This window comes from Mixophyes fleayi, chromosome 2 (assembly GCF_038048845.1).
Source record: "Mixophyes fleayi isolate aMixFle1 chromosome 2, aMixFle1.hap1, whole genome shotgun sequence".
NCBI classification, from domain to species: domain Eukaryota; kingdom Metazoa; phylum Chordata; class Amphibia; order Anura; family Limnodynastidae; genus Mixophyes; species Mixophyes fleayi.
Genome location: NC_134403.1, coordinates 206,658,248 through 207,161,169, shown reverse-complemented (window position 1 = coordinate 207,161,169; position 502,922 = coordinate 206,658,248). Strand labels below are relative to the sequence as shown.

At 41.2% G+C, this 502,922-nt stretch overlaps 4 protein-coding genes and 1 long non-coding RNA gene across 14 annotated transcripts in view; 4 read left to right on the top strand and 1 right to left on the bottom strand.

Moving 5' to 3' along the window:
- The first annotated feature begins 131,245 nt into the window (after positions 1-131,245).
- SF3A3 (splicing factor 3a subunit 3) lies at positions 131,246-149,029 on the top strand. Its single transcript, XM_075195412.1, has 17 exons — positions 131,246-131,384; positions 132,430-132,477; positions 132,579-132,631; positions 132,804-132,909; positions 133,493-133,565; positions 133,914-134,005; positions 135,176-135,258; positions 136,131-136,269; positions 137,795-137,863; positions 138,641-138,708; positions 139,270-139,377; positions 141,942-142,011; positions 144,193-144,357; positions 145,144-145,254; positions 145,970-146,060; positions 146,801-146,856; positions 147,854-149,029. Exons 1-17 carry the CDS (start codon positions 131,289-131,291, stop codon positions 147,929-147,931), a joined length of 1,506 nt encoding a protein of 501 aa, XP_075051513.1. The 5' UTR covers positions 131,246-131,288; the 3' UTR covers positions 147,932-149,029.
- Positions 149,030-191,175: 42,146 nt separating this feature from the next.
- On the top strand, positions 191,176-307,120 carry LOC142138609 (uncharacterized). Of its 6 annotated transcripts, none has more exons than XM_075195406.1 (14): positions 191,190-191,323; positions 225,214-225,283; positions 241,723-241,812; positions 241,956-242,017; positions 246,438-246,461; positions 249,794-249,817; positions 252,827-252,850; positions 255,516-255,539; positions 266,765-266,788; positions 280,616-280,717; positions 294,650-294,797; positions 299,632-299,723; positions 303,232-303,333; positions 305,499-307,120. In XM_075195406.1, exons 2-14 carry the CDS (start codon positions 225,247-225,249, stop codon positions 305,769-305,771), a joined length of 1,026 nt encoding a protein of 341 aa, XP_075051507.1. In that variant the 5' UTR covers positions 191,190-191,323; positions 225,214-225,246; the 3' UTR covers positions 305,772-307,120. The 6 variants fall into 6 exon arrangements, 5 of the variants coding, with proteins under 5 accessions (XP_075051507.1, XP_075051511.1, XP_075051509.1 ...); XM_075195407.1 differs by lacking the exon at positions 191,190-191,323 and adding an exon at positions 191,484-191,548; XM_075195410.1 differs by lacking the exon at positions 225,214-225,283.
- LOC142138610 (uncharacterized) lies at positions 254,965-318,620 on the bottom strand. The gene is made up of 3 exons (XR_012688062.1): positions 318,557-318,620; positions 257,388-257,451; positions 254,965-255,659 (listed from the first exon to the last, which is right to left on the bottom strand). It is a non-coding gene; the product is annotated as an uncharacterized LOC142138610 (long non-coding RNA).
- Positions 318,621-319,538: 918 nt separating this feature from the next.
- INPP5B (inositol polyphosphate-5-phosphatase B) lies at positions 319,539-453,774 on the top strand. Of its 4 annotated transcripts, XM_075195401.1 has the most exons (24): positions 319,539-319,676; positions 330,972-331,037; positions 331,627-331,705; positions 336,253-336,350; positions 338,283-338,312; positions 361,794-361,904; positions 389,544-389,702; positions 402,580-402,670; positions 406,852-407,019; positions 409,538-409,639; positions 410,497-410,611; positions 420,656-420,772; positions 427,781-427,968; positions 428,435-428,546; positions 434,651-434,760; positions 437,377-437,512; positions 438,721-438,831; positions 439,848-440,013; positions 442,450-442,685; positions 442,780-442,893; positions 444,864-444,948; positions 445,849-445,976; positions 447,096-447,207; positions 449,068-453,774. In XM_075195401.1, exons 2-24 carry the CDS (start codon positions 330,980-330,982, stop codon positions 449,205-449,207), a joined length of 2,766 nt encoding a protein of 921 aa, XP_075051502.1. In that variant the 5' UTR covers positions 319,539-319,676; positions 330,972-330,979; the 3' UTR covers positions 449,208-453,774. The 4 variants fall into 4 exon arrangements, with proteins under 4 accessions (XP_075051502.1, XP_075051503.1, XP_075051505.1 ...); XM_075195402.1 differs by lacking the exon at positions 361,794-361,904; XM_075195404.1 differs by lacking the exons at positions 319,539-319,676; positions 330,972-331,037; positions 331,627-331,705; ... (1 more) ...; positions 338,283-338,312; positions 361,794-361,904 and adding an exon at positions 368,552-368,809.
- A 39,763-nt stretch (positions 453,775-493,537) lies between these two features.
- The window catches only part of MTF1 (metal regulatory transcription factor 1), a 24,847-nt gene continuing 15,462 nt past the window's right edge, over positions 493,538-502,922 (top strand). Inside the window, exon 1 of one of the 2 annotated variants that reach the window (XM_075195400.1) lies at positions 493,538-494,917. In XM_075195400.1, the coding sequence (XP_075051501.1) occupies positions 494,504-494,917 (414 nt within the window). In that variant the 5' untranslated portion in view covers positions 493,538-494,503. The remainder of the gene's footprint in view (positions 494,918-502,922) is intronic. The other variant, XM_075195399.1, reaches the window with a different exon arrangement.

Below are 502,922 nucleotides of genomic sequence, written 5' to 3'. Positions count from 1 at the left end.
TCAACTAAATTAAAACTTGTGGCTCAGGTTGTTGAAGCTCAGGCTCCTACTGCCATGATGGGGTTAATAGAACTAGCTGTAAGAGTAAAAGTGGAGCCTTAGAATGAATGGAGGAATATGACTGTGCTAGGTAATTTATAACAGCTGTCTGTCCCATGGGGTCAAGTTTAGAATTACGTCAGTTAAAAATGAAATCTCCAACTCACAGAGCGAGTGACTCATTCATCTGATCTAGTAGAAGACCGCCAGGAGAACAGACATTCTGCATATAGTGCTGAAACAAGCAATGATAATGGGTTATTTAAAGGCTGTATGTGGAGGGTAACATACATGGTTGCCCAAACATTTGTGATATCTAGAACATGGTTGTATGACAGTGTTATCCATTATAATGCATTTATGATTTTTACTTGTGCTTTCAAAAGGCACATAAGAATAAAAATGTATTTGCTATAAGCTTTAATGACATATTTTATTATTGACCTAGAAGACAAAGTCCAAGGGGTAAATATACTAAGGTGACGGTTTTTTATGCAGTTTGCAAACCGCCACACATTGGATGCGTTTTCTGCTCCAAACTGCTGGATTTACTGTCAGTTTAGAGGCTGAAAACTAAATGAAGTGGGGACAATCACCCTGATATATAAGACGACCTCACATTAACCGCATTCATAACAGTAATAGAATTATATATAGAATGTAGGAATTGGTATTGAGTTTTTCAGGAACTTGCTAACCAACTACCAGTTTTATATGTGAAAATCAAATAATTGGATTCAACTAGATTAATTAATTTTGTTTTACCGTGCGATTGCGATTAGTATGCCTTGTGTAACGACGCAATCACACGGATTAATAACACACACATTACATTCGTACTTACACTTCTAAATAGTACACATGTATTAAGGTTCCAATCCACATTTAATTATTAGTACAATGTATTAGAGATTATTTATACATAAATGATAATATATTAAAGGTATCTAAGGCTCAGGAAATAGAAAATGTATGTCACGGGCACTAGGAGTCTTTGCCCAGGATATCACCAGATGATGTTCTTACCAGAGTAATATAGCTGGTACTATGGTCCTCTGGTAGCAGGGTGACAACGGAACAGGAGAATCAGCAGATTTTGAGAGAATGCTCAATGAAAGTCTATGACTAGCAGCAACTGGTAATGACTTAGATGTATGAACACGAGGAACCAGATGGACAAGTAAACGTGAGGAGAGTCAGTGGTCTGCATACAGCAAGTTGTACCACTGCTATAGTGAGGAGGAATGTCCAGGAGTAGAGAGGAGGTAGTGAAAGTCAGTGGTCTGCGTATAGCAAGTTGTACCACTGTCTATAGTGAAGGAATGGGTTCCAGGTGCTAGTAGGTAACGGGGAAGTCAGTGGTCTGCGTACAGCAAGTTGTACCACTGCTTATGTGAGAGGATACTTGAAACTGGTGCCAATGGGAAACAGGAGTCAGTGGTCTGCGTTCAGCAAGTTGTACCACTGCTATATATATGTGAGGAGGGGCACGAGGAGATGAATGGAATACAGAGGATACACGGGCGGCACACGGAACTTGATCCCACGATGATAACCACAATACAATAATAACTGACAAGCGCTGCTTGAAGTATGCAAAGTCACTATAGAGATCCAGGTAATAGGAAACAAAGTCAATAGTAACAATAGCTTCAGTAGATGGAAGACTCCGGAGATGAACACAACACAGTCCAGACGGATATGCAACACAATAGCAAAGTCAATGGAAAGTATGCATACCGCGGTTCAGGAGAGCAGGTTGTCAAGGAGCAGTGCAAGGATACCTGAACGGCTGAACGCCGGCAGGAGGAGAGACCACTGGAGGATGGAAGCGGTAATCAGGTTGGTGCAGCGCACGAAAGGTAACCGGTAATCAAAATAGCAATACTCAGGAAGCAGTAGTAAGTAAAACTGGAAACATGATGAACACGGGAGAGTTGAGGCTGTCTGGTATCCGGCAGTAGTAGCGGAGGCAGCGGAGGGGAGACACGCTGAACACAGGAGAGTAGAGGCGGTCTGGAATCCGGCAGTAGTAGCGAAGGCAGCGGAGAGCAGACACGCTGAACACCAGAGAGTTGAGGCGGTCTGGAATCCGGCAGCAGTAGCAGATAGGAATCAGCTGAGTGCAGACACGAACACAGGAGAGTTGAGACGGTCTGAGATCCGACAGCAGTAGCAGATAGGAATCAGCTAAGTGCATACACGATCACAGGAGAGTTGAGACGGTCTGAGATCCGACAGCAGTAACAGATAGGAATCAGCTAAGTGCATACACGATGAACACAGGAGAGTTGAGACGGTCTGAGATCCGACAGCAGTAGCAGATAGGAATCAGCTAAGTGCATACACGATGAACACAGGAGAGTTGAAGTGGTCTGGAAACCACAATCGTAGTAGACAGGAATCAGCTGGAGCTGAATACACGAGGAAACACAGGAACATCTTCAGAGGCTCATGGGGAATGAGACTCCAAGATCAGGCAACTAGGTAATGATCACAGGTGGTTTAAATAGGGAGGGTTGCCTGATCATCCAATTAATTAAAAGCAACAGGTACTGAAGGTTTCATAAGGGCTGCACATGCGCAGACCCTCAGGATGGCGGACAGCCACGGTTCCTGAACACAGGAGAAATGGCACTCACAGTCCGGTGAGTGACAATTTATCATGTTTAGTGTCATTTTGATCTACACATTACCATGAGGAATCCGCTACTATCAGCTAAGTGATCGCTTTCTGTAATCGCTGGTTATGGAACTTATGTGCAAAACAGAATACTAATTTGCACCCCTTGCTTTGTAACATGGTTTTGTCCAGGAGGCTTAAATAAGAAGTTTCTTAAGTTAAGATCCTTAATGAATAAGGCCCATTGTGTTTGGAATGCAAATAGGTTGGTAAAATCTGGATTAGTTCAGTTCCCTTAGGCACAACATGTGCTCAGCTGTTGGAGTGAGCTGGCCACACCTTATCAGAGGAATCCTTTGAACTGACCTATGATTTGCATTATACTGGACTGACATGAATGCTGGACCAATGAAGACCTCTCTGACTGTTATCTGTGTACATAGTGACATCATCAGTGGGTTTTTTTCTTAATTGAAACTGCATATAAACAAGCTTCTCTGGGCCATTGTTCTCTCTTCCTAACAACAGATAACATGACTGTATCTTAACCTGGGCACAGGTGAAGCGCTAGAGTGAAATTTTTATGTATTAGGTTTTTATACTTTCTTGTTTATTATAATATCTTTTATGTGTCATAATGGCTTGCTGTAAATCTTGCTATATTTTGCAAGTAAATGTCTTTGTGCGTTGGAACCATAATAATTGCATTGGACAATGTTTATTGGTAAGTGTCAAAACAAATATAACATATAGTATTAAAAAGATGTGATATTTTGGTCCAATCCAATTAGAATTTATGTCACTCATTCAGAATGTTTTCTGATAAATATGAAAATACCTACCCACTAATATCTACATTATTTTAATTAGAATAATATTTCACTATTTAACATGTATTTTATGGGTATATAATAAAAGTTACATTTTAATTTATACTTGGTCCAAGGCGGTCACACATATATTCTTCTGATTATTACCAACTTGTGAATACTAACAATGTACCTTGTGAAACTGTTGCCCCAGTAGTGCCCCACATAGATAGTAGTTCCTTTTCTTTCCTATTATATGTAAACTAGAACCACAACCCATGTGTTGTGGTTTGTAAACTCGGAATCTGCATATAGTTCAGGCCAAACCACATGGTAAAAGCACATGAATTTTTATCTTTCCATTTGGCCTGATTCATTAAGGCACGTAAATTGCTATAAGTGCGGTATATACACCAGTTACAGGTCAGGCGTAAGTGCTGATTACTATTGCTGACGGCTGAGTATGCATCTTAGAACTTGTGTTTTCAATCAAGAACAACTATAAAAATGGATGTTATGTACAGTTATGTATATAAAATAAATGTATTTCATGGGGGGGATGAAAAAAAAACCTTTTATTTTTAATGTTTTGTCATTAATGATTATATTATTAATAGGTGACATTAATTAAATTAATTATTAATAGGTGACATTAATGAAGTTTTTTTTCTGTGCGTTCTTTTGTGACTTTATATTCTACTTCTGTATTGGACGTATCCTGCAATGTATTGTCTGTTAGAGCAGAGCGGACGTAGACCCTTATCAACAGACGTACCTTTACATCCTCTCCATGAATACGGACATGTGTATGACCGATTTCTGTACGTTTAAAAAAAAAAATGCAAAATATGTTCATTTTGCGCACCTTAATGAATCAGGCACCCTGTGATTCTAACTTTATAAGCTCCACTTTTATATATATTTTTCATTTGTAATACTCTCCTGCTAAATACTATGCCTGTCCATGTAACGCTTAATATTTTCACCATTGATTTAAAGTATTTACAAATATGCTGTCTTCTCTGCATTAAAGGGAACTGGTCTTCCAATCTGAAAGTCTCAACTAATTCTCACTTCTAGACCCACCATGCAATGTTAAACTATAGTGACCAGGTAGCGTGCTCTTTACATGTACCTGCCCCTATTTTCCTGCTTAATCAGGGTAATATAATATAACAGGAACCCGAGTAGTATTTTTTTCCAAGTGAATTAAAATAGAGAAGTCCCTTTGATTATGTGACTACTTACTACATAATTGCAAGTACACATTGTATTGTACTATTTTTTTTCTTTCATTGAAGTACATCTGCACCGAATTACCCAAAAAATCAGGTTAATCCAGAACCCTCATTTAGGAGCTTCACTTTTATCCTGGCAGTGATTGATGGACTCTTTTGTTGTACTAATTTTCAAGGGATGTTTTCTTTGTAATAGTTACTAACATTATCTAGCACTGGTTGTATTCTTTATAATAAAGACAAATAAAAGTAATTGGAGATTGCCTCTATGAAGTTAATGAATACAGCAATTGAACTTAACAAATTGAATAAATCAGATCAATTCTCAGCAAGTGGAAGCCAAAAGAGATGGACACGATTTTGCCTAATCTCACAACTCAAATTACCAAATGAGTCTTTGAACAAGGTAGATCTATAATGAAATCTATTAATGTATATGTCCAGGAATGAGTTTGGGCCGGCAGTGGGGTAATTGACCAGTCGGAAAACTCTTTGAAACTATTGTTCAAGTCATCCAAGAGTTAATAAATGCCTTGACATTTGATTTTAGATTCGGGGGTAAATGAATCAAGCTGAGAGTTTTTCAGCGGGTTTAAAAAAAACCAATAAGGTTTTAGCTATCATTTATTTAGTACATTCCACAAAATGATAGCTAGAATCTGATTGGTTGCTATAGGCAACATCTCCACTTTTCAAACCCGCTGGAAAACTCTCAGCTTGATACATTTACCCCTAGGTCTTTAAATTAAACTATCTGATAACCACACAGTTTTTATTAAATCCAGGTTGTCCAGTGCATTCATTTTCATGGCCCTCTTTCATTACTGCCTCTCTCTGAAATAGTTAAAATAAGAAAACAGTAAGAGATGTTTTCTGGTGGACTTAAGACTGCGATGTCTGCAATTGAGAGGAGAGGTCTGAGCTTAATGAGTCTACAATTTGGTACTCTGATATTATGGCATAGTGCCTGTATTATATATGTATCTGCCTACACAAATTTAAGATAAAGCTTTGACTTTTAAACTCTTTGTTTCAGACATGTAGGTAACATTAACCAGGTTTTGATTTCCAATGTACATTAAGGGCCTTATGGTGAGTTGTAGGTATACCCATTTGCGTACTGTAAATTACTAAAATTTGCACTGAGCACGCCCACAAAGAGAGCACATGTATATATGCACATGCAGAGTTGTGCGCATCTGATGTTTGCATGTCTTTACTTTTGGAGTGGCATATCAGGTTGGGGATGGGGCAATCTAAGTAGGCCAAGTACAGTATGGACATAAATGAGACCTGACCAGATATAAATATATATGGCTGTCAGGAGCCGTATATTAGAGGTCAGGTGCAAATACATATTGATGATAATGGTCACTCAACTTCAGGCCCTAAGTGTTTGTGTTTATGCAGTGCAGATATCTGATCCTTCTCCCGATAGGACTGTTGAAAGCAGGCGCGGGCTGGCAGATTTCAGCCCAGGGAGCGCACAGGCGGCCACATCACATGACACGCGATATTGCATCCGGGGGGGGCGGCCAGCCGGCCTTCCGGCCGGCCCTCACAGCAGTGAGGCTGAGCGGCCCAGGGGGGCCGATGCCCCCCTGCCCCCCAGCCCAGCCCGCCCCTGGTTGAAAGGGACAAACCTGAAGTCGATGGGTTGGTGAAGGTAGAATCGTGAGGGGCAAAGTTGGAGTTCATGAACAGGCAAACAAGCTAGACTCTTTGAAGCATCAACAAAGAAATGCAGGAAATGTCTTGAGTTTTAGCAAAAGTGCTGTTTGCAGTAAGTGTTATTATAAGTGTTGAATCATCCATTATGTTTTTACTGTGTAAGCTAATGCTGCTGCAGTTTTCAATGTTGACTGTGCTCTGCCATCTGTCATCTGTAGCCTGTATTGCGGCGGATCCTCACACTCAAAAACGTGAACATCAACTAGGAAAGGTCACAATGGATTGAGATGTAGCAGAACTGGGACGGAACTGAAAGCTTCTTTAATCATCCGGAAAGCCCCAACGGTGTGTCAGGTTGTCAGATTTTTGAATCTCTTCTCTTTTCAGGGAATGCTGTATATTGGAAAAACCCTTCATTAGTTACCTATAATAATAGGGCAAAATCTAAAAATCTTTGGATTGCCTCAAGTAACCAGACACAGCCTAAACCAAGATCATTTAGACTTTTGCAAGATCCATGCCAATTCTGTGGTTTGAAACAATACAGCCTAAAAAACATTCAAGTTCACTATGTTCCCATAAACAAAAGGAAAAAATTAGGATACCCATGAAGTTACCTGAAAAATCTCTAAAGATATAATTATGAAATCTTGGAAAAGAGTTGGGGCTTTCCAGAGCCCAAAAGGCATAACTAACCGTTCATAGAGGGAATTCAATTGGCCGCCTTGCTGTAAAAAGTAACGCGGCCTGTGCACTATTAGATAATATTGTAAGTGTCTCTACACTTTAATTGCAGTCCAAAATTCACACTGCATTGTTTTGAACACTTGGCAATGGGGGACCTGACTAATGGGTCCTATTTTAAACTGAGCTACGAGAAAATATGGATTTAAGAAATAAAGTAGACAGTATGGTGCACCTAAATAACTATTGTTTCCTGAAAAGGGCAGGAAAATCACTGCACATGTTTTGCTGGGAATAGTGATTTTGGTAGAAAAATTACCGTAAGAGCAGGTGATCCAGTGCATGGGGAGAGGAAGGAGGGCACAGAGTTTGTAGGTGCTGCCGGGGCAGCTTTGTTGGTAGCAGGGGGAAACCATGATAACTCTTTTACCATATCTCTTTCCAGCTGCTTCAGTGTTCTCATCTCTTCTCCGGGGTTCTTCCTAACGCTCTCTCCGCCTAAAGACTCTGCGCACAACAGTTAAATATAGGCAATGGGGAAAAACAATGACACAGAAAGCACGGATTGACTCGCTGCAGCATGCAAGTTCAAAATTTCCACTGTGAGCTCTATTTGGTTGGCCACTGTGTACTCTGATTGGACCAGAGTAAAATTTCTCAGATTCGCCTGGTCCAGAAATGGAAGCCATTGCAGTTGTTGTAAACTTACTTGATCACTGTTGAGCAGGAAAGTTATCTTCTTTCTCTTCTTCAAAGTGACTTGTCTCAAAAATAATACCACCTTGGATTTGACTGAAACTCTTTCAGATCAATGGAAATGGGTATTAATATTTTATTGTATTTAAACTACAGTAGTCTATATAGTATCTAAAACCGCTTTTTATTCTACAAAGAAAAAAACTGAAACAAAATTGCTCCAGGTAGGGAAGTAATAGGTCTGATAAAGCCCCAATCCACTACTTTGCTATAATCTCTTACAACTACTGATTTAATTTTGGAAAAGTAAATACTGCCAGGAAGTAAATCAATAGCAAAATCATAGTGCCTGTGGGAGAGAAGTATTTCTACAGACTTTTTACAAAACACATCAGCATACACATGGGACTTTTCAGGTAAATCATCTGAAGATGAAAGAGTTAGGTCAAATACTCCTGCTGACATTTTGAACTCCACTGAACAATATCACTAAACTGCCAGTTAAAAGCTGACTGTGCAGCTTAACCCAGGATAGCACAATATCAAAGTAAAGTCTCGAGAGCGAAACACAGCAATAATTTTTCAGAACATAGACAACCCACATTTACGGGTTACCTATGAAATGAACCCTTTAGATAAGGGCTATGATATTAAAAGAGGCAAGATATGGATTCTCAGATTTTGCAATATCAATGTCCATATTTACTGCTCCTAAGCCAGTAAGAAAAGGGACTGTAGTAGACTTCCATCTTAAACACACAGAAATGAATACTGAAGTTTCACAGATTCCTCCCCACTTGAGGGAATCTAAAAGACCCTAACTCATATAGGGTTTGAGATGGTGTCCCTATATTAATCTATAGGGTCTGCGTTAAGAAACGTTAAATGGGTTATGGCATGGAGGAGAAACTGCTGGTGGCAGAAATGAAAAATGCAAAGATTGAAAAAGAATGGAGCATTCCTAGCGTCTTTCACTTAAACATCTATCTGTCTTGATGACTACCTGCATGTAAGATTTCAAGTGATATGGAGCAGGATAATTAGCCAGACATTACCAGTTTCAGAAAGTATGAAGAATAGTATGAGTATGCTGAATGACTCCTGAATCTCACATCATTACTACCCACTGTCTGAACTGAGCATTACTCTTCAATCTGTCTTGTTTGAAACTTCGGGAGATGGTTTCTGCAATGTTAGTAACAACTGAGATCAAACACTTGAAAAGAAAGGAAATAAGGAAGGTTTTTTTTGTATTTGGGGGACAAACCAAAAATCCAGGTACTGGGAACTATCAGAATAATTGGTATCATCTGTTCCTCTGATTCAGATGAGTAAGGTGAGAAAAAACATTTTTTTCCAACTTTCTTTAAATATTTGAAATTATTCATGAGAGACAGTCTAGGATATTTAATTTAGGTTCCAGAGCTCGGGCTCTGGGAGATGCTTGTTCCCAGTGATGTGATGCTAAACTGATGAATAACTCTTGGTCCATTTGTGTAGCATACTTCATTGGTTCCCTAATTTCATCTGGGCTGGGTTCCATGCTGTTGCAGATGATGCTTCTATGTTCAAGCATTAGCAAGCAGGAAAAGATTGTGGGAAAATCTTTACTGTGACTAGTAGAGGTAAAACTCACAACATGGAGAATTAACTAGAAGAAGTAGCAGAGAGTACACTATCATATTAAAGTGAGATTACCCAGTGACAATTTAAGATGCAGTGCCACCTACTGTCTCTCCAGTATAGTCGTTCAAGTAATATTTGGCCTCTAGCTGTTGTAATATACATAACACCCTTTCTGACCAGCTGAGGCGTAGTGCTCTAAACACATTTCTTTAAAAGTTTGTGATATCTTTCCCTATCTGTGTTACACTTAACTTTAAATGTCCATTTGCAGCCTATAGCTTTTCTCCCTGCTGGCAACTCAGTGATTATCTTGTTAATCTGTTGGCTTTTGCTTCTGAAAGTCTTACCAGGATGTGAGTTTACATTTACTCATTGCAATTGCTTTGTATCAGAGTTCTTCAGTCACACTGTTGCTGATAGTCACTTTGTCTATCATAGGGTCTAGAATTCTCTGTCCTTTGGAACTTTCATTGTATCCAACAGGACTCACTTCCATTGCTCATTTTGTAGCTTGCTGCATTTTTCTTCAGAAGTATAAACATACGTTTTGCAGCCAAAAACTCTGATGTGTTTTACGCTAGGTTATTCACCATGTCAACGTTCGTATGGAGTTTTCTCCATCATACTGTTTTGTAAATGAGCAGATCTCATTGCTGCTTCACCCCAGTATTTTTCAGATAGTCTGGAGTCTGTTGTCATACTTCTGCTCAACTTAGTTATGGTTCTCTTCTTCTTTGAGCTCTCCTACTCTGGTGCGTTTGGAATTGTCTTTTGATGCTTTGTCATGTTTTCTTAAGAAATTCTCTATTTTGTGTCATGTAAAGTCGCCTCTAATCTCACTTCGAAATATGAGTAGATTTGGTTGAAATTTGTTATTGGTATATAGTTTTCTAACTTGTCTAACACTACATATCAATTCTTCTTTAGATCAGTGATTGCATAACTTGAATAGTTACCTGTAAAGTGCCTATGTATCCGTTGCCTGCTGGTGTGGATGGTTTCATAGTACCACACACACGTCACTGTGTATTAGCTCAAGTGGTCTTGATCCTCTACTCTTGCTTATTTTTGGAATTGTTGCTCTTGAAGCTTTAGCTTTTATGGAACAATTGCACCTCATAATTGCTGGACAAGTCGATACAATATGATATGAGCTGCTTTGTAAGGTCAGGTTTTTACAGTTGCCAAATGTTTTCAGGGAGTCTGTGCCCCAGAAGTCTGTGCCAAATGTGAATACTATCATGTCTGTGTGTGCTCAGCTTTTCCTTTATGGTGTTGAGACTTATGCAGTTGTTCATCTGCTTTGGTTTTGGCTATCACCTTTCTTCCATCCAGGATAATACACTTGTCATCTTGGAATGTGATAGTGAGTCCATTAAATGCCTAGCGCCTTACAGATAAGTGTCCACCTTCCAAGCTAGATCCATGTAACCTATTATTTAATAGTACTGCCAAATTGTTCCCATTTGTATTGGAGCACATTAGTAGTCCATACCCAGTTTCTTCAGCGGTGGTACTACTTCCATCTTCAGGTAGATTGCCTCTTTGTGTTGCAGGTCAAGTTTTGTGAAAAACTTTAAATAACTCATGTGACTTGTTGCCCTTGAATCTATTCAAGATTAAAAGGTCTACTCCACTGATTTGTGCATGCATAATTTCAGCTGTCTTCATGGATGCTTTTAGAAATTTTCTTTGTTGCTCTGCTTTCCATATTCCGTAGCGCTTTACAATTTGGAACAAACAGTAATAAAATAATACTGGGTAATACATTCAAAGAGTTAAGAGGGCCTTTCTCGTAAACTTACAATCTATGGTACAATAGTTTGATACACAAAGGTAAGTGCTACATCATATTGCATATTTGCCCAGCTAGAATGCAAAAGTTACAAAGTATTTAGTGGGCTGTATGCTCAGTCACAAAACTATGTTGGTCAGAGAGCTGTTGTCTTGTGTTAGCTGTGTAGAGGGTGGTAATAGGGTAATCTAGGGAGATTAAGAGGGTGGTAGAGGAATATTGTAAGATTGTCTAAAAAGGTGGGTTTTCAGGGAGCGATTGAAGGTTTGAAGACTAGAGGAAAGTCTTGTGGTACGAGGGAGTGAATACCATAAAGTGGGTGCAGCCTAAATAAAGTCCTGTAACCGAGAATGAGAGTGATGAGAGTGGAAGAGAGACGCAGATCTTGTGCAGAATGGTGGTGTCGAGTTTGGAGATATTTTGAGACAAGTGAGGAGATGTATGTTGGTGCAATTTTGTTGACGACCTTGTATGTTAATAAAATAATTTTATATTGGATTCTTTGAAAAACAATGTAGAGACTGACAGAGTGACTCAGCAGATGAAAAATGATTTTCAAGGAAAATCAATCTAGCCGCTGCATGCAAAATAGATTGTAGAGGATCGAGTCTGATTTGGGAAGACCAGAAAGGAGGGAATTACAATAGTCGATGCAGGAGATGCATGAATTAAAGTCTTTGTAGTGTCTTGTGTTAGATATGTAAGTATTCTGGAAATGTTTTTTAGATGTATGCAGCATGATGTAAATATAGAGTTGATGTGGGGAACAAATAATAGTTGCGAGTCAAGGATTACACCTAGGCATGCTAATTACTTGTGAATTCATAATACTTAGCCTGTGGGGTCCCCACTGATGCATGCATCCACTCTGTCAGCAGCACCGCGGCTGCTGTACCATCTAAAATGGCCGAAATGAAGCTGCTGCGCATCTGCAGCAGCTCCCCCTTCACATGAAGAGAGAAGGTGAGTCCCCATAGTAGAACAAAAAGAAAATCTATATCTATATAAATAAATACCATTTACTATGAAGGGTCTTCTGAAATATGTAAATATATACATATGATTATTTATTTTATGTATATACATATTTACATTATTGAAACATAACCGATAAAATAAATAATCATATGTATATACATATTTAAGACCCTTCATAGCATGATTATTACTTTATTGCTTGATTAAATATGTCAAATGTAGCCATAAAGTGTATGTATGTGTGTGTGTATATATATATATATATATATATATATGTATATATATATATATATATACACACACACACACATATTTATGTAATCTAATTAAAGCTTTAATATAAGTGGCAGGCTTCGATAATTATTTTAATAATGATTAATAAAATAGAGGGTCCTGCATGATATATATTACATAGCTACACGCACTAATATATATCTATATATATATATATATATATATATATATATTTATATATATATACACACACACACACACACACACATACATACACTTTATGGCTACATTTGACATATTTAATCAAGCAATAAAGTAATAATCATGCTATGAAGGGTCTTAATGATGCAGGGGCACAGAGTGTGTGGAGGTGATGCAGGGGCACAGAGTGTGTGTGGAGATGATGCAGGGGCACAGAGTGTGTGGAGGCGATGAAGGGGCACAGAATGTGTGGAGGCGATGCAGGGGCACAGAGTGTGTGGAGATGATGCAGGGGCACAGAGTGTGTGGAGATGAAGGAGGGCACAGAGTGTGTGGAGATGAAGGGGGCACAGTGTGAGTTAGCTGTAAATTATTCTTTGACAGAAATTTAATTGAAAAAAATATAAAAAAATATTATTTTCCCTTGGATTTATGTGTATTAATTTTGCATACAACTAAATAAGTATTTCTGTCCTGACCTTTTTTTGACCCAACTACTTATAAAATAGGACTGCTCGGTAATTATTTTGGAGGGGTGCCTTGAAAAAATTATGGAGACTCTAAGGGTTCCGCAAACAGCAAAAGTTTGGGACCCACTGCCTTAATTTTAGATCTTAAGTGCCCCGGGCCTCCCAAAGCCTTAATCCAGCCTTGACATACAGTATATGGTAGTAGTTGTGAGATAATATGGCATATAGAAAACCAGAGGCAACATGAAAAGTATGAGAATAATATTACTTTACACTAAATTAAAACATGATAAGGCTTCATTGACAAAGGACAGTTGTTCCGAAGTTTGAAAATGCACAAATGCCACAGATGAATAGCTTTATTATATTGTTTTTATGTTTTTAGCTTACTTTAACAATGAGTCCTGTTACCAATCATACAGCTCTAACACATCATTCTTATTAATAAATAATCCCACCCACGCAAGCACACAGAGTAAATAGTCTAAAGATAGACATTTGTATTGCTCATTGACGTTTTCCTATAAAAACAAGTTTTACACAAATAATGAAGTTGAATCCTTTTTTTGGATGCTTTTTTTTTGTTTCTTGAGAAAGGTCACCCTGACTCTCAATTTAGGGTCAGTTCTATTTCTCCCTCCCCCACAAACCCCCTTTTCTCTGTTGGCACTCCTTTCCCTGCAGCCTTAATACACCAAATATGGTCAATATTAGGCTTAGGGCTTGAGGCAGTTTGGATCAGGACCAAACCAAAGCATTTAACTCTTCTATTGTAGAGCTCCAGGGAGTGTTGAAACATATACATGTGGTAATTTAGGAGTGTTCTATCAATCTTTATTTTGGTAATATGTGCACTAGACAATATATAATATTTAATAAGTGACCAACCGTAATGAAACATGAATAGACCACATTTGACCCTTTGGAGCATATAAGGAATTTAATAAGGCTTTATAATTCAACAATAAAATTAAATGGGTTTTTTTGTTCTTTATTTTACAGTTCCAGTTCAAGGAGCGGCATTTTATAATGGGCCTGTCAGAACATTCTTTAAACTGGGACTATATGTACAAACTTACTAATATTCTCCTAAATTCAAATTGCTTCATTGTCTTAGCTGCCAACATTCAAAAATGATTTCCAGTAATACATTGCTGCTATGTTGATATATCCAAACACGTCACAGGTCATACGGCTTCAGTGAGAGCTGCAATTCCCACCATGCCTTGTTTACTGAATTTAATTATAATGCCTTTTATTTAACTTTTAATACGCCTCTACAATAAAAATCAACTTATAATACCTAGAGAATAAAAACAAAAATGACAAACATTAAAAAAAAAAAAATATTGTGCAGATGCAAAACATTGGAAAATAGGAACATTTCCAAGGACAAAAAAATCCAAAAGTTTTCCACTTTAAAACCCATGTCTGTTCTTTTTAATTAATGACTGGTGGCAACTATGAATTGTTTTGTTATCTCTGACTGAATAGGGATGTGCATGTAGACTTAGGGGTCTATGTATTAACGTGTGATCAGTCATATGAATATAGTGAATCACTGCAGCGATGCAAAGTGATTGTCACTGCAGTATTTTAATAAATAGACCCCTAATTGTTAGAGATGGAATTCATAATATCAAAATGATCAAACTTAACAAATAAGTTCTTTTGGGAAAGTCATTCCTCTTATCTCCATTATGTGTAAAAATGTAAATTCATATGTTCAGTCCTGCAGGAGGAATTATCTTTCTTACACCCAAGAATTTGTAACACAATGCAAGAGAACTGTCACAGCAAATAGCTTTGTTACTTGTGCTATGCACACTGTACCTCATGTACATTGTAAAACACCTTGGTTTTGCACCAATGCAACTCGATGGTCTGCCCAGTGCACATCAAGGTACATTCTGCAGGGAGGCAGATAAACCTTTAGAATTTGCACTATACAAAGTAAAATGTCACATCAAAGTCCACCATTATCTCCTTTAGTGCCACCCCTTTCAATCAAAGACTACTCCAAGTGCTGTGGTTGGTGCATGACACCGGGGCCCATGCCAACCCTGCGATCCAGCATCCTCCTCACTGCTCACTGCTCCCTGCATGTCAGACGTGACGTCATCACGTCCGGCCTTGCCAACGAGGAACGATGCAGAGAAGTGCCACAAGCAAGAAGAAAGAAGACAGAATACAGAAGAGAAAGAGAAGAAAGATGGCTCAGTAAATGTAAGTAAAGGAACGGAGGCAGTGGACACAGTGTGTTACAGAAAGGGGCACAGTGTGATACAGGAGGGGGCATATAATGGTACAGAAGGGAACACAGTGTGATACAGAAGGGGTCATCGTGTGATACAGGAGGGGGGAATAGTGTGGTACAGAAGAAGGACACAGTGTGACACAGATGAGGGAAAGTGTGGTACACAATGGGGGCACAGTGTGATATAGAAGGCGGGCACAGTGTGATACAGAAGAACAGCATAGTGTGATACAGGAGGGGGCACAGTATGGTACAGAAGGGGGCAGAGTGTGATACAAAAGGGGCACATATATATATATATATATATATATATATGTATATAAGACCAACGCTGCTCCTCACCTTTATAAATACTCACACACAGAGCACACATACAAATTTTGTCAAATGTTTGCAAATGACTCTTTTGTATACATGACTATTCCTATTGACTAGATTTTCCTAATTTCTTGGGCTTATTTTGTTTGGTTTATTTAGATTTTTGGGTGACAGTTACCATTTATAACAACCTTTACTATTCCAAATTTACTTGATTTTCTATCCATTCATTTTATTTGCACTAGTGTTAAATTAATAGGAATATACCATACTTGACAAACTCTCCCTGAATGTCAGGGAGACTCCCTGAAATAGGAGTGATCTCCCTCACTCCCTGAAGAGTCTGGTATTCTCCCTGGTGCTGAGCCAGTACAAGACGTGGTTGGCTTCACCATCTGTGGCATGATGACACAGTTCCGAAATTTATGGCAGATTGGTCAAATTCTGTCCCCAAAATTATCACCACTTGTGTACGTGGAACTTTGTGTGTGGTCACAAAGTCTGTCCTAACAAGTTCAATTTGTGATTAGGGCAGTTCTGTTTCATTTGGCTATAAGTTTGGTGCTTGGGCCACGTGTGATCTGCATAAAAGTTTTATCTTCTAAGTTCCATTTCATTTGTCCATTCTGAAGTCCATTTGTCCATTCAGTAAGTGAACTCAGCAGCTTTTTCACTAAAGTTGCCTTTTACTCTGAAAAATTCTAGTCATTTTTCCTGTTTCATTACCTTATCTTTTCATGTTTTATTATTCTGTCAGTTTAACAGTATATTTTTTCTTAATTTACACAATGATTTTTATATTGGCTTTTGTTGTTTGTGTTTTGTCTTTTTGCATATTGCAATGAATATATTTGTATGTTTTAGAGATGAGCGCACTCGGATTTCTGAAATCCGAGCCCACCCGAACGTTGCGGATCCGAGCCGGATCCGAGACAGATCCGGGTATTCCCGACAATTGCAAAACTGAAAGAAAGGCTCTGAGTCATAATCCCGCTGTCGGATCTCGCGATACTCGGATCCTATAAATTCCCCGCTAGTCGCCGCCATCTTCACTCGGGCATTGATCAGGGTAGAGGGAGGGTGTGTTAGGTGGTCCTCTGTCCTGCTATATCTCGTGCTGTTCAGTTCTGTGCTGTGCTGTGCTGTGCTCTGTGTTCTGCTCAGTCCAGTGGTGCTGTGTCCTGTGCTCTGTCCTTCTGAGTTCAGTGGTGCTGCTGGGTCCTGTGCTGTGTCCTGTTCAGTCCAGTGGTGCTGTGTCCTGTGCTCTGTCTTTCTGAGTTCAGTGGTGCTGTTGGGTCCTGTGCTGTGTCCGGTTCAGTCCAGTGGTGCTGTGTCCTGTGCTCTGTCCTTCTGAGTTCAGTGGTGCTGCTGGGTCCTGTGCTGTGTCCTGTTCAGTCCAGTGGTGCTGTGTCCTGTACTCTGTCCTTCTAAGGGCATTGTTATTTCCCCATTATTCCCAAATTATAAAAAATTTCAAAAAAAGTTATAAAAAAAATAACAAAAAAAGTAATTCTAAAAAAAAAAATATATCCCAAAACAATCCTGCAGTATAAGTCCATTGGTACTGCTATATTACAAAGTTCACTGATTCAGCAGTATAAGTCCAGTGGTACTGCTATATTACAAAGTTCACTCATTCTGCAGTATAAGTCCAGTGGTACTGCAATATTACAAAGTTCACTCATTCTGCAGTATAAGTCCAGTGGTACTGCAATATTACAAAGTTCACTCATTCTGCAGTATAAGTCCATTGGTACTGCAATATTACAAAGTTCACTCATTCTGCAGTATAAGTCCAGTGGTACTGCAATATTACAAAGTTCACTCATTCTGCAGTATAAGTCCATTGTTGTTACTGCCATATTACAAAGTTCACTGATTCAGCAGTATAAGTCTAGTGGTACTGCTATATTACAAAGTTCACTGATTCTGCAGTATAAGTCCATTGGTACTGCTATATTACAAAGTTCACTGATTCAGCAGTATAAGTCCAGTGGTACTGCAATATTACAAAGTTCACTGATTCAGCAGTATAAGTCCAGTGGTACTGCTATGTTATTGGCAGGAAAAAAAGGCAGTTTGGAAGCCACTGTACAAACTGGCTCTATTTTACCTGAGTTGACCCCCCTCCAGTGTGTACTCGGAAAGAGTTTTTAGTGCAGCGGGGAACCTGGTCAGTGAGCGGCGAAGGAGGTTGCTTCCTCAGAATGTTGAAAAAATGATGTTCATAAAAATGAACTATCAATTCCTCAATCAAGTACAGCACTGCCCTCCAGATAGTACAGAGGGACCTGTGGTTGTGGAGTCCAGCGGGGACGAATTGATAATGTGTGAGGAGGAGGAAGTACACACTGTAGGGGGAGAGGAATCAGAGGTTGACGACATCTTGCCTCAGTAGAGCCTGTTTAGTTTGTACAGGGAGAGATGAATAGCTCTTTTGGTGTGGGGGCCCAAACAAACCAATCATTTCAGCCACAGTTGTTTGGTAGGCCCTGTCGCTGAAATGATTGGTTTGTTAAAGTGTGCATGTCCTATTTCAACAACATAAGGGTGGGTGGGAGGGCCCAAGGACAATTCCATCTTGCAACTCTTTTTTTGCCATTATGTGACCATTCAACAGTCGTTTGCCATGAGCACAAAGTAAAACAAAATTAAAACAAATTCAACATATTTAACCACAAGTAAAATGCCCTGTCATAATCAAAAACAAGAGGTATTGACGTGCTTGAACTTCTGTAGTGTTTATAACTTATAAACACTACACTTGAAAGCTTGAGCCTTTAAATGAAAAAGTCACTCTTCATTGCACGAATATTTGCAACAGGGACATTTTTTGGTTAACAAAGTCAACAAATAACACTTCGATGCTGTCTGTCTTTCACAAATTTGATGGGATCTCAATGATGAATGCTCTGTACCATGGTCATCTAAAACAAGAGTTATTGACGTGCTATAACTACTGTAGTTTTTATAAATTATAAACACTACACTTGAAAGTTGGAGGAGGTATTGTGGCCCCGGTACCAAATTAGGTACCGGGGCCACTCCACTATGCAGTCCAGATAGAGGCGTATCAGATATTAAACAACGTTGACTGTTGCTGCCAAATCATAAATTAATGAAAATGACCTGTCATCGTCAAAAACAAGAGGTATTGACACGCTCGAACTACACCCTGTATATGCTGCAGAGGATGTAGGAGCAGGCAGCTGTGCAGTGGAATTCAGACCATTTGAAGGTGGAGGTATTGTGGCCCCGGTACCAAATTGTGTACCGGGACCACTGCACTATGCAGTCCAGAAAGCTACCTCGGTGAAACATTTTGGACTAAAGACAATATTGTGAGGTGTGAGGTGTTCAGAATAGACTGGGAATTAGTGGAAATGATTGTTATTGAATGTTATTGAGGTTAATAATAGCGTAGGAGTGAAAATAAACCAAAAAAAACTTGATTTTAACACTTTTTATGTTTTTTTCAAAATAAATCCGAATCCAAAACCTTAAATCCGAACCAAAACTTTTCGTCAGGTGTTTTGCGAAACAAATCCGAACCCAAAACCTCAAGCAAATCCGAATCCAAAACCTTAAATCCGAACCAAAACCTTTCGTCAGGTGTTTTGCGAAACAAATCCGAACCCAAAACCTCAAGCAAATCCGAATCCAAAACACAAAACACGAGACACCAAAAGTGGCCGGTGCACATCCCTAGTATGTTTTGGACAGTAAGTAGGAAAAAGTAGGCATGACTCATTCCACTAATGTCCACTCACACAAAGACATACCAAAAAAAAAGACTCACCAAAAAATGTCACCAAAAGTGTTGCATGGATGCAAATTGGCCAGAAAATATATTAATTAAATGTGGAAAAGTGCAGTTAGCATCTTATTATCATAATAACCTAAATATCCCAATCTCTGTAAACCCTCACAAATCTTACCCAAGCATGTGTGCTATGTGGGTGTGAAAGGGATTTCAAAATAAAACCACCTGGTTTGTCTAAAAACGCTAATGATTAACCACCAAGTTCTGCAACCACTACAATTTGGTTCAAGAGCTGAAACTCTTTAGGAAGTCCTCAGTTACTAGTTTATTTATCCCACAATACAATTCCAATTTGTCACCTTGGCTACCAGCATAGCTCCATCAATGTGGCTGTACCAAGGTCGCTTTGATCACCTTTTCCACCATACTGGCCATGTATCGGACATCATCACCTCTTATTGTGACCACTTCCTCCACTTATGACTTCATCTCCTTTGCTCGCTTTTTATTATTTTAGACAGCAATCTGATGATATCGCTATACATACTCCATCATATCTGTATATTTCCACCACAATAACCTTGCCACCTTCCTTCTCACCACCTTTAGTGACCACCATTATTTACTTGCTTATTTTTTATAATTGCAATCCCTGGAGCTTATTGTTTCCAAGGTCTGACTGTATGTTAATAGGAGTGTTTACAGGTAAGGTCTCACTTTGTTCTCCGGTGCTGTGCCTCCATCTGAATCTTCCTCATAATCTTCTGGGCAGTAGTATCATCAGATTCCTACCCCAGGGATTGACTCGGAAACCTCCACCGGTCTAGTGGTCAGTAGATACTTACTAAGGGAGACACATACCTGATTAGGAAAAAGCTAGTTGTCATATTTATTAGCAAACAGTCAAAAGAGGTAATGCTGGTGGCTTCAGCAAGATGTATTGAGAAGGCATGATGGACATTGGAAATCTATGGGACCGTTGGTGACCCAGGCCTCTTGTTGAGCAGTGAGGCAATTATTAACACTATAGATTTAAGCCGATATACCTGAAGTAGTCTCTGGCTACTATTTCACTGGATGGTTGTATAGCAGTCCATTTACAAATAAATGCATACCCCAAGCTCAAATAAACAGGATTTCACTATTTCTAATCCAGTGAGTAGTAGTGTGAGTGGTTACTTAAACAGTACAAGGTTTTATGACAATTCTGCAGTCCTGGTGGACACTCTGACTGCTCCTGTTGCTGGACTTGCAGGCTGTTGTTCTCTCCACAAAGCTAGATGATCTGAAGCCTGGCTGGTGTAGGCACCAGATACTCTCTGGCCATTAGGACTCCACTGGATACCAGATCAGGAAACACTCTGAATTCTGGACATCACTGGTCAGTGATAAAGGACACCCTCTGGACATAGTGGAACATGACACCCCTGGAAAATGCTGAACATTGGCTCTTCTATGCACTCAAGATACCATTTACAGGCATCTCTTCAAAATGGAGTCCAGTCATACTGCTCTCCTCTATCACTAAACTGCACTGCCCTCTAGTTTCCTGTGTCTTTGCTGATCCACCACTCTCTGCTCCTGTATTTCTGTAAAACCAAGGGGTTGTTCCTCATTCACTTTCTTCCCGAAGCACAGTTTCCATTCTCTGCAGTGTAAGGTCCAGAGAACCCAACTCAAGTCCTCTGCATGTCAGTAGTGGGACTGCAGCTCTCCTAGCCAGGTAAGCAGTGGGGATTACAGAATACAAAGTGGGTCCTTACAAAAGTTCTGCTTAACATACAACCATGCATTATTTGATCACTGAGTCCTGGCAACTTTCATTGTCATTTTAATCCTGAAGGAATGTGACCTCTTCTACCATAGACGTATCCAACTATGTTACACATGCCTCATCCACATGCCTCATCAGTGGACTCACTCTCACATGGCATACACACAGATATTACCCCCAGAACTCCAAGGGGCACACTTGACAGTCTGACACAGCAAAGAGGCAAATTTACAAGCCTTCCATTTTGGCTGCCCTTAGCATTGGATGCAAATCCTCCCCTGCCTTGTGTGCTGTCTCTATTGCAACCTAATATTATTTTTTTCAACAGTCCCTCTATCCACATTGCTGTGAAAAAAATGAGCTTCACTCCAAACCCCGAGGAGCATAACTGGCACAATACTTCCCCCATTGCCTTCAAGTTCTCAAATAATGTTGGCCTTCTCATATCTCTTGTTGACTTATCCTTTTGGTAGAATGGCATGGTCCACTGTAAACTACTTAACCAGGTCTTTTACGCCCTGAAATTTTAATAAGAATAACAATCGTGCAAAACTCTTACTTATGAATTCTGCCTTGACCCATTCATCTGACCATTTTCCATTACACCCACTGCTTCAGCTGCATCTGTAATCAAGTGTAGAGACCCATTATCCCCTACCGCAGCTTGGCATATTGACCTATCATTTATACAGTAGCTGACCAAAAACTCATCCCATATCCTCAGGTCTTTTCTCTTCTCTTCATTCACCCTGATAAAATTATGGTGGCGCCACACACCTACTGGTTTCCTTGCCATCCTACACAGTGGTCAAAGTGGAAATAAAGAAGTTATGGTATGGAACTTCCACTAGGCCCCCTGAAGGTTTAGGGGTTTTGATAGAGTGAAATAAGATTTAAATGCATTTTAACACTATATTACCCTTTATCTTTCCCTTATTTGTTTCTTTTCTCTATTCCTATGTACCCTTATCTTCATTTCAGGTACCGCCCTCTCTCCCTCCCTACCTGCCCTCCCCTGTATTTCACGTCCTGCTTCACTTGTTCCTCTCTTACTCCATGATCCCCTCTATCCCTGTTCCTGCTCCTATTATTCCCTCTCACTATGGAATTCACACATTTGCCCCTCCATCATCACACTGCATCCGCCTTCATCACACAATACCCCCTTCTTCATCACTCTGTGTCCCCTCTTCATTATACTGTGCCCCCTCCTTCATCACACTGTGTCTCCTCCTTCATCATACTGTGCCCCCTCATTCATCACACTTTTGCCCCTTCATCACTGTGCCCCCTCCTATTTCACACTTTGCCCCTTCATCACTGTGCCCCGTACTTAAACCCACTGAGTCCCTCCTTCATTACACTGTGCCCCCTCCTCTATCACACATTTACTGCTTCATCACACTCAGTGCACCCTCATTCATCACACTGTGCCCTCTCCTAAATCACATTGTGCCTCCTTCTTCATCACATGGTGGTCCCTTCATTCCATTTGCTGTCCCCTCATCACTGTTCCCCCTTCATTACTGTGCCCCCATAGTCACACTAGTGCCCCCTCTGTTATTTACCTTTCTATGATCTTTTTTTCATCTCTTCCACTTCTGTCAGGTCATGATGACGTCACACCAACAGTGATGAGGGAGCAGAGAGAAGGGCACCAGGTACAGCAGCCGGCACCAAGTAACAATTTACAGCGATGGTAGACAAGCATCCCGCCGTGCCTGACTGCCTGCAAGGAAGTGGGGCGAAGAAGTGCTGGTTTGTTAAACCAGCTCATACTGCCCCACTTCAAGCACTGATCCTACAGCCTAAAGAACCTTGTGATATGGATGTGGGTTGCAAAATTTAGCATGTCCAGAAAATAGTGCAGCTGGCACAAATTATCTTTGTGCGCTATATGTGCACTGTGTACCAATACTCTTAGGGCCAATAACAATTTCTGCTGCAAATTATATTCCATCTTTATGGAATTAATTTCAATACTGAGTGAATTTGGATGTTGTATGTTTTACTGTGGTAAATGTAGCCAAAATTGCTTTGCCAGCTACTCCATTGAAATCAGAAATACCTCAAATACTGAAAAAAACATTGGAACCATAAATACTCATACAGCTAATGAATGAGAGACTGAATCCTTGCTTCCTCCTTTAGCGCTCATTCTAGGAAGGAACTGAAAGTCTCAAAGAAGCCACATGATATTGAAAACCCCATAGGCAGACATTGGTCCACTTAATTTTTTCCTTCCCACATACACCCCAGCATATGAAAACACTTGGGATGAACAGGGAGAAAATGAAATGAGGCCTGTCAATCTTTGATAACAGTGCTCCCAACTCCAACATCCCCAGCCACTAGAAGACCAAGAAGAAGACTACTAGGGGTTTACAACAATTGACTACTAAACAATCCTTTGCAAGTGGAAGCAAGTATGAAAGCTGTCACCCAATCATGAAGCGTATCACAGGAGCCACGTCGACTATGCTAGTATTAGATCTGCATCTAATATCCACTATTAATGCAGCTGGTTTTAGAAAGTTAATTGAGGTCTTTCTTGTGTCCCCGTTACCAAATTCCATTGTAACACCATTTTATTAGAAAAGCTATTCCTCACCTCTACCAGAAGGTTTGTAAAAATGTAATTATTGGGCTACAAAATGCCATTGTACCCACTGTACACTTAACCACAGATATGTGGACAAGCATAACTGGGCAAACTAAAGATTATGTGACTGTGACTGGGTTGGTGATTCTCCTTCACAAGCAGGAACAGCAGCAGCATGTGCCCAACTATGTTAGATTTTTCTGAGGCAGGATACTCTGTGTATCACCGGCTTCACTAAGTGGCATAAAGCTGACAATCTGTTACACAAACTAAGGGATGTCATTGATACATGGCATATCCCACTTGGAATCTCCTCAGGATATGTCATTTCTGATAACACCACCAATATTATGAGAGCATTACAGCTGGGTGAATTCCATCACATTCCCTGTTTTGCTCAGACAAACAACTTGGTGGTGCAGAGATTTTAGAAAAATGACAGGGACGTACAGGAGATGCTGTCTGTGGCCCATAAAATTTTGGAACATTTCTGACATTCTGCAACAGCATCTAGGAGTTTGCAGCAGCTACAAGAACAATTTAATTTGCCCTGCCACCAACTGAAGCAGAGGTGATAACAAGGTAGAATTCCACTCTTTATATTCTTTTGAGGATGGAGAAACAGCGAAAAACCATCCACGCTTGCTCCACAAGCCATGACACTGGGAAAGGATGAGGAGTATATTTTAGTCCAGTGCAGTGGATAATACTTTCTCTGTTGTGCAATGTGCTGAAACCATACAAAGTAGTCACCTGTAAAGTGAGTTCAGACACTGTTAGCTTGCCAAGTGATTCCCTTTATTAGACTTTTGGAAAAGCAGCTTGAGAAACTGAATTAGGAGATGAAACAAGTATGTCGGACTTATAGATCAAGTACTTTATGCGCTTCGCCAGGATCCAAGAGTTGTCAAAATCTTGAAATCAGATCACTACATTTTGGTGTCTGTGCTTGATCCTAGGTTTAAGAGCTATGTCTTCTCTTTGCTACAAACTGACTTAGATCTCAAGAGATGCAAGGTGCTCTTAGTGAGCAAGTTGACAGCTTAAGTGGTATGTGGCACAATGGCGTCTCTTCCTTCCCTTTCTCAGGCAACTGCTGCTAGGAAAAAACATCGCTTTCTCCAGTGACCCAGGGATGATGCAGATGACTCAGCACAACATTTTGACATCTGATCTGGTCTAAAAGACTTCACCAAAAACCGTGTCACTTTTGCCTTAACTTCACCTGATCCTATTATTAACATCCGAAGGATGGTGGAATATTATTTTAATGACAGCATTGAAATAAACATGTCAGACAGTCCCTTTACATACTGGGAGGAAAAAAAATACAATTTGAAGACTCATGTACAAACTGGCTAGCTACCCACCCTCCAGTGTGTACTCAGAAAGAGTTTTCAGCACAGTCAGGAACATTGTCAGTGATTGGCATAGGAGGCTACTTCCTAAAAATGTGGAAGAGATGATGTTCATCAAAATTCCACAAGGAAGGCTTTTACCACCAATTACAAAGTACAGAGACTTCTGTAATGGTGGATTCCAGCGGGGATGAATTGATATTGTGTGGGGTTGATGTACACACTGTTGAGGACGAGGCTGAGGATGATGATAACAACATGCTGCCACTGTAGAGTTCATTCACAGCACTGTTAGCTTACCTGCCTTAAGCCCATTGTTACCTTGTTTTGTGGGGGCCCAAACAAACCAAGCACTTCAGCCACAAAACTGGCACTACTTGTTAGTGAAGTGTGCATGTCCCTGGCTCGTCTGACTACACATTGTCTGCCTACCCATGCACCCCATCCTAATTGGTCAGTACCTCTATGCTTTATTTATTGTACTAGATCTCTGCCAGCCTAATGATCCGTGTGCTTCCATATATCTGACTCCTCCATTATCTTCATCTCTGCATTACTCTTCTGGGATGATTATTCTCCTTGAGATTTGTGCTACTACCTGAGACAGTCCAGGGATCCGTGACCTGCGAGTTCCTGGCAGCGAAGTCCATCCCACCTTGAGGCCGTTCTTGCCAAACACCTAGGAACTCGTTAGACTCTGTGCCCCTGGTCTGCCGGTGCCAATCAGGAATAACACAGGCCTTTCACACGCAGATCATAACAATTTGCACTGACCCTATCCATAGACCCAGCAGGAGATCCTTCTCCGAAGGATTTATTACAGCATTTGCTGAGGAGAGTAGAAAAGGAAGAGGCTCTTGCAGTTTTTTACAGGGATTATCATTCCAGATGGATTCTTTATATAATACCCTTATACCCCTATGTAGCACTGCTACGTCTTCTGAGTCTATGTCCACTCCAGCTACAACCTCTACTTCTCAGTTGTGCATCCCAAATCCTCCGATGTTTTATGGGAAGCCCAAATTATGTAGAGGTTTCTTAAACCAATGTGCTATCCAATTCGAACTTCTTCCTGGGAATTTTCCTACCGAGAAGGCTAAAGTCGCTCATATCATTTCTCTTATTTCTGGATAGGCTCTTGCTTGGGCTTCGCCCATATGGGAGAGGAATGACGTGTTATTACAGGACTATGCTGAATTCTTGAAGGCTTTCAAAACAATCTATGATGAACCCTGTCGGGTTTCTAATGCCGCCACAGGGATCCTTCGCCTACGGCAGGGTTCACAGACTGTTTGCCAATATGTTGTCCAGTTTAGAGTCTTAGCCTCGGAGTTGCACTGGAACAATGATGCGCTGGTGGTTACCTTCTGGCAAAGTTTATCCGATAAGATAAACTTATCTTTTGCGAACTTGTCTTTTGCGAACAAAAGGTTACCAAACTTCCACCTCATCACGTCTGGGACTGTGGTATTGAGCTTTTACCTGGGAAACCTATTGCTCAAGGCCCTTGTCTATCTGCTCTCCATTCCAGAGACCCAGTCCATGTCGCACTGCATTTTGGAGAACCTGAAGAGAGATTTTATCAGAAAGTCTACTTCCTCAGGCGGGGCTGAATTATTTTTTCTAAAGAAAAAGGATGGCGGTCTCCGCCCTTGGATAGATTTCCGTGTCCTTAATGCTATCACTATTAAAAGCAGATATCCTTTACTTTTGATTTCCGAACTCTTTAACTCTTTAACCGTATCATGGGGGCAGTTGTTTTCTCCAAACTGGATCTTCGAGGAATGTACAATCTCATTTGCATCAAAAAAGGGGACTAATGGAAGACAGCTTTTAACACGAATGATGGCCACTTTGAATAGCTGGTAATGCCTTTTGGGCAATGTAATGCCCCAGCTGTGTTCCAAAACTTCATGAACAAAATCTTTCAAGACCTCCTCTACCAGTTTGTTATCATCTACTTGGATGATATCCTTATTTTTTTCTCGAGATCTCTCTCATACGAGTCAGATACGTTAGGGGCTTAAGCGCCTCAGAGAATATCATCTCTTCTGTAAATTAGAGAAATGCCTTTTTGAACAAGGGCCTTTGCCTTTCCTAGGATATATCCTCTCGAGAATCGGATTTCAAATGGATCCGGATAAATTGAAAGCCTTATTGGATTGGTCCTTACCTACTGGCTTGAAAGCCATTCAGCGTTTCCTCAGGTTCTCTAATTAGTATAGGCAATTCATCAAGGGGTATTCTACCACCATTTCTTGCTTAAAAGACGTCAAGAATTTTGTCTCTGCATGTTCTGTCTGCGCCCAACGTAAAGTGCCTCGAGCCAAACCTTACCCATTCCTGCAGCTCCTTGGTCTCAACTACCCATGGATTTTATTACCGATTTGTCTCCATCCAAATCCTATACTACCATGTGGGTTATTATGGATCATTTTTCAAGAGCAGACCATTTTGCACCACTCAAGGGACTTGCATCCTCTTCACTTTTGGTGGATATCTCTATAAAAGAAGTGTTGTTTTCTATACATCGTATTCGACCGGGGGGGTCACAATTTGTTTCATGGTTCTGGACTGCCTTCTGCACTAAATTGGGAATCAAGCTTGATTTTTCTTCAGCGTATCACTCCCAGTCCAATGGGCTCACAGAACGAACTAATTAAGAACTCAAAAAGTTTCTTCGAATGTATGTATCTGCTCACCAGTCAGATTTGCTTGAATTACTTCCCTGGGCAGAATTCACTCATAATAATCTTACATTTTTTTGTCATGTATGGCTATCATCCAAGACCACCAACCTTTTCTCAAGCTCCTATTTCTTCTGTTCCAGCAGTGGATTCCTTAGTATTCAATTTTTCTCTTATCTGAGGACAAACGAAGACCAACCTAAAAACACTTCTACTGGTGCCAAGGAGATTTACGATAAAAGAAGCCGTTCAGTTCCTAATTTAGTTCCTGGCGATGGAGTCTGGTTGCCTACTAGGAATATTTGCTTAAAGGTTCTCAGTATGAAGATAACACCCAAATTTATTGGACCTTTTCAAATTTACAACATCATTAATCTAGCTTTTAGACTGAGGCTTCATCTGTCTTTGCGGATTCCTAATGTTCCTAATGTATTTCATATTTCTCTCTTAAAGCCAGTTGTGCAAAACCAGCTCTCTACTCCTGGGAGATCTCCACCTCCTGTTTATTCTCAAGATGAAGCTGAGTATGAGGTTAAGCAACTTCTAGACTCCCATAAATACAGAGGTTCTGTACAGAGGCATAAATAGTAAAACCGTGTTAAAACACTAGTGTCCAATAAACATCTAACCAGATAAGTCCAAAGATCCAGTTATCAGAGACTAGATTGCAGACCCATCATATGAGAATGCCAGTCCTTGTAACTGAGTTTTATAATGTAGTTAATATTGCCAAGTAACTAAGAACTGTGCTGGAGGGTAACTGGTTGAAGATGTAAATAATTATACCATGTATATTTCAATCAAAGAAAGAGATTGTCAGTCATTATTATGTTTCTTGAGCTGCTTCGAGGACGTGAGAAACTGGCATGGGAGGCCCAAGGGTATGTCAGAAATAGGTGGTAGAAATGCACCTACTCTACCTACAAGGCATGCAGGAGCTAGAGTAACAATCTAGAATCTGTATTGATATTGAATACACTATGGGGTATTTATGAAAATGTGGCGAAGAAAACTTCTACTTTAAATTAGAACATTTAGAGCACATCCCAATCTGTCCAATAGTTGAGTTATGTGAGAATTCCAATTATTTCTCAAAGAATGCCACATTGTATTCCAGTATTTTTGTTTGCTTTCAATCTATTACCATGTGTCCATTATAACATAGGCTGGAAAAGTCAGTGCATTGAATAGATGTCGGCTCACACAGGTATGTTTTTATTTTGTTTTTTATTTTTTATTTTCTTAATAGCTTATTAAGTCTTAATAGCAATATGTTTGTCTCATGCATTCATTAATTATTTTACTGTCTGAGTACCGACTACAACTGCTGAAGAACTATATCATGAATATGTCACCAAATTCTACACTCTAACAAGCCCTGGCTAGAACTTGGATTTAGCTCACTAATCATCTACATGAGATCTCATGAAATCAGAGATTAGAAACAGGACAAGTGAAAGTCCATGAGCACTCTCTCACACACACACACACACACACACACACACACACACACACCTACCCCCACCCGCCAAAGTGGAGATTGCAATTTCTACTCAGAGCAGCAGCCAGCAGCTTCACAAAAAAGGGTGCAACATGGGGACACTGACATTATATCACTCATTCAGTGTTTTAGATGCCCCTTAAACCTTCGTGTCCTACGCAATGGCCTGGGTTTGCCTTTTAATATTGCGGACCCTGGTTAGCTGTGCACCTTGATGTGAGCTGGTAAAACTATCCAGGCTCACAGAGGTGGAATACAACAAATGTTGGCCCCATAGCAAAATTTGGGGGAAAGACTAAAAAATATGTTCCACCCCACATTCCCGCCCACCTGACACTCCTGCTCTGTTCTTCTGTGCATGTGAGGGGTTGATCCATGCGTAGTGGTTCATTGATGCCCCCCCCCATACCCCTGCAATGTCCACAGTCCCTGCAGTAGCAGTAGTTCTGCATTGCCATTCGCGTTACTGGGAGGTGCCACCACCAGTTGACAGCAAGTGAGAACATTGAGGGGACGCTGTAGGAGGAGAGGGATGGGCCTTATGGTAAAAGGAGGGTCACGGTAATGCGTGCGGTCATGTCACACAAAAGGCTGCCCCATGCAATGATGTGGACAGCCATGTTATTGATGGGGTCGTAGGCACCAGTGTCAGGGATAGAAGGGTCACATGAGGGACCAGAGTCTATAAAGAATTTGGTTTCCATGCAATTTTGTAAAGAGGAGCCATCTTGCAAGCTGGCACCTGGGAGGTAGGAGGGTGGTCCTGGCTACCTTGCAAGAGAAAGGGAGGGGTGCACAATGGATGTCATGAGGGGTGCACCAGTGTATGACATCATTACGGTGTTGTTGGGAGCAAGTGCGTTGCGACATGGGGGACAGTATATGGAATAGAGGGTAAGAACTCCATCAAATGAAGGCTTGTGTGAGAGACCAGTAAGGTGAATTCCCACCTTCAGGAGCATCCAAACAGCAGATAGCAACTGACACCACAGAGAAAAAGCAGTATAAGAGAAAGGACAGCCCTTTCTGTCGAGTACTCCTAAGGAGATATCACCCTTGGAAACTGCGCCCATACCAAGAGAGTATTTGGGAGAGCCGCTTGCGATAGTGAGGCTGTGTGCAGGGCCTGATCAACCACTAGGCTGACTAGGCTGCAGCCTGGGGCGCTGGGTCCCGGGGGGCGCGGGGCTGCGGGTATTTATTTCATTCTTTTTTTTTTTCTTCATTCATTTTTTTTTTCGGGGTGGGGGAGGGGGGTCGCCGTGGGGGGTCGCCGCGGGGGGTCACCACGGGGGGGGTGGAGGGCTCGATGATCAAAAGCATTGGTGGTCAGTGGTTAGCAACACACAGCCAATCACATGCTGCCTGTTGCTGTGCAGCAGACAGGAAGCAGGACATCTTCACTTCCTATCTGCTGATTTGAGGAGAGGAGCGACGCTGGCACAACTACAGGTAAGTGAAGGGGGAAACTGCCCTGCATATCTATAGGGAGGGGGGGAACTGCCCTGCATATCTATAGGGAGGGGGGGAAACTGCCCTGCAAATCTATAGGGAGGGCAGGGAACTGCCCTGATTATCTATAGGGAGGGGGGGGAACTGCCCTGCATATCTATAGGGAGGTGGGGAACTGCCCTGCATATCTATAGGGAGGGGGGGGACTGCCCTGCATATCTATAGGGAGGGGGGGGGAACTGCCCTGCATATTTATAGGGAGGGGGGGGAACTGCCCTGCATATCTATAGGGAGGGGGGGGAACTGCCCTGCATATCTATAGGGAGGGGTGGGGAACTGCCCTGCATATCTATAGGGAGGGGGGGAACTGCCCTGCATATCTATAGGGAGGGGGGGAACTGCCCTGCATATCTATAGGGAGGGGGGGGAACTGCCCTGCATATCTATAGGGAGGGGGGGAACTGCCCTGCATATCTATAGGGAGGGGGGGAACTGCCCTGCATATCTACAGGGAGGGGGGAACTGCCCTGCATATCTATAGGGAGGGGGGGGAACTGCCCTGCATATCTATAGGGAGGGGGGGAACTGCCCTGCATATCTATAGGGAGGGGGGGGAACTGCCCTGCATATCTATAGGGAGGGGGGGAACTGCCCTGCATATCTATAGGGAGGGGGGGAACTGCCCTGCATATCTATAGGGAGGGGGGGAACTGCCCTGCATATCTATAGGGAGGGGGGAACTGCCCTGCATATCTACCGGGAGGGGGGGGGGAACTGCCCTGCATATCTATAGGGAGGGGGGGGAACTGCCCTGCATATCTATAGGGAGGGGGGGAACTGCCCTGCATATCTATAGGGAGGGGGGGAACTGCCCTGCATATCTATAGGGAGGGGGGGGAACTGCCCTGCATATCTATAGGGAGGGGGGGGAACTACCCTGCATATCTATAGGGAGGGGGGAACTACACTGCATATCTATAGGGAGGGAGAGGGGGGACTGTCATGCATATGTATAGGGAGGGAGAGGGGGACTGTCATACAAATCTATAGGGTGGGAGGGGGGGGCTGCCATGAAAATCTATAGGGAGGGAGAGAGGTTGATATGTATGGAGGGCAGAGGAGGAGAGCTGATATATGTGACTGGGGGAGTTTTGATGTGACGGGGGGAGAGCTACAGAGTGGAGGTAAGGAAAATAGCTGCAAGGGGGATGGATGCAGGGTGGGAGGTAAAGAAAATGGCTGCAGCAGGGGTTAAGGAAAATGGCTGTGGGGGGGGTTGTGGTTAAGGAAAATGGCTGCAGGGGGTATTTAAAAAATAGAGCAGCTTTGGGGGGCAGAATCTCATGATTGTGTGGTGGTCACATGGGTGGTCTCAGCAATCACTAGAATACTAAATATTAGTGAGATGGGGCTGGTAGAGGTTTGTATTTGATTGACAACAAATATTCAGATATTGCTTATATATGCCTGTCCAATGGGGTACTTTTAGCTGGCCATAATGGAGTGTTTTGTTTTAACTAAAGGGCCTAATCATTCAGGGTTTGTTAACATTTTGCATTTTAATACATTTTTGCATTTTCAAAACAGGACGCCAACTTTCCAGAAGCCAGCGAGAGGATAACAAAGTTGCAAGAGAGAAGAGCAAGAACAGGTAAGAGACAATGGCACTATCTGTCTAAATTTGAATGCTGGTGTTCCTATACACCTATATATTCGGAGGAGGGGGGGGGGGGCACTGCGGCCGTATTAGCCTAGGGCAGCTAGAACCCTTAATCAGGCCCTGGCTGTGTGCGAGAGAGGAAGAGACCCCAATTGGAAAGCCTCAGAGAAGTGCTCCTTTGGTGAGGTGGAGCAATAACTGCAACAGCTGGTATGTAAACAATTTAATTATCATGCTTATTTGACTGGAGGCATTTGGAGAAACATGAGAGCAACCATTATAATTATTTGCTGGAGGAGTTTGGCGTTTGTGTGACTTTAGTCCATTGCAATCGTTGAGTTTATCATGCAGGAGGAGTTGGTCTGGTGCCCAAAATTTATTTCTGACTTTGTACTGCACTACCACTAGTGTCCGCTCCACACAACTCGTGTTAAACACCAGTATATTCAGGGGTCCCTTTGGTCGCGCATGCCACACCTACACCATAGCCAGGGGGATGGGGTATCGGTATTGGATTATAGTAAGGTAGAATAGGGTGTCTGTCATTCCATGTCACATTTTAGGTATAGCCCACCTAGGTGTATTGCTCATATTGAATAACGAGCGGGATATCACACTACATCCTGACATGCCCTGCAGTACAAGTAGGTTTTCCACAGTTCCACAACGGCGGGCACACCAGTATAAAATGTGCTTTGCAGTACACAGTATTTATTATGCATAATGTTTATTTATCAAGTTAAGAGCTTTGGAAATATTGTCACAATCGATTTGCAGTTAATCTTTCATTTTTTCAGTTTAAATTCAAGACAGACTCTGAAAATTCTTTTCACAACCAGAAAATAACAGGCTGTTAATTTCTGTGAAATGGCAAAATGACATGGACCCTTCCAAACCAGGTGATTGGAGAAAATGCCTCATGTACTTGTAGAATTTGGCTTTTGTCAGTTTCTGCATAAGTGTCTAATGTGCCATCTGGCCTCTGAGACTGCAAAAACAGGATGTGAAAAGACTTCTTAATCTGCTGTCCGACAGATACTTTGTTTCCCTTTTCTATGGCAAGATAGAAAGCAGAACTCATGAGTCACTGGTGCAGTAATCTGATTTTGTGGGTTGAAAACATGGATGGTATTGCATTTGTTAACTGAACCCTAGTGACACCATTTAAAATATTATGCAAGAGTAAGCGTGAAGAATGAATGCTAGATAGGGATATTTCACGTGGCTAAGGTACTACTGGTGGCTTGAGGCATGTTGCAACATGTTCACCACTAACTCTTACCCAATACTAATTCTTGTCAACTTAAAAATAAATATATCATAAACAGAAGCTCTGAATTTCTAAGTAAGCACACAAGCTCCCATCATTCCTTAATGAAAAAAAAAAGCATGCAAAATTAGGACATGCCTCTAATCCATACTTGGCGACTTTCTTCAGCTCCCTTCCAGGAGCCAGCCAGTGGAGGGGGGCGTGAGGGGGGCGGAACGGCCAAAATTGCGTCATTTGACAGCGGGGGCGGGGGCCATACGCCGCGATTCACCGGGAATCGCAGCGTTTGGGATCTAATTCTGCCCACTTCACTAGGAAAATGCGAAAGTCTCCCGGACAGTTGGCAACTTTGCTCTAGTCCCCTTTTATATGGGGCCATGCTACTTTTACTGCAGCTCATGTTCCCTTTGACGCTGAGAAATTGGGACTGTCTAGTGAAATCCTTGACTATTTGAAGACATTTACGCAGTAACCATTTGCTTATGCAACCATGTGTCTACTTCCCAATTAGGGTTCTCCAGACTAACTCAGTCTTTATTGTATCCCCAGGCTCTGTTGGGGAAAATGTAGAAAAGGGCACTTGCACATCATAATTATTTATTTATATGGTGTCACAGATTGTATAGCAATTCTATACAGTATACCTAGTTTTCAGCACGTAGCACCTAGTGTGACAGGATGGACCTTCTATGTCACCCTGTCCGTTGTTCCTGGGGACCAGACTTGCCACCGTCTCCTTTCTTTATCCCAGAATTCTACCCTGCTAAATGCAGTAGGTTGGGCTTCTGCTGTCACTACTAGGCTCCTTCATCGGCACCTAGAACCGTTTCCTTCTGGGTAACTTTCGCTGCTAGTGTACCCCCCTCACTGGGCGCCTGGGCTGGTACCCCTGACCTCTTCCTTTATATCAGGGTTGCTGTGGATGGTTTCCCCTGGACTATCACACAGGCTAGAGTTGCAAGGTAGTGGGCAGGGCATTGGTAAAGGAATAATGGTTCCTAACATCAGAACAGTTGGGTAATGGATTAGATTGGCCTAAAATGTAGGTCACAGGAATTACAGCACAGGTAAGTAGTGGTCAAAGCAGGATCTTAAAGCAGTGATGTTTTATTAGCTTAAACCATTCTAATAAGGACAGTTACACTAGTTTGTGGTACTAGTGATCTTCAGAAGGTACAGATGGTATAAAGCATTTAAAGGTAAAACAGGGCTGTGTACATACAATTTTGCACACTGGCTTGGCAGGAGGTAATCCAGGTTCCTGCCCCTTTAAACAACCTGGGTTGATTCATGCAGCCTGCACATGAATCAGCCCAGAGAGGCTAACACCTTTCAACATTGCTGCTAGTGGAAGGATGGAGTATACTTGCCTGCCTGGTGGTCTCAGCCCTCTCTCCTACCTGGTGACAGTCTGTCAGTCTGAAATACTTCTCTGCACCAGGGTCTGACAATCCACCCTGGCCGAAAACATTACCAGGGGGAAGACAGCCAGATCCTGGAGCAGCAGTCATTGTCCTGCTATTCCTGGACCTTTCTGAGCTCCGGTATGTGGGTGGCGCTGCACCTCCTGGATCTATTTGCATCCAGGAGACTGCTCTGCAAGTATCCAAGGCTCCTGCTCCTGCAGCCATCACTGGACCACCAGGGATTGGCAAGTGCATTTTATTAGTATATACACATTAAACACACATTTAGATTTACAATACAGTTTGCAAACACAGTTACACTATGTACAAATAAATCAATATATATATATATATATATATATATATATATATATATATATATAATGTGTGACCTCCTCTCGGCACTCCTATTTGGATTACTGTCTAAATATATCAAAAAAGTGCCACTTATCACTTATTATACCACAAGTTAACCCGTGCATGATACTCATGCATTCTAGTCAAATCAAGCTACTTAAGGTCTTAAAAAGGTTCTTGTCATGCATTTGGGTCTAGCCCAGGCCTCCTCAGGGGAAGAGCGTTACTTCCCGATGCAAGCGCCCTTTTTAATGTGTGTTCATGAGGTAAAATTACCTCACGAAAATGAGTTTGACCCCTCAACTCGTAAATTTAGCCTTTACTACCCCTCCCAAGGGGAGAAGGCGGGATGATGGAAGTTAACTGACTTCACTATTCTAATTTTTTGTCAAATAATGTCAGTATACCAAATTTCAGGTCAATTGGATGAGCCCTTTCTGAGAAAATAGTTTTTTCCACACACACACACACACACTAACACACGCCGCTAGGCTTTTACTTTTATATACAGATAATACTAAGAATTTAGTAGGTCAGTGTAGTATATAACTCCGCCCAGCAGGTGGCGCTGCAGCTTGAGCACTCTGTCACCCGGTAGTTTTTTCCACACACAGACTAACACACACCACTAGGCTTTTATATTATAGATACATTAATTCCATACATAAATATATATCACTGGCGCACGACCAAAGGTATTCTAATATTCTGAACGAATGTCCATAAAATCAATTCACATACCTAATCAAGATCCTTTATGAATCAATCAATATATCAGTCAATAAATAGCCTTTGTTCAAAAAAGTAACAATATAACGTCTGGTGAAATGTTTCCGGATTGGGTGAACATTATTATGGAATGTCTAAGGACACTAAGTGCATGTCTATTGATATATGGTGTTGGGCTTATTCCTTATTCAGTACCTATGCTATAAAATTTCTACACCTTATTGCGTTTTATGCTTTTCTTGTTTTTTCATGTTATCGAGTTGGAGAGACTTTATGAGAAGAATATGGATTGCATGAGTTGTCTTCGATAATGAAATAAAGGGATGTTATATTGCTACTTTATTGACTGACACATTGATTGATTCATAAAGGATCTTGATTCGGTATGTGAACTGATATTTATGGACATATGTTCAGAATATTAGAATAGATTTGATTTTGCGTCTGTGATATATATTTATGTATGGAATTAATGTATGGTATAATAAGTGGTAAGTGCCACTCTTTTTATATATTTAGGCAGTAATCCAAATAGGAGCACCTGTGATATATATTTATGTATGGAATTAATACATAGTTACACTACACTTTACACAGTTTTAAACTCCACATGGCTACACTACCGGCGCCTAGCGCCTCTACATTAAATATACACTCTTTCTTTGTATAAAACATATAGGGCCTGATTCATTAAGGAAAGAAAGCAAAAAAATAGTAACTTTACACTTTGACAAAACCATGTTGCATTGGAGGGGGAGGTAAATTGAAACTGTGGGGACAGATATGTAGTTAGGGTAAGCAATGTTCTAGATCAACTTTAAATGCTAGTGTATAAATAAAGCTATCAAGTATTTGTGTGGTACATGAAAATACAGCCAGTATTTATCTTATGTGCAAAATAATAAACTAATTTGCACCCCTTGCATTGTATCATGGTTTTGTCCAGGAGAAAACTTACTCATTTTTTTGCCTTAATCCCTTAAGGAATCAGGCCCATAGTGTACATAGTTTACACATTTAGCTTATTCTTTACCCGGTTGTGCACTCCCAGCTCCTAGTCTTGCAGCGCTGCACGCCAGTTAACTATCAGCGCTGCAGCGCCTACACACATATATTTACATTGAAAAGACTTAAATATATATTTAAAACCCTCGTACAGTGCCCGGCACCTAGTGCCAGGGTTTAACTCCTTTTATGCTACAGCACTGGGCACTATCTTCCCAGCAACGCAGTGCACACTTTATAACACATTTGTATTTAATAACTACACTTCAAAGCACCACTTTAGTCAACTGGCGCCTAGCACCGGTGCTTTAAGCCCTCCGGCGCCAGAGTCCATTTAAAGATGGCAGACACTCGGGACCCGGCCACACCTAGTATTCCATAGTAGGAATTGGCCAAAAAGATAAGACATATATAAAAACAGCAACAAGTACATATGTACGGTTGAGCAGAATAGCGTAATAATGTTGCAGTTACTGTTACTGTTACTTTAACAGATGAAATATTAAATTTGATTTTATGAATGTTTTCATGTAGGAAGTCAAGAAGGGGTTTTCAGGGTCAACCCCCAGTGTACTCTGCAAAGACCCACAACCTGAAGGAATAGATCAACTCAGGTGTAGGCAGTGAGTTGAGAAAATCAGGAAAAGGTGCGATGAACCTAACCGACCCTTCAGGTTCATTAAGTGTGTTCATTAAACTCATGTATGATGATGACTAGGGAGAGACAATCACTCCAGGTTCCTGTCTATATGAATCAGTCAGGAGGTAACCTACATATTAAGCAACATAGTCACATTATGGTCTACAAAGCATGGTGTACTCTATATTAAAGTTACTACTATTCAATTTTTAGTATTTTTAGTGTGCTATTTCAGTTTTTCCTATAATTAGACTTTAATGAGATAAAAGATAATACAATATGGTCCCTACTATAGTGTCTCTCCAGTATTCAGCTGTTTCACGATTGTGCACTAGATAACGTTTATTGAACCAAAACTTGGAGTACTTCCATGACATTCAGCATAAACATCCACAGATAAGAAATGGAGGCTCTGAAGCTCAATGCGTGCCACATATAAAACCTGCTCCCTTCAGATAAAGTTAAAAAGCAAAAACTGGGCAGTGTAAATTTCATTATTTAACATATATTAACATGGGCAGCCTAGGTAGGTCGATTATGTGCTGCTATTAAAATGCTATTTTCGGTCTCTATGTCAAGTGAATGAGCTGTTACATTGATGGCTGGGAGTCAGTATCCCCTGAATCAATGGGATCCTGTATATAGGATGCCCATTAGGTTAGTTGGGAAATGTGGTTTCACTATTATTTATATTGAATATGTGGATAGCTCCTCTAAACCTTTGTATGCCCTTGGCTGCAGCAAAGATCATGAGCCAAAAGGCACCCGACTCCTGGAATTGCTTTCTGGCTCATACAGATGTTAGACAATTGCTACAGGAAACCCCAATGATGATGATGATGTCTGCTGCAGGAAAGAGATGCTCGGAGTCTAGTATTTGCATGTTCTAATATAGGATTAGATTTACACATATACTGATCAAATATAAAAAAAAAGTGTAGAGTTTAGAAAATAAAAATAAATCGAAAAATACGGTTAAAGAATGGTTTGTTTTTTAAATCAGAGACATATAAATATACTTCATTACAACCAAGAAATGAAATCTCCAGTAAAGTACACATATACTTTAAGATTAAGATATGTATAGTATAGAGGTATCTTTAATGCTTCCCGTACTATAAAAAGGTCACTAGAATGCTCTCTATATTGTATAGATCTAGAATGCTTTATGTATTGTATATGAGTCACTAGAATAGTAGGTATATTGTACATATGTCAATAGAGTAGTTTCTATTTTGAATACTAGTCAGATGGTGCAACCAATGCTTGTATTTGTTATAGTTCTTTGACCTAACAATTTTTCATATAGATAATTGGCTATAGAAAACCTCACCCATTAGGTAAACCATGTCCACACATTTTTTGTCATGGCTATTTGTATGTATATGCTCTCAAGGCCAAAAGTTGCCACACCTCCCCTGGCACCACACCCACCATAGATAACTCCATGCCAGCATAACCCTGCAGCAATCAGCCACAACATTAAATTCACCTGCCTAATATTGTGTAGGTCCCACTCTTCCCGCCAAGATAGCTCTGACCCGTCGAGGTATGGACTACACAAGACCTCTGAAGGTGTACTGTGCTCTCTGGAATCAAGAAGTTAGCTGCAGATGCTTTAAGTCCTGTAAGTTGCGAAGTGGGGCATCCATGGCTCTGACTTGTTTTCCAGCACATCCCACTGATGCTTGATTGGATTGAGTTCTGGAGAATTTGGAGGCCAAGCCAACACCTTGAAATCTTTGTCATGTTCCTCAAACCAATCCTGAACAATTTTTGCAGTGTGGCAGGGTCACTGCCATCACAGAATACTGTTGCCATGAAGGGGTGTTCTTGGTCTGCAACAATTTTTAAGTAGGTGGTATGTGTCAAAGTAACATTCACATAAATGCCAGAAGCCAAGGTTTCCCAGCTGAACATTGCCCAGAGCAACACATTGCCTGCTCCAACTTGCCTTTTTCCATTGTGCATGCTGGTGCCATGTCTTCCCCAGGTAAATGAGGCACATGCACCCGGCCCTCCTCATGATGTAAAAGAAAACATGATTCATCAGAACAGGACATCTTCTTCCATTGCGCCATGGTTCAGTTATAGTGCTCATGTACCCATTGTTAGTGCTTTCAGAGAAAGACAGGGGTCAGCATGGGTACTCAGTCCCATACGTAGCAAGCTGCGATGCACTGCATGTTCTGACACCTTTCTATCATAGCCAGTATTAACTTTTCAGAAATTTGTGCTACAGTAGCTCTTCTGTGGGATTGGACCAGAGGGACTAGCCTTCACTCACCACATGTATTAATGTGCTTTGGGCACCCATAAACCTGTTGCCGGTTCACCAGTTGTCCTTTCTTGGACCACTTTTGGTAGATACTAACTACTACATACCAGTAACACCCCACAAGACCTGTAATTTTGGAGATGCTCTGACCCAGTCTAGCCATCACAATTTGGCCCCTGTCAAAGTCGCTCAGATCCTAACGCTTGTCCATTTTTTCTGCTTCCAACACATTAACTTCAAAATCTGACCGTTAACATGCTGCCTAATATAACCCACCCTTTAACAGGTTATTCACTCCATTTGTCAGTGGTTTTTAATGTTATGGATGATCGGTGTATATGCAGTACAATGCCAGGATAGCATCCCCATGCCCAACATATAAATCTCCAGGCTAGTATAATAGTCTGACTGTGCAACCACATACAGTGTAATGCGAGCATAACAACCCCATGTTTATATACAGTAGTACAGTACAGAGGTCAAAATTTGAAAATGAATAGTATGTTCATCTTGTGTGAATCTTTCAGTATGTACTGTACATTTATGTTACTTTAAAAAAACAGCCTCTCGCACGAGTCATCTCTTTATTTGCTGACACATACAAAATATACAGGTTTTATAGCTTAATTTAAATAGGCAATCCTGCTTTGAACCAGTAGTCAATGCAATGGTATGTAGATCCCTTTTGTGACTGATATGTTATGCTTTGTCATTTAATGCGCTTGTCCTCTATAGTGCTCTGGGATGTGAATTGTGCGGTTTATGATGTAAGGGGGAATACATACTCCAAAACATGTATTTACATTTTACTTTCTTTTAAGTCTGTTCAGCTTTGCTACATGGTGGCTTAGTGGTTAGCAATTCTGCCTCCCAGGACTAGGGTCATGAGTTTGAATCTTGATCATGGCCTTATCTGTGTGGGGTTTGTATGTTCTCCCAGTGTTTGTGGGGGTTTCCACCTGCACTCCAAAAATATATTAGTAGGTTAATTGGCTAGTGTTAAATCGACATTAGTCTTTGTGTGTATGTTAGGGAATTTAGATTGTAAGGTGTAAGGGACAGATGCTATATAAATAAATGATGACAATGATTAGCACTTCTGCCTCACAGCACTGGGGTCATGAGTTCACCTTCCTCCTTTCCTTACTTCCCCTGCTATTTTTCACTTTCCTTTTCTTCCTCTTCTTCTTCCCTCCTTCCCTCCCATCTACTGCTCCCCTTTCCTCCCTTAAATAGTAAGTGCTGTGTAGCTGAAATCTAAAATCTGGGCTTTTAGATCCACAGAGTATGTGTGCACCATAGCATGAGTCAATTTGAAGATACTTAGTTATACTTAATTAACTCTTACTGCTGCAGGGTCAGTATTGCGGGAGCAGTTTAGTATTGCTCTGCTGCCATATCAAAATTTTTAAATGTTAAATTGCAGTGGTAAGAGTTTTTTTTAATCACCCTGCTATGGAGCAATAAGAAATCAGATTTATTTACGCAATCCAGTACAATTTGATAAAAGTATTCCTAAATATGTGTGACGAGATGGGGGTGTAAAATCATTGAAAATAGGGGTCTAGCCTGCAGGACACCACTCCAGTCTGTGCTGCATTGTATTAACCATGTATACAAATGGGTCATATACAGAGAGGTTGCTAAGGACCCATTCCAGGAGCTCGCCCTGAGAAACCCATGCAGGCCTACTGCATGTGGACCCTCACCCAAGCAACAGGATGGAGAATGCTACCCTCATGCACCAGAGAGAGAGATGTTACCATCAGAAGTTTACTTAGCCACCAGTGTCGGGAGAGGCAATTCCACAAACTGCAGTAGGTGGGAAATAAGAGGGTGTGGGGCTTAGGGACTTGGACGCAGCCATCACACTGGTGTGTCCTGACTTGGTCCCTAGGTCCCAGATTCAGAGATGCAAAGAGTGAATCCATTTGGCCAGGGGCCAACAAAGAGATGTCCCAATTTGTAGGGTACACTTGGACTGGGAGAGTGACCCTGAGATAGTAGATATCGGAATGATGGATGGACTTCCTGAGGAGATTGTTAGGGAATGTCTAGTGACTATAGATGGCCAGTTACTTTGAGCATATATAAAGATTCAATTATGGAACTAGACGCACAGGCCTTAAGCATCTCCACCTAGCCTACTCTGCTCCTGCTGCCTGGTGATAAGGTACCCACGTTCGGCTGGATTTAAGAAAAGGGAGGAATGTTGCAGGATGAGGTGTCTGGACATTGGAACTAGGGGTCTAGTCTGCTGGACATCTCTTCTTATCCAAAACTGTGTTAAACATTGCCTGTATTTTATTGTGTAAACCATGTAAATATGTATTTATATGCATTGCACCAATTCTTAAATGATGCAAGGTGGGGTCATAAATATAATATTATCCTTAGTTTTAGTTTATTGTAATGCAGTAATTGTATTGATGTATTGACAGTTTATGTGGTGAAATGAGAACCAAGCAGATTGGCTTTTGGAGAATAGGAGAGACACTGATACAAGGTAAGGGCTTCGTTTCATTCTTGGTCATAGGCGGCACATATTTGGCTGCATGTGTGTTCTGAAGCCTCTGCGTATTGGGCACTTTGCGAACCCAACCAAAGCAGCTCAGTAGCTGTGATAGTAGTGAACACAATTGCAGTGAGGACACATCGCACGGCATAAGGCAAATACGCTGGTGAGAAATAGAAGTGTTTATTGTGCATTGGTGTGAACTCCCTGGTTTTGATGCAAAGTGTTACTAATGTTGTGTACCGTTCTTGTAAATTTTGCAACATTATGGGGGGGTGAAAGGAAATCCACAATGTTGCAGTAACGCATAGTGCCTTTGGGAACGCTACGGAGGTACTTTGCACTTAATTGAATATGTGCCAATGTATCCTCGCTACTAACTACTTATCCTCACTAACCTTTCTATTGTTACTTTATTGAGTCTTTATCTCAGAAATTGAGTAACTTAATTTTTTATTATTTTCTGTAATTTCTGTCATTTTTCCTTGCACTTTAAAACAGTACTGACATAAAACAGAAATTGGCTCAAATGAAAGAGTTATTTGAGTTTCAAATTTTTATTTAAAAGTAAAGATAATTGAGATAATGTTGTAAGTGTTGAGGAGATATTACACTACACAGACACACAGACTTTACATCAATCATCTCATAGAAGGACACTGTATACCACCCATTTGAGCCACTTTTGACGTAAAATGACTGACAGTTGTGAACAATACCTTGTACTCAACTGAATAGCATATTTAAGTAAAGTTTCAAACAACTTAAGTTGTGTCAAGGACTGAGACCACAGACCTTTTACATATATCACATCTCCCAAACTTTTTACTTATTGAATTGTTACATAGTGCATGCAGTGACGTGAATTGCACACAAAGAGGGGCACACATCTCTTCCCTAACAGCTCCCAAAAATTACCATGCGCACAAGCGGTAGGCAAACAGATCATATCCTTTAACATTCCAACCGTCTGGAGAAAAGTTGCAAAATGTTTCAGATTGAGGAACGGTCACAATTTCAGGAGATTTTAGGAGAGTTGTGAGGTATCCCTATATATTGTATATCTTTGACCTGGTCTCGTGGCACTCCACAATCGGTCATTCCCCGCTGTATCTGACTTACGCCTCTCTTCACCTCTCATAACCTCCTCCCACTACTGCCTCCAAGACTTCTCCCATGCTGCCCCACCATTATAACTCCTTACCCAGCCTTGTCCGACTCTCCCCCAACCTAAAATTCTTCAAACGCTCCATCAAAACTCACCTCTTCTTGCTCACCTATCCAACTCCCTCTTGACCATCTTGTCCACCAGCTCCTCTTCCTTTGTCCACCATCTCCATTTTATTCCAGTTGTTCCTACTGTCTATCACCATCCCTCCCTTTAAATGTAAACTCTCACGGGCAGGGTCCTCTGTACCTATTGTCTCCTGTATGTCTTCCTCATATGTCCTTGTCATGTCTTTTGCTACGTCCTGTGTGAGTCATGACAGTTTTTTTTTACTTACACTCAAGTATGCTACTTAGGGGAAATTGTTTTCATGTATTTGTGATTTTGCTCACTGTATTTTTATTTGTATGATTGTCTGGCACTATGGAATCTCTGACTCTCTAGAAATAAATAATAATAATAATAATAATATGACTCGTACACATGGTCATTAAAATCAAGTGCTCAAAATAAACGTGTTTTAAGACAATGTAGTGTATGATTTCCGATGCTGGGACCTGTACATACACGCTTTATGAAAAGCGTTCACTCTAACTTGCTTTGCTTCAATTTTGATTAAACTTGCAGTGTTTAGGGGCGTTAAGACTTTAAAATATAATGGAGTTCTATGGGAATGTTCATTAAGTATTTGATACACTATGATATAGGAAGCTTTGAGAAAATGCTTTAAATACTCTGTTAAAAGGGAGGACAAAGTATAAGACTTTGGTTAAGCTTTTTAACTAGTGTTGTTTTACATCACCCATTTGTAAAAGTCCTTAATGTTATAATTACATATATACATGGGTCTTACCTATTCTCAAAAGAACTTATCATTACCTATCTTGTCAGTTCAGCTTGCACCCTGTTTTGAATCTACCAGAACTATAAAAACAGCCATGGTTGACTGACTACATGGTTAAATATACTAACAGTCAAACAAAATATGACTCAATACTGATACTACAAAAACTGATATAACATGTCCCAGATCAGTGAATTAATATGGTAACATTGCTACTGGACCTAACCATGAGAAAAAGGTATAACAATAGTTACAGCTGAACATGTGCTGTGTCTGCTACAGAGCCCAGCTTCCTAGGTGGACTCTAACACAAGACAATACATGTGGCCTCCCAATATTTTAACAATAAATATTGTGACATAAAGAACCCCTCCAAAACCATGCCCAAATCTGCACCAACTGCACTTAGACTCAGCTACACCCACATTCTCAAGATGCCACAACCCTTTATAAAGGTGAGAATCAAACTTGTTGCGATGTATACTGCCTAACACTAACACTGATATTCAGTTTCTCCTTTGCATTTATATAATGTTAATGGATTTTAATGGATGGATGTATATGAAAATTATTTATGTATTTTCTCTAAAAGTAACAAATTAGATCAAGGTCCAGGTCCACCAAAATTATCATTGATGCACTCATGCCAAGATCACTAATAAGGCCAAACTTCTTCTCCAGTACATAGGGCCAGTGGAAGGAGTGTTTGTGCAGAAAGTGATGCTTCTCCCTCCATGGAATGTGACGACTCACCTATCCTCTGAGATAGTGCAACCACCCCTTGATTCCTCTTATCTTTTCTTGGGAAGTGGGGGTGACATCTCCTGCTCCCTTCATCCTGGCAGAGTGGCAGTGTGTAGTGACATCATATCTCAGCACAACTCTCCCAACCCATCCATATCATCAGCTGGTGCTCCATGTGGTGCATTGAATGCACTGTATGAGTGACATTATGTCTCTCATTCGGGTATCTTCCGAACTATTAGTGCCCTAGGAAATCACCTAGGTTCACCTAATGGTAGCATCGGCCCTGCCATTATGACATGTCTCTTATGGCTACCTGAAATAAGGACTGTAACATAAACATCTGAGCTGTTGGGAGGTATGGTGCTACTAAATCTGCTTACAGAACTCTCTAGTAGTGTTGCCATTGATTGTAATTTTTTTCCATAGTCCCATTATTTTCTCTGAGTGGCCCCACTGTGAATTTTATTTGTGTGATAATCCTCTCACAAAATAATAATCCAGGGATGTGTCCAGATGGTGAATCATATATATAATATCACTGGGTGCAGGGTTTGACAGCCTGAGGTCCTTAAACAGAGCAGGAAAAGAAGTGGCAGCCATATCTCTTTTGCTCATAGCAATTGAGTAAAATATATTTTTGATGGCAGAGTAGTATAAATGCAGATACAACTATGCAATGTATTAATTAGTAGTAAAATGGAGAAGTTTTTCCTTTTCATAATATTAAATTTAGATGCTGCTATACAAAGCCCATTCTGGACATCACTGCTATTTATTGTAATTGGTATTCTTGTGACTCAGCAAACTCAGTAGATTATATTCGAGTTTTACAGGTCATACCTAGCATGATTTTCTCAGCACAACAGCAAAAGAAAAATGGTTAATTCTGTGGTTAATTCTAATTCGTCAACCACACTCATATTCCAGTGAAGTCATGCCCACTTGCCAGTAGTGTAATCCTTGTGGCCAGAGAGAATGGAATACTTTGCATCCCACATAAAAGCACCAGACCTGTGCTGACGAGTTTGGGACTGATTTTCACGATAGCAGAAAGATCACACGCTCATAATCTAGAGTTGAGCCTGGTCGATTATTTTGGGGGGGTGACGAGTGATCCTGCAAATGCGCTTCTCTGACAAACGATCCTAGTGCAGCCCCTGTTGCAGAGTGGCCAACGTCTTAGCTCTTCTCCTGGTATGCCTCTAACTCCATTGCACTAAACTACAGTGTTCCCTGAGTCTGGCAGAAAACCTAGACCATTGGAGGATTCCAGTCAGACTTGGAGATCAAAACCATTGCAGTGACAACTGGAACCTGGAAGAGTCTTTGCTGCTCAGACGTACTGTATCCTCTGCACAATAGGAAGGAGAGGGACATAACAGGGTACCAAGGAACCCTGATATACATCAGGAGGTGAATTTCATTTATTTTTTCATGCAAAATTTGCCCCTCCTATCAAAATGAAAAGAAGGTGTATTAACATGTTAAACATGTCAACAGTTGACCATTTACAAAAACAAAATACATATTCTGAAGCGAGAGATTAAACAAATAGAAAAAAAAGCATTCAAATAAAAAAAAAAAAATATCTCTCCTCCACAATGTCCTAATCCCATTCCCCTAACCACATTTTTATTTCTGCCTTCTACAGGTTACCACACAAAATTTGTATGGGTCTGAAATACTTTTGACAACAAATTCTGCCTTTCCACTCAACAACCCCATGCCATCCTGTGATACATGCCCCAGATGCCCAATTCCACTTGTACTAATTAAAATGAATCACTAAAAGTAGTTGATATCACCTTGCCAGTGACTCCTGCCCCAGGTGACAGATGTCACTTTATATGCTCAATACCTTCCTCTGCTATTCGTGTTGCCTATCCTGCTGCTCACACATATGTAAAAGTATATGCATATGAGTTAACTTTGTATTCAGCACAACATGTGAGGTTATATTATGTGGGAAATCTCACATACTATAACATGTCCCGGTGGATTTTTTTTAAGTTCGCACATAGGTTTTATTGTGTTTGGGACATAGCTGCAGACTTTTCAGACCTGTGTCATAATGCCCCTCCTACTACAGCAAGATTATATAAGTCACTGTCTGGCCCGGTTTCAAGCAGATTGCCAGGCTCTTGTGGAAGTCCAGGACATCAACTACTAATTAGCAAGTCTCCCAGAGATTCTGGGAGAGTCGGCAAGTATGTTGTTGGTTGAGCTGTACATATATGTTATCAGTGTTATGACTTTGAAAAAGTAGTGTGTCTATAAAACAGCTGTCGTGCTTTTATTATAACTTTGGCAATTCCCTACTTTGTGATTGTACTGTGAGCGGTATTATTTGTTAACCATTCACTATAAACAGAAATAGAAGTTTGTTTTATTGATCCACTGTGTACCACCAATATTTGCCTTCTGAATTTATATATCACTGTAATTAAGAGAAACGAGCCAAGAAATGTCATCTAGTTTTCACTCACATTTTGGCAACAGCAGTTTGATACTGTTTATTTACTTGACAATTTCAGACAACATATGAAATTTCATTCAAGTGAAGTATGGATAAAAAGCTGGGGCCTGATTCATTAAGGATCTTAACTTGAGAAACTAGAAAAAAACAGTCAGTATTTAACTTATGTGCAAAACAGAATACTAATTTGCACCCCTTGCATTGTAACATGGTTTTGTCCAGGAGACTGAAATAAGATCCTTAATGAATCAGGCCCCTGGTGTTCTCCTAAAAATCTTAAAAATTACCCAGGCCGTGCTAGGCAACACAAGTCCTCATCACCCTGGCAGTGAAAGGGTTAATCCTGAAACTTTTCATAAACATTGGAATATGTTTTAAATTTAAACCTGCCCAAGATTCACTCGTAATCCAGCCCTAACCATAAAACTAGCTCTAAAACTAAACAAATATAACAGAGCTCCAATTTTACCATCTACATTCCAAAAATTAGAGCACAATTCCACGTTTTAAAGATCTGACCCTGGAAATGGTTCCATTTTTTTTATTTTTAATAATGCAGGGGATAAACAAGAACACAATACAAACACATTATAAAACCTATTTTTAACATAGATCAACTACACTGTACAATTTATTTTATTCTATATACTGAATTCATATTCATCTTCCACTCTTAGGCTTCATAGCCACTGGTGTCAGTGTCCTCTATTGTATTTTTAATGCTAGTACATCTCATGAATATAAGTGTGAAAATGGAAACTTAGACAACCTTGAATGACCTACTGAACATGAGATAAAACTCTACTAAACTGACTACCACTGAACGTCTTAGCATTTGACATGGATGTTTTTAACACAAAATAAATACCAGGTCTTGTTCTGTATGTAAGCATGTCATTGTGGGTCTTGTAGAGCACCGTGGTGCCCATATACAGTATAGATTGCACAGTGTCCCTAAAGATAATTTACATTGTTGCAGACTGTGTTATTTGTTGACTATAAGGATAATTTTGTACAACCTGGCATAGTTATATTAACATAGCTGAATTTCAACTAAGTGTAACTTTGTTTCTTATCCTCCGTTGGGGAGATATTTCTGTCTGGGTTAATGTGCTTTTTACACTGAAAATGTTAAGAACAGAGCAGGCCAGCCCTCAAGGCCAGCAATATTGTGACAAAAATAATATTTCACATACTTTCAGCTTGATTATACAGGAATTGTAGGAAACTCAGCAATCTGTCAGCGAGGAGGGGGAGTGACAGTGCTCACTCATACATCTCAGGAATGCATTGGAGTTTCTGCCTGCTAGCATTGAAAGATTAGTTTTCTAGTTTTCCATTCATATTCGCAAACAGATTATACAGAAATGGATAACTTGCCAGACTGTATCCAGCAGTCAAGCGGTGATTCTTAATCACAGGTCTTCTTGCCAAGCAACGGCCTCAGGATTGTGCTGAAGCAATCACTGTGAAAACCTATCCTAAGAACTAGGGTAGCAGAATTTTCCAGGAGAAGTGTGGGAGGGCAAGAACTGTGTCAATGACATAGATAAATTGATGTGTAGTTCTCACAATAAGTACATTGAAACAAAAGCTTCAGGTAGGGGTTGGGTACGTATCACTGATGCTGAAAAATGCTGAAAAATCCGTCAGGCTTTACTCCTACAAAAAAGTGAGAAAAACGAATAGAAAATAAATAGACTTACCTGAAAATCGAAGGTCCACATCTCCGATGGAAGCGGCCTGCTGACAGGCGTTGATTCCGAAAACACAGGACTCCGGCACTTCACTTTCACGTCAGTGCGACTTAGATGAAGGTTAATTTATAGCGGCAATGTGTGGACCCCGCAGGTTAAGTGTTTAAACACATAGGGGTATATTTACTAAACTGCGGGTTTGGAAAAGTGGAGATGTTGCCTATAGCAACCAATCAGATTCTAGCTGTCATTTTTTAGAATACACTAAATAAATGAAAGCTAGAATCTGATTGATTGCTATAGGCAACATCTCCACTTTTCTAAACCCGCAGCTTAGTAAATCTAGCCCTTAGCCTGCAGGGTCCAGACCAGGTAAGTCTCTTTATTTTCTATTCGTTTTTCTCACAATTCAGATTTTTTTTTGTAGGAATAAAGCCTGTCAGATTTTTCAGCATCGGTGATACGATTACCACCGTCAGGTAGCGGGTAAAAATTAAAGCAGTAATATATATCGAGTTTACTAGAACTTCCATAGGAATCTGTTATTTGCTAAATAAATGGCTGTGAATATGAAGGAAGTTTAGACTGCTGATCTAGCCAAAGAAGAAGAATGAGCTACCCAGAATACAAAGGAATAAAGCCATATTATGTCTATGACTAACTTTTGAGTTGTCACGTAACCTGTCAACACTGTCTGATGTTGAAATGTTGCAATTTCAGCCGCCTTTTCACATTTCAGGCCTGTCTGGATTAGATAGGCATATATGATACAAATGTGTTCATTGAGCAGAACATGATTTGGCACAAAATTTGTGATATATTAAACTGATTGAACTTGTACGGCTTGTTTCATTAAGGAAAGTAAAGTTAAAAAAAGAGGAGTAACTTTGCACCTCGGCAAAACCATGTTTCATTGGAGGGTGCGGTAAATTTAAAATGTGGGGACAGATTTATAGTTGGGGTAGGGCATGTCCTAGATCAACTTTAAATTTCTGTGTACAAATAAAGCTATCAAGAATATCTGTGCTACATGAAAAAACAGCCAGTGCTTAATTTATGTTAAAATTAATTAACTCATTTGCACCCCTTGCATTGTAACATGGTTTGTCTAGAAGAAAATGTACTTTAAATTTTTGCCTTACTTTTCTTAATGAATCATACTCGTAAACTCTTGCAAATAGGACAATTACTCTCTTTGGGTCAAGTTGTGTGTTTTGTATTGCAACCAATGTGTTTTTATTATATGCCCATTTGTTACATCACTGCAGAATAGGTTGGGAATTTACAAATAATAATACGTGTACACAAAGTTGCTCACTAAAGTTACTGGTTTGGTACATTGTTTAATAAAAAATTATGTTAAATAGAGATAAGTAAATAGATACAGGCACTATATTAATAAATATGCACTGATTCAGATAATCACATTTTGTTGGGAGAAATGGACTAACATAGTAACATAGTAACATAACATAGTAACATAGTTGATAAGGTTAAAAAAAGACACCAGTCCATCAAGTTCAATCTAATTTGGATCTCCTGCGATCCTGCACTTAAATTTGAAATTGATCCAGAGTAAGCAACCGCCAATCTGTTTCAATTGTGAAAATCCCCCCATGACCCAATATTGCAGTCCTATTTTTACCCTCTATCCACTACTATCCTTCATTTTAATTATCGGTCCTATCCCTGGATACACTTTTACGCTAAATATTTGTCTAACCCTTTCTTAAACATATCTATTGAATCTGCCATCACAACCTTCCCTGGTAATGAAATCCATATTTGACTGTCCTTACTGTAAAGAAACCCTTCCTTTGCTGGTTGTGAAATTTCCTCTCCTCTAACCTTAGGGGGTGACCGTGTGTCCTGTGTATAGTCCTTGGGGTAAAAAGTTCCCATGAAAGTTCTCTGTATTGACCCTTAATGTATTTGTACATAGTAATCATATCTCCTCTTAGAGGCCTCTTTCCTAAAGTAAACATGCCTAAACTGGCTAACCTTTCCTCATAACTTAATGATTCCATACCCTTTATCAATTTTGTCGCCCTTCTCTGAACCCTTTATAGCTCTAAATTATCTTTTTTATAGAGTGGTGCCCAGGACTGTACTGCATATTCAAGATGAGGTCTTACCAATGACTTATACAGTGGCAAAATGACACTGTCTCCCTTGCATCGATGCCCCCTTTTTATGCATGCCAATACTTTATTTGCCCTTGCAGCTGCTGCTTGACATTGAGCACTATTGCTAAGTCTACTGTCTACGAGCACTCCCAAATCCTTTTCCATTATAGATTCTCCTAAATTAATTCCATTTAATTTATAGATTGCGTTCTTGTTTTTGATCCCTAAAAGCATAACCTTACATTTATCTATGTTAAACATCATATTCCATTTGGCTGCCCAATCCTCCAGTTTATTTAAGTCCCACTGTAGAGAAGCTACATCTTGCTCTGATTTTATTACCTTACAGAGTTTAGTGTCATCTGCAAAAATAGAAACTTTACTCTATAAACCATCACCAAGGTTATTAATAAATTTATTAAAAAGGAGTGGCCCCAGCACAGAACATTGAGGTACTCCAATTAAGACTTTTGACCAATTAGAAAATGTTCCATTTATCACAACTCTCTGTTCCCTATTCTCTAACTAGTTTTCGATCCAAGTGCACATGTTGATTCCTAGACCCAGTTCCCTTATTTTGTAAACCAACCTCTTGTGTGGCACTGTATCAAATGCCTTTGCAAAATCTAAGAAGACCACATCTACTGTGCTGCCCTGGTCTAAGTTCCCACTAACTTCCTTGTAGAAACTAATTAGATTAGTTTGACATGACCTATCCCTCACAAATCCATATTGATTCCCACTAATAATTTTATTGCGCACCAAGTAATCCTGAATACTATCCCTTAAAACACCTTCCAGTAGTTTCCCCACTATTGATGTCAGGCTTACAGGTCTATAATTCCCTGGTTGTGATCTCGTCCCCTTTTTAAACAATGGCACCACATCTGCTATTCGCCAATCCCTTGGTACTCAGCCTGATGAGATTGAATCTCTGAAATTTAAAAATAGCTTTCTAGCTATTTCCGAGTTTAGCTCCATAAAGACCCTTGGGTGTATGCCATCTGGACCTGAAGCTTTATTTATCTTAATATTCTTCAGTCGCCTTTGGACTTCTTCCTCTGACAACCAAGTATTAATTAATGGTATGGTTTAATTTCCATTTTTATGTATTACTCCTACCATTTGTTCCTCTCTAGTAAATACTGAAAAAAATAAAGTTTTTAATACCTCTGCTTTTTCCTTAGTATCATTTATCAATTAATCCATCTCACTTCGTAGGGGTCCTATATTATCTTTTTTAATAAATTTTGCCATTTATATACTTAAAAAACTTTTTGGGGTTTGTCTTACTTTCTTTTGCCACTTGCCTTTAATTTTCTAATTTAGCCAATCTAATTTCCTTTTTGCATTTTTTATTACATTCCTTGTACCTACAGAAGTACTCCTCTGACCCTTCAGACTTAAACAATTTAAATGCATGCTTCTATCTTTGCATTTCTTCCCTTACCTTTTTATTTAGCCACATTGGTTTAGACTTAAATCTTTTACATTTATTTCCCATAGGAATGAACTTATACGTGTATGTTTCCAACAACATTTTAAAGACAGCCCACTTTTCTTCCGTACTTTTTCCTTCAAAGGCTTTGTCCCAGTCTATGCTCTTTATAGACTTCTTTAGCATATTAAAATTTGCCTTTCTAAAGTTTAAAGTCCTAGTTGATCCCTTATACTGTTGCTGCTGGAAACTAATTTCAAATGAGACCATATTATGATCACTGTTTCCCAAGTGCTCCCTTACTTGAATATTTGATATTACGTCTACATTGTTTGTTATTACTAGGTCCAGTATAGTCTGGTTCCTAGTTGGTTCCTCTACTAATTGGGACATGTAATGGTCTTTTAGCGTGCTCAGAAACCTATTTCCCCTAGCTGTACCGCAGGTCTCAATACTCCAATCAATATCCGGATAATTAAAATCCCCCATAATTAAAATTTGACCTAGTTGTGTAGCCTTTTCAATTTGCAGTAGAAGTTGGGCTTCCTCAATCATACTAATATCTGGCGGTTTATAGCATATCCCTATCAGCAATTTCTCTGAACTTTTTCCTCCGCTGGATATTTCCACCCACAATGCCTCTATATTATCACCAATATTCTCGTAAAATAACTTCCTGAATATTTGGTTTTAATTCTGGCTTAATATAAAGACATACTCCTCCTCCCCTTTTATTTACCCTATCTCTCCTGAAGAGAGAATAGCCTTCCAAGTTGACTGCCCAGTCATGTGTATCATCCCACCAGGTCTCCGTAATACCTATAATATTATACTGCTCATTCATTGCTACTAGTTTTAACTCCCCCATTTTACCTGTCAGGCTTCTTGCATTTGCAAGCATACACTTAAGTCTATTGCCTCCCTTAGATATTTCTTTTTGATTTAAAAAGAGCCTCTCCTTATCGGCTATGCTTCCCTTTCCCCCCTCTCCACCCCCTTTACTCTTGTTAAATTCCTCCTTACTACTCTCAATGTCTATCCCATAAATACTTGCTTGCCCCTCCCCCCTGCAGCCTAGTTTAAAATCTCCTCCAACCTTCTAGCCATCTTCTCCCCTAGCAATGCAGCCCCCTCCTCATTCAGGTGCAATCCATCTTGACAATAAAGATGGCAACTGACCGAGAAATCAGCCCAGTGCTCTAAGAATCCAAAACCCTCCTTCCTACACCAATCTTTTAGCCACACATTAACCTCCCTAATCTCCCGCTGCCTCCCTGGACTAGCGCTTGGCACATGTAGTATTTCCGAAAATACTTCCTTGGATGTCCTTGTCTGAAGTTTGTGACCTATGTCCCTGAAATCATTCTTTAGGACACCCCTTCTTCCTCTAACTCGGTCATTGGTGCCAACATGCACCAAAACCACTGGGTCATTCCCAGCCCCTCCCAACAATCTGTCCACCCAATCCACAATATGCCAAGCCCGAGCACCCGGGAGACAACACACTGTTCGGCATGCACAGTCCCGGTAACAGATTGCCCTATCTACCTTCCTAATAATTGAATCCCCTACCACCACAATCTGCCTGGGTCCCTGAGTAACTTTGGTCCCCTCTGTGCTGGAGAGACCATTCCCCTGGTTGCTAGAGGAAGCAGTCTCATCCAACTCTACCAATTCTGAACTGCCTTCCACAGTATCTTCATCCAATCTGGCAAATCTGCTGGGATTGCTTAGCTCAGAACTGGCCTGCCTCTTCCTCACTCTGCTACCCCTAGTAACTGTTACCCAGCTGCCTACCTGTGCATCCTCCTCTGCCTCTGCTCCACCCTGCTCAGCTAATGCATCAAGATGAGCTTTAAACTCTGCTCCAGGTTGGCAATCTCTCTCAATGTTGCAATGGTCTGCTTTAGATCAGTTACCTGGGCTTCCAAAGAGACCAATTGCTCACATTTCTCACAGAGGTATAAACCTTGGAACAGTTGCTCCAAGTGTGCATACATATGACAAGATATGCATTGAGTGAGATCATCAAGCCTGCTACCACTCATCTTATTATGGCTAACCTACCTTCTTATAGCCTGCAGTGAACTCGAGATTACTAACCTTTGCTAGCAAGTTACCAGATTAAGCTTCTTCTTGGATTCAACTCCTTACTGGATCTAACTCCACACTTTAAACAAACAGCACTTGAAATCAAACAGCAGTGGAAATCACAAGCTCAATGAAATCGCTTACCACCACCTGTTAAATAGCAAATCCTAACACATAAATCCAAAATAACTGGTTCATTTTTGAAGGAGCAAAAGCAAAATGCAGATAACATGGTGTAGGTCTTTCTAAGTCACTTCAACTCAGTGCCATGGAGTGGGTAGAGTGAGGATGTCTGTCGGGTCCTCACTCAGGTTCTGAGACAATTATTTTGATTCTGTTGTGACAGTGTGATCACCACTAATTATCTAACGTCAAAATTTGCCAGGAGCTGCATATGCTGCAAAAGCAAAGGAGTTCTCCAACAGAACATTCATTGGAGCCAGGGCCTGATTAAGGGTTCTTGACGCCCTAGGCTAAATAATCCGTAGTGCCTTCCCCTTCCCCCAATCATAAAAGGAAAATTCAGTTTCTCCAGCAAACAAACTTAGATAGATTCTCCTACCTGTTCTTGCTGTTCATTCTTGCAGCTTTGTTGTCGTTTAGCCATCTTCTGAAAGTTAGGCTCCTGTTTTGTAAATGGGCAAATGTTACAAACCCTCAACAATTAGGCTTTGTAGAGAGCATCCTCATGAATGCCACATGATACAGAGATCATGCCGTCCCCCCACCAGCCATTTCCTAACCACCAGTGACCTTCATTATTCCCCTGGCAATTTCATCACTCACTTCTCAAGTTTTTTTATCACCTGTCCCCCTACAGCACTCACTGTCCCCCTTTTATCACACACTGTCCCCCCTATAGCACTCACTGTTCCCCTTTCATCATACATTGTCCCCCTACAGCACACACTGTACCCCTTTCATCACACACTGTCCCCCTTTCATCACACACTGTCCCCTATAGCACTCACTGTCCCCCTATAGCACTCACTGTCCCCCTACAGAACTCACTGTCCCCTTTTCATCACTCACTGTCCCCCTATAGCACTCACTGTCCCCCTCCAGTACTCACTATCCCCCTACAGCACTCACTGTCCCCCTACAGCACTCACTGTCCCCCTACAGAACTCACTGTCCCCTTTTCATCACTCACTGTCCCCCTATAGCACTCACTGTCCCCCTCCAGTACTCACTATCCCCCTACAGCACTCACTGTCTCCCTACAGCACTCACTGTCCCCCTTTCATCGCACACTGTCCCCCTATAGCACTTACTGTCCTCCTACAGCACTTTCTGTCACCCTTTCATCACTCACTGTCCTCCTACAGCACTCACTGTCCCCTTTTCATCACTCACTGTCCCCCTATAGCACTCACTGTCCCCCTCCAGTACTCACTATCCCCCTACAGCACTCACTGTCTCCCTACAGCACTCACTGTCCCCCTTTCATCACACACTGTCCCCCTATAGCACTCACTGTCCCCCTCATAGCCGGATTAAGGGGGGGCACAGGGGGCACGTGCCCCGGGCCCCCCGCTCTCTGAGGGCCGCCGGCCGCCAGCCGCCATCTGATCGGATCACCTGTCAGTTGGTGATCCGATTCTGTTGCTTTTGCTTTGCGGCTGTGGGGCCCCCCTGACGCAGGCGCACCGCCCCCCGCAAAATTTGACAGCTGTCCTGATGTACAGCAGTCGCGGTGCAGGCTATTCTAAGATGGCCGAAATGGAGCTGCTGCGCATGTGCAGCAGCAGCTCCTCACATGCAATACCAGAAGAGACTGTCTGGGATGCTGTGCTGAACGTGGGTTCCTAGGTAAGTCCCACTTTCACTTGGAGTATGTATGTGTGTATTTATGTGTATATGTGTAATATATATTATATATATATATATATATATATATATTACACATATACACATAAATACATATACACATAAATACATATACACATAAATATATATATATATATATATATATATTATAATATGTGTATGTATATGTTAATTGAACCTTTAATAGAAGAGGCATAATTACTTTAATAATTACTGACAAAATAGGGGATCCCATAACATATTTGTTGTGTGTGCCTACGTATATACATATATTATATATATATATATATATATATATATATATATATATATATATGTAGATAGATAGATACATAAAGAGCAATGATACCGCACATTAAAAAGAAAGAAACATTTATAACATGTCAATAAGTTTGATATATATATATATATATATATATATATATATATATATATATATATAAGTTAAAACTGATGTAATTTTATCAGTGTTTTTTTTGTTTTTTTTTAATGTGCAGTATCAGTACTATTTTCTGAGGCGGGCTGGGGCGGGAAGAATAAAAAAGACTATTTTGGGCCGGTCCCTGCAATGGCCCAAGTCTCTATTACTTGGTGGATGGCCCCTTCTCCGAGACCAGCCACGTTCTATCATTGGCTGCAGATTCTTACAATCCGTTCCCCCCTTCCCCTATGTGTGGCTGCTATTGTTGTCAGGGACGTGCACCACGTGACAGGTGCCGTCCCATTTGTGAAGAGAAACAAGGCCATACAGCGTGCAGATAAAACAAAGTTAGTGGGGGTAGTATGTTAATATAATGTGTGTGTGAGAGGGGTTGTATGTTAATATAATGTGTGTGTGAGGGGGGTAGTACGTTAATATAATGTGTGTGTGAGGGGGGTAGTACGTTAATATAATGTGTGTGTGAGGGGGTAGTATGTTAATATAATGTGTGTGTGAGGGGGGTAGTATGTTAATATAATGTGTGTGTGTGTGTGTGTCTGTGTGTGTGAGGGGGGTAGTATGTTAATATAATGTGTGTGTGAGGGGGGTAGTATGTTAATATAATGTGTGTGTGAGAGGGGTAGTATGTTAATATAATGTGTGTGTGTGTGAGGGGGGTAGTATGTTAATATTATGTGTGTGTGAGGGGTGTAGTATGTTAATATAATGTGTGAGGGAAGGGGGATTTTTAATATAATGTGGGAGGGAAGGGGAGTTCTTAATTTAATCTTTGATTGCAGGTAGATGCTAATTATTTAATGGGTGCTATTTTATTTGTGGAGTGATGGTGGGGCAATTTAATGTAATAGTGTGGGCTATCAATTTAAGATGGGGTGATTGGACCTTTAAATTTGATGCTGGGGTGGTTTGGAAGCTCATAAATGAATGTGGGGCTGTTTGGGGTAAATTGGGTCTGTTTATTAAATGTAGATATGAATTATTTAATGCAGTGGATGATTGTGCAAAATGGTTATATTTTTTAAACATAAATGCCATTTAATTTATTGATAGGGCTGTTTCGAGGGAGGGAAATATGTTTATATATTAAATGGGAATACTATTGATTTAATGCTGGGGTTGGTTGGAATTTTCTAATTTTCATGTACCCATTTTTTTTTCCAAATAGGGCCCCCATCATTCCAGTATCCAGACAAGCAGCAACTGAGCTAAAGACACCAGCAGCCACAGGTGGAGAAAGTGACAAGAACAGGTAGGAGAGAGCAGGGCAGTCTGCCAACTGTCCTGAATCTGGTCGGGCAGTCCTGAATTTGGGTGACTGTCTCAGCGTAGTCAGGATTGGGTCCGACTACAAGGACAGTTGGGAGGTATGTCCCGCTTCACCTTGTACTGCTTGTGAAGGCAGAGCTGCGTGCACCTAACAGCAGTGCACACAGCATTGCCTGTGTGTTTGTCTAAAATGATAACCATGTTACATCATAGGGGCCCCCCTGCCTAAAGTGCCCCCCAGAGCCTTAATCCAGCTCTGGTCCCCCTATAGCACTCACTGTCCCCCTACAGCACTTACTATCCACCTTTCATCACACACTTCTCCCCATTACACACACCCCCTCCTGCATAAACATAAATCATTACTTACCTGGCTTCTTTCTTCTTTGTTCTTCTCTCATCGCAGCACTGGTCCTCACTTGCACTGTCGGGACTTGATGACATTACTCCCGACAGTCAGTGATGAGGGGAGAGGAGCAGACTGGAGGAGAGGGGAAGGAGGGAGGGGGAGGGATCGGCAGTCTGGAGGAGGGGGAGGGTCGGCTTCGGGCACACTGGGTCAAAAAAAAAAAAACATTGTAAAATTAAAATCCTAATTGCTGCCGTTGCTGCCCCCCCCCCACCCCCAGGGCCTGATCAACCTATTGCTCGTTCAGACCCTGCCTGCCTCTCTGGCTGGGATATTTAGAGGTTTCTTTCTTCTTCATTGCTTTCCTTTCAGAAAGCCTCTCTTTCCTCCTTATTCTCTGGAGGAATTGGTATAGAAACCTCCAGTTCCCGAATAATAGATGATTTAGAAAAGCCGTGAATGTTTGGAGCTTTGGGGGTCTATTTAACATTGATGGGCAGTGGGCAGCACCTAGATTCATTTTGTATCGCTGCATACCAGAGCGATACAAAAATGTCCTGCTGTTTGAATTTACCATTCCAGGGCTCCCCCATCTAAACTACTTAAAACCTTCTCCACTGGCAGCCTAACGCTGCCGGCGGATGGAGGATCTGACGCCAGTGCCTACTGTGCATGCACGGCTAAGGTTGTGCATTGCACATTGTGATGGGATCTTCTGCTAAACAAAGAGTGACTTAAAAAGGTAAGCTAACGCTATCTGAAGATGGCTTTTGTTTTCTAAGGCTGGCAATGAAGAACAAAGCATAAAAAGATAAGCTAACACTTTCTCAAGATGGCTTCAGTGGCGGATCCAGGGGGGGGGGGGGGGCGATCGGGGCGATCGCCCCCCCCTAGCAGGGGCTTGCTGCTGACGGCTGCACACTGTGCAGGTCCGTTCAGCATTGACAGTGTGCTGCCCGGCTGCTCTGATTGTGTTTTAAACACAATCAGAGCAGCGGGACAGCACACTGCCAATGCTGAACGGACCTGCACATACTGTGCAGCCGTCAGCAGCCTTAGAAATTAGAAAGGGGGCGGTGCCTAAATCGCCCCCCCTAAAATCGCCCCGGGTAGAGCAGTTGCCTAGATCCGCCCCTGGATGGCTTCTGCAGTAAAAAGCAAAGCTTTATTCAGATGTTTGGTTCATCTTAGCTTAGTCAATAGACCCTTTTGTGTTTTTCAGCAATGCTTGGAAAGATGTTCTGGACAGTTGCTGGATGAAAGGATCTGAAATCAAGTTGTCTATTTTTTTTTACATTCCATGTTTTTTTGTGACGATTTTGGCTGGTTTTGAATTTGTTTACTCACAGATGTTTATTTTACCCAGTACATGGAAGTCATGAACAGACCTCAGTAGCTGAAGACATAAGCTACTGCTGTGGATTTTTGGAATTGTTATATCAGTGATCTTAACATCTGAAATATTCATTAAAGAGTCTACAAAGAAAAATAGCAACTTAATAGTAAAATTTTATAATACATAATATTGTGTTTATTATTGTTTAGCAATACTTGAACTGTATTTAATAGTAATATTCCCTTGAAATATTTCTGAATCCCAGAAAGTTTACATAAAGATGAAATTAGACCAAATAATCAGCAAAGGAGGAGTGACATTTTCCACAATTTTACATTGGGGCCTAGGGAACTGATGGGTGTTTTGGAGTTGTATGCATATTTTTATGCATTTAATTTGATTAGTTTTTAAAAAAAGAAAATGATTTACTTTATCTACTGCCTACTCCCACCTGCCAAAGTGAATTTCAGCATTAGTACTGATTTGGATTACTTCTGAGCACCTACAGCATTTATCTTGATATTACTACTTATGGACATCATGCTGGACATTATTACCATGCATTTTATTGGATATTACTACTAATGTCATCCCACTGGGCATTACCATCATTGGACAATTTTTCTAAACATTACAACTATTGGACATCTTACTGAGCATTACTAGTCATTGCCTTTACTGGGCAGGACTGCTTCTAATGAGCATCATACTAGAGATCAGCACTATTCATGTGCATTTTAGTAAAAATTTCTGCTACTAATAGGTATATTACTTCAATTTCTTATTATTAGGCATCTCACTCAGGCGCGGGCTGGGATACTTCAGGCGGGGACACACAGGCGGCCGCATCTCATTACACGGGATGACGCGGCCGCCTGTGCGCTGACGCGGCCGCATCTGATGACAGGTAATATCCGGAGAAATTGCATCGGGGGGGGCGGCCGGCCGGCCTCCCGGCTGGCCCTAAAAGCGGAAAGTCTGAGCGGCCCGGGGGACCGATGCCCTCCTGCCCCCCGACCCAGCCTGCCCCTGATCTCACTGGATATTACTGCTACTAGTGAGCATTGTACTGGACATTACTACTTATGGGCATTTTATAAGCATTACTGCTACTGTTGGACACATTAATGGGTGTTATCACTGACATAGTAAGAGCTTGCTGGACATTACCACTGGCATACAAGATCTTAGAGTACTATCATAGGGCACATGTTGCTGGGCATCGCTGCTGGCATTTTAGATCTAGTGATGTATAATGAATGGTATATAACCTCTTGCTGACATTACTGGTATATTTGATTTGTTGGGCATTATCGCTGGCATACATATTATTAGCACGTTATTAGCATATTTTCACTGGCATATGAGATAAAAAAAGATGTCAAAATGAAATCCCACCCTATCTGAAAAAGTAGAATATCCTTTTGAGCTATGATTGGGGCAGCATTTAATTTTCAGCACTCATGCTAACTCTATAAAATATTCTCAAATACTATAATATTATAATAATTATATAATTATAATATTGTAGGGCAGCACAGTGGCTCAGTGGTTAGCACGTCTGCCTCACAGCACTGGGGTCATGAGTTCAATTCCCAAACATGGCCTTATCTATGTGGAGTTTGTATGTTCTCCCCGTGTTTGCGCGGGTTTCCTCCAGGTGCTCCGGTTTCCTCCCACACTCCAAAAACATACTGATAGGTTAATTGGCTGCTATTAAATTGCCCTTAGTCTCTCTCGGCCTGTGTGTGTGTTAGGGAATTTAGATTGTAAGCTCCAATGGGGCAGGGACTGATGTGAGTGAGTTCTCAGTACAGCTCTGCAGAATTAGTGGCGCTATATAAATAAATGATGATGATTCATTAAAATTTGTACTATTCAACCTCTCAGAGAACAGTTTTTATACTACGATACTGAGAATTTCTTACTGTATTCCAGTCCATTGCCTGGAAGAAATTTCTTTTTCAATTAAATATTGAGACCTGGATCACATTTGTATTGGCAAAAAAACACATATAAAGATATTGACTATGGGTCTATAGAAACCTGCAGTACATCTATTGCTAGGGTCAGAAGCCAATGTATTGCTATGAAATGCTATGACCCTGCCTGTGACAGGGATGGACCGCCTATACCACACTGTCTGTTGTTGCTGGGAACAGGCTGGACTTACTTTGCCACCGTTCCCGTTCGTTATTTCAAATACGCCCCTCCTGCTGCAGTGGGAGGGGCCTGCTGCCACCACTGAACTCCTTTATGGCGCTCAGAACCACGTTACTTATGGGTAACTGTCACTGCTAGTGTACTCCTGTACTTGGGCTGGTAACTCCGGACCTCTTACTATGGATCCCGGTTGCTGTGGATGGATCCTGCCTGGCCTATCACACTGACCAGAGCTGCAGGTAGCAGGCAGAGCGGTGGTACTGGAAAAGCTTGGGTCCAAACCTCAGAAACAGCCAGAGAACGGATTAGATTTTAGGGTCTAATCGGCAGGTCACAGGATTACAGTAATATTGAAGAAGTTGCCAAGCAGGTCTCTGAAGCAAGATGGTTTATTTGCTCACACACACTGGTTTGAGATACCAGTTATCAAGTCAGATGTTGAAATCAGAAGGATACATTACATGCTCACACAGTTCATCTTTTATACAGTTCTGATATAGACTATTTTTAGAATCAGGATGTAACCCCGTTTACCAAAACATTGATTTACATATATTGCAAAGCCACTAATATTTATAATTATCTATGATATTCTTAAAAACCTTGCTGTGATATCCTGCATCTTTGTTTGAGATGCAGGAAATGTAGCAGCACATTTTAGATTAAACCTTCCTGTCTTCAAGTTAAACCTCACACATCAAAAGGCCTGATTAGCATTTGGCTTTCATCAGATCGTTAGTAATACATATTCACAAAGGACAACAAAAGGACCCACAACAAGCCACTTCCCCAAATCAAAATACACCAAAGGCTTGGTAAACACAGCCTCATTGTATCAGATATATACATCAGAAATAGGCATTTCCTATAGCAAGGTTAGACAAGAGACAAATTTCTTCCCCTGGTCTCAGAAATAATGATTTCCTATCTTACAATATACACAATATAAAAAAATAAGTGCAAATGCAATTACATAAATAAGTGCCCTGCGCTATTTGCTTTAAATACATTTTTACCAAAAGTTATTTAATAGTGATCCAGTCACACCGCCCTTTAAAATAGTCAGTCGGCTCTTACATAATACATGCAAAGCCACAGAATAGCACAGAGCCGCTGATGACACTCACAGATTCAGTGCAACGTTGCAGAGAAGAGACAGGTAAGTGTTCTGCTTAGGGGATGGCTTATATTTTAGGGAATATACTCGCAATTGTTTTTCTGTAACTGCTGTTTCAGGAATACATTTTTCTTTTCAAATAGTCTCTCTGGTTACATTCCATACATATCATTACATTGCACTTCTACTACCCTGGACTTTGAATGCTTATTAGTCATCATTGATCCCCATTTTAGTTGGTCCATCATCATCTATTTATATAGCGCCACTGATTCCGCAGTGCTCTACAGAGAACTCACTCACATCAGTCCCTGCCCCATTGGGGCTTACAGTCTAAGTTCCCTAATATACACACACACTTACACTCAGACAGAGAGAGAGACTAAGGGCAATTTGATAGCAGCCAATTAACCTACCAGTATGTTTTTGGAGTGTGGGAGGAAACCGGAGCACCCGGAGAAAACCCACGCAAACACGGGGAGAACATACAAACTCCACACAGATAAGGCCATGGTCGGGAGTTGAACTCATGACCCCAGTGCTGTGAGGCAGAAGTGCTAACCACTGAGCCACTGTGCTGCCCTACAATATTATAATTATATAATTATTATAATATTATAATATTCCAGAATATTTTATAGAGTTAGCATGAGTGCTGAAAATTAAATGGTGATGTCAAAGTGAGCAAATTGGATAAAGTCATTTCAATTAATATCGAGCAAACTTGATTGTCTTTGTCTGAAATTATGCGTAGAGCACGCTACGGCGTGGAAGGGCGTATCCAGCCGCAACACGTGGCAATAAACAGTTTCTACACTTTTTACACACATTCACACAAACATAAACATTTGTAAATAGTACACATTAATGGTAGTCGCAACACATAGTCATTTATGTCGAAATATAGTAGAATTCATGTTTAATATCATAAGTTATATGCATTCTAGTGAAACCTATGGTTCAGGTTGAAGGAAATGTTTGATATCATATTAATCCCCTTTACATCAGCAGCTGTCCGGTGCATTCGGCGAAGAGATCGCACATTGCATACTCTAGTTATTGATATTAGGGAATAAACCTTTAATATGATTCTGACTGTAAAATGCTAATGGACTGGTTGTAATTGGAGTTATGGCGGGAAGAACAGAGCTCATCCCCTGGAGAGATGACCCCCACCTTTGGATTTCTTAGATTAAACCAGCCTATGATCTACAACCCCCTGGACCTTCCTTAAACCTGGACCAATAGAAGCAAGCCACATCATCTTCATTGTTTTACTGTATTTTTGTTTGCATATAAGCATGAGCCTCACATCCAGTGAACAGACTTCTTGTCCACAGACTTCAGGATTGAATGACTGTTCGCAGGATCCAGAGCGCCTGCGATAACTAACGGTCGTATTTATTATTATTTCGCTTGAATTATTCTGCTACTTTTTGAGAATAAATATTTGTGTGTTGGAAACACAAATCGAGATTCGACAATCGTTATTGAATAGCGACAAAACGCTCTTAACAGTAATTAATGTTGTTTAGTTGAGAAAACAGTTTTGTGCAAAGCTAAATTTTAGAGGTAAATGCGCCTGCTAAAACGGGATCATGGTATTGCACTATTTGTGGGGCCAAGTGTGCTCTTTACATTTTTACCCAGATTTCTATTGGCTCCGATGACCTGAGCCAAAACGTCGCAACCCGATAATTAGACCAGATGGTAAAATCAACAGCAAAAAGGGACGTGGAATACAAATGTGAACAATCCACCCAAGCGGCCAGAGATGAGAACAAGAGGTCTTAAAATAAAGGAGAGCTGAGAATTAGCAAGAGGGAAAAACAGCCAGAGAGAAAGTGAGAGAGAGAGAGAGAAAGAGAGAAGAACGGGTTACACAGACGAAGGTAAAAACCATAAAACCTCAGGAGCCAATAGCCAATCAGGCTCCCATATTTGAGGAAAATTAGGTAAAATCCCTTCGCGCCCTGCATCCAAATGCAACAAGCGACTGAAGTCCTGTGTCACCAGAAGCAAGAAAGAGGAAAATGAGAAAAGCAGAAGACCATGAAATCAGGAGAGTAGAGAAGGGTGAACATACCGTTTATATGCATCAGATTTCCTTGTCCCCAAAGGTTGAATACTGTTAACGGCAGCTCCAGCAACTGCAGCCGATGTAGCGCTTCAGTTGATTAAAGAGGCTCTGTCCCCTTTAGTCTGGCTCAAACTCCTACTCTTGATAAAAAAAAGGGTCCTACTTCATGCTTCATCCCCATTTTGCTTATTCCCATGCCTCCAGAAATGGTTAATCGAGTGAAGTACCCAACAGTAGAAGAGGTGTTGCCTGCTGGAAGGACTGGAAGATGATGAAGCAGTGCAAACAACATCCCATTCCTGCGCAGAACATGTGAGTATGGTTCACATGCTTTTTACTTTATTGACTGACATTGCTTTCGTAAGCAACGATTTAGGGCACATTTTCGGACACTACGCCCATAAAGCAACTAGTAAGACACAAGGCGCACCCAAGTACAGCAACACAGTAAGGAATCCCTACTATTGGTACAAGACTTCAAGGAGAATTCATATCTCCACACGTGAAGCCCTCTTGTAGATTCCCAAATGGATGCATTGTGATCAGATTAGACTTGTGCGTGTTGTCTTCCAGGTTTCATGTGGCATAGTTGACAGCATCACGATGGTCAACCTGGGCATCCTATTGGAGTACAAGGGCCCAGCAATTATGAAAGCGATGAAGGAGGTGAACACATGTCTCCAGAGAATATTGCAGCAGCAAGGGAAGGAGTAAAATATATACGTACCCGAGGAAAGGAGAAAAATATATACATGCAGAAGCCAGAAGAAGTGCGATGTTGGAAGTGTTCAGCTAGCACACTTTCATGCAACTGTCCGACGGAAGACATCCCTGAAGAGTACTCTCCCACTGCTCTGGATTTTGGAGGAAATGCTTTGCAGAGGTTCCTGGATAGTGGATCACAGGTAATTCACCTATCTGGACAAGATTCCCGGGAAGGAAGGCAGAGTGGGGGATGAAGATGTTGGATACAGCGGATGTCTTGTCTATGTCCATGGAGAAGGTGGTCCCTAAAGGGTAGACCTGTGAAGACTCTACTCTGGGATATACTGGATGGATGGATGGACGCATTAGGTACCATGGAGGAGAATTATGGAGATGAGGTACCTGAGAGAGAAGGTAGTATGGATATTACAGCTGGTGAGTGGTGGATGTCACCACCCTTTGTATAGGTGCCAAGAGCCACAGCAGAGGTGTCAATTGATTGGGAGGCTCCAGCAGCTGTGTAGGAGACCCCTTGGAAACTGCAATTGGTGAGAAAGATGACCAACTCGATTGGATCCTTTATAAGAGTACACTATCTAATAGCTTGCGGCAGACGCAGTACTGACGTACTGGTAATCAAACATTGGACTCTGCCGTCGAAAAGAAGAAGTTAATTGTGAGGACCAAAACAGAAAAAAGAAGAAAGAAATGTGGAAGAGTGTTCCCAGTGTGACCCTGAAGCTGTGCCCAAGAGGACAGCACTAGAATCAACCAGCAGTCGAAGAAAAAAAGTGAATTCTAGTTACCAAATGACCAATCCAGCACAAGTAATTCTGGGCTCTCTGAACTTCTAACTTTGGTGGCAGAGAATTTGAACAGATTCACTGTTAGCCAATCAATGGCCAGGACTGCCAGTCAATTGAGGTTCACCGTTGGCCATTTGAATTTCCTGACACAAGAAGAAGCAGAAAAATGCCAAAAATGAAGAAGGACCCTCTTCAAACAAATGGAAGAGTCCGGCGTACACTGAAGAGGACAGAGCCTCTTCAATCAAGTAAAGCATTGAACATGAGAAAAAGTGTAGACAGCTGGAAGAAGTGGAAGCGGTGGGGAGAAGATCCGGTTCCTGCATGGAGCAATTAAGTATGGTTTACATACTGTATACTTTGTCCACTAACAGAACTGTTGGACACAAGGCCAGTTGGCACATTTTCGTTCTCTAGACCAATAGAGAAGTTAATTGAGCACAAGGTGGACCCGAATATCGTAAGACAGTGAGGAATCCCTACAAGGACAATTGGACAAGACTGCAATGATAATTGATACACCCCCATGTGAAGAGCTTCTCTGGATTCCTCAGTGGCTGCATGGTGAATAGGTAAGACCTTTGTCTGTTGTCTTCCAGGACCCTTTACATTTAGCAAAGTCGGCAGATTCACATTCATCAACCTGGGGATCATCTTGGAGTACAAGGGACCCAACCTAGTGATAATGATGGAGGGGGTGTATACATACCTGCAGAGAACATTACAGTGGCAAGAAAAGGAGAAGGAGGACAGATGTGGATAGCAGCAGGAGCTGAAACAAGTGTGTTGTTGGAAGTGTCAGCTGCCAGAAAACTTCACACACGACAGTCTGAAGGTAAACTCAGTCTTAGAAGAGTGGTCTCCCAATGCCCTGGAATATGGAGAGAATGATTGACATATCTTACTGGACTGGATCATAGGAGACCGTCCCATCTGGACAGGATATTCGGCAAGGATACCTGCATGTGCAGGAAGCAGAGACCTGGGGATGGAAGATGTCGGATACAGTTGACAATTGGTCGAAGTCCAAGGATGAGGTGGTCCCTGAAGAAGTAGGTAGACCTGTGAAAACCTTCCACTGTGACACACTGTATGTGTGGACATGTAAAGATACCAGCCCGGCGGTGCCTGAGAAGATGAACAGAATAGATATACCGGAAGAGGTTGCTGCTGAAGAATGACGGACTTGATGTGTTCCTGTGCGACAGGGCACTACATAAAAAGTTTAGGCGGATGCAGTACGAAAGGGCCTGTAAATGATCCATCAAGAAGATGATGTTAGTTGTGTTAGTTCAGCCTGCAGCAGACTCCTCCATCTGATTGAAGAGGATCCTTCTTCTTCCTCCTCACACTTGGACGCCTTTAACCTTCTTCCTGCTGATCCTGCAATGGTCTACCCAGACCACTGCAGGAGGTGAGGTTCATTGACATGGCGTGCTGCGATTGACTCACTGCTGCGTCAAATTTAAATGGTCATCAGCGTGCCGCGATTAGCTGGCTATTGATTGTGAATATGTACAGGTTCAGCAAATTATCCAGAAACAGAACAATTTATGTATATTGTAAAAATATTAATTTGCATAAAAAAGAAGTTTATCTACCAAAAATATAGTAATGGGGCATACTGATTGAAGGCAAGGACAAGTCATCAGATAAACTGTCCACCCAGATACTCAAAGAGATAAATTAACAAAATAAATATCCATAGTGAAGGGCTATTTGTTGATCCTTAATCCTCTGATTTAGGATTTGTGGCCCTCTCCTGCTCGGATATTTAGCGGCCTCTTCTCGCTCTTTCTGCGCCTTCCTTTTTAAGGCCTCTCGTTCCTTTCTCTTCTCTGGGGGAATCGGTATAGAAACCTCCAGTTTCCGAAAAATAGATGATTTTGAAATGCCGTGGATGTTAGGAGCTGTGGAGTTTTTCAGCCCTGCCTGGAGAGATGTTCTGGACAGCTGCATATTAGGAGTAGGCTTCTGCTGGAGGATGGGATCTGAAGTCAAGTTGGCTATCTTTTTGTTACATTCCATGTCTTTTTGGGAAGCTGTTGTCTGGTTTTGTATTTGTTTACGTGTAAATGTTGTTTTACCCAGGGAATGGATGCAATTGACCGACTCCTGTAGCTGCAGATGTAACCTACTGATGTGGCTTTTTGGAGCTGTTATGTCATTGGCATTAACATCTAAAGTATTCCTTAAAGAGTCTGCAAAGAAAATAATAATTTAATAATATAATATTATAATACATAAAATGGTATTTATTATTATAACTGCTGTTTCATGAATGCAATTTTCAATAATTGGACTGTTCTTAACAATAATATTCCCTTAAAATCATTTTCAATTCCAGAGGGTATACATCAAGATGAAAGTGGACTGAATAATCAGCAAACAAGGGGTGGAATTTCCACACTTTTACAGCAGGGAGCAGGGAACTGATGGGAGTTAGGGGATTTTGGTGTTGTCTGTTTAATTGTTTTCTTTAATTTGATTACTTTTTTTAAACAAAAGTTTCCTTTTATGCTCCCTGGTCCCACATGCCGAAGTGAATTTCAGCCTCAGTACTGCTTTGGATAACTACTGAGGTTCTATGGCATTTATCTTGATATTACTACTTATGGACATCTTGCTGCAAATCATTACCAAAGGGCATTTTATTGGATATTACTATTAATGGCCATCTCATTGGGCATTACCACCACTGGGCAATTTTTCATGGCATTACAACTATTGGACATCTTACTGAGATTGCTAGTAATTACCTTTACTGTACAGAACAGCTTCTAATGAGCATTATACTGAGATCACCACTATTCATGGACATTTTACTAGGCATTACTGCTACTAATAGGTATATTACTGGAATGTACGATTAGGGCATCTCTCTGGATATTGTGAACATTGTACTAGACATTACTACTAATGGGCATTTTATAGGAATTACTGCTACTTATGGACGTATTAATGGGTGTTATCACTGACATATTCACAGCTTGCTAGACATTATCACTGGCATACAAAATCTTAGAGCAATACCCTCAGGCATATTACATGTTGCTGGACATCACTACTGGCATTTTAGATATCATGTGGTGTATAACAAATGATATATAGGGTCTTGCAGACATTATTACTATTATATTTTACTTTGCTGGGCATTATTGCTGACAAATCAATCATTGGAACATTTTGATTGGCATATGAGATAAAAAAGATTACAAGATTAAAAGGCATCATATCTGTAAAAATAGAATCTCCTTTGAGATATGATTTGTCATAATTTCCCACAACAGTTTGTGGTGGAAAAAATGTAATGATGTTTCCCAACTCTTCTTATGTATCTGAGAGCTTCAATAAGTGAAGAATATTGTGAGGGATCAAAACAATGTTTTTCCACTACTAGCTGAATCTTTAATTTTTTCAACCACTCCAAGTACAGTGAACAGTCTATGTACTAAGATACTTCAATCTAAAAATGTCTTATTGTATTCCAGCCCATTCCCCTGTGGGTAGTTTTCTTTTTTAATTAGTTTCTCTAGACAATGTGAGACCCAGTAAGGAATATAAGACAAAATGTTTAGTCCGTCCCGTCCCCCCCCCCCCAATGTACCAGTTGCATTATGTCTAATGAAGAGAGAATGAAGAGCTTCACCCAAGATACACTATTACTCTGATAAAGATTAAATACAAAGGCTTTGATTGATTACACATTTAGATATACATTGCCTGGTGGGGTTGGTGTTATTTTCCTAAAGCTGGCCTCACACTGCATCAGGCTTGGAGTAACTTTACTCCATCAAAGGATCACACTAACACTTATACACCTACGGTATTGTAGAAACTTGTAGCGCATTTATTGCTAGGAGTAGAAGCCTGTGTGTTGCTAAGAATGTTAATGGAGACCATGGCCCTGTAAAAAAAAGTATATCAGCTGTGACAGAATAGATGCAGACCCACAGAATAGTGCAGAGCTCTGTGCCGGAGATGAGTCAAGTAAATGTTCTGCTTAGGGGATAGTTTATATTTAAGACTATTGGCCTGAGTCATTAAGGCAGCATACTGAGTGCACCGTGCAGTTGTTCTCAAAGGCACGTAAATCGGTTCTGAATACTCCCGGAGTCAGCAATGAGCGGATCTCAAGATACGTGTGGTGTTGACAATGGGTGTAGGTTCCCTCTGCTGTACTAGACCAGACACAGCTGGATGCGTACAATACGTATATGGAATATGAAAGCTCAAAAGAATGCAGAGAAAAAAATAATAATAATCAATTAATGTTACCTGTCAATAATAGTCATTTATGATTAGAAAAGGAAACTGTATGAGGAACAAAAAAATAATTATAATTTTTATTTTCCGTTGAAAAACTTTTATTGGGCTGTCCTTAATGTCTACTGTACATAAAATACATTTTTACAGTTGCTTCTGATTGCAGACACATGTTATAGTATGCATACGCTACTGACCCAGGACTTAGACTAGACCCTTAGCTGGTGCAAGAGATACAGCAGAAAAACAAGAAACTTTTACAAATGCAAAGCTTCATTCTGACGTGGCTGCATTCACTTCAGTTTGGCTCGCCCACATTGTGCATCGAGTATGGGCACACGCCCCTTCCCTCCCCGTTCACTCCCCGAAATCGTAGGCTGTCGTAATTGGCATACGCAGCGGACTTGCTTTCGTTGACTGCCGAGTGTCCTTGTTCTGGGCATGTGTGGAAGGGAATTGCATACGATACGCACAAAAAACAGAGCTACGTTCCTTAATGACTCAGGCCCTATATACTCATCAGTGTCTTTCTATAACTGCTGTTTCAGGAATTAATTTTTCTTTTCTAACTATTTTTCTGGTTATATCCCATACATATCATTACATTGCATGCAGTGTATGTTATATAAGACTACTACTACACAGAACTTTGAAAGCTTATTGGTCGCAATTGAGGCCCATTTTAAATGGTCCAACATTTTTAATAATGTTAGCATGAGTGCTGGAAATTAAAAGATAAATAATATCGGAAGTTGACAAAACTGTTTTATGCAAAGCTAAATTTGGGAGGTAAAGGTCACTGCTTAAAAGGGATCATGGTATTGCACAGTTTGCTGGGCCAAGTGTGCCCTACTTATTTGTTTTTTACTTGCAATTATATACTGTTATAAGTCAATGTATAATGAATTACCAGTATAATGTCATAATCCACTTTGGATAGAATTATGCCTTAATATTTTAAGAGGAGTAATTGTTTTTTACACTGAAACAAGTATGTTGAATACCCCCATCCCAATGCACCATGGTGGGTGTCTAGGTGTAATCCTGGCTTCTCACTGCACAATGGGAACCTGAGTTTAAAGCTTGAGTTTGAAAATGGAGAGTGGAAAGACTCTGCAATAAAGTGCAATGTCGGTTTTTATCAGGCTAACCCCTTTTTGTCAGTGAGGGGGACATTTAGGTTTCCTTAGCGATCCAGTATATCACAGCTTAGTAACAGCATACTTAAAATGGCTCATGTTATTTTATGCCTAATGCCCATCTACATGTAGAAGTTGCAATATTTATTAATATTTGTATCTGCCTAGATTGTGATCGTCTCTCTTACTAGTGATGGCCTGACAGAAACACGCTGCAGTGTTGTCATACATGAGAGGCCATGACACATGCTCAGACTGTATGAAACAGGACTGACTTAGGATTGCAGAGAGGAACCTTTGGTGCATTCGGGCGACCTGCCTGATGGGGGTAAAGCCAGTCTAAAAGTAAAAATAGCTTTAATTTTTCCATATCTTTTTGAAATCCATCCATAAGTGACTTTTGTTTTAGATGAAATTATTATTTAAGTAAAACTATCTCACTTTGTTTGTTTATTTATTTCACAGTTTAATGGATAAATATCTCATAGTTAAAAAGAAAACTGGTGATGTTGTGTTACAGTCTAAAACTCATCAATGAATTTAACATACAAGACTGACAAAATAATGTTGTATATTTTATATATTGACTAACCTCACAATATTAGATTGCTCAAAAATATTTAATTCCCATTGATACATTTCAAGAATTCAATGTCCCATGAAAATTTTGGAAGTAGATTAGATAATAATAAACAAATCTGAATACTTGGTTATCACTTACTATCATAAGTTATGTTTATGTATTGCATTTGGTTTTGTCTTGACATAATTAATTTTACACTGTCATGAGTTATTATGCATTAGATGACAAGAAATCTTACCTGCCATGATACCAACGTAAGGTAATATGGTAAGGAAGCAATGGGTAATATCTCTCTAGTCTCTCTCAGATGAGATGTCCTCTGACCTGACCATCAACTGCCATTAGGTCAAATCAAACATAAACAAATCTGTAGCTGTTTATTTACTGCAGTCTCCATGGTTACAGTGGTGATGTCATCACCATCATGGGCCTATTAGAAATGATTTTAAAGTGAAAATACCTAATGTGTCAGCATGATTAATTTTGCATTTATTTTGTATAACTGTTGTGTAAAAGGATGTTAATATGTCCTTTGTTACTGCATATTTGTATTTATTATCATATGTGTGAACTGTCATATTGTTTTCACAGCCAGGTTAAAATGAAACAGCTATTAAAAAGTGTGCTTTTATACTATCGTATAATGGTCTCCCAATTCCTGTATGTTTTTATATATGGTATTTCACTGAATACTTTATCCAAAGTGTAGATCTATACCTCTAATCAGAGAAGGCTGGTACATCCCAATAAATGTACGCAAGCTGGAGGCTAAGAACATCTACTAGTATCTAATAATATTACACTGTTTTGTGCTCACCCTTCTGTTTTCTATGTATATATACATATAGATAACACCCTGCTTTTAAAAAACATTTTGGGGCGGAGAGCCCCATGAAAATTATTATTATTTTGCTGTCCATATTCATTAGTATATGTAAGAAAAACAAGCCCATTTTATTTATGTTTATGATATGTTTTTAAAGAATGGTTTGTCTAAGTTAAAAAAAAACTTACAATTTTACATCAACAGTCTTAATGATTGATTGTTTATATTATTTAATTTAATATTTATTTAAGTTGATGAGTTGAAGATATTCCTTCCATTATACTGCACACTTTTAGTAAAGCATCTCTTTGAGCAAAATTTGAAAAGAAGAAAAAGAAAACATTCTGCTAGTTTGTGTCACAGTCTAACCTTAGCATTTGTGTTTGCGAAAGAGTTCACTGACTAAAGGTGACTCTGGCTATTCACAGTCATGGTAACAATCACCAAATAGTCCCTCTTTGCCTAAGATGAGATCTAAAATACCTTTAACATCTAAATCTTGTTTCAGAATTGTTTTAAACTGTAATTGAGAATCATAATTTTTAAATCCCTTATTAGATTTATACTAATTAAGTAAATGATTTAGAGTAACCACACAGCAGTGATGAACCCTCACTGATAATGATAGCCTAAAGGAATAGTTTCAAAGTCAGAAACCATTTTATATTGATCCTGGCCACCACATCACTGTGCAAATGACTGCCTCTCTAGGGCAACAGATAGCAACGGACATCTCAGCCTATAGAGGCCAAAGCATTGAATAAGGGACCAGACTGGCCTGGCCCATCGCTGTTGTCTGGGCACTGGGCAGACATAGAATAAAACAATGTATAAAATGAAATGTCTGACCTCTAAGGTAGTGATAATAGGTATTTTGGAAATAAAGTTCTGGAGAAGTCCATTTCTTGCAAAAGAAACATACCTGCATGAATTTATTTATAATTTAGAAATGCATCCTTCTCTTAGAGGGACTTTTGGATCTATAAATGTTATGTGAGATTGCGTACAGTATTTTAGTTCATATCACCAAGTTTACAAAATATTTTGCAATTTAAAAATCACAATAGGTTTTGGTTTTGGATCTGGATTTAATTAAAAATTGTGTAAAATAGGTAAATAATGTAATTTTGAGTTGTTTTTGCTTATATTTTACTATTTAGGGAGGGCAACTATTGGCCTATCTGAACTGTCTGTTTTACATATTTCTTTCACTTTACAAATAGAACATATAAATATTATTTATATACATTCCATAGTTACATACATGGGTCTTGGGGACCACCGCCGCTGCAAGTCTCGGGCAGTCCCCTTTACACCAGGATTGTGCAAGGTGAGGGTTCCAGTCCCACCACCACTGCATTTTCAGGTAACCTACGACCCTGTCCCCCTGAGGAACAGGCAGCTTGGGCTCCAAACTCCACCAGCCTTCCTGCATTAGGCCAAGGGACCTGCCCAATCAGGATGCAGGGTGTCCCAAACCAACCGTACTAGGTCAGATACTACTCTTGAGCTTAGCCAAAAGGATAATTCAAGATTTACATTTTAATTTCAAACTGGACATGGTAACTGGATATAGATATACACTGCATATATATGATTCACAAGGGCAGAATTATGGCAAAGATCTACCTCACTCGTAGCTCTGCTCTTGGCTAACGATAAAGGCTCTGCCCATTGAGAAGTGCATAGTACTAGTGTTTGAGTTTTTGGTATATCATCATCATCATCATCATTTATTTATATAGCGCCACTAATTCCGCAGCGCTGTACAGAGAACTCATTCACATCAGTCCCTGCCCCATTGGAGCTTACAGTCTAAATTCCCTAGCATACACACACACACACAGACAGACAAAGAGGGAGATAGACAGACAGACAGACAGAGACTAGGGTCAATTTTTGATAGCAGCCAATTAACCTAGCAGTATGTTTTTGGAGTGTGGGAGGAAACCGGAGCACCTGGAAGAAACCCATGCAAACACAGGGAGAACATACAAACTCCACACAGATAAGGCCATGGTCGGGAATCAAACTCATGACCCCAGTGCTGTGAGGCAGAAGTGTTAACCACTAGGCCACTGCGCTGCCCAAAAGTATATAAGTATAGGCCACCTTTGTCTATGATCATCATTTATTTATATAGTGACAGCAAATTATCTTTACAATTGGTTTCTACTTGTCTAAATAACTACTGATGCCTCGGTCCATCTAATGACATCTGATTGTTTCTGCCTCTTCACTCTCCATGATGCATGCTGTTACAAATTTAGTGTGTGCATAGCATTTCAACATTCTTATCTTTTGCACCTTACATTAAATATTTGCTGTTGTTTAATTTATCTAATGGGCTTGCTTCAGTTGGTGACATGGAAGATGACTTTTTTTGCAGCCGCTGCAATGTTCTATATGCAGTCGCTGAATGACAAAAATGCCCAGAAAAAAAACCTCACACACAAACATCCTTAATGTAATATAGATGTCACTGAATGACAAAAATAGAAAAGATTATAATATATACCCTTTTCTTGGGATGTACAGCTGCATTTACACTCACACGCAAACAGCCACATTTTTACAAAATGAATTCAGATATCACCCCCCCCCCCCCCACATAAGATTACTTTTACTAGAAAAACTTAACATTTTATAAGAAATAAGTCTATTTGTTTTTTGGATTCTGCTGCTAATAATCTTACAGCAATAGCACTCTATTTTTCTCCACTAAATATACTACTTAGTTCAGAATAATATCTACCTCAGTCTATATACTAGCACTATTATATATTGTACGCATTAATTGCAACCAGTAGCCATTACTCCGCCTAAATTCTCTGAAAGATTGAAATTAAAACTAATTGATCACCACACTGTTCTAGCTGACTGATCTCTACAGAACTGCATTAAAACAATCACAACTATTCTATTGTTTTCTCTGTCCCTCTTTCACCCTGCAGCCTATTTTCCTTCATGCCTCCTGTTCTTAAATGGCACATGAGAAAATGAGGGAGGGCTATGTATAGAAGATATTGATCCAAAAGTCTCGCGAGTTTTGCATTCATATTTTCCCAGAAATTATGTTTTGCCTCTTTTTGAGATCCGAGATTGGCGCGCAAAACAGTCATGACTCGGTTTCACTCGGAACCCCAAATCTCAGATCTGTCGGATTTCTCAGAATCCGAAGCCACTCATCTCTAATTTTCACTGCCGCTTCTAATTACATATCTCTTTCTCACTGCTTCTAACCACTTCTCTCAGTGCTTCTAATCACTGCTCCTATCTATCTTGTCCATTGTTTCTATCTGCACTGCTCCTAGGTCCTACTTTAAAACCTTCATTGAGGTGTATCTTGCCTTACTGTAGAGACTATAACTGAGAAATTGTCCCAGTTCTCCAAAACCCTAGATTCCTTCTTCCTACATCAATATCTCAGCCACTTGTTTACCTCCCTAAGCTAACTTGGATTTCTGATGTAGCATGTGGAGCAATTAGTATTTAAGAAAATACTACCTTGAAGGTTATTACTTTATATTTACTGTCTAATCCCAGAGTCTATCTATCTATAATTATGTTATTGATTATGAAGTTTATCATTGAGTCCTCCCTAACCCCACTTAACAATCAATCATTGCAATCCACAATATGCCAAACCTGAGCACCTGGGAACCGGAAAACTGTTGGCTATTTACGACGCCCTATATAGCCTTCTAAATATGGAATTGCCTTCTAACAGCATGTGTTTGATGTTCATTAAACTCCTGTTGCCATCTTTACTGAATTCATCGTTCTACTGGCTGAAATATAATCAGAAATTCCAGCAAAAGAGAAATAATATGTGAAGAACATGCAGTGTAATATGTTATCCTGTATTATAATATTTATATGTAAAATGAAAAAAATATGAAAATGTTAGGAACCCCTCCAGCCGGCACAACACAACCCGGAATCTACTCTGCCAATCAGGTGTTCACTGGAGCCCCTGATCGTGGGGACAGACTGGGCCGCAGACTGACAGAGGGTCGTGAAGTGTGTACCGGCTGGGGAGAACCCAGGCAAGCGGAGTGAGGTTCACGCAGAGGTCAAGGGCCGACAGCAGGCAACAGTACCAGTAAACAAGCCGAGGTCAGGGGTCACAAGCGGATAGCAAAAACGGTAAACAGGCCAGAGATCAGGGTCACAGGATACATAAGCGAAGTCCAATTCAAAGCCACGGGTCATACACGGGAAATCAGTAGAGGTTCAGGAGACAGGAACGGGAACAAGCAGGTCAGCAGACTGGAGAGTAGAAGCTATAACCGGCAATGAGGCAGCAGACCTCATTGCCCTAAATACCAGTGGCCACCAATCAGAGCCTAGCACTGAATTAGACACAGCCCCCAGCATAATTAATAAATTGCATTAATTAGCCCGCAGGCTAGAGGATATGGTGAGCGCTGCGCCCAGCTTCCTCTCATTGCCAGGACACAGCGCTGAAGCGTCTAATCGTTGTCAGGGCCGGAAGAGACGTCCCAGTCGCCATAGCGACGGCCGGGACGCAGGTGAGTGAGTCGCGGCGGCTGGGCACCGCCGCGGCTCGTAACAGAAAATTATTATTTTGCATAAAAATAAGTTTATCTACAAAAAATAAAGTAATGGGACCTACTGACTGAGGGCACAGACAAGTCATCAGATAAACTGGCCACCAGGATCCTCAGTGTGATGAAAACATCTGCTTATCTGAACAATAAAACCCACAAATTGACCCAGATCTGGAACTTATGGTATTACTAAAATACCTTAACCCACCAATACCTCTCTACCAGTGAATTTTCAGACCTTGATAGGTAGTTACCACATGTGCAAATCAATATTCACCTGTCCACATTCGATGGTCCTTCCTAGTTTTATGTTTCTCATCCCCGGACTTGCCAGGTTCTTGGGGGTTTGCCTCCCTTCCCTTTTCCTCCACTTTTTCATTGTGAGGTGGACTTTACACAGTGTTGTTGTATTTTTCCTCTGAAGAGATTACCATGTAGGTAATGAAATGCGTCAGTTTAAAGATCTACACGCTGTACCACTAAATTGGAAGTTAATTTTATTTTTACTCATTTTAATGACTTACCGGGACCCTTAAAAAAAAATCACTTTGCAGAAAGCGTGCAAGGAGTTCTCGAAACCCCCGCCCCCGATTGCCGCCCGCTTCTCCCACTCCGAGAATCGCTCTGGTCACTGCTCTCCTGATAGGAGAGTCAGCGCCAGAGCCAGTAGGCCTGTGTTGTGTGTGGTGGAGGAGGGTTACCCTCCCGTTCACCACGCGCGCATAGTAGCAGGAAGTGATGAACATCTCTTCCGGTGCGTCACTTTTGACGGTGCCGTCCAGGATGCGTCTGCATCTCGGCGGTCGACGCACACTAGTCACCAGGGAGTAGGACTTATCTGTCCTGTAGGGGGAGCGGGGGGCCCCAACCCACATGTCCTCCAGGGGGGCCAATACTTTTGTGGCTGGGGGGTTTGGGGCACCCCCCCAGCATTCCGCTGCCACTGAGGTCAGCCATCTAGGCTTGTCAATAGGAGCACACATATTGCTGGGGGGCTCTGTACCCCCACAGCGTAGACAGGAGGGGACTAATGTTTTAGTGGTGCCAGCCACTTAGAGGCAGTGGGGCTCAGAGGAGCTCTAGGCTTAGCAGCACCCAGGTTGGTAGGCAGGGGTATGGTTATGCGGGTCAGTATGCTACCAGTGAACCTATAGGTGGTGCTAGGCTGCCACGCAACCCAATGGCTAGTAGTGCATATTTAAACCCGCAGAGAGCATATCCAGGAGGAGGATCGGTTAGGGAATCCAGGTCCCAGGATGTGGAAGATGCTGAAATGGGCGCTCAGTACACACTTAGCCAGGGGCGCTGGCGACAGTGGGTCTCAAGCTGTAGGAGTAGCGGATGAGCAGCTGGTGGTTAGAACCCACTCTGATTCCTGTGACTCGCAGAGGTCACTTGCATTGTTTGATGATGAGGAAGCTAACCTCTCTCTCTCGGCAGATTATGTGATGGCTCAAGCCGAGGATGCAGGTGTGTCCGGCGTTCATGGTGGCGGTTATGCTTCAGATGTGGCTCAGGAGGGTGCTACTTCGCTAACAGGATATTTTGACGAATTCCTAAGGACGGGTGGGTGTGATGATGTTGATTATTTTAATGTCTTGCCTGTTTTTTTTGGATTGTTATAGTTCTAGCCAGGATTCCGATAGCTGTGGCGCATGCCCCCCCTAAGCTTCTTAAGACTCTGCGCAGATATTTTGTGCCGCAGCGAAGTGCAAATAGGTCAGTCCCTCCCAGGGTGTCTAGTCGGGCTAGCCGGCTCACGAGTTCTGAGATGCTGCGCTGCGATTGCACAGCCATATATATGGGAATTAGGGCTTCTGTGAGGGATAGAATTCTCAGGTGGACATGTTCACCGTCAAGAAGGTCGCAGCCATGGCAAAGGGTGGCGGCGATGAAGGCAGTTTTAAAACATATCGTAGTTGGTTGACAGGAGCTCATTGGTTTATGGCTTATTATTTTGAGCTCGGCCTGGGGAATACATGGAAGTGCTGAAGTACCTTCTGATGATACATGATATGTATGTACCATCTCGTCCTGGTATTTGATCAGCATACGACCAAGAGTTCATTTCAAAGTATGACGGGCACCTGAATCTGCTATTTGGGTTCAAAGACGTTGAGGCCTGGATAAAAGTCACGGAGGAAGGGCAAGTTGAGCCCTTTCCTGTGGGCCGCAGGCATCCCCCATGGTGAGGGAGGCCTGGCACGTCGTTACAGCGGAAAAAGCATTGTTATGCCTTTAACAGGGGGCAGTGCGAGCGAGTGCCGCATACCTGCACTATCTGTGGTGGGTTCCACGGAGCTGGGGACTGTGACAAACCGGCCAGATGGGGTGGGCCAGGAGTCGACACAACCGCCGGAACTCTCTACAGCGATCTTCCCTATAGTTTTATTAAGCCCCTCCCGTTGGCTGGAAAGATATCCTCAGCGGAATTTCTGCGTTTAAGCTTTCATCAAGGTTTTCATTTACCAATTAAGTGGTCAGGTGAGACTTTGAAGGTGCATAATTTGAAGTCAGCATTCATGTTTCCGCAGGTCTTGGCCGATAAGGTAGGGAAAGAGGTGTCTTTAGGGCAAATGTGCTGCCCCTTTTTAGAGCCCCCACTGAAAGATATGGTAATTTCTCCGATAGAAATTTTGTCTTATTCAACATCTATCATTCTCTCCCGGGGCATCAGTGAATGATGCGATCCCAGATCGTTACTGCAGGGTTACTTACCAGTCATTTCAGTGAGCGCTAGACATGGTGCGAAGCTTCGGCCAGGGGGCATTATTGGCGAAAGTGGATATTGACCTCGCTTTTCGGCTTCTTCCCCTTCATCCTGACTCCTTGCCCTTCATGGGATTTCAAATGAGGAATGGGTTCTACGTGGATAAGTGCCTGCCAATGGGCTGCGCTGTCTCTTGCGTATTTTTTGAGTGTTTCAGTACTTTCCTGCACTGGTGCGTGACAGCAGGGACCGGTCACGGGGGGTTGCTCACTATTTGGATGACTTCCTAGTGATTGGCTCTGGTCACTCAGCGACCTGTTGAGAGGTCTTATTCTCCATGGGGCCCTTCTTTTACTTTCTAGGGGTACCAGTTGCGTATGATAAGACGAAGGGTTCCGCAACTCGGTTGTCTTATCTGGGGATTGAGATTTACACTCAGGGGGGTATGTGTAAGCTACCTGCTGATAAAGTGGAAAAATTGTGGTTAATGATCTGAGGATCACTGCAGGCCCCGAGGATATGCTTAAGGGAGGCACAATCCTTGCTGGGATTGTTTAATTTTACCTGTAGGATTATACCTATGGGCAAATTTTTTGCTGCAAGCTGGAGAGGGTGACTGCCGGCTTTTTCAGACCTCATTGTGATATTGCTCTGTCACAGAAAATGCGGGAAGGCTTGCGACTGTGGAAGCTGTTTCTACAGGATTTCAACGGTGTTCGTGTTTGGCCCGAACTCTGGTGTATAGTAGGGAACTGCAGTTATTCACAGATGGTGCAGAGTCCTGCTGGAACTTTTTCCCATTGTAGTTGCGGTAGAGCTATGGGCAGCTAAGTTTCGCTGTAAGCAGGTTGCCTTCTGGTGTGACAATCTGGGGGTGGTACAGACAATTAATAAGCAGAGCACCTCCTTTGCTCCAGTCATCAGCTTGCTCCGAAGACTGGTATTGCGCTGCCTGTCCTGTGACATTTCCTGTGTAGCTCAGCATGCGCCTGGTGTGGAAAACGGTTTGGCAGATGCGCTATGTGATTGGGACAAGTTTTGGCTGCTCACCCCTGAGTCAGCTATCAATGGTTCTCCCTGTCCCGATTATGTCTGGCTGATTGTGAGGCCGGAAAAAGGAGCCTGGCGGAATCCTCATTGCACCCTGCGACATTGCATAAATATCAGACTTCCTGGTAGGAGTGGCTCATATTTCAGAATGCGACCCCGGGTGTCAGTAGAGATGGGCACGACCGGATACAGGAGTTTTTGTGGGCTGGCTATGCCAGTAGGTCCAAGTCAGCGATGTCCACACTCGCAGGTATCTAATTTTTCTCTAAGCTTTAAGGGATAGTCAATATGACCAAAGGGTTCCTAATCTCCAGAGCGCTGCAAGGCTGGGCGCCTGGTTCCTCCCGATGGAAGGGGACCCATTAGTGAAGGAATATTGAAGGACCCTACTAGGTGCAATTCCTGGGGTGGCTAGGGACCCATACGAAAGTTGTCATTTTAGCTCGGCTTTTGTTATGCTATTCTTTGGTGCATTTCGGGTTAGTGAGTTGGTTGCCTCAGGCCAGTCCGATCCTCTCCGGGATGTTGGCTAGAGAAGTGGTTATATCCCCTCATTCCATAGCCTTTAGGGTGAGGCGATCTAAGACAGATCAACTGGGAAAGAGGCGATGGGTTACACTGTCGCCTCAGTGCGGTTGCTTGGTTTGCCCAGAAAAAGTGGTCGCTGGTTTTTCTTGTCTAAGTCCAAAGGATGTGTTACCCTGGCTGGTGCACAGTGATGGTTCCCCCCTCACACGGTACCAGTTTACACGCTAGACACCTTGGGTTTGAATAGTCAGCAATTTGGCATGCATTCGTTTAGAGTTGGTGTGGCCATGTCGGCTGCAATAGATGGTGAGTCAGGCTCATTTATTCAGGAATTTGGCAGATGGAAGTCCACTACATGTTGGAGATACGTGAGGCCCTCTCTTCTCTCTTGATCTTTTCTTAAACTCCTTTTCATGGGTGGACGCAGGACCCCATTGCTTGCTGCTCTTGGGTGCAGGGGCACGAAGGGATTTCTCCGGATTTTCCCTCTGAAAGTGGACCTGATTGGCTATTGGTACCACAAGATTTTGACTGTTTTTACTTTCCTCTGGGTCGCCCATCTTTCTCTTCTACTCATTTTCTTCTAATTCTTTCTCGCATCATGTTTCTTCTTCTCTTAAGGTGGGTCTCTTTTCTCTAGATGTGCAGTGGTTTCAAAAAATTTTCCAATGGCCTATGGGATTGCTATGATGCTGTGTGATGCTTTAACAATATATGTTTTTGCTGCATTACAGTGCATGGAACTCTGCTGAAGATCTGGGTTCTGGGTCATTTATTTGTTCATTGGGCTGCTTTGCAACGTGCAGCTGGTCACACAGCTCACTCCCCTACCCGGTAGTGATGTCCTGGTTAGGTTGGAGGGGAATGAGGTGGCCGAGTTTTAAAGGATTACTGTCCAGAAAATTTGCGGAGATGGGGATTCCACGCATTCTGGTTATACATCTGGGTGGAAATGATTTTGGCAAATCTATAGAATTGCGCCTAACCATAGTGTCCGACCTAGCATGGGTGCAGGCCTCCTGGCCTGAACTTCTACTGTGCTGGTCCAACATAGTTCCCCAGCTCGTATGGAGATCTTTTCCGGATGAAGACTGGCGTACCGTGCCTGGAAGAGGGTGAATGCGGTCGTGGCCAAATATATATGGTAAATCGGGGGACTGTGAATCGAGCATAATAGATTTCAGAACCCAGGCCTCTATAGACCTGATGGGTTGCACCTAACGAATGAGGGTTAGGTATATTTATAAAGGCTATGTATAAGACGTTAGGCAAGTTTGTTAAGGGGTAGTATGGTGGTGGGCCTAGGTTCAGTAGGGAACCTGGAGTGGCAGGTGAACACTGTACGGTAGTAAACAAAGTGGGTAAGCAGACATTTATGTTAGTCAGGTGTTTGGAACCCGTACCCTGTGAAGAATTGGCTTAGGTTCGGTGCAAGTACAGCTTGTCTGAGCTGACTTGCGGTGCATTTCAATTAGCCCAGAGGGGTGCGGGTTCCGGATAGGCTGGGGATGGTTGTACAATTAATGGTAACAAACAGTGTGCGTTTTGTAGATGGACAAGGTTGAATACAGTGTTCTCCCACCACCATGGCAGCTTCTGGTTTATTTAAATAAATGAGAGTTATTTTGCCAACAAGTCAGTGTTGTGTTTTTTATTATATTACCTAAGATTCATGGTTAAGACTAAGGTTTATTGGTTATGTTATCAACTATAAGCATTTTATTCAAGGTCTTCATTAATGTGAAAATATCTGATTGGAACTGGATTATTATATCCTATTTAAGTACTTTGGATCACTGAATCCAAAAGGTGCACCTTTGGATAATATTGAAAGACTTTATCTATTTACATCAGCACACCCGACTTTCTCTAAGAGTCTCTACATGTCATTTTCTAAGTTGAACTCTCATTAGTTATTTTGGTGATTACAAAACCAAATGAGTTCTTGAGTTTTATCATTTTTCGAAGTTATTGGAACAGCGTTGTTATCACAACTTACACTTTTGTTTGTTTTTATCATCTTGAGCGCACATTCATCATTTATTATGTGTGCTATGTTTATTTTTCAGATACTCTTTCATCTATTTAGATGTGATACTGTCTATATACAAATAAACTTTATCTAATACACCTTTTCAGCATTGTGTTTGGCATGATTATATTTTGACCAGTTGCAGCGCTGTAATCATTTTATAGTATACCTTTTCCTCCACTACCTCTCTCCTTTATTATTAATCTTTACATCTCACCTTGACTTCACATAGGCATTTTTTCAATCACTTACCCCCCTGCCCACCTATCATCACACATTGTCACAATACAGCACTCACTGTCCCCCTACAGTACTCACTATCCCCCTATAGTACTCACTGTCCCCCTTTCATCATAGACTGTCCCCCTTTCATCACACACTGTCTCCCTTTTATCACACATTGTCCCCCTACAGCACTCACTGTCCCCCTTTCATCACACACTTCTCCCCAGTACACACTCCCCATTACACACACACCCTCCTACATAAACATAAATCATTACTTACCTGGCTTCTTTCTTCTGGGCAGTTAATTCCTCTCATCGCAGCTCCAGTCCTCACTTGCACTGTCGGGACTTGATGATGACATTACTCCCGACAGTCAGTGAGGAGGGGGGAGGAGCAGAGGGGAGGAGGGAGGGATCAGCAACATGGAGGAGGGAGGGGGCTGCTTCGGGCACTCAGGATCAAAAAAAAAAAAACACATTGTAAAAAAAATCCTAATTGCTGCCTATGCTGCGCCCCCCCAGGTCCCAGCACCCCAGGCTGCAGCCTGATCAGCCTATTGGTTGATCAGGCCCTAATTGGAGCCGAACAGAGCGCTAATAACTGCGCTATTGAAGAGGACTGGATGGATCAGGTATTGAGATTTAGTTATGAGCTGCAACACATCTTACAGTAGCTCCCAGCTACAAGTCCAGGGGGATATGATTTAGTACATAGTGCTGACAGATCAATAAGAGGAGGTTGTCCAATAATAGATAAACACTTTTACATTAGTTTTTAAGACTTACTGTGCCAAAGTAAAATGAGTCTACTTATCAAGACCCTAAAATACTTACAATGTCCTTTTTCTGCAATAGTCTTTAACAGCACAGTGGTTTTGATAATTTTGAAAAAGCCCTAAATTAGGTGAAAACTTACATTTTCACTGGATTTCACTAGGGCTTTTCACCTACTGATAAATAGTCATCTTTATGTCATTTCAATTGGGGTTGGGGTTTGTTTTCATGCAGAAGAATGCTAGTAACTGTGACCCAATTCACCACTTGTATAAATCATCTAATGAAAACAGAAGCCATTGGCGAGGGGAAACCTACTGGACTCCGGAGAAAGCAGGAAATTCTCAGGAAAAGGAAGGGGGTGCACACTTGCTACAATGAGGCAAATTGAGTGGCCAGGATGAAGCAATTAATATCTTCATATGCCTTGCCCCGTTCATGGCATCATCAAGTTTTACCCTCCTCTACTTTCCATACTTCCCATCAGTATCTCATAAAGTGGAAGTATGAAGTATGACTACTGTGTCTCCCTGACATCACATTAGCAATGCTAGTAGAGTAAAAGAAAGATGTTAGTGGAATCCTCACTGAGTGCTTTAGTATTTGAGGATAGTTTTATTTTGTTCAGACTAAGGCTGGGTACACACTACTGAGTTTTCAGCCGATTATCGGGCCAATCAGACGATAAACAACTGATTAGCCCGATATCCCAGTAGTGTGTACCTGGAACGATAAACCATTATCGTTCCAAAGCCCATAAAATCGTGCTCAAAAACTGTTCATTGTTAAAGATAAACTTTTGAGAGATCTACTACCTGCATCAAGTCAGCACTTTTTGATCACTGAGGTTTGGGGGATAATTGTTATCTAGGCTGCAAGAAAGGCTAAAAACAGTTTATCTAATTTTTTTGCTGGGACTGATGTATGCATCTAAAATCAATTTAAATTTATTTTAATTTGCTAATAATCTCATAATTTTTCTAAAATGTAATCTCTGGGACATGCGGCCCTGTTTATCATCAGTATGCTGCTTTTATAGAGTTACAAAACTCATCGGGGCAATTCAGGTAACAATTATTACAACAATCCAGGGAATATTTAAATTATATAAAGTAGATCATTTACATCCTTGGGAAAGCCTGCATATTTTTCAAGATCTCTAGCTATTTACCTGTTGGTGCTTACAAGAAGTATATTCCATAACACATTTAGTAGTTTGACTATAAGGGGTGAAAGTTAAAGTTTTGGGGAAACTAGAAAGCAATCCCAAACACAGATAACAGAACCTTCACTCATTTCAGCACATGAAAATTGTCTATTGTTTACATTTGATCTTTAAACAAAGCTGTCATCTGTTTTGTGTGTATTCAATGTTTTATGAAAATCTATTTCAGTATATAATTTTTATATTAAATAATCCACAGGGAATAGTTGAAGTTGTTATCTCTATAGCTTTTCTCCATTTCTCTCAATGGCTTGTCATTTTTCATTTTGCTGCTAGATAATTACTTATTTTGTAACTAAAGTATTTCTCAGCATCGCAATAGTAATTAGGTGATAGTTTGTCTTGGTATCACGAGCTAAGAGAACTACATATGTATCATAATGCATTCATGATGATTAAATGCGGATATAAATGGGAAAGCATATCTGTGAAAATAGGTTTATTTATTCAGAAAGCCATTAACAGGTTTGTAAATGTTTCTGTGAAAGTCTATCACACCTGAAGTTACTGAGCTGGATCAATTTGCAAGCATTAAAGGTGCTCTGTTGATGGCAATAGTTATTATTGTGTTTTAAAACACCATTATACAGTATGTTTATTTATAACATATTACAGAAAATAGCGTTAACCTTTCCATTATCCTAGAACTCTCTTTGCTCTCATTCATCATAGTACTTGCTACTTTGACAGTAATCATCATGGTAGTTCCCAGCCAACAAATGCTGAGATTGTAGCACTGATGTAAGTTTATATCAAACATCCATTTACCATTTTCACGTGTATAAATCAATGTTTCTTATACTGAGTTTTAAAATAAATGCATTTATCATTTGGCTTCTGTTCTACTTTATGCAATACTGAAGCAACGCTCGGATTTGACAATTCTAGTGTTTGATGTTGATCATAATTTATATAAATAGCTCACTGTGTATGTCCCTCTTCCCCTTCACAACACCTTTACTTAACTAACTTATCTAAAAATAAAGACACAAAGACATATATACGTTGGCTAAAAATGGAGGTCACAGTTTATTAACTTAAATTACCTTTTGGTGGCGGAGAAAGAGCACTGCGGGACAGTTACCAAGCTGATGAAAACAAGTAAACGTGGAAAGAATGGCAAAACCGCAGTGCATCCACTTAACAGGGGATCTAATCCCTAAATATCTGGCATGCGCTAACATGGCGTCAGAGTGACTGTACCCCCTCTAAACTCACACTTGTCCTCCCTCACCGAGCCGAACAAGGGACCCTCTTCACCGAAGGACCAAAGAGTTTCTGCTGCCTCGAAGGGGACAGTGACCTGCAGCCAAACAACACTAGCACCTTAATTATCAGCCGCTGACCGCAGTACCTTCCTACCACACTGCTCCTCACAGACACCGCAGCCCGCCACCATCTAACTAAAAACAACAACCATCCCATTGAGAATCCTGTCAATAAAGAGACCCATACCCTCTTCCGTCAGGTGAACTCTATCCCGTCTAAATTGGTGAGGTGACCCTGTCCCTATCCCCGGGTGATCTATCACAAAACCCCCTCATGACCTGGTAATCTTCCTAATGGCGCTATTAAGCTTCCTCGCCATTGTAGATATGCTCTTAAGCATAATAGCTGTGCTCCATACTAAGCAGGGAATTAATGCAGACCATCCGATAGTAATGGATGGCCATCTGGAATGAATCTGGCGTAAATCCTACCTAATCTGAACTAAAAGCTTGAGAAATTTTCCTTAAATCATTACACCCCCCATCCCCCTGTGTGTACTATTAGGATGTCAGGCTCGCCATGCCGCTCGATTAGATGCGATAACCAAGGCAGGAGGTCGGGCCAGCACAAGCCCCATCTACCAAGTCATAAAAAGTCTGCGCTAACGGAGAATGAAAAAACTGCTTTGGCCCTGGTGTGGCCTGCTGTCCAAAAAAGTAGGAATGCCCCAATATCCATACATGTTTAGATGTCGTACAATCACCTGCATGTAGAAATACAGTGTTAGAAGAGTGGGACACCGACCATCAAAAAAGACAGAGCAAACGGCCTGTTGAAAGACGTGTCACAAAGGATAGTAAGGAGTAGGTGTGCAAGGAACAACAAGGTGGGGGGCTAGAATTGAAGGGGCAGGCCACCCAGGCAAAGGTAAAAATCTGAGGAAAACCCTGGATGCTCACCACTAATCAGGACTTACACCAGGGAAACAACAGTAGAATGTGTTAGGAACTCCCAAGTCAGTACAGTGAAACTCGGAAACTACTCTGAAGGCCAGGTGTTCGCTGGAGCCCCTAGTGGTGGGGACAGACTGGGCTGCGGGCCGACCGAGGGTCGAGTAACGTATACTGATCTAAAGGAGTTCCCCTTGAGGAGGGGTTAAGGAACCCCGACACCCAGGTTTAGTGGGAAATTTCCTGAAAAATTCTTTAATGAGTCTCCCAGCATGGAGACGCCTCCATGGTATCCAGCATCGCTCCTCAGGACCATAACCCTTCCAGTGCACCAGGAACTGAACTTGGCCTTGGACCCTTATTGAGTCTAGGATTCTTTCAATGATATATTCCTGGTCTCCATTCACATCCAAAGGTTGAGGCCTGCTAGAGGAAGGCTGACTGAATCTGCTGGGAGCAGCAACTTTCTTCACAAGCGAACAATGGAATGTCGAGGGTATTTTTAAAGACGGTGGGAGTTTCAGCCTGAAAGCCACTGGATTTACTTTTTTCTCAATTGAAAATGGTCCAATGTATCGGGGCCCCAGTTTCTTGCAAGGTTGCCTCAACTTGATGTTCCGTGTGGACAACCAAACCCGATCTCCCACCTTCAGAGAACATGGCACACAATGGCGGTCAGCGAAAGTCTTGGATTTCTGAGAGGCTTGACCCAGTGCAGAGTGCACCTTTTTCCAGATAGATCTCAACCTGGCCGTAAAAGCAGGTGTTCCAGAATCCCCACTGGGAACAGCAGTAGAGAAAGAGTTGGACTTCGGATGAAATCCGAGGTTGCAGAAGAACGGGGATGTGTGTATAGTGGAATGGCAGGAATTGTTATATGCGAATTCCGCCCAGGGCAAGAGAGAGGGCCAGTTATCGTTAAATTTTGAAACATAGATGCGTAAAAACTGTTCCAAGGACTGGTTGGTTCTTTCTGTCTGTCCATTCGACTGTGGGTGATACGCTGAGGACAGACTGATAATGATCCCAATGGACTTACAAAAAGATCTCCAGAATCGTGCAATAAACTGAGATCCTCTGTCCGAGACGATATCTTCAGGAAGACCATGGAGACCAAAGATGTGGGTCAGGAACAAGGTAGCCAAAGTCCTGGCATCCGGTAGTTTGGGTAAGGATATAAAATGTGCCATCTTACTGAATCGGTCCACGACTACCCAAATGGTGTTATGGCCTGCAAATACTGGAAGGTCAACAATAAAATCCATCGAAAGATGGGACCAAGGTCTGCTTGGAGCAGGCAAGGATAGTAGTAGACCCGCAGGACTGTTCCTAGCAGATTTGTTTCTAGCACACTCAGGACAGGCACGAACGTAAGTTTCCACATCATTCGATAAGGTGGGCCACCAAAGCCAGCGAGAAAGGATTTCAATAGTCCTACGAATTCCCGGATGACCAGCAGAGCGGTTGTTGTGACCCTCTATGAGGACAGGTTTCCTTAGATGAACCGGGACAAATAACTTGTTGAGAGGTGTCTGAACGGGAGAAATTTTCTGGAAGTGTTGGATAGTGACTCCCAGATCCTGGGTGAGTCCGAGATGAATTGAAGTGGAAGGAATAATAGACTGCGAGTCAGGAGTTTGAGTATGCTGAGCCAAAAAACTTCGGGACAAAGAATCAGCCTTAATATTTTTTGCACCTGGACGAAATGTGATGATAAACCTAAATCTGGTGAAGAATAGGGCCCAGCGAGCCTGCCTGGGATTCAGAGTTTTTGCAGTCTGAATATATTGAAGGTTTTTATGGTCTGTGAAGATGGTAATGGTGTGTGCAGCCCCTTCCAACCAATGTCGCCATTCCTCCAATGCCAACTTAGCAGCCAATAGTTCCCGGTTTCCGACGTCATAATTACATTCCGCTGGCAGAAATTTTCTCGAGAAAAATGCACAAGGATGTAGCTTTTTACTCTGTGAGTCTTTCTGAGAGAGAATGGCACCAGCACCGACATCCGAAGCATCCACCTCCACAATAAACGGAAGTCCTGGGTCAGGGTGTCTAAGGACTGGGGCGGAAATGAATGCAGCTTTGAGAGCTGAAAAACTCGCCAGTGCTTCTGCGGACCACTCCGCTGGGTTTGCTCCTTTTCGAGTGAGGGCAGTGATAGGAGCCACTAACGAGGAGAATGAGCCAATAAACCTTCGGTAATAATTGGCGAAGCCAAGGAATCTTTGAATCGCCTTCAAGTTAGTAGGTAGGACCCAATCCTGAATTGCCTGCACCTTGGCGGGATCCATAGCGAATCCTGATGAGGAGATGATATAACCCAGGAATGCCACTGTGGACACCTCGAATTTGCATTTCTCCCGTTTTGCGTACAGATGATGTTCACGCAATCTCAATAAAACCTGGCGGACGTGCTGACGTTGCTGAGATAGGGATTCAGAATAAATTAAGATGTCATCCAAATAAACAACCACTGTTTTTCCCAAGAACTCACGTAATACATTGTTAATCAGATCCTGAAAGACTGCCGGAGCGTTGCACAAACCGAATGGCATTACGAGATATTCGTAATGTCCCGAGTGGGTATTAAAGGCAGTCTTCCACTCATCCCCCTTCTTGATTCGGATAAGATTGTAGGCCCCTCGGAGGTCAATTTTAGAGAATACAGTAGCTGTTTTTAATTGATCGAACAGAACAGAGATCAAGGGTAACGGATACATATTCTTAATCGTGATGCTATTTAGTCCACGGAAATCGATGCAAGGCCTCAGGCTGCCATCTTTTTTAGAAACGAAAAAACAACCTGCGCCAACCGGGGACTTAGAAGGGTGAACCCTTTCTCCAGGTTTTCTTTCACGTATGATTCCATGGCCTGTGTTTCAGGAAGGGATAGTGAATATAAACGCACTTTGGGCAACGTAGAACCGGGTACCAATTCAATGGCGCAGTCGTATTCCCGGTGTGGTGGAAGTGAATCAGCTTTCTTCTTGCAAAAGACATCACTGAAGTCCTGGTAGGGAACCGGCAACAATTCTGGACTAGGCTGTATAATCCTAAGAGGCAGGGTCAAGCAGGACGTAGAGCACCCGGGACTCCAACGGACAATCTCCCCTGTTTTCCAATCAATAAGGGGGTTATGACTGCGAAGCCATGGATACCCCAATATCAAAGGAGCAGAGGGACAAGAGATGAGATAAAAGGAGACTCCTACAGACAACCGAACCATTGGAGTCCTGGCGAGAATCCTTCCCCCAGGCAAGGGGTTACCATCCAAACCACATGTGGTGATGCTTGATCCTAACCTGATATGTGGAATATCAAGTGTCTGAGCCAAATGTATATCCAGAAAATTACCAGCCGCACCACTGTCAAGAAAAGCTTTCAGGTCCATGGATCTCTCACAGAAAGTTAGACGTCCAGGAACTAATAAGGAATTGTCTGCAGAGGTAATCTGAAGACCCAAGCGCACCTCTTCACCTGCACTTAGGCTTTGGAGTTTCCCGGCTTGCTGGGACATGAACGGACTAAGTGGCCTGGTTGACCACAATACATACACAAACCTAGTGAGCGTCTTCTGGAGCGCTCCTCCGGAGGCAAGCGATAAGCGATAAGCACCTAATTGCATAGGTTCAGAGGAATCGGGCAAAGTGTTATCGGAGTTTGTGAAAAGGTCCATTGGAGCAGCGGACTCCCGTTCAGCCTTTCTCTCCCTGATCCGACGATCAATTTTTATGACAAGTTGCATCAAGTTCTCCAGTGTGTCGGATATCGGATACTGAACTAAGGAATCCTTAATCTGCTCAGTAAGTCCTAAGCGAATTTGGCTTCGCAATGCTGGATCGTTCCAGGCGCTATCAGTGGACCATCGCCGAAATTCCGCACAGTACTCTTCCGCTGAACGACGTCCTTGCCTTAGCGTACGGAGATGAGCCTCAGCTGAGGCTACCCTGTCCGGGTCATCGTACAATAACCCCACAGCTTGAAAAAAGGAATCCACAGACTATAAGGCTGGACTTGTGGAAGGCAAGGAGAAGGCCCAAGACTGAGGGTTGCCCTGGAGTAATGAGATGATGATCCCTACCCTCTGCTGTTCTGAACCAGAGGAACGTGGTTTCAGACGAAATTACAACTTGCAGCTCTCTTTGAAATTACGGAAGGCTGGCCTGCTTCCAGAGAATCGGTCAGGCAAATTCATCTTAGGCTCCGGTGTGTCACCAGCGGAAACTTGCTGAAGCTGCCGGTCTCTGGAAACCCCTTCCTGGACTGCCAGACGCTGGGATAAAGTCTGTACCACTTGGGAAACCGCCTGTATCTGGTTAGCCAGAATCTGGGCTGGGGACAGATTCGACTCTTCTCCGTCCATGGCCGTATGATACCAATCTTCCTTGGCCGGTTATAATGTTAGGAACTCCCAAGTCAGTACAGTGAAACTCGGAAACAACTCTGAAGGCCAGGTGTTCGCTGGAGCCCCTAGTGGTGGGGACAGACTGGGCTGCGGGCCCACCGAGGGTCGAGTAACGTATACTGACTTAAAGGAGTTCCCAGAAGCGGAGTGATTGGTGGACTGTAGTATAAGAGGAATCCAAGGTCAAAAAGGTCACAGGCACAGATGCAATATCCAAGGGCAAGCAAAGGGTCAAACTCACAGGCAGAGAAGCAAAATCCGAATTCCAGGCAAAAGGTCAAGGTCAGAAGAGTAGGGTCACAGGTCCAAAAACAAGCAGGGGTCAAAACACGGGTAGTCAAATCCAAGGTAGCAGGAACCAAAATGGATAGCACAAGCAGGCAGCAGAACTGAGGACAGAACGCTATAACCGGCAATGAGGCAGCAGACCTCATTGCCTTAAATACCTATACAGACCAATCAGTAGTTGGATACACAGCTGCAGGCTAATACTCATACAGAACAGGGCCAATCAGGGCTTGTCCCTGAAATACACAGATGCAGGCTAATGCCTGTAATATCAGCCCACAGTCTGCCTATCATGCGCATGCGCCCGCCTACCGCCGGGACGCAGCGCTATAGTAGAAGCGTCCGGCCGTTGCCTTGGTGACGGCCGGGCAGGAAGAGGAAATGACGTCCCGGTCATCATGGTGATGGCCAGGACGCCAGGGCGCACGGGAAGCGAGCCGCGGCGGCTGTGAGTACCGTCTGTTGTTTGTACCTAGCAGCAGTGCCTCATACCACCAGAAGTCCTGCTGTTCTGTTCCTGAACTCTTCTACATGCCTGACGGAGTTAATCTCCTTGCATTATGCCTGATTAGAACTGCACCTGTCGCACTGCTTTAAGTACCTGCCTCTAGCTGTTCTCTGTGCAGTTCATCCGTTTGTTCCTGTCTGCTGCTAACCTGCTCCTGTGCTGTTTGGTATATACCTGCTGGATTGAATTTCTGTGTATGACCCCTGCCTGTACCTTGGACCTTGCCTGTTGCCCTGACCTTTTGGACAGACTTCTGGACCTCGCTTCTTTGCTTGATCTCTGCCTGGCTATTTGGATTTGTTTGTCAGATCTCTGCTTGATCCCTGGACTCTGTCTGCTTTCCTGGACAGCCTTGTGCCTTCTGGACTGGGGTAAAACTTCCAATACCTGTTCCTGCCATTTTTACAATACAGTCTCCTTAGGAACCTGTTCTTATCAATGGATCTGAGTTATGTTTGTTTGTGTATTTACCTGAATAAAGACACTTTGCTTTATACTTCTGTTGCTCTTCGTGAATGCACTGGGATTCATAACAGAGAAAGTCGCTTTGCGCCCTCGCGTAAAAGCAACGAGCAGAGGAGCCTGGGTAGCCCGTACAAAGAGGAAATAAGAGGGATGGAGTGGGGAGGGGAGGGAGGAGAGGTAGGAAGCGAAGAGAAATTGAAAACAAGGAGAAAAAACATGTCCGAGAAAACAACATCATTAAATCAACAAAAGCAATTATAATGAAGGACATATGGGCCTAATGTATGACTTGTAGGCGGTGGACTTCCAGCGGCCCAATGTCTTGATGGAATCAATGGATGCCTCGGCCATGGCTACGGACGTACCTGCCCCAATCCTAAATGAATGGGTGCCGTAAAGTGAACTGTCTAGGCCGAGGATATGTAGAGACCGATTTAATATGGCCGGAAAACTGGTACCTTGTCAGCGGTAGACTACTACTACTACTACTACCATTTATTTATATAGCGCCACTAATTGCACAGCGCTGTACAGAGAACTCACTCACATCAGTCCCTGACCCTCTTGGGCTTACAGTCTAAATTCCTTAAAATACACACAGACACACAGACAAGGGTCAAATTGTTAGCAGCCAATTAACCTACCAGTATGTTTTTGGAGTGTGGCAGGAAACCGGAGCACCCGAAGGAAACCCACGCAAACACAAGGAGAACATACAAACTCCACACAGATAAGGCCATGGTCGGGAATTGAACTCATGACCCCAGTGCTGTAAGGCAGAAGTGCTAACCACTTCGGCACCGTGCTGCCCCACTATTCTGGTGAACTAGAAAGTGAGGAAGGTCCGGTCTTACTAGACTAAATTGGGCAGTTAGGGTCACCTGGCAAATCCTCTTGTTATGATGTGGAGGTATGTGAACCCAGGCCCCCTTACCATACTGATCCAATTTGGAACTACTGAGTCTACAAGATAAGACACCATCCTGTGAGTTAATATGTCGTGCAAGTAAACCTGAATCAGTGTGCGCCCTGGACTTAGATACTAACTCCAACATGTGAAAAGCGCCAAAAAACGCCAGAACAAAAGCTGTGCGGAACAATAACATCTCATATCCATCGGAAGTGACCTGCCTAAGGATCTGCAGTAACTTGTGAGTATTGGTACCGTGATTGGGAGATGGGAGTCTGCTGGCGTGGGTCGCACTTTGGCCCATCCTTTGAGGGCCTTAGAAATCATAAATGCTTTTGTGAAATCGAATGCACTGTGTGAGCGGGACATGACTGAAATACCAGCCAGCGTGGAGGCCATACTGGTTTTGGAAGCCCCACGGGAGTATTTATCCCACGTAAATGTCATGATGGCCTCTCTCTGACCTGACTCCGACCTGTTGCTGAGGAAATGGGACCACTGGCTCCAAGCTGTTTGATAGGCCTGAAGGGCCAAGGGCGCTAGAGCACATTCAACAAGTCCCTTTATGTCGGCTTGATGATCTGCCAAACACAAGAGGGACATAGAATGCCGAAGCTATCAGCTTGAGGAGCCAACTCACGGAACCTGCGCCATTGAAAGCGGATAGGGCATCAGCTAAGTTGTTCTGAACCTCGGAGACTTGTCGTGCATTAAACGATATGTCATGCTGATGGCAGCGTAAGATGAGGTGTTGCAATAGGGCTATGGCATGGAATGTGGAATCTGTTTATTTATAGATTGAACTACTCCCAAATTGTCGCACCAAAAAACTAAGTGCTTGCCCTGCAATGAAGACACCCACAGCTCCATGGCAATGACAATAGGGAATAGCTCAAGCACTAGGAGATTTTTTGTTATCCTGGCCTGATGCCAGCTTTCCGGCCACGTTTAGCGCACCACTGACCGTTAAGATAAGCCCCGAAACCATGTGTGCCTGAGGCATCAGTGAACAAGTTAATCCTGAAATTCTCTACTGGCCGAGTGGACCAAATTCTCCTGCCATTAAAGTCCTGTTGGAAGGCGAGCAACACTTGAAAGTCCTACCTGATCTCTCGGGAGAAGTGAATTGCTGAATGTGGTCTATTTTTCCCTGCTTTGGTTCTCTGAAGTTTTCTACAAAAACCCTTCACATAGGAATCACCCGGCAGGTGAAGTTAAACAAACCCAATAAGGATTGCACCCGATTCAGGGAACAGGAAGGGGTCCCTAGCACTATTGCTATGGCGCCTGATAGTTTCAGCACCTTGTCCGCGGGTAGTCTACAATAGCCAGGCTCGGAATCTATTTCTATGCCTAAAAATGATAACCGTACCATAGGACTTTCCGTTTTATCCGCAGTTATGGGCACACCTAAGATGGTAAACAAGGCTTGGATAGAGTATAAGGTATTCTGGCAAATGGGTGGGTGAGTTGGGCGGGCTGACGACAAGGAAATTCGTTGAGGTAGTGAGCAATACCCCTACAGCCTGTTCCAGCCTGAATGCACCAGTGTAAGAAGCAGCTAAAGTTCTCGAAGAGGGCACACGATATTGAGCTGCCCATGGGTAGGCAGTGGTCTATGTAGTAACCGCCGCTGTGTTAAACCCCATATATTTGTATGACTATGGATGAAGAGGAAACAGGCAGAAAGCTGACTCTATATCAATTTTGCCCAGCTGTGAGAACAGTTAAGGAGTAGTGCCACGGGCACTAGGAGTTTTGCCCAGGAATTCACCAGATGACTGGGCTTACCAGAGTGGTGAAGTTAACACAACGGTCCTCTGGTAGCAGGGTGACTAGCGGAACAAATATCACAGCAGATGGAGAGAGGATGCCAATGCAGAATAGGAAAGTCAGTGACTTGCAGCTATCTTGGTCAGTGAGTCAGCGACTAGCTGATATAGTGGAAAGGCAGATTTGAACACGGTGATCAGGATGGATGTGAGCAGATGCAGGAAGGTGCAGGGAAGTCAGTGGTCTGCGTACAGCAAGTTGTACCACTGCTTATGGTGAGAAGACTTGTCCAGGTGTAGGTAGGTAGCGGGGAAGTCAGTGGTCTGCGTACAGCAAGTTGTACCACTGCTTATGGTGATAAGACTTGTCCAGGTGCAGGTAGGTAGCGGGGAAGTCAGTGATCTGCGTACAGCAAGTTGTACCACTTGTCGATGAGTGGAGGCATACAAAGGATAATAGGATGAAGACACTGAGAGCACAGAGGAACTTGATCCCAAATGATATGCAGCGTATCCAGCAAAGTCTATAACGGTATGTGTGGCGCTGCTTGGTAGAGACTTGCTCAGCACAGATATGCAGGCCAATAACGGATAGTCAATCACAAGTATGCATATAACGACTGAGTAGTATGGTTAGTTCCAAACAGATATGCAGCGTAACAATAACAGTCTATAGCGGGTATGGATAGCGCTGCTAAGAGAAACTTGTCCCAGCGGATATGCAGAGTAAACGTGGAAAGTCAATAACAAATAGGCATACCGCTATTCAGTAGAACAGTCTGTCCATAGGAAGATGCAGGGACTGCAGAGACGCTGAACGGCAGAGACGAGTGTAGGATCCACAGGTGAGTATAACCGGTAATCAGTGTCCAGCTGAGAACACAGGCAGGAAACAGGAGACTGTAACAGGTATGGAAACCAGCGATGAATAGCACTGGGAATCCTCAGGAAACTGAAGACACTAGTAGAACACAGGGAACACCTTCAGAGACTCACACGGAATGAGACTCAAGATCAGGCAATGAGGTAATGAGCACAGGTGCCTTAAATAGGGAGAGTTGTCTGATTAACCAATTAGATAAAAGCAAAGGACACAAGAGTTCTTGGGTGCTGCGCATGCGCAGTCCATCAGGATGGCGGACGGCCGCGGTTCAGGATAGGTGCCGGCAGGAAGGCTAGGGAGCCACGCACCAGCGTAGAGGCACTCCCGGTCCGGTGAGTGACAAGTAGATCTCCAGCTCCTCAATGAGTCTCATAGATTGGGCTATTAGCGTTAAGGGTTGCTTCCGACAGGACCAGATGTTATAGTCGGGGCAAGGCTGTTGCCTAGCGGGTGTAATGACGGCCGGGTCATAGCACCACTCTGGAACCAGGATATGGAGCCAGCTGCTTAATTCGCTTCGGGATACAAGCAGGTCAGAAGGCCAACGGTATCAGGGGCCGTCAGTGAGAAGCCTCAGATGTCAAGGCCCACTTAGTTCCACGAGGCGGGGAGTGAAAGGATAGGCCCCGACAGAACGGTATCACCCCAGGGTGTCAGGTTCTTTTAGAGATTCTGTACCGAGACCCCAGGGAGCTCAGAGTATATGGAGCAAGACGTTTGGGGCAGGTGGGACCCCCAGCTCATAGCAGATTAAGGTAGCGGTAGTCAGAGCTTCCCTAAAATGTGTCTCCCACCTTCAGCTCGCAAGCCACTCCCCCATTACCATTACATTGTTTTGAAAGCCTTTTTCATATCATGGTGTTAGGAAATGCTTTGTTTGGGGTAGTACCTGTCTTTGGGAATGTGTATTCTGCAACTGTCTAAAGAAAGGATTCATGTTGATTTGATCTTTTGAAGTGTGAGGTCTTTTAAATGCAGAAAGGGTTGCTACTAGATTTCCTGTGTCTAAAAACACGATGCAGGACATCACTGAATTTGTATATTTTCACAGATAAGTGTAAATATTGTTAGCTTTGCAATGCATGCAAATCTATTTTTTTGTAAACAGGTTACATCCTGATTCTAAAAATAGCCTGTGTCCAAATCAGTATAAAAAGCACTGTCCTGTACACTGAAATGTATCATTCTGATGTTCCTTCTGACCTGACCACTGATACCTTTAATCAGTGGAATTGTCCTTGTCAGGGCACCTGAGCGAAATAAAACATCACTCTTTGCTGCAAGACCCTGCTTGTCAACTTCTTCAATATTGCTGTAATCCTGTGACCTGCAGATTGGACCCTAAATCTAATCCGTTCACCGGTTGTTTCTGAGGTTGGACCCAGCTCTCCAGTACCACCGCTGTACCGCTACCCTGCAGCTCTGGTCAGTGTGATAGGCCAGGGGAGATCCATCCACAGCATCCCTGATCTATAGTAAGAGGTGCAGAGTTACCAGCCCAAGTGTACCAGCACAGGAGTACACTAGCAGTGACAGTTACCCAGAAGGAACGTGCTTCTGAGTGCCATAAAGGAAGAGGAGCTCAGTGGTGCAGCATTGCAAGCCCCTCCTACTGAGGCAAGAGGGCGCATTTGGGATAATGTAAAGGAACAGTGGCAAAGTAAGTCCAGCCGGTTCCCTGCAAGAACAGAAAGGGTGGCATAGGCGGTCCATCCTGTCGCAGTTGACAAAGAAACATTTAGTTACAAACTGATCATCAGATAATCTCACTTGCACTATCCTACAGCTTGTCAGGGAGTATTCAGCCATACATTTATTTTAGCATTTTGATTCAATACTCTTACTATGTTTCAATGACATTTCATTCAAATAAATAATCAGTGAATGTTTCCTTCTTTTTGTGCAAATGGTATGTTAGTAGAGATAGTATTAAATTATTGTTAAATTATTGAAACCAACTGTGGAAGTCAAATAATTGGATGAAGTAAACCAAATTGATTAATATTTTTTTACCGTGCGATTGCGATTAATACGCCACATGTTATGACGCAATCACACGGATTCATAACACACACATTTACATTCACACTTGTAAATAATACACATTTATTTAGGTTCTAATCGACATTTATTAATTAGTAAAATATATTAAAAGATATCTAAGGCTCAGTATATAGGAAATGTATCATGTTTAGTGTAATTTTGATCTGCACATTACCATCAGACAGCCGATACAATCGGCTAAGCAATCACACCTTGCGTATGCAAGTTATGAATGATAAAGGATAAAAGGATAAAATGTAATTGTGTTTGTAATGCTAATAGACCAGTTTGAACCAGCTTTTCGGAGGGAAAACACACAGGCAGCCGTTGGAGAGTTGACCTGCACCCTTGGAGGGCATTGTTTGAACCGACCTCTGACCAGTAGGCAACTGAAACATCATTAACCCTGAGCCAATGAAGACCTCTAGACATGATGCTTGTGTACATAGTGACATCATCAGTAGTTTTTTTTTTATACTGAAACTGGATATTATCAAGCTGTTTCCCCCAGCTAGTTCTCTCTCTGATCCTGACTACACAGACAACATGACATCTTATCCTGGGTAAAGCTCATTAGAAAATGTAATGTATTCTGTGTTTTTATACTTTCCTGCTTTATAGTAATATCCTTTATGCGTAATAATGGCTTGCTGTAAATCCTGCTATATTTTGCAATTAATGATCTTGTGCTTTGTAACCACAACAATCGCATTGGAGAATGTTTTATTGGTAAGCGATAAATTGACTTTAATACCACCAATACAAAATTAGGTTAGCGATTTGACCATATCTTCCAACTTTCACGATTTAGGCAAGACAGTATAGCCGTTCTGCAGCATTTGTCCTAGTATCATGACAATTGGGAGCTGTGAAACAATGACCGATACCTGTTCAATGCTGCACATACTAGTGACAGGTGCACATAGAATCGAAGGGGTATTTTTCAGGTTGGGGGCTGGGGTTGGCGCAGTGCTTGGGAAGCATGAGCACTCCCCTTCTAAGGAGCTTATGAAACCTGAGTGGTATATATTGCAATGACAGTTCAGGTGTGTACAATAATGACCAATGAAGAGCTAAAACAAAAAAACTTGATTCCACCATCTATAAAGCAAACATTTTTTAGTTTTAAAGATTTTTTTGTTAGTTTTTACATATTCTTAATTTTCAAAGATTCAATCTCATCAGGCTCAGTACCAAGGGATTGGCGAATAGCAGATGTGGTGCCATTGTTTAAAAAGGGGACGAGATCACAACCAGAGAATTATAGACCTGTAAGCCTGACATCAATAGTTGGGAAACTACGGGAAGGTGTTTTAATGGACAGTATTCAGGATTACTTGGTACGCAATAAAATTATTAATGGGAATCAACATGGATTTGTGAGGGATAGGTCATGTCAAACTAATCTAATTAGTTTCTACGAGGAAGTTAGTGGGAACTTAGACCAGGGCAGGACAGTAGATGTGGTCTACTTAGATTTTGCAAAGGCCTTTGATACAGTGCCACACAAGAGGTTGGTTTACAAAATAAGGGAACTGGGTCTAGGAATCAAAATTTGTACTTGGATCGAAAACTAGTTAGAGAATAGGGAACAGAGAGTTGTGATAAATGGAACATTTTCTAATTGGTCAAAAGTCTTAAGTGGAGTACCTCAACGTTCCGTGCTGGGGCCACTCCTTTTTAATATATTTATTAATGACCTTGGTGATGGTTTAGAGAGTAAAGTTTCTATTTTTGCAGATGACACTAAACTCTGTAAGGTAATAAAATCAGAACAAGATGTAGCTTCTCTACAGAGGGACTTAAATAAACTGGAGGATTGGGTGGCTAAATGGAATATGAGGTATAACACAGATAAATGTAAGGTTATGCATTCAGGGATCAAAAACAAGAACGCAATCTATAAATTAAATGGAATTAATTTAGGAGAATCTATAATGGAAAAGGATTTGGGAGTGCTCGTAGACAGTAGACTTAGCAATAGTGCTCAATGTCTAGCAGCAGCTGCAAGGGCAAACAAAGTATTGGCATGCATAAAAAGGGGCATAGATGCAAGGGAAGACAGTGTAATTTTGCCACTGTATAAATTGTTGGTAAGACCTCATCTTGAATATGCAGTACAGTTCTGGGCACCACTCTATTAAAAAGATAATTTGGAACTAGAAAGGGTTCAGAGAAGGGCGACAAAATTGATAAAGGGTATGGAGTCATTAAGTTATGAGGAAAGGTTAGCCAGTTTAGGCATGTTTACTTTAGAAAAGAGGCGTCTAAGGGGAGATATGATTACTATGTACAAATACATTAGGGGTCAATACAGAGAGCTTTCATGGGAACTTTTTACCCCAAGGACCATACACAGGACACGTGGTCATCCCCTAAGGTTAGAAGAGAGGAAATTTCACAACCAGCAAAGGAAGGGGTTCTTTACAGTAAGGGCAGTCAAGATATGGAATTCATTGCCAGGGAAGGTTGTGATGGCAGAATCAATAGATATGTTTAAGAAAGGGTTAGACAAATTTTTAGACTAACGAATATATCAAAATGCATGTGGTGTAAATACATCTTGCCTTTTCAGCAAAATGAATGCATAGCATACTCTTCCATAAAGTAGGGATGTGCACCGACCACTTTTGGTGTCTCGTGTTTTGGATTCGGATTTGCTTGATGTTTTGGGTTCGGATTTGTTTCGCAAAACACCTGTCGAAAGGTTTTGGTTCGGATTTAAGGTTTTGGATTAGGATTTATTTTGAAAACAGCATAAAAAGTTAGAAAATCAAGTTTTTGGGCTTATTTTCACTCCTACGCTATTATTAACCTCAATAACATTCAATAACAATCATTTCCACTAATTTCCAGTCTATTCTGAACACCCTCACACCTCACAATATTGTTTTTAGTCCAAAACGTTTCACCGAGGTAGCTTTCTGGACTGCATAGTGCAGTGGTCCCGGAACCAATTTGGTACCGGGGCCACAATATATCACCCTCAACTGGTCTGAATTCCACCAAAAAAGTATCTGGAATGCGTAGTGGAGTGGTCCCCACAATATAATAAAAAATACCTCAACTGGTCTGAATTCCACCAAACAAGTATCTGGACTGCGTAGTGGAGTGGCTCCGGTACCCAATTTGATACCGGGGCCACAATATAATAATAAAACCCTCAACTGGTCTCAATTCCAGTGCACAGATGGCTGACACCGGATGGACATCTAAAACCAACATAGCAGTTAAGGGCGCAGTTCCTCTTTTTTGTGACTGCACAAACAATTAACGTAGTAATAGAAATGACAGTTTTTTTTGTTTTTTTTTAAATATAGAAAGAAGGTAGTACTAGAAATGGCAGTTATTCGAATCCCCAGGAGAGTCTAAGTGGGGTGAGCCACAGAGAGATTATTTCCCTCAGTTTCTCTAACAGGTTGTCAGTATTGTGCGTCTTCTTAAAACCCGTGATACATAACTACACACACTCAGCAAAGCTTTTAAAAATTATATGCGGCACAGGAGAGTACCACTGGACTTCTACTGCAGAATGAGTGAAATTTGTAATATTGCAGTACCAATGGACTTATACTGCAGGATTGTTTTGGGATTTATTTTTTTATTATAATTACTTTTTTTGTAATTTTTTATAATTTGAGAATAATGGTGAAATAACAATGCCCTTAGAAGGACAGAGCACAGGACACAGCAACACCACTGAACTCAGAAGGACAGAGCAGAGGACGCAGCACCACTGAACTCAGAAGGACAGAGCACAGGACGCAGCACCACTGAACTCAGAAGGACAGAGCACAGGACGCAGCACCACTGAACTCAGAAGGACACAGAGCACAGCACAGAACAGAACTGAACGAGATATAGCAGGACAGAGGACCACCTAACACACCCTCCCTCTACCCTGATCAATGCCTGAGTGAAGATGGCGGCGACTAGCGGGGAATTTATAGGATCCAAGTATCACGAGATCCGACAGCGGGATTATGACTCAGAGCCTCGATTTCAGTTTTGCAATTGGTGGGAATACCCGGATCTGTCTCGGATCGGCAACAGTTGGGTGGGTTCAGATTTCAGAAATCCGAGTGCGCTCATCTCTACCATAAAGGATACAGACAAGTGTGTATACAACCTCCACACAGAGGAAGAGTTTCTCTGTCTTGATTAGAACTCATGAGTGACTGTACGGGAAGTGGGCCAGCTACCCACTAGGCCAACCTGAGATTTGAAAAAACCCAGACAACACCAACCATACAGCATGCGTGCTACACAGGCAACTCACACTTAACATTACTCTTCATTAATCACACACATTACTCACAAAATAACAATCTCACAGGTAGCTCTCTGGTTAGCACTTTGGACTCACAACACAGCAGCCAAGAGTTCAAATACCAAACAAACCCACAAGTATTGTGTGGACTGGATTAATTATGCTAACAAGAAACACATGAACTTCACACAATGGTTTCATTTTTTAAATGGGTTTCGTTTTAAGTGCTCACCCACATTGTAAAAAAAGGCCTCATTTATCCTATATGGTAAGTTTTACATTTTTGGGGGTGTACTCTATACAAGCCGCAGGGCTAACACTTCACACATGCATATTATTATGTCCATGCTTACATTTTTTACTACAAATGGACTAAGATGGCTGACGCCACTTCTGGGTACAGTTTCCATGTTTCCATGTTCTCTTCAATGTGTGACTGGCTTTGCTCTGACACTTGAACGTAACTTTGGACTATCACTACAATGACACATGATTTTGGGAAATTGTAAACTAGCTAGGGCATTTGACCTTTGGGAATTTATCTTGCACACAGGGCCTACAGATGCTATACCTCTTACAGGGGTGGCTTGTTGGTGGAGGCTACATGTTCCTTGTGGATGAAATGCATACAGCAAATCAGAATCTTTTCTGCTAGAGAAATTATGTTAGGGAAAATCCATCTGGCTGAAATGTTACTATTTTCAGGTTATTATATATATATATATTCTCTTTTATCCTTACAACCACATGTAGGATAAATAGATGAATAAACACACACATACACCAAGGTTTTTTTAGTTACTTATATATTTTTTACATATTTACAATTCAAAACATTTTACATTTTTAATGTTAAACTATTTACATAAAATTAAAAAACAAATGTAAAATAAAAAACTAGTCATACAATCTACAACAATAGGCCAGTTTGGCCTCAATCTCCTCCATATGTTTCTCCTGCTCTTTTTGGAGATCCTTTATTTTTTTCCACGAGGCAAAAATGTCGGGCCTCATCTCTGACAAGGTTGGTGGTGGGGGGGGGGCAATTCTCAGCTTCCTCCATGTGTGCTGATAAAAAACATATAATATACTGACAAGTTGACCAGGCTAGCGGCCCCTTTTTTTAGGGCCCTGCCCTGCGTGCCCATGTGTTAAGATGGCTCTTAAATTTGTAGCCAGATATTATGTGTTAAACCTGTGGCATTTATGTCACCATTTAATCAACATCATGTGTCACAGCAGGGATTATGTACAAGTATAATTGACATCTCAATCTTATCAAATTAGGTCCATCACTTTTGGCAAATACTTACTATCATCAAAGGCCACTGCCTCTTGGCTGCCCAATGCTGCCTTCTCCAATTGTTGGTCCTCCGGGTCAGCCTCCTCCTTCTCCCACACTCCCACCAGCTGGGCCACCTCCTTCTCCTCCACCGCTGCCACTGGCTGGGCCACCTCCTCATCCTCCTCCACCACTGCCACTGGCACAGGCTCCTCCTACTCCGATGACAGTGCCACTGGCACACGCTCCTCCTCTGATGACAGTGCCACTGGCAAAGGCTCCTCCTCCGATGCCACTGCCACCGGCTGCTCCTCCTCCTCCGCTGCCTGTGCTCCACCACTGCCCGGCGGCGTTGCCGGCGTTCCCAGTCTGTTGAAAAAAAGGAAATATATAAAAAAAAAAAAAAAAAAAAAAAAAAAAAAAAGGACATGTTAACACAATCACCAGTTGAAAAAAACTGATAGTATTATGACAATCAGGTGATCATACATATTTAATAAACTTTACATTGTCAGCAGACAAATGTAGGAGACAGGAGGCAAAGCATTTTGGGTGCACTGGAAGGGGCATGACCTTTATAGGGTGCTTGCACATTGTTATGTAGGCCATGTCAGGTGATTAGGGTGAACATATTTGCAAACATATCGCACAGATATATGTGTACATATGGTTTTTGCGATTAATAGAGAACTCACTTATTCTAATCTCCCGCCGAATCTCTTCCAGAAGCTGGGGCTGGCGGCACCGGAGATCGCTCCACCGCCGTTGCAGCTGCATGATAGTTCTCCGGATGTTATACCGCTGCCGGAGGTGTCTGCGGATCCTTTCATAGGCCCGCAGCTTGACCTCGTTGGAGATATACCTCCCAAAGGGTACATTGTCCATACCCTCTGTGAGGACTCTCAATTCTCGCCTACTGAAAATAGTAGCCCTCATTTTGGAATGCTATCTCTCACTCAAAATGGAGGGCTCGGCGTTCCGATTGGTTCTCAGAGCACGTATGGGCGTGCGCACATCACATGCGGATCTTTCAGACACCTGTGTGTGTAATGGGTGCCTCCGAGAACATGGCGCCCGTCGTCGATAATACGAGTACTCTATGCTTTGCAGTCAGAAAACATTAACGTACACCTTGCTTCTCTATTAAATCAGTTATTTAATCCCACTTTTCCCTGTTTCTTCTCTCCTGCAAATTTGAAATTTCACTGAGCAGGCTCTGGCATACTGTGGACATAACAGTTTTTTGGGCCAGAAATTTGAACAACATGTGTAAACATTGTTAATACCAAATGGGCCTACCTGGAAATGCATGTTATTGATGCGTTTTATTGAGAATACACATACAATTAGCCATTACACATAAGTAACCAGTAGGAAGTCTTATACTAACCAAAAATAACATACAGTGTATCTGACCAATTGTAAACATCAAATCCAACCCCAGTGTGGATCTGAGCGCAGAGATGCTATGGGAATGATTAACAACAGTGTTAGTGTGTTAGAAGTTATCTACATTACTATTGTTAGTGTGCGCTAGGCTAGTGCATACACTCTAGGGGGGACATGGGGATAGTAAGTAAATCTTACACCATATAGTGTAAGTTTTGTCCTGGTGTTAGCTTGGTTTTTATGCTGTCATCAGAAGGTGTTTGAAATGGAGTATACATTTGTGGTAGGATAATGGCTTTTCAAAGTAGAACAGTACAAATGTTTGGGGAAGGCTTGGCCTACCTGTCATTTTGATTTAAATATCTGTCTTTTATTTGGTGCATGCAATTTTTGGACTCTACAACAAGTTGTGTCATGGTTGTACACAGTTACCATTAGGCCTCTTGGTATTGCTTCCCTTTAACAAAAACCACAGTGGCAGTTGGTCACAGGATGGCCATGCAGACACGGCATATTCCTAGCCTATTAGCTAGGTAGCCACACCAAACTCTGCTTATTGATTAGATTTATATCCAAACGCACCTTTGTGTCAACCACTATGTTTCTGGTTGGGTTTGGAATCTCACTACAGATTGTGTGCCAGTGTTCTGTACTTACTGCTTGCCAATCTGGAGTATGGACACTCTGCTGGGTGAGGAGAATGTAATTGTGGCCTCAGACTGCTAATATGTGCCACACTTTGAATGTATTTGAGCTACCTTACATGTAAACACATGTTAAAGCAGCCATTGGTCTTACTCTACAGAAAATAGTTCAAACATAGAAATTACACACACACCTTGCAGATATTCCCAACATGAATGTGTTTTAAGGCTAAGGTTAGTTTTTTGCAAGCCCCATTAGCAATGTGAATGCTAGTGCAAATTAATTAACTAATTCTTACATCCCAATCCAATATGAACATTTGAGTCCACATCCATAATACTTATACCTCTGAATTTGAAGGCTACTAAACATACAATATGACAGGTGTGTGCAAAGGAAAATCCCTAGATTTCACACACATTTTACTAGGCTTAAAAATGTTTATATGTGCTGCTGCAAAGGAACATTGCATGACTGCACCAATACACAATATAGTGAAAGTGTAACATGAAAAATAGCGTATGAGGCCACCCAGCAGTGCTGTCCAAAAGGGACATTTAAAAATATGTTGTGACCAACTCCAACAGATGCCTAACTTGCATCTGACTCAAAGACCTTGGTCTTGAATATGTGGACTTTGTGTGCAGCATTTGTCTGTGGCCACGATTCAAAATAAAGTTGCATTTGAGTTGCAAGTGTTTTTGGCCCTGTTGCCTTCTACAGGTCCTAGCCTAGGAAGTGTGCCAGTCAATGACATCAACATTTAAGAAACACTTTGACAGAGGTGTTGTGCAAATCTCTATATGTGCACAGACCATGTGAATGTGCACAATATCACATTCTAAAATGCACCACAACCATTGAGACTATACTAAATACACAAATATCTGTAAAATTAAATGAAAACCACTACATATAGTGTGAATTCAGGGGAGGACCAGTATGTGGCTAATGGGCCAAAAACCAAACATGGGCACAATATATTGGACAAGTAGACCTGTCCCTAAACATGCCCCAAAAGGACTATGTATGGATTATTGGGTATAACAATACAAAAGAACAGCAGTATAGTAGTCAGCAGATACTTGATTGGGACTGATTGTTGACACTAATGCATGGTCACATTTATTGTAAACAAACATGAATCTATAGTTTCAGGACAATACATAGCAAATAAGACAGTGGTCTTTGTGGCAAAGTTACTTGCATCAAGAGTAGACAGTCCGGCCAAAGTCAAGAAACATAAGCAGCCTAGGAGCATTGGATAAATACTTCAACGTGTAGTGAGACACGAACTGCTGAACTCCAAAAGGCACACCAGTTTGGCTTGTAGAATGGAAAAACAAAACATTACTTCTGCAAGATTTGCTCAAATACTAAAATTAAAGAATGTACTTAGTATATGCATTGGTGCACATGAAGGTGTCCCCTGTAATGTAACCTGGAAAGCTTGCTTTAGCTGTGTGTTTTGCATCATTGGTGGCTTGAAAGTCCTCCCACAAAAGATAGATAGTTTCCAAATGTGCAAAATGCCTGTTGACCACAAGGCCGAGCAGCAAATTAATCTCACACATGTACTGTTTTGTTGGCACTAAAATTTAAACTAGCAACACCACTTTACTGTAACATATTAGGCAAAACACTAGAGACTTTCATTCCTCCACAGCATACCCCATGGCCACATCCTGCCAAACATTGGGGACAGCTGGTGTTCCATATTAATCTATATCATTTGTACACAAATGATTTCTTGCCATACCTCTAGAGAGATATTGGAAGGGAGATTTTGCAACAGGTGCCTATAGTACAGGAGCAGTTATCTAGGTAGCAAGTGATCCAGAAGAGACCTGTGTCTAGATGGACAATGGAGTGAAGGATGTATAGGGTGTCAGTGTCCAAAGCAGCAGAGAGTTACAATTTAATTAGTTTCTCCAAAACATTCACCATCATAATTTGGACTAACACATTTACAGTAAGCAAATGAAACATAGAAAATATAACAACTCCTTTCTAAGCATTGCTTAGAAATGTAGCAAGGCAGCTCATGCAGGAACCCATAATGCTTGTCTTCTATGTTTCAAATATCAGATAGAAAGCAAAAAACCTTGGCCCTATTTAAAGTAACAAATTCATTGCCTGTGTTCTTTGTACACACCTGTACTTTCAAAAATTAAAATCTACAATATGTTATCTTAACTGTAACACAAGTCCACAAATGACATAATAGGACCATAAATATATACTTACAAGCTGAAAAAGCCTACAAGTCCATGTCCGTTGCCTTCTGGATGCAATGGACATTTGCAATCCACCTTGATTAATTATTATTTTCAGGTGAGGCAGACATGTCCCAGCCAAGGCCTGTTAGTACACAAAGGAAAGACTTTAGTTTTGCTATAAACACAACAATCAACATTCTTGTTCAAACTGTTCTGCCTATAAAAGGCACATCTGATAAGCTCCATAATTCCAGCACAGGCCTTCCAGCATTTCTATTTAGCAGAAATCAAAAGTACACTTTTGATTCCCTCCCAAGTATCTCGTCCAAACATTTGAATTTATTAAAAATAAAAATCAATTTTCATAAATCCCAATACAATACTTTGTGTGGACTGACAGATACTACCCCAAGTGTGACAAACTATATTTGATTGTTTGTTTTTTTACCTTGCAAATCAATGTTGAAAGTTAGGTGTCCAGGTTCCACATTTTCGTGAGGAATGGTGACCTGTTGAATAAACATGCACCATGGAAGTTTTGCTATACCACATAAGAGTTTAAATAATAGGTATAAGACTGAAATGCTTCACAACACCACACCCCTAAAAAAAAAAGATTACAAATCAATAGTCAAATTAGACACATTAAAATGCTCATTAAACCTGCAATACAAAATGCACTGTTATTGTGTAACATCAAAGATCTTCAAAACATTTAAAGTGCCTATAACACAGTAACTTAAATAACACTCAATACAAATAAAATGCAATTAAGGAAAGCAGCAGCAAAACACAGTACTATCTATTGATTTCTAATCTAACAAACTTTTAGTGTGCATGAGGGTGTATTTTATAGGTGATTGTAATGAGCTAAGTATATGCAGGTGTATAGGCCAGGTACCAGCTGACGAGATCTGATGCTGGGTCTATGCAATGGTGGTTATGAGTAACTCTCTTTTATTTTATACTGATTAAAACAAGTTTGTGTTTAGTTCTTATAGTATAAATATCTGATATTCATTAGACTACACATTGCTTTCTTGATTTTCACATCACCAAACATGATCCTTTCTGTCTGCTACTAAGAAGGTGTGTTCAAGTGTTCAATTAATTCTGTTGAAGGACATTTTTGTGTGCAAATAGTTCATGTGCAGTTTGGTGTCGGTGTTTCCAACTGAAGTATACCTTAGTGCATGGTTGTCCAACTCGCGGGCCGCATGCGGCCCAGCATGCCTGTAAATGTGGCCCAGCAGGAGTTTTGGTTGTGGCAAGGGGGCAGCGCTGAAAAAAAAAAAACCTGCAAAAAAAAGAAAATACTTACCTTGCGGTCACGTCAGCTGGCGCTCCGTCCCCCTCCCTGGTCTCCTCCTCCGTGTGGCGCTTGCAGTGAATGTCGGGTGTGACATCATCACACCCGACAGCCATTGCGTAGCGCAGCACAGAGGAGTCACCCGCGCGAACTATCAGCAGCAGTGAAAGATTACCCAGTATCTTATTGTTGTTACTCTGAATTTGGACTTTCTGCACCATGCAATTATGAACTAGCTGTGTTCTCTGTATGTAATTAATATAAATATTAAGAGATAATTGTATTTTTAATATTTTAAACCATTTTAAATGTGCAGTGCTGAGTAGGGTGAAAATATCACCCACTGTTACCCTCATCAGAGGCTGCTCCATGAGCCATTTTTCCAGCCACCCTATCTTTAAATCTCTGTAGATTTCTATTAGTCCTCCTGATGCTACCTATATCGGTGACCATTTCAAACTGGTCAATAAAAAAAATGATTCATGGGTGCAGAAAGAGAGGAAAAAAAAGTTTTTGGCATTTAATTCCCCAAACCCCACTATGGGGCAGATGCAGGTAAGTTAAATTGTAGCTGGTAATGGGACTACTGCTTTAATCATGATTCTGCAACAGGTTTCCTAACTTTTACTTACTTCATTTCCAAGTAAGTTTAATATGTTAACTATGTTTTCTATGGTTTTTTCGATGATCAGCTATCGTTAGTGTTAGTGTATTTTATGTGCGGCCCAAACCAACTCGGCGTCTTCCAATGTGGCCCAGGGAAGCTAAAAGGTTGGACACCCCTGCCTTAGTGGCTAAAGAAACAAGCTGCCAATGAGAAGGTAAAGAGTTTGAACCCCGAATGATGCCTGTATGTGGCTTAACTTTGTCTCTTTCCATGTTCCACTTTATCTATTACACTCTGTCATTTATCTAAGAGTGCTTTAGTACGTTTTGGTGTGTAATATGCATGTTGAACAGTGTGGTCAGCTACAACAGAGAAAAGCAGTTGGTGCAAATTACTTGATTGCAAAAACATAGGAAATTTCTACTGGCAAAAGTGGAAAAACCTAAGTGTCCAAAATCACCTTAGAGACAAACGAATAATTGGAAGTGCTAGCAATATTATTATACTTTGGGTTTGTATTAATATACATGGCTACATTTCAATATTCAGACATTTTCACTCTGCATGTACCAAATCTGTATGTGTTTAATATTTCTAAGTGTTGGCCTTTTAACAAAGTTTTAAGAAAAACAACTTATGATTGAAGTAGGTGGTCAGCTTGTAGTTCTATGACATTTCCTTGACATGTTGTTTTCATCACTTGTACATTGACGTAGCAGTTACCTATTCTACCTTGCAAGCCTGCATGCGTGAGTTCAAGTCCTCACCAATGCTCTTGTCTCTGAGGGATCATTAATATGCTTGCCATAGTTGTGTTGATGTTAAAAGTGTTCCTGGTTAAAGTCGCATATATCATGCGTGTAATTTGCAAAAATGTAATATTTTTTCTTTTGCTTCATAGTGGTTTTGCATGCAAAAGCACCATCAACAAGTGTCACATTATCCATTCCACATTGACAGTAATCAGAATGGTGGTTGTGGTGATTTTAAAGAGAATTAACATCAATATTTATGCAAACGTTGACTGTTAGTGCTAAAAAAAAAAAAAAGAAATTAAATCATGCACGCTGCACTCCATTCCGGAAGCCACAATGAATGGGGAATGGAGTGTGCACTCCATTTTGGAAACTGTCATGAATGGGGAATGGAGTGTGCACTCCATTCTGGAAACTGTCATGAATGGGGAATGGAGTGTGCACTCCATTTTGGAAACTGTCATGAATGGGGAATGGAGTGTGCACTCCATTCTGGAAACTGTAATAAATGGGGAATGGAGTGTGCACTCCATTTTGGAAACTGTCATGAATGGGGAATGGAGTGTGCACTCAATTTTGGAAACTGTCATGAATGGGGAATGGAGTGTGCACTCCATTTTGGCAGCCGGAATGGATAGGGAGTGATAGTAGAAAATATATCTGGCTAGCATACCAAACTGCAGTGTAGAGGCCTATAAAAGCCAGGCCTCTTTACTGAAGAGACAGCAAGCAGCATAGTGCGCTATATTATATATTTATTTATTTATTTATTTTTACATTTGTGAATAAAATACCAAATATTAATATGTGTGTTTGTTTAGCATATTTTTTTTTAATTTTTCATACGCAGAGTATGCTTCTAAAGGCTTTTAACAGTTGTCTGCGCTAGGTGTTTTGGATTTAAACATGACCCTGGCCTTCCTTAACTTTTGTGAAAGATTTGAGACAGGAGTGACATCAGTTTCACTTAACTGCACAGAGGGAACACCTACTCTTCTCAAGTGAAAAAGCATAACGCCTACCTTACTAAAATTATCTTATCTCCGCCCAGTCCGCGCCTACTCTCCGCCCATTCCCATCCCTTTGTTCTCAAGTGGTCAGCAGCCATCTCAAATCTATTTGCGTTGGGCTTTTAGATTGCGTTGACTTTGAGAGTAGTATCTGCCGTGATTGCGTAGCGTATGTGGTGTTTTGCGCATGCGCAGATCAAATTAGCAGATGCGTATGCGTTTGCGTTCCTTGATGAATCGGGCCCTATATCCATGGCAGTCAGTGCAATTGCTATGGCTCGAAAGCACAGCAAACCCTGTCACAGAGGAAAACATGTGGCTTAATGTATAAACTTACTATGGCTTTATAACAAATGTATCCCACAGTTATACGATTTGGAAAATAATAAGGATAAAATGACTGTATATATAAGTCAGATTAATGTGTCAGACTCCTATTAATGCAATTAGTATTCTGCCATATGAATAATGCCTGAGAATGAAGCAGACATTGTGATGAATATGATTTTATAATGTTACATTCAGGGCCCGATCACAATTTTATTATGGGGCCCATGCATTTATAGTTGTGACCTTGATTATAAACCTAATCTATGTTGTTGATTACTGCTGAAAACAAAATGACTAAGTACAAATACCCACTGATATCATGTGATGTCATTATCGTTCCTCTGCACTGCTGACAGTGTTTGATTAAGTTGTGATCATGTGACAAGAACGGGTGTGTTGCCAAATACCAGACTGCATCACTTGATGCACCTAAAAGACTGATAAACAGCATACTTACCCTGGGGCAGCACATGTAACTCATTACTGGATTAAAGTCTTATGACACTCATAGAAACCTATTTTATTACATGGAAGATAAAACATGAAATGTTCTCTGGGCAATTGATAATGTAAATAAGTCACTGCATTTCTAAATATGAGCTTGTACTACAATGTATATAACACAACGTTCCAGGATACTAAATTTTACTAGTCCCCTTTCTTCATTCTACAGTAAATGTTAGCAGTTCATCAATCCTATGTAATATGTCAAGAACTTATTTCAAAACAAGAGAACAGTAATGGTCTGTAGATAAGTTCCCTTTGAGTATTAATATTATAATCATTATCATTCTTATTATTAACATTAAGGATTTAACATTGTCCGTCTTTATAATAAATATTTAAGGGAATGTCCCTTTTCAGAATGTACACAATCAAATACATAGTACAAGCACGTAGTAAGTCTTACTTGCTACAGAGCTACTTTCAGTCACCACAAGCAATGACATGCATAACTAAATACAGTCTTCCCCATTTGGCTGTTTTGCAGCAATAAATTACCTTTGAGCAAATTATATTTGCCATCAGCAGTACTATTTCTGCAGAATGATCCTTGTGGGTATCTCTGTGATCATGGTAGTTCCACCAATGGCTCCAAAACATCTTAGCAACTGTGTTTGACTGAATAAATCTGATAGATGAGATCCCCAAATGTACTACAGAATAGGCTGAAGTGTTGAGAGGGGTAATAAAAAGTAATGCAAGTGTCATCAATGATATATATTATGTTTAATAAGTGTCACACATTGCACCGGCTACCTTTCATTCTGGTCACTGATCTTACCTGTTTCCCTTGGTTCTCACTCCCTGCATTCACTTGCCGGTCTGAACTGAGCATGTGCACACCTGGGGGTAAATGTATCAAGAGTTTTCCGGCGGGTTTGAAAAACCAATCAGATTCTAGCTATCATTTATTTAGTGCATTTTACAAAATGATAGCTAGAATCTGATTGGTTGCTATTAGAGATGGTCACTGACCCCCGTGTTTTGGTTTTGGATCTGGATTACCTTTGTGTTTTGGTTTTGGCAAAACCGACCTTTCGTGTTTTGGTTTTGGTTTTGTTTGGTTTTGTTTTGCTATTTTTGTAAAAAATACAATTTTTTTGGTCTAAAATAACCTAATTTAGTGCTCCACCAGTTTCTTGGATGAGTGAGGTCATTCTTAAGGTAATAAATTATGAAAAAAAACAGTTTAATCCCTGGTAGGCCGTTCTTAATTCTGCACACAAACCTGATTGTCTTCCTCTCCATCTATGCCTTTTGTCAATGCAGCCATCGTCTTTGGGTGTATATTACACCCTACACTTGTAGTTAAAGAGAAAAGAATCAGCCTGCATTGACTGTACGTTAAATAGAAAGGGACAAAGGCAGTTTGGTATCTGTCTGCATCAGACTCCCTCTCCACTAGTAGTAAAATAGAAAACTATTCAGCCGTTATAGACTGTAGAATATGAATAGAAATGGACAAAGGCAGTTTGGTGTCTGTCTGTGTATGACACCCTACCCTTATTGTGAAATTGACAAAACAGCAGCCATTCAAGACTGTACGTGATATAGAAATGCCCCAAGTCCCTTTCCTGTTTGGGGGTAGATTACACCCTACACTTATATAGAAAGTTTTAAAAAGATGTTATTGTCATCATCTTCAGCATCATCCTCACCCTCACCAGTGTGTACATCATCATCACAGACTATCAATTCATCTCCGCTTGAATCCTCCATTAGAGAACTGGCAGTGCTTGGATGTCTTTGATGGTGAAGGCCTTCCTCGTGGAAGTAACCTCCTACGGCGATCAGAGTACACACTGGAGGATGGCCAGCTTAGGTATTGCAAAGCAAGTTTGAACATGGGTTTCCAAATGCCCTGCTTTTCTTCACAGTAAGGAAAGGGACTGTCTGACATTTCCATATCAATTACCTCTTGAAAATAATTCTCCACCATCCTTTGCATGTTAATACTCGGATTGGATGGAGTTATGGGCAAGGTCACACATTTTTTTGTAAAATCTTTCAAACCAGCCCAGGGTGTAAATGTATCAAGCTGAGAGTTTTCCAGCAGGTTTGAAAAACCAATCAGATTCTAGCTATCATTTATTTAGTACATTCTACAAAATGATAGCTAGAATCTGATTGGTTGCTATAGGCAACATCTCCACTTTTCAAACCCGCCAGAAAACTCTCAGCTTGATACATTTACCCCCAGATGTTAAACTGTTCTGGTCTGCCCCTTCCCTGCTTAGCTTTTGAAAGTTTAATTTTTTCCGAGCAGCAGCTGCTTGAGAAACTGAAGAGGAGACGTCGTCAAGCCAAGGCCCAGTTCAGTGGACAACTTGCTGACCAATAGCTCCTTGCAATGGTTCACATCTCGCTCATTTTGAAGTAAAGAATCAATGTAGGTCTTAAACCTTGGATCAAGCACAGTCGCCAAAACGTAGTTATCCGAGTTCAAGATTTGAATTACTCCAGGATCATTGTGAAGCGAATTAAGTACTTGATCTACAAGGCCAACATACTTTGCGGAATTGCTTTCTTTCATCTCCTCCTTCAGTTTCTCAAGGTACTTTTCCAATAGTCTAATTAAAGGAATGACTTGGCTCAACCTAGCAGAGTCTGCACTCACTTCACATATCACAACTTCAAATGGTTTCAGAACCTTGCACAGCACTGAAAGGATTCCCCACTGTGCAAGAGTGAAATAAATCCCCCCTACTTTCCCAATGTCATGGCTTGTGCAATACGTTTGGATGGCTTTGCGCTGTTCCTCCATCCTCTGAAGCATGTACAGGGTGGAATATCACCTAGTTAACACCTCTTGCTTAGGTTGGTGGCAGGGCAAGTTAAACTGTTCTTGGAGCTGCTGCAATCTCCTACATGCTGTGTCAGAATGCCTGAAATGGGCTGAAATTTTACGGGCCACCGAAAGCATCTCCTGCACCTCACGATTATTTCTTAGCTCTGCACCACCAAGTTGATGGTGTGAGCAAAACAGGGAATGTGATGGAATTCACCCAGCTGTAATGCTCACACTATATTGTTGGCGTTATCAGAAATGACATATCCTGTGGAGAGTCCAAGTGGTATAAGCCATGTATCAATCACATCTCTTAGTTTTCGTAACAAATTGTCAGCTGTATGCCTGTTAGTGAAGCCGGTGATACAAAGAGTGGCCTGCCTGTGACAAATGTTACGTAGTGGTGTACATGCTGCTGCTGTTCCTGCTGGTGAAGGCGAATGACCAACCAAGAGTGCTGTCACAGTCATATAGTCTTTGGTTTGCCCACTTTCACTTGTCCACATATCTGTGGTTAAGTGGACAGTGGGCAGAATGGCATTTTTCAGTGCAATCTCTACATTTTTACACACTTTTTCGTATAGTTGTGGAATAGCTTTACGGGAAAAATGGTGTCGCAATGGAATTTTGTAACAGTGACAGAAAACCTCAAATAACTGTGAAAAATCAGCTGCGTTTATTGTGGATATTGGACGCAGATCTAACACTAACATGGCGTCTGTGATTCGCTTGGCGACTGGGTGACTGTTGTCATATTTACTTACCCTAGCAAATGATTGTTTCACAGTTAATTGTTGTAATGTAGGACTGCTCTTTTTATTGGCCTTCTTCTGGGATGAAGATTCACTCCCAGCATCAGCAACAGCAGTGGGACTAACACTTTATTCAGAGGAATCCATTATAGTGCAGGAGTCATCCAGCCTTACTAAGTGGGATGCAGGGCTAACTCCAAACACTACTGAGGATATTGATGAGGAAGGTGTGGTGGGTGTATTTTGTAGCCATTGGGATGTCGGTGACCGAAGGGTCCTAGCTGATGATGGAGTGCTTGTAATTTTTTTGGAAGAACTTTCAGCTTTTCCCAACACTTTGCCATGAACTCTCGTCAAATGGCGTAACATGGATGAGGTTTTAAGATGGTTAAGGTTCCTCCCTTGACTGACTGTGGCTTGACATACACTATAAATGGCTATAAAACTGTTGTCAGGATTTGGGTAGAAATAATTCCACACATAAGAAGTGGATTTTTTTTTGTTTTATGGCCAGGCATGACAATGGCCTTTTTCTTGTCACGTGCCAGAACTGCTGCCACTAGTGGAGGACTTACACAAACAACCTCATCAACATCCTCATTAGCGCCCTCGTCGCCTACACAAATCTCCCCTCATCCTCTTCTAATTCCAAAGTGGCATCCTCAATTTGTGTATCATCGGCTACACTGGGGCTGTTCAGGTACACATCAGCAGTAATGCTGGAAGGGCCCTTCTTTATGGGTACACTATCAGAATGCTCACAATTACACATACCACTGTTGGATGGACTCTCCACAGGGATTGGTGTCATTTCTGATTCTGAGCATATATTTTCCTCTACTGCTTTACTGTTTTGGACTGCAAATGATTTGGTCTTACTTGGTCACAAGTGATCATACAACAAGAAGGCTCAGTAACATTTTTTGATCTGGCACTAATAGAGAAAGGCAAAGGCCTCATTCTTTCTTTGCCACTGTCATGATCTGCCTACAGCGTATGCATTACATGCTGCTTTGCATGGCAGCTCCTGCCTTTTTGTCATTCTATTATTTGTATTTCTATTTTGTGTTCCAGCAGTACCTCTTTTCACCAGAGGTGCTGCTATTGTGCATTATTCTTGTGCTTAAGGAGTTAACCTGTATGTTCACTAATTATCTCATGCACCTGGGTGTGTCTCATTCCCCTTATATATACCTGTTCCTCCCAGCAGTCATTGCTGGTTATTGTTGTCCCATCCTGTGATGTCCTTTTCTGTTGTCCAATCCTGATGTTATTACCTGTTATTAATACCTACCCTCTGCTACCCTGCATTACCGTTTACCTGGTTGTTTCTGGACATTCATGCTACTTTCTGCATCAGCTGGAACCTGGTTTTTATCACTGCTCCTTATTACCTGTTGTTAATACCTCTCTGCAAATAAACACAGAGTGTTTTCACCAAATTCGTGACTCCTAGCTGTACTTCTGTTTGAGATCCGTGACAGCCACTACATGTGTAGAATGGCATGTTGGCAATTTAATTTTTTTTATCGGCAGTTAACTTTTCCTCAGTTGCACTTCTTTTTCGCTTCAACACGCTAAAAAAAAATTTGGGGTGTGTTTTTTTGCCTGATTTAAAATGACTTTTACATAGGCTTTACCAGATGATGTACTGGGAACACTACCATCAGGACTGGTGCCAGCACCTGCTTGCTGATCCTGCTCATATGTGGACTGCTTTGAATCCATTTTAATGAGCCCAAATCACTTGTAGTGCAAAATATTAAATAGATAGTGCTGCTGGATAAGACTTTCAACACCAGAAAAATTGTGGTTTCACACTGGGGAATATGGGACACCCCAAAGCACTTGTAGTGAAAAATATTCAATAGATAGTGCTGCTAGATAAGACTTTCAACACCAGAAAAATTGTAGTTTCACACTGGGGAATATGAGACACCCCAAAGCACTTGTAGTGCAAAATATTAAATAGATAATGCTGCTAGATAAGACTTTCATCACCAGAAAAATTGTGGTTTCACACTGGGGAATATGGGACATTCCATAGCACTTCTAGTGCAAAATATTCAATAGATAGTGCTGCTAGATAAGACTTTCTGCAGCAAGAAAATAGTTTCTGTAGGAGGGAAAATGACACAACAAACAGTTGGTAATGTTTGCAAAAATGCCTCTATCCTTCTCTCTTACTGCTATAACAATTGCTAGAAGAATTGCAATAAGAATTGCAAGAATAATTGCTCTGTCCCTGCTCTAATGTTCCCTGCTCTAATGTTGCTTGCGACCTAACCCTGCTCTCTCCCTCTGTCAAATGGTGATGGATTGCTGTGGAGGCGGGTATTTATGGATTTCAAATATCGCGAGAACCGGGCTCCAAAATCCGACGACGTCACAATGACGTTTTGCCTCGATTTTGAATCCGAATTGGCGCGAGAGTACCGAGCCAGCTCGGCTCCGTAATCGGATAGGTGAAGTTCGGGCGGGTTCGGATCTCAGGGAACCAAGCCCGTCCATCTCTAGTTGCTATAGGCAACATCTCCACTTTTCAAACCCGCTGGAAAACTCTCAGCTTCATACATTTAACCCTGGTCATTTCAAAGTTTCCTGCATTCTCTTGATTGGCTAATTGCCTGCCAACTCTGTTTATTTAAAGCACCTGCTTCTCTAATAAGGTGCCAGATCTTCAGGCCTCCTTATCTGTTAGGACGCTGTTCTCTCTGGCTCCTGTCTGCACATCAGGATCCTGAGTTACCTGTTCCATGATCAAGACCTGTGATATTATTGCAAGAACCTTGTGCCTCATCATTGGTCCCATCCTCAAGCTATTCGCTTTCCAGGGATCGCAGTGCATCCATTCCCTGCAGTTTACCTCCTCTCAGTGGATATATAATTCAAAATTCAGCGATAGTCACCCTGGTAAACTTCATGGACATAGGCAAACCCAGGGGTGGGGGGTTTCCTAGTGCTGGAACCCCGCCTTCTTCCAAGCCCAGGGCACTGTATGCTTTAGGTGGCTGGAAAAGGGATTTTAATGTAAGAGTAGAGGGTGTTTTATATGATGTGGATGGGGTGTGAAATATTAATTTCATAGTAGGTTGAGAGTGGGATCTTTTAATTTATTGGTGGGTTGAAGCTTGGGGATATTTAATTTAATAGAGGGGTTGTTGCGGACCTATTAAGTGTGGGATGATGGGACAATTAATTTAATGCTAGGGTGGATTTGGTGCTATTAATTGAATGTGTGGCTGTGTTTGGGTTGAAGAAGTGCTATTTCTTAAAAGTGAATGCTAATTATTTAATGTTTGGGAGGAAATAGCTTTATTTATTAAACGTAAATACTATTAATTTAATGTTGGTGTTGTTTGGGGGAATTGGATCTTTTTATTAAAGGTGAATGACATTAATTTATTGTCCAGGTTGGTTGCTGGGAGGCCTAATTATTAAAAGTGTGTGCTTTTGATTTAATATTGGGCTGCTTTGGTGGAGAGAGGAATACTATATTCACTCATTGCAGGGATTTCTATATCATGTACCTGTCCTTTTTCCAAACAGGGACCTAGCATTCCAGGATCCAGACAAGCAGCAACTGAGCTTAGGACACAAGCAGCAGCAACAAGCAGTGAAAGCAGATAGAACAGGTAGAAGAGCGCAGGACAGTCCGCCAACTGTTCTGACACAATCAGTCAGGACTTTGTCCTGACAGTAGGGATAGTTGGGAGGTATGTCCCGCTTCACGCGGCTCTTCTTGAAAAGAGAGGTGCATGCACCTAACAGTAGTGCACGCAGCATTGCCCGTGTATATGATGGGGAAAAGAAGAGTTGGAGAGCAGCTAAACACTGTCTAAAATTATAGCCCAGCCCCCATGCATGCTGGTCACGTCTACTGGCGTGGAAACTCCTCTCTATAATTTCTGTGTTTGCCCCTGATGGGCTACAACCCTTAATCACAGTAATAAGTTAAAACAGTATTTTTAATTAAAGAAACAGTTATCTGTAATAACATATTAGCAGGTATTTTAAATAAGATTTACAAACTGTAACAAACAAATCTGACAATAAAGCAGGAAGGAGCTGTGAGTACAGGTGATGGCTCAAAGGGCCGCCTGTTGCCCATCTCTGTCTTAAATGTATCCAGTTTTGTGTTACATATATATGTACACTATTCATGGGAAGAATCTGGTAATACTTAGCATGCAGACACCTCAATAAATCCCTAGCAACATACACAATGGCAGAATAGAAACAAATTTTAATTGTACTGAATATTTCCGAATTTTTCATTTGAAATATAGCTTACTACACGAAGTGTATTACTCAGTTCTATATACATTGGGGCAGCATGGTGGCTTAATGGTTAGCACTTCTGCCTCACAGCACTGGGGTCATGAGTTTGACTCCTGACCATGGCCTTATCTGTGTGGAGTTTGTATGTTCTCCTCGTGTTTGTGTGGGTTTCCTCCGGATGCTCTGGTTTCCTCCCACACTCCAAAAACATACTGGTAGGTTAATTGGTTGATATCAAATTTACCCTAGTCTTTGTGTGTATATATATATATATATATATATATAAGGAAATTTAGACTGTAAGCTGCAATGGGGTAGGGTCTGATGTGAGTGAGTTCTCTGTACAGTGCTGCGGAATTAGTGGTGCTATATAGATAGCTGATGATGATTACATCATATCTATGACATACCTGTTGTCAGGCGCCTTCCCGCACAGCCGCCTGTCTGTCCGCCCGGCTTAGCAACCAGACGCATCACTTCCGGATCCCCGCCCGCCCGACCTCTGCAGTGACGGCACGCCCCGTTGCTAGGCAATGGGACGCTATAGTGATTCCTGGCGCGGCGGATGACAGCGCTGCAGCGCTGATGCTCATTGGTCCCTTCCTGTATTTAAACTTCCTCTGGCCCTCCTACCAGTGCCAGAGTATCAGGTCTTCCTGCCTCCAGCGTTTGTGTGTACCAGTTGCTGTATTTGTTCCTGACTATCCTTGTGCTGCCTGTGACCTTTTGACCTGGACCGTTTGACCACCTCTATTTGGATTCTGCCTTTGTACTGCGCTACCTGAAAGTTACCAACCTGGCTTGCCTCACCACTCTTCTGGATATCCCTTTGTACCTCTGCTACCAGAATGTTACCGATCCGGCCTGTCTGACACTTCCTTGTATCTCGTTGTTGACTCTTGGAAGGACCGCGACCTGCGTGTCCCTGCAGCGGAGTCCATACTTCCTTGCGGGGGTTCCTGGTGAATACCAGGGGCACGTTAGACTCCGCACCTTCCTCTGAGTTGCGCCAACAATAGCAGGTACGCTATATAGTTGTGACACCTGTCTACTCTCCCGGAATTCCCAGGAGGCTCCCGAATTTCGGGGAGCCCTCCCGGAAGAGTGGGCTAACCTCCCGAAATTTGGCAAAATTCATGGTAGCCAATGGAGGGGGCGGGGCTTAATCGACATAAAGCTCCTATGGTGACGCAAAATGTCACCACGCCCCCCTCCTAGTCCATGTCACATGACTTCTCCCCCGGATCTCCTGGGGGAGGAATCTGAAAAGTGGGCATGTATGATCTATGATGAGTTACTGTGATTGGGTTAATTTGTCCTGAAGTCGATGTATACTTGTATTAGTCTTCAATGCCCCTCCCACTATATTCTGATATGCAATATCCCTGTATTCACAGCTTGTAAAATACATCTACATGATGCCTCTCCAAAGATAAACTCACTATATTAGTGTACTTCATGACTGTTACCTGAAGAATAGTCTAACATAGGCACAAATGCTATTGATGTTAACCTGGTGCAAATGCTACAAGCATCTTGCTATTTGTCCAACTTTGTATATTTGCGCGATTGTGTCTTTTTGAAAAAGCATGTTCGCAAAAAATGCGTCTGCATTTTTTCACACTTTGATGCAAACTCAGCATCAGTCCCATAGTTTATAGAGGCATCTCCTGAGAGCAGAAAAAACAAGTACACCTTCAAATGCACTGGTTCGCTTATTCAAGCATACTAGTACAATGCATTGTGATGTACTTCATGAATGATGCCTATTGTCTTTATTCTAAACTTAGTAATTTAGCCAATATTAACAATTAAGAACAACATTTTCATGGTTTGGGAGGCATACTTAATTTTTGTTATTTTTTTAATTGAAATTCATATTTTAGTGAAGCTATTGTTTACTGACAGTGTGGTATGGCTGACATAGCCATGTTTTAATGTATTTAACCACCTCTTTGGCAAATGTGCAAATTACCCCATCTAGTGGGTGCATATTGGCATTACCCTTTATGGAGATATTGGAGCAAGACAATATTAGTATCAGCATCTATGAAAGGAGTCAACTGCACTTTGGACACTTTTAAAGAAGTCCATATTGAATACTTCCATTACCTTCAATTTGTAAATGTAGTAAATGCTGTATCCATTTTAGAATTAACTGAACCTCAACATTAATGAGCGTGTAAAACAAATGTGAGGAAGATATTAAGGGGCCAATGTATCAAAGGGTGAAAGTCATATTTCTATCAAATGTTTTTTTTGCCAGCATTAAGTTTAGTTTTCCCTTTGCCCTATATATAAAGTATGGCTTAAGTAAGCTTTTGAAGGTCAGAGCCTTTTATCAAATAGTGTCCGGAAGTGTAGAGCCACAATCCTTCTCTTGAGAGGGCATTAACTGAAGAGACCATTGAAAAACAAACATTAATTTTTATCTTTGCAGTTTAATTAGTTTATTTATCATTTCTTCACATTTTCTTTATGATAATTATCATCTCGTAACGCAGTGATAAGAAATAAATTAATGTATGTAGTTACTTAAATTCTTCAGACAGGACAGTGGCTCAGACAGGAGGCTGTTCTGGCAAATAGTTTATTATAATATGATTGCAATCGCTGTACTTACAGATTTGAATGGCCTTTTAAATTTGTGATGGGTAGGACTATGAAGCCTGCCGAGTAGGAATCTGAAGACCCTCTTTTGCAATACTCTCCCAATAGGTTAGAACAGCTAACGTGTTGGCTGTCCAGGCTAGATAAATAGGGTATTTTCACAGTCCCCATAGACACCTATTGGGACTGCTTTTGTGATTTAAGTGGCTGGGACTGCAGCAGATATGAGATATCTGCTGCGATCCTCTAATAATAAATTGCCTTGTTACTTTAAAATGCTCTTGTAGGTTCATAAACAGACCCCCAAATCTTTCTCAAATTCAAAATATTATTTTGGGGCAGTGAGAAAGATAGATGTAATGCATATGTTATATCTACCGCTATATTTTTATGTATAAATACTTTTTATTCATTTTTTATAAATAGCTTTTATTTATTAATTTATAATTCTGTAATAACAGTGGAACTGGAAGCTGAAACCTTGGCTGCAACTTTTGACCTGGGGGCAAAACACAAGTGGCCCAGGCTCTTCTAGTAGTGTGCCAAAACAGAAACAACTAAAACCCTGTGTGCCTAGATTCACTAATGTGGGCATGTTTTTTTGCAGAGTTTTTTTTACCTCTACATGTTACATTGAAAAGCATTAACTGGTATTATATCACCAACTCTAGCCCCCTCATCCCTCTCCACATCTCCATAACCAGGTATTCATAATGCCCACCTTGTGTATTAAAAGCGGTCTTCCATTCGTCCCTGTTGAGTATGCAAATGAGATTGTAAGCCCCTAGGAGATCAAATTTAGAAAAGATCTAAGAACCACTGATCCGATCAAAGAGCTCAGAGATAAGGGGCAAAGGATAGCAGTTCTTTACGGTGATGGCGTTCAGATGACGATAGTCAATGTAAGGGTGAAGGGTCCTGTCTTTCTTTTTAACAAAAAAAAAAAGCCTGCCCCAGCAGGAGAGGAAGATTTTTTAATAAAGCCACGGTCCAAATTTTCAGAAATGTACTGAGACATGGCCTGAGTCTCAGGGAGAGAGAGAAGGTAAATCCTACCATTAGGGATGGTTTTTCCAGGAGGCAGGTTGATGGGACAGTCCCAAAAACTGTGAGATTGCAATTTCTCAGCGGCATTCTTGTTGAACACATTGCGAAAAGGAGCATACATTGCAGGTAGAAAATGGCTCTAGGGAGAGAACATGGCAAGAGGTGGTGGATTGGGCGACCTTAATGGAGTTGAGACATTGTGAATGGCACAAAGGTCCCCAAAATGTTAAATGTGCGTGGTACCGGTCAAACTGAGGGGAGTGGGACCTAAGCCAAAGTAAACCCAGAATGATTGGGTTAACAGACTGAAGCAGCACCAAGAAACTAATACGCTCTGAATGTAGAACTTCTACTTGCTGCTGAACAGGAAGAGTGATGCTGGTAATGGACCTGTTGAAGACACGGTTTCCATCCACAGTTGTAATGGATAATGGCCGCAGCAAAGACGGCAAAGGCAGATGGAGGTGTGAGAGAAGAGCAGAGGCGATAAAGTTCCCGGCGGAGCCGGAGTCCACAAAGTCAGAAGTGAGTATGGATCCACTAGGAGTGTCCAAAATGACAGGCATCAGAAAATCTGATCTTTTAGAAGTATAGGGAGAGGATCTCCATACTCCTAGTTCAGCCTCCCTGTTATCGGCTAGGTAACAGGGAGGTCTGGTAAGCTGCCCAGACTCTCCACAATAGATATAGAGCTTATTTTAAAATCGTCTCTCGCATCCCTCTGGAGTAAGGCGGTAGTGATCGATTTCCGTTGGCTCCTCAGGGGAAACCGAGGAGCTAGGCATGGAGTGAAGCACTGAGAACGGCCTCTCTCCTGGGTGCATTCTCTAAAGCGAATTTCCACCCAAATACACAGAGAGATGAGGGAGTCTAGGGTGTGAAACTGAACCACATACTGTCCTAGTGAAAGGGTACCCTGGTGGAGATTTAATAGACAAGAGACTGCAGAGGAAACATGTCAAGGCTCATCAATAATCTATAGGAACGTTTCGATGAACCTAGTGGAGTCCTGCAGAATAGGGTTGTCACACTCCCAAAAAGGCAAGACCAAGGCCTGACCGGAGAGCAAAGAAATAATAAAAGTCACTCTCGGGATACCCTTTGAATTGAATAGCGCATTGGTTGAGGAATCCTCTGCAGTTCTTGTGGCCTCCGTCATACTTATCAGGAAGTGAGATACAGAGGTTTTTTGAGGAGGCAGTGGCCAGTACTGAGGGGGAAATTGAAACTGAGAGGACGCAGAAGTCTGTGAGGTGGTAGTCAGGCAATTTTGTAAGTAGTCCAGGTGGGAAACTATGCCTTGCACTGAAGCACCTGGGCCTGGTCCGTCTCTTGCTGTTCTACCCGTCGGGCCAAATTGAGGCGCAGATCCCTGGCAGAGGGTTCGCCTGTACCTTCTGACATGGCCAGAGTATACACTCACACATAATAGTAGCAGGTGACTACTTGCTGGTATTTGTGCTGCTGAAACTGGAGGCGCGGAGTTTAATGCACCCCTGGTCTTCATTAGGGTCCCCAGCAAGGAAGTTTGCATTTAGCTGTGAGGGGCACGCATGTTGTAGTTCTCCAGAACAGCCACAAGTGAGGTAGAAACAGAATGGTCAGGCAATCCGGTTTAGAACCGAGTGAGCAGAAGCAGTACCGAATCAGGATCCAAGAGAAGCGTCTAGGGCAAGCCAAAGGTCAAGTTACACGAGGGTACACAGCCAGGGATAATCCAAAGAGTGATCAGGTGAGGAGCCGAAGGGTTGTGGCTTAGGAACTCATCAAGTCAGGGCCGTAAAGAGGTCGGTGCGACTGTCCAGAGCACAAGGCCAAGAGGGGCCAAAACCTGCCTGCCCGTTATGTGCCAGATCTCCACCAATGTTGCGGTGAATGACGTGTGGCAGCATCACAGGACTACACTGCCTATTGACAGCGAGCCGTTGCAATAAGGAAGGCACTGGCTCTCAGCTCACCAATGTTCTGTTTTGCCCAGGACACTAACATGTTTAGTTACAGCTGTGCATAAATTAAGCAATGCTGCAACTGAGCTCCGGCTAGCTACTGGTATATTCAGCTACTAATGGAATTAAGTGGCTGTCAGCTATTTCTATGTATTTAACAGATGCCCTCGCAAATGCACACCTAAGAATGTGAAAAAAAAAAATTTTCAGCCTGAAATAGGTTCCTTCTTCACACGGCAGCCTATAATAAACAAACCACCCACCCTTCAGAGAAAATGTTACCCCCCTGAGGTGAGGATGTGACTTCTGAAAGCTCTCCTCTGCTGCAAAACACCTGGAGAATCTGCTGATCGATATCTGCAAGCCTTTCATCATATTGTTGGTGAGATCAAATTGTCAGTTGGCTAGATCAAATCAACAGCTAGGAAAATGAATGTGCCGCCTTCCAGCACAGTGGCCAAGCTGCCCCTGCCACTGTTAGGTGCCTACAAATCTCCTTTCAGGAGAAGAGTAGCATAAAGTGGGACATACCGCTCTACTGTCCCTCTAGTTGGGACAAATTCCTGAGTGAGGGAGACAATGCCATCACGTTTGGAACAGTTGGCAACTTGCAACATTAACTATGCTCTAAAATCTTAAGCTAAATTGTTGCTAGGCTGGATTCTGGAATATGGGGGTCCTGTTTGGAAAACAAATAGTATTTATCGCCTGGAAGCTGAGCAACTAATAAACACTCTAGACTTCCCATCCAGTTCCAAAATCAGATGAATTCCATTTACATTTAACAAACAGACCTATTTCCCCAAACATTACATTTTAGCCTTCCCTTATATTTATGAATACTCCCCCCTCCTCCATACATCAATACTTCCCCCACACACACTACACAAATGACAGCCCCCCACACACACTCACACTACATCAATACACCCCACACTCACACTATATCAATACCCCAAACATATACAGTGTATGTGATCAATATCACATACACTAATAGCAAATAAACTACCCAAATCTCCACAATAGCCATCAACAGTACCCTCCACCTCTTGACATGCAGCGCTCAGCAATAACCATACACATTACCACATAACCCCCTCCATACAGCAACAACACCCATAAATTCCTGCAATACCCCCACCCCTCCTTTTTACAGCAATCAGCTATAGCTTTCCCCACATTACAGTAATACCACTCAAACCCTCCACATTATAGCAATACCACCACCCCATCTTTCCCACACAAAGTAGGCCGGCCTTCTCCATCTATGTCTGCTCACCCTATACTTTCTATAGGGAAGTAACAAATACCTCCAAACTGTCAGGAATCTAGGGGACTGTCCCTCCGCCTTGACTGCCAGGTCTTTTTTCCTGACTGCAGTCTTCTTGGGGGTATGTCCGCCACGCTCACCTGACACTTGTCTCGCGACAATACAGGGTTTGAGTTTTTCTAATGGAGAGGAAGGGGGTTAGCAGCAGCCAAAATAATGTGATCCTTTTTTAAAAGCACACCACTGGAATTTCAGAAGCAAGAAAACAGGATTTGGACAGTGGAAATGATGGGAGCTGGGCCGGCGGAACGCGGTAAGCGGGGTAAGCAAGGCGTGGGGGTGCCAAAAGTAAGGGACGCTGCCCACCACCTGCCATCCCCACTTATCCGCCAGCACATAAAAAGAAAATGAAAAAAAAAACGTCAGCACCCTCCTCCCCCTCCCCTCTCTTCTCACTATCATCACATCCCATCACCATCAGTGAGGAGCAGCGCAGAGAGGAGCTGCACACCGAGACAGTGAGAAGAGAAGACAGAAAAAGAGAAGAGAAGGAAAGAAGGTAAGTAAATAACAGAGGAGGACAGTAATGTGGAAAAGGGAGGGGAACAGTAATGTTCAAGAAGGGGGACAGTAACGTGTAAAAAATAGGGGAGAGTATGTGAAAGGAGGGGAACGAAAATGTGGAAGAAGGAGGGGAACAGAAATGTGGAAAAAAGAGGGGGACAGCAACGTTGATGAAAGAGGGGGACAGCAATGTTGATGAGGGGAACTGTAACGTTGATGAAGAAGGGGGATAGCAGTGTGGATGAAGGAGGGGGACAGCTATGTTGATGAAGGAGGTAGTCAGCAGTGTGGAAGAGGAGAGCGCACAGTGTGATAAAGGTGCACAGTATAATGATAATGGGGGCAGAACCTTATTACAAATAATATATATTCTTCATTTATATTATTCATATATCATTTCATGTTTGATGTTTATTTGTATTACTTTCTTTAGTAAAGTGTATTATATGATTTATATTAAAAGAAAAAGCATTATTGAATGAACAAATAATTTATAAAAGTGCAAAATTATTTTTCGCAGGGGCTGCCGGATATGCTAGCACCTGCCCCAGATGGGAGATACCATTATTATCGTTTATTTATATGACGCTACAAAATTCTGCAACACCATACAGTGGAGAAATAGAGCATAGTGCTAAAACGTAGAGGACCAACAAGCAAAATATAAAACAAGCAAATACAAAACAAGTACAGGAAAAAAATACAGGAAGAGTGCAAGAATAGTAAGACATTATGTACAATACTATACATTAGGCATAACATGTAAGATATAGAACAAACAAGTGTTATAGAACATATAAGAATGTAAGTATGTAAGGACGAACAAGACACTCTGATACACTGTGTATCCACCTGTACCTGCGCCCAAGCACCAGAAGGGGGAGCTGTGTCAGCGAGTCCTCCTCTGCTTTTTCACGTAGGGCTGGAACTATTATGCGAACAGCGGAACTTTTTTCCATCATCTGAATTCGAAGGGAATAGTATTGTATCGCACCCATCATTTCCGGGTCGGGCCTTTCGAAGATGGAGACTATTCTGGAGCAACAGCGGCGTTACCATGAGGAAAAAGAACGGCTCATGGATGTCATGACAAAGGAAATGATGGCGAAGAAAGCCACGGTGAGAACTCGGGTGGGGGTCGATCATGTTGCTGCTCAGTCATGTCCGGGGCAGTCGGTGCTCGGGTCTGCGCGGGGGATTCTGCCCCTTGGTTCGTGTGGGTTACGTACATGGGACATGTTGTGTTGGAGAAAGTGCACTCGGGCTCATATACTATTAATATATTTTTATAATTACTATGTAGCATTTCCAAGCTATACGTTTGCTGTGTTTTGTGTATTTGTGTTGGAAAAATGATCTTTGTAACAAATCTAAACTAGATGTTTTGCCTTGAATTTGATTGTAACCTGTAGCATCCATACTGGTTCATGTTCACTAGTAATCGGGGTAGGATTAGCAGGCTTATTTGGCTAGTCTTGTGCTAAGAATATGTGGTATAATCCTTTGCATCACTTGAAATTACATATCTGTTATGAGTGAAAATAAAGCATGCACAATACTAAATACCTATACTGAAGTCACTTTATTTAGTGACATGTTATCTATTTGCTTCTAACCTGCTAAGGGTATGTGCACACAGGAAAGGTTTTCTTTTTTTTTTACCATTAAAACAAATCATTCAATAAAACTTAATTTTGACAATCATTTCAGTATGTGTTTTTGTTAAAAAAAAAAGGTACTGTTTTTTGTATTTTGCATTATAAAGTATGATGCATTCTTACATTCCTCTTTCAATATATATTTTTTAACGTATTTCTGCCTGAAAGCAGCATATTGCAATGGATTGAAAATACATGTGCTTTTAGATATGTTTCCATAGTCCCAATGTAAAAGATGTATAAAGAAAATCTGCAGCACGCTGTTTTTAAAATGACAAAAGATAAAATAAAGTGTGCATTGTTATTAAATTAATCATAGGAACATGGAATCTGGCTGTGTTTTATCTTCTGTCCATGGCCCTCTCTATCCTCTATCATGTCTGCACCTCATTCATCAAACTTCTATATACTTGTATTGGTGTGTGTGAGATGATTTATAACTGCTGAGTTTTGTGGCACCTTACAAATGGTGATTTGTAGATAACAATGTTTCTCTCTCACTTCAGTTACGCGAACAGATAAATTCAGATCACAGAGCTCGAGCAATGCAGGATGTAAGTGCTGATCATTTCTATTTAAGTTGCCTTTCTGATAAACAACAAAACTTACTGGTTTAAAACTCCTTGCTTATAACTCTATGTATTTTTATTTGTAGAGATACATGGAAGTGAGTGCAAACTCCAGGGATTTATACGAAGATAAAGATGGGTAAGAGAAATTACTTATTAAAATACTCCTGGTGAAGAATTGAGCCTTGGCAGAGCTAATCATAGAAGTGGATCCATAACATAATAAGATCTAGTGGTATTTTGAAGTATGACTTATATTGTTGAATGTTTCAATCAGTGTTTTTAAATTAATGGTCATTTGGGTATTTCAGATTAAGAAAGGAAGAACTGAATGCAATTTCTGGGCCCAATGAGTTTGGTGAATTTTACAACAGACTCAAATTGATTAAAGAATTTCACCGGAAGCATCCAAATGAGGTGAGTTTATTGGTCAGTTTCTGTTGTGGAATGTGTACAAGTCAGAATTCATGTCTACAGGTGTTTCCAGGATCAGAAAATAGAGCAATTTTTTATTTTTTTACTTGTGCAAATTAAAACAGGTCTTTTTAATTTGGATATACTTTTGTTTGTATAAACTATGACCCATTATCATGTATTTGTAATATAAATTTGGATTATGACATGAAAAACTTTAACTAAAAACACTAGTAGTATGATTTAAAATCGGGTTTCTCAATTGCTGCATCCCCTTAGAGTGAGTGAGAAGAACATGTAAATTTACAGGAATTTTAATGGTGATGCCTTGATCTATATAAATCTAGGCATGGCCATTAAATTTAAATGTACATGTTTTTTCTTCTCACTAACTCTAAGTTGGGGCAGCGATTGAGAAACCTGATTTTATCTATTTAGTGATAGTCTGAGAATATCTATGCTCAAGCAGCTCCCATAAAGGGCCAGCCATCATAATCGAATAGTATTTTAGCGCAGATCAATTTTGACCTTTTTCCTAGTAGTAGAATGTGTTATATGTTGTAATAACTTTTTGTGTCTTTGAAAGATTTGTGTTCCTATGTCGGTGGAATTTGATGAGCTGCTGAAGTCCAGGGAGAACCCGAGTGAAGAAGATCAAAGTAAGTACATGGTGTGTCCTTAAAATGCCCATGGTTATTTTCCCTTCAACATGAGGTTCCTTTGCACTGATCTTTAAAACAGACTTCTCAGTGCTCCAATTAGTTTAGGCATTTTTGTTGACATGGATAATATTGAAATAATTGCTGAGCTTGATTTCGGGATGACTTTCACCTTGGTAAATCTTGTTTTGAGAACAAAAGCTAGGCACTGTAGCTTCTAGTCTGAGCCTTATAACTGTTAGTATTTATTCATTATTTTAATAACAGATTTGTTACAGCCATAACTGTAACACCTTACTTTTTAACGTTTATTTCACCTGTGGATGACTCATACTGTTCTTGTCTCAGATCTGGTGGAGTTCACAGATGAGGAGGGTTATGGTCGATACTTGGACCTTCATGACTGTTACTTGAAATACATCAACCTCAAGTCAGCAGAGGTAAAAGAACAAGAAAATCGGTATTTTAAATGGGAAAATGTCACCTGACAAGAAAAAAAAGCAGGCAAAGAGTTGTGCTAATCTGTACTAATCTGAAATGTTGAATATAACAATGCAAGTACCTTCAAACTCTGCTTATGTTTTTCATATTTGCAACTTGCTCTAGTGTTCAGATATGCTGAGATGCTTTTTTTGTGTAGGCCAACCTATGTCCATTTTTACTGACTTGTGAAAAATACAGTGAGCAGCCAGCTTATTAGTTACATCTGCCCATTTCAGGTAATGAAAGGCCCTGTAAAGGTTGAAGTAAATTGTGCAAATGGGCACAGTCAGTCAGCTGAGTTTAACATTGTCGCTGTCAAAAGTATTGCAGTGTTACTCTGTCACTGATGGGTTGAGGTAGGCACACAAAAAAAAAAATGAGGGGGCACATAGGGGTCATGGATCTATGGTTTTGTTCGGCAAGATGTCAACAATGGAAGCTGGTAGTAGAGTTGAATTGATAGATGTGATTCAGTAGTACACATTGGGGGCGGGGGGGGGATTCAACTGGCCGCATTACTGCCGAAAGTAACGAGGCCTGTGCATTATTACTGTTTGTACGGTAAAGTTTAGTGCTGATTTCTGCCGTGACCAGAAATGCCGGTTAAGATTACTGCATTAACAGTAACAGAGCACAGACCATGTTACTTTTTGGAGGTAACGCAGCCAATTGAACCCTCTTCCCCACCCCCCATTGGGCGACTTTGTAGGTATAGAGCAGCATTTGGAAAGCAACAGGATATTTGAACAAGGTTGCCGATCACATGATTCCTTATGGCGTCAATGTACTCATCTGTGATTGAGCAGAATTTCGCTTAATGCAGCATCCTTCCCAGTCACTAAATCTTAATCTCAGTCCAACAGTCTAACATGTTAAGTTGAGCAGGAAGAAATTAACCACCAGCTAGTTTATAACAACTATAGGAGGTATTAGAGCCAACATGGTTCAGCATCTGTGCCATGCTTTTGACACCATCTTGGGTCCATGCCCAACAAATTCAGACTGTGAGAGCAATCCACTAGTAGTTGATCCTGTTAAAGTGGTTGATTAGTGTAAACCTTACAAATGCTGCTTATTTTTCTAATAATGTACAGGGAGGATGCTTACTGTTTTAATTGTCTTTTTAGAAATTGGACTATATCACATATTTATCAACTTTTGACCAACTTTTCGACATTCCTAAAGAGAGAAAAAATGCAGAATACAAACGGTAAGTGATTTCAAATGCATGTTTAGTATATACTGGTGAACCAAATAACCTGTTTTACTAACCCAGTCCACCCATGAGAAATGGTCTTCAGGGACAACCCCATAACTGGCAGTCCCGTAAGGGACAATTTGGGATATAACAGTCTGCGGTTCACATAAAGCAGTGAGTTTAGCTGACAATTTTATTTTTCTCCTGTGTCACTTGCTGTTATACCAGGCATTTGAAACATAATGAGGGATTGGACATGGGATATCTTCACTTCTAGTTGGTAGGAATGTGGGAAACTCACCCCGCATGTACATTTACAAGAACATAAGTCTCTATATGGTCCTCTTGTTTAAAATGACTGTGTAATGCTAATTGACAAGTTTTTAGTCATATATTATTTCTTTTACAGTTATTATAAATGTGACCAACAGTAAATTTAAAAGGAAATAGTTGTTTAAAATAGAAGAGTATTAATTTCCAGATGTGATTTCTGTCCCAACTTTACACAGGAAACTGCCGACAGACAAGTAACTTTTTTTTTTAATACTGCCTGTTTTTTCATGTAGCACACACATATCAACTTTCAATTTCAGTGTACAAATAAGCTATCAAGTATTTGTGTGCTACATGAAAAAACAGTCAGTATTTAACTTATGTGCAAAACCGAACACTCATTTGCACCCCTTGCATTGTAACATGGTTTTGTCCAGGAGACTGAAATAAGATTTCTCTTCATTTAAGATCCTTAATGAATCGGGCCCGAGGTTCGTTTATGTATCAATGCAATGTTTTATTTGGACCCTGACATTCAATATTCTATTTCAGCATATCAGATTTGAGCTCTCATCCTGACACGTTTCTATATATATTCCATGGTATCGCAGGTATTTGGAAGTGCTTTTAGAGTACCTACAAGATTATACAGACAGAGTGAAACCATTGCTGGATCAAAATGAACTTTTTGGAAAGATACAGAATGACTTTGAGAAGAAGTGGGAGACTGGAAGCTTTCCAGGATGGCCAGTAAGTAATTGACATCAGTGGTATAATGTAGGCATGTCAAGGTGATTTTCCGGATGGTAGTATATTTGAAACCGTCGATTGACATTTACTGTGCCAGTTAGGAGCAATCTGCATAACAAGGATCCTATTACATTGTGTTTGTGCAATCTGTGATTCATCAAATACATCTTCTTTCACCCTAAGCAAGGAATACACAGGCAGTAATCTTTTTATGCAGAATACTTGGAGTAAAGAGGGATGTTTCCTGTTAGTCTTTTTTTATTTTCTTCCGGAATTTGGAGCACCCAATCTCCAGTTTATTCCACGTGTTGCTGGTGCTGTTCACATAATGTTAGCAGAGAGAGTTTCCCATTTGATACCTATAAGAGGATGATACACTATTTAATTGCAAGATCCTGCTTTAATACATTTGTTTCTACTATGCTGGTACCTATCAGCAATGAACTGTTCTCTGCTTTCACTTTCCCTAGACATTCTTATTTGTATACAGCTGCTACAATTATGTAAACTATTGTAAATAAAATGTAAAAAATGCCATGTTATGCAGCTCTATTTTATTTTATCTGTGGGGAAAGCAGAAGTCTTCCTAACTGTGAATCTACTCCTTGTTTTTAGTCATTAAAAAGCCCAGTTATTTGTTATTTTATTTGGTGACTACCAGCATTCATAAGAAAGTATGTGTACATTTCCATAACCGTGGCTTAGATCTTGCCTTGTGATCCATTAGTTTGCTATGCCTTTCTGTTCACAAGCGGATTGGGAGGCCATGAACCATCTTGAATGCAGTCAGATTCTCCTGGCTCACCGTAGTTCTTAATTGTAATCAATAACTGATTAAACATAATAGCCTAGCTGCTTCCTGTCACCTTAGTTGCTATTGCGTTAATCGGAAACACAGGGATGTTATGCTTAGTTAACAGTCCATGAGGGAAATTCAGTTAGCCGTGTAGTGTCTCACGGATGTTCTGGAGACACTTTGTGGTGGAGATTTGTACCGCGATTGACGGCAATGTGCATGGCACCTCATCACTGGCAATTGAAATCCCCCCTAAGAGGCATATTCAATAAGGTGCTGGATCGCGGTAACGTGCAGAGTGCGCATTACCGAAGGGAATACAGTACTGCAATAACGCAGATTTTTCCTTGCAACTCTGTGGTGCAAAGGAAGATCAGCCTTATTGCGTTGCCGCGGATTATCGTTTCGGTACGTTACCGCGCTCCCGGCACCTAATTATACTCCTAAATGTCAAATATAATTTCAAACACTCTATATTGCAGTATGACCACTAGGTGATACTGTTCTGTTAAATTATGTGACAAATTTGTTATTGTACTGTATTTAGGCACAACGGTCAATATTTAATGCACCTTTTCATTAAAATTTGCAAATAAGAATAGAAATAAAGTACAATTAACAGAATATTCTGTTAATTTATTCTTAATGGGATTTCTGCAGTTCTTGAATATCTGAATATAGGATAGTGTTTTAAATTTTGCACTAATGTTTATCTTTTGTGATTTGCAGAAAGAAACTAGCAGTGCCCTTACACATGCAGGTGCTCATTTGGACCTCTCTGCCTTTTCATCTTGGGAGGTAAGATTCCTGCGGCCAATGTGAATCCTTCTTTTTCTTTCCTGTTTTCTTTTAAGGTATTAGGGAATATTGTGTTTTTAACTGTTGTCTATATAGATGACGCCTGTAATTGTACAACTATGATTCTTAGTAACTTTATTACAAAATAGGAAAACATTTTGTTTGAACAAAAAATGTTCAGGAGTAGGTAACAGAAATGCAAAAATAAGTCCTTCTGATTGTTTGTTTCTTTTTTCTGGCAGGAAACGTTTTGATGCGTTTGCCTTTAGTCAGTTTAAATAGACAGAGCACGATCAAAGTGCATATATATTGCTAGGAAGCCATGCAGATTGTAAATTCTTGTGCGACCTCTCCTTGTTTACGTTTGAATGTATGTAGATCAGTTTTGCGGTGTGCTGGATTTTAATGTAAAAAAAGAGAATTATTTACTATAAAGATCAATGGCCCCTATAACTACTGTATTGTTAGCCCATTGAAATGCACATATGTGAACAGAGTCTTAAGGGTTGCTTCATCCTGTTCTAAAACTGGAAGTGCTGCCTAAGCTGACACAGAAGAAATGAAATCCCATGAGGTTCTTTGGCGTACCATGTATCCAAGCTCACTTTAGTGAAGACCTATTGTTAACAAAGTAAAGTCAGGGAAAAATTTTTAGTGAATTAAATCAAAAGTTAGGAAAACCATTGCCTTGACATTTGCAAATATTGTTTTGTTACCTGGCTGTCATTTTTATAATATTTATAATAACATTTTTAATTTTTCTTTTCTTTCTGGCAGGAGTTAGCCTCTCTTGGATTGGACAGATTGAAGTTGGCCCTGCTTGCACTGGGGCTTAAATGTGGAGGGTAAGTGATGTAGCTTTTTACATGCGTGTTTTTGTGTTTTGGCCGTTAATTATTGTAATACAGAGAAAGATAACAGGGCATTTTTTACACAGATTCTGATATTATAAACAGAGCAACTAAAATGGAAATGGCAGGATAAACTTATTAAACCACTGTATAGAACTGGCAGAGGCATGTAAGTGTGCCACCATTTCACCTTTTAATAGATGTAACTACTGCAGTGATTGTAGCATGGTGTAAGCAGCACTATGAAATTACAATTTATAGACTGTCTTGTCAGAGTGTATAATTTATTTATTTTTGGAGGGTGTAGTTTGGAGAGAGACAGCACATCCAGATGAAATGCAGTGAGAGAGTGACTAAAATTGCCCAATTGTGCAGAATTCCCATGGAAAAAAAGATCACTTTGTGACTTATGGACTATGAAGTTGCATATATTGATTTTTATTCATTGTGTTCTCGAGTTGAAATTCACTGTGCATTTATATGTAGGTCTTGATTTAACTTCTCTTTTCCTTTCTTTTTTTATACCAAATTTATTTAATAACATTTTTGCCCTAGAACTCTTGAAGAAAGAGCGCAGAGACTTTTCGGTACAAAAGGAAAATCTTTGGATGCCCTGGATTCATCTTTGTTCACAAAGAATCCAAAAGCAAAGGGTATCAGAAGGTAAATATCTGGTATTTTGTGCTAAGCTGCACATCATTCTCATTTTGTCTATTGGCAGCTGCCTGTTGTTGGAAACTACCTCTGCAGGTTGTCCATTTGTTAAGATGTACCTGTTATCAGATTCTGTAATTGGGAGGAATTGTAGTCGAACAGGAGAACCTGTATATAGACCAGGTTATTTATCAACTGGGGGGTTTTAACAGACAGAAAAGTCTCTAAAAAAAAAAAAAAAGAAAGATGAAGGGTGGTAGTCATGCCCAGGGGGAGAATTATTGAATGTTCAGTGAAGGATATCAATGCCATGAGTCAAAGGTCAGCATACTTTTAGTAGGGGGCTCATGGTTTTACAGAAAGAATATTTGAGAATGCGTGTTATGTATTCCTGTGGTACACATTACCAATTCTGTTATAGCTTATCTGATCACGCCGCTGGCGATTTCCAGACTGCTGCTACCTGGCAGGTGGCGCCAGATATGTGTTTGATGAGCTTCATTTGGCACCTGGTTGACCCAAGTGGGAGCTCAATTTGGAGAATTGTGTATACTACCTTTTTTTTTATGGTTCTCCAAAACTCTTGGTGCTTCAGACAAGTCAACCAGATGTGGATGAGGTAACAGAGTGCCATGCAGCCCCTTCAGCATCTCTCCAATTTATCAGGAAAAGTTACATTACCTAACTGGAACATAGTACCAGTGCTGCATAAACTTCTATGCATTTTTTTCCCCTTCATTTTAACGCAGGTAAAGTTGGAGGACTTACACAACCATATCTAGGCCCAGTCCTCCTCATCTAATGTCAGTCTCCCAAACAAATTCATGAGTGTCCTCTGAGACTAATCCTTTTTTTCCTCAAGGCCTTCCACAGACACAGCGGTTCAACAGTTGTAAAGGGTCTTGCAGTTAGGTAGTCCTTCAGTAAAATGGTCAAGTTTGAGCTGCAAAAATTGACAAGTTCTTATGCGGGATATTAAATGTAACATGGAGACCAGAGAATTATGGAAATATCCGAGAGTGTGATACATGGTTTAAAAGCCTTGACTTGTACTGTTACTAGTACGAAATGATGCGGAGGTGACTCCGTTTGCCTAAACATTAGTCTTGGGTGAGCTAAGATGAAAGTGAGAAATTTGCCATTGAAGCCCATAGAGCCTAGGTTCCCAAAGTGTGCGCCGCGGCTCCCAGCGGTGCCGCAGCGCTGTCACAGGGGTGCCGCAGTGCTGTCACGGGTGCTGTGGCCAGGAGGAGAAAAAAAAACTTGCCAATCCGGCGTTGCCCAGGACCCAGCATCCTCCTCCCTCCTCGTTTCTCACTGAATGACGTGGGGGATGTCATCACGCCCGGCATTCAGTGACAAGCGGCAGGAGAGAGGATGCTGGGTCCCGGGCACCGCCAAATTGGTAAGATAGAAGAAAGAAGGTCAAGTATGGTAAGTAAATAAACAGAGGGGAATGGTGACAGGAAACAGTAATGGAGGGGCAAAAGAATGAAGGAGGGGGCACAGAGCGAGTTAGCTGTAAATTATTCTTTGACAGAAATATAATTGAAACAAATATATAAAATATATTCTTTCCCTTGGATTTATGTGTATTATTTTTGCATACAACTAAATAAGTATTTCTGTCCTGACCTAAATGCTTATTACGTTTTTTTGACCCAACTACTTATAAAACAGGACTGCTTGGTAATTATTTTGGAGGGGTGCCTTGAAAAAATTGAGACTATAGGAGTCTCGCGAACTGCAAACATTTGGGAACCACTGCCATAGAGGACAGAACACACAATATTTTTCGGCATTAAGCTTAAGTACTAGGGAGTGAGATTTATCATCGTGCAGAAGTCTCTCAACTGTTGGCATTGGCTTTTTCATTTATTTTCCTGAATAAAGCTTTTCATTGAAGATTTGCTCATCCAAAACATCGGCTCCTGGCCTTACTTTGAAATATGTAGTCTTGTTTTTTTTATATAATATGCTTGATATGTATGTAGTTTTGTTTGTTTTAGGTACACCTCGTGCTTGCTCCATAATATATTATTTTTTTCTTTGATTCACTCAGCTTTTTATTACTTTTTCTTTCTTTTTTTTAGTGCACTGTTGTGTTTCTACAGATATTTATTTTCACTTCTGCTTATGCTGGTTTTCAACCTTTGTTTTCCTTTGCCAGCTGAGTCTATTTCAGTATTTATCACCACTTCTGACCTTTGTAAAAAAGTGTTTGTAGCTGGAACTTACCATGTGCCAAACAAAAGGGATTTTCATCTTTAACAAATTTAAATGCATTTTAGCTAAAAACCCCTAACATTATAGAAAATTACATATTTTATGCAGACACACTATCCTCTACCTAGTGAGGGTACGGGAAATTAGGAGTTCCTGCCTAAGGTGGAACACACCCTTTATGCGTTTATTAAAAAACATTCCTATTAGAAATGCAGCTTCCTGCCTCCTTGTTGGGTAAAAAAACAGACTTGAAATGTTTAAGAATAACCATTAAATATTGAACTTGACTTCTGCATACATGGATTCCCTGTGCACTGATGTAATGTGTATATTGTATCTATTTACAGGGACACAGAAAAGAACAAGGACATTGCTTTTCTTGAAGCGCAAATTTACGAATATGTTGAAACCCTAGGGGTAAGTTACAATTGGTTAAATTTAAATCTACCGATTTAGAGGGATATATTTTATATATTTTAGTTCTGTATTTTTTTTTAGTTATGTCTAATGGTGATGCGCCTTTCCATTCATTTGACAAATTTGGGCGTTTGGACTAAATCTACCGCCTATGTATGTTATTTGTGTGTGTCTGTATGTTTATATAAAATGTGTGTGTATATATATTTTTGTGTGATTCTATTTAGATACACACATTTCTTTACTGAATGACCAGAGGGTTTGTGCACACTTCATGACAAAATCTATTTTATTTTTGTCGGTCCAGGCAGATATTTTATTGTCCCTTTTTTGCAGGATATGTATTTGCTAGCATATTGAGATTTTTTTTTGGGCTGTTTTTTTTATTTTCTGGGATCTATATTTGTAAAATGGGCACAAAATAAGAAAAAATACTTTTCCTTAATTGTACCCAAAACTTCATGCAAACTGTGCCCAAAATGTAACAAGCTATTTCTGTTTTAAATGTGTTTTTCTTTATGCGGTATCGAATTTATAGTACCCAGAGACAAAAGTATACATTTTAGTTTTAGAAGGTTTTTATTTTAATTTTTTTGAGGTTATATCTAACTGAACATAGATGCAAAATATCCATGTACACAAATCTTTATGTTGGAAGAATATTTGTGATGGTGCCTTTTTGCAGGTTTGGAATCACAAATATTTGTGTCTCTTTATACAACATGTGTCCATGCAACAGATCACTGACTTCATTTTGGGGTCTAGAACCTAGGAGCGTGATGGAGACCATTTTTAAGCCAATTTTATCTTTTTTTTTATTTTTATTCTTGTAGTTTTTCTTAACTTCTAAACCAGGGGTGTCCAACCTTTTAGCTTCCCTGGGCCACATTGGAAGACGACGAGTTGGTTTGGGCCGCACATAAAATACACTAACCCTAACGATAGCTGATCATCGAAAAAAACCATAGAAAACATAGTTAACCTATTAAACTTACTTGGAAATGAAGTTAGTAAGAGTTAGGAAACCTGTTGCAGAATCATGATTAAAGCAGTAGTCCCATTACCAGCTACAATTTAACTTACCTGCATCTGTCCCTTAGTGGGGTTCGGGGGATTAAATGCCAAAAACTTTTTTTTCTCTCTTTCTGCACCCATGAATCATTTTTTTTTATTGACCAGTTTGAAATGGTCACCGATATAGGTAGCATCAGGAGGACTAATAGAAATCTACAGAGATTTAAAGATAGGGTGGTGGGAAAAATGGTTCATGGAGGAGCCTCCGATGAGGGTAACAGTGGGTGATATTTTCACCCTACTCAGCACTGCACATTTAAAATGGTTTAAATTTTAAACATACAATCATCTCTTAATATTTATATTAGATACATACAGAGAACACAAAGTCCAAATTCAGAGTAACAACAATAAGATACTGGGTAATCTTTCACTGCTGCTGATAGTTCACGCGGGTGACTCCCCTGTGCTGCGCTACGCAATGGATGTCGGGTGTGATGACGTCACCCCCGACATTTACTGCAAGCGCCACACGGAGGAGGAGACCAGGGAGGGAGCCTGAGCGCCAGCTGACGTGACCGCAAGGTAAGTATTTTCTCTTCTTTTTTTTTTTCAGGTTTTTTTTTTTTTTCAGTGCTGCCCCCTTGCCACAACCAAAACTCCTGCTGGGCCACATTTACAGGCATGCTGGGCCTGTAAATGTGGTGGGTCGTTGGACAACCATGTTCTAAACCTACATAGGAGCACTGTATTAACTCTATTTTGCTCAACATGGCTGCCGCTAGCTAAAGTTGATCCTAGTACCAAAATTGTTTCAGTTACAACCACAATGGAGAAATCGCAGGCAATCACGATCTCTAGGTAACAGTGTCTGTCTGTCCGGGACATATTAAGTGGTTCCCTGGACACAGTGCTGGAGAAAGGTGGTCACTGACATCTGTGTTTCAGCACTAGGTGGATGGGGGCCCCAAATCAGCACTGTTTTATACAGAATTTTAAAATGACGCTTAGATTTCATTGAAGTCTAAGTTGCATTTTCAAGTCGTTTCACTGTTGTAAAGCGGCTGAAAATGCTGTAGTAGAAAGAAAACTTATAACTTAATATTGTAGCAGAAAAATGTTGTCCCATCAGGGTGACATGTTGGTCTTGCTTGCTTTAATTTTCAGGAGCAGCGACATCTGACACATGAGAATGTGCAGCGCAAGCAGGCCCGAACTGGTGAGGAGAGAGAAGAGGAGGAGGAAGAACAGATTAGTGAAAGTGAGAGTGACGACGAGGAAAATGAGATCATTTATAACCCCAAAAACCTTCCGCTTGGGTGGGATGGCAAGGTGAGAGATCATTTGTCCTGTAGCAATTTAAATGGACCGCTGTACACATACTGCCTAGACAGGGGGTGTGATACACAAATGTAATTGTATGTTCTGATAAAGGTTGGCTACCATTTAAACATTTGTATATCACAATCTTGCAGTTGATTTTAGGTTGTTGCTATACGGAGAGTCTATATGCAATACCCTTAGAATTGCAAGCGGCAGAAGTCTTAAATCTCTGAAACTTTTGGGTATGGAGGTATGGGCCGATTAAATCTTCCTTCTAACTACTGCTGAACCCACAGCGACACTGAAGACAATAGACATTAGGGCTGACATTTAAGGTAGTCCGTCCAGTCATAATTAGCAAACACACTTACTACTCCTATTACAGGACTTCATTTTTTATGGTGGTGTATGCAGATGTTGCTGTTCATTTGAGATGCCATTATTTGTGTTTTCTCCCCTGGTAGCCTAGTACTAAAGGATATATGATATTATTGGATGATATATTTGGGGCATCCAATATGACAGCAGACTACATCCTTAGTTTGTTCATAAGTGGCACAGATAAATGGCCAAAGTGAATGTATATACCAGACAAAATGTCAGTCACAAAGAAAATAGTGAAAGACCACAAAATAAAGAAACCATCACAGAGCAGAAATTAATAGCAAGAAAATGGAGGGAAACACCTGATGTGTAAGGATCCTGCGTTCTGTGATGTAGGCTATAAGCTAAGTAATGTACATTGGGGCATGCATGACGGCTTCTAAGTTTTCATAAAAAAATTCTTTCTTGTAGCCCATACCATACTGGTTGTATAAACTACATGGACTAAACATAAACTACAACTGTGAAATATGCGGTAACTATACCTACAGAGGGCCTAAGGCTTTCCAGCGTCACTTTGCAGTAAGTATCTTCCTATTTGAATATTATGTATGCGTTTGTTACAAAACCTAAAGAAGCTGTAATAAGTGTCATATTTTTCAACTTTTGGTCCAGGAATTGTAACTGGTTTCCTTGTGAGTTGCAGTGCTTTCCCTAGAAAATGTATCTAGACAGATGGCATTAAGAAGTAGCTGGGTGGGGGCAGTTGTAATACTTTACAATGATATTGAAAAATCTTGGACGTTATTGCCCACACCTACCAGGACTGGTCAGACTGATAGTCAGTGTTAGCTGTAGTGCTCACATAGTGCCTGTACAAATAGGGGAAACAATAGTTTATTCTATTATATAGAACTATGTTGGTCTCCAAGAGCTGGGTGGCAAGTAAACACAGCCGGTGGTGCTCCCTGGAAATAGCTGCTGGGGAGAGCAATGAGTTGACTGGGCAGGAAATTATAGAAGTGTTGGCTAAAGATATATCTATTTGAAAGGACCCTAAAATTGTTTACTGAAGTTGCTCTTACTGTGACTGTGTAAACAAATACAGTGCTAGTGAAAACAGTGAATATTCATGCATAATTCTCTGTACTTCTCTTTTTAAACACTTTTTAAAATAATCATATAAGTAGACAAAGGAACAAATATGTCACATATATTCTCCACTTACAGTGTGTTTCAAGCTCTCTGTTCTCAAGGTATTACAACTAATGATAGTCTGGTTCTTTCCAATTAACAGGAATGGAGGCACGCGCATGGCATGCGGTGTCTGGGCATCCCAAACACTGCTCACTTTGCCAATGTCACACAAATTGAAGATGCAGTTTCATGTAAGTGATTGTCTCTTATTTTTTTCTCAATGTTTAGACTTAGTGTGGCAGCTACCAGGAGCCATTAAGGACAGGTATTTGTTAATTTGGAATCATGTTGCACGGGTTTGCATTAAATGTAGCAACAGAAAAATAGAAGTAATTGCTACATTTGTATGTTGCCAGTATAGTGTATTTACACGTGCAAGATATGTTATCCGTAAACCAGTTATACAGAAAAATAACTATTGCTACTGTTATATAGTAATGCTATACACATTGATGTGATCGTTGAGCATTTTCCCCTATAATCACTGAGGAGCACTGCTAAACAATTTTGACTATGGGAATGTCAGGGGCAGCTCTAGCAAGGTACATGGCACAATATTTATCTCATAACTAAAAAGAAAATTTGCCTTCCACTATATGTATGATCACGTGTGTGTGTGTGTGTGTGTGTTTTTTTTTGTATTTTTAGTTCTATAATGTGCCACATAACTTGCTACAGCTTCAAGCAATAGTGATGTTCGTAAGGAACTTTCTAACCTCCACCTGAATGTATGTCATACGTTCCCAAGCACAAATTTTTCCCCTTTCTGTCCAAAAGGGTAAATTGCTTGGTATAGTTGTCAGCCATATTGTGTGCATGCTACGAAGAGTTACAGTCTTTGATCATTGAAGACTATTGCCAAGTATATTTTAACTTAAACACCTTTTTGTCACTGCTGTAATAAGCTCTGCATGTTTTTATTTCTTTATAGTGTGGTCAAAACTCAAGCTCCAGAAGGCATCAGAGAGGTGGCAGCCTGACACAGAGGTAAGCAAGTCATGACACAGCAGGGATCCTCACATAAGAAATAAACAACCGGACTCGACTGACAGTTAATGAAGACTTGAGAGATGGCACAAAATATATCTAGTTACTTTCATTTCAGTAATTTAACCTTCGTTTATAGGAAATAAATCCATCAGGGACTTGGCACAACCCTCCCAGGTATATTACTTGCTGGTCTGTGACACAAGCCCTGTTGTGCTGCTGTGTCTCCTGTGTTCTGCCTAGTAACCCAGCAACTGATGTCAATACAGTGCGTTACTGGGGAGCAAAACACGACATAAGAATTATATTTGAATCTTGTACTTTACTTGAGAACATGCAGATCACATTGCTTTGATGCCATAATTTTAGCCCTCTTTGGGTAGTGCTTAATTTATTTTCTGCAATTATCACTGTTGTAACTATATATAACTTTATCTAGAGGCTGGAAAATGCCTTATTTTGATTGCACTGCACAGGGTACCATCAGCAAGGTCATATAAATTACGGGGAAAAAAGCATGAAATTGACTGAATACCCTGGTTTTATATGTATTGAAACTACTGTGCATAATATGCAATATATACTCCTACAAAATTAATATAATTAACATTTACATGGACAATAGATTATCAATACATAGGTCTACTATATATAGCTCTAGCAATAGCTACCAATAAGTTAAATAACAGGGTTACATACTTAAAACATTTTAAAAAAGCATACACAGTAAATATTTCATGGTAAAGACCCCTACACCCCTTCCTCAGAACAACAGAGTCCTGACGTCAAGTACCCTTGCCATTTGGGAGATGCTAGTGGAGATTTTCTTTTTCAGTCCAGTCATGGTATAGAAACATATTTTATATTAATGTGGCAGAATGCTTTGTCCTGATGGCTAAACGTGTAATTTTAGTTTTTGGTTTCCTTTCTTTAGTTTAAAGTTAACTGTCCAGTAACTAATGCTTCTTAACCAAAATGTGTATATCTTTATGTACAGGAGGAATATGAAGATTCAAGTGGGAATGTTGTTAACAAGAAGACCTATGAAGATTTGAAACGTCAAGGCCTTCTCTAATACCAGTCCTTTTTTCCACAAGTTTCATTATTGTTTTTTTGTTTGTATTCGATTCAAACTACTTTTTGTTTGCTGGAGCCCATTGATCAGTGTGGCTTGTTACTTGTATGATTGTCTTTTTTTTAATTAAAATGCAAACAACATTTTCAGTAAAGTTTGTATGTAGTCAGTTAAACCTATTGGAAATGACCAAAAATAGCTGTAAAAGAAAATTGTATATTGTATTCAGGTCACTTATCCTACATCTGTATACAATGACACGGCAACTACATGGGTGAGGGATGTCTTTCTGATTAGTTTGATGACCTAGTTCTTACTGAAATCTACCAGTTGATATATTTTCCATGCTGAGAGCCAGACCACAAACATGATATCTACTATAATGTATAAGTTACCCTCCCTGTGTAATTGGTGTAGGCATTCTTTCAGCAACATGTTTTCTAGGGAAGAAAAAACACTTGTGTAAGACTAGTCCTTAATAGCAAACTTTTTATTTTATCTTTTTATTTTTTTTTTGCTAACACATTTAATGTGGGCAGTTAGTGTTGATCTGTAACCACAGTTCATTGCATTGCTAATTTTCAGTTCCCAACCTCATGTGAGAACACTGCCTCCCCTGAATAGCTTCATGTAAATAGTGTCCCGCTTCACAGATCTCCACCTTCTGTTTCACTGTAAAACGGTCCATTACATGCCTCACCCAGTATGACTTATTCTGCACTAACTTGGTTTCACCTACTGGTCCTAGGAAATTGGCAGGTAGCCTGCAGTTCAAGGATGGCACTGGCTGTTTTTAGGTTTTTTTTAGATCCTCACCGATCACATGCTCCTGTCATAGGAACCTGAAGCAAGAAGCTTTTACCAGTGATCTGCTTGTTACAAATTACTGGTATGGAGCTGAGCTTTTGGTACCGACTAGCACTCTGCGTGTTGGCTAAAAGGTGACTGCAGCCTCACCTCCATTATTTTAAGGCTATATTTTGCTCCATTTAGGCACATTTTACAATTGAAAGTACATTAATGTGCCAGTAAAACAATGTAAATAAAAAGTAAAAATGTAAAGTTTATTAACTTGAAATAAATGGATCCCTAATGTTGCCTTACTGTGGTGAGTTATTTAACTCACAACTGAGTATAAATAAGGGTCAAACAAGCAGTAAGGAAAGCTCAAATTAGGACACAATACGAAAATAGATGGTAAACAGTATTTTTCCTTTTTGGACTTCCCGACAGCCAATGCTAATGGTTTAACTTCCTACTCAGCTGATAGACAGGAAATTAGAACACCTGGGGCTATATAATGTGACTCCTCTCCCGTAAGGTCACACTGCAGGCAGATTGCATCCCAAGTCAAGGGGTAGCTCTTTTTAACCACTAATTTCTCCTGTCTGGGGGACACTTATACAGTGGGTTGTGTGAGGGGAATGGAGTTTGGCACTTAACTAGTTAACACTGTCAATGTATGCTGCTGACAAACCCCTCCCCTCTGCAAGCCACCCTGTAGCGTCTTCAGTTTTCGTTTAGTGCCCAAGGGAGTTGTGCTCACTTATGCTAGATAGTAAGGTTTTGTTGTTTTTTTTACTTAATATGTTTTATTAAATTTTTATTTTGTATTACCTGCAGAGGTGTGCTCTGTTCTTCTCACAGAGCACACTCGTTTAGTAAAAGCAGCAGCTGTCAGAAGAGAGAGCAAGACAGCTTTCACTGACAGCAGAGATTTTTTTTTCCTGCTTCTTTGCAGTGCTGACAGGCAGCTTATATAAGCTGTTGTCACACTGGTCCATACTAGGCGCTGCCACGAGTGATAGAGAGCACCGGTAATCGCTGCCGTTGGAGCCTGCCATTGCTGGGCTATTCCAAGTCTTCTCCCTCAGAAAAGATGGGGGGGGGTCCTTATTTGCAGTGGCCAGGAGATGCACTGAACGGTGATTACCGCTTAGAAAGAAGCAGTACATCGCCTTCACAACCATTGTGCTTTCGAGTGGAGCAAGTGCAGGACGGAGAGAGCTAGGATAATAGAGTTCCCCTACCTGCAGAGAAAATTTGGACTCTCCCAAGGTGCCAAGATCTGCCTGGGAAAAGAGGCAGCAGCTTCTTCTGAGGGGGGATAAGCAGAACTGCTGATAGACTTCTGCTCCAAACAGCTTAGCCTTGGGAAGGCTAAGTACCAATAAACCTTTTCTATACTCTCTATAATAGAGAGAGAGAGGTGTATTAGAAAACTTATTCATGCAAATATATTAGTAGAATATTATTTGCATAAATATTCTTTGGTTTCACACATAGTATCCCTGTTAAGGCTATCTTTTGACTTCTGTCATAGATTAGTTAGTATATTTTGTCTATTTCTTGTGTGATTGCCTGTATTACGGACCCAGAGGAGTCTGAAATATCAGGGGATTGATGACCTGGTGGTAGCAGTGCGGCAGCATTTCAACTTCTAGACCTAAAGGAGATTAGACCTACATATCAGTCTTTTTTAAAAGGGTCAGAAGGCAGGCGATCCGTTTTTTCCTCCATCTTTGGAGTTAAAAGAGATCACAGAAGCATATTGGAAACAACCTGATCGTAGGTTTGTTATTCCCCGAAGGTACCTGGCTCTATACCCACTGCAGGAGGATGATCTAAACTATTGGGAACAGGTCCCAAGGGTTGATATGCCAGTAGCACACTTAGCTCGCCCCACCACACTCCCTGTTCCAGGGACAGCCTCCCTGCAGGATTCCATTGGCAGTAAGATAAAGGCTTTCTTAAAGTCCATCTACATGGCAGCAGGTTCTTCATTTAGACCCATGTTTACATCAGTCTGGGTTGCCAGAGCTATGGAAACATGGGCCGACCAGTTAGCTACAGGTCTGCAAGATTCAGACTTTCTTCCCCTTGCCCTTCACCTCAAGGAGGCTTCAGGGTATGTGTATGAAGCTGCCCAAAACGCAGCTTCCATCTCCTCCTCTGTTTCAGCAACAGCAGTTGCGACCAGGAGGGCCCTATGGCTGAGGTCCTGGGATGCGGACACTGAATCTAAGAAATCGCTAGAATTTCTCCCTGTTCAGGTGGAGTGTTGTTTGGGCTTGAATTGGACAGCATAATTTCCCAGGCCACAGGAGGCAAAAGTACTTTCCTAACAGTCAATGTCCCAAAGCCTAGGATGCCCAATTTTGGCTCATTTAGACAGCCCTTTTGGGGTGGCTCATTAGGTCAGAGCAAGACCATATGGCACCAGAGGACACTCGCACCAAGGTAAGTCTTCCTCCTCAAGGAATCATCCCTCTTCCAAGCTCCTGGATAAACCTGCAGCTTGGTGCCCACCACCTCCGTCTCGCGGCGGTGGGAGTGGGGGACGTTTGCTTCTGTTCAGAGATCAGTGGGCAGAATCCTTGGAGGACAGTTGGATTTGTGGGATCATGAGAGGTTACATAATAGACCTATTGGGCCCAGCCCCTCGTCGGCTTTTCGCAACCAGCTTGCCTCGTGACCCACAAAGAAGACAGGCAATGCTCCTGTGTTGCCTCGCTTCTTTCCGCAGGAGTCATCCAGGAAGTTCCAAAAGAGACCTCTTTTTGGTCTGAAAGCCGGATGGCTCCTTCCGCCATATCTTGAACCTAAAACCGTTGAACCTTCACCTGCAGGTGGTCATATTTCGGATGGAATCCCTCAGGTCGGTTATCAACAGACTGGAAGCAAACCAGTTCATGGAATCTATAGACATCAAAGACGCCTACCTCCATGTTCCGATCTGGAAGGCACATCAGGCTCTTCTCAGATTCACAGTGGGACCTTTTCACTTCCAGTTCACTGCTCTCCCATTCAGCCTTGCAACAGCACCAAGGGTGTTTACAAAAAATAATGGCGGTGATGGCAGCTTATAATCATTCTGGAGGTGTGCAAATAGTGCGCTACCTGGACGATTTACTAATCGAGGCTGCCTCGGCTCACCTGCTTGAGCAGCATCTACAGCTCACCATCAGGATCCTGGAGAGACATGCTTATAAATCGGGCCAAATCCCAGTTAACCCCTTGCCAGAGAATGACTTTTCTAGGACTGATAATGGATACCAACAATGATCCAACTGATCAGCGCAAAAAGCACTTTTGGCCCAAGATCCATCTCGGTTTGCTCTCTGACTGAGACGGATCTACCCTTTGCTCCTCTGTGCTTTGAGAGGTGGAACAGAGAAGGCAGTGGGCGACCCTAGCAATGGGCGTGTGCACATATTTTACATGCTATGCCGAGTTGAAAGCAGCTGCAGATAAGTCTCTAGGAGATGTATCTGTTGTGGGTGCTTTCACTTGGTGCAAAAAAAAAAAAATTGGTGTGCCCAACCCTAGTGCTATTTATTGGGCAGAAGCACTAATATAAATATATATAATGTAATTTATTTATTTATCGGCTTTACAGGGCTGCTGGTACTGATACACTTAATTGTATCATGCACACCGGCCCATAAGGCAAATATAGATCTGTGAGACTTCTGGAATCCTGTATAAATTATGGGGTGCAATTTACACTTATGATTTCAGTGTAAATTCCATCCAACTCTACATCAGCACCCCTGTGTGTAGATTATACATGTGAAATTATTAAAGGTACAGATAGCCATTGAAGCAAGCTAGAGAGGTGTTACATTGCATGTAAGTCTTCTGAAGAGGACTTTTAAGTTTTCTCCAAAATGTTAGAGTTTAAGCCACATATTACCTTAGACATAGAAGATTTACTAAGACCCTGTACGTGTATAAGGGGACTCTGGAAGACAAGCATTGGTTCTTGTATAGTGAGAGGGGGACATTAAGGAAGAACACATATCTTTTAAATTTGATGTAGTTGAAATGATACTTAATTGGATTAATAAAGTAAGGGGAATTCAACATTTAACAGCCATGGCAACATTACATTTCTTTGAGGAAAGTCACTGCAAAAGCAGTGGTTTTTTATATATCAGGTCATTAAAAATCTTATTAGAAAGGAATGAGAACAACCAGAAAGGCTAAAGGGTTAAACCCTAAAATGATTGAAATCTATTTTTTTTTTTCCAGATAGGTAGAAAATGGGTCTTTATTCCAAAAGTACTACACCAATTCTATCCACAAAAAATACTATTCCACTGGGTGATGATTGCCCCTTGAACAACTGCATGGATAGAAGCATGGACAACAGTGTTAAGAGATTATATATCTGCAAGGATAGCAGTTAAGTCAGGTGTAGCAGTGGTCTCAATTTTTAGAGTCCTTAGTCTTTGGATGGAAGCCTTGTATAAAGATACCCAGGGCATGTTTAATGGAGAATGGTTTTTCAGAAGAAAGTAAATTGAAGAATGGTATTGGTTTTCTATGTAAAGCTTCCCTTAATATGGTTATGCTATTGGCAACAACTATAGCTTCAATAGTGATGGCTGGGACAGTGTTTTGACTGTGGCCCTGATCAGCTGATCCTTATTAAAAAAAAAAAAATTGGTCATGCTTCTTTTTGAAGGTTTTGTTTGTTTGATGATAAACTAGATTCCAAGGTCTAGAAAGTGACTGGAGGGAAGACGCCATTTGCTACAAGATGTAAAGAGACCATTGTCTGCTCACAACAGTTTAGAGAAGTAATAAGATAGCACACCAACTATTTCTTGAACACTTCTCTGCATGGCTCCCTCACTTGATTTCAACATCTCTATTGCTAATCCACGTTCCAATGCTGTTTACAAACTACTCCCTCACTTGACCTCTCCTAGTGGATTGAATCTCCTACTCATCAGGATGGCCACTGTCTTGATCTTGTTTTCTCTAGACTATGCTCAGTTTCTCATTTCCTTAATACACCTTTCCCCCTCTCTGATCATCACCTGTTTAGCTACTTGCTCACCACCAGTTCTTGTTCATCTCCGCTATCAAACTCTTCCAAGTCTCACACCCGCAGGAATATTAATGCTATTGATTTTCAACAGTTTTCCACCTCTCTTCAACACCTTCTCTCCCCAATTTCTACATTCTTCTCCCCTGATACAGCAGTACCTCATTTTCACCAAACTCTAGCAACTACCCTTGATCAAGTGGATCCAATGACTCTTCATACTCCGCGTAGACTTCATTGCTAACCGTGGCACATTAAAGTAACATGAACTCTACAAAAACTTTCTCATAAAGCCGAATGTCACTTGTACCTTTTTAACACATTTAAATCTCTTCCAAATACTCCGTCTACCATCAGTGCCAAGGATCTTGCTTCCTATTTCAAGGAAAAAATTGATAAAATCAGACTTTAAATTGTATCATCTCCCTCGACAAGCAATCATCTCAATTTCATTATATCACACTCTGGCACTCTCTCTTCATTTGATCCCTACTCTACCTCCTATCCTCTTGATCCCATAGCCTCACAAATTGGTAGGTTCCTGTCTACTGTGCTCATTCCACCTCTAACTAAAATCTGTAATCTCTCTCTACTGGTATTTTTCCATCACTCTTCAAGCATGCAGTGATTACTCCTATTTTGAAAAAACAAAATTCTGACCCAAACTCTCTCTTAAATTACCACCCTATCTCTCATTTTCCATTACCCTCCAAGCTTCATCATCATCATCATCATTTATTTATATAGCGCCAGCAAATTCCGTAGCGCTTTACAGTTGGGAACAAACATTGATAAAACAATACTGGGTAATACATACAGACAGAGAGGTAAGAGAACCCTGCTCGCAAGCTTACAATCTATAGGACAATGGGAGTTAGAAACACAAGGGCATGTGCTACATCATATTGCACAATGGACCACCTAGAACATAAAGGTAAAAGTATTGAGTGGGCTGTGTGTGTTGCAATGTTGGTCAGAGAGTTGTTGTCTTGCGCTAGCTGTGGAGAGGATGGTAATAGGGTAATCTAGGGAAATTAAAATGGTGGTTGAGGAATATCATAACCTTGTCTGAAGAGGTGGGTTTTCAGTGAATGTTTGAAGACTAGAGGAAAGTCTTATTGTGCGTGGGAAGGAATTCCACAAAGTGGGTGCAGCCCAGAAAAAATCCTGTAACCGAGAATGGGAGGATGTGATGAGAGTGGAGGAGAGACGTAGATCTTGTGCAGAACGGAGGTGTCGAATGGGGAGATATTTCGAGACCAGTGAAGAAATGTATGTCGGTGCAATTTTGTTGATGGCCTTGTATGTTAGTAGAAACATTTTATATTGGATTCGTTGAAATACAAGCAGCCAATGTAGAGATTGACAGAGTGGCTCAGCAGAGGAAAAACGGTTAGTAAGGAAAATCAATCTAGCCGCTGCATGCAAAATAGATTGTAGGGGTTCAAGTCTGACTTTGGGAAGACCAGTAAGGAGGGAATTGCAATAGTCAATGCGGGAGATGAGTGCATGAATTAATTTCTTGTTGCAGTGTCTTCTGTCAGATATGTGCGTATTCTGGAAATGTTCTTTAGGTGTATGTAACATGATTTAGATATAGAGTTGATGTGGGGAATAAATGACAGTTGTGAATCAAGGATTACACCTAGGCAACGAGCTTGCGGGGTGGGATTTATGGTCATGTTATAAACAGAAATTGAAATGTCAGGCAGGAAGCTTCTGTTTTTGGGTGGGAATATTATTAATTCAGTTTTTGAAAGATTGAGTTTGAGTTGGCGAGAAGACATCCAAGATGAAATGGCAGAAAGACAGTCAGTAACGCGAAACAACACAGATGGTGAAAGATCAGGAGAGGATAGATAAATTTGTGTATCATCCGCATAGAGATGATACTGAAATCCAAAGAAGCTTATTAGTTTTCCAAGAGAAGTGGTGTAGATAGAGAATAGCAGTGGACCTAGGACTGAGCCTTGTGGTACTCCAACTGATAAAGGAAGTGGAGCAGAGGTGGATCCAGAGAAATTAACACTGAAAGAGCGATTAGATAGGTAGGATGAGAACCAGGATAGGACAGTGCCTTCAAGACCTAGGGATTGTAGCGTTTGTATTAGGAGAGAGTGGTCAACAGTGTCAAATGCAGCAGAGAGATCCAGGAGAATTAGAAGAGAGTAATGGTTATTATTTTTTGCTGTGATCAAATCATTGACAACCTTGGTCAGCGCAGTCTCTGTGGAGTGTTGAGAGCGAAAGCCTGACTGAAGAAGATCCAACAGGTTGTTTGCTGTAAGAAAGTGTGTGAGGCGAGTGTAGGCAATTCTCTCAAAAGAATTGAAGACACTCGCCTCACACACTTTCTCACAGCAAACAACCTACTGGATTAGCTTCAGTCAGGCTTTTGCTTTATACACTCCACAGAGACCAAGCTTGTCAATGATTTGATCATAGCAAAAAATAATAACCATTACTCTCTTCTAGGGGGTGTCCGGCTCATATCTAAGAAGTGATAGAGTGTCCTTTTGGATTCTGAGAAAGTTTCAACGTGTCACAAAGCACCTGCAGTGAATTGATTATTGGTGTACTTTATGAGCTGTTCCACTCCTAAAAAAAACAGTGTATAGTACAGACTTGAAGGCATTCCTGGTTATGAGAGCTGTCCTACAGCATTTTCCACTGCAAAAAGGCTTTAGAAGTGGCATTATCAGCCTCCAATTAAATTTTGTTTGCTCAAGGTAGGCTAACAGGTGGAACTTACCATGCAGTAAGGTACCAATGTAATACTCCGGTGATGTTAATATGTATAAAAAAATGTAAATATCTGTACTGATGTCAGTTCTGATGTCATCACTTCAGTGTTCATTAGGAAACTGTATATACAATATATATATATATATATATATATATATATATATATAACTGTATAGACAATATATATATATATATATAATCAGAAGTCACTGGATTTCTATGACTAGTATAAAAGCACTCTGTCGACAGCCTTGTTCTTTTTATGTGATTACTGAACACTTCAATTACATAATCCCATATAGGCAGTGCATTATCACATTGATATTACAAAGTACACTATGATGAAATCTGAATGAGAACGTCACTATGTCCCCACTGATTTTTTATTTTTATTTTTTTTAAATGTAATCCCCTTCATTTTTTCCCATTACATAGTACACAAGTAAATGAGGTTACATTGTGACACATAAACATATCTTGTTATGAAACAATGGAAAAATACAAGGCATTGCATCATGCAACATATATCAGCAGCTGGGTACCATGAAGCATCAATTAGCACAAATTAAAGATGATCAGATGTTTTAAAGGCAATTGAAAGCAAAAGGAAAACATACAGTGCTTCACTTGCTATTAAGGATGTACGTACACACAGTAGTGTGTTGTGGCATTACTCACATTAAGGTAAACATGAAGGGTATGATTTTGAGTTAGGAGAAAAGCAAAGAAAATGAGCAAATATGCACCTTGGCAAAACCATGTTGCTTTGGAGGGGGAGGTAAATTTAACATGTAGGGACAGATTTATAGTTGGGGTAGCGCATGTCCTAGATCAACTTTAATTTCAGTGTAAAAATGAAGCTGTGTGCTACAGGAAAAAAACAGACAGTATTTTCCTTACGTGCAAAAAAATTAATTACTTTGCACCCTTTGCATTGTAACATAGTTTGTCCAGGTGCAAAGTTGTTATTTTTCTCTGCTTTGCTACTAACTCAAAATCAGCCCCTAAATATTTAGGGCTCATTCCTTAGGTCACACACAAATTAAAAAATCCCTGAGAAATAATAAATGAATATGGCGTCAAATTAGAGGCTAGAAAGATCTAGAGCAGAACGCCAACTATCCTAAATTGCGGGCGCCATGATAGATTAATTAGGTAGTGACCTCCAAAAAATATATATATTGCCTAGATCGCAAATATGTGAAAAGTCCCTGCCTGTAATAAACTCGGGAGCAATCAAAAAAAGTGAGGGTTTTGGTGATATAAGAGAGTATGCAGCGGGTAATGAGGGCAGCAGAACAGAAAGACGCCAACGAGCGTTTCACTCTGGTGCTCTTTGCCTTGAAAAAACACAGAGCGTGCTCTAGATCTTTTTATCCTCTTATTTGGTGCCATATTCATTTATTATTTCTCAGGGATTTTCCATTTCCAGATCGCTCCCCAGTTTATAATAAGTAGGGATATTTTCACATATATCACGATCTAAGGGAAATAAATAGGAAAATATCATCTATCCTAGGAAAATAAGTGGGAGGTTACTATTATATTTCTCCTCCATTGTGGTACCTTATATATGGGTTACTCAGTGTAACCTATAATTACAATTATCTACTCAGAAATAAAAACTTCCAAATTTTATCAGACAGTAAAATCGAATTACCTTTTAACATTATAAATTGGTATTATCAGCGGATCGTTTATATACCTTATGAAGAAATATATTTTGAATTATATAAAGGCAGCAAAGCTATGCAAACCTTGCATTTTTAACTCACAACTAGCACATTTTACCTCTTCTATGTTTTTAATTATTTTGCTCAAAAATTCTGACACTTTCCATTTTTTAATGTATACCCAATAAAAATAAGAATTTTATTCCTTGTTATCCTGGAGTGCCACAAATTTGAACACACTTTCTGTCTTGTTTCTATGTTATTTATTTGTGTTTATAGTTTTCAGCTTGGCATGGGTGGTAGCTTTTTAGCTCTGAAACACACACCCCATGTAACATATATTGCAGGTTCTTCCCCCTTCCAGCAAATGCTTTAACCCTTTGTCATGGGTTACCTCTCTGGCTTTCCTTCCCCCATGTCCACTTTTCCCACCTTCCCTGATACATTAAGCTAGAATGTGCCTTCTTCACGCTGCCTCTGTGCTCTTCCTCAAGAATCCGATCCCATTATGATAGCTTAAATTTATCATCTCTGTGCTCTTCCCCCCTAGTACCATATGGTTAGGTTTCTCTCACTTAATGTAAGGGTCTTGAACTCCCCTAATAAACAGCGCATGGCTTTGTCATTCTTCCACACCCACAGAGTGGACGTCGTGGCTGTGCAAGAAACTCATTTTTCGACAATAAGTTTCCAATTTTTTACTTGGCCAACGATCCCCACAAGCATAACAGGAGTAGCCATTCTGATCAATTCTAAGATATCCTTTACAGTTAAATCTAAAATCGAGGACAGAAATGGACACTTTCTGTTTCTAGTTGGCTCCCGGATTTGGCTAAAAATCAGGAACACATTGGCACAATTGAGAGATTGGTTCCTCTTCTTGGCCCATAGATCCTGGGTGGATTTAGAAAGAGCTTTCAACCCTGCTTTTCCTTCCGCGGACCTTATGTGGGTCCATAGGGAATAGTGGCCTCATTCCTCTCTTCTGCCCTGAATTACTAGAGACTCCTTAGTTGTTTGGGACAAAGCTATCATGGCCCATAAAGAAATTTTGCTCTCCAGATCTAACCTCTCACTCCTAGGTATGTCTAAACTTATCCTGGATCTTAATCTCTCATATTAGTCTGAGAATGGGAATTACTCATGAACATTTGTATCCTGCGGAGGACCTTATGCCCTTTGCTCAACTAAAGGACCGATAACCTTTTCTGTCCCGGGATTTTTATAACTTTCTTCAGGTTAGACATTGGCTTACCAATGTCTAACCTTAACTATCTCTAAATCAATCCCCTCCCTTCCTTTTTTTAAATTAACAAGAGATGAAAACAAGGCAGTCATTACTTTCTGGTATAAGTTTATCACAGTTGAAGAGGATTCCCCAAGGGCTCTATTTCAGCTGAATTAAAAGGGGATCAATGGACGTCCATCTTCGAATCCGTGTAACAGATGTCCTGATGTTTGAACCACAGCAAGATGCTGATTAAATGACTTCATGGATTCTATTTGACCCCAGATAAGTTTCACAAGATATGGCCCTGCCTGTCTAAATACTGCTGGCGTAACTCTGGAGAGAATGGGGATGTGTACCATATTTTCTGGGATTGTTCATGCTTTGTGGTTTGAAGTTTTTGATCTAGTTAGAAATGTTGCATGACACTCTCTTCCTTTATCCCCTGATCTGGCACTTTTCCATCCTTTTCCTGTGCAGATCCCATCAGGGGACCGTTATGTGATTTGCCATATATTTATAGCAGCCTTCTGTGTCGCCCCTACATAAAATAATTTCCAAGATCCAGTTTAGTTTTGAGATGAAGACATTGTTGGTCCCGCACTCTGCACCAGCATCTTCCCCTTTTAATGAAATGGCTCAGTTGGAATGAATATGTAACTGATGGTGTGAGCTCTCCTTGTCATTCTCAATCTGCTTAGTGCTCACCTTAAGCTTATGTACTAGCTATTGTTTTTGCTAATGATATTGCTATGTCATAACAGGTATTTAATGTTTAGCCTGCAATTGTTTATGTTTTTTTCTGAACAATTTCAAATTTAAAGTCTTTAGGTGCCATTATGTACCTTTCCCCCCCTGCCATCCCTACCCTTTTTTTGTACTGTTTTGTATCTGTTTTTTTCCTTCTCCATTAATGTGAAACAAATATGTTTAATAAAAATTATTATTGAAAAAAATAAAATAAATTGAATGATTGCTATTCCAAATCAATTGTTAAACCAGGGTTGTCCAGCACGCCTGTAAATGTGGCCCAGAAGGAGTTTTGGTTGTGGCAAGGGGGCAGCGCTGTTAATGGGCAAAAATAATCCTGCCAAAAAAGAAAAGAAAATACTTACCTTGCGGTCACGCGGTCACGTCAGCTGGTACTCCGGCTCCCTCTCTTGTCTCCTCCTCCGTGCGGTGCTCGCAGTGAATGTCAGGCGTGATGTCATCACGCCCAACATCCATTGCAGAGCGCAGCACAGAGGAGACACCCGCGCGAGAAGAACAATCAGCAGCACAGAATTGGAGAAAAGAAGAGAAGAGGACAGGAGAACAAGCCGATTAAAAGGTAAGTTAAGGGGAATTTTTTTTATTATTTCAAGAGACGCTGACAAGTGAATAAAAGTCACCTGGTCCTGGAGCATCATGGACCTTATCTCCCTGCTACATACTTCTACTTGTATTACTAATGGGGCATTATATATTATTCTCTTTGGCCCATTATAAGTTGTTATCCCTTAACTAACATTAGGGATGTGCACCGGCGACTTTTGGTGTCTCGTGTTTTGTGTTTTGGATTCGGATTTTCGTGATGTTTTGGGTTCGGATTTGTTTCGCAAAACACCTGCCGAAAGGTTCTGGATCGGATTTAAGGTTTTGGATTCGGATTTTTTTTGAAAAAAGCATAAAAAGTTCAAAAATCAAGTTTTTGGGCTTATTTTCACTCCTACGCTATTATTAACCTCAATAACATTCAATAACAAGCATTTTCACGAATTTACAGTGTATTCTGAACACTTCACAATATAGTTATTAGTCCAAAACGTTGCAACGAGGTATCTTTCTGGACTGCGTAGTGGAGTGGTCCCCACAATATAATAAGAAAACCATCAACTGGTCTTAATCGCACCAAAAAATGTACCTGGACTGCGTAGAGGAGTGGTCACCACAATATAATTTAAAAACCCTGAACTTGTATGATTCGCACCAATAAATGTATCTGGACTGCGTAGAGGAGTGGTCACCACAATATAATAGGAAAACCATCAACTGGTATGAATCGCACCAAAAAATGTACCTGGACTGCGTAGAGGAGTGGTCACCACAATATAAATTAAAAACCCTGAACTTGTATGAATCACACCAATAAATGTATCTGGACTGCATAGAGGAGGGGTCACCACAATATAATAAGAAAACCATCAACTGGTCTGAATCGCACCGAATAATGTACCTGGACTGCGTAGAGGAGTGGTCACCACAATATAAATTAAAAACCCTGAACTTGTATGATTCGCACCAATAAATGTATCTGGACTGCGTAGAGGAGTGGTCACCACAATATAATTTAAAAACCCTGAACTTGTATGATTCGCACCAATAAATGTATCTGGACTGCGTAGAGGAGTGGTCACCACAATATAATAAGAAAACCCTGAACTTGTATGATTCGCACCAATAAATGTATCTGGACTGCGTAGAGGAGTGGTCACCACAATATAATAAGAAAACCATCAACTGGTATGAATCGCACCGAATAATGTACCTGGACTGCGTAGAGGAGTGGTCACCACAATATAATAAGAAAACCATCAACTGGTATGAATCGCACCGAATAATGTACCTGGACTGCGTAGAGGAGTGGTCACCACAATATAATAAGAAAACCATCAACTGGTATGAATCGCACCGAATAATGTACCTGGACTGCGTAGAGGAGTAGTCACCACAATATAATTTAAAAACCCTGAACTTGTATGATTCGCACCAATAAATGTATCTGGACTGCGTAGAGGAGTGGTCACCACAATATAATAAGAAAACCATCAACTGGTATGAATCGCACTGAATAATGTACCTGGACTGCGTAGAGGAGTGGTCACCACAATATAATAAGAAAACCATCAACTGGTCTGAATCGCACCGAATAATGTACCTGGACTGCGTAGAGGAGTGGTCACCACAATATGATTAATAATAAACCCTCCACGGCTCTGAATTCCCAAAAAAAAAATTCTGGACTGCGTAGTGGGGTGGCCCCGGTCCCCAATTTGATACCGAGGCCACAATATAATAAATACACCCTCAACTGGTCAGAATTCCACCAAACTAGTATCTGGACTGCGTAGTGGAGTGGTCATCACAATATAGTTTAAAAACCCTGAACTTGTATGATTCGCACCAATAAATGTATCTGGACTGCGTAGAGGAGTGGTCACCACAATATAATAAGAAAACCATCAACTGGTATGAATCGCACCGAATAATGTACCTGGACTGCGTAGAGGAGTGGGTCACCACAATATAATTTAAAAACCCTGAACTTGTATGATTCGCACCAATAAATGTATCTGGACTGCGTAGAGGAGTGGTCACCACAATATAATAAGAAAACCATCAACTGGTATGAATCGCACTGAATAATGTACCTGGACTGCGTAGAGGAGTGGTCACCACAATATAATAAGAAAACCATCAACTGGTATGAATCGCACCGAATAATGTACCTGGACTGCGTAGAGGAGTGGTCACCACAATATAATAAGAAAACCATCAACTGGTCTGAATCGCACCGAATAATGTACCTGGACTGCGTAGAGGAGTGGTCACCACAATATGATTAATAATAAACCCTCCACGGCTCTGAATTCCCAAAAAAAAAATTCTGGACTGCGTAGTGGGGTGGCCCCGGTCCCCAATTTGATACCGGGGCCACAATATAATAAATACACCCTCAACTGGTCAGAATTCCACCAAACTAGTATCTGGACTGCGTAGTGGAGTGGTCTTCACAATATAGTTTAAAAACCCTGAACTTGTAGGATTCGCACCAATAAATGTATCTGGACTGCGTAGAGGAGTGGTCACCACAATATAATAAGAAAACCATCAACTGGTATGAATCGCACCGAATAATGTACCTGGACTGCGTAGAGGAGTGGTCACCACAATATAAATTAAAAACCCTGAACTTGTATGATTCGCACCAATAAATGTATCTGGACTGCGTAGAGGAGTGGTCACCACAATATAATTTAAAAACCCTGAACTTGTATGATTCGCACCAATAAATGTATCTGGACTGCGTAGAGGAGTGGTCACCACAATATAATAAGAAAACCATCAACTGGTATGAATCGCACTGAATAATGTACCTGGACTGCGTAGAGGAGTGGTCACCACAATATAATAAGAAAAGCATCAACTGGTATGAATCGCACCGAATAATGTACCTGGACTGCGTAGAGGAGTGGTCACCACAATATAATAAGAAAACCATCAACTGGTCTGAATCGCACCGAATAATGTACCTGGACTGCGTAGAGGAGTGGTCACCACAATATGATTAATAATAAACCCTCCACGGCTCTGAATTCCCAAAAAAAGAATTCTGGACTGCGTAGTGGGGTGGCCCCGGTCCCCAATTTGATACCGGGGCCACAATATAATAAATACACCCTCAACTGGTCAGAATTCCACCAAACTAGTATCTGGACTGCGTAGTGGGGTGGCCGCGGTACCCAATTTGGTACCGGGGCCACAATACCTCCTCCAAGTTCCAAGTGTAGTGTTTATAACATATTAACACTACACTACACTAATTCTAGCACGTCAATACCCTCCCATCCACCCTTTTGTTGTTGAAATAGGACATGCACACTTTAACAAACCAATCATTTCAGCGACAGGGCCTACCAAACAACTGTGGCTGAAATGATTGGTTTGTTTGGGCCCCCACACCAAAAAAACAATTGATCTCTCCCTGTACAAACTAAACAGGCTCTACTGAGGAAAGATGTCGTCCTCATCCTCAACCTCTGATTCCTCTCCCCCTACAGTGTGTACTTCCTCCTCCTCACACATTATCAATTCGTCCCCACTGGACTCCACAACCACAAGTCCCTCTGTACTATCTGGAGGGCAGTGCTGTACTTCATTGAGGAATTGATTATTCATTTTTATAAACATCATTTTTTCAACGTTGTGAGGAAGCAACCTCCTTCGTCGCTCACTGACCAGGTTCCCCGCTGCACTAAAAACTCTTTCCGAGTACACACTGGAGGGGGGACAACTCAGGTAAAATAGAGCCAGTTTGTACAGGGGCTTCCAAACTGGCTTTTTTTTCCTGCCAGTAACAATATGGACTGTCTGACATGTCTACTTGGATGGTGTCAGCAAAGTAATCATCCACAATTTTTTCAATTGTGACAGCATCCAATGCAGCGACAGTAGACATGTCTGCAATGGTTGGCAGGTCCTTCAGTCTGGACCAGATGTTATCAGCATCCTCGCCAGCGGCTCTTTTAGGAAAACTGAGCTTTTTCCTCGCAGCCATAGATGTGGAAGAAAATGAGGGTGGAGCTGTTGGCATGTCACGGTCCTCTTCAGAGGACAATCTCCTGACCAGAAGGTCTTTGCACTGCTGTAGACTTGTGTCCGCCGGAAACAGAGACACAACATACGCTTTAAACCGAGGATCGAGCACGGTGGTCAGAATGTATTCCTCTGACTTTAAAATAGTGACCACCCTCGGATCCTGGCAAAGCGTACGAAGGGCTACATCCACAAGAGCTACATGCTTGGTGTAATCGCAATGGTTTACCAGCTCCTCCCTCACTTTCTCCAGCTGCTTCTGCAACAGTCTGATCAGGGGAATGACCTGACTCAAGCTGGCAGTGTCGGAACTGACTTCTCGTGTGGCAAGTTCAAACGGCTGGAGAACCTTGCACAACACGATAATCAGTCTCCACTGCGCTTGACTCAGGCGCATCCCCACTCCTTTGCCTATGTCGTAGGTGGCGGTGTAGGCCTGAATGGCCTGTTGCTGCTCCTCCATCCTCTGCAGCATATAGAGGGTGGAGTTCCAGCGCGTCACAACCTCTTGTTTGAGGTGATGGCAGGGCAGGTTCATGGTTTTTTTGATGTGCCTCGAGTAGGCACTGGCAGAATGCCAAAAGTGTCCAGCAATTTTGCGGGCCACCGCAAGCATCTCCTGCACACCCCTGTCACTCTTGAGGTAATACTGCACCACCAAATTAATGGTGTGGGCAAAACATGGGACGTGCTGGAAATTGCCCATATGCAATGCCCGCACAATGTTACTGGCGTTGTATGACACCACAAATCCCCAGGACAGTCTAAGTGGGGTAAGCCACTGCGAAATAATTTCCTTCATTTTCTCTAATAGGTTGTCAGCGTTGTGCCTCTTATTAAAGCCTGTAATACACAATGTTGCCTGCCTTGGCACGAGCAGACGTTGTGTAGATGCTGCTACTGATGCAACTGCTGCTGTTGCTGTGGAAGGGGATGCATCTACCCAGTGGGCTGTCACAGTCATATAGTCCTTCGTTTGCCCTGAACCACTTGTCCACATGTCCGTGGTTAAGTGGACAGTGGGTACAACCGCATTTTTTAGAGCACTGAGGACACTTGATCGTACTTCTCTGTACATTTGGTATCGCCTGCCTAGTGAAGTGGAATCTCGACGGGATTTGGTACCGGGGACACAATACCTCCATCAACCCTCTAAATCCCACTCCACTGATGGCGGACACCGGGCGCACGTCTAACACCAACATAGCAGTTACAGCCGCAGTTATCCGCTTTGCAATAGGGTGACTACTATCGTATTTTTTGGTCATGGCAAACGACTGTTGGACGGTCAATTGTTTTGTGAAAGACGTAGCGGTCTTACGACTTCCCCTCTGGGAAGATGACCGACTAACAGCAGCAGTGGCAGTAGTAGGCGTACCGCTGCAGGATTCCTCGGATGAATCCCGTAAAGAAGAGGACTCAGTCTGCCTGGTGACATGGCCTGCAGTACTAAATCTGATGGAGATCGTGGAGGAAGTTGACGAGGAGGGTGTTGGTGGTGTGTATCCAACAGGACCAAGGGATTTAGGTGTCCCTGTACTGATGACGGTCCTAGGCCCAGTTCCTGAACTAACCACTGAACTATGAAGGTTATTCAGGTGACGTATAAGGGAGGATGTTCCTAGGTGGACAAGATCCTTACCCCTGCTTATTTGAGCTTTACATAAGCTACATATGGCCATACATTGGTTGTCCGGATTTGGATAAAAATAACTCCAGACCAAAGAGGTGCATTTTTTGGTCTTCTGACCAGGCATGACGATGGGCTTTTTCATCCCATGGACATCAGCTGTTTCCCCCCCTGGTGCCTCATTTACAATAACCACATCACCATCCTCATCATCAAGTTCCTCCACAGCGCCTGCTACATCAATAGCCTCCTCCCGGTGTACAACATTGACACCTTGATTATCCAAATCTGGATCTACACTGTGGGTGATCCTTCCAACATATGCAGAGGGTGTGCTGCAAATGCTGGATGGAGTCACCTCTTCCCGTACAGTGATGGGAAGGTCAGGCTTCACAACCACCAACACCCTTGGACTCGCCTTGGGGATTTGTGATGTCATCTGTTTAGAAGGCAGAGTTCTTTGCTGTTTTGTTGCTGTTGCTGACAGCATAACTCTCTTCAATTTTTTGTAGCGGGGGGAGGAGGAGGGCTTAGATCCTTGGGTGAAGCTGGACCACTAGTCATGAACATGGGCCAGGGCCTAAGCCGTTCCTTGGCAACTTTACGTTTCTCCTCAGATAATTTTAAGTTTCTCTTTTTGCTACTTTTTGAGAACTTGGGCTTTTTGGATTTTACATGCCCTGTACTAGGAGATTGGGCATCGGGCTTGCCAGACGACGTTGATGGCATTTCATCGTCTATGTCATGACTAGTGGCAGCAGCTTCAGCATTAGGAGGAAGTGGGTCTTGATCTTTCCCTACTTTATCCTCCAAATTTTTGTTTTCCATTATTTGTAGCACAAGAGAGCATACCCCTAAGCCACACACACTCGGCAAAGCCTTTAAAAATTATATGCGGCACAGGAGAGTACCACTGGACTTATACTGCTGAATCAGTGAACTTTGTAATATAGCAGTACTACTGGGCTTATACTGCTGAATCAGTGAACTTTGTAATATAGCAGTACCACTGGAATTATACTGCTGAATCAGTGAACTTTGTAATATAGCAGTACCACTGGACTTATACTGCTGAATCAGTGAACTTTGTAATATAGCAGTACCAATGGACTTATACTGCATAATCAGTGAACTTTGTAATATAGCAGTACCAATGGACTTATACTGCTGAATCAGTGAACTTTGTAATATAGCAGTACCACTGGACTTATACTGCTGAATCAGTGAACTTTGTAATATAGCAGTACCACTGGACTTATACTGCTGAATCAGTGAACTTTGTAATATAGCAGTACCAATGGACTTATACTGCAGAATCAGTGAACTTTGTAATATTGCAGTACCACTGGACTTATACTGCAGAATCAGTGAACTTTGTAATATAGCAGTACCAATGGACTTATACTGCAGAATCAGTGAACTTTGTAATATAGCAGTACCAATGGACTTATACTGCAGAATCTGTGAACTTTGTAATATTGCAGTACCAATGGACTTATACTGCAGGATTGTTTTTGGATATTTTTTTTCAATAATTTTTTTTTATAATTTTTTTTTTTTATATAACTTTTTTAAAAAAAATGTATTACTTGGGAATAATGGGGAAATAACAATGCCCTTAGAAGGACAGAGCACAGGACACAGCACCACTGGACTGAACAGGACACAGCACAGGACCCAGCAGCACCACTGAACTCAGAAGGACAGAGCACAGGACACAGCACCACTGGACTGAGCAGAACACAGCACAGCACAGCACAGAACTGAACAGCACAGCACAGCACAGCACGAGATATATCAGGACAGAGGACCACCTAACACAACCTCCCTCTACCCTGATCAATGCCCGAGTGAAGATGGCGGCGGCTAGTGGGGAATTTATAGAATACGAGTATCGCGAGATCTGACAGCGGGATTATGACTCAGAGCCTCGGTTTCAGTTTTGCAATTGGCGGGAATACCCGGATCTGTCTCGGATCCGGCTCGGATCGGCAACGTTCGGGTGGGCTCAGATTTCAGATATCTGAGCCCGCTCATCTCTACTGCATTCTCTAAGAACTTGGGGCTCATAGAGTTGATATATGCACATTTACAGACAGCAGCAATACATCAGCCTAACGGGTCAACCTTAATATGAAGCAATGGATTTTTTGAGCAAAGGTGATACACCTCATGAGTAGGAAGAAAATAGATGTTGAAATACGTATCCCGCCCAGGAGCATTTAAGGAGACAATGATATGGGTCTCCTGGAGGTAGGTGAAGTCAGAGGAGTATATTTTAAGAAATTAAAATACCAGTGCCCTCTAATAGTTTTTGTTTAACCCCGTATTACATGAGATTATGCAAATTTCAGACTCAAATAGATTTGCTGTGAGCTACTTACAGCCGTAGAAAAGCCATGACATATGTCAAGATTCTTATCCAGGTGAATGGCAAGTGGGATTAGGAGCCCAGCAAATACATTAAGATACCAGCAGCTGCACTAAAAAGATCTGGAATAAATTGAATCTGGTGTGTCAAGCAAGTTTTGAAAAATTTGATTCCTCCAGTTAATGCCGGGGTAGGAAGTCGACACTTATTATTGCCCCTCTGGCCTGATCGGGGGATGGAAGCTATTCAAGAACAGAGTCATGCAGAAGAGGGTGTAGGGAGCCTAGTTTGCACTCTCCAGATGTTAGAAGACAAGAGATTCACTTCCCAGTTCAGAAAGAACCCCCAAGACCAAGAAAGAGTTCTGCTTGGCAGCCATAAATAGATTATTGAACAATTGGGAAAGATCCTGCCTGAAAGAGGGTACCAGATATTGAAGCCTTTCTCGAATATCAGCCCTACTGGCAAAGATGCATATGAGGTGTGGAAGGAATTCACCTCACAGTACTTGGAGGAGTGCCCTTGTTCGGAGCAAGCAAAAAGGCAACGGCTAGGAGAGAGGGCCAACAATGGAGATAGTGAAGGCCACCAGGAGAAGTGAGCTGCAAGTTATGACCTTAGACTACTTGGCTGCCTTAGAGGAAGTCTGTACAGTCATGACCAAAAGTTTTGAGAATGACCCAAGCATTGATTTACACAATGTTTGCTTCTTCAGTGTTTTTAGTCCTTTTTGTCAGAAGCTGCTATGGTATACTGAAGTAAAAGTACAAGCATTTCATAAGTGTCAAAGTCTTTTATTGATAATTACATTAAGTTTATGCAAAGAGTTAATATTTGCAGTTTGACCCTTCTTTTTGAAGACCTCTGCAATTTGCGCTGGCATGCTGTCAATCAACTTCTGGACCACATACTGACTGATGGCCGCCCATTCTTGCCTAATCAATGCTTGGAGTTTGTCAGAATTTGTGGGTTTTTGTTTGTACACCCGCCTCTTGAGGATTGACCACAAGTCCTCAATAGGATTAAGGTCTGGGGAGTTTTCAGGTCATGGACCCAAAATTTTAATGTTTTAATCCCCAAGCCACTTTGCCTTATTGCAAGGTGCTCCATCATGCTGGAAAAGGCATTGTTCATCACCAAACTGTTCGTCACCAACCTTGGATGGTTGGGAGAAGTTGCTCTTGGAAGATGTTGCGGTACCATTCTTTATTTATGGCTGTGTTCAAAACTGTGTTCAAAACTGTGAGTGAGCCCACTCCTTTGGCTGAGAAGCAACAACACATATGAATGGTCTCAGGATGGACAACAAACTGATGGAAGTGCTCACCTTTCCTTCTTCAGACAAACATTTTTCCAGATGTCCCAAAGAATCTTAAAGGGGGTGCATCAGAGAAAATGACTTTATTCCAGTCCTCAGCAGTCCAATCCCTGTACCTTTTGCAGAATATCAGTCTGTCCCTGATGTTTTTCCTGGAGAGAAGTGGCTTCTCCTTCTTGACATCAGGCCATCATCTAAAAGTCTTCGCCTCACTGTCCGTGCAGATGCACTCGAACCTGGCTGCTGCCATTCCTGAGCAAGCTGTGCATTGGTGGTGCCCCGATCCTGCAGCTGAATCAACTTTGGAAGACTGTCCTGGCGCTTGCTGGATGTTCTTGGGCGCCCTGAAAGCCTTCTTCACAACTATTGAACCTCTCTCCTTGAAGTTCTTGATGATCTAATAAATGGTTGATTTAGGTGCAATTTTATTAGCAGCAATATCCTTGCCTGTGAAGCTCTTTTTGTGTAAAGCAATGATGACTGCACATGTTTCTTATATTATTATTAATAATTTTTATTTATATTTATAGGGCGCCACAAGGTGTCCGTAGCGCCGTACAGGGACAAACGAATAACAATACAAGGTGAGACAGCACAGTACAGTAAACATAAGCACAGTACCTCAGTAAGCTCAATGCACAGCTAGAGAGGGTGGGGGGAGGGAGGATCCGCAAACGACGGGGCCCAAGAAGGAGGGCGCGGAAGACAGGGAGCCCCCCAAAGGGGGGAGGAGGGAGCGAGAGGGGCCGGGGGGTGGAGGGCCCTCGAGGAGGAGGGCTAAGTAGCTGGAGAGCAGAGTTAGAAGTGGTGGAAACAGGAGGAGAGATGGCCCTGCTCAGAGAACCGTACAATCTAAGGGGAGTGGTGGACAGACAGAGAAACGCAGAGGAGAGAGGGAGAGTAGGGGGACAAAGGCAGGGAAGGGGAAAGAAGGGGGAGAGGCAGAAGATAAGGTAGGAAGTTAAGTGGGAGACTGGAAGGCTTTAAGAAAAAGGCGGGTTTTTAAAGCCCGTTTGAAACTAGACAGCTTAGGGGAAGCTCTGATGGAGGGAGGGAGCTTGTTCCAGTGGAGGGGGGCAGCGCGGGCAAAGTCTTGGATACGCGCGTGGGAGGAGGTGATCAGGGGGGAAGAGAGGCGACGGTCATTGGCAGATCAGAGAGGGCGGGATGGAGCATGAATAGACAGGAGTGCGGAGATGTAGGGTGCAGTGGTGTTGGCGAGGGCCTTGTATGTGAGAGTGAGGAGCTTGAACAGAATTCTGTAGGGGAAAGGGAGCCAGTGAAGGGATTGTTAGGGGGGGAGATAGAAGAGGAGCGGTGAGAAAGGAAGATAAGCCTAGCGGGCACGTTGAGTACAGATCGAAAGGGAGCGAGATGAGAGGGGGAGGCCAGTAAGGAGGAGGTTGCAGTAGTCCAATCGGGAGATGATCAGAGAGTGAATAAGACATTTGGTGGCATCTTGGGAGAAGAAGAACCGGATGCGAGCGATGTTACGCAGCTGGAAGCGGCAGGATTTAGCAAGAGGGAGGATGTGGGGGCCAAAGGAGAGAGAAGAGTCGAGGATGACACCAAGGCAGTGAAGTTGGGGGACAGGGGAGATAGAGGAGTTGTCGACAGTGATGGAGAGGTCAGAAGGGGATGGGGTATGAGGAAGGGGAAAAACTATGAGCTCAGTTTTAGCGAGGTTAAGTTTCAGGAATCGAGAGGACATCCAGGAGGAGATGGCAGAGAGGCAGGCGACACCCTAGAGAGGAGGGAGGGAGAGATATCAGGTGAGGAGAGGTATAGTTGAGTGTCGTCAGCGTAAAGGTGGTAGTTGAAGCCGAAGGAGCTGATGAGTTCACCCAGGGAGGAGGTGTATAGAGAGAAGAGTAAGGGTCCCAGAACAGGGTCCCTCAGGACTGGAAGGGCGGATGGGGGGGATAACGGGGGGGGGGATATTTGCAGATAACCATGGTTAACAGAGGAAGAACAATGATTTGAAGCACCACCCTCCTTTTAAAGCTTCCAGTCTGTTATTCTAACTCAATCAGCATGACAGAGTGATCTCCAGCCTTGTCCTCCTCAACACTATCACCTGTGTTAATGAGAGAATCACTGACCTGATGTCAGCTGGTCCTTTTGTGGCAGAGCTGAAATGCAGTGGAAATGTTGTTTTTTGGGTTCATTGTCATTAGGGATGTGCACCGGCCACTTTTCGCGTTTTGGTTCTGATTACCTGCAGGTTTTGGGTTCTAATGTGTTTTGCCAAAACACCCCCTCAAGGTTTTGGGTTTTAGGTTCTGATTTTTTTTTTTAAAAAGCATAAAAACTGCTACAATCAAGATTTTTTTTTTTTACACTCCTACACTATTATTAACCTCAATAACAATCATTTTCACTCATTTCCAGTCTATTCTGAACACCTCACACCTCACAATATTGTTTTTAGGCCAAAAGGTGGCACCGAGGTAGCTGGATGAGTAAGCTAAGCGACACAAGTGGGCGGCACAAACACGTGGCCCATCTAGGAGTGGCACTGCAGTGGCAGACAGGATGGCAGTTTGAAAAACTAGGCCCCAAAGAGCACATAATGCCAAAAAAAAGGTGCAAGATGGAATTGTCCTTGGGCCCTCCTACCCACCCTTATGTTGGTGAAATAGGACATGCGCACTTTAACAAACCAATCATTTCAGTGACAGGGCCTACAAAACTGTGGCTGAAATGATTTGTTAGTTTGGACCCCCACAAAACGAGCTGGCAAAGAAAAAAAAGAGGTGCAAGATGGAATTGTCCTTGGGCACTCCAACCCACCCTTATGTTGCGGAAAAAGGACATGCACACTTTAACAAACCAATCATTTCAGCGACAGGGCCTACCAAACTACTGTGGTTGAAATGATTGGTTTGTTTAGGCCCACACACAAAAAAAGCAATTCATCTCTCCCTGTACAAAGTAAACTGGCTCTACTGAGGCAAGATGTCGTCCTCATCCTCATCCTCTGATTCCTCGCCCCCCTTCAGTGTGTACTTCCTCATCCTCACACATTATCAATTCGTCCCCGCTGGACTCCACAATCACAGGTCCCTCTGTAGTCTCTGGAGGCCATTGCTGGTCTTGATTGAAGAATTGATAATTCATTTTTATGAACATCATCTTCTCAATATTTTGCGGAAGCAACCTCCTTCGCCGCTCACTGACCAGGTTCCCCGCTGCACTAAAAACTCTTTCGGAGTACACACAGGAGGAAGGACAAATCAGGTAAAATAGAGCCAGTTTGTACAGGGGCTTCCAAACTGCCTTTTTTTCCTGCCAGTAAAAGTAAGGACTGTCTGACATGTCTACTTGGATGGTGTCAGCAAAGTAATCCTCCACCATTTTTTCAATGGTGACAGCATCAAATGCAGCGACAGTAAACATGTCAGCAATGGTTGGCAGGTCCTTCAGTCCGGACCAGATGTTCTCTGCATCCCCGCCAGCGGGTCGTTTATGAAATCTCAGCTGTTTCCTCGCAGCCACAGGTGTGGAAGAAAATGAAGGAGGAGCTGTTGGCATGTCACGGTCCACTTCAGAGGACAATCTCCTGACCAGCAGGTCTTTGCACCGCTGTAGACTTGTGTCCGCCGGAAACAGAGACACAACATACGCTTTAAACCAAGGATCGAGCGCGGTGGCCAGAATGTATTCCTCTGACTTTAAAAGAGTGAACAACTTCGGATCCTGGCAAAGCGTACGAAGGGCTTCATCCACAAGAGCTACATGCTTTGTGGAATCGCAATTGTTTACCAGCTCCTCCCTCACTTTCTCCAGCTGCTTCTGCAACAGCCTGATCAGGGGAATCACCAGACTCAAGCTGGCAGTGTCGGAACTGACTTCTCGTGTGGCAAGTTCAAACGGCTGGAGAACCTTGCACAACACGGAAATCAGTCTCCACTGCGCTTGACTCAGGCGCATCCCCACTCCTTTGCCTATGTCGTAGGTGGCTGTGTAGGATTGAATGGCCTTTTGCTGCTCCTCCATCCTCTGCAGCATATAGAGGGTGGAGTTCCAGCGCGTCACAAACTCTTGTTTAAGGTGATGGCAGCGCAGGTTCAGGCTTTTCTGATATTGCTCGAGTCTTCGGTAGGCAGTGACAGAATGCCAAAAGTGTCCAGCAGTTTTGCGGGCCACCGCAAGCATCTCCTGCACACCCCTGTCACTCTTGAGGTAATGCTGCACCACCAAATTTATTGTGTGGGCAAAACATGGCACGTGCTGGAAATTGCCCATATGTAATGCCCGCACAATGTTACTGGCGTTGTCCGACACCACAAATCCCCAGGAGAGTGTAAGTGGGGTAAGTCACTGCAAAATGATTTCCCTCAGTTTCTCTAAGAGGTTGTCAGCATTTTGCCTCTTACTGAAACCAGTGATACACAACGTTGCCTGCCTTGGAATGAGCAGGTGTTTGGGAGATGCTGCTACTGATGCAGCTGCTGCTGTTGCTGCGGAAGGCAATGCATCTACCCAGTGGGCTGTCACAGTCATATAGTCCTTAGTTTGCCCTGAACCACTTGTCCACATGTCCGTGGTTAAGTGGACAGTGGGTACAACCGCATTTTTCAGAGCACTGAGGACACTTTTTTGTACTTCTCTGTACATCCCGGGTATCGCCTGCCTAGTGAAGTGGAATCTAGACGGGATTTGGTACCGGGGACACAATACCTCCATCAAACTTGTAAATCCCACTCCACTGATGGCGGACACCGGACGCATGTCTAACACTAACATAGCGTCAAGGATGCAGTTATCCACTTTGCTATAGAATGAGTGCTGTCGTACTTCATGCTCATGGCAAACGACTGTTGTACGGTCAATTGTTTAGTGAAAGATGTAGCGGTCTTATGACTTCCCCTCTGGGAAGATAACCGACTCCCAGCAGCAACAGCAGCAGCGGCAGTAGTAGGTGTACCGCTGCAGGATCCTCCGGAAGAATCCCGGGTTGAAGATGACTCAGTCATGCCGGTGACATGGCCTGCATGACTATCTCTGATCGAGATCGTGGAGGAAATTGACGAGGAGGGTGTTGCTGGTGTGGATACAACATGACCAAGGGATTTAGGTGTCCCTGGACTGCTGACGGTCCTAGCCACAGTTCCTGAACTAAACACTGAATTATGAAGGGTCTTCAGGTGACGTAGAAGGGAGGATGTCCCTAGGTGGCCAAGATCCTTACCCCTGCTTATTGCAGCTTTACATAAACTACATATGGCAATACAATTGTTGTCCGGATTGGGATAGAAATAATTCCAGACCGAAGAGGTGGATTTTTTGGTCTTCTGCCCAGGCATGACGATGGGCTTTTTCATCCCATGGACAACAACTGTTTTCCCCCCTGGTGCCTCATTTAAGATAACCACATCAGCATCCTCCTCATCAAGTTCCTCCTCAGCGCCAGCTACATCAATATCCTACTCCCGGTGTACAACATTGACACCTTCATTATCCAAATCTGTACCTGCACTGTGGCTGATTCTTTCAGCATATGCAGAGGGCGTCCTGCAAATGGTGGAAGGAGCCACCTCTTCCCATACAGTGATGGGAAGGTCAGGCTTCGCAACCACCAACACCCTTGGACTCGCCTTGGGGATTTGTGATGACATCTCTTTAGAAGGCAGAGTTGTTTGCTGTGTTGTTGATGACAGCTTATCTCTCTTAAATTTTTTAGAGGGGGGGAGGAGGAGGGCTTACATCCTTGAGTGAAGCTGAACCACTAGTCATGAACATGGGCCAGGGCCTAAGCCGTTCCTTGCCACTCCGTGTCGTAAATGGCATATTGGCAAGTTTACGTTTCTCCTCAGATGATTTCAATTTCTTTTTTTTGATCATTTTAGTGACCTTTGGCTTTTTGGATTTTATATCCCCGCTACTATGAAATTGGGCATCGGCCTTGGCAGACGACGTTGATGGCATTGATCGTCTGTGTCATGACTAGTGGCAGCAGCTTCAGCATTAGGAGTAAGTGGTTCTTGATCTTTCCCTACTTTATCCTCCATATTTTGGTTCTCCATTATATGCAGCACAAGAGAGCGTACCCCTAAACCACACACACTCGTCAAAGCCTTTAAAAATTATTTGCGGCACAGGACAGTACCACTGGACTGGAGTTATACAGCAGTACCAATGGACTTATATACTGCAGGAACAGTGAACGTAGGTATATTGCAGTACCAATGGACTTATATACTGCAGGAACAGTGAAAGTAGTTATATTGCAGTTCCACTGGACTTATATACTGCAGGAACAGTGAACGTAGTTATATTGCAGTACCAATGGACTTATATACTGCAGGAACAGTGAACGTAGTTATATTGCAGTTCCACTGGACTTATATACTGCAGGAACAGTGAACGTAGTTATATTGCAGTAACACTGGACTTATATACTGCAGGAACAGTGAACGTAGTTATATTGCAGTACCAATGGACTTATATACTGCAGGAACAGTGAACGTAGTTATATTGCAGTACCAATGGACTTATATACTGCAGGAACAGTGAAAGTAGTTATATTGCAGTACCACTGGACTTATATACTGCAGGAACAGTGAACGTAGTTATATTGCGGTACCATTGGACTTATATACTGCAGGAACAGTGAACGTAGTTATATTGCAGTACCAATGGACTTATATACTGCAGGAACAGTGAACGTAGTTATATTGCAGTACCACTGGACTTATATACTGCAGGAACAGTGAACGTAGTTATATTGCAGTGCCACTGGACTTATATACTGCAGGAACAGTGAAAGTAGTTATATTGCAGTACCACTGGACTTAGCAGGACAGAGCACAGAACACAGCACCACTGGACTCAGCAGGATAGAGCACAAGACACAGCACCACTGGACTCAGCAGGACAGAGCACAGGACACAGCACCACTGGACTCAGCAGGACAGAGCACAAGACACAGCACAACTGAACTCAGCAGGACAGAGCACAGGACACAGCACCACTGGACTCAGCAGGACACAGCACAGGACAGCACCACTAGAAAGAGCAGGACAGAGGACAGCTAACACACCCTCCCTTTTCCCTGATCAATGCCCGAGTGAAGATGGCGGCGGCAAGCGGGAAATATAAAGAATCCGGATCTCGCGAGATCCGACGGCGGGATTAGGACGTTAAGCCTCGTTTTCATTTTTGACATCGGCGGGAATACCCGAACAGTGCTCGGATCGGGGCTCGGATCCGCACTGTTCGGGGTTGTTCGGATTGCGAGAATCCGAGCCCGCTCATCCCTGATTGTCATGGCAAAGAGAGACTTTGGAATTAATTGCAGTTCATCTGATCACTCTTCCTGACATTCTGCAATTTTCCATCTTAAAAACTTAGGCAACAGACTTTGTGAAAAATAATATTTTTGTCATTCTCAAAACTTTTGGCCATGACTGTAGATCTAAATAAGATGCTACTGATCTGTTTCAGACACCCATATCAAAAGGCAGATAAGAAGTTATCCTGTTATGTGTACCTTGTCACAATCTGCCTCTGTTTGCAGCAGCATTTCTCCTGTGGGTGCTGCTTTGCTTCTGCAGATCCTGCCTGCCAAAGGTTAAATTTCCATCATTACATCAGGATGCTATTCACCTGTGGTTAGCCTTTAAGAGACTGCCTTTCCCTGTAACCTGTGCCAGGTTATCAATTGTTTTGCTGTTGCTGATTCCTCAGTGTAACTCGTATTCTGATCCTGACTGACTCCTTGGTATTGACACCTGCTTGTCCCCTTATTTTGCACCTCAACTTATGAACCAGATCTGGCTTTATTTTGACTTCGCTCCTGCTTTCTCCCGTGTATTGTTGTGGACCTTCTGTCTTCTGACTCCTGGCTAGTTTGACCCTCCATTTATCGGATTCTCCTGTGAGTCCTCCAATGCCTCATGCTTCCTTTTTAATCTGGACATTCATCCTACCTGTGCCTGCAGACAGGGGTGCCGAGGGGGGGGGGGGGCATGTACAAATTACCCAGGTCTGGGCCAGGCTGCTGGGCGCAGTGGAGCACTATAGTTTTCAAAAAAAAAAATTCTCACCACGGGTGTCACTGGAAAGGAGACACATAAGTTGATAGTGTCAGGACGTGACCACTGTGTCCACTGCATACAGCTCTCAGTTTCAGAAAATTTATGTCCATTTTGAAACCAGCAACTCTGAACCATGAAGGAGTTTAAAACGCTGCTCCAAAAGACTTGCATCTATAGGCACTAAGTGCAACTAGATAACCAATAATGAACATCCTAGTAAAATATTTTTGTGTCTCATCTAACAAGAGAGAAATTCTCGCAGGCTGTGAGACAGCAAGAGGAGGGGTGAATTGAGTTTTTGGTGCAATCAATTGAAATGTCTAACTATAAATCCCTGGTATAGAACTGGGCAGTGGTTCAGCCTCTATGATCACCACCATCAATCCCAGAATCTGCATACAATTTTTTATCAACACATCACTTTTCCTTGGAGATTCCTGCAGGGTTTTCTGTCAGCAGCATAGGTAAGTACAGTGGGCTGGGGGAGGTTATAATGTGTCTTGGGGGGGTGTCATAATGTGTCTGGGGGGATGTCTTGGGGAGGGTTGTAATATGTCTTTGGGGGCATCATAATGTGCCTATGGGGTGGCGTTACGTGTCTGGGGGGTTGGGGAGGGGAGGTGTGATGTGGCAGGGGGTGGGGTGATTTGTGATGTGGCAGGGGGTGGCGTGATGCGTGATGTTGTAATGTGGCATTATAATGTATGTATTATATACTGCGTGATCTGTGTTATGTTCACTTATTGCTCGGTTTTCCATATTTACATTTTCCAATAGGTCCCAACATTCCAAGATCCATGCAAGAATCCAGTACCAGGTTATGAAAGCTGTAATAACAAGTAGGTGAGAGTAACACCATTTTAATATATAATGGGAGAATTTAATCAGCTGCAAAGTGTCTCCGGAACATCAGCAAGACAGTTTGCGGCAGAGATTTGACAGAAATTTCCTCTCACTTTTCCTCGCTCCTCTATGGGGTGCGGGAGAAAATGAGCGGAGGTTTCTACGATAATGTGCGCTGTGCGATGTTTGCAAGCTTGCGAGTTTTGTATTCTATAATACAAATGTATTATAGAGTACTGCCCTCCACAGCGATCCAGTGCTATTTCACAGAGAGACACAGAAGGGGTAGCACGGTTCTTGGCAGTCTCTAGTGCAGTTGGGCAGCGTCATATCTAAAACAGAAAGAGGAGGGGTGGCAGTTTTCTTAAAAGTCTCCAATGACGTTGTACTGAGTTATTGCTCTCACAGAAACAGGAGAGGTCCATTGCTCCATTGCTAATTGTCATTGCTAAAATAATAAAAATAATAGGGCTGTCAGTGTTCTTCAAAATCTGCAGTCACATTGGACTGTGTTATTATAGCTCACACAGAAACAAACAGGAGAGGTTCCAGTGTTGTTGACAGTCTACATGCATTGCTCCATTGCTAATTGTCATTGCTGTAATAGAAATAATAGGACTGTCAGTGTTCTTCAAAATCTCCAGTGACATTCCACTGTGCCATATCTCATACAGAAATAGAAGGGATGGCAGTGTCCTTGTCACTCTCTAGTCTCCAGTCACATTGTTCTTGTCACTCTCCAGTCTCAGTAACATTGTTCTGGTCACTCTCCAGTTTCAGTGCCGTTGGTCACACAGAAATAGGGGTAGCAGTGTTCTTGTCACTCTCCAGTCTTCAGTCACATTGATCTTGTCACTCTCCAGCCTCAGTCATGATTATACTAATCCCTCTATGTCATGTGCTAAAGCCTATGTTCAAGTGCATAGTGGTTTTAAGTCAGGGAAACAAAAATGTACCTTGTACCTTTTTAAAGAAAAAAACACCTCTCTAAAAAAGGTGAAAGTTTGCTGTAGAAAAATATAAAATTACCAAAATGCCATTATACCCAAAATATTAACAAGCATACCAGCTACAGCTAGCTCTCTTCTCTTAGCTAGAACCCAGAAACTGCAATCTACACAGTCATCATCCTCACCCTCATCAGTGTGTACATCATCCCCTCACAATACTAATTCATCCCTGCTGGAATCCACCATTACAGAAGTCTCTGTACTTTGATGTAATTTCCGGTAATGGCCTTCCCCGTGGAATTTGTTGTTCATTTTACAACAGAGCTGTTATGATTTTTTGGCAATTCTTTTACACCAGACCAAATGTCAAAATTTTGTGCTGACTCATCTGCATCACCACTGGGTGTCTTGGGAAAGCTAAGTTTTTTCCTGGCAGCAGTTGCCAAACAACTGAGGGAGGATGAGTCGTTGTGTCATGTACCACTTAAACTGTCAACTTGCTCATTGTATCTCTTGAGCTCTGGGTCAGCTGGAAAGAAAGAGAAGACATATCTCTTAAACCTAGGATCATGCACAGTTATCAATATGTAGTGATCCGATTTCAAGATGTTGATAACTCTCGGATCCCAGCAAAGCGAATGAAGTACTGGATCTACAAGTCCTACATAGCGGAATTGCTTAGTTTCATCTCCTCCTTCAATTTCTCTAGCTGCTTTTCCAAAAGACTAATTAGGGGAATCACTTGACTCAAGCTAACAGTGTCTGAACTCACTTCACAGGTGACTACTTCGAGTGGTTTCAGCACCTTGCATAACACGGAAAGTATACTCCACTGCATTGGACTAAAGTACAATCAATTTGATTTTTCTTGCAGCTGCAATCTCCTACATGCTGTTGCAGAATGCCGAAAATGACCCGAATTATTTCTGGACTCAGACAGCATCTCCTGCATGTCACTGTCATTTTTTATAAAGCTCGATACCACCAAGTTGATTGTGTGAGCAAAACAGGAAATGTGATGGAATTATCCCTACTTTAATACTCTCACAATATTGGTGGGGTTATCACAAATGACGTAGCCTCAGGAGAGTCCAAGCGGGATAAGCCATGTTGCAGTGACTTCCCTTCGTTTTTCAAACAGGTTTTCAGCGGTATGCCTCTTAGTGTAGCCGGTGATACACAAATGTAGGATACCACTTTGCATTTGCAGCAGGATGAGCGGGATATTTGTGTAGCTTACGACGGCGCTAATGAGGATGATGATGTTTGTGTAAGTTCTGCACCACTGGAAGCAGTTCTTGCCAGTGATAAGAAGAAGGCCACTGTCATGCCTGGACTTTTAAAAATAATTCGCAGCTTAGCAGCTCTTACAACAGGTGGATGCCCAGTGTTGTTTTTGTTTTAATATTAAATGTCATCCTAATCCATCCAGTGGAAGGCCCAGAACAGGCTCTCTGGATCAAAGTTCTGCCTACCATACAACAACGGGAGGTCTGACCAGGACCTCAACCCTCTAGTATGTGTTCTGGACTCCAATGTCACCACTCTGTGAAGACTTCATCCAAATCTATCAAGTGGAAGGCTCAGAACAGGCTCCCCGGGTCCAAGTTCTGCCCATCGTACACCAACGAAGATCCAACTGAGACCCTGAAGAACTGTTTATCAAGGTGCATGTTGATAAAGACTTCTTTAAGTTGAAACATGTTGGAGCAGGAAAGCTGAATGCTATTTTTCAAATCTTGGACTTTATATACATCTCCTTGCTGTTTACCTTCTAGTGTGGGGACATCTTCAGTGCTATGGACAATCCTGGGTCCTTGTGGAATAGATCTGTACACTGTCTTTTTACCCTCATTTGATCCGATAGGAGTGTTTGCACACACTGATTTCTATTTGTTTTTATTTTGGGATGATGTGAGTGTCATTTTTTGCAATTAAACAGATTTTATATTTTTAAAAAAAATCGATATCACGCTAGATGTTATTTCTTTTTTCTCTATTATCATATATGGCACATGGTGCACTGATCTTCTGGAGGAAGATTTAAGTTGAGCAAAGTTTAATATTGAAGTGCCTATTCAAATGAGATTCTAGTGAGTAGCCTGACACTAGGGGGCAGCACATTGGGAGAGATTACTGTTATCCTGAAGGAAATTTTTGGTTCACTTTATGAAAGGAGCACCCTGGATGAAAGAACTCTGATTGTGACCACATATTCTTGGCACTATCAATTATGGATGTTTGGTTCTGATTTTATTTTACACAAACAGTATTACACTATTGTGATTCTTTATCTTCCTATATGGATTCGATTTGGGGAATATCCAATGTGAGAACTAATAGATCCAGAAAACAACGTTGAGAAAAAAATAAGTATTTTTTATTACCTCTTTCTTATTTTTATGAAACCAGGCGTTCTATGCATCAAGCATTTTTGACACGTAAAAGATGCGGAAACAGTAGTTTTCGCATCTTTTAAGTATATTTGCTATGCATTAACTGACTATCGGAGGAGATTTCACAGAAATCTCCTCCGTTTAGGCAAATACCGTTAACCATCACAGTCCCCATAGATTACTATGGCGACTGCGATGTTCAGTAATGCATCAAGCTTTGATAAGCTGTGCATTGCGCAGACAGATAACGCCATCTCATTATGGTGTTATTTGTCATTTCCTATGGGATTCTGCTGAAGCCTCTTCGCAGAATCCGGTACAGTGGATGCACGGCACTTCCTCCTAACGCTTCCGGTAAATAGGAAAAAAAGATTGCATCATAGAGGTCACTTTGCCGGGGCTCCTAGAGTAGCCCTGGCATGGTGCATCTTAGCAGTACCTAAATATGCATTGCTGCGGTTTGCACCAATGCATATTTAGCTGTACCGAATATTATTGATGGATAGATCTAATCCGTCTTTGTTCCCTTGTATATCATCTTCCGTGTACTCTCCATCAGGCATTGCTGATATTTTTGGCACCATATAAATAAACAATACATAAAACAATAAACAATAAAAAAAAATACATTGTCAAAAGTGCAAAGCAAGTCTGAGTTGTTCTCATGCACCTCAAAGACAACTGCAGGAGGTTTCCTCATGTTGTTTTGAACCAGGCTTGATAATACCAACAGAAACATCCTTTTCCTTTTTAACAAAGGAAGGTGTGTCATGTAAGCCTTTTAATGAAAGTTTTGACCTGCCAGCATCAAACGTGGATTTGTATTATGTAAGTAGAACTGCAGGAAAGCTTATAAAATCTAAATCTAAAACCCAGGTCTTTTCATATGCATTTGAGAACACAGACACAGGCATTAGCATTACTAATGTCCATCCAATCACAGCTTCTATCCTCTCCTCTATTTACTGAGATTTTCTAGAGAAGGTGATATTGCACTTAAATAAGTTTTCTAAAGGACCCCTTTCTAAAGGACCCCCAAAGTTGATCCATGTAGATAGGCACAATCTATTGTTCCGTTATTGCCTATTTTATACTCAGAAGTACTCCCTGCAATCGGCTTAAATAATACCACATTCAGAAGTATAAACTTAATAGTCTGCCAATGATAAATGCCCATCCCCTTACAGGTCTCTCCATGCCACCATTTGCTTGAAATACCTAGTAAAACCATATGATGACATAACTGTATTTCCATAGGTGAATGTAGAAGTGTTAGGTGCATAAACGCTATGGGAGGAATTCAATTAGCAGCGAAGTCCCATCAAACCTCATGCGATCAGACTCTACCTGATGTTTAGTACCTAAAACATTGCTGATTATAGAGGTGGGAGAAAGATATGAAAGGTGCCTTAGAGCACTGAGTGGTGTCGGGCTTGATGATGCATTTAGCATCATCATACACATTGCCATGCCCACACCCACCTCTACTTTTCATACTTGTCCTATGCATCATACTGATGACAGTGGGGCAAGTTTGTAATACTTTCTATTCACATACAATGAATTCAAGAGAAATGCAAACAATAAATCATTTTATTATCCTACAATTTATAATAAGATCTTCATACTGTACTTGTTTATACCTACTGCCTACAAACTGGTGATACATGTTATTAAATAACATGTCCGCATTTGGACTCATCTTACCTATCTTAAATTTGTATCATATCTGTATTTTAAAAGCAGTATTTTTCTGCCAAGTGTTCAGAAAACTTTTAGGAGAGGAAAAGCAGTGCTCTGATACTTCAGTACCTTTATACAGCTTTTGTGTGACAGGATACAGATGAAAACCTCATCCATTTGAATCTTATTTTTACAGATGAGGCCCCATATGGCTATCAGCATAAACAGTCTCTCTATATATAGCACCTGTGTGGTCGTGTAGCAGTTTAGTAAAACAATAGTCCATAAAAGCAGTCATATAGTGTCAAGAGCCGCAGATTTACTATGAGCCGCCGTGTGTACAAGTAATTTAGATGGATTAGTTTACACTCTCATCAGCTGGGGCCCATTGTCTGTTTAGGGAGCCTGCTCCTGATTGGTCATTATCTGTATTTAAGGCAGGGAGGGCTTAGCATCCCTGCCGGTTATAGCGTTCAGTTTCCCGGCTGCTGACCTGCTGATTGCTCTGTGTTTCTGTACTGCTGTACCTCTGGATTAACCTTTCTTTGTATGACCTTTGGCGTGTTTATTGGATTGTGATTATCTGCTGGTGACCCTGACCTCTGCCTGTGACTTGGATATCCTTTCTTTCTGCCGGACCTGATCTTTTGCCTGGACCCCACTCTGCTGATTGCCTGTGCCCTTTGACCTTGGCCTGTCCTTGATTTTGTTTACCTTGTGCTGCCATCTCCTTGCCGCACTACAATTTAAACCATAAGCTTGTAATACGCTGAGCATAAGACCTGGGGGCATCTGAGTACCTGTGAGCACATCAAGCTCTACGGGAAAGGCGGCTGCTAAAGTCGAAGACCTCTACCACCTGTTCTACAAGCTTTGACAATAACCGGTAGTTGTGACATATAGTAGATTTAAAATAAGGAAAGTCCAGTAAAGAAAAGAGTCACAGCTACAATTCTGCTGAAGAAAGCATCCTCCAACCCATATTCAGTTGCTACCACTACATAATAGTAACAATAATAATAATCTTATATATATAACGTTTTCTTCAAATAGGATGCAAATCAACACATTGTACAAAAACATTAGTGTAGAGAGGTACAGGAACACGTAGATGTGAGGTAGCCACTAAATTTATGCATAAGGAACAACTTACTTATAACTCGAACAAGACAAGACACATAACTGTGATAGAGGGTAGTGTTGTCTCCTCCGAGATGTTAAGTAAGTTATTCCCGATGCATAACGTTAGTGCACTCAAGTTGGCTACCTCACCTCTACATGTTCCTGTACCTCTCTACTTTAATGTCCAACAAATATGTGGGGTGTACACATATGCAGGGGCTTACTGCCGGCAGCTGCATACTATGTGCAGGTCCGTTCAGCAGAGACAGACAGGGAGAGTGTGCTAGCCCGCTGATCTAATCAGAGAAGCAGGCCAGCACACTCTCCCTGCCTGTCTCTGCCGAACAGACCTGCACATAGTGTGCAGCCGCCGGCAGCAAGCCCCTGCAATCTCCACTTTGACATCTAACGTAATATATTTTTTTTCAAATTTCGGGGCCAAAATTAAGGTGCGTCTTATACATGTGAGCCCCTTATACATGGGGAAATACGGTATCTTTTCCAGGTCTATGGGGCATATTCAATTAGGATTCCGGTCCGCGGAACCTGCACAGTATTGCCGGTAATACGGTACCGCAATAACGCAGATTTTCCTACGCAACCCTATGGGGTGCGCACGAAATCCATGTTATTGCGGTAACGTGGATTGACTTCGCGGCCCGTTCCGGCGTGTTCCTGCGAACCAGAAACCTAATTGAATATGCCCCTATAAGTCAATACACAGTAATAGTTTATCAATTTATTCAAACAGCTGAAGTGAGAAAATCCTATAATAATTATGTACATCTGAGAACAAGGACAGAATGTGCTGCACTAAAAACGGGAAAAATTAGATGAGATTGGAGAGCTCAAATCAGCATCTACAGGTCGCATGAAGGTCAACCGATGTAAAACTTTTTCTACACAAATTTTATTACCATATAAAAAACAATATTAAAAACATGCATTATAAAAGTAGCTCCTTAAGGCGCCACATATCTCAGGTATAATCAATATACAAATGTGCTAATATGGCGCAATATTTCATCATTAAGCCCCGCCCCCCTGCCACTTATCTATTGCGTGGGAAAGAACCGGAAGGTTGCCCTTGTGTGTAATTTCTTATTAGATTGCTCAGAGTGCATATCCTAAGTGCAACAAGGAGCCATAAAATGGTGCAAAATGTTTATCCTTTTGCAGAATGGAAATGACCGTGTGCCCCCCACACAGCCAGGAGTGTTCCTACAAATGTGCTCTCTCCACTCCTATATATCGCTACAAAAATCTTGCTCTGTAAGAGGAAATCTACTTTTTGCACTGCTCTGCCAAATGAGATCCACAGATGTGCCTACTCTGTACTACTGTACTTTACTAGGAGTGCCTTCACCTCACCCAAGTCTGCCAGTCTGCAAACTGCTGCTTCTCTGCAGATGCTGCCTCTTGCTCCATAACCCATGCTGTGGTGTAGGCACACTTACATGAATTGATGTGCACAAAGTTGGAAGCATAGCATTGTCCAAATGACTTTGTATGCTGAAACATTAAGATTGCCCTTCACTGGAGATAAGAAGGTTACCCCAGTCCCATACCATTATCCCTCATCCACCAAACTTCACAGTTGGCATAATGCAGTCAGACAGGTAACGTTCTCCCGGCATCTGCCAAACCCAGACTCACCCATCTGACTGTCAAGCCGAGAAGCGTGATTCATCACTCCACAGAACACGTTTCCACTGGTCCACAGTCCAGTGTCTGTGTGCTATACACCACTCCATCCGACGCTTGGCATTGGTCTTGGTGATGTGAGGCTTGCATGCAGCTGCTCGGCTGTGGAAACCCATTACATTAAGCTCCCGTGCACAGTTTTTGTGCTTACATTAATGCCAGTGGAAATTCGGAACTCTTCAGCTATGGAATCAGCAGAGCGATGGCAACTTATACGCACCATGCGCCTTAGCAGTCATTGACTCCGCTCTGTGATTTTATGTGATCTTATGCTTTGTGGCTGAGTTGCTGTTGTTCCTAATTGCTTCCACTTTCTAATAATATCACTTACAGTTGACCGTGGATTATCCAGCATGGATGAAATTCCACAAACCGTCTTATTGCAAAGGTGGCATCTTATCACAGTACCACGCTTGAAGTCACTGAGCTCTTCAGAACAACCCATGTTTGCAAATGGAGGGTGCATGGCGAGGTGCTGAATTTTATAAACCTCTGGCAGTGATTCTGATTGAAACACCTCAAGTCAATAATTAAATCAAATAATGAACTACTGTTGTCCATATATTGTGTATATATATATATATACACACAGTATGTGTGTGTGTGATTCTGAAAAAACGCACTACATTTCGCAATATATGGACAAAAATATTGGCGCCCTTGCACTTTTTTCAAACAGTTCACAACTTCCTCTAAACATAACTTGAATATGTCCCGATTTTTTTTTCTCTCTTATTTTTACAAATCAGAAATTGAAAATACAAATTGCACTGACAAAATTATTGACACCCCAGACAAAACAATATTTGGCAGCACAGCATTTGGTCAAAATAACTGCAATCAACTGCTTCTTATAGCCATATGGATGAGCTGCACCTCTCTACTCGCAGTTTGTTCCATTTTTCTTATGCAAACTGCTCCAGTTCTCCCAGATTTGAGGGTGCCTTATAGTAACTGTTGTTTTCAGATCTCTCCACAAGTGCTCTTTGGCATTTCGACCTGGGAGTATATTAACTAAACTGCAGGTTTGAAAAGTGGAGATGTTGTCTATAGCAACCAATCAGATACTAGTTGTCATTTTGTAGACTGTACTAAATAAATGTCCATCTCCACTTTTTCAAACCTGCAGTTTAGTAAATATACCCACTGGTCTAAATGCCCACTGTCTTGTCTTGAACTATTCATGCTTTTTGAAGTGTGTTTTGGGTTAGTGTCCTACTGGAAGAACCATGACCTTCGAAAGAGACCCAGTTTTTTTTACACTGGGTTCAATATTCTGCTTTAAACTGACCTGGTAATCTCCACATTTCATGATGCCATGCACACATTCAAGTCACCCAGTTCCAGGCGCAGCATGGCAACTCCAAAACTACTTTGAGCCTCTATGATAGTAGAGAAGGTGTTCTCTCTTTGAAAGCTTCATTTTGATTTCTGTAAACATTGGGATCATGAGCTTTACCAAAAAGCTGTAATTTAGTCTTATCTGTCTAGAGGAAATTTTCCAAAAAGGAATTTGGCTTGTTCAGATATTTTTTGGCAAACTCCAGTCAGGCTTTCTTATGTCTCTCTCTCAGCAGTGGTTACCTGTTTGGCTTCTTAACATATAACCCCCTTTCATTGAGTTGACAGCAGTTGATGCAAATTGATACTGTGGTACCTTGTGTTTGAAGGTCAGCTAGAATCTATGCAGTTGACCAAGGTGCTTTCTCCACCATTTAATCAATCCTGCACTGCACCGCAATCTTTCAAATGTTCTATTGCGGCTACAGTGATGTGGGCCTTGGATGCCATAGAGACTGCAACGTCAAGCTCTCTGGATACTGATTTGCAGAAGTGAGATTGTTCATGCCTGGCTACAATCTTCTGTCTGATCTCTTTCTGTTTGGCTATTTTTCTTTTCTCAATGCACATTGCAGTACACACAGTGACACAAAACGGGGGAGTCCTATTCTCTATTCAAGTTCATTTAATGAGTGATTTATAAATTGCAGACACCTGCAAGTAAGGATTTTTGTGTGGATTAAGCTACAACTAAGTAAGTTTGTCTGCTTTTGGCTTACATACGTGGATACTTAAATATTTTTTTATTTCAACAATTTAGCTGAAGAACTGACACAGGAGTAGAAAAAAATCTGCAAGGGTGACAAAATTTTTATCACGACTGTAAATAAAATTATCTATGGTGTGGGCACTCACATGGATGGAAAGCAGCAGCCTGCAGAGGCTGCAAAGGCAGATAAGAGGCAGCAAAGGCTGCAAAGACAGATAAGAATCCAGATAGATCCGTCCTTCATAGTATGAAGTTCATACACATCAACATACGGAACTCACAGGTCTTTCAAATTCAGTAAAGTATCATAGCTGTTTATTTGTATTTAATGTTTTGGTTATAAATAAACCTTTATCAGGATCTTAATCAACATAAAATATATATATTACACACAGTTATTTTACCTAATATTTGAACTTGATTGGGTGATAGAGGCAAAGGGGAGCTTCCTGACGGAGACCAATGCTAGCAGGTGTCTATATGCTTACAACCTGCTCTAGATGGGCTTCTGCCTAGTTATAAAAGATCTGAACAAGGTAATGGGTCTATCTGAATGTCACCTAAAACAGGAATTGGGAGCAGCCAGGAATATATAGTCATAAACAACTTGCACCAAACTAAAACAAGGGACAAGTTGTGCAATACAGGTTAAACACAAATGTTGTTATACTTAGAAATCGATGTGGTCGACTAGCCAGTCACTGAGATGCTGGGTAACAAGCATAAGACCACTAACTCCAGCGATCGCACCTTTTAAAATGCAGGTTCCCAGACCCACTTTCCATCGGATCAGAGGGGGAGAACCGATAACAGTATTGGTTGCGAAAGCTGGGCTCCCTAATCTGTACAGACCCTACATCGCTGTACCCACTTATTTCAGCCTTGCTATCAGCTGATTAGGGGTACTAGAGATACATGTTGATTTCCAGAACACCAAAAAGCAACAATATTTGAATTCATTTACACAGCAAATAAATATGGCAGAACATCTCAAAAGCTTCTTATTTTGCATGTTTACATTATACATGGTACTATTTTTGCACTAATGGTGGGTGTATGCATAACACAGGTAAGATGGATATTAATGTCATATATACATCAATTTGCTCAGAATCATGGGTGGACCTGGCTAGATATGGACAGATTTGAATTTACAATATGGAATACGGAATATCTTCATTAATGACTATGCATGTAAACCAAAATATGAGGTTCTATTTTGTAGGTTAGCATAAGAATTTTCAAAGGGTTGTGATTGTGGGAATTTAAAGCCAATTCTGAATCTGTCAAGTGTAAAAATTCACAGTATTTTTATTTGTGCAATTTCACTTGTCTACTTAAAGATTTCAACTCACATCCCATTGCTTGGAACCGATCACAAAAAAAACGAAAAAAAGATTTTTGCCATTGCAATTCCCGACCATGACTTATCTGTGTGGAGTTTGTATGTTCTCCCCGTCTTTGCGTGGGTTTTCTCCGGGTGCTCCGGTTTCCTCCCACACTCCAAAAAAATACTAGTAGGTTAAATGGCTGCTATCAAAACTGACCCTAGTCTCTCTCTGTCTGTGTGTGTATGTTAGGGAATTTAGACTGTAAGCTCCAATGGGGCAGGAACTGATGTGAATGAGTTCTCTGTACAGCGCTGCGGAATCAGTGGCGCTATATAAATAAATGGTGATGGTGATGGACTGGAAAAGTTGTCATTGCCTACTATCACTTTCAAACCTAAATTAATCATGAGTGTTAGAGGACATGTGAACTATTTTATATGTGTTACCTTTGTGTTTAAATGTCTTTTATTACTGCGGTCGAAATTCACTTTCCCGTAAAAAAATGACTGCCGGGTCAAAAGGCCGGCCATTTAAAGTATAGGATGGCACCTAATTACAAGGATATCCTTAATAATGGTAAGAGTGAAGGCCCTTTGTGGGGAGAAAAACGCTCCATTACTGCAACCTTTTCCACTCCTTCATTAATCAATTACTTGATTTTTTAAATAATCTCACAAAACAACATCTTATTTTTATATGTAGGTGCAAAAGTAGGACCATTCAAGTGTCTAGCCCAAAGTCAGCCTGTGTGCCCGAGATCCACCCAGCTTCACACATCAAAAGATACAAAGTTTTGCACCCAATAGTCACCCGCCCAAGAAATGGGGTACATTTACGCAAATATAGGTAGTAACATCCTTTGTACCATGTTTTAAACATGTTCTGTAAGGAATTAAAGTGGTCATGTTTCAATCTGGAATAAAGGTGATAACAAGAGAGACCTTTTTTTCAAAGTCTGCAAGCAGTTGGAGAGAGGCTCTCAGGGTAATTATGACACAGCATCTCTAGAGAGTGGAACTGTGAGGAAGTCTTTGAACAGAGAGGAAAGAACAGATCAGTTGTTTTGTCTCCAGCATCTGCTCCTACCACAGCTTCATCTACAGACACAGCATCTTGTAAGTTCATTCTACATATATTTATAATTCTAACAGCCAGGAGGAGACAGATTTATTGTATTGTAAGTTGTATATATCTACAGAGAGATGTCCAGTACAGTACAGAGTTGTTCTACTTATGGCTTTAATACTAAACATTTATTGTGTCTAGTTTACCCCACTGTGCTGTACTTTAGTAAGGAGTTGTGAATTATCTGAAAGTGTAGACAAAATGCTTGTGGATTGGTGAGTAGTCAGTCAACATTGTACAGGTAACTTTTTCTTTATAGATCCATCTGAAATAAATGTGTTTATATGATATTCTCTGTTCCTAAATTGTATGGGTTTTAATTGTGTCTTGATTTGGGTTTTATTCTTTCCAAGACCTAGTTACTACTTATTAATGCTTGCGTCTATTATATGATGTGATGTTGTTATTATATGGTGTGAAGACATGCCTAATATTTGAATCACTTGCCATGACCTTAACATTTGTTGTAATAGTGAACACTTCTAATAAATATTAAGTTTGGGAAAAAAAGACGTAAACTATCAGTTTAGGTTAAAAATTGGATGTCATTCTCAGCAGAAAAAGGCTATTCTGGATATTAGCCCATTAAAAGAGAATATTTTAAACTCCTGGGACAACATTCATTCAATATTATTAAAAAAAGACTATTTATACACAAATGTTTATGTAATAAAGTGTAGCGACTACTCAACATAATTGTGATGTAGGTCATTAAATTGCACTATTACAGCTATAGAGGTTTGGAATTTCTCCTTGGGTACACAGAGGTGAATGCAGTCCACAATTTTAATTGTAACAGAGATTAATGACCATTAACTCAGTGCATAGTTTGGGCAATATTGTGGGACCTGTTTTATACCAAGCACCTGTGCAATGTATATTAAAATTTGTTACACTTTAAAAACTACTTTCCATGTATAGGATGGCATACGTTTAATATGTTGATGTAAGATCCATTTGTAAAGGAAACAGTGTATGTAGATAATTCTGGGTCATTATGACTAGTGCTATTTTGTATATTTACCTAAACATTTCCTAAAGTGTAGCTATATCATAGTAAGAAATACAAAAGTCCAGTGAGACACAAAATAGGATTTTCTTGACCTGTGACTTAATGTAATAGCAACCACTGTGTAGAACTTGCTAATTGTACAGTTATATCACCTAATGGAGAGCCCTTTGTGGTTTTGAAATGACATACTTAACTGCGACAGATGTTATTTGGTCCCTGTTGTTGACATTTAACACACTGTGTGTCTCTTCATTATGCTTCTGTATTGGTTTTCATTTAGCCAAAAATATATAGATTTTTTTTTGTGTTCTTGTATCACAATTTTCCTAAAAAAGCATAGACTCATAAAAACAATCATTTGTAAAACTACAAAAATTGCTTATATCTATATAATAAATAAATGAAAAAGCATACGGGTGCTAATTTGGTAGAGGTCAGTGGTGGAACTACCATTGGTACGGCAGGTGCCACGCACTGGGGCCATGGAGATAATGGGGCCCTGTACATGGTAGCTGCAAAGGGTCAGAGGACTTGGTTTCCTCCTCCTTGCCTCCCTGCACTGGGGCCCACAGCTCACTAGTTCCACCTCTGATAGAGATGATTAATTTAGGATGAAGGGCTAGATGACTTGCATTTCTTTCATTTTTTCAGGAAACATGTCAACATTTACTTTTTTGCTGAATGAACCCAGGTTCAATTAATTAATGAATGAATTAATGTAAATGTCATCTTTTACATGACTGAATAATTGTATTAAGCACAATATCTTGGGCACTATTAGTGGTTTCACCTTGTTGCTTCAAGTGTCAGTTCTTTGCCAGGGACCTCCTGTAAGGAGGTTTTGGCTTCGCTGCTGGACAGACATAGGGATTTATTAAACAAAAGGGAGATAAGCACTAAATCCTGGGAAAATTGGAGATTGAGGGCTTCTGCCCTTACCAAAGCCGATCGGTGAAGGCTATCAGGGGCCTCCTTTCATGCTTCCATAATGCAAATTATGGGAAAGATTATTTATCAAGGGCAGCGTGGTACATGTAAGGAGGGCATTAGCCATGAGTGCCCACAGGGAAAAAATGCTTTATTATTAAAATAAAGCATTTTTTCTGGGGGGTTTCTTTTTACATTTTTATTGTTATATTATTGTTTATCTATTTTTTTTACATTTAAAAAAATATATAGATATATTTATTTTTTTTTAGACTCTGGAACTGGAAACCCAAGTCCAGGCTTCCAGTTCCAGTGAGCATGGTCGAGTTGGCACGCCGGCTCATGAATGCGTAAACGCGTTCACCACTGGCCTAAAGGTCAAGACCCATCTGACTCCTGTCTACCTGTTGATGAAATAGTCCTTATTGGCATGTCTGCCGTAGTACTTTTTTAATGAAGCAATTATTCTTTGTTCATGCTATCCACCCGTCACCATACCCACCGTACAGTGTACATGAACATGACTTTGTGATCCCTGTAGGATTGTTTACTTGATCTCACTAGTCACGCATACTAAAAGCAAAATGTTCCCAAGGCAGCAGTGGAATATATGTATGAACACAGTGCAAAGTGTAGGCTGGATAAAAAGGGGGAAACAATAATCTATGGCATTGATGTGATAGAAAGGGAACAATCTTCATAGCTTCATATAAATCTTTAGCAGAGATATATTCTAACCCAACCGATGATTTGTGGGATGTTCAGGGAGTGGTTTATATATATTGCAGAATAAATTCTACTTTTGCTTTACTGAAAAGTCCTAAGAATGGGGCTATATAGAGGCTAAAATGTTTTTTTTTAAGTAAGTATTAGATGGGTGAATTTTATGCACATTTGCTGATTTGCCTACTATGTTATCAAAATGAGTGCATGCTTCACCTTTATTAATGTTTTATCTGCAGTGTTGAGATGTTGACTTCTGTTTTAACCATCCAATAAGTCAACCTAAGTGACAATTTATTGTTATCCCTCTATTGTTATCCCTATTTTATATCTGATCTTCAGGCTGTAAATTAGAAACATGGAGACATCTATTAAAAAATAAAGCATTTTAACACACATATATATATATATATATATATATATATATATATACTAATATTTTTTATCTTTTTTACAAATCTAGAACTGACAGCTAAAGTTCAAGCTTCAAGTTCACGCATGTGCAGGTAGTCCCAGGACTGCCTTGGCGAGTGGTAAGACTCCTCTTACTGCTGCCGGACAGTATCACTCATTTGCCTCGGCAAAATGTTATTGGTTAACAGGGGAGAAACTAGATTTTCTATAATTGTCATAAGCAGCAATAAAAAAATCTGTGTTATTACTCCCAGATAATAAATACACCCATAAGAGTGAAAGTAATACCCACTTGTAAATAATTTATACTCATTTTCTGTTTGCCACAGTAAAGTGGGGGAAGAAAGAATGATAGTTTCTCTTTGGATGCATAAAATGGTTATACAGCTGCCTTTGGATCTTATGGTCCTCATCAGTGGTCAAAATGGAAATTTAGAAGTGGCGCTATGAAATATATAATGGGAATGTAAGTGAATGGAATGTGATAGTTTTACAATGAAGGCAGTAGGAGAACTGGCGGTATGGTATTCCACCGTATATTGTACATCCCCCAATTCGACCTGGTCCTCCTAGTGATCTGTTGATCACTATTTTACACAGTACTTTGGTGCTTAGCTACAGTAGCATGGAGACCTCACCGTACTGGTAACATATATGTGCTACATGGAGGAAAGAAAATTACAATTCAAGTTATGTCCTGATGTCTTTTACCTGTGCTTTGTTTGTTTTTTGTTTGTTTTATTTAACATTGCCTTTGGGGTATTTATTCCCATAAGGAACAACCATATTACTGTATATAGAACAATAGCATCTACTTTTTTTTCATTTTCAACCTGGAGAACAGCTATATCACTATAACATATTAATGCTTTACATATAAATTATAAAATAAATCCCTAACAACATCATAGGTTGGTACAGGAAAAGACAAAGAATATGCTGTTCACATTAATAATTAATATAGCACATTCACACAGGCATTTGTTTAATTCCAGATATAACATCATGTAATTCATCTCAAGGCTATAATTTAATCCTTTAGAAAAGATGAAAAAGGACTGAAGATTATTTGTACTACATGATAAAAATGTTTACTTAGATACACTTATAAAATGTAATTTTACAACAGTTCCGTACCTTTTGAGAAGGAAATAACCAACAAGTTTGCCCAGCTAATTCCACACTTTAGAAACATATAACTTGTAAAAAGAACCCCTGTGAATATCTCTGAAAACTGTGTTTGTGTTGTCTAATTTCAAACATCAGTGCTATGAAATCAAAATGTTAGCACAGTGTTTGTTATGTATGTTTCTGTTTTACAATAAATATGTATGGCTGCAGGTTCACTGTCTTTCTACTTGAGTTTTGCATGGAGGTAACATGTTTATTTATTATTTGCTGCTTTTCCACACGATAATTATCATCCCTTATCACAACGATAAGAGAAGACCGGAGGTCTTTAATGTGAATGCACAGAGCCATTTTTTGAATTTACTGGAGGGGAGAGCACGAAAGTTTAAGGCTTGATAAGTAGGCCCCTAAGTCTTTCTGTTGTCCCGTTCACTCAGTCCATAGATGCCAATTGTCCCTCATTTCCAAGGACAGTCCCAGGTTTTTAAGATTTGCTTTAGGAAATGTGATGTGTTTTGCTGTGCCCATCAGTAATAATTTAAAAATTATGATAAATATGCCAGTTGCACAATAGATTAACTAGAGTCCTAAAGGCTGCTACCCATTCATCGTGCAATGTTTTTATTCTCCCCACTGCTAGTGTTCTCAGCAGTTTTATTTTTGTATAAAATATTTTTTCACCTTGTTATTTATTTATGCTGTGTTGTAATATCTCTAGTTTGTTTTGAACAGGGCAGATCTTGAATAATGTCACAGGAGCCGCCTGTCTGTGCTGCTCGCTGAAATGGCCTATTTTAATGTATAGTATGTGGACTACCCTATATATGTGGACGCAATCTGAGCACTGATCATAGGCCACCTTCTCTAGTTCTCATGGTCATACTTTCTCAGTGGAAGCCCCTGGGGATATAGTGATAGTAGCATCTGCTAAAGTGCCCCAGATTAATCTAAGTGCTAGTAGATCCCCTTGTAGACCTATCATGGTTATGTCCACCACCCAGAGCTGCATTAAGTGGGGTCCCAAGGGGCATTCTTCCCCCATGGGCTCGCCATTTTTATGTGGCCCACCAGCTCCTACTACTTTGCACCATAGAACATTGTTTGCCTCATGGATTATTATATGCATCATGCTAATCTAATCTAACTCTCAGTGCTGTATGAGCATTCTAAGGAGACATCAGGCAACCCTACAATCCAGTGCTCAGAGAGGAAACGTATCCAATGAGAGATACATGGAGGGACAGCAGTGAGAGAGATGTGGTAGGGGCAGCAATAAGAGAGACATGGAGGGACAGCAGTGAGAGAGACGTTGTAGGGGCAGCAATGAGAGAGACATGGAAGGGACAGCAGTGAGAGAGACGTGGTAGGGGCAGCAATGAGAGAGACATGGAGGGACAGCAGTGAGAGAGACGTGGTAGGGGCAGCAATGAGAGAGACATGGAGGGACAGCAGTGAGAGAGACATGAAGAGCTAATTAATTTTCATAATAAATTGAAGCTCCATCTACTGTTTGCAGCACTATGAATGCTGACAACACATTGAACTGAGAGTTAAAAACAAGGTTTCTTTAATTCGGAATTTCTAATATGTTATACAAAGAGCACTTGGGTGCTAATATAATAACAGGCACTAAACAGAATATGTGAATCAGTTTTATTGATGTAATTATTATTTTTTCATTTATTAAATAAAATCGGTGCTTGTTTTTACTGCTATACATTATTATTTTCATTAATATTACATTTTATTTAGCACTGGTGGGTTTTTTTACGGTTTAATACACTATTTATTTTATTTTTTGGCATTCACTCTGACACAGCTGTTTTAAAGTTAGGTATGTAACAGTGTCATCGTAGTCAATTTTTGTTGTATAAACTGAGAGCTGCAATGTGCAATTAGATAAAAAGTTCTTATCTTCATTGACACACATACCCAAATGAATGCAGTCTTTCAACAACAGATATGATAACTCCTTTGGTTGTTAAACAGTATATATATATATATATATATAATTAATTTGATGAATTTACTCATAGAAAAATCCCCCAGCACAGTGCTGTTAACCAATAAAAAAGTTGCTATTTCTACATCTCTACTTGTACACAAATATGCAGAATTCCCTACAGGTGGTATTTGGTCACCTATCACCTCCACTTTCCATCTTTCCTTCGTCTAGCGACCAATGTTGGAGAGGGTGCGGTTTGCCGGGTACCCTGTTGCACGTTTGGTGGCACTGGCCTAAATTACAACCTTATTGGCAGCAAATTCATAAAATCATAAATTCCATTACACAGATTAAAATGCCCGAGTCCCCCTATATTCACTTCTTCCTAGACGGCTCCCGGACGCTACTCGTCCCACACAGAAACTCATCAATCATATATTAAATGCCTCTAAATGTTTTATTGCCACTCTTTGGAAAGATACCTCTCCCCACACGCTCTCAGCCACTATCAATATAGCTTGGTCAATCTATAGAATGGAAAGCATCACAGCTCTCCGCAAAGACAAACCAGTAAATTTCCAAAACAAGTGGTCTTCTTGGATGAATTACTATGAAGCTGAGCCTCCCTTGACAACCGTATTACAATTCCTAGTTGTCTTGATATATAACCCCTATAGGTTTAAGAAGGATTATCTCGCATATAAGTTACAGAAAAATTTAATGTAGTTTTGCCTTCATATAACCATGCGGGTTACCGCCTTTCTTCTTAATAACCTGATACATGAAACAATGAGTAGCATATCCTTTTTCTCACTTCCTCACTTCTAATCCCCTTCTTTCCCTTCATTGTATGTCTTCCCCCTCCCTCCAAGATACGAAAAATAAAAAACAACACTTTTGCTTTTTATGTATAGCATTCCTAATCTCATGTTACTATTTTGAGTCCTTTATATTGTTTGTAAATATTTTGGGTTTCATATGTACACTTTATTTTTATTCTTTCTCTTGGTATGTTTTACCTATGTTGTTTTGTAAAAACCTTAATAAAAACTACTTTTAAAAAAAATAAAAAATGCAGAATTCCCAGTTGCACACATTTGCAAATGCATGATAAGCCACCCACCCTGTCACGGTGCTAATAGAGTGGTCCAAAGTCTACCAAATGAGAGTCCTTATTCCTGTTTTTGGGTTGTACATATATGTGTTTTTTAAATTGAAACTCACCACGATGTACCCCAAGAGACTCCAAATGGCAGTATAGCATCAGCTACTTATACCAGTGCATCCCTCTCAAACAAACACTACAGAAAGGAAAGACAGGAAAACTCCTCAATCAATTCATATATATTTTATGTACACGCTCAGGGGCCTGTTTATGATTTGTTTTTTTCATGAAAATCCACAGAAAATGCCCATTTTCGCAGGACAGGCACGCATTTAAGTAACATCTACATTTAATAAGAGGGCATCGCAGCAGATATTGTAGTTTTGCATTTCTCCAAAGCAGTACCCACAGCTGTCTATGGGGACTGCTATTTTGCACAATTTAGCAAGATCAGAAACACAAAAATTGTCTGAGCTTGTGCGCTATGACTAACGCCAGCTGGCGTTAGTCATTGAAACCTATGGGGAGATTATTGCAGTAGAGGGATCTAATACCAGGCAGGTAACACGATCAACAGGCACTGAAGTGAAGGGGAAAGTGCCTTTTAAAGTTTGGAGAATAGGTATCCAATAGGAAGCATGCAGAGGACATAAAAAATAGAGTCATTGCATGCGCAGAGCCGGAAACAGGACGCCAGCAGTCGGAGCATGGAGGTCAGCGTGAGGCAGGTAAGTGTGTCGGACCTCGTTTGTAGAAGCCGAAGGACAACCGTGTGACAGAAATGTTGTGATTCTAGTGGGACAATCCCAATTTTTGGTGACTGTTCTGCCCAATGTAAGGTGCAGGCCAAGACTGTAAACTATAGTGCTAGATGTCCTGAAAGTCAGGAGTGTACAACAATGTAGGGTTTTTTCTGTAGGAGGCTGGCCTAGCGCTTTCTTTTCACCTGCTAGCCATGTGCCAATGATGCATAGCCACGTCCCCAAATATATGAACACACCCACTTCCAATTTTTTATCATGCTCAACTATAAAGTTGTTGTACCTGGGACCTGAATCCCTCTTTGCAGTCCTGTGTATATATATATATATATATATATATATATACATTAGAGATGCTTGGGCTCAGTTTTCGGAAAACCGAGCCCACCCAAACATAGCCGATCTGAGTACCGAGCTGATCCAGTTCGGTACTTTCACGCGCCCACTGAATTGAAAACCAGCCACGAGTTTTGGATGCTATAAGTATCACCCTCCAAGAAGATCCAGCGCCATTTCACAGAGGGACACAGAAGCGGTAGCAGGATACTTGTCAGTCTCCAGTTCAGTTAGGAAGCGTCATTAATGAAAGTTAAGGAGAAGGGTTGGCAATGTTCTTCAAAATCTTCAGTCACATTCCACTGTACCATAGCTCACCCAGAGACAGGAGAGGTGGCAGTGTTCAGTGCCGAAAGAGAAATAATAGGGCTGGCAGTATTCTTTAAAGTCTCCAGTCACATTGTACTGTGTTGTTATAGCTCACACAGAAATAGGAGAAGTGCCAGTCTACAGTCTACGTACCATTGCTCATTGTCAGTGCTCTTAAAAGTCTCCAGTCACATTGTACTGTGTCATCAAAATGGATTCCCATCAGTCCACAGAAGACCAGGCGCACCAAGCAGCTGCTGTCACCAGTCATGATGATAGTAATCCCTCTACGTCATCTGTTAAAAGCCTATGTTGAAGTGTGTAGTGTTTATAAGTCAGGCAAACAAAAATGTAAAAAAACACCTTTTACCTTGGCAAAGAAAAAAATACCTGTAATCAAGGCAAAGTTAACTGCAAAAATAAAATAAAATTGCCAACATGCCAGTTTACATACGTTTTGGCAAGGAAAGAATCAGGCCTTCGCCTTTCTCTATGAGTGCTAGTTCTGCAACTGTCACTAAGGCATCTTCTTGTAAGGTCAGTCATAACGATACAAGACCTTGTCATTCTGACTCAAAAAGTGGTGCCTAAATACTTTTACGTGTAAAAGCCAACCTGGTAGAAAACAGTAAGGCGTTATAAGAAATTGCATATTAAGAAATTACATAAATCCATGAGGAGAGTCTATCCACGAGTACTATGTTTAAGCCTGACCTTTCTGATATTATACTCATAAAGAAGCCTCCTTTCAACATTTCTGTAGATTTGTGGATAAGCAGCCCAAGGGTTGTGTATTTTATACACAAATTGAGGATGCCACTTTGGAATTGCAACAGGATGAGGGGGATATTTGTGTAGCTGACTACGTTGATGAGGATCATGTTGTTTGTGTAAGTCCTGCACCAGTGGAAGCTGTTCTTGCACGTGATAAGAAGAAGGTCATTGTCATGCCTGGGGATAAGACCAATGTCTTATGCCCTTTTGCTCTTATGTGTGGAATTATTTTTACCCAAATCCCTATAACAGTTGTCTAGCCATTTGTAGCATTTGTAAAGACATAGTCAGTAGAGGTAGGGACCTTAACCATCTAGAAACCTCATCCATGTTACGCCATTTGAAGAGAGTTCATGGCAAGCTGTTGGGAAAATCAGAAACTTATGCTAAAAAAATAACAACAAGCAGTCCAGCATCAGCTAGATCCCTTCTCTCAGCAAGATCCCAGCACCTGCAATCTACACCCACAACACCTTCCTCATCAATATCCTCAGTAGCAATCAGAGTAAATCCTGCATACAAGTTGCTAAGGCTAGATGACTCCTCTGTTATCCAGAATTCCTCAGAAAAATTATTGCGCATTAGTCCCGCTGCTGCTGCTGGAGGTGAATCTTCATCCCAGTAGTTTACAACAATTGACTGTTAAACAGTCCTTTGCAAGAGGATGCAAGTATGAAAGCTGTCACCCAGTCGCAAAGGGGATCACAGCCAACATGGCGACTATGCTAGTATTAGATCTGCATCCAATATCCACTATTAATGCAGCTAGTTTTAGACAGTTAATTGAGGTCTTGGGTCCCGTTACCAAATTCCGTCATTACACTATTTTACTAGAAAAGCTAGAAGGTTCGTAAAATTGTAATAATTAGGCTACAAAATGCCATTTTACCCACTGTACACTTAACCACAGATATGTGGACAAGCGTAACTGGGCAAACTAAAGATTTGATGACTGTGACTGGGTTGGTGATTCGCCTTCACCAGCAGGAACAGCAGCAGCATGTACCCAACTACATCACATTTTTCTGAGGCAGGCTACTCTGTGTATTACCAGCTTCACTAAGAGGTATACAGCTGACAATCTATTACAAAAACTAAGGGATGTCATTGCAACATGGCTTATCCCGCTTGGACTCTCCTCAGGATATGTAATTTCTGATAGCGCCACTAATATTGTGAGAGCATTATAGCTGGGTGAATTCCATTACATTCCCTGTTTTGCTCACACAATAAACTTGGTGGTGCAGAGCTTTTTGAAAAATGACAGGGACATGTAGGAGATGCTGTCTGTGGCCCATAAAATTTCGGGACATTTCTGACATTCTGACACAGCATGTAGGAGATTGCAGCAGCTACAAGAACAATTTAATTTGCTCTGCCACCAACTGAAGCAAGAGATGGTAACAAGGTGGAATTCCACCCTGTATATGCTTCTGAGGATGGAGGAATAGCGAAAACCCATTCATGCTTACTCCACAAGCCATGACATTGGGAAAGGAGGGAGAATGTATTTTATAGAAGCGCAGTGGAGAATATTTTCCGTGCTGTGCAAGGTGGTGAAACCATTCAAATTAGTCACCTGTAAATGTGAGTTCAGACATTGCTAGTTCATCCAATTGATTCCCTTAATTACACTTTTGGAAAAGCAGCTTTAGAATCTGAAGGAGTAGCTGAAACAAACCAATTGCGCTAAATATGTCGCTCTTGTAGATTAAATACTTTATTCGCTTCGCCAGGTTCCAAGAATTATCAAAATCTTGAAATCATACACTACATTTTAGCGACTGTGCTTGATCCTAGGTTTAAGAGCTATGCCTTCTTTTTGTTTCCATCTGACCCATATCTCAAGAGATGGAAGGAGCTCCTGGTGAACACGATGACAGCTCAAGTGTTTTGTGACAGGCCGGCGTCTCCTCCTTCTGCTTCTCACTCAACTGCTGCTAGGAAAAACTTAGCTTTCCCAAAAGACCCAGGGATGATGCAGATGACAGTATAGAAATAGACACGTCAGAAGGTCCCTTTACATATTGGGAGGAAAAAAATGGGAATTTGGAGACCCATGTACCAACTCGCTTTGCAATACCTAAGTAGTGTATTCTGAGAGAGTTTTCAGCACAGCTGGGAACCTTGTCAGCGATTGGCATTGGAGGCTACTTCCTCAAAATGTGGAAAAGATGATGTTCATAAAAATGAACTACAATTTCCACAAGGAAGGCCATTACCGACAATTACATCAAAGTACAGAGACTTCTGTAATGGGGGATTCCTGCAGGGATGAATTAATAATGTGTGAGGATAATGTACACACTGATGAGGGTGAGGTTGAGGCTGAGGATGATGACAACAACATCTTGCCACAGTAGAGTTCATTAACAGCACTGTTGGCTTAGGTGCCTCAAGCCCACTGTTAGATTGTTTTGTGGGGGCCCATACAAACCAAGCACTTCAGCCACAGTCCTTGTTGCTGAAGTGCTTGGTTTGTTAAAGTGTGCATATCCTTTTTAAGATCCAACATTAGGGTAGGCGGGAGGGCCAAAGGAAAAGTCCAATTTTCACCACTTTTCCTTTCAGCTACCGCTGTGTGTTAATGGTACTACATGTGCTGTATACTGTTGTGTGCTTTGCAAACTTTCGCCAAGATACCCATTGATGATGCAGATGACTCAGCACAACATTTTGACATTTGGTCTGGTCTACTGTAAAAGAATTGACTAAAATTAGTGACACCTCTGCTGTAACTCCACCTGATCCTACTATCAACATCCAAAGAATGGTGGAGGATTATTTTTTTTAACGGTATAAAGACATCAGATCTATTAACAAAGAACAACATTGCTTGCAGAAGTAATGTAAACATGGATGTCTAAATTGACATGTATATGCATTACTTAAACTTTCCACTTTTGCTGCTGTTTCATCAGTATTGATCAAAGTGTTTATAATCTGCACTTTACGTAAAAGGTACCTAGCTATATTTAATTTTTTGGGGCATTGGACCTGATTTGAAGCTCAGTGATGACCTTGCTTTTTGCTGTGAATGTCAATGGCTCTTTTGTATTGTCTGGAACAAGATCCGATATACTCATGTCAGAGTAATCACAGCCAATTTTTGGACAACTGGTGGATTTACCCTTCTGAAATTTGCTTTCAATAATCCTTTCAATTGCTTCTCTCTTGCACGTATAACCACATACTTTGTTTTTCACTGGGTTCACCATCTCCAACTGTGTTATAGGAGTGCTCTGGGTGACGGCGATCTCCTCGTCTTCATCTTCCAAAGCTTAGTCTGCAGGGGCCAGTGACACATCCATTTGTTTTCTCAGGTCTCTTAGCTGTTCTTTAAACTGGACATATATATCGTCCAGCCTTAGGGCTTCCTCTGTATTATTCTTCTGAAGCGCAGTGCATCTCTTGTGTACAAGCTCTCTTAAATCCAGGATCTCATCCGACTTAAGTATGGTCTCCACAACTGCATCTATATATTGGTTTAACTCTCTGTTAAATGCAGCGTATTCTAAGATATAAATATCTTAAAAATAAATATATATATATATATATAAATGTATATATATACCGTCAAAATAGCGTCAAAATTCAACAGATAGAAAGAGATAGCCTACCACAATATAAGACTAAGCCTGATAAGACTGACAAAATCCCTTTCATTACTAATTATAATTGTGGAGAACAAAGAATTAAAACATCTATTACAAAACATTGGGGTATCCTTTGAATGGACCCGGTATTGAGGGATATTCTACCTGAAAGACCTGAAATCATCTTTAGGAAAAATAGAAACCTTAAGGATATTCTAGCTCCTAGCATGTTAAAAGATAATAAAGAAACCATTAGAACGACTCTTCCCGCCCCAAATGTAATCATTGTAATGTCTGCCAGTTTGCACATAAAGAGCGTAAGATTTTCTATAATTATGACAACAGTACTAAATTTAACATCAAACATTTCACAAACTGTCTCACAACTTCCGTTATCTACCTATTGGAATGCACGTGTGGACTGAAATATGTAGGTAAAACTAAACGTCCACTCAAACTAAGAATACAAGAACACATACGGAATATAAAAAACAGAATTGAAAGTCACTCAGTATCTAGACACTTCCTTAATAAACACAACTCAGATCCACGTTGTATTTCTTTTAAAGCTATTGAACACGTCCAATTAGGACCTAGAGTGGGGGACATCCAAGGTAAATTATCCCAAAGAGAAATGTTTTGGATTTTCCAACTCAACACACTGAGTCCCTTTGGGCTAAACGTAGGTTATGAGATTGCACCCTTCCTTTAAACCCCCAGGTCCCATACTTTATTTCATTCTACAATTTATACATTATTTATTTATGAGTGTACCCGTTGTTGTTGTCACTTTTTAATGAACCCTCTATACTGTTATTTTAGTTTTATGTGTATCTTAATTGGTGTTCTAATGTCATTTAGTGGTCTTAGCCCTATATACTTATATGCTCATTTATTCTATTATATTTTACATACTTTTTATTATTCTTATATGCCCAGTTTGTATTTTTTATCTATCTATCTATCTATCTATATATATATATATATATATATATATATATATATATATATATATTTGTGAAGATCTCTTAGCTATAATTACCTTGTGTATAGTGTTTTACTTCCTTATGTATAGCTCATATTTGTTAGACCTCTGATTTTACTTGCAATTTTTTGTGGTTCTATTTATGTTATATTATTTATCCCATGTAGTATGCTTATATATTATTAGGTTGGGACACATCTGTTATTACTTATCCTAATGCTGACCTTTATACTATTTCCTCATTGGGCATAATACATTTCTAGCCCTTAACTTTTTCCACACACCTGTTTGCCTGTTTGCCCTTTTTAAAGATGGCCGTAGCTATCTATTATCATTACAAGTATTTGCCCTCTTCCATCACTGACAAAAACAAACAAAGAGAAACAAAGAGAAAAAAATTAAAATGGTGGCCGGCGGCGCTGTGCGCATGTGCAGTGACGTCATTTGCCTGCGATTTTAGCGCAAAATGGCTCTACACACCTCTATATAAAGGGGCAGAGTTTTTAATATCACCTAATCCCTCCTGATGAAGTTCAAACTGAACGAAACACGGTGAGGCTGTTCACTACCACCCACTCCTGGTACATTTGAGGCTATACTGTCTTCCTGATCTTTGAGAGTGATCCCTTTGAGAACTTCTGTGTGGAGCCCATTGGTGTTTACCTCATGAAATATCCAGAGATCTACACTGTTAAGCAGTATTCCCTTTATCCCAGGATTACAGATAAGCTTTTAAACTTTATATACATTGTGAGTGTGCATTTTTTATATGCTGAATAAATTATTTGTATATAAATACTACACTATATGGCTCTTTCCTCTTATAATACATCGGCTGAGTGGAGTTTGTGAGCTGTGACTGTGCTGTGACCGGTGATCCAGATATATTATATCCACGCAAGCTATCTATACATCTGTTCCTGACCTCCTAGGCTGATTGGAGGCCACGTTCAGGCATTCCAGATACAGATAAGCTGTTTATTTATACCTGTTTGGTATGCTGCCACCTATTACTTTTTATTATATTTCACGGGTGCCTTTGACATTCTTTCTTTTGCTTTTCTCTGTCTCGGTTTCGGTATATGGTTGGAATCTATTGGAAACTGGACGATATTGATCTTACCAACTAGACATATTTTTAAGTCTGCATTTCCGTTATACTACAGCACTTATTGACTGTCTGGGTGATTTAAACCAGCTAACACTGCTCTATTTGGCGCCACTATTCCTCTTACTTTTGTATATATTGAATATGTATATATATATATATATATATATACTCAGTGGCCAGAACATTGCTCATGAATTATATAGAGCAACTGTGACAGACCCCAGATACTGTAATCACATATTTCCTGACAATGATTCCTTAGTAGTAACAGTCTGATCCCTGTTTACAATCATTATACAAATTGGTATCAGCTAAATCACATAGTTCCATTGTACAGAGCGGTAGTGGTTGGTGCCAATAGTTTGTGGAGAGACGGAAGACTGTGTGCTAGGCCCTAAGCCAATATACCCGGGTGACTGTAACTCTCTTATGGTAGAATTACATTGTGAAACATTTACAACATAAGCCCCACATGGCAACATTTAAAAATACAATAGCGATAATACAATTTCTACCGATATTAGTTGCTAGGCAGGTTATTATTACAAAGGTTTGGCATCCTACGCTCATCCAGGGCCGGTGCTAGGGTCCATAGCGGCCTAGGCATTTTGTCAAAATCGGCGCCCCCCCCCCCCCGCAAAAATCGTCTCCCTCCTCCCTTCTCCCCCCTCATCCCGTCTATCCTTACCTTGCCTCACCACCGCCGCCTCTCTGCTCCGTCTCCTCCCCTCCACTCACTGACACTGTCGGGCCGTGATAATGATGTCACGGCCCGACAGTCAGTGAGTGGAGGGGAGGAGACGGAGCAGAGAGGCGGCGGTGGTGAGCAATAGCCTCTTCCCCCTCCCCGTGGATGTATCTAAATGCTGTGCGACGGCCGTGACAGGTATGGTCAGCGGTCGCCGCACAGTTTTAAAGTAATTTTCATTCTGTTGCGCCCTCCAGAGCCCGGCGCCCTAGGCAAGTGCCTAACCTTGCCTAATGGGAGCGCCGGGCCTGCGCTCATCACAGGGGTATAGTTTGAAGAGTGCAGAAGCACTGGAGGCCTTATTGAGTAGACATTTTTACCTTTTTCATCTATGATCTCTTCTGAGTGAATGAGGAAGGGAGCGTGAGAGGGGGCTGCATATAAATAGGCACTCCATCCCTCCCACAACCCCAGGTCATGCAGTCCAAACTTGCTGAATTACACAGGTCTGCGAAATTTAAGGTATTGAAAACTTGTTTAATAATACTTTTATATTCTTAATTATACTCCTGTGTACATCAAGAAATAGTATCTAAAAAAAATGTACACATTTACCTACAAGGGGGTTACGTACATTTTTAAGAAAAAACAAGAAGTTTAATTGATCTTGACATATTTATTGTGAAATACGAAGAATTGTAGATGATATCACTGAGTTTTTTTCTTAATTACATAATAAAATAGCAATAAATAAAACAATAATAGAAACAAAACCATAATTATTGAAAAAATCGTTAATATCCTGTTTTTTTTTTCTTCAAACTTCGTTTTGACGCTTTTCGCTTATAAGTTTTATCTGTGTCGTCTCTGTGCATCATCCAGGGCCGGACTGGCCATCTGGCACTTCTGGCAAATGCCAGAAGGGCCGATGGCTATATGGGCCGGCCCGACTCCCCCTGTCTTCTTGGTGGCTGGAGGAACCAGCCACCTCTGCTGCGCGCTCCCCAGCTCCCTTCCCCGTTATGCTGTGCAGCCAGTTACACTGGTGAGTTTCCTGTCTTTTTTAATTTGTTTTTTTTTTTTTACTGAAGAGGAAGGGGTGCCGCGATTCTCGGGGGGGGGGGGGGGGGGGTGTCGCGGGGGTGCCGCGATTTTCGGGGGGGGGGGGTGCCCGTGATTTTCGGGCGGGGGTGCCCACGATTTTCGGGCGGGGGTGCCCGCAATTTTCAGGGGGGGAGCACGGGGGTGCCCGCGATTTTCGGGGGTGAGAGCCAGGGGGTGCTGGGAAAGGGGGTGAGAGCCAGGGGGTGCTGGGAAAGGGGGTGAGAGCCAGGGGGTGCTGGGAAAGGGGGTGAGAGCCAGGGGGTGCTTGGAGAGGGGGTGAGAGAGCCGGAGGGGGTGCTGGGAAAGGGGATGAGAGCCAGGGGGTGCTGGGAGAGTGGGTGAGAGCCGAAGGGGGTGCTGGGAAAGGAGGTGAAAGAGCCGAAGGGGGTGCTGGAAAAGGGGGTGAGAGCCGAAGAGGGTGCTGGGAAAGGGGGTGAGAGAGCCGAAGGGGGTGCTGGGAAAGGGGGTGAGAGCCAGGGGGTGCTGGGAAAGGGGGTGAGAGCCAGGGAGTGCTGGGAGAGGGGGTGAGAGAGCCGAAGGGGGTGCTGGGAAAGGGGTTGAGAGAGCGGAAGGGGGTGCTGGGAAAGGGGTTGAGAGCCAGGGGGTGCTGGGAGAGGGGGTGAGAGAGCCGAAGGGGGTGCTGGGAGAGGGGGTGAGAGAGCCGAAGGGGGTGCTGGGAGAGGGGGTGAGAGAGCCGAAGGGGGTGCTGGGAGAAGGGGTGAGAGAGCCAGGGGGTGCTGGGAGAGGGGGTGAGAGCCGAAGGGGGTTAGAGAGCGGAAGGGGGTGCTGGGAAAGGGGGTCCTGGGAGAGGGGGTGAGAGAGCCGAAGGGGGTGCTGGGAGAGGGGGTGAGAGAGCCGAAGGGGGTGCTGGGAGAAGGGGTGAGAGAGCCAGGGGGTGCTGGGAGAGGGTGTGAGAGCCGAAGGGGGTGAGAGAGCAGAAGGGGGTGCTGGGAAAGGGGATGAGAGAGCTGAAGGGGGTGCTGGGAGAGGGGGTGAGAGAGCTGAAGGGGGTGCTGGGAGAGGGGGTGAGAGAGCCAGGGGGTGCTGGGAGAGGGGGTGAGAGAGCCGAAGGGGGTGCTGGGAAAGGGGGTGAGAGCCAGGGGGTGCTGGGAGAGGGGGTGAGAGAGCCCAAGGGGGTGCTGGGAAAGGGGGTGAGGGAGAGGGGGTGAGAGAGCCGAAGGGGGTGCTGGGAAAGGAGGTGAGAGAGCCGAAGGGGGTGAGAGAGCCAGGGTGGTAGGGAGTGCAGGAAGAGGAGTGAGAGAGCCGGGGGGGGGGGGTAGAGGGTGCAGGAAGACGTGTGAGAGAGCCAGGGGAGTAGGTGGTACAGGAAGATGTGTGAGAGCCAGCGGAGAAGGTGGTGCAGGGGGTTAAGTGAGAGGGACAAAGGAGAAGATGGTGCAGGGGCATAGGTAAAAGAAAGTGTAAAGGGAGAGACATCTTAAGAATGGGAATGTCAGGGATGCAGCCATCATAAAACACAAGTAGTAATGAAGAATGGAAATGCACAGAGGGGACAAGTGTTAAAAAAAATAAAAAATCAAGCCTTCATACTCCATTCCCTTATATTTTCTATACCCCCACTCCTAAATTTCTGCTTCGACCACTGCCCTCTACTCCTGCTCCCGACTGCCTGTGTGAGCTGACAGCTGCTGATCCCTCCTCGCCCAGCGCGCCCACTAGGAGAACAGAACACAGGATGCCATAATCAGGTAAGTTCATATATTTTCTCGTGTGCAATATGTTTTTAACCATCCTTTCTTGAACTGGGGACACTACAGCGTATCCAATAATGTTTAACACTATGTATTGCTCATTATTGTGCTGTAATGTTTTTTGCATATTTATCTGTACAGAGATTTTTAATTAAGAGGCAAAAACATTGCTTGTCATAAATTTTATCTGTAATTGTGTCAATATATCTATTTTGTTTGCATTGTAAATGATGGATTAAGCTGCTCTTGGGACTCACACTCAGTATCTGATATGCTGTTGCAATTTTTTTTATTTGTGAATGAGTTTTTTTCTGAGCTTTACTAATGATTTGGGGGCACTACTATGCCATAATATGATTTGTGGGCACTTCTGCATGACCAAATATGAATTGAGGGTAATACTATGTGGCATAATATGACCTTGGGGCACTACGATGTGGCATAATATGAACTGGGCACACTACGGTGTGGCATCATATGAACTTCTGCCAAAGGCAAGTCTTTCATTGTTGAATATGATGGGAGCCCAAAGAAGTTGCTGTATCGGGGCCCAAAATTCCTCTTGTCAGCCCTGCCTGTGAGCCAAGGGGGTAGACGCCTCCAGGTAAATAATCTAAATGTTTCCTATCTAATCAAACTGATGGATCACATCCAATTATTTCTCACCCACCTCCTCTATCCCCCTTAATTTATATACTGTGTTATTTAAAATGAATAGAAAAGACGCATATCCAATTACTGTAGTAAAACAAAAATATTTTTCTCTGACATTTTGCTGTAGATGGAAATACTTTTAATGCGGCCGTGTGGGTTCAACTGATCATTCAATAGTTATGTTTTTTTTAGATATATGTTAGTTTTATTTCATGTGGAATGATTCATGAAAATTCTGCCGTTACTATTTAATTGAGGGAAAAGGGTACCTGTTACCTATATGTGTGTGTAAGTACTCTGTTCGTTGTTGCTATTTTGTGGGAGATTTGAAAAAAGCAAAACATTGTTTCCTACAGTGGCGTCTGTATAATTGGTGGTATTACTGTAGTATGGGGGGGCGTGCTGGTGGCAATGTTGTAGTGTGTTTGGTGCTTAGTATTGCTAATAAGTAGGAGAGGGTATTGCTATAATGTGGGGGGTGATGCCGGTTGCTGTAATGTGTGGGGTGATGCCGGTTGCTGTAATGTGGGGGTGATTGATGTAGTATGAGTGTGTGTGGGGGGTTATTTATTGCTGTAATTTGGGTACAAATAATGTATTGTCATGGTGTTTATTGATGTAATTGGGGTGCTAATAATGTAATGTTGAGGGTCATTGGGAGAAATAAAATCCCCCGCCCCCCCCCCCCCACACACACACTTATACTACATCATGTTGTACTGCGCCAGCATCAGTGTGCAACAATATAGTGCATGAAGCCCACAACACGTGGGCCTGTGTGCTTTAAATGCCAGGGCTGATTTTTAGTCCCAGTCCGGCCCTGGCATCATCCAGCAGTAGTCAGCCGTCATGCTGACGTCCCAACGACCCTGGTATCTTCTTTCTACATCTTTAACATTTTGGTGGAACAGTTCACCCTGTTGTTCACTGTAGTCTCCGAGATTATTCGGGAAATGCTCAATATGGGAATTCAAAAAATGTACTTTTAAACTCATATTGCAGCCAAGGTTTCTGTAACTATTAAGCATTTCCCTGACAATTTCTTTGTTTGGATCCTTGACATTGCCTAAAATTTTTTACATCACTTGTTTGAACAAAGTCCATGTCGAAAGTTCCACAATATTCATTAGATGCCCAAAATGTTCATCCTTTATTAACTTTCTAATGTCAGGGCCTGTAAAAATGCCTTCCTTCAGTTTAGCATAGGATATATTAGGGAATTTGGTGCAAAGATATTTGAAAGTTTCTCAATCTTTAGGCAGTGCTTTTACAAATTGTTTCATCAGTCCTAATTTTATATGTAGAGGTGGAAGTAAAACTTTATTTGGATCCACTAAACTGGATTTGTGACATTATTTTTTATAATTTATAAACTTTTTTCGAGCTAGCCAATTGTTTTTTTTGCCAATGTAAATTTTTAGCTCCGCTATCCCATTCACATAGAAAACATGGAGAATTGGTGTAACCTTGTTGCTGGCCAAATACCATGCATACAATTTTAATATCTCCACATATTAACCAGTTGTGTCTTGCATATCCAATCAGTTCCAAAACAGTTTTCAAATTTTCATATGTTTCTTCAAGATAGACTGAATGTACTAATGGTATTGATGTGTATGTGTTGCCATTGTGCAATAAAACAGCTTTTAAACTTCTTTTTGAAGAATCTATGAATGTATATGTACTGTGTGTGTGTGTGTGTGTGTGTGTGTGTGTGTGTGTGTGTATGTGGTGGTAGGCAGGGGTTAAAATGAGCCGGCACCAGTGTTCCCTCTAAGCTGAGCAATCTGGAAAGGAAAGAGTTAAAAGGTCACTCTAATGAGGGCTCCACCCTAAAGGTTTGCATTCACAATCTGCAGGATGTTTTCTAGTAAGATACAGGTTTAACTCTATCATTTCCAGATTGCTCAGTTTAGAGGGAACACTGTCTGGCACAGGGCAAAATTGTGTTGCATCTGTTGTATTTGGTTCCACCTTCGCCAGCTGACCTTGTACTTGTAGTTGTTGTGTGTGTGCAATGTTCCATTAGACAGTATGGGGTTTAGGCCCTTTGTAAATTTCAGTTCCAGGCCCATGTGGACCTTAATCTGGCACTGGGCGGGGGGAAGTTTTATGACGAGAACTGAATTGCAACTTTCTATACTACCGACTGAATTCATTTAAGACAATGGTTTATAATAAATGTAGGCAGAATACATTTATTATTCGAAAGAATATGAAAAAAATGACTTATTCATAAGTACAGGTTTTGCAGAAAATCATGATATGATATGCAAAATCTGGAGTCATTTTCGTGTTCAGAAGTCAAAAATCTATAAGTATCACATAAATTTGTTAAAAAAGCTTTTTCATCGCAGAGCTGTGTTATTAGTGACAGAATAGCTGTATGAATTGCAACTTGAATCAGTAGGTTAGTTGAATCAATTGTTCATTTTTAATCGTGGCTTGCAGGATCTATTTCCAATAAGGTGGGCAGTGGTGGATTCAGGAAGGAGGGCAACAGAAGAACTGACTATAGATAGAGCCCTGGATTTAATAATTATTCCATAATTGCTTTAACACCAACAATCCCCACTATATAGTTAGTTTCAACATAACTCATGATTTGAATTGCTTTTACCTATACTCCAACTTACAGAGGTGGAACAGGTCACAAAAGTATTTTGTCTTAAAGGATGTGGAATGTCCCTGGTTGTAGTTTAAGTTGCCCTGTGTCTGCAAACTATTTTAATAATTATGTATTTTTGAAAACATAGAAGTCATGCAGGGAGAACACCTTGTGTCACTGTTATGTGTTTTTCATTTACAAACAAGGTAAGCGTGCTTAGCAATTCCAACTGAGAATCCTTTCATGTCCCTCAGGTATCATTATTACTGTATGCTTTGCCAGTCGGCCATCACCATAGCAATCCCACTATTATCAGAGGCTGCTTGTGGAAAAACAAGGGATAGGATCCATTGGGACAGGTCCTCTTAATGAGTACATAGATCTATGTTTTAGCAACTGGAAGTTATGAAACATGTGCTGTAAATGTTAAAATCAGATCTGTTTTTTCATACTTAATTATTACAGTATTGATATTGAGCAGCCAATTTATCTCACCTATTAATTGTAATACAACGCACTGCAAATATTTGTAAGACTAAATCAGATTATATTGTATAAATGTTTAGAATAAATGTGCTATGATGTTGTGTATAGTTTGTTTTCCCGTTGTATGCCATGCAAGAGGAACACACACTGTGATATGTTGTTACTAGCTCATTGAGCTGATAACGAATGCCTTGATGTGAATTTGGTAATTTGGCAATGAGACAACTCTTCCTTTCGACTTGCAATTACCAATTTGCAAACGCCTTTAAATTTCTACACGTGATTGGTGTTCATTGCTTTAAGTAAAACATATCCATGATGTTACAGGAAAGGGTACATTAAGAATTGGTGGTGAAAAGGACTCTATTTAACCCATCCACCCATTGTAACCATCATTTATGCCCATTCAACTTCAGATCTATCGATTTTTCCATTTATTTAATCTAGCCCAGCTTATTATATCTGACGTCATTGGGGCCTGTTAATGTGGTGAAAATCACCACACACATACACCAATCAGGAACAACATTAAAACCACCTGTCTAACATTGTGTACGTCCTCCACGTGCCACCGAAACAGCTCTGACCCATGGAGACATGGACTCCACAAGACTTTTTGAAGGTGTCCTGTGATATCTGGCACCAAGACTTTGGCAGCAGATTCTTTAAGTCCTGTAAGTTGCGAGGTGGGACTTCCATGGCTCAGAATTGTTTTCCCAGCACATCCCACAGATGCTCGATCGGATTGAGACCTTGAACTCTTTCACATGTTCCTCAAATCATTCCTGAACATATTTTGCAGTGTAGCAGGGCACATTATCCTGTTGAAAGAGGCTACTGCCATCAGGGAAGACCATTGCCATGAAGAGGTGTACTTGGTCTGCAACAATGTTTAGATAGGTGGTACGTGTCAAAGTAACATCCACATGAACACCAAGACCAAGCTATCCCAGCAGTACATTGTAAAGAGCATCACACTGCCTCCACCAGTTCTTCCTTCATTCCATAGTGCATCCTGGTGCCATCTCTTCCCCATGTAAATGAAGCAAATGCACCCAGACAATCGCATGATGTAAAGGAAAATGTGATTCCTCACACAAGGCCACCGTCTTCCATTTCTCCATTGTCCAGTTCTGGCACTCATGTGTCCATTGTAGGTGCTTTTGGCAATAGACAGGGGTCAGCATGGGCACTCTGACAAGGTCTCCAGCTACACAGCCCCATACACAGCAAGCTGAGATGCACTGTGTATTCTGTCACCTTTCTATCATAGCCAACATTTAGTTTTTCAGCAATTTGCGCTGCAATAGCTATTTTGTGGGATTGGACCAGACGGGTTACCCTTTGCTCCCCGTGCACATTATTGAGTTTGGGCACCCATGTCCCGATCGGCGGTTCATCAGTTGCCATTCATTTGACCACTTTTGGTAGGTACTAGCCACTGCATACCAGGAACACCCCACAAGACCTGCCGTCTTAGAGATGCTCTGACCCAATCGTCTAGTCATTACAATTTAGCCTTTCTGAAAGTCTCTCAGATTCTTGTGTTTGCCCATTTTCAAGAACTGACTGTTCACTTGAAGCCTAATATATCCCACCCCTTAACAGGTGCCATTGTAACGAGATAATCAATGTTATTCACTTCACTTGTCAATAGTTTTTAATGTTGTGGCTGATCGGTGTACACCGACAAGGGGCATCTGCTAGTCAACTTACAATTGTATTTATTAACACTTCCAATTACACTACTCAGCAAATTTTAAAATATTCTCTGCATTTGGCATGCAAATATGTGTTTTCACCTAATTTAGGGATGCTGAATTTAGTGGAAAAAATCAGATCATTTCTATAATGTCACATTTATTACATACACACAAATAACAAAAGCGGTAATAGCTATATCTGAAAAAAGTAAGATAAGTGGTCATTTCAATTAATCTATAGAATTGAAATATTCTCATCCATGCACAGCAGCCTTGAGGGAGGATAATGCAACAGACTCAATTTCTGTCAATTTAGCGGTAAATATTTAATCTGTAAGCAATTTGCTTATTTGGGGGCCTACAAATATGCCTTCTTTTAGCCTTGCTTCGCTTAACTTTTGAAACTATTCCTTCAGAGAACTGAAAGCCTGGCCTTCTTTATCCAAACAAAATTCTTCATTAGGCCCAACTTAGTGTGAAGTGAAGGTAAAATGATTTCATGTGCCTCAACCAATGGAGTGTACTTGATGTTTTTCTCTCCAGCAACATAGGTTTCTCTCTCTGGCCACTTCTTTGTGATATAGTGATTTTTAGCTGTCCCAGAAACACAGAGAACAGCAATACTTTGTGAATCCACCTTGCAGGCTTAACATCAGTGCAACTACCTTTAAGTCACAACAAAGATTCCATCCACGATCCTCATACTTTATTCCCTCCAACAACACAGCCATACTTTCATAGGTTTCTTTTATGCCCACTGCATAGGCCAGAGGCACTGAAGGAAGTTTGTCCCCATTATGGAGTAACACTGCTTTCAGACTACTTTTTGAGGAATCAGTAAATTACACCGTTAACATCAATACACACACATACTGATGAATGGAGTCCTGCCGAGCACTTAAGCTGGGTACACACTACAGAAATTTCGACCAACTTTTTATGCCGAGCGATTTTACATGCGATCGATGTTCCGCTCGGTCCATGGACTGCATACACACTAGCCTTGTTTAGGACGATAAAGGGAAGAGCGGACGTCCCTTTAGCGACTTTTTACAGCCATCTTGTCGTGAGCAATGACTGTAATTTCGTACTCACTGTTGTGGATCGGTCGGAAGTTTATACACACTACACAACGGAAACGAGATTGGAACGAAAATATTAAACGGTACGACCAACCAAATGTGGCGATAATCGTCCATTTGGGCAGACTTTCGACCATCGTGTCACTGCACACACTGACCCGACTTTTGAACGAGCGGTCGTATGTCGGCTGTTTGAGCCGATTATTGGACGAAAACAGTATAGTGTGTACCCAGCCTTACTGTAATTAAGTAATTTACTTTTCGATTTTCAATTTTTAAAATATCTCCAAAAACTTACATTGAGGTATATTCTGATTCTACACACAAAATTACATGGAAATTTATTTTTATATATATATATATATATATATATATATATATATATGTATATATACAAGTTAACCCGTGCATGATACTCATGCATTCTAGTCAAATCAAGCTACTTAAGGTGTTAAAAAGGTTCTTGTCATGCATTTGGGCCTAGCCCAGGCCTCCTCAGGGGAAGAGTGTTACTTCCCGACGCAAGCGCCCTTTTTTAACGTGGTTTTGTCCACATGTCACCACCTCATCATTTTTCTCCATCACTTCATCCTTCATCTTTGTCGCCACATCCTTCATCAAGCTACTTAAGGTGTTAAAAACTCCCCACTGTCACCCCCGGCAACCACCAACCACTCCCAACTGTCACTTCTCCTTCAAGAAATATATAGGTCAGTGTATAATTCTGCCCAGCAGGTGGCGCTGCAGCTTGTTTTGTTTTTTTTCACACACGCCACTAGGCATTTATATAGTAGATATATATACTGATGTGAATGAGTTCTCTGTACAGCGCTGCGGAATTAGTGGCGCTATATAAATAAATGATGATGATGATGATGATGATGATGATGATGATATATATATATATATATATATATATATATATATATATCATGTCAAATGCAAAATGGATGTTGAGTAGTGTAATTAAACTATTGATTTTGATGTAGCCATTATCAGGGTTTTGTAGTTTTTGACATGGATGCTGAAATACGAGATATTGGTGTATGTTATTGTCTGCATAATACATTCTAAAATGTGCAGAGACCTAGAAAAAAAATTAGAACATTAAACTAATTATTTTACCAGAAATATTAGGTTGTTTGTTATTGTCTTACTGACTCATCAGAGCAAGGAAACTGAAATTGCTGCGTCTTGGCAACGTTGTTATATGTATTGTCCACTGGCATTTAATGCATGTGAAATATGTCTGTTTTGTACCCAATTGTGGGATCTGTGAGTAAGTTGTCCATACCTGTGGAAGCCACTTTTACATGCTGGCATAACATATACTGACAATTAAGTCAGAAGTCTGAAATTTAAAATCAGAATTGTGTACGTTGTATAATTTTTAGATGGCTGCAAATACTGTATGTCATTTTACAGCCTGTGGAGAGACCCTAAATGGATGTTGCACCATACTTTTTATTAGATATGAATCACATTGTGTTATGGTTTTGTTTCCAAAACTTCATCATGTTTTGGGTTTGGCTGACCAGGCTGGTGTTCTATTTTTGGTTTTCACCCCAAATATAAAATCAGTTATTTTAAGTAGCTTTTTTATTTCAACACCTATTTATAGTCTATTTTATAAAGACCACCTCACAATTAGCAACATTGACCCAAAGCTACAACGAGCTGGCTGTCTGAAAATGTTACCTACACCCTGGCATGTACTTATTTCTTGACAATAGACCAGGGGGTATATGTACTAAACTACGGGTTTGAAAAAGTGGAGATGTTGCCTATAACAACCAATCAGATTCTAGTTAGCATTTATTCAGTACATTCTACAAAATGACAGCTAGAATCGAATTGGTTGCTATAGGCAACACCTCCTCTTTTCAAACCCGCAGTTTAGTAAATATACCCCCAAATCTCTAGCGTCAAGACAGTGCTATGTCTTTCTGCTAGTAGGAGATTGCATTGGACACAAGTGAAACATACACAGTATTGGTACTTGGATGGCAGTTTAATAAAACTTACATTTTCTACTACTACTAGTAAAACTTCTACTACTTCTACTAGTAGTGAAACTAGATGGCATTGAATGCAAATAAAACAGAGCAGCAATATGGAGATGGTAGTTTAATAAAATATACAAGTCCCAGCATTTCTTATCAGTACAGTGAGATGTCATTGGGCATAAGTGAAACAGACAGAAAGTCAACTAATAAGTATGATGGCAGTTCAATAAAATATACAGGTGAGCAAAGCCCAGCATTTCCTTGTACCAGGAGATGTCATTAATGCAGTGGTGGGTTATTATATGGGCAAATGGGGCAACCACTTAGGGCCCAGTGCAGTAGGTGGTACCATGGCTCCAGCCCTCTCTACCCAAGGAGCTCTGTTTGGCATTCCTGGGCCCCCTCATATCGCAGGTTTGCAAAAATTGCAATTTTTTTTGTTTGTGTTTGTTGAATTTAAGTCTCAGTCTTTGTCGTTATGCTGTCGGTAAGGACAAGTGCACAGCACCACTTCTCTTCATAGTGGATTTACATATACTGGTAAGTTCGACACAGGAAGCGGTGGGGGTCCACATTTTGGTTTCAACCCAGGGCCCATGGTAATCTTAATCTGATATTGATTGGATACACATAAAACAGATTAGTTTAATAAAGTTTAATAAAAGATACAGGTGGGCAAAGCCCAGCACTCCATCCTAGTAATAGTCGCAAATCAAATTAAATGAGTGGCAGCAGATATGATGGCAGTTTAATAAAAGACAAAGGTGGACAAAGCCCGCCATTTCTTACTAGTACAAGAGGATGGCATTGTTTAACCACAATTTTGTTGTAGATTAAACAGCAAATAGGTTAACAAACCAGGAACATTAACAAAAGAGAATGTTACTTTTGTGGCTGAAGCGCTTGACTTGTTTGGGCCCTCACAAAATAAATGGTTTTGCATTTTGGTTTGTATTAGAGTTTACATGAAAAAAACAGTCAGTATTTAATTTATGTGCAAAACAGAATACTAATTTGCACCCCTTGCATTGTAACATGGTTTTGTCCAGGAGACTGAAATAAGAAGTTTCTCAAGTTAAGATCCTTAATGAATCAGGCCCATTATCCTTATGATTTCCCTTAATCCTGTTGTTTTGAGAGAGAGCTTAAACTGTTCTTTGGAAGGCCATGTCTGAGACTCTTCTTACATTACTATTAGCACTGCCACACAATATTGTTTAATTTTAATATTAATATTTCAGTCTGTGATTACTTTTCTAAGAGTATCATACATTTATTTTAGATAATGTTTTGCACTTGTTTGTTTTGTGTGTATACTGATAAGTGCTCTCCTTGTTTGATGTTATTTCACCCACTTTTTGCTGGTTGATCTGCAACACAATATTGATTTGATAAACTTGACATGTTTGCAATGAAATTAAGTGAAATACAAAAAAACTTCAACTGCTGTTTTGCTCTGCCACTAACACAAACAATACTAATCTTAGTATTAACAATAATCAGTGGTCGAAGTGTAAATTTAGAAGTGGTGGTATGGAAAATGTAAGTGAATGGAATTTGATAGTTCTACAATGAAGGCAGTAGGAGAATTGGCGGTATAGCTTACCACTGTATACCAGCCCACTTCGACCACTGGTAGTAATCATTAATAATATTTAATAATAGTTCAACTAGTAGTCTTCTTGAATTGAACACTTTTTGCTTTCAAATCACATTTCTGAGACTATTGTAATTTAGTTTAGCACTTGCTTGTTTTGCATGTCTCCTGTTGAGTGCTCTCTATAACTTATTCTGTTCTCCCTTTGTTACCACACATTCTTTATTTGTTTTAAACCCTACCAGTTCGAATACCCTCCCTGGTATTGCAGACCCTACATAGGCAGATCGCCCACTTTGTTAGGACAGGTAGACACCCCAGAGTGAGAGCCTGTTTGCAGAATGGGGTCTAGGCCTCCCAAAATATTTTTAAATATTATGTGGCCACTCAGCTTACCCAGTTGGTTCTCTTCTGCGCTCCATCCTCAACAAGACTATGGGTTGAAATTGAGGCTAAGCTTTTGCACTTACTTTCACCTTATACCCTACTGTGGATCTCAATCAAACACCGCCCTCTCCTTTCTCTACTCGATTCTCTCTTCAGAATTAGGACTATAACACTTGCACTTTTCATTTATTGCATAACTCTGGCATTATGTTCCCCCTGTAGGACAACCCAGTTTTTCCCCCTGGATAACAACACTCTACAAAATTGTACTGGATTACAGCACATTGGTCCCGACATGATCACAAGTTCTTGTCGAATGTAGCGCTCATGGGAATTTTCTCAGAATTTGCGGATCTTCATGATATGACTTTCCCCGTTTCTATCAATATCTTCAATTGCTGCATCTGTACCGCTCTCTCCCTGTGTTCAAGTTGGTTTATTAATTTATGTCCCTGGAGTCATTCTGTATGAACAGATCCCTTCCAAGTGGCTTAATCTACACCTTTTACCATCTCTTGGTGGCATTTCATCAACCTGCCAAGGATCGCTATGAGCTGAAATGGGAGGAACTCAATGTAAATGAATGGCCTAAGATCAGGTTTAGGGTTACTAAGAATTCTATATGTTTGCGTACTAAAAATAATTTGTACAAACTATTATATAGATGGTACATGGTTCCCATCCACCTGCACGCTATATATCCTGCTTCCTCAAAGTCTTGCTGGAGGCTCTGTTAACATGACGGTTTGTTTCATCATAATTGGTGGTCTTGCCCGAAGATCATGAGATTCTGGCAAAGTGTTCATATGTTGATTCATAATGTTACCACCATGATGTTGCCACCTTGCCCATCTTACTCCCTCCTACACAAATCTGTGACGGACGTACAAATACACATTGGCACTGATGGGTCATATACCTAATGCAGCTAATTGTGCAATTGCAGCGGCCTGGAAACAACCGGAATCCCCTCCTCTCCCAGCAGTGATTAATAGGATTTGGCAAACATACCAATGTCAATATATCACAAGTATTATCAATGACCGCCCCAACATGTTTTGTGCCATTTGGAGCCCTTGGCTTTGCCACCATGGGACTGCTCTCTAGCCAATTCCATTGCCACAATGTTGACAACTTTTATGTCCTGAATTGACCGACCATTTGCTATTTGCTTTATTGCACGGAGCTGAATCAGGCATTCCCTCCTCTACGTACCCCTAACTAACATCCCCCCTCTATATCCCTCCTCTTTTCTCTTCTTATGTTTTTTTAGCCTGTTTTGTATCGCCTCTGTGAGGTCCACGTGGGGAGGTGCTGGGGAGGGTGTCTAAGCGCCAAAACGCAGCAGGGGAAAAGGATCCCTGTTCTCATGTGCCAGGCACTCGTTTTACTGTCTGGGAAAGAAAAAAATATGGGAGGGGAATCTCCACAAGGTGAATGTACCACGGGAACAGCCCTCGCCGAGCTGTACTCACGGAAGCGGGTCTACAACGGCGACTCCCTCTATCCCTGCGGCTTCAGGGGTTCTCACTCGCAGGGGTCTTCCGATGACCTGTATGACGACTAATGCCTGTAAAACAAGGGAGACCAAGCCAACACAGAACAATCCCTTCCCCAACACCCCAGGCACTCACCAAATCCTGAGGGACCACTACGGGACACAACGTACCTTTCTTCTCCGCGAACGGAATCCTGCAACTCACACATCCTCGGTCGTCCGGGTCCTCTGGAACTCTGTTGCTTCACAGGCCTCTGCCCTCGGCCTGAGCCCCGGCTGTTAAGTCCGCCTTATCCTGGGGCTCAGGACTTTAGATGCCCTTCCAGACGGATAGAGGGGCTTTGTAAGCAACTCTCATTAACTTAACCACTTAACTATCACGGGACCAAGTGTCCCCTACGCTACCCAGGGACCTAGCGTCCTGCTAGACTGGGACCTAATGTCTACTATCAACTATAAAGGCCTACTGCCCTGCTAAACACCAGGACCTACTGTCCCTCTAACCACAAGGACTCAATGTCCTTGTTACAACTACAGGGCAGCCGCCCTGCTACTCTGTCAGGAGCCTAGTGATTCCCTCGCCTAGAGGCCTGCGCCTCTCTACACCGAAGGGCCTTGCACCCTGCTACGCACTCAAGGGCCTTTAGCCCTGCTATGCTCTCAAGGACCTTGCGCCCTGCTACGCTCCCAAGAGTCTTGTGCCCAGCTAAGCTCTCAAGGGCCTTGCACCCTGCTACCATTCAAGGGCCTTGTGCCCTGCTAAACTTCCTTTTGGCCCTTGTGCCCAAATGCTATCACTGGGACCGTGTGCCCTCACCTGTCTCTAACTATGGGGCCTTGTGCCCCAATAATCTATCTATGGGGCCTTGTGCCCCAAAGAGGACCCTACCTAGTCCTTTCTGCGGCCAGGCTTTGTGCCCCCTATCTGCGCCACAGACCTGATGCCTGAATTGCCCCCGGGCCTTGTGCCCGATCTAACTGAGGCTTTGTATACTCACCTGCTCCGTGCAGGAAACTCTGCTTGCCACAACGTCTTCGGGTCTTCCGGACCCTCCAGCCGATGGCGCTTCTTCTCTGCTTCGGCGCTTGTGTCCCCGCTGTCTTCTTGGCAGGGGGTGCTCTTAGCCCTTACATGGACTGCTCGCCGACGATATCCTTGCTGGCTCTGTCTCTTACCGCGTCATCTTCGCGTAGCAGGGTAGCTCCCAGCCTTTACAAGAGTTCCCTGCCACTCCTGCCAGCGTCTCCGCCGCTGGACATCCCTAGACGTCCTCTTGCTTCTCCACCGTCGAACTGAACTCAGGATGGTGGCGCCCGGCGGCGAATATAGACGCCAGTTACCAACGTCACTCGGTGGCTCCGTGAGACCTGATTGGCTTGCTGCTGTGCCAACAGCTTAAACGGCCAGAGGTGAGCCAGGATTGGCTCACCTATTCGGCCGCCGATTGGCCAGCAGGGGGATGTGAGCCCTGATTGACTCACTTGCTCTCTGCTGCCGGGACCTGTCAGGGAAGAATCGAAGTACTCACCGCTGGAACAAGTGAGTAGCTGGCAGTTTCTTCTTTCTTCGCCCTCTTCTTGGGCAGAGCAGCTGCAGGGCCCCTCTCCACACCTCTATTGCTGAATGAATATTTCTATAAATATCGGTATTCTGTAAAAAGCTATAAAACTCTAAATAAAATATGTTTAAAAAAAAAAAAAAATAGTTGTTCTGTTCTCCCATCCACTTTTTGCCACTTACTCTGTCTCATTAGAAATCAATAATATCAATATGTTGCTCTCTAGGCACTTTTCTCACTAATCCAAAAATTTATTTTAGGCAGTGTTTTGCTTAACACGTTTACTGTTTCATTAACTAATTTATAGGAATTATTTATTGGTTAAAGATAAACATTGCAGGCTTTTTGAAAAAGACTAATTGGTTGTATGCATGATCTGACTTGCCATCTTGTGCATGTGCACTGGAACCAAGAGCCAAGATTTGGGTGATCTGTTCCAAATAGTTTGAAAAAAAACAGTTTTAAATAGATATAATTAAAAAAAATTTAAAATTAAAATCTTTATACATTAAAAATCCTTTATCAAAATAATAAAGCATTTTTTAAATTATTTTAGTCTGTTATCAATATCCTGAGATGGTGAAAACAGAACAGGTATGGTAGCAGTCTAAGAATTACAGCAATGCCTGCTAATACTCCGATGCCCCTGCGATACTGGCCCAGAGCTAAAGAGCCAAATTTAGGCTTTTAGTTCCATTAGTTTAGACATCTTAAAAATAAATATATTTTATATGTGTGTATATATATATATATATATATATATATATATATATATATATACACCCAGAGAGAGAGAGAGAACCACCATTGTTTCATAAATCAAAACTGATTAGCGCCAGTCATTAATTTTGTTTTAGAATATTAATGAAAAAGTAGAAAGTACATTACAAAGTCATGCCCAGCCCACCGATCATTTCAGTACATCATGCTTTCATCAGGGGCATAGAGAAATCAATGCAACTCAGAGCACCAGTACTCAGCTGGTGCAATTAAATCCTCATTTCTGCAGGCTGGCTGATAATTAAGGACACAGATTATAAACAATAGATATACACAATACAAAGTAACCATAATAATTTTATATAACATATGTTAAATAAGCAGATCATTAAGGAATTTAAAAAATAAACATAAAGAAATAGACAAACATGGACTTTGCACAGTGCTGAGTAACTATGAATGGAGTGCAGCTTCATTTTTTTATTTTATATATATATATATATATAATCTATACATACACATATTTATATATATATATTAATCATTCATTTAATGCTTTTGTTTTGTTACCACCATCCTGCAGACGCTATAGGTAACCTTTGTGTGACTCCTTTTATATATTGGCCATTGCAATAGCCTCCTTTTTGATTGACAATAGGGATCTTCTTGATAGCTTTATTTGTACACTGAAATTTAAAGTTGATCTAGGACATGCCCTACCCCAACTATAAATCCGTCTCCACATTTTAAATTTACTTCCCCCACCAATGCAACTTTCCTTAATGAATCAGGCCCTTGTTGTATAAGTATGTGCACTTGCATAAGTAAAGAAGTAGGGTGGGTCCATATTTTTTACAGTTCGTAAGTAAACCTTATTGTGTTGTGTTGTCAAGAGAACCATAATCAGTATCATTATATCATTAGCATTATATTTTGTTTTATTCTAGACTCTCTTCAGTCCTTTTGATTTGTCCTGACCAATGGAAAGTAAAAAGTACCAGATCAGCCTGCTTTGTGGTAAGTTGTTGCATTCTATACAATGTCATTATTAAGACAACTAACCAAAAAGGAAAACCATGGTAAAGAAAACACTGCATTCATTTTGTATAGCATAGTGAAAATATTAGGCTTATTTCTCTTGTAGCATTATGTAACCAAATATTAAAGCAAATAAAATGCTTTCATTTATATATGCATGTATGTAAGTTATTTGAAATCCGCAATAATGCAACAAGGCTCTCAAAAGGATTACAAACATCCCAGTTTACAGGACAAATCATTTGGTATTTTAAGTAATTTTTAAAGACGCGGGGCACCTTTCAGATAAGAAAATCAGATCACATATAATCAACCAAGCCACTGTGTATATGTTTATTGTTTCCTTGTGGTCCCCATAATAAATGTATGTTGTGTTCCTAATATGACTGTGAGCAAGCTTTTTATTTTTACCCAAAGAGTTTGTCCAGGCCTTTATCTTGGTGTAGAACTTCTCATATTTGATTGGGCCTCTTTTCTGTGAAGTGACCATTGCAGGCACAAAGAACTGTTGTTGTTAGTGGATGAACCAGTCTCATGGTAGTATATATTTTTCTGTTAAACCAACTACAAAAACCAGTCAGAATTTAGAATTCTGAATATGTGTGGAGCTAAGAAGTTATAGGGGTTATGAATGATGTCATTATGAATGAGATCATTGGACTGATAGAAGCTGGAGGTGGAAATTCTCTTGTCCCCAGGGCAACATATAAGCGGAGATTCAATTGCCAGTGATGCGGCGTGCAGGCATCGCACGGAGGTGCGAGGAAAAATTAGCAGAGATTTCTGTCAACTCTCCACAACGAAGTGACTCGCAGAAGTTCCGGAGACACTTCATGGCTTAATGAATCTCCCACATCGTGGCTGAAGAAAGAAGCAGCTACAGTGACAGGTTTAAAACTCATGTCTGAAGTCCTGTCTGACTATAATGAGGAAACTGCCTGTCACCCTTGAGTCTCTTGAGACTGGGATGCGGGCATCAAAGAAACTGCCTTAACCAGGAGCAGAACCAGAAATTACTGAGCAAATTTTTAAAGAGTCGCCCTGTAACTACACTCTTACAAAAAAAAAAAAAAAGTAATCTCCCCTGCTGGAATCATATCTGACCATGCAACTCATGGTTGTTTGGCAACCATCGCTGTATAAAGCACAGTTTTCTTTTATCATATTATTTGAAGTTAAAAAATATAGCATTGTAAAACTTATATTGCAAGCAGCTATTTGTATGTCTCTTTGCTCATCCCCTACTCCACCCTCCGACCAACATCCCCCAAAACCCCCACCACTGTATGAATTTTGCTTAACTTTAAATACTTTACATGACCAAAAAGCAATACATATATTATTATTATAAAACATTGTTTTAAAGATACAAATTATCATTAAATTTGACTTATACATAGTTACAAACATTAAGCATTAAACACACAATAAAATATCATCATCACCATTTATTTATATAGCGCCACTGATTCCGCAGCGCTGTACAGAGAACTCATTCACACCAGTCCCTGCCCCATAGGAGCTTACAGTCTAAATTCCCTAACATACACACAGACACAGACAGACAGAGAGAGAGAGACTAGGGTCAATTTTGATAGCAGCCAATTAAGCTACTAGTATGTTTTTGGAGTGTGGGAGGAAACCAGAGCACCCAGAGGAAACCCACGCAAACACGGGGAGAACATACAAACTCCACACAGATAAGGCCTTGGTCAGGAATTGAACTCATGACCTCAGCACTGTCATATCATGTCATATCAGGGGAAATACTTTTACACGTTAAGGAGTCAACACCTGAATAATAACTGTGTACATCATGTGATTGGGATTTTATGTGTCATGTGATCGTCACTATACCTATTTATAAAAGTACTTTACGGTCAGTCTTTTTATTGTACGTATTTATGTATATATATGATTTTATGTATTTGGTATATCCTCATTATATTTGCCTATTGATGTTTGATTATGCTGTGACAGACTAAGGTCCAAAAGTGATTGGTTACCCTTGAGCGTATATACTGTCAGAAATACCTTCCCCCCCACTACCTTGAGAAAGACTCCTAGTGAGTTGAAACGCGTCGGTGTGTGGAAGGGGCGGATGGGATTTTCTTCACAGGAATTCTGAGGGTTTTATATGTCCTAAGTGTTGTAGTCCCTTTTCCGGAGATTAGCTGATTTTACATTGGATGCTGTATACCATTTTACAACTGGTATGCATCTCACTATACCTGTGTTTGGATTGTGTTTGTTTTTCTTTTGTGTCAGTGCAATAAATGTGTGTTTCTATTTGAAACCCACGGATACGCATATGTTTTGCTTTTTCTCCTTTTACCCTTGTGCATAATTGAGTTTTACTCATGCACTTGTAGCAGATGGATGTATGAATAAAGCTTCAGCTAAGGAATATTCCGTATGTGCCTACAAGCGAGGAGATAATGATATAAGAATTAAGTCTCATCTGAAGGACGATTGATATGTGCTCTAAAAAAAAGGAGAATTTTTCCTACTGGACGTAGAAGTATCCATAATTATCGTTTTGAGCACGTTATATCCATGGTGACTCTTTAGATCTATTATTATAGTATTGTGTGTAATATGGAATAAGGACAATTATAGTCTGTCCATTATATGATTTTTTTCTTTTATCTTCATTCTGTTTTGCATTCTATGCTGGTATTGAGCTAGCGCCTATTTTTGTATATGTTATAGCTGTGGGAGCTGAACCACTCGTATTAGAAAAGGGTTGCTTTCCATTTTTTGTGCCTATTTATTCCTATTCTGTTCTTTGTTTATTTAAGAGCATGGTGGTAGTCCTTGATGTATAGGGAGAAGCCCTATCTCCTGTGGAAACACCGGTTTTCGCCAGTGCTAGAGCTTTAATCTAAATAACAAATAGACCAATGAAACGCTTAGGAGCCTGTTTATCAATGTGTGGCTGATATTCAATTGCTGCAAAAATTAATTATTGATGCAATTTATCAAGCTTCCTCTGAAATACTGGTCCAGAGCAGTAAGACTTAACTTCCCAAGGCCAGTATCAGAAGATATGCACATCTGTGACCCGGCTTGCCCATTTTTGCCAGCCATAGGGCTTTTTGCCCTTTTATAAATAGACCCCTTAACTTCTAATACATAGGGAGAGGATAGACAATTTTGGTGATCCAAAGAGATAAAAAGGCAGAACTGAATTCCCAATTAAAATACTAATGATCACTTCTTTACGTCCTTATTAATACTTGACTTTAGAATCTTTATACACTGAGATGCTACTACCTAATAATTTCCTTCTTACATCTTTCTATATCAGTATGTACATTATCATTACATATTTCTCATTTAAACCCTTCTTACATCATTCAACCTCACCATCACAGATAAGAGACCGCTCCTGATTGGCTCTGTGGCTATTCACTAGCCAGGCTCAACCAATCTTCATTCATTTCGAGTTGCGTGGTGCACAGGAGCACCATCCGTTCCATGAGTTTTTCCTTTCCCATAAGGAGTACATTCTTCTCATTGGATTACGTCGGACCAAGAAAGAATGAAGATATTAGGTAAATATATATTACTGGCACAGCATTTTTTTAAATCATTTTATTAATATCAGGGATGTTACTTTTTACATTACTATTAGGAGCATTATTTATTTATCAAGGCAATTGGTTTTTTTTTGTTACAAGGGCAACACTACAAGTGATAATTTACACTGGTGCCCATGTGCATTCTGGTGCTTGTAGTTCTATACAAGCACTCATGGGCTTTCAGTGCATGAGCTCGCACAATATTTTGACAGTATTACCCAGCCAGGGATACCAGATGGGGCACAGTACTACTCAGCATTGGTCCGATGCTCTCTAGGTGTGAGGGCACAAAATTTTTCCCCTTATGCTGAGTAAGTTTCTTCTTTGGTTATTTTTTTATTATTCTTATAGGCAAGGTAGCACAGAAGCATGCAGTTTGAGCTATCTTGCTTGTGAGAATCCAATATTTTTTTACAAAAAAAGCGTGGGTTTGCTCGATCTGTTTGCTTCCGATTTGTAAAAATTGGGATAGTGGTTTCAGACTGGACTGTTTTAATTCATGAGCTTTGATGTGCTATTTGGCCTTTAATATATTGCACGGTTTACTAACCGCACATCAAAGCACATGAAAACCTGCAGGTTAGTAAATCTCCCCCCCCTACTAGTCATAGTATTATCACAATAACTCTATGCTACAATGGAAAAATCGCTAGGTGCTGCTCATGATCATGTTTTCAGTAAACAAGATAAATAATTTGAAAAAAAAAAAATGACCTCTTGCAGGTTCAGCAATATTCCCTGCAGACTGTGTGGAAACATTATGTTACGTTGCAGAATCTGGAGTGTCTTCTGGGAGTTAGTAATGCACATTGTAGATTATGCCTGCGGGAATTATTACGTGAACTTTGATTTCATCAGTTTTATAGATCTACAAAAAGGATAGCATCTTCTAGTGGTGAAACTGTGAATTGTGAGAAATTCGAAATATGCTGGATCCTGTGGTAGGTTGTGCATTTGTATTGAATCATTGCTGAGCTACAATTCCCTCTCACCTCCCATTATCTGCTTTGTGTGGCTGCAATTTATCAAAGGGTGAAAAGCCCTATTGTTGGTGAAGACAATAATTTTTGCTGGTGATAGGGCTTATTGTATTCCTTTGCATGGGAAACCCTATTTATCAAATATGGTAGCAGTTCTGTTACGGAAGCCATACTTGTTCTGTTAATGCTATCGTAGAATAGTATTAACAGATAATAGAAATTGAAAAAAAAAATCCGCCTGAAATGCTTTAAAATAAATGGGGCTGAGATGACATGAGATTGTGATTACTAAAAGTTCTATATCCACCAAGATAAAAGAGACTTACTACAAAATCTATTATCAATGGTAATATACCCATGCAAAACTCAATAAAGTGTTTACTGGTTCTTCACCTGACTGTTGGCGTGATCGTGGCCATGGGGTCACCATGTTGCATATTTGGTGGACATGTCTTGTGATCAGCCCCAGAGTTCACAGACTCCGGAACAACCCCCTGGAGGTCCCGGTAACAAAGGATCCCTGGTATTCTTACTGTGCCCCCTTCCCCCCAGATCTAGATACATATTCTGGGAAGCTTGCTGCGCACATCTTAGCAGCAGCCAAAAGCCTCCTTAGCTCTAATTGGAAGAACTCCTCCCCTCTTTATCTGCATAAAAAAATTTGGCATATTGTGGCCATGGATGAGATAACTTACTACCTCCTTAATATAGGCCATGTCTTTACTCAAGTATAGACCCCTTGGCTGTTAACAGAAAGCTGTTCTTCGTCTTTCTCCTCTCTGCTCCTAGCTTTTCCCTGACGACCCATGGGCGGTGAGAGATTTGTCAACCCTGAGACTTCCGTTTTAATCCAGTGAGGCCTTGTACCTGCTGTCCCACACTGTGTTACACCATTGTGAGATGTCACGTGGCTGACTCCCCCGCTCCTCTCTGGTCCTGAATACCTTCCTCTCCCCTACCTGAGCCCCGTCTATGTTGCTACCACTACTATATTTGCATTTAAAAAAAACTGGTCAAACATTTTTACTCCTTGGTTCCTGGTTCCTATTAATCTTTAGATTTTTTGTTTTGTTTTTAGGGACCTGGGCGTATTGTGATATTCTATATTTGTCATTTGAATCTTTCTGTGTTATTGTTTCTTTGAACAGTTATCTGTAGGCCTTTTAACCACTCAAACATAATGAATTATAACAAAAATAAATGGGGCTATTGCCCATCTCCCAGAAAAGAAATCTTAAGGTGGGTACAATATAGCTATATCTGTCTTAATTTTATATATATAAAAGCTTATTTTTTCCTTTTAAAAAGCTTATTAATTATTCTTTTTTTAAAATATTCAGTACAGCTGAAGGGGAGCCTCTGGAGTGATAAGTAACTCTTATAGCAAGTACACTTTTCACTGCAAAAACCTTTATAATGCAATGTAGCAATGAAACGAGTTTATGATTTTCTAAAGATTTTTCACAAAAAGTTTTCTTTATGGAGAATCCTCTTGTCTGGATATGGCTTATAGAGTATTGAAATACAGCACTGATGGAATTCAGAATTGGAATGGAATAGTGAATATATTGATAACTTCATTTAATAGTTTGTGTGAATATTTATTTTTGAGAAAGGGTTTTCCTAAACGAATGAAGCAGCACAGCATGTACATTTCATATTATTACCAGCTACAATCCTTGTACTAACGAACCCCTAAATTGATAATGGATCAGGAAGATTATTTATTTATTTCACTGAATAGTTTTATTTGGACTTGCTGTCTTACAGTGATTAATAAATCAAATGGAGATATATATTATATAAACTGTATACATCATCATGTGAATCATGTGAGTGCAGTCAATTGACCTCATATTTCTAAATAGGACTGAAGAGTTCCTAATTGAAAATTTGAATGCCTTTTTCGTACTAAATAGATAGATAGATTATATATATATATATATATATATATATATATATATATATATATATATTGTGGCAAGAGCCCGCTACTGCAGAAGCACACGCGTACAACTTCTTCCTTTTTATGGTTCTTTATTGTCAGGATGGTAATAATGTTTTGACACCGTATACTTGCACAGCAATTATGGAGACCCTCAACGCTTACTATACATAGTCCAGCTCTCTGTCCAGATCAGCCAGCTAGCCCAGCGTTGATCTCCCTGAACAATGAAACAAGCAGGGTTTTCTACCTGACACTCTTCCCACAGGCCTAGCTTGATGGACAGATGACACACCCACCTTCTCTTTAAAAGGAAACGCCCATCCGTGGCTCTGTTTAGACTATCAGACCCACCATGTCTGTTTGCTGAGAGGAAGCAGCTTTTAAATCATGTAAGTAAACCAATTTTAAACTACACATATGTTTTTACCTGGTTTAATCTCCACCTAGGTACATAACTGTGCCAATGTTTTACTCTACTTCCCTGCTTTCTCTGCATATTGCCAGCTAAATGCCTCCTTTTGTTACATATCCCTCCCCCTAGCGTCTCCAAGTAGGGGGACGCGGACTTCGCGAGGAGCGCATATTTTCGTGACAACGCATCTGAATTTTTGTGTAGAATCCCAGGCCTATGTTCTACTGAGAACTTGAAAGGTTGTAGTGCCAAGAATCAGCGGGTTACCTTGGCATTTACGTCCCGGTTGTTCTGCATCCATCTTAATGGTGCATGGTCTGTTATTAGGGTGAACTCTCTGCCTAGGAGATAATAGCGCAGAGCTTCTGTAGCCCATTTTATGGCGAGACATTCTTTCTCCACAGTGGCATATTTTTGTTCCCTTGGAAGCAACTTACAACTTAGGTACAGGACAGGATTTTCTACTCCATTCTTCTCCTGTGACAAGACTGCACCTAAGCCAACACCAGAAGCATCAGTTTGGAGGAAGAACCTCCGGGTAAAATCTGGTGCTTGTAGAACTGGAGAGGAACAGAGAGCTAACCGAAGATCAGACCAGGCGGTTTCTGCAGAGTCAGACCAGGTTAATCTATCTGGACAGCTTTTTTTTAACATGTCCGTAAGTGGAGCAGCTCTAGTGGCGAAGTGGCTTACAAACCGCCTGTAGTAACCTACTAAGCCTAAAAAGGTTCTTAACTGTGACTTTTTCTCTGGTCTTGTCCAATTTTTGACTGCCTCCACTTTGTCTAGCTGGGGTTTTACATGCCCTCGACCAACAATGTACCCCAAATATTTGGCTTCTCTCATGGCTATGGCACATTTCTCTGGGTTAGCTGTTAACCCTGCGGACCGTAATGAAGCTAAGACCGCCTCAACTTTGGCTAAATGTGATCCCCAGTCTGGGGTATAAATCACTATATCGTCCAAGTAAGCAGCAGCATAAGCTGTGTGAGGTCGTAGCAATTTATTCATAGCCCTTTGGAAGGTGGCAGGTGCCCCATGCAACCCAAAGGGTAGGACTTTATATTGATAGAGACCATCAGGCGTGGAAAATGCAGTCTTTGGCTTGGCCGTGGAAGTCAGTGGAACTTGCCAATAACCCTTTGTTAGATCAAGGGTTGTTAAATAATTGCTCTCAGCAAGATTTTCCACTAGTTCATCCACACGTGGCATCGGATAGGCATCAAACTGCGACATACTGTTTAGGCGACCTAAAGTCATTGCAGAACCTAATTGTCCCATTGGGTTTCGGGACAAGCACAATGGGACTATTCCATTCACTAGTGGACTCTTCAATTACATCTAACTGGAGCATCTTCTCGACCTCCTTTCTCACGTCCACCCGTCTGGCTTCTGGAATACGATATGGCTTCTGCTTGACAATGACTCCTGGCGCAGTGACAATGTCGTGTTCGATTAAGGTAGTGCGCCCAGGAATGGAAGAGAAGACATCCCTGTTCCGGTGAATCATTTCTTCAGTCTGTTGTCTTTGCTGAAGGGACAAGGCTGGCTCTATGGGCACTTCAGACTTTTCAATGGCAGTACTTACTACCTGAGGAGAGGTTTCCTCATCATGCCAGGGTTTAAGGAGGTTCACATGATATATTTGTTCCTCCCTTCTCCTACCTAACTGGTGGACTCTGTAATTGACAGGACCGACAGCCTCTAGAACTTCATATGGACCCTGCCAATGGGCGAAAAGTTTGCTTTCCTGGGTAGGAACCAGGACTAGGACCTTGTCCCCAGGCTTGAAAGATCGAACAACAGCACTTTTGTCATAACTTTTCTTCTGTCGTTCCTGAGCCTCTTTTACATGTTGCTGCACAATGGGCCCTATCTTTCCTAGCCTCTCATACATTTGGGACACAAATTGTACCAGATTTGGCTCCCTGGGACATTGCTGCTCCCACCCTTCTTTTAACATATCCAAGATACCCCTGGGCTGTCTCCCAAACAATAACTCAAAGGGACTAAACCCTGTTGAAGCTTGAGGTACCTCACGGATGGCAAACATCAAATAGGTAATAAGAGTGTCCCAATCTTTTTTCTCTTGAGCCACTGCTTTCCTGAGCATGTGCTTTAATGTGCGGTTAAAGCGTTCCACCAAGCCATCTGTTTGTGGATGGTATACAGAGGTGTGAAGCGCCATAACCCCTAGCAACCGGCACATGTCCTTCATCAGTTTAGACATGAATGGAGTACCCTGGTCTGTGAGAATTTCTTTGGGTATTCCCAAGCGTGTAAACATCAATACAAGTTCTTTAGCAATGGTGCTGGACTTTATGTTTCGTAGGGAAATTGCCTCTGGATAGCTGGATGCATAGTCAAGCACCACTAGTATATATTGGTGCTCACGTGCGGATTTTTCCAGGGGCCCCACAAAGTCCATAGCTATCCCTTCAAAGGGAACTTGTACTATTGGTATTGGAATGAGAGGTGCCCTGTACATGGGTTTGGGACAGGTTCTCTGACAAATGGGACAGGACCGACAATACTTTTTCACTCCCATGTGTACACCGGGCCAGTAAAACCTAAGCAGAACTCGTTCCCGTGTTTTATCCTCCCCTAGGTGTCCCCCACAGACATGTGTATGTGCTGCTTTTAACGCTAGGGTTACATGGACCTGAGGAACCATTAATTGTTCTACTTTTTCCCCCTGTACATTAGCAACTCCATACAGGAAATTATTTTTAACAATAAAATATGGTATACTTTCTGCAGGCTGGGCGCCTTTCGCTACCCCATTTACCTCAGTCACACTTTTGAAGGCATGTTCCAAAGTGGCATCATTAAGTTGGTCTCGAGCAAAGTCCTGCTAAGGAAACAAAATTGGTATTGCGGACCAGTCCGTATCCTCACTGACAGGCGGGGTGGGCTCATCTGCGACATCACCGACCAATGCTAGTTTGGACTGTCCATGTTTCCCCACAGTTGGATGCTTTTGTTGAACTCCTGCTGTGACTCCCAGGATGGCATTCCGGTTTGGCGGTTCCCAAAGATCGATGTCCAGATGTTGTGGACTCTTAGGCGGTTCCTTTAAGACCGGGCTTCCGACCGTTGCATCAGTTGCCGGCATGTCCGGCCGGATCCGCTCACCGAGGACATCATTAAACAGTGGGAAGTCTCGCCCCAAAATGAGTGGATAGGGGAGTTTAGGTGCTATGGCAGCTACCACCATAACAGTTTTGTCTTTGAGTGTGACTGGTAGTATTGTTCTTTCATACTCCTCTGTTGTGCCATGTACGCAAAGAACCTTCACCTTGGGCAATCGAGAAGTTATGGTTTCGGGTAAGGCAGAGCTGGAAACCAATGAGAGTTCACTCCCCGAGTCAACCAAGGCCAGAACAAGGTTTTGGTTGATTAGCACAGTCACCCGGAACAAACAATGACTTCCTGATGTGGGACTCATGGTAAAACAGCTTGGAAATGCAGGTCCAATATGTGCTACAGAACAGTCCATGGGTTCCTGTAGTTTAGGACACTCTGCCTTAAAGTGGCCTGGCTCACCACATTCAAAACACTTCAGATTAAACAGCTTTGCACCTGGCCCTCTGTCCGTAGCAGTTTTGCCATTGGGCCCTGTGGCAATGATTGTCAAACCTGGCTTTTGGCGTGGCAGCGGCTTTGGCACAAATGCAGGTTCTTTAGTCATTTGCTGTAGCGCACAAAACCTTTCTACCACGGTGGCAAGCTCTTCATAAGTTTGTGGGTCTGATTGCAGAACCCACCTTTGCAAATCGCGGTTCAGCCCCCGGATGCAGTGATCTATCGCCAGAACTTCAATAATCCAAGAAGGCGAATTTTCCTCAGGCTGCAGCCATTTCTTTAAAGTTTTAGAAAGCTCAGCCACTTGCGCGCTGACCGGTTTTTCTTTATCATAGCGCCATTGGTGATAGCGCTGGGCTCAGCCTGGCCCGGAAACTCCAATGCGAGCCAATATCTCAGACTTTAGACACAGATAATCAGAGGCCCGTTCCTCATCTAGATCCATATAAGCTCGCTGAGCTCCACCAGTCAGATATGGCGCCAGTCTCTCAGCCCAATCTTTAGGAGGCCATTTTGCCCTTTTTGCAAGTCTCTCGAAAGACACCAGGGGGTAAATGTATTAAACTGAGTTTTTGCCGGCGGGTTTGAAAAGTGGAGATGTTGCCTATAGCAACCAATCAGATTCTAGCTATCATTTTGTAGACAACTCCGCTGCCTTGGGGTCACTCTTGACTCCTCTATCTCTCTTGCCCCCCACATTCAATCCCTCGCCCAAGCCTGTCGCTTCCAACTCCGCAACATTGCCCACATCCATCCCTTCCTCTCTCAGGAAGCCACCAAAACTATCATACATGCACTCATCATCTCCCGCCTTGATTACTGCAACATCCTCCTTACTGGCCTCCCCCACTCCCACCCCTCCGCTCTATACTCAATGCGGCTGCAAGACTCATCTTCCTTTCACGCCGCTCCTCCTCTGCCTCCCCTCTCTGCCTTGCCTTACACTGGCTCCCTTTCCCCTACAGAATCCTTTTCAAACTCCTTACCACCACGTACAAGGCTCTCTCTCAGTCTACGGCCCCTTACATCTCTAACCTCATCTCCATTCACACTCCTGCCCGCTCCCTACGCTCAGCTAATGACCGCCGCCTCTCCTCCACTCTTATCACCACTTCCCACTCCAGCAGGGCCTTCTTCCCTCTTGTCTCCACACCTGTTCTTCTACTCCGCCTCTACTGCATTGACCTAACTGGAGTTTCTGAAGCATTGGTATTTTTGTTTATTGTTCTGTACTGTTATACCCTGTATAGTCTACTGTTTGCTTTGTGTATGGCGCTGCGGAAATCTTGTGGCGCCTAACAAATAAATGATAATAATAATAATAATAATAATGCACTATATAAATGATAGCTAGAACCTGATTAGTTTTTCAAACCCGCCCGAAAACTCTCAGCTTGATACATTTACCCCCAGATATGCTTCTACGTCATCAGCTGGTGACATTTTCTGGAGAACAAGACCAGGTGGTTCATTTCTGTCATGCCTCACCTGGCTTAACTCTTCTCTTAAGAGCCTTGTGTTTTCCACCTGTGCCTCGGCGACTTGTAGCATCTGAGCTTGCTGCTGTTGCTGCGCAGCGGCCACATTCACGAGAGTTCTCAGTACTTCCTCCATGTTGACGTCTGCGCGGGTTGGGTAGCGGAAACTTGCTTCCCCGAGCATCCCACTCCTGACACCACTTGTGGCAAGAGCTCGCTACTGCAGAAGCACACGCGTACAACTTCTTCCTTTTTATGGTTCTTTATTGTCAGGATGGTAATAATGTTTTGACACCGTATACTTGCACAGCAATTATGGAGACCCTCAACGCTTACTATACATAGTCCAGCTCCCTATCCAGATCAGCCAGCTAGCCCAGCGTTGATCTCCCTGAACAATGAAACAAGCAGGGTTTTATACCTGACACTCCTCCCACAGGCCTAGCTTGATGGACAGGAGACACACCCACCTTCTCTTTAAAAGGAAACGCCCATCCCTGGCTCTGTTTAGACTATCAGACCCACCCTGTCTGTTTGCTGAGAGAAAGCAGCTTTTAAATCATGTAAGTAAACCAATTTTAAACTACACATATGTTTTTACCTGGTTTAATCTCCACCTAGGTACATAACTGTGCCAATGTTTTACTCTACTTCCCTGATTTCTCTGCATATTGCCAGCTAAATGCCTCCTTTTGTTACAATATATATATATATATATATATATATTAGTGCCATTCTGGTGACATATTCTTGTTTCTGAAGTCCATTGCCCCACTTGAGCTTTTATTACTTTCCCACCCCACCAATGTGCACATGTAACTTTGCCTGATGTATTCACATGATGTAATATATTTGTGTTCTTGTGCTGTTTCAGCTCTGTTTTGTATTGTGATACATTCTAGACTTTTAAATGTGATGTTGTTTTTAGACTAAAACCTTGTATTATTAGTAAGTCAATTTTAGATTTAATTTATTTTGATTTTTCTCATTTTAGTTGCTTCAATCATTTATCCCTGAATGTTTGTACAGTATATAGGTTTGGAAAAAAGACAGAATCTTGACCTATATAGCACTCCAGGTGTAGAGTAAATAATCAATTAATACTAATATTTTATTGGTATGCATTAAAAAGGATATGTATAAGTATACAACCTATATTTAAAAAAGCGAAGTATTAAAAATAATAGTGTTGAAAAGAGTAGAATTAAAATTAGTTATAACCCGTGGTGGAGCCAATCATTGGAATACTAATGGTAGGGAAAGAACTGCCAAATATAGGTCCCTTTCACATGTATATACAGGATAGATAAGATATGCAATGGCCAAGAAATGTAAACCAGGTTATAGAGTCTTATAGTGTGGTAATAGTATTGCTTTCACCAGATACTATTCCTGTTGTATCTATGTGGACTCTAAGTGGCAGCAAAACGTGGGATTCTTCCCTACAATATTACTCCACTGGAGAGTATCTCTTTGCTTTAAAATGTATCTAAATCGTAAACATATTTAGTGCCTGATTTGCTAGGTGTTCCCAGACAGACAAGTCATATGTGGGGTGGCCTTCTTTGTTTATGAGCCGTGTTATATCTCCTGTTCTCAATCAGATATATGTATTCCCTCGTAACATATGGTAATAGTTTCAAGGAGATCACTCATTCGTGCAGTCCTAATAATATAGCTTAGGGCTGCGCAAGGTGTAGTCAAAGTTTATTACAGTATCGATTGAAAAAAGACCACTCATGCACATATTCAGTTTGTTTTATCTTATTTAGCTGTCTGCATTGATGTCTCCATATAGTTTGCTTTATTAGCATATACTCAGAGATTCCATTATCCTTTTAACTCGGAGAACACCAAAGTTACCCATATTATTGCCTTGTCAGTCTTGAAATGGTTATTACTTTTGTAACACACGTGTATACTTATAAACAGAGAATTCACCCTGACAGTACAACGGCAGAGCGCCGTGGTTGATATTATTATATACTTGTAGGCAAAGGGATTCTCCCTAGTAATGGATTGTTTAGTGCAGCGACAAGACGCCACATTTGTTCAGCGGCAAAACGCCGTACTTAATATTATTGTGTAGTTATAAGCAAAGAGATTCCCCCTAACAGTGGATGGTTAGATGCAGCGGCACAACGCCACGATTGGCCCCGCCCACTTCCGGGTTTGACGTCACCTAATGTTAAGAGTGAGGTTGGTTGTTATCTAGTGCGGAGCGGTTTCTCCCTTTTCCCCCATTTTCCCTGCTCTTCCTTTTTGAGATTACATGTTTGTACAGTATCAGTATCATCTGCTGTTTATGTTCACTCTGGTCATTAAGAGCATGGCTCCAGTAGGGAGTTGGTAGGCATCATAATCATCATCATTTACTGTGACAAAACGAGTGTGATATGTGGATTATAGCAAATACTTTTTATAGCCCATGCTTTGTTCCCTAGCTCACCAGACTACAACTGCATTGTCCAATAACATGTGGCTAAGGGGACATTGTAGTTCAGTGTACATATGTATATTGTGTATTATATATTGATGACTTGCACTAATATTATTCATTGTCCTTAAACGGAAGCCAGGAGGGTTATGGGTAAAGATCAGGTGGTGTCCAGGATACAGGTGAGAGGGCTGGAGCTGCATTCATTCTCCCCCCTCCTGCCTCTACAGGAAGCATGGAACAGCTGGGGACCCTGTGACATCACAAAGTAGTGTAAGAGGTTAATTTTAGGAGGTGCTCACTTCTACCTTATCCTTGGAAGTAGGGGAAGCCAATTAGCATCAATTGTTCTCCTTAGGACTAGTCCAGACGTGCTGTCTGCATCCCAGCAGGGGGCTTTTGTGAAAGGACATCTCATCTTCACTGCCCTGTCCAAACCCCCTAGTCCTGCACTGAACAATGGTTAAGAAGAATAGACCCAGGGGTTTGCCCAGGGAGGGGAAAGACTGTGGAAATTAGACCTGGGATATAAGGAACGACTCCAGGGGGGAAGGGTGTTCATTCTGGGATTTCATTCATGAAGGTGCAAGATCTAGCTTTTGAGTTGTCGTTCTCTAAGTAGAGTCTATATATGCAGCTGAGAGAAATCCATGGGTCGTGAAGTCTGGACAGCAAGTGACTATAATTCCTGAAGCTATTGGGGTAAGGAACAGATAATGTGCTAAACCTGCCTGGCATTTATTTACTGTGTGTACATAAGATTCTAGTGTTGTTTGTATGACAATAAATATACTGTTGTATGTTTATAACTGCATTTTGCCTGAGTGACCATATGAATCCTAGAAGGTGCTGGGTAGACTTCCCTGGCATAGGAAGGCACCCGTGGGTAGCCAGCCAGCGTGAAGTGGGTTTCATTGGGCCAGATACACCCGGTATCTTCACATTTACCTACATAGCGCCAATTCTACAGCGCTATACAGAAAATATTTGTCATTCACATCAGTCCCTGCCCCATTGGAGCTTACAATAGGCAATTTTTTATGTTTTATACCTCTTTATCTATCATGTTTTACGTGTTAATAGTTCATGATAAGAGTGTAAAAAATAAAATATGTTTGCATTTTGGTGCATTTTTATTTTTTGTTACTAACCTGTTCCCCCATGGAGATTAAAAGGTCCACTGCTCCTTTGGGTTTTCCATACTTTTTCTTACATTTTGAATGCATAAAAACATGATGATAAAAACATTAAGAAATAAAACAAATTATTGTTTTAACCCTTGAGTTATGTGGATTTTTTCATTCATTCAATATTTACAATATACTAGCATGGCTAAAGAATTCTAGTTTTAGATAACTATTTATTTCAATCTAGTAGTAGATGATAGGTTTGAAAGGGATAATATAAAAAAAGACATATATAGTATTGAAGTACATTTTTTTCCATTGCACCGATTTAAGATCACTTATAACACAGAAATTGTACTGCAAAAGCAGTGGTGGGAAATGTAATCTATGGATGTTAATTGCAGTGTCTACCGGGTATTTGCATATTGCCTTACAATAACATTACTGGACTGAAAAAATAAAAAAATAGCTATCTACCTTCAGATGAGTTTAGTTACTTGGCTCGTCCTCGTGCAACATTTAGTAAATGTATTATCCTTCTGTGCTTTTCAGCCATATATTATAGCATTATATGATTTTGTTTTGGTTGCTCTTGGACACACCTACGCTCTGCAGCATTATCTACAATTAAATCCAGAGCAGCTTTGTGTTGTATTCCAGTGAAACAAAAAAAAAACATACATAAGAATATACATACATGGATAAGAAAAAAAAACATACATACTGTACATACATACAAAAAAACAGCACAGAGAAGCCAGAAAGAAAATTCATTGAAATATATGCAATAGGGAATGTATAATCCAGAACAACTTTTACTCTGCTAAATACTTGGACCAAATGTGTAAATGCTATTCTGTTTTGCAGGCTGTCTATTTATGTGGATTGGGATTTCTCTAGTTGTTGGTGCAGAGGAAGGAGCTACTACTACTACTACTGCTGCAGCGGTTATAGCAGGTACTATATAATTCTCATATATACTCTGCATGCCATGTATGGCATACTCTGACAACACTGCTAGAGGTGATTATAATACAATTCAACTTTATCTTTAATACAATAAATGAGCTGTTTACAAACTGTTTTTTATTCTTATTAAGATGTGGCAACAACGACTGCTACAATGAAGCCAACTACTACGCAGGATCCTGGTAAACAAATAGTAAGTGTCCAGATGACTATGTTAAAGCCAACAACCAGTCAGATATTATGCAAATGTAGTGGTTTGCAATGGGTTTATTTTCGACAAGGGTTGGTCCAACCATCAGCACAATAGCTACTAACACCGTTGCTGTCTTCATAAGCCGAGAGCTCTTTGGGTTCCAGTGATATAGTAAAGGGGGAGGGAACCCAAGTGGTGTAGCAAGCACTCTGCCCCCTTCCCTATTGATACAAAAGCATGTGTTGGCATGATGGCAATGGGTGTCTGGCAAATGTACAAGCAGTTTGCCTAAAGGTTTAGTAGCCCAGGCCTCCATCCAGCCACCTCCCTCTCCAAAATCTCTGGACAGTATATAAAACAGGTTAGGGGGACTATTAGTTACACCGGTACATATACCAAACCAACACTTCCAAAAAGTTTAAATAAATGTCTTTTTTTGTTTTTTTTAACAAATGTCACCATAGTATGCGAAATGTATATCTTTATTTTTTTCAACTGTTTGGCAGAGCTGGTTTGTTGTGTATATACCACATTTCCCCCCATAACCCCACCACCTTGACCTGTAATTCCACCCTCCCCCCTCAACTTCTCTCTAATTCATCTTCCCTCCCATCATCCCACCCACCATCTTTCTTCATCACCCCCAACCATGTTATTCATCACCCCCACCATCATCTCTCTTCATTCCCCGCTACTTCTCATACATACACAGTAGAAGCGGCTGGTAGAGGAGTACCTGATCACAACTCGAGTAAAGTAATTGGTAAGCTGGTGATGAGGTCACCACAGGACCACGATCACACCCTATCTGTGTCTGGACGTTGCAGCATCATGTAATGCAGGAACCTCAGCTCCTCCTGTGTAAGGTAAGAGAAGTTGCAGGGAGAGCAGAACAGCATGCCCCGTGATGCCAGATTTTACACTGTTACACACCACTTTCCCCTAGGCCTGTCAATGAGGAGCAATGGGCTATATTACTAGGATAGGGTGTGGATTCTCAGTGTGGAAATTAAAACACAGACTGATGCTGTATACATGCTCAGTTCTGAATCATAATAACAGTTGAGCAGGAAATAGATTGTGGCTTGTGGCCTATACAGCGTTCAATGGGACAGCTAGTGTCAGGATCATCATGGGACCTCCATGATAAACAGAGCACCCACCTGACTGCAGCATATACATATGAGTGGAGGGGGTTATATCTACAGGGAATGTCTACTTTCAGTCCACAAGTAATTTTTTCCAAACTCCTCTGTTTTACAAGTATTTTGTAACAAATATATCTTCGTCTTCAGAGCATTATATGAGATTTATTTATTTTTTTACTCTATTAAAAAAATTTTTAACCACTATATCAAGCAAAAGCAAAGTTAACTTTTTTATTAGTTAGTAATATGTCAGTAATATCAGGCATGCATGAGGATTGTGGCTAATGATATACAGTTAGTGTAATAATTAGTGCACTCTTTTAACATGGTTGGGAATCGAACTCATGACCCCAGTGCTGTGAGGCAGAAGTGCTAACCACTTAGCCACCGTGCTGCCCTGAATTCAAAACTGCTAGGGTATTTAAACTTCACTCTGACACCCAGTTAGTGACAGAGCAACTTGTAGGCTTCCTGGCTTCATTCTCTTTGTGGATCCCTTGTGCTACATGGTTCCTTGCTTGACTCCTGTATACCAGTGCTGCGTGTCTGACTACCGACCCGGCTTGTTGACTATCCGCTGCTGACTCCTTGTGTACAAGACTCGACTTTCCAGACTTAGAACTCTGTCTTCTGATTTTGCCCTTCGCCGCCCGATCGTGTACCGAACCAGAATCACCGCCACTCCGAGACCGCCTGCTGATTCTGTACCTCGCCTACCGATTATGTACCAGATCCAGCTTGTCTGACTTTGAGAATCCTACTCCACTGCCTACTACTACATCCATTCTCCTTCTATATACCGGGGTTTCTCCTCCGATAGGGCTACATCTTGGGGCAGGCCAGTGAACCGCAACCTGCAAGCTCTCGGCAGCCAAGTCCATCCTGCCTTGCGGAGGTTCTTGGTGAACACCGGAGAGCTCCTTTAACTCCGCACCTGTGGTCGGCCAGCACCAACCTAGATTATCACCAGATCCTACCATCTGCATTACAGATGATTATAAGATTACAGAATGAAGGAAAGCCGTTGGGGAGGAATGTTGAGAAGAGGTGGAATTCTGATTGGGAGGAATGCTTAAGTAACCCCCTGTCCCTTAGTATATAGTTGAAATGCATTAATTAACCCAAATTCAGAACACATTATAGTGCATGTTGATAAAGCAGTCTTAACACTCTTAGATGTTCTCTTGATATGCAATATGCACACAGTCTCCTTTAAAGGTATGGTATTTAGTTATGTAATATTGAAACTATGTCCTATAGAAGCAGTTAGGTAAAATGATCTGAGGAATTAGTTCCATTATATAATATAGGACTATTCACATAATTCCATAATTAAAATCTTAATATATATGAGATCAAAGCTCTGTGTCCCACTGGACATTGATAATCAGACACTTTATTGAGCTACATAAATAAGAAAAAAATAATGTGAGATTGGGTGATTCAGTAAAGTGCTTCTGTGTCTGGATAACCATAATACAACATACTTGCCAACCTTCCCGGAATGTCCAGGAGACTCCCGAAATTCAGGTCAGTCTCACGGATTCCTGGGAGAGCAGACAAGTCTACCGCATCTGCCTTCCCAAAATGACGCGATTTAGGGTGAATCGCTGCATTTTTGCCCCGCCCTCCGCAACAAAACGGCAGTTCCGTTGCGGGGGCGGGCCCAAAGTGATGTGTTTGGCTGCACCCCGCCCCCTCCCGCCCTCCAATCACGCCCCTCTCCCGAACAGAACTTGCCGAAAGTAGGTAAGTGTGTAATACAATCAAAGATCAATTTGGATAGATTATTTCACTGTTGTGTCTGACATCACATGTCTGACAACCCTCCTTCTCAAAGGGATGAATGGTTAGTTACTGTTGCTAATTGTTTGTTTTGGAACTCATGGAAAGAGGCACAACATCAGGTCAAAGTCAAATTACACTACTCAGCAAATTTTCAAATATCCTCTGCATCTGGCATGTGAATATGTGTTTTCACCTGATTTAGGGATGCTGAATTCATTGGCAAAAATCTATAATGTCACATTTATTAGATACACACAAATAACAAAAGCGGTAATAGCTATATCTGAAAAATGTAAGAAGTGAAAATTTAATTTTATCTCTATAGAATTTAAATATTCTTTTTGCATTCATCGTAAAATACTAATAAAACTACAGAAACTATTAAAACTGCAGAAACTAAACTTCAGAAAATCATAACAATCCAAATTAGCCATAATGTAATTGTTAATAAAAGAAAATGTAAAGTCACTTTGCTTCAAGGAAATATTATGTTGACACTATCCATCTGTACAGAGTCTCATTGGTCTCTCTAAACAGGAACCAGCAGTAGTCTCCCGTCATTCCAGGGTCCCAGCGTCCTCGTAGCGATGCTCCCTTATCAGAATATCTTGGTGAAAACATTCCTCCTGTTCATCACTTACAATAAGTTTACACTTTCATAAGTTTCTTTCATGTCCACTGTATAGGCCAGAGGCACTGAAAGGAGTTTCTCCCCACTATGGAGTAATACTGCTTTCAGACTAGTCTTCGTGGAATGAATAAACAGTCGACAATCACTAGTATTGTGCTGAACACCAAACTCAATAATTAAACTGTTAACATCAGCACACACACACATTAACGAAGGGAGTCTTGCCTTCCGCTTTGAAATACTTTACTTTTCAAATTTACATTTTTCAAAATATCTCAAAAACACTACGTGATATCAAATTTCTGAAGGGAAATTTGGATCCTACACACACAATTACATGAAAATTGATATATATCCTGTCAGATGCAAAATGGCTGCAGAGTAGTGTTATAAACTATATGTAAGTTAGTAGAGAAGAGAATATGAGTGAATTAAAACGGATAATTTAGGCAAATATCCGAATCAAATTCTAACAATCTAAAAGTTACATCATACAAGCAGGATCTCTGAGTAATACAATTTGAATGCACTTTCATGGTACTACTTACATATATGTGTAAGCCATTCATCACCTAAAAGTGCTTCTGCTAAATGGATGGCCCTAATTCTGATCAATGAGAGTAATAGCTGCAGGACTATTGGCCTTAAATTGCACAGAACTACTTTCCTGAATGAACACCTTAGTAGAAGGAAGGGATTAGCGTATCTAAGTGACACTTGTCTACATGAGCCCTAATAAATAATATTTAAGGCATTAATTCTGCCCTTATGTCACATAGTCCTCTAAGTCCCTGCTCTATGTTTTATTTGTTTCCACAACTGTAACAATAATGGTATTTGTCTTCCCTTTTAGGATACCGCTGCTGGCACTACTTTGGTAAGAACTCTCCTCCTTATAGTTTCCTCTGAGTTCTCCTTCATCTGAGATCACTCTGGCCAGCACCATCCAGAGATGGTATTAATAAACGGAGGACAGCAGCAGTATATGTACCGCTGCAGCCTTGTTAAAAAAAGGTTTCCCAACACTTTGCATGGGGAAGCCCATCGGAGGCTCCCCAATGTAGGCTGTCACTGGCAATAGCTACAACTGGCCCGGGGCTTTTTTAAATAGGGTGAATCCCTAAAACCGATGAAAACTCTCACTTTCGCTGGATTTTTTATTTTTCAACATTTAAGAAATAGACCCCTAAGATATGTTAGGATCTTTGTTCATTTGATCATGGTACCACCTATCTAATACAACAGAAACATGTATATCCTCTACAAATATGTCTAAATATTTGAATAAATAATGAAATTACAATGACCCAACAATTAGTTTATAGAAATATATAATTATAAGCAGTGTAATATAAGAGGGGTCATATCAAAGCTGAATTGTAAGCCATATTTAAATCTTAAAAACAGAAGCAGGAGGGGATAGGAAAGGGGGGAGGGGAGTTAATAGAGGAGAGACAATGGGTGAACTAAAATGAATAATTTAGATAGATATCAGAGTCACATTCTAGCCATTTAAAAAGTTACATCATACTAGCAGTGTCTGAGTATTGCTTTGTTAATTTGTTTTCATGGTATTACCTACCTATACATGTGAGCCATCCACCACTGAAAAGATGTTTTGCTAAAAGTATGTTCCTGATTTTGATCAATGACAGTAACTAATAACTACAGCTTTAATGAGCAGAAATTGAACAGAACTGTTTTTCTTTATGAAAGTCTTAGTAGAAGGAAGGGCTAGTATGTCTAATTGACAGTTGTCTACATGAGCCTTAATAAGTAATATATAAGGCATTCATTTTGCCATTATATCAAACATTCCTCTAAGTCCTTGCTCTATGTTTTATTTGTTCAACAACTGTAGCAATAATGATTTTTGTTTTCCTTTGTAAGAAGTCACTGCTGCCACTACTTCTGTAGGTACTCTCCTTCTAGCGTGAAAGAGTGAGGTCACTGTCTCTTATTAATACAGTCTCTATAAATCTATCAGGATCTCTGTTTATTTGCACATGGTACCACCTATATTACCAAAATAGGACTGTTAAGATCCCATGTTTACACCTTAATTGCGCACTTCATATTCTTTTCCTGGATACATTTGTTACATAACCACACGCTTTTACACTTTCCCTCTTATGATACATCTTCTTCAGTCCTTTAAACCTAATCTACTGTATCTCACAGAGCTCTATATATAATATCTCCTGTATCAAGACATTATAAATTTATATTCACAAAGTATATATATATATATATATATATATATATATATAAAATAGAATGTTTACTTGTACAATAATTTAATAAAAATCATTTTCAATAACAAATATACACACAGCACATATAATATAATTTCAACACAGATAACGATCTGTGCGTACGTACAACTTCTTATATTATTCATTTCTTGCTAATTGTGTATATCTTAATCATGTGGGTGTGTCTGCGTGCGTTTGTGCGTGTGTGTGTGTGTGTGTGTGTGTGTGTGTGTGTGTATCTCAGAATTCATTCCCATTCCCATGTTGGCTACATTATCTACACCTTACATATAGTGCAGCACTATCCATAAATCCTAATTGCACTCAATATATTGTGAAAAGTGTGCAAACATATGGCCCCTTACACAGGTTTTCTGAAGCACTTTGACGTTTATTTTACTTGTCAGGATGGAAAAACATTCTTGGTAGTGTCTTCAGCAAACAAATGAAACTTTCACAGCAATAAACATAATCCAATAGCCCTAAACTCTGGCTATAACATTTAGGTCCATAACTGGTCACTGGCCACTTTTTTGCACCAGTCTCCCACACACAGATTAAACTCAGTTTCTCTCTGCACCTTTAGGCTGTGGTTTCCCAGGGAGACCACCACTCTTTCTTAGGCTGGGTACACACTACTGTGTTTTCAGCTAATTATAGGGCCAATCAGACAATATGTGGCTCAAACACCAGTGTCCACAAACTGTCATTGGCAGTGGGACTGCTTTGCTACAGCTTACTGGGAACAAGAGGATAAACAAGATCCCCAGCGGAACGGCAGCTCCCCTCTCATCAGATGTACTGCTCCCTTTAACCTCATCAGAGGTCTGTCTCCTCCTCTGCCAGAGCACCGGTACTAGAAACTTACATGAATCTCACAAAATGAATGTTCAATAAACTTCATGACATGCGATCCCCGGAACACTGATTTTGTGACCTGCCCAATTGCAAAGATACGTTTCTCTAGAATTGTTAGGAAAGTCTGCTTTAATAATTAAAATGCACTTTTAAACTTTATGCCTGATATAAACCAAGTTAAAGGATATTCACTGTTTTATTGTTAGTTTTTTTTTTAATGTACGTTACAATTTAAGAGCTCTATCTTATGAACAAAGTTTCCGGATATAAATAATTAATACTTTTTAGAACTTCAGAAATAAATTACTTTATTTGTGCTCGCAAGGTCAGCAATGATGAATTATACACGTCTTATTTTATACTCTCACAGAGAGGGGGGAGAGAGAGGGTAAGGTAATCAAGTATGGATAGAAGATTAGGTGGATGGCTTGTAGGTTTTGAAAAAAAGATGAGTTTTGAGTGCCCGTTTGAAGGAGCCTAAATTACGGGACAGTCAGATGGAGTGAGGGTGGTCGTTCAAATGAAGAGGGGCAGCCGGGAGAAGTCTTGGATTCTGGAGTGGGATGAGGTGATCAGGGTGGAGGAGAGGTTAAATTTAAACCCATAATTAAATCTTAAAAAGAGGAGAGGGAAGGGGAAGGAAAGACGAGTAAGTTCGTAGATGAGAGAATAGGGGTGACATAAAGGGAATAATTTCGATAGATATCAGAGTCACAGTCCAACAGCCGAAAAGTTACATCATACTAGCAGTGGGTCTGATTAATGCATTGTTAATGCGCTTCCATAGTACTACTTACAGTGATATATGTGTAAGCCATTCACCACTTAAAAGTACCTATGCTTAATGCATGGTTCTAATTCTGATCAATGAGAGTAATAACTACAGCCCCAATAGGCGAAAATTGAACAGAACTGTTTGAGCACTTTAGTAGATAAAGAACTAGCATGTATAATGGACACTAGTCTACATGAGCTTTAATACGTAATATATAAGGTATTCATTTTGCCATTATGTCACATAGTCCTCTAAGTCCTTGCTCTATGTTTTATTTCTTTCCACAACTGTAACAATAATAGTATTTGTCTTCCCTTTTAGGAAGCCGCTGCTGCCACTACTTCGGTAAGTACTCTGCTCCTCATAGTTTCCTCTGTGTTCTCCTTCATGTGAGGTCACTGTCTCTATTAACACAGTCTCTCTAAGGTCTATCAGGATCTCTGGTCATTTTAGCATGATACCACCTACATTACTAATACAGGCAAAATCAAATTTTAACAACACAAATATATTTATTTATTTAAAATAATTTGCATATCAGATTTGTCAACATGATTATTGAAAATATCTCATATGCAATCCTGAGGCCCTAATGGTCCCCGGCAGCATTTGGCGCCATCACTCAAACAGGTCACACCTTGCAATAAGCCATCTCTTTACCATTTATAGCACATATTAAGTAAGAATCTGTGCCCCACTGAGACACTTTATCCAGAAGCTTGAGTATTATCAGTGCCTCTGGAGCCAGTGAAGCCAGCAGATGTCTGTGGCACTACATATGTCATCATGCTTAACCTGGCACCTGTTTGCTACTATTCATTTAATAATTAAAGCTTATTTTAATTTGTTAAGGGCCACTTATGGACAACCTCTTGTTTATGTACTTAGTCCGCCCCCCCCCCCCCCCATTAAGCAATTTGGGGGTTCCCTGTTCTAGGACCCCACTGTTACTTGCAGCCGGCACCTGATCTGCCACGTTTCTATGCTGGCAGCATCTGCAGCTTGCTCAGCTACATGACCTGCAGAATGAAGTGCTCTATTCAGTGCTATTTATTACATGATGAAGGGTAAAGTCACACATATGCATCTGGGAAATGGGAACCTGGTACCTGATATCATTGAGAATTTACAAATATATCTGGGTGGGGGAATGGGGTTATATAAACCTAAGGGGAGAAAAGAAGGCTGTCAAAATAATGAATTGTCAAAGATGCATTTCATATATCTAATCAAACAGTAACATGAAGATACTTAAATATATATATATATATACATATATATATATATATTTATATATATATATATATATATATATATAGAAAGAAACTACAATGAACATACAATTATTTTATAGAAATATATAAAATGAAATCAGTATAATACGAGAGGGGGTCAGATTGTGGTTAAATGTAAACCCATATTTAAATGTTAAAAATAAGAGAGGGAAGGGGATGGAAAGACAAGGGAAGTTAGTAGAGGGCAGCACAGTGGCTAAGTGTAGCACTTCCTCCCACACTCCAAAAAAACATACTGGTAAGTTAATTGGCTGATAACAAATTGACCCTAGTCTGTGTGTCTCTCTGTGTGTGTGTGTGTGTGTGTGTGTGTGTGTGTTAGCGAATTTAGACTGTAAGCCCCAATAGGGCAGGGACTGATGTGAGTGAATTCTCTGTACAGTGCTGCAGAATTAGTGGCACTGTAAAAATAAATGCTAATAATAATATAGGTGAAAATAGGGGTGAAATAAAATAAATAATTTAGATAGATATCAGAGTCACATTCTAACAGCCTAAAAAGTTCCATCATATGTATAAGCCATTCACCACTTAAAAGTGCTTCTGCTTAATAGGTGGTCCTTATTCTGATCAATTAGAGTAACAACTATAGCCCTAATAGGTGCAAATTGAACAGAAATGTTTTCTTATATGAGCGCTTTAGTAGAAGGAAGGACTAGCATGTATAATGGAAACTCATCTACATGAGTCTTAATAAGTAATATACACTGTATGGACAAAAGTATTCGGATGCTTGACCATTACACCAACAGAAGTTGTAATTACATTATTTTCAAATACATATACTTTAATATGGAGTTGGTCCCCCTTTTGCAGTGATAACGGCTTCCACTCTCCTTGCAAGGCTTTCCAGAAGATGTTTGAGTGTTTCGGTGGGAATTTGTGCCCATTCATTATTTACATCATTTATGAGGTCAGGCGCTGATTTTGGAGGAGAAGGCCTGGCTCGCAATCTCAATTCCAGTTAATCCCAAAAGTGTTCAATGGAGTTGAGGTCAGGGCTCTGTGCGGGCCACTCAAGTTCTTCCATACCTAACTCATCAATCCATGTTTCTGTAGTCCTTGCTTTGTGCGCTGGGGCACAGTCATGTTAGAAAGAAAAAGGGCCTTCCCCAAACTGTTGCCACAAAGTTGGAAGCACCTAGCATTGTCCAAACTGACTTGGTATGCTGAAGCATTAAGATTGCCCTTTACTGGAGATACGGAGCCTAGCCCAAACCATGAAAACAGCCCCATACCATTACACCTCCTCCACCAAACTTCACAGTTGGCAAAATGGAGTCAGGCAGGTAATGTTCTCCAGGCATCCACCAAACCCAGACTCGCCCACCTGATTGCCAAACAGAGAAGCGTGATTCGATACTTCACAAAACACGTTTCCACTGCTCCACAGTCCAGTGTCGGTGTGCTTTACACCACTCCATCCTTCGCTTGGCATTGCTCTCGGTGTTGTGAGGCTTGCATGCAGCTACTAGGCCATGGAAACCCATTCCATTAAGCTCCAGCCGCACAGTTTTTTGTGCTTACATTAATGAAGTTATGAACTCTTCAGCTATGGAATCAGCAGAGCGTTGGAGACTTTTACGCACCATTCGTCTTAACAGTCGTTGACCCCGCTCTGTGATTTTGCGTGGTCTTCCGCTTCGTGGTTGAGTTGCTGCTGTTCCTAAACGCTTCCACTTTCTAATAATATCACTTACAGTTAACTGTGGAATATCCAGCAGGGATGAAATGTTTACAAACAGTCTTATTGCAAAGGTGGCATCCTATCACAATACCACACTTAATGTCGCTCAGCTCTTCAGAACGACCCATTTTGTATCACAAATGTTTGAAAATGCAGACTGCATAGCTAGGTGCTTGATTTTATACACCTCTGACAACGGGTCTGATTGAAACACCTCAATTCAATAATAAACAGGTGTGGTCAAATACTTTTGTCCATATAGTGTATAAGGCATTAATTCTCCCCTTATGTCAAATAATTCTCTAAGACCATGCTCTATGTTTTATTTGTTTCCACAACTGTAACAAAACTTACATTTGTCTTTCCTTTTAGAATGTCTCTGCTGCAAACACTTCGGTAAGTACTCTCCTTAGTAGTAGTTTCTGTGTTCTCCTTCATGTGAGGTCACTGTCTTTATTAATACAGTCTGTCTAAGGTCTATCAGGATCTCTGTTCATTTTATCATGATACCACCTACATTACCAATACAGGCAAAATCAATTGTATCAACACAAATATATCTATTTTTTTTAAATAACTTATATGTAAGATTCATCAACATGAGTATTGAAAATGTCTCATATGCAGTCCTGAGGCCGTAATGGTCCCCGGCGGCATTTGGGGCCATCTCTCAAATCACATCCTTACCAAACAGGTCACATCTTGCAATAAGCCATCTCTTTACCATTTATAGCACATATTAATTAAGAGTCTGTGTCCCACTGAGCACTTGTTTTATCCAGAAGCTTGAGTATTATCAGTGCCTTTGGAGCCAGTGAAGCCAGCAGATCACTGTGGCACTATATATATGTCATCATGCCTAACCTGGCACCTGTTCGCTACTATTCATTTAATAATTAGAGCTTCTTTTAATTTGTTATGGGCCACCTATGGACAACCCTTTTGTTTATGTACTTGCCCCCCATGAAGCAATTTGGGGGTTCCCTCTTCTAGGACCCCCACTGTTACTTGCAGCCGGCTCCTAATCTGCCACGTTTCTATGCTGGCAGCATCTGCAGCTTGCTCAGCTACATGACTTGCCGAGTGAAGTGCTATATTCTGTGCTATTTATTACATGATGAAGGGTAAAGTCACACATATGCTTCTGGGAAATGAGAACCTGGTACCTGATATCAATGAGAATTATACAAATAAACCTGGATGGGTGAATGGGGTTATATAGAACTGAGGGGAGAAAAGAAGGCTGTCAAAATAATGAATTGTCAAAGATGCATTTCATATATCTAATAAAACAGTAACATGAAGATACTTTAACAAAATAATAAAATATTTAAATAAATAATAAAATTACAATGACCAGACAATTATTTTATAGAAATATATAAAATGAAAACAATATAATATGAGAGGGGTCACATTGTGGTTAAATTATAACCCATATTTAATTCTTAAAAAGAAGAGCGTGAAGGAGATAGAAAGACAAAGGAAGTTAGTAGAGGAGTAAATAGGGGTGAAATAAGATGGATAATTTAGATAGATATCAGAGTCACATTCTAACAGCCTAAAAAGTTCCATCATATGTATAAGCCATTCACCACTTAAAAGTGCTTCTGCTGAATGGGTGGTCCTAATTCTGATCAATGAGAGTAATAACTATAGCCCTAATGGGCGCAAATTGAACAGAACTGTTTTACAATATGAGCGCCTTAGTAGAAGGAAAGACTAGCATATATCATGGACACTCATCTGCACGAGTCTTAATAAGTAATATACACTCTATGGATAAAAGTATTTGCACACTTGACCATTACACCAACAGGGACTGTAATGACATTATTTTCAAATACATATACTTTAATATGGAGTTGGTCTCCCTTTTGTAGCGATAACAGCTTCCACTCTTCTTAGAAGGCTTTCCACAAGATGCTGGAGTGTTTCTGTGGGAATTTGTGTTCATTCATTCTTACAGCATTTATGAGGTTAGGCACTGATGTTGGAGGAGAAGGCCTGGCTCGCAATCTTAATTCCAGTTCATCCCAAAAGTGTTTAATGGAGTTGAGGTCAGGGCTCTGTACAGGGCATTCAAGTTCTTTCACACTAAACTCATCAATCCATGTTTCTGTAGTCCTTGCTTTGTGCACTGGGGCACAGTCATGTTGGAAAAGAAAAAGGCCTTCCCCATACTGTTGCCACAAAGTTGGAAGCGCATAGCATTGTCCAAAATGACTTGGTGTGCTGAAGCATTAAGATTGCCCTTCACTGGAGATAAGAGATCTCGCCCAAACCATGAAAACAGCCCCATACCATTATTCCTCCTCCACCAAACTTCACAGTTGGCATAATGCAGTCAGGCAGGTAACGTTCTACCGGCATCCGCCAAAACCAGACTCGCCCATCTGACTGCCAAACAGAGAAGTGTGATTCGTCACTTCACTTGGCATTGCTCTTGGTGATGTGAGGCTTGCATGCAGCTACTCGGCCATAGACACCCATTCCATTAAGCTCTCGCCACACAGTTTTTTGTGCTTACATTAATGACATTTGGAATTCTTCAGCTATGGAATCAGCAGAGCATTGGCGACTTTTAAGCACCATGCGCCTTAACAGTCGTTGATCCTGCTCTGTAAATGTACGTGTTCTTTCGCTTCATAGTTGAGTTGCTGCTGTTCCTAAACGCTTCCAGTTTGTAATAATATCACTTACACTTGACTGTGGAATATCCAGCAGGGATGAAATTTCACAAACTGTCTTATTGCAAAGGTGGCATCCTATCACAATACCACACTTAAAGTCGCTCAGCTCTTCAGAACGACCCATTTTGTATCACAAATGTTTGCAAATGGAGACTGCATAGTTAGGTGTTTGATTTTATACACCTCTGACAATGGGTCTGATTGAAACACCTCAATTCAATAATAAACAGGTGTGGCCAAATACTTTTGTCCATATAGTGTATAAGGCATTAATTCTCCCCTTATGTCAAATAATTCTCTAAGACCATGCTCTATGTTTTATTTGTTTCCACAACTGTAACAAAACTTACATTTGTCTTTCCTTTTAGAATGTCGCTGCTGCAAATACTTCGGTAAGTACTCTCCTTAGTAGTAGTTTTCTCTGTGTTCTCGTTCATGTGAGGTCACTGTCTCTATTAATACAGTCTGTCTAAGGTCTATCAGGATCTCTGTTCATTTGAGCATGATACCACCTACATTACCAATACAGGCAAAATCAATTGTAACAACACAAACATATCTATTTTTTTTACGTAACTTGCATGTAAGATTAATCAACATGATTATTGAAAATATCTCACATGCAGTCCTGAGGCCCTAATGGTCCCCGGCAGCATTTGGCGCCATCACTCAAATCACATCCTTACCAAACAGGTCACACCTTGCAATAAACCATCTCTTTACCATTTATAGCACATATTAATTAAGAGTCTGTGCCCCACTGAGCACTTGTTTTATCCAGAAGCTTGAGTATTATCAGTGCCTTTGAAGCCAGCAGATATTTGTGGCACTATATATATGTCATCATGCCTAACCTGGTACCTGTTCGCTACTATTCATTTAATAATTAAAACTTCTTTTAATTTGTTAAGGGCCACCTATGGACAACCCTCTTGTTTATGAACTTGCCCCTCATGAAGCAATTTGGGGGTTCCCTGTTCTAGGACCCCCACTGTTACTTGCAGCCGACACCTGATCTTCCACGTTTCTATGCTGGCAGCATCTGCAGCTTGCTCAGCTAAATGACTTGCAGAATAAAGTGCTCTATTCAGTGCTATTTATTACATGATGAAGGGTAAAGTCACACATATGCTTCTGGGAAATGGGAACCTGGTACCTGATATCATTGAGAATTATACAAATAAACCAGGGTGGGGGAATGGGGTTATATAGAACTGAGGGGAGAAAAGAAGGCTGTCAAAATAATGAATTGTCAAAGATGCATTTCATATATCTAATAAAACAGTAACATGAAGATACTTTAACAAAATAATAAAATATTTAAATAAATAATAAAATTACAATGACCAGACAATTATTTTATAGAAATATATAAAATGAAAACAATATAATATGAGAGGGGTCACATTGTGGTTAAATGATAACCCATATTTAAATCTTAAAAAGAAGAGCGTGAAGGAGATAGAAAGACAAAGGAAGTTAGTAGAGGAGTAAATAGGGGTGAAATAAGATGGATAATTTAGATAGATATCAGAGTCACATTCTAACAGCCTAAAAAGTTCCATCATATGTATAAGCCATTCACCACTTAAAAGTGCTTCAGCTTAATGGGTGGTCCTAATTCTGATCAATGGAATAACAACTATAGCCCTAATGGGCGCAAATTGAACAGAACTATATGAGCGCCTTAGTAGAAGGAAAGACTAGCATATATCATGTACACTCATCTGCACGCGTCTTAATAAGTAATATACACTCTATGGATAAAAGTATTCCGACACTTGACCATTACACCAACAGGAATTGTAGTGACATTGCGCATGATTCATTCAGGATCTTAAATGAAGAGGATTCTTATTTCAGTCTCCTGGATAAAACCATGTTACATTGCAAGGGGTGTAAATGAGTGTTCTGTTTTGCACATAAGTTAAATACTGCTTGTTTTTCATGTAGCACACAAATATCAACTTTAAATTTCAGTGTACAAATAAGCTATCAAGTATTTGTGTGCTACATGAAAAAACAGGCAGTATTTAACTTATGTGCAAAACAGAACACTCATTTACACCCAGGGCCGGATTAAGGGTTCTGGCCGCCCTAGGCTAATACGGCCACAGCGCCCCCGCCCCCCCCCCCCCTCCCCACCGCATATATAGGTGTATAGGAACACTCCTGTATATGAATGTTCAGGTATATTCTGCAGCATTCAAATTTAGACAGATTGTGCCATTGTCTCTTACCTGTTCTTGCTCTTCTCTCTTGCAAATTTGTTATCCTCTCGCTGGCTTCTGGAAAGTTGGCGTCCTGTTTTGAAAAAGCAAAAATTTATTATAATGCAAAATGTTAACAAACCCTGAATGATTAGGCCCTTTTGTTAAACAAAACACTCCATTATGGCCAGCAAAAAGTACCCCATTGTACAGGCATATATAAGCAATATCTGAATATTTGTGGTCAATCAAATACAAACCTCTACCAGCCCCATCTCACTAATATTTAGTATTCTAGTGATTGCTGAGACCACAGAGAGCATCTGTCACGGTTCTTACGAGGAGACTCAGCAGATGTAGTGAAACCAAGAGATGCGAACAGTTTGGCACTACTCCAACAGGGCGCGCAGTCTAACGAGGAGACGGTGTTCACCAGGAACCGCCGCAAAGCGGTATGGACTTAGCTGCGTCTACCTCGCAGGTCGCGGTCCCTACTAGAGCACTGTACGAAAGTCCCTGGGAAGACTACAGGCAGTAGTACCGTAGGAAGGATGATCAATACAATAAGTAATGGCAATGAAGATAATGCAGATCGGTGTAACTCTGTAAACCACTATGTGGTGTAAAGTTCAGGAGAATGAGCGTCAGCTCTAAAGGCAAATGTAGAGGAGTAGTCCGGAGATGAGCGTCAGCTCTGCAGGCCACTATGTGGCGGAGAGTTCAGTGGAGTGAGCGTCAGCTCTGCAGACCACTATGTGGTGTAAGGTTCAGGAGAATGAGCGTCAGCTCTGAAGACAAATGTAGAGGAGATGTCTGGAGATGAGCGTCAGCTCTGCAGGCCACTGTGTGGCAGAGAGTTCCATAGAGCGAGCGTCAGCTCTGCAGGCCACTATGTGGCGGAGAGTTTGGTAGAGTGAGCGTCAGCTCTGCAGACCACTATGTGGTAAAAGTTCAGGAGAATGAGCGTCAGCTCTGAAGACAAATGTAGAGGAGATGTCTGGAGATGAGCGTCAGCTCTGCAGGCCACTATGTGGCGGAGAGTTCCGTAGAGTGAGCGTCAGCTCTGCAGACCACTATGTGGCGGAGAGTTTGGTAGAGTGAGCGTCAGCTCTGCAGTCCAGAATGGAGGTAAATAACTGGAAAGTAACAGGAAGCCACTTCAATCACCAGGAGGTAACACAAAGAACAGGCACTGAAGATAGAGAGGAGGTGCCTTTTAAACTTGCCACCAGGGAGAAGGGCCAATCAGCAGAGAGCAGGGGAATTAGAGTAATCGCCGGGTCTGCGCATGCGCAGACCCGAATCCAAGATGGCGGCGCCCAGCGGGGAAGCGGAGCGCCGATGAGAGGTAAGTCTGCCGGGTGTCAGGTGCGCTGCCTGAACACCCGGCGTGTGATAGTACCCCCCCCCTTTAAAGACGGGCACTGCACGTCTACTGCAAGGTTTCAAAGGAAACTTCTTGTGGAATTTATCCAGCAGGTAGGGAGCGTGGATGTCGGAGGCACGAACCCAAGAGCGTTCTTCGGGGCCGAAGCCCTTCCAATCAACCAGGTATTTCAAGCCGCCTTTACAATTTTTCGAGTCCAAGATTTGTTTGAGTTCGAACTCCTCCTCTTGATGGACTCCAGGAGTGGTGGAAGGAGCTACCGAAGTAAATCGATTAATCTTCAGAGGTTTTAATAAAGACACATGGAAAGAGCTAACAATGCGAAGAGATGCTGGTAATCGTAAATTAAAGCAGACTGGGTTAATAACTTCAGAGATGCTGTATGGGCCAATAAATCGCGGAGCCAATTTCATGCAGGGGACTCTGAGGCGTATATTCTTGGTGGAGAGCCACACTCTATCACCAACCTTGAAGATGGGGAGAAATCTAGGTTTTTTTATCTGCGGCCAGTTTGTAGCGTGTAGAAGTTTTCATAAGGCAAGACCTTACTTGTCTCCAAATGGTGAGGAATTTGTTATATAGAGAATTGGCTGCAGGCACCTGGGTGGGTGGGAGGGACTCAAATTCAGGAAGGGACGGATGATGTCCATAGACCACTAAGAAAGGAGATTTAGAAGAGGACTCGTGGAAGGCATTATTGTGGGCAAACTACGCCCACGGTAGAAGATCAACCCAGTTGTCCTGGTTGGCAGAAGAGAACATCCACTCCGCCCACGGTAGAAGATCAACCCAGTTGTCCTGGTTGGCAGAAGAGAACATCCTGAGGTAAGTCTCCAGATCCTGGTTCACCCTTTCGGTCTGTCCATTGGATTGAGGATGATATCCAGATGATAAACTCAGTTTGATACCCAATAATTTGCAGAGGGATCTCCAAAATTTTGAAACGAATTGGACACCTCGATCGGAAACTATGTTGAGCGGACAACCATGTAGGCGGAATATCTCCTTGACAAAGTGGACCGCCAGGACTGGAGAGGATGGAAGACCCGGAAGTGCAGTGAAATGGGTCATTTTAGAAAATCGATCCACTACCACCCATATGACAGTGCAATTTTTACTAGGTGGTAGATCGGTAATAAAATCCATACTTATATGGGTCCATGGTTCACGAGGTATGGGCAATGGAAGTAGTAAGCCCGCAGGAGACTGATGTGTGGATTTGTTCTGAGAACAAACGTTACAGGAGGAGATGAAGTCCTTAACGTCCGTATGAAGACTGGGCCCCCAATAGTTCCTGGAGATTAATTCAATGGTTTTGCGGGAACCGGTATGTCCAGCGAAGACGGTGAAGTGATAATGTTTCAGCAGCTTGTGGCGAAGACTAGGGGAGACAAAACTTTTCCCAGGTGGAGGTTTAGAGGATTTGAGCTGAGTTGCTAAGACTAGGCATTTAGGGTCTAGAATGGGATGAACAGAATCCTCCTCTGTGCCTTCATGAGTGGGAAATGCACGAGAAAGAGCATCAGCTCTTTTATTCCTAATACCAGGTTTGAAAGTAATGCGAAGTTCGAAGCGAGAAAAGAATAATGACCAGCGTGCTTGTCTGGGATTCAAGCACTGAGCGGTTTGGAGGTAGAGTAAGTTTTTGTGGTCCGTGAAGATAGTCACTGGATGCAGTGCTCCCTCGAGAAGATATCGAGATTCAGCTAGTGCTGCTTTGATTGCCAACAACTCTTTATCTCCTATGGAGTAATTCTTCTCAGCCGGGAGGAATTTTCTAGAGAAAAAGGCACACGGATGGAATTGGGCCAGAGGAGATTTCTGTGAGAGAACAGCCCCGATGCCCACATTGGAGGCGTCAATCTCTAGAAAGAACGGAGAGGAGACATCCGGTTGTTGGAGAATAGGTGCAGAGACAAAAGCTTGTTTTAGGAAGTCAAAGGCCTCGACAGGAGCTGAAGACCACGATTTAGGGTTGGAACCCTTTCAAGTTAGAGCCACAATAGGTGCCACGATGGTAGAGTAGCCCTGGATGAAGCGCCTATAGTAGTTGGCGAATCCAAGGAATCGCTGAATAGGTTTCAGCCCAAGGGGAAGAGGCCATTCTAAAATTGCTTTGACTTTGTCTGGGTCCATTTGTAGCCCGGATCCGGATACGATGTAACCCAGGAATGGCATCTGAGGGAGCTCGAAGACACACTTCTCCAGTTTGCAAAAGAGTTGATGGTGTCGTAATCTGGAAAGAACCTCCTTCACATGCCTACGGTGCGAGGTGATGTCAGGAGAGAACACCAAGATATCATCTAGATATACCACGACACAGAGGTATAGTAGATCTCTAAATATCTCATTGATAAAACTCTGAAAGACGGCGGGGGCATTGCACAGACCAAAGGGCATTACAAGATATTCGTAATGCCCATCGCGGTTATTAAAAGCCGTCGTCTCCTGCTCTAATCCTGATGAGATTATATGCGCCCCGCAGATCTAGTTTGGTGAAGATCCTCGCTCCTTTGATACGATCAAACAGTTCGGTGATAAGCGGAATGGGGTATCGGTTTTTGACCGTAATGGCATTTAAACCACGGTAATCGATGCAAGGTCTTAACGATCCATCTTTTTTTTTAACAAAGAAAAACCCCGCTCCCGCCGGTGATGAGGAGGGTCTGATAAAGCCTCGGGATAGGTTTTCTTTAACATATTCTGACATGGAAGAGGTCTCGGGTATGGAGAGGGGGTACACTCGGCCCCGAGGAGGTATTTTACCCGGCTGCAGTTCGATAGGACAGTCCCAAGAGCGATGGGGTGGCAGATGCTCCGAGCGTACCTTGTCAAATATGTCTAAAAAGGAGTGATATTGTTTGGGCAGAACGGAGACCTTGGTATTGGAGGAAGTGGAAATGGAGCCAAGGGGTTGGACTCGAGTCAAACATTTCAGGAGACAAGTAGGACCCCAGGACAGAATCTGCGAGGTAGACCAGTCAAGTTGAGGAGAGTGCTGCTGGAGCCATGGTAGACCCAGGATGATGGGAGTAGTAGTAGATGGTAGCACGTGGAAGGTAATCACTTCACGATGTAAGGCTCCTATTTGGAGGACGATGGGTTCAGTCCGGGTTTTCACTGTACCATTGGCTATACGGGAGCCGTCGATGGCCGTAATAGAGACAGGAATTTCCAGCGGTACAGTTGGTATAGAAACCTGCGAAATTAAAGAGAAAGAGATAAAATTTCCGGCTGCTCCAGAGTCCAACATAGCAGAAGTGTGAACGGGACCACGCGAACCGTGAAGGGTAATAGGAAAGGAGCAGACATTAGAAATTCCAAATGAGGGAGAGGTTTTAGAAAGCTCTAATCTGACCTCTCCGGAGCAGGTTAGGGTCTGGCATTTCCCGACCTCTTGGGACAGACATTCAATAGATGATCCGGATCCGCACAATAAAGGCGCAACTTATTTCTTAGTCTTCTGTCACGTTCCTCTGGAGTTAATCGAGAGCGCCCAATTTGCATGGGTTCCTCCATTGTCACCGGATGAGTGAAGCGAGGCGCGAGTCTGGTGGAACTGCGTCGGGAGGAGTCCTTCTCTGAAGGTCGTTCGCGGAAATGTAGATCCACGCGATTGCATAGCGAGATCATGGCATCTAAAGTAGTGGGGAGTTCTTGGGAGGCTAAAGCGTCCTTGATCTTGTCAGATAGGCCCTGCCAGAATGTTGCTACCAAGGCATCGTTGTTCCAACGTAATTCTGATGACAACGTTTGAAACTGAATAACATACTGAGCCACTGAGTGGGAACCTTGACGCAGGCTGAGAATGCTAGACGCTGCTGAGGTCACCCTTCCTGGTTCGTCAAAAATTCTGAGAAAAGTGGCAATGAAGGCAGCACTGTCGGCCAGGATTGGGTCATCAAGTTCCCAGAGAGGTGAGACTCAGGCTAAGGCTTGACCAGAAAGTAAGGATATTAGGTATGCCACCTTAGAGCGCTGGGTTGGGAAATTCTGTGGTTGGAGTTCAAATTGTATTGAACACTGGTTCAAGAAACCACGGCAGGTTGCAGGATCTCCATCGAATTTAGAAGGAGTTGGAATCCGAAGAGTCGAATTGGAAGCAGCTGCAGGAGCAGGTGCCGGCGGCCTAGCCGCTTGAACCGGTGGAGTTGCTTGCAGTGACTCAAAGCGGGCCGCCAGACTTTGGAAGCCCTGTAATAGCTATCGTTGGATCACATCTTGTTGCTCTACTCGGTTGAGCAAGTGCTGAAGCATGTCCTTAGCAGATGGTTCCACGTTAGATTCCGTCATGTTAATGACAATGTTTTATGGCCTGTTCTTACTGTCACGGTTCTTACGAGGAGACTCGGCAGATGTAGCGAAACCAAGAGATTCGAACAGTTTGGCACTACTCCAACAGGGCGCGAAGTCTAACGAGGAGACGGTGTTCACCAGAAACTGAGAGTCCCGTAGAGTGAGCGTCAGCTCTGCAGACCACTATGTGGCGGAGAGTTTGGTAGAGTGAGCGTCAGCTCTGCAGTCCAGAATGGAGGTAAATAACTGGAAAGTAACAGGAAGCCACTTCAATCACCAGGAGGTAACACAAAGAACAGGCACTGAAGATAGAGAGGAGATGCCTTTTAAACTTGCCGCCAGGCAGAAGGGCCAATAAGCAGAGAGCAGGGGAATCCAAGATGGCGGCACCCAGCGGGGAAGCGGAGCGCCGATGAGAGGTAAGTCTGCCGAGTGTCAGATGCGCTGCCTGAACACCCGGAGTGTGATAGCATCCATGTAACCCCCACACAATCATGAGATTATGCCCCCCAAAGCTACTCTATTTTTTAAATACCCCCTGCAGCCATTTTCGTTAACCCCTGCTGCAGCAATTTTCTTTAACCCCCCCTGCATCCATCCCCCTGCAGCTATTTTCCTTACCTCCACTCTGTAGCTATCCCCCCGTCACATTAAAACTCCCCCAGTCACATATATCAGCCCCCCTCCTCTGCCCTCCTTCACACATATCAGCCTCTCTCCCACCCTATAGATATGCAGGGCAGTCCCCCCTCTCCCTCCCTATAGATATGCAGGGCAGTCCCCCCCCCTCTCCCTCCCTATAGATATGCAGGGCAGTTCCCCCACATCCCTATAGATATGCAGGGCAGTCCCCCCCCTCCCTATAGATATGCAGGGCAGTCCCCCCTCTCCCTCCCTATAGATATGCAGGGCAGTCCCCCTCCCCTCTCTATAGATATGCAGGGCAGTTCCCCCCCTCCCTATAGATGATATGCAGGGCAGTTCCCCCCCCTCCCTATAGATGATATGCAGGGCAGTTCCCCCCCCTATAGATGATATGCAGGGCAGTTCCCCTGCCCCCTCCCTATAGATGATATGCAGGGCAGTCACCCCCCCCCCCCCTCACTATAGATGATATGCAGGGCAGTTCCCCCCCTCCCTATAGATGATATGCAGGACAGTTCCCCCGCCCCCCTCCCTATAGATGATATGCAGGGCAGTTCCCCCCCCTCCCTATAGATGATATGCAGGGCAGTTCCCCCCCTTCCCTATAGATGATATGCAGGGCAGTTCCCCCCCCTCCCTATAGATGATATGCAGGACAGTTCCCCCGCCCCCCTCCCTATAGATGATATGCAGGGCAGTCACCCCCCCCCCTCCCTATAGATGATATGCAGGGCAGTTCCTCCCCCCTCCCTATAGATGATATGCAGGGCAGTCCCCCCCCCCTCCCTATAGATGATATGCAGGGCAGTTCCCCCCCCTCCCTATAGATCATATGCACGGCAGTCACCCCCCCCTCCCTATAGATGATATGCAGGGCAGTTCTTCCCCCCTCCCTATAGATGATATGCAGGGCAGTTCCCCCCCTCCCTATAGATGATATGCAGGGCAGTCCCACCCCTATAGATCATATGCACGGCAGTTCCCCCCTTCCCTATAGATGATATGCAGGGCAGTTCCCCCCCCCCTCCCTATAGATGATATGCAGGGCAGTTCCCCCCCCTCCCTATAGATGATATGCAGGGCAGTTCCCTCCCTTCACTTACCTGTAGTTGCGTCGCTCCTCACTCCTCAGATCAGCAGACAGGAAGTGAACACATCCTGCTTCCTGTCTGCTGCACAGCAATAGGCAGCCTAGCGATTGGCTGCCTGTTGCTAACCACTGACCACCAATGCTTCTAATTGTCACCACTTGCACCCCACGCGGTGACACACACAGCACCCCCCCCCCCCCCCCGCACGGCGACCCCGCCCCCTCCCCCACCACCCCAAAAAAAATGAATGGAAAAAAAAAAGAAAAAAAATGAATGAAAAACAAATATAAAAAAATAATACCCGCAGCGCCGCGCCCCCGGGACCCAGTGCCCCAGGCTGCAGCCTGATCAGCCTAGTGGTTAATCAGGCCCTGTTTGCACCCCTTGCAATGTAACATGGTTTTATCCAGGAGACTGAAATAAGAATCCTCTTCATTTAAGATCCTTAATGAATCAGGCCCATTATTTTCAAATATCCATACTTTAATATGGCGTTGGTCCCCCTTTTGTAGCGATAACAGCTTCCACTCTTCTTGGATGGCTTTCCACAAGATGCTGGAGTGTTTCTGTGGGAATTTGTGCTCATTCATTCTTTACAGTATTTATGAGGTCAGGCACTGATGTTGGAGGAGAAGGCCTGGCTTGCAATCTTAATTCCAGTTCATTCCAAAAGTGTTTAATGGAGTTGAGGTCAGGGCTCTGTATAGGGCATTCAAGTTCTTCCACACCAAACTCATCCAACCATGTCTCTGTAGTCCTTGCTTTGTGCACTGGGGCACAGTCATGTTGGAAAAGAAAAGGGCCTTCCCCAAACTGTTGCCACAAAGTTGGAAGTGCATAGCATTGTCCAAAATGACTTGGTGTGCTGAAGCATTGATTGCCCTTCACTGGAGATAAGAGGTCTCGCCCAAACCATAAAAACAGCCCCATACATTTATACATCCTCCACCAAACTTCACAGTTGGTATAATGCAGTCAGGCAGGTAACGTTCTCCCGGCATCCGTCATACCCAGACTCGCCCATCTGACTGCCAAACAGAGAAGTGTGATTTGCTCCTCACTTGGCATTGCTCTTGGTGATGTGAGGCTTGCATGCAGCTACTCGACCATAGAAACCCATTCCATTAAGCTCCCGCCGCAGTTTTTTGTGCTTACATTAATGAAGTTTGGAACTCTTCAGCTATGGAATCAGTAGAGCATTGGCGTCTTTTATGCACTATGCGCCTTAACAGTCGTAGATCCTGCTCTTTGATTTTATGTGGTCTTCCCCTTCGTGTCTGAGTTGCTGTTGTTCTTAAACACTTCCACTTTCTAATAATATCACCTACAGTTGACCGTGGAATATCCAGCAGGGATGAAATTTCACAGACTGTCTTATTGCAAAGGTGGCATGTCATCATCATCATCATCATCACCATTTATTTATATAGCGCCACTAATTCTGCAGCGCTGTACAGAGAACACACTCACATCAGTCCCTGCCTCATTGGGGCTTACAGTCTAAATTCTCTAACACACACACACAGACAGACAGACAGACAGACAGACACACACATAGACACAGACTAGGGTCAATTTTGTTAGCAGCCAATTAACCTACCAGTATGTTTTTGGAGTGTGGGGGGAAACCGGACCACCCGGAGAAAACCCACGCAAACACGGGGAGAACATACAAACTCCTCACAGATAAGGCCATGTTCACAATACCACACTTAAAGTCGCTCAGCTCTTCAGAACGACAAATTTTGTATCACAAATGTTTGCAAATGGAGACTGCATAGCTAGGTGCTTGATTTTATACACCTCTGACAACGGGTCTGATTGAAACACCTCAATTCAATAATAAACAGGTGTGGCCAAATATTTTTGTCCATATAGCGTATAAGGCATTAATTCTCCCCTTATGTCAAATAATTCTCTAAGACCAAGCATTATGTTTTATTTGTTTCCACAACTGTAATAAAACTTACATTTGTCTTCCCTTTTAGAATGTCGCTGCTGCAAATACTTCGGTAAGTACTCTCCTTAGTAGTAGTTTTCTCTGTGTTCTCTTTCATGTGAGGTCACTGTCTCTATTAATACAGTCTGTCTAAGGTCTATCACGATCTCTGTTCATTTGAGCATGATACCACCTACATTACCAATACAGGCAAAATCAATTGTAACAACACAAATATATCTATTTTTTTAAAATAATTTGCATATAAGATTCATCAACATGATTATTGAAAATATCTCACATGCAGTCCTGAGGCCCCAATGGTCCCCGGCAGCATTTGGCGCCATCACTCAAATCACATCCTTACCAAACAGGTTACACCTTGCAATAAGCCATTTCTTTACCATTTATAGCACATATTAATTAAGAGTCTGTGCCCCACGGAGCACTTGTTTTATCCAGAAGCTTGAGTATTATCAGTGCCTTTGAAGTCAGCAGATATTTGTGGCACTATATATGTCATCATGCCTAACCTGGTACCTGTTCGCTACTATTCATTTAATAATTAAAGCTTCTATTAATTTGTTAAGGGCCACCTATGGACAACCCTCTTGTTTATGTACTTGCCCCCCATGAAGCAATTTGGGGGTTCCCTGTTCTAGGACCCCCACTGTTACTTGCAGCCGACACCTGATCTGCCACGTTTCTATGCCGGCAGCATCTGCAGCTTGCTCAGCTAAATGACTTGCAGAATAAAGTGCTCTATTCAGTGCTATTTATTACATGATGAAGGGTAAAGTCACACATATGCATCTGGGAAATGGGAACCTGGTACCTGATATCATTGAGAATTATACAAATAAACCTGGGTTGGGGAATGGGGTTATATAAAACTGAGGGGAGAAAGGAAGGGTGTCAAAATAATGAATTGTCAAGGATGCATTTCATATATCTAGTAAAACAGTAACATGAAGATACTTAAAAATATATATTTAAATAAATAATGAAATTACAATGAACAGACAATTATTTTATAGAACTATATAAAATTTTGGCAGAGTGGAGGGGGCAAAAACCGGATTGGAGTGATCAAGGAGTTAGTGAGAAAAGAGAAAGGAGGTGAGACAGTTGTAGACAACCCATTAAAGAAGTTTGGAAGCAAAAGGGAAATAGGGGGATAATTAGAGAGAGAGGCAGGGTCAAGGGAGTATGGAGGAGACTAGAGCATGTTTAAAGAAGAAGGGGAATATTCCAAAGGAGAGGGATAGGTTGAGGAGGTGGGCAAGTTGGGACAATGCCTCAAGAGAGAAGGACCGAAGGAGGTGGGAGGGGATGGGGTCAGGTGGGCAGGTGGAGGGGGGTGAGGAGGAGAGAAGTGTGCAGGCTTCATCTGCAGAAGGAAAAGCATCCACAGAGGAGGGTGTTAGGGGAGACAAAGTGGGTAGAAAGGGGGAGAGGGTGGGGGAACAAGGGACGTATTGACTCAATTTTGGAGGTGAAGTGAGTAGCAAAGTTGATAGCAGAGAGCGAGAGGGGAGTGGGGAAGGATTAGAAGAGAAGGGAGTTGAAGGTGGCAAAAAAGTGACGGTGGTTGAAGGATTGAGAGGAAATGAGAGCCTTAAAGAGGAATTGTTTAGAGAGTGATTGGGCCGAACTGTAAGATGCAAGTATGAACTTGAAGTGGAGGAAGTCAGCAAGAGTGTTTGACTTTCTCCAGAGCCATTCTGCACTGAGACAGTATTGAGGTGTGAAAAGACCAGAATAATCAGCTGTGGTTTCCAGCAGAATGGGAAGTTGTGTTTCAGGAGCGTTTGGCATGCCGTGGAATGTTGAAAACAGTTTTGATTTTTTGGAATTGGTTTTAAAATGTGAGAGTTTACCAGACTTTTTGAGCTCCTTTTGAATGCTGGAGAGATATATTTGGGGTTATTATAAGTAAGACTCGCCAGTTTATAGCTCTATCTTGAGCTGTCAAGGGCCAGTTTCAATTCCAAAAATGTTGGGGTTCTCACGAGTTCTGGATGCCAGTGGTTCCCCTGTTAGTGCGATTATCAATGGTGAGAGATGGCAACCATCCATAGTGCTGTTGTGGACTGGGGATGAAATTAATCTCTTAGTAAGGAATGTGGCAATTGGTATGATATAGTGCAGTGATACTTCTTAAGAATATACCACTAATACAAATGCAGGAAATAAACTGAAGCATAAATGGCAGGCCACTCTGTCAAAGATAGTTTCTGCAAAAGGGCAGATGCAAGTTTGTCAGCAGTATTTAAAAGATCATGAGCTGATCTGTGTTGTTTGGGGCTTGTCACTCATGAATGCAACCCACGTGACCTGGATGAACTAGCTTTGCCATCACCAAGGCAAATAATTTAAAGGCATTATTAAGCATGGAATGGGTCTATATTTGGTGCAGGCATTAGTCTTGGTCCTCCTTGGAGGTTGCAACAATTTTACTCGAGTGTTGGCCTCATCAAACTTTGCATCTGAGTTGAAAAATTATAATAACAGAGGAGAGAGTCCTGATACAACATTTTTTTCACTAAGACCATCTGGGCATTGAGTTTTTGAGCATTTTAATTATATGAGTGACTTATTTAATCATCATCTCTTTGTTGAGCAATAGGGCTTAAGATTGAATCAAGAGGGGTAGGTTACATAAGCACAATGTAAAAAAATATTGAGACAGATGTTTTGGGCATATGTGGGCAAGAGTAGTACTCCTAAAACTGGTCGACAAATTTCTTCTTGTCAAAGAGGAGGTTGTCAGTTGTATGCTATGGAGAATATGTGGTTCCATGTGTGCTTAGCTTTGTGTGCCAGGATGGAGCCTGCTTTGTCGCTTTTTTGTAGTATTTTTTATGGAGGCATTGGAGTGTTTTAACTGAATATTTATATAAATATTGATTATACTGGCCCTTGTGAGCATGAATATGAATTGTTTTTCAGAAAATGCTGATGTTTAGATTTAAGGACAGAAAGCTGGGATTCCAGCTATAGTACACAGTGTTTCATGGCTTACTTTTGTGCTAATGCCAAGCCTATACGGACACCACGTATGGTCACCTTGTGGACTTTCCAGATTATTGACTGTCGAATGTTGGGTGAGTTCTATATTTATGGAAGGTTATGAAAGTCTCTAAAATAGCTTGAGCTATTTTCCTGTTTATAATCTTTTTTCAGTAGGAGTAACTCCAGTGGATACATGACAAAGGCATTGAGAAGGAGTCAAGGATAAGCAATACTGTGGCTTTATCAAACAATGACATGACAGAGAGCTTCTGCTGGGTAGATAAATGGTCTACTAAAATCATGTTTGTACTAGAGATGTTCACTAACCCCTGTGTTTTGGTTTTGGATCTGGATTAACTTTGTGTTTTGGTTTTGGCAAAACCGCCTTTAATTTCCAGTCATTTGCAGTCAATTTTTGTCAAGTGACAAGAACACTGTTACCCCTACTGTTTCTGTATGAGCAATGGCACTGGAGAATCATCATCATCATTTATTTATATAGCGCCACTAATTCCGCAACGCTGTACAGAGAACTCATTCACATCATGGGGAGTAAAAAGAACACTGCTACCTCTGTTTCCGTGTGAACAATGGTGCTGGATCTCCTAGGGAGGGAGGTACTTATGGAACCCAAAACCCACGAGATCCGACAACACAACAATAATGTTTTGCCTCGATTCAGATCCAAGGATGTGTGAAACTACCGAGCCGGGTTCAGTTTTCTGAAAACCGAGCCCGAGCATCTCTAGTTTATACATGTATAAAGATTGTGTAGGGCTGAGTAGTAGGTGATGGTAGAATTCAAATCTTGCCAAGTGTCATAAAGGATATGACGCTTTATAAGGAATAATTTCCGGAGGGACCAGAGGCCATTTGCATTTAGTGATAGAATTTGAGGTCTATGGCAAATATTTAAAAAGAGTTAATGCATGATGTCCCTGTAGAAGACAAACTTCAACTCAGAGACTGTAAAACTAGGGACTGTCCCAGGGAAATCACTAGGGCACAGATAATGACAAATGTAGTGGAGGACATAGGCCAGCAGCTGAATGTAAACAAAGTGGTTCACTTGGTATAGGACAGTGGGTGTCGGGAGACTTCTGGGCATCCAGCAAGTATGTCAGAATATCAAAGAGTTCTTCTTTTGAAGTATAAGGCATCACTTGCTGAAAGAGACTATCTAAATATTTATAGACGGCCTTTTGGGTGACTAAATTTGGAATATTTATTATGCAAAATAAATCGATTCTCTCCTAGTACTCCTTGAGTAACTTAATTTCCGATCTAAGTCTGATCTGAGTCAAATCAGTGAATTCTACAGGTTTCTGCTATCTGCATATGTCATCTGTTTTTTTATCCAGGGACACTGCAAAGATTCAAATCTGAAATCTTGATAAGAACCCTCATTTATGATATAATAGTAGTTTTCAGCAATTGCAGTAAATCTGAGGGTGAACAGCCAAATTTGGGTGGTAAAGGATCTTTGATGGATTCAAACAGTGACGGAGAGCCCAGGAGTGGGGTATATTATCAGTGACTGGAATCCTTGGGTTCACTTCTTTTTTTTAAAAAAAACAAATTGGAAAATTCAGATTGGGGTAATATTTTTTGTCAGTGGGACATTTAGAGAGGTGGTAAACTCAGTTTAGAGTATTGCTGTCTATGGTAATAGGTCTTACGGAAACAAGGTTTTGAGAGGTTCATAAAAGTTTCCAAAGTCTCCGGGGACACTGGGATGGGTCAGAGATCGCTAAGCATGGGAGTGCCTGAGGGTTCAAAATGTTGGAGGACCCGAAATGGGCCTAATGAATGGAGCCCCCCTTCTCTCTCCATTCATAAACACAAGGACACTTACACTGACTTACTGAAGCCAGACCCCTATTTGAAAAGCTTCTTTCAAAACACACACTCTCCCTGGGGTTTTAAAACACATACAACAGAAACCTGGGGCATATGTATCTCCAATTAACAACTTCCCCAGTACTTCTGTCACACATACAGTGACATGAAATAGAAGGTTAAGATTTCTCTAAGCCAAATTAACTTACAATCTAAGAATGCTATAAATATAATATAATTATATTTACTCTATACTTACTCTAAATATAAACCACTGTTTGAAGCTTATTAGCTGAGTGCTACTTCAATGAGTCTGCTATCATTAGGGCACCCTATATATCGGTGAGCCAAGGGGTACCGAATGCATTTGCTTGCTATAGAGAAGATATACTTTGTGTTAGGACCAACATGAGTGCCAAAAGATTAGGTGAGAAAAGCCACTGCACGTATGGGCACACAGGGGCTTGTGAAGAGTTGGGCATATGCCCTTTTGCTTATCAAATTTGTACTGCCTGTGCCCACCAATAAAAGCGTATGCTTACATCCGTATGCAGATTTGGTACTTGCAACTCCTCAACTTGAAGAGATGGAACTGGGGAGTTAGACATGCAAATGCAGATCGAGTACACTTAGGGCATGATCGCGTAATTGCGTACAGAGGCAGACCCGCACTGGTACAGATACATGATATTAATGCTGATTTAAGAATTAATTTTTTGTTACTTTCAAACATGAGACGAAAGATTAAACTTGCTTTATTATAGAGGTTTTTTAATTTAAATCAAACCTAATAGTGATAGTGTTTTTCGCTATCACAACAAATGTTATAAATGTGCTTATGACCTGGTAAATGTATTTGGCTATAGGTACACCTGGAGCAAACCAGGCATGTATGCGACTGGTGCAGAACTGAAAGTGTCCTGAAATGCCTCTGCTGCAGCATACGGGTGTAAATACACAATTTTTTTATGTGGCATTATAGAGATTATTTTTTGTATCTGTCCCAGAGACAAGCTGAAGGATAGTGTCAGAGAAGATAATTATTACTTAGGTGAGTGTTGTTGTAAGAGCTAATTCTGCCTCTTCACAAGTTAAGTGCTCTTCATGGGGTGAGATTCTCAGTGGGGCCAGACTATACTAAGGTGCTGTTGTCAGATTCCAGTGCTTTAGGGATTAGTAATTGTCAAATGGACTGGAGTAATGAGTGCAAAATAAAGTTCCCCGTTCAAGAATGAGAAGAAAACTATAATATTTTGCACAAATTTTATAATAATGAGATGCCGTTTTTACTGTTTATAAGGTTGCAGTTCACAATTAAACTTTATTTAAAGATGGAGGACCTATGTGAGAGCATTGAACTTGTGGAACCAAGTAGAGAACAACAACAAAACTACTGAACTCTACTATAAATTTTTTGCAAACAAAAGAAAACAATGTTGCTAAAATGCAGCAATACATGTTTTTTAAATATATTACAGCACACAAAAATAAGTAAATGTAAAGTAAAATACCTTTCATTTGAGGACACAAGCATTTATTTAATAAATGTTATTGTCGACAGAGAAAAACAAATTATTTTCAGGATATGTAAACTATATGAACAAAAGTATTTGGCCACACCTGTTAATTATTGAATTGAGGTGTTTCAATCAGACCCGTTGTCAGAGGTATATAAAATCAAGCACCTAGCTATGCAGTATCCTTTTGCAAACATTTGTGATAAAAAATGGGTCATTCTGAAGAGCTCTGTGACTTCAAGTGTGGTACTGTGATAGGGGGCTTTGCAATAAGATGGATCATGTAATTTCACCCCTGCTGGATATTCCACTGTCAACTGTAAGTGATATTATTAAAAAATGGAAGCATTTAGGAACAACAGCAACTCAGCCCCGAAGCAGAAGACCACGTAAAATCACAGAGCGGGGTCAACTACTGCTAAGGCGCACGGTGCGTAAAAGTCGCTAATGCTCTGCTGATTCCATAGCTGAAGAGTTCAGAACTTACACTGGCATTAATGTAAGCACAAAAACTGTGCGGAGGGAGCTTACTGTAATGGGTTTTCATGGCCGAGCAGCTACATGTAAGCCTCACATCACCAAGACCAATGCCAAGCGTCGGATGGAGTGGTGTAAAGCACACCAACACTGGTCTGTGGAGCAGTGGAAACGTGTTCTGTGGAGTGACAAATCATGCTTCTCTGTTTGGCAGTCAGATGGGTGAGTCTGGGTTTGGCGGATGCCAGGAGAACGTTACCTGCCTGACTGCATTATGCCAACTGTGTTTTTCATTGCTTGGGCTAGGCCCCTTATCTCCAGTGTAGGGCACTCTTAATGCTACAGCATACCAAGTAATTTTGGACAATGCTATGCTTTCAACTTTATGGCAACAGTTTGGGGAAGGCCCATTTCTATTTCAACATAACTGTGCCTCAGTGCACAAAGCTTGGACTACAATGACATGGTTTGATGAGTTCGGTGTGGAAGAACTTGACTGATCCACACAGAGCCCTGACCTCAACCCCATCAAACACCTTTGGGATGAACTGGAACGGAGATTGCAAGCCAGGCCTTCTCATCAAACATCAGTGCCTGACTGTAATGATACTTACCTTTCCTTGCTCCCCCGCCGCTCCATCGGACCCGGAAGCCACACTTCCGGGTTCGGCGGTCTCATGACCGCCAGACCTGGACGGGGAATTCAAATCTGGACTTCCTATTTAAACAGCGCTCTGACACTCTAAAAGTGTCAGAGCAACTTACCTGTTCCTGGCTCCTGATTCCTGTGTCCTCCTGGTTTCAGCTCCTTGTGTGTATTGATCTCCTGTGTACCGACCCGGCTTGCTGACCTTCCTGATTGCCTGTGCTCCTGACCCGGATTGTCTGACGCTCCTTCCTCTATACGTTTATCTGCCATCTCTGTGTACCGACCCGGCTAGCTGACTTCGCATCTGTTCTGGTGACCCGTGTACCGACCCGGCTTGATTGACTCAGAGATTGTCTCCCGTGTCTGTCTGCATTGCCTACCTGTGTACCAACCCGGCCTGTCCGACTATTCTCATCCTGCTCCTATTCCGCTGTACTACATCTTGAGGCAAACCTGAGGACCGCGACCTGCTACTTCTGTCAGCAAAGCCCATCCCGCCTTGCGGCGGTTCTTGGTGAATACCGGGGAGATCGTTAGACTCCGCGCCTCAGGTAAGCCAGCGCTAATCAAGGTTAGTAGTGTATCCAGTAATCCGTTACAGTTTGCTCTTGACATTGATCCAGCGGCTAAAGATCTACTGGAGCATTTAGTGGAAGAATGGACAAACAGGAGGCAAACCAAGAGCAACTTTTGAAATTCCTTCAGAGTTTATCCACTCGGCTGGACGTTGTTCAGAACACCTTAGTGGCCACTGGACCTCCTGCACCAGTGATTGCGGCTCCGGACCCCCCGTCTGCAGCAGCAGCTTCGTCCTCCCAGTTGCGGATACCTAATCCGCCTAAATCTGATGGAGACCCTAAACTTTGCAGAGGATTCCTGAACCAATGCTCCATTCAATTTGAACTGTTGCCAGGGAATTTCCCTTCTGAGAAGGCTAAAACGGCCTATGTGATATCGCTGCTCTCTGGTCAAGCTTTGGCATGGGCATCCCCGTTATGGGAGCGGAATGATCCTATCCTGCATAATTTCTCCACCTTCTTGTCCTCTTTTAGAAAGGTTTTTGACGAGCCAGGAAGGGTCTCCAATGCCGCTGCTGGGTTGTTGCGTCTTCGCCATGGAAACCAGTCCGTGGGTCAGTATGCTGTACACTTCAGAACCATGGCCTCAGAACTCCGGTGGAACGATGAGGCTCTTGTGGCTACATTCTGCCAGGGTCTTTCGGATCGGATCAAAGACGAGCTGGTGTCTCAAGAACTCCCTGCATCTTTGGATGATCTCATCTCTCTCTGCGTTAAGATTGACCTACGTTTCAAGGAGCGGAATTCTGAGAGAGAACAGTCTCGACGCAGTATGATCCGTTTAGCTCCTAACTTTCAAACACCTGTTTTTCCGCCTGAGGAACCGATGCAATTGGGAAGGACCCGCCTATCGGCCAAGGAGAGAGAGAGGATGATTTCGTAATAAGTTATGTTTATATTGTGGAGAGAGCGGTCACCTTCTGAACTCTTGTTCCAAAATGTCCGGTAAACGACAAGGCCTGACGTGTTCGGGGGCAGTATCGTTGGGCCTCCTTTCTCAATCTCCCTCAATCCTTTATAATAATGATTGTCTTACCATCCCTATTTACTTACAGTCTGGACATCATACCTTTTCTCAGTCAGCCCTCCTAGACTCCGAAGCTGCAGGGAACTTCATTTCTGCCGCCTTGGTAAGGCAATTCTCCATTTCCACGCAAGCATTGGAACAACCTATATCCCTTTTAGCCATCGATGGGGGAAGAATTCCTGAGGGATCCATCCTTGTACGCACCACTCCTCTTCTTCTTCAGATTGGAGCACTCCACCAGGAGAGTATCTCCTTCTTTGTGATTCACAAATCTACCAATCCAGTCATCCTTGGACTACCGTGGCTTCGTCTCCATTTCCCGAATATTGACTGGCAATCTGGTCATATCTTATCTTGGGGACAACATTGTTTTTCTCATTGCCTTTCTAAGGTGGTTCCTCGAGGAGATTCCAAATGCCACAAGAGATTACCCTTGGCCCTTCTTCCTGAGCCCTATAAAATCTTTGCCGATGTCTTTTGTGAACAAGAAGCTACAAAACTCCCTCCACATAGAATTTGGGATTGTAGCATCGACTTGATTCCTGGTAAACCAGTACCTCGAGGCCGAGTGTACCCCCTCTCCATACCCGAGTCCAAGGCTATGGAGGACTATGTCCACGATACTCTGAGAAAGGGCTTCATCCGAAAATCTTCTTCCCCTGCTGGGGCAGGCTTCTTTTTTGTGAAAAAGAAAGACGGGGGCCTCCGCCCTTGTATCGACTACCGAGGTCTAAATGCCATCACCGTAAAGAATCGGTACCCCTTACCATTAATCTCCGAATTGTTTGATAGAATTAAGGGGGCTACCATCTTCTCGAAATTGGACCTCAGAGGAGCCTATAACCTGGTGCGTATTAAGGAGGGGGATGAGTGGAAGACTGCCTTCAATACCCGGGACGGTCACTTTGAATATTTAGTCATGCCCTTTGGGTTGTGCAATGCTCATGCTGTGTTTCAAGGTTTTATGAATGAACTCTTTCAAGACCTGTTGTATAAGTTTGTGGTCATCTACCTAGATGATATCCTCATCTTCTCCCAAGATTTAGTATCGCATCGCAAACATGTCCTGGAAGTCCTGTCTCGGATCAGGGAAAACCATTTACACTGCAAACTAGAAAAATGTACCTTTGAACAAAGGTTCCTTTCTTAGGTTACATCATTTCTGGCACAGGATTGCAAATGGACCCCACCAAGTTAAAGGCCATCCTAGATTGGCCTCAACCCTCTGGTCTGAAGGCTACACAACGGTTCCTAGGCTTTTCCAATTATTACCGCCAGTTTATTAAAGTATACTTTACTCTTGTGGCTCCTATCACCGCCCTGACCCGGAAGTCTGCGAATGCCAAAGTATGGTCTGTGGAAGCTACTCAGGCCTTTGCTACCTTAAAATCTCTCTTTTCCTCGGCTCCCATTCTCCAACAACCTGACTGTTCCCGTCCTTTCATTCTGGAGGTGGACGCATCCTCCATAGGTACAGGAGCAGTTCTCTCTCAACGAGATTCTATGGGTAAACTACGTCCATGTGGTTTCTTTTTCCGTTGCCTCCTACCTGCTGAGAGGAACTACGGCATTGGGGACAATGAGCTCCTGGCCATTAAATTGGCTCTTTTTGAATGGAGACATCTCCTAGAAGGTGCTCAGTTTCCCATTACTATATACACCGATCACAAGTACTTGCTATATTTGCATACTGCTCGCTGTCTAAATCCTCGGCAGGCAAGATGGTCCTTATTCTTCTCCCGATTCGATTTCAACATCTCTTTCCGTTCTGGATCTAAGAATATTAAGGCGGATGCTCTCTCCCGCTCATTTGATCCTGCTGACTCGGAACCATTGGAGGAGAATAAATTTATTCTGGACCCTAGCCGAATTTTGGCAGCAACACATCTCAAGAGAAGCTGTCCTCCAGACAAGACCTTCATTTCTGCTCCTCTCCGCATCAAACTGTTACGATGGGCTCATCATTCCCTCTTCTCGGGTCACGCTGGCATTCGCAAGACTTTGGCGTTGCTATCTCGCAACTACTGGTGGCCTTCCTTACAAGAGGATGTATGGAGGTTCGTGTCTTCTTGTTCCTTATGTGCCCAACACAAAACTCCTAGGAGGAGACCTTATGGCCATTTGCTTCCACTGCCAGTTCCCGAATACCCGTGGTCACAAATCTCCATGGATTTCATTACGGACCTACCTTCCTCCAAGTCTTGTACAGTAATCCTAGTGGTCACAGATCGTTTTTCCAAAACCGCTCATTTTATTCCTCTGAAAGGTCTTCCTTCTTTCTCCTCTTTGGCCGATATTTTTATTAAGGAGATATTCCGTCTTCATGGTTGTCCTCATCACATTGTCTCTGCCCGTGGTTCTCAGTTTATATCCAAGTTTTGGAGATCCTTTTGTTACAAGTCTGGAATCAAACTCGATTTTTCCTCCGCATATCATCCCCAGTCTAACGGTCTCACAGAGAGAACTAACCAGGAGCTGGAGAAATTCCTAAGAATATTCATCTCTGCCAATCACGACAACTGGGTGGATCTCCTTCCATGGGCTGAGTTTGCCCATAATAACCATTTCCACAAGGCTATTTCCAACTCTCCTTTTTTTGTTCTCTATGGCTGTCATCCCAGATTACCCACCTTTTCCCAGATTTCTTCTACCGAGGTTCCAGCAGTGGACATATTATTTCGCAAGTTTTCCCACATCTGGGAACAAACCAAATTAAGCCTTAGAAAGGCCATCACTCGCTCTAAACAGGCCTACGATAAAAGGAGAAGAGCTGGTCCTAATTTCTCCATCGGGGACAAAGTATGGCTGTCTACACAGAACATTCGTTTAAAGGTTCCCAGCAAGAAGTTTGCTCCCAGGTTCATTGGTCCTTTTTCCATCTCCGAGATCATAAATCCAGTAGCCTTCAGACTAAAATTACCACGTTCTCTTCGTATTCCAGATGTTTTTCATGCTTCCTTGCTGAAACCAGTAATAACGAATTTTCCACTCCTTCCAGAGTTCTTCCTCCTGTTATTATTCAGAATCAGGGTGAATATGAGGTGAAACAAATCCTAGACTCTCGTAAAGTCAGAGGTTCCGTACAGTTCTTGGTAGACTGGAAAGGATATGGCCCTGAGGAACGCTCCTTGGTAAGAGCGGCTGACCTTCATGCCCCCCGTCTACTCAAACTTTTTCATAAGAAATTTCCCTGTAAACCAGTGTAGGTGTCCGGAGTCCACCTTTAAGGTAGGGGGTACTGTAACGATACTTGCCTTTCCTCGCTCCCCTGCCGCTCCGTCGGACCTGGAAGCCGCACTTCCGGGTTCGGCGGTCACATGACCGCCAGACCTGGGCGGGGAATTCAAATCTGGACTTCCTATTTAAACAGCGCTCTGACACTCTAAAAGTGTCAGAGCAACTTACCTGTTCCTGGCTCCTGATTCCTGTGTCCTCCTGGTTTCAGCTCCTTGTGTGTATTGATCTCCTGTGTACCGACCCGGCTTGCTAACCCTTCTGGACTGTTACCCCTGTGTACCGACCCGGCTTGCTGACCTTCCTGATTGCCTGTGCTCCTGACCCGGATTGTCTGACGCTCCTTTCTCTATACGTTTATCTGCCATCTCTGTGTACCGACCCGGCTAGCTGACTTCGCATCTGTTCTGGTGACCCGTGTACCGACCCGGCTTGATTGACTCCGAGATTGTCTCCCGTATCTGTCTGCATTGCCTACCTGTGTACCAACCCGGCCTGTCCGACTATTCTCATCCTGCTCCTATTCCGCTGTACTACATCTTGAGGCAAACCTGAGGACCGCGACCTGCGACTCCTGGCAGCAAAGCCCATCCCGCCTTGCGGCGGTTCTTGGTGAATACCGGGGAGATCGTTAGACTCCGCGCCTCAGGTAAGCCAGCGCTAATCAAGGTTAGTAGTGTATCCAGTAATCCGTTACACTGACCTCATAAATGCTCTACAGAATGAATGGGCACAAATTTCCACAGAAACACTCCAACCAGTGGCGGAACTACCATTAGTGCCGCAGGTGTGGTACATCGGGGCCCATGGAGATAATGGGGCCCACTGCAGGGGGAACTAGCTAGTTGTTGGCCCCGATTCCCTCCTCCCAGCTTCCCTGCTCCCGGACGCACAGCTTGCTAGTTCCGTCTCTGACTCCAACATCTTGTGGAAAGCCTTCCAAGAAGAGTGTTCTTCTTGGTCCCCCTTTTGATGTTATCACTGCAAAAGGGGGACCAATTGTATTAAAGTATATGTATTTGAATACAATGTCATTACAGTCCCTGTTGGTGTAATGGTCAAGCGTCCGAATACTTCTGTCCATATAGTGTATATGAGAATATAAAAACAGTGGGGATGGAGTAGTATTCCAACTCCAAGGGACCCGCAGATGGTGTTTGTTATATGTACTGTCTGTAACCTGACTTCTCATATAATAGACAGATATATTTGTATAATTGTATGTATGTATGATTTACTCTTTTATATAGGATGTATTTTAAATATCATGTTATTTATTATGTTTAGAAATATTCTATTTACAAAGTTTGTATATCTGAAACAATAATAACATGCAAGTTAAAAACAGACTGAATTGATCAAATGCTTCCATAAAACTATTGGAGTGATGGCTCAAAGTAATGATAAATTGAACATACTGTTGCTATAAAACTTAAATGCAATAAATTATTATTGTCCTCATTGCTGATTTATTAAATGTATATTATATGTGTTTGCTCTCTTGTCACACAGATTTATTTATCCTTAATTTGCACACAAGCCTCATCTGTCAATTTTCCCACAGGATATAAACTGTCAATCTTTTGCCTGCATGGGTGAAAACTGTTATAAAAATGAATCAGTTTATCAAAATGCTGCAAATGCTACATGTTCCACTTACTGTGAGGTAAGTAGCTTTGATATTTTCACTATGTTGGACACAAATGGTAACAAGAACCATAAGGATAATACCATAATTATGTTAAACAAGATATGCTTAGTTACTAAAAATTATTTAACGTACATAATTATTTATAAACAGAACAAAACACAAATTATATTCAGTACGCTTATATACTAATGATACCACAGACCACAAAAAAAGTACAATGCTTATTTTCATCACAGCAGTGATTTAATTGAGTAACTCAACAATGACTGCCCACCACATTTATTTATTGTGACTGACAAGTGTTTTTAAATTGTACTATGTTTTTACAGTGCGTAGTATTAGCGGATAAACGTGACTCACTGCACACCTGGAGGTAAATTTATCAAGCTGCGGCCTTGAAAAAGTGGAGATGTTGTCAATGGCAACAAATCAGATTCTAGCTGTCAGTTTGTAAAATGTAATAAATAAATGAGAACTAAAATCTGATTGGTTGCTATAGGCAACATTTCCACTTTTTCAAACCCGCAGCTTGATAAATTTAACCCCTGGAGCTGCCTAGGACTCCAGGGAGACTTCATCCCTTCTGCACAGTATTCAGTAAAAGTCAGTGTATACAGGATGCGGTACTTACATACCTCCCAATGTTTGTCGCTCCGACAGTGGCTGGTATGGCCACACATTGGGGGCATGCGTAGCGCTTTTGAAGCACTAGGCTGCCTCATTCTTTCCTCCCCACTCTTCCAAATCCCTTCTTTGCCATGCACATGGCACCCTTCACCGCTGTTCTGCCATGCAGAGCAGCAGCAGATAGAATCTCCCCAACCTTCCCACGGATCGGGACAGAGCCCTCAAATCTGGAATGTCCAGCCTAAAACGGGACAGTTGGGAGGTATGTTGTTCTACCATGTTCTGAATGCCCTGCATCACCTGGGCCTCCTGCAGGAAAGAGTCTCTGGGCCTAAGAAGACTTGAATTAGCTCTCGTATTAAAGAATTAATAAATAAACGCAACTGTTTGCTTATTAGGTATGGCTACAGCAAACAAACAGTTGCTGTGGAAATGAATACATTTCTAGTGTCGCCCTGTGTGGGAAATTTGAATAAAAAAAAATGAATTAAAAAGTGTGCTTTATTGTACTATTTTTATATAGCTTTCATCTCCAAGGGATAAAAAAAGTATTTAAAAACACTACCAAATAAATGCCTTACCTGTTGTGGGTGGGTGGTGGCCAATATAAAATTCACTCAAATACCCTAATAAATTATGTTTTCCTCAAGATTACCTCTAAGATCAGCAATCTGGAAAGTAAAGTGTTAAAAGGGTTACTTTCACTATACTTTCAGATCCCTCAGCTCAGAGGGGACACTGAACTCTGGTCATTCAGGCGTTAAGCAAATTCAGATATAAAAATGTGCATTATAGTGCTAAAGAGCAAATATGCAGTATGTTATTTCCACAGTTATACTGTTTTTGCAGGACAGACCTGATTGTCCACAGTTTGTATGGGTGTGTCTGTGTTATTTATAATAAATATACTAAGCTGCACTACTACCTAAGTGACAGAACATATAATTAATCACTTGAAAATGTCTGTAGAGGGGGGCTGTTACAATCTAGAGCAGGCCTGGCCAACCTGTGGCTCTTCAGGTGTTGTGAAACTACAAGTTCCAGCATGCTTTTCCAGCTATCGGCTAGCTATCTACTTGGAAATCATGATAGGGTTTGTAGTTTCACAACACCTGGAGAGCTACAGGTTGGCCAGGCCTGATCTAGAGCTTCTTCACACATTACCATGATGCGTTACAGTCATATTTTTGTACATTCCTACTCACATGCCTTTCTTCTGATTAATCAAACACACTCTTCCTCATTGTTTCACAGAGAAAGTGACCTTTGGCAAGAACCAATAAACATGAACATATTGTAAAGAGAACCTGTTGTCCCACGATATACGTTCACCAATAGGTTACGAAGTATAAAACCAGTAACTGCAAGATCTTGGGTCTGATTCATAAAGGATCTTAACTTGAGAAACTTCTTATTTCAGTCTCCTGGACAAAACCATGTTACAATGTGAGGGGTGCAAATTAGGATTAAAGTTAAATACTGACTGTTTTTTCATGTAGCACACAAATACTTGATAGCTTATTTATACACTGAAATTTAAAGTTGATATTTGTGTGCTACATAAAAAAAACAGTCAGTATTTAACTTATGTGCAAAATAAAATCCTAATTTGCACCCCTTGCATTGTAACATGGTTTTGTCCAGGAGACTGAAATAAGAAGTTTCTCAAGTTAAGATCCTTAATGAATCAGGCCCCTTGTGATTTGGCAGGTCATGTAATGAAATAAAAAGGGTCTCCCTACACTTGCAGAGTATCTCTCTTTTAAACATAAAGGTTCCTGCAAGAACTTACTTGCACAACTAGGGAAGAATGTAGCACCATAACATATCTGTCAACCATTCTGAATCGAACATTTTAGGTGACACAACCAATCCTACCAAAGTCTGCCTGTGTTGGCAATGCCACACACATTTCAAAAATCAACAGCTCCAGGCTTTTCCCTGAATTGTTCTTATTTTGATCCACCATTGATTACTAGGCAGCAGTGATATTACTTGAAGGCATGGCTATGGAATCTAACATATGGAACCATACTTATGTTTAAAAAGCTCCTTCAACAATTTAAGCATGTGCAATTTAAATGTGCCCCTGCTCTGCATGTTATTTTGTGAAATGCACATATTGTTCCATATTAAGCTCCAACTGTAAGTGTTGGATGGTCAGGGGATTTCTATAAGGTAGGCAGAACTGCTTTAGTAGCACTATTATGTTTTAGCAATGGTTTTTTTTTATGGTTTTTTTTATATCTAGATTTTTTAGATATGAATATTTTAGTTAGGTTGAGAAGCTACTAATCTGTCACGTCCAGCACTCCGATGCCCAGAATGTCTGTAGAAATTAGGATGACATTTAGCCATAATGAAGCGATCTCTGGGCACTCCCACCAAATACAGAATGGGGTGCCTGGCGAATAACACCTTCAAATATGATACCAGGAACACTCTGATTAATCGATGGGGCATCTATACCATATTGAAAAGACTTTGAATTGTGTCTCCAAGACAAACATACCAAAGGAGCTGGCATGTAAAACATTTTCAGATTGTGGTTTTCTCTGATTAGCTTGATCAAGTCCCCGTCCCAGTGACAGATAGAGACATGGATTAATTTGTAGTGGAAAGAAATCATACGTTTTGGTTCTTGAGCTACACATTACGAAGTGTTAGATCACTTTCCAAGTCTGAGGAAGTTCCCTCTATCCCAAAGTAATGTGTATTTTTTTTTTTTTTAACTCAAATTTTTTTATTGCATAATAAAGTATGAATGACATAGACTTTGGACAACACACATAATGATTGAAATAATCGCAAATCAGAGTAGATATCCAGCAATGTCACTCACAAAACAGCAAGATATATTGCAATATAACAAAGTGGTAATGGGTAAGGGGCGGGAGGGGAAGGGAATAGGCATTGAAGGAGGTGTAGGGTAGGTAAGGGGGGGGGAGATGGTCGACTCATAGGATAAACTTAAAAAAAGCATGTTCACCTTCAAAAAGGAGCGTTGTCAGATCTGTATGGGAGTATTTTAAAGAAGTAAGGGGGTCGATGTTATCTGGAGTTGTGTAGGGAGAGACTATTTGGAGGAAGAGAAAGCTGCGGGGGTTTTAGGCATAAAGCCAGGGGGCCCAAATTTGATGAAATTTGTCTTCTTTGTCTCGCAGCAGCGACGTGATTTTTTCCATGTTGGCAATGAACCATATATAAGATCTAAGAGAAGAGATGCGGGGGGGACTCGCTTGCTTCCAAAATTTAGCAATCAGACATCTGGCGGCTGCCAGGACATGCGAAGCAAGTTTTGCGGAGTGGGTGTCTAGGTCTTGTATAGGATAACAGAGTAGGAAGGACCATGGGTTCTTCCTGATAGGGCATTGGAGGAGGGAGGAAAGAAGTCTCGAGACCCTGTCCCAGAAGGAGGAGATAACCGGGCATGACCACCAAATATGCACGAAGGTGCCTCGATGACCACAATTTCTCCAGCAATCGGGAGAGGCTGACTGGTACATCTTTGCGAGCCTGTCAGGTGTGAAATACCACCTGTAGTAGACTTTGTATGCATTTTCCTTAATTAATGTGGAGATGGAACTAGAAGCCACATTCAGCCTGATGGTCTTCCAGCAGTCCTCCTCCGGGGGAGGGCCCAGATCCCTCTCCCACTCCCTCTCATGTGCGTTCCCGGAGGGTATCAGTTTCCCTAGTAGAATACTATACAAGGACGAGATCATACCCCTTCGTAGAGGGGAAGAGAGGCAGAGAGATTCAAATTGGGAGGGGGAGTGAGGTGAATTGTCCGACAGGAGTGACAGGAGGAAGTGCCGAACCTGCAGGTATTGGTAAAACGACGGGTGGAAGTTAGGGACTCTAGAGCAGAGGACGTCATAGGATATGGGCCTTCCTCGCTCAAGAAGGTTCCCCGCAAATCGGAATCCCGCCCTAGTCCATAGCCGAGAGAAAGATCGGGACATTCCCGGGGGGAAGGTGGGGTTATGCCAGAGGGGTACAATGTGCAGAGGGTTAGGAAAGATAGAGAGATGGCCCTTGCAGGTCTCCCAGATCCGAGCCGCAAACTCCAGAGTTGGAAAACGTTTGGTTAGGGCCTTCCGAATATCAGAAGGGACTCCCCAGAGGCCTGACAGGCCGGGTATGGAGAGATAGGCAGCCTCCAAGTCTGCCCATGCATGAGATGCCGGAGGAGCAAATGAGGAAGCTATTGAGCTAAGCTGGGCTGCCCAGTAGTAGGCCTTAAGATCGGGGAAGCCCCTGCCTCCACAGCCCTTAGGTTTTTTAAGTAGTGCCAATCGAAGCCTGGGAGACCTGCCTCGCCAGACAAATTTGGAGAGGTGTTGCTGCATAGAGTAAATTTCAGTTAGGGGTATTCTCACAGGTAGTGTCTGGAAAAGGTAGAGAAGTTGAGGGAGAACAGTCATTTTAACCGCAATGATCCTGCCCAGCCACGAAATGATTAGGGTTCGCCAGGAGAAGATGTCTGATTTGAGTTTGTGGAAGAGAGCTGGATAGTTCTCCTGATATAGGGTTTCATATGACGTGGTTATATATACTCCCAGGTATTTTAATTTTTTCTTCTGCCACCTAAAGTGAAAATGGGAGGTGAGATCATAGCAGTCCCGTGAGGGTACATTAAGAAATAGGGCTTCGGATTTTGTTATGTTGATTTTATACCCGGACAGGTCGCCATATCTCGAGAGGAGACAGAACAGGTTGGGCAAAGATATTCTTGGCTGCTGGAGCGTGAGGAGTATATCGTCAGCGAACAGCGAAAGCTTACTCTCCAGAGACCCTGTCTCCACTCCTCTGATATCTGGGGAGGCTCGGATAGTGGCTGCCAGAGGTTCAATGACCAGGGCGAAAATGAAGGGGGAGAGTGGGCATCCTTGGCGGGTTCCATTGCTTATTGGGACGGGATCAGAAGGAGAACCATTGACCATAACCTTAGCAGAGGGGTGAGAATACAAGGCCTGGACCCCCGACAAGAAATCCCCAGACAGACCGAAATGCTTGAGGGTATGAGTCATGAACTGCCAGGAGATCCTGTCGAAGGCCTTTTCGGCATCCAAGGATAAGATGATGGAGGGAGTTTTCCTAGTGTTAAGTATATGAATGAGGTCAATAGTTCTCCTTGTATTATCCCTGGCCTGCCTACCAGGGACAAACCCCACCTGATCATAGTGAACTAGCCCGGGGAGTACAGTGTTTAGGCGATTGGCCAGAATCTTAGCGTATAGTTTTAAGTCGTTATTAAGGAGGGATATTGGGCGATAACTAGCACAATTGTGGACTTCTTTGCCCTCCTTGTGGATCAGGGTTATCCGAGCCTCCAGAGATTCTTTGGGCCAGGGTTTGCCCTTTAGAATAGAGTTAAAAAGAGTGGAGAGTTGAGGGGCCAGAAGAGCAGCAAATTTCTTATAGTAGGCTGCGGAAAACCCGTCAGGACCAGGTGCCTTTCCTGCTTTCTGAGCCTTAATAACCTGCACTACCTCCTCCAAGGAGATGGGTTCACTAAGACGATCTGCAGCCTGGGGAGTAAGCTTCGGAAGACGAGCATCCTCCAGAAACTTATCTATACGCTCTGCCTGTTCCTGATGGGCCGAGGTGTTGGGGGGTTGAGGGAGGTTGTACAATTTTAAATAGTAATTCTGGAATTCTGAGCGGATTAATTTTGGGTCATAAACCAGAGCTCCGGAGGGATCCCTAATAGCCATAAGATTACGGGCCGAGACTTTGGTCCGCAGCCGAGTGGCCAAGAGCTTGTCCACCTTATCACCCTTTTCGTAAAAACGCTGATTCAGCCATTTCAGCTTGTTGGCCACTCGGTGGGAGAGAAGTAGGTTAAGTTCACCCCTCACAGAGGTCAATTGTTTGAATAAAGCAGGGTCAGGATTAGATTTATGTTGTTCCTCCAATTGGTGGAGGGCCGTGGCGAGACGCATGGTCTCGGCTGCCCTAGCCCTTTTGGCATTTGCTGCCGAAGCCATTAGATGTCCTCTAATGACCGCCTTATGAGCATTCCAGAGAGTAGAAGGTGAGATATCAGGAGATTCATTTGTTTCAAAGTATTCGGATATTAGGGATTTAATATGAGCTACTGTATTTTTGTCGTGAAGAAGGGACTCGTTGAGTCTCCAGGAGAAAGTGGAGGGACGGGAAGCTAGGGAAGAGAGGTCCGCCGAAATTGGGGCATGGTCAGACCATGTAATTGAGTGGATGATGGAGTTAGTGAGTTTAAGGGTCAGGTCGTGGCTGAGCAGGATCATGTCAATTCGGGAGTAGGTGTTATGGACTGAGGAGTAGAAAGAATAATCTCGGGCCAAGGGGTCAGAGATTCTCCAAGTATCGTACAGATTGTGCAGTTTCATGAAATCCTGCAAGGCCCTAGAGTTCCTCCTGTCCCTCCCGTCGGAAGGAGCAGTTGAGGGAGCAGATCTATCCAAATGGGGGGTAAGGACCGCATTAAAGTCTCCTCCTACTATCAATTCTCCCCTGCGAACCTGAGAGAGTGTAGCTCCCAGGCGTTTAAAGAATTTGTGCTGATCTTGGTTCGGGGCATAGATATTCACTAGCGTGCACGGGAGGTTGTTCAATTTACCGACTAGGATAAGGTATCTACCTTCTTTATCTCTATGTGAGTCTGCGAGGTCAAATACAAGATTACGTGAGAACAGGATTGCCACCCCGCATCTCTTCTTGGCAGAGTCACAAGCATGATAAGAGAGTGGGAATCTTTTGGATTTGAGTTCCGGGCGCAAGTGTTTGATAAAATGGGTCTCCTGTAGGAATACTAGGTCGCCCTTAAGGGCCTGTAAAGAAGCGTAGAGTTTGCCCCTTTTTTGGGGAGAATTAAGACCTTTAACATTGAAAGAAATCAGACGGAGTGTCATGAGAAAGTCAGAGGGGAAGAGTCAGGAGGTGAAAATATGTGTGGCGGGTTGTAATTTTGGTTTGCTGAAGGGATAGATACCAAAGACGACCATGGTTGGGGGGACATTGTAGGTGTGGTGGGAGGATGGGGAAACATTGTAGGTGTGACGGGAAGGTGGGGGTAGGAGGACGGGTGTGGTGCAGGACGCCCGTCCAGGGTGCTGGTGGGACAGAAGGAGCGGTACCCTAGGTACCCGGGGACCAGCTGAGAGCAACCAAGCTCTATGGGGGAAGTGGCAAGGACTTACCAATCGAGAGGTCGAAAGGTGAACGGCTGACGGGGGGGGGGGGGGGGCGCGAGGTGGGCATCTGCTACCCAGTGGGTCCATGTGTGTGGGTGTGGGGAGGGGGAGGTGACAGACTAGAGTGAGTCAGGAAGATGGGACCACATAATGCAGATACATTAACTATTTAACATTGTCAAACTGAAGGGTGCAATGATAGCAGGCGGATGCTTACTAATGCCAATACGTACCAATGTGAACATGTAAAGAAATCCAACAGTTAAACGAAAAACAATTACATAGCAAGTCCAAATAGACCTTAAAATCAGACAAACAGGCCTGTCAGTGGTCATAGAGGAGGTACAGCCTTTCCTAGGGGGGTCCATAACGGCTTTACGCTGTGGCTCCAAGACGGCCATGGGTATGGAGATCCACCTGTAAGCGGAGAGAGCAAAAACAAAAAAAAAGAAGGAGAGAAAAAAAGAAAAAAAGAAAAAAAAAAAAGAAGAAAAAGGGGGGGGCCAAACAGAAACAGCAAGCCTAGGACATATAAACGGTACAGTGAGGAACTAGGCAACATATGAACATTTCGGAGGATTCGTCTCCGAGTAGGCATAGTTCCTCGGATAGTCTCCAGTAGGGGTGGCCACTATACGATCCGGAGCGGTTCTCAATAACCCTGATCCAGATGGACCTTCCCTGGATGGGGAGTTTCTCATCCCTAAAAGACAGTCAGGGAGGTAGATTACGAGGTCTTGCGAGGAGTAGAAGATTTCTGTACTGTGGACCATTCGCCTCGCGGAACTCTTTGGGGCCGCGGATTTGTATCCTGGTTGCCCGAGGTAGATGTTTGAGAGGCACCCGGGGGGGGTTCGGGAGCAAGGCCTATGCGTTGTAGAAGAGCCCGAGCCTCAGGGAGTGTGCGGGCGGAAATCTGTCGTTCCTGATGCCAAAGAAACAGGCGGAAGGGGAAGCCCCAGCGATAACGAACATTGTGGTCTCGTAGAACTTGCGTTACTGGAGCGAGCTCCCGACGTCTGGCCAGAGTGGTCGGAGACAAGTCCTGGAAGATCTGTATGTTGTGACCCTCGAATGTTAGGGTGTGCAATTTTCTGGCTCCGCGTAAGACCATCTCCTTGGTGGTAAAGAAGTGAAGCCGTAAAATGACATCTCTAGGCTGGTTCTGGTCGGTCGATCTGGGCTTTAGGGCCATATGGGCTCTGTCCAATAGTAAGTAGTCCTCCGGGACCTCAGGAGCCAGTTGTGAGAAAAGCTTCTTCAGATACTGGTCCAGGTGGGCAGATTCGACCGTTTCCGGAATGCCCTTCAGGCGTAGATTATTCCGCCTAGCCCGATTATCCATATCTTCCTGATGTTCCTGGACAGATGTCAGGTCACTACGAAGGCGTACAATATCCTCCTCCATTCCTGTCTGGGAGGACACCACCGTTTCCAGTCTTTGTTCAACTTGGTCAGTGCGAGCACCAATTGAAGCCACCTCCGCACGTAGTGAGTGAAGAGCAGTTTGCACCTCTGAATGGACGGAAGACTTCAGCTCTTTCATTTCTTTGATTAGCGATAAAAAGTCCCGTCTGGTTATCGGGGATGTGTCATCCTCATCTGATTCAGATTCAGCAGAGGTATGAGCGGAGTCTGTTCTCTCCCGATGCGGAGTTGAAGTCGATTGCTTCGAGAAATACTGAGGAAGTCCTTTAGAATGAGGTTTCTTACCTCCTTTAGGCATTGTGGAGAAACACAAAGGGCTGGAATTTTAAACAGAAGTGGCAGTATGTCCAGGCAGGTTAGCAGAGTAAGTCACAATGGACGGACCCACTTAGGGAGGAGGGCTCACATGGATCTGGAGTTGAAAAGCAGTGTAGAAGAGACTTCCCCCCCCCGTCAGCATTTAGGGGGTTAAAGGGTCATTGAGCACCCCAGGATGCCCGAGCCGGAATCCAATAATAGGTAGGATATGGAATGGATAGATGAATCAGCGGCCCAGAGCAGCCTTTGCAGGGAAGGACTGAGAATCTGATGTTTATGACAGTGTGATACCTATATGCTTAGAAATCCAGGGATGGCAGTATAAGCAACTGACCACTAGGGGGCAGCGGTCTCTGTGGAGCCTGAAGGTACTGTATTATACTATAGATGCATCTAGGGCAATTTACACTTAGAGGGATCAGTATAAGCCCTGCATCTGTCTCCCACAGGACTAGAGAGCAGTTTTGGTGGCTAGATGTTCTCCACTCAGCGCTTGGAGGAGGAGGCAGCCTGGGTAAGCAGATGGGATTTAGCCTATGTACGTAGTGACCCTCCCACACTGACCTGCTTCCTATGTATCCAGGTAAGAGAGGCTGGCCTCCCTAGACTTCTATGATCCGCAGATCCTCCAGTGACAGCGACAGCTTGGAGCCTATGGACTGGAGTTTCAGCGTTGCGCGGCTGCGCCCGGTGTCAGCTGCCGCAGGGGGATCCCGTGGATGGCCAAGATATACTCCGGCTGCAGGTCCGTGCCGGAAGCTGGGGCCCCCGAAACCGGAAGTGCGGGTGGCGGGGTACAGGCGGCGCTACAGGCCGCGATTCTAGTGCAGGTCACAGGCCACAATTACCCAGAGTGGAGCGCTGGTTTACAGGGCTGCGCCGACCACGAAAGCCCTCTTGTTGGTGGTAGGTCTAGCGTGGGGAGATCCGTGCTGAGCCGGCCGACCGGAAGTGCTGCGGGGAAGCCGGAAGTAGCGGGGTCCTCCGAGAAAACTTCAGCCCCTGGTCCTTACCGGAAGTAGGCCCCCGGTCCACACTCAGCTCCCTCTCCGGGCAAATGCCGCCCTGCGATGCAGTCCAGCCGCGCACCAGGTGCCTCCTCTGCCGCTCCGGTGTCCGTGACTCTGACGCAGGTGAGTATGCCGGTCCCGAGGTGCGCGTCACCGCCAGTCGGGGGATGCTGTCTGCGGCTGCTTCTATGGAGCTCGGTGGGTAGCGGGGTCCCGTATGAATAGGGTCCAGATATTTGTTTGGAGGGTTGTTTATTTAGCCTCCGGTGTCGGCTAAAGTCGGTGTGGTGGAGCCAGACTGATCCCGGAAGTCGGGGAAGTTTCTTTTATTGCCTCTGGGGCAGTTCAGGTGGGGTTCCAGGGCGTTTGTGCTAATTTAGGAGGGGTAAATTCTAATATAATCACCCAATTTGTGCTTTGGGAGCAGGAGCCGAGGTAAAGCACGACCACCCGATATGGCTGCCAAGCCACGCCCCCAGTAATGTGTATTTTAAAGATGTGACCAGGGAAAACATCTCTTATTGCTCAGAAAAGGCTGCATTCCTTCCTGGCTTATCAGCTGGCAAATCAGACTAGAGTTTTAGTGCATCAGGAGATAGCCCTGGGGGATACATTGGATTTTAGGTGCAATATTCATGGAATAGTTTGTATCCGCAATATTGGCCAAAATAGGTAAAGAGTGCCCTGCAATGGAGAAGCAGGGTCCTCTCTACCCTAGTTTACTTATCATTGGTGATGCAATAAGTAGAAGATACAGGTGATCAGTGTAGAAGGGTGACATGTACCGAGAAGAGCAGGGTTAGGTGAGGAGGCAGAACAGGTTGAAAGACAAGGAAGTAGGAGTGGATGGAAACAGCAATAAAACAATGGTACAAACATATGCAAATGACGAGATCATAGATACCATTCCTGAGCATCAAAAGAAGTCTAATATCATGGTCAGGGTCAAATTCAATTTATTGTTTGAGGTAGATGGTTGCAATGACCTTTGCATTGTTATAAATATTTCATAACATACCAGAATTTAAGATATAAACATCTGCAATAAGCGTAACTAAAAATCATAGGCGAATCGCTCTTTGGGCTCTGTTGAAAGTGTTATGGTAGTTGGGATTTTGTTCAAGGATTTCATTAAAAAATATCCTGAGTTGGTCGTGGTAAATCCCCTGGTTATATGTATGACTGTACTGCTGCTAAGAGCTTATTCACGGAGGGAGCTCTGAGCAAGCTAGTACTTCATTGTGCTTTATGGGGGGGGGGGGGGGTTGTCCCCCCATTAAGGATACCATGGATGCCAACCTGGATGTAGGGGAGCAATAAAGAAGGTAAATGGGGGTTATCTAGGGGAGTGTTTATTTTTAATTAATATTTTTCTTCAATATTGTGTGGTCTTTTTTCTTTAAATTTTTCCCAAGTGCCAGTAGTTCTACAAGCACCATCATGCCCAGACTCTTATGCTGGAACCTGCACCACAGACAAAATCTTTAAAACTTCTGGTAAATTAACAAACCAGGCACCCACCCACCCACCAGGGGTGTGGGAATAGCCCTAGTGCCATTCATAAGATCTTGGTATGCTCTCCCCCATTACACTTGCTTTGTTGCTACATACCACCATACCACCACATAGTTCCTTAAATGGTGATTATATATTGCATGCTGTTTTGCACCTGTATAACCAAGTTCCAAAAGATCATGGACCATAATGTATCTTCCCACATGCCCCCCTGCTCTCCCTTATCCCCTTCACTTTCACTGGCCGCAGGGCCGGTCATTTTAAAGTTTTTTTTCTTTCCTCTCTTTTAAACCCATATCATCCTGTATGAGTATGAAAATTCTTTTTTTCAACTTAAGTAGTCTAAATGCAACTAAGAAATGCGCAATAGCACTGTCCCAATTTAACAAAAACCAACATGGTTTTTTTCTACAAGAAGTCCACTTCAGGAGCCCCCATCCATCACTGACAGGCAGACAGTTCACACAATTATTCTTTGCTTTGACTGATGATAATCTTAGGAGAGTGGCAATTCTCATACACGATAGAGTCCAATTCACTCTCACTTTTATTCGGTGAGTATCAGCACGTTACTTTGAAATTAGCCTTCACATACGTTTCCAACACACTTTAATCCTCTTTCCTTACAGGTTACGGAGGAGATTGTGACCCTTGGAAATTACTTCAATGTTGTCTTAGACCCTAAGCTAGAGAAGGCATCAGTAAAAGCAATACAATAAGGCCCCACTTGAGAAGCCAGAAAACTTGCCACTCCTTAAACTCCACACACTCTGTGACTCCTTAGAGCAGGGTTGTCCAACCCGCGGCCTGGGGGCCGCATGCGGCCCAGCATGCCTGTAAATAAGGCCCAGCAGGAGTTTTGGTTGTGGCAAGGGGGCAGCGCTGTTAATAAAAAATAAATACTGCTAAAAAAGATAAGAAAATACTTACCTTGTGGTCACGCGGTCCCTCCCTGGTCTCCTCCTCCGTGCGGCGCTCGCAGTGAATGTCGGGCGTGGCATCATCACGTCCGACATCCATTGTGGAGCACAGCACATAGGAGTCACCCGCGCGAACTATCAGCAGCAGTGAAACGAAAAAAAACAAGAGAGGAGAATCAGAGAACAAGCCGATTAAAAGGTAAGTTAAGGGTTTTTTTTTGTTTTTTTTATTATTTCGAGGGACGCTGACCAGTGCATAAACTCACCTGGTCCTGGAGCAGCACGGACCTTATCTTCCTGTCATAATGACTGCTGTATTGAAGCCCTTCATAAAATGTTGTAACAATATCACTTGATGTTTGACAGCAGCTATTAGCATGTCATTGAAGCACAGAGCAACAACAAGGAGCATTAGCAATGTTTTCTATGTTTATTTTGGATGATCAGCTATCATTAGTGCTAGTGTATTTTATGTGTGGCCCAAAACAACTTGTCGCCTTCCAATGTGGCCCAGGGAAGCTAAAAGGTTGGACACCCCTGCCTTAGAGTCAAGTAACTCATTATTCATAAAATATATTCTTGTATTGACATAACCTGTTACTGCCAGCTATTGGCAAGAAGATTTTGTCATCTGTTGTATTCTGCTACTTGCCAGTATACCTAATCTGTTTGTCATACATGGTAAAGAGCTGTGATCGTTGTATAGTGCTATATAAATAAACATTTATACATATATTGATAAATTAGTACAAATTAGTAAGCAGAAAATCTACACCATAGATGAAAGTGAAACAATGTAATTTCCTAGTTAGTAGAAGGCCTATCATGAAAACGTTAATACAAGAGAGTGCAAAAACAAAATATATATTAAAATATACATGGACGTTAATTATTAGAGTTGTGTTTTCACTCAGAATCAGTGATGATATATTGTTTTTCATGTCTTTGCAGATGTATTGTCACAACAATTCCTATTTTGAAGCTCGGTGTAATCCACACTGCATGCATCACATGTGCAATGATACAGTACATAATGAATGTTCCCTACACTGCTGCAAAACACCAAGATGCCTGACTCTAGACAACATCATTCATAGCGGTAAGAAAGCAGTGTTAGTTCCTTTTGTCTAATACAGCAGGTAGGTTTTGATGGCAATAAAGTGACCCCTTAAAACAATCTCACTGGAAACTTTCTAGTTCCTATAAAAATAACCTTTCTTATATGTTTTGCTAGACACTAGACATATTTAGGTTTTAAACCTCTCTTGGTGAGTTTGGTAAATGAAAATAACTAAACAAAAATACCTTCATGACTGGTCGTGTTAGCTAGTCAAGTAAGACTGGTATGGCAGCATATATGTATCATTTATTTACAAATAAATATATATATATATATATGTATATATATTAGAGATGGGCGGGTCCGGTTCTCCGAGAACCGAACCCACCCGAACTTTGGGTATCCGAGTACCGAGCTGAGCAGCTCGGTACTCTCCCGCCCATTCCAAATCCAAATCGAGGCCGAACGTCATTGTGACGTCGTCGGATCTCGGGACTCGGTTCTCGCGATACTTCAACTTTATAAATACACGCCTCCACAGCAATCCATCGCCATTTGACAGAGGGAGAGAGCAGGGTGTAGTCATAGGCTAATTAGAGCAGGGACAGCGAATACCATATTGTTCTTGCAATTGCTCTAACCAAAATCGCTAGTGCAGAGAGGAGGATAGAGGTTTATTATTTTTTCTTCATATTTGGCACTCCCCAGCGCTTTTGGGGTGTCCCCCATAATTGTGCATTAATATTTCTGGCTGTCAAAAGTCATATCTGTCAGCATTATCTACTAAATAATTTGTAGCACACCTCAGTGTTTTTGGGGTGTCCTCCCTAATTGTGCATTAATATTTCTGGCTGTCAAAAGTCATATCTGTCAGCAGTATCTACTCAATAATTTGTAGCACTCCTCAGTGTTTTTGGGGTGTCCTCCCTAATTGTGCATTAATATTTCTGGCTGTCAAAAGTCATATCTGTCAGCAGTATCTACTCAATAATTTGTAGCACTCCTCAGTGTTTTTGGGGTGTCCTCCCTAATTGTGCATTAATATTTCTGGCTGTCAAAAGTCATATCTGTCAGCAGTATCTACTCAATAATTTGTAGCACTCCTCAGTGTTTTTGGGGTGTCCTCCCTAATTGTGCATTAATATTTCTGGCTGTCAAAAGTCATATCTGTCAGCAGTATCTACTCAATAATTTGTAGCACTCCTCAGTGTTTTTGGGGTGTCCTCCCTAATTGTGCATTAATATTTCTGGCTGTCAAAAGTCATATCTGTCAGCAGTATCTACTCAATAATTTGTAGCACTCCCCAGTGTTTTTGGGGTGTCCTCCCTAATTGTGCATTAATATTTCTGGCTGTCAAAAGTCATATCTGTCAGCAGTATCTACTCAATAATTTTTAGCACTCCTCAGTGGTTTGCGCTCAGAATGGATTCAAAGCAGTCCACATATGATCTAAATGAGCAACCAGGTTCTGTCACCAGTCCTGATGTTAGTGTTCCCAGTACGTCATCTGGCCAAGGCGATGTCAAACAACAGAGTGTTTTCAAATTAGTGCAAAAAACAAAAACCAAAAAAAAATTTACTGTATTGAAGCGAAAAAGAAGTGTAACTGAGCAAAAGTTAAGTGACGATAAAAAAAAAATTGCAAGCATGCCATTCTACACACGCAGTGGCAAAGAGAGAATGAGGCCTTCACCTTTGGCTATTAGTGGCAGATCCCAAAAAGTTACCCAGGCTACAATTGGTGCACAACTACTGTTACGCGTCAAAGCTGAGCTGCAAGATACCAGTGAGGCATTACAGGAGAATATTTGCTCTGATTCACAAATGACAACAATCCCTGTGGAGAGTCCATCCAACAGTGGGATGTCTAATCGTGAGCATTCTGCTGATGTGTGCCTTAATAGCCCGAGTGTAGCCGGTGATACCCAAATTGAGGATGCCACTTTGGAATTAGAAGAGGATGAGGGGGAGATTTGTGTAGGCGACGAGGGCGCTAATGATGATGTTGATGATTATGATGCAGACAGATACCAAATTGCCTTTCTCAATTTCTATTTATATTCTAGATTATATAACGGCTGAATAGTTTTCTATTTTACTCCTAGTGGAGAGAGGATCTGATGCAGACAGATACCAAACTGCCTTTGTCCATTTCAATTTATATTGTACAGTCTATAATGGCTGAATTTTTTAGTATTTTATACAAGTGGAGGGGGGGCTAGAGAGACAGAAACCAAACTGGCTTTCTCCATGTCAATTAATATTGTACAGTCTATAATGGCTGAATTTTTTGGTATTTTATACAAGTGGAGGGGGGCCTAGAGAGACAGAGTGACCCCAAACTGTCTTTCTCCATGTCAATTAATATTGTACAGTCTATAATGGCTGAATTTTTTGCTATTTTATACAAGTGGAGGGGGGCCTTGAGAGACAGAAAGCAAACTGGCTTTTTCCATTTCTTTACATATTTAACTATAAGTGTAGGGTGTAATATACATTCAAAGACGATGGCTGCATTGCCAATATGCATAGATGGAGAGGAAGACAATCTGTTTTGTGTGTAGAATAGGCCTACCAACGAAGAATTAAACTGTTTTTTTGGATGATTTATTACCTCAACAATTAGATTACTTGTCTCTAAAACAGTTGGAGCACTAAATTGGGTTAATTTAGGCCCAAAAACATGGATTTTCCCAAAAAATAGCAAAACAAAACCAAACAAAACCAAAACCAAAACCAAAACACGCAATGGCGGTTTTGCAAAACCAAAACCAAAACCAAAACACGACGGTAATCCAGATCCAAAACCGAATCCAAAACCAAAACACGGGGGTCAGTGACCATCTCTAATATATATATATATATAATATAATGTCTTTTATACAATGTCCAGATAATCTGGGAGCATTGTGCCTGCTTCGACACACATTAGTAGGTGCGTACATGGGGAAAAATAAAGATTTATATGCAGGAGACGTATTCCAGTATGTTCACCATTTGCAGAAATTATCTATCTAGCTATATAAGTACACAACTAAATAAATACTACATTGAAAGAAAACAGCTTTTGTCTTTCACTATGCTGCAGCAGCAGTACACTCTTCATGGCTTTGTGTAGCAACTCTTCTCTGTGGGGTGTGCTGGTTGATCATGGCTGTCTGCACAGATGACTTGATTTAAAATAGAAGTCTGTGCAGCTGAAGGCGCATAAAAAGCACTTGACCTGTAACGGGTCCTAGCTCACTTGCCGTGATGACCTGTGAAGAACTAGCAACCTGTCACACCTGCAAAGAGATGACAATCTGGGATGGGCTGAACTGGGTGTGTTCGGGAAGTATAGCTGGGATAAGACACCTTTGTCAAACCCCGTTTCTACTCTCCTAATTATGCTAGACTGGACACTGGGACAACAGGCGTCTGCCATGGAAACGTTTTCCGCAGGGACACATTACTTGCATGGGTGCAAGGACAAACCAGTAGCATAAGCAACAAGGGTGCTACTCACTATATATCGCAGCAGCGCTTCTTGACTGAAGAACGCTTTCCTTCCCACAATATGATACATTTCTAACCCAAGTAGTGGATGCCACCCACATTAGTCAAAGAATACGCAATGACCCTAACAATAACTATGGGGTTACTAGAGGTAGAGTAATGCCCTGACTATAACTAACACCAATAACCACTTAAGAAATATTCACCTCAGCCTACCTTTAATGGGGGCCTGACTGAGGATCCTGGGGGAAAGAGGGCACACCAGTAGTCTACCTTTAATGGGGGCCTAATGACTGGGTGCAGAACTCAAAATGGCCACCAACTGATTTGGTGGGAAAATGGGAGCAAAATCGCGGCTTATGAAACTATGCCTGGCCTTCAGGAGAACTGATGTTCGAATCCTATGTGTTCACAGGCCTAGTGCCTGATGAGTCAGTGCAGGCCTAGTCCCTGATGTAATATAGTCACAGACTTTTAGCCTGGACTATCATGCCCACAGGCTCTGAGCCTGCAAATATGCCAATAGACTCTGAGCCTGAAACTAACTGTGCCACATGTTCTAGACCTGAAACTAACTGTGCCACAGGCTCTAAGCCTGAAACTAACTGTGCCACAGGCTCTAAGCCTGAAACTAACTGTGCCACATGCTCTAGCCCTGAAACTAATTGTGCCACAGGCTCTAGACCTGAAACTAACTGTGCTACAGGCTCTAGACCTGAATCTAACTGTGACACAGGCTCTTAGCCTGAAACTAAGACTGGACTGGCCGCGACAAACACAGTTTGGCTCACCACGGTGGCCTCTGACTGGACCAAAGCAAATCTTCACAGATTCACTTGGTCCAGGTCCGGTTGAACACAGCTGATCCCTACATTTTTCACGACATCCAGGTAAGTCCTGCTGCTCCGCTGGGCATCTTTTCACAGAACAATACAATGTAAAACTTTTAACTGAAAGACCAGATACATATATAACACGCAAAACCTTTTTCCGTACGCTTCAGTGAGTTGTTTCATTACAATATATAACTCAACAAGTAATTGGGAATGTTTCTAAAATGAGGGTGTAAAATACAGATAAGCACTGTATGGACACATGGGTTGTGCTCAGGTATGGCATACAAATGGCTGCAAACCCAGCTCACAGAGCTAAAAATGATGGGCAATTTTATTCATGCTGTGGGCGTATACCCACAGTATATATGTGCATTTTTGCTCATCATAAATGACCCTCTATGTTTTGTCACATGAAACAAACTTCCTGTTTGTAAGGCAGTATAATATCACAAATACAGACATAAGACTAATGTGGACACACAATTTAGTATTCATCATAGTTTCCTTTCACATTTATATGTATTCTGTTTAATCATTATAGGCAACCACACAGCTATGGCTAACACAACAGCGGCTTCTAATATATCTACTACCACTGCCACTACTACATCTACAACAACAATTGTGTACAGCGTAAGTATTAAGCATACAAATTGTATCACCTTCCTTATGTGATCACATTAGTGTAAATATCAGTGATTGGCAGCCATCACATAAAAACATTGCTGTGATCTCTCTGTTCTAAGAGATGCGTTTGCAGTTTTCTGATATATTTATTGAAAAGTCTCCATTTATTATGCATTGCTATATTTCTAAATGCCGCCTGCTGTATTTGTAGCATGAGCACTAGGTGTCTCAACATTTTCCTTTATTTTGCTCCATGTTTGCTCCATCCTTTGTAAATTTTCATCAGTCCCTAATGTCTGATAATGTTCATCCAATACCTCTTAATGGGTGCACATCTTCCCATAAATATGCACATACATAGTAATTTACAGTCATGGGTCCCAAATTACCCAAACTAGCAATCCCTATCAATCGAAGATGTTGATCTTTACTAATGGAAGATTTGGGCAACAGATGACAATGATCTGTCAGCACATGCAGTAATTGGCTGATCACCCTACCAGATACCACTGCTTGGCTTGAGCCCTGAGTGACTGGATCATACATACTTCGCGTAGAATTCGTTGCCAACCATGGCACACTACAGTAACACGAACTCTACAAAAACTTTCTCGTAAAGCAGAACGTCACTGGCGTAAATCTTTTGCCTCTAATGATTTCGTCACATATACTGATATCTACCACTCCTACAGAAATGCTCTGGACACTGCAAAACAAGCATACTTCCAATCTCTCATCTATGCTCAGGCTTCTAACCCAAACGCCTCTTTAACACATTTAACTCTCTTCTGAATCCTCCTGCCCCAAATCCTCCAACTAACATCAGTGCACAGGATCTTGCTTCCTATTTCAAGGACAAAATTGATAATATCAGGCTTGAAATGGTATCTCCCTTGACAAGCAATCTGCTCAATTCCTTTGTAGCACCCTCCGACACTCTCTTCATTTGATCCCACAAATGAAGAGGAAGTTTCTACTCTCTTCTCATCTTCCTACTCTACCTCCTGTCCTCTTGATCCCATTCCCTCACAAATGGGTATGTCCCTGTCTCCTGTGCTCATTCCCCCTCTAACTAAAATCTGTAATCTATCTCTTTCTACTGGTATTTTTCCATCTATACTCAAGCATGCAGTGATTACTCCCATTTTAAAAAAGCAGAATTCTGACCCTAACTCTCTCATAAATTACCGCCCTATCTCCCAGCTCCCATGCCCCTCCAAGCTTCTCGAGAGAATTGCCTACACGCGCCTCACACACTTTCTTACAGCAAACTACCTATTGGATCCTCTTCAGTCAGGCTTTCGCTCTCAACACTCCACAGAGACTGTGCTGACCAAAGTTGTCAATAATTTGATCACAGAAAAAAATAATAACCAATACTCTCTTCAAATTCTCCTGGATCTCTCTGCTGCATTTGACACTGTTGACCACTCTCTCCTCATACAAACGCTGCAATCCCTAGGTCTTGAAGGCACTGTCCTATCCTGGTTCTCATCCTACCTATCTAATCGCTCTTTCAGTGTTAATTTCTCTGGATCCACCTCTGCTCCGCTTCCTTTATCAGTTGGAGTTCCACAAGGATCAGTCCTAGGTCCTCTGCTATGCTCTATCTACACCACTTCTCTTGGAAAACTAATAATCTCCTTTGGATTTCAGTATCATCTCTATGCGGATGATACACAAATCTATCTATCCTCTCCTGATCTTTCACCATCTGTGTTGTCTCGCGTTACTGACTGTCTTTCTGCCATTTCATCTTGGATGTCTTCTCGCCAATTCAAACTTAATCTTTCAAAAACTGAATTAATAATATTCCCACCCAAGAACAGAAGCTTCCTGCCTGACATTTCTATTTCTGTCAATAACATGACCATAAATCCCACCCCGCAAGCTTGTTGCCTAGGTGTAATCCTTGATTCACAACTGTCGTTTATCCCCACATCAACTCTATATCTAAATCATGTTACATACACCTAAAGAACATTTCCAGAATACGCACATATCTGACACAAGACACCGCAAAAACATTAATTCATGCACTCATCATCTCCCGCATCGACTATTGCAATTCCCTCCTTACTGGTCTTCCCAAAGTCAGACTTGAACCCCTACAATCTATTTTGCACGCTGCGGCTAGACTGATTTTCCTTACAAACCGTTATTCCTCTGCTGAGCCACTCTGTCAGTCTCTACATTGGCTGCCTGTATTTCAACGAATCCAATATAAAATTCTTCTACTAACATACAAGGCCATCAACAAAATTCCACCAACATACATTTCCTCACTTGTCTCGAAATATCTCCCTACTCAACACCTCCGTTCTGCACAAGATCTACGTCTCTCCTCCACTCTCATCACATCCTCCCATTCTCGGTTACAGAATTTTTTCCGGGCTGCACCTACTTTGTGAAATTCCCTCCCTCGCACAGTAAGACTTTCCTCTAGCCTTCAAACCTTCAAGCATTCACTGAAAACCCACCTCTTCAGACAAGGTTATGATATTCCTGAACCATCATCTTAATTTCCCTAGATTACCCTATTGCCATCCTCTACACTGCTAACGCAAGACAACAACCTTCTGACCAACATTGCAACACACACAGCCCACTCGGTACTTTTACCTTTGCAGTCTGGCTGGTCCATTGTGCAATATGATGTAGCACATGCCCTTGTGTTTCTAACTCCCATTGTTCTATAGATTGTAAGCTTTCGAGCAGGGTTCTCTTACCTCTCTGTCTGTATGTATTACCCAGTATTGTATTATTAATGTTTGTTCCCAATTGTAAAGCGCTACGGAATTTGCTGGCGCTATATAAATAAATCTTGATGATGATGATGAATGTCTGATAATGTTCATCCAATACCTCTTAATGGGTGCACGTCTTCCCATAAATATGCACATACATAGTAATTTACAGTCATGGGTCCCAAATTACCCAAACTAGCAATCCCTATCAATTGAAGACGTTGATCTTTACTAATGGAAGATTTGGGCAACAGATGACAATGATCTGTCAGCACATGCAGTAATTGGCTGATCACCCTACCAGATACCACTGCTTGGCTTGAGCCCTGAGTGACTGGATCATGTTGCAGTTTAGTGCCCCAGAGCTCAAGACAAGTGTCCTGTTGGGATCCAAAACGTCAGAGTAAAGGTATTTTGTATTATTATTAAGTCCCATGAGTGCTTTTTTTTTACTTTCTTTCCTTCTATATCAACATCAGCCACTATTTGCAAAGCAGTTTAAATTTGGGAAGAAAGGTAGCTATGCATAATATATGGATATATTATGCATAGTTAAATGTAACAGGCTTAATATTCCTTGATTATGTTTGTGGTGCCTTAATAACTACAGAGAATACATATATGGCAATATGTTAGATTACTATATAATAAAGTAAGCCTCATGTTAATTTTTGATCATCCTCCACCCATTGTGTACTACACCAACATCTGTTTACCTGTGAAATAAATGACTTGACTAAAACTTTATTTTAACCATTGTTACATAGGATAAAAAATGCAGATCATTCAAATGCATGGGGGCAGACTGCTATAAAACTCAAACAAGTGCAGCAGTGAAAAATTGTCAAGTTGGAATAAACCACTGTGAGGTAACAAGCGCTGTTTTTTAAGACTGTTTGTTTGAACACATAGGGCCTGATTTTGAGTTAGGAGCAAAGCAAAAAAAAAGGAGCAACTTTGCACCTGGACAAACCATGTACAATGCAAGGGGTACAAATTGATTTATTTGTTTGCACACAAGGGGAAATACTGGCTGTTTTTTCATGTAGCACACAAACACTTGATTGCTTTATTTTTACAATGAATTTAAAGTTGATCTAGGACATGCCCTACCGCAATTATAAATCTGTCCATACATTTTAAATTTACCTTCACCTTTGGTTTTGCCAAGGTGCAAATTTGCTCCTTTTATTTGCTTTGCTCCTAACTCAAAATCAGCCCCCTAGATTGCTCAGTTCATTACAACTTTATAATGGTAGTATAGTGATGAAATAGTGGTTATATAATTCAGATGATTTGGTCATGGTTTTAAAAAGATATGTACATTTTTTTTAACAAGTAAATAAAATAGACCTTTTGGGTTTATTTTTACAATGTATTTAAGATGTACCTCAACCTGAGGTAATACTACAGCTTGCTATGTCTTTAGGGTACATCATAGTGCCAACATTTCAAGTCTGTCAACACAATAACATGGCAGTGGAGGTGGGCATGTCTGCAAAGTGTGCCCGTTGCTTAGACAGAGTAAGCTGCAGAATTTCTTTGGTTTCAGGTATATGTTTGATACACTTTCCACAGAGTGTATCTAAAGGATATGTAATTTTAAAAGAATATGTTTTAAAAGGATATGTAATTTAAGCAAGCCTCACATGGACATGTACAGTTAGCATTCAATTTAGTTTAATAAAATGTGTTAATTGTATCCAGAGTATCCATTCTGCTGCCTGAGTTAGTAATTGAAATAGTGCCCTTCTCATCTCTTACACAAACTAATATAATTTCTATTATTATATATGCATTTAATATGTAGCTGATTAGTTTCTATGGATAAATGTAGATCTACCCCTAAATGTAATGTTGTCAAATGACCGTCAGTAACAGAATACCTAGGAAGATTAAACAGAAAGTTTAATGTGAAAATTTACTATACATAGGCAGCAAAAAATAGAATTCAGTGACAAGGATGCACAGAGCATAAATAAGTACTTTGGCTAAAACAGAAATGAAAAAGGAGCCAAGACTGCAATCTAGATAAAAGTAGAAACATACAAGGACAGGATATGACTGACAGGGAACACAAGGGGAGGAAGAACTTATTAAGGCAAACACAGCCCTGGTCAGATTCAGAGTAGGCAAGCAGCGAGTTATGAACAAATCATTTAGGACAACACAGAGATCATATCTGTAAGAACTAGTTAGGTTTACAAAAGGTAGCAAGTCAGAAATAACAGGATGCAGGTAGGCCAAAAAGCATAATACAAACTGGAATAATGCCAAGACTAGGCATAAATAGGCAGCCAAGTAAGGGACAGATGTAATCAGTACAAGACCATGCTTCTCACAGGCTTTAGAAACACCAAGGGGTATATTTACTAAACTGCGGGTTTGAAAAAGTGGAGATGTTGCCTATAGCAACCAATCAGATTCTAGCTGTTTATTTTGTAGAATGTTCTAAATAAATGATAACTAGAATCTGATTGTTTGCTATAGGCAACATCTCCACTTTTTCAAACCCATAGTTTAGTAAATCTAGCAACAAAAGTGCAGGACTGGCTCAGCAGAAAGCTTCCAATGTTGCAACCATCAGGAAATGTACTGACAGTCAGTAATAAACTAGTGACATTTGTGACTGTCAATAAGAAAAAAAGTCACATAGCATTCAACAGACCAATTGTTTCGAGTCTAAACAGGGTTATGAGCTCTATTGTATTTTCTCACATTACAATAACTCTGAACTAATGTAGCCCACAAATTAAGAACAGGTGAATAAAACAACAATTAAGTGACGTCATGGCTTCAGAGACTCCAATCTCAAATATAGCTAGTAGATTACAGAGATAGATGTTCTATCACTGTAGTTTCCAAGAATGTAAGAATATGGTTTCATGCTGATACGTTAGGTACACTGTAAAATATGGGCCTGTTCTTGATAATTAGGCACAGTAATAAACTATGGTTATGTAAAGTGTCTTCCTGAATTTCCTATGTGTATCAGTAAAATAATAAGGTATAAACTTTTCTTTCTGTCATGCAGTTGCAAAAAGTAATAAACGGTGAGACCGTCTCTTATGAGGGTGGCTGCAGTAACACCTGTTCCACCAGCACCAAATCCTGCGCTGTCCTCACCAACGCCAACTGTTTCCATGAATGTTGTAATGCTACAAGCACTGGATGCTGCATGAAATTAGATGGCCAGGTGCACTTCAACACCGCTGATGTAGTCCGCAGGGGTTCTGTCCTGAAGATATTCACTGGTGCCATCTTCGTTATTTTCATCTCTCGTTACATTTCCTCTTCACATGCATAAGTTTTAAGTCTAAAAATATGTTTTTTAGGAGGTGAGAATTGCAGCTGAACACTGAGATCAGGATAACCTTACTGTGCATTTATGATAAACTTGGTTTTGCCCAGAACATAAGGGAAACTTATAATGTCACTAAGAGCACTCTAAACATTATTCAAACATCTTCCGTAATGTAACATAATGTAAATTCTGCACATGCTGGATTTCATTTAAAATATATAATTAATAAAAATATATCACCTTCAGCATATTTGCAGGGAAATATGAAGGCATGTTAGATTAAATAATGTTGTAAATTGCAGACTTGTACAGTTCAAGGATTTATATTGTTTCCATCCCTGGAGCTGTTTGTAATATTTTGGACTTCTCCCTCTATTGTATAACAGTTCTGATTGACTGTTACAGATGCCAATCAAACTGGATTTGTACAATTTAATCACCAGTTGGAAATAAAATAAGTCTAATAAAAGATAGAGTTCCTACTAATAGGAATGTCATCAATCCACTATTTGTAGTCAATTTATTTTTTGTAACACTGGTAATCAGTGACTATTTATACTCTGTTTTTGCAACAAATATCTAGGGGTACATGCATTAACTTCCGGTTTTTGCAAGTCGCCCCTATTTGGCAAGTTTGCAGTGAAAATTTAAAGTGGCAATGGCTTTAAAGTCATTGTTTTGCCATTGGAGCTTTAAATTTTCATTTCAAACTAGCTCAATAGCGGCTACTTGCAAAAATCGGAAGTTAATACATTTACCCTTATAGTTCAACAATAACTAAAATATAAATGCATTTAATTAAACTATACATGTTAATACTCACGAACATATAGTTTCAGGGAATTAAAGTATAGATAACTTTCTTAATATTTTTTCCCATTTGGATCCTGAACAGACAAAGAGATTGTATAGAATGTCTGCAATTAGCTATCTAGTAAAAATGTACGTAAATCAAAATATTATAAGTTATTTTAATATGTACAAAAATATTTTGGAAATGTCAGAAAAATATTTCCATATTGTATGTTTTATAGGTTTTGTGGTCAGCTAGACAGTAAGATTTTAAATATGCTTATTCAAAAGACAAATTACATATCTTATATATATTTTTCTATTTATTGTAGTTTTACCTAGCTAAAGAAAATATAGAGCACTTTATATATGATTAGCAACTATCTACTTAACATTCTCGCTGACTTCAGAGATTTTATTAACACCCAAACTTCCAAAATGGTATATAGATAATCATGTTCTCTAAAGTTTATTCCATATGGCAGCATCTATCATTCCTATTTAAGCATAACACTTTGTCTCAGTGCTTAGAAAAATAAAGAAATAAATTAGGAAATTAATAGAGGTTATGTTGCTGTTATTATTGATAAATTAGTGTGTGTGGGGGGGGGGGGTGGCATGCATCAACATTCCTCTTTGTTCCTCTTCATAGCGACTCATTCACGCAATCTATGCAGCAGATTAGCAGATCATGACTATTAAGGACCGAAGGACCAGTTTTGTGGGATATATTTTTTCAGGTATGGGGTCTATTATACGGAATGTTTGAGACTTAGGGGTATATTTACTAAACTGCGGGTTGAAAAAGAGGAGATGTTGCCTATAGCAACCAATCAGATTCTAGCTGCATTTTGCAGAATGTACTAAATAAATGTTAACTAGAATCTGATTGGTTGCTAAAGACAACACCTCCACTTTTTTAAACCCGCCGTTTAGTAAATATACCCATTAAGGTTTTTCGGATAACATTTTGTTCTGTAGTTTGGGTCACCATGAAAAAAAATGTACTAAATTACTTTATAAGTTACCCCTGTTTCGTCACTCTGTCCCAGGCACTCCTTTCCCTTCCATTTTTATTTTTGCTCCATACAGAGACACTCAGGACCTCATTTAGAGTCGGACGCAAAGTCAGTTTAAGAAGTGTAGGAGTGGGAGTGTGCCGCAGCTTGGTAGGGTATTACGAGTGGCAAGCAACCCCAGTTGCGTCCCACTTTTAATACCCTATCGAGCTGCGAGCAGTTCCTGCAGCTAATTGCTTGCGCCACCTAATTCCTGCCGCACAGCTTTAGCCCTGTTTTGACGTGTGTTGCGTCTGCGTCTCACTGCGACTAGGATGTATTTACATGGTCACGCCTTCACAAACCCGTGTTCCTCCCATTCTCTCGTAGTGAGTCGCAAGTGTAAATTGCGTCCAAGATGCACGCGGATATGGTGCTTTCTGCACATGCGTGGTAGTGTTTTTTTGTTGGATGCGCCTAAAACGGAATTTGCGTCCGACTCTAAATGAGGTCCTCGGTGTCTCTATGTATGATACTATTACCAAAAAAAAGCAATTTGACTTATTTTGCTTTCTGGTTTTCTAAACTTTCTTGATAATGAGGTTCAAAGTAAAAGATTCCATATTTCTGTTCTCATACAATATATGAAAACATTATTGATTGCTCAGAATGGAGCTATCATCTATACAATGGGCTGACCAAAGAATCAGTACTGTCACTAGAAATAATAGTCTAACTCAGTGGTTCCCAAACTTTTGCAGTTCGCGGCACCCTTAGAGTCTCCATAATTTTTTCAAGGCACCCCTCCAATATAATTACTGAGCAGTCCTGTTTTAGAAGTAGTTGGGTCAAAAAAATGTAATAAGTATTTAAGTCAGGACAGAAATACTTATTTAGTTGTATGCAAATATTCCCCCTCTGCGTCCAGACACGCTGCCCCCTGTGCGTCCAGACACGCTGCCCCCTCTGCGTCCAGACACGCTGCCCCCTCTGCGTCCAGACACGTTGGCCCCTCTGCGTCCAGACACGCTGGCCCCCTCTGCGTCCAGACAAGCTGCCCCCCTCCTCTGCCCTCTGTCACGCTGCCCCCCTCCTCTGCCCTCTGTCACGCTGCTCCCCTCCTCTGCCCTCTGTCACCTGTCACCCTGTTCCCCTCCTCTAGCCTGCCACCTGTCACCCTGTTCCCCTCCTCTAGCCTGCCACCTGTCACCCTGTTCCCCTCCTCTAGCCTGCCACCTGTCACCCTGTTCCCCTCCTCTAGCCTGCCACCTGTCACCCTGTTCCCCTCCTCTAGCCTGCCACCTGTCACCCTGTTCCCCTCCTCTAGCCTGCCACCTGTCACCCTGTTCCCCTCCTCTAGCCTGCCACCTGTCACCCTGTTCCCCTCCTCTAGCCTGCCACCTGTCACCCTGTTCCCCTCCTCTAGCCTGCCACCTGTCAACCTGTTCCCCTCCTCTAGCCTGCCACCTGTCACCCTGTTCCCCTCCTCTAGCCTGCCACCTGTCACCCTGTTCCCCTCCTCTAGCCTGCCACCTGTCACCCTGTTCCCCTCCTCTAGCCTGCCACCTGTCACCCTGTTCCCCTCCTCTAGCCTGCCACCTGTCACCCTGTTCCCCTCCTCTAGCCTGCCACCTGTCACCCTGTTCCCCTCCTCTAGCCTGCCACCTGTCACCCTGTTCCCCTCCTCTAGCCTGCCACCTGTCACCCTGTTCCCCTCCTCTAGCCTGCCACCTGTCACCCTGTTCCCCTCCTCTAGCCTGCCACCTGTCAACCTGTCACCCTGTTCCCCTCCTCTAGCCTGCCACCTGTCACCCTGTTCCCCTCCTCTAGCCTGCCACCTGTCACCCTGTTCCCCTCCTCTAGCCTGCCACCTGTCAACCTGTCACCCTGTTCCCCTCCTCTAGCCTGCCACCTGTCACCCTGTTCCCCTCCTCTAGCCTGCCACCTGTCACCCTGTTCCCCTCCTCTAGCCTGCCACCTGTCACCCTGTTCCCCTCCTCTAGCCTGCCACCTGTCACCCTCCTCTAGCCTGCCACCTGTCACCCTGTTCCCCTCCTCTAGCCTGCCACCTGTCACCCTGTTCCCCTCCTCTAGCCTGCCACCTGTCACCCTGTTCCCCTCCTCTAGCCTGCCACCTGTCACACTCCCTTTCACTCTGCCGCGAGCCAGCCAGAAAAAATAGAAACAAACAAAAAAAAAAAAACTTACCAATCCGCGCGGCGCCGGGACCCTGCATCCTCCTCTCTCACGCAGCTTGTCACTGAATGTCGAGCTGCATGAGAGAGGAGGATGCTGGGTCCCGGCGCCGCGCGGATTGGTAAGTTTTTTTTTTTTTGTTTGTTTCTATTTTTTCTGGCTTGCTCGCGGCACCCCTGTGACAGCGCCGCGGCACCCCTGGGAGCCGCGGCGCACACTTTGGGAACCGCCGGTCTAACTAATAGTTTCCTTCACTGTGTGTTGGTGACAAAGGCCCACTTTGCTGCACAAATGTAGTCACATGTTTAACTACCTACACAATGCTGCACTAGGCTACTTAATATAAAAAAATATATATTTAATAAATAATTACTGAAGAATTAATCCCATGAGCTGGCTGGCAAATTTTAGCCCCGGGAGGGGGGAGGGAGGCTTGGTTTACCAGTCGATTAGAAACATATAAAGGCAAAAAAAAATGCGGGTAGCCCAGTGACCCAGCCCAAGGTAGTTTGACACTATTTCTGAGGCAGATGTCCCACTGCCCCCAGTTCAGCCAGCCCCTGAGTAATACACATTTTACTAAGGTTTACGAATCTCACCTTGGGAAAGTATACAGTATAATACAGAGCAGATATTTACAATGGTGCTTTTTAAATTCACATGTACTTATCGCCATCTTCAATAACACAATCATGCACCAAATTTACCGTCATTCTTTGTAAATATGGTTAAAGATTATTTTGCTTATGTTAACTTTATTCCAATGCAAAAATCTCAAATTAAAATGCAAAAGATATCCATTATAAAATCTGCACATATTTTAACAAATTGTAGAAAGACTGAATTTATCTGGATTAACAACAATTAAAGATCTTTCCAAGACCTTTCTTCAGAGAGAACTACAAATCATCCATCAAATACAATTAAGATCATCTTACGCAATTTGGTTGTTGAAAAGGACTTTTTGAATCAGTAGATTTTTCCACAAAATAAAACTTCTTTTGTGAATGCAACTCTAAAAAATGTCTATTTTGTTTTATTACTAAATATTAAATTGATTGAATTGTTGACATCACTATCCAGCTGGTTACAGTTGTTCAGTACTCTTTCTATATATGTGGATATGTACTTTTGGTGTAATCTCTGTGACCATAAAGATACAAACTGTGGCAAATTGTATAAGGCCAACAGACAGAGCTCCATAGAAAACACACGGCTGGCTCTTGCTCAGCGTTTCCCAGCTACTACCAGGGCCCTCTTAAGAACATCTTGGGCCCCCGGGCACAGCAGCGCACCGGGGCCCCTATATATATATAAAAAAAAAAAAAAGATTATATATATGGGCCCTGCAGCCCAGGGGGGCCCGTCGGAGGCAGCAAAAAAAAAAAGAAAACCTGGAAAAAAAAAAGACGACAATACTTACCTTGCGGTCAGCTGGCGATCTGGCTCCCTCCATGGTCTCCTCCTCCGTCGCGCTCCGCAATGGATGTCGGGCGGGCGTGATGATGTCACGCCCGACATGCACTGCAAGCGTGACGGAGGAGGAGACCATGGAGGGAGCCAGATCGCCAGCTGACCGCAAGGTAAGTATTGTCTTCTTTTTTTTTCAGATTTTTTTTTTTTTTGCTGCCTCCGACGGGCCCCCCTGGACTGCAGGGCCCCCGGGCACCTGCCCATTGTGCCCAATGGGAAAGACGGCCCTGGCTACTACTAATACAGCACATGTTTTGGATACGCTAGAGAAACCTGGAAATTGCAGGTAGGGTTTCTGTTTTATGAACCAAACCAGGGAGGGCAATGGTCTGCATATGTCCCATCCCTAGATAAGATTGCAGAGCAGAACCATTTATTCCCAGAGTTTATAGTGCATTCTCGTCTTTACTCTATTATAACTTTCAGTAAGTTATAACACTGCAGTACTCACTTTACTTATGTATCATTATAATAATCCATCCTAGAACAAAGAAAAATAGTTTTTTATTATTATTATTATTATTATTTTTGTTTGTGATTCAGCTGTACTCCCATTTAGGACTTAGTTGCAACACTCTCCTGTGCACCCAGTTGTACAGAAGCAGAGCCAATCTCATTTCAGTAACTAATAACTGGATGATAAAAAAAAAGCAACATTACAGTCATGTATCTCTTCTAGGAATTTTAAAATATTATTTTTTTTAATTAAAACTACAAATGGTGTGAATGCTATTTTAACGTTTGTTGCTTCTTCCATTTTAAGATTGTACTATACCTTTTCCATTATGATTTCTATACCCTAACATGTAAACTGGGGGTGAATTGTAGTCATTTAATGGAATACATATATATAGATAGCAAAAAAAATTAAAAAAAAAGTTTTTTTAATTTACAATCTACCTATTCAATATAAAACACTTAAGGTCTGACTATAAATATATTTATTAATCAAAGGCACCCACAAGCTTGTGCTGGGTCTGTTAGTGTGCTTGGAATGTGACTGTACACACAGGCCAATAGCAAACATCTACAGACATATTTTACCAGCATAGAGATGGGGGGTTTTTCCCTTGCGCTCAAGTATACCAATGGGTATCAGCAGAGTGTGGTGAATAAGTGTGGCTGCGGAGGGTGGATGTTATGGAATGAGAGCCAGATGAGGAGATGGGAAAGGGCAGAATAGGGCAAGGGTAGCAAGGTGAAATGGCAACATATGTCAAAACATGTTAAAATATGTACCAAAGGAAAATGACAAAAATGAGATGGATACAAAATACATAAATGATGCTGAATGATAAATAATGGTAGTCTCTACAGATTCGACAACAGTCCTGGGTGACTTGGACTTGGCGACCTAGAGTGTCTTCAGGATTGCGATATGTAGAGGATTCACACAGAGGTGACAACAGTATACAGGCAGTGATGCTATGCAGGTGACAATCTTATGCAGTGGCAATCCTATGCAATTACCTTGAAACGGTAGTGGGTGCGCTTCAAACTACCGTTATAGTGGTTGACAATCCTGGTTGTTCCAGATCTTGTGTGTGGTCTAGCTGCGGTCCGCGGCTGTGTTGTGGATGCGTCTGTCCGGTGCCGTAGGATGTGCAGGTAAGGCGGGTGGCGCTGACTACTGATGGCGGCGTGCGTAATAACGCTGGATGCTCGTGGTGCAGCTGCTGAATCCCGATCCGTGTGAACCGCGCATGCGCGGCAGGAGTCGCTCGAGAAAAAGGAATCTTACATAGTGAAGTGCTGACAAATTTTATTAGGGTGCGAAATACATGCACTTACATATAGGTGTAAGAAATTCGGCAAGGGTAACAGTAAATGAACAGGTAGTTATGTCTTCACCGACGCGTTCCGTCCAAACATACAGACTTTTTCAAGGAGTGGGTGGATTGTAGAATCGTTGATTTATGTACAATGGGGTGATGTTTGATTGGTGCATGATGTAGGGAGATGATTGGATGAGTTAGCCAGCGGGCGGGGAAACGGAATAATGGATGACAGGCGATTGGTTGCTATGCGGGGAATTGGGGAGGCGGCTATGGAGTCGATGGTCCAGTCTGATGGGTCTGATTTGGCAGCAGGGGAGGTGATTGGTTGCTATAGTACTACCGTAGGCTATTTACAGGGGTGGGTTTGTGGAGTAAACAAATGATTAAAATTAGGGGAGTCAGAGGATGTATATAGCGCTGAGTATAAATGCAATGTAAATATACATATTAGTATCAGTGATTGACAGTTGCGTGGATGGAGGTACACCATGAGAATGATTGTAAACAGTTGTACACATATAAAATCATACATATTTTAACATGTTTTGACATATGTTGCCATTTCACCTTGCTACCCTTGCCCTATTCTGCCCTTTCCCATCTCCTCATCTGGCTCTCATTCCATAACATTCCCCCTACGCAGCCACACTTATTCCCCACACTCTGCTGATACCCATTGGTATACTTGAGCGCAGGGGAAAACCCCCCCATCTCTATCTATTTAATAGGAGTCCGGTTTACTCCTTTCACCTAGCTGCTCGTATATCCCAGTTGCCTCAGTGCACACATCCCCTTCTGTTTCATGCTATATATTTTACCAGCATGCCCCAATAATGATGCAACCGATTTCATAGCTAATATTCAGGCCATGGGCTGCAATATCACACCAATTGCTTTATACTGGCTGCTATATTGCGGCATGTCTGGGTGGTATAATACACAGAGTAAACATGATAATAGCCAGTAACAGTTGTGCAAGTCAAAGTGTGCATCAACAAATATGTAGGGTAGGGATTCCCAACGAGTGTCAGCCCTCATTCCACAATACAAAGCTAGAAATATTATAAGAATTTATAGCTGTTGGAAGAAAAATCTTAAAATCAAGAAACAGACATAGATGAACTGTATTTTAGTTGTAAAATAAACTAATTAGCTGTAATTAACTTTGGATTTCAAGCATTCTCTATTTCATTCCTTATGTATAATATTTTAACATGCGGATTGACACATGTTTCAGTACAACAAACAGGTTGGCAATCACTCATCTAGGTACATGTGGTTCTTTCCTGTTTTCTCCATTCAATACATTAAAATGATGTTGTATAGTAGCCATACCTTTTCCTATAAACACTTTTCATGTTTCCTATCGTTTTGTAACAATGTTATTAAATACAATATGGCCTTTCAATGTTTTTTTTTTATATATATCAAATAGTAAAAGTGACTTGCTCCTTAATGCTGTTTATGCAAAATTAAAGAAACCTAAAAGGCCTACTATAATCAGTCACAGGAACACTATTCTGACAGAAATAATAAATATGACGACACATATACATGTATAGATATAACCAATTGAGTAGTCACTGATCAAACTTGCATGATTTGTGGTCCCATACTGCGTAACTGGAGTCGCTCAATGACTTTAATCGGCATATTGTGAGGTCCTAGATGTGAGCAGCATAGCACACCTGTGATGCTTGGCACTCTCACAGCCACATCTATCTATTTTGCCCTCACAAGTCTGTTGCCAAGTAGCTTACAGATCCAGGCTTTTGGTTCTTACTTTTTTCCCCCTCTCCTCTCTGAGACTTCACCTGTGGTTCCTAGCTCCTTCCTGCTTTATAAGCCGTTGGCCCTTTACTCTGCTTTATGCCCTGTCGGCCCGTAGAACTGTGTTGTGGCTGTTCCAGTCTTACACATAACTTTTAAAAGCTTGTGGAAGCTCCAGTCACACCGAAGTCACATTGAATAGTCAAACGAACTAATTGATATTTGAAGTATATCAGGTAGCTCATCACTTCCCTGTTGGCACTAGCCACTGCAACATTACCATGAAGACTGCACAATTCATTTATCAGCTACTTTAGTGTATATTATCTTATTGCACTTGGGCAAACATAGGGTACATTTCCCTATTTGACTGACCAGATGATTGGAACACGGATACTTTCAATTTAAAATGTGCATAAATGTAATATACAAACCTTTTGCGAAACCAAATAATGCAGAAATATTTCAAGTTTGAAGGCCTCATTTACGAAACACAAATGATTTTCACCACAGGACACCTCTGTTCTCTCACAAATGCACAGCTAGTCTGCACACTGCCACCAGACAGGGCAGCTTCCGTTTACAAAAGAACCCTTACTTCTTATCAGTGTATTTATACGGGTCCAACTTTGGCTATTAAGCCAGAGACTGCCGTCCACATACAACAATTTAGCCAGGCCTGTAGCAGGCCTATAGGAAATACAGAATCACAATAAGAAAAATCATGTCCTCAACCAGTACCTATTTGCTGAAGAAAAGGGAAATATGGAGGGGAAATAATGGGTAAGCCAAAAGGGAACGGTGAATACCTTACTCTAGGGATAGAAATCCTTAAGGTGTAACTTTATACACAGATAAACAAATCCTATTTCTAGTATATCTCTGAAATAAAAAGTTTAACTACTGCGCTACAGATAAATATACTTAACTAGACAGAAAGATTTAAGGGTCAAGAGAATAGTAAAATTACTTCCCTTAAAATTCTATCGGGATATGAGCCACAGCAAAGTTAAAAAAAATCTCTATATCTACAAGTATATTAAACATAGCTGTCACGGGCACTAGGAGTTCTGCCCAGGATTCACCAGTTGACTATGCTTACCAGAGGGGCGGAGTTTGCACAGCGGTCCTCTGGCAGCAGGGTGAATAGTGGAACGTATATAACAGCAGATGGAGAGAGGATGCCAATGGAATTGATGATAGTCAGTGACTTGCAGCTATACTGGTAGATGAGTCAGCGACTTGCAGCTATAGTGGAAGGCAGGTTTCAACCATGGAGAGCAGGGTGGACGTGAGCAGGTGAAGGAAGGTAATGGGAGAGTCAGTGGTCTGCGGATAGCAAGTTGTACCACTGCTGTGATGGGAAGACTAGTCCAGGTGCAGGTAGGTAGCGGGGAAGTCAGTGGTCTGCGTTCAGCAAGTTGTACCACTGCTGTGATGGGAAGACTTGTCCAGGTGCAGGTAGGTAGCGGGGAAGTCAGTGGTCTGCGTTCAGCAAGTTGTACCACCGCTGTGTAGAGAAGACTTGTCCAGGTGCAGGTAGATAGAGGAGGCGTCAGTGGTCTGCGGATAGCAAGTTGTACCACTGCGAGTAGGTGAGGACTTGTCCAGGTGCGGATAAGTGGAGGAATGAAAAGAGTCAATAACTGTATGAAGACAATGGAAACACAGAGGAACTGTTCCAAACAGATATGCAGCATTATAGCTTATAGTCTATGGCGGTATGTATACCGCTGCTGAGTAGAGAGGCTTGTACAAAGCGGATATGCAGTGTATCAGCTAATAGTCTATAGCGGGTATGGATACCGCTGCTGAGTAGAGAAGCTTGTCCTAAGCGGATATGCAAGGTAACAGTTGATAGTCAATAACAAGTAAGCATACCGCTGATGAGTAGAGAAGCTTGTCCACGAGGATATGCAGGCACAGCAGGAGCACTGAACGGCTGAAGCGGGTATGGGAACCGCAGGTGAGCAGAGCAGGAAATCCAACAGACCGCTGAGGACATGAGCAGGATACAAGAGTCAGTAGTGGGTATGAGAACCGCTGATGAGCGGAGCAGGTAATCCAGCAGACAGCTGAGGACACGAGCAGGATTCAGAAGTCAGTAGTGGGTATGGGATCCACCGATGAGTAGAGCAGATAATCAGCAGGAAGCTGAAGACACGAGCAGGACACAGGAGACACCTTCAGAGACTCACAGGGAATGAGACTCAAGATCAGGCAACGATGTAATGAGCACAGGTGCCTTAAATAGGGAGAGGTGCCTGATCCACCAATTAGATTAAAAGCAAAGGTCATAAGAGTTCTTGGATGCTGCGCGTGCGCAGTCCATCAAGATGGCGGATGGCCGCAGCTCAGGACAGACGCCGGCAAGAAGGCTAGAGAACCAAGCAACAGCGCAAAGGCACTCACGGTCCGGTGAGTGACAATAGCACTTGTAGACCAGAACTTGACACTATTGTCTGTTTAGCTCATAATACGACTGTTAAAGTCCATAAAACACAGTTGCTAGTAAGATGAAATGTCCACCAATGCAACATAACAAGACCATAAAAGAGAAGGCTAAAATAGAAAAGTGGTTGCCTCACATTGTATCTACAATTTCACTCATCCTTCATAGTCCAATGTGTGTTCCAATCTTTTAAAGGAAGAAAACCAGCAGCACCTTATCTAATGTGATGCAATAAAGAGGGTGAATGAGGGATGCATTGGGGTGTTTTTATTTCAAATACAATTAGTTTTAAACTTCTATGTGTGTGTTTTATTTTCATTTTTCCCTGTGCACTGTAGGTCTCAGAGGGCCCTGGATGATAGGGCATGCTGGTACTTGTGTTTTTACAAGTGCCAGCATGCCTTGGCAGCCATGAGCATGCTGGCACTTGTAGTACTACAAGCACCAGCATGCTGCCCAAACACTTAATGGCAGCCTGGGCATACTGGGACCTGTGGTGCACAAGGGACAAAATGGATTTATGCATTAAAACAATTAATATTACTGCACAGCCACTGCCCCAGGGGTGTGGTAGGAGCCCAAGTGCTATCAGCATGGGGCCGGTTAAACCTGGGAGGGTGGCTATTGGGCACATTTTTTTTTATCTTTTTTTGGGACCGATCTCCATAGGGAATCCAGCCCTGTGATAAGCAGTCTAGGGTTGTTTTGGCATTATGGCAGGAAGATCCCAGCTATAGTGCCACCATCCTAGCCTGGCAGAGACTCCCAATGATTAAATACATTTTTACCTTCTTTAGCAAAGTATTTCCATTATAGTGGGATTTATATTGCTTTCAGTAAAGTACAGTATACTACATGCTGAGAGCCATCATTGTGACAGCTCCCATTCAGATTGTAAAGTGCATCCAAAGCCAGCATAAAACTCCCATTTGCCACTTTACCATGCATAAATTGATGTCTCTTACATGTAGTTTAAAAATAAGTGATTTACACTTTTGGCATGCACCTTTTGAGTGTCCCAGTGAATGGTGTCAGCACATACCAGGAGACGTCTACCCTGGAAAATTTACCAGTAAATAAAGCTGGCCTAGTGAGATTGGACACTTACTACGGGTGATCCCTGTTATAACAATGCAGCTCTGAGGATTCTTTTCTCTGGGAGACGGGCGATTAAATTCTGAGATGCATTACAAATAATGTGGGCCACCGCCCAGCGATGGCGTCGAAGGAGGCGTGGCAACATAGTGTTGGGGGTGTTGTTAATATGGGGCATGGCTGCGCCTCTTTAGACATGACATTATGTATTAAAACGATGTTGCTCTCACCTACCTGTTATTGCAGCTTTCACAGCCTGGTACTGGATTCTTGTATAGATCCTGGAATGTCGGAATCTGTTGGAAAATGTAAATATGGAAAACAGAGCAATAAGTGAACACTACATAACACAGATCATGCAGTATATAATACATACATTATAATAAAATATTACATTTATCACACCCCCCCACCCCCATCACATGACACCACCCCAGCCCACTGTACTTTCCTAGCTGTGCTTGTGCTAGTGCTGGTGACATCCATCAGAGTGGAAATGTCCTGCAAAGTGAGCAGGGAAGCTCTTAGTCATCTTGCAAGAGTTAGAGCGCCTCTGCTGTCGGACAGTGGTGTCACACACTATGGGGGGACTGGAAGCAGCTGTCAGTTCCCTCCCACCCCCTTAACCCCCACCCTTGCGCAGGTTCACATGTGCCACCTGCTAAAAGAAAAAAAAGGAATTATAAAAAAAAACAACTTGGCTCCAGGTGAGGCCTGGGCCCCCTAGAGAGATCCAGACCCCAGTACTTTGTATTCGTCCCCACCCATCTCAACGCCTGTTTATCTGTTGCTTACAGTTGGATAGATGCTCTGATTTGAGAGTAAACTGAGCTGCATTGTGGTAGTTCAACAATTATTTTTGGCTCTATCAGTAGAATTCTTTATTCATCGTCATCAACATGTATTACTCGTATACAACTAGAGTGTGCGTGTGTGTGAGGGGTTTAGTTATGTCGCATCGACTACAGGCGTTCAAGAGCAAAGTTTAAACCAGCTCAGAAAATTGGTCTTTCAGTGCTAACTTAACTTCATGATTCCTAAACTTTAGATACAAATTACTGAGTAACATGACAATAAATCCCTCACTTCTTTCTTTAACGGAAATATTTCTTACTATTCCAGTAAATGAAGCCCTCTATCCCCCTCTAGCGGCGAAGGGGAGAACGCACCATTTAACACTGAGACTCCTGTGACAGGAGGGGAAAGGAAATGCTGACGTAGCCATCCAGCTTGTAGGCCAGGCAGGGAGTAACTGTCCACAAATCCACTATTCTTGTATTCTCCCAGCCTCCTCTGTCTGGAGAGGAAAACATCTCCTCTTGGCTTCCATCTGCCATCCTAGCAAACGTGATCGGTAAATGACTAATAATCATGTTATCTGTTTGTTGTAGATATGTGTGACAGAAATATTTTTTTATTAATCACATGATGAATCTAAACTTGCAACATTTTGCACGTCAGTAGTAATGTACAAATTAAATCCAGTAACACAAATGTAATCCGTGCTTTACACTTTATCGTGTTGTGCCCAGGTCAATAGCCCAACTTTATAAACAACAGGTGGTTTAGATATCTAAAGGTAATTTTGAGTTGTAGGGTTTTGAGGTAAAAGGTAGCAGCAGAAAGTGAGACTAAACTGAGGAATACAATTAGTACTTCTTTTAGTTACATACAGTTTCAGTATGTTTCTCAATTGTGTCTAAATATTACAACTTGGCCCTTTGCTTTTATATATTTCATATTTCACTGTATTAACTGGACTACATTAACAGACATAAAATACTTTTTTTTATGTTTTAATGAAGCAGATATTAAGTCTAGTTACCCAGTGGCATTGTGGTAAGCACAAGCGATTGCGTTTGACATGCAGTTGTAATGAGCACTAGCTTGGTCACCGGACACACCTCAATGTGTTCACAAGTAAATTGGGCTTATAGCGTCCAAAAAAACTGCATTGAAACACAAATGCTTTTGACCACAAGTGCAAATGCTATCGGGTATGGGATCATTGGAAAAAATGGGTTCCACTCCCATACTTACTTTTACTAGTGTGAAAAAATGTATGTTTTGATGTCAGTGGGTGAGGGGCCTAACACACTCTGTAAACACTATTCACATGATTTATTTTTTTAGCATTTTGTTTTATCCATTGATTACTTCATTACTCTCCCACCAATGTGAACACCAGATTAGTGCAGCAGACACTGGTTTATCAGAGCAGTTGGGAGGCTACTAGTGGCAGCACCCACCAGTCCTCATGCTTGGAGTGTGTCTGTCTTACACTGCCGAAAGTCTATCCCTTTTTAATTCCACTGGGCCAAAAGATGAGTGTTTTCACCTGTTTTACACATGTTCTGTCTTTTACATACAGATTTAACTTCTACATTATACATATTAAACGTGCAGCACATTCATATATACAACATTTTAAATACAGTAAAACACTTTGCCCAGCATGTGCTTGAGGGAGGGGTACAGTTGCATCATGTGAACAGCATGTTGCTGGTCCCTGAAAACTAGCCTCTTTCTGTGATATGGAAACAAAAGCATTTTTTAAACTAATACCATTGATTAAGAGTGTTTTAACTTGATTGCCAAATGGTGTATATGCAAATAATGAGCTACTGGATTGCATAAATACACAATCATGCACACATGTATATATAAACACACACACACATGCATGTGTATATATATATATATATATATATATATATATATATATATATATATATATACACATATATACACACAATAATACACATATACAAACACACACATGTCTGATCATACATCCAATTGAACAAGGTAGAGTAATTTGAACACCTAACAAATGGAATAGATACAAAGATTACATTTATTACACCAAACAAGGCAAAAACTATACAAATAGTAAAAATAGTAACTTGCAAGGCCAGAGGACCAAAACTGCAATAGAATATACATAGGCAACTTCAATAAAAAATAAAATAAAAATAGCAGTAAAAAACATAATAAAAAAAGTAAACAATTTAATGTATACAATTGAAGGTAACAAAGATTGATAATACACTCCCAGCCAGTATAACAAATGATCCGTTATGTCAATTTGGAAATAAAGAAATAATAATGAGGCAATAAAATTGATGTAGGATAAATGAGTGAACTCTTAGGGCTAGATTTACTAAGCTGCGGGTTTGAAAAAGTGGGGATGTTGCCTATAGCAACCAATCAGATTCTAGTTTTCATTTAGTTAGTACTTTCTACAGAATGACAGCTAGAATCTGATTGGTTGCTATAGGCAACATCCCCACTTTTTCAAACCCGCAGCTTAGTAAATCTAGGCCTTAGGCTCTATTGACATAAGTACTCCCGCACTGCAGAGCGCCACTGGAGGAAATCTCATTCTATCCTATTTCCTCAACTATAAATTAATCCTTTCATCTTATAGCACTGCCCTTTCAATTGCCAAACATATTTTAAATGTCTAATATCCACCCAGTCTTCTGACCCAAGTCGCCTCATTGCCACCTTCAACTCAGCTCTCTGCCCACCTGCACCTCCTCCCCTTTCCTCCCTCACAGCCCATGATTTTGCCAACTATTTCAAAGACAAAATCGACATCATTTCACAAAATATTTCCTCATGCCAAATTTCACTCACTCCACCCACTCTATCCACCTTTGCCTACACTCCCCAATCCACTCTTAATTCATTCTCTCCAGTAACTGGAGACAAAGTCTCTGCACTCATCTCATCATCTCACCCTACAACCTGTCCCCTCGACCCATTTCCTTCCCGTCTTCTCCGCTCCATCTACTCCACTGCATGCCCACCTCTATCTCACCTCTTAAATCTGTCTCTCTTGACTGGCACATTTCCGTTCATTTCCGTCCTCCTTTAAACATGCACTCATCTCACCAATTCTAAATAAACCATCTCTCTATACAGCCTCTCTCTCCAACTACCGCCTTATTTCTCTCCTCCCTTTTGCCTCCAAACTACTTGAGCGATTAGTGTACTACAAACACCTGTCTCACTTTCTCTCCTCTCATTCCAGTCTAGACTCTCTGCAATCAGGCTTTCTCCCCTAACATTCCACTGAAACTGCTCTCACAAATGTAATTAATTATCTACTTATTGCAAAGTCTGAGGGTCGTTTCTCCATACTTATTCTCCTGGACCTCTCTGCTGCTTTTGACACTGTTGATCACCCTCTTCTTCTACACATCCTTCACTCCATTGGCCTTCGTGACACAGTTCTTTCCTGGTTCACTTCTACCTATCGAACCGCTCCTTTAGTGTTTCTACCTCTGGCACATCCTGCCCTCCACTCCCACTATCTGTTGGGGTCCCACAAGGCTCTGTTCTTGGCCCTTTATTTTTTTCATTGCACACCTCTTCACTTGGGGCATTAATTCACTCATTCGACCTCCAATACCACCTCTACACTGATGAAGCCCAAATTTATATCTCTTCCCCTGACCTCTCTCCTTCTGTATTATTTTGTGTAATCAACAGCCTTTCTTCTATCTTCACATGGGTGTCCCAATGCTACCTAAAACTCAACATGTCCTAAACAGAGCTTATTTATTATCTTCCCTTCTGCCAAAGTTACCACCTGCCCTCAAATCTCCCTCACTGTCAATAACACCACAATTTCTTCAGTCTCCCAAGCCCGCTACCTTGGTGTCACACTTGACTCCTCCCTCTGCTTTATTCCTTACATCCAGACTCTCTCCTTGTCCTGTCAACTCCACCATAAAAACATTGCCAGAATACGCCCTTTTCTTCTTCAATATGCCACCAAAACTCTTATCCATTCTCTCATCATCTCCCGTCTTGGCTATTGCAACCCCCTGCTGTCTGACATCCCTGACACCCATATATCCACACTTCAATCCATCCTAAATGCTGCAAGACTGATCCTGTCTCACAACTTTGCAAATCCCTACACTGGCTTCCCGTCTCTTCCAGAATTCAATTCAAATTACTCACCCTTATCTACAAAGCCCTCAACAACACTACCCCTGCATACATCTCAAATCTTATATCAAAATACTCTCCGTCCCGCCTTTAATCTGCACCTTGTCTGGACTCTGGTAACCACCTCTCACTCTCGCCTACAAGACTTCTGCCGTGCTGCTCTCCACTTATGAAATTCCCTAGCATACTCAATAAGATTTTCCCACAGCCTTCAAATCTTTAGGCCAGGCCTGTCCAACCTGCGGTCCTCCAGGTGTTGTGAAACTACAAGCCCCAGCATGCTTTGCTAGTAGGCAACCTGTTAATAGATGGAAGGGCATGCTGGGACTTGTAGTTTCACAACATCTGGAGGGCCGCAGGTAGGACAGGCCTGCTTTAGATGCTCTTTGAAAACCCATCTCTTTTTTAGAGGTGACCTTATCCCTGATAATACTATTCACACTAATGCATCCTCACAACTGTCCCAATCTCCACTCTGAACCACATTTGCTACTCTTGTTTCAGCTGCACCCTCTTCCACTTTGTTTTCACGTCTGCATTTTATTTTGTTTACCTTGTATGTCCCTGTTTTATGTACTGTTTTCCCTACTGTGCAGTGCTGTGGAGTACTGTGGTACCTTACAAATCTACGATAATAATAATAATAGCAACCATGTTTAATAATTAGTCCTCCCTCCCTGCAACCAGCCCCAGCAATAAATAAATATCATGCACATTTAATAGACTTATTTAACCCCAATAAACCTCAGCATCAAATGAAGCATACTGTTCTCAGACATGGGTACTAGACCCCACTATTCCCGATTTTGTTGGGAAATCTGGGAACCTACACTGGAAACCACACTAAGTGCGCGCCTACGTGTGACGACTGTAGAATAGCAAAATCATTTAAATGCAAGTACCCAATACAAAGGGCAACATAATTATTGATATTCCATAGAGAAATAATTTTAGTGACCACTGATAAATTAAAAAGTGCAAAATAACTACAAGACAAGGCCAATCCAATTGTGGAGACCAATATACCCCCAAATATGATGATTTTGCAGCCCCCAAATATGGGAAACAGACTTAAGTCCGAACATGAATTAGGCCCTGGATGTCTTAAAACCATGATAATGCCTTGAGAATATTCCCACTCCGCTTTTTGCATAAAATTCTACTGCCAGCAAAGCAAAGGCAGGGGACAGCTAAAAACACAAGCATATTTTGGAAAGTTTGGCTATTACTTTATTTTTTTATTGAAAACAGAAATACAATGACATGCCAACTCTAAGGTCTTTTTATGGCCATGGTTTGTCCAAGCTGTGCTGCATTTATACACATGTAGTGCGAAAATATAATTCTTACTTACCAACTTTTCTTTTTTTTCCCTCTGGGAGGTCAAGTAGAAGTGATGGGATTGCATCACTGTAGTCCAGGGCCTTATTATCCAATAGGCTGACTAGGCTGCAGCTTAGGGCGCAAGGCTTTTGGGGGGCACAAATTTTTGATGGTGCCAATTTTGACAGGGAGAGGTATAAACTGAAATTTATTTTTTAAAACAATAATAATAATAATAATAATAATAATAAAAACATAAGAGATAAGTAAAAATAAAATATGAAAGAAAAATGTAGCAAGGTTTTAATCTTGGCATATTCCCACGGTAAAGGTTAAAAACAATGATTCATCCTTGGGCGGGCACTTGTGGATAAGCAAGTAGGAGAGACAAGGATGGCGACAGATGCAGTCGTGTCAACCCCCTCCCTCTTCACATATATTAGCCTAGGGCAGCCTGAACCCTTAATCAGACTCTACAAAAGGAAAAATCCTTTTTGGCTTAAAACAAGTCCTAAAAATCAAGGCCATCTGAAAAAGCCCTCCCAGTCTCATTGGGTAATTTTGTAGCTGATCTCCTGTACAACGAACAATTGTTTCTCAACTTGTGTCCTTAAATACCTTACAGTTTTTCCATAGAACTCACTCATTCAGCACTCAACATCTAAATCCAAAAAGGGCTCCTCTTCGGAGATCACCCATCACTTCACCCGGCAGGACTAAGCTTCATTGCAACAGGGCCCATGATCATCTCCATAAACCTTTCTGGAACAAGATGATCTACCAACTCCAGTCTTGTCTGTACTGGTCACAAAGAATCTCATTACAGACTTTAAACAATTTTTTTGAGTCCCGAATAGAAAAAGTGAGGTTATCCATCAAAACGGACATCTCGGTTCTAGCAGCCCTAACCACAAAACTGGAAGCATGCTAGAACTATTTCCAGTTCCTTACCCTGTGAACTTTATTCCAAAGACACAGACCTGTCTATACATAATAATAAGAGGTAAAGTAGGCCATATAGAGTTCATCCTAGCCAGTATATACACACCCAAAACAGACAAAACAAATTCTTCAACACATAGTAGTCCCTACACTACTTTAAAGTGCAGGGACTATTTTTGACAGGGAGAGACTTCAACACTGTAGTAGACCAGTCCCTATAGATTAATCAAAACCAGTAGCTCTTCCTTGCATGCTTATACCAAAGCTCTCAATTGTTATGGCGACCAGTGCGACATAAACTTGTAGAACTATAGGAGAAGAGATCTTCACCTATAGCAGCCGCCTTTCCTGTAGAGAATGGATATGCTCACAGGTACTCGGATGCCCCCAGGACTTACACTCAGTGTAGTACAAGTTTATGATCACACGGCAGCGCACAGGTACAGGAGGTAATACACGGAGTAGGGACCGGTCAGTGTTCTGCGGAGTGGACAGAGCACAGGTGGAGATGACGGGTACTAGCTGGATCAGGGTCACAGGCAAAGGTTCAGAGTCTGGGTACAGGCAGAAGGTCAGGGTCACAAGCAAAGGTTCAGCGTCTGGATACAGGCAGAAGGTCAGGGTCACAGGCAAATATTCAGAGTCCGGGAACACGCAGAGGTCATCCACGGGAAAACAATCAAAGGTTAAACACCAACACAGCACAGAAGCAGGCAGCAATACTGAAACAGAACACTATAACCGGCAGTGAGGCTCAGTTCTTACTGCCTTAAATAGTGCTAAGGACCAATCAGGGCAAAGCCCTGCAAGTGCTCCCAGGTTTTTGCATAATTGAATTACTGGCACTGCTGCCAATGAAAGAGCAGAGTGCCCAGCTGCGTTTAATAAGCCCTAATTGGCTGAACCTAAACAGCCCTGTTTGACAGCTGCCTGGGCGCGGTGGCAGGGAGGCCGAAGCATCCCGGTTGTTGCCTAGGTAACCGGGACAAGGATACGGGAAGTGACGACCAGGTCGTCATTGAGACGGCTGAGACGCCACTCACAAAAGCCCGAGAGCCGCGGCGGTGCCCGCTGCCGCCTCGGCTGCTGACATCAATGAGCATTTGAGAAAAATAGGCCTATTCAATATCCGACCATCCCTCAACCTATGTGCCAATACTTTTACTTCCACCCACACAATGCTTACTTGAGGATAGCCATGTTAATAGACTGCAAACGCATCTTCCAGCGACTGTTAACTTTAATAGCTTATTCTGGAATGCAGTGAAGTCACTTACCTATAATATCACAGAACTATCACTAAATTTAACTCTCACTAATCTGTTTTTATGTGTAGAACGAATCAAGAAGTCCAAAGATAAGCTCATAATACATATATGTTGCACGACAAACTACCAATCGCACGCAACTGAAAGCTAACCCCCATTCACTAACTCATTCATAAGAAGTAGTCAATCGAATTTGGTTTATTGCCATAATGAAGTATATAACTAGTCTATAAAACAACAAAGTCAACACATTCACAAGTTTTTGGAGATAGTAGGAAAAACGACTCAAACAGACCTACACGGAGTACAAGGGTTATTAGGTACAGCAGGGTTTCCAAACATCAGTAAGGTTATTGACCGTAAAATAATGAATTTGCTACCAGTCAGTAACAAAAATGTAAATGTCAGCAAAAGGGCCTAAATATCAAATAGGCTGACTAGGCTGCAGCCTAGGGCACAAGGCTTTTTGGTGGTGCAAAATTGTTATAGGACGAGGTGTAAACTTAAATTCATTTTAAAATATTATAGAATAGTTGTTCTCCAAAGGAAAAATTAAAACATGAAGGAAAAATGTAACAAGTTTTTAATTTCAACGTATTCCCATTATATAAAGACAATGAGTCATCCTTGGGCGGGCACTTGAGGATAAGCGAGCAGGAGAGACAAGATGGTAACAGGCGCAGACATGACAGCCCCTCCCTTTTCACATCTTAACTCTCATTAGCATTAGTTTATGCCTCCACTCTGCTATATAATTGTGATTTTAATGAAAACAAAATGAATGACAAGGAGTGCTGTGACCCTTTCAACACACAAGAACATAAACATTGGAGGGGAGTGAAGGAAGCAGAGTTTTAAATTAAGGACAAGTTCGTTTTTACCTACTGTGTATTAGCCTGGCGTGGAAGGCCATGAACCCATAAACCCTGAATCCATAATCAGGCCCTACTGCAGCTTATTCCCTGTCACAACTCAAGTCATTAAGGCTTGACTCCACCTGAGATCTCGGAGGATGCCTGTTCTTCTAGATAGACTCCCTGAAATTCGTGAGTCTCCCGGACATTCAAGTATGATATAATTTTAAATAGGCATCATTGATCCTTATAGAAAGGATCAGGTTGCATTCATAGTGAATACTGAATGGACAAGCTGCAAGGAATACAGTCAGCTGCATGGGTCCATCCAGCATTCACAATGAACTATGGACCTCATTCATCAAGGAACGCAAAACGAATAACGTTATGTGCATTTTTTGAAAGAACGTGTGCATCACGGATATGCACATTCATATTCAAAAAGGAGCGGATCTGAAGACATGTCTGTTGATGAATACGTTTCTAGGTCCACTCTGCTTTAACAGACAATACACTTCAGGATACAGCAAATACATTATTATTATTATTATTAATATTTATTTATAAGGCGCCACAAGGCATCCGCAGCGCCGTACAGAGACAAACAAAATCACAATACAATGGGAGACAGCACAGTACAGTAAACACAGCAACTCAGTACGCTCAATGCACAGCTAGAGAGGGCGGGGAATGGGGAGGGAAGATCTGCAAACGACGGGGCCCAAGAAGGAGGGTGCGGAAGACAGGGAGACCCCCAGGGGGGAGGAGGGAGCGAGAGTGGACGTGGGGTGGAGGACCCTCGGGGAGGAGGGCTAAGTAGCTGGAGAGCAGAGTTAGAAGTGGTGGAAACAGGAGAAGAGATGGCCCTGCTCAGAGGAGCGTACAATCTAAGGGGAGGGGTGGACAGACAGAGAGACGCAGGGGAGAGAGGGAGAGTAGGGGGACTGAGGCAGAAGATAAGGTAGGAAGTTAAGTGGGAGACAGAAAGGCTTTAAGAAAAAGGTGGGTTTTTAGGGCCCGTTTGAAGCTGGACAGATTAGGGGAAGTTCTGATGGAGGGAGGGAGCTTGTTCCAGTGGAGGGGGGCAGCGCGGGCGAAGTTTTGGATACGCGCGTGGGAGGAGGTTATAAGGAGGGAAGAGAGGCGACGGTCAGAGGCAGAACGGAGAGGGCGGGATGGAGCATGAATAGAGAGGAGGGTGGAGATGTAGGGCGCAGTGGAGTTGGCGAGGGCCTTGTAGGTGAGTGTGAGGAGCTTAAAGAGGATTCTGAAAGGGAATGGGAGCCAGTGAAGGGCTAGGTAGAGGGGGGAGACAAAAGAGGAGCGGCGAGAGAGGAAAATAAGCCTAGCTGCAGCGTTAAGGACGGATCGAAGGGGATCGAGATGAGAGTGGGGGAGGCCAGTGAGGAGGAGGTTGCAGTAGTCCAGGCGGGAGATGATCAGAGAGTGGATAAGGCATTTGGTGGCATCTTGGGAGAGGAAGGGCCGGATGCGAGCGATGTTGCGCTGCTGGAAGCGGCAGGATTTAGCAAGAGAGAGGATGTGGGGGCCAAAGCAGAGAGAGGAGTCGAGGATGACACCAAGGCAGCGAAGTTAGGGGACAGGGGAGATAGAGGTGTTGTCGACAGTGATGGAGAGGTCAGAAGGGGATGGGGTATGAGAGGGAGGAAAAACTATGAGCTCAGTTTTGGCAAGGTTAAGTTTGAGGAATCGAGAGGACATCCAGGAGGAGATGGCAGAGAGGCAGGCGGACACCCTAGAGAGGAGGGAGGGAGAGAGATCAGGAGAGGAGAGGTATAGTTGAGTGTCGTCAGCGTAAAGATGGTAGCTGAAGCCGAAGGAGCTGATGAGTTCACCCAGGGAGGAGGTGTATAGAGAGAAGAGTAAGGGTCCCAGAACAGAGCCCTGAAGGACCCCGACTGGAAGGGTGGATGGGGGGGAGAGAGACCCAGAGGTGGTGACAGAGAAGGAACGGTGAGTAAGGTAAGAGGTGAACCAGGACAGGACTGGGCCAGAGAGGCCGAAAGACTGGAGGGTGTGAAAGAGGAGGGGGTGGTCAACGGTGTCAAAGGCTGCAGAGAGGTCAAGGAGGATGAGAAGGGAGAAGTGGCCCCTGGCTTTTGCAGAGAGGAGGTCATTGGTGACTTTAGCCAGGGCAGTTTCAGTGGAGTGGAGGGGGCGGAAACCAGACTGGAGAGGATCAAGGAGGGAGTATTCAGAAAGGTAGGAGGTGAGACGGCTGCAGACGAGCCTCTCGAGAATTTTGGAGGCAAAAGGGAGAAGAGATATGGGGCGATAGTTCGAGAGAGAAGTGGGGTCGAGATTAGGTTTCTTAAGAATGGGGGATACGAGAGCATGTTTGAAGGAGGAGGGGAAGATGCCAGTGGAGAGGGAGAGATTAAAGAGGTGAGCGAGGTGGGAGCAGGTGGTGGGGGAAAGGGAGCGAAGAAGGTGGGAGGGGATGGGATCCAGGGGGCATGTAGTGGGGGGGGAGGATAAAATGAGAGAGAGGACTTCCTCGCCGGTGGTGGGACGGAAGGAGTGGAGGGGAAGGTGGTTGGGGGGGGAGGACAGAAGAGTGGGAGGGGTGGAAGAGAGAGTGGAGGAGGAGATTTCAAGTCGGATGGCCTTGATACATATACATATACATATGTGGAATATCAAGTCCCAAAGGCACACACAAAATAAAATAAAAAAATATTTCATTAATGTGTTTGTTTTTTTGTTCTTTTCCCCCCACAGAATACATTAGCATGTTCTGAATGTCTACTGTACATAAAATACAGTTGCTTCTGATTGCAAACATATGTTCTAGCATGCATACATAGCCGTCATCACCAGTAATAGGCACTTACCCCAGACCTGTAGCTGGTGCAAGTGTTACAACTGAAAAACACGTACCTAAGAGATGTCCAATACTTGAATCGGAGTGTGCTCGAGCTTGGTATGTCCTTACTCTACACTGACTACATGCATACGCCCATTCCCTTTCCCGTTCCACCCCTCAAATCGTAGGCTGCAGTAAGGGTCCTTGAACTTGAAGATGAATTGGACATTGCTGTGTTCACTGGTGTATGCTCCAGTTATGGGCATGCGCAGAGCAATTTTGCACAAAGCATTTATGTTCCTTGTTGATTTTGACCCTATGTATAGAGATTAGTAATCCTCTTCCCGATTAAGTGTAATCTGGATGCACCCATCGACTTACGGGATAGACCACAAATGCTAAGTACAGTTTTGTGTTTGCATAGTAATAGTAACTGGTGCTTTAATTAATATTTTACTTTGATCTTTCAGATGAAATTATGGACCAATCGATAGCAATCCAAGAGACACTGGACAAAGAAGAGAATTGCACTGTAGTATCCTTTACAATGTTTGTTTACAATAAGCTCTAGCTGGTTTCTCATTAGATGTCTTTCCATTCATAAGAAATATTTATATAAATGTAATTAAATATCTATGATAAGTATTTTGTAATGTATAATTACAGTTACAGTCTAATGCTACCATTTGCTCTGTTACTACTATCATTTTATTATAACTATTGTTGATCTATTAGTCAGTTACTAAGAAAATGTAATCTGTTTACAAGTAAAAATATTGAAAAGTAAGAAATACCGGTTTCCACTTTAATATCGAATTTAACCAAATCTTCCCCTTTCCCTATAAGTGTAGATTGGTGGGATCCCTCCCCTAGGAAATTCACCATTTTGCTGTATTTTAACTAGGATCTTCCCTTCGATGCTGCTCGGGTCTTTCCAGAGTAGGAGTGATCCCACCAAGTGCTTTTAATAAAAGCCAGCTTCTGAATGGAGGAGCGTCAAAGACATGTAGAACATGTATTTCATATGGCTTCTATATTGCTGGTCTATTAACTCTTTGTAAAAATGTCGTCAGTGAAAGTGAAATAATAAAATAATAATTGTATTCCTTAATCTAAGGTTTCATGCGGTGCAAGGAATTTTAATTACATCTCATAGCAATGAAAGCAGACTGGTGGGACTAGTAAAGAGCAAGGAGACAGCTGCGTGAGTATGAAAGACACGCAAACATTTATTTTTTCTTCCCTACACTGCAGTTAGCAAAAGTACATGCCATAATGATAATACAATTGTGTAGTGTCCCAAAAATTGGACTATTGAAGTCTTTCATGTGGAATATTTAATTTCTTATACTGTATTTTTAAACTAGAAATAAAGTGACAGAACTAATTAGGTTCCTATAGCATAATTACTGCAGGCATCTAGCTCATGCCAAACATGTTATAGATAGCCATGGCGCCATGACAGACACCTCTATAGTAAGGGTGTGCACCGGACACTTTTGGGGTTTTGGGTTCTGATTAGCTTGAGGTTTTGGGTTCTGATTTGTTTTGCCAAAACACCCCACGAAAGGTTTTGGTTCTGATTTTGGGTTTTGGGTTCTGATTTTTTTTTAAAAAAGCATAAAAAGTGCTAAAATCCATATTTTTTTTTTTTTTTTTCACTCCTACACTATTAACCTCAATAACAATCATTTCCACTAATTTCCAGTCTATTCTGAACACCTCACACCTCACAATATTGTTTTTATGGATGTCTAAGCTAAGCGGCACAAACACGTGGCCCATCGTTGGTGGCTGTGTAGGCTTGAATGGCCTTTTGCTGCTCCTCCATCCTCTGCAGCATATAGAGGGTGAAGTTCAAGTGCGTCACTACCTCTTGTTTTAGTTGATGGCAGGGCAGGTTCATGCTTTTTTGATGTAGCAGGAACAGTGAACGTAGTTTAATATCTGATACTAATATTTCTGCACTGCAGGAACAGTGAACGTAGATTAATATCTGATACTAATATTTCTGCACTGCAGGAACAGTGAACGTAGTTTAATATCTGATACTAATATTTCTGCACTGCAGGAACAGTGAACGTAGTTTAATATCTGATACTAATATTTCTGCACTGCAGGAACAGTGAACGTAGTTTAATATCTGATACTAATATTTCTGGACTGCCTATTGAAGTTGAATCTCGATGGGATTTGGTACCGGGGACACAATACCTCCATCAACCGTTTAAATTCCACTGCACAGATGGCGGACACCGGATGCACGTCTAAAACCAACATAGCTGTTACGGCCGCAGTTATCCGCTTTGCCATAGGATGACTATATAGGAGTGGCACTGCAATGGCAGACAGGATGGCAGTTTGAAAAACTAGGCCCCAAAGAGCACATAATGCCAAAAAAAGAGTTGCAAGATGGAATTGTCCTTGGGCCCTACCACCCACCCTGATGTTGTTGAAATAGGACATGCGCACTTTAACAAATCAATCATTTCAGCGACAGGGCCTACAAAACTGTGGCTGAAATGATTGGTTTGTTTGGGCCCCCACACCAAAAAAGCAATTCATCTCTCCCTGTACAAACTAAACTGGCTCTACTGAGGCAAGATGTCGTCCTCATCCTCATCCTCTGATTCCTGGCCCCCTTCAGTGTGTACTTCCTCATCCTCACACATTATCAATTCATTCCCGCTGGACTCCACAACCACAGGTCCCTCTGTAGTCTCTGGAGGGCAGTGCTGTTCTTGATTGAGGAATTGATAATTCATTTTAATGAACATCATTTTTTCAACGTTTTGCAGAAGCAACCTACTTCGCCGCTCACTGACCAGGTTCCCCGCTGCACTAAAAACTCTTTCTGAGTACACACTGGAGGGGGGACAACTAAGGTAAAATTTATCCAGTTTGTACAGGGGCTTCCAAACTGCCTTTTTTTCCTGCCAGTAAAAATAAGGACTGTCTGACATGTCTACTTGGATGGTGTCAGCAAAGTAATCCTCCACCATTTTTTCAATTGTGACAGCATCCAATGCAGCGACAGTAGACATGTCTGCAATGGTTGGCAGGTCCTTCAGCCTGGACCAGATGTTCTCAGCATCCCCGCCAGCTGGTCTTTTAGGAAAACTGAGCTTTTTCCTCGCAGCCACAGGTGTTGAATAAAATGAAGGAGGAGCTGTTGGCATGTCACGGTCCTCATCAGAGGACAATCTCCTGACCAGCAGGTCTTTGCACCGCTGTGGACTTGTGTCCGCCGGAAACAGAGACACAACATACGCTTTAAACCGAGGATCCAGCACGGTGGCCAGAATGTATTCCTCTGACTTTAAAAGAGTGACCACCCTCGGATCCTGGCAAAGCGTACGAAGGGCTTCATCCACAAGAGCTACATGCTTTGTTGAATCGCAATGCTTTACCAGCTCGTCCCTCACTTTCTCCAGCTGCTTCTGCAACAGCCTGATCAGGGGAATCACCTGACTCAAGCTGGCAGTGTCGGAACTGACTTCTCGTGTGGCAAGTTCAAACAGCTGGAGAACCTTGCACAACACGGAAATCAGTCTCCAGTGCGCTTGACTCAGGCGCATCCCCACTCCTTTTCCTATGTCGTAGGTGGGTGATCCTTCCAGCATATGCAGAGGGCGTGCTGCAAATGGTGGAAGGAGCCACCTCTTCCCGTACAGTGATGGGAAGGTCAGGCTTCGCAACCACCAACACCCTTGGTCTCGCCTTGGGGATTTGTGATGCCATCTCTTTAGAAGGCAGAGTTGTTTGCTGTGTTGATGACAGCTTAAGTCTCTTAAATTTTTTAGAGGGGGGGGGGAGGAGGGCTTAGATCCTTAGGTGAAGCTGAACCACTAGTCATGAACACGGGCCAGGGCCTAAGCCGTTCCTTGCCACTCTTTGTCGTAAATGGCATATTGGCAAGTTTACGTTTCTCCTCAGATTATTTGAATTTTCTTTTTTTACTAATTGTAGTGAACTTTGGCTTTTTGGATTTTACATGCCCTCTACTAGGAGATTGGGCATCGCCCTTGGCAGACGACGTTGATGGCATTTCATTGTTTATCTCATGACTAGTGGCAGCAGCTTCAGCATTAGGAGGAAGTGGGTCTTGATCTTTTCCTACTTTATCTTCCAAATTTTTGTACTCCATTATATGCAGCACAAGAGAGCGTACCCCTAAACCACACACACTTTGGGACTGCAGAAACAGTGAACGTAGTAATATAGATTGCAGTTCCTATTTTTTGGGACTGCAGAAACAGTGAACGTAGTAATATAGATTGCAGTTCCTATTTTTTGGGACTGCAGAAACAGTGAACGTAGTAATATAGATTGCAGTTCCAAGTTTTTGGGACTGCAGAAACAGTGAACGTAGTAATATAGATTGCAGTTCCTATTTTTTTGGGACTGCAGAAACAGTGAACGTAGTAATATAGATTGCAGTTCCTATTTTTTGGGACTGCAGAAACAGTGAACGTAGTAATATAGATTTCAGTTCCTATTTTTTGGGACTGCAGAAACAGTGAACGTAGTAATATAGATTGCAGTTCCTATTTTTTGGGACTGCAGAAACAGTAAACGTAGTAATATAGATTGCAGTTCCTATTTTTTGGGACTGCAGAAACAGTGAACGTAGTAATAAAGATTGCAGTTCCTATTTTTTGGGACTGCAAGAATATATTGCTCTAGAATATTTTTTTATACTTTTTTAAAAAAAAAAAAAATATTTTTTTAAAATTTCTTTAAGATTTTTTTATAATTATAAAATTACTATGGACTTAGCAGCAAAAAATACAGGACAAAAGCACCACTGGACTCAGCAGGACAGACACTGGACAAAGTACTACTGGACTCAGCAGGACAGAGCACTGGACAAAGCACCACTTGACTAAACTAATCAGCAGGACAGAGCACAGGATCTCAACAACCTCCCTCTTCAGTGATCGCAGGGAGAATGAAGATGGCGGCCGCGAGCGGGGCATTTATGACATCCGAGTCTCGCGAGATCCGACGCGAGACTTGGATGTCATAGCCTCGTTTTGGATTCCTTTGGCGGCCGGAAGTACCTGAACAGTGCTCGGATCCCGTCGGATCCGCACTGTTCGGGTGGGCTCGGATTAGCGAAATCCGATGATGCTCCAGGACCAGGTGACTTTTATTCACTTGTCAGCATCTCTTGAAATAATAAAAAAAAATTCCCCCTTAACTTACCTTTTAATCGGCTTGTTCTCCTGTCCTCTTCTCTTCTTTTCTCCAATTCTGTGCTGCTGATTGTTCTTCTCGCGCGGATGTCTCCTCTGTGCTGCGCTCCGCAATGGATGTTGGGCGTGATGACATCACGCCTGACATTCACTGCGAGCACCACACGGAAGAGGAGACAAGGGAGGGAGCCGGAGTACCAGCTGACGTGACCGCGTGATTGCAAGGTAAGTATTTTCTTTTTTTTTTGCAGGATTTTTTTTCCCCATTAACAGCGCTGCCCCCTTGCCACAACCAAAACTCCTTCTGGGCCACATTTACAGGCGTGCTGGGCCGCATGCGGCCCGCGGGTTGCACAACCCTGCTCTAAAGCATGCACTTGCCGTCTTTGTGTCATGAGACCCTTTTAGGACATGGGTCGTGGCTACAACCTTTGCTACCACGTTAGTTAGATCACCGCATTCACTGCACATAAGCTTTGAAACCCCATCACCTTGGTTCATGTTAGTACATATCTGCTCTATTTGACCACTGTGCTTCTCTTGCCTTCAACAGACTGTTCTTATACAAGCACAGGAGAATGGCCATCAGTGCAGAGGATGTATCACTGGATGTAATCGTCCCATTGGTAGAAGGAATCACTATAGAAGAAGGTAATTTATTCTGTAAGAGATAGTTACACACACAAATTCAATATTAAAGAGGTTCCCACTAATGCACCGTCCCTTCCAACACCAAACCCCAAAAAGTGGACTAGCCATTTAGTGTATATATAGTTTAAGACATGTAGCCTCACACACAGAACATTGCTGATATAATCTATAAAATATCTGTCTCATGTATAAAGAATAATTTTAAATATTAGACTTTATTAATTGGATTAAAATATGATTACATGTTTTTCTTACGATAAAGGCTGTCAGTAGTTGCAACTTTGTTGCACAGCTGTATTGAGTGATTCAGGGGAATTACTCTGATTACTAGCTATAGAGTCAGTAAGAAATTCACAACTGCCTTGATGGAGGTGTTGATTTCATCTGTATTAATACACTTAGAATTAAAAAAAGTCATTGAACTTGATGTCCCTCTATGAAAACCTCGATATATGTATTATCCATACTGTTATCCATACTAATTTCACTGGGACCTAAAAACAATCAAAGATGTCCCTAATTGTAATCCTACTGTCCTTGTGAGTTTTATTTTTATATGGTGTTCTGCTCACAATATAGAATCCAAAGTTTGATTGTTTAATTGTTTAAACATATGTATATAATGTAGTATCCTAAATTTGTCCTTGGATAGCAAATATGATTTCTGTGCTTTAAATAAGCTGTGACCTTTGTGTTAGAAGGTCCAGGAACAAAAGCATAGATTAGTGTTTTCCATTCTTAGTTTTGTCTGACAACACAGTTCCATAACATCATTACCTTTGGAAAATCAGACACTATATTGTATGTGGGGAGTTTAACCAAAGACTTACCGATTTTTCATAAATAGCATATTTAAACAGCCAACTTTTCAGCTTGATGTGTTTTTTTCTACAGCAAAAAAAAAACCTGTTTATATTTACTGGTAGGTGTATATGACAATTGTTCTATTTGAATGATAAAGGCATACTTACCAACTTTCTGTTGGTGAAATCCGGGAGCCTGCAGAGGAGGTGGGCGTAACGGGGGGGGGGGGGGCTCCAAATGGCGTAATTTTGGACCCAAACGCCGCGATTCACCGGGAATCGCGGCGTTTGGGACTTAATTCTGCCCACTTCACTAGGAAGTGGGCAGAATTATCCAGATGCGGGGGATTGCCACACTTGCCCGGGAGCCCGGGAGACTCTCGCAAAATGCAGGAGTCTCCCGGATATTTCGGGAGAGTTGGCAAGTATGGATAAAGGTCAATGAAAGAAATAACAGTTTTTATAACCTAACAGGTTTGTTTTGTTCATAAAAATAAATTTCCATGTTTAGCAAGAAGAGGGGCTCTGGAGGTTGTTTATCACAAAAGGGGTGATACAATTGTACAGGTGGGCCTGAAAGATAAAGTGGATTCTAAAATGCATATAATATACATTTTATTTATTTAATAGGCACTTCTAGGTTCTCGTGATCTCAGAAACTAAAGAACATATAAACCAAATACTAGTAATAATAAAATGAATCTAGAACATGATAAGATAATTTGCAGACTGTTTGGAATGTGCTGCTCTTAAATTTCCAATATTGTTATTTTAATATTCAAAAGTTATTTTTTATAGTAACTGTGCAATACATTATTCAATATGGAAGCCAATCGTATAGTTTGCAAACCTCTGTCTTATGCAGACCTGCATAGCTCTGTAGAGACTTAAATGAATAACACATAAGGTAGCATCATAGTTGTGTTAGAAAATGGTAGGTCAAGTGTTTTCTTATAAAGTTCAGGAATTTGACTCCCTCCTTAAATGTGACTTTATTGCAGTTACCTACTGCTGCCAGTAGATGGCAGATATCAGTTACACATACTACAAGTTATTATTAGAAGATTATTTCATTAATATTACATGATGATGCAACTACTTGTTCTTTAAATATGTCTTTATTTTTCAGTGACACCATGTGAAAGTCTTCATGTCATTGGTATGTAACATGTATTATTGTCTTCTAATTATTATTTTTAGCATGAATAACTTGAAACATATTGGGCTAGATTTACTAAGCTGCGGGTTTGAAAAAGTGGGGATGTTGCCTATAGCAACCAATCAGATTCTAGCTGTCATTTTGTAGAAGGTACTAAATAAATGAAAGCTAGAATCTGATTGGTTGCTATAGGCAACATCCCCACTTTTTCAAACCCGCAGCTTAGTAAATCTAGCCCATTGACTTGATTGTGCTAATGGTGTGAAAAGATGTAGTATTTGTTGTAATTAAAAAAAAATTTTTGTGTATATGTATTATTTATAGGTTCAATAATACAAGGGTCATGCACTTTATCTAATCACAAATATGGCTTTCAGCAGCATGCACTTTCTGACAAACATTCCAATCACTGATCAGTTTGAATTTTTATTAGTTATTATTCCATTATTATTATTTATTATTATTATTATTATTATCATCACCTTTTATGCAAGTTGCAACTTATTCTGCAGTATTAGTGTAGATATTACTTGATATATTTTCCCCAGTACAGAATGCCTTTGTACTCTGTAAGGAGGTGTCTCTTTGTACAGTATGCTCGGAGAACACAATGGACTGCTCATCAAAGAGTACATTTACATATGTCCATGTCACGCACATCGAGCAAACACCTATACTTGTACATGTCGCACACACCAACCAAACAGAAACTGATCTAACAACACACACAAAATTTTACTATTACATACTTTTAAAAAAAATAAATAAAATCAAGTTGGTTATTGAAGTTTTTGTAAAATATACATGAATACAAACAAAACAAAATATTCTACATGAACACTAAATATTAATCTAGAAATTGAATATATGTAACATGAGGTCACTCTATAGAGGCACTGCCTAACATCAAAACACTACATGTTTGCCAGGGGACTGGTGAGTTGGCATGTTTAGCGTATTATACGATGGACACCCCTTTTCCTCGTCCTTCTCCCAGAAGTGTAGTGGAAACCTAGTACTTTACCAGCGAAACCAGCTTTCCTGGCATGCAGGTCCAGGTTGATTCCGGAGCAGCAGGGAATTTCAGAAGTGCTGCCACTTTCACTAAAATAGCCTTACCACACTTCCTCTGGATCCTTCCATTGCCATTACGGCAATAGATGGAAATCGCTTTGTAGGAGGATCTATTAAATGACGTACCATTAATCTGTCTCTTCAGATTGGAGCTTTGCATAAGGAGATCAATTTGTTTCTGGTCATTCCTGAGGCTATAAATCCTTTGGTGCTTGGCCTTTCTTGGCCCAGACTTCATTCCCCCACTCTGGATTGGCATAAAGCTGTAGTACTTGCCTGGGGGCTCACTTGCCACTCTCAATGTCTCCCTAAAGTAAAAAGACCCTTAGGGGCTACCCCGTCGATACCCGATGTACCCTCTGATATTCCTCCTCCATACCATTCTTTTTCTGATGTTTTCTGTGAAAAGGAGACCAATTACCAATTACTACAGACAGTTTATCAAGGGATTCTCTTCTTTGGCAGCCCCCATTACTGCATTAACTAAGAATTCCGCCAATTCTAAACTTTGGCCTCCTGAGGCTGTGGAAGCCTTTACTTCTCTAAAGAAAGCCTTTACCTCCGCTCCTATCCTATCCTACATCAGTCTGATCCCACCCCTCCTTTGTCCCTTGAAGTAGATGCTTCTTCTATTGGGGTTGGAACTATTTTATCTCAGATGAACTCCTCAGGGAAACTTTCTCCATGTGGCTTCTTCTCCCGAAGATTATCCGCTGCGGAGAGAAATTATTGTATTGATGACAGTAAACTTCTTGCCATCAAATTGGCCCTGGAAAATGGAAACATCACTTGGAAGGGGCCGTGTTTCCTATAACAGTATATACTGCTCACAAAAATCTTGTATATCTTCAATCCGCATCCTGTCTAAACCCTCGTCAGGCCAGGTGGTCATTATTTTTTCCCTGTTTCAATATGATTAACACATTCAGAACAAAAAAGCGGACGCCCTCTCTCATTCTTTTGATTATACCGATGCTGAGAAGGATTCTATTAGACCTATTCTTGACCCAAAGTGTACTACCCCTACTCACCTAGCTATTGCACACGGAAAAACTTTTGTTCTACTTCATCTGCGTCCCAAGCTTTTCAGGTGGGCTCATGCTTCTCATTTTTCGTGGCCATTTTGGTACAAAAAAACCAAGGAATTAATCTTACATAGTTATTGGTGGCCTTCATTACACTCGGATGTGCAAGATTTTGTAGTTGTGAGCTCTACTTGTGCTCAAAATAAGGTTCCTCAGCAGCCTCCTTATCGGTTGTTGCACCGACTTCCCATTCCTGATCGTCCTTGGAGTCATCTCTCTATGGATTCCATAACAGATTTACAAAGGATTCTTCGTGGTATGGGTCATCATGGACCGCCTCTCTGGGGCTGCTCATTTCGTTCCTTTGAGAGGTCTACGATCTGCCCCTGTTCTGGCTCACCTATTTATTAAAGAAGTCTTTTGGCTTCACAGTTGTCCAGATGTAATCGTTTCTGTCCAAATTTTGGAGGGTGTTGTGTCGGCTTGTGGGGTCAAGTTAATTTTTTCATCTGCTTATCTTCCCCAAACTAATAGCCTGACTGAAAGAACCAATCAGGAGCTCGAAAAATTCCTCAGATGCTCCATTTCGGTTAAACATGATGATTGGGTCGATCTGTTACCTTGGGCAAAATTCGCCCATAATAATCATTCTCTTGACTCCACTTCGGTCTCCCCTTTCTTTGCTCTTCAGAGATTTCATCCCAAACTCCCTCCATTTAATGACTTACCGGCATCTGGAGTTCCTGTGGTAGATTCTGTTTTGCAAGATTTCTAATCTAGATGGGTTCAAATCAAACACAGACTGTTTCAAACTTCGGCCTTGAGTAAAAAATCTTATGATAAAAAGAGAAGACCTACTCCTTTACTCTCTCCCGGTGACAAAATATGGTTGTCTACTCGGAATCTTCAGCTTCCTTCCAGGAAATTTGCTCCTTGTTTCATTGGTTCCTTCAAAATTTCGGAAGTCATTATCCCTATGGCCTTCAGATTGATTCTACCTCCCACTTTCAAAATTCCTAATGTTTTCCATGTGTCTCTTCTGAAGCCACTTGTTATTAACAAGTTTTCTTCCTCTAAGAAGCCACCTGCAGCACTTTCCATACAAGATCAGGAGCACAAGATTAACGAGATCCTAAACTCTTGCATTTCCAGAGGCTCGTTGCAATTCCTGGTTGATTGGAAAGTATATGGACCTGAGGAGCGCTCCTGGATTCCCGCTAGAGACCTGTTAGGGGTACTGTTAGGAACTTACCTCTCCTCATTCCTGCTCGCAATCGCAGCCAATGCTCCTTTCTTATGGGCGGTGCGCAGCTTCAGTCATATGACATTGAAGGCGGAGAATTTGAAATCTCGTCTCCTATATCTTGCTCACTCTGAAACGCTGCCTGTGTCAGAGCAACAAGTTACAGCTTGGCGTCTGGCTTCCCCTCTGTGTATCCTGTGCTGATTCTGTTGATTCCTCCGTGTATGAAGTCTGCCTTGTCTGACCTCTCCTTCTTGATTATCTTGCTGACATCATTCTGGAGATGCGTGTATAATTGCCTAATATTGGAGATGATAGATTTGCTATGCATAAATCCTATTTGGTCTGGGAGGATAACTTCTCTGCTGTCCGTGCTCCAGTGTATCTTAACCGGCTGTGCTCCAGGGTATCCGACCCTGCGACTTTCCTATCTGTGGTTTGACTTCGGTTTATCCATCCCGGAACTCCACTGAGACGTGTCCGGAATCTTCACTCGGTGCTGATCTATTTCAGCTAATTATCCTGCCCTGCTTCTCGCTACAGAGTCTGCTCCGGATCTCCCATCTACTGGTTTATCATCTATTTCGTCAGGGGGCTAACCTAGGGGCCAACCTAGGGGCCACGACCTGCGGGCCTCCGGCAGCAGAACCCATCCTGCCTTGCGGCGGTTCTTGCCGAAGATTTGGGGTCCGTTAGACACCGCGCCCTGGGAAGGCCTGTATCAACTCTGACAAATAGACGTAACAGTACCAAAGAAGAAATGTATTTATTAAAATTCTGGAACACTATTAACCTCTCGAGATTTTGTAATGCTTTTTACTGGTAAAGGATGTCTCTAATAAAAAGTTTATGAAAAAAAAAAAATTCTGGAACACTAAGTTTGGGATATATAACAGGGAGTGTCGTAGTGGATATTTAGGTTGAATGATGATCTTGATTAAGTTTTAGTCCTACCAGTCTAGTGAGAGGGAGCTTTTTCTGGAGTGAGATTTTATTTTTAAGTAATTGGGTTTATATTGAGGGCCACATATTCAGAGGTGTTATTGGTTATGTAGATACCAACATATTTGGATTTCAGGGTTCATTGCAGAGAGCGGCGTGAAGCTACTTAGCATGGAATTGCCTGTCGATTAGGAAATATGTTGGCCTTTGCCCAATTGATCCTGAGGCCCAAGACCTGGCCAAATGTGTTGACTACTCAGTTGAGTTATCCACATCAGCCAGAAAAATAATAATATCATCAGCATATAAAGCAATGATGTCTGTGGCGTCACCCATGGGGAGAGCCGAATATTCTGGGGAGATCAAACTTAGTAGGCAAAAGGTTTAATGACTAGCATGAATAATGCAGGTGACATGGGGCACCGTTGTCTAGTGCCTCTTCACAGACCAAATGGGCCAGTTGTAGAACCAATAACACAGATCCTAACTGCTGGGGCTGAGTACAGTAGTCTAACTCGCTGAATAAAGCTGGCTCAGAGTCCAAAGCGCCTCTTCACCTCTTACAGATATGCAAATTCCACTATGTCAAACGCCTTGGCGCTCAGGGACACACTACTGCCTCTCCGTCAGTATCATAGGATATCTGGAGATGCATGTATAATTTGGTCTGGGTAGAAAATTTTGGTGATGACTTTCGCTAGGATTTTGACATCCGTGGCTAGCAGAGATATGGAGAGATAGGACTCAATTTGGGAATCATTTTGATCAGGGCCTCCGATATGGAGGACGGAAGGGTCCCTAATGATAATAATTGAGCAAAATTGTCCTAAAGTTTAGGGATAAAGAATTGCCTGGATTTCTTATGAACCTCTAATGGTATGTCATCCATGCCCAGGACCTTATGTCAGTATTCACAGTTGTGGTACTACAGTACTAGTACTGTAGATTGTGGACTATTTGCATCCTCAGGAGCTGCATGGCTTGCAATAATTGAGGGAAAAGGGATCTCAGATTATGCTAGCAAATAATTTTGGGTGTCTGCTGATAAACTAAAGCAAGATAATGTGGGCCATGCAGTTAAACAATCATGAACACGCAGGTACATTGTCTTTTTTTTAAATGGGACAAAATAGCTCAATGGCTATGTACCAGATTGATCAACAGGTATAGGAATGCTTGACAAACATGATCACTGTTAAAGCAGGTGACCAACAGTTACTAAATATAAAAGTTAACATACTTTTACCAATGAGTGATGCTGGCTAACATGAATATGAGGTTTCGCTAATGCTTTATTAGAACATTTCTGTCACAATATTGGATTGTTGAATTCCAACGCCTGCAGTGTACAGGAACAGTTTTTGGGAAAATTGTGTACTGTACCTATAAAAGTGATGGCCTACACTCATCTTCAAGGAGAACCAGAATACTAACTGAGCAGTTTGGAAGCTTCATCAGGTACTATAAACTAGCAGAAGAGGACAGTGAACTAAATAGGAATAAAGCAATCTGCTCCTCCAACCAAGAGGTATTGTTTCTGAAGGATAATGGAACAGGAAACATATCCACAGCAACAGAAGACAATGCTGATCAAAATAAACACATACTTGCCTACTTCTTGCAGTCGATGTCTGGGAGCTGCCAGAGGAGGTGGACGTGCGGGGGGCAGGACTCAGAAAATAGCGTCATTTTGACCCTGCTCTGTGGTCAAATGCCGCAAAATAATTCTGCCCACTTGACTAGGAAGGGGCAGATGCGGGAGGCTGCCCTACTCTCCCGGGAGTCCGGGAGACCCACCCAAAATCCGGGAGTCTCCCGGACATTCCGGGAGTCTCCCGGACATTCTGTGAGAGCTGGCAAGTATGAATAAGCATAGGCAGAGAGATAAACACAGCTAGGAATAGAAGACACACAAATAAAACTCTTAGAGCTATGTGTGCAAATGCTAGGAGCTTAGGAAATAAAATCCCAGAACTAAGTGCGAAAATGACAACTGATGATCTGGATATTGTGGCTATTGAGTCATCGTGCAATAAAAATCATAACTGGGAAATAGCTATACCGGGATATACTTTTATTTTGGAAGGACAGAGTGGAAAGAATTGGAGGAGAGGTAGCAATGTATGTGAAAAAATCATAAATACTTTTTTAATACAAAGTATTGAAGAAACAATGAGGCCCTTTTGGTGACCATAGAAACGGGGGACAGGCTATTCTTCGTAATAGGGTTATCTATAGACCACCAGGTCAGGAAAAGGAACTGGACAGGAACTTATTGCAGGACATCAATAAAATGGAAATAAGATCATGGGAGACTTTAAACTACCGTATGTGAACTGGGATGGTCCTTTTGCAAGTTCCATTAGAAGTAGGGACATTCTGAATTCCATGATAAGAGCATCCCTCAAGCAAATGGTGAGGGAGCCCACTCGCAACAACTCAATATTAGACTTAATTTTTACAAATGGTGACAGAATATCTAATGTAAATGTGGGTAAGAACCTAGGATCCAGTGATCATCAATGATTGTTTAGCATAAAGACAACGACTGACTCATCCCGCACAAAAACAAAGGTGTTAGACTATAGAAAGGCTGACTTTGTAGAGATCGGAAAATGTTTGACTCTTTGGCAGAGTGGAGAACTTGAAAGAAGTTCAGTAGAGATGGAAATAATTGAAAAGTTCAATATTAAAATCAACATACCTTTGTATCAAAAGAGTTAGGAAAAATACAAGGAAAAGAAAGCCAGTGTGGTTTGCAAGAGAAGTAGCAAATATTGTGGAAGCAAAAAATATGACCTTTAGGAAACCTAAGCAGACTATAAAGACAAAGTTATGTATCTTATTAGACAGAAGGAGGAAAAAAGTTTTTTGAGGGAAAGTTCCAAAAAAGGAAAGAAAAATAAATATGAGCACTCCAGTCTAAAATAAAACTTAACCTTTATTAAGTAATTTAAAATAAACTCCAGGTCGAAAAGATAGGGAAATATAAAAATACATATATTAATAAACATATATAGGTGAAAACACTCACCCACACAAAGACAAATGTGTATTAAAATAAAAGTGTCCTTGAGTGGGAGCTTAAAGTATATTGAATCAGTGACCGCTGCAAAATTGTTAAAGGATGTCTCCTAAATTCCAGAGGTGTCACCTCTATAGTAACATGATATTGTGTTTGTAGTCCTGCACAGTGACTGCTGCAAAATAACTAAAGACGCGCTATAGGTTACAGAGGTATCATCTCTACAATAACATGATAACGTGTTTGAAGACCTGCACTTACATTGATATGAACTCCACCGTATATATTGACTCACAGATAAATAGTTACCACTGGATGCAAATATGGATTAGTGATATAGATGGGGAGGGTATGGATCATGAATAAATGACAGTATTTGTAAATATAGACTGTCAAAATAAATAGTCATCCATTTCATCCAAGACATCGAATAATGTTGGAGAACCCTAAATATCACTTTTCCAATTTCAGTCTGACACATAGAGGAATTCCGGTACTCTTAAAAAATATTGTCATTATTAGACATATGCACTACAATGCTTGCAGGATCTCACAGGCAAACACTGAGAGGCTGGCGATATTAGAAACCTATTATGGTTATGAATAAAGCATATGTGTTATACCATCCTTGCTAAATCCTGCCGCTTCCAGCTGCATAACATCGCTCGCATCCGGCCCTTCCTCTCCCAAGATGCCACCAAATGTCTTATTCACTCTCTGATCATTTCCCGCTTGGACTACTGCAACCTCCTCCTTACTGGCCTCCCCCACTCTCATCTCGCTCCCCTTCGATCTGTCCTCAACGCGGCCGCTAGGCTTATCTTCCTTTCTCGCCGCTCCTCGTCTGTCTCCCCCCTCTACCTATCCCTTCATTGGCTCCCCTTCCCCTACAGAATCCTCTTCAAGCTCCTCACTCTTACATACAAGGCCCTCGCCAACTCCACTGCACCCTACATCTCCACCCTCCTCTCTATTCATGCTCCATCCCGCCCTCTCTGATCTGCCAATGACCGTCGCCTCTCTTCTCCCCTGATCACCTCCTCCCATGCGCGTATCCAAGACTTCGCCCGTGCTGCCCCCCTCCACTGGAACAAGCTCCCTCCCTCTATCAGAACTTCCCCTAATCTGTCCAGTTTCAAACGGGCTCTAAAAACCCAACTTTTTCTGAAAGCCTTAAAGCCTTCCAGTCTCCCACTTAATTTCCTACCTTTTCTTCTACCTCTTCCCCTTCATTCCCCTTCTCTTATCCTTATCTCTCCCTCTCTCCCCCGTGTATCTCTGTCTGTCTACCCCACCCCTTAGATTGTACGCTCCTCTGAGCAGGGTCATCTCTCCTCCTGTCCTCACCACTCTTAACTCGGCTCTCCAGCTACCTAGCCCTCCTCCTCGAGGACCCTCTTCCCCCCCCACTGTCCCCTCTCGCTTCTTCCTCTCCCCTCTGGGGGTTTCCCTGTCATCCGGGCCCTCCCTCTCGGGCTCAGCCGTATGCAGGACCTTCCCCTCTCCCCTCCCCTCCCCTGCCCCTTTAGCTGTGCTTTGAGCTCACCGAGTTACTGTGCTTATTGTTTACTGTACTGTGCTGTCTCACCTTGTATTGTAACTTTGTTTGTCCCTGTACGGCGCTACGGACACCTAGTGGCGCCCTATAAATAAACATTATTAATAATAATAATAATAATAATAATACCAGTTGTGGGGTTCATAGCCTAGCCCCGTACTCAAATGTCAGATCTAAAATAAGATGACCCTTAGCCAGTAAACCTAAAATGTGTTGTCAATTACACTTGCTGATAAGTCTACAGTAGTTAGGCATTGATGATCAGTGCACTAAAAGCACTTAACTTTTCCTCTGCTACTAGGCATTCTTCATAACACATAGATGCTGTAGAATAAATCTCATATCCCCTCAATCTTATAATAGAAAAAAAACAGTTCTAATTCTTGGGTGTCCTGTTAAATGTCCCACATATTAAATTCTTAATGGAATAATGGTCTTAAGATACCAAATCCTAATTGTGAGGAAAGGGGAGAGGATACTATAGCCAGAGTAGTAATGACGCTGGCAGTTTTACCCTCACCAAATATAGATAAAAAATCAATAGTCTCTCTTAAATATATATGCAGGTTCCGTTGCCCGCAGATTTTCAAACATCTATCATTGGTCTGGAGAGGCAACTAGGAGAGAGAAAACATAATCACAATATAGGGACGGAGGTAATCGCTCGAATAACAGATCTCCTCCTAAAGTCGCTAAACATTACATTAACATTGTATCTGGTATCCCCTAGTATATGGTTGCTGGCAGATAACATGCAGGGCATCGGACTAAGTTTATTGTTTTAAGGTTTAAATGTGATTTTCTTGTGAGGCACAATAACGCAGCTGACTCGCGGCAAAAGCTCCCTACTGAAAGGCACAGACGTCAACCCTAACGTACATTTCACTCTTCTGTTTCTTCAGAGGGGATCACCGGATTCACAAGGATTCCTCTGAAATATCCATGACAATTCACATACTGCAAGAAACATCCCTGTGTTCATATATTCTCATAACCACGTATGAGCGCATGACAAGATTCAGAAAGAAAAGCAGGAAAGTTCATTGATACTATTACAATCATAGAAAGCAACTATTACTGTTGCTCTCATTCAAACCAAAGTGGTGCAGAGAATTCATGAGAAAGATCCACTGAGACTCCTTTTGCATGAGTACCCGGTCCGCATCTCCACCCCTAATGTGCATTCTTACTCGCTCTATACCAGATGCTCTTAGGCCCCTAGAATCTCTTTTGAGGGCTTGCAAGAATGTCAGACGCCGTCCCGCACTCTTACCTGGTGCCGGGACGGACGCCTTCTTGATCCCCGCTCGTCCCGTTGCTAGGCAACGGGGCGTCACTTCCGGCCCCACAGGAGTCCCAGGCGCATGCGCCCGAACATCGCGTCTCGTTGCTAGGCAACGAAGACGCTTGCCAGCAGTTCCTGTCGGCGGTCAGATCAGCTGACCGCCGAGCTCCACTCCACCAATGACAGGGGTGGCGCCTCTATTTAAACTAGACTCTGGCATCACTAGGGTGCCAGAGTATCTAGTCTCCCAACCTGTCTCTAGGCTCCCCTGTTATTCTTATACCTATATATCTCCTGCCCGCTTCCTCCCGATTGACCTTTGCCTGTTTGACGATTCTTTGGATTCTCCCTGGCTCCTGTTACCTTATCCTGGTTCTGACTCTCGACTGATCGAATTTTTGGTTTTGCCCCAATCCATCAATTCAGTCATCCTAGGTCTGCCATAGCTTAGGTTACATGCACCCCAATTCGATTGGAGTTTAGCTCAGGTCAGTTCCTGGGGTCCCCAATGTCACAAAAGGTGTTTAAGTTGGGTCAGACCCAAGAAGTTATGCATTTCCTCCACAACTCACCTGGCGCACTCTCCTCATCTAGAGGTTCCCGCTCCTTATTTATCGTTTTCGGATGTGTTCTCCAAGGCAGCTTCTGAGCTTCTACCTCCTCACCGTCCCTGGGACTGTCCTATTGAGTTACTACCAGGGAGGCCATTCCCAAGGGCAGAATCTACCCTCTTTCTCTTCCTGAGGATCAGGCCATGTCTCTGTATATCTCAGAGAACCTGCAACGTGGATTCATCAGAAGATCTACCTCTCCTGCGGGGGCGGGTTTTTTCTTTGTGAAAAAGAAGGACGGTACCTTACGTCCCTGTATCGATTATCGACAGCTTAATGCCATCACTGTCAAAAACAGATACCCGCTACCCCTCATTTCCGAACTGTTTGACCGAATTAGTGGTTCCAAGATCTTTTCTAAACTTGATTTACGGGGTGCTTACAATTTGATCCGGATACGTGAGGGCGACGAGTGGAAGACTGCCTTTTGTACCTCGTCATGCCCTTCGGATTATGCAATGCTCCCGCTGTTTTCCAATCGTTTGTCAACGAAATCTTCAGGGACCTCCTCTATAACTCAGTAGTAGTTTACTTGGATGACATACTAATCTTTTCTTCTGATATCATTACTCATCGGTCTCGCGTCTCAGAGGTCCTACTTCGTTTACGGCAAAACAGACTCTTCTGTAAACTGGAGAAATGTATCTTTGAAGTTCCTCAGATACCATTCTTGGGGTATATCGTCTCAGGTTCTGGTTTGAAGATGGACCCAGAGAAGGTTTCCGCTATCACCAATTGGCCTCAACCTCTGAGTTTGAAAGCTATTCAACGCTTCATTGGATTTTCTAACTATTATAGACAATTCATTAATCAATTCTCTACGTTGATTGCACCCATAACGACTCTCACTAGACGATCTGCTAACCCAAAGGTTTGGCCCCCGGAGGCCGTTTCTGCTTTCACCTCCCTGAAAGAGGCCTTTCTATTAGCTCCTGTTCTATCCCAACCGGATCAAGAGAGACCGTTTTTTCTAGAGGTGGATGCATCTGCTGTCGGAGTAGGAGCTGTCCTCTCACAAAGATCCCTCTCTGGGACTTTTCGGTCTTGTGGGTTCTTTTCTAAGAAATTCTCCTCTGCTGAACGCAACTATGGAATCGGCGATCAAGAATTACTGGCCATTAAACTTGCATTTGAGGAATGGCGTCACCTTCTTGAGGGGGCAAGACACCCGGTGACAGTCTTTACGGACCACAAAAATCTAACCTTTCTCCGAGAAGCACGCTGTCTAAATCCTCGCCAGGCTAGATGGTCTTCGTTCTTTGCCCGATTCGATTTTAAACTTACCTTTCGCTCTGGTGCTCAAAATTCTAGGGCAGATGCTCTTTCCCGGTCCTTCAATGAATCGGATGATGCTCCTGCTGCCGAACCTCCTCACATCCTGGAACCTTCCAGTATTGTCGCCCTAACCAGGGCCAAGACTCCTCCAGTTGGTCGCTCCTATCTGGAACCCCATCTTCGTTTAAAAGCCCTCTGCTGGGCTCATGCTACTAAGTTTGCTGGCCACGCCGGGTTCAAGAAATCTTGTTCTCTCCTTTCCCGAAGCTACTGGTGGCCTACTCTTCGATTGGATCTCAAAGAGTTCATTAAGTCTTGTGTTACATGTGCCCAAAACAAAATACCTAGATTCCATCCCTCTGGGCTGCTCCTGCCTTTACCAGTACCTGATCGTCCCTGGACTAGTATTTCCATGGATTTTATTACCGATCTCCCGCCCAGTGAAGGGTTTAATACCATTTGGGTGATTGTCGATAGATTCTCGAAAATGGCCCATTTTGTCCCTCTTAAAGGTCTGCCTTCTGCCCCTAAACTGGCTCAAGTCTTTATTAAAGAGGTGTTCCGGCTCCATGGCTGTCCCCAAGAGATTATAACTGACCGTGGGGTACAATTCATATCTCGATTCTGGAGGGCATTCTGTAAGGATCTTGGAATTAACCTAAAGTTTTCCTCGGGTTATCACCCACAGACGAATGGCCAGACAGAACGGGTCAATCAGGACCTTGAGATGTTCATCCGCTGCTTCTCCTCCGGCAATCAAGACGACTGGTATAATTTGCTCCCATGGGCAGAGTTCACACACAACAATCATATACATGACTCCACGGATTCCTCTCCCTTTTTTATTGTCTTTGGTGCTCATCCCATCCTTCCTGATTTCTCCCATTCCTCAGCACCTTCGGTTCCTGCAGCTCATTCTCTGGTTCGAGATCTGGCCCACATCTGGACATCTACTAAGGAAAATTTGTTGAAAGCAACTCAACGATATAAGCTAACGGCCGATCGTCACCGTAGAGTTGCTCCCATTATCCATATTGGTGACAAAGTATGGCTCTCTACACGGAACCTTAGACTTCGGGTACCCTCGATGAAATTTGCTCCACGATTCATTGGGCCATTTCCAGTTACACAAGTCATAAATTCTGTAACTTACAAATTACTCCTTCCCCCCTCTCTGAGAATCCACAATTCCTTCCATGTCTCTCTACTAAAACCTTTGGTGCTCAACAGATTCTCCCGCAAGACCTCTCCTCCTCAACCTCTTGTTACCACCACCGGTGACGAGTATGAGATCAGCCACATTCTGGATACTCGTAACATCCATGGACGTCCCCAGTACCTGGTTCACTGGAAGGGTTTCGGACCCGAGGAACGGTCGTGGGTATGTAAGGAGGATCTTCATGCCCCTCGTCTCCTGGCCAAGTTCATCAAGAAACTATCCTCGAGGCCTGCACCTCTTCGATGGAGAGAGGGGGGGGTACTGTCAGACGCCGTCCCGCACTCTTGGTGCCGGGACGGACGCCTTCTCGATCCCCGCTCGTCCTGTTGCTAGGCAACGGGATGTCACTTCCGGCCCCACAGGAGTCCCAGGCGCATGCGCCCGAACATCGCGTCTCATTGCTAGGCAACGGAGACGCTTGCCAGCAGTTCCTGTCGGCGTCAGATCAGCTGACCGCCGAGCTCCACTCCACCAATGACAGGGGTGGCGCCTCTATTTAAACTAGACTCTAGCATCACTAGGGTGCCAGAGTATCTAGTCTCCCAACCTGTCTCTAGGCTCCCCTGTTATTCTTATACCTATATATCTCCTGCCCGCTTCCTCCGGATTGACCTTTGCCTGTTTGACGATTCTTTGGATTCTCCCTGGTTCCTGTTACCTTATCCTGGTTCTGACTCTCGGCTTCCTGACTACCCTTCTGCCTCATCCTTCTGTACCTCGTTACCTGCACGGATTTGACCTCGGACTGTTCACTACGTTTGTTCACGTGATCTCGGTGGTGGCTACCTGGGAGAACCGCGACCGACACGTCTCAGCAGCTAAGTCCATAACTCCTTGCGGGGTTCCCTGGTGAAGACCTGGGGCGTGGATAGACTCCGCGCCTCCTTGCGTAGCAGTGCTAATACCAGCAGGTAAGGCCTTCCAATTACTTTGTTTGTGACAAAGAAATGTTTAGCAATGGGTGACAGAATTCAGAATCTCTCTTTGTCTCGTAGTGCATTTCTTATGCACCCTACATGTTCTAATATACGTTGCTTCAATAATCTTCCCGTCTTTCCAATGTACATTTTTTCACAGGGACAGGTAATCAAATAAACCACTCCCTTAGTATCACAGTTGATATATTCTCCAATTTCATGTTGGTTACCATACCTGTCCGTGATCTTCTGCATAAAGGGACAAGACTTACATCTGCCACACTAGAATAAGCCCTAAAATTTCTCCTCGCTCCTCCTTTTAACAAAATGGCTCCTTACAAATTTTTCTCTTAAATTCTTGGCTCTCCAGCAACTGATGTTAACTCTACTGCCCAAGTTTTTATTGAGTGTGTCGTTAGAGAGAAGTAATGGCCAATGTTTCTGGAGGATAGCCTGGCATTCCCTCCAGCCCTCACAAAAATCTCTGAGAAATCTAACTACCCCATCAACACCTTTATTGATCTTAGGAGGAATCGGATCTTTGTGTGCTTTGGGGTCCACTTCTCTATGAGCCCTCTTAATCTGTACTCCCGTTTCAATAGTCTAGTGCTTAGTTCTTCAGCACGTTTTGCGTAGTCCAAGGGGTTAGAGCAATTCCTCTTTGTTCTCAGGAACTCTCCTTTCGGAATGTTCCTTAATCCTTTTGAAGGACACTGTTGGTAGCTGTATGTTTCCTGAATCATTCAGTCTCCAAGAGGCCTCCTTGTCCTCTTTTAATGGTATTATCCAAAAAATAAATACTGGTCTGGCTCATGGTGTAGGTCAACCTGAGATTGTTCTCATTGGTGTTGAGTATTGAGATGAACTGTTTGAAGTCTTCTTCACTCTCCTTCCATAAAATGAAGATATCATCGATGTACCTCGACCTGGTGAGTACCCAATCGGTGTACATTCGAACACTATCATTGAAAACAATTTCTCATTCCCAATGGCCCAGATAAAGGTTGGAAAATCGGGGCACATGCTGCCCCCATAACAGTGCCCCGAATCTGCAGATAGAACTTGTCCGAGAATACAAATACATTTCTCTTTAGGACACAATCAAGTAAGTGTATCAGAAAATGATTAAACAATGAGTCTCCTTCTGATCGTAAAAAGTACTCAACTGACTTGATGCCTGCTTCATGTCCTATGCTGGTGTATAATGACTCTATGTCACATGTCGCTAATCATACATCATCTTCCAAGTAGACACCATCTGACATCTTGATTATGTCAGTGGTGTCTCTCGTGTAGGAGGGCAATGATAGAACATGTTCTCTAAGATGTGTATCAATTAATATACTGGCTTGCTCAGTAAGACTACCATAACCAGAAACAATCGGTCATCCTGGAGGTGTCTTCTTGTCCTTATGAACCTTAGGCAGTAGATAGATGGTAGGGACCCTAGGATTTTCAACATTCAAAAAGTCAAACTCTGTTTTAGTGATTACACCTGAATCGAGAGCTGCTTTGATGATGTTCAAATATTAAGACTTAAAATCCTGCATTGGCTTGGAAAAAAGAGATTTGTAACATGTACGGTCCTTAAGCTGCCTGTACATTTCCTGTTTGTACATCTGGACAAGCCATAGGACCACATTCCCCCCTTTGTCTGAGGGCTTAATAACAGCAGAAGGAGGCTAAGAAGGTAATCAGATGTGGAAAGGCACATGCTTTAGAGAAAATGGCCCAGTCAGTAGCTAAAAGGGGCTAAAAGTGTTTTCAACTCTCCCTGGCTACAAGCTCCATGCAACATGAGGACTGTTGGACTCTGATCTCATTTTCTTCTCAGCTCATGAAAGTTTTTTCTATTTGTCAGTTTGTTTTCAATGCAAAATCCACTCTGTTTAATCAGACTGCTGTACTACTTGCACAACAAATCCCTACCCATGCTACAGTTATTTCAGTCCCCTATCTCAGCACTGTACTTCAATTTTATTTAAGCTTTTTCTCCCATCACAAGTAGGAAGAAATTATACTGTCTTTCAACCACTCTCCTCTCCAGGGCCGGACTGGCCATCTGGCACTTCTGGCAAATGTCAGAAGGGCCGATGGCAGTATGGGCCGGTCCGGCTCCCTGTGATACCCCGATTAAATAAAAATAAAAAAAATTTTTTTTTTGTGTGTGCAGCCGTCACGACGTGTGACGTCATGACGGCTCTGTGCGCCGGCCCGGCTCCCGCGTAGGATGAGCTGCAGTGGAGGCAGCTGTCAGTGTTGAGGTAAGTGTAAAGAATATGTGTGCAGGGAGCAGCGGGAGACAAACGGAATATGTGTGCAGGGGGGGGGAGACAAACGGAATATGTGTGCAGGGAGGGGGGGAGACAAACGGAATATGTGTGCAGGGAGGGGGGGAGACAAACGGAATATGTGTGCAGGGAGGGGGGGAGACAAACGGAATATGTGTGCAGGGAGGGAGGGAGGGGGGGGAGACAAACGGAATATGTGTGGAGAGGGGGAGACAAACGGAATATGTGTGCAGGGAGGGGGGAGACAAAAGGAATATGTGTGCAGGGGGGGGAGGGGGCAATAAATGTCTGCGGGGGGGAGAGGGGCAATAAATGTCTGCAGGGGGGGGAGAGGGGCAATAAATGTCTGCAGGGGGATGGGGGGGTGAGTGAAAGTGCAGGCGGAAGGGGGGGATGAGTGAAAATGTCTGCAGGGGGGTGTGAGTGAAAATGTCTGCAGGGGGAAGGGGGGGTGAGTGAAAATGTCTGCAGGGGGAAGGGGGGGTGAGTGAAAATGTCTGCAGGGGAAGAGGGGGTGAGTGAAAATGTCTGCAGGGGGAAGAGGGGGTGACTGAAAATGTCTGCAGGGGAAGAGGGGGTGATTGAAAATGTCTGCAGTGGAAGAGGGGGTGATTGAAAATGTCTGCAGGGGAAGAGGGGGTGATTGAAAATGTCTGCAGGGGGAAGAGGGGGTGATTGAAAATGTCTGCAAGGGGGGGCAATGGCTGTAGGAGGGGGAAAATAAAAATGGCCAATGTGTGTGGGAACAGTATATGACTATAATGTGTGTGGGGGACAGTTTATGACTATAATGTGTGCTATTAAGTGAATGTGGGGCTGTTTGGGGAAAATGAGGTCTAATTATGAAATGTGATTATGAATTATTTAATGCCTGGGATGTTTGTGGGAAATGGTCATTTTTATTAAACATAAATGCTATTTAATTTCTTGCTGAGGTTGTTTGGAGGGAGGGAAATAGATTTATTTATTAAATGGGAATACTATTATTTTAATGTTGGGACTGGCGTGAGGCCTAATTTTATAACGTGGGTGCTATATTGAGTTAACATTGGTGCTGTTTGGAGTTTTCTAACTTTCATGTACCCATTTTTTTTTTCCAAATAGGGCCCCCAACATTCCAGGATCCAGACAAGCAGCAACTGATCTAAAGACACCAGCAGCCACAAGTGGTGACAATGACAAGACAGGTAAGAGAGACCAGGACAGTCTGCCAACTGTCCTGAATTTGGTGGGTGACTGTCCCGCTTAGTCAGGATTTAGTCTGATTGCAAGGACAGTTGGGAGCTATGTCCTACTTCACATTGTACTGCTTGTGAAGGCAGAACTGTGTTCACCTAATAGTGCTCACAGTATTGCCTATGTATTTGTTGAAAATGTATCTAATAACCATATTACATCATAGGAGCCCCCTGTCTTAAGTGCCTAGGACCCCCTGAGACTAAGTCCAGCTCTGGTTAGCAGGAGGGAGCGGATAGCTACTCCCAGTCCCTGGATAGGACACAGCCTGCAGAGCAAGCCGAGGAGCTCTAAGTCTCATGAGATTTATTAATCTTGTGAGACTGAGAGTTTCCCTGCTCACTCTACAGGAAGTTCCCATCCTGATGGATGTCAGCAGAATCAGAAGCATAGATAAGTGCAGTGGACTGGGGGTGTTGTAATGTGCTTCTGTGGTGGAGGGGTGGCATGATAGGGAGGGCCTGATAAATGTAATGTTTTATTATAATGTATGTAATGTATGTATCAATGCCCCATCTTGACCACGCCCCCTACATAATGTGGCCACGCCCTTAGCGGCACCCAGTTTTTTTCATGCTCATCAACAGAGATGGGCCTGTATGCTTGAAATGCCAGGGCTGATTTTTAGTCCCAGTCCGGCCCTGCTCCTCTCTCATGACTCTGCAAAATCTCAGCTACTCAATTACCTGCTCTTTATTACTCTCCATTCAACACTTCCACCCACTCCCCCACATGGCTCCCACATCATTACTTTATACTATCCAGACATCCAGGAATACACTACATTTGCTGCAGCATAGCTATGCACTACTTATCTGATTACACTGGACATTGCAATTAGGCAATTCCTTTAATTCCTCATTTTGCTATTTGACTCATAATCCCAATGCTTGCCAAAATATTTTTCTTTCTCTCTTTTCATGGCATTATCTTTAGGACTATATCATCCCTCACCCATCCTGCAACACACACCTCTGTCCACATTGCCCCTTCATTACTTCACTTACCTCTAGTGAACACTCATGAACTCTTTTCCTATTTAAATTCAATAACTTTAACAGCCTCACCCTGCCGCCAGAAACTAAAAAGACACACATCTTACAATCATCTTTCCTCCCTGCTTCTATTAGCTGGTGATATATCACCTAATCCAGGTCCCCCTCAATTCTCCCACACGCATATATCTGAACACTACAGAAATCCGGCAAACCTCAAACACATAACCTGTCTACCCTCTTCTAAAGTCCTTTAAATGTGCCCTTTGGAATGCACGCTCTGTTTGTAACAAACTTACCTCCGTACATGATCTCTTCCTCTCATACAACCTCAACCTTCTAGCAATAACAGAAACATGGCTCACGCATTCAGACACTGCCTCATCTGCAGCCCTTTCACATGGTAGTCTTCATTTAACCCACACCCCCAGACCAGAAGGCAGACAAGGAGGGGGGTTGGACTACTTCTCTCCCCACAGTGCACATTCACAGTTCTACCAAGTGTCCCATCACTTACGTTCAGATCTTTTGAAGTACACACTGTTAGGATTTTTAACCCATTCTCTATGCGTGTTGCTGTCATCTATCGCCCCCCTGGTCCACACCAACACTTTCTTGAACACTTCTCTGCATGGCTCCCTCACTTCTTATCTACTGATATCCCCACCATCATCATGGGTGATTTCAACATCCCTATTTCTAATCCACGTTCCAATGCTGCTTCCAAACTACTCTCTCTAACCTCCTCACTTAACCCCTCCCAGTGAATTGAATCCACTACTCATCAGAAAGGCCACTGTCTTGATCTTGTTTTCTCTAGACTATGCTCAGTTTCTGGTTTCCTTAACACTCCTTTCCCCCTCTCAGATCATCACCTTATTAGCTACTCGCTCACCCCCAGTTCTTTACTCTCCCTAGTGTCAAACTCTTCCAAACCTCCTTACAACCGCAGGAATTTCAACTCTATTGATTTTCAACAGTTTTCCACCTCACTCCAACACCTTCTTTCCCCAATTTCTACATTCTCCTCCCCTGATCGGGCAGTACCCCATTTTCATCAAACCCTAGCAACTGCCCTGGATCAAGTGGCTCCAGCGACACTACATACTTCGCGTAGAATTCGTTGCCAACCGTGGCACACTACAGTAACACGAACTCTACAAAAACTTTCTCGTAAAGCAGAACGTCACTGGCGTAAATCTTGCACCTCTAATGATTATATCACATATACTGATATCTACCACTCCTATAGAAATGTTCTGGACACTGCTAAACAAACCTACTTCCAATCTCTCATCTATGCTCAGGCTTCTAATCCCAAACGCCTCTTTAACACATTTAACTCTCTTCTGAATCCTCCTGCTCCAAATCCTCCAACTAACATCAGTGCACAGGATTTTGCTTCCTATTTCAAGGACAAAATTGATAAGATCAGGCTTGAAATGGTATCATCTCCCTTGACAAGCAATCGGCTCAATTCCTTTGTAGCACCCTCTGACACTCTCTCTTCATTTGATCCCACAAATGAAGAGGAAGTTTCTACTTTCTTCTCATCTTCCTACTCTACCTCCTGTCCTCTGGATCCCATTTCCTCACAAATTGGTATGTCCCTGTCTCCTGTTCTCATTCCTTCTCTAACTAAAATCTGTAATCTATCTCTTTCTACTGGTATTTTTCCATCACTATTCAAGCATGCAGTGATTACTCCCATTTTAAAAAAACAGAATTCTGACCCTAACTCTCTCGTAAATTACCGCCCCATCTCCCAGCTCCCATGCCCCTCCAAGCTTCTCGAGAGAATTGCCTACACTCGCCTCACACACTTTCTTACAGCAAACAACCTATTGGATCCTCTTCAGTCAGGCTTTCGCTCTCAACACTCCACAGAGACTGCGCTGACCAAAGTTGTCAATGATTTGATCACAGCAAAAAATAATAACCAATACTCTCTTCTAATTCTCCTGGATCTCTCTGCTGCATTTGACACTGTTAGCCACTCTCTCCTCATACAAACGCTACAATTCCTAGGTCTTGAAGGCACTGTCCTATCCTGGTTCTCATCCTACCTATCTAATCGTTCTTTCAGTGTTAATTTCTCTGGATCCACCTCTGCTCCGCTTCCTTTATCAGTTGGAGTACCACAAGGCTCAGTCCTAGGTCCTCTGCTATTCTCTATATACACCACTTCTCTTGGAAAACTAATAAGCTCCTTTGGATTTCAGTATCATCTCTATGCGGAAGATACACAAATTTATCTATCCTCTCCTGATCTTTCACCATCTGTGTTGTCTCGTGTTACTGACTGTCTTTCTGCCATTTCATCTTGGATGTCTTCTCGCCAACTCAAACTCAATCTCTCAAAAACTGAATTAATAATATTCCCACCCAAAAACGGAAGCTTCCTGCATGACATTTCTATTTCTGTTGATAACATGACCATAAATCCCACCCCGCAAGCTCGTTGCCTAGGTGTAATCCTTGATTCACAACTGTCGTTTATTCCCCACATCAACTCTATATCTAAATCATGTTACATACACCTAAAGAACATTTCCAGAATACGCACATATCTGACACAAGACACCTCAAAAACATTAATTTATGCACTCATCTCCCGCATCGACTATTGCAATTCCCTCCTTACTGGTCTTCCCAAAGTCAGACTTGAACCCCTATAATCTATTTTGCACGCAGCGGCTAGATTGATTTTCCTTACAAACCGTTATTCCTCTGCTGAGCCACTCTGTCAGTCTCTACATTGGCTGCCTGTATTTCAACGAATCCAATATAAAATTCTTCTACTAACATACAAGGCCATCAACAAAATTGCACCGACATACATTTCTTCACTTGTCTCGAAATATCTTCCTACTCGACACCTCCGTTCTGCACAAGATCTACGTCTCTCCTCCACTCTCATCACATCCTCCCATTCTCGGTTACAGGATTTTTTTCGGGCTGCACCCACTTTGTGGAATTCCTTCCCACGCACAGTAAGACTTTTCTCTAGTCTTCAAACCTTCAAGCGTTCACTGAAAACCCACCTCTTCAGACAAGGTTATGATATTCCTCAACCATCATCTTAATTTCTCTAGATTACCCTATTACCATCCTCTACACTGCTAACGCAAGACAACAACCCTCTGACCAACATTGCCACACACAGCACACTCAATACCTTTACCTTTGCAGTCTAGCTGGTCCATTGTGCAATATGATGTAGCACATGCCCTTGTGTTTCTAACTCCCATTGTCCCATAGATTGTAAGCTTCGAGCAGGGTTCTCTTACCTCTCTGTCTGTATGTATTACCCAGTATTGTCTTATCAATGTTTGTTCCCAATTGTAAAGCGCTAAGGAATTTGCTGGCGCTATATAAATAAATGTTGATGATGATGATGATATCAGTAGTAGGGAAATGGAAACACTCTTTAAAGAAAGAGTTGTAGAATATCTCAAATCCAGTAATTTACAGGATCCCAAACAGCATGGATTTACTGGGGGGAGATCATGTCAAACAAATCTTATTGACTTTTTTGACTGACTGAATAAAGTAATATATCAGGGGGGGGGGGGGGGGCGTATATGTAGCTTATCTACACTTTAGTAAAGATTTTGACACTGTCCCACATCACAGACTGTTAAATAAACTCAAAAGCTTAGGATTGAAATCTAAGATAGTTGAATGGATAAGATCTTGGTTGCTGGATAGAAAACAGAGAGTTGTAGTAAGTAGAGTGCATTCACAGGAGGGAAAGGTTACCGTTGGAGTACCCCAGGGATTTGTACTTGGACTAGTGCTTTTTAATATCTCTATTGGTGACATTGCAAATGGTATTGAAGAGAAAGTATGCCGTTTTGCAGATGACCTAAAGATATGCAACAGCATAGACACACCAGGAGGAGTACAAATGATTGATGATCTAGGTAGACTAGAGGAATGGTCAAGAGAGCAACTACAGTTTAATGCCAAAAATTGCAAAATCATGCACTTGGGTCGCAAAAACCCAAAGGCTAAATAAAGTACTAACTGCACTATAATGGAAACTACTAAGGAGGAAAGGGATCTAGGAGTCACTATTTCAGGTGACTTAAAGGCAGGTAATCAATGCAACAAAGCAATGAGAAACGTAAGTCAGATGCTTGGTTGCATAGGGAGAGGAATCGGTAGCAGAAAGAAGGAAGTAAAAATGCCACTGTACAGGTCATTGGTAAGGCCTCATCTAGAATACAGTGTCCAATTCTGGAGACCATATCTCCAGAAGCATATAAATACATTAGAATCTGTACAAAGTAAAATGCTTTGCTTTGATTTCCATTGTTTTGTACCAGAGTGCAGCATTCATGGTTATAAAGGCTCGGAAACTGCACACTGAAATAGTTTTACCCAGGGCTGTAGAGCAATACCAGCACTGTGTATGCTGTCTGCACAGGTATGAGCAGGTAGAAATAATAAAAGCTTGCAGCTTCCTACTGGTCACACCTGCTAACTCCCATTTCAGTGTCCATTTTGGAATTGCATACAAGTGACTTTTGACGGTGCTATACTACAGCTATGGAAGAGCCTCAGAAAAAAAGTGTTATAGCATGCAGTTCCTAGAGCACTACTGAGGGGAACGAGCAGCTCAGTGAACATTTAACGATAATCCAGGAATGTTGCTTTAAGTAGAACGCACTAAATCTACAAATGTAGAATCTTAGTATGACATGCTGTGTTGTAGTGATACATGTAAAATGAGATGGAAATACAGATTCTGTAACTACTATCTATCCACTTGTCACTCAGGATCTGACGTCACAGTCAGAATAAAGTCTCCAGATACTGAGCTAGAGATGCAGCTACCGTTTGGTTCCCACACACAAGAATTTTTACAGAAAGTCAACCAGTCAATTCAAGGTAAGACATGGTCAACAGCAAAGTAGGTTTCAGACGCAGACGCTTGTAAGAGATAGAGAAATGATAGCGACTGTAAAGAAATCTATAAGCCTAGTTTTATATACACCAATCAGCCACAACTTTAAAACTGGCTGTCTAATATTGTGTATTTTCCCCTTGTGCCACCAAAACAGCTGTGAACGCCTAGCTGGCATTCATGCCGGCTAGACCTCTACCCATGTTATAGACAGAATGTGCTTCCTAATTCTAGCTACAAACTTCATTAAACCCACAGTTAGTATGGAGTATTAGAGGCAGGCAGCAATACACTTCCCATAGTACTAGTGGCTCTCATGCAGAGACTTAGATTAGCCACCCATGATTTAGTTGCAGCTATTACCTATGCCTATGCAATTTTACAAGGCAGATAGTTGGTATTGAATCACTCTATGCTACCTGCCATATATAGAGGTGAATTAGATTTAAGGAACAGGCTGTATATATTGATAACCAGTTATTTTGTATAGGTAAAAAAAAAGGAGAAAATTTTCATCCTTCAAGAAATACTGTCTTACCCACAATTATATATGAAGCTTTATCTCTAAGAAACTAAGGGGATGAAATAAGGTATATCCGGCTATTTTAAGACAATTAATTTATTTGATCACTTGCACTTCTCTTTTATGTATTTTGCTGTCCTGAACTGGTTATTACCTTTTTAATGATATTAATGAAAGTTACATTTTACACAATTATTAGATGTTCCTCCTAGTTGGACATTTTATGACTATGTCCATGAGTTTTTGTGCACCTAATTTTTTAACAAACTTTCTAATATAAATCCTTTTGACCAAGACATTAGCAGCAGATCCTATAAGTCCTGTAAGTTGCAAGGTGGGTTCTCCATGGTTCTGACTTGTTTTTCCAGCACATCTCAAAGATGTTTGATTAGATTGAGATCTGGGCATTTGGAGGCCAAGTCAACACCTTGAACTCTTTGGCATGTTCCTCAAACCATTCCTGAACAATGTTTGCAGTGTGGCAGGGCACATTATCCTGCTGAAAGAGGCCACTGCCATCAAGGAACACCGTTGCCATGATGGGGTGTACTTAGTCTGTAACAATGGTTAGAGGGTTAGTACATGTCAAATTAACATCCACATGAATGCCAGGACCCAAGGTTTCCAAGCAGAAGTTTTCCCAGAGCATCACACTACCTCCGACGGCTTGCCTTCTTCCCATAGTGCATCTTGGTGCCATCTCCAACAGGTAAACGACGCACACAGCCGTCAACATACTGTAAACGAAAATGTGACTCATCATACCAGGCCACCTTCTGCCATTGCTGTATGCTTCTGGCGCCCATGTGCCCTTTGTAGACGCTTTCGGCAGTGGACAGGGATCATCATCATCATCATCATCACCATTTATTTATATAGCGCCACTGATTCCGCAGCGCTGTACAGAGAACTCATTCACATCAGTCCCTGCCCCATTGGAGCTTACAGTCTAAATTCCCTAACATACACATACAAACAGAGAGAGAGAGAGACTAGGGTCAATTTTGATAGCAGCCAATTAACCTACTAGTATGTTTTTGGAGTGTGGGAGGAAACCGGAGCACCCGGAGGAAACCCACGCAAACACGGGGAGAACATACAAACTCCACACAGATAAGGCCATGGGCGGGAATTGAACTCATGACCCCAGTGCTGTGAGGCAGAAGTGCTAACCACTGAGCCACCGTGCTGCAGGGATCAGCGTGGATACTCTTTAACAGGTCTGCAACTACGCAGTCCCATATGCAACAAGCTCTGGCCCTTGTCAAAGTCGCTCAGATCCTTACTTTGCCCATTTTTCGTGCTTCCAACACATCAACTTCAAGAACTGACTGTTCACTTGCTGCCTTATATATCCCACCCCTTGACAAGTGCCATTGTAACGGGATAATCAATGTTATTCACTTCACTTATCAGTGGTTTTAATGTTGTGGGTGACTGGTGTATGTTGCATAAGTAACAATAGCTTTCTTCATGAAGTAACTGAATGTCTTCTCATATTTCTATATTGTATTACCACATTCTTAATATCTCTCCGTACCTGCCACGACTTAAAACTGTGTAGTAGAGAACAAGTTGCAGTGGAACTAATAATTTTTCTTTCATGTCATGATGCTGTTTTACATGATTGGAGAAACTGATGGTATAAGTACAGTAGTGCAATAATATGTACTGCATAGTAGAGAGATGGATTTATCTATCTGGAGCTTGTACACAGAAATGAACCATTTCAGATTGAGTACCACACCAGTTTGCATAGTGTATCTTGCGTGAAATCGATTTGCATGTGCACCCATGCAAATTTGAGTGAATCTGTCACTTATGTCTGCCAGCTCCTGGAGAGGACAGGACGAGGGGGTGTTCTACAGTAGGATGAATACAGTAAGGGCATAGTAAAATACTAACTGATGAAGACCGGGAGAAAGATGCGTTTATCGCTGAGTAAACCGTATTTGTGAGTGGTCAGGGGCAGGTGCAAATAGCTACAGATGATGATGACGACACTAGCGAACCACTGTTAATTGACTATTTGTTATAGTACTGCACCTGATTGGTGCTTTCTTTGTCGCTCTAGTATATATTATGCTTTTTTGAGTGTGTTAACGATAACTTTCTGTTTTTCATACAAGAGATGCGGAGTTGTTTCTGCTGTATTAAAATAAGTTTTTACGTTTTATTGATGCCTAATAGCGAATGTGTTTGTTGCACATATAACAAATGGACAAAAACATAGGCGCAAGTGGGGTGTAATTGTCTGTTATGTGTGTCAGGCATAAACTGGCTACTGGTGCTGACCTGCACAGATTTTAAGATGCATATGACTCAGCATATGGGTGTATGTATGCTATATTTATGTCCGACTTTCTGTGTGTAAACTATGCCCAATATGTGACCAACTCTGTATCAGGCCCAAAACCTTTTGTGTCCTAAGACCTGCCTATCACCTGACCACAACCCCTTCAACTTGACATAAGCGAATATATAACGAAAAAAGAAGTTTAAAACCCCCATTCTGGATAGAGACAGCTATCCAGTCATTGTTCGGGTTCAGCACTCCACTTTTCAATCAATCACAATATGAGCATATCTCTACAAATGTAATGTCCATTATCTAGGAGCAAGCATCCAAAGTCAGAAGACACTGTATGCTGAGCCATATCTGGTATCAAGTATAATATACAAAGCCACATCTGGTTCCAGTAATAGGCAGTTGGGCCATATCTTGTGCAAAATATAATAAAGCTGACTAATATATTTTCGCCAGTCCAATATAAAGAGCTTTTTTTAGTGCCCTGTCTGACATGCAAAGTCAGTCTAATATGCAGAGCCATATCTCATACCCAGTCTTACATGCAAAGCTATATCTGTGAAGCTGTAGTTGTCTTGGAAGGTCACAAAGTAGCAGCTGTTTCCAGTCCCTCAATATAGCCATCTGACATGTGTAAATTGTGGATCAGTTTAACAGAACCACCAGGACCTACCTTTATGTTTTCCTTTTAGCAGTGACTCCTATTGAAGGAGGCGGATGCCGATGCAGAAATTAGTTTACTGAATAAGTTACCCATTGTCTGTGTCTGTTATCAGAGGAGATGAGGGTTTCAGGTGGTCATGCAGGTAGGTGTTGGGTAGGAGAGAAGAGCAGATTGCTGCATCTAGGATTAAATTTGGACCTGGTCTAATAACAAGGGTTGGTAAATCAGCCATACAGGCCACATATGAAATGCATATCCTGCATTGCAAATAGTTCAATATACCTGCAGTTTTTAATATGCAAGTATGCAGCATGCACCTGGACCTGACAGCAATGCAGTTTGCAGTATATGTGTTTCATATGTGGCTGCTATAAAATGACCACTTTGGCTATAGTAATGACTGGTGCACTAACATAATCTTCCTACTTCACCATCTCAGTCAGTGGACTGTATCTACTGCATACTCTGGGTGTATGCTATCTTTTCTCATTGACTCATGTAAATTTAATAACAGTGCATTGTAGACTAGTCTAATATGAAACGAATTACTTGTTCCAATATTATCTCAGAAACACGATTCTATTTTCACAGCAGTCAGTCAAAAGGTCAAAAAAATGCCTTATAAGGGAATAAGGGTGTCCCATGTTTAATTCCCATGCTGCAGGGAAGGAGGATCTTAGAAGTCCCCAGTGGAACATTTTATAATAGCTTGTGGAATGCAAGAGGTTAACCCTTTCCTTGCACTATGGTTTTGAAAGTTGCTGCTGCGTTATAGGATGTAAATAATTTATAACACGCTAAATATCTGACAGGAATGATGGAAAGCACTTTCAGTGACTAGTGCATGAAAGCACATTGTCATGATCTTTAATAGCAGTTTTCTGTATAACTTGCTATCTTTCTATCTGTCACTGACATGCAGAGATATCAACCTGCATCATTTTATACAGAAAGTAGTTACCTGGTCCCATATTGCATACTGCATTCTAACCTGGTCTCAATTCATTTATTCAAGCTTTTAACATTAATTCAGTCTGAAAGCCAATAAGAAATATGTGAGTGAACAAATATCTCATTCATGTAATTGGTTGACATCTGCTGAAGATATAAAAAGTTGAATTGGTCCTAACTACGACAGACTCTTCTAGTAAAGATACCTTTCATGATATTTTAATATTGTATGAAACTGGATTAGATTTACAAAAGATCATGAAGCAGGTTTGGAGCACAGAAATTAATTAGGTGATTTGCTATGGAGATTCAAAAATGTACATCTTGCTCTATTTCTTTGTGTCTGCTTCTGTGCTGATCACATACCTAGTACTAAAATGTATAAATCTGTCCAAGTCTGAGATGTGATTGGAGGCTCTTGGAGAGACCTACTTGTAACTACTTATGCACTTTTGGTGCAAAATTGTATTCTATACTGCGTACCTTTCATTTGAAACATGTCATTCATTAAAGCAATTTTCCCTAGTTACTGATATTTAACGTTTCAACCACATTAACTAACTTATGACATAAAAATAAAGTAAGAAAATAAAATGATGTGTCCCAGTAATATTCCATGTTTGTAACTTTCAGATTTTTATTACATTGCTTTCCTGCATTGTACTGTGTGCTTGGGTGTGTAGACAGATCTGAGTTAAGACCTAAATACTAATTCAGCCTCAAAAGGCTCTACAACCTAGGACCCTTTGATTATAACCAGTTTCATATCTCCTAGCATTCCACAAGTGAAAATCGGTCCACCCACTTACTAGTAGCCCACTCACCAATCCATCTGAGCCCAGCTAATAATGCCAATGCTAAGTGTATTACTATTACTGAGCTGCATAATACACATAAAATAACTGGAATGTTTATACGTAACTAATTAAATCCAACTTCTCTTTTACCCCTCTTCATTAGGGTGCTTGCTAACAGGGAAGTGCTGCTCTAACACAGCAGACAGAGTAAGACTGTAAGCTTGTTAGACTTGCTTTGCTGAAACGCACTGTGTGGATTAGTTGATTTATAGTGAGGACAGGGTCAGTTATGACACAGTAACTCGATTAACTGCATTCTAAACTTTTTGACCTCTATTAGATCTCATTAGGACACTGTCCTAAAGATGAAAGAAGAGCTTCCACTGTTTTTAATAGAGTAGAAAGGTAATACTTTACTATTTGATGGAGCTGCATGGAATATCAAATTAACAGTGAACAATGTATCTACATTTTATGATTCATAGCAGAAATTTATTATTGTGAGATGAGGTGGTCCTTTAAATGCGATCTTTATGCACAGGGTGATAGTGTATGTTTTGTACTGTGCTGTGCCTACACAGTTCTACATAAATGACGCGCACAACGTACTGTACTGCAGTGCAATCTGTTGCAATTTGCAAGACATCAAGGATTTTGTATTTTCTGACCTTTAGTGTTTCTAGACCTTAAGTACCCAATAATGCAAGGACTGCAAAACAAACTCTTTCCTGTTGAAAATTCAGACCAGTTATAAATAAGGATTATCTTCTTTCATAAGAAATATCCTATTCATAAAGGGCTTGAGTGATTAAGGAGAGCAAAGCATAAAACAGGAGTAACTTTGCACCTGGGCAAAACCATGTTGCATTGGAGGGGGAGTTAAATTTAAAATGTGGGGATAGATTTATAGTTGGGGTAGGGCATGTCTTAGAGCAACTTTAAATTTCAGTGTAAAAATAAGGCTATCAAGTATTTGTATGCTAGATGAAAAACAGCCAGTATTTAACTTATGTGCAAAATAATTTGCACCCCTTGCATTGTAACATGGTTTGCCCCGAAGAACATTTACTCCTTTTTTTGCCTTACTTACCTTAATGACTTAGGCCCATAAAGTCTACTGATAATGTCTCCAACATCAGACTGTCCTAAAATGATTCCTTAAAATTAAAAAATAAAATAAAAAATTGACTTCAAACAATTGTGTGTTTAGTCAAATAGAGGTGCATTTTCTACATTAGTGTAGTTTGATAAACCAGATATACAGATGATAGAAATGGTACATTTCTCAGAAGAATTTTCTACTGCAAGGCATTGTGGATTTCTTGAGCAGTGGAGAGGTTAACAGTGGGCTGTCTATCGGTAGCACTGTTTCCTTTTATTTATCTCAGCAGCGACAGGAGGGTACAGAGCAGTTACAAACTCTACATTGTCAAGTATATACTCTCTTTACTTTTACTTGCTCCCAAAAAATTAAACCAGGCATACTGAATGTCTGACTTTTCGAAAACACAAGAAAAAGCTTTTGATTTAACAACAAGGTACAAAGTCATACAAAGCAGCTATTTTACAAACTTGTATTACGTTATGGTTGTTTTTCAACATGGATGCAATGCTGAGATCCTCAGAGTGTGACAATCCCCAAGTTGGTAAGTATAAAATGTATTGAGAGTTGGGTCCTGTTTATTTATATCTGGTCTTAGACATCACACCCAATCTAGTTAAATGTTCTGTCTTTTAAATCTGAGTGGAAATTGTTTGATGTTATTTTATATTTTTGTAAATTACTTGTTTATTATTATCTGCTAGTAGTGTAATTCCAGTTTTGCACATTTATACTGGTTTGTGGGCTGTAAAACAAGTGAAATGCTCATGTTATTTAGCAATTGACCGATGTGTCTTAATGGGGCAATTAGTAACACTTAACACAAACTATGCAACAAAATGACAACTAAAAGTGTGCAAAAGATGACAATTAATAAAACTGTCCTCTTTCGGGCTACAATGCAATAAAATAGTCAAAGAATTGAATTGGTCCAAACTCGAATTTGGATTGTGCTTGAGACAAATCTACAGTTATGAATATTGTCTGTCCTAAATATAATTTGTCTAAATCTCACATGTCCCGACGCTTTGCCCATTTTCCAAATCTTCTCTTTAGGATCTTCAATACCATATCTTGGTATGTCTCTGTATTTTAATTTAGTGTGTGTGTGTGTGTATGTGTGTGTGTGTGTGTGTGTGTATGTATGTATATATATATATACATAGTATACACGTGCTTGTAAGTAAATAGAATAAATATAAGGGGTCATGTGAAAAAAAGAGTACTAATTGTTTCAAATCAGTGTTTTTACATATCAGGACATAATTAACCAAGTCCTAATATCTGAGAAATCTAATTTAATCTGACAACCCATATAATATAGCTTATTCAACATGAAGAAGCCATGAGTAAAAAAGTAAATACAATCCATGATTCCCCACTACCCCAGTTGATACCACCCTATTTGTGTCTCCCCTTTCTTTTAGGATGTAAGCACTCATGAGCAGGGCCCTCTTTCCTTGTGTTCTCCTTCTAATATTCCATCACCTTCTGTATCACTTGGCCTGCTTGCCTGTTTTCTTACGCATTTCTCACTGGTCACTACCATCACTCTTGCTCACTGTCCTGCAAATAATTTGATCTGTATCACTATGTTACCTGTATGTTTATTCATTCAGTATGTCTGGTCTTTTGTATTTTGTTCTTCACGTATCATGTTGTGTGTTATGGATCACTGCTTTCTGTATATGTCATGTAGGGCACTGCAGACTTTTTGTGGCACCTTATTAAATAAAAGATAATAATAATAATGATTCGGTAGCTTGCAGAAAATAATTTAAAAAAATTGTTACTATATTAGTTTATCAGTTTGTACTATAGTATTTAAGGTATTTGGTCCCACTTCTCCTTACAGTACTGTTTCAGTTCTTTGATGCATTTGGTCCTTTGTTTATTCACAGCTCTCTTAAGGTTCTGCCATGATTAACTTTCCTCCAACTGGTTACAACTATGTTGTGTTACAAATTGTCTGTTAGCTCATGTGGCCTGGAAACTAATTGATCTCACTTACATTTATTTATATATTAATCTTAAACAAAAAATTGGTCAAAAAGGAGATTTGAGGAAGGGTAAAGTGTAGAGTTACTACTACTAAAGACACACCTTGAACCCTTTTGTAATTTTCATTTGATAGGATTATAATACGATATAATTAAAATTTTCTATTTCAATTTAATTCACTCAGTGATACTGGGAATAGAGTCATTAGCGAAAACATTGGCTGGGTTTCAAATTTTAGTCTGTGTGTGTGTGTGTGTGTGTGTATATATAATATATATATCTATATATACATATATATATCTATATATAAATATATATATATATATATATATATATATATATATATATATATATATATATAATGTGAAGTACATTATACAATTATTTTCATGACTCCTTGAACCCCCTGGAAATCTGGAATCTCTATTCCAGATTTCCAGGGGCAGATGCAGAACATTTTATTCATTTGAATTGGTGCATGACCTTCTGGTTCAAATTGTGTCAAGATGGAATATCCGGTACATTGGAAAGATCCTTGGAAACCGTAGTACCATACCCTACAATCTAAGTGTGGTACGGCTGAATGCCACTGATTCTGCCTGGATTATTAAGTGGGACAGCTGTTCTCTGCACAAGCCTTGACCATCTCAAAACATAGCAGACAGCTGGATACCTTTTGGAATAGCACAATAGGATTGCCTAAACAGCCAAAGAGCATATATCCTAGTTATGCCTTAAGTTATGGGTGTTTTATCATGTAATTGACTTGCTAGATTGCTAGTCAGTAGTTAGTTAGTATAGTACTCTTCCTTCTCAGTACTCTTTCAAATACTGTGGAAGGAAAAAAAGATAAAGCATATGGTTTGTGGAGCCTATGATAAATCTTTTACATGCAGATTGTGAATAGTTCTTTTGTGTAACATGTAGTTCACAGCTTATTGGAAACAATCACCAGCCCCTTGAACAATTTAAAGAATTAATCTCTTGGATAATTGTCACGAGCCGCGGAGGCCGCGGGCACCGCCGCGACTCAGTTCCTGCTTCTTCTGGCGTCCCGGCAGTCGCTATGCCAGGGCAACGGCCGGACGCCGAGAATGGTGCCTAGGCGCTCTGGGCGCAACAAATAGCTGGGCACATGCGCAGACTAGCGCAGCCTGTAGGCTATTAATCAGGCAAGGGCTGTGATTGGTTTCAGAGCTAGGCTCTGATTGGCTAGCAGTAGTATTTAGGGCAGTGAGGACTGAGCCTCACTGCCGGTTATAGCGTCCTGTCTACAGTTCTGCTGCCTGCTTGTCCTCTCTGTGCTTGGTGTTTAACCTGTGATTGACTTCCTGTGTATGACCCTCGCTTGTTCCTGGACCTTGAACCTACGCTTCTGACCCTGACCATTTGCCTGAAAACCGGATTCTGCTCCTCTGCCAGTGCCCCTGACCATTCGCCTGTCCCTGGATTCCGAACCTGTGCTTGTGACCTCTGAGCTTGGTTTACTCCGTACACTATGCTGTTTTCTGCCGGCATCTACTCTGTCTGAACCTCACGCTGCTGTCCGCCAAACACTCCATTCCTGGGTTCTCCTTAGCCGGTATACAATTCTCGACCCTCTGTCAGCCTGCGGCCAAGTCTGTCCCCACCACTAGGAGCTCCAGCGAACACCAGGCTTTCAGAGTAGACTCCAAGTTTTATTGTGCTGCCTAGGGAGTTCCTAACAATAATGAAGTAATATTTCGCTAAAAATGATTTGCTGAAGCAGGGGATGCAGAAGGTTATAGACAAGCATGGATTTAGATGATAGACTATATCTGTCTGTATATAATCCTTGGAGGAGCTGGATGGGTCTCCCAGATTGTTTAACTCTGAGGTGTCCAAACTCAGTCCTCAAGGCTACCAACTGGTCATGTTTTCTGGAATTCTGTCTGTAGAAACAGGTATGATAATTACTGACCCAGTCAAATAGATTATCTCACTTGTCACGAATCTGAATAATATTTAGTGGATCCCTTGTCTCTGCCTGAGAGTAAAACTCACTCAGGAGCGCGGAGTCTAACGAGTAGGAGGTTTTCACCAGTGACCCCCGCAAAAGGGTATGGATTTCGCTGCTCCTATCTCGCAGGACGCGGCCTCCTGAATGAATGCTGGCAGAGTGACAGTGGAGCTTGAAACAACGTGTTGGTAACGGGTAGTCAGAGAGACCCTGGAAGCAAGAGCTTGATAGTCTTTGGTTCAGTGGCAATACATGTGACGGCAATACTGGAACATGATAATTGAGATATAGATGATACGTCAGGACTACCGCAGATGAATACAGTACAGCCGAAGCACAGAGATAACGGATTAGGTCTGACTGATCCGTAGCTGGCAACACAGAGCAAGCGCAGATAAACTAATGCAGCAATAGTTCAGATTAAAGTGATGATGAGACAGAACTAGCTGATCTGTAATTGGTAACTCTGGGCAACAGCAGAAGAAACACTGATACAGCAACAGTTCAATATAAACATGAATGGAGAGAGATAATAACTCAAGTGAATGCGGAGAATCACTAATACAGCAACAGTTCAACGATAGTAGTAACAAGGACAGAACTAGCTGATTCGTAGGTAATAACTCATAGCATAGCAGGGGAATCATTGACAAAGCGGCAGCGGCAGACATAGAATAGAACTTAGCTGGTCCACTAGTTGGTTCGTAGATGGTGATTTCGAGCAACAGCAACGAGTACAGGTGCAACAGGCAGTTTGTAAACAGAAACAGCAGAGAGGAGTTCAGCTGATCCAGGACATACAAGCAAGACACAAATGGGAGTGTTCGAGCAAAGGAAGCCAAATCCTATAGAGAGTAACTCGAAGAACAGGCCCTGAACAGAGGGCAATGGGAGGTTTAAATAGTGCTCCAAAATACTTAGAACCAATGGGAGCAGGTAGGAGGTCATAAGTCAGGGTAATAGGTAGCACATGCGCAGAACTAAATACAGATGGTGCCTTGATAATGAAGTTAGTAACCATGAACACCGCTTTCAGGAAGAAGGTAACAATGCCGGTACCTGTCTATGGGACCGGCGTGTGACAGTACCTCCACTTTTAGAAGTGGCCACCGGTCACTTAGCATGGTGATTTTGCGTGGAAATTTAGCATGGAACTTCCATAGCAACGCAGGGGGCGTTGATATCAGAGGCATTTACTCAGGAATGCTCCTCAGGACCGAAACCCCTCCAATCCACTAAATATTTCACCACTCCCCGAGAAACTTTGGAATCCAAAATTTGAGTAATCTCAAAGTCTTCTTGTTGGGAAAATTCCGGCGCTGTAGAGGAAGGTGGAGTAGACGATAACCGATTAATAATTAGAGGTTTCAGAAGAGATATATGGAAGGAGTTGGAAATGTGGAGTGAGGACGGGAGCTTCAACTTGAAGGAGACTGAATTGATGACTCTCAAGATTCTATATGGACCAATGAATCGAGGAGCAGACTTCATTGAAGGAACTTTTTTGACAAATGTTCTTGGTAGATAACCACACTTTATCGCTCACTTTAAGGGCAGGTACAGCCCGACGTTTCTTATCTGCTGCTGCTTTATAACGAATGGAAGTCTTCCTGAGCTGAGATGTAACTTGGGCCCAAGTGGATGAAAAGTTCCGTAAAAGTTCTGCTGCAGCAGGAACATTTTGAAAACCTGGGAAGGATGGGATGTAAGCCGTAGACAATAAAGAATGGAGTAGAGGAGGTAGACTCATGAAGTAAATTATTGTGAGCAAACTCTGCCAATGGCAGGAGACTCATCCAATTATCTTGGTTAGCGGAAGAAAACATTCAAATAAAAGTCTCAAGGTCTTGGTTCACCCTTTTCGTTTGGCCGTTGGATTGCGGATGATAGGCAGATGAAAAATTAAGTTGAACTCCTAATTCCTTGCACAGTGCCCGCCAGAACTTAGAAGTAAATTGTACTCCTCTTTTAGAAACAATCTCTTGTGGACATCCATGAAGCCGAAATATCTCTTGAATGAAATGTTGCGCCAGGATAGACGAAGAAGGCAGCGCCACAAGCAGTATAAAATGAGCCATTTTGGAAAAACGATCTACCACGACCCAGATGGTGTTGTGACCTTTGCTGGTAGGAAGATCAGTTATGAAGTTCTTGCTGATATGAGTCCAGGGTTTGGGTGGCATGGAGAGAGGTAACAGAGGGCCCATGGGGGCAAGGCGAGAAGACTTGTGCTGAGCACAAACATTACAGGAGGCAACAAAATCTTTGACATCGGTACGGAGAGAAGGCCACCAATAGGAACGTGATATTAATTCATAGGTTTTAAGGAATCCGACATGGCCGGAGAATTTAGAGGCATGGTGCCAACGTAGTAATTTCTTCCGGAGTGCCTTGGGAACAAAGGACCTCCCAGGAGGAGGAGAGTGAGAAGTAGTGGTAGCTAGAAAACATTTAGGGCCTGAGTCATTAAGGAGAGTAAAGCATAAAAAAGGAGTAACATTTGCACCTGGGCAAAGCCATGTTGCATTGGAGGGGGAGGTAAATTTAAAATGTGGGGACAGATTTATAGTTGGGGTAGGGCATGTCCTAGATCAACTTTAAATTTCAGTGTAGTAATAAAGATATTAAGTATTTGTGTGCTATATGAAAAACAGACAGTTTTTAACTTATGTGCAAAATAATAAACTAATTTGCACCCCTTCAATTGTAACATGATTTGTCCCAGAGAACATTTACTCCATTTTTGCCTTAATGACTCGGGCCCTTAGGATCCAGGATGAGGCGAGCAGAAGATGGATCTGGGTCTGAAGTGCAATCAAAGACTCGAGAGAGCGCATCTGCAGTTTTTTCAAATTACCTGGTTTAAAGGTAACATGAAGATTAAAACGGAAGAAAAAGAGTGACCATCGTGCTTGCCGAGGATTAAGACATTGTGCGGTTTGCAAGTACAGCAGATTCTTGTGATCTGTAAAAATCGTCACCACATATTGAGCTCCCTCCAAAAGATAACGCCACTCTGATAATGCTAACTTCATTGCTAGCAATTCCTTGTCACCAATGGTGTAATTCTGCTCGGCAGGTAAGAATTTTCGAGAAAAGAAAGCACATGGTAGCAATCGGTTAGATGGTGACCGTTGAGGGAGAACTGCTCTGACACTGACTGCTGAGGCGTCCACTTCCAAAAAGAACAGTCGTGAAAGATCTGGCTGTTGGAGGATGGGCGCTGAGGAGAAGGCATTCTTGAGAAATGAAAAAGCTTCCAGGGCCTCGGCTGGCCAGTTTTTTTAATTAACACCTTTCTTGGTAAGGGCAGTAATGGGAGCGACAATGCTGGAGTAGTTTGAAATGAATTGTCGATAGTAAATAGCGAAACCCAAAAAAAATGCACAGCCTTGAGGGTAGATGGAAGTAGCCAGTTCAGAATGGCCTGAACCTTCTCCGGGTCCATTTGGAGACCTGATCCTGAAATAATGAAACCTAAGAAGGGCATGGAGGCAGCTTTGAAGGAACATTTTCCTAATTTACAGTACAGATAATTCCTGTGAATTCTGGTAAGCACTTTAGACACATGTTCCCTATGAGTATCTAGAGTCTTGTAAAAAATAAGAATATCGTCAATATAAACAACAGCATAGGAGAAGAGAAGATCCCGGAAATTCTCATTGATAAAACTTTGAAATACTGCTGAGGCATTACAGAGGCCAAAGGGCATTACTAAATACTCATAATGGCCATCGCGGGTATTGAAGGCTGTTTTCCACTCATCTCCAGATCGAATGCGAATAAGGTTATATGCCCCACTGAGATCTAATTTAGTGAAGATTTTGGCTCCTTTGATCTGGTCGAATAATACCGTAATGAGTGGAATGGGGTAGCAATTCTTGATGGTCACTAAATTAAGCCCGCGATAGTCAATGCAGGGACGTAGAGAATCGTCTTTTGTTTCACAAAAAAGAAGCCTGCCCCAGCAGGGGAAACTGAAGGTCTAATGAAGCCTCTCTGAAGGTTCTTCTTGACATAGATGGACATGGCCTCGGTCTCTGGTTGAGAGAGATTGTAAACTTGACCTCTGGGTGGCATCTTCTCTGGAATTCACTCTATGGGACAATCCCATGATAATGAAGTTAGTAACCATGATCACCGCTTTCAGGAAGAAGGTAACAATGCCGGTACCTGTCTATGGGACCGGCGTGTGACATTACCTGTGCATGAGTAAAGAAATTCTAAAAACATGAACTGTTGGAAGCCCTTGAGGACTGAGTTTGGACACCTCTGTTTTAACTTGTATAATGTGGAAGTTCTTCTTAAATAAATATATAAATCCATGGATACTAATAAAGCATCTACTTCGGCCTCAGTCCAGGACCCCTTTTTTGAGGGTTGTAGTAAAAGAAATAGAGTTTTTTTCCTGTATACAAACTAGTAAAGGATTTAAGGCAGTACTGAGTCAGTAGATCTGAAGGTTTCGCATGTGCTATTTTGCACAAAGAGGAATATCTGCATTTGAGAGGGATATCTCCTGAAGGCGAAGACCGGTCTGTATTGTAATAAATGTGACTGACATACTCCTGCATGCAAGAAAAAAAGAACTCTTCTGTGGTCTATTGTACAATTTGGAAGACGTTTACTCTGTGGTGTAAACATAAACTGGATCCAGCCTCTGCAAATATCTCATAGATTCTTGATTTTGTTTATGATGGCCTTAGCAAAGGTCTTGCTCTTTCAGCCCTGAAAGTTCAGGTGTCTGCACTTAGTGTCATTTTAGACAGTAAATTAGCTTATGTGGACTGTGATGATTATGTAGTATATCTAATGACTGATTGTTATTTTCTGGTGAATTCATATATGACAATGTATATTGTATGTAATCTTGTAATGTTATCTCAATGTGTGCTTTGCTAGATGACATGAGTTTGAACTTATGCAAGTGTCATTAATCTGTTGAAATAGCCAGACCAGTGAGAGATAGGATCTTGGAGGAGTTTGAAGCCCCAAAGTTGTAAACCATCCAGCCAAGCAGAATGAGCAAAGATGGGAAATTAGGTCCTGTGAACATTCCTATCTCAGGACATCCCTAGCTCCCTTCGACAAGCCCTGTGACATTTGGGAGATCAATCTGTCCTTATTGATATCTATCACCCCACACCTTTGGAGTTTAGCTATGTGGAAAAATTCTGACTTAAAAAATAATGAGTGCATTTTCATGAGGGGTCCATCAAGACTGAAATGTCCCTTCCTATATATTGTCTTGTTATTAATTTTTGTAATTAAGTCTTGGAAACCTTTTTTCAGATGAAATAAATTTTATCTAGCGTATTCTCCCTTCTTTTTGTATCCACCTTCTTTTTGTCAAGAAATTGTACTTTCCATCTCTCTGTTAACAACCAGCTGATAACAGTGAAAGGAAATGGGCGGGTCCGGTTCTCCGAGAACCGAACCCACCCGAACTTTGGGTATCCGAGTACCGAGCTGAGCAGCTCGGTACTCTCCCGCCCGTTCCGAATGCAAATCGAGGCCGAACGTCATTGTGACGTCGTCGGATCTCGGGGCTCGGTTCTCGCGATACTTCAACTTTATAAATACACGCCTCCACAGCAATCCATCACCATTTGACAGAGGGAGAGAGCAGGGTGTAGTCATAGGCTAATTAGAGCAGGGACAGAGAATACAATATTGTTCTTGCAATTGCTCTAACCAAAATCGCTAGTGCAGAGAGGAGGATAGAGGTTTATTATTTTTTCTTCATATTTGGCACTCCCCAGCGCTTTTGGGGTGTCCCCCATAATTGTGCATTAATATTTCTGGCTGTCAAAAGTCATTTCTGTCAGCAGTATCTACTAAATAATTTTTAGCACACCTCAGTGCTTTTGGGGTGTCCTCCCTAATTGTGTATTAATATTTCTGGCTGTCAAAAGTCATATCTGTCAGCAGTATCTACTAAATAATTTTTAGCACTCAGTGCTTTTGGGGTGTCCTCCCTAATTGTGCATTAATATTTCTGGCTGTCAAAAGTCATATCTGTCAGCAGTATCTACTAAATAATTTTTAGCACTCCTCAGTGCTTTTGGGGTGTTCTCCCTATTTGTGCATTAATATTTCTGGCTGTCAAAAGTCATATCTGTCAGCAGTATCTACTAAATAATTTTTAGCACTCCTCAGTGCTTTTGGGGTGTCCTCCCTAATTGTGCATTAATATTTCTGGCTGTCAAAAGTCATATCTGTCAGCAGTATCTACTAAATATTTTTTAGCACTCCTCAGTGCTTTTGGGGTGTCCTCCCTAATTGTGCATTAATATTTCTGGCTGTCAAAAGTCATATCTGTCAGCAGTATCTACTAAATAATTTTTAGCACTCCTCAGTGCTTTTGGGGTGTCCTCCCTAATTGTGCATTAATATTTCTGGCTACCAAATAATTTTTAGCACTCCTCTGTGTTTTTGGGGTGTCTCCCATAATTGTGCATAAATATTTCTGGCTGTCAAAAGTCATACCTGTCAGCAGTATCTACCAAATAATTTTTAGCACTCCCCAGTGCTTTGCGCTCAGAATGCATTCAAAGCAGTCCACATATGATCAGAATGAGCAACCAGGTACTGTCACCAGTTCTGATGTTAGTGTTCCCAGTACGTCATCTGGCCAAGGCGATGTCAAACAACAGAGTGTTTCCAAATTAGTGCAAAAAACAAAATTTTTTTTACTGTATTGAAGCGAAAAAGAAGTGTAACTGAGCAAAAGTTAAGTGACAATAAAAAAAAAAATTGCAAGCATGCCATTCTACACACGCAGTGGCAAAGAGAGAATGAAGCCTTCACCTTTGGCTATTAGTGGCAGATCCCAAAAAGTTACCCAGCCTACAATTGGTGCACAACTACTGTTACGCTTCAAAGCCGAGCTGCAAGATAACAGTAAGGCATTAGAGGAGAATGTTTGCTCTGATTCACAAATGACAACAATCCCTGTAGAGAGTCCATCCAACAGTGGGATGTCTAATCGTGAGCATTCTGCTGATGTGTGCCTTAATAGCCCGAGTGTAGCCGGTGATACCCAAATTGAGGATGCCACTTTGGAATTAGAAGAGGATGAGGGGGAGATTTGTGTAGGCGACGAGGGCGCTAATGATGATGTTGATGATTATGATGCAGACAGATACCAAATTGCCTTTCTCAATTTCTATTTATATTCTAGATTATATAACGGCTGAATAGTTTTCTATTTTACTCCTAGTGGAGAGAGGATCTGATGCAGACAGATACCAAACTGCCTTTGTCCATTTCAATTTTTATTGTACAGTCTATAACGGCTGAATTTATTAGTATTTTATACAAGTGGAGGGGGGCCTAGAGAGACAGAAACCAAACTGGCTTTCTCCATGTCAATTAATATTGTACAGTCTATAATGGCTGAATTTTTTTTTTTTTTTTAAAAAAGTGGAGGGGGGCCTATAGAGACAGAAAGCAAACTGTCTTCCATTTCTTTACATATTTAAGTATAAGTGTAGGGTGTAATATACATCCAAAGACGGTGGCTGCATTGCCAATATGCATAGATGGAGAGGAAGACAATCTGTTTTGTGTGTAGAATAAATGAAGGCCTACCAACAAAGAATTAAACAGTTTTTTTGGATGATTTATTACCTCAACAATTAGATTACTTATCTCTAAAACAGTTGGAGCACTAAATTGGGTTATTTTAGGCACAAAAACATGGATTTTCCAACAAAATAGCAAAACAAAACCAAACAAAACCAAAACCAAAACCAAAACACGCAATGGCGGTTTTGCAAAACCAAAACCAAAACACGACGGTAATCCAGATCCAAAACCGAATCCAAAACCAAAACACGGGGGTCAGTGACCATCTCTAGAAATTACACACATTGGACTTCATCTGAGCAATCTCTAGGACAGAAGAATTTAGGAACACTGACAGTTCTTTGTGATTCTGACAGGAATATGCCCCATCCAACCAGATTATCTTGGGGTTCACCAGAGAAATTATTGTACAGGCATACAAGGGATGCTGTACAAGGTGCAAGAAATTCTTAAAGCTCCCTCAAGAAGAGCAGTAGCAACCTGTTGGGCACGTAGGGCTCAGGCATAAACATTGGGTCTCTGTAAAGCAGCAGAGTGGTCATCTATTCATACCTTCACCAGACATTATCTGTAATATCTTCTGTTAATAGTCAATTTGGGAGACAAATTCTTCTCATAGTTACTTAATAAATTTATTAAGCATAAGCAGCTGATCTGGGGTTTTTTAGCCCTCTCTATTCATTTCCTGCTTGGGTACATCCAAATAAAAGGCTGCAAAAGGCATATTGAAGTGGAATTGAATTGAAGTGCAAAGAAGAAACGTATATTTACCACTAATATCTTTTTCTATCTTTATCTATATATATATATATATATATATATATATAATGCCAGGGACAGCTTAGGAAGTCCCTCAAGATGCCAGGGTAGAGCATGATCTGCACTATATACTGCGTGTGGGCATTTATTTTCCTGTCTCTCTGCATAAGCCTAGAAGGGATAATCCATTGTTAATGCTTCCATGGTGTCACAAGTGCAGGACTTTGGAAATCTGCATCAGGACCCTTGGGCTTAGCAGACGAGAAGTTGAAGCTAGGGCCTTGATGAAGCTTCTGCTCATCTGGGACTTACCCTTAAGATTAGCACGAAAACTCAGAAGCGGGATCTGAACCGGAGAACTGAAATCTGCAGCAGCAAACAGAACTGGAACCAGTCATGAGATACTCAGGACTGAGAACTGAATATGGGTCAACAGGACTGGAACGGACCACAGGAGACTCATAACTGGCACCTGGTGGAACAACCCATGGAAGACTGTGAAGCATGTGAGATGGATGCAGGAGATGGATGCCGTGGACAGGACCAGAGGCACTTGGTACTGCTGACAGGAGATACAACCAACTTCCCAAAGAGACAAACTTCAGCGCTATTAAATGGAATGCAATTATATATATAATAATAAAGAAGAAAACCCCTGTAGGGGGAAATAGGTACAAACAGAGGATATTATCTACACTGCAGGTAAGTTAGGGCCCATTGAACAATCCTGCGCATAGAAACCACATACAAAACAAAAATTAAGCACTGTGCAAATAAATATACCTCTAGAAGTAGAATAAAAACATCAAACAATACATATGGGGAGATATAAACTAAGAAATGGTCACCTGATACACAAATTACACAAACATAAAAAACAAAACAAATTTCAACACTACCAAAATAGTTATAATAAATTATAACAAAAACATAAATATGCAGAAGGCTTCTAGGTAGATTGTGGCACCTTTATGACTGATAAATACATAGTCCAGTTATAATCGCCAAAGAACAGAATTTCTTTATAACTCTCCTTAGGAATGCTTGACTAATAATTAGGGAGTCGAATGTCTCAATATCATAGTATCACGAAACGGGCTGCTACTGGACATCACCCGTTTCTCACAGTTTAATGTACTTTTTAATCCTTGGCCCAGTCTAAGTATATACACCAGAGCATCAGTATATTATGTGCATTATTATTTCATGTTATTAGCTACATTTTGCTATTACCTGCAATATTGTATGCATTAGAAATATAAATAATATTGCCATATTGTGTGAAAATAACAGGACAGCAGAAGTCATTTTTGCTTGTGTTAGCTAAGGTAATTACAATTTGTCTCGAATGGGAGCTGGACTTGAGGGTGTGACTGACTTTGGCCAAGAGGTGATGCTCTGCCAGAGATTTGCTATGGAACATATCCCACTGGATTTATTTGAACTGAGTTCCTCACTTGTTGGACCTGCTATTGTTAGGGGGCTGTGCTGTACCTATCCCACTGGATTTATTTGAACTGATTCCCTCACTTGTTGGACCTGCTATCGTTAAGGGGGCCGTGCTGTATTTAATCCTGCTCTGCAGAATAAAACATCCTTCTATTTTTCCTCTAATACCATGTCTGAGTGATTTTGGAACCACGTATCTTCACACATAGGTATAGGTACTATAAAAGTGATCTCCCGTTCATATGTGGAGAGAAAAAAACAATAACTTCAGCGTTGTGATCCAACATATAAATGCTGTTTGAACTTTTATTCCAATCCTCTCCTCTGTTTAGAATTTCCAGAAAATATGTACACTCAGAGTTCAAAAAAAGCAAAAAAACTTCTTAACAGTATTCAGAAGTACTTCACTACCCTCCGTAGGAACTAAGGTCTATAGCATGCTCTGTATACATTTACAAACACTGTTGCCGACACATAGATACAGTATCTTCACTCCTTTTGCAGCCACATTCAACAGGTGTTGCCTCTTTATCGACTGTCTTGCACAGCTGGTGAGATGGAGGGCAGCCTTTGACAGTGCAGCATCCAGTGTGTGCTCTCTCCTGGTCACATCACAGGAGATACAGCAGTCAGGAACAGAGCACTTGGAAATACTGGTATAAAATACTGCAGTCAGGCACAGAGCACTCGGTAATGATGGTAGAAGATACTGCAGTCCATAATAGAGCAAATGGTAATGCTGTTAGGAGACACTGCAGCCATGAACAGGATCAGAGCCAGGAGACCATCACCTTAGAGATGAGAGTTGTTCTGGCAATGTGTAATCAGCAGTTCCTAATTTAAGTAGCTCACCCTGTGTACTGATAATCTGGCAAAATCATGTGACCGGAGTTGATGGAGACTGGTTCGTCAGAACAGATAGTGTGATGCAATCTGTCAGGAGGAGGGCATAAATATGATGGGATGAAATAGAATATTAAATGCCAGGGCCCAAATAAAATATTACATTGAGACATAGAAGTGAACATGATTTTCTCCTCAGATAATAGTTTGTTTCCTTTTTTAAACATTTGGTCATTTAGCACAGTAGGTGGTAATTAGGTTGAGCAGACCCTTTGTTAGGAGACTAGCTTAAGATATGCAGATCCTAGACATCTATTGTTTTGATCCTGTATTTCACTACCTAATGACTTCCTTTCAATAGGTAGGGTAAACACAAATGAACCACTAGGTGTAAAATAGAGAGAACCATATACCTAGGTGAGAATCTTGCAGACAAAGACAGCATTTGAAGGCTGCCTATACAGGTATTTAGAAATATGAACTTCAAAGACAATGTCTTCAAATTTCATATTTTGGGAAAGCTGTGCTCCACTCCATACTGAGGACCAGAAATCAGACCAGGGTTGTGAATTACAGGTACTAGCGGTATCAGAGAAAAGCTATAATCACATGTTTTTGGAAAAGGTATGTCACATTGTTATAATTCCATCATGTTTGGTATTTAAATGTGTAAGAGATTATGACCGGTTTATTAAAGGGGGAGTTATGTCTCTGGTATAAATCTATGGAGCGTTACCAAAGGTCAAAACTTTTGGAATATTTGTGAGCAAACTATAGTGCCACCCAGGGGACATCCCTGCCCCCTTATTAGCATTAACACTGCCCCTGTGAAGGCCATCCCATTTAATTTTGCTTAAAAAACCTGTGTTGAGAAGGGGGAAAATTGTCAGCTTCTTGGAGATCAATCTAATTGAAGGACTGTCCATCTTTTCTGCCTTCCCCCAGACATACAGATTATTATACGTAAGTGCTGCTCTGTACTTTCATCCCATTTGTTTTTATAACCGTTTGCAATTTATTATTTGTATGTCAAATCTTTATCTAATTGTTTTTTATTATCTGTAAGCATTGTACATTTTGTATATTAAATCTAGAGATAGGCGGGCTCTGTTCCCCGAGAACCAAACCCACCCGAACTTTGGCTATCCGAGTACCGAGCCGAGTAGGCTCGGTACTCTCCCGCCCGTTCGGAATCCAAATCGAGGCCGAACGTCATCGTGACATCGTCGGATCTCGGGGCTCGGTTCTCGCAATACTTGAAGATTATAAATACACGCCTCCACAGCAATCCATCGCCATTTGACAGAGGGAGAGAGCAGGGTGTAGTCACAGGCTGATTAGAGCAGGGACAGGGAATACAATATTCTGAATCCAATTGTGCTAACAAAAATAGCTATAGAAGAGAGGAGGATAGAGGAGTTTTTTTTTTCTTCAATATTTGGCACTCCAAGTGCTTTTTGGGTGTCCCACATTATTTTGCCTAAATATTTCTGGCTGTCAAAATTACTATCTGTCAGCAGTATCTACCAAATAATTTTTAGCACTAGAAGTGCTTTGGGCTTAGAATGGATTCAAAGCAGTCCACATATGAGAAGAATGAGCAACCAGGTTCTGTCACCAGTCCTGATGTTAGTGTTCCCAGTACGTCATCTGGGCAAGGCTATGTCAAACTACACAGTGTTTCGAAATCAGTCCAAAAAACAAAAACAAATTTTTTTTTTACTGTGTTGAAGCGAAAAAGAAGTGTTACTGAGCAAAAGTTAAGTGCAGATAAAAAAAAAAATTGCCAACATGCCATTCTACACATGCAGTGGCAAAGAGAGAATGAGGCCTTCGCCTTTCTCTATTAGTGGCAGATCCAAAAATGTTACCGAGCCTACAAGCGGTGCACAACTACTGTTACGCGTCAAAGCCGAGCTGCAAGATAACAGTAAGGCATTAGAGGATAATATTTGCTCTGAATCAGAAATGACACCAATCCCTGTGGAGAGTCCATCCAACAGTGGGATGTCTAATCGTGAGCATTCTGTTAGTGTACCCATAAAGAAGGGCCCTTTCAGCAGTCCTGCTGATGTGTGACTGAACAGCCCGAGTGTAGCCGGTGATACACAAATTGAGGATGCCACTTTGGAATTAGAAGAGGATGAGGGGGAGATTTGTGTAGGCGACGAGGGCGCTAATGATGATGTGGATGATTAGGATGCAGTCAGATATCAAACTGCCTTGGTCCATTTATATTTTATATTGTTCAGTCTATCCAGGCTGCTTTTTTTCTATTTTACTCCTAGTGGAGAGGGGATCTGATGCAGACAGATACCAAACTACCTTGGTCCATTTATTTTTTATATTGTTCAGTCTATCCAGGCTGCTTTTTTTCTATTCAACTACAAGTGGAGCAGCGGCGCACGGAGGATTGTCGGGTCGGGGGGGGGGTTTCCCCACGCCGACCCAAAAAAAAAAAAAAAAACCTGAGAGAGAGCTGCTGCAGCAGCTCCGTTTCGCCAGCGCTGTCCTATACAGCAGCCGCGGCGCTGTCTAAGAAGCGGCTGTGCTGTATACAATGCAGCACCGCCGCGGACGCTTCTTTGACAGCGCCGCGGCTGCTGTATAGGACAGTGGCCACTTAGTTAGCGCAGGGGGGGGGTTTCTAGAGACTCAGAAACTCCCCCTGCGTGCGCCACTGTGGAGGGCGGTGGGGGCTATAGAGACAGAAACCAAACTGCCTTTGTCCATTTCTTTAGATATTTAACTATAAGTGTTGGGTGTAATATACACCCAAAGAAGATGGCTGCATTGCCAATATGCATAGCTGGAGAGGAAGACAATCTGGTTTGTGTGTAGAATTAATGAAGGCCTACCTACCAGGAATTAAACTGTTTTTTGGATAATTTATTAGCTTTACAATTACAATAACAAAATCAAACAAAACCAAAACCCGCAATGGCGGTTTTGAAAAAACAAAAACAAAACCAAAACTCGACTGTAATCCAGATCCAAAACCGAATACAAAACCAAAACACGGGGGTCAGTGACCATCTCTACTAATTAAAGTAAAGGCACTGTTTGTGTCATATCAATCCCACTCATTTACACACTCTTCTACATGATTATAGCAATATGATTCAGTCACACTGTCTGGCTCGAAGAACCCAACAGGGCAGAGACTATGTGAATGCATTCTGTTACATCAAAAGGGTAGAATATCCTGATCAGGAGATCTGTGTGCGGTCACTAGTTTCCACCACTAATCCAGATATTATCAACATAATCAAAATAAAGTTTCAAATGTTCAGAGTTATTACAATGCATTGCAAATCGCATGAATATTAATTAAAATATAACAAGATTTGTGCATGTTCATAGGAGTTTTCCCCTCATTTTCTATACCTGCACCTGACATGTTCTAAAAAAAAAAGCTCATAAGCATTTATGCAGGTTTTTTCTGTTTGTTTTTTTAGGATTTTATTCAAGTTAATGAAGTTAATTTTACAGTAATAGGTGCATTATTCCTTGTAATATATAAAAAGGACAGAAAAACAGTGTCATAGGTCAGTATTCACATAGTATAGAAAAATGAACAAATTAAATAGATAAAAAAACCTGTTTTAAATATAAACAATTTTATTAGTCCACTATAGCAAAAAAATACAAGAACAATATATTGTGATAAAGTACGGCAAACACCACAATCTTGCTGTTTATTTGGGAAGTGTCAGGATAGCATAAACAGCAATTTTCATCACGATTTCTCCTGCAACCCTATGTCTGGCTAAACAGTAGTTTCCTCACTACTATAGCCGGCCACTAACTGGCATCGGTGGCCCTGCCCACAAATTCAAACACTGTTTTTATCTTCCACCCTAGCACTGCAAACAAATCACTACATCCATGTGGTACATCTGTGTGTCTGTGTGTGTGAGCTAGAAGTACCCAGAGGGAATTTAACCCTGTCTGCAGCCTCCTCATGCAGACAAGCTGTTTTTTTTTTTACCTGTTTCCCTATAAGAGAGATGTGGCAAATTAGCCTCTTTGCCACAATATATAGAAGTTTATCTGCAGCATACATATATAAAAACATTCCAATATGCAAAGAAGCATAAAAGAGATATAAAAGTTGACTCTATGACACGATGGTCTCAAGCATTCAAATTGAAATCAGATACACCAATTATAAGCAATGACCTCAGAACTCACTGTTTATACATTGTCGTGAACAGAGAGAACTTACAGTTATGTATAAGGGTTAACCTATCACATAATTGTGAGGGATAAGGCCTAAAATCATAACTGCAGTGTAAATATGTTATATCACATGAATCCATTGATAAATTGAGCTATTAAAGTATAAAATGTGAAGACAGAAAGTCTGATTTGATGGCTTTGCACACTCCAGTGTGAGAAGATAGGAGTGTCACCTGTGGCAGCTTCAAAGAGCCCTTGCCGTGAGATATAGCATGGCCTGAGATGGAGTTTGGCACCTGAATAGACTTTTAGGAACTGCTTAGCATGGTGCCTGGATCACAGAGCCCATCTGCTAACTTGGCTATACTTTATATAGACAAATAGAATTCAGTTTTAAAATATGCCACTTAAAATCAAAAAATGTAGTGATCAATAACATATTCCCCCTTAGCAGGATGAAGGGCAACTCATATGTCAAATTCAGAATTGTGCCCCACAGGGAAGTTAAGGAAATGAGTATAAGATCTTCAATTACACTGTATCTGAGAGTGTTTGATATCAAAAGATGGACCAGTTCATAAGGGATTTATTAATGATAAAATTGGATCTGTGTGATGCTCCACGGAAAAGTTAGGTCACATAGTAGAATTGGTTAGTAAATCAGGCAACATGCAAATGGTGATTGAAAAAAGTGTCACAGGCCACAACCCCTTGGGGGTAGGAAGAGGTGTGGAAGTGTCTCTAAAAGGCTGAGACCAGTTACAGCAAATTGTCAGACTTTGGGAAATCAATTCACATTGATAAGCTGTCCATCTTCCAAGCCAATTTCCCTTGGCCAGAATATACCACTTTGATGCAAGCGGTTGTAATCATTAAAACGGTGACTGGATCGCCGATACCAGATACGTCGACAGGAATACACCAAAAGTGTATTACCCAGCCCACTGGTAGTACTGACAGCTGGAAACAGTGACCGGAAACCATGATGACGAATGAAGAAGCCGGCAGGTAACAATGACGTCACTTTCAAGCTGCACATTATGTTTGCTGTTTTTAACCTGCTATTTTAAGGAGCTGCTGCCTGTACAATGTTATTTAGAAAGCCTAATACATTGTACAGGTGGCACTTTCTTAAAATAGCACATAAGAACAGCAAACATAATGTGCAGCTTGAAAGTGACATCATCGTTACCTGCCCGCTTCTTCATTCGTAGTCAGGGTGGGTTTCCGGTCACTGTTTCCAGCTGTCAGTATTACCAGCGTGCCGTGGAATACACCTTCGGTCATCGAGCCGGTCATCGTAAAAAGGTACCCCACCCAATGTAAGTTATACTCTGAATCTAATCCTTTTTATTTTAAATTGTTTTGCTTGTGTATGTTATGTCAATCTATTAATTGTTTATGAATTATTTTTTATATCTGAATACCCTGTAATTTTGTATATTAAATCTATATTTTAAAATGTTGCGTCCTTGATACTCTAACGAATCCATTAGCCTGTTAACAAGAAATAGCTCGACCAAGTTAACCCTTTGAATGCCCCTGTGTGATTTTTGATACATTTGATTAACAAGCTTAGTGTGTGCTTGCATTTACATTTGTGTAACAGTCTGGAGGTGTGAAGAGTTAACTCTTTGTTTGCTGGTGTGGGTTTTGCTAGTCTGTGAGCAGCTAGAAGCCTTGTGTGCCAGTGTGGGACAGTATATTGGGTTCCTATTGCCCGTATTCAATAGGTGGTGGCAAACCTGAAGTGTGTGGGGGTGTGAGCGCTGTTTGGGGGCGATATAGTAGGTCTATAACCTGTGTGATTTGTAGAGAGAGACTGCAGGCTGTAATTGTGTGTGACCTCATACAGCAAACACCCAAAGTCATGGCAGCTGGGAGCGTGTTCGTGACATATATGTATTCTTTACAGGTGTTTATACATACTAGCATCACATGTATTATCCATATATTAACATCACTTGTGTATTATAAGTAAACCAGTCAATCAAATTATTTATCCAGGCAAAATCGGCATGCTCATTTACAAGGTGGCCCTGCATTACCTCAAGTAACGATACATTTGTTTGACGACAATTATATAGTACATACAACTATACAATAGTACAGATAATTCTGCAATAGGAAAAATAAAAATACATTTGGGTTCAGGTAAATGATAGTCGGCAGGATATACATAACAATGGGGTAGAAAGTCATTAAGATTTATACCTAATACAGGAACATACATGGTTTTGTATAATGGTGACATGAAATTAAAAGCAACATGACTCTTGTAATGACAAATGAGCTATAGCACCTATAGTATACTGCTAGTGATTAATGGTTTACAGTATTTATGTTAATATTATATGTAAATAATGTCTTGAAGTTTGAGAAAAAAGTGCATTGATGTATCATGTATAATTATCTTATTCATTTGTATTACTTGTCCTATTTCAAGCAATTAATTTATGTTTATCTTGTGTAGGAGTACTTCTTGGACTCCCCTCCCCACAGTTTCGGTGGTTGCACAAGTATTGGCAGAGAAGCCTACCAAATCTTAACAGCTTCTTCTTAAGCAGTGTGACAAAGTCAGAGGATCCTGAACAAAACCACATCTCCATAGGTCATAGGGAGTCTGAAATAGGTATGTTGTAGTATGGAACTATTAACTTGGCAGCAGTAGTATATGAAACCACGAATGCAGAACAGTAGTGGCTCCATTAGTGAATTGCTAATACCCTGAGCTCTGCGCTATACGCAAGCCATAACTTCACACCCACCTCCTATTTACCATGTCACTGCCACACTTGTATAACCTTTACAAACATTATGGGCCTTTTTACATTGCTCTAATTTAAAGTTCATTACAGTACACAGCAAAACGTAACCTCCATATTTACGTAATCAGTTCCATGGAAAATGTTCCCAAAAGAATATACTTACACTTCTGGGAGTAAGTTATTCCTTTGCACAGTATTTCCATTTATCCCTATTATGATGTGCCACCACATGGCTCTACTAATGGGACACCCATATTTCCTGAGAATGTGTGCATTTTATCAAGCATGCTCCAGATTTTTGGAAGGATAGCAGAGAGAATACAAGTTATTCCACTGCACTGATTTATTCAGTTGTACTGTTGACATCCCTGAAGGAATAGATGTCTATTTTCTTACTTTCCTGGGATAGTCCCTAGTTAAAAAGACTGACCTTAGGTAGTAGTTGGTGTTTTTTGGGTAAAATCATAAAAACAGCAATAAAATAATACTTTTACACAGATGTTGGCACTCTCTATTTAAATGATCAAACTCCACTGTAGTCAACAAGGCTGGGGCAGTCCTTAAAGGTGTATGTCACCATCACATATTAACAGTGTAATCTGAAATCATATGTGATCTCAGTGGAGAACTGATGCACATGTACAGTAAATATTTCACCATTCAGCTGAAGAGGGATTCAGATGAGCAAGAGTACAATGCTCAGGGTCTGTATTATCAATATTGCACAGCTCATGTTGTGAAGTGCACTTTAACAATGGCATAAATATGCCACACGTGACAAGAGAGTACCACTGAAAGTTACCATTTCTAGTGAGCAGTGTCATGTACATAACATGAGCCTAACAATTTGGTTGTCCATCTACTAAAATAGACGTGAATGTGATATTATGCCATATAAGACTGGATCAAACCTCAAAAATAAAGCAAAGGTTCAGATATCTAATCAGCAAAATAAAATTAACACAAGAACATGAGATGTACTTTTGAAAGCAATTGTGGTATTGGAATCTAAAATGCATGTCTCTGGATTTAGCTTTAGCAATTGAGAACCCCAATGTCAGACAGACATATACAATTGGAGTCTAGTAACTTAGGTTGGAGACTCATTAGTATCACTTTCTGACTTAAACACCCTCCAAACTGATCATGATGCCTTGTTAGGGTACATCGGTATAGTATTGTGGTGTACTAGAGTTGATGCACTGAAGTCAAAAGATATATCGTGGAATAACGAATTAATCCCACTGTCAGAAACTAATTAAACTGTAAAATCTCCAAGTTATTGTAAGGGATTCCCATATGAAAGTTGACAAATAGTGGTTACCAGGTAGGTAGCACCTTTCCTGTTGTTTTTTTCCTATTTGTTCATTATTTTGAATCTGCAATCTTTACAGTAAATGTGCAAACCTTACTTGTAATATCCTGTGCACTGATACATGAAACCAGTAAGATCTCTGCATTTTGGTAAAACAATACCTAGAGTTTGTATCTCTCTGTTTGGGGAGTATGCTTCACTGAAAGCAACAAAAGCATTTCTTTGGGATCTGGAAAGTGACAGAGGGTTTCTACAAGTGCAGCAGTTTTTGCGAAACCCCATATCATCTAACTACTCCTCATATCACATATAGACAAGACACACAAGACTGAACAGAGAATATCAGAATTCACTTACAACATACGTTTTATTATTGTTTACACATACAATTACTGGCGTGCTACTTCTTTTTGTGTCTGCTACACACAGCGGAATCTTATGACTGTTGACACAGAATGTATCATGTCAGTGGTGGCTGTTTCGCCAGGAAGTGTTACATGAGTGACTGTGTTCTTAGTACGGGGCTGCCCTGCCACATTATTGCTCATAGATCTTATTTTTGACACGTTCAGACTTGTGCGCTTCAAGCCTCTATTTTGGAGCTCAGTCCTGATTGGCTGCGGCTTTAATGGGCGTGGTATTGTTTGATGTGATTGGTGGCTTTTCGGGTTGCTGTGGTAGCGCTGTGTGACAGGCAGGGCTGACAGATAGACGGGCAGGAAGAGCCCCAGAGATGTCTGCTCCGGGGACAGAATACAGTGCTAGAGGTATGATGTGTGTATGAGCTGGGGAGATTGTATCTAATGGAGAATGTCTATACAATTGTATAACAACAATGTATAATCGTGTTTGTATAGACAATGCAGCCTTTATGAATTAAATTGTGTGTGCAGGTGTGTAAGTAGCATATAGACGTTACATTTGCAAGTTGCATGCCCTCCTCGACCTGCAGGAAGATTATTCACAGTGCTGGCTGGGTGCAATAATCTTCTCTGTAATAATCTGTGGATGTATCGGTGCTTATAGGCATTGCTACTTTCTCTCCGAAGGTCACCTTGTATTTCTTTACAGGTGTTTTGTGTAGTTTTAGGCACTTTTCAAGTTGTATGTGTAATAACGCCTAGATTGTTACTATAGATTACAATATAGACTGTTAGTTTTGTTTACACTGTTTTTGGCAATTATCGTTTTGTCTGTGTGTGTGTAATCTATGTATTCATGATTTACAGCATCTTTTTATGTCTCAGGACATACATACATTGGGGTCATGATAGAAATACTTATAGGTTTTGTGTTTGTTTTTTTTATGTTGGTTTATTGTCTTTTAACCTGGCTATTAGATACCTGCCAAGACTCAAGTGTTGTGTACAACAGTTGCTTATGTGCAAACTCACAATGCACATCATTGATACATTATCCTGCTTGAAAGAGTGGGTGTGGAATTAAAAGCAAATTGAAAGTAACAATATTTTAACCATTGCAGTATTATTTTTTCAAATGACACACGAGACTTATGACTTACATTAGGTTAATTGTTTTATACCTACATTAGGTAATTAAAACCTAAGGTTTTTGTCAAAAAGAACTAAACTAAATTTATACAACATTTGTTGCTAATAATGTCTGACATATAAATAAAAAATCATTGTTTGTTAGTAGTTTTTAACTTGATCATCGAGACTACTAGCGACATAATTTAAATGCTACAATCTCACTAAAATGTCTTTTTCAAATTGCATAATAGGCAGGCATGTAATGCATTTCTGTTTTTTACAAATACACAATTTTGACTTCCTCACTTATAAATAAGAGCACACCCTTTTTTTTTTTTTTTTACTACACTTGTAGTAAAAACATTCTACACAACCTCTTGCTTGTTTACTGTGTGTACATATTGTGAAAGAGTAAAATTAAATAAAAAAGAAATACATTAAAATATAGACTTACACCTGGTTTGTTAGGAAAGGAAAAGCATATGTGGCGGCACATGAAACCAAAGAACCCCCACATGAATGCACCATCTCCATCCTTTGCGTGTCATTTAAATATCTAATCCTGCAAAACAAAATCATTGTTGCATATTGCTATTGAATTAGGTGCTCTTGTGTACATCTAATTGTCAAACCACCCGAACTGCCCTGTTTCCTCAATGAGAACATGCACAATTTTGCACTGACTTCCATTTTTAGTGCAAACTACATGCATAAAATCAAGCACTGTCCTTAAAAATAAGCACACGTGGCTTTTGTGCTGTTGAGTCTATTTTTTTTTCTTAAGCAGGAACAGTGATTTAATAAAAGTATCTGGGTTCATTTTTGCAACCATTGCAGGATTTTCTTATGTGTGCTTTAGGGGGATGTCAATGCTACAAGCATGTTTCAGAAAACAAAGCAGGGAAAATTATAATGTCAGTATTTCATAGTAACATAGTTGATGAGGTTGAAAAAAAGACACCAGTCCTTCAAGTTCAACTTATTTTGGATCTCCTGCGATCCTGCACTTAGATTTGGAATTGATGCAGAGTAAGCAACCACCAATCTGTTTCAATTGTGAAAATCCCCCCAGACCCAATATTGCAGTCCTATTTTTACCCTATATCCACTACTATCCTTCATTTTAATTAATGGTCCTGGATACACTTTTCCGCTAAAAATTTGTCTAACCCTTTTTGTTAAACATATCTATTTAATCTGCCATCGCAACCTTCACTGGCAATGAATTCCATATCTTGACTGCCCTTACTGTAAAGAACCCCTTCCTTTGCTGGTTGTGAAATTTCCTCTCCTCTAACCTTAGGGGGTGACCGCGTGTCCTGTATATAATCCTTGGGGTAAAAAGTTCCCATGAAAGTTCTCTCTATTGAACCTTTATGTATTTGTACATAGTAATCATATCTCCCCTTAGACGCCTCTTTTCTAAAGTAAACATTCCTAAACATGGCTAACCTTTCCTCATAACTTAATGACTCCATACCCTTTATCAATTTTGTCACCCTTCTCTGAACCCTTTCTAGTTCCAAATTATCTTTTTTATAGAGTGGTGCCCAGAACTGTACTGCATATTCAAGATGAGGTCTTACCAACGATTTATACAATAGCAAAATTACACTGTCTTCCCTTGCATCTATGCCTCTTTTTATGCATGCCAATACTTTATTTGCCCTTGCTGCTGCTGCTTGACATTGAGTACTATTGCTAAGTCTACTGTCTTCGAGCACTCCCAAATCCTTTTCCATTACAGATACTCCTAAATTAATTCCATTTATAGTAATGTAATTTCAAATATTTTTCGGTAGCCTATCTTGACAATTGGATCTTTTATATATACACCTATCTGCCACAACATTAAAACCACCTGCCTAATATTGTGCAGGTCCCCCTCATGCTGCCAAAACAGCTTTGACCCATCGGGACATGGACTCCTTTATGTCCTGTAAGTTGTGCTGTGGGGCCTCCATAGCTCCAGCAATTTCCACAGATGCTCAAATGGATAGATATCTGGGGAATTTGGAGGCCAAGTTCCTCTGCAATTAGGGAATATCGTTGCCATGAAATTGTGTACTTGGTCTGCATCAATGTTTAGGTAGGTCGCACGTGTCAAAGTAACATTCACATGAATGCCAGGGCCCAAGGTTTCCCAGCAGAACATTGCCCAGAGCATCTCACTGCTTCCCCCAGCTTGTCTTCTTCCTATAAGTACATCCTGGTGTCATCCCTACTTCAGGTAAATAACGCACATGCAAAATAAAACATGATTCATCTGACCAAGCCACCTTTGTCCAGTTCAGATGCTCATGTGCCTATTGCTGGCGCTTTCAGTGGTGGACAAGGGTCAGCATGGGCAGTCTGACTGGTTTGCGGCTACGCAGTTCCATACGCATCAAGTTGCAATGCACTGTGTGTTCTTACACCTTTTTTTCATAGCCAGCATTAACTTTTTCAGCAATTTGTGCTACAGTAGCTCTTCTGTGGGATTGGACAAGACGGACTAGCCTTCGCATCAATGAGCCCTGGGCACCCATGAACCTGTTGCTGGTTCACCGGTTGCCCTTCTTTGGATCACCTTTGTTAGGTACTAGCCATTGCACTGCATACCGTGAACACACCAAAAGACCATTTTGGAGATGCTCTGACCCAGTCATCTAGTCATCATATTTTGGTGCTTGTCAAAGTAGCTCATATCTTTATGCTTGCCCATTTTTTCTGCTTCCAACATATCAAACTTCAGGAACTGACTGATCACTTTCTGCTTAATATATCCTAACCCTTGATAGGTGCCATTGTAACATGAAAATCAATGTTATTCACTTCACTTGTTACTGGGTTTAATGTTGGGGCTGATTGGTGTATATATACTGCAATTGTTTTTCCTTGGGCTCTGTTGCGACATCATTAACGTCACACAATATTTTTTGTGTTGCCTCCAAAAACAGCATCGGCGAGCTACCCACTCACTTTATGTACGTTTTTGTTTTTTTTGTTGATTTGTTTTCCTTTCTGGGATATTATAAACTTTGCTTTGACTTGTTTGCTTGCCAAGATAAAGTTTGAGGATTTCATATGCCAAACCTGATGGTCTATAATAAAATAAATACTTGATTCATTAAACTAATGCAGTCTTTGTCATATATGACAAAAGTAGTCTGTAACACTTCAAATAACCATGCCAAGTTCAAATGGTCTTTATAGTATGATATACATTGAATTATCATGGAACCTGCTTTAATTAGTAACCTGTTCTGAAGTTTGTTTAGTTTTTGCATGTGATGTGTCTTTAGTATGGTTTGGCCATTTTATTGCTAGTGTGCACAAAATGCTTATATGAATACATTTTACACCTTTTGTAAACGTGTTATTTCCATAATAGTTGTACTTCTACTTTTCAGCTTGAAAGAAAATGTGCGTAGTGTACTTTGTTTGTCCTCTATTTCTGTTTCCATGCATTTGTTTGCAAAAGTCTAATATTTCAGAGATTAAATGATCCATATAGCATTTGTAAACATGCAGCTTCATGTGTACAAATGTTGCTTTCCAGCTTTTGTAGAAGTATGGATTACAGTAGATGTAGACAGCCTTTGGCTCTCAAGCTGTAGTGGAACTTTGTCCCAGCATGCACTACTACATTACGCTTTAAAGAATGTTTGGTGTGTTTGAAGGCCTTGACACAGGAGATTTTAGCAGTCTGGCATTCAGAACAATGTATACTGACTAAACCCGGCCAGCTACATGTACTATCCAGTTTTGATTTTCACAACTAATTGCACAGGTAAAGCCAAACCATCATAGCTGATGGGTGTCCTAGGTATAAGTAGAGGTTTTGGTAAACACAAGTAAAATTATGCATAAACTGTCAGATAAGAGCATGTTTGTTATGTTATCCATCTCCTGTTAAACTTTTGTCCTGGACTAATTTTGGGAATCTGTGCAAACCCATTTATTTGCATGTTCAACCTGTGCATTTAGGTTCCATCATACATCATCATCCAGTATGATGGTGAGCTTGTGCATCCATGCAGATTCCCCATGATACTGTCACATTTGACTTTGGAGCACTACAATTCCAATCACGTTAACAGAATGTGGTGATGATGCACTTTTTGCCTTTTGAATACTCCTTTTAAATAAATGTTAACTTCCAAAAGCTAGAAAGTAAGAATAAATTATAAGCATTCCCTTTAACAAGCAAACAGTAAAAATGATTGTGGTGATGTTTAATACTGAAAAACATCAACACTTCCAGAGACAAAGCCTTCAAATCTTGAACTCTTCCTATGTTAGAAGAACCAAGCTGGCACTCTCTCAGCTTGCTCCACTCAGAGCTACCTGTAGCCCTCCCATGTCCTGGACATAAAATAATTTTCAATCACCGCCTTTAAGAGGGTTGCACCTTTTCTGTTTGTCTTGGTGACCAACTTTAACAAAGGTCTCCCATTTACTGTTAAATAAGGCGTCTGCCATGGTGGTGTTTATACCTTCTTACATATTCAAGGTTCAACTAATCACACGTTTCTCTTACAATACAATGAGCCAAGCCACCCTGGCATCCAGGAAGAAAACAACACCACTAGTACCAGTTTATAGCAGTTTCTCTTCTCTTCCTGAAGAAATAAGCTAAATACTTCCCAATCTACCAGCTAGAGTCTGATCCACATTCTTCCTTCTGCTATAGTGGGACAGTGATGGGCATGATCACTTGTGCACAGAAGTCCTCTATGTAAACTTTTCACTTGTGCCATAGTTTGGCAGTCATTAAGTGTTTAAAGCAGAGAAAGCTTTTTGAATTTTCTATGGAGAAATTCAGAGCCATGATGAAAGAGATGGTTATCTTCTATGCATATTGTGCTTTTTAACCAGATTATGACAGGTGTCTGTTTGAAGCCAGTTACAAATAGGTTTAGGTGAGCCATATTATTTATGGGAATGTGTGACTAGGTTAGGTAGGTGTAATATAACATTGTTTTAGTTATGTGAAGTGAATATATTGGCTAAGTAATAAGATTTCTTGGGAGTATTCGAACAGCCAATAAGACTGCAAAATATGTCTACAGATATTACATTCTTTTCCTGAAACACTTTATTCTGGTGTCCTTCTCCCTCCACACCTCCACCTTAGAGGTCATTTTATCAACTCATCCAATTTTCAATTACTCTTTTTACTTTACATGTCCCAATTTTGATTTCACTCTGTATACTTAGTGGGCCATCAAAGCTACAAATCTTTAATTGTTTTAATATTCAGTAGTTTTCGATTTATAGGAAATCCACAGTTTTCGGTGTGCATGAATCTACAAAAATATGCTTTTCTCAGGTTAGGCTATTTCAATGAAAAAAAAACACATTTTGTTGAGGATATAACGGGCTTTAATTTTGAAATATATACCACATGACTAGGGTTGAGGAAGTTACCATTTCACGGTTGCAAACTCAAATTTGAAAATCTAATTTCCATATATACATATGTCTTAAGATTAAAAAGTTAAAAAAAAAATTATGTTTATTCTTTTGGTATTTTAAGATTGCCCATACCAAATTTAAATCTGGGACTTTATATATATATATATATATATATATATAATGTTTTGTTTAATTACACAATTGGAAAATGTAGATGACACAGAAGCTTTGTGTCTTCTACATCATTTCCACTTTAACAGTGTCATTCACGTTTACACCTTTATTGACAAAAACACATGCAACAAACCAGGATGTTACTGTAGCATTTAAGCAGAGTTTGTTTCACTGGGGGGGAACAAGTTTAGAAATGGGCCAAGCTGAGCATGCTCACAATCAAAACTTTAGATCATTCATAACACAAAAGTTAACGAATGCAGCAGAAATAGCAACAAACATGTTTGAAACACATCTCCTAAATGAAGTGAATTCCATACATCTGAGTTGTTTCCCTTTGAGATTACATCTTGTATTGGTAGCATTTTTCTAGTTCATAGCAGGTACAATTGATTTTATGTGATTCAGAGTGGTTCATAGTAAATTTCTTAAGTAACGAGTATTCTGTACAGCATTGTGTAATCTGACATGGCTAGTGATGTTACAGCTAACATGATGTAAAGTGCTTTGCCATATGAGCTTTGTGTCTTATGTAGGCACCTGCTTTTTTTCTTCTCTCTTTTTTGTTTTTTTTGTGGCGTATAAACTCACTGGTGTTTGTAATAGTCCATCAGACTTCACTTTTTAAAGGTTGACTAAGTTCTCAAAATTGTTTTGTTTTATTGTTGTTTCCAAAGCCTGTTCGGAAGGGGGGGGGGGGCTTCCCTTCTCTGGTTACAGCTCACTAAACATGTCTTGTTGACATTTTTCTTTATATGAATAATTTTCTTTGCAACTGATCACCCTCTTATCAGGCACATCATTACCACTCAGGAGTATGATACACATATATACACTTTTATAGTCTATGTGCAGTGTTTGTATGTATGTATATAATAAACAAAACATGTAATACCTTATACAGACATTGAAAATAATAGGTGATACAAATGTGTCAGGAAGGCAAATGAATTTTTAAATATTGGTTTTTTGTTTAACTCTTTAATAACCTGCATCCTGTTTCTGGTTGTGTACGCCTTTTCTAGACCATAACCTGTAACAAAGGCTATGTTAGAGGTTTTGCTGACCACAAATGCTGTGATGTTGCAGCAGATATTGGCTAATATTGCAGTGTTTGTGGCCCAATCATAATCTGATCGCAATCAAATAGTCATCTGGCTTGTTGCTAGATCTATTTTGAAAATGAAAGCAGATCAATGCTATTGGGCTGTTTGTGTGGCAGTTTTTCTAGATTATATCTATATTATTCACACTGTTGTATATAATTCTAAACAATGAAGGTAAAAGGCAGTTAAGATTTACAGATGTACAGTAAGCATGACATCAAGCTCCATGACGGTAGGCTATTGAGCAGCATCACAGCTGCATAGTTAAGGTCATTTACAAGAAAAGAACACACTTTTTTGCAGCACTTCTGTTCTCCACAGATCATGTGAGATACCAGAAATTGTAATTCTGCCTTCAGAGTCTACCAATAGAAACCTTACACTGTCCTTATCTGATGCAATCACTTTACCTCATGGAACACACTTATGTTTGACACTTATTTTTATGTGATAGATATTAGTTAGCTGACCAGAATGGTTGTCACGTATTTTGTGCCTCTGTAAAGGAAGAATACTTATGATTTTAAGTCACAGTATTTAAGCTTTCAATTACCTGCTGTCTGCAGGTAATTATGTTTACCTCTGCTCTGCGAGGTAAACAGAATTCATTTTCTTGAATCCCCAAATGTACATTTTCACGTATGAAGATTAATAAAGGAGCCATTAGTATGAAGTGTCTTAATAGAGTGTTGTGCTACCTCATAAGAACTACTTACATGTGCCTTTTACCTGGATGTGACACCATTCTTACACAAGAAATTCTAGATGTTTGGTTTTCTTTTTAGTAATGGTGGTGGGAATACTGTATCAGACATCACTCGCTGGTGGCCTTGTTGGTAACGCCTTTCCCCAGACTTCCATGATAACTTTACTTTCGCTGTTTCTAATGAAGCATCAGGAAGATGATCAGTCTTCATAAAATGTGCCCAAACAAGCACTAAGCCACTAGGTATCTTCATGTTTTATTCAAGACAAAGTATTATGAAAAGTTAATTATGGAATTAAATTAGGAACCACTCCTATGTTGCAGCACAAATTACATTGGTGATAGAAACTTTTGGAACCCTTTAGAATTTGCTTAGTTTATGCAAAATGTGAACATAGATGTGTTCAGATGTTCACCTACGTCATAAAAACATATAAAGAGAACCCAATATGTCAAATAACAGACAAGCGGATATGCTTTACCACCAATGTTCCTCTGCAGCTTTGTTAAAAAGGTTTAATTAAGTATGTCCTCCCACTCCTTCAGCTATAGCCTCCTCATGACTCTTACACTGTCCACTGACTGTGCTGATTTAGGACAAAGGCTCAAATGGTAAAACCACATGCTTATTAGTGTTCTGGGACATTCCTGGTAATGTCTATTAAGAGCATCTATGTTACATATGAACTTGCACTACCCAGAGGGAGACGAGGTATAGACTCTCCTAAAGAATGAACTGTGATTTAAAGAGAAAACATCCCAGACAGATATTGCTAATTATAGACATGAAACATTTGTTTCACGTGTATTATTTAGATTTTTTTTTTTTTTTGGCAGGCCTTGATCTATATAAAAAAAAACGTTACCTGTTTAACTTGTATTTTATTGCCATTTAATCTGTAATGGCAAATATAATAGCTAGGTTTCAGGTCCCATACTCTAGTTGACCATAAATTAAGTTGCAAAGCAGAAAACAGATGTTCGGATAATACAGACAGCAATATGCAAATGAGATGCTGTTGAAACATTTCTTGAAATAGCATATATAATACAGGAAGTGCTCAGAAATTTCGTTAGAATTGTCCACATATATTCAGTGTGATACATTATTACATTTGGTTCTTCAGATTTCATTGTATGATAAATCATCAGAAACCATGATCATCAAACTTTTTCTTAAAGAAAAGAAAAAAACTTTCCTTTTTATTTTAATATACTGCTTTGTTGCTTTTCACTTATGTATTACACTATTTGACAGCTAGGGTACATTTGGTCTTCATTTTAAGTTTGTGTCCTTAATTTCCATTTTTTTTAGTTCCACCTAGAATTGGCAAAAGGTGTATTTTTTGTCTTCATAATATTTCATACACAAAACCGCATCCATATTTGTCCATGTGTGCCTTTCGTATTTGAGCAAACATTTTTCTTAATGGCAGCCAGTGCCATCTTGTTTTCATCTTATCAGTGTAAAATATTTGCAGCCTTTAAAAAAAAAGTGTGTCATCACTAAGCAGTAATGAAATGTATTTAGTGTAGCAAATATGCATTTTCCACTTTTGCATATAGCCCCCTTTGTTTCCCTGGATTTTGGCGTTGCCTGTATGTAAGGTGAGGTTGCTCTAGAAATATTGTCATAACACTAATTTTTGTTATGGAGATTGGTGTATATCTGGGCTATATTGTGTGAGATATATCTTGTTTCATTCTTTACTCCAGTTGTGTGTATTTCCTGGTCCTCTAAGTCGTCTTAAGAAGCTTGTGCTGATGATTTGTTTCTAGGGTGACTAAGTACACCTAATTAAGCTCTAGGGCAGGGGTCAGCAACTTTGGCTAAAATCTAGTGAGACCCAGGTGTGCCAGTTGTACATTCTGTCACACAGTAGCGCCCCCCCAATTCATATTATGCTAAATATAGCGCCCCCAATTCATATTATGCTACAAAGTAATTCCCCCAGTTCAATTTGAAATGTATGTAGGCAGTCGCACTACGGAACCTGGTAGGGGCTGTTGCACATGCCATCTTCTGCTGCTTTAGTTAGCAGCTCCAGCACCATATCAAAGTAATCAGTGTGGCACGTTTGGCACACGTGTTTGGGGTTGCCAATCGCTTCTCTAAGGCATTGCTGAGAGCCACCAAATATCCACTACAGTGCAAACAATCTAAGGAGATTCACACCATTTAATAATAATAAAATTACTAAGATGTAGCTCATTCTGGATATGTTTACCTATAGTTATTATGCAGAGAATCTAATTTGACATTTAAGTGAGAAACTGAGATTGTTTGTTTACCTTTGCAGTGATCATGCAATTCACCAAAAAGCAGTTTCAGATCAAAAGTGATACTTCGCTATCCATAGCCGTTGGGTGCTCCATTGCTTCTTACAGCTACTAAGTTTACTAAGTGGAGAAGCCCATAATGGAAAGCTTACACCTTTCACAAAAGCCAAACAATTTAGTGCACCTATAACTGCAGTTCTGCAGTTTTGGCAAGATTGGGGTCAATGATGCATAATGCTCTTTTTATTTTTTATTTTTTCTTCACAGAGCACAGTACTGAACATATCCAGCAGAATGGACAATGGCTAAAGAGTGCACCGAAACACGACCCCTCACAGTCTCCACAAACTCTATCCAGGTACATGATCATATAACAAATGTACATCCAGCTAATTTTACTTTTACTTTTGGGTAAAGTGTTTTCTGTTTTGGATGCTATTTTATATTTCACAGTATGGACCTATTGTTGAGTAAATGTCTCACATGCAGCAAATGATGGTTGCCAGTTTCTTGACTTGTGGGGGAAGTGGTATTCAGTTGTTAGCAAGATTTTTTTATTCCCCCGCCGTGTTAAAAAAAAATAAAAAAAAAAAAAATTCTCCCGCGAGTTTTTGCCGGCAATAGCGACCGTTTTAAGTTAACACAGCGGGAAAACTGGTGCAATTCAGTTGAAAAAGAGGGAACACTGCCCTCGCACGTTAAAAATTGTGTTTGCGAGATTTTAGGGGAGTGAAGGGGAGTTTTAGCGCTGTCATGTATAACACAAAAAAAAAGGTTTTGCATACAGTTCCATACATTAGATTGCATTACACATTGATATACATTGATAATATCTACATTACAGTACTTTCTTTAGCATATTTTTTATTGAACTATTTTTTTTACCATACAATCATCTATACCATGTCAGAACACATTACTACATTCATATTTGTACCAAAAACATACATAAATATAATTAGTTAGTGATTTTATTTCAATATTTTTTCACAAGATAATCAACTTACACAAGTTATTCATTAGTGATAAACATAAGTTTAACTTTTTTTCAACATTTTTACATTATTTCAAATACTTTTCAGAGGTTTTTTTTTTTTAACACACCTCAAGGAGGTGCGAGATGAAATAGCATATTTGCCTGTTTTACCCGCCGCGTTAAAAAACAATTGAATAGCTTTTAACGCGGCCGTCTCTCGCACATCTTATACTTTCAATAGACCTTTTACTGGAGCGCGAGAGGACCGTTTCATGAAAAAAAAAGTAGCGTTAAAAATGGAATTGAATTGCGGGTAAAGTTAACCCGCTCGAAAATGATAATAAAAAAAACATGTTAAAATGACTTAACGCGCTAAACAAAAACAACTAGCTGACAATTGAATAACCCCCGTGGAGTGTTTTACAGGTATGTTATAGTAGATATGTTACTAATTGCAATTATGTATTACTTTAAGCATTGGTTATTTGTTTTTGGCATTTTGTCTGTCAATGATGCAGAATGTAACAACATTACTGAAATCTATTTAATTTGCTTGATATAAAATAATGTATTTTGTACCTATTGTGAATCAGAGTCATGGTCTGGTATGCTGTTCTTGTATCTGTGTTCTGTAAAAAGAAAATGCACATAAAATATTAAAATGTTATTGAAGCTAACATAAAATCTACAGTAACTGATTGGTATGGGCTGTACATATACAATATATAGGTCAGTATATCACTGTCTGAATCTCTTGCAGCATTGGTTTGTGGGAAAAAAAGCCTTGCACACACTAAGACATGATGTTATGGTAGTATTTTCTAAATGCATGTCTTATTTCATCATCTGTAGCAGTCAGTCACTAGTGGGATAGAAATAGCATTTGCTACACTTCTTAAATGTGAACATTAGTAAGTCAATATACCTTGAATCACTACTGGATTATGTGTTTATGACAAATTTATTGTGATCATAGTGAGTAGTACATGAAGATAAGTTTGATGTTTTTATTTTACTCAGTGCCCCAGGACAGAGTAGTCATATGGTAAATTTTGCTTTTCTTTAGCAGGCTTAAATACATTTCCCCCACGGTTTTTCTGAGCTGATTTCAGAATTTAAGCTGTGTAGCCTTATATTATAGACTTCTAACTAATGTGTATCCCTGCTTTTTTTTTTTTTTTTAAAAAAGGAGACACACGTTATACTAAAACATGTGAACTGTGAAACATCACTGATAATCTAGGATGGTCCGCTTTCCTGACAATTAACAGCAGTATACTCCTGTGTTAAAATAAAATTGAATACAGCAGAATGTGTAACAGAGTAATTGAAAGAAAAATACATCTACAATGTATCTGAGGGTCAACTAACAAGCATGGAAGGCTCTGAGGGGTATATTCAATTGTTGGCGTTTTCCGCCGAGAAAAAAATATTACCGTTATTATGGTAATACTAAGCCGGATTTCAGCTCGCAGCTCCCTGAGCCGCGAGCTGAAATCCAGCGTGAAATGTGCTGTAATAACGGTATTTACGTGCACTATTACCGAAATGACGGTAATAGTGTGTGCACCGTGTTACTTTAGGCAGAAACGCCAACAATTGAATATGCCCCTATAAATGGTAAAGTGAGGCAGCTGTTTCAGGGACCTTTCTGTGGATGTAGGCAAAATATAAAGAATTCATTAATTTCAAACAAGTGTGGCTTCCAATAAATATAAACTTTCCAAGCATACTTATTTTCCTATACAATCTTTACCTGTGAGCTTTAATTGAATATATACAGCAAAACACCCTGTGTAGAAATTTGGTTATACAAGACACTTCCATGTAGCCTTGGCCTTTGGGACTCCTGCCTTGTTAAACTCCATTTTTTGTTAACGTAACTGCAGCTTTATGCTTTTAGCTCTATGCAGATATTAACTTTAATTGTGCTTTGCTGCAAAAGTCTTATGTTTGAGATTTCAACATAAAAGACTTGAAAACATGAGTTTTTTTAGTGTATGCTACATTTCAACAAGTATTAAATTTTATTTTATTTGCACCCTTAGCCAAGGGCATTGCGTTAAAGGCATTTGAGACTGCATGCCATAGACTATCACATTTCACATATAATGGTTAATGAGCGCTTGCTTTTCGGGTGAACACCATTAAATATCAGAAAACCACAATGCAAACACTCCTGTCCGCACACCTCTGCTCAGATATGTTTTCATTATGTTTTTATAGGCTAGTATTATCAGAGACCGCAGGATACATCTATAGCGTCATTCTTCTGTGTTTTTGCAAGGACCGTAAAATTCTACAAAAAAAATTATCATTCCATTTTAAATGAATAGAACTTACAGTTAACAGTTGAAGTTATTTGAACTGTACTTTCCTCTATAACAGGGGTTGTCACGACAACTCATTTGTGTGTGAAAGGGTTAATTAAACCAATACCATGTCTGTCTCCCAAAGCTGAGAAACTTAGGAAGCCTTCAGTTACTCCCTGACTTATCTGAAAATTTAAACCTAATTAAATCAGATTAATTGTCTGCCTTAAATGTAGCCTTCTAATAACCAAGCCTCACATTATCTGTGTTAAGAACACAAACGCAGAACATTATTATGCTATTATTGCATAAAAGACGATAACCAAATAACCTACAGAAATAGGATTGCAATAAACCAGAAACCTAAACCTCAAGGATTTTCCTGCCACACCCCTGTATTACATTTGGCACCCATGAGCCCTCCTATGTAACACATTGGTCCCTCCCTTACCTCTAACACTTGTCCCCCACCTCTGTAGCACACCCCTCGCCAGCATATCAGTCCTTTCCTAAAGCAGGATAATTGCGTTTCTCCTCCCTAGGGTCTGATGTCTGCATTATTATCACTCTACTTACCTTTCCTGTGCTGAGAATGAGATGGCTCCAAGACAGCAGCAAGACTTGTTCTCATGTGATGAAACTTGAAACTTTGATTATGTCTCATTCACAAGACTAAGTTCTGCAATACACTGATAGTCTGGCAGTGATTAAAAGTGCAGTCGATTCTTTCTGATTCACTGCCATCTCTTTCAACCTGTCACAGTCCCTACAGCCACAGTGAGACTCCTTACAATGTGGGACAGATATAAGGGGACCCATGACTCTGGAGTAGAAATTCTGCTGTAGTTTTTATGTCCTGGTATCTCAGGTCCCACTGTATTTGTCCTGCTTCCTGTGGGATCCAACTACCCGCATATATGCTCTATAAGTAGTTCACTGCTAGTTACATCAAAAATGGATAGTATAAAGACTGTATATTACATACATACTTGTTTACATACTTTATAAACAACATTCTGTCATACACACACATGGCAGGGCACACGCATGTAATGATTGTGAGGAAGCATAATCCACGACTCTTCTGGAAAATCTAATAAAGCTGACAAGACTGATACATGCTGTTTGTTTTGTCTTCATTTTTAGATGAACATATGGTATTGTGTTGAAGCAATTATTTGAAGAAACATTATAAACTGGATTCTAAGCATTTATTTACAGTGAGCTTTTTCCATTTTCTTCTATTGTCAGACACCATAAAACTAAATCTGATATCACTGACATGGTGCGATCAGCAGATGTGATCTCTGCTAACAAGGTGGAAATGCTACCCTTCCCAAAATTCGGCCTGCGCGACAATTTAATTAAGTCTGAGCTCTTGAAGAAAGAACCGACCTATACCTCAATCAAAGATTTCAGGTAATGTAAAACTTAAGTTCTTTTGTCTTTTTTTCTGTATTTGAGAGGCACTATATTTCATGTTAGGTAGTTGAATTATATTTTGTACCAAATAAAAACAGTAAACACTGCAAGGCGATGATCACACAAGTGTAATATTATACTGTCGAATACACATAGAAGGTGAAATGATCGATTTTTTTATTGCCTTAACATTATATTGTTTGTCCAAAAAAACCAAAATGCCAATAATGTATAAACCCGCCCATAAAAATCTCTGAAATATTACATCATAGCGACCATAGCCTTTAAGCCACTTGTAAAATTAAGTTGTCTAAAGCAACCACTGCAGCTGGTTCACAGCTTAGCACCTATAAAACACCAACGCTCCATGCAGTATTTTTACACAGGAACATGTAGTGATAGAAAAATATAAAGTGGTATTACTTGGTCTGTTTAAAGACCACTTGCAAACGTAGCAAAATTACTGCTCATTCTGTGTTAAACCAATTCTCCGTCAAACTCCTCAATCTTTTATACTTTAAGAAGGAATCTATTAGAGAAATTAGGAACGCTGATGTTCTAACCGAACAATAACTCTGATGAACAAAGGACATTACATATATTTAACCTCTTCATTGTTAAGAACTAGTGAAGCACACTTTGCAGATATACCCTCATGACTGCAAAGGGCAAGTACACTTGTGCTCAACAGGGCATGGGTTTTCAAGGATAAAGATAATACTCACCGATCACTTAACAATGCATCGGTGAGTTTTTATTTTCTCCATGTTCTGGTGAAGGAGGCTGAGCCAGTGATATCATTGTTGCAACGTCAGAGTGTTAGGTCCGCACTACTTACACACAGAGTCCAGGGAGCTTGCATTTCATTCATCCTGGTTTCTGCATAGAAAGGTGTATCCCTGTTTGAATGAGGGTATTCCCTTTCACAACCATTGGTGCCCATAGTAAGTATATTATCTATGATCACTTGTGATCAGCAATAACAACCACTACACTAAGAAGAGCCCATAGGTGGGGGGATTCACTATTTAAACTCCCTGAAACAGCGTACCCCCTAAATTCTACAAGGTATAATGATCTATGTTATGTAAACATATTCCACATGTTTACTTGGTCGATGTATGCAAACATGATCCCTCCCACCACCAAAACCATTACTATTTTCCAATTTTCTGAATACTAGTGTACATTCCAGTCTTGGGTTATAGAGAATTAATTGTATATATTTTTGGGACAACAAAGTCTTCTGGAAAAAACAAGGTATGATTTGTGTGGGTACTGCACAGAAAAAGACTAACATTGATGTTGGAATGTGACTAGATGGAAGTGTCAAAATAGGTCCAAAATAGGCCCTGGACACAGGTAAAAAGGTAGCAGTGAAGGGGGTAATATCTTGGTCATGTATGTGCATAACTAAAGCCTAGTCCTTTTGTAATGCATCCAATCAGATTGGATACCTGACTGGAATACACTGCTCTTACCTATGTATTTTTATTGCTTTGTTTTTTCTAAATGTGTGACTGCTATTATGTGCTATATAGTAAAATTTAGCAGGTCAGAACTGGTCAAACCACTTACTATACAAAACTCTTCCATAGTTTATTGACTTGCGTTGACCTCGCAAATTACACTTTGTATAATAACTGTTACATGTAAAACATGCCATTTTTTTTTGCCATTAAAATCATGTTTATTTGGATTTATCTATACATTTAATATGTGCTTAGTCAATCCTTATGTATCTAAAATGATGGCATCAGTATGTCAGAGATGCTGCTGGTACTGCTTTAGTGATATTCAATAAAGTAAATCATGGATATAAAATACTGGTTAACAGTATGTCATTAAGGATTTACATCCAGATAAGCATCTTTTTTAAAGCAGTATTATTTCTGCATTATTTAGCATTTACTTTTAAATACTCCTCTATTAGCACTCTTCCTTTTTGTTTGTTTTTATACAAATTTACAGGCTCGTCTTTTGCAGATTGAGGCCTAAATAAAGAGTAGCAACTGTGAGTTTTTTTTATAGATTTTTAAATTGTTGACAAATTCTTTAAATACATAATCTATTTATATTTTATATCAGTAATTTGGCTACCAAGTGGCTGAAGTGCTGTTTGTAGTATTTTTTATTCCACAAAGAAAATAATGCAATACAACTCTACATATATATCTGCATTTATTGGCAATGTGTTGCAATCACACCCTTATATCGTATAGCTTATTAATTGCATATCTTATAGACTTACAGACTTTTGAGCCAAAATGTGGAATGCACTGGAGCTGAAGGGACCTCCTACGCTTCTGTAGATAGGCCCCAAAATGAGGCAAACACTGCACCTCATTGGTATTTAACAATTTATAATTAAATGTGAAATTAAGCTGTGATGGCAAGCTTTACTTCTGTGTAGTATATTGAAGAGATTGGCAAATATTCCATGTTTTAAGAACTTCAGCAATTGTGTGATTGACTGTTCTACATTTAGCAGTATTTCAAATGTTTCTGTTTTCAGTTTTTTTGTTGGAACATACAATGTCAATGGACAGTCACCAAAGGAGGACTTACAGCCCTGGCTAAGTGCAGACCCTGAGCCACCTGATGTATATTGTATTGGGTATGTAGTATGTCTTCAAATTATTATTACACAAAAGCTAAATAGGAATAGTTGCCTTTTTTTTCTTTTTTAGCTCCTTGACAAAGTGCAACTGTCAGCGTAATACATCCTGGCACTGAAATTACAGATGGACCAGTGTGCTTTATGATTGATTCCTGTTGTTGACAGTATGTCCTGGCCTATTAACTTAGTCATAGAAGTGATCATTCAACTGCCAACAACACTAATGGTTAAGGAGTATAGTTCGACAACACTATTCAGCTGTGTAAGAATATTTTACATCAATAAGATAGAAAATACACAATGTGCTGGAATCATAATGTGACAGCAAAATAGAAACATTGTGACAGAAGCAAAAAAAAAAAAAATATTTTAAGATTACATCCTTTGGCCAACTGTGTGGTAAATTTGTCATTTAATGACTTAATAATGTGTCTTGCTGCTGTAAATCAGTTTAGTACACACATCATTTAAAGGAAATTTCCAATTTAGGGTCATTTTGTGCAGTTATTCCCTCTATCTACTGACCTGGTGGGGTCAAATTGGCAATATTGTCAACATCTAGGTCTAGAAATTCAATCTGCTGGTTTCTTTACTCATTTGTCACCTTGTAATTACAGTCAGTGTTGAATGAGTGCTGTGCAATTTAATATTGTTAAAGTAAATTTTGAAATGTGTTTTATGCCAATTGCATTCCACTCTCTAAATATATTTTTATTCTTGTATTGTGGTTGTGTTCAATAGTCAAGTTTTTTCAAGCAGTGATGTCAGGCAGTAGCTAGGAAGTGTTAATTACAGCAGCCTTGGGTACTTTTTCCACATAAATATCTACATGTTAGATTCCTCTTTCCTCGTAGATTTCAAGAGCTTGATTTAAGCAAGGAAGCATTTTTTTTCAATGATACACCCAAAGAAGAAGAATGGTTCAGAGCAGTTTCTGATGGATTACACCCGGGAGCCAATTATGCAAAGGTATATACATATACTTGTGGTATATTGACATTCCATGTATTGTTTACAAATATGACATACCTTCTGTTAAAATACTCTGCCATCACATTTCCTATCTATTTCAGCCAAGATTGCTGTAAACTTGACTAAATTATTTAATTAATCAAAAGTGTTTATATCCATAATATATTTAATTCAGCTCAGTGGTATTTCTTGAGAAGAAAACCATTGTTTTTTAAGAATCCTTATCAAGGTTTAGTTTTTAATTATTTTGTTAGTAAATACGTCAGATTTAATATTCCATGAAAGACAAATAATTTTATAGCACCATTTATTGTTTTAAATCATGATAACAATTCATATGTTGGTCGCTGCCTACTGAAGAAGTTTTGTTTCCAAAGTTGCCACCATTATATATGCATCACCTGTTTATGTTCTACAAGTTCTTAGTGGGTCTGGATGCTAGTTATGTCTTTTGAACAATATTTTGTTAGAAGCATTTTGTACATACAAAAATTAGGGCATCAGTCTTGCGGTTTACAATGGTGTAAAAGAATGAAAAATATTAATTTAAACACAGGAAATTATTAATATAATTAAGTCAAATCATCATGGAAGACTGAAAATCGATGACACAGTTGAGTCAAATATTTCAATAAACAACTTATCATGCACATCAATGTGTTTATAAAATAATGTAGATGCTATTTAATGTGTTTAGTTCAAGATTCATTTTAGAATCCCATTTGTAAGTAGCAATTAAAGTCACCATAAATAAAGGAAATTTTTTGATAAGTAAATATAAATTGTTATGAAAGAGGCCCAGAGAGGAGTCATCACCATCAACATTTATTTATATAGAGCCAGCAAATTTCGTAGCGCTTTACATTTGGGAACAAACAGTAATAAAACCATACTGGATAATAAATACAGACATAGAGGTAAGAGGGCCTTGCTTGCAAACTTGCAATCTATGGGACAATGGGAGTTTGATACACAAGGGTAAGTGCTACATCATATTGCATATTTTTCAGCTAGAATGCAAAGGTAAAAAGTATTGAGTGGGCTGTATGATCAGTCAAACAGCAATGTAGGTCAGAGGGTTATTGTCTTGTGTTAGCTGTGTAGAGAGTGGTAAGAGATTTACGATGGTGGTTGAGGAATATCATAAGCTTGGGTTTTCAAAGAACTCATGAAGGTTTGAAAACTAGAGGGGAGTCTTATTGTGCGAGGGAGGGAATTCCACAAAGTGGTGGCAGCCTGTAAAAAGTCCTGTAAACAGGAATGGGAGGATGTGATGAGAGTGGAAGAGAGACGCAGGTCTCGTGCAGAACGGAGATGTCGAGTTGTGAGATATTTTGAGACAAGTGAGGATATGTATTTTGGTGCAATTTTGTTGATGGCCTTGTATGTTAATAGCAGAATTTTATATTGAATTTGTTGAAAAACAGGCAACTAATGTAGAGACTGACAGAGTGGCTCAGCAGAGAAAGAACGGTTTGCAAGGAAAATCAATCTAGCTGCTGCGTGCAAAATAGATTGTAAGGGTTCAAGTCTGATTTTGGAAACAACAGTAAGGAAGGAACTGCAATAGTCGATGTGGGAGATGGGTCCTGAAATTAAAAGTTTTCCACTCTCGTGTGAGATATGTGCGTATTCTGGAAATGTTTTTTAAATGTATGTAACAGATTTAGATATAGAGTCGATGTGGGAAGCAAAGGATAGTTGTGAGTCACGAATTACACGTGGGCAACAGGATTGTGGGGTGGGATTTATGATCATGTCCTTTGTGACTGAGTCACATAGCATACAAATTACTTTTTATCCTTTGTAATGTAGCTGGACCAATATGCAGTATTGTCGTGAACAAAGAGAACTTACAGTTATTTATAAGGGTTAACCCATCACATAATTGTGGTGAATAAGGCCTAAATCATAACTGCAGTGTAAATATGGTATATCAATTGAATCCATTGATAAGTTGAGCTACTAAATTTTAAAATGCGAGGTCAGAAAGTCTGTTGTATGTGTATTTGATGACTCTGTACATCCCTGTGTTAGAAGATAGCAGTGTCACCTGTAGCAGCTTCAAAGGGCCCCTGCTGTGAGCTATATCCTGACACAAGTTAGTTTTTGGACACCTGAATAGACTTTGTGGGCCGGTCACAGCTTGACATCCTTGCAGTCAAAGGCAGCATTTGAAGGCCTATACAGGTATATAGAAATACAAGTTAACCCGTGCATGATACTCATGCATTCTAGTCAAATCAAGCTACTTAAGGTGTTAAAAAGGTTCTTGTCATGCATTTGGGCCTAGCCCAGGCCTCCTCAGGGGAAGAGCGTTACTTCCCGACGCAAGCGCCCTTTTTTATTGTGGTTTTGTCCACATGTCACCACCTCATCATTTTTCTCCATCACCTCATCCTTCATCAAGCTACTTAAGGTGTTAAAAACTCCACACTGTCACCCCCGGCAACCACCAACCACTCCCAACTGTCACTTCTCCTTCAAGAAATATATAGGTCAGTGTATAACTCTGCCCAGCAGGTGGCGCTGCAGCTTGGTTTTTTTTTTCACACACGCCACTAGGCATTTATATAGTAGATGAGCTTCAAAGGAAAATGTCTTCATAGTTCATATTTTGGGAAATCGGGGCGGCTCTCCATACTGAGGAGCAGAAATCACACCAGGGTTGTGAATGACAGGTACTGGCGGTATTCGTGAACAGCTATAATCACATATCTTCGGAAAAGGTATGTCACATTGTCATAATTCCATCATGTTTGGTATTTAAATGTGCGGGAGATTATGACCAGTTTATTGAAGGGGTACTTATGTCTCTGACATATATCTATGAAGAATTACCCAAAGGTGAAAACGTTGGGAATATTTGGGAGCAAACTATTGTGTCACCCAGGGGACATCCCTGGCCCCCTTTAGCATTAACACTGCCCCTGTGAAGACTGTCCTGTTTGGGATCTCTTTATCCGTGTTCAATAGGTGGTAGCAAGACCGAAGTGGATGTCGTGTGAACGCTGTTTGGGGGCGATTCAGTAAATCTGTAGCCTTAGGGAAAGAGGTGAGTGTGAGATTTGGACTGGAATGCGGTGTGTTCCCTTAGAGTAAACACTTTCAACTCACGAGTGCGCAAAGGTTTTCCTGACAAAATAAAGGTGATATATTGTCTGACTGTGTGAATATATGATAAGATATCTAATCGGGGAGTAGCTAAACGGGCTTATCCCTGACAAGTATGTAGATTTAACCTCATGTTTCTGACTCCCATTGACCTATAGGTTGTAAGCTTGCAAGCAGAGACCTCTTGCCTCTTTTATTTGTTTTACCCAGTATTGTTTATTACTGTTTCTCCCCAATTGTAAAGAATTTGCTGGCGCTATATAAATAATTGTTGATGAGAATCCTGAGTGGTGTAGGGGGGAACACTGCCTTGAGAAAAGAGGCTCTTCATAGGAAACAGCCGGCATCTGGAACACTGAGACTGCACACTGCATAGGAAGTGAGTATGCAGGAGGCCGGAGCCAGATCCAGTAACCATGGAAAGATGTACTGGCAAGCACTGTGAGTACTGAGCAACCTTATAAAGGATTGTCGCACCAAACTAGTTGAGAGTGAAGGCTCACTTGAAGATGGCATTGCTGAGTTAAATTCACAGTTACTTTGATTCAAAAATCATGTTCATGTTAAATTAATTCATTCTCAAACATTCACTGGCATGATTGAAAATCTAAAGGAAGGTGAGGCTGTACTCAAAATTAATTTTGCGGGAAATTTCTCTGCAGTGACCCAAGATGTAATACAGTTAGCGCATTGGAACCACAATGAGGTCACTATATTTACTGCTTGTGCATGGCTTTCAAGGGAAGAAAAATGTTCCTTTGCAGTGATCAATGATTGTCTTGTCCATGACAAGTATGCCGTATTTGCCTACCTGAAAACAATTGTAACTTCATGGAAAAATTTGTTCAATTTACTAAACATTAAGATATTTTCCGATGGGGCAGCAGCCCAATTTAAGAATAGATTTACATTGTCAAACCTTTGTTTTATGAAAGAAGAATTCAGTGTGGAGGGGCAATGGTAATTTTTTGCTACATCCTATGGCAAGGGGGTGGTTGATGGGATAGGAATCGTAGTAAAACGTGCTGTGTAGAGCAGAATAAAACAGCACAGATTTCAGGTTGAGAATTAAATACTGGAGCTTGCCAGTGCAAAATGTTGAAATCATATGTATCATTTCTGAAGAAATTGAAGAAAACAAGGAAATACTAGATCAAAGATGGAAAGCTGTAATTGGTATTGATGGATTACAGTCACTACACTATCAGCAGGGCAATGACAAACAGACTGATTGTTGGGCACACTTTTCAGTCTGAGCACAAAATGTTCAACGTTTTCAAACTCCGAATCTCCCATGCGCACTCTCATTGTGAACCTTATAGTCCTGAAGATCGTACCTCCTGACTAGTAATTATTAAAATATAGCCACCTGAGGTTGCCGATGTAACAGCAGGGACGTTTTTTATGATACAGTTCAAAACATATTCCAGAAAGACAACTTACTGCATATGTGTTGGCATTGCACAGAGCTTTTGTGAAGATGACAGTTCAGTGAAAGTAATGTTTTTGAAGGTTGTTCAAAACAAATAACAATACTAACATTGGCATATCCTTTTGAACTGCATCTTTGGATCAGTGTCCTACACGATTCACCATTACCATTTATTTATATAGCACCACTAATTCTGCAGCGCTGTACAGAGAACTCCCTCACATCAGTTCCTGCCCTATTGGGGCTTACAGTCTAAATTCCTTAACATACACACACACACACGGGTCAATTTGTTAGCAGCCAATTAACCTACTAGTATGTTTTTGGAGTGTGGGAGGAAACCGGGCGGAGCACCCGGAGGAAGCCCACGCAAACATGGGAAGAACATACAAACTCCACACAGATAAGGCCATGGTCGGTAATTGAACTCATGACCCCAGTGATGTAAGGCAGAAGTGATAACCACTAAACCACCGGGCTGCCCAATATAATATATTTGGCCAGGGTCCATTTTCGAATATTAAGGTTATCACTGTTTGACCTTGTTTATATGTGGTGTTATGTTTTAATCTGATCATTTTATAAACATTTTATAAATTTACATAACACAGTGTATACTATTGCATTTGTGCCTTGGGAAATATTTATTTGTTTCTAGTGCTTTTGGGAGACTGTCTGGAATTCACTCTTTCCCTATTCTTTTCCCTTTCGGCAGCAGCATATCTCATATCCTATATAGATCTGCTCTGATCTATCTACTATTTGTTTTTTCCCATTTTGTAAATTTTGATCAGATTCTTGCAGTGTTGCTTACACCAGTGCTTAAAAAATTGAGGCTGTGTTTTTTAAAGTTTTCTGCTATGGTAGATGTGTTTGAACAGGGTTAAAAGTGGAATGTAAAAATAAAAAATCTGTACTCAAAACAATAATATTTGCAATAAGATTAACATGTTAAATGACAAAAAAAATTTATATAGCAATAGAAGTGTACTGTTTATGTTTTACATATATAAAATGGGTGTTAATGTTTTTTTATTTTGTCACGGGTGGGATACGGTGCAAAATAATTCTCAGTATTTTTCATAAAACTTATACTTTCTTCATGTTTTTTTTTTTATATATTTCATATTCTACCCCAAGTTCTTACTTCAGAATGGGTAAATTATACGTTTTATCCCACTTGTACATTCAGAGATTGTATAAAATTTCTCACTATGTGAGAAGGTATGTCTACTTTTTGTCCCACCCGTGACACAAGTTTGAAAATCAATATTGCCATACCTAAAGTTGGCAAATAAAGAGTTACCATACACATCTTATAATACATGCACACTGTATGTAAGCTACCATAATAATGTAAATATACTTCATAATATAAGAGAGAGAGCCTCTTTATAAGAAAACCTCAGTGCAAGTGTCCCACGTGTGAAGCGGAATCATGTCCAGGAGTTAGGTTAGAAAAGCCAGAGTCTGAGTTTTTACCTCTTTTTAGGTTGCAGTTATATTTGTTTTAAGTGTTATATATAGAAATCTTTTGGCTAATGAATACAGCAGAACAAACAAGCACGCTTTAATATATAAAAAATACAAATTTCACAAATGTTTTCATAAGTTTATAATAGCACCCAAGTTTTAACGGGGACATGTTCTGTTTCAGCTAAGATTTTCTCTTTAGTACCTTGTGTATTATATATTTCCAAAAACAAACTTGTACTAGCTCCCAGACGGCCTCTTTCTACATCACAATTACAGAAGAGATGTTGGAAGAAGCCATCTGGGAGCAAATGAGTCCACCTCCAAAGAGGACATTCAATTTTTGCAGTTCATAAAAATATGCTACACTGTCTCCCCGGCAGAGGGAGCATCTTACGTTTTGTGGGGGGGGTTTTTGTTTTGTTTTTTAGCGATCCCTCATCCAGTGTGTAATGGTGGCAGCAGGACCAGTGCTTACTGCACTATGCCCTAAAATGTTCATGGGGTCTGAGAACAGCCAATTTTTTTTTTTTACTGGTGGAACTACAACCAGTGCAGTCCATGCGGTGAGGGGGGCCCAGAAATTCTAGTATACAAAGACCCCCAGTCTGCTCTTCTGAAAACGTGAAGCCCAATTTGGGCTTTCAGTTCTGTGGGCTTTCAGTTAAACGGACTTCACCGATCATGCACCCGCACCCACTCTTACTCAGAAGAGCAGAGTGGGAGCCTGTGGAATGGATGAACCAGTGTCACTGGTCACCCATCCCTCAAAACCTTCCCAAAACAGAACTGTTATTACATTATGTCTAAACTGAAATATGTAAGTTCCTGAAATCTCAGTTAGAGAGTATTGCCTAGGCACAAGCGGTATATTTTATTGTGTTAACAAAAGGTGCAAAATGTGATTGGTGCTCATGGTAACCTATCAACCTTCATTGACTTTGCTCCTTAAAGTATAACTGTGAGTTTTTTGAAAAGTAACGTAGTAGTCCACTCCATATTGATGTAAGAAGTTATGCACAAATTTGTAAACTGTGCTTGTGGTAATTCAGTATCTTATCTTGTATTCTCTTATATTATCTGACTGCAACTAAACCTCTTTTATTACTCATAAACAGTTGAGGTTTGCTTGTTTTGCTTAAATGATTAATTATTCTGTATTCCCAAAGAATCTGGGGCTTAATTGCAATAACGCTTGCAGAAGTGTATGTATACCTATACACTACATGGACAAAAGTATGTGGATACCCTTCTAATTAGGGGTGTCCTTTTCAACTACACCGATTGCTAACGGGTGCATAAAGTCAAGGATACAGCCATACAATCTCCAGAGTCAAACATTAGCTATAGAATGGGTTGTACTAAGGAACTCAGTGACTTTCAACATTGCACTGCCATAGGATGCCACCTTTCCAACAAGTCTATTCATCAAATTTTTGCCCTGCTAGAGCTGCCACAGTCAACTGTTAATGCTGTTATTGTGAAGTGGAAACTTCTTGAAGCAACAACAGCGCAGTGTAAAGTGGTAAGCCACACAAGGTCACAGAACAGGATAGCTGAGTTCTGAAGCGTGTATCGCGTAAACATCATTTGTTCTTGGTTGCAATACTTGCTACCAAATTCCAAACTGCCACTAGAAGCAACATCCGCACAAGAACTGTTTATCAGAAACTTCATGGATTGGGTTTGGGAGCACAAGCCTCAAATCACCATGTGCAATGCAAAACGTCGACTGGTGTGGTGTAAATCACACCGACATTCGACTCTGGAGCAGTGTTCTCTGGAATTGAGAATTGCGCTTCACCATCTGGCAGTCTGATAGATGAATCTGGGCTTGGTTTATGCCAGGAGAACACTTCCTACCCATATGCGTACTGCTAAATCTAAAGTTTGGTGGAGGAGGCTTTTTTCATGGTTTGCCCCGGGCCTTTCTCTCCAGTGAAGGGAAATCTTAATTCTACAGCATACAATGTGCTTTGTAGAGAATTGTATGCTTCCAACAGTTTGGGGAAGACACTTTCTTGTTTCAGCACAACAATGCCCCCATGCACAAAGCGAGGTCCATCAAAAATGGTTCCCAGAGTTTGATGTGAAAGAACATGACTGGCCTGTACAAGCAATGACCTCAACCCCCACTGAACACCTTTGGGATAAACTAGAATGCTGGGTGCAAGGCAGCCCTTGTAGCCTAACCTCAATAATGCTCTTGTGGCTGATTGGATGACAGTCCCCGCGGCCATATTCTAAGATCTAATTGAAAGCCGTCTCAAAAGAGTGGAGGCTGTTATAGCAGTAATGGGAGGACTGACCCCATATTAATGCCCATGGTTTTGGATGTGATGTTTGGGTGTCCACATACAGTCATGGCCCAAAGTTTTGAGAATGACACAAATATTATTTTTCACAAAGTCTGCTGCCTCAGTTTTTATGACGGCAAATTGCATATACACCAGAATGTCATGAAGAGTGATCAGATGAATTGCAATTGATTTCAAAGTTCCTCTTTGCCATGCCAATGAACTTTATCCCAAAAACAACATTTTCACTGCATTTTGCCCTGCCCAAAAGGACCAGCTGACATCAGGTCAGTGATTCTCTCATTAATACAGGTGAGAGTGTTGAAGAGAACAAATTTGTAGATCACGCTGTCATGCTGATTGAGTTAGAATAACAGATTGGAAGCTTTAAAAGGAGGGTGGTGCTTGAAATCGTTGTTCTTCCTCTGTTAACCATGGTTACCTGCAAGGAAACACATGCAGTCATCATTGCTTTGCACAAAAAGGGCTTCACAGGCAAGGATATTTCTGCTAATAAGATTGCACCTAAATTAACCATTTATGGGATCATCAAGAACTTCAAGGAGAGAGGATCAATAGTTGTGAAGAAGGCTCCGGGGCGCCCAAGAACATCCAGCAAGCGCCAGGACCGTCTCCTAAAGTTGATTCTGCTGCATGACCAGGGCACCACAGTGCAGAGCTTGCTCAGGAATTGCAGCGGGCAGGTGTGAGTGCACGCACAGTGAGGCAAAGACTTTTGGAGGATGGCCTGGTGTCAAGAAGGCCAGCAAAGAAGCCACTTCTCTCCAGGAAAAACATCAGGGACAGACTGATATTCTGCAAATGGTACAGAGATTGGACTGCTGAGAATTGGGGTAAAGTCATTTTCTCTGATGAATCCCCTTTCAGATTGTTTAGGGCATCTGGAAAAATGCTTGTCCGGAGAAGGAAAGGTGAGCGCTACCATCAATCCTGTGTAATGCCAACAGTATAGCATTCTGAGACCATTCATGTGTGGGGTTGCCTCTCAGCCAAGGGAGTTGGCTCACTCACAATTTTGCCTAAGAACACAACCATGAATAAAGAATGGTGGCAAAACATCCTCCAAGAGCAACTTCTCCCAACCATCCAAGAACAGTTTGGTGACGAACAATGCCTTTTCCAGCATGATGGAGCACCTTGCCATAAAGCAAAAGTGATAACTAAGTGGCTCAGGGTCAACACATCGAAATTTTGGGTCCATTGGCCAGAAAACTCCCCATACCTTAATCCCATTGAGAACTTGTGATCAATCCTCAAGAGGTGGGTGGACAAACAAAAACCCACAGATTCTGCCAAACTCCAAGCATTGATTAGGCAAGAATGGGCATCCATCAGTCAGTATGTGGCCTAGAATTTGTTTGACAGCATGCCAGGGCAAATTGCAGAAATCTTCAAATAGAAGGGTCAACACTGCAAATATTGACTCTGCATAATTTTAAATGAAATTGTCAATAAAAGCTTTTGAGATTTATGAAATGCTTGCAATTTTACTTCAGTATACCATTGCAACACCTTACAAAAAATACACTGAAGCAGCAAACTTTGTGAAAACCAATACTTGTGTCATTCGCAAAACGTTTGTCCATGACTGTACTTGTGGCCATGTAGTGTATGTTGTAAATGATTCTTCATGTAGTCGTTTAGCTATAATTTCCTGCATTTGTGCTTTATGCTTAAATATCTATTCTCTATTGTTTATTGTAGATTAAGTTGATCAGGCTTGTTGGGATAATGTTACTTCTCTATGTGAAAAAGGAGCTGGCAGTTCATGTCTCAGAGGTGGAAGCAGAAACTGTAGGCACAGGAATCATGGGAAGGATGGTAAGTATTTGTGCATTGAGATCTCTTGAGCATTTCTTCTGCTCATGAGAGATTATGTGTTAATCTGTCCAATTACCTCCCAGCTTCCCCCCCTCCACACACACCCGGTCTTTCCTAAAAACTGATGCAAGACATTTTGAACGAGGTGGGCAGCATGCAGGTAAAGGATGGGATGAAGCATATAGGCAGGATCTTGCCAGTAATTTGGCCACATTGGCAGCGACCTCTCCTGGAAACGAAACCCAGACTCTAGTACTCGTACAGCTCTTCTCTGTGCAGCTCATCTTCCTCCTCCATCTCAAGTGGCTCCCATATAATATATAATAAAAAAAAAAAATTTAAGTATTGTGCTCTATCTTTTAATGAAAACACCACTGTATAATATAAATGACACATTGCATTAATAGACCCTACAATATATTAATAGAACCACAAACCCCACATTGCCTTAATAGCCCCCACTTTTAATAAAGAGCCACTTCATTACACACACCCCCTCCCAGACAAGCCAACCCCCACATAATATCCCCCGAAGCCACTTACCCACCCTTAAACTGTGGTAGGCAGCCACGTGTGCAGGGGAAGGATGGGCAGGAGATAGACGTAGAGTGCCCTCCTTGTTTTCTGGATTTTATTTAGTTGGCTATTTAGTAATACTCTCCCAATCTTTGTACTCTTGTAGAGTCTGTGGAGTAGAAGAAGTAAAGTAAAGGTCACCCGCATAGTGACTGTGGTGCCTGTGACCAACCATTATCTACTGATTTACGAAGTGGTCTTTTGTGCAGCATGTAATTCCCAGCCCCCTCAATAATTTAAGAAGCTGATAGCCTGGATGATGAAATCTATATGACAAAAGAGTATTTATATGCTTTGTGGGGTCCCAGACAAGTATAGATTTGAAGGACAGGGGTTTCCAGTCAGAATTGGACTCTTTGGAAGATGTGGATGAACCCTCTAGTAGTGAATCTGGGGAAATTAAAGCAGCCAGTCTATTTAATTTGAACAATGTGGAGATTCTGCACGGGCACATATATAAATTCATTGAGGATGAATGAAGCATAAATCTCTACTACAGTTCAGAAGTCCCTCTTTGAGGAACGTAGTAAAAGAAAGCGGGTTTTTTTCCATGCACCAGATAGTAAAGGATTTAATGAATAAATAATGAAGTAGAAAAATCTCAGTCTAACCGGAAAAGATTAGAATGCATGTATCCCTTCAGTGACAAAGAGCCACAGAAATGGAGTTCGGTTCCAAAAGTGGACGCTACAAAGCATAGTTTATCAACCACAGGACAATTCTTCCTTTTATAAGTTGGCGGTCCTCTTAGAGATACTATGGATACGAAGATGAAAAGTTATTTTTATTTCTTCTGGAACTACCTTTAAATTAGGGTAGCTTTGACTTCAGTCGGTTGAGCACTTAGGCTATGGGGTGAGACTTTCCATATAGATGTACAGGAAAATCTTCGTAGACAATATGTGCTGCAAAGTATTGAAGTTATGCAGAGAGGAATACATCGAAACATAGACTTTTTACAGCAGATAAGAACCACTTGGCCCATCTAGTCTGCTTATATTTTAAGCTATGGTAACCTCAAAACTTATTTGTCCTTAGTTCTTTGTGAAGATATCCTTATTTCTATCCCTAGCATGTTTAAATTGCTATATTGTACTATGCTCTATCATCTCTGATGGGAGACTATTCCACTTATCCACTACCTTTTCTGTGAAGTAATTTTTCCCCAAAATTCTTCTGAAATTACTTCCTCCATTTTCAGTGGATGACCTTGTGTTCTAATACTTCTTTTCCTTTGAAGAATGTTTCTCTTTTGTACCTTGTTAAAACACTTGATGTATTTGAACATTTCTATCATTTCTCCTCCTTTCCCTTTTTTGCTACAAACTATACATATTAAGATCTTTAATAGAGTTCCTTTGCGAGTTTCATCATGTCCCCAAGTGAAATTTCTTTGTTGAATCCAGAACCTTTTGAGCTTCACCAGAGTTGGAAGCTTTGCACAAGTCTGCAAAAATTCCTGGAAGCTTGTGTGATCTTTCTTGTTCCTTTAGCCCACTTGCGCACAGGCTTTTATTCCTGACTCTCTTCATCAGCTTTCCTTACTGTTCTAGATTTATGGAAACTCGGTAACTTTGTCTGTGCAAGACCTTTCCATATGGAGTCAGTTTAATTCCATTCTCACTGCTATAAGCGAAGGTGCTTTTCTCGCATCCATAGATCTTCAGGATGCTTATATCCATATGCATGTTGCAAATAATCACCTGAGATTCATCAGGTACTGTGTCCTGGAGTAGCATTTCCAGTTCACTTGTCTTCCCTTTGGTCTGCAATCAACTGAGAATTTTCACCAAGGTATTAATTACACTGGTGGCGCAATTACAGAAATGGTGGATCACTCTCTGACCCCATCTGGGTGACACTCTAATGACAGGGAAGTCAGAGCACATTGTCTGATCCAAGATATCTCAAATAATGACTGTTCTGCAGGAACATGGTTGAATTATAAATGAAGCAAAGAGTCCTCTTGTTCCATCACAGCAGATAAAATTTCTGGTGTTGCAAACAGACACTGTACAAAACAATGTACCTGTACTAAAGGAGAGTTGCAGTCCTTGGCTTGTCAACTACAATCCAAAAGTTTTGAGAATGACTCAAATATTATTTTTCACAAAGACTGCTGCCTCAGTTATGATGGCAATTTGCATATACTCCAGACTGAAATCAATTGCAATTCATCTGATCCCTCTTCATGACAAAGTCCATCTTTGCCATGACAATGAGCTTTATCCCAAAAACAACATTTCCACTGCATAACCTCCCTGTCACAAAAGAACCAGCTGACATCAGGTCAGTGATTCTCTCATTAACACTGGTGAGAATGTTGATGAGGACAAGACTGGAGATCACTCTGTCATGCTGATGACGTTAGAATAACAGACAGGACGCTTTGAAAGGAGGGTGGTGCTTGAAATCATTGTTCTTTCTCTGGTAACCATGGTTACCTGCAAGGAAACGTGCACTCATCATTGCTTTTCACAAAAAGGGTTTCAAAGGCAAGGATATTGCTGTGAGTAAGATTGCACCTAAATCAACCATTTATCGGATCATCAAGAACTTCAGGGCGAGAGGTTCAACAGTTGTGAAGAAGGCTTCAGGGCACCTAAGAACGTCCAGCAAGCACCAGGACCGTCTCCTAAAATTGATTAAGCTGCGTGATCGGGGCACCGCAGTGCAGAGCTTGCTCAGGAATGGCAGCAGGCAGGTGTAAGTGCATCTGCACGCACAGTGAGGCAAAGACTTTTGGAGGATGGCCTGGTGTCAAGAAGGCCAGCAAAGAAGCCACTTCTCTCCAGGAAAAACATCATGGACAGACTGATATTCTGCAAAAGGTACAGGGATTGGACTGCTGAGGATTGGGGTAAAGTAATTTTCTCTGATGAATCCCCTTTCAGATTGTTTGGGGCATCTGGAAAAACGCTTGTCCGGAGAAGGAAAGTGGAGTGCTACCATCAGTCCTGTGTCATGCCAACAGTAAAGCATCCTGAGACCATTCATGTGTGTGTGGTTGCTTCTCAGCCAAGGGAATGGGCACAATTACAATTTTGCTTAAGAACACGGCCATGAATAAAGAATGGTACCAAAACATTCTCCAAGAGCAACTTCTTCCAACCATCCAAGAACAGTTTGGTGATGAACAATGCCTTTTCCTGCATGATGGAGCTCTTTGTCATAAGGCAAAAGTGGCTCAGGGTCAAAACATCGAAATTTTGGGTCCATGGCCAGGAAACTCCCCATACCTTAATCCCATTGAGAACTTGTGATCAATCCTCCAGTGGCGGGTGGACAACCCCCTTCCCCTTCCACAAATTCTGCCAAACTTCAAGCATTTATTAGGCAAGATTGGGCGGCCATTACTCAGTATGTGGCTCAGAAGTTGATTGACAGCATGCCAGGGCGAATTGCAGTTGTCTTCAAAAAGAAGGGTCATATTGACTGTTTGCATAAACTTAATGTAATTGTCAATAAAAGCCTTTGACACTTATGAAATGCTTGTAATTTTACTTCAGCAACATTTGACAAAAAGTTCTAAAAGCACTGAAGCAGCAAACTGTGTGAAAACCAATACTTGTGTCATTCTCAAAACTTTTGGCCATGACTGTACAAGTTCAACATTACTATACGAAGGACCTTTGCCTTCTAGGACTGCTTTCCTCCCTATAGGAATTCTGCCCTGGTCAAGGTGGTGCATGCAAAATCTCCAGTTACATTTACTCACTCAGTGGGATCAGGGAGATCATTCAAACTCCACCATGGTGTGGAAGCAAACTCATAACCCTAGCACTAAGGCAGAAATGCAAGTTGCTGTGCAATCTCTCAACTTGTGGCAGAATCCAAAATTAAGAGAACAGAGAGTGTCCCTTTTAATAGCTAGACTCTATGACATAACAGTCTCCAGTATCACATGCTATGTGGCTCATTTACTGTCAAGTGGTGCATGGTCACAGAATAAAAAGAAATTTAACATAAATGTTATGGAAATGCAGGCAGTCTGAAATGCCGTTCAGTCCTTTCATCCTTTTATGGGGAAAGTGTCTCAAGGTATTCTCAGACAACAGGACTGTAGTTACCTTCATAAATTGAAAAAGAGGTACCAGGAGCAGGACCATGATGGCGGTGGTAGCAAAAGTCATGTCATGTCATGGGCAGACAGTAACCTGAAGTCACTATTGGTACTTTATCTAACAGGCAGAAAGAATATTGTATGTTGCATGTTACCTCCGCTATAAACCAGTTCATCCAGAAGAATGGACTCTGCACAAAGAAATATTCCAGTTGCTAACAAGAATGTCCAGCTACCATCATGTAGATATAATGATGACAAATCAGAACACCAAAGTGCCCAGGTTGTTTTCTTGGCACAAAGTTCCAACTGTCTTTCCTCTATTTCCTCTCATTGCTCGCTCCATGAAAAAGTAGAAGTTCTACTGGCCACAATGCCCATCATTTGTGGTAGTTTGGGAGATGTGTTGGGAGCAAGTGTGGCCTCTACCTCTTCGGCCAGTCCTTCTATACCAAGGCCTAATTCTTAATCCAAATCCAACAAGACCATGATTGATGGCATGGAGATTGAGAAGGCACTGCTCAGAAATGAAAAAATTCTCAGAGAATGTGATTGACACTCTTCTATAATAAAATTTGGAAGGTACAAAGCTACCTAGCTACCGATTTGGCTTCAAAAGACCTTATTATACATTTTTTTCAAGCAGTGAAGAAAGTTTGTCTCCGTATTAAGTCCTTTGTGGTACAATGGGATCTTAATTTAGTTCTTAACATTCTGATGTCTGATCCATTTCAACCTTTACAAGAGGTAGTAGTAATTACTTCTATTTGTAGTTTTGCAGAGCTACAAACGTTGAAGTGCAAAGAACCCTTTCTGAACCCTTTCTGAATATCTATATAGATAATTTAGTACTTAATCCAGCTTTCTTTTCTAAATTCATATTTCATATTAATCCAGAAATCATATTGGGATTATTTTGTTCTTCACCATCTGATGATGAAGAAAGAAAGCAACACACATTGGATTTAGTCTGTGTACTTATCTAGAACAGAGGTTTTTCCACAACACAGAACTACTCTTTGTGATCTCAGCAGGACTAAGGAATGGGTGTGACCCATTCTAACAGACCATCTCCAGATGGTTCAGAGAAATAATTACACAGGCATATGAGAGAAATGGATGTAAGGTGCCAGAAGTCCTGAAGGCTCAATCAGCTAGAGAAATGGCAAGTACTTGGCATGTAGGGCTCAGGCCTCAATGGTGAATCTCGGCAGAGCAGCTGGCTAGGCATCTATACATACCTTCACCAGACATTATCTACTGGTCATAATGTCATCTGCTTGCTCACAATTTGGGAGACATACTCTACACACAGCTACTTAATAAAATTGTCTTTGATTATGTAGTATATATGGCTGATGTGGGGTTAGTTTGTCCTCCCTACTATTATTGCTTGGGTATATTCCATTGTAATGGCTGTCCTGGAGGATAGAAGAGGAAAGGGGTGAATTATACTTACCAATAACTACTTTTCCTTGCGAATACTCCATGGCAGCCCAATATACGCATCCATGTTGTTTGATATGTTTATGTTCCGATTTTATTAGGAACAGCTTGGGAAGTCTCTCGAAGACACAGGGAAAGAGGAGAAGTTGCACTATATACTAGTTGGGGGTGTTTTTAATTTTGGGTCTCTTGAGGAAATGGAATTATCGGTAGTTATAATTAGCCTCTGCCAGTGTTTGTCCATGCCGATTGTATGAAGGGCCCAGTGATGTGTGACCCGTAGCCATTTTGTACTTGCTGCAGTCCTTTACTTTACTTGGCCACTTCCACCAATGGAAGAACAAAACACAGACATTGCAGCTCCGTACAGCTAGACCAAAGAGACTTAGTGTGGTGGACCTAGCCCTAGAGAAAATGTTTAAATGGTTGCATATGTGAAATCCTTTAACAGTACCAATTTAGTAAGCGCAAGTAATTTTCCCTTGGACTGGTAATTTCAGTTGCTTGGAAAACGTCTGTGTATTTCAGTAGGGCTATTAGTTCTGCGTAACAAAAAACATCAGAGAGATGCAAAGTATTGTATCTGCTCTCCAGTATATATCATTTCTGTTCAAGTTTCAAACATGTATATAACAAATTGCTTTTCTTTATATAGAAGCTAATTGTATTATTAGGAGCAGTTTAATTCCGAATAAATTACAAAGTTATTATGTATACAAAAACAATTACTGTTTTTTAATTACTGAATTGCTTTGTTTTGTTAAGGATATGTTGCATGTTTTATGGACGCTTTAGTCGTATGTTATTGCTTGACAATAACTATCTAATATTCTGACATGTTCATGATGATTTGACCAGTACATCACACTATTCTTTTGCTATCGCAAATTTAAAGTACAAGGTCACTTTCATTGCTTTTGCAGGGCAACAAAGGAGGTGTGGCAGTTCGTTTCCGGTTCCATAACACTTATGTTTGTGTTGTCAACTCCCATCTGGCTGCTCATATTGATGAATATGAGAGGAGGAATCAGGACTTCAAAGATATCTGCTCCAGGATGCAGTTTCCACAGGTGGATCCAACGCTTCCACCTCTGACCATTCACAAGCATGAGTATGTGTTCCCTACAGCCTGACATGTCATTTAGTGTAGAAATATTTTTAAAAGGCAAAGAGGACTATGATGAAGTAATAATTTAAAATAATGGAAGGATTCTAGAAAACAGAGGTTGCCTCCGGTTGGGCTCACACAAATTTAGAATTGTGTGGCGGTGTAAAAAAAATACTGCTTTCTACAATTGTATGAATGTGTTCTACTTGCATATTTTTCCATACTGTATCTGAGAGAAAATGTGGAATAATTAAATTTATTAGGTATTATTAATCTTGTTTTTATCTTTTCTATAAGTAGGTTGTTGTGGAGAGTTTGGTTAGGTCATTTAGCTTTGAGCTATAGTTTAATGAACAAACTGGGAAAAAGCTGAAAGATTTTCACTCTGTGAAGATTATCCATTCCTGTTAATGAGGAATAGTTCTAGTGTATCAACTACAATGAAAATATTTTTGTATATATTTTACAGTGTTGTATTATGGCTTGGAGATCTGAACTACAGATTAAAGGAAATAGAGAAAGAAAAAGTTAAGAAGCTAATTGAATCCAAGGACTACACAACACTCTACACATTTGATCAGGTATGAGGTGATGCGTTATCTTTTAGAACTACAAAATGTTAATGCACAATTGGTTTGTGTGATGCAAGTCACAGAATTACTGGAATAATCCTCTAGAACTAGCTTTTCCTATAGAACTTAACATCCTCACCAGTTCTCAGTTGTCCCCAGGTCTTGTGTCAGAAATTCTATTCATTGGAACACAATGTAGTCTGACTACATGCTGAACATAAAGTAAAATCAGAGTTTTAACAGACTGTAATCCAATTACAGGAACAGTATAACAACTATTTTATTGAAATGTTTGTTTACACAAATGGTGTTTAAAACATTTAAGCTGGGTACACACTGCCTAGTTTTCCACCAACTTTTTATGCCGATTGATTTAACATCCGATCGATGGTCCGATCGCTCGATCATTAGACTGCATACACACTAGCCTCGTTTTAACGATAAATGGAAGAGCGACTGTCCCGGTAGCGACTTTTACAGCCATGTTGGCATGAACAATGATTTAGAATTCGTACACACTGAAGCGATATTTGCGGGTCATGTAATGATTTACCAAAGACATTAGCATAAAGTGGCAGAGCTTTCACTATAGTTAACACCCAAAAACACATAAAAAAACAGAAGAAGACAAACTTCAGCTAAAATTATCAAATATTCTTCACCCGCGATGCTCCATTCTGTCGGGCATCATCACTGATTGGTCCACAGCAGAAACCAGTGCTCATGTGTGAGTGTATAAAATTACCGAGGAGCCTGTGTGGCGCCGAGGGACGTGCAAAGCTGGCGGATGAGGAGCAGGTGTCGGTGGGGTTTGGACCAATGGAGACGGAGATGGTGCTAGATGGTGTTAAAAGAGTAAAGCCAATGAGCCCATGAGAGGTGGAGATGATGGTAAAAGTACTGGACCACTGGAGACTGGTGCGATTTTGTAGAAACATAGAAAAAAAGTGAGTACCACATGTAGTGTACCAGTTTGAAGGAGTTAATTTATTTCATTTTAAGTTAACGTGAAGCAATGCAAAAGCTAGATTTGTAACATAGGTTGTTTTTTTTCAGAACGAAGAATTAACGTTGATAAGAGCAGCTTAGGTACCACTGATACCGCTAATGTTAGACCTGTTATCAAACAAGAAAAAATTGATGTTGAATACGAACAGATGAAAGAAGTTATACAAGAAGGTATTGAAATGAACATGTGTAGGCAACACAAGACTTTGGGCACATACCTGTACCGTTATAATAACCAACATGGCGCCTATTTTACAGAACCTATGGAGTTTAAGCAATTGTACTAGATGGACCACAACATAAACTGATCTTGAGCAGTGTGCAAGGTGAGCATATGGGACTATTTCTGGTGTTGGTTAAAGCCTTTTGTAAACTTTATTACAGATATAGAATTTTAATGATAAACATTTTTTATTTCCTTGTTTCCTAGATACCATCGTCATATCCGAAGTTCTGAGGGAGGAAAAAAAGGTTGTAAAGTTCAACGATTATTTTAAAGAAATAATAGAGATTATAAGTGACGTCAAGAAACAAATTAAAAAGCTTGTGAAGAGTTTTGTTGAAATGTCTATGCTGTTTTGAACGGTTCTTTCACAACCCACTAGCACCTTTTAAAGTGTAGTACTATTTTTATAACTTTTTAATATTCTGCACTAAATATTTTTGTAAATTTTTCTGTAATAAAACTGTTGCATTAACACTGTGTGGTTTATTCTGGGTATGTTACAAATACTAGTTAATAAAGGTTACTAAAGGTTAATATTAGTTTAAAAGTTTATAAGATTAATCGTTTATACAGGTATAAGTTTAGAAAGGGTAAATATGAATAGGTTGTCAATATAGATGTAAAGGGTTGGTATAACACTACACTTTAGTAAACTGGTTGCCACATGCTAGACACATCAATGCAATAGACTACTACTATTGCTATTCCGTTACAATCCTCTAATTAAACAAGTTGGTGATATGCGAACCTCGCACCACATGGGACAGGTACAGGCATCTGAAATTTACATACACGCCCCCCTACAGAGCCCCAGCTGGCGGGAGTATCGGAGGATTATCATGGATCGAACGTAAATTTATACACACTACACCAGTGTTCCCAAACTTTTGCAGTTCACGCCACCCTTAGAGTCGCCATAATTTTTTCAAGGCACCCCTCTAAAATAATTACTGTTTTATAAGAAATACTTTTTTAGTTGTATGCAAAAATAATACACATAAATCCAAGGGAAAATAATATATTTTTATATTTATTTTTTTTTCAATTATATTTCTGCCAAAGCAAAATTTACAGCTAATTCACACTGTGCCCGACTTCATCTCCACACACTCTCTGTGCCCCCTCTGCATCTCCACGCACACTCTCTGTGCCCCCTCTGCATCTCCACACACACACACACACACACTCCGTGCCCCCTCTGCATCTCCACACACACACACACACACACTCCGTGCCCCCTCTGCATCTACACACACACACACACACACACACACATACACACACACACTCTGTGCCCCCTCTGCATCTCCACACACACACACACACTCTGTGCCCCCTCTGCATCCCGGGGGGCCAGGAGAGAAAAAAATAGATATATAAATAAACTTACCAATCCGGCGGTCCGGAGGACCCAGCATCCTCCTCTCTCCTGCCGCTTGTCACTGAATGTCGGACGTGATCATTCAGTGAGGAGGGAGGATGCTGGATCCCGGGCACCGCCAGATTGGTAAGGTTTTTTGCTTTTTTTGGGGGGGGGGTTTGTTGTTGTTTTTGTTTGTTTGTTTTCCTCTCCCTGGCCGCTGCACCCCTGTGACAGTGTGCCGCAGCGCACACTTTGGGAACCGCTGCACTACATGATGGAAAGGTGATTGGAACGAAAATATCGAACGGTATGACCAACTAATTGAGGCCACAATTGACCATTTGGGAAGACTTCATCATCATGATAATTTATTTATATAGCGCCAACATATTCTGTAGCGTTTTACAATTGAGGACAAATACAGTAAGAAACAAACTGAGTAAAACAGACAATGAGGTGAGAAGGCCCTGCTCACAAGCTTACAATCTATGGGAAAACTTTCTACCATCGTGTCACTACACACACTGACCCGACTTTCAAACGAGCGGTCGTATGTCAGCTGGTTGAGGCGATTATTGGACGAAAAACCTGTAGTGTGTACCCAGCTTTAGGTGGAGGTAATGCAGCAATAAAATCCATAAATAAATGTGTTCATGGTCTATTAGGTACCGGTAAGGGCATCAATTCAACCAAGGTGAGAGTTCTCTGGTTTTTATTCCTGGCACAAACCTCACAGGTAAAAACATCCTGTTTAAAAAAAGACCACCATACAACTTGAGGTAACAATTAGATAGTCTTAAAAAAAAAATGACAGGATAAACCTTAATAAAAAATTCCTCATAAAACTCCTCGGGGACAAAAAGATGGGGGTGTGCCTTCAAGAGCCTGCCTTTGCGCTCATAGGATCTGACCAGAATCTGATTGAGGAATGATGGTTTTATATTTCATGGCCTTCAATATGTTGCTTTGGGGTAAAGCATCAGCCTTGGTATTCCTATATCAGTATACAATATTGTAGATTCTTGTAGTCCGTATAGACCACAGTCGGATGAATAGCTCCCTCCATTCTTTGAAAGCCCATTTTATGGGCAATAATTCAGAATCATCGTAATTAAGTTCTGCCACAAAGAATTTTTTAGAAAAGAAAGTACTGTGATGTAATTTGTTATGCATACTGCAGTTTGAGAAATCTCCTTCACCATAGAAGGGTAGTGTGCTGTAAGGATGTTAAAGAGCAGAAGCTGTACAAAATGTTATTTTCAAGGATTTAAAGACTGTCAGGCCCTCGGAAGTTCATTCTGGAAGATTAGCCCCTTTTGTTTATTTAGTACAGCCACAATGATAGAGACATATTTAATAAAACAACTATAGTAATTTGTAAAACCTAAAACTCTTTGTATAGCTTTAAGGCTAGTAGAAAGAGCCCAGTTAATGATTACTTGTGCCTCGATAAGTCCATATTAAAACCCGTTTGGGAAACAATATAATCAAGAAAAGAAACCGGTTATCTCAAATTCACGCTTTTTCTAACAAACAACTGATTCTCTCCAATACCGTTTTTTTTTTTTTAACTTGTTAAATCTGTATTGAAGTTTTGTATATAACAGTATAAGAGAAGCAGAACAGTTTTCATCATCATCATCATCAACTATTTATATAGTGCTGCTAATTACGCAGCGCTGTACAGAGAACTCACTCGCATCAGTCCCTGCATCATTGGAGCTTACAGTCTAAATTCCCTAACACACACACACCCACACACACGCAGACTAAGAGAGAGACTAGAGTCAATTTAATAGCAGCCAATTTACCTACTAGTATGTTTTTGGAGTGTGGGACGAAATCACAGCACCAGGTGGAAACCCACGCAAACATGGGGAGAACATACAAACTCCACACAGATATGGCCATGGTCGGGAATCAAACTCATGAACCCAGTGCTGTGAGGTAGAAGCGGTAAACTCTAAGCCACCAGGCTGCCATATTAATATGACAATGATATTCTGTAACAAAACAAGAGAAACAAAGAATATCACCAAGATATACAGCTACAATTTTTTCTGAAAACCCTCTGACAATCTTGTAAGCATTAGGGACTCACACAGATCCACTTCCTAGGGGACTCAGAGCCTATCTTTTAGGTCATCATATATGGTCTTTTACAATGACAGAGCTGTCCTGTGCACCAAGAATTCGTCTCAGCCCAAGGTGGTGTCAGAATTTAATCTAAACTAAAATATTGTTATAACTGCACTAAGCTAAGATGTCAATGTCTTTGTTTCCAAATATGCCAGCTTTGGATGAAATTGTTCCTGAGCTAGGGGCACCTTTGTAACATTCCCAAGGCTAGCAATTTTCGCCAAATATAAAGAAAGAGAAAAATAGGGTTTTTCTACTACTTACCATTAAATCCATTTCTCTGATGCCATTTGGGGACACTGCACACCCACCACTTTTCACTTTGTCTTAAGGGTTGATTGGTGTTCTTGTATGGTTATTTCAGTCCTACCCTATGGGCTTTGTTAGTTAAAAAACTGAGGAGGAATTGTTTGAGGGGTATAGTAAAGGAGGAGCTTGAATTTCAACCGGTTTACAGTTTAGAATTAGTGCCTTTTCCAGCACTAACGCCAGCTTTACCACAAGGTTAGCGGTATCCGAATTGGAGAAATGGATTTGACATGAAGTACAAAAATCTTCCTTTTTTGAGTCTTCCTCATATTGCCTTGACTTCACTAGTACCATTGACTTACATTTTTTAATGAGGTTTTGATCTGGAAATTTCAGGCTGAAAGTATTAAGATATCTCTAGATATCTTTCTATTGTCTGCCACTGCTTTCTGTTAGGAATACGCACAACATCCTGAAAGGTTAGAAGGGTCAGCGTAGTCATTCAACTAGCAAAAGTATTTACCTGGTTTAATTTTTGTGTCCTTAAAAATAAATAAATACGTTCACTCCATGGGATGAGTGCACAAACTTTTGCACGAACCACATTCAGTGCTTTTCTTTGTTTTTCCAGTCTGTTAAATTCAGTGAAATTCTAATTGTGCATTAAGATGTGCAGATATATGCCATTTTCCCAAATTTTTGCATATAAAGTTATTATTTAGCAGTGAATAGTCCCTATTTAAATAATAAAAAAAAAACTGAGGCCTACCAACCCCCTTCTGCAATGGCACAATCCAATATTGAAGCTGGCAGGTGAGTTCTGAATTTTATCCCCATTGATGGTTCATGTCGCGAGAGATGGGTCATTGGACAGCTTCCACAGCATTAGGGGGATTTTGCGAGGCAGGGTGCACAATTGGTGTTTACTGAACCAATTTATTGTTGTTAATGGAGGGTTTCTTTTGTGAAAAAGTAACCATCTTCTTTATTAATTCCTCTTTAAGGGCCTTATGTAGAGTTGGACGCAATTTATGCCAAAAGCTTACATAAATTATTATAAAAAAGATGATGCATTATTCTCAAAGCAATCATCTTTGAAACCTGACTCCTTTTAGTTTCTCTCTTTAGCTGAAGCAGCAGATTGAGGAAAAGGCTGTTTTCGATGGTTTTACGGAGGGAGAGATAATGTTTCAACCCACTTACAAGTACAACACTGGTTCTGACGAATGGGACTCAAGGTAGGTTTCTTATAGTAAGAATGGACAAAATAATGTAGAGGTTAGGAGACTGTCATATCTAGGTCTCAGAGTGTAATTTTTAAGTAGCTGGAAACAGATTTTCCAATTTAGAGCTACAGAAATCTTGCCAAAATATTATGCACCCGCCATACTTATTTGGGCACCATAGATACATTTCTAATAACTTTTCTACCCCGCGTCTCCTATACCTCTCAAATGTTTAGAAACATATATAACAAATCTGCATTGGCGTGGTGGCATTACTTTACGCAGTGGCATCACAATAGAGAATACCATTCAAATTGAAGGACACATGCAAGCAGCAATGAGAGTACTAGTTCGACCAAGTTTGTCACCATAGCGGATGAAATACAATCCGGTAGATTTTGATTCAATATAATAGCTCCATATGCAATGTAATGAGTGGTCAAATTAATCAAATTGACTAGCAAAAATCTTAGATAGTGCTGTATTCTGAAGCTACCCATGTACATGTAAGTGTCCTTCCTCTTTCTATTATACAATAGCTGGTTTCCCTTCTTGTCTGCACACTGAAAAAGCTTAATCTTAATCACAATTAGTGTAATTATTTTATCTAATGAGAACTGTGTCCATACACCACATATTTCAAAAAAGTTTGTTGATCTGTCAGTATTATGGTTTATATCATATATGTCAATGGACAATGTTCATTGAAGGTTAAATATTATTTGTATAAGTGGTGCCTTTTGATATCAGAATGTCTTCGTGCTGCTCAAATCAAAGACGAACTCGGAACAAATTTCAGTATTCCGGTGCTGATGCACACAGTGGGTTACATGACTGGTAGAAACCGCTACCGCAATAAGTGGAAGTGTGTGTGTGTTACTAAAAATACATTTTTATTAAATAATGTAAAGAAAAATGTGTGTATAATTATTATAGACTATTGTACTGGTTACCTCAAATTATTCTGATATTGGATGTCATAATAATCCTTATAACCTAACAGTAAGGAGTACATTGTCCCATATACACCGATCAGCCACAACATTAAAAGCACCTGTTTAATATTGTGTAGGTCCCCCTCATGCTGCCAACACAGCTCTGACCCATTGAGGCATGGTCTCCACAAGACCTCTGAAGGTGTCCTGTGGTATCTGAGGTACCAAGATGTTAGCAGCAGATTCTTTTAAGTTCTGTAAGTTACTAGGTGGGGCCTTCATGGCTCACACTTGTCTTTCCAGTACATCCCACAGATGCTCTATCGGATTAAGATCTGGGGAATTTGGAGGCCAATGCAACACCTTGAATGCTTTGTCATATTCCTCAAACCATTTTGGAACAATTTGTGCAGTGTGGCAGGGTGCATTATTCTGCTGAAAGAGGCCACTGTCATCAGGGAATAGCTTTGCCATAAAGGTGTGTACTAAGTCTGCAACAATATATTTAGGTAGGTGGTACATGTCAAAGTAACATCCACATGAATGCCAGGACCCAAGGTTTCCTTGTTAGACACTGCCTCTGTCGGCTTGCCTTTTTCCCATAGTGCAGCCTGGTGCCATCTCTTCCCCAGGTAAATGACGCACATCCACATGATGGAAAAGAGAGCATGATTCTTCAGACCAGGCCACCTTCTTCCATTGTTTCCATTGTAGGTGCTTTCGGCTGTGCACAGGGGTCAATATTGGCACTCTGACAGGTCTGTAAATCGGCCCCGTATGCAGCAGGCTGCAATGCACTGTATGTTCTGACACCTTTCTATCATAACCAGCATTAACTTTTTCAGCAATTTGTGCTACACTATCTCTTCTGTGGGCTAGGCATTAACTCCCCACGTGCATCAATAAGCCTTGGATGCTCGTGGCCTGGTCACGTGTTGTCCTTCATTGGACCAGTTTTGGTAGGTATTAACCACTACATACTGACAACACCCCACAAGAACTGCCATTTTGCAGATGCTCTGACCCAGTTGACTAGCCATGACCCTTGTCAGAGTGTCTCAGATTCTTACGCTTGCCCATTTTTCCTGCTGCCAACACATCAACTTCAAGTACTGACTGTTCACTTGCTGCCTAATATATCCCACCCCTTGACAGGTGCCAACGAGATAATCAGTGTTATTCACTTCACTTGTCGTGGTTTTAGTGCTGTGGCTGATCGGTGAAGCTACTTGCTTCAATTGAGCCTAGCGAAATTCTTGTTAGCAATTATCTCAATCTTGAGTCAAAAATTACTGCTCAGGAAGTGAACACAATGGGTGAAATATTTTGCTTATTCATGTCCTTCCCTCATTGAAAAATGTGTTTATTTTATATCCTTTTGTAGTGCTTGCCACTGATATTTCTTTAACCCTGACTGGATACTTTTCAAAATCTAATTCTTTAAATGCAGTGGATAAAAAGAATTCTGTAGACAGGAAAAAAATCATTAACTCCTGTTGTAGAAATGTAGAATTATTTGAAGAAATTTCTTGCAGAATTGAAATGTATTTGAGAAACGCAGCACATAAAGTCATTACATGGTCTACTTACTTCTATGGTGATCACTGGTTCAAAGATTTGTTATAGACATTGTCTTAGGGATACTTTGTGAATGTACTGCTTTAATGTGTTCTCACCTCTTTGTACTCTGTAGTGAAAAGTGCCGTGTACCTGCCTGGTGTGACCGCATACTCTGGAAAGGCAAACATGTAACACAGCTGAATTACCAAAGTGTCATGTGTCTTAAAACAAGTGACCATAAACCAGTTGTCTCTGTTTTTAATATTGGGGTAAGGATGCTTTTAAAATGTTCTTTTAAGGTGTTTGCGCTGTTGTTGTTGTTGCTATTTATTTGTTAGACACCACAGTGGACCATAGAGCCAGACTGAAAGGAAAACAGGACATACATAAAATACATTCAAGTTAGAAAAAGTAAATGTAAACATAGATAAAAACAAAAGGTAGGATTGCCCCTACACATGAGAACTTACAATCTAATGGGAACCTGGCACAGCTGAGGTAAGAGGAGCGAGTGTGGGTAGTATTGGTGGGAATAAGTCAAGCTGTAAGTAAGAACTGAGTTTTCAGAGGGCATTTAAAGGTTTGAATTCTGTGGGAGTCTGATTGGACGTTGTAGGTAATTCCATATGTGGTTAATGGCACAGGATAAGTCTTGTTTTGAGAGATGGTTATGAGAGAGAAGGTCAGAGTCAGGTTAGAACTAGATTTAATAGGTTCAAGAGGGAGAATATTTTCAGATGTATGAAAAGGGTGGTGGTGTTGAGGGCTTTGTAGATGCAACTGAGTAATTTTGTATTTCATTCTGGAGGGAATGGGGAGCCAGTATGAGGAGTATTTCAGAAAGCTGGACTCCTGCGTGTGCTGCTTTTTTTCTGTGTTTATTGATAAAGTTGGGTGCATATATTCATTCAGTGCCGCTCCACCGAAAATAGCAAAGCACTGCATGCGGAAGTGACACGGAGGGGACCCAAAGGCTGGGTGACCACCTTGGTGGTTTGTCTTTCTTTAAGTAGGTCACAGGTTTTATGCTATTATGCTGGAAGAAAATGCCTGATGTAGTGATGGCTGCAGGTTGTAAGTTGCAGTTGTAGATATTTTAACATGGCCCCTCAAAGTTGGTGTTGCACTTCTAGTGTACTACTAGAGAAATTAAGTAGTATGCTTAATGTGCCCCAGCATGTATTCTGTTCTGCATGGCTATTCTCTCCATATGATAGTTCAGTCTCCTTATACCTAACAGAAATTTCAACAGTCCCATTATTTTGCGGGATATTTCTAGAGTATGTACAACATGATTATTATACATAGGCTATTTCCTAAAATAGCCCACATTAAATTATCCATGCAGCATTTGAAAGTTGGCTAAACTTCTCTTTTGTTTTTAAGAATCACAATTTCCTTAGATAGCTGTTTAACTGTCTGTGGTTTTGAAAGAGGAAGTCTCAAGAACATCCTCATTAGTCTGTTTTCTCTTCAGGTAAAAGTGGTTAATGAAGAACTTCACAGAAAAACATTTGAAGAAATTGTCCGCTCCTTGGATAAGATGGAAAATGAAAGCATTCCTTCTGCTACACTATCACAGAGAGAGGTACAGATGTTTTTAACATGCTGTTGCAGTGGGTTGAAAAATACATCTTTCCAAAGACACTCCTCTATTGTTGGCCACACATGTGCATTTATAATCCATTAATAAATGCAAGGGAATAATACCTGTGTAAATCCTGTTTCTTTTCTGGGTTTTTTTTTCCCATTCGAGTCTGCCATTCATGGTTCAATGGTGTGTATTGTCTCAAAACCTTGAACCTATATGGTATCTTACTGAAGAAGATTCCTGGGGTAAAAGTATTAAGCAGTGGAGTTTGCAAGTCAACGATTTTCAGCGACTTTGCGGGCGAAATTTAAACGGCAATGCCTTTAAAGACATTGCCGTTTTAAATTTCCCCTTCAAAGTCGCCGAATATAGGCGACTTGCAAACAACGCTGCTTAATACTTTTATTCCCTGGAGTTTTAAGTGTGTTCTTAGGTGGGCTGTAACCAGCTCTTTGTTTTTGAAACAGTTGGCACTATGAGCCACAGCCCTCTTTACACTTCCTTTTGGTTCAGTTATATAACATGAATACATTTCTGCTACTTGCAAGTATATATTGTATTTGTTAGGATTACATGGTAATTGTAAGGGTTACTTGGTGTGTCGTTTGTTTAGACTGGTACAAATGGGTTAAGTCAAGTCCAAAAAAAGAGATGATAGTTAAGACCCTACTTTGTTTCACAGCTTGTACAGCTCTTTAGCATTTACTTCCCATGTGCTAGATACAAGTAAGCATAAGCATAGACAATTTTTGAGTTTAGAGTGCCTTAAAGGGAAATAAAATCTTTGTAAACTCTTTAATCTATACAACAATAAAAATAAACAAAAGAAAATATGGATGCAAATCGGTGAACACAAACAACATTTCACTCATAATGACAGTTTAACATATTATTGCATAAGTGTTTCTCTGTATTTCATATTATGCATGTGTAAACACAGTGAAACTTTAAATGTGCATGTGTTACCATCAATAAGGGAAGCTTAAAATGCTGATGTATTGTCTCTTCCATAGTTCAACTTCAGGGATGTGAAGTACATGCAGCTACAAGTCCAGACATTCACCATTCATAATGACGGGCAGGTGGCATGTCAGTTTCAGTTCATAAGTAAGCTTGATGAGCCTTCTTATAGTAAACAATGGCTCCGAGCTAATCCGAGCAAAGGATTTCTTACACCAGGTATGTCCACTCCTGTGAATTTCTAATTTGAAAATGGGAATTTTAAAACCTAGGCTCTCCCATTTGAGCCTAGTTACAAAGTTGTGTTCTAAGGAAGCTGATCAAAATAGAGCAAAATGGTACAAGCATAATGTTCTTTTCCTGATACGCTTCTGTGAATAGCCACATGAAAATAGAGTAAAGCTTAAAATCTTTATTGTAGGCTCATTGTGCAGACCTTAGCTCTTGTGATCTTGTTTTACTAAGTGTGTATGACGCCTCAGTACTTAGTTGACATATGGTACTGCAAATTAAAAAGAATATTCTTACAATATGCTATTGATGCATAGTAAATACTTGCCATATGACACCCAGTTATCCCCTAAAAATATAATCCCCATAATGTCACGATTTAGCTTCAGAATGCTCCCATATTTCCACATAATTGCACCGTATAGTCCCGTAATGCCATCACAGCCTGTTGTTCACAGTTTTTGCTCTCTCTCCACAATGTTACTGGTGCCACAACTATTCTCTCTCACAGGTGCCACTGCTACAGAGCAGAGCTATCATTGGTAACAGTGGCTGCTTTTTCTAATAACGCAAACTAGCTAATTAAAGTTTATCTATTACCAATGTCTGTGACACCAGGAACTGTGAGTTGTTTCCCAGAGAAGGAGGTTGTCATGGGATGAGGCTACCACACTGGTCTCAAATCATATGTCACTTAGTAGGAGCAGGAATGCAACAGACACAATCAAATTATATTTTATTGTATATAAATGAATGCTGTGTGCTTCAAATGACAATGCAATGGGCGCTTTCATAATACAAAGGAAATCCTGTAACTACAATAAGGGTAAAGCACTGTAAAAGAAGCGCAAATGCTCTCTTGGGATTTTACTATGTACTTTTGTGCAACTAGTGCAGGGGTTTGTTTGCACCCTTGCTGATACTTTCATCCAAGCAATTGAAAGAAGTTTTAATTTTGCTGGATAGGATGATTTAAAATAAAGGGACAGAGAAGGTAAATTTAGAGGGAAGTTACCGTCTTTGCAGGAGGGGGCACATTTTTTTCCTCCCTGCTAAAAGACTTGAATCCTCCACCACCTCTGAGGTCCCAGGGTTCAGATCTCATCACTAGTCTTATAATGGGATGTATTTTGCACCTCTACAGGAAAGTACACTTGTAGGTGTACTTCGACCATCATAATAAAAGAGATCAAACAGAAGTGAACTATGTAAGAAAGATGGCCCTGATGTCTCCTCTCTGTCAGAATTAATTTAATACATATATGAAGCTAACCAGAGTGGTATTTTTAGGGAAAAACTTAAGTTTAAATTAATGAGAAGTGTGGTCATATAGTGGGTTTGGACTTTGATGTGGTGTATTAACCACCAGTGCATTTTCTTGAGCATCTGCCAACCATCATAAGTAGAAGCATGTTTATTTTACAGATTTTCCATGTGTGGGAATGCATCTTGAAATTGACTTGATGGATAAGTAGGTGCACTAACGTACATAGAGAAGCTTTGCAGGTCCAATGACCCTTAGAGGGCAGTCTCAAGACAGTGCTTAGTCAATAAAATCCACTCCATGCTTTCTATGGGTGACAATAACGTAAAACATTCACATAGATGGCCAAATTGGATTGCCAGACCACATTGAGTCTCTGGTCAGAAGATGACTATAGGCCAACGGCAATGATCTTCCAATTATATTATGTGCATGTCCAATAATGATCTGAATTATGATTAGATCATTATCAGACATTAATCCCTTTTTTGGTCCACAAATGCAGAAATAATATGCCAGTTATCAGATATTGCAGAAAGCTTGGGAAGAATTAAATTCATGTAAACTATATAGAATAGCTACATTATTGTCATTTATGTTCAGTTTACACTTATTCTATTAGCAGCAGCAAGAGGGGAGATCCATCAAACGTATCATCTTTCACCTCATTAAAAATAAGTTTAAGAAAAAGGGAGAAGAAATGTAAGAACCGTTACATTCATATATATCCTACAGGTTATGTACATATGTCTGCTAATGCCATATATTTGGACAGCATAAATTTGTTTGAAATCAAAGAAATATATATTCTTAACAAAACTGAATCCTCATTAAAACATGAAAATTGGGTTAGTCATTAGTATGTAAAAATCCTCAAGACAGGAAATGGTTAAAGTAAGTTAGGTGAGTACGGAGGAACCTGCGGAAGATGGAAACAAGGCTGTATTGGCACTATCCACAATACAGCCTGTTGTGCCAGGCATCCTAGTAATTGGTGGGATGTCCAAAAATCATTTAGATAGTCTACTATATTTTTTAGCATCTTTTCTGCAAATATTGGCTAAAATGTGAAAAATACAATTTAAGCACAGAAACGCTGTTTTTTAACCTGATACACAGATAAGACAAAAACAATCAGCATTGTGCTCTTCCTATGTTAGGATCAGAAACACAAATAGAATTGGAGTTGTTTGTCAATAATGAATCAGCTTCTCAACTGAACTCTGGTGAGGAAAGATTGGAAGACATTTTAATTCTGCACCTGGACAGAGGGAAGGACTTCTTCCTGTCTGTGACTGGAAACTATCTGCACAGCTGCTTCGGATCCTCCATCCAGATGTTGTGTTATATGAGAGAGCCCATCAGAGACATGTCTCCTGACACCATCAGAGAACTGGTAGGATCACATGCATCATCCCCTTTATTGTATGTAAACATACTCTTAATACTAACGTATATGGTTTTGTTATGTTTTTTAAAAACTTTTGCAGGCACAAATGCCCCTTCAAATGAAGGATTCTTTTATTGGTGCAGAGAAACCGCTGGATATACCAAAAGAGCTCTGGATGATGGTTGATCATTTGCATCGGAATGCATCCTTGCAGGTTAGATCCCCCTCCCATATAATCTCCATTGTTATAAAAAAAATTAGATTTTAAAGCAGAATTCTTTTACACATTTCAATAATGGGTGAGGGTTTGGAGTAAAATTATGCAAGTATTGTATATTTATATTTACATGGTATATGAATATTTCTATTTAAAAAGGAAGCACCATTCATTACCCTGTGAGGTACCTGCATTGGTCTCTGCTGTTCGATATGACCATATTTTTAAGAACTCATGGATATACATTTATAAAACTATAATGTAGTGTTAATATAACCTGCAAAATACATATACTTAGTAAACATTTTTGTCATGATGGCAAACCTTATTATAATTTTTTTTCTGGCTCAATGAGTTGTTAACATAATTGTTTTTAACTACTTAATGGCTGGAGGGGTTTCTCCTGTTTTTGACCAGACCAATTTTTAAGTTTTGGAGATGTATTGGTTCAGGAAACTCTGATAATGTTTCTGTATGACATATATTATTTTGTGGGCCTTAAGGGGATATGGGCAAAAAAATTAGAAACATAAAACCCACGATACTACACAGAATAAATTTCAGCTAATTCGTGCAACCCACAAGGTTTACCCCAAAATGTAACCATCCATTTCTCTTTAGTATAGGGCTATGTATATTTTATACAGGGTCTAAGAATTATATGGGTCAGTGACAAAAGTATACATTTTAGTTTTAGCAATTTTCCTAGCTCTAGGATAGGAGTAAGTGGGCATGGAATCTGGACTGGACAAACAAAAATTGGTGTGATGGCACTTAATGCTATCTGATATGCCTGCTAGCAATAAATTACTATATCTGTAATATGGTAAGGTAGAGTTACAGGGAGAGCTGTATCAACATTGATTTGAACACAGACTACATTAGTGTCCTCTCTGCCCATGCAGCCGGCGTCTCATTTATTCAGCTGGTTGCTAGGTAAATAGCAACCAGCGTCTCTTCAGCTCTCAGTCTGGCAGCATCAGCTGTGCAATTACTTACTACACTCATGCAGCTAGTCATCCTGCAGTTTGTCATTATACCAATGCTGGTGATAGTTCCTGCTAGACCTAGTGTGCCTTGTATCCTGACCTGTTCCATTTTCAAGTGTTTGACTCAGATTGTTGAAATGATTCTGCTGTCTTCTCTTACGACTGACCTTAGCTTGTTAAACTGATTCTGCATATATATCTCTACCTGCCCTAAACCCTGGTTTGTTTAATGGAATGTGCTAGCAGAAGATTGGGTTTCCGTGGCAACTCTATGTGAATATCCTATACAAATCCCGGCATATGGATATCAATTAGGGATGTCTGTGTTTTATGTGGAAGGTAGGGCACAGAGCCGATATAATCATCTACTGACAATTATAAAACTATTACAAATTTCTGAAGGCAGTAGGAAATTACATGTTAATGCGATCATCAAACCACAATGAGAGAGTTATTTAGAAGATCTACTGAATACCATGTCAGTTCAGCTGCTGGACCCAATTTAACTGTCATTGCTGATGCCGTCTCTATTCCTCCTTTTGGTGATCTCCATGGTGGTGGCAGCTGCTCTGTTTCAGGCAGCAACTTTGACGGTTGATAATACTTCTGCCTTACAGTAGCGACACGCACTTCTACCCAGCAACAAATACATAAGGTAGCAGAATAATAATTGTATCATGTTCCTCACACCTATTAGATTGTAAGCTCATTTGGGCTGAGCCATCTTTACCTTCTGTTTCATGTCATTGTATGTCGGGGAGGTTTTGGTGTCATGATCCCCTCAATAGGCAGGGCTGAGTAATATGTCAGCACTATATAATTAAAAGATAATAATATAATGCAATTAGATTTCTCAATTCATCAGGAAACAGCTGGGTTAATTGATCTTTGTGATCATCAAAAATGCTATTTTTTCAAAGCATGTTACATTTAATGAATACTAGTGTTAAAAAGATAACTGTTTTTATTTAATTGCAGGAAGATTTGTTTCAGCAACCTGGATTAAGATCTGAATTTGAAGCTATCAGAGACTGTTTAGATACTGGATTTCCAGAATCTATCCGTATCCTTTAAGAAATAGAGCATTTGATCAATTGCTGTTACTGCTGTAAGATATGAAAGATCCTTGACAGTGTGTCAGTCCTTCTGTGCCCTGTGCTTTTATACAGGGCATGACATTCAAAGGTGACCTGTAACTCTGCTGCCTACAATAGGGAAAATGCTGTGTTTTACAGCATACAATATTCATAATAAAGTGTTGACAGACTGAAGATTATACATATACTTTTAGAAGGCTGTATTATATAAATGTAATTTACTTCCTACTGTAAAATTTTTGATGATATTAGTAGTCACTGGAGGTCATTTACAGAGAACAAAAAGGCCTCTCTGCTGTGAAAACATTGTGCTGCATTGCATTTTAGTTTTCCATGTCACACTGTCGGGCTTCCAAAAGGACTTGAATGTTTGCACCTGCTCTGAGCTGGCGGAGATTTGCTCATTCTATATGCCATGTCTCGTGAGAAGCACATTTCCAGTAGCACTCAGAGCAATGTAATAAAACGCTTCACACATGCAAACTTGCCACCTCCACCTGTAATAATGGCAGTCCCTTTGTCCCCTACTTTCATAGTTAATGTAAGCCATAAATTAGGCTAAGCCCAGCAGGATTTTAGGAGAAAATTGAGAAGTAAAATTTAATGAATGGGTGGCACTAAAGGGGTAGGATTTTTTTTTGTATTTCATTTTTATCCGCCTCGTTGAGGAACCACGTAGTAGGCATGCACTTTGTGTGGTGGGTAGACCATTGAGGCACAGAATATATATATATATATATATATATATATATAAGTATTTGAAAACATTTTCAATGCAACAAGGATGACATGATGGTGCCAAATCTTGTAACCCTTTGTTCCCTCTGGTAAATGCCAGTGATGTTACTTCCTTAATGTGCTGGAAGCTGGAAGCAACCATTCTCTCGTTGAGGCGTTATTGCTCTTCTTGGAGGGTCTCCCTGAACCGGTCATCAGTTACAATCATTATGATCGATGTTTGGACTGTGCCGGAGATTATAGCAGCACTAAAGAGGTAATTTTGTCATGGTATATACATTTTTTATCCCTGTCAAGTTTTTCTGCAGTCCAGCAATACACAGTGTCTTACACATTTTGGAATGGAACAGGATTAAAAAAATGCCTTTATGTAATAAAGAGTGCACATATAACCATGTGTGATGTTAAACGAATAAATACCAACAAGGATGCTTCCTCTCACAATAGTTCCATAAAAAAAAGGATCGATATCCCTTCAATGTTTTTTTCAACCACAATCCGCCCCTGAAATCTTGCTCTTTGAGTTATTGCAATCTTGGGATCATAGGATTACTATTGGCTACAATTTTGTGTACTTGTTCAAAAGGGTCCATACCAGAGCAACCAATTAGATGTTGTTTTCACATTCCAATCTGATTGACAGCCATGGGCAAAACCAGCTATTCTGCAATTTCTGTATAAATATCAAGTACCAGGATCCAGGAATATTTCTGCTTCTAGAAAAGATTGTGCTGGCATTTTAGTGCAGGAGCATGGAAAACAATCCCAGGATCTTTTTATGTGCATGTTTTATTAAGGTGTGAAAAAAAGTAAATAGGGATACATATTCAGCACATCTTTGGTGCAATAATAGTGTAACACAAAACCACAATGCATCTTATTTGTAGCATCTGCCTCCATTTTCTTACATTCTATGTAATGTAAGTTTCTCACTGGCTGCGAACTTGCAGTGTATTTCCCTTTTTATAGAAGAATATCCAATCTGAAAGGCTAATTCCACCCAAAACTGAAAATGTACTTTTGGGATGGCATATACCTTCTGATATTCCACACAAAAGCTTAATTGCCTGGGGTCTGATGTTCACAACGTTCAGTTGGCCCTTCATCCTTTGCATGTGCCACTCCGTGTGCTCCCGTCCACCCACAACACACTGCCTGCCTGAAAAACAACAAGGATGGTAGGAGTGAGATACTGCTGCAGACACTGCTGGATCTTGTGAAATCCAACTCCCAGATACTTCCAATATTCAATCTAAAACTGTATTTTTTGGTTTAAGGTGGAATGATTCTTTCAATTTTAATTGCTAAAATAACTTAATTAGTATGAGAATACATTATAGTCATTTTTTTTTATTTTTTTTTTTGCATTCTTTAGATTATTTCAATGTTACCTTTGCATCACAAAAACGTCTTTAAGTACGTAATCTCCTTCTTGCGGGAGCTATTGAGCAATTCCATAAAGAACCACCTGGATATTAACATTTTAGGTAAGATCTATTTTGATTCACTTTTCATTTTCAGTACATTGTAACAAACTTTTTGAAATGTAAAAATTTTACGTTTGCAGTGTTGGATGTCTCAAATCTGCATGAATAATTTATCCTTTCTTACTTACAAGTACAAGAGCAATGGAGTGTATTTTTTGATTTGTTTTTATATATACTAATACAGATTTTAGTCTACAACTTCATTTTGGAATGTCAGTTTGTGTATTTCATGTTTTCCAACTAAATCATTTTTTACTAAACATTTTAGAAAATGAATAATTTATTATTGTGTGATTGGTGTGGTTATTTTCTGATGTCATTTACATAAATAAATAATCACTGATGGGACAAAAGTTGTCAGTAAATTTACTGACAGTTGGTATCCATGGTGAGTGTACATTTTCATAGCAGTATTGTATACATTTTAGTCAACAGACATGTTGGATGAAAGGTGGCAAAACATACATGTGTGTTATAAGAAATTTGGCCAATTCCATAAAATATAGTAGTCATATTGTAGAGTTTAAGGAGTTTTCAGGAATGTTGATAAAACACTTTTAGGGTCGCCTAGTGCACTTACCAGAACTCTGATTATCACATTTGAAAACAAGAGTAAACCATTCTTAGGGCCGTATTCAATTGTTAGCGTTAACGCTGAAAAACGAGTGCTCAAAAAATATTACCGTTTATACCGTAATATTGCGCGCGAAAAGCATTAATACGGTAGTTTACTCGCAAAATTTCCTGCGAGCTGAAATTCCGCGAGTAATTACCTTATAAACGCTAAGATTTTTTGAGCGCTCGTTTGTTAGCGTTAACGCTAACAATTGAATACGCCCCTTAATGTTACAGATAAATATATGTGTGTATATATGCATATATATATATATATATATATATATATATATATATATATATATATATATATGTGTGTGTGTGTGTATATATATCTAATATATATAAGCCTAGCGGCGTGTGTTAGTCTGTGTGTGGGGAAAAAAAACAAGCTTCAGCGCCACCTGCTGGGCGGAGTTATACACTGACCTACTAAATTCTTAGTGTGTGTGGAAAAAAAAGTTCAGAAAGGGCTGAAATTTGGTATACTAAGATGTTTTTAATTTGTTGATTTAATTTGTTAATTGTTAAAAGTGTTTATAAAGATTTAAAAAATATATATATATATTTCTTGAAGGAGAAGTGACAGTGGGGAGTGGTTGGTGGTTGAGGCCTGGGCTATGGCCCAAATGCATGACAAGAACCTTTTTGACACCTTAAGTAGCTTGATTTGACTAGAATGCATGAGTATCATGCATGGATTAACTTGTCTAATATATAAAAGTAAAAGCCTAGCGGCGTGTGTTAGTGTGTGTGTGGAAAAAACTATTTTCTCAGAAAGGGCTCATCCAATTGACCTGAAATTTGGTATACTGACATTATTTGACAAAAAAATTAGAATAGTGAAGTCAATTAACTTCCATCATCCCCCCTTCCCCCCCCCCCCCCCCCGTGGGAGGGGTAGTAAAGGCTAAATTTACGAGTTGAGGGGTCAAACTCATTTTCGTGAGGTAATTTTACCTCATGAACACACATTAAAAAGGGCGCTTGCGTCGGGAAGTAACGCTCTTCCCCTGAGGAGGCTTGGGCTAGGCCCAAATGCATGACAAGAACCTTTTTAAGACCTTAAGTAGCTTGATTTCACTAGAATGCATGAGTATTATGCACGGGTTAACGTGTGTGTGTATGTATATATATATATATATATATATACATATATATATATATATATATAGAGAGAGAGAGAGAGAGATACTCTGTGGGTTTAAAGGGTCTTTTGTTTCATTCTGATCTTTCTGTTTACAGCAAGTATATTTGGAAACCTTTTACTCCGTCCTCCACCTGGTCACCCCAAACCCAGCAACTTGGACAAGAGAAAGTGTCAGGAATTTGTTCAGCAGTTCCTCCTACAAGAGGAGAACCCTTCTCATCTGGATAAACTATGAATAAGTATGTGCAGGAGTCAGCACTTGCTTTTCCAGAAGCCATGACCGCTGACCTGCCAGTGCTAGTTCCATATTTGTTATGTGCCATTCAATTCCTCTTTTTTTACATTTTACATCCATAGGTTTGTTATGGACTTGTCTTCCTTATCAGATTCCACTGTGCCTTCAATGAGCTGAATTTCTTTCCTTATATCTCTCTTTAAAGTCTCTGTAACAAACTTATTTGATGTCCTACTGGTGTTGAGACTCCATGAGTCAATACAGACATTCCTTTTTTTTCTGCCAAAAATCCCTTAAATGTCTCCTTGTACATATTGCATAATTGCATCAATGATTGCTACCATGTTTCTTATTAGAGTGAACTCAACATAAAACATGTTTTTTATTATTAAAAAAAAAAGGCTTGTAACATTTCACAAATATATAATCTGTTAAAGTCCCTACACCTTACTCTATAGCCCATACACGAACTTGAGATATTTGGTAATCTATGATGAAACATAGCTCAGTGCACACTAGTGCTTCTGTTGTCAGCCACAAGTCTCCCTGCAGTGTCCTCCAATAGGCTTAAACTCATATAGACTCCATGATCACAGCTTTAGCTCCTTCACTGATAGTGTCTTTTAAGTTTTTAGGAAAAATCACATGTTAACGCACCTCATCAAAACTTATCACAATGTAAACTGTGGCCTGGTTGAAATTTATGGACTGCTCGTGCTTCATTTCTAAGCCCTGATCCTATATATATCTTTCTCATAATTATCATTTGCCACTACCATTAGTTACACCAGGGATTGATGGTGATCTTTAGCTCTGGGGGAAATTCAAGTAATTCTTCCAGCATTGTCGAAACGGTCACACGGACGAGATTTGTCTAATGTAGGCCTTTATTACACATGACATTTATAGAAACAAAAGTGTAGTGCTACCTGATCAGTGTTCAATGCAGAGCCTATTTTAGAAACCTATATACAATACTGAGAGCATTCAAGTGATATATTTACAATGCAAAAAGCATTTTTGTGACCTTTACACAATACAGTCTGCATTTCAGTGACCTCTTTACAATATATATACATTTTAGTGACCTCTTTACAATTAAGGGAATATTCGAGTAAACACTATATAATGCAGAAATAGAACATTTTCGATGACAGAGATCATCTTAGTGCCTAATATGCAATATAGAGTGCAATATATTTACCACTATACACAACACTGGCATACCACTATACAATACAGACCCTATTTTGGTGGCCACAATACAATAAAGACTTCCAACTTACTAGTGGCTTTATAATGAAAACTCAAATCTGTAATCGCCTAATAATGAAACACCAGAAATCTCTGGTGGCTTTGAAATGTAGGCTTGTAAATCTCTCGTAGTTATACAGTTCAATTTCTCTTTCATATATGTGGTAGCAAAACAATGCAGACTCAACGATTACTTGCCCCACCTGCAGTTATGTGCTGCCTCTTGTTGTGCTGGAGAGATAGGTTGTACCAGGAAACTGTCATATCAGTAGACCACCCTTCGCATTATGGTGAATGGCCAATGCTATAGACCAATTACAGGGCTATAAGCCAGCTACTGGGTATGAAGGAAATAGTTCTACCTAGTAGACAACTTAGCCAAATAAATACTTTGCCAGGCCCATTCTGACTGACTGACAAGGAGAGACCAGTCTAGGGAAAAAGATATCCTATTGCCAAGCCCACCTCTGTGTTTTACTGTAAAATAGGAGTGAAAACATTTTCGTAAGAAATATTACAAAATGACAGTTTGTTTTTTTGGCCAAAACAGGACAACTATGACTTTTTTAAATAAAGACTTAAGGGACAATTCTAGTTTTGCATCAGAACCACACTGAAAACTATTTGTAAAATTGACTTTTAAGTGTGTCTAATATTTATTTGTTTTTAGCCAGTCTGTTCTAACAAGTTAATTGTATGTCATTGTTTCTGTTGTAAACCAATAAGTACTTATTCTTGCAGATCTACTGTATATCTGTCCAGTTCAAAAATTCCATTTTCATAATTGATTTACATTTACCATTCCTTCCAACATGAACTATTTCACCCCAGACACAGCTTGCCCTATTGATTCTACAGTTGAAGTAAATTGGCTGAGTTAATTGATTTTAGAAAATACATTTTCTATATGCCCAATTGAGATTGTAAAATAATTGGGAAACACAGTAGCAAACAATTAACAGTATGTATCTGTCTGAAAAACAGTGTGCAGACTTCAGATATTTTGCATAATCTTAACATGCAATCATTATTATTAATTATAATCATTATAATTAATCAACACCTTCCAAATGTATGCTTCATATTTATTATTAAAGGTACAGATCACAAAGTGTGCCTGTCAAATACACACAGTAGGTGTAGCCGAATACCAGGTATGCAGTATGCCTCAATATTAAGCACTTTATGCAGTTAGTGTAACTTATTGGTCTGCATCTTGACGATACCCTCAATCAACTCCAGATTAACTCTGTATGAAGTGGATTCAAAGTTATTGATAGTTACTTCCACAGACAGCCTTATCAAGCAACACAGTGCAAATAGATAAAACCAAAAATTTGCTTCCATTATTCTCACTACTAAATTGACTAAACCGATTAACATGAAAGCCTAGTGTGCTAATTATTGTCCTACTTGTTGAAAGCCCGTCAAAATGACGGAAAACAATAACAGTAAGATCATGTTGGACCCTTTTGCACCCAGTTTGACTTTATCCGTGTGGCAGCATTTATTGAATAGTGAATAGTTTGTGAGATGACTTTATCCAGCTCTGCCCTCCGTCTTTTTGCTGCTTCTTGCTGTGCAGTTACTCCCACAGCAGCCATTTGCCTTTTAGGTGGCATCGCAGTTACACTTTGTTGCTTAAATTAGTATATTCCTATTAATTTAACACTAAGTGCAATTAAAACTAGTGGATAGAAAATCGAGTCAATTTGGAATAGCAAAGGTCCTTATAAATGGTAACTGTCACACAAAAAGCTAAATATAAACCAAACAAAATAAGCCCAAGAAATGAGGAAATTCTAGTCGGTAGGAATAGTCAAGTACATAAGAGTCATTTGCAAACATTTTACCAAATTTCTTTGTGCGTTTTGTGTGTGTATTCATAAAGGTAAGGAGCAGCGTTCTCTCCTTCTCACTCTCTCAATAGCATACATTTACATCAAATGTACAGGTGTGTTGTGTAATAGGTCTTTACTGCCACCTAGTGTTTCTTCACAGCTATATATATATATATATATATATATATACATATATATATATATATATATATAGAGAGGGAGAGGGAGATGTCTATATAAATATATCTACATAGGTAGATGTTTGTGAGACCATAATATTAATATAACAAATATTTAGAAAATAATGCATTAATTGAAATTCTCTTGCTACTTAAATCACTTTTTTTAATTTCCCAATCCATAAAACAAATATTACACCCAATATGGATGTACAACACAATTTATGGTCTGTCAGCATATATATTCCATTAGGAGCATTTAATCAACAATTCAAAGTTGGTATAAATAGCTGGACTTAACAGTCATCATCAGCAGCAGCTATTTACATAACCTACCCTTAGGAACATTGCTCAGTACTAATTACTATGAAAGGTAATAGAACTTTTCATCCATGATTAAACTTAGGATGTGGATTCGTATTCCTGCACATATCCATGCTATAGAGTAATATTTAGTGATAGTTTGAAGTTGATTAATAACTCAGTGCGCCAGCTTTATTCTGTTTGTATATAAAGACAGAACAGTGAGCTATTAATCAACTTCATACTGGCAGCTATTCCCATAGCTCTTGGTTGTTAAAAACAGGCTATTATATTTACATTTTTAGGTGATTACTACATAGCAAGGATATAAGCCTAATAATTATTTTTTTTCACTCAGACATGTAATGCTAAACTGTACAAACTCAGTCTTAAATTAGTTGCGGAAATCTGGTTGTACTCATTCCAGTTAATTTATCAAGAGATTATCAGGTGGTTTGGCTATTTGTATTGTGACTTTCCTGTCACAAGTTGCAGAAATTGTTCAGCTCCAAAAAACTCTTGTTACATAAAACTATCCAGCTCTGTCATGACTGTCTTTAATGATGAAAACTAGCCTTTTATCACACACAGGATATATTTTTTTCTTATCCATGCTGGATAACTGAACTGTTTTCAAATGCTGTCTTATGCATAATGTATATTTTTAAACTAAATCATTGTTATTATAAAATTATATGTACACACGTTTTATCAAAGTGTGCTATTTCTTTATATATTTACATTTTTAAGTTTTGTTCTTTGCGTTTCTTTAGTGTATTCTTTTTTGTTTTATTACATTGTAAACTGTTTTACTGACATTTTAAATATTGTACAAACATTTTCTACATTGTATTCCCAGGAAACGTAAGATTGTTTTATAACTAGTATTTTATTTAATGTTTTGTATCCAAATGGAGAAACAATTGTAAAATACATGTTTGAGTACAGGGACTGTAAGATACTAATACAAAATAAATGATATAAATTATATATTTTTGGTTTTGTATTATTGATTTGATCCTTTGCCAATTTATTTCCTGTGCTATCATGAACAGGTAAGGTTGTAGGTTGTGGTTAATTCAAGGACATATTTTGAACCCTCTTTGCTTTCAGTATTTCGTTATGTGATTATACAGAAATATTTGATAAATACCATGCTGAAATTGTTACCACACCTGTTATACCTTTTATTTTATTTAAACTATTTTATTGTACATTAGAAAGACAAAGATTTACAGCATACCATACAAATATGACTATACATTGTACAAATAAAATTTTACTTTTTATACAGCAAAAAAAGCTTAGGGGTGGGAGTGAGAAGGGGGAAAAAAGGGGGGGGGGTCCAAGGTCAAGAAGTCAGTAATAACATATTATCCGTAAACACCTTGTTGTTTATAGTTCAATTTCCAAATCTCTCATTTAATTCAAGCTAAAGTAGATGAAAGAGCAATCCATGTTGCTTTATTACCACTATTTCCAAATCTGCACGAGATTAATCCCAACAACCCTCCTCATAAACTTCTCAACAAAGACCACCTAGTACCTTCAAAGACTTGCATGATGTGAAGTTGGGTCGATTCTTTAAGCGTGTCTATATAGGCTCCCCATTTAGCGTAAAAATGTTTGACCCCTTTCTCCAAATTATGGAAAGTGGCACGCCTTTCAAAATATAAAGTCTCCATCAACTCCAATTTTAACTCTGATACCGAAGGAGAAACACCTGTTATACCTTTAATGCTGCTTTGTGTCACCAAATCCAAAAATTAAATATGTGATGTAGCCCCAAAAAGCACTCATACACCCAAATTTTTCATAATTGGCAAATAATTACCCACACCACACTAATATAGTGCCTTGTGTAATTTTATATACTACAGTATACCCATACCTTACCAGAATCCTGAGATTCCAAATCACTGCAGTATATTGAGGATGTGACCCCCAAAAGATCCTACAAATGCACAATCCCCTCCCACTATTCTGTAATTCACAAAGTATTCTTTTGTCATACAAAAACTCTTTGAGTTGCTTAGTGACATATACACACACATAGTGCTTACAGAAAACAATTCAACAACTACCAAATCAAGGCATTACATATGGGATTAGATTGTGAAAAGATGCTCTAAATGCACCATGCCCACTCATACTCCTTTGCTTTGCCAGTTTTTACTGTATGTCCAACAACACTATACACTAAAACAGCAGAATTGTTTTCTTTTGTTACCACAAATAAATTTATTCACTACCAAGCCTCTTTTTGGAATCAAGCTGGAATGGAAACATTGGACACACATGTGGACCGGAAGGGGGTCTGCTATAATTTTGGAGTTCATTTGTTCAGGGGACACTATATAAGGAGTGCATTTCTATTATGGATTTTACTGTCAGGCGCCGTTCCCGCTGATCCCCTGTCAGTCGGGGACGGACGCCTTCTCTTCTTTCAGCCGCAGCGCTTGTTGCTAAGCAACACTCGCGCTGCGGCTTCCGGTAGTCTGATCTGTCGGGCGCATGCGCCCTACTTTCCAAGCTGATTCCCCGCCCCTGGCTCCTCCAATCATCAGCGTTCTGGCCTTATTTAAACCTGGCTCTGGCGCCATTAGGGTGCCAGAGTAACAGGTTATACCTAGTGTTCCTGGTTATCCTGATTGTGCTCCCTGTGTTCCTTATATATTGTGACCCGGCTTGGCGACTTCTCCTCCTTCTTGTGACCTACTGATACCGCGACCTCGGCCTGTTGACTACCCTCTTGGATTCTCCCTGGTACTGCTATTCCTGATTGATTCGACCCGGACCGTCTGACCCTTCTACACTACACCGGCAACTGGCTAGTAGGACCGCAACCTGTGTACCCTGTGCAGCGAAGTCCAAACCTCCTTGCGGGGGTCCCTGGTGAATACCAGGGGTACGTTAGACTCCGCACCTATTAGTTCAGTAGCGTTAATACCGGTTAGTGTCCCGCTATTGTTATCCTTTAAAAGGCTATCGGCCTGACAGTTTACTCTGGCCATGATAGGCGTTCTCGTCTGTCTCGGGATGAGGGGGAGCGTCGGATTAGGAACCACCTTTGCTTGTACTGCGGGGAGTCCGGTCACCTACTCTCAACTTGCCCTAAGAGGCCGGGAAACTCCACCTCCTAGGCAATAAAGGGGAGGTTGTCCTAGGATCCAGTCTCCATACTCCCTACTCCCTAAAGGATACCAACTTTTTGATGCCAGTCACCCTCAAATATATGGATACTTCTCTGGAATGTTCCGCCTTCGTGGATTCTGGGTCCGCAGGGAACTCCATCACCTGTATCACGTGTCCAGTTGGGTTGCAGGTAGGGGTTCTTCACCACGAGTGGATTGAGTTCCTGGTCATTCCGCAGTCAGTTAACTCCATCATTCTGGGTTTACCCTGGCTCAGAACGCATGCTCCACAGTTTGACTGGCTTCATGCCCAAGTATCCTCCTGGGATCCTTCTTGTTTTGACAAGTGTCTCTCTAAAATCCATCCACCCAACCACTTGCCTTGTTTTTCTATCGCCTCTCAAAGCAAACTCCCAGAACTATACTTAGAATTCCTTGATGTTTTCTGCAATTCTGCCGCTGAGAGTCTTCCTCCACATCGTGCGTGGGATTGTCCCATCGAACTTGCACCTGGGAAAGCCATCCCTAGGGGCAGGGTATATCCGCTCTCTCTACCTGAAACTAAAGCAATGACCCAGTATGTTTCTGACAATCTTCAGCAGGGATTTTTCAGGAAGTCTTCCCCCGCAGGGGCTGGATTCTTTTTTGTTAAAAAGAAAGATGGCTCCTTAAGACCCTGTATAGACTACCGTCGCCTGAATGCAATCACCATCAAAAACCGTTATCCTCTTCCTCTGATTACAGAACTCTTTGACCACATCCAGGGTGCCAAGATTTTCTCTAAATTGGATCCTAGAGAAGCTTATAATTTGATACGCATTCGGAAGGGCGATGAATGGAAAACTGCATTTAACACCCGTGATGGGCATTACGAGTACCTAGTGATGCCCTTCAGGCTCTGTAATGCTCCAGCAGTGTTTCAAGATTTTGTCAACGAGATCTTCAGGGATCTTCTCTACCAATCCGTAATTGTCTACCTGGACGATATTCTAATATTTTCATCTGATCTATGTTCCCATCGTCTCCACGTCAAGGCAGTTCTTTCTCGTCTCAGAAAACATTCCCTGTATTGCAAGCTCGAGAAATGTCTCTTCAAATGTTCTCAGGTACCTTTCCTTGGCTATCTAGTATCTGCCACTGGTCTCCAAATGGACCCTGAGAAAGTAGAAGCAATCATCAAATGGCCGTTACCCGCGAGCCTCAAAGCTACACAACGCTTCATCGGATTTGCCAACTATAACCGCCAATTTATTAAAGGTTTCTCTTCCATCATCGCTCCTATTACGGCCTTGACCCGCAAGGGGGCCTGCTGCAAACCGTGGCCTGCTGAAGCGATTACAGCCTTCAGAACACTTAAAGAAGCATTTATCGCGGCTCCCATCCTTAAACAGCCAGACCAAGGGAGACCTTTTCTGCTCGAGGTTGACGCTTCCTCAGTAGGAATTGGGGCTGTCTTGTCCCAAAGATCTTCATCCGATTCTTTTGGAGACGTGCGGATTCGTTTCTAAAAAAAATTCCAGCTATGAATTGAATTATGGGATCGGAGACAAGGAGCTTCTAGCCATTAAAATAGCTTTGGAAGAATGGTGCTACCTTCTCGAAGTGGCATTACATCCAGTGACTGTAATGACTGATCACAAGAATCTTACCTTCAGGAGGCCCAACCCCCGCTAGGCTCGCTGGTCTCTTTTTTTTTTCCCAATTCCAGATCATCCTGACCTTTCGTCCTGGTTCTAAAAATTGTAAAGCCGATGCACTATCCAGATCATTCGATAATTCGGATTCCTTGGCCTCAGAAGAGAATAAGACCATCCTTAACCCCATTCAAGTGGTGGCAATTACCAGCTCCTCCTCCATCTCTCCTCCTCCTGGTCGTTCCTTTGTAGACCCACATCTTCGAACCAAACTCTTGTGTTGGGAACACGAATCTAAATTTGCAGGTCATGCCGGTTACAAGAGGACTAAGGAGTTTCTTTCCAGATATTATTGGTGGCCTTCCCTAGGTTCTGATGTTCGCAAGTTCGTATCAGCATACAGTGTATGTGCACGTCACAAGACGCCTAGGCAAAGTCCTTCTGGTCTTCTGCTTCCACTTCCCATTCCTGACTCCCCGTGGATCAGTATTACGATGGATTTCATCACCGACCTTCCTCGGAGTCACGATTTTAATACCATCTGGGTCGTGGTAGACCGCTTCTCCAAAATGTCTTACTTCATCCCATGTAAAGGCTTTCCTTCAGCTCCTGAGCTCGCAAACCTGTTTTTAAAGAATGTCTTCCGTCTCCACGGGTGTCCTCAGAAGATCATCTCCGATAGGGGAATACAGTTTGTGGCTAGATTCTGGAGAGCCTTTTGCACCAAGATTGGAATCAAACTCAAATTCTCTTCTGGCTATCACCCTCAAACTAATGGATAAACAGAAAGAGTAAATCAGGATCTGGAATGTTTCCTGCGATGCTTTGCTTCAGAGAATCAAACTTCCTGGAGTGACCTCCTTTACTGGGCCGAATTTGCCCATAATAATCTCTTACATTCTTCCTCGGGTTATTCTCCTTTTTTTGTGGTCTATGGCAGACATCCTACTCCTCCTCTCCTATCCGAGACTCCAGCTTCTCTTGTGCCTGCGGCTGACTCCCTCATTCACGATTTATCACAAATCTGGACCAAAGCCAAGGCGACACTTTCTACTTCGGTGCAACGATATAAGATGACTGCCGACCGTCGTCTAAAGAATCTTCCGGTTCTGAGAGTGGGAGATCGTGTATGGCTGGCAACTCGCAACCTCCGGCTCCGAGTTCCGTCAATGACATTGGCTCCCCGGTTTATAGGCCCTTTTTCTATCTCTCAAGTCATCAACCCCGTGTCTTACAAACTCTCATTACCTCCTTCCCTCAGAATCCATGATACTTTCCATATCTCCCTCCTGAAACCTCTAGTCCTCAACGAATTCTTCAACGAACCTGTCTCTTCTCCACCCGTCAAGACCTCTCTGGGGGACGAATTTGAAGTGGAAAGAATTCTGAAAATTCGTTTTGTTCGAGGTAATCCTCAGTATCTTGTGCATTGGAAGGGCTATGGCCCTGAGGAGAGATCCTGGATTCCGGAGGCTGATCTTCATGCTCCTCGACTCCTGGCCATGTTTCTGAAGACCAACCCTTCTCTGTGGGAGAGGAGGAGGGGGGGTACTGTCAGGCGCCGTTCCTGCTGATCCCCTGTCAGTCGGGGACAGACGCCTTCTCTTCTTTCAGCCGCAGCGCTTGTTGCTAAGCAACACTTGCGCTGCGGCTTCCGGTAGTCTGATCTGTCGGGCGCATGCGCCCTGGCTCATCCCGTTGCCTAGCAACGGGATGCTACTTTCCACGCTGATTCCCCGCCCCTGGCTCCTCCAATCATCAGCGTTCTGGTCTTATTTAAAACTGGCTCTGGCGCCATTAGGGTGCCAGAGTAACAGGTTATACCTAGTGTTCCTGGTTATCCTGATTGTGCTCCCTGTGTTCCTTATATATTGTTGTGACCCGGCTTGGCGACTTCTCCTCCTTCTTGTGACCTACTGGTACCGTGACCTCGGCCTGTTGACTACCCTCTTGGATTCTCCCTGGTACTGCTATTCCTGATTGGCTCGACCCGGACCGTCTGACCCTTCTACACTACACCAGCAACTGGCTAGTAGGACCGCGACCTGCGTACCCTGTGCCGCGAAGTCCAAACCTCCTTGCGGGGGTCCCTGGTGAATACCAGGGGTACGTTAGACTCCGCACCTATTAGTTCAGTAGCGTTAATACCGGTTAGTATCCCGCTATTGTTATCCTCAAAAGGCTATCGGCCTGACATTTACCTTGAAAAAGACCCTCGATTACGGATGGAAACGTGTTGGTGTTTGTTGGGACCTGGAGTTCACATAGACTGAACTGCAGTTGGAGTTTGTACATCTGTCAACAGGTTTCTTACAATCGTGTTTGACCCTCTATATGCTGTTATTGTCTTTGCTATTTGGTACAGGTTCTGTACTTCTGTTATTTTATTCATCTTATTCAGTTTTATGATTAAAATATTTTTATTATGGTAATGCACAAGATTGTTCCCCTATTATTCTTTTTTATCTATATGGATGAATGTATGGATTGAAATTTGGATGCAGGAATGGAATACAACCTCCATTTAGAAGAGCCTCATTACTTCCACTTTTGAGTAAGCACTGAATTTTTTCACATATTGGATAATCATAGTGGAATATTGAGGACTTCCTTATATATGGTGGTGGACTTTACATTTTTATATACCTTATTGTACATACTACACCCTGTTAGTATATGTCTTGTCTTTAGGACCCATGAGTCCTTTTTAGGGTCATATCTTTCATAAGTCTGCATTTGAGGAAGGCATCTTCGATTTATTGCTATCATCCCAGTACACTGAGAAGAGAGCGCAAGTGTATGTATATACTATTTTTTTCTGAGCTAAATTATTAAAATATATATATATATATATATATATATATATACATAAAATATAAGGTGGTGGAAGCTTTTCCAAAAGGAGCTATGTAACTCCTCAAAAATACAATAACAAAGAGTTGAGAAGCGTCCAACCTTGTCACAAAACACACAAGAGAAGCGTGGTGTGGCTAAATTATACAGTCACGCAGCAATGTTACTTGGTGGTCTGAAAGTAGTTTGAGTATACACAGAGAATAAATGTACATTTTCATTGACTGGTGTAGAGTGGTAATGTAAGGTGTAATATCCTAGGTGGTAAAGAAGATGGCTTGGGAATTTAACAAGCTTGTTTAAAGATGTGAGCTTTTATGGAATACTTGAAGGTTTACAGGCTACGGGAAAGTCCTATTGTATGAGGGAGAGAGTTCCATAGAGTGGGAGCAAGTAATGAATGTAAATGAGAGGAGCAGTTATTGGGCAAAGAGGGAGGGGGATTTAGCAGTATCTAGTGTGAGATGTGTGCGAATTCTGGAAATGTTTCTCTGATGTATGCAACAGGCCTCGAATACATATTGAATGTTGGAAACAAGCAACAGTTTTACGCCAAGGATAACACCTAGGCATTGAGGATAACACCTAGGCATTGAGGTATAGGGCTGTAGGTTTTGTCAGCAACAAATATAGGACATCCAAGATGAAATGGCACAAAGAAATTCAATAACAACGGCCAACACAAAAGGTGAAAGATTCGAAGAGCATTGACTTTAGTTTCATAGATTTCGGTGATACTGACATCTAAAAGGAGCTTATTTGTTTTGCAAGAGAAGAGGTATAATGATGGAAAGATAGGGGACAGCTTACAGATGTTAGTTAAGGCCGAGATGAACACAGGAGACTAAAATGGACTGGTTTGTGAGTGGATGGGGTTAAGTGGACAGATATTTCACATGCTCAACCTTGAATATATCCTTATTCAAGGTCGAGCGTTTAAAAGATGAATACGGTACTAAGTCACTTACGTGACATAAAACCTGGCACACGTAGCACTGCGTTTTTCTCTGCTCCTCATTAACCTGCAGATGTACTTGCATTTGTAATACTGACGACAAAGGAACGCACATTTGCATATACTATTTCTTCCTTCCACTCATGTCTTATTACAATTATCATATTTACCCTTTTTATGTTGCAAAACAATATAGAATATACTTCATGCCTTTGTAAATGTACATAAGCACACATTTACTTTAAAAAATTAAAATACTGGTAAATATATTTTTTTAAACAAAATCATTTTTGTATGAACTCAGCTGAGTTCAGAGGTGCTACATTAAGTGTATGAATAATAATAACGAATCTCTGCAAAGATTCGTTATTCTGAACACACTAGTAGCCAGAGGACTTATTTTGGAGGCACATTTGGGGGGGATTGCTTGACAACAAATAGTTATTAATCCAAATATGTACCTGTCAAATGGCAATCTGCCTAGGCAAAGACATTTATTAAAGAAAAGCTTTTCGAGGCCTAAACTTTTATGCCGCAAAACAAAAATTATTAATATTAGACTAACTACTTGCATTTTTCTGCAGGGGCCTGGGATTGGCTCCCTGCCTCCTCCACTTGGGCCTTCTCAAGGGTCTGTGGAATGGGATAGGTGGTGGGGTGGGGAAAGGGAATCCTTGGGGGTTGGGGAAATGGACCCTGGGAAAAAGGGAAGTATTTGGGCCTTCTCATTGGCAGCACAAAGGGTGCCTACACAACAGTAGGCAGGTGGTTTAAATGTTGTGGTTGAACAGTGTATAAACTATCCATCTCCTAATGACTTATGTAGATCTACATATCAATATTTTCTAAGAGTGCCTTTATTTTCCAATCACTAATGCTGATTTATGCTCTTGTTCTATTAAAAAGACGTACAATGGTTTACTATGCACTTGTTCTTTATTGACAATTTTATCTTGTACAATAAAAAGATATGACAATAAAAAAGTGATATATGAGGTTAAACCAATTAATATTTTAGAAGAAAAATGAAAACTTTAATTCAGTGTTAGGGGTAGTTCTAAACAGGGATTGAACTTTGCTGTGACAATTAAATTAATAATTGAAATAATTGCCAGGGAAACTTTGAAGCTAAGCAGTGAATTTATGAATTAACAGTATTACCTATGTGTATCTTGATGCCTTGGAGTTTGTTATGCTCACAGGTACTTGGATACCACCAGGACTTAAGCCTTAGGTGGTAGGAGCTTATGTTTAGAGATCATAGCGCAGGAGTTAGGAGGAGTAACCGGGAAACAAGAGACAATTCAGGAACGGTCCAATGGATCAAGGGTCCGAAACAAATAGAATAGTTTGAGGCAGGCCGAAGGTCAGGGCAGGTTGCAAGCAAGACAAGTCCAGTATGCAGGCAGAGGTCAGGGCAATCAGCAAACAAGCAGGGTCCAAAACTGGCCAAGGGTCACAACAAAGATCAGGCAGAATTCGCACAGAGTATTCACAGGTAAACCTGAAGCTGGTCAGAAAATGTGGTGCAGGGAGGCTAGGCCCTCCCTGCCTTAAATAGTACTGGTAGCCAAAGAGAAAATGCCAGGAACGAGCCCCACAATTGCCACAGGAGGCAAATAATTAATAATGCCTTGCGCACGTACCCCAGTAGTCCTGATGATCTGTGGACAGGTTGTAGCCTCTGCGGACAGTAGACAAGGATACAAGGAGTAGACAAGGATAGTGAAATAGTCTGCAGACAGGTTGTTGCCACTGTGGATAGTGGAGCAGGATGCAATGCTGCAATGATCTGCGGACATGTTGTTACCACTGCACACAGTGGAGCTGGATACAATAATGAGATACTTTGCGTACAGATTTGTAACCACTGTGTACAGTGGAGCTGGATACAATACTGCAGAGTTGCACTAGGAGAGTACAGGTAACCGCGTCTTAGTACTAGCACGGAAGCTGATACAAAGAACAGGCACCCTTAGGCTTTCCACAGGTGTTTTAAATATCCTTCAGATAATGAAAGAGTACCCAATGAATTGAAGAAGAAGGAGATAGAAGGATCAGGTCTGCGCATGCAAGAAGGCAGCCGGCAGGGGATGACCACAGCGCTCAGAGCTGGGGAGGATGGAGAGGTAAGCAACACCTGGAAAGCCACAACTAGTCCAGGCCTGATATAGACATTTAGGATAATTTAGGGAAAATGCTGGTGGAACATAGATGGAAAAACATGAGAAAATGTGACCCATCTGAGGTGCATTTCTGGTCCATTTAAAACCAAGTGAACAGAACAGTAAACAAAGGGCAACATGGGGGAACAGTTCAAGTTTATGGTGTGTAAACGCCTTATTAATGTGCAGTGATCAAACACTTGTGGAATTATATAAATAATGGGCTACTAATCAGATCGATGATATCTATCAACAGACACTACACCCTGTCAAATGGCAATCTGCCTAGGCAAAGACATTTATTAAAGAAATGCTTTTCGAGGCCTAAACTTTTATGCCGCAAAACAAAAATTATAAATATTAGACTAAAAACTTGCATTCTTCTGCAGGGGCCTGGGATTGGCTCCCTGCCTCCTCCACTTGGGCCTTCTCAAGGATCTGTGGAATGGGATAGGTGGTGGGGTGGGGAAAGGGAATCCTTGGGGGTTGGGGAAATGGACCCTGGGAAAAGGGGAAGTATTTGGGCCTTCTCATTGGCAGCACAAAGGGTGCCTACACAACAGTAGGCAGGTGGTTTAAATGTTGTGGTTGAACAGTGTATAAACTATCCATCTCCTAATGACTTAGGTAGATCTACATATCAATATTTTCTAAGAGTGCCTTTATTTTCCAATCACTAATGATGATTTATACTCTTGTTATATAAAAAAAGACGTACAATGGTTTACTATGCACTTGTTCTTTATTGACAATTTTATCTTCTACAATAAAAAGATATGACAATAAAAAAGTGATATATGAGGTTAAACCAATTAGTATTTTAGAAGAAAAATGAAAACTTTAATTCAGTGTTAGGGTAGTTATAAACAGGGATTGAACTTTGCTGTGACAATTAAATTAATAATTAAAATAATTGCCAGGGAAACTTTGAAGCTAAGCAGTGAATTTATGAATTAACAGTATTAACTATGTGTATCTTGATGCAATACAGTTCCTGGTCTTGGTTATAATGTATTTTTTAAAGTTAAAGTCATATTTCATACCTTTTCAAAAATTCATACAAAATAAGGCCAGGCTGCAATCTGTTCAAACCATGCCCCGTTTAGTTGAATGCGCTGTTAAACCTCCCTGCTAAAAGGAAAGTGTATATCTGCCCCTGCATTGCCTTCATTTTTTTTTGTTTCGTGTAATGTTCTCTCCTCACCCATCCCCTCTGCCTGCATGGTCCTAGCAAAAGTGGTGAGTGGGGAGAGGACAGTACAGCAGCACATCACATCTTACTAAGAGATTACTGACTTTTGCTGCTTTAGCACCAGTTAGGAGCCTTCTTTTTTGTACGTACATTTATGTTGGCTGACAGCTGGATGCGTAGAACAGGCGGTAGAGGTCTTCATCTATAGCAGCAGCCTTTCCCGTTGAGTTTGTTATGCTCACAGGTACTTGGATGCCACCAGGACTTAACCCTTAGGTGGTAGGAGCTTATGTTCAGAGACCATAGCGCAGGAGTTAGGAGGAGTAACCGGGAAACAAGAGACAATTCAGGAACGGTCCAATGGATCAAGGGTCCGAAACAAATGGAATAGTTTGAGGCAAGCCGAAGGTCAGGGCAGGTTGCAAGCAAGACAAGTCCAGTATGCAGGCAGAGGTCAGGGCAATCAGCAAACAAGCAGGGTCCAAAACTGGCCAAGGGTCACAACAAAGATCAGTCAGAATTCGCACAGAGTATTCACAGGTAAACCTGAAGCTGGTCAGAAAATGTGGTGCATAGAAGCTATAACCGGCAGGGAGGCTAGGCCCTCCCTGCCTTAAATAGTACTGGTAGCCAAAGAGAAGATGCCAGGAACGAGCCCCACAATCGCCACAGGAGGCAAATAATTAATTAATAATGCCTTGCACACGTACCCCAGTAGTCCTGATGATCTGTGGACAGGTTGTAGCCTCTGCGGACAGTAGACAAGGATAGTGAGATAGTCTGCAGACAGGTTGTTACCACTGTGGATAGTGGAGCAGGATGCAATGCTGCAATGATCTGCGGACATGTTGTTACCACTGCGGACAGTGGAGCTGGATACAATAATGAGATACTCTGCGTACAGATTTGTAACCACTGTGTACAGTGGAGCTGGATACAATACTGCAGAGTTGCGCTAGAAGAGTACAGGTAACCGCGTCTTAGTACTAGCGCGGAAGCTGATACAAAGAACAGGCACCCTTAGGCTTTCCACAGGTGTTTTAAATATCCTTCGGATAATGAAAGAGTACCCAATGAATTGAAGAAGAAGGAGATAGAAGGATCAGGTCTGCGCATGCAAGAAGGCAGCGGCAGGGGAAGACCACGGCGCTCAGAGCTGGGGAGGATGGAGAGGTAAGCAACACCTGGAAAGCCACAACTAGTCCAGGCCTGATATAGACATTTAGGATAATTTAGGGAAAATGCTGGTGCAATATAGATGGAAAAACATGAGAAAATGTGTCCCATCTGAGGTGTATTTCTGGTCCATATAAAACCAAGTGAACAGAACAGTAAACAAAGGGCAACATGGGGGAACAGTTCAAGTTTAGGGTGTGTAAACGCTTTATTAATGTGCAGTGATCAAACACTTGTGGAATTATATAAATAATGGGCTACTAATTAGATCGATGATATGTATCAACAGACACAAAGAGAATTAACATAAGGTATTGGTCACAATGACAAGGATGGGGTCGGGGGTCAAGGGGGTTATCCCTGTGCAATGTATGTATGATTGGCAATGGGATTTTCGCCTTTTGATATATGACGGACAATTGGTGCTGTCCATGTGTAATATATTATTGGCAATGGGAGTTATATCAATACGCAAGATGGGTTCCTTATCATTTTCAGCTCCAGGCCCACTAGGTACAGAGTCCCTCTTTGGGTTTTAATAGCGGGACTAGTGAAAGATATGGTTTTTGATATAATAACATATAAAGCCCAGAAAATAAGAATAGGTATTGAGAATTGCATCATAAAACCTGGTACTGTGCCTGGAAATTAGGGTCAAGTTGGTAACTATGTCAACACACAACGTTGTAGGTGTTGAAAATTGTGAGGTACATACAGAAAATAATGAATTGTACCGTGTATTTGGGAAATTCTGAAAAATTAGGGTATTTCAAGGGGCAATTATTACTAACAATTTATTCATATAGTGCCTACATGTTACACAGTTCTTTACAGTAAAAATCTTAATCATTCACATTCCTGCCCCATTTGAATCTAGTCTAAATTCTCCAATACACACACAAAAATACACACTCAGGCTGATTCATCTTTGACGTAAGTCCATTTTCGTGCCATATCTTGCGTGAAAAAGATCCACAAATGCGCCAGCATGGCACTTATGCCACTAGAATCAGAACATATGACAGACTATCCTGCTCTCTTCTACCTGTTCTTGTCACTTTCACCACCTGTGGAAGCTGGTTTCTTTAGTTGCGGCTTGTCTGGATTCTGGAATATTGGGGGCCCTATTTGGAAAAATAAATGGATACATTTAGAAAATTCCAACCAGCCCCGTTGTTAAATCAATAGGACCCACAATTAAGACTTAGGTCTTCCTCCAGCCTCAACAATAAAATAATAGTATTCCCATTTAATAAATAAACCTATTTCCCTCCCATCAAACAGCCCCAGCAATAAATTAATAGCATTTACGTATAATAAATATACCTATTTCCCGAAACCGTCACTACCTTTAAATAATTCATATTCACATTTAATAAATAAATCTCATGCTCCTCAAACTCATCCCCACATTCAATTAATAGCCCCCAAACCACCCCGTCTTAAATTAATAGTCCCCACTATAAAATTAAATTGCCCCTTAATAGTCCCCACTATAAAACGAAATTGGCCCACCATCACCACACAAACAAAATAGTACCCATTAATTAGCTACCACCTATCTCACAAACACATTGCCACAAGCCGCCTGTGCCATCACACACACACTACTTTGCCCCTTCATCACCATGCTGTGCCCCCTTATGATCATACTGTGCTCTCCATGCTGCTTTTGCCCCCCCCTTCACCTGCCCCCCTTTATCGTACTCTACCATGCTGCTTTTGCTCCCCCCTTCATCACCTTGTACCATGCTGCTGTCAGGCCTAGTTCTAGACTGAGTGTAGAGAGCCACTAACCAGTATTAGCGCTACTGAACTAGCAGGTGCGAAGTCTAACGTACCCCTGGTGATCGCAAGGAGGTTTGGACTTTGCTGCACAGGGCACGCAGGTCGCGTTCCTACTAGCCAGTTGCCGGTGTAGATGTAGGCCACCTTGGCTCTCTCGGAAGAGAAATTCTCCGGGGCAAGTACAAACTGGATAGAACATTGATTTAAAAATCCTTGGCAAGTCCTACTAGCCAGTTGCCGGTGTAGCGGTAAGGAAGGTCATACGGTCCGGGTCAGAAGTGGGAAAACACGGTACAAAAGGAGGATCCAAACAGGTAGTCAAACAGTCCAAGGTCGCAGGAACAATATGGATCAGGAGACAAGAGAATGGTCAGCAAGCAGGGTCACAACGGAAATTTACTATCCAGGAGAATGGTCAGGAGCGCCGGGTCAATATCCAATAATAGCCACAAGGAATGCTAGAGACAGAAACCTGTTACTCTGGCACCCTAATGGCGCAGGGCCAGGTTTAAATAGGAGCAGGGATTGAGGATGCAGGGTCAGGCACGCTGCGTGCCGATAATAGCGTCCCGTTGCCTAGCAACGGGACGGACCAGGGCGCATGCGCCCGACGGAGGAACAGCTGGGGGCGTGGCACACCTGTTGCTAGGCAACAGGGCGCCCCGGACGAGGCTCCACAGGCGTCCGTCCCCGCAAAGCGGAGGAACAGTGGGGATGGCGCCTGACAGCTGCTTTGGCTCCCTCCTTCTCCTGACCCCCTTCATCACCCTGAGCCATGCTGCTTTTGCTATCCCCTTCATCACCCTGTACCATGCTGCTTTTACTCCTGCCTTCAGTGTCCTTTTGCTCCCCCACTCCCCCCTCTTATCACTGTTAAATAGGATTTTTTGTAAAGGCCTCATAAGGCCCTTGTTCAGCCATTTTTGTAAATCGCATAGAAATATTAATAATTTTCTGCTGAAATGCAGTTTTACAAGATGTAAGCCCACAGCCTTGAAGTTAAGTTGACATAGAGAACTCCTGAAGAATGTATCAAGATTTGTGAACAATAGGTAGTTTCATTTTCAGCTCGTAGTGTGGAAGCTGTGCCCATGACGTTAGATATGGCATACAGGGGATAAATCTCCAGCCCCCCTTGAGATAAGAACAATTGACACATCTGTCCTGAGAAGGGGGAGAAAGTAAACACCTCAAGAATACGTGAGATAGTTAATCAGCAGCGCATCCCATAGACAATTTTATGCTTGTGACGTAGGATTCATATATTCAAAAGGCTATAAAAAGGTGTATCTTGATATCAATAAACAGAGAATATTCTGTGTAATGAGAACTTGGTTTGTGTCTATTCTCTCCAGCTGATTGAAGTGCTTCCAGATATACTTGACACCATAGGCAAACTTGGATCAGATTTTAGATCCAACAACTTGGAGGTCGCCACAGAGATTCACTGTCCAGCAGGCTACAAGATAGACAACGGAGGTTTCCCAGGACATTGAACCCCAACATCCGTGGTCAGTAGATTTCTACTAGTTGGTTATCCTATTCTGGGTCGCCTCATGTTTGTCTGAGGCACCTGACATCCGAATTTGTGAGTCTCAAGTATCATCTGATTAATATAATACAGTACTAGCCCAATTTGTTTACTGTAATTGTATTGTTGATTAGATTTTTGAAAGATGAGTGAATTTTGAGGCATGTGTTTGTGCCTATTGTATGATGTATAAAGGATAAAAGTTAAATAAGACGTTGATCATAAGACCTCACTTCGTGGTTGCTACTGAGGCTTGCCCTTGTTTTCCGCGAACTATGATAACTGGGTTACAGCTTAAGACTACCTAGCTCATACAAGGCTGAATTAAGTGACGGCTAATAAAACATGGTAGAAGTGTTAAGAAGGCCGTCCACTGTGTCTGGTCACGGTCCTTTGCTTTTTCTCTTTGGTACTCGTGAAACGGGCACCAGAGGCCGGAGGGTTTTCTTTGTCTGAACAATAGCTTGTTGAAAGTTAGTTCCCAGATATTTAAATACTAACAAAGCAGATGGACATAGAATCCCTATTTTTTGTAATAGTGATTGTTTTGTTTATTTTGGGTATAATATATATCTTTTGGAAAGCACATAATGGAATAGAGGGAATTAGAGAGTTACTGTTTTGAACATTGGGTGAACATTTTAGACACCATCCCCAGAGATATATCAAAGAAGGGAGATTCTGTAATCTGCCCAAAGTTTAGAAGACTTCCAAAAACCTTTATCCCAGATACTGTCAAAGAAGCTATTTTGCACGGACATCCAGTACAAGGAGTCCACAGAATGGGACGTCCACTGCAAGGACAACCCACAGAAACTAGATAAGAGTCCTGATTTGGTCTCAACTGAATACTGTCAATATGGGAAATATAGATAGTAAACAGATAGATGACAGCAGCTCCCCATAGATATGATGCACAAAGATTTTAGGAAATGGGGGAGTAGAAGGTCTGCAGGGAAGTTTTCAACAAAATGGGGATAGCCAAAGAAGAAATTGATATGTGTGGATGGAGAAACAAGAGTGTTGCAAGTGGTAATGTGACAAGAACAAAAGGGGTATTGAGATCAAACCCCAAGAGATTGTTTGAGGTGGCACAGGAAAGTTAAGAGATCTGGAAAGTTGCAATATATGTGGATATGCTAAATGCATCAGAAGCTGAATGATGAATCAACTGTTCAAAAACTGATCCAAATAATATAATGACTAAAATAATGAATCAAGTAGTTTGTGTGCTATTAATGTATGTTTGATGCTGCGCAGCTGAAAGAGTGAAATGTGCCCCCCCCCCCTTATTCTTTGTAAAAGATTTCAGTGTGTTGAGATAAGAAGTACTGTTTTTTTGTTATCTGACAATGTAGTATGCTTCAATAATTCAAGAGTAACTAAAATGTGTCCGGAGTGCTGAGTGATAATAGCATATTGAAGCTGACTTGTATTTAATGTAATGCTGGGACTTGTAGTTCCACAGCTGTAGGCTGGAAGATAACAGTTCATTTTTCTTCCACTATAAGTGAGTTTTTGTTCTGCGTCTTACTGCGTGTGAAGGAGATCTGTGATAAGTTCACACTGTTTGTTCTCTGTCTGACCGCTCTGTAAGGGAGAGGTCCGATTTAATTTAAATCACAATGTTTGTCTGTCTTGTCTGTTTTTACAAGAGACACGTTTCAAGGTTGAAAAAGTTGTACATTTTTTAAATGTAATGCCTGCATTGCTTAATTGTAAGCTTTTGAAGAGATGCAAAACAATTTTTGAAATCTTTGGTCCGTCACTGCACGATTCAGTGGACGGACAAAACTGTAAATAATGTACAGATAGTGTCCAAAGAAATGAGTGACCTTCAACTGGCTGGAGTCCAACAAGCCGTTTCTGTATTTGAACAAAATAATTTTTGTTTCTGAAGTTGAGAAAAATAGCTTTCTCTTTAATAAAGTTGAGAATTGTGGGAGTGAGTTTTTACATGCAGATATTACAAGTGGTTTTAATCTGTGTGAAAATGGCGCTGATGAATGTTGAAATAGTGTTGATTTCACCGCACTAAGTGATGATGAATGTTCTCAGAAATCAGGAGGGTTTGTTATGTCCATAAAGAAATATTACGAGATAAAATGCTGCCTGTGAGCAAGACTTGTTTAAGTGAATATATTTGTACTTTCGACACGGAAACCACAGAATCTGGAAATATGTGTGAATATTTGGTGACGGGAGATTATGTTGAGAAAATGCTAAGTGATTTGCAGACACAATGTGAGGTGTCTAACGAGAGTACTCTGATTTATGAGAGGAGCAGTGTTGCTTTCAAAATGGCTGAATGCTTAGAAAGTTTTCCGGGGTCTGTTGGTGAATGAATGATTGTTTCTTCCTGAATTTCAATGGAGTCATTCAAGGAGGCTGTACTAGATGATGATGAGAAAGGAGTGGCTTTGAACACTCGCCCAGGTCACATCACTTTGACATACCCTGTTTGTGATATTGGGGACTGCCCTTTTGAGGAAATCATATTTTCATGGCATAAATAAACAGATTAGCTGAGCGCTCATTAACTATGAATCCCTATCTGTTAATACGAAGTGATGCCAATAAAAGTGAAGGATTGTATAAATAAAGGCAATTTAATACAATGAATTGCAGTCAGCAAATAGCAGAATCCCACTAAGGGTTAAAAAGGCACAAATAAATGACAAAAAACACAAAAACAGACTCAAGTCTAGGCTAAAAGATTGCACCCTATACAAACAGTGATAATAAAAACAATAAAAACAATAACAACAATAATGACAGTCCTAAGTGAATATATAGCGTGGTTCCTTAGTTAAGCTAATAAGTCCATAATAACAATAGCCTCCAGCCAACCTCGTTGAATAGAATGAGTACTGAATGTCAAAAAATCCAAGCGGGTATAGTACAATGTTCAGAAAAAATCCAAGGTGGATATAGTATATTGTTCAGACCGGAACCATTGCTATAGATTATTGGAGGGCAGAGATCTATATATGTATCCTCCTCAATAGGTCTCCATCCCGATATGTATTAGGCAAGTAAACATAGGAAAATCCGTAGTGTTAGAGACGGGTAGTGTATACTTGCTGTTTTGATTCCACTGGAGTCTAGCCGCGCAGCGGGGAAGATGATAAACCTCCTCGTGCTGACGCAGGTGTCAAGCCTGCACCCCTGCACTATACAGCACGAGGAGGTTTATCATCTTCTAATTGCCTTTATTTATACAATCCTTCACTCTTATTGGCATCACTTCGTATTAACAGATAGGGATTCATAGGTAATGAGCGCTCAGCTAATCTGTTTATTTATGACTATCTTTTGAGGGAGGGATACCCTCAGCTGGTGCAGCTCTTACCCAACACCTTAGAGAGCGCAATCCTTCCAGGCCATATTTTCATGGCATGCAACGCATAGCTTCACAGTTAAGCTACACAGAGAAACATTTAAACAAGTGTCTTATTAGCGGCTGTTCACTGCATAAATATGTTTACTGGTTACCTGATAATGGTGTACTGATACTGACAAGCATGTTACAGTTACAGTAATTCCTAGTGAATAAATGTTAATCACTATGCAAAAGTTTTTTTTTTCTTCACAGAAGGTCTCCAGCTACAGAGAAAAACCCTTTCAATCCAGATTGAATTTATCCAACTTCCAATAGAAGTTTGCAATATGTTTTGGTCCACAGCCACAACAAACATAAGTAGAAACTAATGAAGGATTTAAATAATGTAGACTCTGCTGAGTAATGATTAAAGAGATATTAGACTTTATGGGCTATTCGCATAGCAAATGCATGAACTAGGTGGTTTTTCTGTATGTCGTAGAAGGTCAGAAGGTATGTTTTTGAAAAGAAAAGGAGAAATGAATTAACATAGTTGAATATGAAATGGTGTTTTGGTTTGTTTGTTTTTTGTTTTTTTATTAACCAAATTTTATATTAGATGGTTTGAAAGAAAGTAATGCAATGTAATGTCAAATTATGGTAGATAACAAAAGGTTTTTATTTTTATCCTCATAACAGTTTTGAGTCAATTAGTGTTGTAAACACATTCACTGCCCTTATTTACTGTACTATAATCGTCATATACTATAATACCTCTTTGTATCGTGGGTATGCTAATGCATTGAAGGGAATTCAATGTTTGTACATATATGGAAAAGACTTAAGACTTTATGAGCTATTATCTGTGCTCCTGCATTAGCACTTCTGGATGATAGCAAGCCATTTATACTCTCCTCTGAGCAGAACCAAATGTTTAACCAATTTTAAACTGAAGTAACTTCAGCACCAGCTCTGGCTTTGCCAGATTATGACAAGCCTTTCACATTATTCTGTCATGAAGTCAGTGCACATGCACAAGGGGTACTGACACAGATAAATGGTCACAAACAGAGGTCACTTGCATATTACTCTACAAAGTTAAACCCAGTTATATGAGCAGCACTCATCTGCTTAAAAGCTCCAGCTGCTGTAGTGCTTGAAAAGAGTATAGATATTTTGCTAAGACACCTAGTAGCCCTAATGGTGCCACATGCAGTAACAGAAATTTTAAACCAAGCACAAACAAAACATTTGTCACCGACCAGACTTACTAAATGTGAAGATATACAGCACAATGGACAATCTCTCCTATTGTGAAATAAGTGACATATAACACTTGCCGAGCGCACTGTGTATTTTCTCCCTCCCTTTCCCTTTTTCCTTCCCCATGAATTCCATAGTTAGGAGACAAAAAGGAAGCCTCAGTCCTACTGCCAACTGTGATCAGTGCAGAAACCAAGAACCTTTTTCTCTGATTCCACATGCTCCTTACTGAAGCCTATCCTTATGAAGTAGCACTACTAACTCCCAGTAAAGTTACACTTAAACGGTGCACAATGTTGAATCTGGCTACATTATTAATGCATGTTTCAAAAGATGGGAGGACACATCAGGGTTCCCCAAGGGATCTGGGGGAATCCCAGTTTGACCAAGAAGAAAAACCACACACACATTTTTTCTGAACATTTTCTGAATATGATTGTGTAGAACTAATGGGACAAGAATCTCTGGTTTTATCTGACATTAAAGATAAACTATCACCAGATGCAGACATCAATCTTTTTGTAGATGATTCACGCTACTACATAGATGGTGTTTCTTATACAGGGTGTGCTGTAACCACACACACAGAAATGGCGATTCAACAGACTCTACCGAGTCACATGTCAGCACAAGAAGCTGAACTGAAGGCCCTGACACTTGTATGCATATATGCAGAAAGACAAAGAGTAAACATTTACACTGATTCAAGTTATGCGTTTTGAATTGCGCACGATTATGGCCCTATATAGAAAAGTAGGGACTTTATGGGTTCAGCAAGCAAGCCAGTCAACATGCTGAACATATCAGGGCACTGTTCAATGCATTCCAGCTGCCCTCCAAACTGTCAGTGATGAAGGTGAAGGCACACACAGAGACACTACCCCCGAAGCTAAGGGAAATAGATTGGTAGACCAGGCCACACGAGAAACCGCCATAGCCTCAGTACCCCAAGGGGAGTCTATTTACATGGTGACTCACTGACCTCAAGTTTGACCAAACCACACTCTAACTTATGCAGAGACAAGCAACAGAGAATGAGAAAATGGCTTGGGCAAAACATGGAGCACTAGAAGTGCAAGGAGAGTGGTGTAAAGGTCAGCGCTTGTGTCTGCCAAAAGCACTTTATCCCATTATGGCCAATATAGCACACGGGAAAGTGCATCTCTGGTAAGATGCTATGGTTGCACTCACTAATAGGTTATGGTAGCACCAGGGTTTGCCAAAGCAGCACAGGCGTTAGTGGCAGGATGCCTAATCTGTACACAGAGTAACCCGGGTAAGTCTGTCCCAACTCCATGGAAAAGCACAGCCCAGACACAGTATCCCTATGAGAGGATACAGATAGACTGTATACAGCTTCCTAAATGCTCGTGCTTTGAGAATGTGCTCGCCTGTGTCGACTTCTTTAGTCACTGGCTGCAGGCATGGCTTTATAGGAAAGCAAATTCTAAAAGAGTAGCCAAGAAAATTATGAGTGAAGTAATTAGGGATGAGCGGGCTCGGATATCTGAAATCCGAGCCCACCTGAACCTTGCCGATCCGAGCCGGATCCGAGAAAGATCCGGGTATTCCCGCCAATTGCAAAACTGAAAGCGAGGCTCCGAGTCATAATCCCGTTGTCGGATCTCGCGATACTCGGATTCTATAAATTCCCCGCTGGCCGCCGCCATCTTCACTCAGGCATTGATCAGGGTAGAGGGAGGTTGTGTTAGGTGGTCCTCTGCCCTGCTATATCCTGTGCTGTGCTGTGCTGTGCTCAGTCCAGTGGTGCTGTGTCCTGTGCTCTGTCCTTCTGAGTTCAGTGGTGCTGCTGGGTCCTGTGCTGTGTCCTGTTCAGTCCAGTGGTGCTGTGTCCTGTGCTCTGTCCTTCTGAGTTCAGTGGTGCTGCTGGGTCCTGTGCTGTGTCCTGTTCAGTCCAGTGGTGCTGAGGCCTGTGCTCTGTCCTTCTAAGGGCATTGTTATTTCCCCATTATTCCCAAGTTATAAAAAAAATTTAAAAAAAGTTATAAAAAAAATAATTATAAAAAAAAGAAATTAAAAAAAAATATCCAAAAACAATCCTGCAGTATAAGTCCATTGGTACTGCAATATTACAATGTTCACTGATTCTGCAGTATAAGTCCACCAGTGGTACTGCAATATTACAAAGTTCACTGATTCTGCAGTATAAGTCCAGTGGTACTCTCCTGTGCCGCATATAATTTTTAAAGGCTTTGCCGAGTGTGTGTGGCTTAGGGGTACGCTCTCTTGTGCTACATATAATGGAAAACAAAAATTTAGAGGATAAAGCTGCGAGGAAAATGCTCAGTTTTCCTAAAAGACCCGCTGGCGGGGATGCTGATAACATCTGGTCCGGACTGAAGGACCTGCCAATCATTGCAGACATGTCTACTGTTGCTGCATTGGATGCTGTCACAATAGAAAAAATGGTGGAGGATTATTTTGCTGACACCATCCAAATAGACATGTCAGACAGTCCATATTGTTACTGGCAGGAAAAAAAGGCAGTTTGGAAGCCCCTGTACAAACTGGCTCTATTTTACCTGAGTTGTCCCTCCTCCAGTGTGTACTCGGAAAGAGTTTTTAGTGCAGCGGGGAACCTGGTCAGTGAGCGGCGAAGGAGTTTGCTTCCTCACAACGTTGAAAAAATGATGTTTATAAAAATGAATAATCAATTCCTCAATGAAGTACAGCACTGCCCTCCAGATAGTACAGAGGGACCTGTGGTTGTGGAGTCCAGCGGGGACGAATTGATAATGTGTGAGGAGGAGAAAGTACACACTGTAGGGGGAGAGGAATCAGAGGTTGAGGATGAGGACGACATCTTTCCTCAGTAGAGCCTGTTTAGTTTGTACAGGGAGAGATGAATTGTTTTTTTGGTGTGGGGGCCCAAACAAACCAATCATTTCAGCCACAATTGTTTGGTAGGCCCTGTCGCTGAAATGATTGGTTTGTTAAAGTGTGCATGTCCTATTTCAATAACATAAGGGTGGGTGGGAGGGCCCAAGGACAATTCCATCTTGCAACTCTTTTTTTGGCATTATGTTGTATATTGTAGGTACCACTCCTCTACGCAGTCCAGGTACAATTTTTGGTGGGCTTCAGACCATTTGAGGGTTTTTAAATTATATTGTGGTGACCACTCCTCTACGCAGTCCAGGTACAATTTTTGGTGTAAACCCTGAACTTGTATGAATCACACCAATAAATGTATCTGGACTGCGTAGAGGAGTGGTCACCACAATATAATAAGAAAACCATCAACTGGTCTGAATCGGACCGAATAATGTACCTGGACTGCGTAGAGGAGTGGTCACCACAATATAAATTAAAAACCCTGAACTTGTATGAATCGCACCAATAAATGTATCTGGACTGCGTAGAGGAGTGGCCACCACAATATAATAAGAAAACCATCAACTGGTCTGAATCGGACCGAATAATGTACCTGGACTGCGTAGAGGAGTGGTCACCACAATATAATTTAAAAACCCTCAAATGGTCTGAATCCCACCAAAAATTGTACCTGGACTGCGTAGAGGAGTGGTCCCCACAATATAATAAGAAAACCATCAACTGGTCTTAATTACACCAAAAATTGTACCTGGACTGCGTAGAGGAGTGGTCCCCACAATATAATAGGAAAACCATCAACTGGTCTTAATTACACCAAAAATTGTACCTGGACTGCGTAGAGGAGTGGTCACCACAATATAATTTAAAAACCCTCAAATGGTCTGAAGCCCACCAAAAATTGTACCTGGACTGCGTAGAGGAGTGGTACCTACAATATACAACATAATGCCAAAAAAAGAGTTGCAAGATGGAATTGTCCTTGGGCCCTCCCACCCACCCTTATGTTGTTGAAATAGGACAAGCACACTTTAACAAACCAATCATTTCAGCGACAGGGCCTACCAAACTACTGTGGCTGAAATGATTGGTTTGTTTGGGCCCCCACACAAAAAAAGCTATTCATCTCTCCCTGTACAAACTAAACTAGGGATGTGCACCGGCGACTTTTGAGGTCTCGTGTTTTGTGATTTGGATCCGGATTTTCATTATTTTTGGGGTTCGGATTTGTCTCGCAAAACACTTGACAAAAGGTCTCGGTTCGGATTTAAGGTTTTGGATTCGGATTTTTTTTGAAAAAAACATAAAAAGTTTAAAAATCAAGTTTTTGGGCTTATTTTCACTCCTACGCTATTATTAACCTCAATAACATTCAATAACAAGCATTTCCACTAATTTACAGTGTATTCTGAACACCTCAAAATATAGTTATTAGTCCAAAACGTTGCAACGAGGTATCTTTCTGGACTGCGTAGAAGAGTGGGTCACCACAATATATATAATAAGAAAACCACCAACTTGTATGATTCGCAGCAATAAATGTACCTGGACTGCGTAGAGGAGTGGGTCACCACAATATATATAATAAGAAAACCATCAACTTGTATGATGCGCACCAATAAATGTACCTGGACTGCGTAGAGGAGTGGGTCACCACAATATATATTAAAAACCCTGAACTTGTATGATTCGCACCAATAAATGTACTTGGACTGCGTAGAGGAGTGGGTCACCACAATATATATTAAAAACCCTGAACTTGTATGATTCGCACCAATAAATGTACCTGGACTGCGTAGAGGAGTGGGTCACCACAATATATATAACAAGAAAACCCTGAACTTGTATGATTCGCACCAATAAATGTACCTGGACTGCGTAGAGGAGTGGGTCACCACAATATATATTAAAAACCCTGAACTTGTATGATTCGCACCAATAAATGTACTTGGACTGCGTAGAGGAGTGGGTCACCACAATATATATTAAAAACCCTGAACTTGTATGATTCGCACCAATAAATGTACCTGGACTGCGTAGAGGAGTGGGTCACCACAATATATATTAAAAACCCTGAACTTGTATGATTCGCACCAATAAATGTACCTGGACTGCGTAGAGGAGTGGGTCACCACAATATTATTAAAAAACCCTACATAGGTCTGAATTCCACCCAAAAAGTTTATGGACTGCGTAGTGTAGTGTTCCCCACAATATTATTTAAAATTTTTGCAGCAACAGTCAACGTTGTTTAATATCTGATACACCTCTATCTGGACTGCATAGTGGAGTGGCCCCGGTACCCAATTTGGTACCGGGGCCACAATACCTCCTCCAAACATGGTACAGACCATTCGTCATTGAGATCCCATCAAGTATGTTAAAGACAGACAGGGTCGAAGTGTTATTGGTTGACTTTGTAAACCAAAAAACTGTCCCTGTTGCACTTAGTCGTGCAATGAAGACTGACTTTTTCATTTAAAGGCACCATCTTTCAAGTGTAGTGTTTGTAAGTCTAAGTCATATTATACTTTTGGTAAAATTGGTTTATTTTGTTCCTCTTTATGGTAACTACTAATAGAATTAAAGTATTAAATAGAAGCGGCAGTTCCTCTTTATGGGAATTAGTAATAGAATTAAAGTATTAAATAGAATTAAAGTATTAAATAGAGTGGTATAGAGTTGTAGTGTGGTATAGATAGAGTGGTCCCCACAATATAATAATAAAACCCTCAACTGGTCTGAATTCCACCAAACAAGTATCTGGACTGCGTAGTGGGGTGGCCCCGGTACCCAATTTGATACCGGGGCCACAATAAAATAAATACACCCTCAACTGGTCTGAATTCCACCAAACAAGTATCTGGACTGCGTAGTGGGGTGGCCCCGGTACCCAATTTGATACCGGGGCCACAATACCTCCTCCAATTTCCAAGTGTAGTGTTTATAACATCTTAACACTACACTAATTCTAGCACGTCAAAACCTCTTGTTTTAAATAATGACAGGGCATTTAACTTTTGATTTAATTTATTGAATTTGTTGGCATTTTCTTTTACTTTTTGAACATTTCAAACGACTGTTGAATGGTCACATAATGCCAAAAAAAAAGTTGCAAGATGGAATTGTCCTTGGGCCCTCCCACCCACCCTTATGTTGTTGAAATAGGACATGCACACTTTAACAAACCAATCATTTCAGCGACAGAGCCTACCAAACAACTGTGGCTGAAATGATTGGTTTGTTTGGGCCCCCACACCAATAAAACAATTCATCTCTCCCTGTACAAACTAAACAGGCTCTACTGAGGAAAGATGTCGTCCTCATCCTCAACCTCTGATTCCTCTCTCCCTACAGTGTGTACTTCCTCCTCCTCACACATTATCAATTCGTCCCCGCTGGACTCCACAACCACAGTCCCTCTGTACTGTCTGGAGTGCAGTGCTGTACTTCATTGAGGAATTGATTATTCATTTTTATAAACATCATTTTTTCTACGTTGTGAGGAAGCAACCTCCTTCGCCGCTCACTGACCAGGTTCCCCGCTGCACTAAAAACTCTTTCCGAGTACACACTGGAGGGGGGACAACTCAGTTAAAAAATAGAGCCAGTTTGTACAGGGGCTTCCAAACTGCCTTTTGGAGTTCTACCACGTCACTACCTCTAGTTAATTTAGATTGCAAGGCTTGTAAATATAAATACTTTGAAGATAAAAAAAGCAGGCTGCACAGACTGTTGAGCTAGAAAGTGAAATTAAATGGACCACGTTACTTTGGTGGCTATATCTGCCCCCCCCCCCCCCTCCCCGCCCTACACTTGTAGTTGAATATAAATAAAGCAGCCTGCATAGACTGTAGAACTAGAAATTCAAATATACAAAGAAATGGACAAAGGCAGTTTGGTATCTGTCTGCATCAGATCCCCTCTCCACTAGGAGTAAAACAGGAAACTTTTCAGCCGTTATATAATCTAGAATATAAATAGAAATTGAGAAAGGCAATTTGGCATCTGTCTGCATCATAATCATCAACATCCTCCTCAGCGCCAGCTACATCAATATCCTCCTCCCGGTGTACAACATTCACACCTTCATTAGCCAAATCTGTAACTGGACTGTGGGTGATCCTTCCAGCATATGCAGAGGGCGTGCTGCAAATGCTGGATGGAGTCACCTCTTCCCGTACAGTGATGGGAAGGTCAGGGTTCACAACCAACAACACCCTTTGACTCGCCTTGGGGATTTGTGATGTCATCTGTTTAGAAGGCAGAGTTCTTTGCTGTTTTGTTGTTGTTGCTGACAGCATAACTCTCTTAAATTTTTTGTAGGGGGGGAGGTGGGCTTAGATCCTTGGGTGAAGCTGGACCACTAGTCATGAACACGGGCCAGGGCCTAAGCCGTTCCTTGCCACTACGTGTCGTAAATGGCATATTGCCAACTTTACGTTTCTCCTCAGATGATTTTAAGTTTCTCTTTTTGCTATTTTTTGAGAACTTGGGCTTTTTGGATTTTACATGCCCTGTACTAGGAGATTGGGCATCGGGCTTGCCAGACGACGTTGATGGCATTTCATCGTCTATGTCATGACTAGTGGCAGCAGCTTCAGAATTAGGAGGAAGTGGGTCTTGATCTTTCCCTACTTTATCCTCCAAATTTTGGTTTTCCATTATATGTAGCACAAGAGAGCGTACCCCTAAGCCACACACACTCGGCAAAGCCTTTAAAAATTATATGCGGCACAGGAGAGTAGCACTGGACTTATACTGCTGAATCAGTGAACTTTGTAATATTGCAGTACCAATGGGCTTATATACTGCTGGATTGGCTTTGCAAATTTGGTTATAATTATTTTTTTTTTTAATTTTTAATTTTTATTTTTTTTATAACTTTTTTTTTATTTTTTAAAAACTTGGGAATAATGGGGAAATAACTATGCCCTTAGAAGCACAGAGCACAGGACACAGCACCACTGGACTGAACAGGACCCAGCAGCACTACTGAACTCAGCAGGACAGAGCACATGACACAGCACCACTGGACTGATACTGCAAAATGTGTGAACTTTGTAATATTGCAGAACCACTGGACTTTTACAGCTGAATGTGTGAACTTTGTAATATTGCAGTACCAATGGACTTATACTGCTGGATTGGTTTTGCAAATTTGGTTATAATTATATATTTATTTATTTTTTTTTAATTTTTAATTTTTTTTTACTTTTTTTTTATTTTTTAAAAACTTGGGAATAATGGGGAAATAACTATGCCCTTAGAAGCACAGAGCACAGGACACAGCACCACTGGACTGAACAGGACACGGCACAGGACCCAGCAGCACTACGGAACTCAGCAGGACAGAGCACAGGACACAGCACCACTGGACTGATACTGCAGAATGTGTGAACTTTGTAATATTGCAGTACCACTGGACTTTTACTGCTGAATGTGTGAACTTGGTAATATTGCAGTACCAATGGGCTTATACTGCAGGATTGGTTGTGCAAATTTTGTGGTAATTAAAAAAAATTAAATTAGTTTTTGGTATTTTTTTAAATAACTTTTTTTTATTTTTTTAAACACAGGGGAATATTGGGGAAATAACTATGCCCTTAGAAGCACAGAGCACAGGACACAGCACCACTGGACTGAACAGGACACAGCACAGGACCCAGCAGCACCACTGACCTCAGAAGGACAGAGCACAGCACACAGCACCACTGGACTGATACTGCAAAACACAGCACAGCACAGCACAGAACTAAACAACACAGCACAGAACTAAACAGCACAGCACGAGATCTACCAGGACAGAGGACCACCTAACACACCCTCCCTCTACCCTGATCAATGCCCGAGTGAAGATGGCGGCGACTAGCGGGGAATTTATAGGATCCGAGTATCGCGAGATCCGACAACGGGATTATGAGTCAGAGCCTCAGTTTCAGATTTGAATTTGGCGCCAATACCCGGATCTGTCTCGGATCCGACTCGGATCGGCAACGTTCGGGTGGGCTCGGATTTCAGAAATCCGAGTGCGCTCATCTCTAAACTAAACTGGCTCTACTGAGGCAAGATGTCGTCCTCATCCTCATCCTCTGATTCCTGGCCCCCTTCAGTGTGTACTTCCTTATCCTCACACATTATCAATTCGTCCCCACTGGACTCCACAACCACAGGTCCCTCTGTAGTATCTGGAGGCCAGTGTTGTACTTGATTGAGGAATTGATAATTCATTTTTATGAACATCATTTTTTCTACGTTTTGCGGAAGCAACCTCCTTCGCCGCTCACTGACCAGGTTCCCCGCTGCACTAAAAACTCTTTCGGAGTACACACTGGAGGGGGGACAATTCAGGTAAAATAGAGCCAGTTTGTACAGGGGCTTCCAAACTGGCTTTTTTTCCTGCCAGTAAGAATATGGACTGTCTGACATGTCTACTTGGATGGTGTCAGCAAAGCAATCCTCCACCATTTTTTCAATTGTGACAGCATCCAATGCAGCTGCAGTAGACATGTCTGCAATGGTTGGCAGGTCCTTCAGTCCAGACCAGATGTTCTCAGCATCTGTGCCAGCAGGTCTTTTAGGAAAACTGAGCTTTTTCCTCGCAGCCACAGGTGTTAAAGAAAATGAAGGAGGAGCTGTTGCATGTCGCGGTCCTCTTCAGAGGACAATCTCCTGACCAGCAGGTCTTTGCACCGCTGTAGACTTGTGTCCGCCGGAAACAGAGACACAACATACGCTTTAAACCGAGGATCCAGCACGGTGGCCAGAAGGTATTCCTCTGACTTTAAAAGAGTGACCACCCTTGGATCCTGGCAAAGCGTACGAAGGGCTTCATCCACAAGAGCTACATGCTTTGTTGAATCGCAGTGGTTTACCAGCTCCTCCCTCACTTTCTCCAGCTGCTTCTGCAACAGCCTGATCAGGGGAATCACCAGACTCAAGCTGGCAGTGTCGGAACTGACGCCTCGTGTGGCAAGTTCAAACGGCTGGAGAACCTTGCACAACGCGGAAATCAGTCTCCAGTGCGCTTGACTCAGGCACATCCCCACTCCTTTTCCTATGTCGTAGGTGGCTGTGTAGGCTTGAATGGCCTTTTGCTGCTCCTCCATCCTCTGCAGCATATAGAGGGTGGAGTTCCAGCGCGTCACAACCTCTTGTTTGAGGTGATGGCAGGGCAGGTTCAGACTTTTTTGATGTTTCTCGAGTCTGCGGTAGGCACTGGCAGAATGCCGAAAGTGTCCAGCAATTTTGCGGGCCACCACAAGCATCTCCTGCACACCCCTGTCACTCTTCAGGTAATGCTGCACCACCAAATTAACGGTGTGGGCAAAACATGGGACGTGCTGGAAATTGCCCATATGTAATGCCCGCACAATGTTACTGGCATTGTCTGACACCACAAATCCCCAGGAGAGTCTAAGTGGGGTAAGCCACTGTGAGATGATTTCCCTCAGTTTCTCTAAGAGGTTGTCAGCGTTGTGCCTCTTATTAAAACCTGTGATACACAATGTTGCCTGCCTTGGCACGAGCAGCTGTTGTGGAGATGCTGCTACTGATGCAGCTGCTGCTGTTGCTTTGGAAGGCGATGCATCTAGCCAGTGGGCTGTCACAGTCATATATTCCTTCGTTTGCCCTGAACCACTTGTCCACATGTCAGTGGTTAAGTGGACAGTGGGTACAACCGCATTTTTCAGAGCACTGAGGACACTTGTTCGTACTTCTCTGTACATCTTTGGTATCGCCTGCCTAGTGAAGTAGAATCTCGACGGGATTTGGTACCGGGGACACAATACCTCCATCAAGCGTCTTAATCCCACTCCACTGATGGCGGACACCGGACGCACGTCTAACACCAACATAGCAGTTACAGCCGCAGTTATCTGCTTTGCAATAGGGTGACTACTGTCGTACTTTGTGCTCATGGCAAACGACTGTTGGACGGTCAACTGTTTGGTAAAAGACGTAGCGTTTTTACGACTTCCCTTTGGGAAGATGACCGACTACCAGCAGCAACAGCAGCAGCGGCAGTAGTAGGCGTACCGCTGCAGGATTCCTCGGATGAATCCCGGATTAAAGAGGACTCAGTCTGGCTGGTGACATGGCCTGCAGGACTAAGTCTGATGGAGATCGTGAAGGTAGTTGATGAGGAGGGTGTTGGTGGTGTGTATCCAACAGGACCAAGGGATTTAGGTGTCCCTGGACTGATGACGGTCCTAGCCCCAGTTCCTGAACTAATCACTGAACTATGAAGGTTATTCAGGTGCATATAAGGGAGGATGTCCCTAGGTGGCCAAGATCCTTACCCCTGCTTATTTGAGCTTTACATAAGCTACATATGGCCATACATTTGTTGTCCGGATTGGGATAAAAATAACTCCAGACCGAAGAGGTGCATTTCTTGGTCTTCTGACCAGGCATGACGATGGGCTTTTTCATCCCATGGACATCAACTTTTTCCCCCCCTGGTGCCTCTTCTAAAATAACCACATCAGCATCCTCCTCGTCAAGTTCCTCCTCAGCGCCAGCTACATCAATAGCCTCCTCCCGGTGTACAACATTGACACCTTGATTATCCAAATCTGGATCTACACTGTGGGTGATCCTTCCAGCATATGCAGAGGGTGTGCTGCAAATGGTGGATGGAGTCACCTCTTCCCGTACAGTGATGGGAAGGTCAGGCTTCGCAACCACCAACACCCTTGGTCTCGCCTTGGGGATTTGTGATGTCATCTGTTTAGAAGGCAGAGTTGTTTGCTGTGTTGTTGCTGACAGCATAACTCTTTTAAATTTTTTTGAGGGGGGGGGAAGAGGGCTTAGGTCCTTGGGTGAAGCTGAACCACTAGTCCTGAACACGGGCCAGGGCCTAAGCCGTTCCTTGCCACTCCGTGTCGTAAATGGCATATTGGCAAGTTTACGTTTCTCCTCAGATGTTTTCAATTTTTTTTTGCTAATTTTGGTGAACTTTGGCTTTTTGGATTTTACATGCCCTCTACTAGGAGATTGGGCATTGCCCTTGCCAGACGACGTTGATGGCATTTCATCGTCTATGTCATGACTAGTGGCAGCAGCTTCAGCATTAGGAGGAAGTGGGTATTGATCTTTCCCTACTTTATCCTCCATATTTTTGTACTCCATTATATGCAGCACAAGAGAGCGTACCCCTAAACCACAAACACTTTGGGACTGCTGAAACAGTAATATTGATTGCAGTTCCTATTTTTTGGACTGCAGAAACAGTGAACGTAGTAATATAGATTGCAGTTCCTATTTTTTGGGACTGCAGAAACAGTGAACGTAGTAATGTTGATTGCAGTTCCTATTTTTTGGGACTGCAGAAACAGTGAACGTAGTAATATAGATTGCAGTTCCTATTTTTTGGGCTGCTTAAACAGTGAATGTAGTAATCTAGATATCAGTACCTATTTTTTGGGACTGCAATAATATATTGCTCTATAATAATTAATTATTTTTTTATTTTATTTTTGGTATTTATTTATTTTTTAAAAAAAATTTTTTTTAAGATTTTTAGATAATTATCAAATTACTATGGACTTAGCAGAAAAAAATACAGGACAAAAGCACCACTGGACTCAGCAGGACAGACACTGGCCAAAGCACCACTGGAATCAGCAGGTCAGAGCACTGGACAAAGTACTACTGGACTCAGCAGGACAGAGCACCACTTGACTAAAGTAATCAGCAGGACAGAGCACTGGACAAAGTACTACTGGACTCAGCAGGACAAAGCACCACTTGAGTAATAAACTAATCAGCAGGGCAGAACACAGGATCAGAAACAACCTCCCTCTTCCACTAACCACAGGGAGAATGAAGATGGCGGCCGCGAGCGGGGCATTTATGACATCCGAGTCTCGCGAGATCCGACGCGAGACTTGGATGTCATAGACTCGTTTTCGAGTTTTTGGGCAGCCGAAAGTACCCGAACCTGTCGGATCCGCACTGTTCGGGTGGGCTCGGATTAGCAAAATCCGAGCCCGCTCATCTCTAAATTAAATACATGGCCAACTGTTCTCTTCCATTCCAGACCCTAATTTTGATACAGGTACAGACAGACTTCAACCTGATGACTGGTGGTCGAGAGAAAGCATGTCAGGAGAAGTCTTGTACCCAGATACAAGGGTCCTTATCAAGTCCTGTTGACGACTCCCATGGTAGTGAAAGTACAGGGAAATGACACCTGGATTTACGATTTACAATGCAAAGTCTGCAAATCAGGGGAGTCTTGATCTGATAAATAGAAATGACTGTCTTATGGTATTGATATGTCTTGCCAGACTAGTTGTGACTGAAGTAGGGATCAAGGCCTCCCTTTTCCAGTATGAAACAGACAGATAAGTGACAAATTGCCTATGTCATTGTGAGAAACATATGGGAAGGAGTGCTCAACAATTTGCACTCATAGGAGAGTAAACTCTGAAAATGCCTTTGTGCAGATGCATAACCTCATTGGCAAAATTGTCAGTAATGATTCATATAGGATATTGGGAATATCGGGATTAGTAGCAAAGGATTTGGCAATCCTGTGGATCGTATATGTGATAATGAAACTAAATGTATGGCTGATTAAGAAGTTACTGACACTTGAATGTTGTCTCTCTAAAAAGGGAACCACTGAAAATCCCGAACCTCTGATGATCACAGAAATTACCGCTGAAACCAGACCTGACGATGAGCGTCATGAATTATTCAGACTAGCAAAGCCAAAGAACTCCACAGTTTGCAACAAGAAACTACTAAAGACTGAACGAAGAACATGCAAGGCCTGCAGAACTACTATAGACTCAATAACTACCTACTAAGAAACCATCTTTTCTAGTCATGGTCATTTGCCAAATTGCATCTCCTCATAAATCAAGTTAGGACAAGGAGGATCACAGGCTTATTACTAGTGGGGGATGGGTTGACAACTCCCTAAGAGGAACAACTCATGCATGTGGCCTTCTAGTAGCATACATGTGTATAAGCACCTGCTTAATCAACAATAAGAATGTTGGGCCTGATTCATTAAGGATCTTAACTTGAGAAACTTCTTATTTCAGTCTCGTGGACAAAACCATGTTACAATGCAAGGGGTGCAAAGTAGGATTTTGTTTTGTACATAAGTTGAATACTGACTATTTTTTCATGTAGCACACAAATATCAACTTTAAATTTCAGTGTACAAATAAGCTATCAAGTATTTGTGTGCTACATGAAAAAACAGTCAGTATTTAACTTATGTGCAAAACAAAATCCTACGTTGCACCCCTTGCATTGTAACATGGTTTTGTCCAGGAGACTGAAATAAGAAGTTTCTCAAGTTAAGATCCTTAATGAATCAGGACCGTTGTTTTTACAAATAGGTAGGAGGAGAAAAGGCAGAAATTGAATACAAGATGGGAAATGTTAAATATGATTTTTTTGTAAAGGCCTCATAAGGCCCTTGTTCAGCCATTTTTGTAAATCGCATAGAAATATTATTTGCTAAAAGAGATTATTCATTTCACTGCTGAAAAGCAGTTTTACAAGATGTAAGCCAACGGCCTTGAGGTTAAGTTGACATAGAGAACTCCTGAAGAATGTATCAAGATTTGTGAACAATAGGTAGTTTAATTTTCAGCTCGTAGTGTGGGAGCTGTGTGTTACAACTCACCTGTCCTCGTTTCAGCGCTGCGATCCTCTCTCTCTTCCGGGTCGCGGCGGCGCTGTCACGTGATAGTCGGGGCGGGGAATTCAAACTTGCAAACCTACTAAAGACCTGCTCTGACGCCTGGGCAGGGTCAGAGCAACTTCCTATGTTCCCTGACTAGGTGCTTCTCGTGTGTCTCTCCGTGTACCAGTTCCTTGCAGACTTCTCAGACATTCTCTCCACTCCACGTGTACCAGACCCAGGCTTGCTGACAATGTATTATCTCCACTCCACGTGTACCAGACCCAGGCTTGCTGACAACGTATTATCTCCACTCCACGTGTACCAGACCCAGGCTTGCTGACAACGTATTATCTCCACTCCACGTGTACCAGACCCAGGCTTGCTGACACCGTATTATCTCCACTCCACGTGTACCAGACCCAGGCTTGCTGACAACGTATTATCTCCACTCCAAGTGTGCCAGACCTCGGCTATCCTAATACTACCTTCCAGTTCCAGTGTTATCGTGGGCTACCTCCTACATCCTTACCTCTAGAGGCAGACCAGTGGACCGCGACCTGCGATCCTCCGCAGCAAAGCCCATCCCGCCTTGCGGCGGTTCTTGGTGAACACCAGGGGGTTCGTTAGACTCCGCACCACCGGCCGGCCAGCGCTGATCTAGAGTAAGGCAAGTACTCCATATTTATTACCTATATTGCTACATTGTTGTACATAATTGTTACACTGTGCCCATGACATTGGACATGGCATAGAGGAATTAAACCTCCAGCGCCCCTTGAGATAAGAACAATTGACACATCTGTCCTGAGAAGGGGGAGAAAGTAAACACCTCAAGAATACGTGAGATAGTTAATCAGCAGCGCATCCCATAGACTATTTTATGCTTATGACGTAAGATTCATATATTCAGTAGGCTGTAAAAACTTGTATCTTGATATCAATAAACAGAGAATATTCCTTGTATACAGAACTTGGTCTGTGTCTATTCTCTCCAGCTGATTAAAGTGCTTCCAGATATACTTGACACCATAGGCAAACTTGGATCAGATTTTAGATCTAACATCACCCTAGGCCATCCTGCACCCCCCTTCATCACAATGTGCCATCCTGCTCCTCCCTTCACTCTGTGCCAGGCTGCTCCCCCCCCCTTTCATCACTCTGTCATGCTGCTTCCAAACCCCCCTCCCTTCATCACTATGCAGCATCCTGCGTTCCTACCCATGCCTCCATTCCTGTTCTTACCTTCTTATTGGCTTCTTTCTTCTCTTCTCGTCTTCTGTCTTCTTTCTTCCTTGCTCCTCTCTGCGTCGCTCCTCAATGTCGGGCGTGATGTCATCACATCACGCCCGACATTCAGTGCGAAGAGAGAGAGAGGAAGGAGGAGGGGCGCCGGTGCCGCAATTACTTGAGTATTTTTTTTTTTTTTTTAATGTACACACTCGCTCCACCAACGAAGAGGGAAGCCATCAGGGGTCGGGGGGTGAATACCCCGTCTCCCCGGCGGGCCAGGCCGACCTTAAACACAGGCAAAGTACAGTAAGGGCGTGACTACGCAGGTTCGGGCAATTCAGGTTCAGGACATGTTGTACGCATGTGTTTTTTAGCTGTCTCATTTGCACCAGCTACAGGACAGGTGTAAGTGCTGACTGAGAGTGATGACTGGTACGTATGCGTGCCAGAACATGCATTTGCAAGTAAAAGAAACTATAAAAATGCATTTTACGTATAGTACACTTTATGATTTATATATTTGATATAAAATAAAAATATACAAAAAATATTTTTAAAACACTTATTTTTATTAATGATTATACTATTAAGATTTGTGTATTTATTTTATAAATTAATTTTGTGCATGCGTTCTGATAGGACTTTATATTGCACATATGCATGTGCGTATCCTGCACGTTGTTCTTTTTGTCTACATACCGCATGTAACTTATAACAAGAGGATACCTACACACAGATTGAAATGGAAACGTATCTTGAGATCCACTTGTATTTCAATATGGGCGTGCAAGTGTGTTTTTTTTTTAAAAAGTTGCATTCACATTACGTTTGAACATTAATTAGGCCCTAATTTTGTTAGAAGACAATAAATCTTGTAGAACTGTCTGAGTTCAAATCAAAAGCAGAGGCTGTAGAACTGTGAGAACATGTCTTAACTGTGGTATATATTGAGAACTGAAGATGGCTGCCAGGTATTTCCTGAATGGCAAGTGGATGGCAGTGATGTCACTTCCACCAAACACACATAGCATACATCTATAGCCTCCGTTTTTTAGAACAAAGTAATAATCAACAGGTGTGTGGGTGTGATACAGTGTGACAGGTGTTGGATATGAGAACAGTGTGCAAGTGAAAATACACATGAACTGGTAATACCAAAAGTTACATAACAAAGTTCTGGAATTTAGTATTAGGCCTGGAGATTCTACCAGACCACGTGATGAAGAAAGGGGGTAGTGATGTGACCTGTGTTGAACAGGGCTCACTATTGGTGAGGAGTATAGGACTGTCCTGCACTGCAATAGATGCTTTTTCAGGGGACCCACTGTCCACATTGATAGGTGTTGGGACACCCTCAGACGGTATTCTGTGAGGTGGGGGTGCTGCCTTACACACCCCTAAGAGGTGACGCCTGTTGCGCTCGTACAAAGCACCGTCGGATTGCACCACGTAGCTGTTTGGCCTGTTGGAGGATCCTTGCACAGTCCCAACTCTGTCAAACCCGATGCGGACAGTCTGCCCCAGGGACAACTGTCTCAGTTGATCAGAGGTTTTGTCGTGATTATCTTTGAGCTGTGACCTGGAGTTCTTCAGATCCTCCTCCTCTGAATAAACGTGTCAGCTTTATCTACAGCTTTAGCACCAGCTAATTTTAGCAGGGTGTATGCCTGTACCTTTTTTGATTTGTCTGAGAGTCCAGCACAACAGTATACACGCCATTCCTTCTTGAATTTGAGCCATGCATCCGTGATGGCGTCGTCAAAAACAAGTGGATCTATCCGTCAGAGACCTTGAGCCATCTCAGCCAACCTTCTGACACCATGTAGAAGTGTGTGAGTTCAAATGAAAAGCAGAGGCTGGAGAACTGTGAGAACGTGTCTACTCTGTGGTATATACTGATAACTGGAGATCACTGTCAGATATTTCCTGTCAGCCAGCACTTCCTAAATGGCAAGTGGGTGGCAGTCATCATAGTTGCCAATTCCGCTTATAACAAGCGAAATTGGGCTTGTTTTATTTTTAAGTTGCGTTTTTTTTCTGCTTGCCGCGGGTTGCGGGTTTTTGGGCTTTACAAGCTCGGCCTGTTCTTAAGTGGACGTGACTCAGCTGTTAGCACGTGTGTGTTAGCAGGAGCTCTCAGCTGAAGGAAGCAGTAGAACTGGGAAGAGGTGAGAGAAGTCTGGGGATTTAAGAACATGTGAAAATCAGATCTCCATGTGTGGTTTAGTGGGGAACCTGTGCAGGAATGCATTGGGTGGGTATAGCTGAGGGCCCCAGTAACCAGGGGGATGTAAAATGGAGAAAGGAGTCACTTGTGTCAGTACATCTGTCTATAGTATGTATTTTATACCGAATATTCTCTCTGTACACTGTATATTATATTTATATGTGCTCTGTCTGTATGTAGAATATTAGCATCACTGAGCCTGGCAGATGTAGGGCACAGTCTGGACCATTCCAGGATTTAAGATGTGACACTGTTTAAGGGTTAACATATTAACATATTAATTGCCTAAGGTTAAACTGCATGTCCTCTGACTGCATAAAAACCGAGTATTATTCTAATTACATTCACTTTTAATCTTGTATTTGTCCCTGACTGGTCACCATTCACAGTAGATGAATAAAGTATTGGAATTATTAACTCTCATTCAATGCATTTTGATAGCAGTGAGAATATAATTGGTCAATGTTTTACAGTACCAGATGCTGTATGAAACATGGTATAGTATTTTATTTGTATTTTATCCAATGTTCTATTGAAGAAACATTGAAGACAGATTGTAGAAATCTTTATATGTATTTATTTAATAATGAACAATAAACGTTGTGGTTTTCAGTACATTAACACCCATGTCCCCTGTAAGTTGGGCGTTTTAAAATTGGTTTGGGCTTGTTTTGGGCTTGTTTTTCAGTTAGCGGTTGCTTGTTTTTCATTTCAGAGTTGGCAACCTTGGTAGTCATGTCACTTCCAGCAAACACACATAGCATACATCTACAAACTTACTAGCATATACTTGGAACATAATTAATTTTGGTACACTTTAAAAAATAAAAATAAAATATATATATATATATATACATATACATACAAGTTAACCCGTGCATGATACTCATGCATTCTAGTCAAATCAAGATACTTAAGGTCTTAAAAAGGTTTTTGCCATGTATTTGGGCCTAGCCCAGGCCTCCTCAGGGGAAGAGCGTTACTTCCCGACGCAAGCGCTCTTTTTAATGTGTGTTCATGAGGTAAAATTACCTCACGAAAATGAGTTTGACCCCTCAACTCGTAAATTTAGCCTTTACTACCCCTCCCACGGGGGGAAGGGGGGATGATGAAAGTTAACTGACTTGACTATTCTAATTTTTTTGTCAAATAATGTCAGTATACCAAATTTCAGGTCAATTGGATGAGCCCTTTCTGAGAAAATAGTGTTTTCCACACACACACTAACGCACGCCTCTACACATGTGTGTTCATGAGGTAAAATTACCTCACGAAAATGAGTTTGAGCCCTACCAAATTTCAGCCCTTTTTGAATTTTTTTTCCCACACACACTAAGAATTTAGTAGGTCAGTGTATAACTCTGCCCAACAGGTGGCGCTGCAACTTGTTTTTTTTTTTTCACACACAGACGCCACTAAGCATTTATATATATATATACATATACATATATATATACATACACTAGTGGCAGCATTGGGTAGACAGAAGCAGCAATTTATGCATGTATTATTTAGAAAACTTTCAATGGAAAACGTCCATAGATGTGTAGTATAACTGTACTAGGCCGTGTCCACTGTTAATGTTCAGTCAGTGCTGCTGGAATTTAGATTTATTTTTTAAAAAAAAAAAAAAAAAGTATGTCCTGTGTGAGAAGCTCCTATAGGGGCGCTGTGTTCGCATTTCATCTTCCATGTTGCCAGGGAGACGAATCACGTCACATGATGTGCCTCTCGTCACGGGTTCTCTCTTCTATCACATGACCTAGTCAATTGACCGCAGGTAGTTTGTCCCTTTTGGTTACCCGTATCTCCCAGCATCCAGGAGGGGAAGCGGATCAGGAAGTGGCGCTTTTCGGGCATGAGCTGAGGGCACCGGGAAAAGGCCAGAAATTAACGTCTGTCTCGGCTGCCAGTCTGTACCTGTGGTCACTGCTCCGGAGCGGCGAGAGACACTTTAGCTCCGCTCGCAGCTTGCTCTTTGGGGCCAAGAGAGGCCACGGTTACCGGGGTGCCACCTCCCTGTACACCGATTACACCAGCTCAGCCCCTGCAGGAGTACATAGCAATCTCTATGGAGAGGAGCGACCGCCCGATGGACGTGGGATCCCTCAGTCTTCTGTTACTAGATCTGTCGTGAGCCCCTGACACACTCTTCCAGCAACACATGTGGCGATACCGGGGAACACACCTCCCAACCCTCAGCACAAGTTACTGATCAGAACGTTTCTTTCTTCTACTGTGTATAGTCCTTGGGAAACAAATCCGAAATATCCCGTATCACTATGTCCTTTGTCAGTTTCTTCTTCATGCAGAATCTGTCATGTGAAAGTATCCCTGCTTGGGTATATGTAAAAGAATTGTTTTTGATGAAGGAAAAAGATAAACACTGCGTTAAACTTAGCTATAGATAATTTAGGTTCATTTTTAACGCATACATAGGTCACAGGTAGCATAAACTAAGTAAATCTCATTTTTGCTACAAAATAAAAGGCACATATTTTATTTAATGTGTGATGAAAAACTAAAAAAGCATTCTCCACTATTTTGGATTGTAAACAACAAAAACGTGAATAAGACGCGACATTCCCTTACAATTCTGAACATGATTTTTTGGAAACATTTTCTAAACTGTTCTTTGTTTTTATATTGCTGTTGCCATGTAAATGTCTTGTGACATATTTTTTATTTTTCTTATTGTAAGACAGTCAACCTTTACAAGCTTTGTAAGAATATTTTTTTAATCATGGGTGAAAACAGCCCAGAACTAGCCCTAATGTCTCTGGAGGAGGATGATATGGGCCCAGATGAGAAGATGAGGAAGTGGTTCTTGGACAAAGGGGGCCGGGAATCTGGCACAATTTATGATACAACAACTGTGCTCATAGAACAGGACCATCAGCCGTCAGAGGAAGATGATGATGACGAGGAAGATGAAAGCAATGTTGGAACTAATTTACCTTTCCTTGATGCTGCTAATGAGGAAGGTCTCTTGCTTATGCCTGAACAGGATGCAATGTCTCAAGGATATGTTCAGCACATCATTTCACCAGATCAGATCCATTTTACAATTAATCCTGGCTCTACTCCCATGCCCAGGAATATCGAAGGAGCTACACTTACTTTACACTCTGAGTGCCCAGAAACCAAGCAAAGAGAGGTAGGTTCCATATAGAAAAACATAATCTTTTAGGAAACAAACAAGTACCATTGAAAAGCTTCTTATTAAATAGTACACCAATATTCTGCCGCACGTAATGTTTCTGGTTGAATTGTTGACGTTTGTGTCTGTAGTTTTTCTTGATAAACAAATGTTGCAACAGCACATCAGTAGATTGGGAGTAAAATGCTGCATCGTTAATCTACAGTCTAACATATTTAGGTAATAGGAGCCCAAAATGTCACACAAACCCCTAACACCTTTATGTCCAACTGGCTTAATCTTTACTGTTATTGGATTACATTTTTAGGAAATTGGTTTATATGTTTGTATAAATACATGTGCAGAAATCGTTCCTTGTTCCGCAGCACAATATTTTGATCTTTACTTCAATAATATTTTGTCAAATATAGCAACAGGCATCATTTTAAGAGTTCACAAAGTTAAGTATTACGTTCCACCAAATTAAAGACACGTCAACAAAAATTTGACAAACATCTATGGCGCTGGGTTGTTTGTGCTCAAATACAACAGGCTGATCAAGTATGTTTGCCATTGCAAAACACACCACCACAAATTATATAATTAAAATGTAATAAGGTATTTGTCATCCATTTTAAACACTCAAAAAGGCTATTTTAGTCCGTGCTTATCCTTATCACTGCATATATGTGTGTGTACAGGAAAGTGAAAACGTGAGATATTCATATTTTGATCAAAAAACAGTTAAGCCTGCATCTCTGCATCAAGGGCACCTCATTATATGCAGGTCGTACACTGACCTATATGCCTTGAACACTATTAAAATTAGATGCACTCATCTCCCCTGTGCAGGGGATTGATACACACATATATGCAGTGTTAAATATAAACGCTGTCAACATCTGTCTTCATTTTAACACTCACTCTAAAGAAGGGTAGAGGGTGAATTGTGCGTCTTAAAATTAACACTTTAATAAGACCAAAATTGTGTATAAGACCTACACAACACTGAATCATAGTCACATAACTCGTAAGTAATGGTATCCTTTCTCACAATCTAAGCACTGCAGGGCCTACACTGGCATCTAGCAGAGACATCAACCAGAAATATTGTTATGCCCTAAACTTAGCACTCACTTGCTGTCCAAACTAACTTGGGCTCAAATAATTGAAGTTAAAAAAAAAAACCAAAAAAAAAACCCTGTGTTAACTTAGTCCAGGTTGATGCAGTCAGTACTAAGTTATGGAGCATTCAAATCTTTTGTAGATAAAAAATTTAAAGGAGAGCTGAGAAGGGAAATGTAATATGCAAAACTTATGTTATCCAGTTGGGTAACAAATTATAATTCTAAATCTCATGTCCTAAAAAGAAAGGATATGTAGTTGTCGAACACCAAGCTTTACTTGGGATACCTGGAATTATATACTATTCTATGCCGCTGCCTATACCTGTCCTTCCTCCTTAATCTCTTATAAGTAGTCATTGGCCTTCAAAGCTTTCATTCATTTTCAAGAATATCATAAGACAAAAGTTTCTAAGGCTGGTTAGCCACTGATGTTGAGAAAAGCTGGTGGTAATCACACTTGCGGGCAGAGGTGGCTCAATGGAGGACATTACACTGACCCCCTGGCATTCATGTGAACGTGAGTAAACAGAGAAGGCAACATCCAAAAGACGATGAAGGTGCCAATAGGTTTCAACCCCCATACTCCTTTAAATGTGTTTAATAGTGTAAAATACTCTAGAAAAAGCATGGTTATTATAGCTAGTGGCTTTCATTTCCGTGTTCTCCATTCAAGATAGAGGGGCATATTTTAAAAGCTTCTTCTTTATAACACACAATTAGTAATGGCACACCCACTCAGAGTTTACAAGTAACAAATGTACACATCACAAGGTTCTCATATACTTAATTACAGTGCAAGGTGTACCAAATCAGATTAGAATAGTAGGCAGGTACAATAATAAGAAGGGAAAAGACAAACCCTAAAATTTTGGGTATAAACCCCATCTACAGATTCGGGGGAATTGTGGGATTTCTAACTTCGACCAGTTAATATACACAGTCTGCTGCCAAAAACATGAGGATCACTGTTGCCCTTGATCTAGCCATATTTCATAATTCACAATTTACAAGGTCAGTTTTATGTCCATCCAGGCTCTTGGATGTGCCCTACCAGCTAATTACATTAGTAACAATCAACATGGGTGTATTTGACATAATCATTTGCAAAGAAATTTCTTTTTTTTTTTTTTTTTCTTTATTCAAAAATAAATATTTGACAATATTGCATAATAATAGGATTTAATGCAATGTTTGAGACATACGTGTTTGTTGTGGGTTTCTAATATCGGCATATCTATAATAAACAGAAATGTCCTCTGTTAGAGTCATTGTAATTTTTATGGCATGTGCATATTAGGGAGCAGTCTTGTATATTGTGAGCTTTGTTGTAGGGCCATAACTATTGTCTCAAAGACTTAGGGCTAGATTTACTAAGCTGCGGGTTTGAAAAAGTGGGGATGTTGCCTATAGCAACCAATCAGATTCTAGCTGTCATTTTGTAGAATGTACTAAATAAATGAAAGCTAGAATCTGATTGGTTGCTATAGGCAACATCCCCACTTTTTCAAACCCGCAGCTTAGTAAATCTAGCCCTTAGTGGGGAATCCAATTGACCTTGATGTTCGTGAGAACAATAATGCCCATGCACTATTACTGTTACTATGGTAATAGTGTGCATTATTACTGTTAGTATGGTAATTTGAACGGGGATTTTTGCTCACAGCTCTGCGAGCAAAAATCTGCATTAAAGTTACCGTACTAATGGTAATAGTGCACGGGCCGTGTTGTTCTCACAAACAACGAGGTCAATTGAATTCCCCCCCTTAGGCTGGGTACACACTACAGAAATTTTTTCTTGATGCAATATAGTTAACGATTTTACAAATGACTGAAAAAAGTCCATATCAGTATGCCGATTCACATGTACACACTAAACACGTTTTTACACGATTTACCTTCAGATCTGTGCTCTTTATCTGTCGAAACCATGGGCCGAATAGATAACAACTCTGCACACTCCATAGAGATCTATGGACAATGCGGTCGTGGGTGTATATACACTGCAGAATTGGAATGACATTGTTCTATCGTTGAATGAGATTTTTTGTCCAGTTTAAAAATGAAATCAAATGATATGCTGTGGAACGATAATCGTTTGTCGTTGGAGCACTAATGCAATATTTGGCCGAATGGTCATTTATCATGTGATTGGCCAGATAGTCGGCTGAAGAGCCTGTAGTGTGTACCCAGCCATAGGAACACCCCTGCTCTCTGGTTGTTGCTGTTTTTTCATAATTGTTAGAAGTAAGGATTCTCCAAAAATGTAAAATGGTGGCTGAAAGTTTTGTTTTGTTTTTTTTGGGACTACACCTTTTTATTCAAGAAGTTGTTCCATTTGGCACACCTAACGTAGCCAGGGCAACATATTGCAAACGAAAGGTTTACCATTGTATTTGGATTGTGCGTAATGTCCATTAAATATATATTTTGATGTATGTGGTGATAACATATGAAACTATTCACAAAAGCACTGTGAATTTTTTTTATTGTTAAATTATTTGTTCATATATACAGTAAATGTAAAAAAAAAAAGTCTACACACACTTGTTGAAATTGCAGGTGTTTGTCTTGTGAAGCCTAAAATCAAGATAAATAATGTCAAACCTTTGATGTGACCTTGCAACCCACAAAATTAAAGTGAAAAAACAGAGACAATTTTTAAGAAAAATAAGTTAAAATAAACAAAGACAATGCCATGGTTGCATAAGTGTGCATACCCCTCAAACTAATACTTTTTGGAAGCACCTTTTGCTTTTATTATAGCAGTGAGTTTTCTTTTGAATGTCTCACACACCTGGACTTTGAAATTGTTCCCTGCAAAAAATATCAATATCCATCAAATTGCAAGGGGATCTCCTGTTTACAGTCCTCTTTAGGCCATTCCATACATTTTCAATGGGATTGAGGTCTGGTCTTTGATCTTCCTTTTCTGAAGTCATTTGTTAGTCTACTTGTGTGTGTGTGTTTTGGACTGTTACCTTCAGCTTTCTGACAGAGCTTAGCAGGTTTTGTGCCAAATATCTAGATATTTGGAGCTATTCATTATGCCCTCTACTCTGACTAGAGCTGAGGAAACCAGCCCCACAGCATGATGCTGCCAGCACCTATTCTTCTCAGAAGGTGTGTGTTTTTTGGGCAATGAGCTCTGTTGTCTTTGTACATAATTTCTTCCAAATTAAAGAAATCTGTTTTCATCTTACATAAATACCCCATAACTAAAGACATATTTTTTTAACAGTCACATTTTATCACAAATATAAAGCTTCATTTGTGAATATGAAACGTTATGCTTAGTAAGATAGGGAAGGGAGAACACCTGTTCAAACAGGGCAGGTTCTCAACAAACCGATTCTGATAGAAAGTGAGTTATGAATAAGTGTGAAAGCTAGTTCTTTTGTCCATTTTGTTAATAGTATTACATTCCCAGCTTCCATTGGGTCACAATTATGAGTGTTCTGGTGTTTTGTTTTGTATTTGTTGCATAAAAAATGTGTTTAAACAGTAATAATAAACACTTGTAGTTTGCAAGTTATCTGCTTAAAGGAGTGAAACATTTGTTCCTTTTTATTTATTCCTCACCACCACTAGCAAAATAGTTGAAGTGCAATGAAATATCCCCACTATTTCCATCGCTGGCTGTAGTATAAACCAAATTATACTTGATTGCCAAATATACAGGGTGCTGCATCCTGAGAATAGCATGACACTGCTATAATGAGAGGGGGGGGGGGGGGTCTTGTGAGTGATAACAGTCCCATGACTCTCTATTTTCCATCCTGTTATGAAAGAGGATTGAAATGTAAAAGTGGATATTTCTCCCTTTTATTTGACTGTGAGAAGTTCAGTCGTAGCTTGTGTTTTACATAACTTCATCTACATTTTCTTTGCCTCTAGCAAATCGTTGTACAGTGTCATGAAAGGCTGTTTGTGCACACTTTTTTTTTTTTCTTTCCTCAACTATTTCTCCCTTTGCAGTATTTTTCTCACTTGCACAACAAGAGAATGGGTCATTAATGATAAACCACAGTGTTTCACAGGAGAGGTGGACTGTTATTGGACAGTAGAATTTTACACGTGAGCAGGGGTTGTTTTATTCTGGTGATCAATAAACTGAATTTGGACCACCGTTGTTGTGTAGTGCAATAAGACACACTTCAAAAAGTATTGTCAGTTTGTGTAATTTTACTAAATGCCATTTATTTTAAATTACAACATATCTCCCATATAATTTATCTGAATTCATCATCATCATTTATTTATATACCGCCACTAATTCCACAGCGCTGTACAGAGAACTCACTCACATCAGTCCCTGCCCCATTGGAGCTTACAGTCTAAATTCCCTAACACACACACACAGACTAGGGTCCATTTGTTAGCAGCCAATTAGCCTACCAGTATGTTTTTGGAGTGTGGGAGGAAACCAGAGCACCCGGTGGAAACCCAAGCAAACACGGGGAGAACATACAAACTCCTTACAGATAAGGCCATGGTTGAGAATTGAACTCATGACCCCAGTGCTAAAATAATGTATAGCCCTTTCATTGCACAGTGCAAGTTTTGTCTAACTGATTCTGGAGAATAGGGAAGAGGTTTAACTTAAACATGCTACATGACGTCCCAGAACTGGAAGTGATTCTTTGCTGAAGTGAGCAATATTATGGACAGCCGTAGTGTACTGCTTAAATCACTCACAATTTTCACTGGTGCAAGCCGATGCGGAGATAACTTCCATAGGTCCCAAAGAAATAACAACATGATTTAAAAGGCTGCGCACAAACATTGAGTAAGAAAATCTCCTTTTGGGGTAATTTAATCCAGTATTGGAAAATAAAGAATTCCGTTTTGGCGGCAAGGCCCCTTCCGGAAGCAATAATGTTTGAACAATCGTTTAGTTGCAAAAACTATCTTTGTTAATTGAATGGGATGTACAAAACCCATGCTGTGTTTTAGACTAAGTACCGTCTAAGTGAGGACTAAATCCTTATAACATATTTTATTTATATGGCAGAGATTTGTACCAGCGCACCTACTATAGGATTTTACCCAGTGTCAATACACATATCCCTATAAATACCTCCTTATAAGGATTCTGGATTAGTAATAGGGGTGCAACCTTGAAACTCAAAGTATAATCTGGACAAGGAAAGATGAGAAAGCAAAGTTTCTGAAAATGAAGGTGCACTAAATCCTCTGGTTGATAATATTCATGATTACCATCCTTTAAAACATAACTTTTATTAAGATATAACCTAAAAGCGAAATATACTCAAATATAACTAATAAAATCCCATGGAAATAAATTAAAAGGCTGGATGCACTCAATATAGTACCTATATAATCCCACTAGAAGTTATATGGTACAGAGGTATAGTAGTTTGATAAACATGCAGATGTGAAAAAGTCAGATTTTATATAAAGAAACATATGCCATAATAGGCATGAATGTACATATACCGTATTTGCCGGCGTATAAGACGACTTTTTTGACCTGAAAAACATGCCTCCAAGTGGGGGGGTCGTCTTATACGCCGGGTGCCAAACTCAGGGGTCTCAGGGGTGCCGCGGGCCAGCCATAAAAAAAACAAAACAGAAACACTTACCAATCTGCGCGGCGCCGGGACCCAGCATCCTCCTCTCTCACGCAGCCTGTCATATATCAGTGACAGGCTGCGTGAGAGAGGAGGATGCTGGGTCCCGGCGCCGCGCGGATTGGTAAGTGTTTCTGGTTTTTTTTTTTTATGGCTGGGGCGCGGTAGAGGGGGCAAAGGGAGAGAGGGACAGATGAGAGTGACAGGAGGGGGACAGAGGAGAGTGACAGCAGAAGAAGGTAAGTGTTATTAGTATGTGTCATGTTATGTTTGTTTTATGTTATGTCATGTCAATGCAGAGTGTGTGATCAGCATATGAGTGTGTGTGTGATCAGCATATATGAGTGTGTGTGTGTGTGGGGGGGGGCCAGTGACTTCATGCAGTGTGTGTGGGGGGGCCAGTGACTTAATGCAGTGTGTGTGGGGGGGCCAGTGATTTAATGCAGTGTGTGTGGGGGCCAGTGATTTAATGCAGTGTGTGTGTGGGGGCCAGTGACTTCATGCAGTGTGTGTGTGGGGGCCAGTGACTTAATGCAGTGTGTGTGGGGGCCAGTGACTTAATGCAGTGTGTGTGGGGGCCAGTGACTTAATGCAGTGTGTGTGGGGGCCAGTGACTTAATGCAGTGTGTGTGGGGGCCAGTGATTTAATGCAGCGTGTGTGGGGGCCAGTGATTTAATACAGCGTGTGTGGGGGCCAGTGATTTAATACAGTGTGTGTGTGGAAGGTGTGCGGAAGAGGGGGTAGTCTTATACGGCGAGTATATAAAAAACTCTATAATTTTGAGTGGAAATGTTGGGGGTCGTCTTATACGCCCAGTCGTCTTATACGCCGGCAAATACGGTATTTGTAATATGTTTCTTGTATTAAGTCTGTTAAATAGCAGACTATAAAAAGCCCAATAAAATCCAGCTAGCAGGTAAGGTAGGATTAGATGGTAAATCCCAATTATCTCCTACATTGATCACAGACGCTGGTATATAATCTCTTCTAACTTATTCCTGCAGATCAACAAATGGTTAATATGCAGTCTACCCTGCAGCACACTCCATAGCATAAAGTATCTCAGAAGCGCTATCGCAGAATGAATTTCTGTTATGGGGAGTGTATTGCTATCTGCCTACTAGGTTTTCCCTCTAACTCTGGGCTTACAGGGATAGCTGCATGAACAAACTCCTCTAGTATAAATGATAAGTGTATCCAGCTAAAATGCCGACGCGCGTTTCGCTGTTGCTTCATCAAGGCAACTTATAGTGGGATTATATAGGTACTATATTGAGTGCATCCAGCCTTTTAATTTATTTCCA

What these genes read in the sequence shown, in the direction of transcription:
- SF3A3 (XM_075195412.1), top strand. Translation starts at nt 131,289, where the DNA reads ATGGAGACTATTCTGGAGCAACAGCGGCGTTACCATGAGGAAAAAGAA. An exon ending in TGATGGCGAAGAAAGCCACG is followed by an intron (nt 131,385 to 132,429) that starts GTGAGAACTCGG and finishes CTCTCACTTCAG; the next exon opens with TTACGCGAACAGATAAATTC. An exon ending in TTATACGAAGATAAAGATGG is followed by an intron (nt 132,632 to 132,803) that starts GTAAGAGAAATT and finishes TGGGTATTTCAG; the next exon opens with ATTAAGAAAGGAAGAACTGA.
- LOC142138609 (XM_075195406.1), top strand. Translation starts at nt 225,247, where the DNA reads ATGGAAAGTAAAAAGTACCAGATCAGCCTGCTTTGTG. An exon ending in TCTCTGCTGCAAACACTTCG is followed by an intron (nt 252,851 to 255,515) that starts GTAAGTACTCTC and finishes CTTTCCTTTTAG; the next exon opens with AATGTCGCTGCTGCAAATAC. An exon ending in CAACAACAATTGTGTACAGC is followed by an intron (nt 299,724 to 303,231) that starts GTAAGTATTAAG and finishes ATTGTTACATAG; the next exon opens with GATAAAAAATGCAGATCATT.
- INPP5B (XM_075195401.1), top strand. Translation starts at nt 330,980, where the DNA reads ATGGACCAATCGATAGCAATCCAAGAGACACTGGACAAAGAAGAGAAT. An exon ending in AGAAGAGAATTGCACTGTAG is followed by an intron (nt 331,038 to 331,626) that starts TATCCTTTACAA and finishes TAAGGTTTCATG; the next exon opens with CGGTGCAAGGAATTTTAATT. An exon ending in CGGGAGCCAATTATGCAAAG is followed by an intron (nt 410,612 to 420,655) that starts GTATATACATAT and finishes TGTTTATTGTAG; the next exon opens with ATTAAGTTGATCAGGCTTGT.